This window comes from Argiope bruennichi, chromosome 4 (genome assembly GCF_947563725.1).
Source record: "Argiope bruennichi chromosome 4, qqArgBrue1.1, whole genome shotgun sequence".
NCBI lineage: Eukaryota > Metazoa > Arthropoda > Arachnida > Araneae > Araneidae > Argiope > Argiope bruennichi.
The window spans coordinates 80,915,720-81,492,435 of record NC_079154.1 but is presented as its reverse complement, the minus strand read 5'-3'; the positions used below and the strand labels follow the sequence as shown (position 1 = coordinate 81,492,435).

Sequence of the window (576,716 nt, the reverse complement as noted above, 5' to 3'; positions counted from 1 at the left end):
TAAAAAACCCCAACCAGGTTATATATATTTATCTTCACCCTGTTATCTCTTAACACTTATTTTCAATTGTTTTTGTTTTTTAATAAATTCGTTAAAGTGAGAAATGGAATTCTGTTTTTTTTTCTCCTACTTAAAATTTTTTTTAAAGAATACTATAAATAAAAATTTACATCAGTTTGAAAATTTCTATAAAATAAAAATAATACATCTATAGCATAAAACATTTTGAAACCTTAAAAGAATCGTGACTTTAAATCATATTATATTTCATTACTTTTCAGCAAAATTTGTACTTATAACAACTAAATCTATTAATATTGGTCAAAAAAGTCTCATCCGATGCTATCAATATTACAGCCATCTCGTATAAAATCAACTGTTGACAACCCAATGTAAATTGAGAGAAGGTAAAAATATATTGAATATTCGCAATAGATGGAAAAAGAGTAAGTAAATATGCAAAATTTTAATAGAGATATTTAATACTTTCATGCGAAAATACTTTTGTACATAAAATATTATAATATTCAAAAATTTTTATGTATAACGTTATTTTAATTAAGATGAGAACGCCAGTTTCATTAAAGTATCTTAATCTCATGATTTTTAGAAAAAGCTTAGAAAGTATCAAACGATTTCAAAAAAATCTGGAAGTTAATTTTTCATAGTTTATAATTAACCATTTTTAATAAATAATACAAAATTACAATAAATATTTCGAATGGCAACATGAAGCAAAGAAATGAAATAATTTAAAATGTCTATAGTATTTTCATTCAGTAAGAATGGTAACACTAAATATTACAATAATCTTCCGTGTATATTAACACACAATTATTAATTAATACAAACTTGAGAACTGAGTTTGTCACGAAATTTTTATTTAAACCATCTTTGTACTTCACTGTTTTTGAACAAATCTATGTAGAGAATAGTTTGCAAAACTCTACACGAAATTTGAAAAAAAAATCTAATCAATAATTTATATTTCTAATATAAAAACCAAAACACGAAAGAATTTACAATTTTAACTACCTAGATTAAATAATTGAAGTTCATATCGAAAAATGGACTGTCATCTTTTTTCTTTTTCAATTTTGCTGACATCTCATAAATGTATCGTGTGTTTGTTACCTTTGCTTTAAATGTATTTTTTGAAAAAAGAAAAGTTTTAATTTTCTGATAAAGGCTGAATCAATCTGATGCTTCATGGAATAACTACCAAAATGGACAGAGCGATATATGTCTAAAGAGTAGCTTAAATTTATTTGTAAGCAACAATTTTATTTTTTCTGCTCTGAATAAACAAACCAACATATGATATAGACTTGATTTTCATGAGTTCACCATGTAATCATTCTTTAAACGGACTGTTAGAAAACTCACAAAATGTGAGTTCTTGTGAAATTTATCGAACATAAATCTAAAATATCCTTTGGAGAAAGTATACAATTTATAAAATGTGAGATTTTGTGAAATTGACCGAACATAAACATAAAATATCCTTTCCACAAAACAAATAATCTTCCTTCTTGCAATGGCAGCAGCGATCACAAGAAACACGAGCACATGTTTAAGCTTACGCAGAACTACATTTGAAATATACTTTAATGCAAAAATCAAATCCAAATATATTGTGTTGGTCGTTGCTTTAAAACTGTTTTTTTAAATACTTTTTTTTTGGAAATTAAATATTGCCTTAGAGGAAAATTGACATTTTTTTTCTTCTTAAAAGTCAAACAGTATAGAACATTTCTAAATTCTCTTATATATATATATAAACTTTCCCTGCAATCACAAAGAAAGGTTTTCTTGTTTCATTTTTCAGATTTCTTATTTTTCTTTTCATTTTTCAATTCAGTTTGATTTTTTGGTTATATAGTTGAAAGATCACGTTTCAGCGTACTTCTGTTTTCCAATTTTCTAAATTCATCTGTTTTTTAATCTTATTTTCTCAGAAAAGTTCAAATCTTTTGGTCTGTACGAAAGAAAAGTTTTTTATATATATATATATATAAAATCAGATTGGTAAAATCTCATATATAATGCCACAACTTGACTCAAGAAAGATGCTGTAGGCTACCGGAAATGTATAAAATTCAGTTTTCTCTTCCTGCTAGAATAAAAGCATCTGTGTTCTATTGCGGCCGACACAGCTTTGTCCCTGTAGATTAGAATTATATAGTATTAGAATGTACAGAGCGTAAAATGTTTGAGTCACTTTTTGGAACTGTTTTTATGTTTCATTTTCTTTCCTTTGTTTTGTAAGCATTTGAAAAATTTCCACAATAAAATGCACGAAAGGTGAAATGAGTATAAGGCTGCTTTGTTTTATAAAATATAGAAGCAGTCTGATGCAAAATCGTAATTTGAAAAAAAAAAAAAAAAAAGATCTTTTCACAAAAAAATATTTGGTTAACATGAAACTTAATATATTTTAGATATCTTGATTGAGTGGTTGCTGAACAACTAATCAGTCAAAGGTCTTAAGTCAAATTTATGCATTCATTACAAAGTGAATTGCATTAAACTGGTTGCTTCAAATCTCTGCCAGTGGATTTCTAAGAAAAGAACTTTTTAATTGCTTTATTGCTTTATCAATATTTTTTTGAGAATTTTCAAATCTAATGACTAATTTTATTGAATTAGATGAGGTAAGCCCACAATTAAAGCCAATACATCATCGTAAAATTTCACTTCATGATGTAATCTGAGTTTCCTATACCGGGTGATTATAAAAAATGACTGTCCCGATATCTGAGACGGTAACTATCATAGTATTCACAAGAACGGAATAAAATTTTGGTTCAAAGCATTTTGAAGTATTCTCTCAAGAATCGTATGAAAAACAACAGTTAAACTCTAACAGTTACCCGTGAAAAAAATTTCAAAAGTTTTCAAATGGCACCAACTTTTTTATTGGAATATGTTCTCCATAGCAAAAAACAATAAATAGCGTTGGAACGGTACCTGTAGCAAGATTACCAGAGCTAGACAGACTAAGAAGAAAAGAGCAAACAACCAATAACAGCAGAGAAGCAATAGAAAGCAAACATTCTTATTGTATTTCACAAATTGTATACTTGATCTACATCAATCACGATGACACTTCGCATGCGTCAGATGGTGCCTAGAACCAATGGCCTGGTATTTCATGCCCAAAGGAATTTGTCGAGCTTCTCTTCTGTGGTAGGTACACCACAACTGTCTTCAATTTTCTTTTTAATCCGTCTAGCGCTGATGACTTTCGAGCTATAAGGTACCGTTCCAAAGCTATTTATTGCTTTTTTTGCTATGGAGAACACATTCCAATAAAAAAAATTGTCGCAATTTTTTTTTACAATTCATTTTTACAACACATTCCAATAAAATGGTGTTGCCATTTGAAAATTTTTGTAAATGCAAGAGTTTTTTTTCTTTCTTCAAACTTTTACTCCTCTCTTGTAAATACTATGATAGTTACGGTTTCATATATCGGGGTAGGTTTTTTTTATAATCATCCAGTATATTTGATGCACGAGAATCGCTTTTCTCAAGCTCCTATGAACCAAAAAAAATTGACAAGATTAAAGAACAAATGAATTTATAGCCAAAACTTATGCACAACCATAATTACTTTTTGAAGAAATCAACGTGAAGATTCTTCAGGAAGTGGACTAAGTTTCCAATTCCGTCTTTGATGAACATTGCCAGCAGTGATGCGAGATGGACTTCAAAGCTTTTTTGAAATTTCTCATTAGTTTGGAATTATTCTTTTGGCATTATTCTTAGAGCAGATTCGTTTCTGAGCCTCATGCTCCACGAAAGTGGATAAGAGTGCAAGATAGCTGAAATAGAAGATCTTATTCAATGGGTTGATCAAGTTGTTCGAAAGAAATCGAGGAGGCTGGAATCCCAGGCAACAAGTTGACCGATCAGCATGGCCAAATTGTGACTTTGGAGAGTGAACGTTTAGATATCACTGCACCATATTCTATCCTCAAAATAATAATGAGATGAAGAATAAAAATAGATATTAATGAGAATTTTCAAAAGGACATTAAAGATAATTTCACATCACTGGGGATGGCATTCTTCGAAAAAATGTTCAGCAACCTATTACAAAAGCCTGAATCTTCACAGCAATTATATCAAAAGTCATGTTAATGCGTAATTTTATTGATAAGTTTGTATTCTTCTGATTAACTCACTCTAATCATCAATATTTGTTTTGATATTCTAATTTAATATTAAGAAGTGCAATGATAAGGAATAGAATGTTTTCCAAACAAAATAAATGCAAGAGTTTTGAAAGGATAATTTCATGTACAGATTTATATAAAAATAATGGAAACGCCACAAAAGAGTGCCAGAATCTTTGTTAATAAGGCGTAAGGTCACCTTTAGCACGTAGTATAGCTTGGATTTACCCGGGAATTGAATCATACAAGTGCTGAATAGTATTTAGAGAAATATTGTACCATTCTTTATGGATATATTGTGAAAGTTCCGGGAGATCTGCAGGCGGAGGATATCCATTGGTCGTCAAAGTCGACTGGTTTTCTGCAAACTTATGCAGAATTGCGCTTCATTTATTTGCGACGTAAATATCAAATTTAAATATAGTGTTTTAGATGTTATTTTAAAATTCCATTATTATTTAAATGTCCAAGGTTTTAAACAGAAAACAGAAGATACTTCTGTATGCTTATGAAAAAAAATCTGAAAGTTTCAGTGCTTCCTTTTTTTTATTTCCATAAAACTATCTATTCAATCATAAAGCAGCGATTCCCTTTCTATGTCTATTCCATTCAACTCTTCCCTACACCATTTTCTGTTTTTCAAATCGATTTGATTTCTGGTTATATAACTAGAGGATCACGTTCCACGCATATTTTTTTAAAAACTTTGTAAACTCAGTTTTTTTTCTTAACCTTTTCTCTGTGGTTCCCCTATCATTTCAAGAAAAGTCAAATCCTTTGGAATGTGGGATGGAAAGGATTTTAATATAAAATCAAAACTGGCAATATCTCATATAAAATGCTTCAACTTGATCCAAGAAACCACATAGAGATACTGTAGACTGAAAATTCTGCTTTTTGCTTCTGATAAAATAAAAGCAGGTTGGAGTATCCGTGTTTCCTATCGGAACCGAAGTCTTGTCCCTGTAGATTAGATTGAATCTGTGGGCATGGCATCTGTTTCTGCCAGTTTTCGGAACGGTTTGTATATTTCTTTTTCCGTTATCGTGTTCTACAAACAGTTGAAAAATGCCATAATAAAATAAAAGAAAAGTCAAAAGAATGTAAAACCACTCTGTTTCATGAAATATGAATGATGAATTATTCAAAATTCCTTTTCAAATAAAACATATTTTCAAACAAAATTGGTAGACGCGTACTAAAAAAAATATTTCGAAAGATATTTAAAAGATATTTTAGATTTCGCGATCGGATCATTTCTGAAAGAATTCCCAGACAGATTTCTACACTATAAAACAATTTATAACTAAAGGTAGTGATATCCTTAAAAATTTCTCTCATTCACTCTAATAAACTTGGCATGCCAGAGAACGCCTTACATGGCAAGAGACTGCAATAGTTACTGAATATTAACTTTTGGCTTGAATTTAGTATTTTTACTGCATATATCGTGCCATCCTTGGCGAGGTATTTGGCGATTAACCCCTGGTATTTACAGTACCCAAAAATTGGATTTGTGTTTTATACACATTTTTCTCAACCGATTAAAACAAAAATTTAACACAAAACTGCACTTGTAGTCACAAAATCCCATGCCAAATTTGATATATTTAAGCCATTGCGGTTTTTAAATATCGCGTTTTAAATTTTTCTTAAAGAGGATACCGACAGACAGTGAACCCTTTGTTGTATTTGGCTCAAAATTTGTCAGGTACCTACATTATAGATGTTAACTCTGTGTACTGAATCGTATCTATCTAGCTCTCTTCGTTTTGTAATCATTGTGTTAACTTATATTCAAATAGCCGGACAGACGGTACTTCCTCAGAGCAGATTTTGTTCAAAATTTTATAGAAATCTGCTAATTTGGCGTCAAAACCGTATACCAAATTTCAACCTTTTAGCTCAAAAAGTTTTAAAGTTATATTTGTCGGAGACAGTAGATAGACGGACATTTTCCAAAAATGTGTTTTTCGAACTCAGAGAGGTTTAAAAAGTGGAGATTAATCAAAATCTCGAGTACAAATTTTTTGTCGATTACTATACTTTCTCTATACTACGCATACGAGAAAGTATACACAGAATTTGATTAATAATCAACGAATGTCCTATAATGAAGTGGAGAAATAACAGACAACATACGTTTCAGTAATGTAATGGGTTTTATGGAATCATTTTGAAAGAAAGCAGTGCATGGTTGCAGTTAAAGAATGAGCGTTTATATTTGGATATATTCAGATATAAACTATGTTTAGCTCTGCAGGGTTCTGGCAATAGGCACTGGATGTCCTTTAATTTTTAAATAAGTAAGATATGTCATTATATCCTCAAAAGGGACATTTGTTTGGCTACAAATTACTATAATTGTTTTAATAAAATATTTTAAAGATCGAATTGGATATCTTTTTGTTGTTGCTGTTTTTCAAAAAATTGTTTAAATTGTACCAGAAACAATTTTATCGAGTTTTGTTTTATAGACACACTGGACAGTTTAAATTAACTGGATTATTATTTTGAACTAGATGAGTGGCCCAGAAAACTGTTATAGTCGCTAGTAATCTTCATAAACTGGAAATGGAACAAGTCAAAGAAAAAAAAATAAAATGATGTTAAAGTATATATTACCTTTCACTGGCAATCAAAATTAAATTAATTCTATGCTGCTATTATTTATTTAAATTATTAATTAAAAGGTAACTCGAACAAATTATCTCCTTTTTTGAGATAATTATAGGTAAAACCATTTCATCAAATGGAATATCCTGAATTCATGAAAAATTATCGATATCGTCATTTGAAAATCTATTTATCAACTCCAAGTGATAAAATGTAATAAGTGTTCTGCAAAGATATCGCTTTCTATGATATAGAATTAAAAATATAATTATTTATATTAGAACGCGACGCATCTGTAAAAAAGTGGAGATACTGTTGGATGCTATAGCTCACACTTTGAGAATCACAGTTTTAGATCAATATACTCTGCCTGTAATTTTTTTTCTTTTCGCATTGTTTTTTAAAATATTCATTTAACGTGTCTGTGAAACGAAGTATGAGAAACTCGATTTCTTAACGGTTCAACGATGCCATTCAGCGCGTGCTAAGTTTTGACAGATGGCTGCTTTCATTAGATATGACGGCGGCGCCCGGCCTATCTGTGGGAAGAGATAACATTAGTAGCCGGAATTATTGAAAAATCGCCTTTTTATCTACAATTCAATTACTAGTAATGATGGATATTGGTTATGCAGGTTGCTATGGGAACACAATATTATTCGGCTCGAGTTTGTTTACGGATAGGAAAAGATTCAGGAGGGATTTTATTGTTCGTCTGCAAATCTCTGCGACTGGATGTCGCGAATTAGCAGACGAGAAAATTATATTAAATATTCGATGGTATATTTGAAAAGCAATTCATCTTTTATTTAGATTTTTCTGGAAATTTTTGGTGAGAAGTAAAGTTTTAAACGAATAGAGCTTCTTATATGATTTATTCAAGTATTTTTCTTTTGGTAAAGACATTTCAGAAATTCAAAGACTATTTTCTGATTATATAAAAATTTCAATACTTTGGAATGTTAATTTTTAAAGCCTTAAAATTAAATTTTGTCAATTCTTTGAGCTTGAACAGAGCTTAGATGTCAGAAAGGACAAATAATTTCACATGCATCATTCGATATGCGTTTTATATTTTTTTAATTCAAAATCATCAGTAAAGATTGTTATAGCTAGAACCGAATGTTTTTCAAAATATAAGATTATTCAAATGATAAGAATTGTTTTATAAAACTGAAATGGCATGGAAAATTGATCTAGAAAACTCATGGGAAAACTAGATTCTTACCAATAATTAAAATTTTTAAATTTTTAAATTGGCAATATAAAAAATGAAAAGAAATGACATTCATTACATTTTTTTTATAAAAAGAAATATTTGTAGAGCATGAATTATTAAAATATAGAAAAAGTTCCAACATAGATAAATGGGGGAAAAATAGCAAAAGAAGATTCGAATTATATCTGAAGCGTCATAACATGATAAAGTTCTATGCTTGATTCATCTATCTATATTTTATTTTTAAACTTTTTTTTTGCAATGATATTGATATTTAACAAAAAGATAATATTAATATCATCATAACGCATGCGAATATAAATCTAATAATTAGAGCAGTGAAAAATGTTGTTAAAAAGATACTTAAAAATATTTTGAATGATTTATTAAAATTAGAGAATAAATTGTAAGGAAATAAAATTGATATATTTAAAGGTGTTTTTTTTTAGTTTTAAAATTATACAAAACTGTTTTTATCTCAATAATGTATTCTTAAGTTAAGGAAAAATGCTGATATTTCATTTAATTCTTAATTGAAAATTTAATTAAAGTTTCGAAAAACAAATTTTTTAGCATCGACTTCTAAGAAATATAGTTTTGATAGCTGTCGGTACATTGGCTTGCTCTGTACGCTGCTATGAGCAATTTTTTTCATGTATTGCATGCCGCAGTTTATAGATAACATATAAATATTATCAGGATAAACGATAAAACATAAATTGGTATTATATAAGTGTACAGCAGAAACTTCATCTAAATGTTATCAACACTTTACTCCATATGCAAAACAAATTCCATTATTAATTCTATTTTTCTACAAGGATAATCTAAATGCTTGTATAGGAAATATATCTGTAATACTTATTCCCGAATCTCAAATAATGTTTTTCAGAGAAAAGAAGAAAGATTTATGGTTATTTTTTTTAAATAAATGCTGATTAAATGTAAGGGCAATGACCTTCAGTTTTGACCACAGAAAAGGTTGTTTCTAGAAAATAGAAGAATTATGGCGATATCTCTATTAAGAGCTGAATATCGGAGATCTTTTTAGACTTTTCGATCCCTGTCTATAGATTTTATACAATGCAAGGGTATTAAGTCAGATGAATTCTCTCTTAGAAATGTAAAAGCAGAGTGAACTCTCTAGCTAGAATCTGAATGTTATTGTGCTGTGTTGAAATTCAATAAGCCAGTTAGTGTTTAGTTGTATGCTGACGATTTCAGTACTGCCTTCTTGTAAGTGTTTTGGAAGCTGCTGCGTTTTGCTTCCTATCTTCACGTTTTCTTGTAATATAAAGCGTCACTATTTGCTTCTGGGACTTCACACGTACCCCCTGTTACTGTAACAATCTTTTTGCATTTCTCATCAAATATGACAGATATACTAATTAACCAGAAATCAGTTCAAAAACTGGAGCTTATCACCTTGAAACATCTTTTCTTCACAGAAAATTGGTTGATACAGAGACAGCAAAAAAAGCTCTTGCTATCTTTTACTGAGTGCATTTTGCTCTAACTATTCTTTTCCGATGTTGATATTCATGCAGTTCCTTTTGAATCGTATTATTTTGTTTTAATCTGAAGCTTGTGTAATGTTTCTACGTATTGCTTGAAAAAAAAAACTCGTTAAATTTAATCTTTCTTCCATTTTGGGGGAATCTCAGCATTTTTCTGCAGGAGAAAAATTCTCTTCGAACTTAAATTCAGTATATTTATAAAACATCCCAAAAAATACCAAAAGAAAGTGAATTAATAAATAAAAAAAAGGGCGAATGGAATTTCCATTACAACCGCATATGTTTTGTTGAGCACTTTTTATTCATTTTTTTAAAGATTGCTTCCCATTTTAAATGCATTTCCCCAGGTTTTCATTTCTTTATGGCCCCTCCTATTATATTTCTTTTTTTTTAACGTTTTGAAGAAAATCTGAGAATAATAAAAGTCCCAGTATTTCCTGTCCTTTGTTTGATGCCTGATTTTGAATAGATTATAATTGAAGTCGACGCCGTACAGAATTTTACACAAATTTGGGAGAATTTTAAATATGAGCTGGGAAAATGACTTCTTAAATGATTAAGTACGAGTTTTGTTTTAAATCTAAAGACATCCGCGAATATATGCTGAAATCAAACAAACGAAATGGATTGTTATTGCTATTATTTTATAAAATTAGGTTAGAAAGTCTTGATAACAAGAAGAATCAGTGCAAGCTGCAAAAGTGGTGTGAAAGTAATTTACGAGTTTCTGCATTCTGGGGAAAAGATGTGTGAATGCTCAGCATTTGAAATACCAGGGGTGTTCAAATGAAAAGGTACGAAACCACACTGTGGGTATAAATGAAGACTTTATTCAAAGTATACACCATAGGCCTGAGCTCAACGATCCTATTGATTAGCAAGCCAAAGGATTCCTTGTTCCCAGAATTCCTGAGGCCGTGACGATACTCAGTTCGCCATCCGAGTTGAAGGCTTCCCTTTCAGATGTATTTTCCAGGGGACCAAATACATGAACATCGTAGGGCGGATGGTCGAACTGTTCCCACTTGAACTTGACCAGTTCAAGTGGGAGCCCTGGAGACGTGTGGTCGCGCGTTATCATGGAGCAGAACCACACCCTCCATGAGTAGCCACGGTCTTTTTTTCTTGACGGATCTGCGTAGTCTTAGGAATGTCTCACAGTACATATCGGAATTAATGGTTCTTCCGTGCTAGAGAAATTCAACAAGTAGTGGACTTGGTTGGCGAACTCAAGGATTGGGTCTCGTCACGGCCACAGGAATTCTGGGAACAAGGAATCCTTCTGCTCGTTAATCAATATGGGATCGTTGTGCTCAGGCCTATGGTGTATACTTTGAATACAGTTTTCATTTATAACCACAGTATCGTTTCGTACCTTTTCATTTGAACACCCCTTGTATTTTGTTAACTGGAGTTTTTTGCAAAACGAATAAACGAAAAAATCAATCAATATTATATTTCCAAAAAGAATGTTTATTGCTTTAATTCATTTTCACAATTCATTTTCCATTAAAACTTGTTTGTTTTTAGATTTTTTTTACTCGGAATTATATTTCGTCGTCTATTGAAAGCTGAGGATTTCATCAACAGCCCAGTCTGCTCAACAAAACTCAAAAGGCATTCGTTTGGTATCGCTACTTCATCACAGGTCGCTTTGCCCGCTTGCCATATAATTTGCATTTCTGTTATTAATATAAAATTATAAATACGTTCATTACTAAAAGCAAATTTAAATTATTTCAAATTGTATGAAGCAATAACATTAATTTTTTATCAATCATTAAAAACTAAATCATCAGTTACTTAAATAAATCTTTTTGTTAACACACACACACACACACACACACACACACACACACACACACACACACACACACACACACAGATATTTTGTGTGTGTGTGTGTGTGTGTGTGTGTGTGTGTGTGAATAGGTTTTTGAAGATGGAAATGTATACCTTATAAGTGATCGCTTTTAATAATATCTCATGCATAATTTTTAATAAAAATTTTCATTGTTGTAATAAAACGAAGATCATTTTCATTATTTTATCAAATATTTAATTGCGTGACTTTTTTTGATCGATTAAAGCTAAGAAGTAAAGATTCTATTTATCTTTGTAAATTTGGTGGGCATCAAATTGAGTTTACAATACTATGAAAAACAATATGCAATTAGAAGACAGATTACTCAGATAATTACAGTTTTAATAACAGTACGAGGCAAATATTAGAATCGATTGAGAAAGTTCATATTCATATTATACACAACAAGTACAAGTTATTAAAATAACACTACTTTAATTATGAAGATTTTATTTATTTACTCCTCTTGATTTGTAAACTTAATGAAAAATCTGTATCTGCACATATCAAATAAAAATTTTCTCATGACATTTTAGATTTGATTAAAATGTATTGATTTATTTAAAATTGGAAATAATTGTATCAAACTATATATCGGAAAATGGCATTCGCAAAATATATTAAAGAAAAATTCTTGTGTTTAGTTTTGAAGAGATACCGCACTTTTATGGGAAATAGCATCTTGGAACTTTCTATCAATAGAACAGAGAAGCACCATCGAGCATTTCGCTGCCTCCTCATACAAAGTGATCGACAAAGTGTCCTTCGGACATAAAAATCGAAGGCATTGTTGTAAAAGTACAACGCAGCAGGTACTAATTAAATTGTATCGATCCTCCATCGCCTTGCAAACAAGTGGTACTGAAGAAAACAGAATATGAGTCGGTCACTCAGAAATTTAAAAAGTCAGAAAATTCTATATTCTGTTTACATTGATTCTACTCTGCAGGATCTTTCATTTTATTAATGGCAAATGTGTAAATCTGCAAGACTGTGAGTTACAAAGCAGAAAAAAAAAATATAAAATAAAGTTTCGAATTTAAACTATAAGTTAAAATAGTTGAAATACCCGCCGTTGCATGGAATGAAAACATATTCATGTTTAACATTTGTAATGTAAAAGCTATATTTGTATAGAATATTATAGCGCAAAATATTTTATCGTCTGAAACTTTTTTTAATTAAAAGGAGAACATGAATTGTACCAGATGATTTATAAATCCTGTCTGATCCCATAGCTAATTTTATCCATACGTTATTAATATTTGTTATAAAATTAATAAATGATATATAATTAATAAGCATTTTATTTCTATTCAAAATTTTATACTTTCATCAACTAAATTAGTGCTTATTTTTCTTAGAAAATGTAGAAAAAAAAAGACGTGATATAAATTTTTTAAGCTAATTAAGTAATCTTTAGAATTATTTTATAATTAATAAAATATACTGTCAAAAGCATTTTAAAAATACAGCGGAAATAATAAAAAAATAAAAACAGAATAGTTTAGTCTCGCCGTTGCCTAGCAACAGATTATCCATAAATTTCTTTATTTTAAATCGTCTGCTATCTTGAAAAAAATTGAATGAAAATGAAATGGACATCACTAAAAATATAAGATTTTGAAGTTTAAAAAAGTATAAAATTATTGCTGGAATAATTGAACCTGAAGTTACTACGGAAAAGCATCAAAATTTCTGTTATTTTCTAAACAACTGAATATTTAATTAACTTTTGTACTTAGAAAAATTGTTAGAATTTCCCCCCTTGTGTGCAAAAATTTGATTGAATTCAGTTCAGTTGTTTAGGAAAAGATGTAGAAAATAAAAATATATAAAAGACATATTACGATTATTGAATTAACTTTTAAAAGTACTTTTTAGTTTTTTTGTTTCTTGTAGTATTTTCTTGTATCTAAAAGTACTTTTTAGTGTAATAAAAAGGTATTCAGGATTGATTTAATAAATGATTGAAAATGATTTTATGGGGTTAAAACATTTTAGACATACAATTATGTTTTATGAAATTTATCAGGTATTAAAAAATGAATTACAATATTAAAATTCAGAAAATAGTTTTATCAACACAATTATTAATCTGTACCAAAAAAGAAATTGTCCATAGGTTGACCGAAAATCGATCTATCTATTTTTAAGAATATGAACTCGATTTTTAATAAATGCAACAAGCTAGAGGGATGGATTTTAGTATCTTGTCACTAAAATTGTAAATTTCTGTTCAGTTTTGAGCTTAATTTCTGAAATTGTTGTCAGTTCCAATGTCTACTGAAAAATACAAAAAGCTGGATAAATAAAATTTAATAAAAAGTTAAATTGTTATAAAAATTTAGATCAATATCAAATTTTGGATTTTTTTTCTGTAGAATAGAGATCTAAAATACTACTCGATTTTTATCGCCATATGACAAAGTTAAACAGACGTCAATCCATATTGTAAAAATATCCTAGAAAGCTGAGAAAAGGATATTCTCTCGAATTCATTTTCCCTTATTCTTTTGCTGTTGTTTTGAGTAAATACATATAAAACGTAAGTAATAAATAAAGAAAAATATTTTAAAAGTTGACTTCGAAGTCAAATTTTTAATTAAAATTAATTAAAATTTTCAATTGTATAATGAAAATTTCTTAAGTTTTTTTTCTTTTAAGACAATTAGTCGTAAGTTAGTTATTTAATAAATAATTATTAAGTATGTCAAAAAGGCAAAATCGTATGTGATGCAATTATGTGATACTGCGCGGTGTAAAAAACAATTTTTAAGAAATTTTTTAAAATTCAACTAAAATATTATAATAGCAGTTCTTTTGAGCTACAAATTTATTGTATATATTATTTTTAAATTAATTAGTGATGGAGTTTAATCTCTTTAATGGAATGAGTATTCAATCAAATTTATTTGCAAATTATTGACATGGGGTATGAAATTTTATATAGGTATAAATATGGCAGACATCGTCTTTAAAATAATCCTTTCAAAACAAACATAACATTCTGAAAAATTTAAAATTTTAAAGCAAGTAGGAAGTATTAATTAAGTGAACTTAAAGCAAATTTATTTTAAATATTTTAAGCATTTTGATTCTTTATTTTTCATTATTAATGTGTGCATATACATTTAAAATGAAACCGGATTTTATTTAATAATTTTATTTAGTAATTTATTTACAATTTTCTGATAATAATATTTTGTATATCTTCTCAATTTTTAGTAGAATTTTATTTTTTCTGAACTAAATTTCTTTTTCAGTCTTCTAAAAGAAAATCGTAAATCAAAATGCATATTAATGTATATTTTACTGGAATTCGTATTATGAATTTTAAATTATTTTCTTAAAAAGTAAGACTTATGGTGTATTTTAAATAAATTTAAATTTTCCGAAAAATTTTCTTTTTGAGAAAAAGTAACTCAAAATATGCTTAATCCTCTGAACTCATAACTATTCATCTTATTTAATAATATACGTTTTTATTTTATTTTTACTCACATTTAAACATACATTTTAGAGGAAAAGTTGTTAAAAAAGAAATTTAATGTTTTGGTAAATTTCTTTTTTCAAATTGCTAAGTCTATTCCGCCTTTAAATATCACTTTAAAAAAGGAAAAATTTTCTTCATATTTTGAAATTTTTATTCGTTTCGTTCCATAGGAATGAAATTTTTTTGAAAAAAAAAATAATCCTTTTCAAATAGGTGTTAGTAATAAATACCAAAAATTAGATTGATATCCGTATATAATACTTTATAGGGTGGCTGTTTGAATTTTAAAAGAATTCCTTGTTCAAAACTATTCAAAACTTCGAACTTTGAAATTTTATAGACTTAAAGATCAATAGTTCTACTTCTAACTCTCTCACTAAAGTCTTTGAAAAATCAAGGACTTCGCCTCAGGAAATTTTGTTTAGATCCAGATGGGTATAGAAAGGGCATAGATTTAATGTTTTTGTGAACTTGGAGATCGTATTTAACATTTACATAACGGAAGATATTCCTATCTCCGATTTTTATACTATGGATTCATTGCTTTTTGTTCCTTTTGTGTCCAGAAGTCTTCAGAACTATATCACATAAAACTCATTTTATTAATTTTTAGCACTTTATATGCAAGGTAATAATTTGTAGGATGCGATTAATACGCAAAGACAAGAGCATAAAATGTTCATTTCCGATGCTTTTTTCTTGGGCGATTGGAACTGACTTTGAAACAGAACTGAAACTGTAGTCCACAAAATTATATACAAAATTGCATGTATATTTATTGTATTTTCCAGTCATCGCGTTAGGGTTTTTCTATTAATTGGAATAAGAATATTAAATATTTTTAATAATATTCTAAAATTAATATTTTAAGAACTGTGCATGCAATCATTTCTAAGTTATGTAATAATTATCAAAAAATATATATAGTAACTGAGCGAGGCCCATATCCAGTTTTATGTAGTATATCATGAAATATTTGAAATTTTTTTTTGTAAAAATATATATTTAAGAATGTTTTAAAAATAAAAAAAGCACATATTTCTTTAAAATATTTTAGAAATATTTTGCAGTAAATCCAAAATTGTTTGTGGGTGGTAATTTTAAAATGTGAGTTTAAATGAAATGCAATTCTAATAACATTCTATAAATTAGAAACGAAATAATATATTTAGAGAATATACTATCGCCTTCAGTATTTAATTTTTTTAAAAAAATTTCATATATAATCGGATATACAAGATTAGCTAGGGCAGTTCCATATTTCTATAATTTGCAGCAGACAGGAAAGACATCCCAAGTTTATCTTGCATTCGTATTAAATATCTTACATTTTATTTGAAACTGAATAAGAACCAATAAAAATATTTTTTGAACTTAATTGAAGAAAGTTAGTTACAATATATAAGGCTGATTTATAATCAGCCTCTTGAAATTTAAATGTTAAGAAAGAGTTCTTAATTAGAAAAATAAAAATCTATTATTGTGGTAAAGCATCTGCGTAGGTTACAACCGTGGTGGACATCGACAACCAAACATATGTCGCCAACATTCGTTTTCACAAATTAACATAAGTTAAAAGGTTACAATTCTTTCATCGATACGCAAAGTGAACCTTACAAATAGATAATTTTATTTAAAAGTAGAATAAAAGTGGATTCTCCTTTCTCAACTTTGTTACGTATGTAGAGTGAACAGTCATTCTAAACTTTTCGAGCTGCGCACAATTTTCGCTTTTGCATTTACTAGAAAAATAGTCCTGCTCGAAACATTGTCACAATTGAAAGAAATATCTTCGATTGTCCTGTTTAATACTCATTAATAAACAATTACCTATAAAAAGGTTTATCAAATTTAAATTTAAAAAAAGACGAATTCAGAATAATTTTACTTTTTAATTTTTAGTGTATATAGTAGGGTCACCTTAATACAATCACAATAGATGAATCAATAATGAAGTCAAATAGTTAAAAGTAAGAACAAAATAATTTTTTTATGCTCCTTTAATTTTTTTTATTGTATTTCCTCTTTGAAAATTTTTATATTTAATATTTCTTAATTTTTTTAAAAAATACTTTTTGGTTTCGTAAATTTTTTAGCTCTGGGTAAGAGTTTTAGAAAAGGCAATCACTTTAATTTTCCTGTTTTATGCTTTTAATGTTTCCGGTTGATTTTGTTTTTACAAACTGATAAAATAGTCATTTTCATTAATTGATACTACTGACTACCTTTTTAATTACCAATCAAAATAAGTAAATATAAAAATGATCCTACATTTAAATACTAAATATAAACTTTGTACTAAAATAAAATTTTACATTAAAAAATTTTTCTTAACGCGATCGATTCTGCTTTATTTAAGAATGTTGGCTGAAAAGGGTTTTAATGAAAATTCGAAAAAGTCATTAGAGAAAAGTAATTAACTCGTAAGCGGTAATCTGAAGTACCTAAGAAGGCACGAGCAACTCCAATGTACAGCTGTAATAGCAGAAATTTAAACTCTAATTAACTTGAAAAGCATTTAAATTTTTATCCTCCTTCAGCAGATAGAATAGAAAAATGGGGAGACATAATTGGAACTTAAGATGGAGCTCAAAATAATAAGCTAACTAAAACTTTGAAAGCAGTTAATTAAAAAGTAAAAGACATCGTCATGCAGTATTTGAATTACCAATATAAATGATAAACAAATGAAGCGGAACAGTTTATATGTTCCATGTTCTGGAATAAACAACATTCACATGTAACATTTAAAGTACCTAATTGAATGATAGACAAGTTAAATAGATGAATTTTTCTATGTTACAATAAATCTCATGTACATAATATCCAATATTAAAGTTCTCTTATTCATATCTGTTTAGAGCAAGCTTACTAAAAGATTAGAAAAACATTCAACATTTAAAATAATTAATCCGAAAAATGGTCACCAGAAGGCATATTATAGGGCCAAGGTGGCCTGGTGTTAAGGTCTCGGATGTGGATCCGGGAAGCTCCATGTTCGAGATCCAATTCCACCGAAGAACCGTCGTGTAAAAGGGTCTGGTACGAGTTAAATCCATTGGGAAGAAATGCCCTTCCGTTGGTGTGATGTGAAAGTTTGGAGAGGGGATACCAAATCAAGTGTCGTTCTCTTCATCTGATCATGGTTCAAAATTACGAGTTCAGTATTAAAAGAGCCCCAGTATTGCTTTAGAAACGGGACGTTAATGTAATTAAACTAAACATATTGTAATATTGCTCACAATACTTTTCATTTTTGGATTCGGAAAACACCCTGTGCTTTTGCGCATGCTTCAGGAGGCGTCTATTTTGTCAAAAAAGAAGGGGTGGGGGGTCAGAGGAAAGAGAAAGGAGGAATTCAGATTACTCACAAAATTGGATGTCGTCATAGATCATCTTTTTATGTAACTTCCCTTAGCGAAGTACAATTGTCCAACCGTACTAGACTAGGGATTCTAAAATGATCAGTACATATGTAAATTTTTTCGCCGTTATGCTGAAATGGTTTTAGATACCTATAAATATCTGCAGAGAACTTGTTATTGACTCTGATGTTGGGCTGAAAGTTCAATACTCTGTACTTCTCTTTTGATTGATGTTCTTGGTTAATTACTATTACTGATAAAACGTTTTTTTTCCTCTTCCAGGATGGACAAACACAGATATTATTATTATAGCCTGAAATCTTCAAAAATTCGAAGTTTTCAATCAGTAAATAGTGTATTTATCAACGCTTTGGTAAGAAAAACTTTATAACAAAATCTCTGCTGTAAATTAAATGCCATTGTAAGTGATGAAAGTAAGTGTAAAAAATTTTCTCAAAGAATATTTATAGGTATGGGTTAAAAATAGCAAAATCATGGGATAAACTAAAAATAAAAAATAATGAAATGAAATTAGCAAATTAAATAGGATTTATTCAATAATTCGAGGTTTATTTTTGATTAGACCTCTAAAACTTGATAAGAAAAATGCTTTGAAGAACTCCTATATTAACCAAATCTTAACTACTCGTACTAGTTTTCCACCATATTACCACCACTATATCCACCATTCCATAAATAATTTCATTTGAAAATTTGTACATTGTGACTTCAGAAAACAGATGAAAAAATGTCAGACATTGCATTTGTGAATGTTTCCAGTCAAGGTTAATATGGATTTTTTTTCTGATTGAGTATATAATAAGTAATAAAAATTTCGGTATTTCTATTCCTTTTCTTAATACATGTAATAAAAAGAAAATACTACCCATAAATAAAGATATAGATGTCCCCAAAAAATGAGTATTTGGTCCCATATCAGTTTCCTCTGTGACATTCAAAATAACGAAAAGTTTATAATATTAGATTGCTAATGTTATAGATAGAAGTTTCCATATATCATTTTAAAGAATTAATGAAATTATTATCATTGGAAAATTACCATTAACAATTTTTTATTTACTTGATGGAAACAGAAAGCTTTTAATAGTTTTATTATCTACCAATAATATAAAATGTTATCTATGAAAAGGTTTTTCCTTTAATTATTTTTTATTTCACAAAGCCATTATTTGGATTGAAAACAAGTATCGAATGCCTGGATTGCTGTAGAATATCAGATTAATCATTTTTAGAGCCAGTAAAGAGAAATATATGAAGGATTACTTTCCAAACGGAAACAAAGCATTAGAAACTTTATATCGAAAGACACCATTAAAATTAAAATTTCTTCTGTTAGATTCGATGCCTTAATTGTTACAAGGTAGTACAGAAAATGGAGAAGCATTAACATTGCAAATTATTCATAATATTATCTTTTCAGCACTAGTATAAACTTGAAATCGAAACGTAAATATATTTGAAACCTTTATATGCACATATTAGAATGCTTCTATTTTGGAATTATTTTCTTGAAAATACTAATTATCGTCTGCAATTTAAAATTCAGATTCTCTGTTGTATTTACATTTTGTTTACCTGTTAACACATTATGTAAATGCGAAATAATATATCGTCTGCTCTTATACGAAAAATTATAATTGAATTTAAAAAATGGGCATGATTTAATTTATATTTAATGGATATTTAGTAAATAATAGATAACAGAAGAATTTTTATTTATTAAAGATTATATTAAATGCACTCTTTCTTGTAATTATGATTAATATATTGTAACATATTAAAAACCTGCAATTCCTGCTGAGTTAAAAATGCACATGAGGTATTGTGTATTTCTGATTAAGATATTTCATAAAAAGTAAATAATACCTGAAGCAAATAAGGCTTCACTTCTAAGGAGAGTTTCCAAAGAATGTGCATGAGAATTCGAATTAAATAATTAAATGTAATTTAAATATTCATTATTATTTGTTACATACATTTCCTTCAAAACAATAAGTAGAATGATGTCAAACAATCGATTTTTTATTATGATTTTCATGTTATATTAAATTGAATAAATTGTTTTACAAATAACCTTTTCGCATTTGAAATAAAAGAAAGCAGCTTTACGAGATTAGGTGGAAAATATAGATATTTGATATACAAAAATGGAACTACAATGAAAGAAATAGACATTCAAAGAATATAATTAAATAACAATTCATTGGTTCTCAGAGTGCAAAAAGAAATAGTTTGCTTTATATAGATAATCTTTAATACAGATCCAGCTTTATTCCATTATCTTTAAAATCGAATTCTGGAAAGAGTAATTTATTCTCATCGTTTATTTCATCTATTCAGACTTCAGTGGAGAGGTTTTCCTTGCTTCGCTTGCGTTTTCCACTTAACTCGCACGATTCCACAGGCAATTTCAAAATTGAAATTGAGTATTTTAAAGTCCCATTGATAGAAATGGATGTATCGAATTTCCAATATAAATAGAACTTTTCAAACCATTGTTGCCATGAATTTCAGCTATGCAATTGTTTGCTATAAATGCAATACAATGTCCATAAAAAAACTGCATAAATTTAATCAGGAAGTGAAACGTTCCGCTTATTGTGAATTTATCTATAAGGAAAATTCTCTATTTTTTTAAGCAGAATCTATATATATATATATATATATATATGTAATAATATAATATAATATAATATAATATAATATAATATAATATAATATAATATATGCTGATACTGAATTTTGAATGTAAGTATCAAATATTGAGATCTATCAAATTTTGAAAATAAAGACATGAACATGTGAAAAATTTTTGCGGATTTTATCTCACCATATTTACATTTTTTTAAAATTTATTTTTACTTTGAGATATGTCAAAGTAAAAATATAAGTCAAAGTAAAAAATATGAGATATGTATGTTTTTAATTGAAAAATAAATTCGCATTTCAGCTGGAAATTGTCTTCAATTGGCCCAGCTGAGTTTTTAAAGAATAAATTCGCAAACAATAGTTTTATTTTAAATATAAGAGCCTCAATTCATTCCCATATGAAAAATGTAAAATGGTGGCGATGTTTTAGAATTTCGAATTTACAGCGACTCATTCAAATTTTCTCTCACAAAGGCAATAAAAAATATTTCTTTAATAGAAATAATAATTTATTCTTGATTTATGTTCTCTTGGTAAATGAATTTTTTATTTGCATACAAAACTCTTTATTAACTCTTATAAATCGTCATTAGCTTTCAATATCTAATTTTTTAAATATGGTATTGTATTTATATTGTAGCCATTTATTTCGTTCCCGTCATTAGATTTAAAAAATTTAAATTAATGAAGGATTATTTGGATTAACAATAAGTTTGATTTGTTAAACTTAAATTTAAAAGGAAGATTTACATTTTTAAGAGTTTTATTGATTATGCATAATCTATTTTCCTAGTTAAGTATAAAAATAGTTAACCATCTGATGTAAATTTTAGAAACTCTGTTCAATTTTATAAAGATTTCAAATGACATTATTTTTCTTTCTTTTATTATTGCAGTAAATGCTTGAAAAGATTTTCAAGCATTTACTGCAATAAAATGCTTGAAAATCTCATTGAAAGATTTCATTTTTCTATAAAAAATTATCTAAAATGTTATAAAAAAGCATAAAATTCTTATGACAAATTTGTCAGTGTTAGATTATCTGGATGCATTTGCTAAAGGAACGTGCAACTCTGTTCGGCATTTGATCGTGACATTATCTGAGTTAATTGTGAACAACATTATGCTTGCCATCTTAGAAATTAGCTATGTTACAAAATATTAAAAAAAAAAGAATTTCATGTTTAAAAATGCTATTTTACCCATAGCTTTATTTTAGCTTAAATTTTTAAATTTCCAAATCAGATATGGAATTTATTGGTATCAAGCGTTCTATATCTAGCGTTCTACATTAAATATTTTTCAGAATTTTCTTGTTTTTTGATTTTTTTACAGGGAGATATCAATAATTTACCCGATAAGTAGTCTCTGTATCTTCTCAATAACTTAAACAGGGAAACAAGATAGTAAATTTTTTTTACATTACAGTCATATGACCAATCGTGCATAGAATAAATTTGTTGCGAAATTTGCGCTGTTATTAGATTTTCTTGCTTAAGAGACTTTCGAAAAATGCTTAAATCACGCACGAAGTGCTCTGTATTTTTTACATTACATTTTTCGCTCAATAAAAACTGAAAAATGCAGTTTTTTTTTAAAGAAATGCAGCATTTTTTATTTTTATACGTAACAATTAATAACAAACATTCCCTCTGTAAAACTTTTCATCTGAGTAACATTTTGGCAGATTAACTATGTTTGTTTTTCTGAAGAGTGACCCCTGTTATAAAAAGAAAACGAATATAAAATAAACAAATATGTTTCTATCGAGGCAACAAGAAGTGGAACCGAAATTCATAAACAGCCAATGAAAGAAAACAGAGGAAAAGAAATAAATAATAAAAAAAATCAAAATATCAAGAGAACGAAGTCAAATTTTGAATGGGAATAAAAAAAAAGCACCAGTTAATAGCGTTTCAAAACGGATATGTTGGAATTAGTTTTTAGTTCAGAAACCGATCAATTCACTGAGTGCGCAGTGGGCTTTCATGGAGTGCTGAGTGGCTATTTTCGACCTGCGTTCCTCTTGTTTTTTTGTTTATTTTTTGTTTTTGCATTAGGTTTTAATTATATTTTTACCATTTTTCATTTAACAGTAGACTTTGAGAGAAGAAAAGTTGGTAAATAAAATAAACTAAAATACAACTATCTAAAATTTTTTAAAGGTATGCTGCATTTTCTGAAATCTTAAGGGGCGATCCGCCACTAGAAGTAAAAATAGATGTAACTTAAACTGTGTGATAATAGGCTTTTGGGGACAGAAATTTATATACTTAAATCCCTTACACTCTTAACATTAGAACGACGGCTGTTATAGTCATGAAAGTTGTGTCTTGGTTTAGTAAAATGACTATGCGCTATGTGATGAGACCATGTGCAGCATCAATTGGTAGCAAATTCTGGAATTACCTTTTTTTTTCTTGAAACTGATACAAGATGCGTGAAAATATCAATAAAAATGTTATAGAAAGTTATCATTTTTGTTTAAAAATGCAACTTGGGCCCTTTAAGACTAAGAACAAAAAATTCAAAAATCTAATTTGTTACTTCGCCATTTTTGAAATTGTGATGTCACAAGTCGTATTAAAAAAATAAAAACAATTAGTCATCACAAAATACCTCTATTTTGTTGAAACCGCTTTCCACCGTGTACATTAACAATTGTGTTTTTTGTGCTAAATAGGTAAAACTATAAATTAAAAAAATGATATTTATCATCCTTATTTTGCACTGTTTTCAAGACAGGAATGTTAACTTCTGAGATTGTTATGTTAAATTTCTCATCTGGTAGTGCACAGCTGTACTACCATAACACACCACTTTCGTGACTATGCTGCTGTGCTTTTGAAGTTAAGGGGCTGAGGGTAAGAGATTGAAATGGGCATCCTGCATATCACTTATAAATGCTCACGCTTCTTCAGGAAGTCCGTTTTATTTTTTATTTATTTATTAAATTATTATCACACTTTTTATATAAATTTCAAGTAAGAGGGCATCTGATTCCATATAGACTTAGCAGATTGTTTTGTACTTTCGGTTGATTCTGAAATATTGTCTGCTTAGATTACTTTTAGGAGAAACTAGCCCATAATTCTGTTTCGCAAATCTCTATCAACCTGCTGGACTGCTTTTAATAATCTGTTGTTAAAGCGAATATTAGTTTAGCGTTTTTTGAATGTTGAAAGTAAAGAACATCACCAATGTAAAATCTATTAAATTTTTCCTCTGATTCATATCCCACAATGTCAAGTCACTTGTGAGCATGTTGCATTCTTTATAAAGCAATTTGGATAGATATTTATAAGAGGTGGCTTCAGAAATTTGTTGCAGTTAATAAAATTTACACTTTCTTCAACAAAAGTTTTTTAAAAGAAGTGACTTTTTATTAGTAGAGGGGAAAATATAAGAAATAAAGTGTTTCTTTAATTTAACGAATGCACAGTGGTTCTTAATACAAGACTGAAAAAAAAAGCCGGGATTGAAACAATGGCATTTCAATTTTTTTTTTCTTCATGAATATCCTTTACGAACTTAATATTACTGTTAAAAAAAAGAACAACAATAAAAATAAAATGAAGGGTGTTTTAAAAGCTAAACAGTGGGGGAGGAAAGAATTTTCATTACTGCATTTATCACCTGCTGAGATATTTTCGATTCGTTTGTTTAAAATTGCTTTTCCTTTTCTAAACGATTTTTTTTTATAACTCTGGAAGTCTTTGTTTTAGCATTCATCTGATTTGCTCGAAAAGAATTTCGGAATAATAAAAAAAAATATTTTTTCATTTTCTTTTTTTCCTACCTTCATAAGAAATCACAAGATTAGTAACCCTTGCAAGAAATTTTTTAGTCTCGTTAAACTCGATTTGTTTCTGAAGGAAGAGTTTGCTATCGATTTTTTTATTCAATTTTTGAGAAAGATGAGTTCTGTAATTTTATACATTTGTGTGATTCCTATGTCAGTACAGTAAATTAATATTTTTAGAATCTAGATATCAATAATGTGATCAAATTTAAATAAAATTTGGTTCCTCCTGTATGGCGCCATCTGGTGCTGAATATAAGAATGCTGATTTCTAAATCCTATAATATATAGACGTGAATTATGAAATATATTAAATATTTAAACAAAGAGAATAATAAAAATAAATGTGTTTTGTAAATAAACACTTACAGATGTATTAATAAGCAGAAAATTAATTTTAATAGAAAAATATGAGCGTCGTAAAAAATGTAAGACGGTTATAATGATATTATGCAGAAATTGAGTTGCCGAGCCTATCATATGAAAAATAACTAAATATTCATAAAAAATTAAAACTTTTATAATTCTAATTGAATTTGAACGTTTTTATAATTTTGTTACAATATTCATATGCTTAATAAAAATTATTCTATGCTTGTTAAAACACTAAAAAAGGTAGTTTCTTTTAAAAATTATTATTAGATAAAATTTTTTATAATATATACCTATGAAGGTTTCTAAACGTGGTATACATATTATCGTTAAAGTATGAATTTATTTCATAGAATATCACATTATTTCATGAGGACCAAGTTAATTGCAGAGAAAAATTCTCCATTATTCTCTATTTAACCCTTTAATAGGCCATTTTTTTTCTAATCATGTTATATTAAAATATTTTTAGGAGTGTGATATTATTGGATAAATGTGATTAGCTTATTAGATAAATTTTATTTATTAATTAATTTGGTTAATTAATAATTAAGTAAAAAATTAAGGTAAATCCTTTTGTTTAAGATAAGTAACTAAAACATCTGAATTTCTGTCTGACTGAAAAAATTTCTCGGAACTTATGCTAGTCTACATAACTTCACACAAAGATTGGTGAATTTAGTGGGAAGCATACTTTCCATGGCCTTACAAAGGGTTAACTAGTTATCTGAAGCCATCGGCGATTAGTTCTTCACCTAACAAAATTAATTTATTCGAGTCAGCCAACTTTGATAAGTTACATTTTGTCACTACAAAAGAAGGAACTACTTTAAATTATACTTGCGCAATAAGCATAAAGCTTTCGAATTGATTAGTTATATTTACAAAATGGCGAAATTAATCTAATTTTTGGAGATGGGGTTTTTGTTACAGTTATATTTTGCAATATCTCTCAAAATGTAGGGTAGTGACCATTTATAATGTATTTAGGGATAATGAACTTTCCTACAAAATAAAAATTTACAGATTGGTACAAAATGTAAATATTTTAGTTACGAATTGGCGGAATTTATCCAATTAATGAAGCTAAGTTTTTTTTTTATAGTTTTATTTTGCAATATCTCTTAAAAAGGAATGGTAGTAACTGTTGATAATGTATTTAGGGATAATGATCTTTTCTACAAAATAAAAATTGGAAAACTCGGTGGAGTGGCTATGCCAGGAGGCCTCTATGTAAGTTGTTTATTATAGAGAAATGGAAGAGAAGTAATGTTTTAAAGATTTTTTTTCACGATTTTATAGGGTAGAGTGGAGGACAGGCAATCTATGATAACATATCTAAACACTATGAATTTGCATAAGAAATTGAAATTGCTTGTAAGACAGATATATTGGATATGCCAATTATTTTAAAATGTTTCATAGAATAATGATTTGCATACCAACAAAGTTTAAAATTAAATGACAGGATTTCATCTCATTTGTTAGAATCAGCTGCTATAGCAGAATATTTACGATAAAATCGCCTTATTTTTAAAGAAAGTTGTAAAGACAAGGATTCAAAAGGTGCTATTTAAAAACGGCATTTCATCAAAAATTTGTTTCAGAAATAATGTTTCAATTCCAAGAATAAAAACTAATTTTACTAATAAAACCAAGAATAAAAACTAAAACTAATAAAAAAAAAGGAATTTTAGTATGCATTTACATGCTACAAATAAAAAAAATTATTTCATATAAACTATAAGGTTTAAGTAGAATTATAAAGTTAAAATGTTTGTCAACATGTCTATCGATGTTTTATTTGTAGAATGTTTTGTAATTTCCCTGGGTAATCGCGTAAAATGCGGAACTATTAATTTATTATCTGTTTTAACTAACTTCATCAATTATTTCATGGATAATTAGGTATTTTATGGAAATGGCTGAATTATATTCTTTAACGGTAGTATATACTTCTAATACTAATTTTATCTAGTTTGTATCTGTGCTATTTGGTGTTTTTTCCCTTTCATTTTAAGTGAAACATTTAATTAGAATCTACGTGGCCACGGTGGCCTGGTGGTAAGTTCTCGGCATGTGAGCCGTAAGGTTTCAGGTTCGAGACCCGATTCCACCGTCGTGTAAGGGGGTCTGTTGCAGGTTAAATCCGTCATGCCAAACGTCCTCCCGCTGGTGTGGTGTGGCATGGAGAGAAGGGTGCCAGATCAGGTGTCGTCCTCGTCATCTGACCGCGGTTCAAAATTACGAGGTCCGTCCCAAAATAGCCCTAGTGTTGCTTTACAACGGGACGTTAATATAACTAAACTAAACTAGAATCCACGCCCTGAAAACGTTTAGAATAATAATAGAATATTTTGTCATTAATTTATTTTTCTCTTCAATCTTGTACCGAAAGCACTAAACTTGAATAAAATTAAACTTTAAAGCCAGCGGGAGTGATCTTTGCATAATCCGTAATAAAAGTGTAATCCCCCCACAACATTTTGGACCTCAGGCAAAGTCATAAACGCCGCAAATACTCAAATTTTTATTTTCAGAGCCCTCCACACAAGCGTTCTGTGCTTCGTAGTATTATGAAGAAAAGAAGAATATGTATTTTAGAATTTCTTTTAGACTGAATGAAGCTAAAATTTAGCACACAATTGTAATTTTAGTACCCAAGTACACACCAAATTTTATTTATTTTAGTCATTGCATTTTTTATTTTCGTGCATAATAACGCAAAGGTTGACAATTGAGTAATCCTGCGACATATTTGGTGGCAATATAATAAAAATTTACTCATGAGATGCTAAAATTGTGAATTAAAATTCATCAATCCATGTCGTTAAGGTTTTGAATTATTGCGTTTAAATCTACCCGGGAGTGCACACTATTAGACGGTCAACCTTTGGTCAGATTTGGTTCAAAAATTGATAAGAATTTATAGTTTAGATTCTAAATTGTGCGCCAAATTTTATTTACCTTGCTCTTTGCCAGGTAAATAAGGTACAGTTATATAAAGTTATAACTATACATTATTATAGATATAATTACCGAAGTCCCTTATATTCGAACAGCCATCTAAACAGATCTATTCCAATGAATGGGTTTTAATCAAAATATAGTAAAAATCTATAATTTGATCGTATATCCATATACCAAATTTCGTCCTTCAAGCTGAAATGGTTTTTGTTTCGTCGTATTCATAGTCACTATTCTCAAAATACGTTTTTCGAAGAGAGATCCGAAAATTGAAGATTCGTTTAAAGGGCGAGTTAGGAATCTAGCGATTACAATACTTTTGTTTTGTATATTCCATATTCAAGGAAATAAAAACATTGGAAAAGCTAAAAAGAGCATTTATTAATGCCATTAAAAGTGGAAAAATATTCCTTTTCTTATCATAAATGACAAAAAAAAAAAAATCGTAAAATCGTGAGAGAAGATAGAAATATTCATACGAATTTGTAATTTTAATCATTTTTATAATGTGTTTAATTTTTAATTAATATTAAAAAATTCACTCGTGATATTCACTCCGGCTTACTTTCTTTGCAATATAATTTTTTATTAACTCATGTTTTTACGATTTTGCTTCGTTCTACAGATTTTGATTGAAATAGTTTCTACTTTTTGAAACATTAATGAAAATAAGATTTGAAAAAAGTTTTGTTCTTCATATTTTGTATTTTTTAGTGACTAATTAATTTTAGAAAGGATTATTAAATAATCCTGACACCTCAAATTCTTTAGCCGGCGATGCCATTCATATAATCTCAAAATGAATGGGTCGATCGATAGTTTTGGAAACATTAAATATTGTAATTTCATCTGAAATAAATTTTGACTTCCAGTCTAGAAAGTGGCGTGCCTCTTCATTTGTTATCCTCGTCATCTAACCGCGGTTTGAAATTAGAGTTAGGCTCCAAAATCCCAATCTATTCCTAGTATTGCTTCAAAACAACGAATTTTACAACAATTTAAATTTTAAGTTTCGTCTTGGTGACGTTAATATTCATATTTAGCAATAAGTTACGTATCGCCCTGTTATGCTCACAATTGCTCTAATTCTTCGATTAAAGAATAATAGAATTTAACGGAATGAAAGATAAATAATTAAAATATGAAAAATTGACTTTCTTTCTACTATTGACTTTTATTTTGATGACATCATTACCGAACAATAAGGACCCTAAAACTTAAGATCTGATGTATTTCGCATTCATTATATGGCATCGCAAATGGTATGCTTTTTCTAGAAATGACTTTTCTAGACTTTTTAAAATTTATCGACTGGACGGTGATACCGAACTTCTTATTACTGGACCAATTTAATCCCGCATTAGCATTTTAAGCACATTGTCCTTTATTGTATTTAAAATATTAGTTAAGATATTAATATTAATATTAGCCAAGAATATTTTTCTAAATATGGCTAATAAGACGGATAATTAAATAAAAATTTAGGTAACGTCACTTTTTTTCTGAATTTATTGCTTTAAACAACATAAAATATAATGCTGCATTTCAGTTTAAGAATATTTTCAATTGAACAGTTTTTTAAAGATTTGAAAATTGCAAGTGGTGTTCAAATGAAAAGGTACGAAACGTCCTAACAATGTAACCGTTAACATATTTGCCTATGTCGCTATGGGAGATCATAGCGAGACATCTAGGGATGCGATTGGAATTTCCGGTGCAGATCGAAGCATGCGTGGGCTCCGGCATGCGCAGGAGAGTGCAGAGGCTCTTATAAGGAGCTGCGTTCAATTCCCGTATCAGTGCATGTGAAGATAGCGCAGAAGAAACATTAACTCCGATGTGTACTGTGAGACACTCCGAAGACTACGCAGGTCCATCAAGAACAAAAGATCTTGGCTACTCACGAAGGGTGTGGTTTTGCTCCATGATAACGCCCGTCCACACGTCTCCAGGATCACAAACGCCGAACTGGCCACGTTCAAGTAGGAGCAGCTGAACCATACGCCCTACAGCCCGGACATGTCGCCCTGCGATTTTCATGCGTTTGGCCCTTGAAAAAACATCTGAAAGGGAAGCGCTTCATCTCGGACTTCGAACTCAAGGACGCTGTGAAGGACTGGGTGTCGCCACGGCCACAGGAATTCTGGGAACAAGGAATCCTTTGGAATCGTTGTGCTCAGGCCTATGGTGTATACTTTGAATAAAGTATTCATTTATACCCACAGTATCGTTTCGTACCTTTTCATTTGAAAACCCCTTATATTTATGTTAAGCAGCTAAATTTATTTAATTATAATCTGAAATCATGAATATATGAGATTAATTCGAATTTATTCTATTCCAAATATTTCGTATCTTTATATGGACATGAAAGCATTTTATTATTTCTAAGTTATACAGTTAAGTTCATTAAATTTATAAAAGGATTTTCCCCTCTCGAAAAGTGCGTTTAAACTGTTTTTAAATATAGTTTGAGATCTTTAAAAAAATAGATATCTTTTAGTACGATGCCATTTCGTGATTATTTGCAATTCCTTTGCCTGAAGCATCGAAAATATGCCATAGTTCAAGCGCAAAATTTTCAAAACGGAACTACTTTACTTCGATAAATAGGCTCAAAAGTATCGCAGGAATATATTTGATATTTATGAGCACATTTTTGACAGCTGACTAAAATACTTCGCTTTTATCCTTCAATTTTATACCTCGAAGGCATCAAACTGACATTTTTTTGTTGCCATACCTCGATGGTGAAAAATAATTTTTTTAATGCTTTAAAGCAGGGAAAGTAAAATAACCATTATTATAATACTAAAGACTCATTATTTGTGAAATGCATTGACATATTTCAACTATCCAATAATTTTTATCGCACAGTTTTTCATATCTGTAAAACATTGACGTTATGACACATCGAATTTTTATCATTAAAGAAGAAAGAAATTAATAGTAGCGTCTCTCTAATATTATGGAAAATGTAAAAATAAAATCGTTTGCTCTTTTGGTTAGTTTTCCTTATACGAGATATACAAAGTATTGTAACGATTAAAAATTCAAAATTAACGAGACGCCAAGTAGTAGACAGTTTTCGAGCCATAAAAAGCCATTAGGTATGTTTGTGAATACGATAATTCAAAAACGTATTGAGTTAAAAAAATAGCATTTAATATGTAGTCTGAACACTAAAATTCGGATGAAATGTGTAGCCAGGAAACTTGTCTATTCATTTACCAAAGAGTACGATAATTCAAAAATGCAAAGACCCATAAAGTGAAGTTTATTATACAAATTTATTATTAAAATTATAGATGCATGTTAAATTTTAAGTCAATTTTTTTAAGGAGTGACTATTTATTGATATGTATATTTGCATATATGTGAACACATTAAATGAAAAACGTAAAGAATTAGATAAATAAAATTTTGTATGTGATATTTTAGTCAAAACTGTCGATTTGTATCTAATTTTAGAGCTGATCAGTGCGCTAAAAAGCATTCAAAATGCATGTACTGTTTCTTACATTCTACACAGAACACAACACGCGGCATCGATATCAGTGAAAGTCAGGGAATTAAGCATTTATATTTGCCTATAAAAGTTTGCCATATTTTTCTTACACCTATTTACCATCTGATATAGTAGAACTTCAGTTATCTGAGCAGATTGGAATTGTGATCATCTCGGATAATTAACTAAAACAGATTCATTTTTAAATTATTTCTTTTTAATTGGCAATATTTTCCAAAATTCTTTATTTGTAATAATAAAAAAAGAAGTCTTGATGTAAAATCACGTATTAACATTTCAGTAAACTGTTTTTTATTAATAATTAGATTTCTTAAACCAAGATTTGCGAATGGTACGGATTTTTTCAACTTTCGGATGTTTCTTTAATGATTCGTCGTGTTTAAAGGAGATTATTTTCTTCTGCTCAAAGGCGCGAGTCTTTCGACTTATTTATTGTATAAAAGTACATGAACTTTGTTCAAATTTCTATTATCCTCTCTAAACAGCTTTTTGAATGATTCATGTTTAAAAAAACCTTTTACATTTAAAAAATTAGCTTTAATGTCAACTTTGACATTTTTTTTTGTAAACTTTGTTGACTTTATTTAAAAATGAAATTCACAGCCCAAATTTTTATTACCGTACCAAACAGCAGAGATTTTGATTGATAGAGGCGCTGATAAACAAGGTTCTACTCTACTGAAAAACAATGATTATATAAAAACAAGAGACAATGACATAAGATAATGACAAGAGACAATTATCATAAGAAGGATTATTTGATTATCAATGATAAGATGAAAATTTCTAAATATTCATTAAAAATTAAAACTATATTAAAATATATTTAAAATTCGAGATAATTAAAGTACTTCTTTCAGGGCTCCATTTTTTAACAATTTTCTTCCTTCATTTTCAGATTTTTAATTAAAATAATTTCTGTTTGTTAATACTTGAAAAAAATGAGTTAGAAAAACCTTTTTAAAATATACAAAAGTACTTGAAACTCTTTATTGCCAGAAAGCATGCATAAACATTGGATTTTTTAAATTCTAACTTAGGGCTTGTCGAATTAGTACAAGAGGCACAAAAATGAAAGTAGTCTGCAAATAGGAGTGACCCAGCAGGCATTAATGAAATTCTATTGAAAAGCAATTCATTTGCTATGCACTTCAAAAATAGAAAAGACTCATCTGTATCCTGGGGAGGAAGAAACTTTTTAAGGAAATTTCTTGCTACATCTTCAGAATAATTCTTCTGAAGATATAGATAACGATTCTTAGGAAAAAAAGAGCCAAGTATTGATAGCATCTAGTGACTCATTTCCGACTAGACACGTGTCTAGGGTCCCTGGGCTGAGGAGCGGGGGCAGGCAGGTCAATGAAAAGGACGTCCAACGAATAATAATCCAACGATGTATGATCAACTAAAAATAATTAAATAAAATAAGTATATAGAAATTTTTATGAATATTAGGATAATATTAGCAACGTCAAATATAAAGGGGCAGATTACAATTTCTAGGCTATCACTTTCTAGGCTTCACATCTCAAATAACATTTTAAGTAAATATGGTTGCTTCGCCATCATGAGTCACAATAAATAAACGAATAATAATTTCACGACTTTATTAAGATTAAAAAATTAATATAAAAGAAATCCTTACCATACTGAAAAGTTAAAAATATGGAATACAAAACAAAGTGGACCATTTCATTAAAAGAGGGGCCTCATCTTGTACACTACCTAAGGCCACAAAATGCCTAATTCTGTCACTGTTTGCACTTATATATATTACAAAATTTAGACATTTTGAGGTAATAGGCAGAGACTCCTCCTTTAATAAAATGGTCAATTCAATTTCACTTTTATAATTAATTTTTATCGTGTGAGAACATGATTTTGGTGAGAGGGTTTTGAAGCTCGAAATCGCTTAGGCAATGAATAAAACATAAATGGAAATTTCCAGCATCATCTTTTAATCGCATATATTTTTTTACCTGCTTTTACCAGTATTGCATTATTATTATGTATGCTTCTTTGACAGCAGATGCGTTTTTAAAAAGTTGACGTAGAACTGTGACATCGTATCTGTTATTTCATCTCAAAATCGGTCGAACACCAAAACTTTGTTTGCCAGCTAGAAAAATTGAAAATGAAAGTTAAAAAAAATTATTATATATATGTAATATAGGGCTAGAGACCGATAGAGAAGTGTCGTGATTTTTTCAAACCGATTTAAAGTGGTTAATGACTTAAATTAAATAAGACAAATAATGACTTAAAAATAATAATGTTCTCACATGATAATTTGGAATTTGTGATCGTCATTTTAATTTCTCTTTTATTTAAATTTTATTTAGTAATTTAAAACTTATTTCATTTCGTTTCAATTATTTTCTCATCCGGACTTATGAATATATTGGCTAAATGTTTGCATATAATATTACTTAAGGGAATATTTAGTTTTTATAAATAATATAATGAATAGGTGATAGTAATGAAACAAATAGCGACCTGATCATTTATATTTTATAATAAGTAAAAATTACCTCGAAATTTAATAATTAAGAATAAAAATTAAGAAATTTAAGAATTTTCATAGAATTTGTATTTTGCATAAATTTAAAATACTTGCTCTGGAAATCTCTAGTAAATACTTTCTCTGGACTTGCAGTTAGTTGGTCTTCTGAAATAAAACACAACCGAAGATGACGTTTTCCGTGAGAATTAGTCAGACTGAAAATTTTAAAACTGTGATTTGATTATCTACAGATTGTTACTGCTCAGTTTCCTTTCTTAAAAATTTAATGTAGATAGTATTACTTGACTTTTTTTGTGTGCATAGTATTTGTTTTCATACTCATAGTTAAAATTTGAGTATTTCACTTCTTTCATTTATTTCTATTAATGCTATATTTTTATATTAATGCATATTCAACAGTATTTATATTAAATAGTATATTATATGCATAACTTGCAAAATTGAAGTCATTATATTGAAATGCTGATTTTGTATGATTTTTTTTGTAAAATTAGGCTTAATTGCGAAAAATGTGTGAAAATGCTTCATTTCAAAATGCTTCATTTTGGAGCGTTTGCTTTTGAAACATCGCTTCGTTCTCCGCGGTCTGGTCTAGAAGGGGTTCAGAATGGACTTGCTAATAATACGTAATTCAGACGTCACATCCAAATGTTTCTGAGAACTAGGTTATACATGACATCTTTTTTTAGAATATTTAGAATAGAATACAAGAAACTTCAAAGAATATCGATTCATTTTTTTCTTTCACTGCATCGAATTTTAAAGAATATGAACTGTTACTGAAGCCAACACGGATAAAGTCAGAGTTCATAAGAAAAGGCAAACAGAAATTAAATATTTTTCTGTGGCGATTTCATTTAAATATAGGAAAAGTTATCTTTACTTAATTACATAAATTTTTCTTAAAACGTAAAGCAGAACATCATCAGTTGAAAAAAAGATATCTTTTTGATTAAACTTTTCATGGAAAAGTAAAGAAAAAATAAATTTCTATGTTCTATATTCTTAAAAGATAAAATAAACGGATTATTTGTGGAATCTTTTCAACAGTTGTCAAAAATTTGGAAATACAAAATTTTCTACGGTCTGATAAACTTTTCATTTCTTCTATAGAAAAATGATAAGCTTGATTTATTATTGAGAGTGAAATTCCATTGAAATATTGCTGATAATTTATCCTCGCATTGTGAGCTTGAAGTTGAAAGTTTTTCCACTCCATTGCATCGGCTTTGTTTTTTTCTGCCGTTCTGTAGATGACAGATGGATCGATACATTTTTTTCGGCAAAGATCGAAAGTCCTTCCATTTTGCTTACTTATGGGAGATAGTAATTGCATTCAAAGCAATTCTTTGCACAAATAAAAGAATCTTGAAACAGAAATAAATGAATTTAATAGTTTTCGAATCTCTTTTTGAAAATAATGTAGCATTATAATATGTTAGGTTTGATTTGTCTGTTTTCATACGGTTATTTTCAAAAACTTATCCTTAACTATAACGCAAACACAAAAATATACATATAATATCATTGTAGTGCATAGATACAATAACTAAAAGTTTGAAAAGCATTGCGGTAAAATTCATCTATTTTTATATAAATGCAAGCTTATACGTTGTTATAACATAATAAATATTAGCTGAACTCAGAACCAAAAAACTTAAAATAAAGGTAACAAAACCAAATAAAAAAAATATGTATGTTCTAGTGAAACCAAGAAAGAATCCGCCTGCATCCTTCATTGGATTCTTTGAAAAAATCTTATTTCATATGAAAGCCCAGAATTTCCAAAAGCGTCATTAGGATAGCTTGTTCCTCATTACTCACCATTTTCTAGAGAAATCAAAAAGGAAAAGGACCCCCCCTCCCCAATCTTCTCCACTTTGCATTTTCTAAATGAAGTAACATGGTCTGAGCTCCCAACAGCCATTATATCGATCAAGAAATTCATTGTTTCAAATGAATGCTTATGACCTCCAGATAGGTTGTTAATATTTTCTCACTTTTTCTCATGAGGGGTGTGAGTGATGTAAACTTTGGGTTACTTTGTACAGTTCTTTTGTTGTATCTAATTTTTTCAAATAACATATTAATGCATCCCGGTATTAAGTTCAATTTATGTGTTCAATTAAGTTAATCAAGTGCTTTCATTAAATTCATTTTTCTCAAATGCAAAGAGAGAATCATTGTTCCAGATTTTTTGCAAGTTCAAATGCGTATACAATTGAAACCTGCCAACAATTTCCAAATGGCGATTAACAGATTCAGTAAAAATTTGCGCCTACATAAATGTTTTTTACATAAAAACTCATGTTTTATAGTTTCTTAATTTGGGAACTTGTCGAGTCAATGAAAAAACAAAACTTCATCAGAGGAAAGTTTTTGTTCTTCATTAGTTAGAGCAGGCGGAAAAAGCTTTGAATTCCCCAGAAAAATAATTATTTAAAAACAAATGAAGCTAATTTGATATTTCTTTTTCTAATGGGTTGGTGCGTAATTATCAGGCGTTTTTAAATGATATTAACAAGCGTTCTTGAACACTATTTATTATGAAAAAGGAAATATAAAAATTGAACAGTAAAATTTTTAAATGATTAAACCGGAGCGTAGTCACCATATACTTCAATAACAGAACGATGGTTGAATGGTCCACATTGAAATTGTCGGCCAGCATCCGAGTTGCCAAACTTTCGTCTCTTTCAATGACTACCAAAAGGTCCTGGTCGTCGAAATCCGTTTTTCAACCTCTCCCTGTCTTATTCCAAGCTACTGCTGTCAAATTTGAAACGAGCAAACCATTCCCTGCATCGACTTTCGCTGATTGTTCCTTTACTGTTAGCTCGTTGAGATTGCGAAGTGACTGCGCTGTTTTCTATCCTTTCTGAAAGTGGTACAGCATAATATGTGTATGGTTATCGACACGCATTTTTATAAACTATAAGAATTTTTTCATTCATAAATTTATAAAATATTGTACATTTCTATTAAAACATAACACGTTAAAGCCCGACCAACCCAATAATTAGGGAGGAATGTTCAAATAATTATTTAATTCATTTGAAAAAGTTAATAGAAATAGAAATAGAATATCGCAAGCAGAAATTAAAGTTTCAATTTTTTTTAAATGTGACGGAAAAATGTATTAATTTTTAAAATTTCAGAAAATTTAGTACATTGTGTTGATGATTTAAAATAAATTTCTTGAAAATGACAATTTTTTGCTCTTTTTGTCAGTGTGAAATTTTGTTTTTTACGATCAGAAAAAGTCCTACTATACAGAAATACGGGTAAAAAATCATTCACAGGAACATAAAATATTAAATAAAAAATTTCTACATTAAATTTTGAAATTCTTGAATCTATGGAATATAGAGTCACCATTATGATTACCTGTACTGCATACTTCAAGGTTATAAGTACAATAAATTTGTGTGGTCACCGCAGATACTAGACAGACCGATAGACATTGAAACACTTATTTTTTTAAATATAGATGTACAATTTTATAAGTATGAATATACAAATAAAATGTATTTAAAATAAGTTTTACAAATTATTTACATTAAAGAAAAAAGTTGATCAGAAATAAAATTTACTAATAATAACCTAAAAGCAAATTGTTTAAATGGATGTGAAAACAAGTAATTTGAGCAATAAGAACAAAAATTTGCATTATGACATTGTAGTGTTAAATCTTCAATGTTAAAATTTGCACATATTTTAAAAAAAAATCTTATGGCGTAAAAATGGTTTTAAAATTTGCACATATTTTTAGTATATAAAGAGTACAATAATTTTGGATCTTTTGCATGCAAACGATTAGGCCTACCTCTTACGAAATTCGGATAGTTGAAAATAGTTTAGTTTGTTTTAGTTATGTAAAACAATGCTTATTTTGGAATGAATGTGATAGTTTTGAATCAAGTTCAGATGAAAGGGAAAACACTAGAGCCGATATCCTCCACTCTACCAGGAGTATGTTTGAGGTTGGATTTAATTTACTCTTGGTTCTCAGGCGTTTGAATAGTTGATGAACAAAGAACTCATTGGTCACAAAACCTAATCATAAGGCGACCACGAACTATATTAATAAACGATTAAAAAAATGAAAAACACTCAGAATACCTATGACAGTATGAGCGAAATCATGTAATTCGAAAATCCCAGCAAATGAGTTAGTACATTCATTTTTGCTGTGGCACGCCAGCATTGAATGAGGAAATTCGTAATTTAGCTGTTAAAAATTCACAATTAGGTTTTGGGACCAATGCCACCAGACTATTTTTCATCAGCGTTAATATAATTAAGTCTGTGTTATTTTCTTCTTTTATACGTTTTGCACCGCGTCTGTCATCTGCATTCTGCTCATGTGATAAGAGTTTTTGAAATAAATCTGGGATATTCTGCATGCTAGTTAGAGAGTGAGGAAATGGACAAAATTCGAAAAGAAAAAAAGAATTAAACACTAAGAATTTAAGAACTCGAAGTTAAATATTATTAATTAGAAGCAACAACTACAAGAAACCATGAAGTAAGACAAATGTTATGTAGTTTTTATGTATGTATGTTACGCATTCTTTACTACTTTTTCACCAGGAAGATTCATTACCTTGGATATAAAATATGGGAAGGGTAATTATATAAAAGCTAACTTTATTTTTCAAACTAAGCCTTGCTAACATTTTCTTTTAAAAGAGGTGCTGTATGCTAATAAGTAAAAAAGGAATATTTTAATTAATAATTCATAAACATTTTAGTAATTTCATTAAAAATGTTTATGAGACAAAGTCGTAAATCTAAACTATTCAAAATGTGCTGTCATATTAGTTGTGAAATTAAAATTAGGATGGTGAACATTATTTTAGTTTTATTCAAAATTAAATTTTTCATATAATTTTGAGAAAATTCGATATAGTTAAATCATTTCAATATCATCTAGTCACTTAGAAATAAAATTCGAAGCAATTCAAAATATTTAAATTTAATTCGAAACAAATCCTGACATTTTTCAATCCAAGGCAAAAAGGGAAAATTTATGACTATTTTTGTGGATCCGAGACATTTTGCCATTTTAGTATTATATATATATATATATATATATATATATATACTAGCCGCCTTTGGCGACCAGCCGGTTCGCCCATCTTAATGTTCGTTAAAAGTTTAATAATTAAATATTTTATGCAATTCCTACTTTAATAACTTCTTCATCAAAATATTTTAAAACTTCAAATTTTGATATATAATTCACTCATAATATTATAAACGCCTTCAGTCACAACGTAATATGTATCTCTCTAATTTTCTGTTAGTTCCCGTAGAATTTATACTATAAATTAAAGTGGAAAGGATTAATCTGTAATTAATGTAATAATATTTTTTACTGAAACAAAGTATTTTTTTGTAATATGATTACTGAAAAGAGTCACTGGGCGTTTAAACTTTATGGGCACTAAAGAATATCTTTCCTAATTTATGTAATATTTCAAGAATTTGTCAACAAAATATTCTCAGATTCATCATGACCAGAACGATTCATTAACAATGTTTAATTTTAAATGCATCAAACATTAAGAAAATAAAACGAATCGTTTAAAATAATCGGTTGAAAACAGGTTAAAAAAAACTACTTAAAAAATGATGTACTTAAAACTATAAGCGTATACAAAAAATATATAACTAACTTAAATACAATTTAATTACAAAAACATGCAACGAACCTAAAAATAATTTAAATCGAGTCCGCTTCCGTTGAAATGTAAACAATGATAATGCAATGCGCATGCGTGAATTTTCAACGCCAGTTACAGAACGCAAATGCGTGATTTTTTCTACGCCAGTTGGGGTAACGCTATGCAGATTAGAAATTTTTAATTTCCTTTATTCTGTTTTATTTTAATTCAAAAGTACTTCAGAATGAATCTGAAAGATCGATTCATTAACAATGTTTCATTTTAAATGCATCAAACATTAAGAAAATAAATAGAATCGTTTCAAATAATCAGCCGAAAAATCTTAAGCCTAGCCTCATGACTGTTGGGGAAAAAAATTAAAGTCGTACTCATTTGGCGATTTCAAGATTTTTTTGGCGGGAAAGTTAGTTTTTAATTAATAATTAAAATTCTAATTAAAAATTCAAAAAAGGGCTATCCTATCTTTTAAGTTAGATCAAACTGCACACGGTGTGCAAATTTGATTAAAATCGGTTAAGTAGTTTAGGAGTCCATCGCGGACAAACAACGTGACACGTTATATATATATATATATATATAAAAGAAACATATTTGTTAATATGAGAGCGGTATAAAATATAACAAAGAATTAAAATTTTATAATCGATATTTAACTGTAATTTATCTCATTATATTGGAAAAAGTCCTGAATATAAATTTTTCATGGAAGGTTGATATGTATCGGACTAAAATACAAACCTAATTCTCTCTATACTTTTTAAAGAAATCTGTGATTAGTATCACTTACGATAACAGAGCATTAATAATAGTTATATTATACAAAAATATTATTTTATTCTTAATATTAATGATATAAATAAGCAAAAATGTAAAAATATAATCATATTAAACATGTTTGAAATAATAGTAATTTGTTTTCGCAACATGGTGAAATACATGATAGAGCAGATTAACACGATATGTTTCAAACAATAACAAAATCTTTAATTTTGGTAAGATAAAAGTTAATTGACTAATAAATATTCTTGTAAATAACATTTTATGGTGATTATGAAAGAAAAAAATCATTTTTGTCCATTTTCAATTATGTATTGAAATTCCACAAAATAACTTCGAGTAGTACGGTGTAGGATTCATAACATCGAGGTAACTCTAATTCCTCCTACATTTCTGGAGTATGTTGTTTATTTGAGTTACATGATGATTATTTTTTTCGTTTATGAAACAGAGGTTCATAAATGAGAACTGTTGAAGATATAAACTGCCGGAGACTGAACTAGACGACGGAAAGAAGTTATTTCGGTATGTTTTAAATCTCTGATGAAACTCATGATAAAATGGAGTAGTCGATTCCTGTATTTCCATAAAGCGATCGCAAGTGGAAATACGGAATTCTAATCTTACAATTCCATATGCTGACTGAAATGTTAATTCTAATAGTAGTGGAGTAAAATGTCACTACTAAATGTTCATTTTTCCTTTTCTTCATAGCAAAGCAGGACTTGTTGTAAAACACCTAATATTTTCAATATTAAAATACAAAAACAAATAGTTCTTAAACTGTAGCAAATAGTTCAACTTAAAACAAATAGTTCTTAAGTAGCATTTATGAAAAGAATTCAATTTCTTTATATAAAACAATTCGGAAGCAATCGTCGGAACAGTTTTAGGCTAATTTACTTAATCACCAAATATTGCACAAACGGCCCTCGAATCTTCCACAAAGAAGCATCATTTAATAGTTGAAAACTATGGCTCTATCTAGAGAAATAACACGAGAATGGCACTCAGAACAAAGAATATGGCACTCGTTTAAAGCTTCTCGAAAATTGAGAATTCCGAGCCTATTTGAAGGCATGAGAAAGCACTGAATTATATATTACGTAGCTTCTACTTTTACAAAAATAGCCACGTATAAATAAAATTTGAAACTTGCTTCAAAAGTGCCAGAATTTTACCTCTGAGACTTCGAGGTTCCATTCGTAGGTGCTTTATGTTTCGTGTTTCAAAAATAGGCCAATAACAAAGATTTACTGTTACTTCGTGATGGCTGCTTTATATCCTCTAACTTCATTGAGGTAATAGTAGAACTTTTTGGACACAAGCCTTTCTCTTGAATTGCTCTTTTTAGCAGAAATGTGGCCATTAAAAGTGTGGTTTAAAAAGCACTGGATATGACAAATTTTAGCGAAAAATGTTTTTATCGTAAAATGTTTTTCGTGTGTAGGTCAAAAGGTTGAAAACAAGTATTCATAGTATAAATGCTACATGATAAATGTAATTACTAATTATTCAAGAAATTATTATGTGCACAGGATGTACTTAAGTCTATGAATCTCTGCTCATTTTTATCTTTGCTAATAATAAAGATGTTAAAATTTGTATTTATGTGTGTGTTGGCACTCGACAGATCAAGCCATCAAGTTTCACAAAATATTAGATTGGATTTTTTAGCATTTAATAATATCGACGAAATTAGTTGATCTCGAAATGCCGTTAGTAATAAATAAAAATGTGCGTGGGTTAGTGGCTTGTACAGGACAAACAATTTGACCGAGCGTCATCACATTTGACACATATATACTTTAGAGGATAAAAATATACATTTCGGAGCTTTTATTTTGATGAAGTACTTAAAATTCTAGTTATTTAATAATTTAGCAAGATTTTGCAGTTCCATCACCATAAGCCCCAAAAATAGTATTGCACAACAAATGATCTGGTCATTTTAAAATTTAAAGTATTACCCTTTTAACGATGTCAGTTTTATTTTCTTGTAGTTTTTGTCTTGAATTTTTACAAGTTTTTAACATTTTCCTTTCTCAAAATATTCGGCAAAACATTTTATTGTTGCCATGAAACTCAAATTGTTTTCATTGTTTTATTAAATATTTAATAATGCGACTTTTTTATTGTCATAATCACAATCAATTACTAAGTCTATATTTTTAAGCATTCTATCGGTCCTTATTTAATAAAACTTTCTTTACATATTAGCATTTTAAACATTACATAACATTCATGCATTACTTCAAAAAGTTTCTTTTCCTACGAAGATAAGTATATCGTTTACCTTGGTGTTTCCTTGAAGATTAAAACATCTGAAAGAAAAATTTCCTTATATTAGCACTTCCCAGCCGTTATAACCTACCATATCCACTGATCTTTTTACCTCCTCGTACATGTATTAGATAGAAAGTATTGTAATCGTCAAAAAATTCGAAATCCAGATTTTAATGAGTTTTCTCGTTTTAGACCTCAGCGAGTCCGAAAAACAAATTTTTCGAAAATGTCTGCCTGCCTGTCTGTGATAAAGATAACTCAAAAGTTCTTTAAACTAGACGGATAAAATTTGGTATATGATCTTTACACAAAATTTTCAGATTTCTGTCAAGTTTTGAGCAAAATCTAATCAGAGAAATCTGTCTGTATGGCTATTTGAATATACAGGTGGTTATCAAAATAATGGAAAAACCTGTGAATAAAAGTGACATTTTTGAATGCGTTCGTCAGCATAAAAATATAAAAATAGCCATCAGTTTTTTTACAAATATGAATGTATATATTCTAGTAGCTTTATTAAAGTTCTGTAATTCTTGGATATTTTTCAAAAGTTTAAAATGTCTGGCCTCTCAGATTTTCAAAAAGGCCAAATTGTCGGAACAAGTCTAGCTGGAGCAAGTGTGACCGAAATATCCCAACTTTTCGGAAGCGTTTCCCAACTAAGCGTTTCTAGAGGTACGGTGTCTAAAGTCATGACAGCATACACACAACGCGGCCAGCAAATACACAAGCTCGGCAAAGCAAAATAGTGGGCGGAAAAAGACAGAGGGATATTGAAGCGTTTTGTAATGTTTAAAAAGCGAACAACTGCAGCAAAAGTGACTGCAGAGCTCATTACCCATCTGGATTCTCCAGTGTCAGTAATTGCAGTTAGAAGGCACCTTCTTAAACAGAACATTTATTTTCAGAGCAGCAATTCCCAAGCCACTTCTCACAAATGTTAATGGTAAGCGTCGTCTACAGTGGTGTCACATTCACAAAAACTGGTCGATTGATTAGCGGAAGAAAGTGATAAAGTCTGACGAATTGTGTTTTCCACTTTTCCCTACAACAGGACGGGTGCGCGTTTGGAGGACACTTGCACAAGCGTATGATCGTGATTGTCTCCTTAAAACTGTCAAGCATGGATCTGTCATGATATGGGCAGCCATGTTGTGGTTTTCTGCTGGACCAATCGTAACTCTGAAAGGAATTATCTCTAGGGAGAATTATAGAGAAATTTTAGCTGATCAGGTCCATCCTATGATGCAAATTTTGTTTCCTGAAAGAGATGGCATTTTCCAGGATGATAATATGCACCATGCACCGAGACTTGTCCATTCATGGTTTGATGAACACGAGGATGAAGTTAAACATCTGCCTTGGCCCTCACAGTTACCCTATCTTAATATAATTGGACTACTATGGTCTATTTTAGAGAGTTCAATACGATATCGATATCCTCTATCGGCATCTTTCCCAGAACTTTCACAATATCCCCAAGAAGAATGGTACAATATTTCTCTAAACACTGTTCAAAACTTGTATGAATTGATTCCTTGGAAAATCCAAACTGTATTGCATACCAAAGGCGGTCCTTCACCATACTTATAAGGGATTCTTTGTAAATATAAGGTGTTTTCATTATTTTGATAACCACCTGTAACTTAACATTATTTTTGCAAAATGAAGAGAGCTGGATGTATAAAATTCGGTATACAGACTTAAAATCTATAATGTAGACCTCTATAAAAATTTGAGTCAAATCTAAAGAAGGTTGACCGTCTGTTGGGCTTTGCTTTCAGAAACATATAAACACGGTAAGTCAAAAACATAATAAGTTAGATATATTAAATTTTGTAAATGATTTTGTGACTATAAATGTAATTTTGTATCAATCTTTTGTTTAAATCAGTAGGGAAAAAAGAGTCTAAATCATAAATTCAATTTTCGGATCTAGTTAACAGCCCTGGCATTAATTGCTAAGAAAACCGCCAAGGATGGCCCGATAGATTCAGTAAAAGGGCTAAATTCATGCCAAAGTTTATCATTTTGCAACTATTGTGTATTGGAATCGGATACGATTCAATTCATCTACAATTTACTTTAATCTTTTATGTTTTGTTATTTTCTGTTATTTCAGTCAATACTTTAGCGCCCCCATACTAGTCATCGTATACCATGTCCAATGAAACTGTTTTCTAGAATGATAATAGATTCAACTATTGCGACCAAAATCGGATAAATTAGAGAAGAAATTTATATTGTGAGATTTCGAATGCCCGTTGCACACCAATCCTGTTGTGCTTAGTACCAATGGTTTCCAATCTTTATAAGACTGTGGACCTCTAAAATCTGAATCTTGTGCTGACCACTCACATTCCCAATATTGAGAGGCGAGTCTTTTGGGGTGTGGTATGGTATATCATCAAGTAAAGGGGTTCCGACATCTCACCCCCCAAAAATTATTTGAAAATTAGGATCGTATAGAGCCCTATGTCTTACTGATTGCTTATTGTTAGTGAAAATTCATTTGCCACGTTTAAACAAACGCAGGTTTCGAAAAATGTTAAATCATTTTCTAATAATAATTACTTTAAACTTTTAAGAAATAATAATTCAAGACCTGATAATCATCGGATATATCCGGCCCACTTCGTTCATTCAACATCTCTTTCCAAATTCTTACCTATTTTGCAACTATTCAATATGTACTGACAGGTCATTCCGAGATGTAATGATAAAAGAAATTGCATTAATTTTGCTGAAGAAACATAGTCTGCTATTTAATAAGTCTTAATGCAATCTTGACAGTGAAATGAACTTTACCTTTAATTTACTACCTGAAAATTAAGTTTTTGCTACTAAGGTAATTTAGTACACACAAGTAGTCAAAGGTAGTCGAGAGGATACATCAACAAAGTGCCTTTGTTTTAAAGCAGAAGTTAATAAAGTTCCCACTAAAACAGGTTTTTGAATTTCTCTTAAAAGCTCTCTATTTGTCGGTGAACACGTTTGCTTAATTTACGAATGATTCTAGGAAAAAAAACTTTGTAAAAAAAACCTGAAGAGTCATTAGAGAGAATCGCAATTATCTCAAAAGAGGTCGGTTAAAGATCTTAACAGAGACGCAAATTTCATGCAAATTTTTCGGAATAAGAATTTTGAGGTAATTAAGCTGAAAAGTGAGGGAAGTTTTCTACTTCAAAAGTTCGAATGGAAAAATGGTGGAGATAAGTCTTGAAAACTGGTCAGCGAACAATAAGAACTCAAAGTATTATTTGCATTTTTCCAGAGCAGTAATTAAGTTCCAAAATCGCATCTGCTTGTTTAATTTGCCGGTTCGAAAGCTTTGTTAGAAAACAGAATATTTAGATTTGTTGATTATAGTCGGATATTGTTACAAAATTTAACGTTGTTTTACTTGTATATTTTTTTATTGGATGTTCTTCCATTATTAACAGGAATAATAAATAAATTCTAAAATAAAATACGTCGTAATATGATCTCTAGTAAATAGAGTATATTTTAAAAATCTATTTTTGACATATGTTTTCCAACAGACTTGTTCGTCCAATTATTTTCCAAAAATATTGCTTGTTGTATTCAAATTTTAAGAAATAAGCAATTTATTCTTATCTTTTTAAAGTTTGAAAAGTAAATAAACGAATTTCCGAAATGTTTTCCATTTTTAAAAGTAATGTTATAAGCAATATTTGGGATAACAATGTATCTTATTAGATATTCTTAAAGAACTACTAAAGTTATCAATTTCGTATTCGATGCCAAAGTCTTAGTTACTTAAGTTGAATAGATATTTAAGGTGATTATATATTTGAATATCGAGTTCTTAAAATTTTTAACTTATTCTTGTTTCGACAATTACATCTCATTTGTCAAGTAAAAATCTACGTAATCATTTGCAAAATTGCAATAAAGTAATAACAATATTGTTACGAAATTTTTCTTCTACAAATACCGCTAATCAATCGCAACACATTTAATCGCTAGTTCAACAGCTTGCTTGCTTGCTGTCTAATCCTCTCCAGTTTCTCTACGTGTCGGCGACTCCCACTCCTCTCACACACGACTTCTGACGATACACACATCTTCTGACGATCCACACAACTTCCCTACAGCTTCAGAGTGCTCGTCTTTTATAGTTCCGGGAGGCGGGGCTAGAATCTTCAGTCCAATCAGGGTGTATCTCGGTTATTACTGGATGGATCGTGAAACTTCTCGAACTTTCTGGTATTATCCATTTAGTCACCAAAACTCGCCAAGTTCATCGCCAATCCGTCAAATTTGTCCCCAAGCTCCGAGGTTATTGACGCGGCACCCACTCAACATGCACAGGTCAGATCGTACAACGGTCTTTCTTACGGTGATACTATTCATGCCGGGCAGCAAAATTACAGATTTGTAACAATATATTTTTCTTTTTTAACAGAATGAAAAAAAGTCTGTGTCTCTTCGGATAAGATTATGGATTGTAGAATTTTTAAAGAAATTTTCAACTTTATAATTATAGAACTAGATTAATAATTTTGTTAATTTAATAAAGTAACAAAAATGAAGTTATTCTCTCTTTACGGACTATAATAGGATTATAACTACAATAACAATTTTGTGCAATAAAATTAATTAAAAACATTGCAATAATATTTATTAAAAATTAATAAAATTGTACAAATGGAATTTTTCGTACTCAATGTTATATATAAAATAATCAAAAACCTTAGAAATGCTTGGCCATCAAGGTTATTTTGAATATTCTGTAACTGTAAGTCTGCATGAACATGTGTAAAAAATTGTCTTTATAATGAAATGATTTAATGTTAACAAAATTGAAAGCAGTCTATAATAATGAACAATAGATACAATAAGACAAAACATAATAGAATATTTATTATGTACCAAATTAATTTTATAATGGGTATATCATTTTACTTGCTTTCACTTATGAGGAAAGTAGATGGTTGATGTGTGTAATATTCATTATTTCAAAGCTATTTCTGAAGCGTCATTCTAAGCGCCGCATGATAAATTCAATTCAAAAACAGATAAAAATGGTTTAGAATCATGCAAAGCGGAGAATTGTTAATTGCAATTGAGTAGCTCATGTTGAGCATAATGGGCACCAATGTTCATGAACCTTTCTATTTTCATTGAAGCGCATTGTATTTTCCTAGTAAATGTTTCTTGTACTCAAAGTTACCGAAGATTTTCTCAATAAATCATAAATAACTTTACCCTTCCAAGGCAACCGAATTTTGAACGAATCAATCACATCAATAATATGAGTATTGTGACCAGTTTCAAAAAGGCCATCACCCATCCCCGCACCACTCTCTTACGTAGAAAGTATGTCGAAAATGGGATTGAAACAAGAACACTACCTTTGTTGTATATAAAGTTGTGTATTTAGTATATATTGCTTATCAAGAGAGAATCTGCTTACTTATATGGTAACTTTTCACCTTGTGCTAATGAAGTATTAAGCTTGGGGGGGGGGTGACTTTTCAACAAAGCTGCGTTTTTTCGCACAAGAAGCTAGAGGTGCTCGCCTCGTGAACATGAAGACATACAAATTCGCTTCAATGTCATTACAGCGCTAAACCAATTGTGAATTAACAATTTTACGTAGGAGGAAAGGAAAACAATTTAGTACCTGTAGTTACTGTAGCCTCTTCTTAGTCAAGATGTTTTTTTATGCTATTAATTCTTAAATGCCATGTACGCGAAATGTAAGATTTATCTAAAAATATGAATCTGACGCTCATAGAGAAAGATTCATGCTTTTTTTGATTTTTAAATTTAAATTCGAGATTGAAATATGATCGATAAACAAAGAAGTTTAATCAGTTGATATCTATTATCTGTAATATCTGATAAGGAAAAAATTTATTCTTCTAATAATCTGGATATTAAAAAACTTGATAAAAGAAATTACGTGAACATAATATGAAATTTCATTTCAATATTTTTGGATTAGATTCTGAGGAAAAAAGAAAACAAAAAACTAATGTTGTACGATCACTTTTCTAGTTAGTTTAAATGTCAGCAATATTATAAAATAATCTATAAAAGTTCAAATTCTATGAATTTTTGGCAGGAGCTTAAAGGTCGTCTATATTCTAGCTGGAAATTCTTTTGATACAGAATTGCACAGGTTTATGGGGGGGGGAAACTTTATGAAAGCAAAACTGAGCTTGTATTATGCTTTTGTTTCTTTTATTTCTATTTATATATTTACATTTATTTTCTTTCTAATTATTTCACTTTAAAGATGGGAGAACCAACAAAGAAACAAAAGCAATTTATTCTTTATAAAATGAAATGAAAGATTATTCAATATTATTACAAGATCATGATCAAGACAAAAGAGAAGGAATGTCATAACTCAGCTTATAAAGATAATTTAAATTATGTTTACTTTATATTTTTCCAATATACATTTCTGTTAATTGGAACTGAGAGTAAAATAAAGGAGGGAATTAAAGTGGGACTCTAGAGGAAGATTTTCCGATCCAGCGAGACATGAATTAATTAAATATTAATTGCTGACAAATATTTATTTAATGAAGTCTCAAATTAATCAAGTGTGTTTAGAAAACTTAGGTTACGTAAGAACAACTTAGTGGAGACTTTTAAGTAAATGATGAATTTCTGTCCGAAAAGTACGATCATGAATTTTCAAAATTCTCAATCGATATTTCTGCCATGGAATGCTATTTTTATCGATACTTTCTTTCTCTCTTTCTGATAAGGTCTTTTAATGAGGCAAAATGAGTTGTCTGAAGTTGTTGTTTCTTGAAAACGATTTTTATGTATTGATTTATTTAAATTGTTTTTTATTTCATAGATTTAATTAATATGAGAGTATAACTCGTTTTCTAGCATTATTTTGTAATATTAATTATAGCAAACGATTGAGTCATATATGTGTGAATCATCGTAACTGCAAACAATTGCGAAAGAGCCTAATACCGCGTGATTTTTTTTTGGTGATTACTCACTAGAGTGCGGCTATTACACAAGCATCAGATCATCGAATATGTATTTTGGACTTCTTTTTCCTGGCCGATTAAACCTAAAATTTGACATAGAATTACAATTGTAGTCAAATAATTACATCTTAAATTTCATATACTTATGTCGTTGAGTTTTTGAGTGATTGCATTTACATGTTTGTTAAAGTACAAACCAACAGTCTGCCAACGCTTTGACAGATTTCGTCCAAAACTTAATAAGCATCTATATTAGATGTTAAATTTGTCAAATCTAACAAATTTCGGCTAGCTTTTTAAGCGTTTTTGAAGTATCGTATTCACAGACAGAAAGGCAGACATAATGCTAAAAATGGGTCTTTTGAACTTCAGTAGGTAGAGATTCGTTGAACTCTCGAATTCGAATTGTTTGACGATTGCAATACTTTTTCTATACCCCATGTACGAAGAATTAAAAAAAAAACACCTAGAAATTTGAAGCAGAGAATGGAAGAAATGACCTGACTTATTCCATACACCGTCTCTAAGAAATTGATTTGTATACTAGCTTCTCCACTGGAATACTTAATCAGAACATCGAAGCTGTGCCTTTTGACGATTAAAATTTCTGTTCTTTGTATACTTTTTATAGGAGAATATAGTCAAGCCATTTTGAAAATTAATTTTTCAAAACTGAATTTATTAAATCAAAAGAATTAGATTTATAAATGAGAGAAATATAATTTCTGTAATAAAAAAAAAGTCTTGATTATGCATCTCTTAAAATCTGGATATAGATACAGCAATTCTAAATATTAACTGTCCAATAGCTGTGTGAACTCATATACGGTAGAAACTTCCATTAGGGTATTTAAAGAAATATATATATCTTACTCAACATTAATGGAAAATAAAATCTGGATATATTAACAGCAACTCAAATTATTAACCATCCAATAGCTGGATGAATTCATATGCGCTAGAATTTTCCATTAAGATATTCAAACAAATATATACCATATTCAATATTAATGGGAAATATGCATTTCCTTATAAGGCAATGAATTTATCTGTTTTATGTAAAAACATGAACAGAAGATTAAACGCTGAACGAGGAGGTCAGTAACCTTTACACAAAAAACAATATCACCCTTACGAAATTCAATTCTTCCATATTGCAGATCCAGCATTTATTCCAATATTTAGTGACCGCGTCATATTCCATTCGATTTTTCCTACACCGAACGTCATATGGTTCATGCATCAAAAAACACAAAAGGACCGGCAATAAAGCGAGGGGTTTTAAATGATCCAAGACATGTTTTTATTTCCTTCTCCATGCTATTAAATGGGCCGTTTCGAGCACATTTCGTCTGTAGCGTTTCATTCTCACTTGCTCCCCGTCGCGGACATAAAGGGAGAGACAGAAAAAAACTGATGATCCACTCTTGAAGAATAAATACAAGTTTATGCAATGGGATGCAAAGCTGATCTCTGTCTGGATATTGTAAAACTGCCATTTTGATGGGCCATTAAGCCATTTAAATGCACGTTTGTGCTATAAATAAAATCCAGCAAGGCTAGAAAAGCAAGTGAAGAAATTTTGCTTCCATTGCAAATTTCCTTTTGGCTTGTATCCGTTTAAGTCAGTTCTTCCGAGTTCCATAATTTAGAATTTAACTCTCTTCAAAATTTATTACTATTTAGCTTGTACCTACGATATGGTTTGGAGTCATAATTTCCTCATAAACTCACCCATTTTTGCAAATCTTTTATTTATTTATTATTTTTTTTTTATTTTCTTTTCATTTATACAAAGCATACGAAGAGAAATTATTCCACTCTAAAAAAAATTCGAGCTCGAGATTTTGACGAATCTTCACATTTCTGAAATTATATCTGTCTCTAAAGACTAAAAAGGCCTTAAGCTAGAGCCATTAAACGGAATATACAGTTTTAACACAAAATTAATATATTTACAATTCAAATTCTCGAAGCAATTCTTTGAATGAAAGTTTTCTTGTCAGTAAATATGCATATGGATACAATAACTCAGTAAATAAAAAGCTATTTAAATGAAATTTGGTATGTAAATTTATCTTTAGAATTAAACATGTGCATTAAATTTTATATTACACCTTTTGGAAGGTGATATTATTTATTTGTCTGTATATCCTTTTGTTTGTAAACTCAATAACTTAAAATCACAATGGTTAAGTTAAAAAAAATGATATGAGATCTTGTGGCCAAAACTGTAAACCTTTAGTGGGTTTTGAAGGCAATCGATAAAAGAAAGACATCCAAAATACACACGGAATTTTCTTTGTCATATTACGAAATGCAAACCGCGTCATATAACTCATTATAGACGGAAGTCAGGATAAGGAATCACCTGACATGATTTGATAGAGTCTGTCACCTTCTTTCCTACATTACCACAAGTAATATGTTCAGGGAATGCAATATATATATATAATATAAAGGAAAACTGAATAGAGTTAGATTGTCGAAATAGACAAGAAAGTTGAAAGATGAACTGTTCCGTTGATATTTCAAAAAGCCTCAATTAATTTTATACATGGAAACAATGTCTCTTGAACTCTATTTTTGCTGAATTTGATCTTACAAGTTTTAGATTTAGACAAGATTAGATTACAAGATTTAGGTTTTCTCTTATATATATAGTGCAATTATGAAGCTAAATTTTAAAGATTTCTCAATGATACTGCTGAAATCGAAATATATTGTAAACTCTATCTGAATGTATTCACTATCAAGGAGCTGCATATTACAATTTTCATTATCTTAAGTCATATCGTATTAATTTTAATCAAAATAATTGACATATAGCAGCTTCTTTTCAAATTGTTTAAGAACTTTTAAGATCTATTGTAGAGCACCAGGATGATTTATAAACAATTAAGAAATTCTAGTATGGCCCTAAAACTGTATGAATTGGACCTTTGATATCAGTCTGAGATTTCCGAGTTAATTCGAAGAGCGAATTAAACATGAATTTGAAACATTATATTTCAAAACTTTCAGGAAAGTCTACGAATTTTCGAAATATAATAACATTTAAAAATGTTCTAAAATATTCTCACTACTGTTTCGTTAGGAATTAGATAACACCCACTATATATATTGGATCAGTTAAGATATAGTGACTATATCAAATGCAGTTGAAATTGGTTGTATAGTTAAGGAGGAAATATGGAATATATATATATATATAATATATATATATATATAATATATATATATATAATGGTAATATTTCTGTATTTAAAATAATTGGTAAAATTAAAGAATCCTTTAACCCCAATCACTGGTCCGATTTTGTCAATTTTTATTTCATGTGAAAGCTTATGACTCCCTTGATGTGCTATCAATGGTAACCTGTTAGAATTTTAGCCCTATTTACTCTTCAGTTTCGTGAGGAACCTGAAAACTGCCACTTTATTGCATATTCTGCATAGGGAAAAGCTATAACAGAATCAACAGGACCAATCATTAAGCCGTTTTTGCTATTTTCTGTTTCATATAAATGTATAAATATCAGTGATAGTCTCTTTCCTAAACTCCATTTAGAGAGAAATATCAAAAATTCTATTTCATCATACATTCTTTATAAAAACACACACACGCGCACGCACGCACACACACGCACGCACGCACGCACACACACACACACACACACACACACACACACACACACACACACACACACACACACACACACACACACACACACACACACACACACACACACACACACACACACACACACACACACACACACACACACACACACAGGAATTCCCCTGATACAAAATTTGGTCCCAATTTTCCAGTTTTCGTTTCACATGAAAATTCATGGCACCTCCAAAGACCATCAATGTTCATAGGTCACCCACCAAGTTTCATTTCCGAGTGATATCGCAAAATAAACCACAGACAGCCCCCAACCACAAAAAATTGGCCGATTTTGCCAGTTTATAAGCATATCTAACCAGTCAGATTGTTCTATGTTTATTGTGCTAGTATAACTCAAAATAACACTTTCATTTGGTGTGATAAGATTTAGTCATCAATGTGACATGACTAAATCAATGCTTTAATATGGTAGACGAATAGCTGGTCATCGAAGATAGATAGTTGACATGAAAATAAGCTTTGGTATTTTTGATTATGTATTAACTGTAAAGCTTATTAAAATGAGGATCGTTTGATCTATGAAATCGCTTATTTCCATTTATATCATTATAAAAATTTTGTAGAATAGATATGGATATATTAATTCATCCGCATAAATTGATTACAAAAACACTAGTGATAAATTAAATCCCATTAAAGCTCCAACCCAAATAATATGGAATGGAGAAAGGTTCATTAATTGCTGGCTAGATCTTCCGAACTATGGATGTTGAACAATTTTTTCTAAGAGATAGTACACATCAAAAACTCGTTTCCTTTAGTTATTTTCAAGCCATAAAACCTATTGAAATAGTCACGAAAGAATAGCGATCTATGAAAACGATTGGTTTCTGCTACAGATCTTATTATTTATTGTAGGATATGCACTTATACTTCATATTGTTCCTTTTCAGAATCAAAATATATCCAGTACAAATGATGATATAGTAAAAGTTTTTCAGTGGCTGAAAAATATACAAGATTAGTATTTTATCGGCATTTTGTTGTTATTGATGGGAATGAAAAAAAAATTGCTTAAGATTGTAATCAGGAAAATGTTGCTCAGGAACTGAGCGTGCCACTAACCTTTTCAGATTTTCTATTAAATCGAGGCTATCCACTGGAAATCACAGAACTAATGGTTTACGACGCCAAAGGTATCTAATGACTCAGATTTCTGAACGACTGACTGTGTCACTAACTTTTCAGATTTTCCATTCAAGCGATGCCATCCACTGGAAATCATATATCAAACGTCTACCATGCCAAATGGTGTCTAATGACTCTGATTGCTGAACGGCTGACCATAACTTTAACCTTTTCAGATTTTCTATTAAATCGAGGCTGTCCACTGGAAATCATAGAACAATAGTTTGCCGAACGATGCCGAAGGTATCTAATGTCTCAGATTTCCGAACGATTGACCGTGCCACTAACTTTTCAGATCTTCCATTCAAGCGAGGCCATTCGCTAGAAATCATAGAACAATAGTTTGTCATGCCTAAAGTGATTAATAACTCTGATGGTGGAAATTACAAAATATTGTATTACTAGAATTGCAATAGTCGAATGTCATTTTATTATTACCAGGGATGAAAGACAAAGGGAATAAATATGATATCTTTCTTGATTTGAATGAATCAAAATGAATTACAGATGGTATTTTAATAGGAAATTCAAGGGACCAAAGAAAAAACAAACACCCGAATTATTGTTGAATTTGAATTAAAAGCATTCAAATCAGCCAAGTTCTAGTGTAATATGATTAATAAGAGTTGTTAATCAAGAGTAGCACTACAATTATTATTCAAAACTGTTTAATAATTCAGGTTGAAAATTTCAAAAAAAAAAAAAAATCTTAAAATATGGTTATCAATTTGCACTAGCCGTCTTCGGCTACTAGTTATTCATCTACTTTATTTATAGCATTAATTTAGTAAATTCAACGATCTTTGATGTAAGATATATAATAAATTATCTTTACACATCAAATTTAGGAGACTTTAATTGGTTAGAATCTCCTGTGTTTGTTTTAAAGAAGTGGTTGTGTTGCCAAAACTGGATCAGTTGTTGAGGTTGGAAGCTGTGCAAAATTTTTATTTTACGACATCTCTCAAAAAAAAGGGAGGAAGGGGTAGTCGGAGACGGAAAACCATACATGATATAGTATTTAGGAATTGCGAGCTGTTATATATAATATAAACTGGTGAAATAGGACCAATGCTTGAGATTAGGAAATGGTTTCCTTAGTTTTGTTTGTGTTCTGTTTCCTAATTAAATTGATAAATAAATGAGAGCTATATCTTGGTTTCGGACGTTTACAAATTCAAGTACTTTCTTCACTTTCGTAAGAGCTCCATTCAGAGCTTGTTTAGCTTACTTCATTAATTTTAAATTATGACATAGTTTTGTTATTAATCATTCATCTATGGCTATTTTTAGAAATTCTTAAGCACATAATTTATTTTTTCCCCACAAAAATTGACACTGATGCACTCACCAGATTTTAAATGAATAGATGCAGCTAAATAGGGAGAACTCACTGGGAGAAAGAAATAATGATGCCCCCCCTTTTTTTTTCTCTGGAATTTTTTTCTTCTGGAATTATCTTAAAAAAGGTCATATCTTCATGACAGCATCTCCTAACCACCGAACAAAGGCCATCGATGTCAAGAGTACTTGTCTTTTCTATCAAGTTTCCAAATATTCCCGCAGAAAGTCCGTCTAAGTCACGCAGCAGCGTTGACAAATGGTGGAGTAAAAACTCCATTCTGTCTGTAAGCAGAGAACACTTTCGGTGATTTATATCGGACGAAATAACAGATCATTCTCCCTTTTTTTTATTTCTTTCGCTCCCTTCGTTCTAATCAATGAAGCAGCGAACCGGATATTCTCTGGAAGAAAGGTAATAGTTTTGAATTGGCAGAAACTTGGAGCGGGTTACAAGAAAATTGGATTCGCCCGGGACCATTCGCTTGGAAGTCTTTTTAAAGAACTCTAATGGCTGGAGGCGCGCATGTAATGAAGCAAGAATGAGGTCGAATGAGTAAAACGATTTTCAGCCACCGGCGAACATTTTTCAAGACCATTAGGTGACAAACTTTAATGTGCAACTACTTTTGTCCTCTTTATGGTGAATAATGAGCTGAACTTGTTCGACAGTCTGATTCTTTGTTCTTTCACTTTCTTTTAATAAGTATATTGTCCTGAATTTATGAACTTTGAAGTTTGCATGCTAAATGACTGAAGTTTATTGAATTTTGTATGTCAACTAACTAATTTAATGCAATTAGGTATTAAATAAGATTAAATATTTAGTATTAAAGACATTTTTTCTTATAGTTTAATATAACGATTCTATATGGTTTCACATTGAAACCTTTTGTCCGACAAACCTGTTCTTTTTCTGTCACACTCTTTTAGCACACGACAAGCCACGAATTTTTGAACTTCTAAATTTTCTTCTTAAATTATGCGTGTTAGCTAGCTAAGTTAAATACTGTTAAGAACCTGCGATGCTGCTTCCCAGCATAGTTAGTTCCATAGGAGGTCCCGGAGCTTGGCGACGAATTTGGCGACTTTGGCGCCAAAATAGATTATACCCGAAACATCGAGAATTTTCCCGATCCGTCCAGTAGGAACGGAGATATGCCTCGACCGTTCCTGATTGGTTGAGGGGCTTCGAGCCTCGCCTCCTGAGACCTATAAAAGGAGCAGCCTGTAGCTGCCGGGGGTGAGTCGAGTGGTGAACCGGCGGTGAATTGAGGAGAAGTCGGAAGCGACAGAGCAGAGCAGAGTAGAGTGAACCAGAGTCGTCGTGGTGAATTGAGTCCCGGACCAGTGGAGTCGAAGAGTAGTCGGAAGCGACGGTGAAGAACTCGTCTTCCAGGGACTAGCGGAGCAGCGACGGAGTAGAGCTGCTGTGTATACTGTTGTATGCTGCACTTCTCGGCTGAAGATAACCGCCACCTGTGCTGTATATAGTTGTCGTCTTTGTGCTGTCCTGTGTGTCTTCGTGTAAATAAACGTCGTTGTTTTATTTTCTACTGCCGCCTGCTGATTGTGCTTTCTTTACACCATACAACTCCCACTATCCAAACGAACCCCGGTAAAATTCGTAACAATACAATCAAATATTGAAAAAAATATTCATTGTTCTATAAATTTTGTAAGAAGGACAGTTTTATATAACATTCATATATGATTGCATATTGAAACCTCTTGTACAACAAACTAGTTCTTTATATCATAATCTTATAGTATTCAAGAAGCCACACATTTATGAGCTTCTAAATTTGTTTCCTAAATTGTTGAAATTTAATAAATTATGTGTTTTAGCTAGTTAAGCTCAATGCAATCAAATTTTGATTAAAACTAAATATTTGTTAGTAAATACATTTTGTTAGAAAGATTGTTTTATGTAACAATTTATATATGATTGCATATTGAAATCTCTCTCCGACAAACTAGCTCTTTTTGTATTATTCTCTTTTAGTGCACAAGAAGCCTCAAATTTACGAACTTTGAAATTTACTTTCTATATTATTGAAATTTATTGAATTATGTGTGTCAGCTAGCTAAGCGTAATACAATTAAATATTGAATTAAACTAAATATTCATTGTTCTACAGATTTTGTTGGAAAGACAGCTTTATATAAAGATTCATATATAGTTGCACATTGATACCTCTCGTCCGAAAAACCTGTTCTTTTTCTATTACACTGTATGAATTTATTCATCAAGTTATGAATTTATGAATTTCGAAATTTAATTCCTAAATCATTAAAATTTATCGAATGATATGTGCTAACTAGCTAAGCCAAATACTATCAAATATTGAATAAAACTAAATATTTATTAGTCGATATATTTTGTTAGAAAGGAAGTTTCATATAACGATTCATTTTTGGTAGCCAATTGAAACGATTTCTTCGATTTCATTAGTTATTTATTCTATCACACTGCTTTAGAACACGAGAAGCCACGAATTTAGAAGCTTCCAAATTTTTATTTTAAAATTAACGTTTGTTACATATTTGTTGAATTATATCCTAAATACTATTAAATCTCCATTAGTAAAAAGGATAATGTATGTTTGTGTTAATGTTCTATAAGGCAGATAATTGAATTTAGGCTTATCAAATTTGACAGTTATACTTTGGAGTATGAAAACATGATGTACAACCGACATAATGAATATCTGAATCTTCATGGTAAGTAATCTTTATAGTAAGAATATACATATCTTTTGGAAATAAATGCATTTTTTTCTGTACTCTAGTCTTTTTAATGATTCATCAGAACGTGATAACAATGACCCTAGCTTGTAGATATGTGTCCTTTTTGCTGCAGTCGTATTTTTTTAGACCAACTTCCTTAGTAAATCTCCTCTTTTTCTTTATAATCGAGAGAATCTCAATTCTGAACTCTCTTTGTAAATCAACATATGAATTCTCTTATTTCTGAGTATTAATTATGATCATCTACCTTTCCGGATACATGAGGGATTTATCTATGAAATAAACACCAGTCGTAGACTTAGCTCTAGGACAATTATCTGCTTGTCGGTCCTGAATACCTAACGAAACCCACATTTGAATCACTGAATCTATTACTACCTCTTCTTGGGTTTCCATTGCCAGCCACTTTAGTTATGTGGATGAGAAGTGGCTGAATAAGTAGAGTGTCCCTAAAAGGTAATCCTGGTCAAATTAATGATGCCTCTCATGGAGGGGTAATTGCTTGTGACTCTTGTTATGCGGGCTATTCGTTGTTATATTTCGGGCTGCACAGTTTGATAATAATATTCGTAGCGGCTGGATCATCCAATTTTATTGGACGCCATGTCAGAGATTTTTCTTTGTGTACCACTTTTCGGAAGGTAGTTAACTATTAAATTTACTTTCAGTTTTTCATAGCATTGCTTTATCATTTTAACACTTAAGTGATTGCATCCTATAATAACATCTAAACGCACATAGAACAGAAATGGCCGATTTAATTCCTGAAGCCACATAAAATCTAACACTTTTTTCCTTATCAAAGTTATCCTATTAAAAAGTAATGAATTTTTTGCAAACTTCTTGTGTTTTTGGATTAGTTATTCTATTCATTTGATTATTAAAAAAAGCTCTAATAGCAGATTCATGCTCTGTCACAAATTTTATCGTTAAAAATATTTTATATTAGCGCTTCTTTCTCTAATCCGGGAAATATTTTAACGTCAGCCTAAATGTTATGAGATAATTTTCTGAAAAAAAAAGAAATTAATTTTTGCTATATAGCAGTTGGCTAGAGAATGTTATGAGACTCAAGTCTTAACATATGATTTGCATTATATTAAAAAGAGGCTTTACAAGAAATTAATCAAACAAAATAAGATTTTTTTTTTTTACAGAAGTTAATCCTTTCTCGAAATTTACTCATAGTATTTAAATTGAATTAAGATAAAAGGAAAATGGAACATTCTGGAAGATAAATTCTTAATTGTAATGATACATTTCATTTCTGAAGCGCTCAGAAATCAGTTGCAGAAGATCGATTTTTGGATCAGTGAATGGGTGCCCATCTCTATTTCACCCTCCTCGCCGTTGACCACTTAAACTTTCCTCAGCCCCTCCCTCCCTTTTCACGTGACAATCCATCAGTCAAGTCATATAGGCTTACCAAAATGAGGACAGTTCCCTCAACGGTTTTTGGCACGCACTAACCTCTCGATTAACATTCACTTAAAAGACCTACATTCCTGGACATCTATTAGAGATTGGGAGGGAAATATTACTTGCCCCACCCCCACCTGAAATTTATTTTGGCTACGATTTTCTTTCCGTTTTTCATTCTATCAGGTAATACTATTATAATTTACTGAGGTTATCCAACTTTCAAAGATTAGGAGGAATACAATATTTAATACTTAGCAATCTGTGACACGAATATTTTTCTTGTGAAAATCGTTCAGTTTTTTTTCTCCAATCGGGCGATAAAGCGATTGTCTTGTTACGCTATATTTTGATATGTTTTAGCGATTAGATAATTTAGATTCTATTTAATTACAATAAAATCATTTCGATAAATTAATATATGAATCGATATTCATTAACATTAAAGATGTCATTCCTATTTAAAGGCACAATTAATTAGAAAATTATTTTGCATGAATGGCGGGGTCATAGTCAGAAGTTATATTCGCAAAATCGATTTTAAACCACACACACACACACACACACACACACACACACACACACACACACACACACACACACACACACACACACACACACACACACACACACACACACACACACACACGCACACGCACACGCACACGCACACGCACACACACACACACACACACACACACACACACTATTTTCTATTTCTCGATATCATCCCTTTCCTTTTTGTCACTTTCGTGTATATGTGATATACAAAGAAGGAAATAAAGTAATCGCTAAAAAATTGGAAATCGAGATTTTGACGATCCAGACGTTTCAGGCGTTCCTGAGTCCGCAAAGCCCATTTTTGGAATTTCGCCTTTCTATGAACACAATAACTCAAAAATACTTTGAAATAAAGAGTCGTTAATCCAAATATATAGATTTCCATCAAATTTTGCAGAAGGCTCAGAGCAAGTCCTCTTCCTCTGAGTGGATTGCGTCCTTTTATAGAGGATACAATCTACTCATAGAAGTCTATCTGTTCTACTGTCCCAATATAAGTTAACACGATAACTATAAAACAAAGAAGGCCAGGCAAGATAAAATTCCAAACGCATATTTAACATCTAAAATTCAGAAATGTTTAAAATTTGAAACTAAATCTGTAAATCAGTTGATCATTTGTCATTATATACTTTCACAAGCATGTAAACGAAATAATTTAAAAACGCAATGATTGAAGTAATTGAAATTTTGTATCTGATCTTCTGACTTAAATTAGAGTTCTGTATTAAAATTTGGATTGAATCAATCATAAAAAAAGCCTTCTTAAATCTGTACTTGATTCGTTTTTCTATATTAACCTCATCCGAGCTATTAATTGCCCCCTTCCCCCCACAAAAAACACTCTAAAGATCGTTCACTATTAGGTTTTTTCTTAACTATTCGCTAATGGTATGCAAACACTAGTATATTAGTATATTTTTTGCAAACACTAGTAACAAAACACTAGTATATTTTTAGAGAGTATCTGAGAAAGTTTCGGGATGACCCCCCCCCCTCCCGATTTACATAGGTTTTATACAAGTAATCCATCATGCATCTGAAATGGTCTGGGGGACGCTGACCACTTCACTTTTCAATATACATATACCATTCATTATTAAGCTATTTGCACCTCTAACGAATTTAAACTTCAATAGTTCTTAAGTGTACTCAGATACCAGGTATCGCTAAGGTAGGTGGTGAAAATTTATGAAAATTTTGGAAGTATTTGTGATGGAATTCAGAGGAGATTGACGTCATGGGTCTTATTTCTTTTCTATTATTTTTTTTTTATTTTCATTTTTTAACCTATCTTTTGATGTCAATTTTCTGCAGAGAATTCAGTTTAATAAAATTTTTATATTATTCTGCATAGGTCATTGATTCACTTATATGATTTTTTCTCGTCTGCTTCTTCTGCTGTGTTTGGAATCTTAAAGTATTGTCAAATTTTCTGTGCATCAGTCATTTGTATTCATTTTGACCTTGATTTTAAGTTCCTTTTCTTTATTTGGGTATTTGCGAAACTTTATCCCTTGAGTAGCGATGGTGGTATAATTTTGAAACTCATGGTGTCCCTTTCTGTTCAGTTTCCTTCTTTTCTTAAATTTAATTAATTGATTAATATTAAATACTAATCTTTTGGTGTTAGATGTTACTGTAGAGTCCACTATGTTTTAAGTTAAGCGATTTTATTCCTGTATTTATATGTGTTCTCTGTTTTTTTAAAATGTTAATTTATATTTCTTGACACCAGAATAGACATGTTCATTAACTAAGTTATTTAATTATTGTTATTAAATTATAATGTACATCATTAATTAGCGTCTATGTTCTGCCAATGATTGTAAGCTTTTCTTTAAATAAATAATGGTTCTTCCCATAATGATCTTCAAGGTCTCGCACCGTTCTAACATATCAGGCAACAAAAAAATTGACTAATTTCCAGTCCACAGAAATCGCGAATTAAGTACTTTTAGGGATAAAAGTAGTTATTTCGCGACTGGACAAATTTTTTAATTAACTGGACAAATCTAAATTTTTAATGGGACAAATTTACGGACTGGATTTTACTGACAGAAATTTAACATGTTTGATCGCAGAAAATCAGACGATATAATACAAAACGAAATCCAATAATCTATGTAGAAATATTTCAAAAATTAAAGCATATTTTGGCTATTAAGAATTAAAGATTAATACTGCCAACATTAATTATATTTTTCAGTAAAATCAGGGTTTTCGTTGTTAAAAAAATAAATGTTTGCAAAAAAGACTAAGGAAAAAAAAGAAAAAAAAAGTAATTACCACAGACCGGCTTCATAGAAAATGCTAATTTTAGAAAAATAATTACAGAATTCAGTCTTCCATGAAATACTGAAATAACGAAATTAGAGGTATTAAAGCATAATTCGGAATTTTTTAAAATTTATTTTAAACAATATTTACTTATGACGGTATCGACTTAATATTTAAATTTCACACATTGAAACTTATTTTATTCACATTAAAACTTATTTTGTAATTAAAAACGACAAGCTTATATCATAAAACGATATTTTTGATGTGATGTAAAATTTTAATAATTTGATGACTTTTTATTACTGAAACTAAATGGAAATATTTTATGTGTGTTTAAGAAGGTATGTATCATATTCAATAAGCAAAAAATAATTTTATAGTACAAATTTACAGCTTGTACTATAAAATTATTCGTTTTAAGTACAAGTCCATTTTCATCATGATTGCCCCACCAGAAGAAAGCTTACAGCTTGCATCTTGGTGGGTCACTCATGATGTTTTATCGAAACTTTTGTTACTCGACTTCCGTCGACATGCTCTTTTACTGCCTAAAAATCTTCCATTGATTTAAAATTTTGATTGGCTTTTCATATCTGACGTACATGACATAATCTTGTATTAATTCCACTTATGATTTTCTCAAGACCCTTGAAGAATAATAGAGATTCTTTAAAATGTTTCATTTGAAATATTTATCACTTCCAGTTATTTTAAATAATCCGTATATTTTTCAGCTTATTATGGCTATTGAAAATGTTTCAAAATATATCCTTTATGTGAAGCGTAAAGAAAGGAAAATAAAGTGCTTCCAAGTTTGATAAAACATTTGTTATTTCGCTTTCTAAAATCTCATTAGTCTGTACTTATCTTCTAGCTAAAACATTGTCATTGACTCCTGTGTAATTCTTCCTATTTTCTGAATTATTTAGAAATATGGAAAGCATTATTATGAGTTTTAAGAGGAAATGAAAATGGCCGAACAAAAGTTTATATTCGAGCATTATAAAAAGGTTCTTAAAACCGTCGAAATCCCAGAATTGAAAAGCACTATAGAAACTGGATTAAAATGAGAGCATGGAATTAAAAATAATAAAAATAATGATCTGATTCAATATTTATCGTTTGCGCTTAGATTTAATCTTCATTGTAGTGTCAGAGCTCACTGTTGTGATTAATGAGTATTCGAAATGGATTCTCAGAAGTTATTATAAAGTTTATCGATATCTGGCAACAAATCGTAATTCATTTTCCATTATCATTTGCAACTAAACATATTTTGATGAATATAGACTCTTTAATTAGGTGGATTCTCGAATAATGATTGCGGTCGAGTGTGTAATATGCTTTTAAATTCGATTGCAAAGCAAAATATTCGTTATAAATCATAAATATAAATGCTAAAAATATGTTCTATAAAATGTATGTTGCAAAAACTAAAGAACGGCAATTTAAAAGATAATATTTTTGTTTTAGATAAATAAGTTGTTTAAAATTTGTTGATTCGTGGATTTTAATAATTCAAGAACCATATGTAGTAATCATGTTGCATGAAAATAAAATGTTTTAAAGAAGCAGATAATGCGATTAAGATAAATCTCATTTTCTAATTAGTAAGGTGTTGTAAAGCGGAAATTATTAGAGCTAGTTAATCTGATGCCACAAACACTTGAGAAACAAAATTTATTCTGAGTAAATTCTTAATAGGAAGATTAATTATTGCAAATGATTTTTGAGAAAAGTTTTGGATACCTTCACTGATCATGTTCCCTAGAAACCAAAGCTACCTCGCATTCAAAAGTAAATATATACATTTAAAGATTTACCCATGTTATCTTGATACCACGATAAGTAGAATAATTTTGATTTAATTGAAAACTTCTTGGGATAATTTGTAAGAGAAGTAAAAATCTTGGATTGGTTAGTAAATGGGCTATATAGCTCCAGAAAAATAGAAATGGTGAGAAGTTGTGGTGAAATTTTTATTTTCCCATAATTTTTTTAAGCTTGAAGATAAAAAAAAAATCAAATTGGGCTAATTAGCATCTTATCAAGTCGAAAAAACTATATAGTAAAATATTTTCGATAGCTGAAATTGCTTACAAATCAAAGGTTGTAAAGTGATTTTCTATCCCTAACTTTTATAATTTATATTATTTGAGTTTAATTTCAATAAAAAATCTTGTATGCATAACTTGATGTTCCCTCAATAAAGTATTTGTAAGCATCAAGTTGTGATAGACAGCAATTAAAACAATTGTTAAAAGCAGTGTTATTTTATTAGTGTTGAATTTATTCTGTTTATTGTTAGTATGAAAACTGCTAATGCAGTTGATTGCCATGACATCATTGTCCTATTAAAAACTTAAATGTCTGGGTTAAAAAGACTGGCGAATAAATATTTGGTGAAATAATGGAAATTCTATGAATTTCATTCCAACAATGGAATCTGTTTTGAAAGTTCGAAAAGGAAATGCAAAATAAAATATAAATTAATTTTATTAAAGAAGACGATTTTTAAAAAAATTTAATGTGATGTAAAAAAATTATTTTAAACAATTATATTTTTGGGAATTATCCCGGGGAAAAGAAAAAATCTTGCTTGATTTTTAATTAATTAAGATTCAAAACAATTAAGATTCAATTGAAGGTTTTGAGATTTAATATGTAACGACTAACTGCTGGAAGGTTCGAATATATATTCTAGTAGTATTTTCATGATTTGATAAGAATAAGAATATAATATTGAAATATGGAAAGAATATATAACAATATATGAATAAATATGAAAAATAATATGACTGCAATGTATTGATATGTTAGCAATTATTGATTCATTTTGAATAATATGAGATTTTATGTAAAATATAATTAACTTTTCTATTGATTTAGTTGAATAGCTTGGTTTATTTTCAAATGTCGGGTTTTAATTTAATTTTTTTCCTGCTTTAATATGAAATTCTGTAATAAGTTTCTACACCCATTTTTTTATATGTTTATGTTACAGAATATCATCTAATAATATGTAATTAATTATTTTAATATTTTCGAAATATAATGAATTTTAACTTAATTCATTTCTGAGAGAAAAGTGTCTTCTACAAATGGAAGCGAGAAAAAGTGATTTTATTATTCCATAATAGATATAGTAATGGATTATGAGAAACTAAATTATAAGAATAAAAATTATTTTAAAAAGCTAACATTATTCAGAGTACAAAAATTGAAAAGATGTTACTTCATAAAAATGGACGCTCAAAGCAAAAATAACAAAAATTGGTGGCTCGGTGTAAACATTGCATCAAAAAAACTAAATTCCTTTGAATATATGAAAAAATTCTTATATGCATAATCATTCATTAAAATTTATAATACATTAGTAGACATACACGACTTTGCTAAGATTTATAATAGTTTTATGTTTTATATTTTCAGCAGAATGATTACTAATGTATAAAATATTATAGTTTAAAGAGTTCTTTTCTAAGACATTTGAATTGAATAAAACGGAAATTTAAAAAAAGTAATGGTACAGTAGTTTAAACTCTTAACATTGCTCAGCAAAGCAGTACCTCTAAATTTCCTTATTTCAAAGTCAACTGTGTTAAATTTTCAAAAGAATTAGTAATAATTGAAGAAAAATTTATAGAAAAATGAAATTGGCAGCATCAAAAAGGTTACATTTTTAGAATGGTATAAATTTTTTGGAGGATAATTCTTTTCGAAATTTCTGTGGAGAAAAACAAACTATTGGTTAATTAATAAATTTCGAAATTCTGTTTCATTTGCTTATAAGCCATTTGCTTTTCTTACCTTTGTTCGAACGATTTACTTATGACTTCTTTCTGTCATTGAGTTAAATCATTACTTTGAAGCAAATGAGAACCTGGTTAAAAGATATGTATCAAAATAAAATTGAAATTTAAAAAATAATGGTAGAGGGGTTCAAAGTAAACATTCATTTCAAAGCGTTTATAGTTTAAAAAAAATAACTACAATTGAAAGGAAACGATTGTCCTTGAAATGGTAAAATTGGGATTTTTAAGATGATTTAAAATGTATTTATGCTGGAAACATTTCTTCTGAACTTACTATTGGAAAAGGAATAATTTTGGAATTAATTCTAACTAATTGAATATTTAATTAATATCTGAATATGATGAAAATTTAATACTTATTCTTTCTTTAATCTTAAATAATAAGTGTGAAAAATTTAATAAATTCGACTCAATCGTTCAGGAGAATATGTGGAACATATATACATATACATATCTACAATGGTTTTTATTTATTTTAAAATTTTGAATAAGATTAAAATGCTATTAGAGTATTCATCTTAGTACCTCATGCTTTTACGGATTTTGCTTTGCCTTCTATATTATTTGTTTTCCTTTTTTCATTTTAAGACAGACAAACAAAAAAATGTGACTTTTTTATTTCTCTTGACCATTTCTGATAGAATTCTTTGATATTTTGTCAGAGAAACCGTATTCTATTTTGATAAATATTTCTGGATATGCGAAAATTAAAATCAAAATAATGTATCAAATGAAAAAAAAAAGATTCAAATATATTTTCACAATTTTCTTATTAAAATTACATAGAATGTTATGCATAAACTTAATCTCTGTGAATTATGAGGTAGGTAGTAGTAAGCTGTGGATTTTGAAACAGGTTACCAAAAGTTTGGATATTTATTTGAACAGAAATACCCTGAATATGTGGGTTTGGTGCACAGTGAATGTGACATTCTAAGCGAAACGTTCTCATTCCAACATGACGTTGAATAACGGAGAAATGATTGCCGAATCATTAGTAGTCTTGTCACCTGTCTGGACACATTTCAAAATTAGAGAGTCCACCACGAAATAGCCTTCGTATGATTTTAAGGGGGATCGTTATTGCTGTAGAAACGAAAAAGTAAAAATTCTGAAATATAGTATGCTGTGCGTTATGTTGTATCTGGTTGGATATGATAAAAAATCACGCATGCGTGAGAAGGATTTATATTTTCTCGAAAATTTCAGGAAATTTTTCGGAATGTGCTTTAGGAATATATGTATATATGTGGGTTTGAGTGTGATACTTAAAGCTTATTAAAAGCGAAAGATATAGATTTAATTAAAATGTAAATTATAAAATTGTATAAATAAAATGTCTTAAATTTTAATTATAAAAATAGTTTTAATTAAAAGTTAAAGAACGTGCACAACTTTTAGGACAAGAAATACCATTAAATAAATAGAAATGGAGTAAAGAAGGTTGTCTGCCTTTTCCAGAATTTTTTTAAAAAAGTACAGGCATCACATTGCCAACATCGAATGCCTTCGAATCTTGCTTTAAGTTGCCTATTGGACGAGAAGAGCCAAGACGTCACTCTGTGTGTTGCCATCATGTGGAACTTAAATCCTATCTCACGTACATACACAGGCATATATATGTAACATATTTTGGTTGAGTAGAAGGCAGGTTTGAAGACATAGACGAGATGTTGTATTTTTAATTTCGTTTTAATATCCATTCCGGGAAAGCATAATTATTTACAAGCAGAGACGCGGACAAGGCACGTCCGCCACAAAAGCAGAAGTAAGAAAGAAGAGAAAAGGGACGAAACAAATGATCACTAGTCTTATATAACATGTGATTTCCGGCCACGCGCCAATTCAATACACGTTTTGACCTTTGACACCTTGGTAAGAGCAACGAAGGGATCACTTTCATTTGATACGTAGATTGATTGCGCAGTAATTTTTACACAGCTTCATCCGTGGAATGAGATCAAGAAATAAGAATATTTTACTATGGGCTAAATTAAGATAAAGCTTTGGAAATTAATTAAATTGAAATTAGAGTTTAAAATATTATTACATATATATAGTATGTCGCTAAAACTGTTATCACTCTTTTGTCATTGGTGAAAAGTCGAATTTTGTTTTTGTAGCTGGAAACAGTTGGAACAGTTGGAAAACGACTATCGAATTCAGATTAAGCTTTTAAGAGAAAAATTGGAAAAACACTGAAAAATTAACAGAAGAATTGTTTTCTAATTGGAATGGTGAAAGAATTGCTCACAGATATAATTGGTAAATAAGATGTAAATATAAAACAAATGAGACTAGTATTCAGAAATTTCAGAGATAATATTCTGAAATATCAAGATCATTAAGTAACGAAGACTTGGAAGGACATTTACAACCAGAGAAATCACTTCGTTAGGCGGTTCATGAAATAAAAAATTCAAAGGATGGTATTCACTGTACTAAGTTGAAAAGGTATGCACTGTCATTAATAAATGCTCGTGATGAAGATGATTTTGACAGAAATGCTGAGTTTTGAGAGCGATTTATGGGAAATGTGAAGAAGTCTAGGAATTTCAAGTATGGGTAAATTAAGTACAATGAAGTTCACCTTACTAGATTTTTCTTGAAAGGTTTCTTAAGAATCTGGTTTATGGAATAAAATTCTGCAACAGTTGATGTATTGAAAGTTTTTTTTTCTAAAGAGAATATGCTGAAATGTTAAAAAATGAAAAAAAAAATTAAATGTGTAATATTTTTTATAAATCTATTAAGTCCTCGTTTTTATAGATTTGAATGGTTATCAGTTTGAAAATATGACTTAATTACAAAAGATATTGAATGTTTATTCATAATAAATATTGAAAGAAATTTGCTTGATATTTAACAAACGATTTATATGTAATCAAGGCACGTTGATATTTCTTGCGATACCCTAAAATGAATTAATTACGTCAATATAAACATTATACTGATAAATACTTCAGTATTAATATTTGATTAATTTCAATTAATTTTTGATATGCTATCATGAGTTGCCATGATTTATTACAAATTAAAATGAAATATTCTATTATAGAATTGTTTACGCAGTTGTTTTTCCAAGAATTATTCTTTTTTTTTTGCTTCCTTTAGTAATCGGCGCATGCTATAAATTAAAGAAAATAACAAAATATAATTGTTTTTTCCAGTTGCTGTTAAATAATAAAATAAAATTAATTTTAAAGAGAAATAAATATAACTTTAATTATAGTTTTTAGTGCAGATGATAATTTTTGATTCAGAATTATTTAATAACCAATAAAATTTTTTTTATAAATGAATATATATTATATGTTTTATTTTTTTGAGATATTTAATATGCTTTTTATAAATGTTAAAGGGATATGCTGATATTCTTTTACACGTGGAGCAATTATTCTCATATTAAAATATCTATTTGAAAGTTCATTTCTATATCTTTCAGCTTATGAAGATACTGGCAAAAAAAGTTGGGGGATGTCGTTACAAAGAGAGGTAATCTCTATTATTTAAAAATAATGAGGGAAAACTTTTAATTAAAATTAAGATATGATAGAAGTATTATGTTAAGCAAAAATAACACGCCACTCATATGAAACATCAAAATACATCAATAAAAAGTAAATGATGTTTTGATTATAACGTTTTCTGAAATTGAAATGAAAAAAATTTCCATTTAATATTTTAAAAAAATATTATCAAAATATTAGTTTGAAAAGCAGGAATTCAAAATATCAATCAAATAATATTACCTGGAAAGAATGCAATCTTCAACTAAACCCTCTAAAAATGTTACGAGTGAAATTGATATGGAAAATTATATTTTAATAGGCAAGAAGCGTTAGTTTCATATATGATAAAAATCCGAATTTCTTTCTCTGAATTTCCCTCTCTTATTATTATTACTAGCCGCCTTTGGCGACCAGCCGGTTCGCCAATCTTAATGTTCGTTAAAATTTTAATAATTAAATATTTTATGCAATTTCTACTTTAATAGCTTCTTCATCAAAATATTTTAAAACTTCAAATTTTGATTATCATATAATTCATTTATAATATTATAAAGGCCTTCAGTCATAACGTAATATGTATCTCTCTCATTTTCTGTTAGCACCCGTAGAATTTATGCTTTAAATTAAAGTGGAAAGAATTTATCTTCAATTAATATAATAATATTTTTTACTGAAACAAAGCATTTTTTTATAATCTGATTACTGAAAATAGAGTCACTCAGCGTTTAAACTTTATGGGCACTAAAGAATATCTTTTTAAATTTATGTAATATCTCAAGAGTTGGTCAACAAAATTTTCTTAGATTCATTATGGGCAGATCGATGAATTAACAATGTTTAAATTTAAATGCATCAAACACTAAGAAAATAAAACGGATCGTTTAAAATAAACGGTTGAAAACGGTAGAATTTATGCTTTAAATTAAAGTGGAAAGAATTTATCTTCAATTAATATATAATATTTTTTACTGAAACAAAGCATTTTTTTATAATCTGATTACTGAAAATAAAGTCACTCAGCGTTTAAACTTTATGGGCACTAAAGAATATCTTTTTTAATTTATGTAATATCTCAAGAGTTGGTCAAAAAATTTTCTTAGATTCATTATGAGCAGATCGATTCATTAACAATGTTTAAATTTAAATGCATCCAACACTAAGAAAATTAAACGAATCGTTTAAAACAAACGGTTGAAAACAGGTTTTAAAAAAACTGCTTAAAAAACGATGTACTTAAAACTATAAGCATATACAAAAAATATATAACTAACATAAATACAATTTATTTACAAAAGCATGCAACTAACCCAAAGATAATTTAAATCATCCATTGATAACGTTGTCATGGCAATAATCAGAACAGAATGCGCATGCGTGAATTTTCTTCGCCGGTTACGTAACGCAAATACGTGATTTTTTTCTACGCCAGTTGGGGTAACGCTATGCGGATTAGAAATTTTTAATTTCCTTTATTCTGTTTTATTTTAATTCAAAAGTACTTCAGAATGAATCTGAAAGATTGATTCATTAACAATGTTTAATTTTAAATGCATCAAACATTAAGAAAATAAACAGAACCGATTGAAATAATCCGCCGAAAAATTTTAACCCTAGCCTCATTACTGTTGGGAGAAAAAAAAAAAACTGAAGCCTTTCTCGTTTGGCGCTGGGGATAATGGAAGATTTTTTTGGCGGAAAAGTTAGTTTTTAATTAATAATTAAAATTCTAATTAAAAATTCGAAAAAAGAAACCCCAGGTGCACATTCCCAACCTCCAAGGTATATATGTACCAAATTTGGTAGCTGTATGTCAAACGGTCTGGCCTGTAGAGCGCCAACACACACACACACACACACACACACACACACACACACACACACACACACACACACACACACACACACACACACACACACACACACACACACACACACACACACACACACACACATTGAGCTTTATTATAAGTATAGATAAATATAAATTCTAAGTTTCTTTCATTGAATTACTCTTTATTATCATTATTAATAATTTATAATTCATAGTTCCTCTTTCTGAAAATTTAAAAGTTCCTGATTTTCTAAAGAATCCTCCTAAAAATTAATTATCGATTTATTTTAACCAAGGTCAGAATCCAAATGAAGTAAAAAACAATAGTTTATGAGAGGTTATAAATATGAGAAATTACCTGATCAAAAATTCAAAAGATGGTAATATTTTAGAATTTTAGATTAGGTAATTTCTCATATATCATATAGATTATAATCTCTGCAAAAATAAATTTTTAGAATCGATTTTTATTGTATTAATCAATTTTTTTATAGTTTAATATAAAATATTTTCACTTTTTAACTTTGTTCTGGTTTTTGCAAAAAAATGTATTTGACATATTAATCAGTTTTGATTGAAATGTTATCTCTTGTTCTTTCTCTCTATATATTGAAATAATAGCATTAAATAGAATGCAATAATTGTTGTAAAAAATCTAAAATTGTAAAGTTTCAAATCTAGATGAAGAACTGAAATATTGCATATAACACAAACTGAATGCTATCATTATTTTTTTAAATCATTCTAAGTTCTTTAAAACATCCTAATCGAATGAAAACTTCAATTAAAATGATAAAATGATGCAAATTAAGGTTCTAATCCTTATGTAATTTGGTAACTTATTCTTATTTTGAAGTGAATTAATTAATAAATAAATATTTGTAAAATGGAGAATACACAATTCTCTGGTTTTCATTGAAGGCTTTACATTTCGTGGGAAAAAAGTTCCAAATAGCTTGCGTTCGATTTGTTTTCCAAATCCAACTGATAGCGGAAACAAATATTAAAATGTAATAATGCGTTAGACGAAATAATTTGTAGCGATAAACATTTGTCGAAAGATAATTTTGTTGAAATAGTTCTCTTTCACTAAATGAAATATGACTAAAGGAGATTCATAAACGATTTCAGAAATTATAAATTAAATTTGGTATTACGCAAGAGTTACAATGTAATTGAATAATATTGGTTCGGTATTTTTACAGCCAGGTTCACGCTAAGAATAATTCATATGCTGTTATATCATTCTAGAAGAATCCATTTGAAATCTAATTTTCCTTAAGTAACTAAAATCATTAAATTATTTACTCCCTAGAATTCAATTATTAATTTTTGAGCAATTAAGAAAAATTACAGCTGCAATTTACTGCTTTGCTCGATGCATTATAAACAATTATTTCATTGAAATACGGTTGTGTAATATTTTTAAACTTTAAAAAAATCGTTTTGGAGTTATTTGAATTCAGAAGCGAAAATCGTTTGCCATTAAAATTCTCTGAAGCGAAAATTCCAAACTGCGTAACTGGATAAACAAATTAATTTCAAAAATCAATCCCTTAATGCTCTCTTAAATTGGAATGAATGAATAACTAAATGAATTAGTAAATTTAAAGTACGTTATCAAATGAAATTGCACGTTTTAAAATCTGAAAGCCAACTCGGCTCATTAAATTTCATTCTAAATCAAGTTAATGCATAATTATAATTCATGCATGGGCATTAACCGCGTTTAGGGTTATTCCTCTAGGAACATAGTTGGCAAAATAATCATTATGTACGAGTTATAACTCGCACTGGGATTTAATAAGGGTACGTGCCTTGCTCTGACCTCTTTCTGAGCAATTACAAATGTAATTATAGGGTGCATTTAGTTCTCTAACAGTGTCTTTAAGATTTAGAGCACGCATATGTAGTTATACCTCAGGACAATTAGGACACTGCATAAGTTGACCAGAGGACAGGGCATCTTGGATTCATCACGAAAAGGCGATTTTCTTCATTAGAAGAATTTCTGTGCATTGTTCCTGGTTCATCTTTCAAACTAACACGTCTCGCCGTATGACTTTAGTATGAAATATTTAATTTGAAAATGCAGCATCGGTGCTTAGATTACGAGTGTTATTAAGCTAAATAATATTAATTAAATATTTTATTAACGCACTCTATACTATGGAAAGTAATTTTAAAATAAAATCGGGTATGCCTAATGAAATTCATAAGAATTTCATAATCGGAATATTTTAAGCTAATTAAAATTTTATTCATATTCATGAAATTCATTAATTTTAATGATTTTAGAGATTTTTCATTATTGTTCAATGCCTGTTAACGGGCCGCGGTGGCCTGGTGGCAAGGTTTCGGCTTCAAAACTGAAGGGTTTTAAGCTCGAGATCCGATTCCACCGAAGAATCGTCGTGTAAGCGGGTTTGGTGCACCTTAAATCCGTCGGGGCTAAACGTGCTCCCGCTAGTGTGATGTGGAAGTTTGGAGAGAGGGTTGGCAGCTAAGGTGTCGTCCTCGTCATCTGACCGCGGTTCAAAATTACGAGGTACGCCCCAAAATAGTCCTAGTGTTGCTTTAAAAACAGGACGTTAATATAACTAAACTAAACAAAAAAAAAATCAACGTTGGCTTTACCTTTTGTTTTGATTCCCAAATTTTTCATAAAATTATTTTCTAACTTTTAGTACTCTAATGAAGGTGAAATTTTTTGGAATAATATATTTTTATTATTTTGCATCAATTAGTTTTAAATATATTTCATATTTCATAACAATTAACACCTTATTCGCCTGGAATATTGCCTCGTCTGATTGTTAATTTAGTAACATGGAATGCATTTATTTAAATTTTTATCTTATCATGAAAAATATTACTGGAAAATATGAATGTAATAAAATCATTTTACCATAAAGGCAAATTAAAAAGTGTATATATTACGTAATATAAGTTGAAGCGAAAGTCATATTTCTGAGTAAAAAAAAAAAAAAAAAAAACCTTATTTTTTAATATAGTGCAAAAAATATTTTTTGGTTTTTTTAAAGTAATATCTTCGGGTGATACAGATAAAAAATATTTTTTTAAAAATGCTATTTTTAAATTAATTTATAATTTAACCGACATCTAAATTTCGGAAAATTAACAATGATTTTCCAATTTTTTTGGAAAGACTTATTCCAAATTTCATCAAAATCGGCCCCAAACTGTAAATTTGTTTAAAATGTATTAATGAGAAATATATAAGCAACAAAGTAATTTTTCACCATACTGTTATGAAATGGAAGAAAAAGGACTTTATGCAATTATTACAATGCCAACTCAGCCGAAGAGTAACACGGAATATCTGAACCATGATGTTACAGGTAACGCGAGAGCACACAAAACTCGACAATTTAAAAATTAGGTGGAAAGTCGCATGTTTAGACAATTGTAGCTAGTGAAAGTAATATCAATAATTAAAAACAGATCCAAAAAATCCATCAAGATATCTTTACATGGTGTGAAATGATAGGAAAACTGGGAAAAAAGGCATAGTTTGGTAAGTGTTCCCGTTAAGTTTGGAATTGACAAAAATATTGTTTCAAGTGCTGGGGAAGTTCTTCAGAGTAAAGGTACATGTTGGTCTTAATGTCTTTCGGTCCTGCCGTAAGGTAGAAATAGAATTTAGAGTGCTTTTCGGTATCCTAGTATTTATTAAAAAAGTTCCTATGCTCGTCTTATAAGGAGAAGAAAAATTAGGATGAAAATTAGAAGAAGAAAAATTATTAAAGGGAATGATAGGTAAGAATGCTGTTGTCTTATGAATTCTGCTCACAATGAAGCATGGAGTTTCTGCACCTTGTTTTTTTAATGATGTTTCAATGATGCTATCGAAATGATGATTGTTAAGAATAAAGACATTGTTTGTTATCATCAAGTGTTTCATTATTTGAGCTGCTAACTCTACATATTTTGCACCTAGAAAAAAAATCAAGAATACAGGTGTAAAAAATGATTGATTGTGAACGTCCACATGAAACAACGGCAATAGGTGATCGATATATCGCCAGACAGTAAATGATATTACTGAGCATTTATGTTCAGTAAACAGACAGCAGATGTCTGCCTAAAAGTGACCCATTTGTCCGACGTCCGGAAGGCTATATTCTTTTGGTGGCACCGTTTACAATGGTGTAATGAACACAAAGACGGGGCATCTTTTCAATGGGGTCTTACTGTTTACCGTTAAGAGTTATTTTGATATCATAAACGATTTTCGACGCCAGTTGATGTAGAGAGAGATTGTACAAGTTTTTATTCCATTAGTATCAAGGAAGGAGACCGTTGTGTTGATGTTAATAGAAATTGTACGAGTTTTAATTTCATTAGTGTCAAGGAAGGAGACCGTTGTGTTGATTCTCATATGATTGTGTTGGGTAGCATAATGATGAATAGAAGAATGGAGCCACACAGTTTCAAGAAAGGTTCAATAATCAGAGATCGTTATTGTGATGAAGTTATCTTCCCTCATAAGCATCTATTTTGAGATACCAAATGTCCAGACGTTGTGTTTATGAGCAATAGCAAACGACTATACATGTAACTCATGTTCATAAACTTCTGAAAAATGAAGATACACGTCGAATGGATTAGCTAACGCTCTCTCCTGATTTAAACTCGATTGAGAGTATTTGAGATTCTTTGCGGAGATGTTTGTCGGCATGATATTATTCCTTGGAGATCAATTGATATAGATGCTCTTTGAGGAATGAGAACTTATGCCTCAAGAATTATTGGATTATATTGTTTTGGGTATGAACAGGTGGTGCCACCCAACCTGTTAGGGATTGTCATATCCCTTGTTAATTCTTTCTAGGGCCGTGGGAAGTATCCTTCCCACCAAATTTATCAATCTTTGTATGAAATTATGTAGGTTGGCATAAGTTCTAACATTTTTTTTTAGAAAGACAGAAACTTAGATGCTTCAGTTCTTTATCTCAGACAAAATGATGTGTCTTGATTTGTTACTTAATTATTAATTAGCCAAATTAATTAATTAATCACATTAAATTTATCTAATAAGCTAAATGAATCCCTTTTCTTATTCTAATTTCAAGCCTCAAGATATTTTAAGATAATATGACTAGAAAAAAATGGCCCTTTAAAGGGTTAAGGGATATTTATTTTTTGTTCTTTTTGTGGTCTAGACATTGTTTTGTACCACCGCCATTCTGTCAATAAATATTTTTACTGTTTCTTTTTGAATGTATGTGTTCTATTCGCTTTTTCCTTTTAAATATTTTTTGTTATTTAAGTACTATATTGTGCCTCTGACTCGAAATTCACTTTTTTGCAGAGTTACAGAAAAATTAGAAAAGTCGTTTAAGTCTTGCACATATATACATACAAATAGTCATTGTTACACATATACATATATAATTTTCTTACTTTCAAATGTCACATGAGTCTGAACCGAAAATTGTTTGGAATTCTTCATGGTCATTTTAATTAAAATTTAAACGAAAAAAAATTCTGAGAAAGAATGTAGATTGTTTCAATATTAAATTAATGATGTTTTTATAAAAAAAATGATTAAAAGAATACAGTGCAGAAAATTTTAAAAAAATCATTTCTGAAAAATGAAAAAAAAATTTTTAGAATCCGAAAAAAAATTCTTTCCGAATCGTTCAAGTTAGAATAGTAGAAATAAAGAACACAAGTTCTTTATTCGGAAATTTTATTTTAACGAAAAATAGCGTCTGTTAATTTATGTGTTTCTCTGTTTTCTAATTAAAGCAATCTTTAGTGCATACCTTCTTATGATTTTCCAAGTAGAAAAAAAATGTTAATTAATGCTATTTTTTTCAAAACCTTTTCATTTACATAATATATTTTTTTCGCAAGACAGGATTTTCTTTTTAAGTGAGAAGTATGTGTTTGTCATATTTTTCACGAAGCAATTTATTTAAATCTAAAGGGAAATGAAATGAAATACTCTTGCCAGATATTGTCTTAAATAAATGGTGTTTTATTTCTTGCGATTTTTTTATGCATAGTTTCAGCTTGTAAGATTTATTGTTCTGTTATTTTTAACTCAGTCCCAGCATTTTCTTTGCTTTATAGTGGAGGTTTACATTTTATTTATTTGTTATATTGTAAAACAAGAATAAATAAAAAACATGAGAAAGTAAGATGAATAAGACAATTTTTTAAAAAACGCCTTTTTTTAGAGTATTAAAAAGTAGAATTCTTATTTTTAGTTTATAATCTATAGTTTTAAACACATTAATGTAAATATCATGGAATAATTTAAGTATTAAAATCATAATAATAATCATAAATCATAAAAATAATATAAATATCTTGAAGTAAATGTTTCATGAACTTATCATCATATGGCGACATTGATGTGGAATAAAAATATAATAAAATAATTAGCAGATAATTAAATTTTGAAAATAATAAAATAATATTTTATCACAGAGAACGTATAAATAGTTAATATTTCAAAACTCTAGCATGAGTAAAAAAGTGTGTGAAAAAACTGGTCTTAAAATTCCATCTTTACAAACATGGAAAAGTTCGAGCTAAATATAAATTTATAAAAAATGAATATGAATTACGTATTTAAAATACAAATCTTCACTATCTCTTGTTTTCTAAAAAAAAATGGATTTAGAATGAAAATTTTACGAATTTTAATTTCCCACAAAAGGTGGGTTTCTCATTTAAATGGGAAAACCCAGATTTTCATGTGAAAACAAGTTTTATCTTTTGCTCTTTCAAGAAACAAAAAACGTAAATAAAAGTTATTTTGAAAAATTTTTAAAAATAAAAATCAACTATTTATTATTAGATATAAGTTTATTTTAGTAACTTTATAAAATGAAGATAAACGAGAGTTTAAAAAAGGGCCATATTTCAAGAAATCTATGAAATAAATTTCTGAAATGTAAAAAATATTGCCGCACAAAAATACGAACAATCGCCATAGCTCAGTTGGCAGAGCATTTCAGTTCTGGTGGTTCATTCAAATACCTTTAAATATCAACCTATATCGACCAATTTATTAAATAAAGAATCAGATAATGGGCATTGACTGGAACCGCCAAATGAATAAATTTGATACTATCTCTAGTTGAAGAAAATATCACGATGTGTTAAACTAAGATGTATAATTTTATATTATTATGTCATTTTCAACTACCTTTGTAATATCCTGCTAGATTGATCCACTATTTGCTTTCTAATTATTATTGAGGTACAAAAGAAACTCCAAGATCATTTATGAGTTGGTCATTTGTTTTATGAAGAGGCGATAGTATCTGGAATTGTAGGACTGACGTTTTCGAGGGTCAGCATTCGTAATGAGGTGAGTGATGACAGAGTTAATACATACTGCAGCAGCGATTAATAGCCATGTCAAACACACTGGCCTTCCAGCCAATCAATGATTCAGCTAATGGCACCCAGAGTTGCTTAGGGTGCAGAATCCGACTCTATCCATATCTTTTAAGTGATTAAGAGCAAAATGTTTTCAAGAATATCGTATCAAAGAGTTTTATTTTACTTTGTCGTTTACGAAGTCTACAAAGAAAAATTAATGAGATCATTAAGAAATAATAAGCTCAAGCTTTTCAGGAATCCTCAGTTTCTGATCTCCTTGAATTTTGGAATTATATGCGTCTGTGGTGATTTGTGAATTCGATGATTCGAAAATGGTTTGTATTAGATGCAATTTGAAATATATCATTACCCCAATTTTTGGATCTCCATAAAATTTCGAAAGAAATTATTTCAGAGACAGCTTGTTTGTTTATTCAATTTCAAGGGAATATAGTAACTACAAAATTTAAAAAGCCAAATTAATAAAATTTGGTTGTTCTTGTTTCTTATGGCACTGAGCTACGGACAAGCCCGCTGTTCGAAGACAGCTGATTTAAGTCTGAGGGGAGCGTCTCTTGTTTTTATAGTAGCGCCAACTAGGGCCAAGAGTACGACAGCTACTCACGCATAACTCATTCGCTTGCACAACCCCTTTTTACAGGAGGGCACATTCACACATCTCACGGGGAAGACGCGCTACCCCTATGACAGGACGACGGCATAAAATTTCATTCATATATTTAGTATATGAAATGTAAGTGGATATCAAGGTTTGAAGTAATTTCGTATAAGGTTTGTCTGCCTACCGGATTGCATTTTCGTATGAATGTAAAAGTGATAGCTCAATTGAATCCAAAATTTGTTATATATTTTTTGTATAAATATCAAATGTCATTTATTTTGCTTGTCGCGTTCTTTAGAGATCACGTTCGCATGTCCACGACTAAGCAGAGCAACGAATAGTTTTGCAAGTTTAATCCAAAATATGAGACATATCTAAAGTTCTAGCGATAAAATTCATCCATAACAATTTCATCCATCATTTTCAAAGCTGTGTGTCATTTTGAGTGAATGTGTTCACATGAACATGGACGAATGAAAGGATTCTTTTGTGAACAATGTACTCATTTTATTGACAATCTAGAATTATGATGCAAAGAAAATGAACCAAATTTCATCTTTCTAGCCTTTTGCCATTGATTGATTGATTTGGTATTTATTGTCATTAATTGAAATATATAAATACATATTTTACATTTTTCAGAGCTTCCAAATGTTAAATTCTCTCACAAGAATGAAAAAGTTAAATAGTCATTTAATTTCAAGTAAGTTTCAAATATTATAATATCTTCGTGATTCTGGTAGCCTGAATATGTCTGTTTATTACATTTACCTTATCTTTAATTTATTTTTATTAGATATATAAATTTTACTTTTTTGCTAATGAAAAAAAAAATCTAAAAGCATCAATTTCCGTTCTATTCTGGCACCCTCCTTCGACATCTAATCCCCCTTAGCCATTCACTTTCAACCCCCTTAGATCAGTTGTTCACCCCCCTTCGCGTTCGGAATCATTGTGGGGGGGGGAAGAAATTCATTTTCTTTGGATAACTGTCTGGGGGATATTGCAATACATAGCTAGTCCTTATTGTTTTATGAACGCAAAAGTAATTCTAACTAGAAGCAATGGTCTCCTCAAACTTTCTCGCATAATCTCTAATAAAGATGTTATCTCTCTTCCTGCAACACAAAATTGTGGAACTTGGGTATTGCCACGAATGCTTTGTATAGCATTATCGAATAATAGTATTGTAGCGAATTTTGATATATGTAACGAAATTTGACTAATGGTAGTAATAAAGAATATTGATATTTGAATAGAATTTTTACAAAATCTATCTTATGGTCTTTGGCGAATTTTTTTTGGCGATTAATCCCTGGCACGTGGCTAATACACAAGTACCTGAAAATTACGAAGATATAGTTCAGGGGTAGAGCATTCGACTGCTGTTAATATCTGAAAATTAAATTTGTAATTTGGGCGCCATTTTTTCCAACCAAAATTTGACAGAGATTATTACAGAACTTGACTTTATTACGGACAAGATCACATATGAAATTTCGTTTCTTTAATTCATGCACTTATATAGATGTAACATTATTTTGGTTGAAGCAGAGTGCAAGTTTGAAGACATAGGCGAGATGTTGTATTTTTTTAATTCTCTTTTCTATCCATCTCGGGAAAGCAATTTATTTACAAGCAGACTCAGTGCGGCACAAAAGAAGAAGTAAGAAAAAAGCGAAACAAAGGATCACTAGTCTTATATAACATAGGATTTCCGGAAACGCGCCAATGGAGTACATATGCTGACCTCTGTCAAGGGCAACTAAAGTATCACTTTCATTTGATACGTAATACTGATGACACATTAGTTTTACAAAGGGATGAATTAAATCGAAAGTGGAATTGGATCATGAAATAAGAGAGTATTTTAGAATGAAGTTACTATGGGCTAAATTAAGATAAAATCTTGGAAATTAATTAAATTGAAATTATAATTAAAATATCATTATATATATATATATATATATATATATATATATATATATATATATATATATATATATATATATATATATATATATATATATATATGCAAACTTACCAGTTTTTGATCTAAGCGATTTGAACAAAAATTTATGAAGAATCTGAATGTTAGATGCTAAACCTGTGTACCAAATTGTATTCATCTAGCTTTTTACGTTTTGTAGCCTTCGTATTCACTTGTACTCGTTCAGACTGACAAAATGTATTTCGTTCAAAATTTGCTAAAAATCAACAAATGTGGTGTAAAGTCTATGTGCCAGATTTCACCCCAATTATTCTAGCCATTTTTGAGTTATCATTTTCCCAGACCGATAGACATAATTCAAAAAATGTGTTTTTCAGTCTCAAGGAGGTCCGAAATGAGGAGATTCGTCAAAATCTAGAACTCAGATCAAAATCTCTCACCCTTTGAGCTCGGATGGTGACTTTCACTCACCATTCAAGACAATGCATCATGCAGACGTTATATTTATTTAATTAATTTTTAAAAATGCATGCAGAATTTTAAGAAGATGCAAATTATTAAACGGGAGAATTCAATTTAAAATAATCGTATATATTTATTTTTGGTGGCAATAAACAAATCTTTGTATTAGGTAAATAATTATGCATCGAATTACTTTTCCGAGAGCAAAGTGTTAAAATACTTTCTTCGCATTTTGTTATTAAATAGTTTTAAAGTTCTTCTTATTAAAGGTTTGAAAAACTATAATTTTTTTAGTGCTTCGAAATATAAAGTACTCATGCATTATGGATTGTAAGAGAGGAAAAAAGATGAATATATTTTCTATCTAAGTAAAATTTGAAATGTAAGCTATGCAAATGGCCATACTTTGTAGATGAGAGTACAGATAATTCTTAAAATGTGATTTACGAATTATTATTATTTTTTTTAGTTTTTATATTTGAATTCTTTGTATTTAAGATTTTAAAAGATAAAAAATCATCCTATATTAAGAATTATATTTACATCTTTTTAAATTACGATAATTAAATGTGTCTTTTTTATAATGAAAATAATTTTCAAATATTTCTTTTAAGCCTTAATGGGTCAGAAAAATGTTGGATGGACAAAAAATACGATTGTAGTACAAATAATTTTTTAAGCTTTTCTTTGCACAATAATTTGTAGATAATACCAGAAAGACAACTTTTAAAAGAAGTGAATTTACACGTTCCAAAAATTCTGGATAGCTTTAAAAGCTAAGTTGTTCCAATTGATCTCTTTAAAGAAAAAAAGAATTTTTTTTAAAAATAAAATATGACCAAAGAAAATTCTAATTAAGTTGGATGGATTTAATTAATTTGAATTGAATTTATCATTAAATTTATATGGTACCATGTATTTTTTTAATTTTTTAATACTTGGAATTAAGATTCAATTTTATTTCGTGTAAATGAATACTCTATAGCTTCCTCACATAAAAATTTTAAAATTTATTCTAAAAAATTCCTAAAATGTAATAGAAATTTTTTTAAATTTTTGAACAATTCGCAAAAATTTTAAAAATATTTTTGTCTTTTTACGAATTTTTCCATTACCTCATGATATATTGAATAAAAATGTATATAGATTTCTTTCTACTACAATTAATTTAAAATAGTTTTTAATTATTAATCGTACAAGTAATTCTTAAAAATTCCCGAATTTTGGCATTAAAACATTTTTTGAAAAGAATTTATTATACATAAGAAAATAAATTCCATACATGGTTTTACAAAATTTTTATTTGAGATTATCCATAAACATTTTACATCCTCATTTCAATTGTTAAAAATGCCTTAGGATTTTGAAAAACGGTACAAAAACAAAGATACAACATAGAGAAATTCCACAACATCTGTACCATTCTTTAATAGCACGAGATAAAAATCCACAGAATAATCTACCACTTTAAAAAATGTGAATAATTTCTTTTAACTGCTTGTCATAACAACTACAAGAATGTGGGGCTATAAAATAATATGCGCAATAAATGAAGGAAAAAATAAGCATGCGGCAGATTAACATTTCATAAATTGTTATTTTCATACTTATGCAAGAAGATAATTATGTACTTCAGAGCTGGTTATATAAATAGTTTTTCTTACATAAATTCACAATATCTGAAAAAATATTTATATGCTTATTACCATTATTTTAAAAATCTTAAATTATGTACGAGTAGAATGCAAAAAAATCCAAATTTAAAATTATTATTATTATGAGAACCTTTCATATATAAAGCATATCACAATTGAAGATATCAATAATATTTATTTTTTGAAATTCAGTATTTTTCATTCTCTTTTCTAACAAAATATCTGGAAAGATAGTTGTAACATTTTTTATGCTTCTCAATTGCACCAAAAATTATTAAATAAATTAATAATATAAAATATACAGATCGAGCTATAGAATTTTATAGATAAACTTACAATAACTCAAGTTTTGATATGATCCAGTAAAAAATATCTTAATTTTGATTATTTTTTTGGATACTATGACATTTTATTCGAATATCCTTAACGCTAAGTTACAAATGTCATCTAAAAGGATATGAATTAGAATTGGCAAACTTAATAAAAAATTTGAAATAAAACCTTTTTATATATTATTATATTAAATACTTCTCAGGAACAAGTCTTCTTAAAAAAAAATTCTGCTCTGTTCATAAAATATTTTTATTAAAATTATTGATGAAAATGATGGTAAATTTTATATACTTCTCAGGAACTAATTTTTTTTTTAATTCTCACCAGACATAAAATATTTTTATTAAAATTTATTCTGTTCTTATGATAAATATGTACGTATATCTTTTGAATATATTAATATCAGTTTCCGCTTTATAGAATCCTCTTATCCATGCTGCCTTATGTATATAAAATACATGGAAATTTAATTCAGTTCCCCATTTTGCTAACTTTTGTACGAATATTTTAGTAAAAGCAACTATATTATTAGTTACGCTTTTATTTCAACAGTAAAGTTATAGTTTCAATAGTTTATTCAGTTATATAATAAATTAACTAACTTTTTTTCAACAATAGTTCTTTTTTGAATACAATTTTTAACAGACATTCCATGGTTTGAAATTTATTGTCTTGGATATACACGTAGCAAAATATATCATTCAGCAGCTATAGTATTTCTCATTTTTATATTATTCATGATAAAAATTTATATTCAGAATTTAATACAATTTGCTCAAAATTTTCACATATATATATATATATATATATATATATATATATAATATTTGGATGCATCTTGTAAATTAAAATTCTCATAAAAAATTTGCAGTTTCTCAAAATAAATGAATACTATAAATAAAAGCATATAGACCTGAAGGAATAATATTAATTCTTTTAAATCGTCTGCATCCAAGAAATATGCATACTTAGAAACTTCTCGCGTGCAGACAATTCATTTATATTCTCGAATTTCTTCACGTACAAAATGTAATATGCAGAATAGTTATTTTCTATAAAAATACTTTATAAGACAACGAAACTGTTTCCGAATAAATACTATGTTACAAAAGTTTAAAAAATATAGGAGAAATAAATGCAACAATCATTTTTTCGAGACAAAACATTTATAAAAGTTTTAGTTTATTGATTCAATTGATAGTTTTCTTCATTTAGACATATCAATAACTAAAAACCGTTTTAAAAAACACACATTTATAAATGTGATAGTTAAAAACGGTAAAAAATAATTAAATAAATATTGATAGAAAATAATAAAATAATTTACTTTTTAGTGTAGTTTTAATTATTTTCTATCTTTTAGTCTCTCATTTATAATTTATCATTATATATGTTATCGAATATTGAAATTATTTTTTCTCAAATTCAAAATTTAATTAAATTTGATGGCTAATTAAAAATTATGCTATACAAGCATTAAAATGGTGTACTGTCGCCGACAGCAGCAAGTGTATAAAATTTCAAAACTCTAGTACATTATGAAGTCAGAGAAAATTCATTTATGAAATTCTGTCTTTGTTAACAGGAAGAAAATCAAGTTAAATAAAAGCGTAAAACTTGGCAGCCTTAATTAGTTTTAATCTTGATAAATTTATTTTGATTATTTCCTTTCCAATTAATTGTTCTATTTTTAAAAAATAAGCGAATAACATTTTTTAATTAATTTAATAAAGCTGAACAGCCTTTTTGAAATAACTTTGGCACTAAAACTACGTATTAAAATAATTAACTACATGAGAACCTAAATAAAAAGACTTAATAACAATAATAAGGCATCAGGGGATTCATGTCAACAAAAAGTTATGGTAACTTAGAGAAAAAAATACAAAATCTATAGCAAATCGCTGTGGCATAAAAAAAAGGATTATTTTAAAGAAATTTTTTATTTTATTTATGAAGATACTTGGTCCAGTCACATTAATGTGACCACCTCCTAAAATCCAGAATAACCACCTTTTGCAGAGCGTACAACTGCGAAACTTGCAAGAAGAGAGTCAATTTAATTCCTGAAGGTGTTCACTGTAATGTTGAGCAATGCCAACTGCAGTGCCTTGGCCAGCTGCGCTAGGTTACGCGGGTGAGGATCCAAGGTGCGAACAACCCGATCAAGATGGTCGCACATATTCTTGATTGGGTTCAAGTTCGGGGAATTTTCTGGCCAAGGGAGTACAACACTCATCCTGATGCCCTTCGAACTAAACACGTACACTGCGAACTTTATGACACGTCGCATTGTCCTGCTGGTAGATGTCATCATCTTGAGGAAAAACAATTCGCATGTAGGAGTGAAAATGGTTCGCGACGATAGATGCATACTTGTGTTGATACATTGTGCCTTCCACAATCATGAATTCACCCAGAGAATACCACAAAGCATTCCCTAGACCATAATGCTCCTTCCTCCAGCTTGGACCCTTCCGGTAATTATTTCAGGGTGTTTGCTTTCAGACGTTTCACGCCGTAACGCCAATTTCTATCTGTTCGATGGAGCATGAAACATGATTCATTGGAAAAAGCCACCTTTCTCCAGTTAGCGTACTGGCATGCAAATTCCAGCCTTCGTCGCAGATGAACAGCGGTCAGCATAGGTGCATCACTGAAATGTCTGATGCGGAGGCCCATATGCAGCAACGTTCGCTGAACCGTCTTTGTGGAGGCACTGTTGGTAGCCCCTTGGTTCATCTGGACGGTCAGTTGCCCAACGGTTGTACGTCTATCGCCAGAACGCATCTCCGCAGCAGTCGTTCACCTCTACCATCTGTGACCCGTGATGCACCACATTTGGCAAGTTGTTGATTTTGGATAGTGCCATTTTGCCATGCACGATATACTTTTACCACGACGGCCCGCAAACAGTTTACAAAATTAGTCGTTTCGGAAATTCTTCTATCCTTGGTCCGAAAGCTAATGATCAGGCCCTTTTGGACTTGAGATAAATCGCTCCGTCTCTGCATGACTGGAAGAATTGAAATGTTTTCTGAATGTCTACAAGACACTTTATATATCGACCAAATTTGGTTATAATACATGCCTTCTAAAGCAAGGACCACTGCGGAGAAGTATAGATAAATTTTAGCTGACCAGGTCCATCCTATGATGCAAACTTTGTTTCCTGCAAGAGATGGAATTTTCTAGGATGATAATGCCCCTATCCATGCAGCGATTCTTGTCCAATCATGGTTTGATGAACACGCGGATGAAGTTAAACATCTGCTTTGGCCCGCACAGTCACCCCATCTCAATATAATTGAACCTGTTATGGTCTATTTTAGAGCGTTCAATACGGAATCGATATCCTCCACCGGCATCTCACCCAGAACTTTCGCAATATCTCCAGGAAGAATAGTACAATATTCCTCTAAATACTATTCTACACTTGTATGAATTGATTTCTAGGCGAATCCAAGCTGCATTACATGAAAAAGGCGGTCCTACACCATACTAATAAAGGATTCTTTATAAATCTAAGGTGTTTCCATTATTTTGATAACCACCTGCATATGTATACATTTGCAAACTTTCGAACAAAGGATAATTTCTTTTTTTACAGATTAATTTGAGAATCGTGTGCAGCAATTTTTCCGAGATCTGTCATGAGAGTCATTACCATAGGGAATATTCCTTTGATGAATCTACTCTAGTAGATAAAACTCTACTCTAATAGTAAATAAGTAAAATTATCTTTGATAACTAATAATGACTTAATGATTTTTTATCCAAATTATTGAGAACTAACAAATATGAATTGCGATACAAGTTTTTTTCATAATGGCGCCTAATTAATTAAAATTTCCTTTGAATGGATTGTCTTACTACAAAAACATTCCCTCACATTCATTACTAAGAGCATTACTTATTTATCTTCCAGGGGAATACGTGAACTTTTCACCCATCTGTAAATAGCTACGTGACGACTGTAGGAAGCTCCTAACATAATGATGAATTGCATCCTTTCTGAAAATTCTTCCACCCCTCTTCTCTGCCGGAATGGGAGCTCTTTTCCTTGACAGGAAAATCCTGTTCCTCTGCAAAAACAAAGTGCTTTCTGTTTCTTCCCCATTTTTTGTGTGCCATATCAACTTGTTAGAGAACACTGCTATCATCTTTACTTCTTGTGATTTCCCAAGCACATGAAATTGGAAGGAACAGTATATGTATTTGCAGTCAACATATTTTTAGATTCTTCTTTGTTCCATGGTCTTTGTTTTGTTTCTTTTCCGCCAGACGTAAGCTGAAACCTAAGATCTAGAAACTTATTTGGTCTCCTAATTAGATGACACATCTTATTAGGGTCATTTATTGTTAATATCTGGAAGACTGAGATTGGCTCGGAAATTTTTCTTTTTATAAAATCGTGTTTTTTTAGGGGAACATATTTAGATAGGAATCACATACTGATTATATATGAATATTTTTCAATCTCATCTACATATGAACTGGTCATTTAAATAAAAATGAATGCACTTAGTTTAACATATTATTGGAAACAATCTGCTCTATTACAGTATTCATTTTACAGTTTATATATCATTACTTATATTTTTGTACTGACACTCATTTTTACCATGGAAAACTCGAGTCCGAGAGGGCGCTATATGCATTATTAGCATGATAACAGATGGAAAAAGACTCTAACAGTTAGTTATAAAAAAATGTTTTTGTGTGTATACATGTCTAAAATTTTATTTTTTCAGGAAATATACCTATATATAGAGATAAACTTAAAAAGCAAAAATATTAAATTAAAAAACATAAATATAAAGCAAAAGGCACGACTCTAACCCACAACGCAAGCGTCATTTATGTTGTTTTGACCGTTATACGGCACTGCTCACACTTCGAAACAGATGTCGAATATACTTATTCTAACAGTTAATTACAAAAACAATTTCGTTTTGTTCGTGTTTTGTTCGTATCGTGTTTTTTCAAGAAAGTCAACCATATAGATAAACTTAAAAAGCAAAACATTCTCTAAATATAAAACTTGATCCAAATCGTTAGAGCAGTTTCCGAGATACACGAAATTGCTCGTTCAAGAATTACTCAATAATAATAATAATATTGTATAATAATAATAATATAATAAGTAATAATAATAAGCCCCAAAAAAGAATTGCTCGTTTAAAGTATAATAACGCAAATACACATGATCATGCATATTTGTGATCAACTATTTCTTTTCTTTTTTGTCCTTTAAATCAGTTGCTGCTTTGATTTGACTTCAGAGCTAAGTTTCAAAAGTGTATAATTCGATGCACGAGACTGACGCATCATTGTATGTGAATAGGTTAAAAATTATTTCCATAGATTATATTCTTGGAGTTTCTTAATATTGTTACGAAATTTCCGGGGTTCGTTTGGATAGTGGGAGGTATATGGTGTGGAGAACACTCAATCAGCAGTAGAAAATGAAACAACGACGTTTATTTACACGAAGACACACAGAACAGCACAAAGATGACAACTATATACAGCACAGAAGATGATTACCTTCAGCCGAGACGTGCAGCATACTACAAGACTCTACTGCAGGCAGTAGCGCACAGCTTAGTTCGGCACTAACTTGACTCCGTCGCTGCTCCGCTTATCCCTGGAAGACTAGTTCTTCACCGTCGCTTCCGACTACTCTTCTCTATCGCTCCCGACGACTCTACCCTGGCAGCTGCGGCTGCTTCCTTTTATAGGTCTCAGGAGACGGGGCTAAAAGCCTCTCAACCAATCAGGAACGTTCGAGGCGTAACTCGGTTCCTACTGGATGGATCGGGAAAATTCTCCATGTTTCGGGTATAAACTATTTTGGCGCTAAAGTCGCCAAATTCGTCGCCAAGCTCTGGGACCTCCTATGGAACCAACTATGCTGGGAAGCCGCATCACAGATTCGTAACAATATTCTAGGAGGGGAAAAAATTGAAAATGACAAAAGTTTTATTCTTCCAAAGGATTAAAATCAAAATATTCTCATATATCTTATTTAACACTATATAATTAGTAATAAAGAAATATAGAAACAGTTCAATTCAGTCAGCTTAATTTAAGAATGAATGCATCGCTGTATGTGAATTGAATAAAAGTAACTTTCTTAGAATGTAGTCTTGGTGCTTCCTAATACTCGAGGAGGAAAAAAAAAAAAAAATTAAAACAACAGAAATTTTATTTTTCTAAAACATTAAAATCGAAAAATTCAGATATTTTCCATAACATTATAAATTGAGTAATAAAAAGATAAAGTAGCAATTCCATTCAGTCAGTTCAATTTTAGTATGAATAAGCTAACAAAAAGGCACCAAATTGTTCCTCAGAAGAAATAAAAAGATTACGATTAACTCTTACCAAAGAATTCCCTTGGACAAGAAGAAATAAAACTGTTAATGGAAAATGAACAGTGGCATTGACTAAGTATTCGCATAGAATTAGAATAATTATTCAGCCAAATATATTTGAGTTGAAATTCTTTGGGTACGGAATTAAAAAAAAATCCAGAATATATGCAAACTTCTTTAATATCATTACTTATCTTGCTTTATTGCCAAAGTTCTTTCTTTTCTTTCAGACGAATTCTTGTGAAAGAAAAAATAAAATCTGTTTGAATATTTTATTTTTGAATCTATAATTTATTCGATGACCTTGATTATAAAAATAGTCTTTTTTTTTATCTTTTTCAGACGATTTCTTGTGAAGGTAAAAATAAAGTCTGTTTGAATATTTCATTTATGAATCTATAACTTATTTAATAACTTTAATTATAAAAAAATTGGCACTTTTCTCTTTTTTAATTTGTGCTGAATGTGAAACATATCTCAATAGCTTAAAAATAAATAAAAACTGAAAATCTTGTTAATGTGTACAGTTTATATCTCAAATTATAATTTTAAGGATATAAACTAAAATTAAGCTTTTAATGCTAATTAAATTTTTAATGCCAGTTTAATAGGAATTACGTGGAATATACGACTGAACCTTTCATGCTGAATGTGATATTTAATTAGGCGATAGAGAAAAAAAAATATTTAAAAGATGAAATATAGAGCCTATATGGAGCACTTTCGAAAGTTTTGGATTAAAAAATACCGACGTTAATTATATGTGAAAAATGTTTCTGTTTACATTGAAAGAGTACATGCAATACATATGTAGAATTATCCTGAATTTTTTGAAGTATATATTTTAAAATCAAATATCATTTTTTTCAAAAAATATGCTCTTTTTCTAATTCATATCTTTTACAAAATAATTGTTCGCCCGAATGCTTTATTTGTATAAAAATTTTATTTTCTAAAATAATTCATTCATATAGTAACTACATACAATTTAAAAAATACTTTGGATTTTTTTTTGTTTTGTAAAATTTTCGAAATGTACTTTAGATACTTCAATCTAGATAATACACATATTTTATTATCCTTTTATTTCTTGTCTAGTTTTTAATTTTTACCAATAATAAAGTTGAAAATGTGTGTGTTTGTTGACCTCCACAGGCCAGACCGTTTGAGTTAGAGCTACCAAATTTGCCACATATATATCTTTGGAGAATGGGAATGTGCACCTTGGAGAGATTTTTTAAAAATTTTAATTAGAATCCAAATTAATTAAAAATTAAGCGAAATTTCGACGTTTTTTACAATTAATCCAAAAATATAATTGCACAAAAATTAATTTTGTATTAATTTAAAACGTAAAAAATTGTCTTTTTAATGATATTACTTTAAGAGTAGTGCGAATTTTCCTGACCTTTGACAATTTGCTAAAAATATTGCGTTTCTAATTTCAAACAATGGGTTACATTGTTTCCCCTGAAATCCAAATCATTTTCATTGCTTCATCAAATATTTGATCGCGTGATTTTCTGCCATTGTTGAAAGCTAAGGAAGAAAGATTCTGTTTAATATCTAATTCACAAGACAAATAAAAAAAAGTTACAATATCAGGGAATTAAGAATATAGATGAAACGAATATTTACATTTTTAGTAATACTATGATGTTTTTGGATTGTCTCCATTAGAAATGTTCATATACATATAAATAAAATTTTAGGAAAATCATTAAAATAACATATCAGACAATTTTTCGAAATCATGAGCGTGAAGTTATATCTAAACGATTCTTTTGAAATAAAATATAACCAATACTACCTTAAAGCAAGCTGGTTGCTTGAGGCGGCTAGTATAGAATAAGAGTTACTAATATTGTTCTTCTTTCTGAAGGACTTTCTATTTCAGTTACTCATTTATGCAGTGGAAAATATTCTATTAATAAGGGCTAGATTGTGATTAACATCAATTATCAGTTAGAAAAATCTAACAAAATGTCTATAAAATAATTTTTTCTCTGTTTATAAGTATATTCAGCTAAGAAAAAAAAAGAATGGGATGGAATCAAGTTATGTATGCGGAATATAAAGGCACGGGGAGATGAATTTTATAATAATAATAATAACAATAAAACCTCTGATGCAATTACCTGTTCCCGCTGCTGTAGTGAGGAAGTTTGGATATTGGAGTGCCAGTTCAGGTGTCGCCCTCGTCATCTGATTGTGGTTCAAAATTACGAGATCCGTTCCAAAATATTCATAGCGTTGCTTTAAAACAGGACAATAATATAATTGAACTGATGCAATTACCTTTAAAAGGGGGAAAAAGCACATTCTTAACGATGCAAGGCAATCCGAAGAACTTAATATTGAAAGATAAGATTGTATTCTGTGAATTTCATACTTTGAACTATTTTATTTTTTATTGGCATTTTTTATTCATATAATGTAAAAAGTTTCATAATCCATTTTTGTGTGTCCATTTTAATTCTTAATCTATTTTCGGTTCTGAAACACCAAAATTTTAAGCTATCAGCTACTTTTGTTACGCGACTTTTTTTTTTTTTTTTTTTACCAAATTTACTTGTGCCAACCACAAAGTTTTCATGGAATTTGGTTTCATTCTGTCCATTAGTGCTGTATGATGGGTACAACAAAGTAAAAACCTGTGAGTCTCCTCTCCCCTCGTTCCTGCAGAACTTCAAGGATCCCTTTGAGAAGATTTGTTGTACTCATCTGTTTGGATCTATGAAAAGATTCCTCGACAATTAAAATTTTGATACTGACGACGATCTCAAGTGAGCCGGTGGTGTTCTTTGAAATCGGATTTTCAAACTGATCCAAAGTTTGAACAAATAACGAATCATGATTGTCAGTTCTGTCAAAGAGTAATAAATTGATAATCTTTCATTTCCGTTTCGTATTGTTATTCATTTCATTTTTTATTGTTGTATATAAAATTATGGGTGTTTCTTATTGATGTCTCTTCGCAAACATAATTCGTAGTAAATATCTGAATATGGGCATTCTCATTGCTATATATGATTCATCGTGTAAAGTTTAATTGAAAATCTTATTTATATTCTATTTAACTTTTTTAGTATTATATCCTGGGAAATACCATCAGAAGGCAATTCAAACATGAAGACAAGAATCTTCCGATATAGTGGTTGGTTTTCGCACCCTGCTGATAAAAAAATGGTATGGAATCAACTAGCTCCTACCAATAACGTTTTGTACCGTAACCGGTAATGGCTCTTAGGACTCAGCCTTAGTTTTCTCTCCAATGCTGTAGTGGTGACCCTATCATTCAGTCCCCCCCCCCCCTTTTCACATTTGGTGGGTATAAAAATGGTGTAGAGTCAACTAGCTCCCACCAATGAGGGGTTGTACCGTGGCCGCTGATGATTCTTAGGGTTCAACATAGTTCCCTCCAATGCTGTAGTAGTGGTTCTTAGTTTCTTTTCCCACATTCACATTTGATAGTTACAAAAATTTTGTGTGGTCAATTAGCTACCACCAATGAAAGGTTTTACCATGACCGGCGATGGCTCTTAGGACTCAATCTTAGTTCCCTCCATTATCGTTGTGGGGGTTCTTAGTTTCTTTTCCCACATTCACATTTGATAGGTACAAAAATTTTGTGGGGTCAATTAGCTACCACCAATGAAAGGTTTTACCATGACCGGCGATGGCTCTTAGGACTCAATCTTAGTTCCCTCCATTATCGTTGTGGGGGTTCTTAGTTTCTTTTCCCACATTCACATTTGATAGTTACAAAAATTTTGTGTGGTCAATTAGCTACCACCAATGAAAGGTTTTACCATGACCGGCGATGGCTCTTAGGACTCAATCTTAGTTCCCTCCATTATCGTTGTGGGGGTTCTTAGTTTCTTTTCCCACATTCACATTTGATAGGTACAAAAATTTTGTGTGGTCAATTAGCTACCACCAATGAAAGGTTTTACCATGACCGGCGATGGCTCTTAGGACTCAATCTTAGTTCCCTCCATTATCGTTGTGGGGGTTCTTAGTTTCTTTTCCCACATTCACATTTGATAGGTACAAAAATTTTGTGTGGTCAATTAGCTACCACCAATGAAAGGTTTTACCATGACCGGCGATGGCTCTTAGGACTCAATCTTAGTTCCCTCCATTATCGTTGTGGGGGTTCTTAGTTTCTTTTCCCACATTCACATTTGATAGGTACAAAAATTTTGTGTGGTCAATTAGCTACCACCAATGAAAGGTTTTACCATGACCGGCGATGGCTCTTAGGACTCAATCTTAGTTCCCTCCATTATCGTTGTGGGGGTTCTTAGTTTCTTTTCCCACATTCACATTTGATAGGTACAAAAATTTTGTGTGGTCAATTAGCTACCACCAATGAAAGGTTTTACCATGACCGGCGATGGCTCTTAGGACTCAATCTTAGTTCCCTCCATTATCGTTGTGGGGGTTCTTAGTTTCTTTTCCCACATTCACATTTGATAGGTACAAAAATTTTGTGTGGTCAATTAGCTACCACCAATGAAAGGTTTTACCATGACCGGCGATGGCTCTTAGGACTCAATCTTAGTTCCCTCCATTATCGTTGTGGGGGTTCTTAGTTTCTTTTCCCACATTCACATTTGATAGGTACAAAAATTTTGTGTGGTCAATTAGCTACCACCAATGAAAGGTTTTACCATAACCGGCGATGGCTCTTAGGACTCAATCTTAGTTCCCTCCATTATCGTTGTGGGGGTTCTTAGTTTCTTTTCCCACATTCACATTTGATAGGTACAAAAATTTTGTGGGGTCAATTAGCTACCACCAATGAAAGGTTTTACCATGACCGGCGATGGCTCTTAGGACTCAATCTTAGTTCCCTCCATTATCGTTGTGGGGGTCAAGTCCATTTTTGGGTCAGTTATTTTTTCACCTTCGATAATATGATTTTCCACCTCAGTTCCCCCCCCCCCCAGTGCCTTCAAGGGGTGGAGGCGGAAGTTTATAGTTATATTTTTAGGAACCCTTAATACAAAATGGGAAAGGTCCCGATAGATTTAAATATTACTATAATATGTTTCAAAGCATGATCAGACTTCATAGGATCACATTCGTCTGCTATAAAGATGAGATAACTATTCTTGGCGCATAACTCTTAAAATGAGGACTTGAACCGTATTACTCAAAACAATTTCTTAACCCGAGGCTGAATTTCCTTAACTTCTCATTCTAGAAATGCTTTGAGGGAGAAAAATTACCAAATAGAAGCAAGCACGCAAGACAAACTGCAGACCGAATAAAACAAGTACATTCTTAATCGATTAGTCTGCTACCCATTATCTCTTCAACACTTTATTGATAAAATCGCTTTAAAAATGCATCTAAAAATAAAATGATGCGGAGGGAATTTAGAATTAAAAGAATTTCAGAAATAGCATGGGAAGACCTTAAACGAATTCCCAGTCTCGTAACTGAAGAAAACGGTTTTTTATTCATAGATAACAAATGCCTTCTTTTTCTTTTCTTTTCACAAGCTGCACCGTACTGGAATTTTACCGAGTTAATGTTACTTCGGAGTAAAATAAATAACAAATCGTTTCCTTATAGTATACAAGCATTAACTCGCTTCCTTTTATTTAAGAAAGAGGATACATGAAGCTTGAGAAAAAGGTTTTTGTTCGTGATGTTTTTGATAAGATTGTATTATATTCACGTTTCAGCGCTTCTTCATCATGGAAATGTTGCATTTTGCGTGATGTTTTCTTTTTTTATTTACCATTAAAATACTTTCAACATACTATACAAATCTATGAGGTACTGCTTCAGCTGTGACGATGAGAGCTTTTTTTATTTTCTGGAGCAACTTTTTTTATTAATGGAAATTCAGACGGGAGCCTTGTTTTGTATACAAAATCTTTAGCTCACCAAACCAGATTGGTAGAAGGGCAGATGTCTGCTGTTTGGTTCTCAATTCAGAAATAAATAAAAAGAATACTTTGCAGATGCAAACGATGTTTTTAAATTGATTCACTCTTTTTTTTAAGAAAGACTAAAGCATTCAGTTGCAGATGTTGAATTTTCTGCATATAAATTTTACCTAACGAATTTGTCTATTTAATCTGCTGCTTTCCCCTATTATATACATGTGATGGTGAAGAATGTATTCCAAAATATGTTTATTTTGTTTATTGAAAATCAATTATCTATATCTGAATAATTCATTTATAAAAACAAAAGAAGTTAAAAAAACTAAAATGTATTAAAGAGGAAGTTTTCTCTTTTATAGAATATTGAAAGAAGATTATTAAAAAAAGAGAAAGGAATGAAAAAAATTAAATAGTGGGGAAAACAGGGGGGAAACATTGGAAGAGTGTTGATTTCTGTTTTTTTCTATGATTAAAATATTTACTTCCCGAAAAAAACATAAAAATACTGATTTCATCTCTTCGTGCGTCATTTAGCCAAGCCTTCTAAGCGTTAAGCAGTCTTGCGCAGCGATTAACCCTTTTCTGAGCTGTAACGAGAAACAACTTCAAACATTCTTTCTATTTGAATTGAAATTTTGGGGAATGGCATCAAGGGTTGATATTCATATTGCGACTTAGTTCATAATTAAAGGTCGGTTCACACGAGGCAAATAGTTGCGCGCAATTCTTGTCTCTCAGCTGTTGTCCCTGTATTGTCCCCATGTGAACAGTTGAGTCAACGTCGATGGGACAATGGCCAATGTCCCGTTGCAGTCACGTGATTTTCTTGAAGTAGGTGTGACCTTCTATTGCACGCAATAGTTGACCTCGTGTGAACCCACCTTAAGGCAGAATTATTATCCTTCTTTGAATAAATTTGTCAAAATTTCATTTAGAAAATATAGGACAATTTTACGAAGAAGAAAAAAATTTATTTTTTCAAATGTGAACAGTGATTTTCCTTTAGATCTGTTTCTCTAAATGAGGATTTTTCATTGACAGACTTTATAAATTGATGGAAAACTATCAACTCTAAATAAAAATAATCCAATATGCCTTTTCAAGTTTACAGTCCTAAATAATTGATAAAAGGCAAATAAATAAATTAACATACAAATGTGGTCCGATCTGAAAACTTGCTTCAAAACTTTAGTAATTTGTCAGTTAAAAGAGGAAAAAATCTCGATTTTTTTCTTTCATTATTCTTGTAATTAATTCTTTATTAATTTTAGATTCTTTAAGAATTCTTTTAAACAAAAGATTTGGCAAATAAATCAAAATATTCGTAGTAGAGTAGTTTTGGATGTGATTTAACTAATGATAGAGTATGAGACATATGAATTTTATTTTGATATAATCGAAGTAATAATCAAGTCGATGCATCTACCGAAATCCTTTTCAATGCAATTGTGGCAAAAGACATTTTTAATATGATTGGATTTTATTCCCGTAAGTTTCCGTGTGAGAATAAAATACATAACATATTAATTTAAAGTGCCATTTAAGTGATGTTCATATTTGTTGTTAAATGATTTTTTTATTTTCAATATCAACTTGAAATTAATAATAAATAATAATAATTAATTAATAAATAATAAATAATAATAATTAATAAATAATTAATAAATAAATAATAAATAATAATAATTAATAAATAAATAATAAATAAATAATAAATAATAATAATTAATAAATAAATAATAAATAATAATAATAAATAAATAAATAATAAATAATAATATTTTCTTTACGAATTAATCAGGTGAAATGAAATTTTCCTACGAATAAAAAAAGATAAACATCCTATAGAAAAACTATATACAAAGAAGTGATATAATCATGGTTCAATAGCTAATTATTCAAGCTCTTGAGATATCATTTACTTTAATGATATAAATAGCAGAGAGAGCTTTTTTTATTGTTTGTATTAATTGATGAGACTGATAAAAATTAATGTTGTCTAAATTTTTATACGGTTCGCTAGTGCAATTTATTATATTGCCGCAAACGTGATAAACATTAAATAAACAACTCTCCAGTTGAAAAGAAAGGAATTAATTGGATGGCAGATGATCCTTCTGTCATCCTAGAATTCATTAGCGTTTTTAAATTAATTGGATAGATTATTCTTCAGAAGTCACATATTTCTACCGTAATTATACAGTTGATATATTTTTTTTTTAATTTTTTTTCCTTGTTCTTATATTACTGTCTTTAACTGAATTTTCTAAAATAAAAACTATTTATAAGCAACCCATTATCCTGGTTAATCCCACATGATAATATTATATATATAAAATAACTTTCACACTCCAATTGTTTTAATCAGAAATAATTACTAATTTCTGCAAATGAAACTGACCGAATTATGAAACTTTGAATGTCATTGTTTTAGACCATTTTATCTTGTTTCAATAGCCGCCTTGAAGAAGAATTGCGAATCAACACACAGTGTTTTTTCTTTGAGGCAGCCGATAATTATTCTAAAAGAATGAAATGCAAAGTTTTGCAAGTTAGTCCGCTTTAGTCGCAGAAACTTGAATTATCTTCGTTCAAAATTTTAGAGTATTCAAAATGTTTAGCTTAATATTCTAACAGAACAGGGAGACTATATAAATTCATAATGTTAACAGTATTATGTTATTGATTCAAATAACATCAAATTTAATACTTTCCATTTTTTCAAACATTTTTAAAATTGGATAAACTTTAATTTGTCAAAAATTAATTATTGCTCCTCAATGAAAATGTATATTATATATTTATTATTTTTATCCTGTGTATAACACATTTATATCATTTTATCGATGCTGAGTGCCCAGTAATGTAATTTTAAGAAAAAAGCGTGAGTGATTTATAGTTTTGATTATGGTTTTTGAAAAGATTTATTGAAAGTTATTCAGATTTAGAATATCCTCGATGCTGAATTATGACAGTTTTTCTTAATATTGAAAAATGTATGAATTCTTTTCATTTAAATATGTCAGCTTCTCATATTATAATTTCCCAACTTTTGATAAAACAAATTTATTTATTTTGCAGAGAGAGGATAAATGAAAAGATATAAAATTTAAATATCACATAATGATCAAATAAATGCTGATTAAAATTCTATGAACTGTTGATTAAATCTTATATACTAAATAGATTTAACGAGATATTGCTTAGTTGGCTAATTTTTTTACAAACATTCAATGAGAAGTTTTTCACATTTGTAATCGAACTGGTTATTTGCATAAACCTTGTGAGAATATTAACTATGTCTATATTATTTATTTTTCCGTCAGCACTTGTAAATAATAACTTTGTGATTTTGAACATTCTTTTTATATCTAAATGCATTTTGTTATCGAGCATGGGTATATGAAAACTCAGAGTAGGTAATTAATATTTTATTAGTAATAAGCATTGAATTTTTATGCCTATTTTTTATATACAGTCTGCATAATTTAATATTTGTCTGTTTTCTATATAATCTAATTTAAAGGTTTTCTATTCAACTTTTAATGGTTTTCTATATAATCACTCTCACTAACATCTTTCGAATATATGATCCACCTAAAGGTTTGATAGAGGACTAGAGATGTTTGTGGATTATATGTAATTGTTGCATGAGATTATGACGTTTTTGAGTGACTTAATTTTAGTTTAAAAATTTAAGAAGCGGTAATTAGATGTAAGTTTTAAGCGGTAACTCCTGAAAATAATTTGTTCTAAAAATAATTTTTGTTCATTTTTTAAATTAAATTTTTTTTTTAAATAATACCAATTGAATTATTACACAATTTGTTTCTGAATTTTGATAACGGGTTTTGTATTTATGACTAAGTATAAACCATTTTCATTGTTTCATCAAATATTTAATTAGGCGATTTTCTTCCTTGGTTCATTCTGCTACTTATTTATCTGGTTCACATGAGAAATGAAATTACGGCAAAAGACAATGTACTATTGGATATCAGCTTTAGAGTTCTTTATGGCGCTATGATATCATCTGACTCGACTTCTATAGAAAGGTTCATGCATACAATAAGCAGAATAAGTGTAAAGCTAAACGAACGCGGTTTTAATATTTGTCATCATTTCATGCTTCCGGCGTCCTTGCATAGGAGTAGCGCATCTTCCCCGTGATCTGGGTGTCCCGAGTTCGAATCCCGGTTTGGGTATGATTGTTCTTCATCTGTGTTCTATCTGTGAGGTGTGTGAATGTGCCCCCCACCCCCTGTAAAAAGGGGTTGTGCAAGTGAATGTGTGAGTTTCATCTTCATATGAGCTAGAAGTCAGACTTCTGCCCTCGGGTGCTCAGGGGTCTTTACCAGAAGCTACTGCACCCCCTTTCCGTGGTAACACGGACATGATATCATCATCACCATTTCATGCTTAAAAATAACTTTTTCAGGAGATCATGAGCATCAAATAATGTATAAGAGATGTAAATAAAATTAATCATAAATGATATAATATCTAATGAACCAAGATCATCTGCTTGTAGACAAAGCGATCATTTATATAATAAATTGACTTTTACCGTAGCAAAACATTTACTATTTGCATTTAGCTGAATGTTTTAATTAGTTAAATTATTTTAAAATCATTGCAGAAAACCCGAAACCCGAGCTTCCCTTCCTCCAGAGTGAAAGTTTGCTTAGAACAAACAGGAGTTATTCTCTTCGCAACTTTCTCGCATACACTCCAATAAAGGTCTTATTAGCTGTCCCCTGGTATAAAATCGTGGACTTTAGGAGAGACCACAAAGTTTCAGATAGCATTGGCGAACATTAATTTTGAAATATAGATCTTTGGCGTGAATCTAGCATTTTTGGCGTGAATTTTGGCGACTTTGGCGAGAATCTAGCATTATTGGCGACTTTGGCGAGAATCTAGCATCTATCAAGCGATTGTTATTTGAAACACTTTCTATCCGACCGATACCAACCAGAATTTGATTCGGAACTGAGCAGTAGTTACAAGATTGCATGTCGAATTTCATTTATTTAAGTCTTTGAGTTATTGCGTTGACATGTATGTGAAAATGCAAACAGAATGACGGGTGACTTTCTGACAGACATGGTTCAATATCTGACAGTGATTTATATTTTAGATGCAAAAGTTTGTGTACTAAATTCTATCTATCAAGTACTATATGTTTTGAAGTTATAGAATTCATTTTTATTCGAACAACCAGCTTGACGGACTTCTTCCGAATAGATTTGGCGCAAAATTTTATTAAAAAAATTCTTTAAAATTGGTCTTATGTCAAGATACCAAATTTCATCCATCTACTTAAAATTTTTTGAATTGTTAGACTCGCATATAAACACACATAACGACAAAAATGCATTTTTCGAAATCAGGGAGGTTTAAAACGTTGAGATTCGTCGAAATCTCGAGTGTCAAATTTTTGGCGATTGCAAAATTATTTCTATACTTCTTAAGTAGTAAAAATGACACTGATATCAAATAATGAGCTTTATTTGATACCAATCATACAAAAGTGAATTTATTTACGCATTTTATAATAACATATCTTTAGCAATATTATTTTATTAATTAATTTTTCAAATAGTGACAAAAACGAGATTATTTTAAGTTTAATTAGTTGCTTGAAAGCGAAAATTGTTTTAAACTGAAAAATATGCAAGTTTTTAAAACACTGTTTTCGAATTATCCTATTATTGTCTTTAATAAAAAGAATATGTACTTTATCTAGAAAATATTGGAGCACATGTGTTCAAACATATTTTAACCTTTTTAAAGGCCATTTTTTTCTAGTCATATTATGTTAAAATATTTTTAGGCTTGAAATTAGAATAAGAAAAGGGATTCATTTAGCTTATTAGATAAATTTAATTTGATTAATTAATTAATTTGGTTAATTAATAATTAAGTAACAAAGCAAGACACAGCATTTTGTCTGAGATAAAGAACTGATGCATCTAAGTTTCTGACTTACTAAAAAAATGTGTCAGAACTTATTTTAACCGACATAATTTCATACAAAGATTGATAAATTTGGTGGGAAGCATACTTCCTATGGCCCTAGAAAGGGTTAAGTATAGAAACGATTGTTTATATTAGAAATTTATGAGATACATGAAGGAAGTTTCTAATATTATTTTTCACAAGTTCTTCTAAATTTCGCAGTACTGTAACTTAACATTTTTTTTGTCTTCTAAACTACACAGAACAAAAAAATCATAAAAAAGACGCTTCACTTTCAACAAAAGGCGAAAACCAATGAAACTAAATATTTGAGGAATTTATTTAAAAGGTTTGAATTTCAGAACAATAGTGTAATCTATTTTGGAAATCAGGCAAAAAATATTAAAAGAAAAAAATACCGAAATTCTGAAACTTTTGCATGACTATTAAAGTCATGATTAAAAAGATAATTATTGAAATTTGGAAAACATTTAAAATTTATTTTTGTATGATACAATTTTCGAAACATATCGCGGAAAAACAGCAAAATTTGACAATTTTTAATTAAGATTCCCCCTTCCCCTTGTCAGAAAAAAATATCGGTTTGAGTTACATGTTCCCATCCTCCAAGACACACACACACACACACACACACACACACACACACACACACACACACACACACACACACACACACACACACACACACACACACACACACACACACACACACATTTTTTTATTAGTAGTTAAGTGTATCAATCCTAAGTTGTAGCGATTTGAACCGAAAATTAAGTGTCTGAATTACATACACTTTACTTATTTCAATCTAAGTATGCAGATTTTTTTCTTGAATCCATAATATGTCTATTCATTGTTTTATTTAATACTACTAAAGACATTATGTTGACTAAAAATTCAGAATGAACAATTTTTTTCCTGTTTGACTATATTTCGCATAATAAAGTTCTTTAATTAAATGAAATAAAGGCTTTTTTACTTCAAAAAATTCTGAAATTAAATTCAACTTTTAAAGAAATTAATGCTCAAAATGAATTTTTAAGAAAACAATGATTTAAAAATAACAGCAACACTAAAATATGATGCCCATAATTTCTGTGAATTATTTTTAAAATAATAAATATAGTATATCAATGCATTTTTAAAGCTAAGTTTAATCTTATCATATTAAATAAAATCAGTTTATTTTTAGAAAAACAGCGGCGCGCTAAGACCAAAAAGTTAAAATTGAAATTAAGTTCAATTATCTCGCATTTATATTCAAAATATGTATTCCAAAAGATGAATATTTGTTCGATTTGAGGTGCATATGGACACTACAAAGATGCATACACTTTCCTTGAAAAACTATTTAACTGAAAAAATTCTTCATAATAAAATCGCATTTATTTAGAAATTTTAAAAAAATTCTGTCTTTAGAACAGGCGTTTGTTTATGGAAAATTATTATTAATATTATTATTAAATTTTTATTATTATTTTAAGTTGAGGATGACATCTTTAGCAAACAAATATCTATAATAGAGCTATAGTTCGTATGTGACAGTAACAAACCTTTACTGTCTCTACTAGCTAATCTCTAAGACAATATTGAAAGATCTAATTCGAAAAATTTCATTCGGAATCGGAAGGATTCATAGAATCTGAAAATTAATTGTTAGTATAACACTCTTTAAAACAGACATTAACAACAAAAATCGTATTCTAGTCCCATCTTTCAAATCTTTCTTTTTAAAAAAATCCCTTTAATTCGATCTTGAATCTCTCTCCCGCTTCTTTTCCCCAATTTCATAATCCAAATTTCCACCCAGCTACGTTTAATAAAAGCGAAACATGACTGTAATGACACCTCTCGCCACCCCCTACCGATTAATGGACTTATCTCACGAGTTCCCCCTCACTTCTAGGCAAACTCGCGCATGCGCTCTGCTCTGTTTCTGTTCGAAACGGCTGCTAGACTTCGATGCCTGTCAGATTAACACCACACCACAGCGTGGAAGAACTGCAGGGAAGATCACATTACAGGCTCCGAGCATGACTCTCAACAGGCGCAAGGGTTTTGTTGTCTTAAGTTGGATGAAACTACGCCGCGGATCAGGTTAGTTCGAGATAAACTGGATTTAATCTGTCTTTGGATTTATTGCGATATTTATGGAACTGATGCAAGGGAAAGAAAATGGTATGAATAGTAGTATTTGTAAACCATGTGATCGGTTGGCCGACCTGAGTTTAAGGTCAATAAACTTTTGATTGTTTTACTATAAATGCCAGAAAAAGAATTTTTCGTTGGATTTTAAAATTGCTCGTGTTTCTATAAAAATTTGAGTTAATGCAGATTAAAATGCCTTCAAAGTCAATGCAGATTAAAAGAGCCAAAAGTTTGGAAAAATAACAGACTTTAGTGCGTGAATTTCAAATAAGGAAAGTTTCTTTTTATGTTTACTTTTTCTAAACTCTTTCGGTGAATTATTTTTATCAAGTTTCTGCTAAATATTATTTATTGACTAAATATATGAAGAATAAGACCTTAAATACTAAAAAAAATCTAGTTTTAATGGAAAATAATATCCACTTTAAACTTTATAGCTCATTTTGAAGCAGTCATTTGTATGAGACAGAAAAATATAAAATACTTCAACTACGACGCGTTTAGTGAAATAAACAAGTATTTTTATATACTTAAGATCGAAACTAGTCTTCTAATAGCATTTAACAAATAAATGATTAGAAGATATGTTGACAACTGTTTTTTAATAAATTCCTAACTAGTGATTGAAAACTATATTAACAAAACTATGGAGAAAGCATCTAAATAGAACTTCAAAAATATAATTTAAGAAAATGAATTTCAGCAAAGAATAGAAGAATAATCTTTTTCTCAGAAAAACAGAGGCAGCAAGTGGAATGCAGAGTGGAATGAGGAAGATATCAGCTTTCCGCGAAAATGCCAGAATAGTGAAATATTCGAAATGCTCCAAGGGGGCCCATGCGGATGATGACCTTGATGACGTCACTGTGATAAATAGTGCCGTCCCCGAAAATGTCAAGTACGGGACGGCAGGAAGTATGACGGCCAATGGACCACGGGTCGTGCCAGGTATTATAACCTCCAGTGGAGGCGAAATGAGTTGTATGGTTAGCAATGAGCGGCGTGGTGTGAACAATGCTTCAACGCCCCTATATGCTACTGGAGGACCCTCTACACCTTCGGGTCCGAGTGATAAGCAAGGGTCCGAATCTAGACAGTCACTGATAGATACAGTGACCAGGAGAGTCACTGCTCCTGAGCCTTATGCCTTTGTCAATAAGGCCCATATTGGGTCTGATTTAGAAATTCCCAGAAAGGCTAGAGAAATCAGAAGGCGGGAAATAAAAAAAGATCTTGAGAAATGGGAGACGAGCACTTCCAGCAGCGACAGATCGATGTGCAAGTGGACTTTTGTGTTCGATCCATCAGGTAGACTCTGCTATTACTGGTCTGTAGTGGTCAGCGTGGCCTTCCTTTATAACTTCTGGGTCATCATATACAGATTTGCCTTCCAAGAAATCAACGTTGAGACTCTCCATGCTTGGTTTACTTTAGACTACATGGCAGATTTCATTTACATTTTAGACATAGCGGTTCATTTTAGGACAGGTTATCTAGAAGAGGGTGTGTTGCAAACGGACTCGGTGAAATTGAGACAGTATTACGTCAATTCGACCATGTTTTACATTGATTGCATGTGTCTTTTGCCTTTGGATTGCCTTTACTTGTCCATAGGTTTCAATTCCATTCTTCGCAGCTTCAGGATTGTCAAAATTTACAGATTCTGGGCCTTCTTGGATCGAACTGAACGTCATACAAACTATCCAAATGTTTTCCGAGCATTATCCCTCACTCATTATGTCCTCGTGATATTCCATTGGAATGCTTGTTTATTTCACATCATTTCAAAGAACGGAGGTTTTGGATCTCAGGATTGGTTCCCGAAAGCGGAAGAGAGCAACGATGTGCTGATTGAGTATTTGCACGGATTCTATTGGAGTACTCTGACCTTAGCTCACATCGGAGGATTGCCTCATCCACGAACTCGAGGAGAATATTTTTTTCTACTGGGTCAACTTCTATGTGGATTGTTCCTCTTTGCCACGGTGTTGGGACACGTTGCAAATATAGTAACTAACATCAGCTTGCCGAGGAAAGAATTTCAAGGTAAGAATTTTCAAAGCAAAATTTCTTCTAAATAGCATTCTTATGTATGATGATTATTCAGAAAAAAAATTATAAATACAAGCACCAGTGGTTGTATATATTAAGATAAAATAATGCACTTTTATTTAGCGTAGCGCTATATTTTTTTCCCACTATAGTTATTGCTCTGTTAAATGAAAAAATAAATGCGTATGAATAACATAGTTGTACATTGTTAATTTAAATTTTTCTCCTTTTAATAAAAAAAAAGATTCATAATTAAGAATGTTTTATAAATATTTATCATTATCAATTGTTTGAAAATGAACTAGTATAGCATCTCCACGAAACACGAATTTTAACAATGTAACTCAACAGAGACATTGACGAATTGATAAAATGATTTTGCTGTTAATATTGTTATTCTATCAGTAGCACACATATCTTACGCAATATTGTATCATCAAAAAATTTTCCCAATTTTGTATAATATGGTTGAATATTCAATAGCATACAATATTGTAAATATTAAGCAACATTCTGCCCTACCTGGGGGCTTAATTATCCTCTAATGATTTTAGTGATATTCACAATTTTTTAAAATTTCTAGTCAACAGTTTTTGATATTATAATTCCCTGAAATGAATACAAAACGAATACTATATGCTTCTTTCAAAGTTATGATATCTTGTACAGTATTACTTTATAAATATATTTCTTCCTCTTTTGTATAAAATATTTGTTTGCGGTATATTGAGTACTAAATAAGTGCTTTTCTTTCCAATTTTCTGCCATATTCAAACAAAATGTTTACAAGTTTTTCAATAGATTTTGTTTCCCGCCAAATTTTAATCTGATTTTCATGAAAAAAAGTAGACTAAAACAGTTTGATATTTTCCAAAAGTTTTAAAGTATATTTTGTTATTTGTGATAATATATTTATATAAATGATACAGTATTTTAAAATGTATATATAATTACTTTAGACGTTTCAAAACTAAAAGGAATGTTTTGAGGTTTCTTTGCTTTACTTTTACTACTCGAGCTTTGAAGATTATATGAAATTCAATTGGTTTTTATTATTTCTGAAGCGTACGAACAAGAAACCATTATTATTTCGAGCGAATATCATCCAAATTCCTATTTTTAATTTCATTCTTTTGATTGTTAATATCAAAATTCTGAATAGTGTTTTATATTCAAAAATATAAAAATAATTTAAGATAAATGTATAAATCGGAATTTTAAAATTTGAATATCGATAAAACAAAACGATTAAATATCTGATGAACTTTGATATAAAAGTTTGGGCGATTGGATAGTTTTCTTTAAATTTTCACATTCGATTCATCAAATATTAAACCGTATTTCATTTAGAAACTCAACGGCAAAAACATTGCAATATGGAAATACGAAATAAAATAATGTTATTATGTTGAAATAATGTAATCTTTTTAACAGACGACTATCGAATTATCTACAAAATAACTTACTTCTCAAACTGTTTATACCAAACAATTTAGAAAATACGGGATTTTTTTGAAAAGAACGTATGAATTAACATGTTGCCTAAAGGCACTGCCAAACATCCCATGCTGGTTTAAAAAATATCAGTAAAGGAATGATGGTTATTTCTTCATTTTTGTGTCTTCTCGGGGACAAGATATTGTCATTTTTCTTGAAATGATCCTTTGTGCAATGAGATTACATAACCTTGTCACGCAGAATCCGTCTGGGTCAATAAGAGAGGCATTCTTGTGATCAAAAGAATATCTGAACTCTTATAGATAGCATAGAATATCTGATTTATAAGTATGTATATATATAGGAGTAAATTAAATAATTCTTTTTAAATGGCAGAAGGACATTTTTAAATCGGAAAAAAATCCTTTTCTATATTTTATAGTTGCTTATTATATGTCGTTTTATTTTATTCTGTTATTCACTTTTCCAGTGTTGGGAGATTTCTTACTTTATTTGCACAGAATTGATGGCTATTTGAATCGTTACTTATTCACAACGATTATAAAAAGTCCAAATACATTTGCAACGAAACTACTCTTCGTTTCCACAATAGCGTGACGAGCCGTAATTTATATGCAACTCTAGAAGGAGGGTTAAACAATGCATATAAATGATTCGTAATTTTGATCTAAATAAAGTCAACTGGAAAAACAAAAGTGAATGAATTCCTTTTTCAGTAATGCTATGTCAGGTTGAGAATGATTTAACAGTATAAACTGATATTTTCGCTATAGAATCATGAATAAAAATGAGGTAGAAATTGCTAGCTCATTCTAGAGATTAAAAAAAAAAAGAATATTTATATATATTTTAAATGGTTTATTATTTAATGGTTTATAATTAGGAAAATTTTTAATTTTTGAGTTAGCAGAAATGATCTGGATGTTTACTCCATTAAAATAAATGGAATTACTATTGTTCTGAGTGTCAGAAACTTTTTAAAGATTTTTTTTAATACCTTAGGCTGTTAGTTTGAGAAAAATTAAATATAAAACATTTTCTACTTTATTGGCGCTTGTTATTTGTTTCTTTTACTGAGGCGATTTTAAGCCAGTTTAAAATTGATCAGATAAAATATTTATTTATAAACAGTGATCAATGTTTCATTGTGTAATCTTTGTTTGAAAAATTTAATTGTATTAAAATTGTAAGATATTTGTATGAAAACAAATTCAAGCCATAGAACTATATTTATCAGATTGGAAAAGTCAAATAAATTAAAGCATATATTTTTCATTTCTAGTTACGCAAGAAATTAAATTTGTAATGTGTATAGATTTCTAAAATAAAGTCAAACGATTTTCTGATTTATAACAAACGCGTTTTTATTGCAGCTTTAACTACAGAAAAATTTTGCTAAAATTTAGAAGTTTTATTTGTGTATGCATCATGCGTACTAAATAGTTACGAAATATTGATTAACTTCAAAATGAGTCTCGTATCGTTAACTAGATGTTTTTAATAGCCAACTGGTTAACCAAGAATACAGGTTGTGATTAATTGCAATTAAAGTTCATATGCATATTTTGATAATCATGATTCAGCAAAGTATTTTAAATCATGAAATTGAGAAAAACATTAAAGCCATGTTATTTCAATATACTTATTTCTGATGGTTTCATGTCTCCTAACATCATAGTGATGTTCAAAACTTAAATTTGAGTAATATATTCCGTATTGCTCGTTATCTTTTGCGATAATATAACTTCACTTTCTGATTCCTTATATGCGAGTTTAGCAAATAATTAATATAATTTTTTTGATGGCTTTCGAGAATGGTGGAAAGTCATATGATAAAATATGATATAAACAATGAAAATGTTTTAATTTAATTACAATAAAGTATTCTAATAAATGTTATTTCAAGAATACATAAAAAAATATTAAAATTCGAGGGAAAAAAAAAGCACTATGAATTTAATTGCTATCACTGAGAAGATAATATTTTGAATTTTAAGTTGGTATAAAACTAATTTTTATACTTTAATATATTTATAATTTATTGTAGAAAAACGTCAAAATTCCTATTTTAAATTAATTAAAATTTTAAATATCACTTATTTGTACATTCTAACCCTCAAAAATATATCTGTATCATATTTGATAGCCCTTGATCGAACGATCCGTCTTGTAGCTGGCCAAATCATTCGCACAGTATCATTTATCATTAATAAAAGTAGCGAGGGATATTTTATGAAACCAAACTTAAATAAACATGCGAATCGAATCCAATTAAATCAAATCAAATCAAGGAACCGGAAATTTGTGCTTGTTCTTTTAATTCTAATTTCTTTTTAAAAAAAAGTGGAACTTTTCAAATCCTATAAATGCTCTGGGGTTGGTTGCTGTTTAATTCAAATGGAAATTGGAATTATCCCAGCCTATAGAAAAGTCGAATTTGGAATTACAATCTCCCCCATCTCGTTTGCGACGAAGAGCTGAAGAGCATCAGACTTCCTGAAGAATGGAATTCTTCGATGGCATTCAAGTCATGGATTCGCGGTTGGAGAATTAACGGCATTAAAGGCGCTGATTCCTTCTTAAAGAAAGAGGTTTACTGGAGGAGAAGATTCGTTGCTTATTCCAATTTTCTGAATTCTTTAATATAGAATATAAATGAATAAATCAACTTTTTTTTGTTTTGAAAACTTTCCACAGAAAATTCGTGTTAATTGACAAAGAGGAATAAATTAAAACATTTTATATTTATTTAGAGAAGTTTTAATATTTAAGAAATAATATCTTTGAATGTTTTTAACAAAATATAACGGTATGTTTTATCTAAATTATTTTTTTTTCCTGATTCACTTTGGAGCTTTATTAAACTAAATATATATAATAAGGTAATTTCTTAATTTTAATTATGTAATTTATATTGACGATATCAAATATCGAAAAAATATTAATTTATAATTTTTTTTTAAAAAAATGTGTGCATGATTTTTAAACCTTTTAATTAGGCACAACAATTGCATTTTCATATTAAACCTGGAAATATCTTAGATTACATAAATTTTTATCTTGAATTTCTTATTTTTTAAATTATCAAAAATTTAAAATATATTTATTACACATTATTTTAATTCCACAATGTTAAAAAAATTCCCTTCATATTTTTAAAAATCGGTCTCATGACAGAATTAACTTGTTTAAAAGTCATCGCAAAATTAGGGTAACATAAATCGAGCTATTTTAGACAAGCATTCACGATTTCTAAAAGAAATATTCTATTCCATTATCCATGCTATATTCAATAGTTAATATAGTATACAATTGAAACTAGGTAAATAAAAAAAATACGGAGAAAAAGTTAGACTTCAAAATGGCGATTGCAAAGATCAGAAATGTAGAAATCGAGTGTAGATAGGTGTTGAAATCTAAACGTCATTAATTCTCATCCTTCCCAGATCTAGAAAAAATCCGAAAGTTGGAAAGTCATTCCTAATTTATTTTAAGGAGAAATGCAAAATATTTTTGATATAGAGATTGCGTAATATGAACGAGATTTAAAAAATGTACGATTCTTTTATACAATAAAAAAATGCGAAAAATCATACATAAATTAAATGAAATAAACGAAATGAACCCTATCAACTAACAAATGTATATATCTTTAATTCCATTTATAACTTTTTTTTAATTTTCGTTATTGTTTCAGAAAAAATAAAGCATGACATTCTTTATGCATTTAAAAACATGTGTTTGGTGCAATATACTTTTTGTTAAAATAACTCCTTTTCCATGCTAAAAATATTTTATTTCATGAAAATACTGATAATATTTACTCTATATAGGTATTAATTAGTCAAGTAAAAAATTTAAAAGAAACTTTTATTAACCAATTCTATAAAAATTACATTTTTTAAAAAAATAAACATGGGTTCCTCGCATGCAAGCAAAGGAACCGCACACAAACTGAAGAAAAACTCCGGAAATACTGTTGTCAGAATGTTCGCTGACAACATTATTTCAACAACAAAAACTCCGCTGTCAGGGTTGCCAGAATGTTCGCTTAAGGCAGAGATCTGTCATCCCGACGCATTACTGTTCTGGTGCGCCATCTACAAATACGCAATAATAATATCTAACAAATATGCATACAACCTGTAATAACTGTAATAAATATAATTATTGTAATTACATTTATTAATGCATTCCAATCGGATTTTTTCTTACAAAATTCTTATACACATTCTCATTAGAACTAATTATTATAGGTAAATAAAAGCAATAAAAATGTCAGATCCTGATTTCTATACTATAGAATAAATTTTACACCTGCAAGATACTTCGCGACCATTTTAAAGCGGAATTAATTGCGATTAACAAAGGTCGAAAATGCAAATTAAGATTTTTATATTTAGAATTGTGTACATTTTAAACTTCAAGGGAAAAAATTTATGCAATATATGTGCGATTTACTGAATTCACTGATACATTATAAGGGGATTGTCTCATATGGTCTAATAAAAATCCTTCGAGAAAATCGATATTGTCATTATTTTTTCCAAATACTCTTATATGTCAGCAAGAATATGATTTATTCTCAGGATGTAAGCGTTGGTTGTCATAGCATATACATCTAGATACCTCTTCTTTATATTTCTTCTAATGGAGTAACCTATGAAAATGTTAAATCTTAGGGTAAACAAACTGACTTTTAAAAATGGATGCAGACAAACACAGACGAGTCTCCAAGACTTAGAATAAAAAGTTTGTTTCCATTTAAGGTAGAAGAAAGGGGAGAGATTAATAATGTTGTATTAGGCAGTGGTTTGACCTTTCCGTGTTTATAAATTTCTTATTTCTGTAACTTTAATTATGCAATGTTAAACTGCAATGTCACCAGAAAAACACGAGCCTATATGAATACTTGCTCAACTAGAGTCACAGACAGTTGTCTTTTAAACCATCATAAGCTCTGGATGCATTCTTTTACACTTTTCCCGTTTTAAGTTTTGTTTTGCTGAATGTGTCGCTTCCTGACCATAATTTAGAAAAGAATTTTTAGTAACAGCTAAAACTCGAAACATTCGATCAATCACAGAGCAAAATAAATAATTGATTTTCTAATTAACTTATCACCAAATTTCATTTATTTACCAGAAGTTCCATTATATCATGCATTTCTAAACAAATGTAATAAAATGTCACATTTTGTTAATACAAAAACTTTTTTAAAAAATTTCTGTAACCTACTGATAATCATTACTAAACCTTAATTGTAATACCTTCTTGTAATTAAGATGATTATCAAATGGCTTAAATTAATGTCCATTAACAATGCGGACGAGTCCAGTCTTAGACATCATTATAATCCTAAATATAAAAATATTAAACACAGACCCATTCAGCTTACAGATTTTGACCCCGTATTTAAGCGATTTCTTTTTCATTCCCAGTGGTCCAAACTCAATCTTTTTCTCTCTACACAAGATATTTTATGTTACAATGATTTATAGCAAACGAGAACTATTTTTTGGTTTATGTTCTACGAATTATATAATTTCATCATTGCCGTTTTTGTTCGTATATAAAGTTGTCGAGGCTCAAAATTTATATATAGAATATAGTAGAATGAATTGCAACAAAAGGAAGCAAGTGAGTGACCGGATTTTTGATACTCTTACTTTTATAGCAAATGATTTGAACAAATGTTAACATTCGCTTCTCGCCCGTAAAAAAAGAGTACGCCTTTAAAATAATATGTTAATTTAAAATAAAACACTGGAAATCATCGTATCGTGAATAATTTTAAAGTATCGAGTACCAATTAAACTGAATTATTAACCCTCTCATTCCTAAGATCATTCGAAATCGTGTACCTTAGAATACTGGAACGCTCAAGCTTCTCTTTCATAGCTAAGAAATTCTCCCCTCTCTCAATAACAGCAACTAAAGAGCCGCGGTGGCCTGGTGATAAGGTCTTGTCTTCAGAACCGGAAGGTTTCAAGTTCGAGAGCCGATTCCACCGAAGAAACGTCGTGTCAAACATCTCTGGCACTCCCTGTAATTTTGTTGAACAATCGCTTGGAGTTTTTCAGTATTGATAAAAATACGTCAAGAATCAAACGATAAAACGAACTTCTGTTTTTAATTATACCTAAATGTGTTATTTCTATACTAAATTGAATGAAATTTAGAATTTTGTGCATTTAACACCTGCAGATGTGTGGTTAAAAGTACGATCTGGTTTTTTTATTTAAATAATAATGGAGATATTAAATATATTTTTATTTTTCTCTGGTTCAAAATTAGAAGTTAGCATATAGAAAAATCAAGGAATGCATTATTCCGAAATTTATGGAAAGAGAAAATTAAAATCGTATTTACTAAAGATTGTTTACATATTAAGTGTTATAATTTAATATATTAGCAGCCAATTGTGATTTTGAATAGATGATAAAATCACAACTGGCTGCTAAAAGGATCGTCTTCTTTCGAAACTGCCATTTGTCAGATAACAAAACAGATTATAATTATATCTTTGTTATCATTTTTCTAATCTTTTTACATTTTTTATAAGTAAAAAGATTCAAATAAATGTCAGATTTTTTGAGAAACAAGAAGAAATCGAATTTGGCGAAATTATTTAACTTTTTCCATTGCAAAATATGGCTGCACATGCATATGTTAAACGATGCACGACAAACTGTCTAAATTAAATATTCATTATTTTATCCTTTTCTTAGTTGAGTTTAAAAAAAAAGACTAATAGGGCAGCTAAATTTGAATAGAAGTAGAGTTTGAATGTTCTGGTAATTTTTTTATCCCTTTAAAATTTAAATTAAACCATGATTTAAAAAAATTATGGCTATTTCTCGTATTTTCCGAATACTTTAAACACATAAAATGAAGCAAACGATAAATAACGAAATTTCCTATTCATATATAAATATATATTGATACTGAAAAAAAAGCAATAGAATAGAATCATTGCGTTTCAAAGTTAGATGGAAGTAGTATTTTTTTCATCAAATCAAAAAGGAAAAGTATTAAAAAGAAAGTAAGGGAATAAAAGTAATTTCTTACTTTTTTTTTCTTCTTATATTCGAGGACCATTGATTTTAGCTGTTGAATTGAAAACCTGTCAAACTTTCTCTGTAATTAGTTTATCGATTCCACCATGGGACAAAGTGGAGTTTTGTTGTTTGCTCTCTGCTGAAATGATGATAAAATGAATTCTCTTCTGGGAAGGTTAATGCAGCTTCTGCTTTATTTCGTTATGTTTTGAGTGGGTTTGGTGCTCCATCGGAGAAGTTTTCTCCCTTTTTTTCGAAAACTAAAACTGTAGAAATGAGATAAAGAGTTCTATTGGATCGAAACACAATTTGTAATATCGTATCATTTATAATTTTCTATATTTTGAAGCGAATTATTTCTTATTTTAGCTGTCAACAAGCGGATTACATTTTTTTCATTAGAAATCTGATTAGAAGTAGGAATCATTGTTTTGATATGGACATTAAAACAATAAGTTATTGATGCTTATTAAAAGTTTGATCAAAAATTACTTAGCTTCTCATTTAAGCTATAACTTTTAGTAATTAAATTGAAAATCGTTTGCATTTGACTTATTATTAAGTATTGGAATATTAATTAAAATTCAAATTTTGTGACTTTATACAAGAAGAATTCATTAATTTTCTAAGGATATTATTAAAATGATTTTTCGTTGCATTTGATAAAGAGCTTGTAAATGGAACTTTTACAAAACTGAATTATATTTAGAGGATTCTAATGCAATTTCTTATTTTTATAAAACTTAATTTATATAATTATGATTAATATTATAATGTCATCAATTTTTTTTATTCACTGAAATATACAAAAGAACAATTGAAAACCTACAAAATTCTGCTCACATATTTGATTACATTTTTTTATTTAACATTATCAATCTAAATAAACATTAACCGTTAAAATTGTTGAAAATTATTTGAAGCATAATTTACAGTATTTTTACCAATATACATACATAGAAAATTTTATATAAAGTCAAATTTATTAGTTTCAATTTCTTTTTTTTATTGCATTTTATCTGGCATTGGCATTTTCGATATCTAATTTTATCGTATATTTTATAACATGTCAGAGGAATATCTTTTACAGATACATGGAACCATTTATACATTTAAATTAGTGAATATTATACAGGGTATCGTTGACATAATTTACTTAAAACTGCGATATAATCAATTGTTAGAAGATGAGGTTTGGATTAAAGTTTTTATGATGCAACTTTTTTCCCAAATAAAAAAAAATGAAATACTTTCGAATTCTGCATATAGACGGAGCTATAAGTTAAAATAAAAGCTGAAGACAAGCGGTTGGAAAATTTGTTTCACAAAAAGTAGCTGATTATTTAGTTTATACAATCCACTGCATATTTCATTGTGTGATGCTTTTGTAGATTGAACATCTAAATTTTATTCTAATTCGATTTGCTTGTCCTCTGAGATTGTAGAGATACCGTATTACTGACTTTGACGTTTCGATCATTTGTTGATTAAACTGCGCCAAAGATAAGTTTTAGAAATATATATATATAAAATACAAGGTATTATATAATGTATGTACAAGCCTCGAAATTAAAATTTGAAAACCTTGGAAATTAAATATGTGATAAATATTGGGAACTATGAAGTTTTTGCTTTTAATGAAGTGTAGTTATTATCGTTATAGTTATTATTTTTATTTGTGGAGAGATTTTATAATCTGAGAATTATTTTAATGTTAACTATACTTTTATGCTAATTATATATTTTTTAAATATATATATATATTGTGTCAGGGACTTTTGATACACTTTGTATTTTACTTCAGACAAACTTAATTTATCCCCCCCCCGCATAATTGATATATAACTGCTCCTGAATTTTGTTTTCCTATAGTTTGAATTTAAAACATTGTCCTTAAGATCATAAAAAGAGATGCAGACAAGTTAAAAACTAAGTATCACACTTTTTCAGAGGAAAAAGTGCTAAAATTCTATTAATTATATTATTGGACAGAAAATTGTCATTCCTATGTTATAGGTTAACAGTTCTGTTTGTTTCGAAACAGTTCTAATGGGATAAAAATAACGGAGTCTTTTATATAGTTTGTCTGTTCATTTGAAGCATTAAAAGTTTCCTTGTCATAAAATTGAATCCGCATAGCGAGAATTGTTCTATCGGGATGAAGTTGTTATTGAACTAAATAAATTGACCAGATGTTCGCTTCGGAACATAAATATTTTAAAAGCAATTGAAAATATTTCAAAATTAAATTATGAATTTAATCTTTTAAGAAGAGAGTATACCATTCAAAGATACTCTAAAAATATTGAAACCTCATGTATTTCAAAGTGATATAGTTAGAACTGAAATTGTGAAATACTGTCCTGTTTCTTTAGAAATTACTGATCCCATAAAAAACAAATAATGGGTTCTACAGTTTCTCAGAATAAAATAGTGTACCATTCTGAAATTACGTAGGCATCTTTTCTTTTCATTTATAAAGACGAATTTTGCATCTGTAGATTTGACTGAAAAACATTGTTTGAATTGAATGTGTTTAAAAATTCATTCAATTTGTTAACCCTTTCTAGGGCCGTGGGAAGTATGCTTCCCACCAAATTTATCAATCTTTGTATGAAATTATGTAGGTTAGAATAAGTTCTGACAAATTTTCTTAGTAAGTCAGAAATTTAAATGCTTCAGTTCTTTATTTCAGAAAAAATGATGTGTCTTGATTTGTTACTTAATTATTAATTAACCAAATTAATTAATTAATGAAAATAAATTTATCTATTAAATTAAATGAATCCCTTTCCTTATTCTAATTTCAAGCCTAAAAATATTTTAACATAATATGACTAGAAAAAAATGGCCCTTTAAATGGTTAATATAATATTTTTTAAATCTACGAGCTATAATGCGAGTCTAATGTTCATCTACCCAAAATTACATAAAGGATTATTCAGATATTTTATATTAGAATCCATTAATATTTTTATTTTATATCAAATGGAGTCGATTTGGCCTCTTTCCTAAATGATTTAATTCTAATGGTAATTCTAAAATATACTTCCTTAATCGTCTTCATGTGCGGTATATTGGTGTCGGGTTATCGTTCTCTAAGTTATAAGCTGAAATCAAATCATTCGAGGATTCTGATGCGATTCAATACGACGTAGAAATTGCACTTAATCCCCAAACACTAAAATTTTTATGGATTCTGAATGAATTTGATGAAATAGTACATTCTCAGAATAGAAGCTGTCATCTAATTAGGTAATTAAAAAAGCAAAAGGATTAAAGGATTAAATCAAATAGAATGGCGAAAATCGTTTAATGAAACGGTCATTGAATAATAGGGTTGTTGGAGAATTTAAACCGCGAGAAATTTTCAATTAATCAGTTAACTGTTTTCGACGAGTATACTCGTCATGGCAAAAGTACAACTTTTAGCGTTATGACGAGTTCATTCGTCAGGATTAATAAGTAATAACAATTTGCAGTTTGAATTACAATTTTAATACAAACTCAAACATATTTGTAAAATTCAAGATGTTTGAAATATTTTGAAGCCAAGCCAAAAACAAAGGAACAAACAAAATATTATGCGTTGTACCATGCTTTGCTCAATACGCTCAATATTCTCTAACAGCAAATTAAAATAAATTAACATTTTATGCTTTTTTTTCGTTCATATGCAAAAAATGTGTGTTAGTTTAAGTAAATAAATAAATGTTATTTATTTACTTAATAGAAATAAAAAGAATAAAAGTCATTTCATTACAATATAATTTCATATTACACATACTGTATTTGACGAATATATTCGTTATCGCTAAATTTTTGCGACACAATTTAGATACGCATTTTACGAAGAAGTCGAAACAGTTAACTACTTGAGGTATGATACTTCTATTAACACAAGATTGCATATATAACCATGAAGGATTTTAAAGTTTGCGCTTGTAATGTACATATATGTTTTATAAGATAGTATTTTATAGTAATAATTAAATATTCGGTTGAATGAATGACATTTAGTAGTTTTCTTTAAGATATCTTGCTTGTTTAAATCATAACATATGCCAGAAATCTTCGTGCTCCTGCGCAGCTACATGCATCTGCAATCCGCTCCGGAAATTATATCAGCTAAATGCCAAGTATGCAGATTTACAATAGTGCATCTACTACCTGAAAGCAACTATTTTGCAGAAGTGTTGTATTAATAATCGACTTAATTTGGCATATACCAGCTTATCAGGGGTATATTGGAAATGAAAAAGCTGGCACAGTAGCCAAGGAAGCTTTAAACTTAAAAGCCCCAAAAATATCTTTCCAAGAGTCCAAAATCCAACTCAGAAATGATATTTAAAAACTAATAATTAAGGATTGGCAGGAGAGATGGAATAGAATCTAGGGGTGAACAACCTGTCAACATTTTAAAAACGTTTCGGTTAACCGGATTGAGGGTGATTTTTATCTTAACCAAGTATGTCCTGGCTATGGTGTATTTTCTGTACATCAAAGTCGTTTCTTTAACCACAGTTCAACTTGTCAGTGTGGTGTTATAAGCCAGATAACAGCTACGAGACGTGAGTATTACTTTTGTCTTGTGGTCTTGTTACTCGGCTGTGAACTACAAGGCTCCAAGTTCTATCCTCGCTCATACCAATCCGCCACATTGGTGATTTCGGACGATGAACCTTCAACCTTCGTACAGCTATTGTGGCGCCATCTACCCACAGCAACTCGAAGTCGCCAGACTCGCTTGACGCAGCAACACAAAGCCGCCCGGCACACTTGACGCAACAGCAACCACTCATCCACATACGCTCGCCGCTACTCAATTGGGTACAGACGCATTAGACTCAACAACTAATACATCACTACTCAACAGCCATATCGTTCGACTCACTGGAGGGAGAGTACTGTTATAAGCCAGAAAACAGCTACGAGACATGAGTATTACTTTTGTCTTGTGGTCTTGTTATTTAGCTGTGAACCACAAGGTTCCAGGTTCTATCATCGTTCATAACAATCCGCTACAGTGGAACTGAAGAAGGATCTATAAATCACGTGATCAAAGTCTATGCACTATGGCGAGAACAGACTCGGATGGCCAAGAAATTGGATGTCTCTTGAAATTGGAGAAAATTCCAGTCATTAAATCTTCTATTAGGGACATTTTGTCAAAGCTTTTGCATTTAGATATCTCCTAATGTAAAAAGTTAACGCTCATTTAACGTATTTTATGCATTTTTAATGTTTCACAACTTAATATGTAATATCAAATGTAATGTTTTTTTTTTTTTTTTTTTTGTACTCTTTCTGTACCAATATGCATTTTCTCTAGAGGGTTCTTTATTGTTGCAAGAGTTCAATGTTATCGAGTGTAGCTTGTTTCTTCATGCCAGGTGGGGAGGGGGTGGTGGCCTGGTGGTAAGGTCTCTGCTTCGGAACTGGAGGGTTTCAGGTTCGAGACCGGATTCCACCGAAGAACCGTCGTGTAAGGGGGTCTGTTGCATGTTAAATCCGTCCTGACCAAACGTCCTCCCGCTGGTGTGGTGTGGAGAGGGGGTACCAGCTCAGGTGTCGTCCTCGTCATCTGACCGCGGTTCAAAATTACGAGGTCCGTCCCAAAATAGCCCTAGTGTTGCTTCAAACGGGACGTTAATATAACTAAACTAAATCGTGACAGGTGGGCTTGCTCTTCGGTGGCCCCATCAAGTTTCCCGCATGACCTCTGGTTAGGTCGTGGTATCACATGGTATTATCACACCAGAAATAAACAGTTATTTTTTTGTTTTACATTTTGCTAATGCACAATAAAAAAAGAACTTATTACAGAAATAAATTTTCAGATGTATTGTTATTCTACAGCACGAGGTAATAGTATGTTACATACAAATTATTTAAAAGGAAATACGACTTTAATGGTTTATTTTTTATTAAAACCGTTAATAAAAACATTTATGGAATATAAAAAAATGTTTTGTTTATATTTATTAGTGTAGAAGCTATATGTTAACAGTAATAGACCGCACTAGAAAAGAAAAGATTTAGCTAAAATTGCGAAAGGAAATTATGAGCCTAAAACTATATTACATGGAAAATATTTTACTTGGCGAATCTAAAGAACTGTTCTTTTGAAAACGATTTGCATTATTGAACGCCAATTTTTAGAGTTGTAAAAACTTTTAATTCCCTTTTACAGTCGAAATAAAAATTCTATTTGTTTATCTTAAGTCAAAATAAACTGTTATTGTATTTAGAATAATGCACATAAAGGAATTCTGTAGAAAGAGCTGCCCTTGGAAATATTTGCATAAATTAATTATTCAAATAAAACAACTCGAGATTATTTTTAAATAACACAATTAGATGAAAACAAATTGATAACATCCAAACTTTCCCCACTTTAGTTTTAATTTTTTTATTTTTGCATGTAATGATTTGAAAATTCAATTTTTTTCTTGCAGAAATCCTTTGCAGAACTAAGATTAAGTTTTCAGTTCATTTCGAAAGTTGAGTTGTAACCGGTTTTAAAAAAATGCAAAATTGAAAAAAAAATATCTTCCGTAGGATTAAATTGTTTGACTCAATTAAACAATAACAATGTGTCATTTGTTCAATTTGGAAGATAAAGCCAAACATAAGTCTCTTAATTGGACAGTTTCATCGTTACTTCCATTTTTCATGAGTAGTTTAAAAAAAAAGAATTTGTTTGCTCTTAAAATATTATTTTTTTCTTTTGTTGAAACGAAGATGTAAAAACCCATGATCAAATTTCGATTTTAATGTATTCAGAATATTTAATTTTTACTTGTTAGTAATTATTCTCTGTTGGTACCAACTGGTGGTAGAATAAGTGCCATTTTTTATAGCGCCTGGTAGTTAATCCATGCACTCAACCTATCATTATCAACGGTATATATTATAGTAAAATTATTCCTTTTGAGTCTGTACATAACTACTGGATCATCAAAGCATCATTTCTGCTTATCTTTTCGTATATAACTTGTGTTTCTGTCCACCATTGTCTCATGAAAGGGAACAAGAGTATAAATGTTGTTGGTTTAGTCTGTTAGCTATGTATATTTATATTGTGTATATAAAGTATTACACAATAGTATATTTATATTGTGTACTATTGTGTATATTCTCATTAGTATATTTATATTGTGCCCCTTATAACCCATATTGTATGACGATATAGGGCTGCGGTGGCCTGATGGTAAGTTTCTGGCTTGTGAGTCGCAGAGTTTCAGGTTCGAGACCCGATTCCACTGAAGAACCGTCGTGTAAGGGGGTCTGTTGCACGTTAAATCCGTCATGCCAAAGGTCCTCCCGCTGGTGTGGTGTGGAGAGGGGGGTGTCAGCTCAGGTATCGTCCTCGTCACCTGACCGCGGTTCAAAATTACGAGGTCCGACTAAAAAAAATAGCCCTAGTGTTGCTTTACAACGGGACGTTAATATAACTAAATTAAACTAAACTAAACTATGACGATATCTACACTTCGTTGCTCACGATTTTGAATATGAAAAAGCATCGTGAAAATAATATTGTTATTGATTTTTTTTTTTAGTGTTAGAAAAGATTATTGAAACCAGTGGGACTGGTCTCCAGAACACTTTCTCGCATATTCTCTAATAAAGTGTTATTTCAGAGAACACCTTGCATGGCTTCGGCGTGCTGTAGTTAAGAAATATTAACCTTTTACTTGAATTTAGCATTTTTGATGAATCTACAGTATCAACCTTGGCGAGTGTTTTGGCGATTACTCCTTGGCTTATGCTTAATAGTATCCAAAAAGTGAATTTATGTTTTACAGGTTTTTATCAATCGATTGAAACAAAAATTTAATATAAAAATACAGTTGTAGATTCAAAATCACATACCGAATTTCATATATTTAAGTCATGGCGTCTTTGGGTAATGGCGTTTACATGTTTCTGGAAGTGATTGCCAACAGACGGTCAAGCCTTTTGTTGGACTTTAATAGCTAACTACACTATAGATGTTAAATCTGTGAGCCGAATTTTATTTATTTAGTTCTTTTCGTTCTGAAATTATCGTTTTAACTTCTATTCGAACAACCGAACAGAAGTCTTCCTTTGTACGGATTAAAAAGCAGAAAGTCTAATACTAGATGTTTTTTTTTATTTTGTAGTAATTTCCCAAAATTACTGAAGGAATATTCTATCGTTACAAAGTATCTTTGTAAATTAATTTACTATAATTCAAAATTCTCATTATAACGAACAAAATTGTGTCTATTTATTTGTGTTCTACGGAACATACCATTAGGTTTAAAGTTGCCAGATTCAGAAGAAACAAATATTGAGACTGACGGAGTGAATGTTCTATAATATTATTCAGAATTTTAATAAATTAAAAGTTATTTGAAAATTGGATTTTTCAACCATAATATCCTACATGGTTTCGCTTAGAAAATTAGTTTCGTTATGCCAAATTTCAGGAAACAACCTTATCTGATGATACTTGAAATAACTGTTCCGCAGTTTGATTCTCTAAGGACTTTAATAATATAAATTTGAAATACAATTTCGTATTATATATTTTGCGTAATGCATTTACAACTTGAAATTTTCATCAAAATTTTAATTTAATCTCATATAAATTGTATTTTTTACAAGATACAAAAATGTTCTTATATTAATCCAATTTTTAAGATTGATAGACATATTCAGTAATGTTTTTACTTTCTACTGTGCGTAGTACAAATAAAGTATAGTCATCGTCAAAAAATTCGAACTCGATTTTCACAAATCTCCACGTTTTAAAATCTCTGAGTTCAAAAAACACATTTTTAGAAAATTTTCATCTGTATGGGACAAAGATAACTCAAGTGCCTTGAGTTTTAAAAATGAAATTTGGTATACGGTCTTTATACCAAATTCGTAGCATTCTATCAAATCTTGAGTAAAATATGTTCAAAGGAAATCCGTCTGTCTAAAAATATGCTAAACGATAATTTCAAAACGAAGAGAGCTAGATAGATAACATTCGGTGCACAGATTTAACATCCATAATGTAGACAACAGTCAAATTTTGTGCCAAATCCAACTACGAGTTGACTGTCTGTCTGCCTGTGCTACGTGAAATATATAAACGGAATAATTCGAAAATGTAATGACTTAAATATATCAAATTTGGATGGAATTTTATGACTACAGGTGTAATGGTGTGTCAAATGTTTGTTTCAGTTGCGAAAAACGTTTCTAAAAAAAATCGAGTTTTGGATACTATTAACGAATGTCAGCGATTAATTGCCAAATAACTCGCCAAGGATGAAACGATAGATTCGATAGAAACGATAGAAATTCTGAATTCGCGCCAAAAAAATATTTCGTTACCACTGAACACCAGTGCTATGTAAAGCATTCTTTGGCATGGCAAATTTATTAAAGAGTATGCGAGTAAGTTTTGTGGTGAATACCCCCGCTGGTTTGTAACACTAACATTGGCAATAAAAAACTGATGTTCATTGTTTTAATAAAATATGAATTTTACTAAACCCTTTAGTGATTATTTGATCCGTTCGTGCAATTAGTTTTTGTTAAAGTGATATTTTATATTACGGCTGCGGATTCAGCCGTTTGATATTAAAGTACTGCAGTGGAAATGATGACAAATAAGAAGTTCCCAAAGATTGGGTTCGACAAAAGGAAAAGTTTAATTTAAACACAATTTATTAAGAGGAAATAAAATCAAACACATGATAATTATTTATAGATATGACGAAAAACTTATAAATACATAGACGGCCATTACAGGACCCGAGACCAGCACCGAAGCATCTTACAAACATAATGACATGTATTTATATCATGTCTTAATTCTTATATTTGCATATTAGCTACGGTTATTGGGTTAAATAAATATCAGATATGATACCGATTAAATAGTTATATGTTTAATGTCAAGTGAAGTGATTTACTCAAACTAAGGACGCACAATAGCAGGTTCAAAATGCATTGTATTATTTTAGAATAAAGTACGGGAGACAAAAGAATTTGGAATTTAGAACCTTAATGCCGAAATTTCCTAACAGTTTTGCTCTATTAAATATAAGGCAGAACAATATTAGAAAGAAAAACTTAGATGCTCTTAATTACTTCAAGTGTTGCTTATAATCTTATATGGATAGAAATAACATTAAATATTCTAAATAAATGTCACTTAAATAGAAAGGTTAAAGAATTCTCTGATCAAAGGGTCATTTAAGTAAAATATTAACTTCCATTTATACTGACAATTGGAATTAATATACAGTGAACTTAAATTATAACTGTCAAGCTGTTGTCTTTATATCTGTTCACTTTTTCTAACACATGGGAATTCGCGTTCATTTTCAATACAATGAAAAATTAATTGAATTACTCAGAAGGGATCTAAACTACTTATGTAAAGTTTCTTCAATTATCTCTCTAAATAACTTCCAAGTATCTCCATTAATCGCAGAAGAACCGAAGTATTTTCTCAAAAGATCCCATTAAACAGTTAAAGACGAAGCGAATTAAATTACTTGTCAAGAACAGGCGACCATGGCATTTAATCCTACTCAAGTCGGCATTAAATCCTTTAGTTTCGGTACACCCCCTACCATAACACTGTCGGGTTCGAATCGTTTCATGCAAAATAATTCAACTTATATCTGGGATTTGTCCCATTTTAAAATGAAAGGAATCAAGATTTGAGCTTTAGGGAATTCAGCAGCTGTTTGTTATTGATATGAATGGGGAAACTTAATGCCATTCATCAAGATGCGAAAGAGTTGTTTCATTGGAATTCCAATTCAGCAATTGTTATCTCCTTGCGCAAATATCATTAGACTGCCGATAAATTCTGAAGTTTAGAAAATTAGTAAGAATAAAGCGTGAAGGATAACGCCGTATGAATTGTTTTAATACGAATGATTCGGTTGTTTGCCTTTTAATTTGTGACGTTATCAAAGGCCTTATGACTTTAATGATTTCAGCACCAGATAGGAAATAATTCAATTTCTGATTGCTGATTTAATTTATTTATATTAAGGTTTTTATTTTTTTTCTTTATATCTATCTATTTATTTATATAAGGAATTCATTCATAAATACTGAAATCTTTCAAAAAAATATCTTCTTAAATTTTTGTATCTTTCATTTCAAAAGTTAAGACAATAGTTGAACCAGTGAACTGTTTCAACCTCTTCGGTAAATGCGTATCTAAATTGTCGCACGCACGCACGCACGCACGCACGCACGCACTCACTCACTCACTCACTCACGCACGCACGCACTCACTCACTCACGCACGCACGCACTCACTCACTCACTCACTCACTCACTCACTCACTCACTCACTCACTCACTCACTCACTCACACACACACACACTCTCACACACACACACACACACACACATAATTATTGTCATTGAATATACTCATTGTTTTTGTTGTTGTTGTTAGATTTATTATTTGGAGGACACATCCTATTTTGGCCTTTACTGTTATTTTGATTCTTATAATAACATTGGAATAAAATAAGTTCTCAAAAATTTCAGATATTAAAGCGGTTCTAAATTATTTTTGTATTATTAAATTATTAATTATGTGGCCTAATTACAAACTTAAAATTAAAAATTTAGTAATTCGATGAGCGAGTCAGACACGTCATTGTGTACGAAGGGGTTAATGGTCTATTTCTTTAGAATCTCCTATTTAAGTAGCAACTCTTATATAAGTTACATATTTTATCTCACAAAGCGACTGCATGACCGAGCGATGTTAAACTGGGAGACATGTGATTGAATAATCATCAAAACAGATGATTTAGTTAATTCTATCTGAAATGCTTAGATTTCTAATTTTGAAGTTTTAGGTAGATTCTTATAGGAAGAACTGCTTATTGCCCTATTGCAATGGTTCTCATGAAAAGACTTCCGGAAAATGTTTTCAGTTCTTCACCGATCATAGTCCTGGAACCCAAAACCACCCTTAGTTGAAAAGTTTATAACTAACTTAATAGTATATATAATTGATAACCTACTTTTGATAAACTTAGACAATACCAATATTGTTACTTGTATATTATCAACTTAAGGCTACCTTTCTGGATTTAAAAATCGAAATTGCTAATGATAAAACAATAGTTGGTATTTATGATAAGAGATGAATTCAACTTTAAAATAACAAAACTTTGTAATTATCATTCCAATCTAAACTCTAAAATTTTCAAAAATCTAATTTTCTCACAATTTAACAGGATCAAAAGGATTTGTAATAACAAAAATTCCTATATTGAAGCATCAAATAACCTCATTAAAAATTTAACTAATAATGAATTTCCCAGAAACTACTGCAATAGCAACTTTTTGATTAAACAAGGTATGATTTGGGATAAATCCTTCACCTAAAATAAAAATAGATCTTTCCTTGCATATTAGATAACTCAATAGATGGCGCTGAGACCCTTCAATTGTTTTTTACCTTGAATGCGTTAGCTTGGGGTTGTTAAGAGCGGGAAACACAACTGATAGCTTAAAATTTCTTTGCGTGCTGCTTGTATGTTTCTTCCTTTTTCTTTTCATTACTTGTTTGGGTGTTTATTATATGGTTGTTTCATGTTATTTTTGTTATTTTTTGCTTATTAGTGGATGTATTCTTCCAATTTATTGTTTTGTATTTCCCTTTCTGTTAAAAATGTTATATCTTGGACTTAATTTCAGGGGATTTTCTGGTCACGAGGAATCGTTATTAGACTGCTTAGTCTGCATTCCTTCACAGAAAAAAAAATCCCCTTTTTTTTGAGCCCCTGCCTGAGGTTGACCCTTGAAAAAGTCCTCAGGTCGGATTCTTTTTTTTATTTGGTTTAATTTTGATTTTTTTCTTATTAACTTGGTTTTTATCACTTTTGTTTATATAATATAATATGCGTTAAACGCTTTGCCCATGTTATCTTGTTAAACAGGATAACTGGAGTAATTTATTCCGATTTTAATTGGCTTGGAATATGGTGTCAGAAATATAAAAATCTCGGAAGAGTACGTAAATGGCCTATCTAGCTCAAAGGAAATGGTTAGGGATTTAAGTTTTCATTTCACTATAACCTTCTTAATATTGAAGATAGAAAAATAAATTCAATTAGACAAATTAGCACGTCATTAAGAAGAACAGCTTTTGTATTTAAAAGTTTTCAATCACTGCGATGTCTTGGAAGTTAGGAGCTGAAATGTGATTTCCAAGCCCTAATATTGACTGATTTCTAACTCCAACAATTTATATTGCCAGATGGTAACTTAGATGTAAAGAAATCTACTTTTGCCTTCCAGGATGCCGAGAGGAATTTCTTTCTACGATCTAGTTAAAAAATGATATACATCAAGATTTTAAATTATTTTTCACTACTTTTTAACATCCAGGATTTGTTTCTTACACACTACAGACTTAAAATACATTAATTTTATGAGCAATCAAAATAAAAACATTCTAAGGCAATAAATCATTAAATATCTAAGGTGACAAAACTGGTATTTGTCTTTCCGCGTTTAAAAATAACACGACACTTATATCAATCAATTCAAATTGAATTAAAACCTATACGTCTCTCCTTCGTTCGAAATTTTCACATCGTCTTATTTGTTAATTTATTTATTTTTGGAGAAAACTACTGAGCCTGGATATTTTCCGATGTCCCTTGCAGTTGCAAATTTAATTTTGCTTAGTTGTAAACGTGGTTCCTCTTCTTTAATAAGTCCCTGCGTCCAGCAGACTGCAAAGCAGCTCTGGGAACGCAAGGGGGCGACCTTTTCTAATTACTTAAAAGCTTTTCGACGGTAGGGGCTGCATTTTATTCCTGGACCTTCATCATCTTTATCTGCCTACCGCAGATAATTCCGGCGCTGATTAAAGGCGCGTGATCTGCCTGGATATGCATGCGATGATGAATGGATGTGGGCTGGAAAGAAAGCAAAGCGAATTAGTCAGGCTTAGTTTGCTCAGAGAAAAGTAAAGAGTAACGATGATGTTAGGGTAATATTAAGCAGCAGAGTAACTTTGGTAAAACTCTGAGATAGTTTCTATAAAAATAGCTCATTTTTATGTCACAGAATGTGCGAAGTTTTTATTCATGTGTAAAATAAAAGTGTGTTTCTTTATTTTTATAGCAAAAATATGCAACTCGATTTCTCTTAAGAATGTTTATTATTAAATGCCAATTATTGTATTGGTCTGAAGTCACAGTATTAACCCTATGCATGCGGATGGTGACTCCATTCAAGACGGTATATCATTATGACTTTTTATTTATTTAATTTTCAGTTAAAAGTACCTGCAGAGTAGTAAGAAAATACAAATTAATTAAATGGGAGAATTCAACTTCAATCAATTATATATTGTCACGTAGGTTCTTTAGTGTGGAACTCAATGACACACACAAGAAGTAGAGCTAAACCAATTTATTAACTCAACTCTGAACTGAGAACACAGTGACTGACAGATCTTCTGCTTTTATACTAGCAGGGAAAGTTCCGAAACACTTTTCTGGAGACAATAAGAAAAGTTCAGAACACTTGTCTGGTAAACTAAAGAAATGTCCAGAATCTACTGGAACATGAAATAAAGGAAAACATAAAATCAATTAATTAAATGTTTACACAAACTGTGAATCGCGGGATACGAACTCACTATCCTTTGATTATGAGATCAGTTCTATGACCATTCGGCCATGAAGAGTCGATTGATTCTTTTTCAATGCGGCAATATATTTATTTTTTGAAGTAATAAACAAGTCTTTGTATTAGGTGGCGAATTATGAATCGAATTACTTTTCGAGGGCAAAGGGTTAAAATTTAACTTTCATTTGGTAAGATAAATCATCACGGCATTTTTTTCTCCAATATTTCTGCTAGCGTGCTCTTTAACAACTTATTTATCAAATTTGTTTTACTAACTTTCAATTCCAAGGTTACACAAAGAGCTATGATATGAATCAGACATGACATTGCACCTTGACCATATAAGAAAAAAATTACAATTGATCCATCATTTGAATATCCAAGCATTTATGCTCCACTAAACTGAAGACATATGATAGTTTTGTTGGATGCTTAGTGGCATAATCCTAAATCAAAAATCGATTCTACTTAACATACAATATATTTGAGGAATTGTGGCAGCTTTATATTTTAAAGCATATATCACGTGAATGAAATATTTAAAAATATCAATTTCCAACATTTAATTCTAAAACGACTGATTCATTGATTCAATTGATAAACGTTTTCCCTTCAAAGTTAAACAAGAACTATGGATACAAACCATGCAATACTGTATCATAGACATATAGGAGAATTGATGTCAGAATTACCAATGCATGGTCATATAAAACATATTGTATTAATATTGAATTAATAACACGACCAAAACAAAAGGGCTGACATTGACAATATCCAACAAATAAGATGTACATTCTATCCAGTCATGTTTTTTATCTATTCAATGATCACTTCCAGTTGGCTCATGTGGACAGTTATTCTACTGAAGGAAAATAATCATTGAAATAAATATTTACATGACTGCCCATGATACATCAATTCTCCTATATGCCCATGATACAGTATTGCATGATTTGTATCCATAGTTCATAGTATCCAAATATGTTATATTTTTACATCCATGTTTGCTGTTTTTTTCATTGAATTTGATAAATATTTTCACTTATTAATTTTCGTATCATTTGAAATCTATAAAAATGCCTTATCTCAGATTTTCCACCGAATCAAACGCATGTAAAAAATATGAACGTACCAGTTATTGCCAAATGACAATTAACATAGTTGACCTGATGTTTCTTCCATATAAAAGGATTATATATACAAAGATCTTATATACAAAATGCACAAAAAATATAAGCATGAGAAATTAAACCAAATATATTAAATTAAAATAATTTTTTTGGAAATTTGTAATAAATAACATACAATAAAACTTTTGTATCAATGAAACAAGCAATTTGTGTCGGTGAAACAAGCAATTTGCATCGGTGAAACAAGCAGTTTGCATCGGTGAAACAAGCAGTTTGCATGCATCGGTGAAACAAGCAGTTTGCATGCATCGGTGAAACAAGCAGTTTGCATGCATCGGTGAAACAAGCAGTTTGCATGCATCGGTGAAACAAGCAGTTTGCATGCATCGGTGAAACAAGCAGTTTGCATGCATCGGTGAAACAAGCAGTTTGCATGCATCGGTGAAACAAGCAGTTTGCATGCCTCACTGAAACAAGCAGTTTGCATCAGTGAAGCCTTGGGCTTATCAAAATATAAAGAATATTTTAAAATAAAGTTAAATATTTAATTTATCAAAACTAGTGCACCATTTTTTTTGCTAAAAATAACTCTGCACTGAAAAAAAAAGTCAATGAAAACTATTACATTTCTACTTAATGCCATATTTTCTTATTCATTTTTATTGAAGTTGAATAATTTTCTAATTTCTTTGCAAATCCATATTTAGTTTTGCTTAGTTGTAAATGTTTCTACTCTTCTTTAATAATTTTCTTCGCCTAAAAGACTTCTAGACAGAGATGTGAATATGAGTGTGCAACTTTTACTAATTATTTAAAAGCTTTTCAAAAGTATGTCTCATTATTTTATTTTTAGAGCGTCACCACTTTCATCTGCTTACTGTAGATTATTCCGGTGATGATTAAAGACATGGGATGTGCCATGAATACGATGATAAATGGATGTTGGTTGAAATGAACTAGATGAACTAGTTATGTTAATTATTTAGAAGATAGTAAATAATTTCACTGCTGTACGGGGGGCAAATACATACTTCGTAGAAATAATACTTATTGAATACATAATGTTTAAAAAGCAATACTTCGTTAAAGTATCAGTTGATTTTCATGTAAATTGGAAAACACATAATTTAAAAACATTGTATATGAACTGATAAAGGATTTTGTTATATTATGTAATAAAACAATGTATTATCATAATTCAGTTAATAATGGCCGAAAAGAAGCACCACATTTTTAATATTATTTTTGAATTGTATTTTTTAGTTGATGAATTTGCATGCCACCAATGAAAAATCCTTTTTTTTAACCTCAAAATCTTATTAAAATACCCATAAATTTACAAAATTAAGTTCAAGTTTTTATTTAACTAAATAATGAGTTTCCAGTACGAAGGAATGTAACATGTCACCAAGAAGCGAGTAGTTTCATTATGATTCAAAGGCTTTGTTAAATCTATATATTACAAGTTTTTTAAAAACAAAAACAAAACCTAGTCCAATTTAATGGATTTTTAGATTCATTTCTCCTACTTATATTTTTTGTGTCTCTCGTATATAAGATCTATGTCTGTATAACCTCTCATGTGGACGTAACATCAAGCCAACTTTAACTGTCATTTGACAACAGATCGCGAGTTCACATTTTTTACATGCTAGCATTGGTGGAAAATCTGAGATTACATTATTTTTCGAATTTCAATGATACGAAAAATGTTTGAATTCAGAAGTTTCAATTATAAATCGAAATCGTCAAAAATGGGAGATTAGAACAAATGAAAGGATTTAAGAATCAATCATAAGAAGATCCTGTTGGAATCGACGAACTAGAATTGTGTACGTTTTTGAACCACATAAGTATGAATGTGGGATTAAGACAAGAATTAGTTCTCTTTTGCCTGTTACTTTTTTGGATAAAGAAGTAAATCGAAATAGAAAATAGATGAAGTGCTTGCACAATAATAATAATAAAATATTTTGGAAAAATCAATTGAATCATCGGAAAAATTGAACAAATTTCTGACCATCAATGGTGTAGAGAAATAATTCTCTTGGAAACTTAACATGTCTGTTGAGGAAGTATTAAGTGACTGATTTCAGATTAATATAAATAATTTTGATTTTTTTTCCAATTTTGAAATAATATTTTCGCTTTCTAGCATTTATAAAATTCGGGTATTTGTACTTGTAAACATGTCCAGATACTGAGTAATAAATAGAAAAATAATAGATCTCAATATAAAAAGTATAAAAAATTAAATTAAAAAATTACGCTGTTTATCAAATTAAAATTTTTTTTAATAAAATAGTAATTAACATATTTATTGAATTATTATTAACAATTATCTGGAGAAAAAAAAAACACTTTCTCGTTATTTACAAGATAGGAAAATTAAATTTGGCTTGCACTTTAATTATCAGATAAATAGACATTAGAAATATAAAACTACTGTTATTCGACTGTGAATCTGAATTTAAAAACTCTTTTCTATGGAAATTAATGAGAAAAATAAAACATTGTGATAAAAGGAAATAAAAAAAAGTTTCTTAAAAGAAGAAAAGATCATAGCAAATAAGTTTTTTCCCCGTATTTTTACTTTGAAAACTGTTTTGTCACTTGATAGAATAAAAATAATATTTTCAATTCTTTATCAGATAACTTATTTTTGTGTTCTTTTATTTTCCAGCTAATTCAATTTCTTCCGATATGTTTAAGTCATTATTTGAAGCAAATATAGTTTTTTTTCTAAATTGAACTGATAAATTTTTCATTTTAAATGTGAATTTAGATTATAATAATTTCTAGATAAATCATGTAGTTTATGTTTAATTGAAAAACTTTAAGAGAATAATTATTTAAGAACTTACCCTTTAAATAAAAAAATTAAGCGATTAAATTAATTTATCGTTAAAGAACGGAAATTCTCATTTAAAATGAAACAGTCGATACTGTCTGTTTAACTTTAAGAGATAAAATGAAATATCTTTAATTACAAACGAGTGTTGGCGCATTAATTGTATTATGTATAAATATAGGAAGTGTAATTTATTCTTGCAAGTAAAAAAAAAAGGGAATATTTTATGCTCGAGTTCAAAATAAATATTTGATAATTCATATTCCTCAATAATACATATTTGTAAGATGAATACATGTTGCAAAGGCTAAATAAATTATGACTTAGTCAAAATTACAGTATAAAAGAATATAAAGGAATTATTTTAAATTGTTTTCAAGCTTCCAGTCATTTAAATAAATGTCACATAATATAGAAATTTAATTCAGACTAATTCCTGAAAATAATTCAATAAAATGAATATTACGTTGCAGGAAAATGTTATTTTATAACAATTTGAAATATAATGATCATTTGTGTTCTGTTATTCCGTTATTAATTGCATGGGATATCTTATACATTACAAACGATATTTAGACAGGAATATAATAATCAAATTTATTTTTCAAACTGCACATTTAGCTTTGTATAATCCGATATAATCTGTTTCATTGGTGTGTTTTTAGATTGATTTAAATAAAATTCTCAAAATTGGAAAGCTATGAATTGTGACAAAACGAATGATTTATATATATAATCAATCATAGAAATGATTTGAAAGTGGATAGTATAAATTTAATGAAAATAATTGTTAAATGCATACGTTTTTATGCTAAAAAAGAAATGTTTATCTTAATTTTTATACCTTGTCGTATTTTGTTTGATTCAATTATTATAATTATTATGCAATTTAGATGTGAAAGTTCCGAAATTTTCACCAACAATCGGGCACTTATATAGAGTAAAAATTTAATTAAATCAATCACCTTTTAAGTTCTGAAAATATCCAAATATTTTGCGATTAGGTATATACAATTTTGTTAATTTAAAAAAAAGCCTATAGTAGATGAAATAAATGAGTGAAAAGTCCATTGTTGGATTCCATCTTTATAAATGTGAAAGAAATTAAATTAAAAACAGGAAAAATACAAGATTTTTAATTTACTGAATGTGTATAAAAATTAATAAATATACTACATAGCAGATTTTTGTAGGTATAAACTATTAAGAAAAAGCCTTTTTTGCAGTTTTTATAATAAAGTTGTAGACAATTGTGTGGTTGATAACCTGCTCCAAAATATACAAATATTTTCTCAACGCAGCAAAATTACAAAACCAGTTATTGCATCAAAAATAGGTATATATATCTAACTGAAGAATTTTTTTAACCTTTACACTATAAATTGCATGTTTTTTTGTACACTTTGCAATAGTTACTGTAAAACCCATATTAGGTAGTTTAATGCCCAAATTTTATGGTGCATAACAAAGCTTATAAAATATATGTATTTTAATTTTATAAGCTTAATTTTATGAGCTCAAGTTAAACACATAGCAAACAAGCAATACATGTTTTTCAATTGATTTGCACAAATATTTAAATGATATTTTAAAAATAAACACGACCCTTCGAATTTAATTTTATTCATGAATCTTGGATGATATTTTTAAAATACATAATAAATTTTTTAAAGAAAAAACTACACTAAATGAGTTTCATGAAAATAGCTGACAAAATTTTGTGACACATCATTTTAATGAAATTGCAGTTCATAAAGTATAACTGAGAAAAAACAATGCAATGATTTTTTTGTATGTTAATCTAGAAAATAGCTTTTATGAAAGAAATATTAGTTTCAATTTTTAAAATCGTTAACAGAATCTCTATACAATCATTTTTAAATTTTTGCGAAATAAAAAAAAGAAAAGCGGTTTTTCAACGGCAGCTGTTGTATTAGAAGTGGAGCAAATCGTTTGGCGGAATGAAGAAAAGAAAGTAATGCCAACCTTTCAAAGTGAAATTTAATTAAAGCTGTCTAAATATATTGGTTGTCTTGTACATGATTTATGAGCCTTATTGTTCGATTTTATTCCGTAAACCTAGTGATGTCCATTAATTATTCGAAATGAAAAACTAAGCAATAAACAAAGCCGATCATTTAATTTAGATTTTCGTGTTCACTAAAAAAGCCAAATAATGACAAAGCATGAAGATATTGAAGACAATATTTATGAATAAAATGTTAACATCATCTTAATAAATTCTATTTAAAGCTGAAAATTAATCAGATTCTTTCAATTTTTCATACAGTTTTTTTTTAGGTTTAATTTTGAGAAATTTTGCTTCAATTAATAAATATCAGCATAGAAAAATTAATTTCTTTATATTCTTAATAAATAAATATGTACCCAATTAATTTTCTGCTTTCAGTTTTTTTTTGCTTCTTTTATAGATTATAATTCCGTAACTTATCTAGCATTTTCAGGAAATGCATAGAATTTATTTAAAGAAATAAAAATCAATTTCTTATTTTATTGAAAATTAACGTTCTTGAATTGAAGCCAGAATCATGATTAAAGTCCTAAATTTATATTAAAAAAGTAGTAAGATAATCAACCTATTTTTATAGTTTGGAAGACAAAGAAATCGAAATTAAATTAATACAGTTAAGGAAATATGGGAGATTAATATATGCGCGTTAATTAGGAAATGAATTTCCGGTTAACATAGTATAATTAAACTTTCTAATCTTTCACAGAATTTTAAATACAACTAAGGGAAAGAATTAAAACGAATGATTAGAGATTAAATAATACTTTAGAGAAAAGATAGAAACTTACTTTAGTTGAAAGAAAAATCCTATAGAACTTGTTTGTAGTGTTTTTGAAAATATTCACAATGGAATATTTAAATTTATAAGATAAAGTATGTTCTAAAATGATATATTTAGCGTCATGTGGTAGTCATAGCTATCATTTCTGTATAAAAGCAATTAAAAATTCTTTTTTATATGTTTCACAGAATATAATATTACTTAAAATGTTTAGAATTAGTAATTTTTAGAACATTTTTTTTTAGCTGTGAAAGCTAACGGTAGCATCTAGGCTTCGAGATTATAATATTACAGATTTGAAACCCGATTTTCACAATGATCACTTTTAGTTTTACGGAGTTATTTTTAAAGTTATTTTAATTTAAAGTTATTTTTAAAAATAACTTTTTAAAATCCTTTTTATTAAATGTAACGAACAATAGAAATTGTTACATTATATTTATTTTCTACGTCTTAATCTTAAAATGAATTCTTTTCCTAACCCGCTACCAAGTACAATATTCTAATAATTTCTAATTAAGTTTTAAAAATATTAAAATAGTATATTGTTATTCAGAATAAGTATTTTTGTAAGATTTTAAAGTTTATCATGCCAAGAAGTGAATGAAAAATTGATTTCAAAAATCTAAATTTAAGCAAATTTAATAAAAGTGCTTAAAAGTGAATTCATTCATCAATTTTAGAAATTTTTCAAATCATTACGAAATACAAGACAGAATATATTATTTTAAATTGAAATATATATATTTAAATTTACAATGCTTTTTTTATAACCTTATTTAAACAAATTTTAGTTTGGGCACTTTCAGCTAGCTTACTGAAATTGAATTACACGGAATTGATTGATATTATAAAACATTTATACCTCAGTGATAAGTTTTCTACATGATTATTTAGAATAACTTTTCACTAATTTGTAAAGAAAATATACACAGATGGGGTATTTTGAAGGAAAGAAATGGTCACCAATGCGATGTACAGGATTTTGATTGACAGAAAAATAGACAATAATAAGACTCAAAGGGATAACTTATCAGATATTCTTGCAGTGGGTTTTCTCAGTATTTGCTCACAATGACAGTACAATACCAAAATGAATATGATGCAATATATTAATAGGACTATTTCTTTATGCTGAATGTCTGATACAACATAAATTTGGGCATTCCTTCTTAAGAATATTAAGGATGTGGATGATTAAGGTACACTCTTAGGGGTCGAAGGGTACTAGATTTGAAATCCGATTCTACAAATAATAAAAAGAGCTCTGTAAGTGACCTTATGTAAATTAAATCTGTCGGGATTATGCTGAGGTTGCTTGATATAAAACTCTGAAGATTGTATTGTAGTAATCTAAGTTGTCCTCGTCATCATATAACTACAGCTGAATAATTGCGAGTTGCGACTAAAATTGTTTTCGTGTTGTTTTAAAATGGAACTAAGTATCACAAAATTACATTTCATAAATATCTGGCTCTGTTTGTGATAATTATGCTGCAATGAAGACATCTCACCCAATCCTTAAAGCTACTCTTAATATCAAACCAACATTGATTTTGTGCATCATATTGCCTTGAAAAGGGTTCCAGATACCTACAAGTACAAGTTACTGGTGTTGACCTTAACATGTCTTGCAAACTAATCTCTTTCGATAATCAAATCCACAGCGGAAAATCAGATTGCGTAGTCTATTAATTTAATATTTTCTATTATTTCTTGCTCTGTATTTCTGATCTTCAGAAAATAACAGATCAGTTAATCAATTTGTATTGTTTCTAACCAGGAGTTGATCATTATATGTTGAACAGCGACATCATCTTGATACCTTTAAACACAAACATTATTTTAGCTGAATCCCTACAATCATAATAACGACTAATAAAATCCTGACAAGGTTGAAAATTAACGTCGTTGAAATCTGGGTAATTAAATGTACAAATTAAAACATTTGGTTGGGCTCAGTTAAATATCGTTTTTAATAAGATATTAATTACGTTTTACTAATCAGATGTATTTATTAATCGTTAAAATATTAAAATGAAAATATCTTTTGATGGAATATCTTCGCGGTATTGCATACAATATGCTACTTGAAATGCATTATTTAAATTCTTATTGACTGTCTTTTGTTTTATTTAATATTTCATGAGTTTCTTTTTAAAACTTGACTATTATAATAATTCACCAAAACTTACTTCAGTAATTATATAATTTTTATCACTCAATGATTTGAAATATTTTTTTCCATATAAAATAGATTTTAGCTAAATCGAAGTGAACTTAGCATTACAAAATTTTATTTGATATCATGGTTTTAGAAATGATAAATTTATGGAATTTTACTGATCGAAATATAAACTCAGACGTTGAAATTCACAATTCTTATATCATGGATGATTTAGATAATTAAAAAATACAGTGAAACGATAGGTAGTATGAAAGAATATCCAAAAGATTCAAAAACTATTAGTGATTGAAGAAAAAAATCATTTTGATACAATATATATATTCGTAAAAACATGAACTATTTCACAATTTTATTCAAGTTTTATTCCAAGTATTATTATTGGAATATTACTTTACATCCACGTTTATTTGACGATTTTAATTTCTTCAGAATTAATCAGAAAAATCGTACAAATCCATTTTTGTTTTAGAACCCCAAATTTGGGGGAAAATATCATTTCGAAACTACATAACTTTGTACAAAACACGGTACTAAATATTATTACGTTCTAAATACATACGTTAACTATTACGTTCAAAAGTTTCCGAAACTTAATAACTATGGAATAAATGCAACTGTAATTCGTTCTTTATTGTTTCTTCTTAGCTTTTCCATCTATGAACTTTAGCCACCATTCATATAAAATTGTGAATTAAGTTCCCAAGTTCCTTTTTACCATCTCCTGGAATATCTTCGTTGCGAAATTTTTTAGAACATGAGAATCTCTGCCAAACAAATTATTATATGGCAGAATATCATGAGGTAGATTTTGATTGTTGAAATACCCAAATGCGATGTTTAGAAGCAAAAATGTGACAGGGCACCCATGATTGTGTCTTTCTCTCTACAGTAAGTTTTGACTGCATGCTATTATAAATTACGGACAAATGCTCAGCGTGGTTGAAATGGATCAAAATTATTTTGACTAATCAATTACATGATATCCATTGGTTCCAAGAGAGAGTTTAACACATTCATATTGAAGAGAAAGCTTGAAAAGTTCTGAAACTTCCTGAATTTAGTAATAGTAACTATATCTTTATACGATTAAGACTAAATTATTATAGACAAGTCCTAGATCGAAGAGAAAGTATATAATCTTTTCTTTATTAGTCTAACTCCAAGCCATGCCTCATGATCTTTTGCGTTCAATTGTATAAAGATACTTCTTACTTGCAAATTGTATATAAATACTCCTTACCTGAAGATGGTCTATTTTTTCATTTAATATTCATCTAAGAGCCAAAAAGATAATAAAATATTATTTTAAAAAATTATCATTCATAAGGAGTTAAATTTAACAAAAATATTACAATATAAGTGTATTTAAAATTATTTTTATTCGTTAGAAAAAGGTTAGAAAATTCATTTACTGATTCTTTGATAAAAATTAACCCTAAAAAGGTATTTTGTATAAAATACATCGTGGAATCCACAACTTAAAATTTTATATGCATTCAGTAAAAGATACATTCTTTAAGAAACATAAATTGAATTTACACTAGTCTAGCTGGATGTGTGTTGTCTATAAAATACTATTCACACAATACAATACAAAAGAATTTTATCACTATTTTCGAGGTCAACTATAAAAGCTTTCTTAGTCGCCCGCAATTTGTAAAGAAAAAATATTACTCTGTCTACACTTCAGTAAAGTCTGTACTTTTCTTCCGACTAAGAATTGGTCGTAAGTACATAAAAAAAGAAAAGAGAGACCTAAATTCGGTATTTGGTAAAGATTTAAAAGAGAACACAATAAAGATGTGTTCTTGCCACTTTTATTGGGCTCCTGTGATTTAATTCCTTGTTTTATTTGTCTACTACGATTTTTATTTTTTTCTTGATGTTGAAAATCCATTCCTTCTGTTCTAAATGTTCTTCGATGTTTATTGCACTTATTTTAATTTCTCAAATGTTTAGACAGGGACGAAAATTTTAATGTCTATCAATAAATATAGCTTTGTCAGATGCATCTGCTGACATTGTCTTTCTTTTAAGTCAAAGGGGAAATTAATACGTATTTGCTGATTTAATTCTTAATTGTCAAAATTGATTTAAGATTCTTGTATTGGATATCCTTATTTAATACAAGAATCTTAAATCTAGACAGTTAAAGAAAATACCACCATATAAATAGATATTCATAATAAAAAGACAAACTATTTTTGCTATCTTGTATTTCAAATTTATCAAAACAATTTACATAGAAAAATGGAGCTAATATGTCATAAGATGGAAAACTATCTCAATTATTGGAGAATTCTGTAGGATTTCTCCAATCGGATTCTTATTATCTTTATTAAAAAGAGTTTGAATTTAATTTCAGAAATATTTTTATTTTAAATTTGATGAATGGGAGATAAATGGTTTATTGCAGGCTTTAGAAATTCCAACAGAAATATTTGAATTTATATTAATTATTATATACATTGTCAAACTGTTAATATGTAAGGCGAGATATTTATATAAGGTCCTGATTAATTATTATAAAAGAAAAGTGTACAGTGTTGAATGTAGAGATTTAAGATATCCATAACATCTACATTCTTGCGATGTTAATAGTAAATTTTACTTTCAAACTTGTTTTCTTTCTATAGCTTCCAAAGAATTTTATTCAGTCATACGGCAATAAGTGAAATGTTCTTATTTTATAAAGATAAATTTTTTTATATAATTTTTAATCAGTTTTATGAAATGCACTTATAAAAAGATACACAAGACATGATCACACAATTCTGATATAAACAGGAAATTGCGGCATTCGCTTGTGATCTCTAAATAAACGTTTTTTCCTCATTCATACTTTAATTATTTGATTTGTCCCCTTTTTATGCCTATAACCAGAAATACTATATAAAAAATTCCTATGTTCTACCCAATTGAAACATTTTATATATAATATACAACAATGCAGGCTTAGTCTTTGTACAAATATGCAATTTTTTATTCGATTATTGTGGAATTAGAACACGTGCCTCGAAACAAGGTAGTGTCAACTTTTGAAATTATGCGTGTTAATTCAGTTAATAAAAAAATTAGAAAACAATTAAATATTTTACATAATTTTAATTAAAATGAAAGAAATTTGTATAATTATTCAAATCTCTAAATCATGTATTTTATCCAGCTTATTTTCTGATGTATTATTGATTTCTTTGGGTGAAAAATCCATAGAAAAATTATAACATTTCGTTACCAGCTGATCAATTCAGAATTGCTTTTAATTGTTTCATTAATTATAGTATAAACTTCCTTAAAAATTTCTTATACTTTAATATTTGTGATCAAAATATGGAATACTTGAATCTATTCTTTTTTTTACAATGAATAAAACAAGCTTTATCACATGAATAGTTGACAGCTGCCTAATGAAGCTTTAAGGGCGAGAAAATGGATTTTCTTTAAATCTTAGTGTTGTCGATATTATAGTGCACGAGTAAACAAACGCTTTTTTGGAATATGCAATTTTTTTAAAGATAAAAATTCTTGTATCAAACATAATAAAGCATATTTTCAAAATCCTCTTATTATTTGCAACTTTATTTTGAATTAAAATGAAAAATGTCTGTTACATGAAATAATTTTAATATCTCGCATTTTCTGTAAGAATTACGACAAATATGATTTTAAGGACCTCAAAGATTTAAATTTTTTAATATAGTTATTATTAACATTTGGAGAAAGAAAACAAATTTAGATATACATTGTGAATGGCAACGTAGATATACGCTTACAAGTTCAAGAAAGATTTTTTAAGAAACAGATATATTAAAAATATTTTTCGAGTTAAAAAGATATTTTTTAAATTTAAGTGAGAAGATAAATCTTATGTAAAAGAATATCTCCCTTTCCTTTTTTAGTCTATTTTAAATTCAGGTTCTGTCAAATCTTCCAAAAAACCATTATTTTTTTTTTATTTGTGCAATGCTGAATAAACTTAATAAAATAATTTGTAATTAAAAAATTAACATTTAATTACTTAGAAAAGTTTATAAAACATTTTATGACCTCCCTTAATAACTGTCTTTATATTATTTATACATAAAATTTAAAGTGAATTTAAAATATAACACTCAGAATTCTATAAACCAAAAAAATCACTATTGAAATTTTATTTATAAATATTTACGCCATTTTTAATATATATAATATAAATATAATATACACGAAATAGATCATTTAAAAATTGAGTTTCTCTTATTTGTTTTAAATATCCTTTTATGAATTCAATTATATTTTCCGTTGCACAATATTGTGTTTTTTATATTGGATTTAAAGTTAATTTAGAAAGAGTAATTTATAACTCTAATAAAAAAAATTTTGGTCTCTTATTAATTCCACAGTATTTAAAATTTTATTTTTTCTCCTGTAATTATTCCTATCTAATTTTATGAAATAATTTTCATTCTTTTAATAGGTAATTAATCATTTATTTCTATAATTTTTAAAATTAAGCTAAAAAAAAAACACTACACTTATTTTCATCTATACACGGGAAACAATTTCGATCGAAACTTTGCATATTTTTAACTTTGAGGTAACTAGCGGCGCGTTTTAATTTTATAAGTAAAAAATGATAAAATAAATTGTTATAAAACTCATCATTTTAATCGTACTTTCAGACTGCAATTGATTGACTTTTATTTCATCTCGTTAATAAAACATTTCAGACGATTCTTTCACTTTGTTGTTTACAAATAGGATGAATAAAAATATGGCGTATATATTTATTTTATTTATCTTCCACGTTATTCTTGAGATACATTTCAAGAATAGAAGCGAGGTGGTTGTTACCAGTATCATTCTAAATGAATAATTTTTTTTTCATCCTTTCGCATCTGGAATCTAAAAAGTAGAAGGCCATAAAAGACTACCAATTTTTCTTCCTTAAGAGTTCTTTATATAGCCCGTCTAATAAAAATAAAAATTACATTTTGTCGAAATCCACCTTTGAAATACAACAAATGTTTTTGTATACTATGGAGAATTATGCCATTTATTTTTTTGGTTTAAAACCCGTCAAAGAAATTGTGCGATGATACCAGTGGATGGTAAAGGGAGTAATGGCAATATTTCACCGGAACTTAAAATGCAATTCTGTTTCTTCAGAGTTTTGAAACACTTGAAAAGTATACAGATCAAGCATGTTGGAAAATAGAAATCTAAAGTGGGCTAAAAAAAAAAGGTTATAGCCTGTTCAAAAATTAATAAAATTTTTCATTTTTTCTAGTAAACGCAAGTTTATTTCAAAAAAATACAGAAAAATTTACTGCATAAAAATATTTTTTCCTGATATTTGGCATGTTTTTCTAGAATTTGTTTCTATTTTGAAAACATTCTTGTTCGCAGTGTTTATTCGAAAAACTGATTTAATATAAACTCATTAATTTTTTTAAAAGATATAAACTTTTTGAATCGCTAAACATTTATAAAAAAAAATGTATTTTTATATGCGATTCCTAAAACGTTTTTGTATCTCAATGTATATATGTGAAAAAAAAATTATCAAAATGGAAGTTTGATTAGCGAGTTCGTTAATCATATTGGATTCTAATTTTATTATATTTGATTTAAAAAATCCATTTTATAAGAATTTTATTATTTCAGTGACTCGTTTTTAACCACAAACAGTAGCTTGAACGGATTGGTCTGAAGGAAATTAATTCACAATTAATTGGAGAATTTCAGAAAGTGTCATCACTTTTGGGTATTTCAACAATTATAATCTCTCTTGAACACTTATTTTATATGGTGTATCTGAACTTTCTGGTATGGATAAATAATATCATGCGTTCTTTCTTACTCTATGCTTATATGATATGGTGCGTCTTGAATTTCTTGTTTATTTGCATCATAAAATTTATTCGATATTAAATTTCCAAGTAAAAAAATTCGAATAAAAATTCAGAACACCTTTTCTTTGAATAATAGGAGCCAGCATATGATACAGAAACATAATTTTTTTTGCAAGATTGCATATAGATTTTCATTAATATAAATAATTACATTTTTGAGTTGCCTTTCACATTGACAACATACTGAGAAGCATCAATCAGCAAGTTGTACAATTCCACAATTCTGATGATAATAGAAATCAAAAGTTTCTTAAGAAAACATTTGTTAGTATATTAAAAAGAAAAAAAATATCTGAAATCTGGTGGAAGAAAGAAAAATAAAAAGCATAAATATATATTCTCAAAATGTTGTATCTGCAATCATATTTACAATGTTTAAATTTTATATAATAAATTTATAAAGAATAAAAAAAAATTATTGATATCCGTTCTGGTTTTATAACCTTCTATTATTATTTTCTTTTTCTCATGCTTTTATTATTTTTGGTTTGATTTTCAGATTTTGAAATTTCTTTTCAATAATTTTTTTAATAACCCGACCAAGGAGCACTTCAGACATAGGATGAGAAGTTTCCAATATGGTAGTTTGCACTCGCCGCTCTCGTGGGTACAAAATTGGTGTAGGTTCAATTACTCTCTATTGATGATGGTACGTGTGTCCTTCAGGAGGGGTTATACCATAGCCAGTTAGGGCCTTAAAAACTCAAATATAGCTCCATCTGTGTTGTCAGATTATTCAAACTTTTCATGAGCTTTGGATTAGGTCGGTGTAACTCTTGGTAAAATTGATTTCCTTTTCAATATGCAGGTAAAAATATTGAATTTTTTCTCAGTTTCGTATTTATTATGTTCTACTATTTCAGTCTTCAATTATATTAATTATTATATAATTACGAAAGTTGGCGCCGATTTCCCTTTTACAACTAACAGAAATAATTTTGGATCTTTTGCAAAGCATTTTATCTAAGAATCTAGCATGGAACATTTTATTTGCGAATTTAACATGGTAGTGTTACAATGTCGCAAACAAACTATCACATCTAATATCGATTTTTGATAAATAAAGCATTAATATTTCTTATTTTTTACTACTTAATAAAACAATGTTTAAACATTTTGATAATATTAAAATACTTTTCATCTTTAATATAATTCATAATTATAAATATAAATGTTTTTTTTAATTTTTAATATCTCAAATTGAATACCAAATGGTGGCCCCTGAAAAAAAAACACCCAAAATTTATTTAAATTATTATATTAATCAATAATTAATGATTCAAAGTTATTAAGTATTGTAGTGTCACCAGGTTTAATTGTGTAGAATTTCATAACTCTAATGCACCAATATTGATTGAAATATCAATAACAAAATCTCTTTTTTAAAAACACGAAGAAAGTTAAGCAAAAGCTTTGAAAAACGATTTGATTAGTTTAAAATGCAGATTTATCGAAATGATGGAAATTCTTGAAAATTGTAATACTTATTTTCTACTTCGAACACAACGTTTTTAAAATGTGCCAATCTTAGTGTATTTCTACTTCACAGAGTACAGTCTTATGATCTTTTCCCAAATGCTGCCATTAAAGTAAATATTACGTTCTGCTACTTTTTATTTCACTTTTTATCCGCCCTACATAATCCCAGGCTAAAAGATTTACTTTCCAATATTGCTCGTAAAACAAAATTAATAATTATTTTCCTCTGCATCCCATTAGCTCTTAGCTCGTAAAACAAATCCTGTCCGACGACAAGTGTTAGAATACAACCGTAAATCCACCATACTCGTTGCCACTAACTGACTCGTAAAGTTCAGATTTATTTTCACGCGATATTAGCTTTTAAGTCCGGCGGCTGCTGAAATACGGTTTCACACTGAAGGAAGGATTGTTTATGTTGTGTTTGGCGGGCGTAAAATTTTATTAAGGTGGCTTAGCAAATTAATAAGTTGTTACTAAACGATTCTAATAAGTCATAAAATAAGTTACTTTTTGGCCAATGAAATGGTTTAAATATGCATTTGTTAGTGAGTGGATAGACAGTCCTCAAAATAAATTTCATGGTATTTTTCTAGAAAAATGGCGATTTACTAGAAATTGAATGTTAATGATGGACTTCATCAACATTACATAAACATTCGCGAAATTGAAAACTGTTAAGTTATAAAATTCGAAATATTATTACTTTTGATATCATATCTATATTGCAATTAATTCAAGGATAAATTATGCACCATTGGATATAATTTCTTACTAGTTCCAAAGATAGGATACTAACTTTGCATTATCATAACGGACAAGGGAGTTACTGTGTACAGCTAATTCATTGAGAAACTTGAACCGTCCCATCAGTATTAGACGAATTTTAATACAGCTTTTAGTTAAAAATAGAGCAAGAAATTTAATTCATATTTCTCCAAGAAAATATTTCAAATATTTAGATGTTAAGAGAGTTGTTTGGTGGAAAGTTCTTTTGTCTTATAGTTACAACATCATATTCCATTGATATTTTTGTTTTTCTTGTTGCTTACTGTCAATCTCTTTGAAATATAATCTCAACAGTTTGTCAGTCTATTAAGAGAACACCCTGTGTATGTAAAGTGAAGAAAACGAATAACATCGGTGGGAGTTTCCTTTACTTAACATCTTGAAAGCTAATCTTCACATCAATGAGTTAAGTTGAGAACGCGAGTTTATAAATTCCATAATATTAAGACTGCGTGTGAAAGCTTTGACGATATTGTTACAGAACTTTCTCCACTAAGCTTATAAAGTCAAAGGATTCTCTGTAGAGGGTTTATGATGATGGTCAGTAAGCCTTAAGAGTAAATGATGACGTTTATTAACATGTAGACAGGAATACACAAACGAAAAAACACAGCAGAGATGTACATAAGCAATAAATAGCAACACTTTTAGCAAACAGCAGAACGCAAGCAGCACAACAATGATAAGCAGCTCGAAGCACTCAAGGAGAAAACTCGTTCAACTGTTAACTAGACCTGAACCCAAGACTGCCTCCACCTCGATCTCACGGCCTTTTATAGTTCCGGAGACACAGGAGAGAAGGTTCTGGAACAAGCAAGCATATCTAAGCTCCTATTGGTTCTATCGCCAAAATTCTTAAAAATTCCAGTATTATCAATTTTGTCGCCAAATGGTCGCCAAGTTTGTCTCTTAGCCAGAGGGGAGTGTGTGTCCCTGATCCGGCTTCTGATCAGCATCCAATAGAGCTGATTGCAAAAAGGTCTTCCCTACGAGCGAACCAACTGTGCTGGAAAGAACATTACAGATTCGAAAACAATATTATGCGGAACTCTAATTTCGAAAATCGGATTAAATTACACTGGCAGAAAGAATCAGCACACTGATTTATGATTGGCCAGTATTGCAGATTTTTCTGTTAAATGTACACTACTTATTTCGAGAAGGGAATCATTTCGTGCTGAGAGAAAGGAAAGGAAGATAAATGTATGTTCAGAACAAGATCGCAATTTTTATCATTAGAAGGTATTGATCTTGAGTCGACGTTTGTTAAATGGATTCAATTATGTTTTAGCAGTAGTTAAAACACCAACGACCGTTGAATTATAAGAAATTCGAAAAATATTATTACTTCAGCCTAAATGAGTTAAGAAATATACATAGGAAACACAAGGGCAAAATAAAACTGAGTAAATAAGTAAAATATGAAGAGTGCCAAATAGAAAGATAACCAAGTGAAGTTAATTAAGTAATGTAGTATAAATATTATGAATGTTTAATATGCAGCAGTTGTTCAAAAGACGAATTTTGAAATAAAATTCAATTCATATTAACGTGGGTGGCATAATTTGTACACGGTGACGAACATCGATGATAAAAAGAAGCGCCTGTTTATATCACGATACAAGAGCAAAGTGTGAGAAGATTTTTCCCTCTGTGATTTTATTAAGATATTCCAATAGGGATTTTTTTGACACGTGTAGACTTAGGAAAGGGTGTTTTTAAAGTGAATGCGTAGGCGTAAGGGATTTTTATCACATCGCTTTGAGCCAGAGGAATTGCAATAATCATTAATTTTCTAGAGCGCGTGTTAAAAATAATTAAATAAAAAAAGTGGAATTTGAGTCAGAAAACATGAAAATTTTAGAATGTATTAATATGGGTTGCTTAAGAAATTATTATGGGTTAGAATTAGGAAATTAAGATTTAAGGTAGATTAGGAAATACTGTTAAACATTATGCGTTCCTTTTTGTGAAATATTAATTCATATTTCATAGTCATATAACATATTCAAAGTGCATCAGGGATGAAATATCTTCTTTTTATCGATACAAGACGAGACAGAGATACTGTATATGGTTCAAGCAAATAATTTCAGCAACTTAAGAATTTTTTTTCATCCAAAGGATAGTGATGGCAGAAAGAGGGGAAAAAAGAACACAGGACAGGACTCCGATAAGAGCCATCAAAGAAACTCGCCGTATCAGATATAAGTAATTGGCCTGGAAGTTTCTGCAGCATGGGATAAGTAAGCCGCACGTCTCGCGTAACAGCGCAAGAAAAATAGCCAAATTCTTTGTCATCGTACCTTCGAAATGACGCATTACGGCGATTAGTGTCTATCTTCTGTGCAAAGAAAGCAGGAAGCGGTCGCCCAGGACAACGGCTTCCGCTTATGAAGGATCCCTGCGGAGAGAAGGACAAGGACAATGAGAAAAGTAATTGAGGAATCCTAGTCAATAAAGGGGGAATGAGTAAGGACAGCGGTGGAAATAAACACAGTACAGTAATATATTTATTTAAAGTGCTTCATAGATTCGTGCTGTATTACACGAATTTAAACATGAAAGAAAATCAATGTTGAACCATGTAATCAGTGAGAGTAAATAAGTCTACATTTGTTTCGTAAATTTTCACAAACAACCTTTTGACTTTATTTATAGACTATTTAATCCATACCAGCAGATATTGTTAATGTCAAACCATTAACGGTTTTTGAACGTTAACACATTTATTAATAAAGAAAATTGTATAAGTATGGCATAATGAAATTTTTATTTGCACTTACCAGAAAATAAGTAAAAGGAAATCTGAACATCATTCCTCTAAACTATTATAAAATGTGCTTTATTAAATTAATATATATTATGTATGTACTAGCTATGAACAACTATTTTATATATAAAAATCTCGATAATGCTTCATTATTATAATGCAGAACTGGATGAATTCACATTTATCTTATCATAGAACTTCGTTATGCATAAAATTTAAACATTCGTTGTTTTACAAAGCAGTTTTACTATTTTAGTTTTCATGAATGCTGTCGACCTATTTGCATAAGCGTGAAAATATTTTGGTCATTTTAATAATGGAACGCAGGTACATTTGCTAATTTTTTATTATAAGATGAAAAGACTGGCTAACACTTCATTTAAAATTGCAAAAAACAAACAAAAAAAATGTCGCCGATTTGAGATCGCCTTAGCAATATATATATATTTGTATAAAGTATTATTTATTTACTTCGAAAAAGTACCATTTAATATTATTCATTTTAACTGAATGGGGAACAATAGCCAGCTATGAAAGCATAAGAATATGGTATCTCAGAAGTGTTATTAATCCTAGATGAGAGTATGAAGCCTCTCTGATGAAATAAACTTATTTTTTGGATGAAAATAGATCTTAGTTTACGACAAATTCCTTCCAAATTTTTCAACTGTTAGAAACACAATTTCCCGATTGTTGGACGTCGCTTGAAAATCGATGGTCAGCTTCTTGAAGTAAGAATAAAGTACAGAAAATACAGTTTATTCCAGAAAAAAATGTATTTTAGTTGATTATTCGGTTTTATAACATAGGTGTTGAAGCTAGTCTAATGCATTTTTAGTATATATTTTATCATTCATGAAAATAGATATTAATAGAGGGTTTATGTAATTCTTTTAAACCTTAAAAAAATATTGTGTTCAAATTTTTGATATAGCCATTTTCAATTTTTATGTAAATATTATTCTAATAAAAATATTCCATGTTCCTTATTTCTGTATGTCTAATACAGAGTTACTAAATTTTTGAACATTGCTGCCCACTTTGTAGGAACAGAATCTATAGCTACATTCTTAGAACATGCAATTAGTTATTTCAGCGACAAACAACACAAGTTCGTTCTGAAAAGGTTTCATCAGCCAAAAAAGAACTTAAGTGAATAAAAAAACATATTTATTATTAAATATAATAAATGTCTTCATAAATGATAACGAATCGAATACGGAAATAACAAGCCGCTTCGAAATTAATGCGCACGAAAACTGAATTGAATTTTTATAGCGAAACTTAGTTGTTGATTTGGTGGGCGGGTCTGAGCTATTGCTGAAAAAGCTGCTATTGTTAAAGAAAAGGTTCTTTATAATGTATAATTGGTTCTTAATCGGTACATTGAATAGAAAAGCCATTTGTCTTGTTTATTCATTCCTTGTTATTCGACACGAGTCGCTTGTTTGCGTATTGCACTATTTTTTGTAGCGTTGCTATTATATAGATTAATGAAGATCAAATAAAAATCTCAGTTTTACAAATACAGATTATATATATAATATAAAGAATCTTATAGAAATCCACCAAAGATTGCTGGATGACCCACAATTTCTGAACCCCATTTATACAGAAGCCATATTCTATATAATATATAAATTTATAACATATTATTCCATAAAATAATAAGCTTAATTGAGGTAAATTTTAAACCTCAGAAAAGCGAATGTAATAATGTATGTGGATCTACAATTTTATGAATTCTAATATATATCAAAATCGCGTTCTATTTTATAAAATATTGCTTACTGTACTACAACACGATCAAGTAGAAAACTTTTCACCAATTTCCTTTCAGTAGAAACTTCCAATGCTCTACTTAATCGAATATCGTAACATGAATTTTAAATCTGTTAAAAATCAAAATAACGGAGCATTAGATCGGATTCAACGAAACTTGGGAAAAAGAAAGATCAGTTTCGCGACGAAAACTTGAAAGCTCTCCGCAATTACTACAATTAAAAAAACATCTCGATGGGATTTGCAACTCTTTAAAACGCTAAATGATCTCACCCTGCTAATGAATCAAATTTTAAAGTTTTTTTTTCAGTAATCGTTATAAATCCTGTTTCATGAAAACTTAAGTAAAAATGTTGCTGTAAACAAAGTGAGATTTCTCCAAATTTCAGATTGCTACGCACTTTTCTGGTGGGAAAACTGCTTCGTTAATTATATACGATAAAATGCTATTAAAGTAGACCCTTTTTTTGTGGATCCAGAGAAGCGGTGTTCTAGTTTGAGCTAATGAATTAAATTATTCAAGAGGTTATTTTTTTTTCAGGATTTTGAATCTTTCTTTTTATTTAAACGAGTGTAATTAAAATAATCGATTAAAATTGGCGCTTGTTAGTTAAATTGTTTAATCCGTTAATATTTTTCTTGGAAAAAGTATTGACTTATGCGAGACTAAAAAGTTGCTTTGATTTCCAATTAACAACTCAATTTGTTAGAAAGTGTTTGACATTTTTCTTTTGTTTAGAAAAAAAAATGTTGCATTATGAGTTAAGATTTAAAAATTTATTTTAAGGTGGAAAATGAAAGAAACAAAATTTGACTCGCTCATTAGGTATTGATTGCAATCATTGTATTGCGTTGATTGCAATCATTGTATTGTATTGCAATCATGTCACTTATATGGCGAGGAATTTGACGGTATCGTGTTTTGCATTTGTAATCTTTTATGAATCAATGGGAGTGGTCTTCTTAAAATGTTCTTGCATATTTTTTAACAAAGATCTTACCCCTCGCTCCCCCGCAAAATTCATTCTGCACTTTGGATAAGGTCCCGAATGTCTTACATGGCGTTGGCTAACAATAGTGACGGAATGTTGATTTTTGGCATGATTTTAGAATTTTTACTGATACTATTGTGTGATCCTTGGCGATATTTTGTCGATTCATCCTTGGTACTTAGTAAAACGTAAACGAAAATTGTTGTTTTAGACGCATTGTTTCCAAACAATTGATACGAAAATTTAACATAGAGCTACAACTATAGCTACCAAATTACATACCAAATTTTAATACATTTAAATAATCGCGTTTATGATTTATCGTGTTAACATGCTCATGAAAAACAGATTGACAGACAGTCCTCTTTTTGAAGGATTTGGCTCCAAATTTGGTATATATATATATATACATTTTAGATGTTAAATATGTGTACTAAATTTTACTTATCTATGCGTTTTGTAATTATCGTGTTCCTTTATACTAGGACAGCCAGATATACATACTTCCTCCAAGTGGATTTCATTCAAAATGTGATTGAAATTTGTAAATTTAAAGTAGAGGTCACATATCATCATCTATTTAACTCAATATTTCATCCATATTCATATTCCATCCATTTAACTCAAAGGGCTTTTGAGTAATCTTGTTCACGGTTATAATTCCCGAAATGTGTTGTGCGGACTCAAAAAGATTCGACACGTGCTCAGGGAGATGCTTCTAACTTTGATAGCTACATACAATTTAGATGTTCCAAATTTTATCTGCCTAGCTCTCTTCGTTTCTTAGTTGTGTGAATGTGTTTACTTGCATTCAGATAATCGGACTGACAGACTTCTTATGCTTGGATTTCGCTCAAGATTTGATAAAAATCAACAAATTTGGTAAAAGAATTCTGCAAAAATAAGACTATACCAAATTTCAACAGGGTAGCTCCATTTTTCCGAGTGCATTGTCACACCCACAGATAGACAGACAGACAAATATAATATTGAAAAATGCAGTTTTTGAACGCTAGGAAGTCTACGTGGAGATTCGTCAAAATCTTGAGTTTTTGACGATTACAGTACTTTGTTTATACTTCATATGCGAGAAAGTAATAAGTTACAAAACTGATTAAAATATTGAATGACGTAAAGACTATTTAAGGGTAAAATTATGCATACATTCATAGATACATAATATCATTTTTTTCTGATTAATTTGCCTTTGAATAGATCCGGTTTTCAATAATGATCATAAATATTTAATAGAAATTTATGCAGAAAGCATGAATAAAAATGTCTGCTCTCAACGTCTTAAGTGACAGGTAATGTTGTTTTGTATCTTTAGTTTCAGAATAAAGAAAAATGTTAATTTATGAGGAAGAAATTAATATGCTGAGGATAATTTTTGACATGGAAACTTTAAGGCAGATGTAAATGGTAATTACAGTGTCATGCTATAAATAATTAACAAAAGACCTTTAGTGAATTAAATACTTTATAACTAAGATGACATTTAATCACTCTTAGATTCAATTAGGTATTTTCAATTATTTGTATAAATAATTATAAATTATTTGAAATTGAAAAGCAGAATATGTAGGTATATATGCTGGTGTAATAGGTTTTTGCATGTTTTGTTGAAGTTGGCTTATTAAATATTTGTATTGATGATATTTTGTAATAGATTTATCATTTATTTCCGATGCTTTAAAAATTCGTTCAATTCAGTTGTGGATTCCATTGGTTATTATACGATTAATATTTTCAGATATCTGAATATTTATATGTTAATCAAATTATTATATTGGCTTTTCATTCTGTATCGTTTGGGTCATCTAATAATGGATTAAAAAAATACAATAATGAAATATTTTATTGATTTATAAAGAACAAGGGAAAGATAATAAAAAAAAATTAACACGATTTCATTAATGAGGCACTGTAAACAATAATGTAAAGAAGTTAAACAATAATAATTTTATAAAAAGAGACGATCAAACAATCATTCAACATTTAAATATTTATTACTAGAATTCTGTAATATTGCTTTCCTGCATAATGATTTTCCTAGTAAAAAAGTTTTAAAATATTTTAATGGCTGCTGTATGGCTGCCATAACAATGCTCCCTGACCATGGTGACGAATTTACTAATTTGGCAATTTTGATAACAAAAATGAAGAAAAACTTCTTGAAACTACTTGAACTTTCTAGATATTTTTATCAATTCGTAGTTTGTTCTAGAACATTCGATGTCTTGTTCTAGGAGCTGTAATAACACCTTAAAAAAAGTAAAACCAAGATGTGTACTGACGACAGTGAGGAGAGTGAACTTATTGAGTGAAGTCTTTCTGGAGGGCTAATCATACTTTGAGTGATTTGTGCTGTTTTGATTGTTTAATAGCAATTTGCTGCTTATGCTCTGTTATGAATTGCAACTGCTGTTTTTTGTGTACACTTCGGCTGAGTTTCGCAACTGTATTTTCTTGTTGAATATGGTGTTGTTATTTGACCTATTGAGTCTTGTTATTTGGTCCATTGAGTCTTCATTGGTCAGATTTTCCGTAATAATATTGTAAATGTAATTAAAATTCCATATTTTTATAAATTATTTCCATTATGAACCTCGCGGGGTTTTCACTTTCTTTTGATCTCCATATTTTCAAGAATTATTATTTTTTATTGCTTACTGTATTAATAAAATTGTGTTAGAACTAAAACTTTATTATTATTGATTTCTAAATACAATATTTTATTTAATCATAAACAGTAAACTACTGCATATAGTGTTATGTTAAATATAAAATCTCTATCCAATTTTTAGCTGACGATCAGAAATCAGCAGCATGGCATTCTATTAATCTACTTGTTTTCAATGAGAAAAAAAAAATGACTCAACTATACTTTTCGCTGAATAATTCATCTGAACCATGGCATAAAGAAGGTCGTACCTCAACACCCTAAACATTCTACAACATCTATGTCAACCAATAAAAGCATCTACTTCATCATCAGATGCTTGGGGCACGCTAGTAGCTCCCGCATAACAGAGGGTTCTTTTCGAGAGCTTTTAACTTGGGCTGATAACCCGAGCGTATAAAAATGTGACCTCTTCCATTCCCTTAAGTTCTTTCAGTTTTCAAACCTCCTCGATAAGGTTGCCATGACAACACCCATCGTTGCCTATTCATAAACTTGGGGAAGCTTTGTGGTGAAAAAAGATCCTGCTAGCCCAGTGTTCAACAGCAGCAGTCATTTGGGCGCTCTGTAGTCTGAAATCTGTAATATATGCGTGCGAATCCATTTGGAGACTTGATTCAAGAAGACAGAATGCACTAACAGTATCTTCATTTATGAAATATAGAGTAATTTATTGCCTTAGAAACTGATAGTTAATTAACTTAATTGGTGCTCAACATATGGAAATGGGGAATTGCAAAGAAAAAATACCGACATTAGGGGCTTTATGTGAAGATAACTTTTGAAAAATAGGTTTTTTGTGCTACAGCTCAAAAATTTTGTCCATAATTTATGAATTAGAGATAGTTTAATGGGGGGGGGGATATTTTCTCAATTCTTTCTATAGATTTCGGAGGAAACTATGATACTTTAAAAATAAATTTCAAAAATTTCAAGTTCATAGTAAATAATTTAATTTTCAACAGAATCTTAGTAATATACTTAATATGAATAATATTTTTTACCGAATAAGTTCATAGTTTAGGCGCAAATATTTTTTCATTCTACGTTAAAAGCTCCACCTTAACTTTTAAATAAATGAATAAAATTAAGTTATGTAAGTTATCTTGCATGAAGAATTTTAAATAACAGCTTTTTTTAAACCAGTGATTGTGTTATTGTATTTTATAATTTACTCAGTTTGGCGTATTTTAAGTCAAGCATAGGATGATCGTGCCTGCATTTGTACCTTTTTTTTCGTTGACCAATTGCGTCCAAAATTTCATACAAATGTAAAATATTGATGACAAGACCCTACACCAAGTTTCACATGCGTAATATAGTGCGTTTGCGAGTTTATCATGAAAATATATGTACCAGCAGACTGTCAAACCTTTGGCAGTGTTAGACTGAAATTTAATGCATACCAACAAGTCTGGTAATGAAATCATATTTATAATTTCAGTAGAATCAGTAACTTCAGATGATTTCCTTAACAAAATTCGTAATAATATATATTCAAATCTAAAGTGGAACATTCGTTATAGTACTGTTGTAGACAGTGCAATACCGTGGTTACCAATTGTAATAATTTCGATCACAGTAACTCAATCATTTCCTTTTATTAAACTAGACACATATCTTCTTCTAAATATGCCAACTTAATTATTTTGAAATTTTTATTGCCTTTTATTCCATTTTTGTATGATGTCCAATGTACTTGCGTAGTTTCAACATTTCCATAAAATGAATGTAGTTTGATACCAATTTCCATATCCATTTTCACTCTTTTTAAGACTAAATTACTAAATTACTCTTTTAATACTAAACTACTAAATAATACTCTTTTAAAAACTACTAAATAATACCATTTTAATGCTAAGCTACTAAATAATGCTCTTTGAATACTAAGTACTAAAAGATACTCTTTGAATACTAAGCACTAAAGGATACTCTTTGAATACTAAGCACTAAAGGATACTCTTTGAATACTAAGCACTAAAGGATACTCTTTGAATACTAAGCACTAAAGGATACTCTTTGAAAACTAAGCACTAAAGGATACTCTTTGAATACTAAGTACTACAGAATACTCTTTGAATACTAATACTCTTTTAATACTAAGTAATACTCTTTTAATACTAAGTATTTCTCTTTACTAAAAAAATTGTTGCCATAACATTCTCTGTCTATCTTTTATAGCACCCGCATAAGCAACAAAATGAAGCAGATTTTGAAGATAGAAAATATATAAAGAATTCTTTCGTTTTCCTATATTCTTTTGAATGTGAAAGTTTGGGACTATAAAATGTCTCTATGTACAAGATCTTCGAGGATCATTTGTAACTGATACTATTATTAGCCAACTGAATCCAAAGACCTCATTTCAATAAAATTTTATAATGCAGAACGTTTTAAAAATAACGAATGATACATTATAACGATGAAAAAATGCATGATTCCTTTTATCGTGTTAGAGATTAGTAGTTTTTTTATGTAAATGGTGCCATTTTTTTTTCAAAAAGTGCTATGTCTAGAGATTTGTTATGGAACGCAAGAGGAATTTTTGATAGTCTGAGACCATTGAAGAAAACCGCTTTTCTTCGAAGCGTACATAAAATGTCCAATTCACTGGCAGGAAGAAAGGGCCAGACTTCCATACCGATCTTGAAGGTTTCGTATTTCAAGTTAAATTTTTTTTTTTTTATAAAAAAAATTCGCAATTGGATGAGTAGGGATCAAATATTTATTCGCGAAGAACGAAACTTCGTTTTTTTTTTTCTTCCTTTCTATTATTTTTTCCCCGGTAGATCCTTTCATATCTTCTTCGAAAATCAATTTATTCCATCGTTTTGGTTTCCCGCGCTTTCTCTTTTTTCCCGTCTTTCTAACGTCCATCTATGTTTCTTTCGGTCCACTATTCAAAGTTTGAGTTGAAAAGTAGGCTTAAAGAAAGAATCCATAGGATTTATTTTGAGTTCTATCAAAAACATTCACACGCAAAAAGTTCGATTTCATAAATTTTTACTCATTGGGATAAGCCATTCTATATTATTTTTACGAATTCATAATATAGCTTTCTCGCGCTCTAAGTCTCCTGGTAAGGAAGACAGTCTTACCGATTTAGTAAAGCCTGCTGAATGGATCTCAGTTACATGGCAAATCCCTGTACTAGACATTTAAACTGACAGTTTTCATGAGGCAAAGCCGTTGTAAGTTGATATGACGTTCTTTTATACATTGTAGGAATCGCAATGAATACCATATTGATACGATGCTTTTGGTGGGTGTCATATGACCATAATGAGACATGATATTGATTGTAGTGAAATTATAAATAAGTTGTTAAAATAAATTATCTAAATCTTCTATGCCTTGATAGTTTACTACTCTTAGCCTTTGAGAACTATGTGACATTATTGATTTGCTTCATTACATTTATCAGTTATAAATTATTTTTAACTAATAGAATGTTACAAACAAACTGCCTTCGTTATGTCTTGCACGAGGACAGTTTTTTTCAAGCTCCGACGAACCACAAAATTGAGGTAAAATCAGAAAACAAAATGAATGACCAAAATTTTGTACTAGCATAGTTACTTCTCGATATAATAGCCGTTGAAAATTCAGTCATTGTTTTATCGGTGAATCAGATTTCTTATTATTTCTTCAAAAACACATAGCCATTATGGATGTAAGATGGCTTGGATGTTCATCTGGAAACTCCTGCTTAATCTGGGTTTATCATTTCGGTTCGTCAGGGAAGACATGGAAATCCGTCGGCTTTAAGCCGCTTTCTCTAAATGAAAGGAGATAAGGATGCAAGATTGTTGCTTCTAATCTTTTACAAAGAGTAAATCAAATATTCCTAAAGAAATGAAGGATGCTGGAAACATTAGCGATGAACAGGCTGTCCAGCTTAACTAAATTACGGTTTCGGAGTGTGATTGCGTAGCCATTCCTGTTCCATATTCTTTCCATAAATAAAAATTCAAAGAACTCCATCGAAACCTGATTCATTAACATGACAGATACCTAAAATTTCAGGGCGATTCTGTCAAAAAGTTATCATGAATTTTGGTAAATAAATTCATTTTATTCCCTGCTTTCGTCTTTTTGTTATGGTCACCGGAGTTTGGAAAAAAATCTCTCGGACCTCGTATATTGAAATTCTTTCCTATTCTATAAGTTAATCATCACCAATGACTGGACCGATTCAATAGTTTTGTTAACTAAAAGATTTTGGAATAGATAGTATATATCTTCCAGGCCTATATGCTTTGCACTAAAATCGGCATTTTTTTGCAGTTTCTTAACACTTCGCTGAATGCCATTCAAAAAAGTAGAAACTTAAATGTCTTAGAACTAGCTACTTAGAAAAAATAAATTCAAGCAAATAAACAAACAAACAAAACATAAAAAAGGGTCCAGAAATGTGCTTACTTTTCTGATTCTATAAATATTTCATGGCTATCTTTGCTTTTTGCTTTCTTTATTTTCAGTTTTATAGAAAGTAACATTAAACATATATATTTGGAATGCATTATGTTGTTACTGAACTTAAAGTGAAATTTTTTAGTTTAGCACTAGGATCAGAAATAGACACATAATAGAAAAAAATTGAAAAAATTTCTTTTATTCTTAACTGTATAATTTAAGACTATTACAAAAAGCAAGTAGAGCGAAAAGATTAAACTTTTTAAATAAGAGGAAAACAGAAAAAAAAAAAAAACGGTTGAAAAGATATTTAGATACGTCAGACGATAAATATTCATGAAATCGTTAATGGTAATAATTCTTAACAATAAAATTGCAATCACAAATATAGAAACGCTTTCTCCTAAGAAAAATGGAGTTGCCATTAGGAAAATAAAATATAATGACTCATATGAAAAATTTCATAAAGGTTTCTTGTAAATGGCTTCGTTGGGTAAATATATTTTACGAAAGCGAAAGAGCAATAAAATCAGCTTTATATCGGTTATGTATTATTTTATACAGTTTCACAGACATTAAGATATATTTTTATACTTCATATAAAAGATTTAGTGAATTTCAGTGTGTATTTCCTTTGAGCATTTTATTTGTAAGATCATAATAATTGGAAAAAACTGACTCTATTTAAAATAATTTGGGGAAAAATAATTTAGTTTAAGTAACTGAATAGCGGATATCTTTTATTCATTCTTTGCTATTCTTTCACAAATGGCAAAAATTGTTCTCTCTAGAGCATTTAATCAACATAGACTTTTAACAATTCATTTTAATTTCTTGTCATTAAGATTCAGGGATACAGTTTTTCCTATTTGCTGACCCATACATTAACAAAGCAGGTAGCCTAATAATTCTGAGTGCAAAACCAAGATAATAACAAATTTTATCTAATCTGAAATTTTAAATCATTTTCTAATAAACGTTTTATGAACTTCGAATGTGATATCTTTTTCACGTAGACATACGTAGTACAATTATGGTAAATATTTTTATATTCTTTCTACTTTTCTGGGGAAGTAAGCGCATATGAGGATTATTGAAATTGGAATATCAAACAAAATGCAACAAAATGATTAATTAATTTCGATAAATCTCGCATTCTAGCTAAAACTGAAGGCAATATATTCATATTAATGAAATTAAAGGTTAAATGATTAAAGTAAATAGACGATTACAATAAAAAAGAATATATTTTAGTTCTCTAATTAAAGTGTATGTTTCAAAGTTAATAATAATAAAAATTATTAATTTATTTTTTTAAATTGTAGGTAAGTGCAATTAAAAAAAACCCCAAAGGAACCGATGTTACGAAAGGTTCACTGTACTACTTTTACAAATTAAAAAAAATATCGTTAAACAAATAACTAAACCACGTTGCTTTGCATTTTCTTTCTGCTAAAATAAGTGGTCTTTGTTTTCCTCAGGTTCTTCCTTTCCATGTAGTCTTTATTTATTGATCAGTCCTTTCCTTAAACAAAACATAAAACCAATACATGTTATTCGGAGAAAACACGACAAAGGAAACGGTAAACAGATTATTTAATTTCAAAAAAAGGAAGATGTATCTAATTATACTCAATGTTCATTTTATTTGTAGTATGGCCAAAGAAGCAGAGCACAAAATCATTAGATAAATTATTATTTCTCTTCTTTCATTCACATATATTCACTTTTAGTTGTTGAATTTTTTTTTGTAGTAAGATTCACAGACTAATGAATTTTTGGAAAGGAACACATTGCACTGGTGCAAAAACCGAAGAAAGAGATTAAAATGACATTGGATACACTAATTTTTTTTTCTTAGAATAGAAAATTTCAATTTTCGTGCGAACGGTTGCAACTTTTTGTGTCACTATCATTATAGTAAAACCAAATTTGTCGCATATTTTTGGGATATATATTATAAAATGTTGTACAATATCATAAAAGTATTATACAATATCCAGCTTCTCTTGAGATAATTTAGATCATATTATTATAAAAAAGAAAATTCAGTTTATGAAATGTTTGATGGTGATTTTTGATAAAATCGAATTGAATATTTTGATATTATTGATATGCGAAATTTAGTATTATGTCTTACATCAAATTTATAGATATTCCACAAAATATATTAAAAATTCAAGTTTTGATATTTAGTATTATTATTTAAAGAGACTGATATAATCTTGGTCCAATATCTAATGTCAAAACCATATAACAGAGACATATATTTCCAAATAGTAAAAAATTCTAAATTTTGAAAGAATTATATATCGCTTTATTCAATAAATATAATGTTAAAAATTACAAAAACTAATTTTTTTACCTTCTTTTTGTCTTATTAATCATATTTAGTAAAACATTTTCGCACATTAATAACTTAAATAAAACTTTTCGTCCTATTCTGTGATTAAAATGAATCGCGCTAAGAAGTTTTGAATATCACTATTTTAAATAATTTAAAAGATTAAGCAGAATCTGCGAATGAATTCATCACATTACCCATAGGGGCCACTAATTGTCGTAAAACAATGATATTCGAAATTTCATAACTCGGTCAATTTTAGTCTTTAGTTATTTAAAAGTTTCTTTTATTTAACATGTTAGCATATAAAGAAAAGTTTAATAAATATGATTAGTAGGATCATATGAGTGCATAAATTTCATATTCGGAATTTTTTACTATAAATTTATGTATCGAAACAAACAACATGAAATATAATTATGTACGCTATTTTTGTATTTATCAAACTGAAACTATTTGTTTTTCTCTGATGGTTTAGAAATTATCTATTGTGTCAAGATTAAAGAGGTTCCTTACACATTTCTTAGTTTCTTATTTTTTACGATTCGTTTCTTCATCATTTTACTTCTATTTACTTTAATTTGACATTTAGTGATTTGGTAATTAAAGAAAATAAACTTTTAAGAACAAGAATCGTCATTTCTATCAGAATTTTTAAAAAATCGATGAAATAACGTTTGGAATCGTCGGATAGCTATATTTAATTTCATCACGAATAGCTAAATTGGAATTCCACAAAAGATAAATATTTTTTCAATAGATCAAATAAAATAAGTTGAAATAACTTAACTAATATGTCATTTTGGAACGTGATTGTTAATTTGTTTTGATAAAGGCAAAGACATTTTTTTCCAGATAAAGATAAAATGTATAAAAATTATATCGTTAAAAATTTTAGAAAGTCAAACTTCCAATTTGCAGTTTACCAGCTAATATAGATATTTTTCTATTTTTTTTTAATTAATAAAAAAATAGTCAAAATAAACAAAATTTGATAAAAAGAATAAAGGATGTTTCCTTAAAAATTTAAACGATGAAAATAGAAAAATGAATTTCCAAGTTGTAGTTATTGATATTGTCTTTTAACGCCGTTTAATGATTAAATTTTAAAATAATATGAAAGAAGATATCTAAATATTCATTAAAAATTAAAACTATTTTAAATATAAGATTAAAATTCCAATTTACACTTAATGCATCGCTTTGGACATTAAATCCTTACTATTTTGTAAAGGAAGTCTGATTTTTTTACAAGCTTTTTCTGCTTTCTGCTTTTTTTGTACATTAATAAAAGATTGTTTTTAAATAATTTTCTATTTTCCCCCTTTAACTTTTATCAGAATTCATGAATATAAAAATGATTTATTTGAATGTTTCATCGGGAGGATACTATAATATGGATAGGAAATTTCAATATAATTTATCGATAAACCGATATTTAAAATATGTAAATTATTACTTTGCTTTCGATAACACAGAGCTGTATATTGCTATCAATTTCAATTAGTGGGCGAAAAATTGATTATGAAAATTTATATTTATATTATGAAATTATAATCATTAAAAGAAATCAACTCAGATAGCAATCTGTTTTTCCTTGTAGTTTTCAATTTGGTACATTTTTATATTTCAACAAAAACCTAGTATCAAATACAGCTATCGTATTTCAAAATCATCTGTATAAAATTTTGGCAAGAGATACCCCCTATTCTGAGCTCAAAATTATATTCCGTTAAAAAAAAAAAATAGATAATATCCGGAAATAGGCAACACTGCACTGATGGAGGTACTACATCTGGCAATGAACGAAGGACAGGGATGCCAGAAAAAAAATCGAATTACAAGAAGATCCAAGATGTTCAGGCATATAACAACGATAAATTCGAATAGGTCATCATTAGCTTTGTAAGAAGACGGTGGATTGGAGATTTATGCTGCTGAAATGGCCCGTGAAGAAAATGCCTACTATTATCATTTATTAAAGAAAAACTTCGTTTTCGTCGTGTATGAAGATTAATAAATATTGTATTGGCTCTTTGCCTAACAGTAACTGGCAACTTTTGAGCAAGTTAACTTCAGTTTAATTTATAATATATGAATTTTGGAGTTTAGTCATCTCTTTTGAAAAATGGTGATTCAGAAAAAGTTTAATAACATAAATAATATGTAATAGATCATTCAAACATTTTTTTTTTCTTTTTGAAATACTTTTTCTATTAAATAACAAAAAATTACTAAAATTCTCTTTTAATAATCAAATTATTCTACTTTTTGATATTTTAGCAATCTTAACATAATAATTTTTTTTTTTATAGAAACAACAATCTGGTACCCGGCGCGTTGCTGCCGCAGAATAAATAAATTTGGAAATAACGTTTGAAATTTAAAATAGCTGTCTTGTTTAATAAGGAATGATAGAAAGAATGATATTTATTTTTTATTGACAATGAATACATTCATTGAAAGTGAATGATATATAAAGGAGAAGTACAAATAATATTTATTCTATTTTTTTAAACTTTATTATTGAAGTACACTTTAGGGTAGACAAATTTTTGTTTTTGTTTTTCCGTCTTCAGCAAAACAAATTTCTTGGTTGTGCGACTCGTTAGCATCCAGCATACAACTGGTTATGTAAAAAACATGGATTTTCTAGATTCATTTCGCAAGCTTGTTGAATTGCGCCTTGTTGATGGTCATCGAGAATGCAAGTTGAATGGGAAACGGCAGTCGTTTGAAATCGAAAGGCAAGTCGGTGGGAATAATAGGAATGCGGGGAATGAGCAAGTCTTCTCCAATCGACTTTCCGTTAAGAATAGTTGCTTCGCTTCTTGCCGCTATTGGTCTTTTGATTGGGGTGTGCATGATCAGGTAACATATACACTTATTTCTACATGCTACGCTGGTAGAGCTATTAAATGACGAACTTATGGGGACAAATTTTTTGTCAATCACCATAATATACGCCTGTATAATTGAATTATCGTTTGTCGATTCACCGAATAAATAGAAAAATTACTGTTTGCGCTGGAAAATTTCCATTATATATAACTTGATCGGCATCGATAATAATTCGATTTTGTATGTGTGAGATAAACTCTAAATAATATGTGAGCTTTGCGCTGATAAAATATTATGCAAGCTGAGCATTCTGTATAGATAATTATTCATTAATGAGAAAAAAAATGGAGCTTGGCCTAAATATTTTCGATTTCATTTTACTCACTTTGATTGGCATCAATCATAATAATTTTATTTTGTTTGATATATGTGCAATTAACTCCGAATGACATGTGTCGTTTACTGTTTGTCTTTGACACAACACGAAATGAGAAAAAGCTAATGAAAATTTTATTCCTGTGAATATATATTGCGAGATTTTAATAGAGATTTCTCTACACGCGTCGAATGCAAACTAAATCGTACTCAAATCCTTCTAGACGTGTGTAATTATGTAATGTTTAAATGGGCGAGCAATAAAGTATTAACCTTTTGCATTCAGAAATATAATTCGATGCATATTTATTCACTTAAGACAAGGACTAGTTAATGCTCTGAAATATATATTTATAATTGTTTTAATTTATATTTTCCCGAATTATTTTCCACATCTTCTTACCATTTTGTAGGTATTTTTAACAATCAAAATAAAAAAAAATAAAACGTCAAAATGATACCCCGTCTTGAATGATGAGTGAGAGCTACAATCAGAGTGCAAAGAATTAATATCTGGGTGACGGAGCGTTGCTACGCAGTTTTTTTGTAAAATCGCGTTTTTAAGGAAAATATTTAGATACAAATCATATGCTGATTACTTATGAATATTTTTCCATCTCACCTATATTTAATTTAAAAAATATGAATGTTCTTAATTTAACATGTTATTCGAAACCCGTATTCATTTTACAGTTGTGGTGGTATGTAGATTATTATGATCCATGCAGGAAGCAACAGGACGAATGTTTTTAGGAACATTTCTTTTAATAATCACATTCACACACTGAACAAACACAAACACAAGACATTCACGCGCGCGACTTCACAGTTCAGCGTCACATCTCATTCTAATTACAATCGCAATGCACTATGGGATGACATATGGGATGGCCTAATCAGGCATCGCCATCTAGTATCCAAAAGAGAAGATAAGAGTAATGCAACTGCTACACAGTGCATTTTACAGTTTACATTCGGTTTTACCATGATGAAATAGGGTTCGAGAGAGGGCATTGTAAGACATTGTCAGCATGAGAACAGATAGAAAAAGGTTCTATTAGATAGTTTTAAGAAATATTTTTGTGTAAAATCGCATTTTTTCAAGAAAGATGCCTATATAGATAACCTAAAAAAAAACAAAATTTAGCTATATATAAAATTTGATCCAAATCGTTAGGGACGTTTCCGAGATACATGATATATATATAATATTCAAAAATAGGTCATTTAAAGTTATATGATTAGAAATCATTACTCGGATTTTTAAAAGTCAGTTACTTAAGACACCGATTTCAAATCTATATCAAAAGTTTATGACCCATTAATTCAGAATTTTATTTCAGAATTTTCTATTATCTATTCAGATTCCATTATAAGTATCACAAGGGATGGAATAAGCACTTAAATAGAATAGAATCTAGTCATTTCCTTTTATAGAATATTCCCAAACTTAATACAACACGTTATTTTCGGTCCTTGCTTTTATTACTTGCGTCCTAACTCTTCCTTTATAGCAATATTTTTAGAAAATGTATTTAATGCTCAAAAATAATCCTATTAATAGAGTTATTTGGCTTAATACCAAGAAGTAACTTATTGATAGACTGTCATTTCCAGACTATTTATTCTGATCCTTTTTAAAATTTGACAAAACCTGATAATTCTGAAGAAAAAAATGGTACTAATAACATCCAACTATAACTGGATCAACACAGCAAGCAATCTATAATAGACATGAATTTTGCTGAAAATTACTTATTGTCAATCACTTTTTTTATGATTAACAACCCTAAATAATTATTTTTATTTCTTCACTTCAATTTATATACATACTGATAAATAATTTTGTTAGCTATCTTTGTCGTATCTTGATGAAATTTTGCACATGCTTATTTAAGATAGCCGACTACGTAATTTAAGTCCAAAAATTTATTAAAAATTAAGTAAATTTTTGAGTTTTTCAGCATTATTTCTTGAAAATATTTCATATATGACTAAGTATCTTATTCAAAAATATTACCTTTTAAATTATACTAATTTCACTTACTTACAAACTTTTATCTAATTTTAATAAATTAAAAAGTTAATTTGATACACTATCTGACACAATATTTTTATTGTTTTGCAGAAATTCATAGTAATTTCATTGTTTAATCTAACCATACAATAACATTATTTTATCAGTGTTAAATTTATGCTTTTTTGAAAAATGAATTTTTTTTCCCAAGTAGGGTTATTCATTTCCGTTTAGCATTTTACACTTCTAAGTTTGTACAATAATTTGTTGTAGAATGATTTTTTATTTATTCATATTTTTTAATTTACTTAAGAACAAAGTTAAATTTTAAATAAATGCATTCATTATTAAGAGCTTAACATGTAGGATATCCAATATTTTTGAAGAAACAAGCTGGTAGCCAAACGCGGCTAATTTAATTTAGTATGAAATGCATGAGTTATCACAGTTTTAAAGGCTTTTCATCCACCATTTTCGATATGCAAATTGTTGATTGAGTGCTTGAGAAATTAGAATTAAAAGGTTGGAAAAGTTATGGAACTCTTGAACAATTTATTAGTTGATTGATTCCAAATCAGCTATTTACATTTTCCCCTACATAGATGTAATTGGTATCGTCGAATTGCAAGCACAAAAGATTATAAATATTATAACAATTTATTTGAAAAAAAAAGCATAACTTGCAAATTTTTCTGTAATGAATGCAGTAAACAGTCAAGCTCCAAAATACCCACTTCAAAGTTTTACTTTATAACTGCATTAAACTATCGAGATAAAGTACTTCTGGACATAATATAACCTAAAAGGAATCATATTCCACTTTTATTTAAATTGAAATAGCATATCTTAGATCGAAAAAATATTTTTTCCTTTGCAGACGATTTTAAAAAGAAAAACACAGATGTTAATACAAATATTCAAATGAAACATTTATTTGATAGATAGTACCAAATTTATTTGATAGATATCATTTTAAGAAAAGAAAATATATGAATTTCCTTATTTCTGAAATGAACGCCGAAATCCTAATTCAAGAGATCTCAAACATTTCAACAATCTTTCTTCCAATATATCTCCCATTTTATTACTTAGTTCCAAGAAATTCTCAGATGAAATATATGAAGTGTCAATAAATAAAACCCAAAGTAAATATTTGTTGCATAAAATGTTCAGCAAATAAAAACTGATATCTTTTCGTATACAGCTGACAGTTTCGTATACAGCTGAGTTGAAACTGGACGCCAGCCACAAGAGCCTCAGAAGTACTATTCATCTAAACATCACAATTTTTTTTGTCGAATATGTAGTAGCTGCATATGTTTGCTAGTTCCAAACACTTGAGTTTTGTAACGATTCAATTTGCTTCCATTTTTTTATGATTTCTTGCTTAGCAAAAGTTTTTGTTTAAAGAGTAGGATATCATCATTTGTCAGATTTTTGATAGACGGACCATAATAGGATAAAAATAACATAAATGAGATGACCAAGATTTTGATGTAAATAATGGACACATTATATGCAATAGATTGTCATATCAATCATATGCTTTTAATAAATAATAATATTGCTTTTTAATAAAATGGCGGAAAAACAGGGTATGGATTTTGAAAGTCTTTGGAATCCTTGCACTTACTGGGTTCAAAATTTGATAAAAATCTACAATATTTTTGACAAGACCCCATACCAAATTTTCGTTTGTTCATTCGATATTGCGCTCCTATAATCTCCGATACCCAGATCGATAAACGATCAACACTTTGATTGATTAGTCCTAAAAACTCTATCAGATCTGCTATTTTAGTGATAAATGTACATCTCTAATTCCATATCCATACTTTAAGCTATTTTCTTTGTTTGAATTTTCATTTTCACATGGATATGATTGGACGAACAGAATTCTCTTGGCGGATTTTTTTTTCTTTTCAAAATTAATAGAAATTTGCAAATATTGTAGAAAGGCCCATAGACTGTAACTTCACGCCTGTTACTCGTTATGTCTATAAGTTACCATGTTCATAATACGACAAAACTCCAATCGCACATAATTGCAAACATGTGTTTTCGATATTTGAGTTGATCTGAAACGTGCAGATCTATCAAAATATTGAGGATTAAACTACTGCCGATTGCAATGTTTTTTTCTTAATATATCTCTTAAACGAAAAACAATAAATCAATGTTTTTTTCTTGCATCACTCTTTGATCTCAGTACACCATATTTGATAGATGATTTTGATATTCTTATGATTAGTTAGATACATGCCACCATTATGAAATGATAAAGAATTCTAATTCATATATTCAATAAAATTTCGAGTCAGGTACAAGTTTTTATGTCAAATGTACGAATGAAAAATTCAATTTTAATCTAACAGTATCCTTAAATTCAAAAGTATTGGTATACGACGTTCATATTTCATCAACTGTAAAACATTAAACATTGCTAAACATGTTATCAAACATCACTAAATGACTTTATATCGAATTTGTGTAGTTAAATTGAGAAGAAGTCTTCGGATTTAAAATACTCTCAAGTATGACTACCGTTATGATTCTGAAACGAGGAAGACCAAGTTTTAGAAGGTGGAAAGTCAAACTCATTTTTTAAAAATAATATATTGTCGATAATCATCAACGAATGTATGTCTCTCATTAAAATTACACGAAACGGAGTTATTTAGATGGTTAAATAAGGTTAAAAAAAGACGTTTGATTGATTCGACTCACTTAAAATTTCTTCAGAGAAAGTTTGTGAATATTTTAATCCTTCCTTTACTCTTGATTAGTGTATGTTCTTCAAAGGTTTTTCAATTGATCCAAAATTTCTTGTCAAATTTGAAATCGTCATTTATCGCTCTGGTGAAACTGGATTTGAGTTTTTGGTTTTTATAGTAACAGCTTGCTCATGCATATTTGAAAATTCATCGATTGCTAGTTCTTTATAATGCTGCCTTAATAGCTCTTTACCACATCATTATCTTGTGCGAAAATTAAATTGCCGAGATTGACAAATTATTTGATTATATGTGTGACATGTGAGTGTATGAAGGTTTGTTTTTATTTCTAAATTTTGCATTTACATTATATTTTAATATAGCAAATACTGGAAATGGAAGGGCTAGTTAAAAATATAACCATTTTAACTTCGGATGACAAAAAATCGGGACCTTTTTGTAATCTTATTTGCCTAGTAGCAGAAAGAATGGGGTTCGTTATTAAATTAATCGACGGAAAGGCTTCTAAAAATGAAATGAAATTATAGGAATTTACGATTAAGATTAGAAAATTTCATTCTAGTCAATTAATACTCAAGCGATACAAATAAATGAGTTTCGATTATTCTATTTTGAAATCATTTTCTTATTTTATGAAAGTAAAGCGAAAGACTAATTTCATTTTTCATTTGTTAAACATAATAAGTGAATCAACTCGATTAATTTTATTTATAATTTCGGAATCTGTCTTTGCCTATACTTGTAAACGAAAGTATATAAATAAAAGATAATGTATTTATTCGTTTAAATGACTTTTTTGTCCCTTTATGTGATATTTATAATTTTATCATTACTTTATTTACTTTGGCATCATCGTAAAGTTTTATCCAGTTTTAGGAATACAATGTTTAAAAATGCATTTTGACTTCCTTGCTTGATTATAATTAGACTTCCAAAGATGAAACAATTTTGAAATTAAGATTTAATTTTTTTAAGGATTTTTCACTACTATCACATGTTTTATTTCTAAAATGTATGGACTTACATGTGTATGCATTACTTTAATCAAGGAATTTGGTAAACATTTTAGCTGAATTACATACATCGAAAGGAAATTGGCATTTTTTCTATAATGAATTTTGATAATTTCAAATTTTTAACATTATTGCTTATTTTTTAAAACTTTTTTTTCAAAAAAAAAATTTCTCTAATTTGTAGCTATTGAAAAATATATTTGAATCAGAATTTATATTTCAAAGATCACATTTGTTGAAGTATTTATGCAATTTAAAAATTTATTAACTTTTTATTCGACAAAGAAAACAAAACAAAACAAAAATCATGTTATATTCCAAAATTTACAAAGCACATTAAACAAATTTCAACTTTTTTTCATTTACAGTCAATTACACTCGTATTTTGTAAATAATCTATCTCGGCATTTAGCTAAAAGACAGCTCAAGGCTAAACAATGTTGAAATAACATCGAAAACATTATCTTATAAATCCCTTCATAATTTTCCCAGCTAGATTTATTGTGGTTTTTCGGATTTCAAAGTTTGTAATTCTCTCTGTCTCGGTAATTCAAATAATAATTAGTCCCTATCTGCTAATAGCCTTCGGGCTTATTTGAAAGGATTTCCGCCAATATGATTTTTAATGCAATAAAAGGTAATCGGATCTCGAAAGTGAGTTCTAACTTAGTGGAAAAGATAAAATTACCACAGGGAACTCTGCGGTACGATAACAGCATTTCGATTAACGACACGCGATGCGTAAATCCCACAGCCATTTTGTATCAGTTCTGGACTAAGTTGTAATTTCAGACGACGTTTGTCATTTTAATTCATTCAGGAAATTTGTTTTCAGGGTAAAACTGACTTCATACGTATATGCAAAACAAAGAATTTAATTCTTTGCCCTTAGAATTTTATTTAAAAATTGCTCCTATTAGATAATCATTGTTTGATTAAAGGTTTCAATAGAAGATAGAATAATTTTTGTTGTTTAAACTAAAATCTTCTGTTTAAAAAAGTAAAAAAAAGTTAACTATTATCCCAACCTAATCTAAGCCATGCAATATTTAGGAACGAGTAGATTGCAGCCAAATCTAACATAAATAATTTTAAATTGTCAACTAAAAAAAACAGAATCCATCATCGCCTAATGCACCGGTTCTATATAAAGCAAGTATAATACTTCACCATGCTGACATTCGCTACCATTGTTCTAATGCTGAGTTGTTTCGTTTCTACCTTGAGGTTTGAGTTTTTTTCTGCTATAGACCAATCTCTCACCTAATCTCTCACCTATAAAATATAGTACAGAATTCAATTTGAATGCTGTGGTGAATCAGGAAACTGTTCTTTGTTTTAATCAGTTGAATGATCAATCCACCGATGTGCCTACGTGCTTTTGAGGTAATATTTCCATGTCAAAAGATTTTAATAGATTTAAAGGCATTATCATATTTGCCAATGTCAATCTCAATAGATGCATGTTATCGGCAGTTTAGAGTCACTGTCACCTTATCATTGAGATAGGACTTCTGTGCCCAACGACTATCATTGATTTAAAGGCGATAGTACAACGGATATTTCAACATCAACAGAAGCATGTTACTGACCGTTCGGAACTACTGTGACCGTGTTATTGAGTAAGGATCTCCTTGCACCACGACTATCATTGATTTAAAAGAAGCACTACAGCTGTTATTTTCAATATCAAGAAGCCTGTTACCCATCTTTCGAAAACACTGTGACCTTGTTATAGAGAAAGTATTTCCTTGCCTAACGACTATCCTTGGTTTAATGTCAGCATTACAGCTGCTTTTGTCAGTATCGACAACATATGCTTCTAAAGGTTGTGACGCTTTTATAAAGATAAGTGGCTGACGCCTTTCGGGGTCAGACTACTCTAGGTGTAATATAAATCTTTCATGTGTGGATCTTCTGCGCATTAAATCTGACGTCATAGATCAAACATTCTATCTCTGGTGAGGAAGAATGGAGAAAGGTGGCACAAGTTAGGATGTCATCTTTTTTATCTGTCCATGGTTCAAAATTATGAGATCCATCCCAAATAGTTAGAAGGATATTATAATTGAGCTTAACTAGGCAAGGATTGCAATTACAAACATGATATATACGTAAAAAGTGCATATTGAACATTTGAGACGCATGCATCCAAAACTTGAATATATTAGCTTGGAAAAATGTAATTTCTGAACAAAATAGCAACTACATGCTGTATAGTAAATATCTGAAATCAAAGTATTCACTTTAATTAACTCAGTATGTGCAATAAAAAATATATAGTTATGTTTTTCAATTGCAAATTTAATGCAAATAGAGAAAACTCTGAATTGATTATAATTTAAACTACAGTTTACAATTTTATTTTCAACTGAAGAGGTATAAATCTATATAAATGAAGTGAGCTATCACTCTGCAATTCGGCTTTTTACTAATTTTGCAATATTCTTTATTTAAGCAGAGAGATTATGGGAAGGTAGGAAATAATACGTCATCACGCGTCGATGTCACCGACTTGGGTGCAACGAAGAAGGAACAGATTGCTACTCAGATTTTATAACACATGATACATAATATATAATTTGTACATATTTTGCATACAGAAAGCATTTATATGCGAAATATACCTAGTATAAACTTTGCAATTAGAAAGCCTTTATAAATATGCTTGATTAATTCGTGCTTTCATTAATATGGCTGTCCGGCCTTATGTTGTCAAATTACTAAGGAGATACTGAATAGGATATGCAAGAAAAGTACATTTAACTCTTTAGATTTGAATACAACTCTTTTTTGTTAAAATTAATTAAAAGTTTTGCCAATTTAACACATCTTTACAAGACGTTTCTATCTTTCCGTACAAAAATGTAGCAAATAATTTTATTAATGTATAATTCAGTTAATTTAAAGTAACTTAATTATTAATAAATACTTATTCAATCATAATTCAATACTTATTGAATATTCTTTAAATACTTATTCAATCATAATTCAATACTTATTCAATCATAATTCAATACTTATTGAATATTCTTTAAATACTTATTCAATCATAATTCAATACTTATTCAATCATAATTCAATACTTATTCAATCATAATTCAATACTTATTCAATATTCTTTAAATACTTATTCAATCATAATTCAATCATAATATTCTTTAAATACTTATTCAATCATAATTCAATACTTATTCAATATTCTTTAAATACTTATTCAATCATAATCATGAACTGAATATTTGATTAATCAGAAAAAGGTAAACGATTCACAATCATCTAAATGTGAATCACAGTATTAATGCAAAACAATGCTGTAGTAAAAAGCAACATAGATAGCAATTTAACCCTTAACTGGGGAGGTGAAATTTTAGAACATAACTGGGGAGGTGCGGTCTACGAGACCGCATTTCATTTTCACTCAAATTAAATTTTCTAATAAATATATTAATATGAAAAACTGCCAATCTATTTTGCATACATTTTTCTTCATATGTTTTAGAATATATATCAGTGAAAAAAGTAAATGCGTTGGAATATACATTTTCTTCTCAAATTACATATTACAATAAATAACATTCATAAAAAACATATTACTTTTTACTTTTTAAATCATATTTATTTTTACAGTATATGAATGTATATAGAAGATAATATAATGTAAAAAAAAATGAAATAAAAAAAAATTGACAATGGGTAAAATTTGCCCTTTTTTTATTTTTTTTATCGGCTTGTGTGACTTTCATAGCACGGTTTTCCAGGGCATTTTAAACATACAGGTTAAGAACAAGGAGAAAAATCAACCTATAAATTCTGTATATATGTCTCTTGATATATTAATATATTTTACAATTTTTTAAAAATACATTATCACTAGAAAAATTAATTATGTTTGAACATACATATCAGAATCAATTGAATGCGAATTTTCATCGAAAAACTCTTCTGTAGAATTATCTTTATCTCTAAAATCACTTTTTGGAGTACGGCTTCATAATAGGATCAGTAAATTGGATGATATTTCAGGGCCCAAATTTTAGCGTTATCTGATAAGTCTTGTTTATCTCTGGGACACTAACAGTGAGATGCGGTCTTAGAGCCCGCGCTCAAAGAAATTACTGAATTATTTTAAAAAGCACCCTCTGAAATTGGTTGAAAAAATGCAAGTGTGTTGAAGGTCACAAAACAGGAAGTTACAGGGTCAATCCATTCAATTGAGCTAAAAATAGAATAGGGGTGTCCAAAAATCCATTGCTAGCTGTCTCATAGACCGCACGTCCCCAGTTAAGGGTTAATAAATTGATATGATGCTTGTGTTACAGAATGAATCTTTTTTTTTAATTCTTTTTTGATTGGCTTTTTACTCGTTTCTAAAATCCTATGATCAAAATGTGTTATTTTTATGACATTCCTGTACTTTCCTCTCAGCAAATAATTAAAATAATATAAAATGCATTGGAACATGCATTTGCTAAATAGAAAATAATATTTTTTCTTAAAGAATTAAATTTACAACTAAAATTGCAAAAGAACGCGACAATGAAAGGAATACTTTGAGAATACTGAACTATAATACTAGGATTGAGGATATTGAGGAATTGGGGATACTGAAGACATTTTAGAATCCAGAAAAAAATTTACTTCATTGAGAGAATTTCTTCAGACTCCATGCTTTTATATTTGATTCTGACTTCCAAATTTTTCATAAAATAATTATTCTATAGTTTACAGTATGCTAATAAAAATGCGTTAAATTTTTTAAAAAAATTTTTATGATTTTCTATATTTTAATTTTTAATGTGTTTCAGAATTCTCTGTAAATAAAAACTTATACATTATGAACTCCTTTTTCAAATTCGCAATTAAATGACATGGAAGTACAACCCTATAAAGTCAAAGTTTAGTTGAAATTTGGAAAACAATTCCTAAAAGTATTACAGATATTGAAGCTTTGAATTATAATCTGAAGCAAAATTTCAGAGCTTTAGTGCGTCAGAAAATGAGTGAAAAATCAATTTCAAATTCGTGAAACGAATGACAAAAAATAAAAATGTTAAAAATGGCTTATTTTTAATGTCCCTCAGATAAAGAAAACATAAGTAATAAAAGTCTGCAATATTTCTCCTAAGAGAGGGATAATTCTTCCCTTCGCCATTATAGTTGTGAAAGTGCCACTTCGAGCATAGAGGATAAAATATTTAAAAGACCATTATTTTTTGGATGTTAGAAAAAGAGATAAAACAACTTTAAATGATTGGATTGGGTTATCCACGACAGAAATAAGCGAAACTAAACTATGCTCTAAAACAAAATGAGTTGTATTATTTCAGTGACGGAATAATAATAAATTGAGCAATTGCACTGTCTTAAAAATATTTATTTTGATTTGTATTTAACCTTTTTTTAAAGGTTAGCATTATCAATGCATTAATAAATTTTCTTATTTCGTTTTCATTGATTAATCGTTTCGAAATCTTTGCATTTTTTTTAGCGTCTTCTTGTTAGCGTTTCGTTCTATGAAGCTTATTTTGTATCTTGACTTCGAAGGAATACTCCAGAATTTGAAATGGCATATAGAATAGGACGATACAATTTACGGATCCAAACCACAAGTGAAAATTTAAAAAAATCCTTTTGCTCAGAACGACACAAAGAAAGACCTAGATTTAAATGGAATATTCATATAACAATCATGACATGATAACTGAGTCAATGGAAATTTGGGAAAGATAACGCTGTGAAAAGGAAATATTCAAAGCTACTCAAAAAGCGTTTAAATTAACGTAAACTTGAACGAATAATTAGAGGTGCTCTGGCATATGGTATTTGCAACAATTTACAATGTATAAGCGCTGGTGAAAACTATTTATTCTTAATGAAATGTTTCATTTCATAAAGATTTAGTTTAAATGAAATATTGGAATACCAGTCATGATACAAGAAATGAGTCGATTGAATTCTGAAAAAGATAGCAGAGCTGATATGAAAACGCTAAATTCTCTAAAACCATTATCGGAAGCGTTATATAATATTTGCTGTTACAATTCAACTTTTTTCTATTTAAAATAAAGAAGCATAAAAAAGCCTGGAAGGTTATAAACATTTTGGCACTATACAGAGATTTAATAAGTATTTCACAGGTAAAAGTAAGTAACACATAGTATGGAGATAAATATTAAAAAAATCACAGAATGGAAGATTAAGTTATTGCTCTAAAGTTTTGAAAGTCAAAATACTGTGCTGAAAACTAAAATATTTCGTTTAGGAATGCCCATTAAGAATGATGGACAAAAGTTATTTTATATATAATATAATATATAATATGAAGATATCGTGTAATTGAAAAAAAAATCACTGTAATATACATATTTCTCTTAATTTCAAAAATAATGATTGTCGATCAATTGTTCATTTAAGATATTAGGAGCATTAATTTGATAATGGCAACCAAATTTAATGAATTATATCATCATTTCAAATGATGGAACTGTTTTAATGAAACTTGCAGAACAAACATAGAGCATTCTTATCAGTTATGCAAGCAAAAAGACGAAATTGGTTCAATTTTCGGGGTGAGGGGTAGTATCAAGTTTTATCTTGCAATATCTCTAATAATCAACTACTGGTTACATATTTAAAGGCCATGAGCTTTCAAATAAAATTGAATGAAAAAAAAAATTGGCAGAATCGGTACAGCAATTGGGAGAGAAATGATGTGCATTTATTTTCTCCATAGAGTGAAACAGATTTCGCTCTAAGAGTGGATTAGACTGTAGCAAGTGCCTATTAAAGACATATTTTAGTAAAAATTGGCGAAATCGGTATGATGATTTGGTCTGAAGGATTTGGGTAAGGTTATTATCATAAAGAAAGAATAATAAAGTAATGTTTTTTCAGATTTCCCCTGAAAATAGGAGTAATTGAGGAGGATAGCACCATTAATGACACATCCAAAGATCCAGAGCCTTCATATCGAGCAAAAATGGAAACGTTATATTTCAGATTTAGATTTTCCTCATTAACCCTTTCGCCGTCCTCTCCTGTCTGCGAAAATTTCTGTTTTCCGCCGCATTAGAACCAACAAAAATAAAAACTCAAACAAGTAAACGTTTACAAATAGTTTTAAACGTTTCAAAATGTAGAAGAAAGTTTGAAGGGCGTTACAGTTATAGTCATCTGCATTACGGTTACGTTAATGCAGAAGATTGCGCTAGATGCGATACGGACAAAGAAGAGGTTAAGTATATAAATAGTATATTCAGGATGTTTTTCAGACTCTAACTTTTCATATACGAAATATAGAAAAAGAAAATTTGTAATCGCCTATAAATTTGTATTCAAGATCCTGACAAATCTCCTCTTTTCACACCTGCTCGAGTCTAGAAAAGCACATTTTTCCCGAATTATGTTTATCAGCCTGTGAACACGATAACTTAAAATTACTTTATATAGCTGTTCAAACAACTATGCAGATAAAATTTGGTATGTGATCTTCACATAGTATCTGCAGATTTCTAACGAATTTTAAACGAAATCCATTCATTCCTCGGCTATCCGAATATTATCAAACACGATAGCTACAAACGATGAGAGCTGGATGAATAAAATTTGGTACACAAATTTAAGATCCAAAGAGGAGGTACTATTCAAATTTGAAACCAAATTCATTAAGAGGGTATTTGTCCTACTTTCCCAAGGTTCTAAACCTGTTAACCCAAATATGCAATGACTTAAATATATGTAATTTGGTATGTGGTTTTGTGATTAACATTGTTTTTCTTTTGGAATTTTGATTTCAATAGGGTGTAAAGACGCGTAACCCTTTAAAGGACCATTTTTTTCTAGTCATATTATGTTAAAATATTTTTAGGCTTGATATTAGAATAAGAAAAGGGATTCATTTAGCTTATTAGATAAATTTAATTTGATTAATTAATTAATTTGGTAAATTAATAATAAGTAACAAATCAAGACACATCATTTTGTCTGAGATAAAGAACTGATGCATCTAAGTTTCTGACTTACTCAAAGAATTTGTCAGAACTTATGCCAACCTACATAATTTCATGCAAAGATTGATAAATTTGGTGGGAAGCATACTTCTCACGACCCTAGAAAGGGTTAAAATACGCATTCCAGCGATTAATCGTCAAAGATTACACGCTAATAGCCTCTTTTGTAACTATTATTTGCTAATGGTATGCAATTAATAATATATTAAGTACATTTATTAGAAAGTGCATGAAAAAGTATCGGGGAGGGCATTGCAGTTTGTTTATATCAGTTCTTTGCTTCATACAGTTGGTATTTTTTGAGAAATTTAATAATCGTGGCCTATAAATATACATTCAATAAGAATTTCAGTCCCAGTCCTTTCTCAACCAATACAAACTACTCTCGGATTTCCATTGCAGAATCTCGTAAAAGTTGAAACGATGCCCATGGAACTAGTCGTATCCATAAAGTCTCGACGTTATGAATAATAATAATCCTACCCGGTTGAGTGGGACGCATCTTGATCTAGTGAGTGAATCATCGTCTGTCTTTCAGCCTGTTGCACTTAATAAAAAGCAAAGAACTTTATGAAATAAGCTCTATCAGTTTCATGTTTACTGAAGCGAAGGTCTGTTTGCCTTGGATCGATAGCAAGGAATTCATTTTGAAACATTTTCAGGTACTTACTCACGGAGGTGACTGAAATTTCCATTTTGGATGAACTTTCTCCAAAATCTGGACTCTTTCCAAAAGGTAGGGTGGCGAGACAGGCCTCGTCTCTATTGATCGAAGAGCTTCTTTTTAACTATTTTTTGGAACTTTCCCGTGTCGTTTCAAAGTGATTATTATTGTTTTTTTTTGTCTATGATTATGTATGATTAGAGGAAAAGTAGATTTTGGAGCGATGACGTCCGTACAAAAATTACCAAAGAGTTCTTCTGGTAATTGCTGCAATTTAGCAGTCACAAGATAATAATGAATATATGAGAAGTCTACAGTCATAGTTTGGAAATGTGTGCCTCGTTCGGATGACGTAAAATTATAAAAAAGAAATGTGAAAAATGATATATAGATTATCTCTAATACATATTTGCGATATTCTTTTTAAAATTTCAAATTAAATAGCTGTAGTTTTGTAACTACATATTGTAATCCTCGAGAATTGTATGGTTTTGACGTTTACTGTCTTATTTAGCTAGAAGAAGTTATAGAATATATAATATATAAAATATAGATTATATAAAAGCTATAGAAAGATTTTTGTGGCTGAATTTTGTGGGTCTCGGAAAGGTCTTTTCAGGTTTTCCTGATGTAAAAGTGATAGATGTTTGGTCTTAAATCTGTTTTTAATGTTTGAAACACATCCATTGTTAAGTAGTAAATCTATCAATTAAATAGTAGTATGGATATGTCATTATTTACGACTATATAGCATAACTTTTGCTCTGATACTAATAGATTCATTGTTTAAGGAAAAATCTATTGAGTTAAGATATTACTTGTTATTAATTCATTTTCCAATTCTTTGCTGTGTCTTTCTGTTTCTTTACAACACCCATAAGAGGGAGTTCGAAATGAGATATTATGGCATAGAATTTAATGTGTATTATTTAAAATAGAATAAAACTACACTACTTCAGTTCGACCCATAACATTCTATCAATAACACTTGAAAATCCAAGAAGGTTTTACATTCTTTATGAAAATATAAAACTTTCGGTCAGTATATTGCCGACGTTTCATTAAAAGTTGAACATCATTTAAATATCAAATATTTGTAATAATTTTTACAAACCCTTCTATAACTAATATTGGTGTGCAACCTTGTATATTTGTAAGTAAGTATTAGTGTGTAGTATTTGTCTAAGTTTGACAATCAAAATAATAAATACATTACATAAGACATTGACTTCTATTAACAAATTCTATTCCAAAGTATCAGTTATGACATTTCTTGTAAATAAAATTTGAAATTTAATTATGATATAATATATATGTGTTTTGTAGAGAAATATTTTTCAGTCATAAATTTTCTATGGAACCAATAATAAAATTTTCATGCACGAATAATCTGAAAATAAACGTTTCATAATTTTTCAACTTTTTAACATTTAATTCCATTTTGCAATAGTTTTCACACACTTTTAACTTACCGCTTTCACTTCTCAAAATTCAAATTATCTACATTTTTATATAAAGTAATCTGATGCTTTAATAATTCTTTGTTTAATTTTCCCGCTATGGAAAAAAAATTATTAAATAAAATTCTTTATATGTCCAACGTTTCTTTTCATAAGAGTTTCGTTATCTCTTTATCATAAATAAATTATACTCATTCTATTCAGCTTGAAAATGAAAGAATGGAAAGAAAATTGTTTCATTGCAATTAATGCAACCAATGATCTGGATCTTAACAAAGCTTCGTCTAACTGTGGTAGCTTTTACTTTCAGAAAGAAATTTAAAAAAAAAGTGAAAAGAATCTGAATTGAAAAAAAAAAAGAGAAATACAAACAAAACGAAACAAATGGAATCTGCATATGTTTCACATAGGAATTCCAAAGAACTAGAATTTCAATGCAATCAGTTGAATAATTATTTTTCTGTGGGAATATTTAGTTATTGTCACTTTTCCCGCGTTCTTCTCTGCTATTTTTATCCCTCGTTCATTCGAAACTCTTAGAAAAGTTAAGAATAGCCATTCTATCATTCTTTTTTTTTCATTGAGCATTGATTTTGTATCCTTTTGTCAGTTTGTTCATCCTAGAAGAAATGTTAAGCTTCTTTTTTTCGTCCTTAATTGCTCCATTTAAGGGGTTAAATACAGACTTCTCGAAACCATTTTTTCGCTTTGAAAAACTGAATTTTTATTTATTTCAATCCATTGAAGAAATTTACAGTCGCATTAAGTCTGTAAGTCTTCTCTGGTTGGTTCTTCTGTACTTACATGTATTTAAGACCATGAAGAAAAGAATTTTTTAAAGAAATAAAATGTCTCAGAAGGGTACATCTTCGAAAATGGTAATTTTACCCCATTAAAGAGAGTGTTGCCTTACCATGAAGGTTTAAAAGTCAGTTGAGGCTTTATCTGTAGACCTTTAAGTTAAGTGTCATTTTATACAGTGAAGGAAAGAGTATTTGATAGTAGATTTTTAAAAAAAATGAAATCTATATATCCATGTTCGTTAAAAGAAATTTGAAGGTATAAACAAATCTTCCAAGTTTTAACAACAGTTTTATTTGGCTTAATGCTTTTTTAAATTATTTCGAAATTCAAGTAATTCAAAATATCGTTTGCACATTCTTATTTTTTAACGAAAAATAAACAATGTCTAATTTTCTAAAGAAAGTTAAGTATTCATTAAAAATATCTCATTTAATTAAAAAAAATGTATTTCGGCTATAACAGAGTATAGATGCATCATATCTTAGAAATAATTTTTGTCATTGCAGTTAATTTTATGAAATCTATAAATGTAAAGTTCAATAGTAGGTGTTTACTTGACTGCGGTTTCAAATTCAGGATATGAGTGCCATTGCGTTCGATAAAATGCAGTAATAAATCAGATAGCATTTATTATTACAAGAAACTTCTTCGACAAAGTGCTATAATAGGCACCCTCCGATTTATTTGAAGATTCTTGGCTTTATCTAGGAAGGATGGGTTGATTCGTTATCTGATTTATCTGATGACGAACTCCAGTATAAATCCGAAATGTACCTTCATGTGCTCTTGAAATCTATAACCTCGAAACGTGTCATTTTAAATGGATGAATTTAAGTGCGCGTTCTGTACTATAAAAGCGTTGACGTTTATTTTATTTTGGATTAAAACAGTCAAGATTATAAGACTTCTTTAATTCAAAAGGCTACATATTTGTTTGTCTGTATATGTATAGGATTGATCAAAACCACAAATTTTTTAAATAATAATAGATATTATTATTTAAGAATTTAATAATGAGTAAATCTGATAAAATAGTACTCTTTTAGAATAAACTGTATATGAAAAAAGCGATACCAAATTTCATATTATGCAAAAAGTATAAGGATATTAACACACACACACACACACACACACACACACACACACACACACACACACACACACACACACACACACACACACACACACACACACACACACACACACACACACACACACACACACACACACACACCGGTGTTCATCATTTAGCCGAGGCCAGGTATAATTGCACAATCAGTGCTTTGTGCATCCTATTTGTACAGCTGATCTTCAAAGAGATTCAGTTACTTATACGATAATCGAAGCGAGAATTCTGTGTCATGATATGACTCACTCAAACACGAATCTGCTAAAGACGATTACTACTGTCAGCTTGCATTCATATATTATGCAGCTGAATTCTAACCAGTTTCATTTAATTTACTATTGAATCCTATATCTTGAATACATAATGCTTTTGGGATGACATACGTTCTATTAAATTGCGTGTTACAAAATTTGTACAAAGAGAATGCAACAAGATACTTTGCATGTTAAATAAAGTTCTTTATATGTGTAATAAGGTGTTCCATTGAACTTGAAGCCAATAAAATTGAAAAATACTTATTTTTATGGGCAATATTTGATAATTTATGCGCGAAATCAAAATAATGAAAATGTGTCCCGAATGATGATTAAAAATAGATAATTTTTGTGAACAAACTTCAAGCCACTTATTTTTAAATATGCGTTTATCCTTCGAATATTAATGAATTTTGTATTTTTTTGTATTTTTTTTTAATTTTTTGTTATAAATTGCTAAAATCTTTTCTACTGGTGACTTTTGCCTTTTGCTACTTTTTTATTGCTTCTTTTTTCTCCGATATTTTTCTGAATGGCCTCGAAGGCCTGCTTATGAATTGTTTTTGCTTCCATTCGTTAGTTTTTGCTAAAAAAAATCCTGAAACAGCTTTGGTTTCAAATACTAAGCTTGCCTATCCATTTTTTTATCTACATCCTTATGTTTTGTACTTATCGTGTACACTGCTACACGAAAGCCAGATTACTTTTGCATGGATTGCTTTCAAAATTTGATAAAAATTCACGAAGTTAGTGAAAAGTCCTTATATTAAAATTTATTTATCTAGCTCAAAGTAGTTTTAAGCTATCTGTTCACAGATCGAGAAACAAACAGACATTTTTCCAAATATGTGTCATTCGAATTCAAGGAAGATCTGGAGTGCAGAGTTTTGTCAAAATCTCAAATTCGGACTTTTTGATTATTACAATATTTTTTTCTTTAGATTCTAGTATTTCTTCGTAAACTAGATTGCAAAATTCATTATTTTTTGGTCATAAAAATTATTTTTTTCCTCTCATATACGTGATCTTCGTTCATCATATAAATAGTTTTAATAAAGAAGTAATTAAAAGAAATATTAATTACCACAGCTAATCTTATCGAAGAACATATTAGAAAATGTTAGTTAGTTTCGGAAAAAAACATGTTTCGTTTAATCATCTTTTATTAAAGATTCCTTTGTTTATTGGTTTGGCAATATCTGAGTAAATATCAAGAACGCTCGCATTAAAGATTAATGATAAATTTTTGAGACCGGTTAATTTTAAAGGTAAATTAAAAGAAAACAAGATGCCTCTTATTTTCTTTTAATTTACCTTCAAGACCTTAACTAATTTACCTTACTATGGTATTTTTGGGGAAATATCTGATGATAAAATTTCGTAATTTAATTTAACACTAAAGATTTCTACTTTCTTTTCGTGCAGCAAAATTATGTAATTTTCACTTTGCAATTATATTTATAATGACAAACAGTTTTATTTAATTATTTTCCTATACTTACAAATTAAAAAAATAGGGAACTTTATAAGTGCTTTCCATTTTACTTGACAAAGTGACTGTAGTATTAAAATTAACCAAAATCCAATTTTTAAAAAATGCAAAATTTATGCATTATTCTATGTTGTATGAAATTCCATTTTCAATCTTTAAAAAAAAGTCTAGTTTGAATCTAGTTCTAGTCTATAGTTGTGCCATGTTTTAGACGAACTAAAATTATAGGCATGCAACACAGTAATGATAAAATACAAAATAATATGAAAAAAATTTAAAATATTGAACATCCTGAAATATGTTTAAAGTAATTAAACTTATGGAAATAAATTGTGTTCAAACAATTAAAGATTTTTTTGGCATTTTTCTAACTTCATAACATTATTAGTTAGATGTATTGAACTAAAAAAACCCAACCATAATCTAAATACATACTTATTATGACCAATGTAATTAATTGATTATTACTAGAACTCTTGATAAATAACATTGATTATAACTTATCGACTAAAATTTAAAATGGCACTTAATTTGGCATCATTTCAGTCAGTTTCAGCTTCACATTTTGATAATATTGAACGATTGGTATACGGTTGGATGGTATATAGAAGATCGTAAGTGGGATAAATTCATTTTTATTCTTAAAAGCTATTAAAATTATACTTCATCAGTGAAAAATACCAGAGTTACGTTAATACTTAACAACTGAAAATAAAGATTTGCCTGAATCGATAAGAATATATATTTACGGATTGTTAAAATATTGAATAAAACAATATAACTTTTATCAAGAATTTCTTTTTATTTCTTATTATTTAAGATCTTAATTTCGAGTGTTTTGATCCAAACACTCATGGGAAAATTGAGCTTTACGATGCCTTAAAGTCTTCCGAGATATTTATTAAAATAGTCGGTAATAATTTATAAATATAGGTGTAAAGATGTTTAGATAATGCTCTAAATTAATTTGAAGAAAGAAACTATAAATTTAAGCTTTGAGGCAATATCGTCAAATCCAATTATCAATTTTAATGAGATGTAGCCTTTAACTTTGCCACCCTTTAATCCAGGAGCAATCGAGTTTCTGCTGAATTGGAGGATCGCCGTTGGATCTGTGTAACTAGTCATTTAAACTAACTTCTTTAGACGGTTTATATTCATTATATGTCTTAAATTTGCTTAAAGCATGATGCTGCAGTTGGAAAATAGTCATGCCGGGTCTTATATTTACCATTTTTTGTCAATGATTTACGTAAAACTTGGTATCATAGCAAAAATAACATAGAATATATTATGCTTGGGGATTTAAAACTTGAAATATTGCAAAAATATTGTCTTCAAGTTGATCTTTCCACTTTCTTACGCCTCTTGCAAAATTAGAAAATTTTCTTAGAGATCGAATACAGTTCCTCGTATTAAAAGGCAAAATCTCATCACCTTATTTCTTTAAATGAGTAGATGAAACTTTTACCATAATAGGTTCTGTGCTACAAGTTTCGAACTGAAGTATCAAGAAGAAAAGGAACTGGTTAATGTTATTTCAATCATAACTCATCATATCGTTATGAGGGAAAAAAGTTTCATAATAGAGCACATTTGTAGTAAGCATTATTTTGAAGGAAACGCAACTCACCTTATTAAACAAGACAACTCACGAAGGGTTGAACGTATAAATTGTAAAATTGTACCGATAATAGTTTTTGGAAGATATTTTACAGATAAATCAGCAAGTTTGAAAAATTAATTTCTATTTGCATAGAAAAATTACTTGTATTAAATCTAATATTAACTGAAAAATGTAATTGTATAATTTTAAGATTTAGAATTCTTTGCATTTGTGATGAAGATTTGGCTTATCAATCTTTTTAGACGATTAGCTATATTCTCCATCCCATGGGTTAAAAAACTGCAGCATAATCAAATCTTCAGCTCATCCTTATCTTGCAATTGTTCTATAATTTCTCAAGAGAGTTGCCCCATTAATTTTTATTCTGTCGAGATGCGTTTCCCGTAGAAAGTAGAAGTGACAAGAGGGAAAAGACAATTCCTTTGTCATTAAGAACGTCAGATGAATTAGAGAACTGAATAGAGCATACTAAAACAGTGCTAACATTTTCTTTCACAAGAAATTATGGGAAAAAAGAAAAAGAACATAAAAGAAAAGGGAGACATCTTAATGAAACAAACGAAGTTTGCATGTATTCTAGATAAAAGGAAAAACTTAACCAACGAGTTCCAGCTTAAATACAGCCGGTTGAATAATTATTCTAATTCTGTCCGAATACTTAGTATTTGCCACTCTGTTCGTTTTTTTCCCCATTAATGACTCTTTTTTTTTGTCCAGTGGATCTCCTTGGTAAGAGTTATTTTTTTATTCCTCCTGAGCAACGATTTTGTATCCCATTGTCAGTTTATTCATCTTTAGGAAGTGAAGTAATGGAACTTTTTCTATGTTCATCGATTGCTCAATTTAAGGAATTAAATTAGAACTCTTCGAAGATATTCGTTTTATTTGGATACTTGATGACTTTTCTTCAGTTCTTTGGAAGAATTCAATTTATAAGCGTTTTCTAATGCTTATAATTTTTTTAATATAAAGACCATATTTAAAATGTAATAAGACTATATTTATTATTTATATAAAGATTATAATAAGATTATATTAATTTTTAACTTAAGGATGCAACTATTGGTGATCGTTATTTATTTATTGAAAATATTTAATATATTAACCGTTATTTAAAAATTGCAAAATAATAGTATCGTGGGCATCTTGAAATCATAACTAGCTTTTATGGAAAAATTTAAGTTTAACTTGCTTTATAATCTTAAAAGCTTTGAAACGTTTCGGATAAAATTAATATTGGAACGGTACATCTCTCCATAAATGCTAACGCCTTTTTTTCAGTTGCTGAATTAGATTTTTAAATTTAATTTACTTGCAATTTAAATTATTTTTAACTTCTATAATTTAACATTTTTATGTAGTAAGTATTAAAATATTTTTGATTCGATTTTTTAAACATTCTTCTTGCACATTTTGAACAATTTTTATTCTTTATAATTTTCTGTCGAAATATTATGTGGGAAAATTAAATAGATGTAAATTGTATTAATGTAAATTAAAAATGGTTTTCAAACTAAATAATTGAAAACTCAAAGATAATATTTTAAATATTAGTTTCCAATCTCTCTACATTTATATTAGTTAATTTCTACATTTTAGGATGTCTATTAAAATATTAAATATCAGTTGACAATATCCCTCCATAGTACATCTTACTTCAAAGGACCCACAGCGGGCGTACATCAAGGGATGCTTTACCCCTCCTTTTGGAAAAAAGCAACACAATATGCTCAAAGCACTGAAGAAGTAGTGTAAAACGTCCACTAATAAATATATGCAATCACAGCCTGAAGTTTTCCTTCGCGGGAGTTGGAGGATATCTCTCAAGAGGGCCGTGTCGGTAGGTTTTAGAGATTAAGGTCCCGAAGAGGAGACTCAGTGGCATTCCAGTTGATTTAACCAGAATGCTCTTAAGAAATTGTTTATTTTTAAAGGAAAATGAAAATTTTCTTAGTTGATTTTAGTTATTTCAATTTTATTTTGTGGGTTTTTAAAAGTGATATTAGTCCAAAGTTAATATCTGCATCAACATGTGAGATTATTCATACAATTTCCATTGTTGGATATCCTATTAAAGTTAATCTTTAAAATTTTTAAGTTAAGCTTCTGTAGCAAATACAAAGTTCTTCTTTGAGTTAATATCGCTTACATAACTTTTATATGCAGTGTACCCATTTACGTTTCTTCTACGGAAGTGTACTTTTACAATTTCACAAATGTATTTTTTAGGGAGAATCATCTTCAAAATTTACATTCACATATCTTCTAAAGATACTTGCCATACATTACACTATATACATCGTTAAGAAATATCACTATATACATTTTCAGGTTCTTCTCCGCATATTGTGATAATGAGCAGAAAAACTTCGCTTTTTCCTTGGAGCTTACCCCCGATGGGGCACCTCGAAATGAAAATGAGATGCTTCCGATATGGTGGTTGTATTTCGCCACCCTAGAGGGTACACTAATAGGTGGGGGATCTGACTCCTCCCATCTATGACGGGACACACTTCCATCGGGAAGGGTTTTACCTTGGCCGGTGACGGCCCTTAGGACTCAACCGCAGTTCCCGCCAATGTTGCTGTTGCGGCGGTCCGGTCATTCAGTTTTTATGATTTAAATCCGTGTGCCTTCGTGGTGGGTCAGAGAGTTAGATGGCTGACTTATCCTTGGAACTTTTCCATATGTTCCCAGGAGGTTTTGAGCTATGTGGGGCTAATAAGCAATATTTTCAGTTCATCATTCTAAAATTCTATAAACAGGATTCCATAAACAGGATTTCAAGTGTAATCCTGTACTTGATTGTAGACGTTATATAACATAAATATCCTCTTTTAGAAACCAAGTCTTTAACCCTTTCAGAGGTGGTATTCGCAATAAAAGGACACCGATTTTAAAAATTTCTGTAAAAAAAACTATTGGTTTTAAAATTCAAAAAATTGTTTGAAAACTTTAATCGGTTTCTTTTCTAATGAATAGATGGCAATACAAACAATTTTATATTGTTTTTTTGGTGTTAATTTTATGTTAAAAATGACTGGTTTTTTTTTTCTTCTGAAATGTGGGAATTTTTTTGAGTTCTTCAGAACTGAAATTTTATCAAAATCAGTAACCCACTATCTTACAATATCCATGAAATTTTAAATCATCCTTCTTTTGAAGCTTCTAATTAATTTAAGAACGAACCAAAGTGGTTTATTTTTGGGTGGTCTCATTTGGGGACATCGCCCGTCTAGAACATCTGTTTCTTCGTTCGTTTATCTTCTGTTCTGCCACCTCTCGTATCAGTGGGAAAGCTTTAACTTGATATTTTTCAGAGAAGGATCCGAAGTAGATTTTGTATTACCCCGGGGGGGGGATATTGTCTTCGGAAAAAGACCATCCATATTTAAAACAAAGAAAACATTTCACATTTCATATTTGTCTTACGTTCCAGATGGTTTCCTATTTTTAACACGTATGCTCTGTTTAATTTTTGTGATTTTTCCTGTAAATTTTTACGTTTATATAGCCTTAATTTTTTTTTCTTTATTATTATTGTATTCTGAATTTGAAAATTGTGAAAAATAATGCTGAAAAGATACCGAAGATGTGCTTTGTGAAGCTACAAATAAATGTGCATAAAACACGAACAATGTGCAAAACATGTAATGTGTCATTGTGCGTCAGACAAAAAGACACTCCTACATGTTCCGAAAAGTTTCATGCCAAATAATAAGTTATTCTTAATTTTTTGCTTTCTGTTTGATAATTATAAATTTAAATTTAATTGTGAATATATATTTTTAGCATTTTAATTAGATGGTTCTTATTCTTAATTGATATTTTGCAATCAATTGCAATGGTTTCTTTTTTTATTATTTATATATGAAAGATATAATTTAGAAATTTCATAATAAATCTGTCATAAATTGTATTTTTAATATTTTAAATGTTTCAAATTACCTAAATCATAAATAAAAATGTTTATTAACCTAAAATATTCATAATTACTGCTCTTATCATAAGAAATTTGCGCAATAATTTCGAAGATTTTTTTACACATAAATTGCTTTAGATGGGCTCCTTGTGGAAGGAGATATATTAAATAAAATTTTGATTGCAAAATATATGTCTACAAAACCTATTAATCACATTGATTGGTTTTTTTTCATCATACTTCAAAAATTTTAGTGACCCGCCCATGAGAGGGTTAATAGAAATTATCAAATACAATTACAACTGATGAAGTAAATGAACTCAAATCGCATTATACCATAGTAACATGATTATGTACCTCGTGAAACATATTTTGCGCATGGTCCAATTAGCCTTGATTTTTCCACAACAGGAGAGATATAAAAGATGGTAGATTAGATGTTTACTTTTTCTCTATCCTACTGTTAATAAAGATGAGCTTGCATGTTCTTTTAAGAGTATGCACTGGCATTCTATAGAACGGACCATTAGATCAAGATCTTCCAATACGACAGATATATACATCAGAAGGTTAAAATGTGAAACTTTGAGCAAATTTTTAAAAATTGTATTAAAAAATTAAATGAAATCTTGAATTTGTCACAGAATTCCACAAATTCATAACATTTCTGCTATGGAGTGTACTATATTCAAATGTATACAATCTGCAAAATCCACTCAATCACAGTTTAATTGTTACAGATTGAACACTATGCTTTATATCGTTAAGCAATGTGGGCTCTTTAATAAAATGCGAAATGGGCTTAACAGCTGATCGTGAGTAATATGTCACTCATGCAACGTTATACGATCTTTCATGTTGCTGGAGTTGCAACATTCTCCCGATAAATGACGTTCTTAAATGTCTACATATAGAATAGACCGTTAAGAACTCTGTAAGGCTATTTTGGCGCCAAATTTGGCAACTTCACGAGAAAGTTGGCGGTTGGTTTCTTCGAGAAAATTCTGATATCTTCCGAAAGTACAAAAAAAATCAAGAGCCCTTATTTCCGTGAGTTATGCCATATCCTTACCATTTCTGAAGATTCAAAGTGAATTGTATCCAACAGAACAGTCTACTAGAGATTGGCATTGCTGCGTTTCTCTGTGTACACAGCACCATTTCGGTTCGGAATATTACTATGGTTTTGCTCTTATAGAGTAAAGTAATATTTTGCATATCATATTTAACCATGCCGAGAGCTGTTGACCAGAAAGTAAACCTTTCGCAGCATGACAGTTTACGTTTTTTCATGCTTCTGAGTTTCTCGAGGCTTACTTAAATTCGAATTGTCATTTGTTAATGAAAATTGAAATGATTCTACTTGTATTTACTGTAAATAATAACCGTGAATAGTTGTATGTAAATAATTTTTGTGATTTTTCTAATTATAATCCATTCATTCTACGAAATCGTCATCGGAATTCGTTACAATATATTAAGTTATTTATAACTATTGGTGCATATTTTTTAGTAATAAATCAAAAACGACTTTGTGAAATATTACGCGAGATATTTTCATATACATATGCAATATAGAAAGATTTATCTTTATTTTCGTAGTATTCCTTTAACAGTAATCCCTAACCAGGCATATAGCCATGCGATAATATGATCCATTCTTAGAAATAGAGATATTTCGACACAGAAAATACAAACTATACAAAATAACCCATTAAGAGACTCTTTACAAAAGTTTCGATCAGTTACCGCCAATGGACTTTGAAAGCGACATCCTCATTATTATAAAAACCGTAAAAGTGAGATGCAACTATCATAACTGAAGGTTCTCATTCCCATATCTAAGGTTCCATATAGAGTGTCCCCGAAAAAAAAATTAAATATTCATCTTAAATCTTGTTTCATTCTCCGTTAACCCTCCGGCAGCGTAATTCTTTAAATCACTTATTTAGATGTGATGTTTACAAATAAGTTCAAATATTTTTCAAACAAAGCGAACTGTGACAATATGTTATTCGATAATAACGCTCTAAACTGCGAAAAACGCGGAATGCAACAGAAAATGGACTGATTGCCAACTTGAGGAAATCGCGGGATACGCAGCTGGATGGTTAAGGTCTTATATATCAACCTTTTTGGTTTAAAGACCACAACCCGAATTTCATTATTCTGACTTGTTAGACCTGTGTTATTATCGAGTTACCTGTGTTATTACCTTGTTAACAGAGATTTACCTGTGCTAGAAGAAGCAGATCGAGAATCAGTCATTAAACACATTCTGTCCTAGTTTTAACAAATTTACAATCCATATGATCAAACTGTTTTCATCGTTTCATTCTACTAGAATGTTGAATTTTTGAAATATAGTGTTAATGGTTGATGGTTAGACACATTTGTTTCAGCGGAATTTGTACAAAGCGGGATATATACTTGCAATATTGGTGCACAAACCGCACGCCAAATTTCATTTCCTATTTATCATATTCGTAAACCTTCAAACAGACAAACATAATTCTTAAAAAATGATTTTACGGATAGGGGAGATAAATAATGTATACATTTATTAAAATCTCTTGGTAAAAACTTCAATCCAGCAATTCAAGCAATTTCAGTATTTTCTTTTTGCACACTTTTTATGAAAGAAAATAAATACTCATGAAAACGAAAGGGAAATAAACTAACTGTTTAGTAATAAATAGTTATATATTTATTCAAATATTTCTTAAACAATTCCGATGTTGTTTGTTTTGCATATAAATTACTTTTACTTCAGATCATATATCTGTTTCGTGATTTTGATTTTTTCCTATCTTATTACTTTTACGACACGGAAACATTTCTCTGATGTATCCATATATGTCGTGACACCATAAATTTCTCAATTAAAGTACCTTCAAGAAAACGGATTCGTGTATCATTCCGTGTATCGACAACTTATTCAAAAAGTTCAAAAGTCCAATCTCCAAATGTGTTTGGAGGAGCACTTGTCATTTCTAGACGACGCATATCGCATCATGCTTAGAATTATATTACATCATCTTTGTTATCGTGTATTATGAAAGATGTCTGTCTCAAGACAGCATTAGATGTCATAGTCGAGCAACTGCCGAAGATAAATTGCCTTCTAGCTGATGTTTACTGAATATTTATTGTTGACAATAGATGGTTATGTTAGAAAGAACCATTAGAGTATTACTAATATATATGGAACTTCTATAACATACCATAAAAGTGTCTTATAATTTTTTTTCATTTTTATTTTCAGCACATTGTATATTTTCAGAGCTTTCGTTAATTTATAGCATATTTATTTAAACGTTGCAATGTGTACTTCAGTTTATATTTCTAGCAAATCAACTTTTTATGAACAAGGTAGCGATTTCTATATATAATATATTAAGACTAATTGTTTTTATTTTCTGTTTAAAAATGCTCATTTCTTTCCTTGTGTATCTATCACACATATTACTCTGCTTTTCTGTTTCATAGACTATAGCAGGTCAAAATTATACATTATTGTATATTTATTCATGTAGGGTCAGTTAAAATAATTGAGAATTTTTTACAAACGTTGCCATTTTTTCAAATTAAAATAATAACAGATGATTGAGAAATTATTTGAATTTTTAAGAGGGCATAATTATGTACTAGAGGTTTCATTGAACAATGCATTGTTTTTAAGATACTTTATTAACTAGCCAAAGTTATTTTTTGAATTTTTAATAAATTCCGAGACTTACTAAATGGCAGCACATCTTTCAACAACGATAAGAATTTATTTAAAGAGAAAATGTATTAAAAAATACCTCTATAATATAATAAATTTTTCAAATACATAAGACATGCTTTAGATAAAATAAAAGCCATAGTCAGCTAACCCGAGATAAAAATTGGAAGGGGGAACCCTAACATCTTTCTCAGGAAAGAAATTCAAAAAGAGGAATTTATTTCTTCGTAATTACTGTATTTTACAAGTGCAAAAAAATAAACAATACAACAGTTTATTATGAATATAAACCGAAGTAAAGGACGAACATCGAATGCGGTTTAATTTTTTCTGAGCAAAGTTGCAACCAAAATAAAGAATCGTCGTCGTATATTTCTTAGAAAAAGTTTTTTGTAAAGTGAGTCAATCAAAGTAGAAGAAAGAGGGGTTAGCTTTAAAAATCTTAAGAAAAATATTTATATTTTTAAATGTATTCCCTATTTTATGATTACAACTTCTTTGTAGCCTAACTATACATTCATTATATGCACAAGAATAGTGGAAAAAGTTCACGATACACATACGGTGTTCTGGTGCTTGTGTACAAACCGCATTCCAGAGAAAAATTATCAAAATATCACAATCTAATTGCTTCTTTTGCAATTATTGTTCGTCATTGTTATGAGATTAATAATGAGTTTAATATTATTAATGAGGCATATTAGAAAATATACGAGAAAGATTCAGGAAAACCACTCTTTGGGGTTTATTTTTAAGCGAGTTAACCAAGTTTTTTCCTTCTTTGAACTGTTATAAATAATATTCACCTATAGAATAGATAGAACTCCATATTTTTTTACTTCAATTCGAACTGTTATTTGGAAGCACCTGATAACTTCGGAATTTTCCCCTCATTCTATCGCTTGTTCAAAGATTTTTCTGAAGCCTGCAAAGATAATTTTACTGAATATGATTAATAGGATCGAAGGGCTGTATAAAATTTCATAACTATTTCAAGCAATGTATTTATTTATTGATTGAGATAAAATATTATTTATCGCATTTAAATCTTTTTGAAGCTAAAACTGAATTTTCTTGAAGAAGCAGACAAACTTTTATTGAAGAATTCTTAATAATATTGCATAAAATATAAAAATAAATATTCTGTGGTTCACATAAGATTGCAATACTGAAAAATACGATTTTCTGTAGTTATAGTTTTAAAAAAAAAAATGTTTGATTTCAACAAAAAAAAAAATTTCATATTTATTAAAGTCTTTCATATCGAATTCAAATTTAATAAATTCAAATTTCAATTCCTATAGCAACTGGCAGTAAATTAGGGAGTTATGTAGTACAATGAACAAATTATCGTAATAATATGAGTTATGTGACAATTGAAACTTGTAGCTTAAAAATATTTTTCTGAAGAAGCTGCTAAAAAACTAAGACACATAAATATTTAATTAACAATTTTAGACAGCATTTTTCCTGTCAAACCAGCTGATAGACAGAGGCAGCTAGTTCACAGTAAATATAAAATATTTATAGCTATTAAAATAACACGACTTAAATATTTAGCGCAATTTCGTATTAAAAAATACTTTGTTAAAAGTGCATTAAGCACCAATCTATGCATAAAAATTTTACTTAAAATTAAATACAACCAATGTAAGAAGCGAAGTTCTGGTTGTCAAAGGCAATTCATATAAAAGTAAATAATAAAAGCCATTAGATTCTCATCTACGATAACAGAGTATCCACTTTTCTCAGCGTTTCTATTTAAAATTGTAATTGAATCAACTTTTTGTTTCCTAAAAATAAAAGAATTTATAGAATATGTTAATCCTATACTTTTAAACTTTAACGGTCTAAAATTCAAAATTATGATTTTTTTTTATTTCCATTTATCCATTTATTTAACTTGGAAATCTTTTTATTTCAAATATATGAATTAACCAGCTGGAGAGGTCTCCCCAAAACTTTCTCGCATCCTCTCAAATAAACTTGTAATGCTAAAGAACACCTTACATTGGCGTACAATAGTTACAAAATATTCATTTTTGGCGCAAATTTAGTTAATTTATTATCATTCTTGGCGATATTTTTGGCGATTAATTCACATAATGCGGTTAATAGCATCCGAAAATCGAATTCGTGCTTTAGACACTATTTCTTAATCGATTAAAATAAAGATTGGGCACAAAACTGTAATTGTACACACACACACACACACACACACACACACACACACACACACACACACACACACACACACACACACACACACACACACACACACACAAAATAAATACCATACCTAATTTGATATATTGAATTATCGCATTCCATGTTTATGAAAGTACAAGCCTCCAGACAGTCAGCCCATACTTGATTTTGGCTCAAACTTTGACAGGCGTACATTATAAATATTAAATATGTGTACTGAATCTTATCTATTTTCGTTTTGTAATCATCGCGGTGGCCTATATTTGAAATGAAGAACAGACGAACTTCTCTGAGCAAATTTTACACATTTGATAGAAATCTGCAAATTTAGTGTAAAGACCGAATACCAAATTTCAACCGCCTAGCTCAAAGTGTTTCTGATTTATTTTTGCCACAGAAGAATATTTTCCAAAAATATGTTTTTCGAATTCGGGGAATTCTAAAACGTGGATATTCATTAAAATCTGAATTTTTTGACGATTACTATATTTTCTCTATACTACGCACAGGAGAAAATAAAAAAAAATGTATGCTAAAATCCTTGCACATCCATTATGGATCAGAGTAAAAATTAGTCTCCTTGATCTGAAGACTAGAGGTCACCTACGTCAAAGTAGAAAGAAACGGGTAAAAATGACTGAAACTGACAGAAACTTAGATGGAATTTGATATTGTCTAACTTGCTGGATCAACAAATTTACGAAACAGGACTCGTGAGTTGTCAAATAAAATTGAAACAAAGACGAAATAGAGAAAATTAATATCGAATTGCGCTTTGTTTAAAGAAATAAACAGCTGTGCCTTAAAAAAAATTAGTTAAAAAATTCATAGATTCAGTGTTGAATTAGAATCATCTTCTTAAAAAAAATGAAAGTAATTAATGTTTAAATAAAATTTATTCAAAGAAGCTTATAATAACACATAGAAAATCCAAATTAAATTGCAGACGATTTGTTTCTTTTTATTCTCAACTTTATATCTTTTCAAATAACACAAAAAAAGACGTACTTTCTGCTTTAATCATTTCCTTGTGTGCAAACAAAACACATGTTTATTTTTCCCAAAAATCCTAAACGTGGAAAACTTGATGAGGAAAGTAAATGTTCTTTTCTCCAGTACTTGGAGGAGCAGATTTTTCCGTTCGAGTCCTCCGGGTGCCATTTACATTTCTTGCTCTTTATTTATGAATTTTTAAAACCATCCTTTCGCTCTAAGTACTTTTTGATGGATAAAAGGTTTCTGTTGTTCTTCTTTTTGGCATTTCTTCTTGCTTAATTGTTCTTAGAAATGTAGGCTCTTCAAAGATATTTGCTGTCGTTACGAGTAATTTGAGATACAGAATGTTTAAATTTTTTTCTTAGATATTTGATGTGCTATATGATCGTATTTGTGTTTTGTTCTCGGTTCTTTTTTTAGTTTTTTTAGTTTTTATTTCAGCCTCTTTTTATTTAAGAAATTTATACAAAGGTTATACATGCAGGATGAAGTCAATTCATGTAACATTTTTGAATTTTTGAGATAGTATTTATATTTGAGGGCATTTTTTGGGTTGTAATGTGTGCTATATATTTTTTAGTGTTATAATGCAAAAAGGATAATGGGTTTCATTTAAATATATTTATCACCTTTCCTTATTTTCCCCATTGTAAAAAGCAAGGAATGTACAACCATACAGGAAATATTTAGTATTTATTCAAACGCTATGGTGTGATGTCTGCTTTAAGATTTTTCCAGAACAATGGCATAGACATATATTAACAAATATATCTGTACTAATAATTAAGATGAATGTGTGGTTTGTGTGACGCTTTGCAAATTAGACCGTTTGACCTGTAACTATCAAATTTGTTATATAATATATAACTTAGTAGAAATGTGATATTTGGAGCAATTTTTCAGAAAATATGCTTTCAATTAATTAAAAATTAAGACGAATTTTTGCTGTTTTTCTACTGTAACTTCCGAAAATATCATTGCACTAAAGCGCATTTTATATCATTTCGAAATTTAAAAAAAAATTCTTTTTAAAATTATTAATTTAATAATTATAGATTTTTCTAAATTTTGACATTTTTTAAAATATTTTTTTTTATTAATTTTCAACAATAAAGAACATTGTTGCCCTGTAATTCAAATCGTTTTCAATATTTCATCAAATACTGAAGCACGTGATTTTTTTCCTCCATTGTTAAAAGCTAAGGAGGGAGGATTTTGTTTCATATGTGCAATTTACAAGACGAATCAAATACGTTACATTAGTGTGAAATTTGAAAACAGATGAACTTCACAATCGTATTTTAAACAGAGCTATGATATCACGGGACCTGTGTTCATTAGAAAGGTTTATGCACATAATGTAGCGAATACTTTAAAGATATTTAGCCCTTTGTACTGGGATCTCCCTCCCCATTCCAAGACGGTGCATCATTTTGACGTTTTATTCATTTATTTTTAATTTTAGTTGTTAAAAATACCTACAACATGGTAAGAAGATGTAGAAAATAATTCAGGAAATATAAATTAAAACAATTATATATATATTTTTCGGAAGACTGAACAACCCCTTGTCTTAACTGAATGAATATGCATCATATTACTTTTCCGATTGCAAATTGTTAAAATTTTAATGCCTGACAGCTTGGAATATCATGGACGGGAAAATATTTAGATAATAAAATAGAATATTCACATGATGTAACAAGTTGATTTTAAATCAGCTTGATGAAACATTTTGTTTATAATAAATCATTACTTTTGTAAAGGTTAAAAACATACTTATTTTGTTAATTCTAAAGAAGAAAATGTATTATTTTTAGATTCAGGAGTATCGATTCGTTCTGTTCTTCTAATAAATACTTAACTATTTTTAATTACCAATTAATTTCTTTTGAAAGGTTGACATTTTTACTAGACTAAGCCAGAAAAGTAATACTTATCAACTTAATCCACGCATCTGCATCTGTGATATTCTTACAAGGTTGAGCTGATATTATAAGCATTATTACAGCTATTTTCTTATTATCTAAATATTACAAATTCACATCCAGACAGAACAAACTATTAATGTTATACGAATAAATCTAAATCCTGGCAGATGCTTGCGCATTTCTGTTTGAGAATTTCAAAGCTCTATAAGAACAAGATAAAAGCCGAGTGAAAGCTTTGCAACCCTAATATAGACTAAAGATAGAGTTCGCATGCTGCAAGTAAGTAACTTAATTATTCGCTGCTGCTGTTGCGTTTCCTTAATTAGTTTCGGTAATCTTTGAGATGAAAGTCATTAACCAAAAAATTTATTTCATCAGGAATTCTATTACCAGAACTTTTTCCCCTTTTATATCTGATGTTTATAAATAATCGCATTTGTTATCTACATACTAACAGCTGATTATCTACATACATTTGTGTATGCAGTGTTTTTAACTTAAGAATATATATATAAGAAATGTTGTTTATTGTAATAAAAGAAGCAAAGAGTTATGAAAAGTTTGAAAAAATATCGAGAAAGTAAATTCAGGAAAACCCAATCAAGAAAGTAATGAAGATTTCGGAAAACTAAATTTATATTTCTATAATTTGATATATAATTTATTTAAATAAATATAAAATAATATATATTTATATAAATATACATTAGTATTAAATAGCGTCTTCGTAATTTTCAATCGCCTTTTGTTTTGGGTCCAGAATGGCATTCGCAACTCCCCCTGGCATTCCCCCAGGGGAAAAATCAACACCATTGCAATGATAATAAAAAAAGTTAAATAAACGCAAAGTAAATAGCATTTTTAACTTCAATACGGATGCGCGGTCCAAGATGCCGAATAAAGTTTGGCGGTGAAAAAACCCCTGCTATCCCCCCACCGCAACCCAAACACATAAAAAAAGGCCGCTGTGGCCTGGTGGTAAGATCCCCGCTTCGGGCTCGGAAATTTTCATGTTCGAGACCTGATTCCACCGAATAACCTTCGTGTAAGCGGGTCTGGTGCCCGTTAAATCCGTCGAAGTCGAACTTCCTTTCTCTGATGAGGAAGCTTGGAGAGGGGAAGGCAGCTCAGGTGTCGTTCTCGTCATCTGACCACGGTTCAAAATTAACCTAGTGTTTTCCAAATTAGTCCTAGAGTTGTAGCTCTAATAGCTAGTTCCAAAATAGCTCTAGTGTTGCTTTAAAATGGGGCGTTAATATAACTTAACTACCCCCCGCCTCCCAAAAAAAAGAGTATCAATAAACAAATCAAATAAATTAAAAATTAAAACTATGAAACATTAAACCATTTTTAAAACAGAATAGAAGAAACTAATATTAATCCACTGTCTGTCCCACCCATTAGAGTGATTCTATTCTGCCTATAGGAATTAACAGAAGAGAAAGAAATACCCGTGATATCTAAAGCTTAAAAATGAAATCTAAATTTTGATATGAAATAAATGTTGATAAGCAAAAATCACCGGGAATTTTAATATAAATTTGGAATTCTTTTTCAGTCTGGAATATTCAAATAATCAGGAAAATCTGGCTGTCTTTATGGGGAAAAAAAGTGAGAATTTAAAATTAATCTAGCTGTCACAATTTAGAAATTATAAACCCATTGACAATTTTTAGTGAAGTATGTACTTATACGGAAAATGTTGGGAACATAGAATGCAAATTCGAAGCATTTTTACAATTTGAAAAATATATTCAAAATTCGGAATTGTATTTTTCTTACTTATTTTCGTTTGCTAGAATTACGGAATGCGGTATACAATTACTTTAAATGTAGTGGAGGTTTATAAGAGGCTTTGCAGTAAGAAATATTACGAAAGACGTAAAACTGTTAAGTAATATAAATGTGCATCGAGAATTATTTAAATGTGTAATAATTCAAATTTTTATTACTTGTATAAGTTTACTGCATGAAAAGAGTTCAGAGAGAGGAAGTTTTTTTACATCTTTCTTTCGCTTCTTATTTTACATAACTATTGTTATTATTCATGTCATATATTGCATTTTGATAATATTAGAGCTTTTCATGTCGTAAGAATTTTTTGGAACAACGTGAAATTTATTTACCAAAAAAAGTTATGTTTCTTTAGTTTTCTGAATTTTTTTTCTTAAAAATTATTGCTCATGTTTTTTGGTAAAAATTGGATGAATATTCTTATTTTTCTACTTTTGAAAACAGGTTTTGAAGCCCTCTTCAACCTTTTGATTTATTGTTACTGTAAAAAAACAATGACGGAAATTTTCATTTCTGTTATTTCTAATTCTTTTCATATTTCATCATATGGAATAATTTCAGTTGATGAATCAATTATCCATACATTTTTATTTGATTTTTTTTCTAAGTCAAGTTTTAATTTAAAACGTATCCGATATCTACTTTCCTATATTACCACATTTTAATTGCTTATATTACTATTAATTGTTTGTAGTATTTTAGTTCTGGAAACTATACATTCCACAAAACTACATTTGATATTTATTCATTCTGAGACCTTATTCCACCGAAACTCCACAGTATAGATGAATCTGATGTAAATTTAACATGTGAGTTCAATGAAGTAAATATATGCCGTGTAGCTTTGAAAAGGGGGTATCGTATCGTCTATCTTCTTCATAATTTAGACTACATGGCGCTTTTCAAAGTTAGGAGATTCGTTCCAAAAACATTAATTGCGCCAAAGTGATCAATTAATTTCTTCTTTTTCTAGCCCTATGTTGCATTAACATTTAGTTACTGTAAAACTGTTGTTTCTTATGGCACTTGCCATGGACAAGCCCGCTGTTACGAAGACAGCGATTTTAAGCCGGTGGGAGAGCGTCTCTTGTTTTTATAGTAGCGTCAATTAGGGCCAAGAGTACGGCTTAGCTACTCACGCATCACTCCTTCGCTTGCACAACCCCTTTTTACAGGAGGGCACATTCACACATCTCACAGATAGAACAGAGGAAGAACAACCATGCCCAAATCGGGACTCTAATCCAGGACGTCCAGACACGAGGAAGACGCGCTACCCTATGTCAGGACGCCGGCACTGTAAAACTTGTTTTCTGAGCTTCTAATAAAGGTTTAAATCCATCTTGTAAAATTTTTGAATCTTAAACAAGATTCTAAGGTACGTGTGTTCAAATTTATATTTTCAGAGTTGCGCACATGAGCTCAACTCTGAAAGTTTGGGATCGTTTTGTGTTTCATTAATATAGGGAAGAAAAGTAAGTATGCAATTTGAATTCTATTTTTGGCGATCGATTGAAACATAAATTGGCACAGAACTACAATAGTTTAGCTAGAATTGTCAAAGTCATCACATTTTTATCGTGTTTAAATGTTTATGAATACAGGAAAATGCATACTTAAAGTATGCGGAAAAATCGGATTCAAAATTAACGTCAATTACAATTCTGACTCAAAATAAATTAAGAATAAATTTTATCTTTATGTTTTGTAATTACCGTATTCACTTGCACTCAACCAGACCAACAGACAAACAAAATTTCTTTGAATATATTTTATTGAAATTTGATAGAAATTTATAAATTCGGCCTAAATACCAAATACTAAATTCTTTCCGTTTGTCTCATAGTGGTTTTGAGTTATCGTATTCGGAAACAGAATTCCAAAAACTCGTTTCTCGGATTCACGGTGATCTAAAATGCGAAGTTTTGAATATAAATCTGGAATTTGAATTTTTTAATTCATTACAGTACTACTACTACTCTACTACTAATAATAATAATAAAAAAAAATTATATTCTGCTATTCTCATTTCCGCTTATTCGGTACACGTTTTTTACGTGAAGATGGATGAATAAAGTTCGGTACACCGAATTAACATCTATATTGCATGCTATCAAATTTTGAGCCAAATCCAACAAATTGTCGATTGTCTATCGGTTTGTACTTTCAGAAATATGTAAACGCTATGATTCAACAATGCAATGACTTAAATATATCAAATTTGGTATGGAATTTTGTAACTACAAGTGGAGTTTTGTGTCAGTTTTTTAGTTGTTTAAGAAAAAAAAGCGCTAAAATGTAATTTCGAGGTTTAGGATATTGTTAACGCTTCACGCCGATAGATGGCGCATCTCTCGAGTACAAAGTTTTTAATTCTTTTTTGTATCTGAACGTAGAGTATGTAAGAACGATTCTGTGACCTAGACGTGGCACCAATTGTGAGAGGTGTCCTAATCTGTAACAGTCTACCTGAAGAGGCACAAAAAATGCGTCCGAAAATAAAATGGTGTTCACCAGAAAGAAATGAGTTTTATTTGAAGAGAATTACTACAGATATTATTAAATGCCTGCCAGAGAGAAATTGCCAAATAACACTCCAAAAATAACTCGATATATTCATTAAAAATGCTAAATTTATGCCAAAGGTTAATATTTCGGTACTATTGTATGCCAATGCCATGCAAAAGCGTTCTCCGAGATAACTTTATTAGAAAATATGCAAAAAAGCTTTTGTAAGACAACTCCTGCTGTTTTTTTAACTAATATCCTCTTTGTCTATTAATTCAGTCAGCTCTCTACAGCTAATACAAAGCGCAACCATTCCACTAGACATAGCTGCCTCAAACCCATTTATTCAAATGGTGCTTGGAGTGAGAAATACTTACTACTTAATCGTGAATCAACTGAACTACCAGTCTCAGGAACTTGTGAATTGCTGCGAAATGAATGCCTCTCCCTCTCTGCGAACTTTGATTCGCATACACGTTCAGAAACTTTATAAATGCTCATTAGTTAACTGCACCGACTTCGTTGTTCCCTTACAGCAGTTAAGATCATTTCTGAAACGTCAAGTACAGTCTATCTAAAGATAGATAGCGCAATTAAATATTCAAACTCTATAACTGAAGACTCTTTAATGAGTCGCGAGTAAGCGTCTTTAAGTGAATTTTCGTCTTGGGATAGTTATTAATTTAAATAATTAAACTGATTAAACAGTTTTATGAATATTCATGTCTATGAATATAATGCAGGAAAGCCAGATTATTGATTCCACTAAAATGTAAAATGTGCGGAAATGACGAAAATCAGTCAAAAAATGAGTGGCATTGAATAATCAGTAATTGAAGATATGCATTTTCTTACAAGGTCAGTGACATAATCAAAATGACAAATTAACTGATGCGTTATATATTTTTTCAATCACATTTTCAGAGACGTGGAGTCAATGATTCCATAAATAGCAACAGAAACTTTGAAAAAGAATAACTTGGTTATATGCATGTGTTCAAACGGACTTCAGCCAACATATTGTTAAAAGTACTCTTAGAAGTTACTGAGGAGATTATTGCATTCAAGGACAAAATACCTCGTGATAATCAGAGCCAATGAAGAGTGATTTTGAATACACCTCTCCAGTTAGGGGTTAAGAAAATAAAACAGGATGTAAATTTTATTATAACTTTATTTGTATCGTAAAGTTCCATTCAAAATATATTTTCAATGTAATTACCTCGGTTATTTAAGCATTTGTCAAGAATTGGTTCAAGTGTTTCGATGACTTCTTGCAAAGACACCCTGTCCAGTGTCCCGATAATCATTCTTGGGTTGCAAATTTCACCTCGTCATCCGAGTGATATCGTCGCTTTGAAAGTTCTTTTTTCATGGGACCAAAAACATGGAAATCACAAGATGAAAGGTCTGGGCTATAAGGAGGGTGGTCTAACACTACTTAACAAAACGTTTACAGAAATCCACACGTTTGTTCTGTTGCATGCGGCCTTGCATTGGCATGCAGGAGTACGATGCCTTTCGACAGTTTACTTGGCCGTCAATTTTTAAGTGATTGTCGCAATCGATTTAGTGTTTCACAATAAGAAAATGCATTAATTGTGGCTTCCTTCAGCATGAATGTATGCGTCAAACCATCTCTGTCGTCATCATCCACTTTCCCACATATGGAACAGTTCGAACTATTTTCGAGTCGGGACAGTGGACTATTTTCATTCGAGAGAGTTGCATTTCGTTTTAAGTGAGAAGTGATGAATCCAAGTCTCATTTCCGGTCATAATTTTGTCCAAAAACTTATTTCCTTCCTATTGAAAACATTAAAGAAATTCAAACTCACTTCCAAAACACTTCCCTTTAGTTTCTTTATCAACAGACGAGGCACCCATCGAGTACAAACTTTATGAAATGTAAGCTCATAGGCAATTATCTTATGCACACTTCCATGTGAAGTATCCGATTCATTTCAGATCTCATTCATTGCTATGCTTCTGTTTGCAAGAATACATTCATTCACGCTGGCCGTTATCTGACCGCGGTTCAAAATTAAGAGATCCGTCCCAAAATAGCCTTTGTGTTGTTTTAAAGGGAACGTTAACGTAACTGAACTGAATTGATTGTACATAACATTTTGTGATAAATCCTTTTTGTTTTCTGCTATTTTATGGCTCATTAGAGATTGTAATTATACAGTAAAGGAGCAAAGATTCGAAAATTTGCTTCAGAAGAAAAATTTAGAAGAACAATAATAAAACTAAATAGCGGGTTTAGATTGTTACCAGTTTTGCAAATGACGAGGAATAAATATTACAAATAAAATATTATAAACTTAATTCCTCTCATTATCAAAAATGTTTCATTGCCACAATTTAAATGAAGAATTTGATATCTTTATCCTCATATCCACCAAGTTAGTAAAACAACACGTAAAATCAAGCAATCATACTTCTAAATTTAGAAATAAATTTATTAAAAATGAAATAAGAATGTGATATTAACGTTTATTAATACAAAATCACTACGCATGTAACATGGGCAGTTTTGAATTCTGTAATATTGAAAGAACAAAGTGCAATCGCAGATTTGGGAATATTATTATTGGGGGAGGGGGGATATGAAGAAAGTTGAAAAAAGGAGAAACAACTAAATATAATAATAATTGTTATTATGGGAATGAAAGCATGAAATGACAGTCAAGAACAAAAGTATTCATGCAGAAAACAGTTAAAATGTAAAAAATTATTTAATTAATTAAACTTAAAATTATTTAATTAAATTAAAGTTAAACATTATTAAAAACTTAATAAATATTAGGCTAACCGTCAAATAATATTGTATACCCTCTTTAAAATGGAAGCAAATTTTATCCAATTTTAACATATCAATCCATAATAAACACACTTGTACAATGTTAATTGATATTATGAAAGTTTTCCCTAAATTAAACTATAAACGGTTCTTATTTACTACAGCAACGATTTAGCATCAATGCTAGTGCTAGTAAAAGTTATTGTATTAGAAATAAAAGAAATTTGACGCCTTATCTGAAACATCAAAGCATGATAATATTTTAGTCTTCATTTGGTTGGTTTTCGCTAGCATATTAGCCTATCTTCTGTGCGTAACTATAATAAATATCATGTAATTTAAAAAGAGAGCGCTAACATAAAATCATTATCATTTGAAGACAAGTAAAAAGCAAATTTTTGCATTGGTAATTATGTCCAAAGATACTAAATTTTATAATCATAATTTCAACATCTTTAATAAAATCCTGAGTGGAATAGTAGATGAAACAATAAAACTAAGTTGGATATAGTTAAAGCAATGAAAACCTAATATAAATTGTAAATAATATTAATTTTGAAAAATTATTAAAATTGAAAAAACCTGAGAAATAAAAATTTATAAAAATTAAAAAATAAAATTGGTGTCAACGAAAATTTGATTTTATCAATTTTAGGATTGCATAAAAATATTTGTTAGATACGCAGTTATTCAGGAGAGTCCATATCAATTAATTTTTAATTATTTGAAAACAGTATTAAATTTTAAAAAACATCTTTCTTAATAAGCATTTACTGTTAATTTCATTAAAAGTCATATTTGGGAGCTCTAAGTCCTCGTATCTTTCCTGTAGAACGTCGCAATATGTATTTTCAATTCTTATATCAAGCAATTTAAAAATATTTTGCTGACTAAAAAATATTTTATATTGAAATCAAATAAAGAAATCATTAATTTTAAGTGTCAGTCCTACAAAAACAAATGTCATATTACACTTTTGAAGCGATAATAATGTAGTTATTTGCTTTGTTATATAATTTTTGATGTAATAATAAAAAGAAAGTCATGGAAACGTTTTCTAATGAAATCGATTCTGTTGTAATTTCTCTTTAACAATTACTTAATATCAGATTTCCAGCACCTTTGTGCCTTTTCTTGTTAATTATGGCTCTAAAATGGCAGGAATAACAAACTATGTACTTTCTATGATTTCTTATGTATTCTCACAACTGAGCTCGGCTATAAACCCTCAATATACGATCCGGAAGAAAAAAACAAAAACAAAGACAGAAGGCCTCTCCATTTTGAAATACGTCCGAACACTAGAATGTTTTCCTCTTTTTGCATCAGAGAATGCAAAGCGAGCTGGTTCCTGGAATTTATAGATTCCGGATTTGATATTCAGCCAGCGAAACGCAGATTTATTGTTTTCCGAGGTGAGGGCAGACTGGATAAATCTTTGTGCGTTCTGGAGAGGGATTTCCTGTCTGCAGAACAGGAAATTTGTGTCCCAAATATCTGTAATTGGAGGGACAAAGATGCGACATACGAAAAAATAATGACAAATAGATTGGATAATAATTCACTGCGGAATTGTTATAGATATAAAATAAAATATTATATTTAAATAGATAAAGAAAAATTCATAAAGGCATAAGATACTGAAAATAATACTATATTACATCGAATATGCATATTGCATATATATATTACTATAAATGATATAATGATATAAAAGGATTAAATGATGATCTATAGACATTACATATAGATCCTTCTGAAATTGAATAAAAATGGAAAAATATTATGAATGCTGTTAAAATATCTCAATTTAATTATTGCTTAGAACTTTTATATCTGTCATTTAAACTTTATATCTGTCATTTTTCTTTGATCATCAATTTTTTAAAAATTTATTTGTACATTTTATTATATCCATAATAGTGTGCCATTTCTTTCATGTTATTATTACTTTATTTGCTATTCATCAAAACTGGAAATTTGTCTATAAAATAACTTGCCATGCAAACTTTCCAACAACTCAAATATGCTTTGAAAGAGTCGAAAGTTCTATAAAAGACACGGATTGATAAACTCATTCTTTTGTGCCATAAATTCCAAAATGTCATGAAAATTTTCCAATACAGCTGCTCCATAAATCTAAAATTTATATAATACTTATAAATCTTATATTATACTTATAAATATTAGCAAAAGAATGCTGTTTCTATTTATAATTTAATGTAATCTGAAATACAGTTGAAATAATTTTTAAGTTCATGTATGTAAATGATGTAAAAAAAAATCAACAATCATTAAAATCAACGAAGAATTTTTTATTGTATTATTAATACATTGTTGCTCATTTGAAAAGCATAAGCAAGTAGTTTTATGCATCACAAAATCAGAAAAAGAAAATAAAACAGAAATATCATAACAATTACTGGACTATTTTTTAAGAAAAATTTATATAGAAAATAATCAATTAATCAAATCCATTAACCAAAATATATGAAAATGAAATTTTGACATTGGTTAAGTTATGGTAAGTTTAAAAAAAAAACATAAAAATAATAAAATATCTTTGAAAGCAAAAAAAAAAACCATTATTAAATATTTCTAGCTTAATCTGTGATTTTACAATGTGTCATCACATGTATATACCATGTTTTCATAGCTCTGTACAAGAAACAGAGTGATAAATTCATTCTTTTATTGTCAAAATATTACGAACTTTTCCAATCCAGCTGCACCGTATAACTAAAATTTATATAAGCAGCAAAGTCTATTTTAATCTATGATTTTATAAACAATTAGGGGGCTCCTTCCCCTGCTCGTTTATGCTCGCCAACCCCCAGGAACTGCTAATGCAGTTCCTCTCGGATATTTTCGTGATCCAAGCTCGTTTCGCTCGCTCGCCATCTACTAAACCATTTTAGTCTAGCAACAAATATATTCAGATTCAATGTATTCCAAAATATGATAAAACAATGAAATAAACAAAAAAATGTAAAGCAAAAAGTACACTCTCAAAAATCACCTGCATCAAAGTTCTTTGTAAACACAAATAACCTTTCCTTAAATAACTATATACATCCACTAAAGAAACAATTTTTAAAAAAAAGTTCTTTTCTCACAATTTTTCAAATTTGGAAACTATATCATAGAGACTGAATAAAAAAAAAATAATTACAAAAAAGAAAAAATCATGGCAACATTTCGTGTATTTGCTACTTGAATTTACTTCTTTTTTCCAGTAACTTATCTGGCAAAAAGAACAGAGTCCTGACATAGTCCCTCAACTATGCTCCTGTAGTTCTGAAACTTCGCTCCGAACACATAAAGGTTTTACCCTATGTCGTTCATTACGACTGGTTTTTCTTATGAACGATTTTTGAGCATTTTCATTCGACCGGTTTTCTCTTTTTCGTCGATTTCGTTTAAAAATCGATACGGCACGACTTAAACTCATCGTAAAAATTTGTGTTCGTTTTTTGACAGTTAAATTTTTGTTTAAAATTTTTTTTAACGGATGCAAGAATAGCGTTTGCTTGAAATCTTATCAAACCGCATATTAATATTCCCGGGAGATGTCGAAGTGTTGACAAACGGCGATTTCAAATTCAGCCTGATTTTGCGTCCACGTAAGCGTTTTATATATAGAGATGTGTCATCACATGTATATACCATGTTTGCATAACTTTATAAAAGAAACAGATTTATAAACAAGATCTTATAAAATTTTCCAATCCAGCTGGGCAGTAAATCTAAAATTTATATAAACAACAAAGGCATCACGATTTTCTATTCTGAAACTCTGCAAGGCCCCCAACTTTTTCATCTTGCACCAAAGGGCCGGTGGGCGAAACAATTCTTGAAATTTATGGATGCAAGATTTGATCCAAGGAGAAGGAAGCACTGATTCAGTGAGTTCCGAGGTGAGGGCTCAGTCAATCTTTGTGTGACCTGAAGGTGATTTCCGGCTCGCAGAACAGGAAATTTGTGTCTCAGATAGAGGTGCTTGAATGAAGGTGGCTTCGAGGAAAAGGGGTACAAATACATTTGATATAAGTATTCGGTAATTTGCTGTACAGTGATACTCTTTTTGACTCTTATAAATGCATGATTATTTGTTTTGAATTTTTTAAAAAACGTTTATTATAGGAAAATAGTCATAGGTTACGTAAAAAATAAATAAACAAAATCCAGGTAGTAGCTTGGTATATTTATTTTAAAAAATATTTTATGTAGATTATCGGCAACATACAGCATTTCTCAAAAATCTAGCTTGTATCTAATATAGTTTTCAAATACAACATCAAACATTGATAGCTTACTTGACAACAGATGAAAAGTAATTTTTTAACAATTAGATAAATAGCTCCTTTATAGGTAACTCAACAAAGAAAGAACAATAGATAGTGATGTCAACTTTGTTTTCCCTTTCACACATGAGTTATTGTTAATGGTTATCCTCAAGCGTTCGAAAATGAACACACTCAAGTTTTTAAATAAAATTAAGTGGTACTGGATAAAAACAATTGGCACAATATGTATTTACGGGTTAAGCTATTTTTTATAGATTGATTTTCTATAGATTAATTTTGATTTAAGAATGATTTTATTGATAGATTGATTTGGAAATATAACAAAACATGGAAAAAAATTATGTTTTTGACTTTTAAATCATTTTTAATCAAAAATGCACATTATAAATTTCTAAAAATGAAATATTTTGCCTTATAGTTGATTTATGAAATTTATTTTTGGTATTGAATATTTTTATTTATTGGAATACAAATAATAGTTTTGCTTTTTGATATTTTATTTTTCGATACAATTCAAGATAAAGTTCAATCATAAATTTTTTTAAAATAACGCATAAGTTAATGTCAGTTGCAAATACATATATAAAATTCTGATAATAACTTTTTGATATTTTTTATGAAAATGCAAAAATACTACAAGTTTGTCAATCTTACAGAGTAAAGCTTTTCAGAATTCCTTTCAAAAGTGTGATTTTTTCAACTACCAAATTTATAATCACCCATATATATGCTTCTATTTCTTAACATAATTTTAAAAAAATCCTCTTGGCAAGCTGGAAGGCAAAGGTAGATTCTTTTATATCTAAGTTATTATCTGGCAACATAAATCGTTGATGTTAAAAACAGTCAAAATTAGGGCTTGAAAAACCACTTTTCAGCCTCTAACTTCTAAGATATTGCAGTTACATGAAAGCTTAAAATACAAAAGTTGTTCGTCGTAATGAGGCGCTAATTTGGCTAATTGGATTTATTTTTCTATCTTCAATATTGAAAAAGTTATATCGAAATGAAAATTTCAACCTCCTCGCACTTTCCAGCCTCTTTAAACAAGATGGGCCATTCATGAATTCTTCCGAGATTTTACATTTCTAACAACATATTCCAAGCCAGTTAAAATCCAAACAAAATTACTCTAGTTATTCTACACACACGATAACATGGGTAAAACGCTATCTTTGGAACGAAGGTCGGTTTGGGGTTCTAGAAACCATTATCGGTAAAGAAAATTTCTTTAGTTATTTATCGATAAAATTTTTCCGAAATCTTGTCATCAGAATCATTGCAATAAGTAGTCTTCTTATAGAAATCCGCCTAATATGTACTGTTGATTCTTTTGAAGTTGTGTAATTTTGAATAGAATTTTATACAATCTATGACGATATTTTAGGAACCATATTTAATAAGTACGATCACTTGAGCCTTTCTGGTTAAACCATGCCGAAATTTTTTATATTATTTACTGAAATGTGTTCTGTAATGAATTGTGAAAAATATTTGCTATACGTGTTGATGGATATAAGTGATTTAAATATCTGTGAATACAAATAACTGATATTTATAGTAGCTGTCAAGAAGTAATAATCTTGGTGATTTATTCCACAAAACGACCTATAAAACCAAACTGCACCTCGCTTCTTGGAAAGTTACAAAATGCCGTAAAAAAGTAATATCATTTTTCCGAAAAAATGATATATTTTTTTTTTTAATTCCGTTTTACAACACCTATTCCGTAACAGCGTTTTCCTGCCTTTCCGATATGGAACCAAAGTGACAAAAAAAAAACTACATCTTTTTATGTTCTGAAAATATACGCTTCATAAATCTTGAATATACATACCGTGAGAACATATAGCAGACACATAGTAACTCTCCTATAATCCGTCCTTGAGTTTTCTATTAACCGCTGCATCTGCTGAGCGAAGCAATATTTTGAATTTATGGAACATGAATTATTTTTTATTCTATGAATAAAGCAATGATTTAGTGTAATTGAAAATGACGGCTTAGTCATTCTTTTTGATTTGAGCGATGGTTTTGAACTTCTTAAATAGAAAGATTTAGATTGAAGGACTATAGACAATAAAATGTTACAGGGATGTTAAAAAGAGGGACAACCTAACTGACGTTTATTATAACTATTTATTATTATTAATTTTCTTGTTATTTTCTTAGAATAATTGTTAAAATCGGTGTTATTTATCTACACAGAGTGACTCACAATTCATCTCGGACACTTCTAATGGATTTAATATAAACATAAAACTGGCCTGGTGATAAGGTCTCGGCTTCGGAACTGGAGGGTTTCAGGTTCGAGACCCGTTTCCATCTAAGCCCCGTCGTGTAAGCGGGTCTGGTTCTTGTTAAATCCAAACGTCCTCCCACTGGTGTAGTGTGGAAGTTTAGAGAAGATACCAGCTCAGGTGTCATCATCGTTATCTGCCCGTGGTTCAAAATTACGAGGTTCCTTCCAGAAATAGCCCTAGTGTTGCTTTAAAAAACGGGACGTTAATCTAACTAAACTAAACATCATAGAAAAGTATAACTTAACTCTTTCATTGCTAAACTGTCTGAGAATGTTCTGTACTCAAGAGTCTGTTGCTATTGACGATAGGCAAGGACCGAACTCGCAACGTTTGGGTTCCTAGCCGAGTAACATGACCACAAGACAAAAGTAATTACTCATGTCTCGTAGCTGTTATCTCGCTTATAAAGCGTCACCACAAGTCGGTTTGGGATAGACTTCTGTTTCATACGAGGGACGCAAAATACAAAGTAAGTTATTGCTGAGGTTCCCTTTAATTTACATCTTGAATTCCTTGTTTGGATAAGAAACCGATCCAAAAATGGCTCATTAGAATGCAACTTATTCGGCCGGATTGATCCGTGTTAGTAGTTAGAGAGTAGACATCTTTATGATTTTTAGGTACCCGAAAATGGAGAAATGAAAAACTAATAACTGTTAAAATCCTTTAATTGCGATATTTTATACTTATTTATGCGCATGCCCACAGTTTCATAACATTATTATTTTATAATTCTTATCATTCACAATTATTCTATCTTTAAGGTTGCAACGCGGGAATTCGCGGTTTTTTACAGAATGCCATGACAAATACATGCTGCTCAGAAGCCTTAAACTATTAAATGCCCTCCGTATGTAGTGGTAATTATAAATGACAAGATGGATTCCAGATATAGTGATGGCGAATAACTAATTCTAGCTTATTGGGTTGGCGCTTCCGGTTAAGTTTTCTTGTATCATTTTGATTTGTTTTTCGGTTTTATATGCCTGCTTGCAGTATGTATGTTGCTTTTAATTATGCACAGGGAAATATGCATAGTGGGTTTAAAAGTAAGTAACCGCCAGTTTGTTTGCCCAGTTGACTAAATTATAGGGTGGTTAAAGAATTAATATGGAATGCATTTTTTTCATGTGGAATTTCTGCATAGAATAAAAAATCATATCTGTCCTCCTTTATATTGTCATTAATATCTGCATTTTGATATTTAAAAGCAAAAATGTTGTACCATTCTTTTGTTAATAAATAGAAATTTGACACGCATAATTTTCAGGTGTAATCATATTATAGATATTTAATGGGGGAAATTATCTTTATTTTATCCATTTTAATAGTATAAAATTTAGGATGTTACTCTGGACTAATAGACAATTCTGATAAAAGACGACACATAAGTTCGTTTTATAATTTTAAGACAAAGTCAATCATATTGGAAAAAATCATTTCTGAATTAGAACTTGGAGTAGGTAGAGTCAGTTTTTTGTCAGTGAATGGAATACAAAAAGGATAGGGTTACAAATCAATAGTGTTACTTTTATGCGCAGTTAGTCTCATAGTAAGAAAGTTACATTTACATTTATTCTTCATGGATGCTGAATGTATGCCAGATTGATGATCTCCAGCCTTGGTGACAATCCTTGCAACCATTCGGCGACTTGGCGATGGAAATGAAGGCTGGGAATTCTTCTAGAAAATTCCAAATATCAAGGAATAATCATCATTGAAGTGTTGTTCGCAGATTTTGCTCTCCAATTTTACAATCAGCACCTTTATGCTGTGTTGCTATTAATTAACGATTTCCTGTCTCCTAGTGAGTTGCTGATTTCTGCAAATATTGTCTCTGTGAATATTTCGGCCTTGTTTTGCTATCTTGTATCAATGTTTTTTGTGGAATAACGCGTCTTTATTCATTAGCGATTCTGTTAAATTTTTGACGTCCTGCATACATAGGACGATTTCTTTAACAATTCGCCAACTACAGTGGCAAAAACCGATTAAATGAAATGTAAATTCGCACCATTGCAACAACATGGAACACAAATTCGTTACAACGATCAGAAAGCTACATTGTAGCAGGCTTAAGTATTTTGCTATGCTAGGCATTGCATATTATAATGCCTTTTTAAAAATATGATAACTGATCATCTAAGTTTGACATTTCAGTGCACTTTTAACTTAATCGGCACCTTAATAATTTCTTTTTTTCATTTTAATAATTTTATTATATATATAATGGAAGTGTAATTAATAAATTTCTTCAAATTTTCACTATATTTTTTAAATGATTTATTAATAAAGGCATTTAATTATTATGGATAATTAAAAATAAAAATGTTAAAGCAAATTTAACATTAAAAAATTATTATTTTACATGCCAAGTAAAATATAAAAAAATAATTCTAATTCCCTTATTAATAAGTAATTATATAATTTACAATAATTTTAACAATTAATAGTTAATACGCATTGTAGATCAAATATAATTCATTGCATTTATATTTTCAACATTTATCTATTTGCCAACTAGTCTAACAACATTTTTCAATCGACTTAATTTTGACTTCCTATAGCCCAGTGAACCTGGTCGAAAATTTACCAATGCAAAAATAGCGTGCACAACATGAGATGGAAATTTCTTTGAACATTAAGAAGTTCAGAAGATTTTACTGATACTGCGCCTTACTTACCATTGTTGAAAATGACATAAAACCTCCCCTCAAATAGAATATTGTTACAGATTTCCCTCTATCACTATCAATCCGTCGAGTTCATTTACTTGTGTGTATTTAATGGTTGTGTATGGTATGAAGATAACACAACACAATTATCAGTCCTTTCAGTAGACGAACACACAACACGTTTATTGACACTACGATACACATGACAGCACAAAGACGACAACTATATACAGCATAGAGAAGACAATTATCTTCAGCCGAGACGTGCACTCAGCAAGCAGCACACAACAAGACTCTACTGCAGACAGTAGCGCACAACTTAGTTCAGCACTAGGGGGACTCCACTAGGGGATTGCTGTTCTGCTAATCTCTGGAAGACCCATTGTTCACCTTCGATTACGACTACAACCCCAGCAGCTGCAGATTGCCTTCTTTTATAGGTCTCAGGAGGCGGGGCTAGAAGCCTCTCAACCAATCAGGAACTTTCGAGGCGTATCACGGTTCCTACTGGACGGATCGGGAAAATTCTAGATGTTTCGGGTATAATCTATTTTGGCGCCAAAGTCGCCAAATTCGTCGCCAAGTCGCCAAATGGTCGCCAAGCTCAGGAGCCTCCGACGTGACATCCAGACTCCGTCCAATACAGATGACTGTAAAACAGTCTTTCTGATGATGGAACCAACTATGCTGGGAAGCAACATCACAGATTCGTAACAATATGCTTGATTTTTTTTAATTTATCAGTGGATGGCGCAAGATTTTTAGCCAAATACAATTCTACTGACTGGCGTACATTTCTAGCTGAATTCGAAAATCATGTTTTGTATTATTCATCAGACTTTTCCCATTTTCATAGATACAAACAATAAATATTTTTTTAGAAAACTTCAAAAATAGGAAATCCTGCATTTTACTCGACTAAAATGACCCTATAAAATCAAGCAACTTCGCAAACATTTGGGAAGCTATAAAAAATGTCATAAAAGCAAACGACATTACCTACCCTGAAAAAAAGCAAATTCTTCAACAAACTCCATTTTGCAACAATTCTTCAATAACATCATTCCATCAAATTTATACACTAGATACTCTACGGCTTTGAAAGAGCCAGGTTAACAAACTCAACATTTTTACGTCTTGAACTTCGAAATATTATGTACTCTTACAACTCGACTCGGCTATAAACTCGGGATATACAGCCAGGGACAACAAACAGTAAAAACATAAGAATTCCCCATTCCCAGGAAGCGGCAAAGTCTTAAATCTTTTCTTTCGCTTTTCATCAATAATCGCCAAGGGTAGAAAATCTTGAAAGTTATGGATTGAGAATATAGTACATTCAGAGGATGAATTTTGATTTCCTGTATTTCAAATGTATGTATGTATATGGAATAAGGAATAAAGCCTTAAGGAATAATTACCTTAAAGAAACATTTTCCTTTGTATGTAATGATTTCAATTTACCCACTTTCAAAAATTATTATTATTTTTGTTTACCTTAACTGAGGTTTTACATTAACTTCTGTGTTGCTCGGACTCATATTTTCCTACTTTGATTTGATTTTGATGCATGTTACAAAGTATTCTATGTAAAATTCCAATCCTACTACTTAGTACTAATAACTTATTTTTTCTGATTTCTGCCTTCTATTCGGGCTACCTCTTGTGCTGTACATGCTTGGAATAGGAAACTTTCAATATTCTTTTTAAAATGGAGCTGTTCTTAAATGAATAAAAAATGTTATTTCAAGAATATCAATGAAACACATGTAAATCATAATATTGAGTACAAAATCGATAAAAGATACGGAAATAAAACATTACTGAACATTGCTAATCTGGAAAGAAAATGTTCCATTGATATTTAAAATGGGATTTTCTGCGTTTAGTTTAGTTATATTAAGTCCCGTTGCACTAGGGCCATTTTGGAACGGACCTCCTCATTTTGAACCGCGGTCAGATGATGAGAACGACACCTGAGCTGGCACTCCGCTCTCCATACAACACCACACCACACCACACCATACCAGCGGGAGGACGTTTGGCATGATGGATTTAACGTGCAATAGACCCCCTTACACGATGGTTCTTCGGTTGAGTCGGGTCTCGAACCTGAAACCGTACGGCTCACAAGCCGAGACCTTACCACCAGGCCACCGCGGCCTGGGGAGTTTTCTGTGTATTAAACAAAATATTTAAAAAGTAGTCCATTATCCCACCAAACAATACTATAATAAGCAAGATTAAAGTAAAATTTTATACGTATTTTCTTATGTATATAATACTTAATTCTTAATAAGAATAATAATCTTAATTAGAATAATAATTCTAATTAAGATAATTCTTTTGGAAACAAATTTATAACCATGGACGTATTCTCCTACTTGAATCAGAAGTTGCAAAGTGATATAGTTCTTTGAATTTATGGATAAAAGACTTGATGTTCAGGAAACGAAGACCCGATTCTCTGACTAAGACTTTTCCGAAGTGAGGGCTCAGTCAATCTTTGTGTGACCTTCAGGGTGATTGTCAGGATTGCGGGTGATTTTGGAATGGGTTGCTCAAAGGAAAGGCGAAATAAATACGAATAAATATTAATTCATTACTAAGTGACCATTTTTTTAGTTCATGAGTTGAGTTTCTTATCATCAATGGCAGGAGTAAGAATCAAGCAAAATGGGGAAAAAAATAGCTGTGCAATGTTTTATTTTGGCTTTCCATTTTTTTTCCAACAGAAGTAAATTTCACAGAAGTTGAAACGTAAATTTTATGAGCTCTAGAAAAGATCCATTTGACAAATAGTAGTATTTTAAGTATAAACCGCGTTTACCCTCAACATTATAAAATGAACTTTTTGTGTGGGTTTTACAAATTGCAGTAATAAATATTTTTTTATTCTCTGTAATTGAAAAAAAAATGTGCAGCAGATGAATTTTGAAGAGCAAATTCGTTATTTCTTTTAATTTTTCATTCATTCAAAGTACATGTATATTTTTATAGTATGTGTGTAGCACAGTATTTTATTGCATGCCATAACACAATATTTTATTGCATTCACATCACATTATTGTATGTGTTATGGTAAATTAAAATGTTAATATGTCTTTCAAGATTGAAGGTATTAATATAGTACAATGTATCGTTTAGAATTTTGTATCGCTTATTATTTATTATATTTGTTACATCTTAATAGATATTTTTTTATGATACTAGAGCTTTTTTTATGAATAAAAATTATAGGAGATCTAGAATATTGTGATAAAACAAGCGTGCAGAAAATTTTCTGTTGTTGTTGTTACTTATAACACTTTATAAGCCCGCTGACAGATCTGTCAAACATTTAAGCCGAGTGAGCGTCTCTTGTTTTTTCAGCAGCGCCAACTAGGGAGAAGAGTACGACTTAGCTACTTCGTGCGTCACATTCGCTTGCACAACCCATTTTGATAAGGGGGGGGGGGGCACATTCTCACATCTCACAGATAGAACACAAAAGAAGAAAAACCATGTCCGAACCGGGACTCCCAGATCACGGGTAAGACGCGGTACCCCTGTGCCAGGATGTCGGCCAAAAATTTTCTAAGCAAGTTAAGAAATGAAATTACTAAAAATGTTTAAAGGACTCAAGAAATAAATTCTCAAATTTCAGAATTTTTAAGAAAAAATGTTTATTAAGTAGATCTTTCATTGTTTGATTCATTCAATTTTGCATTGTACTTTTATATATTTAATGAAAACATGTATGAAATTTTCTTTGAGGTTTGTTATACTTATTTTCTGTTCAAGTTAATGGAAAATTGTATAATCGCACAATCTTTCAGAATTGCATTATTTTCCTTCCAAATTCAAAATATTGACACATATGTAATTAATTATGAAAAATTACATTCAATTACCAAACCCATGTGCTTGTCATGTTTTGTAACAACAAAAGTTTTTGAAAGTTTTTAAAAAATATTCTTTTTTGCCTAAAGGAGCTATTGTTTTTTTTCCCAAGCGCTTAACCAATTTTTTTTCACTCTTTGAAAATGAAATTTTTATTCGATTTTTGAGTTTTTCAAAGGAAATAAAATCCTGAGATATTTTATAATTGTATATTCTTAAAGATGTCAGATTTTTTAAGAAATATTCTCAGAAATGAAATACTATTCAATTGTGAGTTTTTTTTATTAAATTTCGATTAGATATGTGACATCTCTTTATAGTGTTAAATTTGAGCAAATATGAATTAGGGTTTATTTATTCTTATTGATAAAAAGAACTTTTATGTATAGTAATAAATAATAAACAACAAAATAAGAACAAAATAATTATATTTAAGTTTTAAATGTGTAGTTTTTATCATTTTCTCTAAATTGAAAGTTGGTTTCGAATTCTAATTTTTGGGATTCTAATTTTAAACTTAAAAGAATGAAGATAAGAATAACAATGTGGTAAAGGAATAAGGCTGCTATTAATTGCATAGGTTTAAAAATTCTTTAAAAATTCAACTTAAATATTAATTATGAAGGCGAGAAAACTATATTTATAAAAATATTTCAGACGAATTTCTGCTTTTACTTTTTTTTAACGCATGAAAATCCGTTTACTTGTAAAAACGCATTTTTCGGAATTTCTTATATTATTGCACTTAATATGTTTACATATGTTATTTATATGCTTATTTGTAATTAAAATATTTGCCAAATAAAATAATTCATAAGAACTTTAATTATTTAAAATTATTTTGTTTTATAATATATGATTTTTAAATCTTCATATGCAAATGTGGAAAAAAAATCCCAATGTTCCTACTCTTATTATATTTCAGAATTTCTTTTGAAATATTGTTCTCTCTCTTATAACTACAGATATCGACCGCATAAAATAAATGATAGGAAAGAAAATACAAAAGCGATGTGCATGCGTGCTATGTCACTGAGTTTTTCTGCTTTGTCGCAATTATTGATTTTCTATCAAAATCTCATTATGAACTGAACCCTGAAATAGTTGGATGAAAAAATCATTTTGATCAACAGGATTTTTTTAGAAAGGCATGACTAAATTTATACATTCATTATATTGAAAAATAAGCCTTATGTTCATGATGTTTGATATTATTCAGTAATGAAAAGGTGGGAAAAAACTGTTGAATGATTTTTAAGTAAATATATAAAGCTTTTTATATATTTTTTTTTGTTTTTGGATAAATGTGTTACTCTTGTTATATAGATAAATGTTCTTATTGGGGAAATAGTTATTTGAAATATTCGAAAGCACCTTTTCCAAATAATTTTAGTAATTTAATTAATACACAAATTAATTTAATTTAATTATTACAAAATTTAATTTAATTTACTTAATACACAAACTTTCTAGGAACGACAATAGATGATTAGAATCGTATTAATTTATTAAATAAGTAGCGGAAGCAGAAAAGATAAAAAAATGAAGATATAAAGATATATAAATACAGGGTATCTCAAAATGAACGCAAATTTGAATTTGTGCCACTATTCATGCAATAAAAGTGTCGATAACCCTTTTAAAAAATTTGACAGCTGTTAGTTTAGGGTTAGTAAAAATGGGGAGATACAGGATAAAACAACGTGTTAACGCTTGATTTGAAATAAATAAATGGAAAAAAAAGTTTTTTTTTCTTTAAATTGTTATAATTTTATTGAACCACAGAATACACAGAATAGGGTTATGTATGGAATAACACATAGGGCAAATGGCCTCCACGGCTTTGGTGGCACATACGCACTGTTTTGTCGAAAATTTTCATGGCCATTTAGTTTAAATGTGGCTGAATTTCGTGGATGAACGTTGATGATTTCGTTTGATGAACGTTTCGTTGATGATTTCGTTGAATTTCCTCCTTCAATGCAAGCGTGCTCTTGGGCTTGTTGGCATAAACTTTTGACTTCAAACAACTCCATAAAATGAAATCCAATTGTGTTAAATCACACGACCTGGGGGAGGGGCAATTCTCAAACTTTTGGCCTCAATTCTCAAACAGTGACCCCAGATATTCATTATTTTTTAAATATTTTTCAACCTTAAAAACACGTTGTTCTATTGTTTAACGCTTCATATTTACTTACCATAAACTATAAGCTGTCAAATGGTTTTTTTTAATAGGGTTGCTAACAATTTACTGCATGAATAGTGGCAGATTCTAATTTTGTGTTAATTTTGAGAAGTCCCTTTTTATAAATAATATACAAGAAAGTCAAAAAAGATTTCTCTAATTATAAAAATTTAATATAAAAGATACCCATTATAATCTTGTTTGATACTTGTTTCGATATATTGTAAAAATGCTTATAAAGGTTTTAATAAAAACACTTATGTCTATCCATTTCAATGTGAGTGTCGGCGGTTACTCGTGGTATATCAAGGCGGCATTCAGTTATTGCATTTTTGAGTTCTGTGAAATCTATTCTAAATTTTTCTATGAAAATTTTAATACTTTTTAAAATTCAATTTCAGTAAATATTTTTCATCTTTGGTTTTAAATTAATAAAGATTTTTCCAATAATTATTTATTCGAGAAAAAAATTCGTTAAATATTATTACATATAATATGGGATACTATTATTTAAAAACAAATTTATGAATAACTTAAATTGATAAACTATATCCCTTAGTAGTCTAATAAATTTAAATACGGATTTCACTTTAATACGTACTTTAAGTGATATGTTGTTTTTTTTAATCACATATGAAACTTATTTACCTAGTTTACTTGACGGCACGAAACGAATAAAACACTGTTTATTCTAATTCATTCGTATTCAACGAATTTAATTTTAAACTCAAGTTTTCATGAATTTTCTCTTAAGTCAGATTTTATTTCTAAAGAACGGAAATAAAATTTTCATTTAGGAATGTCTGTATTTATTTAGCTAAACAAAAAAGAAAAAAAAATATAGTTTGAAATCTTTTTGAGAATTTTTAAAAGACAAAAAAGTACCCGAGAAAATTTATTTTGATTAAAATGTCTGTAAATTATTTCAAGTCCATTTACATTTACCTATTTTTAATTTTATCTAAGGAAATTAAATATTGCTTGAATTAAAAATAAAAGGGAAAACAAATGAATGAAACATTATTTTATATTAAAAATAAGTGTGAATTAGACATTTAGTATTTTTCCAGCAGGTAAACGTTTGTAGAATTAATTTTCTAATGAATTTTCCTATCAATGTATTAAAGCTACCAAACAGATATTATGGAATTTTTTTGGCATTAAAAAATATTTTTAGAGCTTTATCGTCAGTTAATTAATTCAAATTATTAAGTTTTATTCTCAATGAGCTGTATCATCTGGTAGTGATCTTTTAAAAAAATGCTTTTAAGGTTACAATGGAATATATTGTTACGAAATTTTCGGGTTCGTTTGGATAGTGGGAGTTATATGGTGTGGAGAACGTTCAATCAGCAGGCGGCAGTAGGAAATAAAACAACGACGTTTATTTACAGGAAGACACACATGACAGCACTAAGACGACAACTATATACAGCACAAAAGACGATTCTCTTCAGCCGAGACGTGCAGTATACAACCAGACTCTACTGCAGACAGTAGCGCACAGCTTAGTTCAGCACTAGCTTCACTCCGTCGCTGCTCCGCTTCTCTCTGGAAGGCCAGTTCTTTATCGTCGATTCCGACTACTCTTCGACGACCTGGTTCACCACGACGACTACTCTTTCGATTCCGACAACTCTTCGACTCCACTGGTTCGCGACTGCCCAGCAGCTGCGGCTGCTTCCTTTTATAGGTCTCAGGAGGCGGGGCTAGAAGCCTCTCAACCAATCAGGAACGTTCGAGGCGTATCTCGGTTCCTACTGGACGGATAGGGACAATTCTCGATGCTTCGGGTATAATCTATTTTGGCGCCAAAGTCGCCAAGTCGTCGCCAAGTTTGTCGCCAAGCTCTGGGACCTCCTATGGAACCAATTATGCTGGGAAGCCGCATCACAGATTCGTAACAATATTTTCAAGAGCTTAAAATAAATATCTAATTTTAGAATTATTGAGAAATTATAGGGTGACAGACGAATCATCAACCATCCAATCGGTTTAAAAATATTAAAGAATTCTGGATTGACAGACGAATCGTCCGCCACCCAATCGGAGGCTTTCTTTTAAGTTGAAATTAGTTATTTTCAAATTTATTTCAAGATCGTGATAATATTGAAAAAAAATGAATAAAAAGTTTGCAAGGTACAGTTTTATTATTGATTTTAAAGCATCAAGTTTTATCCCAAATATATGGGTATGGAAATAAAGTCATAAAAATGTGAAGTGCTGAAAAAAAATTAAAAAAACAAACACCTCAATAAATATGAAAAGAAGTTTTTAAAACAATTATTATTGCAATTGATTAAAAAATGTCATTAAAATTCTAATTTGCTTTAAATACTTTTATCAGTGCTTTAAGTTTTTATGGGCTGTATAATGATCATGTTTTTAATTAAAGACTTTTTTAAACATATTGATGTACTTATAAAAGCGTGTTTCTAATTATTTATATTTTTTTATTTCAAAAATATGAAAGTTCTATTCAATAATAATTAGTAATGGGAAGATTAATTAGGTTTATATATAGTAGTTGATAAATAGTAATAGTATAAGAAGGATAATTTTATAAAAATCGTTTTGATATACACACTATTAGTAACCCTTAGTATATTAACAATGATTGATGATAGTGCCAATATAAAGTTAACTAAAAGGAATGCAAATTTAATGGTTATTTAATTATCTCAAGTTAATAATGCAAAGATTATTAAATTTGTCATAACTATGCTAATGCAAAACAGGCGTGTCTATTACTTCGTGTCAAATGGGAAAAGATTTTTTTTTTGTGTGTCAGTCCAATTTTTAATATCAATTATTAAAATGATCTTCGTAGATTTTTCTAAAGAAAACAGTCCATTATCTTAACTTTAAGGAGTTTCGAAGTATTAACTATTACAGATGCATCTAACGATTTTGTACAAGATTTCGGTAATTTCCCATTTTGAGTAGACAACACTGTTTCATTAGCAGAATATTATGAATCAGTTTCAAATATTTCATTTATAGGAGCAATAAAATGTCTACTAAATAGTGTGTATTTTATTACTAGACAAGATAATGCATCTTGCATGTTTATTAGCTGGAAAAACCCAACAAATACTTTACTTATTTTTTAAAAAAAATTTCATTGAAATGATTTATAAACTGCATGGAGTTGGCAGTGGAAACTATATTAATAATGACTATCACACATACCTTGTTAATTGTATTCCGAAATATTGAAAAAAAAAAAAAAAAGGTTTGGGAAAAAACTTGAATATATAGATGGGAAATTACAGTTTATGAAAGCAGGTTTTTGTTTCTCTGGAATAGCACAAGAATGGTGTAGGATCTAATTGCCTCCACTCCATAGACGGAATGTACTCTTAAGTGGAAGGGACTGATGGGCTATACCGTCATAAGGACCTTTTGAGTCTATATCAGTATTCATTAAATATCGCTGCGACTGATCAGTTAGCTCACCCCGGGCGCTTTGCCAAGGCGGACGTAGCTCACTTATGGCATGCCTTTAAGCTTTACAACAATCTCAACTGAACAGTTTTAGCAGTGCTTTGTTATCTATCTAAACTATAAAATTAATTTCTAACCCGAAATTTAGTTTTTAAAATTTTTCTTAATGCAATCAAATATTTAACTTCTAAAAGCAGTTTTCTTTCATCAGTAAAGTTGGCTCGGGTTAAAAGTCTTAAGAAGTTAATATATATAACCAAGTAAGTAAAAATACCGTCAATATTAGCGAAAAGAATAAATATAAAATCAAAAAGGAATAAATTAAGAATCCTGAAGACTTTCTCTGGGTTAACCTTCAGGTAGAAATTAAAGGAAGAGATTTTTTTTCTGCGAGGGGCCTGAATTTTCCCAACAATATTGACCCCTCATGACCCAAAAATCCCCTGTAATCGAGGCCTTAGAGATAAACAATATTTTACAGAAATAAAATAAATTACAATCTCCAATTTAAGCGAAAATTATAATAACATAATATAAACTATAAAAGAACACTCACAACCAATTATTGAAACAAAAAGGAAAGTCCATACCAGAAGCAGGTAAAATATCTACAAAAAAGGCTTTTATCACGTTTCCCGCGTCCTAACAGCATAAAAACGTCACGTCATTCAAAGCAATAAACAATTGGAGGGTCTCAGCGCCATCTATTGAGTTAATTGATATGTAACTGAAAGTCTATTTTTAGCCCTGCCAAAAGATTAGTATGAAGTCAATTTTTCTCTTATTAAAACTTTTATAATGCAATAGTCTCTGGGAAATTCATTAGTAGTTAAGGCTTTAATGAGATTATTTGTTGTTTCAATATAAGAAATTTTGTTATTACAAACTCTTTTAATTCTATTAAATTGTGAGAAAATTAAATTTTTGAATATTTTAGAGTTTAGATTAGAATGGTAATTACAAAGCTTAATTATTTTAGAGTTGAATTCAATCCTTTTATCGTAGATACCAACTAATGTTTTACCTTTAGAAATTTCGATTTTTAAATTCAAGTTGATTTTTGTTTGTTTCAATTAGCCCTAAATCTTTTGGATAACAATTAGTAACAATATTGTCTAAGTTCAACAAAAGCAAGTCATCAATATATATCCAACTGTTTATTAAATTGTGTTTAATTATTTTTTTGACATAGTAATGTAGGAAAATATTGGCTAATGCACTTGATAAAGCTGTTCCTACTGAATGCCCTTTACTTGTTTATAAAAATTACATTTCAATTTTCTATGAAAATGACCAATTTCCGTTTTGTTATATGATTATTACAATATACTTCATCATTCGAATATTTATTATTAGATTTTTGGTCGATTCAAATTATGTCAGCAGACGTAGAATATTCTAAAATTGTAAAAACACATGTTTTAGATTTTGGCTAAATTTTTCTTGCAATTATTTGAATAATTTTTTCGAATAATTTTTCTTTTCAACATAAATTTTAGAATTCTTTTTCTTTCTTTTGACAGATTTTAATTTTACGTTTCCAGAAAAAATTTGCTCTAAATTGTGATTGAAAAGATTTTTGCAATTTTTCGTAGAAATTTAGTTTTCTTATAGTTAATGTACTTAAATCCATAAAATTTATTCTTGTTTAGGTGTTAAATTTCCTTTTGCGACTAAATATTTTTATTTACTGGAAAATCGAACATAGGCTTCCTAATAATGCAAAAATGTTTTGTAGAATTATCCTTGCAAATATATCACATAGATTAATTCTTATTTAATGCATGCACAAGAACAATTAAATCGCTTTTGGTAAATATTATTTATTTAATCTGATAATTTTTGATTTGTAATTTGGATTTAAAATATAACAGTAGTAGCATATTTTCATTCCCCATTTTTTTTGTTTCTCAACTTTATATGATTTTCCATGCTTGATTTGTGACCTTAAATATTTAGCTTATTACTTCGTCAGCTGGCTTGTATATGCCAAGTACCATACGTAACAACAACAACATATTTAACTTCACGCAGATTTTAAAATTATCGTTTTAAAATCATAAACAGATAGAGTGATACATTTACAAAATTTTAAAAGCCTCTACTTATAGTATGTCCTCGAAATAGAAAAATATTCTTCATATTGTCATGGCCCAAACAAATTCGTGGATTAAGTGAACTTTAAGATGTCACAAACTGAAGTGCTAATTATAGTAATTATTTACATATAATTACAGTCAATAAAGCAAAAGAAATCTTTTACTCAGCAAATAACTGAAGATGATAACGATTCTTTACTAAGTTGAACTGTGTTATCATGGTCAGAAATACCGATGAATGCGTGCCTTTCTCACTCAATGAAAGTGCAGCCGTCGTTACTTTTTGGTCAGTTGCAGTGAGGCTTTTATATGGCTCTCGAATGACTACCTAATTTTCCAGAAAAGAGTAGAAATTTGGAGAAAGGCCAAGTCGCCAATATTTTGTCAAACATGTAGTCAAATCGCCAAAAAATCTCGCCAATTAGCCACATTCATTTACAGAATTCGGAACAATATGCATTTTGTTCCAAGTAACCGCTAAGAATATTTTTTAAGAATAAATGGTTTCCGGCTAGAATAAATGGCTGATAAGTACCTATAAATGCTTGAATTATTTCTATGTGATCTTAATTCGAAAGTGGGATTTACAAAATTGCCTGCTTTTTTTATTGCTTTTAAGGGTACTGGAGTTAAAGAAAGCTGGTAATGTGTAAATAAAGATTTAAATGGCAATAAAATGAATTCTGTGACGATTGATATGAAAAAAAAAAAATAGAAATGTGAACACATTTGGATGAAGGAGTGTACTTCATGACTGCTGTCTTCACTTCTAAATGTTGAGATTGGCCGAAACATTCCATCTGCAATAATTTCAATAACACGTGTTCTTTTTCTCTGTTACTAACGTATTAATATGTTTAAGTCTATTCTGAATGGGAGCATCTGACATTGGAGTAAAAGACTGTAGGTTAATATATAAAAATATTTTTTAGGCTGACATAGTATTTTTACACTACGTGATACAAAAATTAAACATGTAAAAATTCTTTGTACTCCGCGAATAGCTTCAAAGCATATTATTGCATAGAAATTGCTTTTAATATGTTCTCTGTTATGGTTTAAGCTTGTGATTCGGATATCAACCAAACTGCATGATCTCTTTTTCGCTCTTTTAGATTTAGCAGAGAAGTGATAATCTAATAAGATATCACTTCTTTAGATTAGATAATTAGTGTGAACAAATTAAAGAGGTGTAAACACAGGTGAATCATGAGGTAGCAATGAGTTAAACAACATTAAAATGCAAAATATATACTTTACAAAAAAAAATCACTATAAATGTTTCTTTTCACTTCAGTAATTTTTTTCAAAATTTTAAATAGTTTTGCAATTATAGCTTTTTTAAAAATGAAATATAAACTAAATTTATTGCTTCAACAAATCTTTCATTCACATATTTTTGTTACTGTTAAATTCATGATAAAATTTTTTGAACATATTTAATTTTGATGTAATTAAGTTTATAAAATTATGCAGTGTTGAAATTTTTTTATGAAACTTCATCCACTTTTAAATGGTGCTGTTATTTTTTATGATAAAGCTGAATGCATTCCTGGATTTTTTTTAAAATTGTGGGGTATAAAAAATCTTCAAGCATCGAATGCAACAATCGATGCAATCAGGTTTAAAACGTTATCGTGGTATGATATGTCGCATTGGAAGATCGGAATTCAATTAGAGGTTTGCCTAGGTATAATTGTGGGCATATTGGGATCAGCAAACATGTGAAATAATGTTATTTATTCTATACTAATATTTTACTTTATTTTAAATATTCACATAGTTGAAAGCAATTGATTATTGTTGAAACCATGTTCAAATAATAACTATGGCATCCTATATTGCGCTGTCATGAATACTACTCAAGTAAGCTTAATGCAATTCAAGAGTTTCCCTACATATGAAAGTATTATGTGGAAGATCTCTGGATTTCCCAAGCATCTCATATGCTTAGATATAGTAAACATCAGTCTTTTCGTAAAAGAGGGTAGTCCATAAAATTATTTTTGCATCTGCCCGTGCATATTCTTGAATAAAACATGTTTTTACGCTAAACTTCTGACCTGCGGTGATATTTTACTTTTTTTATGCATATTGGAAATATTTTAAATCATTATTTGTGCAATGTTTGTAAAAATGTCTCCATTATTTTGTAACTCTACAACCCTCATCAGCCAAACTGTGTGGAATAATTCAGACGCGACTTCTATGTGGACTTATGAAATTTAAACATCTGCATGATATATAAATTAAGTATAAGATTTACGTTCATTATTCGAATTATAGGCAAAATACGGAATGCAATAAAAGCGACTCATTTGAATATTTTTAGATAAAATTGTATTAAAATCTTGACTTGTATTTATTCTATGAAATGGCAAAAGTTCATAATACTCATTTGGAATTAAGTTTTAAATCTTAAAAGAGAAAGACTATTTGGTTATTTTGCATTAATTCTTTATTTTTCTTCCTGCGTTTGTACTGGCACCCCCTTGTTTCGATCAAAACAGCTGCCTTTCTGATATAACTGCTTGAGTGCTTCAAACAGACAGACAGTTTGAGAGGCTCATTAACTGCTTTGAAGAAGATTATAAAAATGAGTGTGAAGTCGCCTGTTTCACAGTTCAATCAATCATCTACCTTGATATATAGTGGTTTGGGATATCATCAGTTTCGTGCAGCACACCATAATAACGGTGATTCGAGAAATTGTGACCTACTTTAAGCAGATAAAAGTAATATATTTTTCATTTCTTTCGATCAATCTACGCTGTTGTTGAAGGATGGGGATTTCAGTTAGAGAAAGAAACTAGTTGATACGATTGTTTTCTTCAGAAACACTGTGTTTCATCTTATATCACAAATAATTTTCTTTAATCGGATAAAAGATGGCAACAACCATAGATATATTCTCGAGTATTAGGGATCTAGAGCATACTTTTAAATTAACTTTAATCTTCTATTCACCCTTGAATTCGGAATATTTTGCCATACCCTCCAACGTTGGGTACCCAATCATCAGTAGCCCCTTCTTATAGAGATATTTACCTATAACGTAATATTGTTACGAAATTTCCGGGGTTCGTTTGGATAGTGGGGGTTATATGGTGTGAAGAACGCTCAATCACCAGGCGGCAATAGAAAATAAAAACAACGACGTTTATTTCGTTTATTTACACGAAGACACACATGACAGCACTAAGACTACAACTATATACAGCACAGAAGACGATTATCTTCGGCCGAGACGTGCAGCATACAACAGACTCTACTGCAGACAGTAGCACACAGCTTAGTTCAGCACTAGCTTCCCTTCGTCGCTGCTCCGCTTTTATCTGGAAGGCCAGTTCTTTATCGTCGATTCCGACTACGACGACTCCACTGGTCCACGACTCAATTCAAAACCACTCTCTGGTTCACTGTCCCTCCCCAGCAGCTGCAGCTCCTTTTATAGGTCTTAGGAGGCGGGGCTAGAAACCTCTCAACCAATCAGGAACGTTCGAGGCTTATCTCCGTTCCTACTGGACGGGTCGGGAAAATTCTCGATGTTTCGGGTATAATCCATTTTGGTGCCAAAGTCGTCAAATTCGTCGTCAAGTCGCCAAATGGTCGCCAAACTCTGGGATCTCCTATGGAACCAACTATGCTGGGAAGCAGCATCACAGGTTCGTAACAATATCAACAATTGCTGAAGAATAGATATTTCCAAGGAATTTTTACTAATTAAACAAATATTTTTAAACATCATTCAAAATTATATACATGAAAATAGTTAAAAACAAACGTCTGGAAATTTGCCCATTGAATCTGTTTTATTTTTCATAAGAACGTACTCAGTAAAAAACTGCCTTTTTTAACATTTCAATACGCCACATGTGAATTTCACCGCTTATATTGAAATTTTATTGAACAACTTTTAAATTCAAAATGCTGCATATTGTTTATTGCAATTATTTACTTATTGAAATTGCTTTTAAATTATTAATTATTTGAAAACTAATTTTATCACAATTCATTAAATATAATCACTGCCAATTTATTATATATTATTTAATAAAATGGTAAGAAATCACAATACATATTTTTTTACTCCGAAAACATCGATTTCTGCTATTGCATCTATTTTTAAATCTGTTCTTTTTTCCTTTCTTTTCTTAACTCTAATTATTTCCATAATTCGAATTTCTAGATAAATCCATTTTTTATGACGGTTCTTAGTAGGTATGTTTCCGTATAGTAAAATAAATTCTAATGTAGTTTGAATTAAAGAAAAAGAAGGGAGGAAAAGAACATTTTCTTTTAAGAAGTGCAAGCAAAACGCTTCATTTCCTGTGAACAATTTTCATCTGAATTGCGCAATCACGAACACAAAGACAACCATTTTATCCTGGTGAAAGTTCTCCTGAATTTTATTTTATATATGTATTCCTCTGTGCGAAATAAAACCTTTTTTCCGATCCTACTTGAGAGGAGAGAAAGCGTGCTTTTGACATGTCGAGCCGAAACGAAATGCTAATATTGTATCGGGACACGTGTCATTCAACGTTCGCCCTGCCGTAACGCTGGGACAAAGAATTCAGCAACATCGAATCGATACCTTCTACTTTTGCATACCAAGAGCGCAAGCGCGCCACCAACCGTCGAGTCAAAACAAGTTACAACTGAGTGGCATCGGATTTGTTTACCCATACCAACCAACGAAATATTGAGTTTGGGACCTCTTGCAGACTTTGGAGCATAAGTAAAGACAGCTTGTCTATGCGTCACGCTAACGAAATCGACATTTGCGGTAAATAAATACTGAAAATGTTGCTTCAGTTGGCGTGGATAAATGGCTACAGAATATTTATTTTGATCTTTTTGTTGCGTGAAGAAGGTTAAATGGATTTGCTGCACGAAGGTTAGAAAGATTAAATGCCTTCTGAAAATTTCAAGGAAAAAAAGTAATTTGTTGGGAATGTTTTAGGTAATAAACACTGAAGTGATGATTGTCATTTCGATGAAACGATTTCTGTTAAGCTCCGTGAATGGAAATGTGACTTTGACTTCTCTACAGACATTTGATAAATTGAATTCCAGCTTTAGGATTTATCTATTTCATAAGTATGGACGTATTATAAAATATAGAAACTAAACAAGAATATTTTATATTTATTAAAAAAAAAGCTCTGTCAGTACGAAAAGGTCGTAAAAGTCCGCTCATTAAAGCTACGATCCTCTGCCAAGTCGCCAAGATATAATCAGTTCCTCTCTCTAAACGTAGATGATTAAATAACTGTGGACCATGGTTTGTTCGTTAGGGACTCTCATCCAGATGGATTTGGAGAACAGGGAGGCTTTCTAAGAACAGTTAAAAGATATCCGAGCATAACCGTATTATTTAATAGCTATCAGCTAAGCAGATACTCTTTTTTATAACAACTCTTTAACCAGATTGTCATTAAAATGTTTGAAGGGGGGATGAAGAAATTTTACTATCTTGCTCAAACATTCCAGTATTCTGAATTATTCGAATTAAAATATTAGTAATGGGAGTTTTAAGCATTCCAGTTTTGTTCTTTATTATTTTCATTGAAAATAAGCAAATGATTCTGTTGGTTTCTAAGCTCATCCTATGACTTATTTTGACTTATATTAGGAATAAATTTAATTCCTAATGCTTCATTAACTTACTACTGAAATGGAGAAAACAGACTCGAAGACTGGGTCCATTTCTATAGACAACATATTCGAAGTCAAACCTTTCTCCTTTCTTTGCTGAAGGAAATCCCATTTGAAGTTGATTGGGGGGGGGAGGGGAAATATAGTCTAAAGGTTGGCTTTTGGTGCTTGAGTATTCTAAGACAAAATTAAATTAATTTGATTATTTTTATTATAAATTGTACAGTATTTTAATTTTAGGGAAAAAAATCCATTACATTTTTCCTTTAAAATTTTATATTGATTAAAATTTTTTAAATAGTTCTTTACTTGTTTCTAAGAAATATTTTCAGTATTTTGCTCAAAAGGAAATAAAACTAAAAAAATGTTAGGTGTCAAAGAAAGTTGGAATTGTAAGCTATCAGTTCTGGGTTACAATATTTCCGGCATTACTTCTGGAAAACACAAAATTTCCCCTTAATTCTTTACACTTGAATGTCTACTATCAGTCACCATTCAAGACGGGGCATCATTTAGACATTTATTTATTTGTTAATAATACCTAGAGAATGCTAAAAAGACGTAGATACATTTTTTCATAGAAATCAACATAAAACAGTTGCATGTATTTATTTTTAGGTGTAATAAGCAGGTCTGTGTATTAAGTGAATAATTATGCATCGAATTACCTTTCCCAGTGCAAATGATTAATTTTCAATTTAACCCATTATTCAACGACCGCGCTAAAAAGTACCACTTAAATCGGGCATATTTCTTCGTAGAATGATTATTTTTTATAGTATTCAAAAGAACACTCAGAATTTAACCCAGATAGCAAGTAGTGAATATAAGTTAAAAGCAAAAATATTTAACTATTAATTAAATTAAGATATTTCGATTAATTAAAAAAAATCTTGGATTCCCTGGAATTATTCTGCAAGGAAACTTAGCTACTGGTGAAAAAATAAAGTTGAAAAGTTGATGGTAACATAATTCGGTAAATAAAAAGGTTATTAATTCTAAAATGTTTCAATTAATTAAGCTTGGTTTTTTGTTTAATTCTAAAATTACTGGGGGAAAAATAAAGTTGGAAAGTTGATGGTGACGTAATTCGGAAAATAAAAAGGTTATTAATTCTAAAATGTTTCAATTAATTACGCTTAGTTTTTTGTTTAATTCTAAAAATACTGGTGAAAAAAATAAAGGTGAAAAGTTGATGGTAGCATAATTCGGTAAATAAAAAGGTTATTAAATCTAAAATGTTTTAATTAATTACACTTAGTTTTTTTGTTTAATTCTAAAAATATTGCTGTGAAGTAAACACATTTTCTTTATACGTCAAAAAGGTTGCCCAACACACAGAGAGATAAAGGCTTTCTTCTTTATTATTAGGAGAGATAATTTTCACGTCAAACTTTCAATGCAAATCCTACAAAGAAAAAAATGAACTTTAGATTCTAAACAAGTACTACGAAATTTCACAAAAATCTCTTGCAAAAAAATTAGTATTGATTAGTATTGTTGATCAGAATGATCTCTGAAGAGGAATCGTTATAATTTCTTTCAAACATTTGTTTAGAATATTATTAATGATTTCCTACTGAAGCTTGATCATCAACCATATTAAAATGGCTGAATGATACTCGATATCTTCATCATTATTTAGATGTAAATCAGTAAATGAAATATACGTTTTTACTAAATATTGAAAATCATGTGATATATTTCAGTCAAGATACTTCCTTTTTCTAGAATCCAATATCATTTTTTAAAAACTATCTACGGACTTCTAAGTGCAGAAATAGTTTTCTTAAAATAAAATAATCACCGTTTCAAAATATCTACATATCTCTTGCTTCAGAAATGGTTTTCTTGAAATATTCATCATTTGCCATTTCTGTTTGATCGAAAGATCTTTCCTCAAAGACGCACGTATAAACTTATTAAGTAAAATTATTTTCGTCTTTTCTTATTGCTTTTAAATAGTTTATCAAATGGACTGCTCTATATGGAGGCCATCCTAAATTTTAACTCAAAGGAATGCCTTTAATTGGCTGATGGAGATGGGATTTACGTCCAAGATATAAATTCTGTCTCTATTCATTAAAAAATGTCAAAATTAAAGTAATAGGTATTTGGCAGCATAATTTACATTTGAAAGTTTATTCAGACCGGTCGCTTAATGAGAAGAGCAAATGAAATTGAAATCGACGTTCTTCTGTCTGCTGCGAGAATTTCTGTCTGGTAAAATATTCCATTAATGAATGTACAATTATGCATTAATTCTAAACTTCTCTTAATAATCTTAAGTTACATATAATGATGTTTCATTTAAATAACGTAGACGTGTTCTAGCTGTTTTGCACAGCGGCGAGTTTTCCTCAATTTTGTGCTGTAAAACCTGCTTTCATTATTCTTAAATTTCATATAAAAACAAAGAAAGATACTTTTGATTAGTCTTACAGGCATGCAGTGTTGTGTTGTGTAACTCCAAAATAATTGATATGCATAGTTGAAATCCTCGAAGACCCTTTTAAAATAGAGTTTTTAGCTTACATTTTCCCTTCTTTACAGATTCATGGGGTAAGGGACCTTTGGTTCTTTTTGGAAGCAGGCACTTGTTTATACTTATATGTCCTCATCTGTAGTACATCTTGTCGAAAGATATATGATAAAGTTTAGTTTAGTTTAGTTATATTAACGTCCCGTTGTAAAGCAACACTAGGGCTATTTTGGGATGGACCTCGTAATTTAGAACCTCGGTCAGATGACGAGGACGGCACCTGAGCTGGCACTCCCCTCTCCACGCCACACCAAACCAGCGGGAGGACGTTTGGCACGACGAATTTAACGTGCAACAGACCCCCTTACACGACTGTTCTTCGGTGGAATCGGGTCTCGAACCTGAAAACCTACGGTTCACAAGCCGAGACCTTACCACCAGACCACCGCGGCCTCAGGTATATGGTGATAAATAGAACATTATAACGCAAATTGATTAACATGTGATGGCCTTTAAAATGCGTAAAGGCAATTCACTTCTGAAGGATATGTTATGGTGATGGGTGTTAGTAGTGGTACAATCTAAACAAGTCCGTACGTTGAAGGAAAATTGCAACCAATGTATCATTTGTACAGCCAGTAAATAAGCTTCTAAAGCACTGTTTTTATCTAATAATTATAGATAACAGATTATTATTGGTAAAAGAAAAAACACCCATCAAAATGTATCATATATTGTTTTCAATTTCTTTTTAGTCCATCTATACTTATAATAAAACTCAATGTGTGTGTGTGTTGGCGCTCTACAGGCCAGGTCATTTGACATACAGCTATCAAATTTGGCACGTGTATACCTTAGAGGTCGGGAATGTGCACCTGGGGTCCCTTTTTTTGAAATTTTAATTAGAATTTTAATTATTAATTAAAAACTAACTTTCCCGCCAAAAAAATCTTCCATTTTCCCCACCGCCAAATGAATAAAGCTTTAGTTTTTTTTTTTCTCCCAACAGTAATGAGGCTAGGGTTAATATTTTTCGGCGGATTATTTCAAACGATTCTGTTTATTTTCTTAATGTTTTATGCATTTAAAATTAAACATTGTTAATGAATCCATGTTTCAGATTCATTCTGAAGTACTTTTGAATTAAAATAACACAGAATAAAGGAAATTAAAAATGTATAATCTGCATAGCGTTACCCCAACTGGCGTAGAAAAATTCACGAATTTGCGCTGCCGTAACTGGCGAAGAAAATTCACGCATGCGCATTATGTTCTGATTGTTGCCATGACAACCGTAATCAACGGATGATTTAAATTATTTTTACGTTAGTTGCAGGCTTTTGTAAGTAAATTGTATTTATTACAAAAGCAAGTTTTTTGTATATGCTTATAGTTTTAAGTACATCGTTTTTTAAGTAGTTTTTTTTAACCTGTTTTCAATAATTTAAATTATTTTTAGGTTAGTTGCATGCTTTTGTAATTAAATTGTATTTATGTTAGTTATATATTTTTTTGTATATGCTTATAGTTTTAAGTACATCGTTTTTTAAGTAGTTTTTTAAACCTGTTTTCGACCGATTATTTTAAACGATTCATTTTATTTTCTTAAAGTTTGATGCATTTAAAATTAAACATTGTTAATGAATCGATCTGTTCATGATGAATCTGAGAAAATTTTGTTGACAAATTCTTGAGATATTACATAACTTAAGAAAGATATTCTTTAGTGCCCATAAAGTTTAAACGCTCAGTGACTCTATTATCAGTAATCATATTATTAAAAAAAATGCTTTGTTTCAGTAAAAAATATTATTATATTAATTGCAGTTTAGTCATTTCCATTTTAATTTTAAGCATAAATTCTACGGGTGCTAACAGAAAATGAGAGAGATACATATTATGTTATGGCTGAAGGACTTTATATTATTATGAGTGAATTACATGACTATCAAAATTTGAAGCTTTAAAATATTTGATGAAGAAGCTATTAAAGTAGGAATTACATAAAATATTTAATTATTAAAATTTTAACGAGCATTAAGATTGGCGAACCGGCTGGTCGCCAAAGGCGGCTAGTACTTATAATAAAGATCTGTTTGGGTTGGCGCTTTACAGGCCAGAACTTTGTCATACAGCTACAAAATTTGACACATATACACCTCGGAGATCGAGAATATGCATTTCGGAGCATTTTAAAAAAACTTCAATTGGAGTCTTAGTTAATAATTAAGCGAAATTTCAGCATTTTCTCACGATAACTTCCGAAAATATTATTGCACATTTGCACATAAGATTTTCACATCAAGTTAAACTAAAAAATTATCTTTTCAATGATGCTAATGTTTTAATTTATAAATTAAATTTATATTTTTATCAATTTTTTAAAAATATATTAAATATATTTTTCAACAATTTATTTTGCACGAAATAAAAATAAAATTTAAGCTGCACGAGCACGTTTCGCGTACATGGGAAAAAATTAGTCAACGTGTTGCCATTGCACTGATATAAGCTCAAATAAAAAAAAATGAATATGCCATGGATGTTCATAAAATAATGAATTTTTGATTAACGAATTCGCAGTCGTTTAGAAAAGATCATTTGAGAATTTTGACTTGACGTGTTTGTAAGGAAAACCAGAAAAAATTGGGACGTATTAAAACCAAATGAGATGTACTTATAAATATAAAACTGTTAAAATTTAACACATCCCTATTTAAAAAGTGATAAGAAGTAGATTTATACGTCAATTTTCTGCATGATATTTTTATAGTTTTATTATATTCATTTCCACATCAACTCGGAGGAATTGAAAACTTCTGATGTATAATAAAAATGATATTAAAATTAAAAAAAAAAACTATAATTCCATATCGTCCCTGTTTGGTTCCTTTAATTTTCCAAATGATTATGAAATTTTACTGTTTATTACCAGTTTTAATCAGACTGTTGCCAGTGCATTATAACTTTTAAATCGCTGGTAATTAGAACTATAATTGTTACATTACTACAATTTAGAATAACGTGTACCATCTTTATAATTAAATTTCTATAATCGTGATGAAAGTAACATATTTTAAGAACAATACTATTAATTTTTCAATGTATATAATCTCTTAACAATCAAAACACGTAAAAATAATACATTTTAAAGAAATTGTAATGATAAACTTTTACGAAACTAAAAGAATCACTCTGGAAACTATAAAAAAATTAGCAAATTTAAGAACGAAATATTATATTTATATCTAAATGCATGTTTATAAATATTCATAAACTGGTCAATATATTATCGGTAATTGCTTAAGGAACTCTAATTAGATAACGCCATGACAATTCTGCTAGCAAATGACGTTCGAAAACTAAATATTGATTATTAGTAAACTGTCAGTTATAATTTATGCGCTTTGGAAATAAAATTAAATCTCTTTTGGGGATGTATAGTAAATAGTTCATGTCAGAAATTCTGACAAACGTTTCATGCAATGTCCATTTTCTGGAATTTATTTTGTGATAAATAAAATTTATTGCAACTTGGTATTTGATTATAAATTATACTATATTCTGAAAAATTTTGAATAATAAAATGTAATATCAGGAAATATACGTAAAATTCTAATTAGGAATATAGCATTTCATTTTATTTTTATAATAAAATCGGAAAATTTGAATTTTTATTTAATTTTTTTCAGAGAAACTAGTGAGTTTGTAATAGGTTGCGTTTAAAATGCTTTTAACAATTTGATACACTCTTGGAAAACAAAGTTTTGTGAAACATCTGCTATTTTTGATATGCCATATTAGGATTAAGGAAAAGTCATGGTGGCCTGGTGGTAAGGTGGTTTCAGGCTCGTGACCCGATTTCATTGAAGAACCGTTGTGTAAGCCGGTCTAGTGCACGTCAAATTGTCAAGGTCAACTTACTATTGATCTGGTTAGGAAGTTTGGAGAGGGGTTGCCAGCTCAAGTGTCATCCTTGTCGTCTGACTGCGGATCAAAATTACGAAGTCGGTCCTAAAATAACCCTAGTGTTGTCTTAAACGGGGCATTAATATAACTGAACTGAACTGGATCAAGATATATTTTCTAACATAGTTATATTTCGAACTACTTGCCTTTAGTAACCAGTTATTTCGTCAAAAATATTGTTTCAGTTTAATTTCAGTAAAACATCTTAGGAATATTTATGATTTCTAAATGAAGATTTTTAAGACTGGAATTGCAATTTAAGCTGTGTAGTATTATTTTTTAAATTTGACATGATCCATTTATTTTTTTTCGCATAAACCTTCTCGGTAATGAAAATTTCATTATTTGTCATCATAACTTAAATTTCTCGCCCATTTGTTATCGAATTTTACTTGTCTTTCTATATACCATTACCTCATTTTTTTATTTATGATGTAAACTGTAGACATAAATAAAAAACAAGTTTTAACAAATCTGCAATTTTATTTATACATCATTTATTGCATTTATTGAAATCTATTCATTTTGATTATGGCGTTTCAGAATTTTTCAACAAAAAAAAAAAATGTTGTGGTTTGGTTTAGTTATATTAACGTCACTTTGTAAAGAAACACTAAGGCTATTTGGGGACGGACCTCGTCATTTTGAACCGCAGTAAGATGATGAGGACACCTGAATTGGCACCCCCCTCTCCACATCACACCAGTGGAAGGACGTTTGGCCCTGGCTTATTTAACGTGCAACAGAGACCCCCTTACACGACAGTTCTTCAATGGAATCGGGTCCCGAACTTGAAACGCTAAGGTTCACAAGCCGAGTCCTTACCAGCAAGCCACCGTGGCCTCCTTTTGTTGTGGGGATTTAAAGAAGAATTATGTTTATTATTTATACAAGCACGCACTGCCGCATGTATATACAAAGTTTTATATAAGTAAAATAAAAATATAACAAGAATTAAAAAGTGTAATCCAAAAGTAAGGGAGAAACGACTATAACATATGAATAAATGGGAGAAAAGATAAACACTTGCGAAACGAATGCTCAAAAAACTACAATTCAAGAATAGTTGTGAAAATAAGGCATAAATCAATAGTACAAGTGAAAAAAAGTAAAAAAATAAATTTGTGATCGTAGATTCCAAGTTATCATACGAGAGCATTATTATTTTAAAATCATTGTTTGTCGTAATTAATTTAAGTCATTAATCAGTTTAAACCGGTTTGAAACAATCGGAGTCTTCTCTATCGATCTCTATCCCTCTCTCTGTATATAATAATTTTTTTTTAATTTTCATTTTCAATTTTTCTAGTTGGCAAACAAAGTTGTGGATATCGACCGATTTTGAGATGAAATAACAGATATGATGTCATAGTTCTACGTCAGCCTTTTAAAAACGTATCTGCTGTCAAAGAAGCATATGTAATAATAAAGCAATACTGATAAAAGCAGGTTAACCTTTTAAAATCGCATCGGTTTTCGAAGAAGCATACATAATAATATGCAATACTGATAAAAGCAGGTAAAAAAATATATGCGATTAAAAGATGATGATGAAAATTGGCCTTTAGGCTTTATTTATTGCTTATGCGATTTCGAGATTCAAAATCCCCTAACCAAAACAACATCATGTTCTCACATGATAATAAAATGTAAAGCCGAGTTAGAAAATATCTTTTTCACTTAATTGTTCAATATTCCTTGCAGAAAATGCTATATTTCTTTTTGCTGCTCATCTTAATTTCATCCCTAATGAGTGATTATTGCGTTGATCACCCTCTTGATCACATTTTATTTCAGTTCATATATGAACAGTTTGCATGGGAAACAAAAATTTATTTGTATCATATAAGTTAATGTAAGACAACGGGGGATTAAAAAAAGATTACCTACACAGTTATGATTTCAATCGTACATTCAGTTCCTGGAACTCGTTGCCACCAGGTAAGTTCGCGCACTCAGTAATAGAAATGTATAAGGTCATTAAAATAACAAGGCTCTATGTTTATCACAGTATGATGATTAGATATATTTCATTCACGGAAACATAAGAAAATGATGCATAAGAAATTTAATTGAAATGAATCATTATTAAGACCTAATGAAATGTTACCTGATCAACTAATCTCCAAAGGGAGCTAATAAAGTAACAAGTGAGTTTTCTGAAACACGTTTTCAGAAAGTTTTTTGTGTTCCACCAGAAAATGAAATTTGGAGTTTTATTTTTTCAAAAATGACTTATTTTCTCCATGTTAATCCTAGAGTTCAAAATGTTTTATATATACGAAAAGAAAGATTTTATATCCTAACTCTTTCAGCCATTTCGATTCCTCTACAAAAATTTATATACTTCTGAATTGCTAAAAATATGGGCTTCTCTAGCGCAACAAAAATGGATCTAGAGTATCGACTTGAAAATGCTGTTTCGGTTAAAATGGTTAAGTACATATTTTAAAATAATTTCTTTAACAAATGATAACTTTATTCGGATTCATTTTTAATTCTCGAATATTTGATGTTTCAACATTACCCACTATATTATTTGGCCGGCCGGCACACAATTTTTTTGGCTGAAACCAATTACTTTTATTTATTACAATTTTTCTTGTCGTGTAATTACTCTAAGTAAACCATTGCTTTATTGTTCATTGAGAGTTATATAATTTCAAATTTTTTCAACACTTGAATATTTTATAGTGTTTTAACACTACTTACTATAAAATTTGGGCAGCCGGCGCACATTTTTGCTGGAACAAATATCTTTTATTTGTTCTATTATAACTTTTCTTTTCATGTAATTACTTTAAATAATTGTTTTATTGTTTATTGAGAGTTGTATAATTTTAATTTTAATAATTGAATATTTTTTTATCCTACCCTAATATTTTTTTAATATTATATTTATATTTTTTTAGCTGGAACTAATTATTTGTTCTATTGCAATTTTTCTTGTTGTGTAATTACTCTAAATAAACCATTGTTTTATTGCTCTTTGAAAGTTGCAGTTGCATTATTTCTGACTTTTTTTAATACATGAATTTTCATAATATTAATTTAATAATAATTTTTTTAATACTTACAATATTATTTGGCCGTCCGGCGCACAATACTTTTTTTGTCCGGAACCAATTACTTTTATAAAAATACTCTAAATAAGCCATTGTTTCATTGCTGATTGAGAGTTTGTATCATTTTTTTTTTTTACCTTTTAACATTTAAGCGAAAATTTTCCTACGTCATACCATGTGACAAAGTAATTTCCAATTATACTTTCAAACACTAAATGCTTCAATTTGAATTGCAAACGACTAAGAGAGAAGATGTCTTTGTGGAAAAGGATTTTTAAAATTCAGAATAATACTATTTCAACAGAACTAACAAAAGAATTTCATTTCTTTTCAAATATTGGAAAAGAAATCGCCATTTTTATTTAATGTTTACGTTTTCTTCCGATCAGTTCTTTAAGGACCAAACCTTTTTGAAAACCAGTACTCTAAGAATAATACTCCTTAAAAAGACTTATTCAGAATTTGAAGGCCTAGGGGCTTTTTTTTCTAGAATGCTTTTCAACTTCCCCAGTCTTCTCAATGGGCGTCATATGTGTTTCCATAAAGCAGCTTTATTCGAATATTATTTTTTATCAGGATCTTTTACGTTTTAAAGTGTTCTTTCTTGTGTCTGTTACTTGCAGTCCCAGCTCTTGTTGACAATAAAAAGACTGATGATCTTTGAAATTTCTAGTAGTCTGCTGAGTCAATGTTTATTTTTTTCCTCGGAATTTATTATAGAATTGTTGGAAGAAACTCCAGGTTTCAATTTTGATGCTGCGATCAAATACATATTTAATTCCATGGTAGTCCTTTGATCAAGAATCTTCTTATCATGAAATTTACTATTTTACTTACATTTCTATCTAAAACTAGCCGCCTTCGGCAACCAGCTGTTTCATCGGAAATAAAAGTTTGATTTGATTCTAATTACTTCTCTAAATGACTTGATGATTATGATTGTCTTAATAATGCATTTTTCAAGACCACATAGTAATATATATTTAATACGAGTTATTTTAATAGCCTTCAATTTCTATATTTTAATTTCTCGTATACGAAATAAAGAGAAAATATTTTAATCGTCAAAAATTGTAAGAAATCTCCTCGTTTCAGACCCTTCTGAGCCATTTTTGGCATTTTAATTGTCTCTCTGTTTGTACGTAAAATCTTAGTCTGTGAACAAGAACATTAAAATCTGTTTTGAGCTAGATTGATATCGACTTGACATATAGACTTTAGACCATTTTATAGATGCTCTTTCAAATTTTAAGCAAAATCCATTCTCTTATCGCAAAGATTGTCTGTCTTGCTTTTTGAGTGTAGTAAAGTCAATAAATGTGAAACTTAAAAGGTAGCATAAATTAAATTTGGCACGCAAACTTAACATATATATATTTGTTACGAATCTGCGATGCGGCTTCCCAGCATAGTGGGTTCCATAGGAGGTTCCAGAGCTTGGTGACAAACTTGGCGACCATTTGGCGACTTGGAGACGAATTTGGCGACTTCGGCGCTAAAATGGATTATACCCGAAACGTCGAGAATTTTCCCGAGCCGTCCAGTAGGAACGGAGATACGCCTCGAACGTTCCTGATTGGTTGAGAGATTTCTAGCCCCTCCTCCTGAGACCTATAAAAGGAGCTGCAGCTGCCGGGGAGTGGTGGTGACCCAGTAGCGGTGAATTGAAAAGAAGTCGGAAGCGGCAGAGCAGAGTAGAGTGAACCATAGTCGTGACCCAGCGGTGGTGAACCAGTGTGAATTGAGTCGTGGACCAGTGGAGTCGAAGAGTAGTTGGAAGCGACGTTGAAGAACTCGTCTTCCAGGGACTAGCGGAGCAGCGACGAAGTAGAGCTGCTTGTATACTGTTGTATGCTGCTGTGTATACTGTTGTATGCTGCTGAGTATGCTGTTGTATGCTGCACGTCTCGGCTGAAGACAATCGTCTTCTGTGCTGTATATAGTTGTCGTCTTTGTGCTGTCCTGTGTGTCTTCGTGTAAATAAACGTCGTTGTTTTATTTTCTACTGCCACCTGGTGATTGAGCGTTCTTCACACCATATAACTCCCACTATCCAAACGAACCCCCGGAAATTTCGTAACAGTATATATATATATATTGTCATTTTAAACTAAATCTATGAAAAAATTGTCGTTTGCCATTTTATACTTTTGCATGCATATAAATGTAATAAATCATACACATAATGACTTGAATAAATGAAATTTGGGATGTAATCTTATGATTATGCTTCTAGTTCCGATTCAAATTTTGGTTTCTGTTCGTGGGAAAAAATGCCTTCAAAATACGTATTTGTACTATAAATACAATAACAATGCTCGATTCGCGCCAATGATTTATATTTGTTAATGCAATGCAAAATAATTACGATCTTATCCATGATCGCCAATTTTATGCGAGAAATAGACTTTTATTGGCGAATATGCAAGAAAGTTTCAAGGAGACGGTATACATGAATACTCTGAATGGGACTAAATACCATGGCATACAGAGATATTAAAGCCTAGCATTCCAGTTACTCTATCTTCTAACTACAAGGTGTGTGCTTTTTCGTGAAATTGTGCTATTTTTCTTTCGTAATTACTACAGAAAATTTAATTATTTTTCTTTCGTATCTCTCAATATTGGAAGAGATTGCTGGAATTAAATATTTAATTAAACAGCGCAAATCGTTTGGACTTCATTTCAGAAAGGAAAATCTGGCTTAATAGAGTCATACACAACTCCAATGCTTAATTTCCGCTAAAGATGTTGCGCATGAAATACTGCATGATAATTAATAAATCTTTCAATAAAAAACTCAACAATAATAAAAAGATTAGTTAAAAATGGGAAAGAGCACATGATTGTTCACACACAGAGAGATAACACTTTTTAATAGCAATTTTGAATCGTGATCACCGCATAGGTAAGTTGTATTCTAATTAAAAAAAAATTTAAAAAAAAACAAAACAGAAGCGAGTTTTATGTATACTGGAAATTGTGAAAAGTGTATAAACTTCATAAAAGCAGTGAGAATGAACTGGAGGAAACTGTAAGAAACTGAAATTGAAATGCGATGAAATCGGAAAAGCTTGTATTGTCAGATTATTAACGTCACTTCACATAACTTCCGGTTTCACGGTCGTCACAATACATAGTATTGAAAATTATATTCCTATATATTTGTAAAAATATTTCCAAATTCAGAAGAACATCTTAGACTAAAAGAAATCTTAGATCTCTATGATATTTGATTAATAACAAAAGAATATATTTTAAAAAAAAATATTAAAATTTTGTAGAAATTATTTTTGTGGAATTATAATTTCACAAATTAAAGAGACGAAAAAAATGAAAAATATCTTGCTGAATTTTTAATTAATGAAAATTCTAATTAAATTTAAGAAAAACACACGCTTCCATGCGTACATTTTTCATTCTTCAAAATTTATCAACATCAAATTTTGAAACTTTTGGTCAGACGGTCTGGTTTTGCAAAGCGTCGTCACACACTTGTATACGCGGGCGCAATGCACAAGCACATACATTCTCTTCTGTTATTAAAAATTATAAAAATTGTAGAAAACTCGCAAAAATAACTAAATTACAATCATTAAAAAACAATATTTTAAAGTGGGATGCAATTATATTTTCTTCCAGATTGTTTTCGACAGTTATAACAAAAAAAGAATATGCAATGTCTTTTTGTCTTTTAATTAAATTTCTAACTATAACTTGAAAACAGATCTCTCTGAGGGGCACATTCTCACCTTTTAAGGTATATTTGTGTCAGATTTTGAGCTCCAGTTCAGATGATCTTTCCTACTGCACAATAAAACATATATGCAGAAACAGGCACATTTTTTTATATTTAACATTGATGCTCTCTGTTTATTATTTAAAATTGTTTATTTCAGATTTATTAATTCTTGTTTCCTTTTCTTTTCAGGTAAGAATTGCATCGATGCTACAGTTGAAAATATTGTTATGAAAGGTATTTGTACTGGTTTTGGTATGATTATGTTCATCAATCATCTTTAAGGGATTTTAATTTGACATTCCCTTTCAAATTCGACATTAAAATGAACAAATGTTTGAATAATATTATCATCTAAGTATATAAATGTTTACTAACTTTCTTTCTTTCTGAAGAATAGACAAAAAATATATTTTTTTTAAAGAATTTCATCAGAATTTATTGGTAAATTCCAATTTCCTTAAACGAATTTAAAATTGATCATTCCGTGCAGTATTTACCTATTTAAGCGTTAATTTATAAATGTCTCATTAAGTGATCCATTCCATTTTCAAGTTCCTGGATTCCGCAAATCTAAAGTCATTTCAAGGTGAATTTAGCTATATAGCTTGATGGTGAATTCCAAATCTTCGGATACATCAATTCATTAAAAGAACTTAAGTCTTCACTCATTCGTCCTAAATTAAAGACTACGGTGAATCTTTGATTGCTATAATTTAAATGGAATTTTCAATACCACTATCTGATTGGAGAAACAGAATAAATGAAAAATAGCATATATAATTTAGAATTCCGGGCTCTAATTACATAGATATCATTATCACTTATACTACTAAGTCTGAAATACTTAAGAATGTGTTGTATTGTGAGAGAATAAACACAGATTGAATCTGTTTTTGGTCCCTATAAACACAATGTCCAATTTAGTTCCGATGAAAATTCTAATAACGTTATTGTCCAATATTGTTCCGATGAAAATTCCAGTAACGTTATTGTCCAATATTGTTCCGATGAAAATTCCAGTAACGTTATTGTCCAATATTATTCCGATGAGAATTTCAATATTGTTATTGTCCAGTATTTTTCCTATCAATATTCGAGTATTGTTATTGTCCAGTATTTTTCCGGTCAAAATTCCAATATTGTTACTGTCCAATATTGTTCTGATGAAAATTCCAATAATGATATTGTCCAGTATTGTTCCGATGAAAATTCCAATAATGTTACTGTCCAATATCGTTCCGATGAAAATTCCAATAATGTTACTGTACAATATTGTTCCGATGAAAATTCCATTAATGTTATTGCCCAATATTGTTCTGATGAAAATTCCAATAATGTTACTGTCCAATATCGTTGCGATGAAAATTCTAATATTGTTATTATCCAATATTGTCCGATGAAAATTCCATTAATGTTATTGTCCAATATTGTTCCGATGAAAATTCTAATAACGTTATTGTCCAATATTGTTCCGATGAAAATTCCAGTAACGTTATTGTCCAATATTATTCCGATGAGAATTTCAATATTGTTATTGTCCAGTATTTTTCCTATCAATATTCGAGTATTGTTATTGTCCAGTATTTTTCCGATCAAAATTCCAATATTGTTATTGTCCAATATTGTTCCGATGAAAATTACAATAATGATATTGTCCAATATTGTTCCGATGAAAATTCCATTAATGTTATTGTCCAATATTGTTATTGTCCAATATTGTTCCGATGAAAATTACAATAATATTGTCCAATATTGTTCCGATGAAAATTCCATTAATGTTATTGTCCAATATTGTTCTGATGAAAATTCCAATAATGTTACTGTCCAATATCGTTCCGATAAAAATTATAATAATGATATTGTCCAGTATTGTTCCGATGAAAATTCCAATAATGTTATTGTCCAATATTGTTCCGATGAAAATTCCAATAATGTTATTGTCCAATATTGTTCCGATGAAAATTCCAATAATGTTACTGTCCAGTATTGTATCGAAATCTTTACAATATTGGGCGTTATTCAGAATATCGAACAACATCGTGTAGATATATTACAATATCTTATGATAATTGGGAGGGCGCGAGGGTACTTCTATCGAAATAGCTAAGTGGGGCAAATATGTATTTCTCCCATCCTTTTTGTAAAAATCTAAATATGAATTAAAAACTTTCTTATCTAACTTCCTCGAGTGTTACTGCATTTCTTTTGAAATTCAGAATTGTTGCTTTTTTAAGGTCACCAAGAAAAATGTCACTTTGGGAGAAATCAGGGGACTAATCTGACTATAGAATGACCGGAATGGAACGTTATCATAATAATCTCATATCAGGAAAGTCTTGTGAACCGATGTCTTATTTTGCTAGAATACCCACGATTTGGCCTTCTACCACGAAAGTGAAATATAGAAAGCCTTTAATCACGAATTTATGTGTTTTTGCTGATGAAACCAATCCTGACTAATCAGTTACATGATATATTTCATTTCTCCTACGGAGCATAATGACATAATTCATTTACTGGAAATTTTTCAAAAGGTTTCAAAACTTTTTGAACATGATATAAATTTGATCATGTTAATTTTATGTAAATAATCAAATATTAAGTTAGTTGATTATATCCTGATGCCAAGAGAAGCTTTTTGGTTCGTAATCAGAATTTAACCAAGTAATAAAGTTAAATTAACATTTGGTTGCCCACTCATTTAAATATGTATTTCAAGGGGAAAATATATTTTAGATTGAACTAGCATTTGAATAATACTGCCACACTAATTCGAATTACATTGAAGAGATATATGTTCATATGTCAGACATAATACGTTAATCTTTAAGTATAGATTTATAATTGTGAAATATGGAAGTAATTATCTCGATATAACAACAAACTCGCATTCTAATGAAAATTTTTATTCTTATATGGATGCATTTTTATTTATAAGTAATATGAGCCTTATATGTGCATATAAAAGAAACTTTGAAGTTGACAAAAGCGAATGGGTATTAAGAAATTTTCATTTGTAATATTCATAGAGACAATATTGTTTAATAATGTTTGAATAATATTAATTTTTTTAATAATAAGAAATTAGAAAGCATTTTAACGTTTAGTGTGGATATTTTAAGTTATTGGAGCATTAAGCGAAAATAGGTACTGCATGTGTTGAACAATTATTTGTTATTTTTTGGTGGCCATGCATCATTCAATATTGTGAGATGTTAACTTGTTATATAAACTTCTCTCGCTATTGGATGAAATCGTTATTAATTTTTATATCTGCTTTTTGATGCATATATGAAACATGAGAGAAACAAAATGACTTCTGAAAGAGAAAGAACTATTTTCAGAAGAAAAAAAAATTATCGGACACAATAGGACATGGAGATCATCTGCTTAGAATTTTTGCTCATAATTTACACAGGTCTAAAGAGAAATAACCTTTGGTGCATTAAAAAATTTAGCTAATATTTCTGTATTTGTTTCAGTACCCATGAAAATAAATGTATATATATATATGTATCTAGAATACAACTATTCAATTAAAAGAAATTGAAAAGACAATGATTTTACACTTTGAAAACACTCATCTTTGCGTCCTTCTATACATGTAAAATAGTTTATGAAGGCAAACAGGATTTTTAAAATATAATTTTGAGAAGCGTTTAAACAACATAAATCCAATCTCATTCCATAAAAAAATATCGCTAAAGTTAATCTTATAGTCATTATATAGAATCAAATTGTATTATTAGCTATGAAGAGTCAAGGATTATGAATCGCAAATTAAATTGCACTGCGGGACAAAGTATATAGCTTTTATTTTCGTCGTTTGCATAAATATTAAATTGTTACGATTTAGAATAACATAACTCTGTTTGAATAGTATTTAGTTTCCTAACAGCGATTATTGGTATTGTGAATTATAAGAAGGAAGCCCAAATGCCACAATCATTTATAGAGTTGTACTTACAGATAATATGAGTTGCCTTTAACTACAGTCTTTAATTGGAATAGCAACATTGCTGCTATTTTGTTCAATCAGTTTTGTAAAAATGGAATGTACTCTTTTCCAAAGAATTATTCATAACGAAAAAGAATTACATGAAAATTTATTCTGCGCTAACGACTGAAAGATCAATTCTGACGATTTTCCATTTTGTTACATTTGAATAATATTTTAATATGAAACCTATACAAGGCATAATAATATATTCTAAGAATACGAACTTAATAACAATTATACTATGATTGAAGTTGAAATCTACCTCTAAAAGAAGCTTGAATTTCAACAATATGAATTTCTTTTATGCTATTTGTTCATTAAATTTGAGATTTTCCATTTCAAACATTATGAAATAAAGAAATCTATAAATTATAATATAAATTTTTTAAACTAATTTTTTTACTTGTATGGTAAAATATAGCAATATTTTATCAAATATTTTGAGGTTGAGGAAAAAAATACAATATATTGAGATAATGAATTGAATAAATAGGAACTAGAATCATAATCATATTATGATTAGTTTTTAGTAAATATCTAAGAAAACTGCTTTTATTAGATGAATTGTGGATTCCTCTCCTTATGCCATTGTTTTCATGTACCTGAAACTTTGACCTTGCTACCTGATACTCTGACCTTGAAATTTCTTATAAGCAATTAGTTTACGCATTTTGGTAGAAATATGAAAGCGTGAACTTTAAATCATTTTATTTTTAATCTTTTACTATTTAATTTACACGTTTCAGAATTTTTCGTCATAATTATTACATAATGTTATAATCAATTTTTCCCAAATTCATTACAAGATGGCGCCACACGAACTTTCAAAATTATCAATTAATTTCGAAACAACATAATTGATAAATCAGTTCTGGAAACATTAAAATATTATATTGACAGAGGGAACATACAAGAATACATAACTTACCCTCTGGAGCTTAACATGTGCATGATATAAACATGAAGCAAGTCAATTAAATTATTTAAGAAGCATTAACTTTTAATGAGAATTTGACAGAATATATTTATTTCTAAATAATTGTACATGTGGAAAATGCATGCTGGAAATTACTTAGTGTATATCAATCATGAAAATTACATACTAGATAACGTTTTCAAATGAAGTAATCATTCATAATCTTTCCGAAAACCTACTATTAAATTATTGTAACAATTTATCATGATTCACCAAAATTTATTAGTACATACAAAGAGGCAGGTGGGATATTTATACACTTGTATCACTAATATCCAAAGCGAAGTTATTGTTTGGCTATGTAAATTAATTTTAATATTTTGAGGAAGCTACATCAGCTTATGGCATCTCTTGCTTAACATAATTAAAAACATTATCTCAAATAACAGTCTATGGCTATATATACATATATAATATAATAAAAATGAAGATAGTTCAGCTTAAAACTTTGTCCTCCCATAATCTTCTGTGAATTTTACTGCGCTTCCATTAATTATGATTCTGGAATATTAAGTTTAAGGCAAGCAGATTCAAAGGAAATTTGTGACAGCTTAAAATAAAGTAGATATGCGAACACAGAACACGAATAGATTGTTCTTTTAATCCTGGTACACTAATTTTCAAAGACATACTTGAATGGCTCTCTAATGAATTGAAATATTAACTTTTAGTCCCCGTCCCTTGAGATAAAAGGGTTTCTAAAATATTCAAAGTAGTAATTTATGCTGTTATATAGTGTAAATTAAGAATGAGAAAAATAATATAATCAAGCAATTATTTTTCATGACGTTAATTGCTTGATCTTTTTATGTGTTTATTTAAAAATAAGAACGAGAGAAATAATATAATCAAGTAATTATTTTTCATGACGTTTATTGCTTGATCTTTTTATGTGTTTATTTAAAAATAAGAACGAGAGAAATAATATAATCAAGCAATTATTTTTCATGACGTTAATTGCTTGATCTTTTTATGTGTTTATTTAAAAATAAGAATGAGATAAATAATATAAGTAAGCAATTATTTTTCATGGCGTTTATTGCTTGATCTTTTTATGTGTTTATTTAAATATATATATATATATATATATATATATATATATATATATATATATATATATATATATATATATATATATATATTATCAGTGATTGAATAGATTTTTAATTTCATATGGAGATTATATATGTATTTTTGGAGCTTTAAAAGATGAAGAATTAAAATATAAAATTATTATGTCTGATATATTATGGAAAGCACATTTTAATTAGTTTCAATTAATTTATTTTGTTTTAGATTGTTTGTATTCATGTTTTGTACTTTTTAATTTATAGATAATTAATTAAAAGCAATTCGTCAAAGATAATAAATGAACTATCCGCAATATAAATTGATTATAATTTTATTGCTAAAAATTCCATTGTTTTAATCTTTCATTAAATTAACTTATTAATTTATATTTGGCCTTTTCATAAGCTTATATTTTTATTCCAAATTTTAATGTTGTCGTATGCATATTAAGTTACCTTAATTTAACTGTAAATTTTCTATTTTACTTTTCTGTAATTTTTAGAAAGACAAAATAAGACACTAAAGGAAAAGAAACGAACAAGCAGAATTTTTTTTCTTCAATTTATATAATTTCCTCTTAGAAAATTCATACAAAATTTTTTTTTCTAAATTGAAAAGTTTTCACGAAACAATAGTTTCTTCTTTCATTATGCTAATACATTTTATTCCATGGGAGAAAATTTTGAATTGGTGGAAAGAAAAATTTACAGATTTTCTTATTGGAAGCTAATTGAATACAAGGTCAATAGTCTAGCTTTTGGCGACCATTTGGCAAATATTTGGTGACAAAACTGAAAGTTATCGAAAGTACAAGAATTCTAATTTTATGTTTATTAGAAATCGAGATTTGGGTATTCTTTTGGAAAATAACAAGTGTCATATAAAAACTTATATAAAGGCAAAAATCCGATACCATTAAATCTATTATCTATTTATAATGTTGACCGTAGAATGAATTCTAGCTTCGCATTCTGATTGTTATTGTTAATTTCTAATTAATAACTTATCATTTGCTTGTGTTGTGACTTTGTACAAGTGCTTGTTTTTGTATACGCCTCAGCTATATGTTTTTTTTAAATTCAAAAGTTCTATATGCATATAAATATTTTTAAAATTGTTTGAAATAAAAAAATTACCAGGTCTTAATATTTATGCAATTACTCCGTCCCTTTTTTTAGTAGTTTAATTTAGTTTAGTTACATTAACGTCCCGTTGTAAAGCAATAGTAGGGCTATTTTGGGGCGGACCTCGTAATTTTGAACAATGGTCTGGTGACGAGGACGACACCTCAGCTGGCACTCCCCTCTCCACGCCAGCGGGAGGACGTTTGGCCCTGACGGATTTAACGTGCAATAGGCCCTCTTACAAGACGGTTCTTCGGTGGAATCAGATCTCGAACCTGAAACCTTACGGGTCACGAGCCGATACCTTACCACCAGGCCACCGCGAATCCTCCTCCCCCTTTTTGTAATAAATTATTGATTCTTTAACATTTTAAAAACATGCACACATCCTTAAGAATCCTCTCTTCTGAAACTAAAACTAACCAAGTTATATGAAGTTTTGAATATCGTTATTTCTGATGAATTATGACCCTTTCAATAGATTTCTGAAGATGCTCCAATTAATACTTTAAATAATCCGATGATACCATACATTAGCTTAAAATAATGAAATTTAAGGATTCATTCAGTTCTCATTTAGTTTTAATCGAAAAAAAAATGAAACTAATTTTTTTGTTCATTTTTCTCGTGTTAATATTTTACTATATGCATGATTAATTGGATAGTGTTGTATAAAAATGTAACACTTTATAAAAATTATCATCAGTACATTTACTGATTCAAACTATATATAGCAGGTTATTTTCTGATTTTGGACACTTTTCACAATTGTAAATATTTCCCTGCTTCCAACAATTTGAAAGTAGCTATTTAGTCATGCAATAGCCAAAATGCACACCTTATACAAAATAAAGTTAACACATCTGTAATTTGTTTTTAAAAAAAGGTGCAAGCTTTTAAGTATAATCGTAAGACAATTTTAGAAAAATTAGAATTTAAAAAGTTGCCATCGCTTCTTCAAAGATTCAAGGTTAAGTAAACAAAATCGAATAAATTTTTAAAAAAGAACAGACGTGCAAAAAATACCGCATTTACATCTTAAACTATAACAAAAAAAAGTCACATTTTAAAGCTTCTTTATATAATATTTGTGTAACACAATAAATATTCAAATTATTTTTTGTCTTTTCTTTAAAAAAAAAAGTCAAATATTTATTCCAGAGGGATTTAATTTTTAAACAGGTTATCATGATTTTTAAATAAGTGTTTTTATAATTTGAAAAATCTATTCACTTTTTTTTTTTTTTTTACTCACTCAAATCGAAATTCTTTTGGATGATTTCTTAGATGGCTTTTAAATAAAGCATGGAACTTATTACACTAAAAGGAATTTTAAAATGATCCTTTTTCATACCGTGTGATTTTACACCTTTTTTTTAATCGAAAATTAATTCTTACTTTTATCATGTTTTTATTTTGGACTATATATTTTTCTATCGAATGAATAGAATATTTATATTATGATTGTTCTAAAAAAACATCGAACCAAGATTTTTTTCCCAATCAGCTAAATTTTTACTCTACAAAAAATTGTTTCCGAAGTCGTTGTCAGAAAAATTAAATAAATGGAAGAAAAATTACAAAAATTCTAGTACGTCTTCTCGTTTATTTGGCATACCATACAATTATAGTTCAAATGAATAAATAATTTAGAAACAAAGGAAAGGCCATTATAGCTGGAGAAGTAATGAGGTTTTGTATAGCAAAAGAGAAATTTCAAAAGTTCCTTAACACTATCAACTTGTAGAAAATATAACTCTTTTAAATTTTAAAAGTATTCTTCTTGAACATTTTTTTTTTACAAATTTTATGTAATTTCACATATTTCATATACGTAAGGATGAAATTTCATAATAAAATTTTCTATACCTGATGTGTAAGAGTTTCAAATCGGATAATCTGTTCCCCATTACAAAACAGAATTTTAGATGTTTTCGAGCTTTTTATGATTTAATCGATTAATTTCAGACTTTCATTCCATACGAATAATTCCAACTTGGAATGAATTTGTGAAAATCTGATTTCATTATTTCATGATATAATGTTATGATGAAGACTAAAACGCAAAAAATAATTCTATTCTATAAAATTTCTATTTTTTATTACAGTAATAAAAGTTTGTTTAAAAAAATGTTTTTATTAAATTCATGTTTAATAATCCCATTGAAACATAAACGAAACCACTTATACAAATTTTGTTAAACCACTTTTAACTCTAATACTAATTCGATAGAAATTGTTGTTATTAAATATCCATCTGCCTTATTTCAGATTTATTTATAGCATATTTTGTTAGTCTCATGTGTATTGCGATTTCCACTCTAGAGTGTCAACAAAAAAATTTGAACTTCCTTTAAAATAAGAGATCATAAAATAATATTAAAAAATATGAATCTCTTATCAGAAAACATCATTGTAATTTTCTTTATACCTTTTGGAAAATTTTTCTTCCCAAAAAGTATAACGAAACCCTTTTGGATATTTTGGGAAATATTTTCGAAATAACATCATGATGGAAAATTCTTTTCATCAACTAGTCCAATTAGATATAACATTTATTTATTAGGATCATACAATCTTAAAACATTAATTTTAGAAATATGTTGATACAAAAAACACAGAAAGAAGAACTGTTCAGTAGAAGCTTATTCGTTTCCCCCTTGGCTTTCATTGAAGTTTTTCTTTTTAGTTCCAGAGTGAGTCTGCCTAGCACAGTCAATTGCTGCAGTCAGTTTAACTGCCTAGCACAGTCAATTGCTGCAGTCAGTTTAACTGTCTAGCACAGTCAATTGCAGTTAATATGATCCAAGCGCAGTACAATTCCCGTTTTTGACTTAATATGTTGCTTTTTTAAAATTCGAAATGGATTTATTTGTTGCAATTGTTGGCGTTTCAGTAGTATAAATAGATTTCTTACAGTTGTATTAGTTTCCAAGAAAAATTGCTAAAACTTATATATTACTATATGACTTTGTTTATAAAAGGTCTTTAAAAATAAAAAATCATTTAAAATAAATAACATAAAAATTCGTTATTTATGTGTCAAAGTCTAGAATTAAGATGAACTTGAGATTATATTTAAGCTTCAGTTCTTTCAGCAGTGTTATATCATTTAATAAAACAGATGAAAATGGAAACTCTACGAATTGAAATCTGAATCTTATAACAATTAATTTGATTTAAAGGGTCTAGACCTATGCATAAATATGACAAGATAGCATTACAATAAATTTGAGCCGTTTCAATGGTCTCTCTGGAAATTGCAATTATTTTCAAGATTAGCATTGGATATATCAATCAAAAGATTCACTCAGAATAATGCAAAATGACTTTTAATGACCTACCTGCCGGCAAAGCATCAATACTTAGGACTTTTAAAAATTCACTATAAGATGAATACGAGATATACCTAATTAGAAATTATTTCCTTCGAGATTTTGAATATATATATTGTATTACGGATGTGAAACATGAGAACTAAAGTTTCTGTGTATATCATTTTCATTTAATGATAAATAAGCCTCGAAGTCGTATTGTAATTAGAAATATATATGACTTTTCAAGGAAATCCAAAATTTATTCTGCTAAAGATCAAATTCTTAAGACTCCTGGTAATAAATCATGTATTCTACAGCTTCTAGGATATTATGTTTACTACAGAAACTGTTGTCACTGTATTTTGTTTAGATAATAAATTTAGATTCTAATTTATTAATCATATTAAAAATGTCCTTTAAATTGAAATTTTTTATTTTTCTTCATAGATGTAAGTAGAACTAAGTGAACATTTACTTCCGTATTGAGAATTTATATCCCGATATTCCTATGTATTTGGTTATAAAGATCGAAAGCTCAGAACTCCCAAAGGTTAATTTTTAGCTAGAATTAAACATAGACATGCATCAAAGAACTATTGCACTTCACTTTTGATTAAAATATCTAGAACTGATCTATAAATTATATTGAGTTTTTATTTATTTTCTTTAGAGACCAGCCGACGAAAGTGTTCGCAAATTATAACAAATAACGGAAGTTGTAGTGCTTGATATTTAACATATATATAAAGCAATATTACGAATCTGTAATATTGCTTTCCTTCATATTTAATCTCATTATAAGGAAGAGAAATTTACAGTTCTCAACGGATGCAAGGTCAATATTCTCATCTTCATTACCAAGTCGCCAAATGATAGCCAAGTTAGTCGCCTAATGTCGGAGTCATTGACTTGGTATTTAATCTTCCGATTTTGTAATATTACTTTCTCTGAGAAATTAATCCAATAGAGGAAAAATGACGTAGAGATATTTGTAAATTATACTGAATAGATGGCACGTCAATGGCGAATGATTCTGACAATTATTTGGCAACTTGATTAGCAGTTCATTCATTTTGCATCCATTTAGCACCGTATCTGAATAAAATTCAGAATGGGTACTTAATGTAATTCTGCAAATCTATCTTCCTTATTTTGGAACTAACTATGTAGAAACATCAATATTACAGATTCGTAAAATTACAACTTGGCAACTAGAAATCTTGTATTCAATCATTGAATTAGGAATACAGTCTTAGTCCACGCTTAGCATCAAAACGAGAATGGCTCATAAGGAGTGGCTTGTTTAACGTGCGTAACAAAATATTAGAAACAAATGTAAGACATATTTCACAGAATAAATGGCAAAAAGAAGCAATTTGATGTCATATGCTAATTGGTCTGTGTCTCAGATATCAGTTTGTGTTAAGCTCTTATTTGAAGAGAAACCTTATATGTGCATGAAAGAACCTTTCGCCGTATAAGGTTGCCGAGCGCGACTCTGAGCGATTTTAGCAAATGCTTGTGGAAACTTATCGACATGATTGTGTACTAGGCCAAGATTACGTTGCTCAGGTTGCTGAAGTCGATGAGCTGGTGGAAGAATGCAACTAGAATTACCGAAGAAGCTGCATTTTGCAAAACGTTGCGGAGAAGATTTGATTAGGAAAGGAAGAAATAGTAGACTTAACAGAGCAACAACTTTCCAGTAAAATAAGGTAGATGCTGAAAAAATAGAAAATTATTTCATCTTATATTTAAGGTGTACGTACACACTTGAAGATTTTTTTTTTTAAATTTTAACTTTAAAAATCCAGTTTTTTCACAGTAGGTTATTAATTTATGTTTAAACTCATTTCAGTGAGAAAAAACCATATTAAACTAATTATTAATTAATTAAATAATATTTAATGAGCTAATTAGCCTATTTTTTGAAACATCATATCTTAAATTCTAATTTGTACAGACACACAATTCTAGTTGGAAATTATGCCTAATATTAGTCTTCTTGTTGTCTGCCTCAAACAAGTTAAAAAATGTATAGTATTTTTTAAACAATTTTTTCATCAACAATGAATAGAAAAAGCGAGATTTTTTCTGTAATTTTAACTTTTGAACAGCTATTAAAAAATTATTTATATGCATATAACTTTGATTGAGGCACAAAACATCCTATATTTCATACAGATTATTTTGATATATAAATAACTGTATTTGGTTCATTTCTTGTTAAATTATGATTGTTTGAATGAAGCAACATAGTGGAAAAATATCATTCTTCATAAAATGAGTTTTAAAAACAACGTAACTAGAGTTTTTAATGAAAGCACCTCAAGAAAAATAATTATAATTCCAGAAATATTTTGAATATTGACAACATTTTGGTATCGTTTGAAAGTTAAAGGATCAGAGAACATTATTAAGCAATAAAAAAATATTCGATATTTTGAACGATTTTTGAAGTTTCAAGTGTGTACATACACCTTAAAAGCATTATCTAATAAGATAGTAATCATCTAATTGGCTATATATAATAGTGCCATGTCTCATTTCCGCCAAATTTTGAAACGTAGCCAAAGACATCTCTTTAGAGAATTTCCTTGTGAATAATAATTTGCCTTATTAAATAATAATTTGCCTTATTAAATAATAATTTGCCTTATTATTAATTTCTTTTTGAATATTTTTGTTGGAATAGGTCGCATTGTCCTATTTTACACTGATTCTTATGTAGAAAATTATGCCTTTATTATGTTTCGAGTGTTTGGTATTACGAATAAGATTTAAGAACGAACTATATCGTTCACTATAGTTTCTTAGTGTATGTTCTAGTGTCTAGGACCCAAATCAACCACTGTTTACACTAATGTTACAATTCCTATTTTCAAGTTTAGGAAATACTTTAAAGTGATTCTTTATTCAAATTGGCATGTGCATTAGAATGTGGAAACAAAAAGGAAATTGCACGTTATGAAATTTATTGTATGCTGTTATAGTGAACAAAGTGGTCAGTTCGATTTTAAGTCGTCTTCAATAAGAGATAAACAGCGGTCTGCCGTTTGAAGAACAAGCATCAACTTATTTATGCTGTAATAGTCTTATGTTAAATATATTTCTTTAAAAAATATCGATTCTTAGAAACCGGGAATTAATATTTTTCCCATTATATCCAATATGAATCAAAACTTCTCATTATTATCTTTTCAGATTTCTTGAAAAGACACTGAATTTCTTTTTTTTATATACAACATTTAATTTTACTTGATGCATATTTAAAACAGAGTAACTGCTCTTGCACTATAAATCTTTGAAAAAAAACTTTTATTAAAATCATACCGTTAGTCAATTTCAATTGTAGATGATTGTGAATTGTTTTTATCAAGAGTTGATTTGTTAATGTAGTGTAATATTTTACAGTCAGAAGTAGTATTTGACAGATACTGCTAAAATAGTGCATAATAAAAAAATTTATTATTTTTTCCCGAATGCGAATGCATAATTTTGATGTAGAAAGAATTTAAGGAAATATATCTAATATATAAAAATGAATTTTTATTTGTTGGTATTTTATGCATTGCCGTACCATTCATCTGATTGCGATAAAACTTTGCCAACTTATTACTTGCACTTGCACAAAGGTTATAGGCATAATGCAATTATTATATCTAATATATAAAAATGAATTTTTATTTGTTCGTATTTTATGCATTGCCGTACCATTCATCTGATTGCGATAAAACTTTGCCAACTTATTACTTGCACTTGCACAAAGGTTATAGGCATAGTTCAATTATTATATCTAATATATAAAAATGAATTTTTATTTGTTCGTATTTTATGCATTGCTGTACCATTCATCTGATTGCGATAAAACTTTGCCAACTTATTACTTGCACTTGCGCAAAGGTTATAGGCATAATGCAATTATTATATCTAATATATAAAAATGAATTTTTATTTGTTAGTAATTTATGCGCTGTCGTACTGTTCATCTGATTGCGATAAAACTTTGCCAACTTATTACTTGCACTTGCGCAAAGGTTATAGGCATTGTGCAATTATTATATCTAATATATAAAAATGAATTTTTATTTGTTCGTATTTTATGCATTGCCGTACCATTCATCCGATTGCGATAAAACTTTGCCAACTTATTACTTGCACTTGCACAAAGGTTATAGGTATAATGCAATTATTATATCTAATATATAAAAATGAATTTTTATTTGTTAGTAATTTATGCATTGCCGTACCATTCATCCGATTGCGATAAAACTTTGCCAACTTATTACTTGCACTTGCGCAAAGGTTATAGGTATAATGCAATTATTATATCTAATATATAAAAATGAATTTTTATTTGTTAGTAATTTATGCGCTGTCGTACTGTTCATCTGATTGCGATAAAATTTTGCTAACTTGTTGTTTTGAACCTAGAAAATCCCTGTTTTTCACATGGCGAGTTATATGTAGGATGCTCGCGAGTCGGACAGCCACGAAATTTGTTTGTTTTTGCTGAAGACGGAAAAAAATATTGGCTATCCTAAAATATATTTGAATAATAAAGTTAAAAAAAAATAAGATAAATATTGTTTACTTTTCTCCTTTATATATCATTCCATTTCAATGAATGTTTCCATTGTCTATAAGAAAATAAATATCACTCCTTCTATCATTCCTAATTAATTCCTAAGATAGTTATTTCAAATTTCAAAAGATATTTAAAAAATTATTTCTTTTGGGGCAGAAAAATGCCGGGGACCAGCTAGTATTTCAATATTTTTAGCAATTTCCTAACTGAATAAACGTCATATTACACTGTCACATTCAGTAAAAGTATGTATTAATTTTGCTGAATTAGTTAGACTTTTTTTATTTACAAATAAGACAAAACGATGTAAGATGTTTATCTTTGAAGACAAATGTTTGAGAGTAGTTTACTATCAAACATTGCATATCGTAAGCTGTTTTTAGCAAAAGCATACTTCCTTAAAATGACATTTAGCATTCAGAAGTAACATCTGACCGTATTCTGATTTGAAATATTTGCTTTATCAGAGATTTATATATCATTTTATCTTACAAATCAGTAAATTAATACATAAAGTTTCTCTGAAAGTGACATTACAACATCAGTTATCATTAGAAAATTCCTAAAAATATTAAAATATATTTTTACCTGGTTTTTTTTTTACTTCAAAATTATATTTTTCTATAATACGAATTCATCAATTTTTTAGTACCACATTAAACTTTCACTATCCCAAAATATTTGCAAGGGGAAACAAAAGACTGAAAATAAAATAAATTATTTCAGAAATGACTTTGCATTCATTAGTTCCAAAAATAATTATATTTCAGAACAGTTTTTCTAATCTTCGACTTTTTATTTTTCTTAAAACAATTTCCGCAGACTCGATAATCTTCTTTAAGATAATCCCTTAGACGCCGCAAAATAATTTCAGACTAAATCCGTGTTATAGAATTCACGCTTATTGCATCGCCCAACCAGCCTTTTATGTTAATAAAATAACTTAAGCCTCCATTCCGTTTTCTTTAACCTAGGAAAATTCAAAATGAAATTACTTCCCATTAAATTTTTAAGAGAGATTTTTTTTAAAAAAAAGAATATAACTTTCACCAAGTCTTTTTGAAAATATAAGTGCGTTTGCACAGTAATAACTGTTTTTCTTTAGATCCAAAGTTGAAAAAAGATTCATAATTTTACTGATTTCCATTTCCTTCACATTCCAAAAGACGAAATTTAATATATCCAAACCTTATTCTAAGAGAAAATGATATTCGTTTCGATTTATTCTTTCTATATTTTTTATTCTGAATGCTACTCATTTGTGTATTTATTGTAATGCAAGATGGTATCCCCCCCCCCAATTGTTTGGAAAGGCATAATTTTTTTTTGCAGGAAATTTGTCAAGAAAAAATTCTAATTTATTTCCATATTAAATGTTAATTGAATTGTTGCCGTAACCCATTGAATAACATGAATTTTAATTAGGACACTAAATTAATTGTTGCTAATTAGTTGTTTTCATGAAGATGCATTTAGGGAATTATGGTTATGTAATTGTCTTTCATATTTAATTATGAAATTCTGAAAGCAAATATTATGTTTCAATCAATCTGAAATACTAATGTTCTGATATATAACAGAAAAGCATTTGTTATCATCACTTTTAAGCAAATAATTTAAATAGAATTTAGGATTAAATAACTTAGTGACTTATGATGACGATCAAGGATAAGATTCATATTATATAGTACAAATGTTACTTTTAACAAACTTACAGAACAGAACGCCGTCTCATGCCCCCGTATCCGTGACCATTCTGGTCACTGAATGGTTTGGTGGGCATATTACGGGAATTTTATTTAATTAACAAAATATTTACAGTAGGAAAACGAAACAAAAATAACTATATACAGAATTTACAATTATATAAGAAATTATATCATGATGAGACCGTTTACATAATTTTTCAACTTAGAAATATAATTTGTAGTAATAAACTTAGAAATATAGTGCTGAGAGATAAAATGTGTAAAAATATACATATAATCTGTGTTCACTTATTTTTTATGATATAGTAGATCAGGATGCAGTTAAAAAAATCAGATGGAACATAATTTGAGAAATGGAAATGAAGACAATCTCTGATTGATTGAAATGTGTGACAGGAGACTGCAGTGCTTGTTTTTTCCCTTAGTCTTTTTTGGTATGAGACTTGATGTTGAGAGCTATGGAGGCAAGAATAGGGCTCTATTTGCACTTATAAATTTGATTATACTGTGGATTTTTTGTCTGGAAAGGAAGTTGTTGGCGACTCTTTTCAGCCATTCCTGTTCATGGCTTGGTGATGGTTTTTTCATATGCCAGGAGATTGTAAGGATGCATTCTGTAGCATAATGAAGTGCGGTGCCTAACCCACCACAACTGCACTGGTCACTCTCAGACAGGTTGAACCTTTTGAGGTAGGCAGGAAAAGGGCCGTGTTCTGAGAAGAAAATAATATCCTCTCTGATCCAGTTAGTGGGATTAAGGTTTTAATAAACATACAGGCTGGAAAGATACATTTTCTGTTAAATAGATCTAGGTGTTATTTGTTAATACGACACAATTTTTGCAAGAAACAAGCGGGAGTGGTCTTTCCCAAATTTCTCGCCTATTCTCTAATAAATTTGTCATACCACAGAACGCCTTACATCGCATTGGCGTACAATCATTACGAAATATTAATTTTTGGCGTGAATTTAGCATTTTTAATGAATCGTTCGAGTCATCCTTGGCAAGTTTTTTTGGTGTTTAATCCGTGGCATGCGTTAATAGTATCCAAACATAGAAATTGTGTCTTGGACACGTTTTTCCTCAATCGATTGAAACAAAAATTTGACACAAAATTTCATCTGTAGCAACACAATCCCATACCTTATTTGTATATAAAATTATAGATTGACAATCGGTCAACCCGCAGTTGGATTTAGCCCAGAATTCGACATGTATCTCCACTATAGATGTTATGCCTGTGTCCAAATTTTATCTACATAGCTCTATTCATTTAGTAGTTATCCCATTAATCCTTTCTAGGGCCGTGAGAAGTATGCTTCCCACCAAATTTATCAATCCTTGTATGAAATTTTGTAGGTTGGCATAAGTTCTGACACATTTTTTTAGAAAGACAGAAACTTAGAGGCTTCAGTTCTTTATCTTACACAAAATGATGTGTCGTGATTTGTTACTTAATTATTAATGAACCAAATTAATTAATGAATCAAATTGAATTTATCTAATAAGCTAACTGAATCCCTTTTCTTATTCTAATTTCAAGCCTAAAAATATTTTAACATAGTATGACTAGAGAAAAATGCCCCTTTAAAGGATTAACTTATATTCGACATTTTCCAAAAATGTTTTTCGAACTCAGAGAAGTCTAATGCGTAATGATTCGTCAAAAACTCGAGCTCGAATTTTTTGACGATTAGTATTCTTTCCTTATATTACATATACGAAAAATTAAAAAAGAAAAATTTAAGCACTTACGTTAATAATTATTATTTAAAAATTAGATTTTAAATTTAAAAGAGGCCTATTATAAGAAATCTATCCATTTAAAAAAAAATGATAGTACGTTTGAAACGTTTACTCCATCAAAAACGCTTGAAAATATTCAAAATCTCACCTTTGATTATTTATAAGATTTTGATATATATTTGATTATTTATGTTATCCTATTATAAGAAATCTATCCATTTAAAAAAAATGATAGTACGTTTGAAACGTTTACTCCATCAAAAACGTTTGAAAATATTCAAAATCTCACCTTTGATTATTTATGTTAATATGAATCTCTAGAGTATAATCTATTGTCGAAATATGCTAATAACTTTTTATATACAAAAAAAATTAATATTCATAATATTCTATGAAATAATAATTATTAATAATATATTAAAATGAATTTGTTAAATAACATTGAAATATTCCTTGAAAAAATTTATTATTCTTTACAAAAGCGATTAATCTGATGGAATTTTTTTGATTTATAATTACTTTTTTAATTAATGTGAATTATAATTCATTCAATTCTCAAGACAGGAATTAAATAAAAACGTCCGTGAATAATTAAAAATAATTTTTTTAAGAATAATGAATAAATAGTGTTTTTAATGGAATTTAATTCCTATTTGATTTAATTCATTGCATAAAGTAAAATATATTTTTTATATCAGGATTAATAAGTAACTTTATTAATAAGTAAAGTCATTACTTTGTTTCCGTTGCTATTTAATTTTATTCGAAGTGAATAATTATAGAGAAATGGCATCAAATTGAAATTTCGAACTTAATTGTAGAAAATGTAGATTCTCTGAAGAATGTGTGACTTTTAACATTAAAAATATTGAGAGTACGTTAAAATATTTTGTTATGATTAATTAAAATTTTATGAGAAATACAGGGTTTGATTCCAGATAATATGATGAATTTATATTTTTCAATAATTTTTTCATTCAGATAGTTGTAAAATGATATAATGCAGAATTACTGTGTGTGTTTCATATAAAGTTTTTGTTCAATTATGGTAAAAGGTTATAGTTTATACGTATCCTTTTCCAAAACTAGAAAGAGATAAATTACAGTCAACTTTTAAAAACCAGAAAATTAATTAAGATATCAGATAATTAACAATAATTTGTTGATTTTATTAAAATATTGGTTAACTTTTTTCTTTTTGTCTTTCTTCTATATTGTTAAAACTATTATCTCCAAAATGATTTTTACACACTCTTAAAGTTTCAAAAGTTAACTTTTAAATAATATAAATTTAACTCTCTTACAATTTTTTAAAAATTTTAATATCTTTTTGGAACATTACTTTTATGATTTATGCTAATACTTGTTATGAAATAATCATCAAACTAATGTCACGGTGCTACGAATTTGTAATATTGTTTTCTTGCATGGTAGTCTCCTCGTAAGTAAGATAGTTTTACATATATAGTAATGGATGCTGAATGGATATCGGGTCAATGACTCTCGCTCTTGGCGAACATTTGGCAATAAAAATAAAGAACCCAGAATATTCGAGAATTTTGACGATAGTCCATTAAACCTAGAGTACCGTCGTATGTCCTAGAATATTCAATGCTCTCTCATGGGGCTTATAAAAGGTGGAAGCGCACAGATGAGAGTCTGTAATCGAGTTGAGTTGAGCGAAGATTTCCTTTAGAATGTTGATCCCTTGCGATTTTTCTCTGAGGGATTTATGTTATTACCGTTGTTTATTGCATATTTGCTGCTTGAGTCCTGCAGATTTTTTTTTGCTTTTTTGAAAATGCTGTTTAATGTACACTCCATTTTTTTTTGTTATATGTATTGTATTTTCATATATAATAAGTAGTCTTTAGTCATTGTTGGCTTTTCACCTTAAAACTTATAGACGTATTTAGATATTTTTCGTAACGATAATTTTGTGATGAAGCATCTGTGAAATTTTATTCTCGAGATTATGTAAGTCGTGTCAGGCGAAGTTTTATTTTTCATATTAATTTCGCAATAAACTATATATCATGTTCTCGTATTTTAAATTAGGGTTTTTGCATTTCTTCTTCGTATTATTTATTTACTTATCTTTATTTATGGCATTTCATTTTACATATCTTCTTTATTTGTTCTGAAAATTAGAAAAAATAAAATAACAAAGTTTGCTTTCTTTAACAGAAAATTTCAAATACCTTCCTACATAATCATAGTATATTAACCAAAAGATGTACTCCGGGTATTTTATTGAATCTTTTCATGCTGTCAAAAAAGGGTGTTGCCATAGGACAATTCGAAGTTTGTACAGTTTTAAATACGTAGACGAAAGTATGAACTCTACGAAAGATCGCGACATAATCACTAATTCATTACAACCTTTTAGATGGTATGATCGATTGGAAAATAAATCTGGGTGGTTCCTTAATTTCCCCCACGATTCTACATCTTATTTATTTGATTTAAACGAGTAGTTGTAACGCAGAAACATTATCGATCCAACATATACAATTAATAAAGATGCTAGCCCCTTCTACCTTATTAAAAATGAACCTTGGACGAGACAGCGAACGCAACGAGTGCTCAGAATGTTATTTCAGAATATCGAATATTTGAGTTTTGTGCTTTGCAGTACAGGAAAGATACCAAATATGCGTTTTAGATTTTGTTTGCATTTACTAGATAAAAGAAAATTTGACAAAGAACTGCAGTTTTCGTAACAATATCATGTATTAAATTCAGTTATGTGTTGGGCAGACTCAACTCTTTGATGGATTTCAGTCAAGATATGAAAAGTCCCTGCACTTTAAAAGCATGTACCAAGTTTTATTTACCTAAATCACTGCGCTTTTGAATTATCGCTTTTATATGTGCTCAAAAATACTGATCAACAACCCTTTGATGGATTGGTTCAAAATTTCCTACGGAACTGCATTTTAAATACTAAATAAATGAACCAAATTTTATCCAACTTGTTATATGTGTGTTATAATTATTATGTTCACTTTTAAGCTGGCATCGTTCAAGATCTCGAATTCAAATTTTTTTTTTTATGGTTACAATAATTTTCTTTGTTTATTTCATATACGAGAAAATGATCGAAAATATAACTGTAAACAAAATAGCTGACTATCAAATGAAACTAGGTAAAAGGAAATAAATTCAGATATTTTCAGAATAATATGTCTAAACTCATCAATCCATGCCTAATAATCTAATAAATCTGTCCAAAACATCCAACTCTTGGAAAAATAAAAAAGAATTTCAAAATCTGGTCTAGTTAGCTGTTCTGTTACTCTTTTATAAACAACGTTCTACACTTCAGCGTAATTTAATAATAAGCTTTTCCCGCCAAAACCGCAAAACGGAACCGGAGGGTTTCAGGTTCGAGACCCGATTCCACCGAAGAACCGTCGTGTAAGGGGGTCTGTTGCACGTTAAATCCGTCCTGACCAAACGTCCTCCCGTTGGTGTGGTGTGGTGTGGAGAGGGGGGTGCCAGCTCAAGTGTCGTCCTCGTCATCTGACCGTGGTTCAAAATTACGAGGTCCGCCCCAAAATAGCTCAAGTGTTGCTTCAAACGGGACGTTAATATAACCAAACCAAAACCGCAAAAAGATTCCACAGCTAATTTTGTTAAGAAAAGAAGACATTCTCAGAGAAATACGTTCAAGTTCATCAGTCGATGCGTAATAATCTAATAAATCTGTCCAAAACATCTGACTCTTGGAAAATAAATAAGAATTTCGAAATATGTACTAGCCATATCTTCTATCACTCTTTTAAAAGCAGCATTGTACACTGCGACGTAATTTAAGAATAAGCTTTTCCCGCCAAAACCGGGAAACGATTCCACTGCTAATTGTTTTAAGAAAAGAAGCAGAAACTACTCTTGGTTTCACTAGAATCTTCATTTATACATTCATTCTCAGAGAAACATTCTAAGACATTCTCGGAGAAATATGTCCAAGCTCATCAATTGATGCCTAATAATCTAATAAATCTGTCCAAAACATCCGACTCTTGGTAAATTAATTAAGAATTTCAAAATCTGGATTTGCTAGCTCTTCTATTACTCTTTTAAAAGCAGCGTTCCACACTTCGACATAATTTAAGAATAAGCTTTTCCCGCCAAAATCGGGAAAGGATTCCACTGCTAATTGTGTTAAGAAAAGAAGCAGAAACTACTCTTGGAATCATTAGGAAGTCTTGTCTTAAATACTTTCACGCCGACAACAAGTAATTTTTCGGTGACAAATATTCTGTGGCTCCGAGTCATGCATTCATTAAGAGTCACGATCGCAGCGAAGAAAGTTTGAAATTTAGGAAAACAAATGATTCACGCCAACATGGTTCCAGCAGGTTTTTGAAAGTTATCTGACTTCCTTGGTAAAGTTAAATAGTACTTTTGTAATTAATATGCATCTCAGAGGCATAATTTTCGAAACGTTTTGAATCTTTCAACTCATTTATTATGAAGTTTCCACTTTTGAATAGAAAAGAATTAAGTGGTTAAAGTGGACTTGATGATAGATTTTATTTTCTAAAACACGGCATTTATAATTTATGTCTTCGATGTTCAGTCATGGATAAAGAATTAGTTAAAAAGAAATTTCGAATAAATTTTTGTGATGTGGCAGCATTTTATTTAAAGAATTATAAGGTTCTTTTAAACCATTTAAATTTATTTTTTCCTTAAAACGTAAACATAAACACACAAAGGCTAATTGTTTACTTTAGCATATGAGCAGATGTTGACTTCATGTTTCAGTTTCAATTCTGATTTTCTACAATTGATGACGTTTGCAACACGTGATGGCGATATTGTTTTAGCTCGCATCCGGATTAGATACGTGTATATCATATAAATCTGAATTTTCTTTTAAATAAATAATTTTGTTTATAAAGTATTTTTCGATAATGTTAAAGAAAACTCGAAGAAATTCTTAATTGATTACCAAATTAAAAACAACAACATTCGAATTAAGTTTAAGAATTATTTTTAAATAATCTGATAACAGCCGAAATTCTAAAATCCGATTAACTGCGGATAACATTTTTAATTTCTTAGTTCATAAATTGAAATAATGTTAACCAGTCTTTGTTTTTCTCTTTGTTATCCTGTACGTATATAAGTATACAAGACGTATATACGATTTAAATTATAATTATCTGATGAATGTTAATTAAAAAATTTTTTAAAACATATAGAATTATACAACCTTAAATTCTTTTTCTACTGTTAACAAAAATCGTTAATTAAAAATTTCGAACTCTAAAATTATCTGTCATTAAAGTTTTTGTCAAAGTAACAGTAACTTCTTTTAAAATTTTACATATTTGCATTTATTTAAATTAGACTATGAAATGCTTTTTGGTTTGTTGCAATTCACATACTTTTGTTAATTTTTAACATAGTGTATTACTTTTTATAAATTTATTTAAACTATGCTTTAAAAATTGGATTCTTTCCACGTTTCAATCCCCTCTGTACTAATAGCTTTTTCGTTTGTAGTACTTACAGAATTTGGACTCTTAAATTTTTATATTCAGAAATACATGCACATATATTTAGTTTTAAAAAAGACATACACATATATTTAGTCTTAGTATAAAAGTTTGTTCGTACCAAAATTAAACAGGCAACTTAAAAAATTCTTGTATCAAATATATTTAAAGTTGCACATTAGTGAAATAACCCATTTATTTTTCCTTCTAAAATTTATAGATATATTTTCTAATCATTTCAGCAAATTTCTTCAGAAAAAACATATTAATTATATTGAAGAAACGAATATTTTTTTGTCTAGACCCTAATTTTTTTAAATGTCTAGTATTCCCGTTTATATATATATATATATAATTCAAATTCTTTACGATGTATAATATAATTAAATGATTTATGACAATAATGAAGATTAGAGAATTTGCCCAGAAAATTTAATGCATTATAATTTCGCTATTAACAACTGAAAGAAAGAAAAATGAAAATGTATGAAGAAAAATATAGTAATAAAAGAAATTAGAATTTAGAAACTTGGACGTTTACTTTAGTAAAATGTTAATGTAATCTTTTAGTTATCGTTATTGAATTCTATATTTGGATCTCATAATCCTATTTCCATTTCTTTATGAAATACGGATTAATATAAAACCGAAATTTTTTCGCGAATTCCGATTTATAATTCCGTTTTCCGAAGTTTGTGGTGATAAAAGTTGTTTGTTTTCCTTTCCTTGCTCGAAGTAAACAAAACAAAAATCGCCCACGGGTGATTTGTTGTCATTTCGACCAACTAAAATGTTGCCAGGCGACATAGTCACGTGACTTGACTTCTTCATCGAGATCGCGGAGTCTAAGCTCACTTAAATTCCGGGTTTAGTCGTGAGGAGGCGGCATAATGCGTTTCCTGCCTTAAGAGGCTTTCTAGGGTGGAGTATTTTTAAAAAAATATTTTTATTTTGTTTTGCATTCTTTTCCTTGAATTTCTTGCTCTGTTTCTGTTTATCAACCTTTTACCTGGAACTCGTGCATTAAATACAGGAGAGAAAATAATGATAGACTTTTATTTTCATTTCCTGAAGTCATGCTATTTTTATTATATCCGCCTTTGGGGACCAGCTGATTTGTTTCGAATATTGGTTATATTTTATTTCGATTAAATATTTCAAGACTATTAAATATTTATGCTTGTAATTTGTTCAACAAACTATTGTCATAGAAATTAAAGCTTTGTGCATATAAGCTTCGTAAAATCATGAGATGTTATCATAGTGTTAATAAAAATGATTCATCTAAGTTTCGCGGAACTGAAATTTCACGTTTTGCTTCGTCATCTAAACTACACAGGTCGTGACATTTGCTAACAATACAGAAAAGCTTATTTAACGAGTTTATTCGTTAGCCACTTACTAAATTAGCTGAAATAAATGTCATGATTCGTTTATTTTTCGATTTTTGGAAGTAAATCCATTACTAAATATCCTTAGATACATTCAGAAAACACATAAAATATTAAAATATTTCAATTCCCAATGAAAGATTTTGTTTGTCAGAACGCATTATTCAATTATAATTTAATCAAAATTAAAGAATATTTGCCTTTCATTAAGACAAATAATGTGCAAAGAACAAATTCAAATTTTATATCTCTTTAAAGTCAATTTTATTTAAATTTCCATTTTTGAAAATAGTACAGAATTTTATATATTTGCAAATACGGTAAAGTCTTTATTATAATGATAATGCAAATAAAACGACGTTTTGATTTTGAATTTTATCTATTAATATTTCTGCATTAAAGTGAATTAAATTACCGCACAACTTTGGTCCAGCAAGTAAGATTAAAAGAGATTAATTAGGAAATAGAACAGAATTAACTAAAATGTCAAGAAGCTTACGTTCCTCTTGGCAAGAATTTATTATTCACATAGAAAGAGAAAGTAAACCATGCTACTTTTTGATTCTCTAACGCATATTTAATCATTTAATTCTCATAATTAAATATTTAGTTTGCTTGGGGAGCTTTAGAAGTCCAATTTAATTTTCTAGATGAATCTTTTTTTTAAAGTTTTATTTGACTTATGTAATTTGCATTTATTTATCATGTGCTGATATAAATTTTTTTTACTGGATTGTTTCATTCCTAAATAAATGGATACATCGCTTGGTTTTTTTCAGTTCTTTATCACTTAGTGTTTTAAATTCCTTTGAAAAAATCGATTTAGAACGATTAATTAATTTTTATAAAAAATATCGAAGCCAAATTTGTACATTCAATTTAAAAAGTCGGATTGATTTAGGCTTGTTTTATTTGCTTTTCTTTTATTTTTAAGATTTATTCTTAATAATATAATAATGATGACATATAAACAAAAAAATGTAAAAACAACATCGCATCACGTATCAGTATAAATTCTGTCATTGAAGCATTGATAAGTGTCATCACAATATATACTTAAAAAATATTTTTAATGTTGATAAAGCATTCGTTTTTTAAATAATATTAGTATCGCTGAAAATGTTATTTTGAAATTTTAAAGCAATGTAAAATTAATTCTTGAACAATAATATAATCTGAAATCACTGGAAAAAGTATTAGGATTTTAAGGAAATTTTAAATTACTTGTTGAGCCTTTATAACTCAAGAAGTAACTACATGCCAAATTTGGTAACTGTAGGAGCAACAATCTGCCCTGTTAAGTTTTTGAACGATTTTTTCGTCATATATTTAGTAGTTTAGCGAAAATATGACAACATAAAAATTGTCATGCTAAAAAAATTAATAATTTTCAAATACATACGAAATACCTACGAATCAAATATAAATGAGAATCATGTACAATACTATTTATTCTTAAGGTAGTCCGTATACACCTCTCGAATTCGGACCTCTTTATTTATTTTCCTTCTAGATTTCCTTGAAAGTGCATTTTAATATCTTATTTCATTAAACAAAGTAGCTTTATATTTGATTTTAATATCTTCTGTTTTATTTCGATATTTTTATGTATTTTAATATTATGATAGAATGCTTAGTATTAAAAATTTGAATCTCCTTTTTTTGTGAGATTTCTTTGAAAAATACATTTTTCTATATGGCAACTTTTATATTTCTTGGAACAAAATAATTTAATATTTTTTTCGAATATCTTCATTCAGTTTTGATGCTTTTAATGCATTTTGATATTTTTTGACCTCATGGTTTTTAGTAGAGTTTTGAATCTGCTTTAATTTTTTTTCTGCGAAATTTCTTTGAAAAATACATTTTTTTTTTACTGGGCATCTTTTATACTTTTTGAATAAAACCATTTCATACTTTTCCTCTTTTTTTTCCTTGCCTTTTTTTTCGATATTTTTCATGTACTTGCAGAAAATAACTACCGGAAGGGGACAATTTACTCCAAAATATGTCTTTCTTTCTACAAATCCTAATCTAAAAGGACAAAACTTTGGCAGCGATATAAAACGTTGATTCATTGAACCTGGTGTTTTATCTTATCAGATTAAAAAAAATCCTTTTAGTTCATGTGCTTGCCATGCACTTTTTTTAACCAAGTTACCGCATTCTATATGAGATATTGTCAGTCTGATTTTATATCAAGAGTTTTTGTATTCCATTTTCGAAAAGAATTTAGCCTTCTGGAAATGATATGAGGAACAGAGGAAAAATAGCAAACAAAAGATTTTTTTTAAAAAAAGACTGAATTCAGGAACTAAAAAAAAGAAAAAAAAAAATGTTGAAACGTGATCTTTCAGTTATATAACTAAAAATAAGCTTGAAAAGAAAAATGAAAGGAAGGAATAGAAAATAGAAGATACAAACTCGGAAAAAAATATTTTTTAACATTTTCTGGCTAAAAGGAAAGTTTCATATTAGAAACCAGTTTGAACGTTTTACTCTCAACATTTTTGTATGATTTTGCATTGCGATCGGTTATGTATTAATCTTTGCAGTGTTAAAAAAGCAGGAAAGCATTTTAGATCCCTATGACTAATAGGGTTCATATTTTAACAAAGAGTTCATAATAGAACCAAGCAATAAATGTCATTATTAAATCACGTTGAACTTTTAGAATAATCTCACACGAGCATTCAGCTTTCTAATTTGTTTAACTTTTGAGTTTTTGCAATCATACACTCACAAACACATCAATCAACTAGCATTCTATCAATTTTTAGATTTATAGTGCATACACATTGCAGAATATAGCACAAAGGAATGTAGAAAGTTCCGCGATCCTCGATTAACATTTTAGCACAAAAATATAACTGTGTAGCCGTGAGTATTTCGTGAGTATCGAACAAGAAAACTGTATCACTCACGGTAAAATCGTACTATGTGTAAATCCACCATGAATGGTTTTAACACTTTCAACTCTACCGACGAGATATCTCGTCTTTTAGATACTTCCAATTACAGGTTTTTGTGGGCTAACATTTGTCTCTTATGCCAGTTTAGATAGGTTGAACTTTCTAATACATATCTGAAGAATACCTTTAAGATCTTTACCTGGCATAAAAGACAAATTTTATCCCACAGAAACTTGTAATTGGAAGTATCTAAAAGACGAGATATCTCGTCGGTAGCGTTGAAAGAGTTAAATGAAACATATACACATTCGTAGTTTAGGGTAACAGTGAAATGGATATGAAATTTTAAAAAGACGAAAAAGATTTTTATTGCGAATGAGCTGTTAAAATGGAATTGGTCTTGCATCCTCTAACTTGTAATGTTCTTGAAGTATTGTATTAATATGCTTGCGTATAAATAAACAACAATACAGCCAAATAGTTCACGAATTTGATGATAAATTTCAGCACCAGAGTTTGTTCCATTATTAAACCCATGTTCTCTAATAAATAGTCTCATAGATAATCAAACAGTTAACGGATTTAGCCTTAAATCTCAATAAATTAGCTTGCTAAATGCTTCAGGCATCGCTTTCATATATTCGCGAATTAACAGACTAATAGGTAACCGAGTAGATCACTGAATTAGTCTCTAAATTTCTGTTCTATATTTGGTTATATTCTAGTTTATTCCATTTTTAAACGCATACTCACTAATAAACAGTCTTATAAATTATCAAACGCGGGAAAAAAAACATTGGTAGGGATATAAAAAATGGATTCTCTGACCTGATGTTGGTTTATTTTATTAGGATAAAAAAAATGTCAGTTCACATTCTCGATAAGAACTTTTTTTAACTAAGTTACCACATTTTATATGAGATATTGTCACGGATTTGGTCCTAAATCTCAACAAATTAGCTTGTTAAATGCTTCACCTGTCGCATTCACGTACTCAGGAATAAACAGACTAACAGGTAACCAAGTAGTTCACGGAATTGGTCTCTAAATTTCAATTCAGTATTTGGTTATATTCTTGAATAATCCTGATCTCATATTCGGGAATAAATAGACTAATAGGTAATCAAATAGTTAATGGATTTAGTTCTAAATTCAATATTTTAGTTTGTTAGATTCTTTAATTATCGAGTTAGCGTACTCATGAAAATAAAATGATAGACAATTGAACTATTCACGGAATTGGGTTGCAAATTTCTATTTTTTAGCTTGTTGAAATCTCGGGAACATCTAAAGACTAAACAGATCAAATAATCACTCCACCTCATCACAGAGTTGACCAAAATTTGATCCTGTTGAATACAAGGGATGTTCAAATGAAAAGGTACGGAACGTCGTAACAACGTAACCGTTAACATATTTACCTGTGCCGCTATGGGAGAACGTAGCGAGACATCTAGGGATGCGATTGGAGTCTCCGGCGAAGATCGGCTTATGCGCGGGGGAGAGACCACAAGCCCTTATAAAGAGCACCGTCCAATTGACGTGGCACAGAAGAACCATTAACTCTGATGTGAACTGTGAGACACTCCGAAGACTACAGATCCATCAAGAATAAAAGATAGGGGCTACTCAAGAAGGGTATGGCTCTGCTCCATGAAAACGAGCTTCCACATATCTCCAGGGTCACACACGTGGAAGTGCCCAAGTTCAAGTGGGAGTAGCTCGACCATCCGCCTTAAATACCGGGCATGCCACCCTGCGATTTTCATGTGTTTGGTCCACTGAAAAAATATATGAAAGGGAAGCGCTTCAACTCTGACGGCGAGCTCAAGGACGCTGTGAAGGAATGGTTTCATCACGGCCACAGGAATTCTGGGAACAAGGAATCTTTCTGCTCGTTAATCACTGGGATCGTTGCGTTCAGGCCTGTGGTGTATACTTTGAATACAGTCTTTATTTATACCCACAGTGTCGTTTCGTATCTTTTCATTTAAATACCTCTTGTAGATCTGAGCCTAAACTACAAAAAAAAATTACCATCTAGATGAAACTCTCACCAAAATGGAATAAATTTTCATGCAAAGATCAGATGTCATATTTCCTCCACGGCTTTTAAGTTATCGTATTTATAAACAGGAAGATATCGTTGTGTTTTTTGGAATCAAATCTATCGCAAGAATTTGGATACTGCTGTAAATTTTAATATCGATTTTAGATTATTCCTTTTACTTCCTTCATCCAGAAGGAAGTAAAAGGAATTAGAAACATTTGAATTGTCTATATAAAAAAGATATTTTGCATAATAATTGTATTTAAAAATAACATATTGAGATTTAACATTTCGTTGTAAGCAAATACTTCAAAAACACCATAGCAGAAGTTTAAAGTGAATTTTTATGTTTACTGCAGCCATTACGATTGAGTCGTAAATAAAATTAACCTTGGCTGAAAAATATTTTTCGGTTTATGTCCTTCTATAAATCTTTCCCAAATTCTGTTCCTTGTAAATCTTCGAGCTCTTTCACAATTTATTTAGAAAAAAGTAGATTGTTCGTCTTAGGTTAAAAAAAAAAAAAAAAAAAAAGCGTCACTAGTTTTTCGAATAATTCAGGATAAAAATTTCCTTGAAATCATAAATAAAATTATAATTTTAAGGAAAAGAGATGAAAATAGAAGTGTAATTTCTCAGCTTTTCAGCTGAAGATTCGCAAATTTGAAACCCAATCTCACCGAAGAATTGCTGTGTAAACAGGTCGGGTTCAGAATAAATTTGTCGTGGCTGGATGTTCCCCTGCTGGCATGGCTTGGAAGTTTGTTAGGGGCGATACTAGTTCAAGTATGATCCTTTTCCAAAGACCAAGGTTCAAAATTATGAAGTTCAATCAAAAATTGCTTCAAAATACAAAATTAATCTAACTAAATTAAGCTTGGAACTGATATGCACGCATTTCTAAAATTTGCCTTATTATGTGTTGTTCCTAATGATAATAGGGACGTGGTGGCTTGGTGTTAAGGTCCCGACTTCGAAACCGGAGGGCTTCAGGTTCGTATCAGTTCGTTCAACGCAGTTTCCAACTGCGTTGAGAGTTTCATCACAATCATAGCATATTTGGAAACGTTTATGTATGCTTTAGAATTTTATAATAAAAAATTCTTTTTCCTCAGTTTTTTTTAATCAATTTTTTTAAGCGTTTTATGATTTTTTAGCGCTCAAAATTTGGATAAAGAAGGATATAAAAACTGCATTTACTTTTTATTAAATTCTCAATTTCTCTTTTTAATATACTGTATAAATTTCCATTACTGTAAATTACTGTTAATACAGGGGAATTTTGTATTTAATTTTTCTGATATTGGTGATGAGAAAAATGGACCCATTATTATTACATTAAAAATTGATTATATTACTCTATTAATTCTTATTTAAGACCCGAAATTACTAAAATAAAGTCTTGCCATGGAAAAAAAAACATAATTGACAATAAATTTTTGTAAATCAGAAAATGAATTTAAAAAAATTCGATCCCGACATTAACATATATTACATAAATAAATTTCAAATGTAATAAAAGAGCTAAATTATCATATTATTTGTATTAAGCAATCAATAAGAATCCATCAAGAATAAATATTTTTTTTATAAAATAAAAAATCATTATAAATTATAATTGCATCTTTATTAATTATAAAGGGGAATACGTGTGATTGCTACCATTCTAAATTACAGACAATTTGACTTAAGAATTATGAAACTCGACATATATATTTTGGAGGTGGGATTGTCTACTTTTGATCGATTTTGTTTGAAATCTTTAGAATTATGATTAATTAAAATTTAACTATATTTTAGTAATTTTCTTCACAATATCTCCTGTAAATATCATTACATAAAAATAAATTTTACTCTGTTTTAAGTTTACAAAAACTCTTCTTGATCATATCAATTTTGTCTGAATTTTAATAATTTTTACCAGTATTTTTGTAAAATTTTCAACAATAGATTATATTGTTTCAATAAAATTTTAACTGTTTCTTATTATTTCATCATATATTTATACGCTTGATTCCCCCCCCCCCCTATTATTGGAAGCCAAAGAAGAAAGATTCTGTTTATTAACTGGTAAACCTATTTGAGAAATAAGAAAATGAAGTTATATTAATGGACAAGACAGCATGCAATTTAAAATAGATTAATCGGACTCATATTTTTTAATGATACTATGATGATAATAGATTCGATTTTATTAGCTAGGATCATGTGTCCAATAAATATAACAGGTGTAAGGCTATTAAAATAATACGGATTTAATATCCATTACAATATTTTGATGATTAAATCATAGTCATCAAGCTATGCATAAGAAATTGGATTTTATTTAAATTCTTTTCACTTCAATCAACAAAAACTATTTAACTGGTTTTCAAAGACGACTAAGAACTAATAGAGCAACTATACCAGTTTTTTCAATTATACTTGATCTATTATATCTAACAAATCCACGAATCAGAGACTCATGTTGAAACAAGGAAATGCAATATTTAATCCTGACAAAATAATATATGTTCATCTATGGCAAATGTTTGATTTGTCTCATATATCTGAGCATTTTTCATAAAACTTTAAAGAAACTGTGCTTTATCTGCGCATGATTTGACGATAACTAGAATTAATTACAGCTCTAAGCGTGACAGCAAACGCATTTCTCTCTTAAAGTGAACTCTGTTCTATAAGTTTTTAAATAATAGAACAGAGTCTATTAGGAAGCATAGGCAGAATATACAACCTAAAACATCACTTTGCTTTAACTTACGCACTAATGGGCATCTTTAAATCTCTTATTATTTCAAAACCAATTAAAGTCGGAAAAGAGATTACGTTTTTCAAATCGAAATTTTATGGTTTCTGGACATAGTCTTTTCAAAAGATGTTTGAAAACTAAATCCTTTATTCTTCTCAACGTCTTCATTCCACAACAAAATAAAAAAAGCGTCCTTAAAAATATCCCCTTTAGAAAATATTTTAATTACCTGAAAAAAAAATCATTTCTCATGCTAAGAAATTTCTTATTTTTTAAAAAAATTATTTTCCACACCACTCCACTCCAAAACAATAGAAACTAAACAAGAAATTATTTCCTCATTGCTATTCAAAAGAAGTCTAGGTTCATTGTTTGAAAAATGTCTAGACTATTCAGTCTAGACGATCCGTTCTCTATTCGATTTTCGTTAAGTCATGTCGAACATATTACTATTGATATCAAATCTTTGAATTAAATTTCAAGTACTTTGAATTAGAATTTAAAATTAGAACAAAGTATAAATTCATTTTAATAATGTCACTAAATATAGCAAAATGACCATCAATTTTTTAAATTTAATAAATGTATAAGTAATATTTATTTAAAAACATAAGAACCTAAGAATATTAACCAAAAATGAGAACAATAAATAAAGAGGAAAAGATATATATATTGTATTAATTAACGATTCATTTTGTTTTTATTGCTTGATATATTTATTTTCTTTTAATAATGACAGTTTGACCGCATTCCTAACACTATTTCAATCACCTGCTCGATTTAAGGCTTAAGACATTTCGACTTCTAATTCCGAGTGCTTTGCAATCCTAGCAGGATACAATAATGATAACTTTAATTATCTTAAATTGTTGTCCTGGCATTTTTTTTGGTTTCGGTTCCGGTGCCACTTCTGAGGTTGAATAAACTTAATTTCTTTGTTATTAAAAACTGTAAATGGCTTTTCCATCCTGTGTTTAATTCACACTCTTAGTGGCGTAACTGCACGGTACTTCTTTCCTATTGTCGTGGCTACACTTACTGAAAGAATATAGAAAACCTCTTTTGAATTTTTTCTTAATCAACGAAACTACCAATAATTGTATTTATAACTATTTTTGAATAAAAGGAAATTCTTTTAAAACACTACAGTTCAAAACCGTTTACCTAACGCTATATATATATATAATATAATATAAAATTATGGTCAATACGTTGAATCGATTGTTATTTATAATAAATGCTTACATAAAACTTTTAAATAATCTTACTTTTTTAAAAACTATGTTTAAGCTTTTAAGAATGAAATAAAACTGTTGAAATTTTATTGTACTTAAAGTTTAACTTAAGAGTCAAACACTGGGAAATAATTTAAAAAAAATATTATATTCCATTATCGATTGATTTCATTTCGAAGTTGGATCATTCTTTCATCTTTTGTGGTATCTAATGAGCTCTTTCCTTATTGTTATTAAGTAACACAGTCCTTTGTTGCTTGATATTCTTTTTTTTCCCTCAAAAAAATGGAATAAAGGATTTTGGGCTTTAAAAGCAGACGATTTTTATTTTCAAATTCCTGTTAGAAACTTTTTGTTCCACCTAACTAAATTGCCAAATTGATATTTTTTTCTGGAAATAATGCATTCTAATAGATAACAATGACCTTTCGAATTGCTTCATTTTATCAATGGAGATATTTCTAATAATCTTTTTTTATGACATCTATTATTGTTGCCTCTAAATCAAAAGAATTAAACACTCATTAGACGGTTTTAATTAAAGTCTGTTTCTAGGCAGTGGATGCAAAATTTCAGAGAAATAAAAATAAAATTATTTTTTAAAGTTTAATTTAAAGCAATTTTTATATATATTTTTTCTATTTATAGCAAAATATAAAATTAAAACAAAACCAAAAGTAAAAACAGTTTCAAAAGGTATAATTGTATTTGTGTTCTAAAAAATAGATTTTTTTTTGTTTTAATTACTTACTTCATTTTATTTTTAATTCCTAAATCCTTATTAAATAGTATGTAACCTTGAATTTATTTTTTCAAAATCGCCATCAGAGAGCATTTATTGTATGGAAAAAAATTAAACTGCGAAACTATTTGCAATACACAATTGTCATTGAAAATACACACATTTTCAAAATTCTAAATTATCAGAAAAGTCATTGAAAAAAGAATAAAAATCTCATAATTATAAATATGAGATACATCAGGTTAAAGCATTCGTAGATATCGATACAATAAAATTCATTGTCATTCTAATGCAAAAAAAAAACATGAATACAATAGATTCAAATTTTTGATTCAATTCATTGTGAAAATAAATTGCCTGTGCATTTTTCTGCACATAAAATTGCTTCGGTGAATATATCAAATAATAATGTATAAAAAAAAGAAAGGGAATCGGAAGGAAAGGCAATTTTTGTTTAAAAAAAGGTCTATTTTAGCACATAAGTAGTATAGGATTATTTATAATAGAAACGTATCATAATTAAATTCTTATTTTTAAATGACAAATAAATATCAATCCATTTATTGACATGAATTCAACAAAATTTTATATTCATAGAAAAAAAGAAGTCAAAATTGGTTTGAAATGTTGGATTCGAAACATTGGAATGTGTGGAACTTCAAATTTAGATTTTTTAAATAATAAACCTTACATTTTTTTTTAAATAATGAATATTTTGCTAGATTAAGTAGTATTTCTAAACCTTATTCAAAGGTTAAACGTATGTATTCTAGAAACTTTACTAAATTATTCAAATTTTTAATTTATAAATGTTTTGTATCTATGAATTCTTTATACAAGTCTCCTTCTTTACGTATTGTATGATATAGAAATTAAGAAAAAACGTAAAAGCATAATATTCTAAAAAACCTGAAAAATTTATCATTTTTATAATATATTTTAAATTTAAGACAACGTTCCGAGTTTCTATCGTTTATTTTCATTATATCTTAATCCCCTTATAAAATTGATTGAATTTCTATTAAAAAAATTGCTTCCAACTCTTTCCTGTGGGAATAAACACTTTATTAAAAATTTAATCTTTATTAGTTCCCTTTTTAAATATATCTGATAATTCATAATTATATATATGATTAAATACAAAAAACTAGAATATTTCTCAGCTTGAATTATAGATGATGCCATATTTGTGAAATCAGTTTTGAGTTAAATTAATACATTAAGTGTTAATTTACAATTCTAAATTGATAGTATTCTTTGCTAATAAAAATCCAATAACTTTTCAAAATTTCAAAATTAATGTGAAAGTGTATGAAAAATCAATTTAAAATTTGCAATCTTACAAATATGAAATATGCAAAGTTAAATAAAAGGTTTTAAAAAGGAATTTTCTAAATATTGAATTTATATCGAAATGTAATTAAAAATGTCGGCAAACAATGATTTTTAGTCATATTTCTGTAATAACTACAGAATTTTTACCTTAATTAAGCAAACGATAGCAGTTGACATTTTAATAAATTTCTTTTAATTTTATTATTTTTGATATTAACTTTTAATATTAATGACGATGCAACTAATTTAATACTAATTGGATTATTTTATAAAAATAAGAATTTAGTCTTAAATTTCAATTTTCGGCTGATTTCTGTGATAAAAACTAAAAGTTGCGATTTAGAGATTTTTCCACATTTTCTTGCATTTTAGTTAGAAAAAAAAAGAATTTTTAATAACATTTTGTAGCTAGAAACTGTAATTCTTATTTATACCCAAATAAATTGGATTTAAAAAGAAGCCAAAAATGTTCATATTTGAATTTCTGCAATATTTATAAATGCATTCAACGTACAGAGAAAAATCCTTCTTCTGAAATATATATTTAAGATTTATTTTTTCGAAATTAGAATGTGACTATCCGCTTTTCAGGAAAAAAAATCCAAATACAAAGACTTTTCATTCAGTTTATCAATGAGTTTAATTTCTAGTTTTTCCAAGCATAATACTTAAAAATAGTCCCTCTACCTGAAAATAAGAAATACTAATTTGCATATTAATAATGGCCTTTGACTCAATTTACTGTTCATTGTTAAGCTTTTTGCATAGTTTATTCGGCACAGTGAATTACTTCATTAATTTTTTTTCCCAAGCTTTACCATTGTGATAATGTAAAATATTATGAAATGACAATTCGGTTGAGTTGTTTTTAGATAATAATTTGAATTTGGAATCGCTCAAAGATGGCTGTTTGAGGGTTTAGAATTGGGATATATTGTAATAAATTTAGCTTCTTATTAAATAATAATTATTTTCAGAATGATGTTTTCCATTTCTGTTTTACATTGTTTTAGAAATTGTAAGGTTCGACTATAAATTTTTAATGTGATTATTTAGTAAATATTATCAGTTCAGCTACATTCGTTCTTTAATATCGCAGACATACAATAAGAACTTAAACACAGAGATGTTACTATACATTTTATACAGATTAAAAATAACACTTTGCATTTTATTTAAATAATTGTTTGTTTTTTTCAAAAAAAAACCTTATTAGATGTCATTTTTATGTTTTGAATAACATGAAATATTAGTTCCTGCAAAAATATCAGTTTATCATCTGTAACAATTTGCAATTCAAATGAAAAACAGTATGCATGCATGTATATATATTCATGAGAAAATAAATTTCTACTTCTGATAAAAGAAAATATACCTGTGTCTATGGTGTTTATGTTACTAATTTACAGGCCATACCGTTTGGCGTAAAATTATCAAATCCATCACATAAACACTTTAACGATAAGAAAGGTATATCTGAATAAATTTTTTAAAATTTTAATTTATTAAAAATTAAGGGAGGGTTGTTGTTGTTGTTTTTGGGGGGGGGGGTGGGCTCCACATTAATTTTTGGAAATACGTTTACTTAAAAATATGTTTCTTACATGATTACTTCTTTCAAAATATCTTTTGAATGATACTAATTTAAGTCCCAATTTCCTAAAATAAGATATTTTTAAAAATGTTTTTATTTGAATAAAATTCTAATTGTTTTCATTATTCCATAAATCGTATACGTTTTTTTTATTGTTAAAGCTAAGAAAGACATATAAAGAAAAGTCATGTTAAAAGCTGAGAAAAACATAAGCTTTTGATGGAATTATACTCTGAGGAAAATGTACTCCATGTGTGTGGATATTTGAAAATGTTGTGTAGAAATGCTCTGGCTGATAGAAGTATAAATATTTTCGGCAACAAATAAAAGGGATCATAAATGTATAAATGAATTCATTATTTTCTGTTTATACAAATACATAAATATTATTTCACGAAATTTTACTGTTTTCTAAGATGCTGACTTTTCAAACTTAATCAAAAGAAAGTTTTAAAAATTTTAAAACTTTGCATTTTTTTCCACTGAAGTTATTTGAAATTTCTTGACAGAAGAAAAGTAATTTCTAATGTTTCTTTTGTATTCAGGTGCTATTTAAATTTGTCATAATCAGAGCTTGTATGCAAATAATTATTTATTATTTCGTGGCAAATATTCTAGGATGAAAAGCACTATCCATTCTTATTTAACATCTTGGTTTCACTTCACATATACTATATTTAAATAAGATGACACTTTCATGCTACATAGTAAAATTGAACACAATGGTGAAATCAACAAATTGCGATAACGGTAGACTAACTATGTAAACATCCAATTTAGAAATCTGCTCTGATGTCCAAATACTGAAACATGCTAGAGCTTCAACCGAAACCATGAACCGAAACGGAAATTTTCCACCAGTTTGTTTGAATATTAATATCCGCTACTTTGCTGGTAAATTATAAGGTATTCGGCTATAAACTATTTCTCTATTTGCTGAGATTTGTGTTCCTCTTCTTCCAGACCTATTCACTTTCCAGCTTTCTGTTGGTTAAGAATGGGGGTTTAAAGGGTGCAAAAGTGGCAAACAATACACTTTAATCAAATACGAGGATTATAATTAAACTCGGGATCTCTGTTTCGCTTGAGAAAATACGGTGGATATAGAAACGAATTGTTTAGTTACAATAAATGCATGTGACATGTTTGGTAAAGAGAAAGTTAACAACATATGAGTTGCTGTTGATTGTAAAAGGTACATCAAATTACACAAATAGATTTATTAGTGCAGAAAAGTTATAAAAAGCCTTTTAACCGTTTTGTGATGTTAAATTTGGTTTATTATCAGTGTGAAATCCTGTGTCCCGTTCAACAATTCAATTTTGAATATTCTAATATATTCTTATGCCTTGTGATAAAGCATTTTTTTACTAAATTTTGCAGTTCTGTTAGTTTAATACTTTCAGATTAATCGGATATACTTTCAAATTAATAAAGACAAACCGGAAAAATGTTTTTACTGAATATATGCAGGTATAGCACAATATAGTTACAAATACTTCAATGCCACTACTAAGTCCGTAAAATCACCGGGTTCGCTTGTAGTGGGTGTATGGTGTGAAAACAAACAGCAGGCCTCAGTAGAAAACAACAACGACGTTTATTTAACACGAAGACACTAATATAAAAACGACAAATATGTACAGCCGAGGCGAGCACACTACAACAGACAGTAGTCTACAAGTATTAATTCGGTTGTAACAACGACCACAGCACACAAAGCGGCCAGACAGATTTCAGCAGAAGAGAGAATCTTCGGAGCTTCGCTCTACTGTCTCTCCAAATGGCTAACTTGATGCTGCCTCCACAATAGACAACAGGATTGGACACACAACTCAGTTCATCAATAGCTTAGGCTCCATACAACGCTGGCACTGCATCGTTGCTTGGCTATTCTCTCGAAGACTCGATACTTGACTACGACTCCAACTGCTATCTATTCCTTGCAACTTGAGATTTCCGGCTTTTTATAGTTTCCTAGAGGCGGGCCGAGACGGTTTGGGACCAGTCAGACGCATCTTGGTTCCTATTGGATGGATCGCTAAAATTCTCGAAGTTTCCAGTAATATCTATTTTCTCGCCAAATGTCGCCAAGCTCTGAGATCACTGACGCGGCACCCGATCAGCACTCACAGGGCTGATCGTAAAACGGTCTTTCCTGTGATTCAACTAATCGTGTTGGAAAACAACTTTACAGGCTTGTAATACTATAATAACAGTAACATCCTTATTATTTACAGCATTTTATGATAAAAACTTTTTATCAATGGTAGATTCATAATGTAAATAAAAATCGTTAACATTTCAGAAATTATATTAAAAAAATATCCGTCTTTATAGCATTCATTTCCATCTATTTATAAAATATTTCGGATCTCTTCGTTCATTTCAACAGAACTTAAATTTCAATTTGTAGTGAAACCTGAACAATGTTTCAAACCCAAAGAAATAAGGAAGCTCAAGTTCAGTTGTCCTAGAAAAAATAAAATTTCATTTACCTGAAAAAAATACATAATTTTTAAGGAATATACCTAAAAATTTATCTGTCTTCCCTAAATTTATCTACCTTTTTTCATTCGATCAGAATTCTTTGAAATTAACTATAACTCATCATTGGGATTGAACTCTGATAATAAGTCTGATGTGGGATATACTGAAGGCAAGGATTTTTTTTAATAAAGCTGATATTGTCAAAATTATCAAGTTGATTTCCTGAAACTAATATAGAACTGATGATGGACTCAAGCTTATCAAATGTTTTATACATCAATGTCTCAGTTTGAAAGCATTTTAGTATTCTTAAAAATATTTTCAAGTGTTCGAATAATCGTAATTTTGGAGGACAATTATGACATTTTTATAATCATCGGCTTCAAGTAAACTGCCTCCAAATTTCTGTGTTACATTACCGGAAGGTTTAACATTTACATTAGCGTTTAACTCGTTCTCTGTTGCGACTGACCTGTGAAATTTGGACCATCTATCTTTCTCTTCAGATCGCCTTTATCTCTTATCTATAATAAAAAAGGAGTGCAATTAGATAGTAAATAAGGACCAGGTGAATCACGAGATAGTGGGCGATTTGATCAAATGGATTTACCATCCACTTAGCACATGTGCGCAGCAGATCTTTGTCGCAATTGATATCGAATATGTTCTATTTTAATCTTGGACATGAAACACTTTCACAATTATAGCATATGAATGGCAATTGACTATATAAATAGAATGAATGAATGAATAATAATCAAATATATCATCGTGCCGTCAATAAGAAACATTACTAAACAATAGTTGACTTAACTAATACGAAGAGTTGCAAACTTGAAGTTTTAATAGAAAAGCTTATATTTGAAGCATATTGTTATGAATTTGTAATATTGCTTCTCAGTGCAGTTAATTCCAGATAAGGTAGAGAGTTTTATAGAATTCTAAATGATACTGAATGGATGCCGAGCCCTTAAGCTCCGATCCCAGTAACAAACTTGGCGACTTAGCGATGACTTGGTTGATTTTGGTGAAAAAAAATGGAAGATTCCAGAGACGGGAATCATGGCGAGAGTTGCATTAGGAAGCGAGTTGCAACAATTTGTTTTAGAAGCTTCTTTGTCCTGTCACGGAAACTATAAAAAGTCGGAAGGTAGAACTGAAGTCCGTTGATTATTCAATATTCAATGAGTTGATAGTAAAAGATGAGTCGAGAGACATGGGTAGCCGAGGGAAGGTTCATTTGCGAAGGTCTGTATTTTGCTGCTTATGAGCCGCTATTTATTGCAAGTGTTTTATGCATGCTTTGTCTGTATTTTGCTGCTGATAATTCGTGCTTTCTTGAAAAATAAAGTATTATTATTTGTTATTGAGCCTTTTCGTCTTACTATCTATGGATAGAATTCTGGATAGCTTTCCTTAACCATATGAGTTCGACAAAATGACAATTAAAACATTCTAATCAACGTCAAATTTCATAAATCAACTTTTTATAGCACTTATAAGTTTGCCTATTTAAATCGTTACAAAATAAATTGCCTACAAAATAAATTGTCTATTTAAATCGTTACAAATAAGATCAAAAATTAATAGCAAACTTTTTTCAGCGAACGCTGCTCTAGTCGGAAGGTAACCTTAAGGACAATTTTCTCAATTGTTACTTTTCACTATATAAAAAAAGAATACCAACCTATTAATCTGTAAAGAAAAAAAAAGGTATTCGTATTCTAAAGAAATGCGGTATAACAGAAGACATATGTTTAAGAAAAGAAAACGAACTGTACTCAGACCTACCAAATCCGTTTTCTTCACCTGTTCAACTAAAAGGATGCACTTGCCTGCAGATAAGCTGGGTTTTCATTCTCAGGTTTCTTGCGTTGGAATGTAAGGATTCGTGCTTAGACGAGGTAAGTCCCCTTTCATACTGGGGGAATTCGTATCTTACAGATGAGATCAAATAGAAAGATGCTGTATTTTTGGAAAAAGCAGCAAACCGAAGGGATTTATTGCATGGTGTTCAAGGATCTTAATATTTAATATTTCAATATCTTTTTTCATCACGCAAAACTAGTACTTTAGTATCATGCAAAGAGAAAAATATATTTTCTGAATCCAAACCATGAATTGAATAAAATATCTAAGAGGACACAGGATTCTCATTTCTTGAAGAATTTTTAAACATATCATCAAAAGCAAGACTGGAAGATTTTTCTCTTTGTTCTAGAAATAAAAGTCAAAAATCTAAATCGTGTATTTTTTTTTTTTTAACGTGAGAAAGGATATTCTTCTCTTTGAATTCTTGTTAAGTTGTCAGACGCCGAATTTCGAAAGAAATCTTATATATCCTCTTTCCTAATTAAATTCTTTGAAACATTTTTTTAGAGATTTATATTAGTGGTAATATTAGTAACAAAATTTTTCTAAAAACTTATTATTAAATTTATTATGATTTAATAAATTATTCATTTATTTTTAGATTCTTGTTATGATTACATCTTTTTTTCTTGAATAAATTGTATAGAGATGGAAAAAAAATGGGAATAAAGAATTGCATTTTTTTTGGATCCCATGGCATTGCTTTAAATCCTTTAATAATGTAAGATACATCAAAAGGAAGCTACATAAAATAACGGATAATTAAAAAGACTATATTCCAAAATTTATCAAACGGCCGTAGATATTACAAATGTTACGCCGTTAATAATAATCCATTTTAAGTAATAATTTCCATTTTAAAAATATAATATTACTCTTCCCATTGAAAATAACTAAATTTTGGAATTAAATTTTAAATTGATGGAAAACCAAACTTTTTTTTATATCTTGAGTACTAACTGTGTATTTCTAATTTTATACTTTTTAATTTCATGCAATCGTTTAATTAAAAAATATTTTACATCATCATCTGACATTTTGATTACTTGTAAATATTAAAAAAGCATTATAAATCGAATTAAATTCACTGAAATTAATTCACTAGTGTTTTGGCAAAGAAAATAACTCCAATTTCCAATGAAAATTTTTCCAATGAACTCTATGGCTTTTTAGAAGAAAGAGAAATAACTTCTACACATACATTGCAGGAAAGTAAGGAATGTCACGCCCTTTTTTTCTAAGGAAAGCTTTCGCTTCAACAGGAACAAAGAAATAAGGACTAAAACAGAAAACATGCGAAATTTAGAAAAAGTGAGTAATGGTAACTACAGCTCTGTGTCCCTTCTGTTGCATAAATCAAATTATTTACAGTTGCAGTAATTACGAATGAATGATTCTGGAATGAAATATATATATATATAAATTTAAATGGCGAATAGATGAGAAATGTATAAAACTTGTTTACTGTATTTAAATTTTATCAGGGAATTATATAGTATCATTGTACATAAACATACAAACTTAGCATTGATTCATCCCATTTTTTTATATTTTTACTTTCTCATATAGTGCATAGTATAGAGAAAGTATAATAATCGACAAAAAATGCGAACTCGAGATTTGGACGAATTTTCACGTTTTAGACATCTATGAGTACGAAAAACACGTTTTTGGAAATTGCTCATCTGTCTGTCTGTCTTTGACAAAGGGAATCAAAAATGCTTTGTGTGAGGCGTTCGAACTTAGACACATGATCTTTTCGCCAAAGTTTCAGATTTCTATCAAATGTTGAACGATATCCTTCAGAAGAAATCTGGCTGTTCGGCTATTCATATTCAGATGAATTCGATCATTGCAAAGCGTTAAGAATTAGGTAGATAAATTTGTTACACAGGTTTAGCATGTATAGTGTAGATACATATCAAACTTTGAGTCAAATGTAACGAATTGATAATATGTCGGTCTGTACTTTTAGAAACATATGAACGTCGTAACTCTAAAACGCAATGACTCAAATATATCAAGTTTAGTATGGGGTTTTGTGAGTATAAGTGTGTTCTGTTTCAAATTTTTGTTTTAGTCTGTTGAAAATAAAAACCAGTTTAAAACAAATTTCGATTTAGTATACTATTAACCGGAAGTCAGGACCAGTCAGTTAAACACCAAAAACCTCGCCAAGGAGGACACGACAGATTCAGTAAAAGTATTCAATTCAGGCCAAAGGTTAATATTTCCTAATTACTGTACGGCAATGTCATGGAAGGCTTTCTGCGGTATGACAAGCTAATTAGAGACTATGCGAGAAGGTTTTGAAGAGATCATTCCTGCTGGTTTTAATTTTAATACCTATCAATAGAAGGGTGCAATCGATTTTATTTTGATAACCTATTTTCCTTTTAGAAGACCAATTAAAGTTCTTAATTATTTGTAACACATTAAATTATCTACTTCTAGGCCCAATTCTGCAAAATAGATATGCTCACCTTTGAAAAAATACTGTCTCAATTGTAAAAGTACAACTATCCCATAACATCCAGTTATCACTCTTTGGGCTAAATCATTTTGAAATTCCTCTTTTGGATATGCTCTATGAAATTTAATTTTATTCAATTTTTAGACAGTTTATTATTTCACTGTAAAAATGTTATAAAATACTTGGCTTACTATCAATAAAACTTATGTAATTTTCCAACAGAATATGAACTATCTTAGGCATACAATTCTATGTCACACAATGAAAACACCATTTGTTTATATTTCATTTATTTGCAGCTATCCGTTTATAATTGGTCATAAAATGGTTCATAATATTTGTATTTTTTTGTTTATAATTGGTCACAAATGGTTCATAATATTTGTATCTTTTTGTTTATAACTGGTCACAGATGGTTCATAATATTTGCATATGTTCATTTATAAATTGTCACAGATGATTCATAATATTTGCATCTGTTTGTTTATAATAAGTGACAGACGGTTCAAAATATTTGTATCTGTTTGTTTATAATTGGTCACAGATGGTTCATAATATTTGCATCTGTTTATTTACAAATTGTCACAGATGATTCATAACATTTGCATCTGTTTGTTTATAAATGATCACAGATGGCTCATAATATTTGCATCTTTTCTTTTTATAATTGGTCACAGATGTTTCATAATGTTAAAGAAATATTTCCCCAAAAAACTTCGACCTAACATCAAATCGTTTTTATTTATTTATTTGTTCCTTGTCCCAGTTCCTATTGAATAACATTCAATTCTATTCTTCTCTGGGGCCAGATAAAAAAAATAAAACAAACCATGGATAGGAAAGTAAACAATCTTCTCATGCGGAAAAACCATCTGGAAAAAAGGAAGAGAGAATAGAAACGGATCATTTGAGTTAAACAGATCTGAAGTTCATATCCTATCCTGTAGAAACGGGCAACAAACACTATTTTCCATCAATGATATTCAGCAATGGGCACATGTTGCCATTCGCAAATTGAGAAACTTTTTATTTCTCGTTTCGAACGGAATTTGTATGGAAGTATTTTTGGAGATGAAAAATGGTGTCTCTTAGGTATGCATGGTATGGCAAATAGATTTCAAAACTTGGGAAAATAAATTTTTCTTATAAATGGAATTTGTCCCAACCGGAAAATGGCCCAAAATGCCTATTTAGGTCGGTCTCTGAATTTGTTAGTGTTCCAACAGCTTTCTTGGAAGTTTGTTTCCTAAAAAGACAAAAGATATTTTTGAGAATTGAAAGCCAGGAGGATTATGTGGAGTAAGTCATATCTGGTAAAACAGAAGCAAAAGACTTGAATAAAGTTTGAGAATTTTTAAAGGGAAATATGATTGAAATGGAAATGAAAAGCATATTTATTTTGGAATAACGCATGTGTTTATCATTCGTTGGACTACTCTTGTTTAATCTTGAAATTTGCTATTTTTAATAATCTTGTATGTAATAATTATAATTATTGAAGCTATACTGAAGAAGAGGTTTGATCTATGCACATTTAATGATATTAAGAAATCTATGAAGATTTAAATAAAAAAGCTGGGCTTAGTTTTATTTTGTTATTATAAAAGCAAAAACAACTCTTTGAACTCAATGTAATTAAAATAAATCAATAAAATTTGTTGCTTTTACCTTACAAAAGGGAATCGATCATAATTCAGGAAAGGATTTTAAAAGATACATAGTGGCTAGGGCAAATATGGAGTAAGAATTTTTTCTTCTATTCTTTCTTGAATGGAGAAAATGACATTATATATTGAGTGTTGGGAATTCTATCATATTCTTAGTTGCACAAATATATAACACAATATTTATAGGTTTGCATTACATCAATATATTTACACTATTCTGTAGCTTTAAGCTTTATATAAAAAAATCTATAATATTATTATATTGTGGAATCCCTAATTCTACTAGAGATTTTCAAGATAAATATAAAGTTTAACGATACAGATATTGTATTATAAAATTATTATAATGTTTTTTTTTGCTTCTCTAATATGGCATTACGTTATGAAATACATGGTATTTGCAAATGTTGGTTTACATTGAAACAGAAATAGCATTGGAGATTCCAAAACTGATGAAATAATGATATAATAAAAACATTATGATATTATACAATAAAAAATTCTCATATATCTTTATGAAATCGCATCATAAATATATCTTAACTTGCCGCCTTTTGTGACCAGTTTTTTCGTCCAGATTATTGACGTTTTAGGCTGTTAAATAATTAATATGGAATGTTTTTTTTAAATTCATCTTGTTATTTGATAGGAGTAAAAATAAGAATTTAATTGAACTATTTTTCTATAAAAAGCCTTCTAAGTAATTAATTATTGGTAATAACCTACTATTGAATATTTTGACGGATAAGTTTGAATTCCATTGTAATATCTAAAAACCTTGTTACATTTTCTGTATCAAAATGAACTAAAAATATTATCAAAGATGAAAAGAAATATTTTACGGAAATGAAATTGATACATGATTAAAGTAATTTTTTGTGTCTTAAAATAATAAAATAAAATATTTGTGTGGGATAATTATTTTGGAAGACATGAATGTCAATTTCGGTAGGCAAGCATAACGATTACCCAAATGGCGACGTCTATTTTTACACTCGCCTAAATTTTCTGTTTGAAGCCTACTTCTTGATTTCTTTTATATATTCTTTACTCTGACTGAAGAGACTTTTTTTTTGTCATACGGCGAACTCTCTTCTTAACATTTCTAATAATATTTTACAGCTCTATTGCAGACAGTGAATTCAATGCAGCTATAAATATATTCAATGAAATTCATTCGATGTTTTGTTTAACTTTGACTGTTGCATTCGATAATAAGAGCAAATTTTGTGCCACGTATGTTAGAATAATGTAGTTGTGTACGTAAGGCTCGGTAAATAATTTGAGTCGAAAAAGATAGATATCCCATAGCTCTAAAACCCTTTAGTAATGGTATCAATAAGTGATAACGATTATTAGGTGTCTATTTTGTATAACATATTACAAATAAGAGTTTATTCTGTCTCAATATTATGATTTTTACTAGAGATGGAAATATGTGTGATTGCCATTTAGCATAGTAAAAGAGCAGTCTACTATACCTAATTATCTAGTTAGAGACGTATATACTTTAAAGGACAGAAATATACATCTCAAAATATTTTTGTTATTAAATTTTAAATAAATAATTTTTAATAAATAAATAATTTATTTTAATAAATAAATTTTTAATAAATAATTTGTTTTTATATTCAGATAACACCTGGCTATATTATCATACAAAAATATTTCTTTGGAATCTTAAAATTAAAAATTAAAATCATTTTATAAATAGCAATTTAATCGTATACTATTTTTTATTTAATTTTGGCCATTTTGTGAAAGAAAAAAAAAGAATTTATATTTAATTTCTAATACATTTTATTGTTGGAAGAAAATTTAAATCGTTTTTATTTTCCAACGAATATTCAATTGCAATTTGTTGAAGGCTAAAAAATGGAAAATACGTTTATATTTTCGTATTTCGGGAAGAAAATTTGAAAACTTTTTATATATTTTTACTGATTGTTTTCCGAGGAATCTATTAGCAGTATCCTTTAACATAATAAGTAGAATATCTGAAATATTGTTTTACTTGCTATTCTCCAATTTTTTTATCACCAGCTTTCACTTTGGTAAGCATTCTTCTATATGTATTCATATTAAACAGCTCTTTATATTTATTTTATTCTTGGAACTAACATCACATTATAATGATAGAATAATAAGATGAATATTAAATGATATTCAGATGCCATACGGCAATACTTCATAAAGGATATTCATGTATAAATTAAATAGATCCCCTATATTTAAGTAATATAGCCTACAAATTTACCGTGGTATGACGTTTGAATATAATTTATTTCTGGAAGTGTGAATATCAAATTAAGTTTAAGAAATTTAATTTAAATATTTATTACATACATATTTATTACATATCAACATTTCCAGGGAACCAGTTGGTGAACAAAGGCTGTTATTATAGCAATATAATAATCTGCCTGTTTTCATAATATTATTAATGAAAAAAAAATGTGTCCGGTGGGAGAGCTATGAAGAAGACCAAGTGCAGAAAACACGAATACACAATACAGTGAAACCCTGCCAAATCCTACATAAAAATAGCACTTGCAGTGAATAGCAGTAAATAAACAGCGAATCGCTATTAAACAACAGCTATAGCTCAAACCTCTCTGAGAAAACTTTTTTGATATCAGCTTTCCTTTGCGAGATTTCACTCGATTACTGTTTCCTCTCTCCTACTCTCTTGCCTATACTCCTTCGCTTTTACAGACCTCGTGACATGACATTGAGTATTCTTGAATAAACCATGATAGTCGAGTCTCTATGGAGATATCACCAATATTCTGAAATATTAAGGATCCTTCATTTTATTTTTTGCCAAATTGTCGCCAAAGGCGGATTTTGCATCCATTTAGCATTAATTACAATAACTGTAAAATGCTCTTCCTTGCTAAGAAGGTAACCTTGCACAGAGAAGTAATAATATAGATTTCTACCACTATTATTATTGAATTTGCTTACTCTATATATTCAGATTTTCTTGTTATAATAGAAGTAAAGAAAGGAATTACTCTGAAATTCGAAGTATTTTTCCTTAATTAACCAGATATAAAATGATTCCAAATGACTTATACCTGGCTAGATGTGAGACCAATAAAACAGTAAAAAAATATATAATAAGTTATTTTGAGAAATTAGAAAATAGCTACCAGTTCTTAATGAGAAAGTGTTTAGTTTAATTTCTTTAACTGGGAAATGAATATTCATGGTCTCTTCTAATAATCATAAGTTTGCTAAGAGTTCTATCTTTGGGTTCGAAATATTGAGTAAGTTTTCTATAATTTTACTAAACAGATTGAAGTAATAATATTTTTAAACTAATTAAGTTTACATTTAATGTAATAAATATTCTCTTGCACATTGAAATTTATGCTATTTAGATACAAATATATGCAAAAAACTAAACTTAATATCCGACATGGCAAATATAACGTAAAGGTTTCTACTATCATTCATTAAAGCAGCTAAAATATTGTTACAGACGAAAATTAATTCTGCTAAAATCGACGACGGGTTCGCTTGTAGTGGTTGTATGGTGTAACACAGTCAACAACAGGCCTCAATAACAACGAAAACGTTTATTAACATGGAAGTACGAGTATACAGACGACAGAACACAGCTGAGACGTACATAAACAATACAGAGCAGCACACTTAGAACAACAACAGTCCACTACTAGTAATCGGTAGTAAGCCACCACAGCACACAAAGCATCTAGACAGAACTCAGCAGGAGATGGGAATCTACTTAGCTATTTACTAAGATGTCCTAATGCCAGCTATTCACCACTGTCTCCTAGCATTCGTTGTACCCAACTGCCAACCAACTCCCAACTGCCAACCGACTACTCCACACATGACTCGATGCTGCTTCAATACTTGGCTCCAAAACTCGGGGCATGATACCAATTTTTAATCCATTAATTGTTTCAGCTCCACTCAACGATTGTGCTTCGCTAGACTGGCTGATTCAACTATTTTGTCGTACGATTTTCTACACAACTGATTTCGGCTTAGATAGCCCGCCTTTTTTAGTTTATGTAGTAGGTCAGAGAAGGTTCTATAACAATCAAGCATAGCTTGACTTCCATTGGTCCAATCGCCAAAATTCCTGAATATTCTAGTATCGTTCATTTTGTATGCCAAACACACCAAGTTCGTCATCAAATCGTCAAATGGTCGCCAAGGTGGATATTGATCTGGCAGTCGATCAGTATACTATCTTTGTCACGATGGAACTAACTATGCTGGGAAGCAGCGTTTCAGTAATATACTGGCAAGCAATATTACAGATTCGTAAAGATATGATTGAGTTATAATCCAATTAAAATTCGGAACAAATGAAGCATTAGGCGTTCATTCCTGTGGAAAAACTGACATTGGAACTTTTTTAATAACAATTTGGTATCCTAAGTAATGAAAATATTTTTGCCATCATTAATATAAACAAAGAAATATTCCCTGAAAATTTCACTTTTTACTCTTTAAAATAACATGTATTCAATTCTCTGGTTTCTAGTATTTTTCATTTATTCATGTACTTTTTAGAATAAACATATGTAAAGCTTTTATAAAAATTTATTATCTATAACCCAGAAAGCCCATATGGCTGGCGCAGTATGATTAAAGATGACAAAACTCCAACTCAAAAACCCTAAACAGCCAAGTAGACAGAATACTGGATTGTGGATTTCTTTTGACAGAGTAATACTCTTAATATATTGCATTGCACGTGCAGAAATCAATAGTCTGGAGTTGATGTCTGCGAATTATCTTTAGAAGTTTTGTGTTTAGAAGATACAAAGTTTCTCTTTAAAGTAAATAATGTATAGCATTAATGCAGGAAGTGCATTCACTTTTTATCTTGTCAAACTTGGGAGCAGAGTAAATTTTACACTGAAATCTTTTGGCAGACAGGAAAGCAATGCTATATAAGATTGTGTTGAATTTAATGTTTCGTACCAGTCTTTCTGGTAATAAAATACATTGACTTAACTTTGAACGGAAGAATAGTGTAGATATTTTATAAGAATTTTACTATTTATTTTGAAAAATCTAATGTAAATAAAATAAAATAGTCGAAAAATATACTGATTTGGAAAGTATAGTGATTTTAAGAATATTTCGATACTTGAATGGATTCATATTATTGATGAGCAAAGTTTCTATTTCAGAAGTATTTTAAATCTCAAGATCTATGAATAATTTAATATTTTTTTCTTTTTAATATAAGATAAAACGATTTTTTCTTTTTAATATTATAAGATGAAACGATTTTTTTAATATTATAAGATGAAACGATTTTTTTAATATTATAAGATGAAACGATTTTTTTTAATATTATAAGATGAAACGATTTTTTTAATATTATAAGATGAAACGATTTTTTTAATATTATAAGATGAAACGATTTTTTTAATATTATAAGATGAAACGATTTTTTTAATATTATAAGATAAAACGATTTTTTTTCTTCTTTTTATTGGATAATTTTTATAAGGTATTTACTCATCAATTTAGTATAAAGAATGATTGGTTAAATGCATTACCGAAGCAAAAATTTGGATTTTTGTAAGGAAATCCGAATGTGTAATAAAGATGTTTGTTGTCATTATTAATTATAAAATAAGGAATAAGAGAAATTAATTTTAAATTCTAAAAAACATTCTAAAAGAATGAAAAATGTTTCTGTCTCATGGAAGAAAGATCCAGGGCAGTTGTGATTCAGTTATAAAAATTATAGTGTAGGTTATTGTATGATATTCATTGAGCTTACAAAATAATAATTATTATTGATAGCTGAGATGTAAAAAATATTGTCACTTTATTTTTTTTTAATAAAATGACAATTTATTTTTAAATTTATCGATGTTCGCTTTCCGTGTATAAATTAATAAATCACTCATTTAATTTTCAATCAGAATTTATTTTCCTCAAATTATTAAATTAAATATTTTTCAATTCAAACCAGGTTTACCTGGATTGTTCGCACGGGAACAGTAAGTTTTTGCACAATTTATCTGAAACTGTTAAGAATTTTTTAACCAAACATTCAAGACAAAAATTTTAATATTTCAAAAATTTAAGGTGGCATTTAGTTTAGAATAATCAAATGGATGCTCATTTGTCAACAATGGTTCAATTTTATTTCTTTGGAGGCTAGTTTGCTTGTAGGGATGAACGGTTGCTAAAAATTTCAAATAGATATTTATGTCTCTTAAATGGCTTTTTTCCCAAAATAATTTTAGACTTGAAATTTTGATACTTATATCATTCATACTATCATTGAAGCCTTGCACTTTTCTATTTCCATTCTTGTATATGCCTTTATACATCCAATTACATAGTCCAGTCACATTAATGTAACCATCTGTCAAAATCCAGAATAACCACCTTTCGCAGAGCGGACAGCTGCAGACGTGCAGGAAGACAGTCAGTTAGAAATAAGATATAAATTAGATGTCTGAAGATGTTCACTGGGATATTGAGCCATGCCAACTCCAGTGTCGTGGCCAGCTGCGCTAGGTTAAGCGTGTGAGGATCCATAGTGCGAACAACCCGATCGAGTTGGTCCCACAAATTCTCGATTGGGTTCAAGTCCGGAGAGTTTTTTGGCCAAGAGAGTACGATAAACTCATCCTGATGCTCTTCGAACCATGTAGGGACACAGCGAGCTTTATGACACGTTGCATTTTCTTGCTGGTAGTTGCCATCAGTCTGAGGAAAAGCAATTTGTATATAGGGATGAACAACATAAGTACAACAACATAAGAACAACATAAGATCCATCATACCTTCCACAATGATGAGTGCTCCCAGACCATAACACTTCCTCTTTCAGCTTGGACCCTTCTGAAAATTGTTGCAGGGTGCTTGCTTTCAGACGTTTCACGCCATATACACCAACGTCCATCTGTCCGAGGGAGCATAAAACATGATTCATCGGAAAAAGTCCCCTGTTTCCACTCAGTGGAAGTCCAGCTGGGGTACTGCCGTGAAAATTCCAGCCTTCGTCACAGATGAACAACAGTCAGCATAGGTGCATTAACCAAACGTCTGCTGCTGAGACTCATACACAGCAATGTTCGCTGAACCGTCGTTGTGGAGAACTGTTGGTAGCCCCTTGGTTCATCAGGGCGGTCAGTTGCTCAATGATTCCACGTCTATTCGCCTGAATAGATATCCGTGGTCATCGTTCACCTCTGCCAACTATGTCCCGTGGTGCACCATATTTGCCAAGTCGCTGAATTTCGATAGTTCCATTTTGCCATGCACGGTATACTTTTACCACGGCCGCCCAGAAACAGTTTAAAAAGTTAGCCGTTTCGGAAATGCTTCCATTCTTGGTCCGAAAGTCAATGATCATGCCCTTTTGGACGTGAGATAAATCGCTCCGTTTCTGCATGACTACAAGAACTGAAATGTTTTCCGGGTGCCTATTACACACTTTAAATATCCACCAAATTAGAAGATTACACGGGCCTTTTGCGATTGGTTATTTGACATTGACCTCAAAAGTAGGCGGTGGTCACACTGACTCTACTGTGTATATAAGAGAAAAGAGAAGCAGTGCATAAATCTAGGCGTACTTTAAATATTTTTCACGTTTCCTTACTACTAAAGGTAAAATCTTAATCTTAAATACAATAACATTTTTAAAGTTATGGTAAAAGCATACCTTATATAAAAACATTTATCATGGAAAAAATGAACCGAATCTTCGCATCTTGATTATGAACAATGGGAAGAAAATGTAAGTGAAATATTAGTAAAAACCATGAAAAATATTTGAGTTTACCTTCAAAAATAAAATATGTTATTCTAAAATATGCTTAGAATATTTTTGAAATATTAATAAAAGAAAGAAAACGATTGCTCTATATGTCAATTTTAAAATGATGTAAAAATTATTTTTGTGCTGTTTTGTTTTTAGAAAGCATCACAGGAAAATGTCAACATTTCGTGTAATTATTTGAGGATTCAAGTTTCAAAAATATTGTTCAAAAGTGCACATTTATAGTCTTCAAAGTATATATATTCTACCTTCATTATTGTAGGTCAAACGATTTGATCCGAAGAGTACAAGGATACACATTTATTCATTTTTATTTTAATATATTTGTATGTGTATTGCAAAATGTTTGGAAATGAAGAGAACAGAGATTGCATCTGAAATTTCGAAGAACTTAAATGGACAAATTGATTTCATGAAATCACTAATGCATTACTCTCCCTTCGATATCGACATCATTTTCTAGGGAACAGCATTTCATTCATTACTTATGATTGTGGAGCAATTACGCCCACTTATTCAAAGACAAAAAAAAAAAGCAAATGAACGTAATTCTAAAGCAAGAATATTGATCTATTGGAAATTGAAATCGAACTTCTAGTCCAAAATCTCATGGCTTGATTCGTCTATCTTATTACGTTTTAAACATTAAACTTTTAATCATATAGCAACAATAGCGTTTACGAAAAAAATGGAATGGAAAAAAATGGAAAAAAGGAATTCAGTATCCTTTCAGCATGTATGCATATATCTAGTAACTAAAGTAATAAAAAATATTATTGAAAAAATCCATTAAAAGTACAATATATTACTGTATATTGACTTTAATTTGATTCGGAGTTATTTAAAAAGTTTTAAATTTCATTAATTTTGATTACAAATCTGCTGGAAATTTTTAAAATTCTTTTTCTCATGCTTATCTACAATCTAAGAAGTAAATACTCAGCTTTACTTTAATTTTTAATTACTAAGCTACTAAAAATTTTGAAAATTGTTGATTCCTTGAGTATTTACAATCAAAGGAATAAATACTTGCTTTAACTTTAATTTTCAGTTACAAATCTACAAGAAATTTTAAAAATTCTTTTTTCCGTATCTATAATCTAAGAAGTAAATACTTACCAAATTCGGCTCAATGATCTGTTTTATATAGCGTGTTGAATGCTCTATAAAGCGTTTTCCGTTATTCATGTCACATCACACTTGCATTTTTACAGATAATATACCTTCCTAATTTTAACAAACGTTTTATATAGCGTGTTGAATGCTCTATAAAGCGTTTTCCATTATTCATGTCACATCACACTTGCATTTTTACAGATAATATAACTTCCTAATTTTAATAAACGTTTTATATAGCGTGTTGAATGCTCTATAAAGCGTTTTCCATTATTCAAGTCACATCACACTTGCATTTTTACAGATAATATACCTTTCTAATTTTAATAAACGTTTTACTAACAAGTCTATGCAAACATTTTGAGTTATTATCTTAAATATTTGTTTCATTTGTGTGTTTTATAGAGAGGGAAATCTATAATTAGGATATAAAATATATTCGAGAAATTCAAAGAGAGTTGCAAAACATTCTCAAATGAATTCTCTACGAAGCATCAACGAAAGTTGTCGTCTAAGGAATCATGTTGTTTTGATAAAGCAAATATGGACGAAAAACGAATTAAAGAGAGGCATCGTTAAAACATCCAGGATATGCTTCTCTATGTATACCAACGACAGCAAACGCCTCTGGGAAAATCAGATCATTTGGGATATAAGCTCGAATGTCTTACCTTAATGGAGATAGACCCTTGGGAAGGAGCCATCCAGAAATTACAGGAGGAAGCTAAGGAGCGAAAATGAAGAGACTCATTAACATGTTTGTCTTTTCACTATTTTGGGGAACACTTACAAGATGTGATTCTTGTCGCTTGGAATCTGAGTTTCTTGAAATTTAGACGAAGTGACATTTATTTTCAAGGGAATTTATAAAATTTTAAAGATTATTTGTTTGATCACACAAGATATTTTAAGCCGTGAAGAATTCATTGGTGTTTCGAGAACTGTGAAGAAAGGATGTTATTGCTGATAGTAAACTGAAATAATTCAAATTTATCTAAGTATTGTATTATAGAGTATGAAAAGCAATGATATTTGTGAAGTTAAATCTCTGAAGAACTGCGTTATTTTTTTCAAGAAATTAATAATATAAAAAAACATTTCAACATTTCAGAGAATTTAGGTTTATTCCTATATTGAAACATTAGACATTTTTGATCTACAGAAGCTGAAACAAGAGGCCCATGAAAATAGTTTGTTGTAAAATATATTAAAGTCAAAACATTTATATAAAACAGGCATACTTCCATATAAAATCGATATAAAACATAATCGATATAAACTGAATTTCTCAGTATATGGTTAAGGATGTTGAATTTTGCAGACATACAATTTTTTCTCTGTCAAAAGTTGCAGCTACTCTGTAGTTTTAACTCCATAACATATTAATGCTAAATATTTATTCTTCGTACATTTGCATATTTGATTCTAAAGAGCTATTTTGATATTTCTATTTCAATCGTTTTATGGAGAGGAAGTCTCACTTTAGTATGATATAAGTATTTAAACATGTAAAACAAAAGATAACATTTAAAACTTCGATTATATAATGGCTTTTCGCTGAAAACGCTTTTGAATTGCGAGAATTTGTCAATATTTGGCAACTCGGTTCCAATTTACGCATTCTATGTTTAACCGCTTAAGAATAAAATTATTTTTCATTGTCCTTTATAAATGTAAACATAATTTTAAAGATGTGCGGCCAAAAAGAAAAAGAAAAAAAAAACTTTTGAAATTTTAATTTTGATTTATTTTACCACGGGAGACATAATAGTAGCGAAGTGATGGCAAAATGACATTTTTTTAATGCGTTACAATATAAACTATCAAAACATTTTCCCTTCAGTGGTTTTACTATTAAATTCTGATAGGGATTATTTGACATCAGTCAGTTTAGGCAACGGGATCTTAGGTATCTTTTTAAAAAGATGTGCAGGTGTTAGGGACTTTTATCTCTTCATTCCTGGAGTGGGAAAGACGGAGTCATCAGTTTTGTTAAACACGTGTTAGAAAGAATTAAATAATCAGGAAATAAGAGAATATTTTAGAATGAAGTTAATATGCGCCGATTTAAAATAAAAGTTAGAAAATTAGGATTTAAATTAATTTTAAAAATATCGTTACATACAATGTAGAACAAACTAACTTGGGTCATTCCCTCAAGTGGTTAAAAAGTCGAAATCTTCATTCCACTATGAACACTATGCTTACATACATATATGAACACTATGCATATGCTGAACACTATGCTTACATATATATATGAACACTATGCTGACATATATATATGAACACTATGCATATGATGAACACTATGGTGATAATATTAGAAATTTTTTGTCATCACCCACTTTAGAAATCTGTCCTACCAAAGAAACATGTTGGATCGTGTGATTACCGAAACAGAAATCTTCTTCCAATTTATGTGAACATATAATTTTATCTATCACTGTTGATAACTATGGCGCATTCAGGAACAAATTATTTCTGTGACTGTTAGTCTGGTTGTCTTTCCATTTATTCTGAATAATTCATTTTTTAAAGTCATGTTAGTTCGGAGAAAATGATTAAAGGTTGTAAATATGGCAAACTATTAATTTCACATAAACACATTAATTTCCCACTCATTTAATTTAAATAAACAGTCAGAAAATGTATTAGTATTAATTTCAGAAACTAATTTTGAAAAATTGTGGAAGAATGGAAATAATGTCTTTTTTTGGATTTGAGGTCTTAGGTACAAATATAAAATAAATCAATAGCACAGAATAAGTATTTTTTTATTATTTAGCATTTAAGAGGAAAAGTCAGGATATAAGTATATGAAAAATACTTAATACTTAATAATGGAAATTCATTATACGAATAGGGCCGTGGTGGCCTGGTGGTAAGGTCTAGGCTCGTGAGCTGTAGAGTTTCAGGTACGAAACCCGATTCCACTAAAGAACCATCGTGTAAGGGGGTCTGTTGCACAATAAATCCGTCAGGGCCGAACACCCTCCCGCTGGTGTGGTGTGATGAGGGGTGTGCCAGCTCAGGTGTTGTCCTCGTCATCTGACCGTGGTTCAAAATGACGAGGTCCGTCCCAAAATACCTCTAGTAATGCTTTACACAGGGACGTTAATATAACTAAACTAAACTAACTATTATACGAATACCATAAGTACAAAAATTTTCAGAAGATAACTGATTGGGTTAAACGGTATTCAAAATCAGGATATTCCTAACAATTAAATATATAATACCTAATTTTCCATGCTGAAATCTGCTATAATAAATTAATATTAATTTTAAATACAAACGCCAGAAATTTATTAAGTTCCCTCCAATTTTTATGGCCTTGGGAACACAAAAAATAAATGTTGCTAAATTATATAATCACATATTAGTTACTGAAGTACGCCTAAAACTTAGTGAGAAAACCTACCAGTTATATGGTTTTTCGGATTTACAGCATACTGATGGACTTACAGACACTACTATAAAATGAATTTACTCTGTTCTACATACAGAAATAAAACGTTTTTCTGTTGGGATAATTGAACATAAAAGTTTTGATATTTTTAATAAATTCCTTTAACAAGTACCAAATAGTATATAATTATTTTGGTTTCACTAATATTTATATAAAATTAAATTCTTACGTCATTTTAGAAAGAATTTTATTAACTTTTAATTATATTTTTTTTATCTTTTTATTTATGTAAAATAATTGTGGGTATTTGCAATCCGAAATAGAGCAAGTAAAAATTATGTATATAATATAAACTATATAAATCAAAATCTATTCATTAATTTTTGCATAAAACGCTTTTAATAAATAATGTATAATGCATATAATAGTTGCGAATTATGAAGTGGACCATTAAATTATTGTTTGTTTAATTTCAAGTTAGCAATACTATTTCGGGGTTTAGTTCTTTTCATTTAATTCACTTCTATTTAGTCAAAAGAATCAAATAAATATTTTCAAGCTTTCTATTTATAAAATAATTTTACAAAATTTAAATATCCTCTCAATTTTGTCTATAAAGATAAAGTCTAAGAATATAGATATTATCCGTTTTAATGAATCACTTACATAAAAATCTTCAAAAATTTAAAATGCTCATTATTATTAAGGCAAATATTAAATATGAAAAAAATATATATATTCGGGTTTATTATAGCAAAAGAAATTCACATTTTTTGTAAAACCAAAGAAATATTGATGTAAATGTCAGATATTCATTGATATGAGTAAAAATGTTTGTGTAAAAAGAGGAAAAGTTTCACAAATTCACTGTAGTGATTAGATTTTGAAGCGTTAGGAAATAAACGTTCATAGATGGCGCTAGACAACTAGCGCGATTGTAATTAAAAGAGTGATGTCCTTGGAGTGTTGGCTCTTGGAGGAGAAGGAGTTACTGAGCAGAGTAACTCGAACGAATCTGAAATAAATCTGTTAAGTTTTCTATTTGCCTATTTATTGAAAGCACTCACGAACCAGCCACGACATTCACATTATCAATATTATAGATAATTTCGTTCTTATGGTAATTCTCTCAAATAAGTACCAATTGTAAATTAATTACTTATATTACTTTTATCTTATTAATACCAGACAAAAGTAGAGATTTAGTTCTATTCAATAATTTGTTTCTGTCACTGAATTTTATTTTTTCGGAATTCCGCTGTGTTTGTAATGTCTTCTTGAATTTCGAAAGCGACCTGTATTTCCACAAGATGCAGCGTCCGATAAACATTTCTGATGCAACGCAAAGTGCCACCACTTTTTTTTTTTTTGTTTATACTCAGAGTAGATTTGGGTTTTGGATCTTTTTCTTTCTCTCCTACAATTTATCTTGCCCACATAAGATTTTCTGAGAGCTTAGAATAGTACATCAAAAGTAAATCCAACTCGGAAAACATATGGTGATACTTAGAATAGTATATCAGATTCTTCGCAACTACAACCCATGGCTTTAAGAACGAACTTATCATTTTCTCAGAATGTTGAAATGTAAATGAGATCTACCACAACTATAAGACCTACCTTAGTAGTGGTAGATCTCATTTTACATCCGAAAACAAACACACAAAAGTTTTGAGCAGAATATTTCAGAAAAATGGGAAAAGAGACAGAATTTAGATATCAGAAGAAGGCCCTGATTTATGGTTCTCTTCTGAAGTGAGACACGTCTTTTGTAATGTGGTTAGAGTTACCTAAATTTAAATAAAATTTCTGCTGGAACATTTACGCGAACAAATCGCAGAATTAGTTTAGTTTTATTAACATCCCTTTTTAAAGCAACATTAGGGCTATTTTGGGATGGACCTCGTAATTTTGAACCTCGATCACATGACGAGGACGACACCTTACCTGAGCTGGCACCTCCTTTCCACACCACACCAGCGGAAGGACTTTTGATCTGGGCGGTTTAACGTGAATCAGACCCGCTTACACGACGGTTCTTCTGTAGAATCGGGCCTCGAACCTGAAAACACCGGTTCCGAACCACCGAGAGAGATCAAATGATAATCTTCAATTAGGTTGATTTTTTTCAACTATTTCTATAAGAGATACCTCTTCATAATACTTTGATTGACGAACATTTCCTAATATATCAAAAAAGACTCTTGCAATTTAATCGGGAATCATGAGAACCGGGGCATACAGATATCCATCCACGAGACATATGCATTCCTTCATGTAGTTTTGTAAAGTTCTATTAACGCCATAGATAGACAAATTTTTTGCTTGGCGCAGTATAGCCGAATATGGCTCTTGCATAAAAAAACAATTAACTAATCAACCCACAATCTCGTTGGAAAAGAATAATTTGAAATTATTCTTGTGATAATGAAAAAGTAACGTTTTTGGCTACTGTAAATTGATTAATCAATTTATGTATCCGAGATGGCACACCTTATCTATATCTTCTTCCTTAATTTTTGAAGTTTTAAATATGGATATATTTTTAAATACTTATCTTGTTCTTATAGAAACAAATTATGAATTTCTCATTTTTTGGGTAAGTGCTTTTGTAACTGCAGAATTTATCATTACAAAATATTTTTAAACTTTTAGTCAATAATATTCTTCCTCAAAAATTTTTAATATAAATAAAGTGAGCTTAAACAATATTCTAACAAAGGAAAACTGATTTACATTTTTATCACTGCAGAGAAAGAGTATTTTTTTAATGTTTGATGATAAAATGCATTAGCATTTTGGCTTCCATGTATACTTCATTTTTCTCACAACTTTCCCATTTACGCACACAGTAAAGGCCAATAATTTATTTTTTGAATTGAGTGTTGCTGAAATTCTTTTAGTGGGAAAAAAATTCAGCAACACTTATTTCCATCAAAATGTGAGTAAAACTGAACTGAAAAATGTAAAACAAAAACAAAAAATGAATGTAATTGCTCAAAGATTCATTTTCCACTAGCAAAAAGGAAAGTGTATATTGGAAACTGAAAATGCATTTTGAAGAAAAAATAGTTTGCTATAAATTTCATATATTTTGAAGAAACTGAGTCTGATGCTTGCTTCCAAATTTGTAGGAAATATTTCTTAATATCCATTTTGTGTGTTTTATTCATTTATTTTGTTTAACCGAAATGAAAAATAGAATATGTTTCAGAATGTATATCAAACAATGTGATAAAAACTCTAAAGTAAGATTCTATAAAGCGTTGTTTCTTTTGAAAATTATTTTTTAAAAATAATTTTTAAAGAAATGATTTTAGAAAACTATAGCGATTTGGTTTTCACTATTACGTTTTCTGACAAAGAGAGAGAAAATAATAATGATTTTTGGCCAAGAAAAGTTTATTTAATGCTTTAATTATAATTTTTAAAAAGCAGTTATACTTAAAATAAAATTTATTTCGAAACTCCTGTTTAATTATATATAAAAAGAATTAATATAATTATTTTATTGCAAAAAATAATATTTTCTTATCTTCATAAAAGGAAAAAGTGTGATGATGATGATACAAATGATATTTGATATTTATATACTATATATATATATATATATCGAGCACAATATCGATATATATGAATATATCAAATGCTACCCTATACGCAACAATGTTAATGTTATATTATATATTAACAATGTTATATATTGTTAATACATATAACATTATATATTAACAATGTTATATATTGTTAATATATATAACATTATATATTAACAATGTTAATGTTATAATCTCTCAACCGACGGGTGTAATTTCTTCGAAATTTTCTCCCAAATTCTCTAAAAAGGATATTATCCTTTCACGCCCAGTCCCTCCACCCTTTTACAAAATTGTGGGTCCTTACTAAGGCCGCTTATAATATGAGGTTCAGACCTTTATTTGCAGAGCCCCATGTGAGAGACCCGCATTCTTCATAACAAAGTAAAAGAAACTGCTATATTAACATCATGCCACTAATAAATAATCATTACGAAAAAAAGCCTATTAACTGGCTATCTATGAAGATTGACTGCTAGCATGAGTTACTAGAAAACCAAATATGTACTTTTGATGTCATTTTTATTTCAACTGACTGAAACCAACTTTTAATATAAAACTATAGTTTTTGTCACAAGATTACATACCAAATTGCATTTCTGTATTTACAATATGATAAACTACAAACAAACAGACAATCAAACACTTGATGGATTCGGTTTCAAATTTGATATGTTTTAAGTGTTAAGCCTGTATCTCAAATTTTATTTGTCAAACGTTTTATAGATATAACCTTCTCTCGTCCTCGGGCAATCGAATAGACAGACTTCCTCTTCATGGATTTTGTTCAAGAATTGCTAGACATCTGCAAATATAGTATCAAGATCATATATAAAATTTTATCCGTCTAACTCAAAGCATTTGTGAGTTATCATGTTCACAGACGCACAAGCATGTCGCCCTCGCCATCTGACCATGGTATAAAATTACGAGGTCCACCCCAAAATAGTCCTAGTGTTGCTTTAAAAACGTGACGTTAATATAACTAGAGTAAATGAAAATGAACTGAGGACTTCTGAAATTAATATATTCGCAATAACTCATGCAAAATAGAGTATCCCAATTTTAATTACAAATCTCATATATGAATAAAGGGCATTGTTTGCCACATTTGGAAACCTTTAACCCCCATTCCTGAATCAACAGAATGTCCTGAGTGAATCATTCCGGAAGAACAGGGACACAGATGTCCACAAACGGAGAAATTATTTGTTGCCGAATGCGCCACATTTACCAGCAAAGAGACAACGGAAATTAATATTCAAATAAACTGGCGGAAAATTTCCGTTTCTGTCCATGGCGCCAATTCAAGTTTCAACCTGCTTCAGTGTGTGAACATCGGAGCAGATTTCTAAATTGGGTGTTGATGTAGTTTTAGTCTACCGTAATCGCAATTTATGGATGCTGGTGCATCGGGCTTGTGCTGCGTGGGATGAAGGTTTTGAATTGTTTAAACATGGAATTAGCGATGTGAAACTTGGTTGGTGGTAGTTTCAAATTAAATGCATATTCAGAGAAATGACCGTATGTATTTTCTATTTTAGAAACAGTAAGGATATTTGATATTTCTGATATATAGTCTTAGATGATGATATATTGTCTGATAGTGTCCAAAAAACTGGTTGAAAAAAGTATATAATCAATATTAAAATAGTAAAAGACCAGTAACTCAAAAGCAGAATATAATCAGCCGTAAAAATACTAAACGGAAATTTAAAATTTGAATGCATTTAATCTAAAAAAAGTTAAGAAAAACACACTGAGAATTTGGAAATTCTAGACAGTTGATTTTGAAAATGCCAAACGACATATTTAAATTATGAAATTCTTCAAAAACTTTTGAACAGAATGTTCTCAAATATGTTATTGATTTAAAAGTTCTGCCTAATACAGAAAAACGAATAGATCTTAGTGTATTATTACCATCGATCATTTTGATCAGTATGAAAAAGTGAAAGGCAAGACAGATCATATCGGGATTTCATACGACGAATATCAAACACATTACAAAAATAAGCTGTAGATGCATCATGTGAATTAAGAAGATTACTTTTGGAACACAAATAGCACATACATTTTATTTTTATCAGCTCTAAAAATTCGACTTTATTTTTAAAGTAAGGATCACAAATGAGATTTCATTATTTTAGATTAAATCAGATAATACTGAAATAGAGAACCTTCAAAGCCAATTCATTAAGAAATTATTTAATTTTAAGTTAAAGGGATTCAAGTTTTTTTTAATGGTGCTTTGAATTTTTGCCATCAATAAATTTTGAAGAATCAATTTTATGACAAAAACAAGTCCAATGTGAGAAACTGATGAGGCCGCAATGCCTCTAATCATTCACTTTATCAGAGAATCCTGAGTTCAATTGTCCAATCTGTTCCATGAAACAGTTGCAATTTATATAAGTCGGACTACTCACCCTTTTAAATATTGAGAACAGATTATAGATTAGTAACCTATTGTAATTTACTAATATAGTAACCTAATATATAACAATGTTACTATATAATTTAGTACTAATATAGTAACCTTGTGTATTAGTTGCTAAATTTTAGATAAAGATATTTCTAGAAAAATCTTATATCGATTGCTTACTGTCTTATTTGGCACTTAAAGAAAAACAGTCTCAGGTTTAACAGAAATATTTATAAATCTAAACTTTCTTGAGGTTGAATTACTCTCTAATTCAAAGGTATTGTTAGCAAATTAGTGAGTTTTGTTAGTTTAAAGATTTGTTTATTTCGTAATTTGAACACTTTAATCGATCACTCAATTTTTCAGATATTAATATCTTCAAAATTCTTTTAATTTTTTATTTAAGAATTAGAATTGATACAGAATTAATAAGTTATTGAAAGGTTTCGAAAGAATTCTTATTATTACACAAATATAAACTATATTTTTAGAAACCCTTCCTAGAAACAAGGTACTAATCATAGTATTTCAACAAATTTACCCTTCAATAAACAGTGTAAGATATATAAAAGGACATTCCATGTAAATGGCCTGACACTAGAATAAAGACGAAAACAGACTAATAAATATCGTCATATATACTATTTATAGGAAATAAACATCAGTTTTTTCAGGTATACAATTCCGAAGTGTCTATCACCATTAAGAGAAAAATCGAGTTTCTATCCAAAATTATTTGATTTTTCAAAGGCTTTTGTTATACACAGTGAAAATTAGTCGTCTCTTCCGATTGCTTTGTATTTTATTCATTTGACGTAAAATTAACATGTTCTTATAAATCTTTATTTCGTTATGTTGCTTTTTTTGCAATATTTATTAGTGGTTTCTCAATTTGTTGTATTGAAGCAATTTTTTGAATACCAGGATTAAAGCTTTTAGTTGAAACTTTTATTATAGCTTTTATGTTTTTTTATAGTGATAGATATGGATTAAGCTTCCCTTTCAGTCCAAACAATGCAAGACGGTGCCCATAAATCAAATATCTGTCTATAAATTTTGGAACAATCGTACATTATTCATTTTGGCAGTTCAAAGTCTCAAAAAGTCCCACAAAGTTTCAAAATGTGTAAATAATATTGTAAACAACCATATTATAGCATTGGCCATCCCAAACAGACTTCTATGTTTTGTCTCGGAAATCGAACCGAATAACGGAAGCAAGCGACAGGAAAAGTTCAAACAATTTTCCGATATTAAATGCAAAGTTAGTATTAACCTAAATAGAAAATTAAAGTGAATTTATGTGGTATTAAAAAGAAATAGGGATAACTTTTTGAATGCCACGATAGTTTAAAGAAAGAGTAAATCATTCTATAAAAAAAGTTTGTTTTTGAAAAAGATCTAATTTTTTAAAGTAAAGCGAAATTGATTAATTTCCACTTAGTTACATGTTCTACATAAAGAAATACATTGAATATTTCAGATCGATGTCTGAATTAATTTTCGAAAAATTCAACTTTACAGAGGAAATAGGGTTGTCCGAAAGGACTAAAAATTCTTATCTGTCTGGCCGAATTAGTGAATCGATAAAAAAGCCCAGTTCTAAAATTATTGTTAAACGATTTCGGCTGGTATTACAAATGTTTTTATTCAGAAAGAAAAGGGATGAAAATTAAATTCTAGTGAACATTTGTGTCAATTAATATCGCAGAATACATTTTCCACTGGCCCCAAATCACGAACGTTAACCCTCAAATTCTATTTAATAATTTTAAGAATAGGTGTCACTTCTTTTTCTGACAGTTGAACAGTATAAGAATATTTTTAGAATTTTTTTCACAAACACATTTTTTAGACTTGAAATTATAGAAGAACACTTTTAGGATTTTAATTTTTTTCTGCCCACAGATTTGGGCTGATAGAAAAATATTTAGGAGCATTTTTCAACAATCTTGTTTTAAATACATAAAGTCGAATTTTTCAAAAAAATAAAGTAAGTTTAGATCTGAAAAATATTATTAAGTGTTCCCATCTTTAAAACACGTATTTTTTTTAAAAAAATCTAAGAATTGACCAATTAAAAAAAATGAAATATCTCCAGATTTATACCTTATTTTAATTTATTTCTGATCTAATGAATGTATCTTAACGGTGCTCAGCTCATTTTATTTTTCATTTTAATAACTACAGCTTTCAAATTTGCACTTTTTTTGATTATTAGCCTTTTATTTAAATACAGAAAACAAATGCTACAACGAATTTTCCCCGCCGATCATATCAAAATTGATTTCCGAGAGCAAAGGTAAAGACTTGTTATGAAAAGCTAACGCAATAATTAAAAAGGAATAAAAACGCTGGTAAGCGCTTTTTTTTCAAGGCTAAATTGCATTCGATTGAATTAGTATCTCTTAAGAAAGAGTTTGATATAATTAGAATAATTCATTCATGAATAATATGAAAGTCTTTCAATGTTATCTTACAGCTGAAACGAATTTGACTTGCTTATGATATGAATATTGATAAATTTTAAAGCAAACGATCTTACATTTTCAAGCTGTTTCTTCAAATAGTGTGACTTCATCTTGTGTATGCCTTGGTATTCTACAATATTTTATTACAAAAATTACTTTAGTAATTGTTTCTTTTATCTAAATAAGTCAGTTATTAAATACAGTAACAAAAATGCATTAAGGTACATAGAAATAGAGAAACTGCAATTCTTATACACTTTAAAAGATCTTAAAGTATATATAATATATAATTTAATTTAGATGCATGGAAATTTAATGTTTTTTTTTGTGGCAAACTTGTGTATAAAATTTAATGAACAATCAACGAATGACTTGTGTATAATTAGTTTATAATCAAATGTATAGTAAGAAACATGTTCCAAACACTTATTCTATGAGATTCATACTAATTTTTGGTGTTCATATTTATGAAAATTGGAAATATTTTTTTGAAATAATTTTAATGTTTCCACGTTTCAAATGCATCTTATGATGTATAGAATGTTATTGAAGCACTGTTAACAAATTTAGATTCAATGAGAAAAAATTAACTTCTGAATGAATGATTTTTTTCCATTTATTTCAACGGGGCAGCTTGCATATATAATGATGATTGATATTTATCTATACTAAGCCATTAATTTTCTATACATAATAAGTTTTTTTTCAGTGAATAATTAATTTTAATAAATCTTCAGATCAGTTTTTATACTATATGGAATACCGATAGTGAAAAATTTTAGGTTCTCCTCATCTAAGAGCATTGGGAACAAAATCTATGTATTTAAATTTATTGGCAAAAAATGTTCCTAGATGCAACCACCATACCGACTTCTCAGTTCAAAATTTCTTTTTCACGAGAAAATTCATAATCCGTAGTGATATACTATTATACTCCCAGAAGTTTCGAGAGGAATCTCAAAATCATCAAATACTACACTGTGCATATTCTAAGAAGATAAAGTTTGGCAGAGTTTCTCGGTATAAATTACTTATGAATGTGGAATGACATTACCACAACTAGAATAGTATCTATGAGCAAAGTTGTAATCATAATCGAAATATTATTAATTTCTAAATTTTCCAGATGTTTAAATTCTTAATAAATTTTAGTTCTTTTCGTTTATTACAACAGAAAAGAATATTCATTTAGGCCATTTACTCACAAACTTCAGGAGCACACAGGAAATCTTTTAATATATATATGTAATGATATTTTAATATCTAATTTAATCCAAATTAATATCCTAAATTTTTTGCCTAATTCGGCCCATGGCGGGGTCATTCTAAAGTGTTCTCTTGTTTCCTGATCCCATTCCACGTATGAAGCTGTGTAAAAATTACTGCGCAATCAGTTCTACGTATCAAGTGAGAATGATCCCTCCGTTGCCCTTGTCAAAAGTCAACACGTGTATTCAATTTCCACGTGGCCGAAAATCCCATGTTATATAAGACCAGTGATCATTTGTTTCGCGCTCTCTCCTCCTTACTTCTGCTTTTGTGCCGCAATTGTGGCGGACGTGCCTTGTCCGCGTGTCTGCTTGTAAATAATTACGCTTTCCAGGAATGGATATTAAAATTGATTTAAAAATGCAAAATGTCTCTTCAGTGTCTTTGAATCAGCATTTTGCTTAAATCAAAATAAGCTTACATATATACATTAAATTTTTCACAAATGGTATATGATTTAGCTTTAGTGATATTACATAGATGATTTCAGTAATAATAGCTTTCATGCAACAAAAATAATTAAAAAATGCCTTACAATAAACCCTTACTACTTTCATAAGAAAAAGTATACTCTTCAATTTCATATAGAAGCATTCTTTTTTCAAAACTCCTCAAAGATCTTTCATTTTTCATACTTTTGATTTTCTTGAAATGACTTACTGCATATAAATTTTCTGATTCTCAATTCTAAAAAAATGTATATCATCTGCCTTCATAGAAACAAACTTTCAAGAAAAACTGCTCAAGCACTAACAAATTCAGATACCGACTAGAATAAGCCTTTTGCGTCGTCTTCATACAGGGACAAATTCCATTTGAGAGAAATATTTCTTTTCAGGAGTTTTCACAATCTATTTGCCATACCATGCATAGCTAAGATGTAACATTTTTCATCTTCTAAAACACTTCCATACGCTTTCCATCCGGAACGAACAAAGTTCTCTCAATTTGCGTACGGCAGCATCTGCACACAGTTGAGTATTGTAGGAAGAAAATGGCATTTGTTACTTTCTCCGTTTGGAGGGGACACGAATTGCAAAGATCTGCTTAACTTAAATGATCTGTGTCTGTTCTCTCCCTTTTCTTTCAAATGCATTTTTCCAAGTGAAAAGATTGTTTTCTCTTTTGCCCATCTCTGCTTATTTTTCTCTCCCTTCCTCCCCTTCAGAGAGGAATTCAATTGAGCCTTATTCAACATTTCCCGGATGAAATGAAATAATGTTAGCAATCAAATTTATGTTGGTGGCGATGTTTTCGGAAAGATGTGATCTCTTTTATGAGTCACGAATGACTAGGTGTTAGGAAATATCAATTTTCTATTAAATGCTTCTATAAATATATTTTATGTATAATTTTTTATGCTATAATCAGAAACGAATTATAAAATTTTATAGAATGTCTTTTAAATGAATTATTGAAAATCAAGAATTATTGCAAAGAATGAATTATTGCATTTTCCCATCTTGAATTATAAAAACATAATTACAAAATCATTTATAATAAGTTTTAATTCACATGTATATATGTTTATACGCTTCTGAATTTTTAAAGAAATTTAAAATGGATTATTAATTAATTAGTTTGCTTAGTTAGCATATATGTTCAAAACCCAAATACTGGATTTTGGATATTTGATTACATTTTACGGAAAAAACTTTGATTTCAATATTCTTTCTGTATGAGTGTGGTATATGATTTAATGACATGTGAGAACGTAAAATTTGCCAAAAAAGTCAGAAATATATCTTCAATAAATAAATAAATAAACAAGGCCAAAAGTATTTAAAAATATACTTAGTTCAGTACATTCTCAATTTTCAAATTGCCTTTTACTCCATAAAATTTATTTACTTTTGGTTATTTAATATTCGTTATTATTGGAATTCATTTTAATATCAATTGCTATTGAAACATGTACGTGTATTATTATATCAAATGTTTAATCAGAGAACTATTAAATATTTTAGAATTCTTTAAATTGGCGTCTCTAATATTGCTAATCTCTTTAAAATGCCACTATGAACCTAGAAACTCATGTTTTCATGGCAAATTTTATGAGCCAAAAGAGAGGAAGAATAGAGGAAGAATTCAAACCCTTACTTATATATATATATATCATTGATCTCAAAAAGAAAACATAGAACAAGCAGCAGAGCCTCAGTGCCAGTTCGGATATTTCTATCATCCATCGAAATATTCTTTATTTGAATATTCTCACGTAGGTGGAACATACTTAATTCCCTGAAGCGATCTCCATTTCCCTAAAAGCTTATTGCGTCTGATAAACAACAATGACTCTTCTTCAAAGTATCTTAGAAACAGCTAACTCCACTCCCTTTTCTTCTTGTATGCAGAATAAATTCTCATTATTCTTTTTATAGTTTGCCATGTCTGAAATCATTATTTGATGCAAACGTTTTTGGTCGAGCTATATGATAGAATAGGATAGGGTATAGCCATAGGATATCTATCAAATCCGCAGCGGCGAAGCAAAGCTTTAAAAGTGCGCTGTTCATTTTTTCGCAGAAACTTCTAGTTTCCTTTCTCGTTGTAAATCCCGTTTTAGCACAGTAGGGGAGACGCTTTAAATTTTCTTGCGCGATATTGTGGAAAAGTGGATGGCAGCATGTGGGAATCGGAAAATGGGGTCTAAAATAAGCTTTTGATTCATAGTTGTAGTATGAAGAAACTAAGAGCTTTTGCGGTTTTGTGAGAAGTGTGTTGAAGAAACTTTTTGAGAATAAATCATAATCCATGATTTTCAGCTAGATTCATGATCGTATTGAATAGCTCTTAAAATTAGTTAAAAAAATTTGTGCCAAGTTTAACATAAAATTTGAAGAATAGCTTACTACTTAACAAAAGTTTGGAAGTAAACTGCAGATTTATTACTTAAAATACTTCATGTTCAAATATTTTATAAAAATATTTGACTAAATTCAATATATCTATTTTAGTTATTATTTCAAACACATTTTTATGAAACTGTGATATTTTAAAGTGCTTTTTGAGAAGTCCTATGCGTATACGGTTAATAATGTTAAATTAAACTAAAAATCCATTCTATCAGTCACAAATATTTTAGAAAAGATATTTTTCACTTTCTACAGATATAATTCTATATTTTTCATTTTAAATTTCTTAAATATTCAAATTTATCTTTCCAAGAAACTCTGACGAAACATCCCAAATTCTTATAATGTTAGAATTTAAAATAAAGTTCTTAAGAAATTACATAAAATGTTTAAATTGCAATTCTCTATCTTACATAGGAATTAAACTTCATGCCTCATTTAGATTAAAATAATATACATATTATATTAATTTCATATGTATTCGTTAATTTATAATATGTACTATCCGATCATACCCGATAACTGTTAGAGTTAGCATTTGTTTCCAATTAGAACAATGCCTTAAATGACTTAAAGAATTATAATTTGATATTGTTTGAATCAGTAATTGGAATACTGAAAAAAAAACCATATTCTAACTTTTTATACAGTTCTCTGTTCCTATTGGTCATATTCAGTACAATGTTCTTGAAGGCTAACATTTTATACAAAACATTTATATTTATCTACAAATAAAACTTGCTGAACTATAAAACTATGAATAACGCTATTTTAGATTCAGACGATTTCGGTTGTTTGAATGCCACCGGTATGAAGATTTGGTAATCAATGTGCAATTTTAGCTCTAGACATCTGTTAAGTAATGTCTTCAGTTAATAATGAAAAGTGTCTTGAAATAATGACAGAACAGAGGAACATTTTTGTCTTAAATTTTAGCATGCCATAAATGGGGAAAGATTTTAGTTTTACCAGATGACAACACATCAAGTGATAGTGTTATCAAAGTGTTAATTCATTTTCCTCAAATATTAGTAAATGGATAATTGGAAATGAGAGATGATGTTCATATGTTGATGGCAGCAATAGCTGATGATTTGAATCGTTAATTCCTCAACTTGTTTCATTACATTCTCTATAAATTAAAGTATTTAAAGCTATGCAATACAATAAAAACTGACAAAAGTATCAAAAAAATTATTTCAAGAGAAAATCTATTTCAGCATTCATTCGGAAACTTTCCTTTATTGTAATCAAAAAATATTTGTGTAATCTAAGGATAATAGAACGGGAAAAGTTATTATCACGCCCCTTTATTTATATGCTTCTAATGCACTTAAAAACAACTGATATATTTGAACTGAATGCAGAGTTTTAAACTACAAAATTTAATTGCCATTAATATATTTAAACAAAATGGAGTCATTTTTAGATGATCCAAACAGAAATTAGTTAACATTAGCTGATTTTTACAGAATTTAGCTGATATTATGTATGATAAAAGTGAGAAGGTTTAATTAATGAAGCTTTGTTTAAGATTCGTCGGAACGTTTTATGTATCATTTCTCGGTGATGCCATCCCTCGTAGTTTTATAGATATTGTCAGTTTGAGCTGATTATAATTGTCATCAACTCTAGGAATGATGCATTATTCTGTGTAGTACTTGCGCAAATCTTTCTTCGATGATATTTCTGTAAATAATCTATGCCCCGTATTCTTCTAATATCGTCTCTCGATGAGAAAAATGATTTTTCTTCTGTCAAAAAATATTTAATAGTACATTCTTCAATCAAGCAATAGTATAATATCAAGCAATACATACAAGAACTCATATAAAACTTAATAAATAATAAAACCTAACCAATAAGTAGATACTAATCTATAATTATTCTTTTCCCAAAATGATGCATCGAATATATAGACTAAAAATAATAAACTGTAATAGACTAATCGACTAATTGAAATTTTATAATGTTTGAGCAATAATATTCTAATTCAAATTTTAATATACTTAGAATTAAGGCTCAGTTTCAGAACTTTCTTTCGCCACTGAATATCCCCGAACTTGGAATCTCTAGGATTCCCTGTCGGTTGAAAGGATATACGTGGGAGTATTTATTAAGATAAAAGAAATACACATAAAAAGACAAAAAAATCAATATACACAAAAAAAGACATAAAATATCAATATACACATAAAAAGGCATAAAATATCATCAATACACATAAAAAGTAACTATATACAATATTATAATGATGAGGGAGGTGTTCGGTGGGGAGTATGAGTAGATGAAATCTATTGAAGGTAATATATTATGGAGAAGAGCTTGGTTGAGAAATGAAACGAAAATTTATACTGGGCTTGGGTCTGGAGAAATCTATTCCTCGTTCTCTTGTAGGAACCGCACAAGATTTCTAATTTTAACCTTGGACATCTTGTTTCTCATAACGTTGGTCCACCAGATATTTTCTAGGTCGTGGATGGGTTTTTTGAGATGAAAAGATGTGATGAGAGGGCAACTAGTGGCATAATGAAGGGGATCGCCTACTTCGCCGCAGCCACATTGATCAGATCCTTTAATATGGAATCTCTTGAAATATGAAGGGAAAGGGCCATGGCCAGTTGCAAAGATAATGTCAAGCCTATTCCAAGATGATGGGTTAAAGGACACTTTCGAGATGATTTGATGGATGTTTCTGCCAGTTGAGCCATTATCCCATTCTTCTTGCCATCGCTTGTAGGCTCAATTCATTTACAATACTTTTCAGATGGCTTCTAGAAATTTTTTTAACATGCTTCCATTTTTAAGAAGTGGCAATGTTTCTTTTCATATAATTAATAAAAAAATTTTAGACCAAAAATTAGGGAAAATCATAGCCTTCATCTCCATTATAAATTTCATATTCGTAATGAGGGGAGCATATGTTAGGCAATTATACTTTCTTTAATGTCTTTCCAATTTCACGGGATCATGGATATGGAATTATTATATCTAAACGATTTAGTTGAAATGAATGATAGCCAATATCCTCACAAAATTAAGTTGTTATAAAATGCAATTGGAATAATTAATTTAAAATAAACACTCACAAAGTGACCCATGAAGAAGAAAAATGATGCTTGCTGCAACATAAAGAAATACGACACCTCAGAATACCCAGCTGTTTAAGAGAAAGGAAATGAGGTGCACCCAATTCCATAAAATCCATTTTATTCCTTCAGTTGGATTGAAACGGTACAATTGCTTGCTGAAAAGCTGGATTTCCATTTCCCTACTTTCAGAGACTTTTCGTACTGCTGTATTAGGGATTCACTCTTAGAAGCGAAAATTCCTCTTTCTGACTGTGATAAGTTGTGTTTTGTCTGTTTGGCAGATTAGATTAAATGTGTCTGCAAAACTCTGCCATGTTCTTTGAATAAGATGTATGGCTAAATTCGTATATGGGTGATGTTCAGGGGGATAAAATTCCATTTTTCAAAACATTCCTATATGATTTACTTATTTTTGGAATTTTGCGTAGAAAAATATTATTTTAAGAAATGAAAATTCCATACTGATATAAAATACTTGTGAGAAACAGAATATTAAAAATGAAATGGATTATAACTCAACGAATAATTGTTAAATTTATTATTTAAATATGTATTTGTATGGATCTAAAATTTTTCCGAAAACGTGTATGCTTAAGTTTAAAATATAAACTGACATTAAAGCCGTATTATTTTAATGTTTTTCCATATGTTTTATTCATTGGGTCCATTAATTGATAATGGATAAAATTCCATAACATCATAGGACTATTAAAAACGTAAATATGCTGCTCATCTATCTCTTCTAAATTAGGCAATATCGTAGCTTCACTTTTTTGTCTTGTAAAATTTTACAAATGTTAAACAGAATCTGACTTCTTTAGCTTCATACAATAAAATAAAATCACCCGATTAAATATATGAAAAAACAAAGAAAGCGGTTTGAATTTCTGGACAACAATTTAATCTAATGTTGGACATCAGGCAAAAAAAAATATTTTTGTAAATTTCCTAAATTTAACACAAATTCGTACTGTTATTGAATTGGAATCATTCAAAAGACAAATTTTTTTAGAGTTTAAAATAGTGTAAAATTAATTTTTGCAATAATATTTCCAAAAATTATAGCGTAAAGCTACATAATCCAGCTTCTTTTTTAATTAATTAAATTTTTAAAAAATGTTTTGAGACGTCCAATCTTACCCTCCAAAATATATATGTGCAAATTTGGTAGTTGCAGGTCAAACGGCCTGTCTTATAAAACACCAACACATACACTCTTTAATATTTATTCTTAACACAGACAACTGAATTATTGGGAAATTTCCATTATCCATTGGGAAATTTCATGTATAGAGTGAATAGAACACGTGTAAGGCTATTAAAACATGATTTGGATGTCTGACAATTTGACGGAATCGTGGACATGAAGTTAGTTATGTCTTAGTGGTTTAATTAACTAATATTTAATGATATCTAAGCTATTAGGTAAAACCAATATTCCTGGCGAATAAGCTGGTCAGCACAGGTGGCTAGTATATAATAAAATAAAATTTTTATGCAAAACCTTCCAGTTGAGTTTTTACTCTCTTGGAAGACACTAAAGAAATTCTATTTTAGTGGCATTCTTCTGTGGATGTTTAAAACAAAACACAATGTACATTTTTATACAAGTTCATTTAAAAAAAACTCATTTTGGAAAATTTGCTTAACCCTTTCTAGGGCATGGCAAGTATGCTTTCCTCCAAATTCATCAAACTTTGTATGAAGTTACGAAGGTTTACATAAGCTTTGATAAATTTTTCAATAAGACAGAGACTTTGAATCTTTAATTTATTATCTCACACAAAAACTGTATGTCTTGATTTATTACTTAATTATTAATTAAGCAAATTAATTTATTAATCAAAATAAATTTACCTAATAAGCTAAATGAATCAATTTTCTGAAGCCAATCTCAATTCTGAAAATATTTTAATATAACATGACTATTACCGATAAAAAAAGGCCTTTTGAAGTATTAAACTAGCAGTACTATTGAGAAAAATTCAATTGGGTTTAGAATCCGAATTGTTTAGTTTGAAGTGCATCTTTTTCTTTACAACTTCTGTTATGTTTGTTTGCATCTTTGACTTGACTTGAAGTAAAAAGAACTGTTGTTTTTTTTTTAAAGTTGGATTAAACAGTAGATCTTCTAAGTTAAAGGAATATTGTGTTTATTTTATTTCAAAATATTTGACAAGCTTTTTTTTTCTGATGATTTTTTTTCCGGAATGCAATTTTTTTTCGGATCGTAATCGTGTTCTTTGCTAAGTAAAATGTATTTTCAGATCTTCGCTTTTCTCCCTTTTTTTCGCTTGCTTCGTTTATTCCTTGTTTATTCTTGCTCTTATTTTGATACAAGCAATACAGAAGTTTCTTTTACAGTGAAACTAGTTTGAAAAAAATCTGAATAAATAAGCTATCAAAATAAATTGCAGGCCCTCATCATCTGAGTAAATGGAAATGTTGTGAATACAACGAACTAGCACGAAAGTTGAATGCAAATTCTTTGCTTCATCAAGCATTTAAAAAGACTCGAACTTGGCAACGATTAAAATGTCACACGATTTTTTTATGGAAATTTTGTTGTATTGCTAATCTCTGTTTTTAATTTATTCGATTTTAAAATATCTGATATATTTTTTAGGAATATGGGATTAAGAAACAGAGAAATAGTAGAAAATATCTGGAAAATAAATAAATAAAATATAAGTAAAAAGAATAATTGGTATCTAATGCTTCCATAAAAGGGAAGAAATGTAAGAAAGCTTGTAAGCTAAAATGCAAATCACTATCATCTTGAAATTTAAATAAACGTTCTTTGATAGTAAAGATCAAAATGTAAAACTGTTTTTTTTTCATACATTCCTGTTTTATTTAAAAAGTATAATTTTTAACTTATTCAGATTCAAAATATTTGGATTATATCCTAAGAATTGCAGTTAATTTTTAATTTAAATATTCTAATCCCCAAGATCTCGACAGAAACAGCACTCTCTTTCCTATAGCTTATTTATAAACAAAAATAGTGGTTTAAAAATGATTAGGTAGCAAACAAAGTCTAACTAATTTGATTAACTTTTATATTCTCTATTACATAATAAAATACGCATAAAATTTCATAAAATTCCAATGATAATCTTGAGTATTTGTCCTTTTGGCTTTAAAGACATTGATTAAAAAACATACTAAATATCGAGGAAAAGTTTTACATTTTATTTGCATATATCAGTATTATTTTAATTAAAAATATTTTAGCATGGTAATTCTCATAAACTGGTAAACTTCCATAAACTGCGATACCAATAAATAATCTTCAGAAACATTCTACAGGACATATTTCTGGGTTAAGAACTACGGAATTTGGAATCAAAATTTTCCTCACCATATCTTTCGTTTTTACTAACATATCTATTTCGGTATATACTGTGCAATGGATATATTAGATTGGTGCAAGGACATTTCTTTATTTAGCCTAAAAATTAAAGTACTAATATTGAGAAAATGAATAAAATTTTAGTGTTGGTATGATTTTCATTTTGTTTGGTAATCATTGCGAGCAATATCTTACAAACATCGAACTTTGGCTTCCAAAAAAAAAAAAAAAAAAAACTGCAAAACCGATATCGTTTTATCATTATCCTTGTGATTTTTACTAATCAAAGATTTATTTAAATTATAAATAAGTTATACGATTTGTTGTCCTAAATCAAGGTATTCGGAATTAAATTTTAATATTTTTTTTACGAATCCGTCAATATGTTCTTAATCCTCTGTTACCATGGAGAAATTCAGAAGGCCTTGACGTAGGGCTCAAATCATATATTTTATTTATGATTATTGTTTATACAATCACATTATTATATAACATGATTCCTGGATTATTTTCGAAATCAGGATATTTTGTCTCAATCTTAGTTTTTATTTCCCTAATTTTTAATCCTTTAATTCCACCAACCAATACCTTTGTCATTCCACCAACTAGAAGCTTGATTTTCTATCAAAGAATTCCAGTTTTCTATTTGGTTTGCACTGGTCTCTCACAATCTTTCCAGGTCGTTCATATGGTGCAATAACAAAAAAAAAAAAAAATTGTTCATTGCCATTTTATTATTTGTTTTAAAATGGATAGTTTTCAATATTTCCCGGATGTAAGCGGCATAGGCATATTTAATACCATTTGATTTATGAGGAACTCAATATATATATACAGTGGCTCCCAAAATTAAGAATACACTATACTCTTTCTTCTTTAGTTTTATTCTTTCTGATCTTAACATTCCTATTTATGGCTAATATTTATAAGAACGACAAAATATACATTAACAAAAGTATTAGGCTAAAAAACAAAACGGAGGAATCAATAATATTTTTATTACAGTAATTTTTATGTAAAAGTTGCAAATTCCAAAGTCACAAAATTGAGTATACACCTTATAAAATATGCGACTTGACTACCATTATTTTTTTTTCAAATGAATAAGTAAAATAGTTTTGTTACTTTAATTGTCAGTCATTGATTTCCAAGCGAAAACAAACGTTTTGGTTATCATAATGAGCTCCATAAATGAAACAAATGTTGAAATTCGGAAACTTGTTATTCGATTTTCTGAAGATGGTAAATCTCTACGAGAAATTGCAAGGGAAATTCAACGCAGTCACGGATGCGTTCAAAAAACTATACAGAAGTATAAAATGTATGGGCAAATTGCTAATAAACTTGGAAGAGGAAGAAAAGAAATCCTCAGTGAAACGACCAAGAGAAGAGTTATTCGAGAGGTAACAAACAATCCTAAGGTGAGTGCTACAAAAATTGCTACATTTACTTCAAGAACAATTGGAAAGTGTGTTTCTGCAAAAACAATTCGAAGAGTAATCCGAAAAGCAAATTATAATGGTCGCGTAGCCAGAACAAAACCATTCATTTTCAAAGTAAATCGAGAGAAAAGAAATTTCATTTGCTAAAAGTCATATTTCAAAGCCCCCTGGCTTCTGGAATCAAGTAATATTCAGTGACGAAAGTAAGTTCAATGTTTTTGGTAGTGATGGTCGATGTTATGTTTGGAGAAAGCCCAATTCTGAACTTCTTCCTAAAAACACCAATCCTTCTGTCAAACATGGAGGTAGTTCACTTCCTGTATGGGACTGTATGCCTGCAAAAGGAGTGGGAAATTTAGTTTTTATCGATGGAATGATGGACAAAATTAAATATTTGGATATGTTGAAGAACAATTTAAAACAAAGTGCCCGGAATTTGGGTTTAGGGTCAAGTATCCTGTTTCAACAAAATAATGACCCAAAACATACAGCTAAAATAGTTATGTTTGTTGCATAATTGTAAAATGCAATTCACACCCCTCCTCAATCTCCAGATCTCAATGTGGTTGAAAATTTGTGGGCACAATTAGAAAATCAGTTCAAAAACACGATATTAGGGGCAGGTAACACTTAAAAAGTGCATTACAAGAAGAATGGTTGAAAATATCCGGCGAAACAACTCAAACTCTTGTCAACTCAATGTCACACCGTTTACAAGCTGTTCTAAATACAAATGGAAATATTGATTTATCTTTTTCTCTTTTTGTTGACAGATTTTGCTAGATGTATACTCAATTTTGTGACTTTGGAATTTGCAACTTTGACATAAAAATTACTGTAATAAAAATATTATTGATTCTTCCGTTTTGTTTTTAAGCCTAATACTTTTTTTAATGTATATTTTGTCGTTCTTATAAATATTAGCCATAAATAGGAATGTTAAGATCAGAAAGAATGAAATTAAAGAAGAAAGAGTATAGTGTATATTCAATTTTGGGAGCCACTGTATATTTTAATTCTCAGATTTTGCACCTACCTGTTGATGGCTGATAACGAAATTATCTTGTGAACAAGGTAAGCCTTTTATCTTGTGAACTTATCTTGTTAATAATAACTGCAGTAGTTTCGTTTGGATTTTAGCTGGCTTGGAATACTTTATTAGAAATGTAGAAACCTTGGGCGAGTTCGTAAAGGGGCCATCTAGCTCAAAACGGGGTAGAAATGGTGGAGGTTGGCATTTTCATATCACAATAACTTCTTTAATATTAAAAACAGAAACATAAAAAAATTGGCTAAATTAGAGTCTCATGAAGATGAACATTTTTTTGCATTTAAAATTTGTCGATAACTGCAAGATCTTAGAAGTTAGTTGCTAAAAAATGATTTTCAAGCTCCAATTTTGTCTGAATTATATCAATGAAATATTAGATGAAAAAAGACTTTTACCTTCCATCTTGCCGAGAGGAATTTTTTTCCCAAACTTCTGTTCCGAAATGTGACGATCCTAAATAGTAAACGCAATCATTAATTTAATCGATCGGTCGATCGAAACATCAGTAACCTTTTAATAAACCAAAGGCGAAAAGAAATTTGTATAATCATTTCTGATAAGTTAGTAATCAGCATCATTTGCTCCACGTAATCTTTATATTATGATACGTTTTTCTTTCTTTTGTGATCATAAAAACGAAAACAAGAAAAAAAAATCCTTTTTTGTTCTCTGTGTTAAGTTTAACGCCATAGAAATAGCTTTATACAAAATAAAAATTGCAACTTTATGAATGCGTAAGGTTGAAATATGAGATATTTCTCATATCTCGTAAAATTATTCAAAAAGATAGCTAAGAATTCTTCCCTTAAAAATCTCAATTATAATCCACCAACCTAATCTTGTGGACCAAATGTTTTTTGCTCGTATGTTGTTGAGAAATGTTGTATAATGTGAATTTAATTTTAAAAAGGTTTTATTTCGAAGCAATAAGAAGCCAATTTGTACCGGATCTCACAATTCTGGGTCATTCTCAGATGAAAAGGTCGACAGATGAGTGGGCAACCAAATCATACTTGCAGGAATAAGTTTGGTTATAATAGTGAGATTTAACATTTACACCTATCGAAGATGTTTTGGAGGACTTATCTTATACATTATATCTGGAACTCTCCGACCCTGAAGATGAGTTAGATTTAGTAGATGAAAATATTTAATCATGATGTTCGACCAAAATGAACCTCATGCAATTTTTTATACATTCGCTGTCCAGATTTATGCTTGCTATTTGTGCCATTTATCTAATTAGATGCTCCCTTTAGTTATTTCTTAACTATAGGAGAGAGGAGGTCATCTAATTAGATAAATGTTTCGGTTCAATTAGATAATAGTATAAACCACAAGCGGACACACAATAGTTGCTTATCTCACAAATTAAATAAACCAGTTTAATCTATTCTAAGATTGAAACATAAGAATTTTTTATGCAATAGAAACGCAAATTGCAATTAAATAAAAAAATAATTGGATAAGCTTAGTATTTTTGCTTTCATATCTAGACTAAAATAACAATGAATGCTCCGAATAAAATATATTATCCAATTAGAAGCTAAATATTATCTATATAAGGCATAAAATAATTTTTTACAAGTCGGCGACCAAAAAATGATGGATTTTATAATTTAGACCAAAAACGCAATAAAAGAATTTAATATAAAGATATATTTATAAACATGCATCGTTAGCCCACAGGAAAAATTCAAATTTATTCATTGTAATTATTAGAAGTAGTATTCTTATGAAAAAAATTCGTGACACTATTAACCCCTTCGCATGCTATGACGGGTCTAACTCGTAATTTATAATTATTATAAATATTATAAAATTATAATAAAAATGACTAAATTTTTGATTTTAAATCTGCAATTAAGAGAAAGTATTAAATAATTTAGAATGCAGAAATAACTTAAAAGTGCTTCGACATCTCAATTGCTCTTTTATTGTTACAGGAATTAATAACAAATGTCCCAAATATCATGAGTCATTTAATTAGAAAATTAAAGTTAAACACCAGTGGAAGTGTTTTTCCATTTCACTTTTTAGCATAACTAGGGTTTCCGAATTTTTTTGACATTTACGATACTTACACTATGTACATGAGAACTATATCTAAAAATGTATACTTTTATTAATATTTTTCTTCATTTGAAACTAGTTATCATTACTTCCTAAAAAAGACTGTTTTTTTTCTATCTTTCATTTTTTACTCCACGCCACTTAATGATGATATTACTTTTAAAATAAGAAATGCCATTAAGTACACGTCCACTATAATTTTGATATCACATTTTCAACGCACATCCTTTTTTTGGAAAGTCCAAGGACATTTAAAAATATCAAACACTTCCTTTTTCTCTCGCGGAGAAAAACACCATTTTAACATCTACTCGTTTAATATTGATTAGAATTCTCCTTTAAGTGGTAATCATAGTTATGAATAGGAGAATGATTAGCTGTGACAAAATACCCATGCGACCATTCAAGATATTTAAAGGAAAGCTTGCAGAAATTAAACGAGAAAAAATACATCATTTTTATTAAAGAACTCGCTTCATTTAATTATGGCCTTCTTTTCAGTCTTTTAGAAAAGGAGCAATTTTTCAAATGTCCAATCTTTCAATGGCGTAAGCTACAATCTACCATTTCTTTCCTCTTTTGGGAATTAAGAACCTTTTTTTCCCCAAGGTTTATTGCATCCTTTTACCGTTATCCTTTGTAATAAAAAGGGCAAAAAACTGGCGTTCCATAAAAAGTTTATTAACTAGATATTCATCAAACGTATTCAATTAATTATTCTTACAGACTGATAATTTCGAAATTGATTTTCGATCACTTGCGGTCTGAAAACTGCCATTTTTCATGTTTCCAGATCTTTTTTATCTCCTGACTTAGAAATGAATTAACAAAAGGTACTTCGTTTTTTAAGGTAATTTCGCTAATGCATAGAACGAAAACTGTCAAAAATATCATTAGTTGTGGAAGAAAGCAGAATTTTATTTTATATAAAATTTAAAAGAGTTCATTAACTTCGACAAAAGAATTCGTTTTTTGGATATGTAATGTTCGTTAGTTCATTTAAATAATGACTTGTATTTTATTAGTCATTTTCTTTTAGAATGTTTTCAATTCTTGAACCTCGAGCATTATTATAAAACCTGCTCTGTATAAAATGGATTGATAATTTTAATCTTTATGAAAAGGAATCGTTTACAAAGTCTCGTTACATCGTTACAAGTCCAAATGCTTCATGGTAAAAAAGTGAGCTGATATCATTGCATCGCTCTAATAGCATGTACCAAATCATATGGGATGTTTACAACGTGATTTGCATACTAGCCGAGATCAATACCGAAAAATAAAAGCATGATCGCGCATATTAAATAATAAAAAACAGATTTGGGTAAAAGTGTAGTTTAGTGTGCCCCTTGCTGCGCCACGGATGCCAAGTCGCCAATAAAGATGGCGGGCAAAATAAACAAACAGTTCTACACAACAGTTACGGTTACCATTTTCGGTTTTAAAATTACGATCTTGTTTAACTTTAAAAAAAACAATATTCTACGGCTTCGCAAGAAGCGGGATCCTAGTAGCTTCGCTAGCTCATTGAACATAAAGACTGGGTGGCTAACAGGAGCAGTGCATAATCAAAAGAACAGAAAGAAGCAATCATGCCATTCTCTATACTAAATTTCAAAAAAAGCATCCTTTTCCCAACTTCATCAACTCGTAAATATATATATATATATATCCACTCACCCTTCATCCATTCTGCAGGTTCAAAATATTTCCTGCCATCCCATTCACCACAATTCGTTCTTGAACAATTGGCGACATAACGAATTATCAAGAAAACCGTCAGATCAGAAAAAGAATTACGAAGAGTGCCAGGAATTCCATTGCAGACGATTTCTTAAATTAATAATTCAGACGATTTCTAAAACGCATACCGACAGTTAAGTATTGCAAAAGAATAAATATTTTCAGTTCGTATTCACATTAAAAATAACATTACAGTGTCTTATATAAGCAATAAAAAAACTTTTAATTATAATACAAAACTAAATTAAAATTTTTAATTGATATTTTTTATTATTTTTAATTTAACATTTTTCATAAAATAGTTGTAGTGCATGTACAACTTAACCACTGTAAAAAGTAATAAACAAAACAGTATTAGAGTTACTACAAAATCGTTTCGTGCGGTTACCATATTGGCGACAAACTCGCGGGCACACTAAACTACACTTCAACCATAGATTTGAATCGGTAAAAAAAACATCTCAATTCTTTTATGCAAATCCTGGACTTTTACATGGCAGCTACTCTAATAGGATGCAAGACTTCATATATAATTACGTTTTAGTATCTGAAAATTTTGATGTTAAGTGAAGTGAGTGGTTCAAATTTAGTGGCGCAGCATGAAGTGAATTTATTTGTTTACGTGTGAGAAAGAATGCTTCTTTGCTTATAACAAGTGTGACTTTGGAAATGAAAGTAAGTTATTTTATAATTTTTTTATAAACCACCTGATTTTTTAATATTATTGAATGACGCATCACTTTCTACTTTCACTTATGCCTAATCTAGAGAAAGTATAGCAATCGTCAAAAAATTCGAACTCCAGATTTAAACAAATCTTTACATTTCAGACCTTCCTAAGTTCGAAAAACACATTTTTGGGAAATGTTTTGTTTTATTTTTCTGTCTGTTTGCCTCTCTGTCTTTCACATAGATAACTCAAAAACGCTTTGAGTTAAACAGAAGGAATTTGGTATGCGGTCTTTACTCAAATTTTGGGCAAATTCAGTTCAGAACAAATCGGTCTTTCCACTGTTCGAATATAAATTAACATGAAAACTACAAAACGAAGATAGCTAAATAGATAAAATTCGGTAAGCCATATTTAACATCTATACTGTAAACAACTATCAATTTTCGAGCCAAATCTAATCGGGAGTTGACCATCTGTTGTCTTTACTTTCAAAAACATGTAAATGCGATAATAGTATATGCGATAATGTACCAAATTTTTCTTCCAATCGGTTGGAAAAACGCCTATAAATCACGAATTCGATTTTGGGATACTATTAACTGCATACCAGGGATTAATCGCTAGAAAAATGCTTAATTCAAGTGAAAAGTTAGTATTTCGTGATTATTGTATGCCAGTTCCATGTATGGCTTTCTCTGGAATAACTTTCTTCTTTATTAGTGTATGCGAGAAAATTTTGGGAAGACCGCACCCGCTGGTTTCACAATTTCTTTTTTGTTATACTCTGTATCTTAATTTATTATAACCAAATAAAAAAAAAGTTCTGCTATTCATCAATGCAAGTGATAATTAACATACGTAATAAAAAAAATGTGATTTTAGAGTATTTCATTTTATAGCTCCATGGCCCATGGAACACAATTATATTTTAATCCTCTTCTATATATACTTATATCCTGAAATCGTTGATGAATATATGCTGTAAGCCTAACAAAATGAAAACACATGCAGAATTTAATTTGAAAAACTTATCGCTAAGTCTACAAAATGGTCTGTGATGCCATCTTAAGTTATCTTCCAATAAAAAAGTATACAAAGGTAATTTTATCTTGAACTCTTTTCTGAGAAAAAAAATAATCAGAATAAAAATTTCTTGTCAAGTCGGTACCCTACAATCTCGTATAGTTGGCTCAGTGCCAAGGAACTATAACTATCTCCTTTGCGTTACTCAATCATTTTGGGTTCACGTCTATTTTTATATCAGAAAAAAGAAAACAATCGATTTGATTTTGTACCCCGTTATTTATATAACGAGTGTCACCGGGTTCCTGTTCCAGTTAAGGTTACTGATTTCGCCCGACTGCGCAGAAAAAAAGTAAAATTGGGGCATCATTTTGTTGGCTGTTTGTTGCTGAATCATGTACCTCGGAAAAAGTAAACTGTTATTTTTTAAACAGCGGTCCAATTAGGAACACACTGTAAGATTTTGAAGCATTGGTTCAGATTCGTCATTGTGTCCAATATTTAAAGATGTGATTTAAAGAAAATTAAGAAACGAACATAATAAGTTGCATTCTTATTTTAAATTCCATAAGAATTAAGAAAGTACATGTATATATATGTTCTAAAATCTAACAAAAATGTTTTATCAAACTTGTTGACCAGAATTGTTACCTAAGTCATTATTGCTGTTTATAACAGTTTGATTGATTTAAATACTTCAATCAGAAAATATTAAAACATGAGCTAATTCTTTTAAAATGATTCAATTTATATATGAACATACGGTATTTATGAACCAAAAACATCAGATGTTTAAAATGTTCAGCTTTTATATTGTCAATAAATATTCATGTATTATCAACATTTAATGTCTTTTTTTTAACTGTTACAATGTCGTACAATATCGTGTACTAATAATATACAAATTCAGCTATTTTGATTTTTTTCCTCACAACATTACTGACTGTTACTCCTTAGATTTGAAATGGTTTGACAACTTATAGATCGATAATTGATCAATAAATAAATTATTGATGTTAAAACCCAGTTAGTCATTTACGATTAGGATTAACCAATTTGTGCTACACGCAGCGGCACTTACAACTGGCATTTGAACTTTTTGAATTTCCTTTAACACGTTTTGTTTATAATCCATATTTGGTGTAAACTCGTCGGTTTCCTATGCAGGATAATAATTAATGGATAATATGCAGGATTCTAAATAAGGGTAGTTATAATTATATTGCCCTTATTTAGAATATCCTGCATAGGAAACCGACGAGTTTACACCAAATATGGATTATAAACAAAACGTGTTAAAGGAAATTCAAAAAGTTCAAATGCCAGTTGTAAGTGCCGCTGCGTGTAGCACAAATTGGTTAATCCTAATCGTAAATGACTAACTGGGTTTTAACATCAATAATTTATTTATTGATCAATTATCGATCTATAAGTTGTCAAACCATTTCAAATCTAAGGAGTAACAGTCAGTAATGTTGTGAGGAAAAAAATCAAAATAGCTGAATTTGTATATTATTAGTACGACATCCCTACGATATTGTTTGATACTCTAAATACCGGACAATATCACGTAGATATAACAATGTTGTGAGACAGAATTTTACGCTAATAGGGTCCAAATAGATAGGCGGTCAAGAAATGCAACATGAAAAGTAGTTGTAAATCGTATGAGAACAATCAAATGGAAATTACTCAGTGAGTCCACAGAGGTCATATTGAGAAATTTTCCTGTAAACCTTAATTGATGGACATTGAGTTCAACAGTGTAATTTTTTATGTTGTTGTTTCTCTGATGCAGCATAATGCGGTTTTCCAATTCGTTCTCTTCTGAGTTCCTACACAGATCAAATTCTTTAAGCGATAAGCACAACCAAAAACTAAGCATAACTATGAAGTCAAACCCACCGAATTAGGTAACCATAAAGATGAGACTAAAAAAACCCTTATCTATGACAAGTTGAATCGTAAAATTCTTTTTGTATGAGAAGAAACACCACCTTGCCTAAAAATGGTATGTTTGATGCTACCTTTGCTATGGTTGTCGTAAACAAGCATCTGCAACATATTGTAGTATTCTCATAGAACTTGTTGTACTTCAATTCTTAATAATTTTTTCAAAGAAAATTTATCTAAGAATGGAAAGATCACTCAATCTGACAATCACCTTTGGAGAATGTGTAACTTTACCTTTTTTCGGTGTTATTGATTCACCTATGCAATAATCAAAAACTAGTCATGCTATTTCAGAAAAAAAAAATCAAAATAAAATTAACGTGCACAAGTAAGTACATTAATGTACGAATATTATGAAAAAAAATAATCATCACAGGTGTCACCATCATGTTGATAAAAATTCAAATTAAGAGCCCTCACTATAAATATCTAATTCTCATTATTTGCGGATTTCCCTTCACCCAAATGCGACAATTCTCTGTGTTCATTGACCCTTTAAAATAGTTTCATCGAATTTATCGTAAAGGATATATTCCAATTCATATACTTTTCCCCGTGCTTGATAATGGAATTGTGAATCTCTGTCCTTGTGTTTTATATTGAGGTCTGCTTTATATCATGTTTCTGTTGTTTTTTTCTGCAAAAATTCCAAATTATTTTTTTATTTTGAAGTGATTAGTTCATATATTTCTTTCACGTGTTTCTTGTAACCATATTTCTTTTCTTTTTTTACCATGTTTTTTTATGTTTTGAAATAAAGGGCGACTATAATTAAATAGAAGCTGTTAGTCACAACCCTTGAATAATATTTATCAAATCATAATTTTCTGCGCCTACTCAACTTAGTGAATGTGACTTCGATTTTAGAAGGAGAAAAATATTGATGATGGACAAACAAATTGCTCATTTTAGTGAATTACCAGCAGCTACTTTATTTATATATATAAAAAAAATGTGAAGTTATTAAACTGCACGTGTACGGTTGTGAATATGTACCTAAGCTTAAGCAGTAACTATAGTCGGAATTTCATCACTTTCTGTATTCAGATTGTTTTACGGTCTTCATTTGATTCAGGTACCCAATTTCTTTAAAATGCGAAGGGATTCCCCGAAAGTTTGTAGCAGTAAGAGTGCTTCGAAGAAAAATTTTTACTTGTCTAAATGCATTGAACGCATAAGAAGTGTTATTTTTTCTGGTAAGAATTTGATAAGTAATGCTTAAAAATTTGCGCCCGTAATCGTGTTGTTGTTGTTGTTTCTTATGGAACTTGCCATGGACAAACCCGCTGTTACGAAGACAACAATTTAGACCGGTGGGGAAGCGTCTCTTGTTTTTTTATTAACGCCAACTAGGGCCAAGAGTACGACTTAGCTACTCACGCATCACTCATTCGCTTGCACAACCCCTTTTTACAGGAGGGCACATTCACAGATTGAACAACCGTGTCCAAACCGGGACTCGAACCCGGGACGCCCAGATCACGGGGAAGACGCGCTACCCCTATGCCAGGATGCCAGCGCCCGTAATCGTTAAAATCATAGTTAAAACCTTTTAAAAACTGCTTTATGCATTCGCTATATAGGCAGAAATATTTGTAATCTATTAGTTTCTTGTAAATTGTTATCATTACAATTCCATTTTATTTGTATTGGCCGAAATATGAACTATTTTTTCTTATGAAATTCGAACCGTATGTTTCTGGAAATATTATCGTGAATAAAGTTTAAGACACTGCTTTTTACAAAATATTTCATTTTAGTTTTAAAAAGTAAAAGAAAAGGAAAACATGGTGAAAGTATAATAATGGTAAAAAAAATTCGAATTCGAGATTTCGATGAGCCATCACATTTTAGATTTCCTGAATGCGAAAGAAAAAAAAATTTCGAAAATGTAAGTCTGTCTGTCTGAAAAATATAACTCAAAAAACGCTTTTAACTAGATGGATTAAATTTGGTATACGGTATTTGCACCAAATTTGCGATATATCAAATTTTGAGTAAAATCTGTTCAGAATAAGTCTGTCTGTCCAACTTTTCTAATATAAGTTGACGCAATAACTACAAAACGAATGGAATTAGATAAAATTCTATGCACGAATTTAAGATCTATAGAATAGACATCTGTCTAATTCTGAGCCAAACCTAACAAAGTGTTGGTTGTCTGTCTGTCTATACTTCCCGAAACATGTAAAAGCGATAATTCAAAAACGCAGTGATTCAAATATATCAAATTTTGCAAAGGATTTTGTGTCAAGAAGTTCAGTTTTGTGTTAAACCTTTGTTTGAATCAGTTGGAAAAAACGTGTCTAAAGTACAAATTTGTTTTTCGGATACTGCTAATGGCATGCCAGGGATTATCAAAAAATTCACCAAGGATGACTCGACAGATTCGGTAAAAACAGTAAATTCATGCCAAAAGTTAATATTTCATTATATTGTGTGTAAATGCTATTCAAGGCGTTTCCAGGCCTTCTGATTTTATTACAGAGTATACAAGAAAATTTTGGGGGAGTCACCTCTCTTGGGTTAAATCTCAGTCCACATGCGTTTAATTGTTTTTGAATGAATAATTTATATTATTTATTTCGCTGAAGTTTCATGATTTACTTTATTATTTTTCAATGTGGCAATACATATATAAAATTTGTTTGAGATACAGCATGTAGTTTTTGCATAGAAGGTGTAAAAATACTTTGTTTAACATGAGTCATGTTCAATGATATCAACCAGCTGTAACATTCTTTTTCATCACCTTTCTTTCCCCTTCCCCTTTATAGTACTATCTAACTTCTTCGTCTGCAATGTTATTTTTAATTTGTGCATTTTAATTTAAGAATTTCTGATATGACCTATAATTAGGTTAAATCAGTGATTAGTTTAAAAGATCAAATGCGGGATGCTTAAATATTACTTATTCTTTACCTTTTAATATAAACTGAAATAAAAACTTTCCAAATAAAATAAGCTAGGAACTTAAATAAATCCACATGTCAAGGTGTAAAGGACATTTTATTCTTGGCTACCCTCCACATCGCGAAATATAATGCATTTTAAAAGTAAATTTATACTGATTTTCCAAAACTTTTTACTAACTGCTGTCAAGATCAAATGACCTTAAATATTCTTCAATGTCCAAAAACAACAATCAAATCAAGTTAACTCTAGCAAGAGAAACAACAGCCAAAGCAAAGTTTAGCATCATTTATTCTAACAAATGCTTCCCAATCTTGAACCTTCGCCCTGGCTAACCCCTTTTGGCAGAATGTTGAAGACCTTTTCCTCCCGACAAGCAGACGTAATTGAGGAGTAATGAAGCTAGTGTCTGGTCTACGATCACCCCTGGCTTCGAACGGAAAGGGCAGTGATCGTTTGAGTTAAGTTTTGTTCCTCTCCTGGACTCACCGGTGCCACGTACGTTCGATTTTCTCGACTGTCCTGTGACTCTTTTCACCTTTGAATAACATCATTATTTAAGAACAGAATTTCTTTAACTTTTTCAACTCGCAAACTTATTTTATTTAAAAAATATTCCATGATTTCATTTGTGAATGAAATGTTTTTTTTTTATGAATCCGAAAGTATATTTGATATAAAAACCTTTTTAAAAAGTCATTTTAGTGTGGTGTCTTGAGCAGAATATTATCGAATCTTGGTTAAAAAAATACGAAAATTTATTTGCCTAAGCCATGTTATACGATGGTACGTATTTGTGTTTTAATAAATTTAATTCTTAAAACCCAAATCCGTACCATCGTATAACATGGCAAAGGCAAATAAATTTTCGTATTTTTAACCAAGATTTATTTTATACTGAATTATATTGATACGGTGAAAATTTTAATATTCTTAAAATTATAAATATTATGGTACCAAATTCAAAAATCATTATTTTATTAATTACATGTATGCAATTGCTTATTGTAAATTATGATGCTAATGAAATAAAACAAGGTCTGCATTTTATAGCGACAACCTATAGATTAATCATTAAAAATTGTCATTACTAAAAATAAAGACGAATGAATGTGTGAGAATATAATATAATATAATCTTTCTTTCTCTGTGTTTTGGCTCTTTACAGGCCAGACCGTGTGACCTAAAGCTATCAAACGTATATATATATATTTAGCAGGGTTGGAACATATATATCGAAACGAGGAGGAGATTTTTTTTATATTTTTAAGTTGGAAATTAAATTAAAAATTAAGATAAATTTTGACGATTTTCCAAATCGCTACCAAAAATATTACATCATAAAAGTAAAAATAAAAGTATATAACAAAAGTTAAAAGAACTTCATGAAACTAAATACCACTTAATTCAATTTTTTTAAAAAATTAATGAAATGAATTAATTTTTAAATATATTTATGCAATTTTAAAACAATATATTTCATTGTTGAAGTGCAATTCAAATAATTTTCATTGTTGCTAATAATAGTTCCTCACGGCTTTTTACCAATATTGATTATCAATATATGAAGAATAGGTTTATTTTTTCTTATTGAAGAGGTTTCAGTGTAAGGAATATTTTTAATAAAAGTTTTGATTTTACTTATACTTAAAGTTAATTTCAGAACCAATCAATAGTGAAAAATTTTACAAAGCGCACCGTTTTTTAAATACTGCTGCTGTTTCCTCTAACAAAAATGAGTGAGTGCATAACGATATTGATAAGAAAATGGATAGTACAATAAGCAGAATGATGCAGCTTCTAAAATAGTATGAGTTGTTATATATTTAAAACATTTGATATTAAATATATTTTGCTGAAGAAGTAATTAAAGCATAGATGCAAAAATATTTTAAATTTTTTAATCCCGGTACACCAATGGGGTGTCAAAAGCAGTTGCGGAAATAATAAATTAAATAAATGATTTATAATTAAATAATAACATGAGACTTAAATATAGAATATTGCCTTTAAGCAACACATTCAGCAACATTTTCAGCAGCCCATTCAGCAACATTTATTTTTTAAAATATTATGAGAATAACAATGAAGCTTTAATGTCTACTGTTGCCTCTAAGATGTATATTGTAAATAATATTTAACCAATTTACATCCTGTATATGATTTAAAACAAAAATAAATTTCAAAAATAATAATTGCAATAAAAAAAGTACTACTTCACTTATGACTGCAAGTCTTACCTTGTACATGTGAGATCATATTGTATAAATTTTTATGTGATGTTGATTTTATGTAAGTTGCTATCTGGAAAGTATGTATTTAATGTCCATAACGGTTTTTTATTTATTTATAACCCATGATTGCAGATAGGCTACAAGTAATTATTTATTCGTAAACAATACTAAACATCTTTGTGGCTCTCCTGTGCTTCACACCTATCTAATTATATGACGTTTTCTCTATTACATTTAAGAGGTAATAAAGAAGTCGTGTTATAAGATAGATAATCTGAATGACAGGCGTAAACTACAGCAGAATACGTACTAGAACGAAATATGATTTCTGAAACCACCTATGATTTGAAATAAAAGTAAAAATAATAAAAATTATAGTAAACTACTTTAAATCAATTTTTTTTAAAAATCAATCGTTTAATGACTGAGATAAAATATGATGGATAGTGTTGATTGGTAGTTCGGTTTATAATTGCTTTGCGTTTCGTTTTATTTTTTTAAAAAAAACTATGATTTCTTAACCCTTTAAAAGGCCATTTTTTTAAAGTATTTTTGGACTGAAATTGGCTTGAGAAAAGTGATTCATTTAACTTATAAGATAAATTTAATTTGATTAATTAATTAATTCGGTTAATTAAGTAACAAATCAAGACCACCATTTTGCGTGAGGAACAGAAGCATCTAAGCTTTTGTCTTTTTTGAAAAATTTGTCAAAACTTATGCCAACCTACCTAATTTCATACAAAGATTAATGATTTTGGTGGGAAGCATACTTCCCATGACCCTTGAAAGGGTTAAAGCGAAATAACCATAGGGATTTGCAAAATACAAGATATCTAGTAATTTTGAAGGAATATTTTGTAATTAAGAGCAGCGGTTGATTTGGTCATTTTGCGGTCCTAGAAAATGCACATTATGAGATTTCGCATTTCAAAACCTTTTTAACCTAATCAACGCATCGATTTATTTTAGTTATTTTTTTAATCTTAGTAATTCTTTGAAGCAATGTCTTTATTTATTTTAAAATTAGAAATTAGAAATAAAGTAATGCTTTTCTTGAAAAATGAACTATAATAAATAAATGGTTTGTTTTTTTACCTATTATTAATTCAGTTATTATGAGAAATTTTAAACAAAATATGTGTTTCAAACAAATTTAATATCAAAAATTATCATTTTAGAAGACTTTTTAATTGAAAAGTTTTGTAATCAAATGATGAATAACTAATATTCTTATATATTTTTAAAACTAATTAATATATTCAATTTTGATTGAAGTAATTTAATGTAAATACACATCCCAAAATTTTATAATTAAAATTATATTTTTTTTATAAATTTATTAATGTGATAATTAAACTAAGAACATTTTTTAAATGACAAGTCCCCCTCCAATGCAACGATCATAGGTGTCTTTTAAACCTTCTCTGATCAAAGGGCCAGCGCTTAATTTAACTTTCTTTCAAAATTATATTTAATGGAACTGAAATTTAAATGTCATCGATTGACCATGCAATCTCTCTTGAATTAAACTACGCATCTTTAAAAGAGAAAAAAAAATGTTCCGATAGAGAATTTTATAGTACAACTTAACCTTTCAAGATATTTCGCCTTAAAGTAGAAATAAAAACGCAAGCCTCTCTGCATCTATTTCACTAGGTCCAATAAAAATAGAAAATGTAGTGTTACTCATATCCATATTTTCACCACCATCATAATAAAAGTAATGGTCGAGCAATACACGCTCGTGAAAATGCAATTAAATACTTTTTGGGCGAATAAAAACAATTTTATTACGTTTGAGAGAAAGGAGTGGATTCTATCTGAATTCGAATTGCAGCGGAAACTTTCCCGTGGGGAAACAACTAAAGGCAATTTCATCACTTTCTGATGCATAAATTCTAAGCGGAAGTGTCAATTTCTGAAGTGCTTCGTGAAAGTTTTACTGCTTTTCCCTCTATTGAGTCGTAGGTCGTAATAAATAATATAAATATCGTTTGGTAGTTATTCTGTGGAAAAGAGTCATTAATGTTCAAAAAGTTTTATTTTTTTAGGTTAATTTTTGCTTTTGAAAAAAGTTTGGAAACATTTTTCAACTTTTGGTGAAATATTTTTTATTTATTTATATCTTTTTAATTTTAGTTTTTAAGCAAATTTCTGCCATTTAAGAATAAAGTTTTTTTTGTTGCTTTTAATTTTAAATTACATTTCTATTACTTTCTGAAGTGATTAATAAAAAATTATATTAAAATGCGTGAACTGTAGGAGAATACTACATTGTTTTTACGAGAAAACATTCGAATTCATTAAAATCGTTTAAAAATTCATCAATAGCTTCATTTAGTACAGATATTTCAGAATACATATTTTGACTTAATGCCATATCTGTAATTCTGTTATCTATAGAACTTGTAGTAAATTTGAATTTTTAATCTACTTTCGTTTTTAATAATGATTTAATAAATGTCGCGAAAGTATTTAGATATTTTAGGGAAATAAAATAAAAATCATAATTTATAAAATTTTCAATTTAAAATGTAAGCCTAGAAAGATACTAAATAAGTTTCATAGTTATTTTCGTATAATAGCTACATTTATATATAAATATATATTGATAACTTTGTTGTATTATATATAGCAGTTTTGTTTATATTGCATTTTTTTAAATTTAAAATATTGCCTTCTTTTAATAATAATTTGCAAAATTTCTTTTATGTTAAAAATATTTTTATCAATGATATCTGAAACGCATCCTAATAACCAAGTAAAAATTACAATTTGTCTTGTTTGACTTTCATTATGTTTGTTTTATAAGCATTTAGAGGAGTTATATTCATATTATTAATAATTCAATAATTTTAAATGCCAGATTAAAAACAGTAATCATTTCATTGGATCTGCACAAAAAGATTTTGCAGAAAATTATTTTTAGAAAAATGGTTATTTATTTAATAAGAATGAATCATTTGAAAGATGCGTTATTGTTAGACAGAAATAATTGAACATTTTTTTTTGATGATTCTATTTAATAAGGTAATGAGAAAACAAAACAAAATATTTAACTGAAAATTTATTAAGTTAAGGCAGAGTAGTATAATGTCATTAAAAATGGAATGGAAAGAAATGTCTAATGTTTAATCTTGCAGTTAATAGTATCAAACCCAATACCTATGTTCTTGCTTTTTTGCACTAATACTATTAATAATTTGTATATTTAAGAAATTATCTGTAAATCTGGTGTTAAACTTCTTTTGAAAATATTTTTCTTAAGTTCTTTCTGTATAATCTGAGCTCAAAGAATTCAATCTTACGAAATCAAACAAACAAATAAAAAATTAAATCTAGAGGGGAAAAAAACGATAAAGTGTAATAAATCCAACAAGAAAGAAAGTAAATACACCTCTTTTACAGTTTTTTATACAAGAATTGTTTTTATTTATATCTTGAAAATAATATAGCAGAAAATTTGTTTTTCAAAACTAAACTTTCGTTTCCTTCCGGCCAACAGTACTGCGTATTTTAATTAGTAAAGAACAAGAATTGCTTCAAGGCTAGTTTGCGTGAAATATATTTAGTTTTTTGTTTGTTTGTTTGTTTCTCTTCCTTTGTTTTTACATTACTTATGTACAAAAGGCTAAAGAATTAAGTGTTTTAATAAAAGTACTAATCCGTATTAAAATCTATTACCATACCAGATTTACTAACGATTTACATTTATGAAACGACTTTATAAAATGAGACCGAAGTTTTTAATTTTATTATTTAAAAAGAAATTTCATTTATTTTGCTGCTTATAAAATTAAATTTTATTGTTGAAAAGATTATTTTAATCTCATTGTATAGAATGAAGTAATTAAATAATGTGAATTAAGCTCTAATTTATGTAAATAAGTATAAATTACAAATTTTAACAATATTATTGTAAATAATGTATCATATTATTTACTTGCGTTTTCTTTTTCAGGTAAATATTTCGTCTTCCTAATAATCTTATAATGATAAAGAATATTTTATTGGAAACAAAAAAGGTATTTATCTTCTATTTTTAATTTTTTTTCCTTGCTAAAACGTTTTCAAGCTTAGGCATTATTCTGAATACCGTGAATGGACACTGAACGAAAATAATTTCTATAAATTCTTAAACCGACCATCAATTTATTATAGAATTTTTGTAGATGTTTAGTTATTTATCTTCGTCCATATAAAAATAAATATAAATTTTAAATTTTGTCTTTTTCTGTACGTAATTATAATAGCCAAAACAAGTTTATACAGCAGAAGGTTAATTCTAGAAACACTATTATATTTGAAATGTTTCTAATATTCCTTTACTGCAATCTATTAGCATCAATCTTTGAAAAACTCACTTCTATATTAATGAATATAATTGTACAAAAAAGAAACCATTATAAACAAAAAAAGAATATAAAGTATTTGCGTAACATACATTAATTACATGACATAAAATACAAATATTGTTATATGAAGCAATATTTCTTTTTAATAATCTATAAATTTCGCAAACAAGTAGAAAAATAAGCATAATTTTATGAAAGTCAAAGCAAAGTGATTGTTTATAAATGTGTTTTTGAAATATAATTGGAAAAATTGGCTTCATAAGGAAAAAATGGCAATCTCATTTTTTACCAATCATAGTGATGCAAAAATAAATTGTGATAGTTAAACTTTTAAATTTGTGTTACTTTTATTGAAATGACTTACTAAGCATGTATTTTGTCTTTTGATAATACTGGGACAACTAATTTTCTAACAATCTTTAGTTATGTATTTTTTAAAAATCCGGACTTGTATTTGGCTCTCATTAGAAAACAGTGAAAAGTAAGATTGAAACAGTGAAAAGATGAGACTTTTGTATAAGTTTTAAGAAGTCAATACAGTCTGATTTATTATAATCCTGTTATTCCATGAATTTGCTCTAAATATTGCATTTCTTCTTTCTCTGTCTAAAAAATCGATTGCAGAATAAAGTCAATCATCAACTAGCAAAAAATGGACAAATTGTCCTGCATTTATTTTATGCATTGTTTTAAATTCTCAGTTATAAAAGACTACAAATGATCATAAAGCTGGTACTAGATTTTGGAAGATTTAGAAACCGACTAAAACCAAAATTATTCCAAAGTTTATTTTCAAAGGAACTGATGCAATATTCTCACACTATTTGGGTGTATAAATCTGAAGAAAAGGGACGCTAGAATACCGTTTACGTTGTCTGACTGTAATTCAAAATTTGTATTTATGTCTCTAAAAAAGACAATTTTGTATTATTCTTATCTGCAAGGCGATATTATTTACTTAAACTGCACCAGAATCAAGAAAATAATTTTCATTGTTAAAAAAAGAGATAGATTTAGATACATAATCCAATATATTTAAATTCTTCATTTCAGGAATAATTGATGAGCTTTTAAAATTTGTTTAAATATTTTTATTTAAATTTCAGCAATTAATTAACATGGAATTTCATAACACGTTACTCGATGTTCTCCGAATTTAAATGGTCAGTACAAGATCGGTACTTCCGATTCCTGAAGGGTAGAAAACAATACTAACTCTTAAATATTACATCTTTACCATACACAAATCTTGGTGGTCTCAGCGATTGATTTAAACATAAATTTTTTTAAAAAAAATTAAAAAATCGAAATATACTATCTTGTAAAGCAAAATTTATTTTTCAAATAAAATGTGATTGCCTTTGAGTTTTATTCCTAAATGTATTTTTTAAATTTGAAAAAAAGAAAGAAAACCCAACACTTGAATTATTTCTTAACTAAAATACTCAAATTAATGGAATATTATACCTATTTTATTACTGTTCGTGTTTTACGGAATAAAAACTTCTAAAAAATAACACAAAAATAAAAATCAACATTAACTAAAAAATAACATTTTTAATGCAAACCAATTACAGATATAGTTTTGAGACATTTAAATTGTCCAACTCTTGTATTTCATTCATATGCTGCAAGTTTCTGAAAGTAAAATTCTATTTTAAAGAATTTCCATGGGTTGAAAATGATGACAAAAGAATCATCTAAACTGCTAAAGACATTAAGAAGAAAATATTTTTAAATATATGAGTAGGAGGAATTATAGTAGTATATTAATTAGGAAATGATGAATAAGAAATTGGACGATTTTGTTGTACCAATAGGAAGTGAAAATAGAGAAGAAAATAAATTGCAACAAACTGAATCTTATTGGAATTCTATAGTCTAAACATCGATATTATCACCTTATATTAATATGGAAGGAATATTATGAAATATCTTCATTTGCATATTTTGCACAATATGCTTCGTATGGAATATTTGCATATTAGATAAAGTAACATCTACATATCAGATAAAATAATAATTTTTTCTGATGAAATAAAAATAATAAAAACCTATTAAAAACAGATTCAAATTACATTTTTTTTTTACTTAGCTTTTCTGTCCAATTAAAAATATTTGAAATTAATACGAAGTATCGCATATAATGTTAGGTATCAAATAAGGTATTTTATATTTAAATACTTTACATAAAATTTGGGCATTGTATGTTAAGATAATGTTGATGATCTGTACACATCAATCAGCGGTTTTGCTTTGAAAATAAACTGTACTTTTATATTTATCAACGAAATATGATTTAAAAATAATATTAAAGTGTGTCTTCACCTTAGTGATTTCCTTATTCCTCAAATATTCCGATTGTGACTGCAATGGTCGTTTGTCGAATGTGTTAATCTACAAAAACAAGTGGAATGCTACTACTATGATTCGCAAATTTTGGGGAATTCGGGGATTAATGTCTGCAAAGTGTGTCCAGGTAACGATATCGTGATTTTGAAAAATCAGAAACATATGTTCATATATGTTGTCCAAAATAGATAAAGGCATATAAAAAGCACTTATACAAGGTTATAAAAGACATGGAGATAGCTTTTACCGCACAACCATGGACATATGGTATTAGATTCATTAATGAACATGTAGTATTTCTGTTGACAGGCATTCAATAGACGGTATGAAATATAGTGCATTTCTTCCGGTTCAAAATCCGCCACTCCCAATACCTGTTTCAGGTGAACAAATCATATTGGCTGTCATTCACAATAATATCTGTTCTATAAAATGGCTGTTGATCTATTATTGCCCAGAAATATTGAATTTTCAGACTTTTGAATTCATTTGATCTCCGAAATGGATGACATATTCTTTAGAAACATTTATTATAACTGCACAACATATATGAAAGCAAAGCAAGCTTGAGATTCTTAAGCAGATTCAAGTGATTTTCATCTTATAAATTAATAGCGCTTTTTAATTGACTGAATATTTAACCCTTTCACTACTGAACAAGCCCAACTGACCTTGCAAATTTTATTTTCACGGCTGGTCTCTGTTTCAAACTAGGGGTACATGATGTAAAACTAGTTATTAGCAAGGATGCATTTGCTTTATATCCTGCACCATTAGTTTGGAATAGAACCGATCCATCCGCCAAGGATTTCCGCTGACGGCTGGGACGGAAAAGTAGTGAGAGAGTTCAACAGAAATATCTTGGAAATTCCATGCATGTTACTAAATTAAGATTTAACTGATAATTTAGATTGGTATTCTCTTAGGAGAGGAGATATAATATCAAATTTCATGTAAAAAAAAACATCCCCCCCCAAAAAAATTGATAAAAATTATTCTACGCCGTTTCTGGATAGACGCATAATAATAAACTAAATAGTAGGTAAATATTTAATGGTCGCAGGGATCTTAATACATTTCCAGGCCACTTATGACGGTATTTAGGATGCTGGTGATTTCTACTAAAGTATTATACAACTACTTGAAATATGTTGGATATTTACTATATTGTTTTTCCGGCTGAAAAAACCTTGATATTTATTAATTATCGGCACACTGAAAAAAAATATTTCGATATTTTCTGTGTTTTTGGACTTTTAGATCTTTCATCTTGATTTAGAACTTGAAAAAATTTATTTACAGATACTATAATGATATTTTTTCTTCATTTTCTATGCTTAGTAATGGCAATTGAAAATTTTATATTCGCCTCATATTTTTCTTCTTTGATGGTAGTTTGCAAGACATAGATATGAATATGGGAATAATGAAATTACAATAATGTAATTAATTTAAAATTAGGATATACTGTATAGGTTTCCGATACAAAATAACATGCATCAATACACGCATAAGACATAGTACTCAAGATAACACGCATAAGGCAATGCCAGACGCATATATAATCTTCTAGTATTATCTTCGGATGAGTGTAATTCTTTAGAATAATATACTTGCATACAAAAATCGATTTTTCTACAATCTGCCGAATACAAAACTATCGACCTGGGGAGTGAACCATTAATTTTCATGGACATATTGTATCTCATTAGCTATTGATTCCTTTTGAATATTAATGAAATGGCGCTTCTTCATATCTTCAATATATTTTAAATTAATGGAAGAGAAATCCTTTGAAACAATGAACCGATCTGCTGCGAACAAACCCACACCCACTAGATTCTTTCACCTTTTGGGGATCACGATGACCTGGTAATAATGTTTCGGCTTTGGTAGAAATATTCTGGTGGAATCCAGGCCTAAAACCTAGTCCAGTCAAACATCCTGTGAATGTGTGACTAAAGAAAATTAAATTTGATGCGAGAGCAATTCTTTTCAAATTGGTATGATACGGATGACAGTGGTGGTGATGTGTAGGTTCAGTTTTTGTCCTCATTGTCCAACTGCAATTGGAAATTATAAGGTATTTATCAAAACTGTCTTAGTTTGGTTACAAAGCTAGACATTAACTTGACATAACATAATTAAACTAAAATTATAATCTGTGGATTTTAAAGATTATCTTCAATTTTGACCATCCTTACAAGGTGAGGACGCAAGTTGGAAATATGGCTTTGAAATGAGATTTAGTATAATTAATTGTAGTATACGTTTAAAATGTTCATTCATTGTAATATTAAAACGCAATAGCCAGCCAGTTCCGAGAAAATGATGACTAGGAAGCCATTGCCTTACTGACTGTTCTGAATGGATGGGTGGCGACGGTGACACGTTATTAGTATATACGCTACGTTGAAAGTTTGGGAGGCGTTTTTTCGAAATTGGTAGGCTATTGCGCTTTAGTATTTGATTGTTTAAGCATCTTAAAGGCATATTACCATTACGCTAAACCTTATTCCAATTCAATTTTGAATCCCATGCCTTCTCGTCAGATTTGCAAAATCCTCCTTGAACACAAGTCACTGCATTTGCACTCATAACGATTTTTTTTTAGCTGGTTGATGTTCAACTGCATGTTCTTTATCTATACTTTATGTTAAGTGGAACAATTAATTATTCTATCCATGATATGTTTAATTTTGGCGTCTTTTTTGGTGTATTTTTTATGCTTACTACATCTCTGCGAAGTATTGCTGTTTCTAGCTTCAGTTAGATTATTGTTTTTCACTAGATTATGCTAACTACGTATTCTATCCATGATATGTTTAATTTTGGCGTCTTTTTTGGTGTATTTTTTATGCTTACTACATCTCTGCGAAGTATTGCTGTTTCTAGCTTCAGTTAGATTATTGTTTTTCACTAGATTATGCTAACTACGTACAGTTTAGATTTTTTGACATATTCCACGTAACGCATCATAAAGTACTCCAATATCATTGCCCTACATTCTCTGGCGCTTTAAGGAATTAAATTGAATATTATACTACAAACTGAAATCAATTTCTGACTATTTTCAGCTACAAAATTATGGACTAGCAGGCATTTGCCATTATTTTTCAAAGTCAGACTGCAGTTCATTTCATATCGATTGCTTTTGAATAATCATTAAATATTACAAACACTATTCTCTGTAAAATTTGCATTATTCTCTGTAACTCAGTCAAAGTGTGTCCATTTTAATGGTGAGTTATAGAGCGTGAACTGTCATTCTGTTGCGCGTTTTTAGAAAAGAAGATTAGTCGACGTTACCAATAAAATTGTTTATTGCGAGCCATAAAATTAAGTAACGGCTCTAGAACTATTACGGTATATAGGATATTTTACGAATAAATTCTCAGTTTTATGATCATTGGTAACCATGCAACCTACGTTAGTTAATCGTAAGTGCTTTTACAACATTTGCTATCAGTATTTTAAAATTAAATTACTCTCAAAAACTTATTTCACTCCAAGGATAAAAAATAAAACTCAATCATTTAAAAATAAAGTATCCTTCTTAGTTGTGAAATGGTAACCATCTATTTGCTTAAAACATCTCAACCCGTTGTTATCAATTTAAAAACTGTATTTTAAATCAGAATTGATATAGGTTTTGAACTAAAAGCAAACAGATACGGTTTAATTGATTTCTGAAAATTAAAGTAAATGGTTAATAATATTTTAATGAAATTCGGTGTGTTGTTTTGTCCTATTTTTTTCGATTAAAACTGTATATTTTGTCATACAATTAATAATTTCGAAACGTCTTTTTCCGGATAAAAATATGTTAGCAAACATTATTCCATGATTATGTTATTTTATGAGGAAATTGTATGCTTTTTTTTATAATTTTCAAGCGAACGATTTTATTTCAGCAAATAATAATGATAAAACTCTATTTCAGTAAATGGTTTTCTTTGTATTTATTTATATATTTAGTATAATTTCGCTTCGAAATGTATATCCCATGTTCGAAAATATATTAGCATCGAATCATATAAAACAGAATTTTTAGTTTTTGAAGATTAATTCCTTTTTAAAAATCATTTTAATATTATCTTATTAACATTTTTATTTTATTTTCTACATTTCAATCAGCAAAATAATCTTTCCAATTATCTTTTACATTTGGCAAGCAGAGATTTATTATATTTAAACAACAAAAAAAATGAATTTTTGCTTGTTTTCAAAATAAAAACTTTTAAATGATTACGGCGTTTTAGGAAATAAAATTTTTAAATATATTTTTTTAATTATTAAGACTAGTCAGAACTTCATAATATTAAAGTTTCTTTTTTTATCTGTTTTCATTTAGCTGGGGTTTTCATATCATGGTGATTTTATTTAAAATTACATTTAACAACTTTACACGAAAATGATATAAATGTAATTAGTGCGTACATTTCTTTTATTCTACGTTCAAAATTATATATATTTATATATAGATATAATATGCGTTCAAAATACTATACTTCTACGTAAGAAAAATTTTAAATTTTGTGCATAAAATATACTTATATTGAAAAATATATGGACTTAAATTATAAATATTTGAATTGGATAACTTATTTATTATTATTAAAGAATAGATTTAAAAATATATAGAAAAGTTTATATATTTAATATTAACATTATATACACTGATGCTTTAAAATACGTGTTATTAGCATTTAATTTTATTTAAAAAAACTGATTTCAAATCTGTTATTTATAATGTCATCAATATATCCTAAATGTATCCACCATTTATACCTAGAAATAGTCTAAATTATAGAAAGTCTACGCAGCTGTAGACGTTATGCAATATTTGGAGTAGCGGGAATTTGGTACAGGCGACATAACTATCGTTGAATATATTTTATGTTTATCTCTAAGTAGTTATGGATTCTGTAGTTTTAGAAGCTTAAGATAAAGACAGATATTATGTATATGTTGACCTGAAATGAAATGTAGTGTGTAAAATTTTAAATGATGTTTATTTCATATTTGAACATAAATGATCAATTGATGACAATTAAAAATAGCAAATAAAAAAAAAATGAAAGCAAGAAATCTTACTAAAGAAAGAGAGGCAAACTATACAAAAATAAATAAGGGAAAATATTAACTTCAAAACAAATGAGAACTTTTTTCGTATCAATCGTACATGACGAATGATATGACAGATAAAATTATCTGACAAATCTCTTGACAAAATGTCATTCGAATCGTAAAATATTTTACTTTTTTCAAAGGGTATGAAATAGAGAACAAAAATTATTGGGACATTCTACAGATAAAATTGCAAACAACATTAAATTCGTCCACGTCTATATTTAACAATCGAATATAAAAGAAAAATTATAAGAACATTTATTTTTCCTTTTTTGAAAAAGTTTTTTGGGGGAATTTTCTTTCTTCTAGATTAAAATCTGCGAAATGAGAAAAAAAGTCTTTTGAGCTCGGAATTGGAATCTCATTTCCGGTATTAGACAATAAATAGCATTAACTGTCACATATTTTGATAGGTTTTAAGTTTTTCATAACTATTACAGCAATGGCAGATATATGAAATTGTACGAAAACTGTATAGAGAAATAAAATGAAACAAAACTTGAAGAAATCGTTTTATTTTTCAGGATTTAGAACGAATTCATATCACAAGAAGTTTCATTATTTAGAACGCGTTTATTGAAATGTATTTGAATCCGTTTAATTTTTTAAAAAAAGTTTAAAGCCTTCATTACTTTTTTTTTTAAACTTTCATACATTGAGATATAAAAAGTGTATATCAATTAACACAAAAGCCATTCAATTAATTAATACAAAACTGTTTTCATTGTTTTATTGAAATACTTAATCGCATGATTTTTTTCCATTGTTGAAAGTTAAAGATGTAGGATTCTGTTTAATATCTGTGCAATTTACAAGAGAAATTTTTAAAAAAGTGAAGCTACTATGTTGCGTAATTTAGAAGCTATATGAATCGGATATTTGTTTTTAGTATCGCTCTGATGTTATGGAACTGTCCTCATTATAAAGGTTCATGTACACGATAAGCTGAACTTTACTAAAACATATGAAAGAACACAGCTTTAATGTGATACAATTCGACGGAATCCTGAACATGGAGTTATAAAAAAAACCCGGTTTATCTGGAATCAAATATAATCCATATTTTCGTTGACCATTTGGTCGTTTGAGGCGACTAGCAATAGGAAATATTGTAGTTGCCAAAAATTCGACTTCGACATTTTGCCGTAATTCCACGTTTGAGGTCTAGGTCCAAAAAATGCCTTTTCTCAATGTCTGTATCATTCACAACCGCTTTGAGTTAGACAGATAAAATTTGTTCTCTGATCTTTATACCAAATTTGTGAATCACATTTGCAATAAAATCTATTAAAAAGTCCATGTGTTTAGATGCAAATGAACTCAATAACAGCAGAATGTTGAGGACTATGTGTATGAAATTTGATATACAATTTGAACATCTAGAGTGGTTGATTAATATAAAATTTTGAATCAAATTTTTTTGATATGTTGACTATATGTCCATCTGAACATTTACACATATAAATGGGCTAATTTAAAAACACGACGATATGGAAAAATGGATTATTGTATGATTTTTTTAAATTTTAAAATTTTGGTTCTGTATTAAATATTGATATCCATCGATGGATAATAATATATACTCAGTTTTTCTTATTTATACTACGAAGCACAAAACGCCCATGTATAGAAAAATTCATTAATATGATTACTTATATCGTTTATGGCCATGCTCAATGTGCATAATTTTAATACAAGACGAAGAAAGTTGGCAATTTTCTTAGAAATTATATGAGAAGTTTCGAGCAGACCATTCCACTAGATAACTTTTAAAACTTTAAAATGGATGAAATTGTACTCAGCATCATGAAAAGCATAATAAATATATCGAAAGAACTGTAATATATTAGAAGATGTTAAAATAAGTAAATTTATAATTGTTGAGTGAATCGGTATTTGAATCACAGTTAAGAAGTAATATTAATTAAATAAAAATAACACTTATAGAAAAATGTAGGGACTTAAAAGATATAAAGTTCACTCCTCATTAAATGTTCATTAAAGTTCCTAAAGTTAATATATTTTAAGTCCTTGCAAGCTTTCTATGAATGAAGAGCCAAACAGCTGAAGGAAGAATCTTGCACTTTAGATACGTTACCTCCAAGTTTGCAAATATTTCAACAAATTTAGAATTTGCGTAGCTAAAGTAAAGTTGTCTGCAAATCTCAGTTACTTTAGATTGAACTTAAAAGTAAATATAGTTAAGATCGAAGTACTTCGCAAACACTCGGTTTTGTAAGGAGCAAGTTCTATTAGATAATAGTGAATTTTTTAGTGAATTTCCAGACAACTTTGTAGATGAGAAGTTTAATAGAATTTAATGTAACGAGAACTTTGTAGAAGCAATTTACAATGCCTAAAAGGAAACTTACGAAATACAGGAAGGGAAAGTAATGAATTATAGTAGGGAAAAATTAAAAATCCAACAAAAAAGTGTTTGTTTAAAATCTTTTTGGCAAATTTTATAAAATTAAATGCGTGAGTCAGTGAACAAATTATTACTCCAAGTATAATCTATAATATTGTTACGCGACATTCAGTTAAAATTGGCAGAATCGCTACAGTGGGTGTATCGTGACACAATAAGCAGTCTCCAATATCAAACATCGACATTTATTAACACGAAGACACGGATCCACATACGACAAAACACAGCTGAGACGTACACACGGCATTTAGAACAAACAGCAGCCCACATCAGTAACTGGTAGTAAACAACCACCACAGCACACAAAGCGGTCGGACAGAACTCAGCAGAAAGGGAGAATCCATGTAGCTGCTATTCACTCAGTTCTCTCCAAACGCCAGTCATTCTGCAATGTCTCCTCGCTGTAGCTATACTCAACTGCCTATTCACTACTTACGACTAAATAATCCACGTAAGACACGATGATGCTTCAATACATGTCTCCAAGACTCGGCCCACGACTCAATATAGTAATTGCTTGCTCCATTCAACACTTGCGTTTCGCTGTATTGATTCAAATAATTCATCTCTGATTCACTTTTGACTATCTATGCGACTTACTATATGATTGACTCCGACTTAGTCTGCCGGCCTTTTATAGCTTCCGGCAGCTAGCGGTCTTTTTATAGCTTTTATAGCGAGTATTAACATAATTCTTCTCCTATTGATCCGATCTCTAAATTTCAAGAAGATTCTAGTATCATCTATTTTGTCACTAAACTACCCAAATTCGTCGCCACGTTGACAAATGGTCATCAAATTTGTCGCCAAGCCAGAGGTAGTCAATGATTTGTCATTTAATAAGCCTCCAATAGAACTGCTCGTAAAACTATCATTCCTACGTTGGAACTAACTATTCTGGGAAGCAATATTACAGATTCGTAACAATATAAATTTAAACCAATATAAATTAAATATGATTAAAAATCCAATTTTGAGCATTTTTATCAATACCTTGTTAATGTAGTTTGAGCTCCATGTTTTTCATCAAATAATTGCATTGAGACTTAAATTACTTTAAGAAGGAAGTAAAATAAATTGTCGATAAATGGCAGCTATTATTTTAAATGTGTTTTCCAAAAACACTTCAAGTTGAAGTAATAAAAATAAAATAAAAAAGATTCTTTTCACACATAACGAACGTTTTTTCCTTAAAAAAAAAAGGAATCCAAAAGTCTTTAATTTTTATTTTCTGATTTCTATTAATTTCCTTATTGCGTTTTTTGTGTACTGTAGCTCCCCCCCCCCATAAATAAAAATTCTTCTGAAGAATCATTGCATTTGGGGGGGGGGAGGATAAATTTATGGACATTCTATGGGTGCCGCTCTCCCATTTTCCACACAAATAAAAAATTTAGTGCATTTTAAAAATACAATAATTAATCTACTAAATTGCTTTTTTAAACAACGCATATTATAACTACTGAATATCTCATAATAAGTTTTTCTACTAGTAAACATAAATTTCGAAAACAAATTTGTACACAAACATATACATTAGCAAATATATATATTAATATTTCAGTGATGTAACAAGCCCCAACAGTTTTCTCACTAAATATTTGCTGTTAAATATTATAATAACTCATTTAACAGGGAAAACTTTTCTTCTGTTACATAAATGCGGTATCCATCATATATTTCATAGAAGAGACGCCTTTCTGGCGGTAGTAATGCAAGCTCTCAAAATAGGATTCAAATCGCTTCGAAAATGGATCCTTCATACAATTAAACGAGCCCTTTTCCCCGAAAGGATTACTTTCCCTAATGATTTGGGGCCCCTTGATAGATCGGCTTGCTTGTTGCACAATCAATGTCTTCCGTTTCGTAATTTAATTTCGAGAAGATTGCATTTGTGGCGGTGGCATTTCGGCTTTTTCACTTGCCGGTGGAAGTCATTTATTCCTCTAACGCTTGGGGATGGAACTGTAGTGAAAAAAAGTTGGAATCCGTTAACCAATCTTCTTTCGGTGTTAACCCGTAATGAACAAGTCAATCTGGGTGACTTGATTGTCTGCAAGGACTTTGAAGGTCAAAGTGATGAAGCTCTTATGTCTTCTGCTAGATAACTATATTTATGGGTCCCTGTAGGATAATATTCTGCAAGAGTGCATTGCCATTTTCTGATTGTTAATAAAATAAAATAATTTGCAGTATAGTTGAACAGGCAATACAGATTTCTTATGCTTTTGAAAATTTGGAATAGCCCATTCATTGAAAAACATCTTTTTTAATCACTGAAATTGTTAAACACATTTTTCTGAAAGCATGCAATATTAGTGTGCTAAAAAAGTATGAAATATTAATTTTGAAACATGAGACGCTGAATTAAAACAATCTAAACGAACTAAAAATTTTATTATTAGGTCACTTTTGTATTATTATTTCGAAATAGTGTATTAATATTTTCTGAATAAAATCATGCAATGTTAATGAAATAAAATAATTTGCAGTATAACTGAAAACAAAAATCGGATTTCTTATGCTTTTGAAAAATGAGAATAGCCCATTCATAAGCCCATGAAAAATAATTGTATTTATTATTTTGTATTGCTAAACACATTTTTCTGAAAGCGCATATCATTAATGTGCTAAAAGCAGCAAAATATTAGTTATAAAACAGAAAACGCTGATAAAAAAAATCGCAGCGAGCTGAAATTTTAATTTTTTTGTGTCATATTTAGAAATTTTACCCATCTTTTGCGCATTATTTTATTTGCATTTTATTTAAAGAAAATGTTATTAATGTGATTAAACCAGCGAACACACAAGAACCTTTATAATTTTCTTTCATTTATTTATCTTAATTATAGGGCAATTGTTTGTAAACAAGTTATTTTTGTAAATTAAAAATTCAGTTGACTGGATAAAACCTTGGCGTAGTGTTCTATGAAGGAATCATTTTGAATATTAAGGAATTGGTTAAATTTCTTGAATACAAGTCATAATTAAATGTAAGCAATTATCTTTATTTGTCAATAATACCTTTTATTTTATGTAAGGGATCTTTTTTTCTGTTATGCCTTAATATTTATTGCTTGCCAATGGATTCTATTGTCCTCCGCGCTTTTACGGAGGCGTTAGAATGGGTTTAATTCGGCGAAATAGGGATGAGAGGAAAGAGGAAAAGAGGAGATGTTTACATTTTTCATTAAGGTAAATTCTGGAAAGGGCACACATCCTTCCGCGTGCCACCCCTAAGTGATATGGTATTCAGATTTTCTTGTTAATATAATTTTTTCCTCCAGATTTTTGAAGGCTTGTACATTAGGGCTTAAGTGGTAGAACACTTTCTGAAATTTTTTTAAACCTTGTATTTGTGTAGTTATTTTATCTTAAAACATGTTTGGTAATTTGTCCTCATTAAGAATTCAATGAACAATAAAAATGAAATACATAAATAAATGGATATAAAAACAAAGATAGAAAGCATAAAATAAAGCAACAATTAATTAAAAGATACGCATATTGGACTTGCTCGGAAACCGGTCCGAGTTGACATAACATTTGCTCACAGAGCTATTAGCTACTCATAGCTGATGACAAGAACGAAAGACCCCTTCTGTTGAGTTTGGCTGGGGCTGGATTGTTCTGACTGCAAAACAAAAAAATCATGACAGCCAACAATGTGGTTCTTTTTCTTGTCCCCCCCCTTTCTATGGAAGCTTGTTTAAAAGTGATAAAAAGATAGGTCGCTAAATCTAAAATAGAAATGCTCCCTTGGTTTATTTTCTTTTAGCTTTCTGTTGGTTCTGATTTCGCCATCACGTTGGTTTTGAGACTGATACATGTGATATTATTTTGGTTAAAGCAGAATACAGGTTCGAAGACGTTGAAGAAACATATTATATTTTTAAAGTAATTTTAATATCCATTTCGTTAAAGCATAATTATTCGCAAGCAGAGGCGTGGACAAGGCACGTCCGCCACAAGCGCGGGACAAACGCAGAAGTAAGAAAAGGCAAGAGGGCGATACAAATGATCACTAGCAGATAGAATATAAAAGTTGAAATTTGATAAGGGCAACGGAAGTATCACTTTTTTTTTATACGTAATACTGATGGCGCATTAGTTTTACAGAGGAATTAATTAAACCGAAAGTGGAATTGGATCACGAAATAAGAGAATATTTTTAGAATGAAGTTACTATGGGCTAAATTAAGATAAAATCTTGGAAATTAATTAAAATGAAATTAGAATATCATTACATACATATATGTTTAAATATTTCCTATTTCTTTTAGTGGAATTTCCTCTACGAAAATAAGAATAATTAAAAACTTAAACTTAATTACTTAAAATATAATTAAAAAATTTATGCTCTTATAGGCATCACACTCATTATAGATATTTCCAAAAGAAAAATTCAATTTTACTTTCGTTCCTTTATAAAATATTTTCTCAACATGGACCACTGTGAAGATTTTTCTCCAAAAATTATCTTTTACTTATGACTTTAAACGAACAGTTCTTGAGTGTGTATATGTATGTATATAAATTTATTTATTTCGTGTATCTCGGAAAAAGCTCTAATGATATAGATCGAGTTTTATATTTAGATCAGGTTTTGTTTTTTTTAACTTATATATATATAGATGTCTTATCGGAAAAAACGCGATTTTACATACGCGCAAACACACACACACACAAACATTTTTATAACTAACTATTAGAGCCTTTTTTCTTTCTACTCTTATACTGAGTGTCATATAGCACAATCTCGTCATTTTTTTGTAGCACTTGCATTGTTGCCATAGGGTGACACCATACCTAAAAATTCATACCTAAAAATTTTATGAAATGGCATTGATGGATATGAGATGAGGTAAGTATACATATACAATCTTATATAAATATTTTCACAAAAACACACAATTTTACAAAAAAAAAAAAAAAAAAAGTGGTGAATAAAGCTTGGTCTCCAAATATTTGCAAATTAATAAGTCCATATTTTTTTCCAAAAAAAATTTTATTCGTCATAATTTTGAAATGGATTTTTTTTTCTGAATTCACTTACCGAACTTTACACAGTCATTATTTGTCGTTAAATAATATTTTAAAAATTCACTTACTAAACCCAGAAAGATGTTCTACTGTTACATAACGCTCTATCCATCATGCCTGACTCGGAACAGACGTCCTACAGGCGGCAGCAATGCAAGTACTCGAAATAGAATTCAAATTGCTTCGAAAATGGATCCTTTATACAATTAAACGAGTCCTTCCAAAAGGATTACTTACCCTACAGATTTGGGTCCCCATGATGTATCGGCTTGGTTGTAGTACAATCAATGTCTTGCGTTTCGTAATTTAATTTCGAGGAGATTGCATTTGTGGCGACGGCATTTGGGTTTTTTCAGATGCCAGTGGAAGTCATTTATTCCACTAACTCTTGGGGATGGGATTGGGAACAGGCTTCAGCGGAAAAAATTAAACAATCTGATTTCCAGTTTATCTGCACCCAATCTGATTTCGGTGTTAGCCGTAATTAACAAGTCAATCTAGGTGGCTTCATTTTGTGCCGGGACTTTAAAGGTCAGTAAGATAAAGATGTATCATTGATTAGATTTCAGCCTGATGTATGCTTGTTGTTGCTTTGATTTTTCGGTTTTTTTTTAGTGTTTCGTAATTTTTTTTAGTAAAACTCCCTAAATAAAACAAAAATCTATTTAAATAAATGTCATTTAAGGATGGGTATTTTAATCCTTCTAAAAATTGAAAAACATTTTTTCTTTGGAAAATAATTATTTTATGTTAAATAAAAATTCAAAATCAATATTTATAAAATAAAAGACCAATAATAATAAAGTGCGACTATTAAATTTAAATTATTTATGCGATTTCTCGACAACTTTGGAAATTCTGACAAATTTTATTGCAACCTTAAGGAGTTCTTATAACTATTCATTAAATATTGCAAATTCTTAGCGAATATTTAGATAATTGGTAGATAAGAGTACGTTTCACGAGAAACCGTATCCTGTTTCGAAGTATGACGAAATGATATAAGGTTTGCTTTTATTCATATACTGTAATATGGAGAATGATAGCGAAAAAAAAAAAAACATGGAAAGTTGTTAATACTCTGAGCTTGAAAATGAGTAACATTTATAATATAGTTTAATAATAATAATTATTCTGCGATGTATCAAATTACATTTTCTAGTGTCGAATTAAATACAAAAATGAAATGTTGGTACGTTTTGCATTAATGAATATGTTTAAAAAAAATCTTATATTTATATAGTATAGTTTAAATTCCTGATCAAATTGTTTTCAGTGAGTTTCATAATTTCTTCAAATTTAGCGTTTTTACTTACTAAAACTTTTATTACTTAAAAACATTCTCATTTAAATAATAAATAATTTGTACTTTTTTCCTCGATTTTCAAAATTCATTTTTATAACCATTCTATGAAATAATGCTTATTATTTTTTGTCAGATTCCTCATCACGTAGCACTCTAATTTAATCCAAAATTTTTAATAAAATGAATAGATCTATTGATAATGAAGATATGAGCTATGAATTTGCTATGATTTTAAAATAATGTATTGACTTCGGAATTGCTCTAATTAGAATACGAGCTTCTATTAAGATTATTCAGGGTGGAATTCGTTATATGGGATGGGATAAGAAAAGACTAGTAAATTAGAAAATAATTCAAAAATTGATTAGGATAGTCCTTTGTTACAAACACGAAGGTAATTTAATTAAATAAATGCTGAAACGATAAAAGAATTGATTAATCGTAAAACTTCAAATATAGCTACGTTTTTATTCCTTCTGGTGAAATCACGATTTCAAGAAAAATTGATTTCAAGGCACCATCATATCTAGAGTAATGAATTTTAAATTGAAGCCTAGAAAGAAAATAAAACAGAACACTTTTTAATTAACTAATAAAAGTGTATTGATAAAAACCATTTCATGAATCATATTTAATTTCAAAATTCTGACACATGTAAAAGCAAAAATACTTTCTATGGATGTTATTTACGCATGTAAAAAATTATATTCCTCAAAATATAAAACAGCTGTTTAATATTTAATTTCTTTCTATTCGAGGGGGAAAAGACTTTTTTTTTCCATTTCACTATACTCTTTTTCCTTGCTTTGGAGTATTTTTTTTTACAAATGAATGGTTTTTAGTTCAGTCTTAAGAGTTTTATTTTTTTTTAACTTTGGTGAACTTATCAGAAATACTATTAAGATTAAATAAATTGGAATAAACTATTATTGAAATCTGCAGTGAAAAATTTATACATTATAATTTTTCATGAATTGAAATATAGATTACACTAGTTTTCGGTTAATATAATTGCAATGCCTGTAGTTTCATTTGTTTCTTCAAAAAAAAAAAAAAAATTATAAATTCTTTGAAAAAATATTTAAAAAAAATTTTAAATATAATTCTAAATCCAATGTCTTAAAGAATCTGTTAATATTACTCTTTCAATATTTGTTTATTTTCTCAATTCTTATTTAAATGTCATTATAAATTAAACTCCTCACTTCTCTGTAATATGATGAATTAATTATACTGATCACTTGGAAAATCGATTAACTCACAAAACAGTACTAGGAAAAAAAAAATAAGATAATATACTTTGTTTATAAAAATTCCATTAAGATATGAATTCAAATAAACATTTTAAAATATATTATAGAAGATGCGGCTTTTATTAAACGGATTATAAAATTTATAAAAAAACACACTTTGTGGAATTATCGTTATTATTATAAATATTATTATTCACTATATTTATTACATTTATCGTTTTATTTATTATATTCTTTATATTTTTTATTTATTGTATTTTCTTTGCATTAATTTCTTATTTAATACAGTATTTTTTGCCCTTGACTAAGGAAATGAAGCGATTCGGCAAAAAAAAAAAAAAAACATCAAATTCAGTCTTCAAATGATTGAAAAGCTTCAACATAGTAAGAATATTTTTTTATGAAAGATGGTGATTAATTAAGTGATTAATTGATTAATTAAGTGAATTAAGTGATTCATTTTTATGTCTTCTGGTTATTTAGCAATATAATTGTTTTTTATCTACTGTAATTGAAGTCCTATCCTATCGATTTGATCTTAGGTTTTTATTATAACTATAAACTTTATTATAACTTTAAGTGAAGGAATATATTTCATTAAGTCCATCATACATTTCCTCTTTGCTTTTATCGTTCTAATTATAGGATGTGATTATGACTTTTTAAAAATATTTTTCAAACCTAATTGTCTACCTGCAATGGTTTTTTTTACTTATTAATAAATAAATATTTGTTAAATTCATGTTTTAATTGTATGATTTTTGAGTCTTGATCTTTTCTAATCCATTCTTCTCTCCGACCTTTTTTATCCAGTTTATTTTAAGCCAATTTACTTCTGCCTTAGGCTATAAGTGATAAATTTCTATCCCTTGCATATTGTAATAAGATAACATTAAAATTTTTACTTTACAAAGTATTTGTCAGCACACGTAAAGTAGCACTGATTGGAAAGTATATTGGAAAAATACTTGCTGTGATGTGAGTTGGTATAATATAAAGTAAATTGACTTCTGAAATAAATATTTTTTATTGTGAAGATAACGGAACAAAGTTGTTGAGCATTTTATGTTAAAAAGTGCTCTTATTTTCTGATGTTCTAGAAAATCCAAAATTTTGTACATTCATATTTTTCATGAGAATAAGGTATCGTAGAAGAAGAGAACTTTATTATGATTTAATAGATAATTACAATTAATTTTTACTTCCTTCCTTAAGGTTCCGTCAGGAAATGAATTTGAATAAAAAGAATAATTTCATGATTTTTCTAATATTTATAATAATGAATTATAGTTTAAATAATAAAATGTAGATAATCATAGGAATAAATAAATTCTATAGTTTAGTAAATTGCTAAAAAGAAATGTATAGCTTTTAAAAACTATTAAAATTATTAGAAATATGACTGTATATGCGTAAACACTATCACCATAAAACTATATTTATGCCGAAATCGTATCTTTGTGCTAATGTTAGAATACACTTATGGGCAAGTGGTACTCATTTAATGGACATTAGTAAATGTCCCATTTGCATGCTTAATACTGACGAGAAAAAATTTATTTTTATGCCATTAAAAGTTTTCAAATCATTCATTATCGCTTTATTGTCCGTGTAGACGCTTTCTTCCATTAGCTTTCTCATTAACGAAACTTTAATTACTCATAAATCATTTTATCTCTGATCAAATATTGACAGTTTTTTTGTGATAATTATCTCGATTCTAATAAATTTTCATTGTCCTTTGATTTACAGTTATATTTTAAAAATATTTTACCTTTTTATAAAAACAAAATTCTTATGGGTTATGTTTAAAAACTTGATCGTTGGCGAAAACCGTTTGTCATAGAAATATAAATAACTCGCATTATCTTCTTTGTTGAATGTTATGCTGGTTAATATTTTAACGCATGTTTGGCACAGTATAGCCAGTTATGACTACTGCGCCAGTAAACCTATACAAACAAATAATTAAATATCTTAGATCAATTTTAAATAAACTGATATAGGTATTAATAATAACCTTTCAATTTTAATAATAAGCTTTCTTATTTTTCTGAAATCTTCCTTTTTTTTATTTAAACTGTCTACAGTTTTTTTTTCCTTTTTCCATTTTACAGCACAAGCCAATATACATATGCATTTGAAAATGCCATATTTGTTATTCAAACTAAAAACAAAGCAGAATTGTCCTTTAGGTGCTTCAGGATACATTGTTCTAAAAGATAATCCTCTGACCATATGCAAATTGAAATTTTATTTCCAACAAAGCAAATATAGAAGCTACTTATCTATTGTTGCAATTTGCTATTTTGTAAATATTTGATATGCGTGTGTAAACCGGTAAAATAACAAATAGTGCCTAAAATACCTCTGGTTCTTTAGATAAAATTGTAATAGAATAAAATAACGATAAAATTATTTGATGTTTAGAACATTTTAATAATAGGGCTTCTGAGAAATTCCATATTCATTCCTTGAGGGAATGGAATTTTATGTTTTCAAAATCTATTCTTCATGATGTAGTTATGTTTATTATATTTGCAATTTTTGTATGAACTCTTATTATGTAAACTTCAAAGAAAAATGTTTTAGCTTTTTATCTCAATGTTTTTTTTGTAATGGGATTATACAAAATAATTTATATTTTAATTTAAATGATCAAATGTAATTCAGTTGTAATCAGTAAAAATGTCAGTTGTTACCCATCATGATTAAAAATAAAACAATGTCGCCATTCAGCATTTCAGTTATTTAGAAATGTAGTAAATATATGAAATTTAATCATGGGAAGTTTTTGAAAGGAAAAATATAGTGAAATAAAGATAGTTAATGCGCCTTGTTGTATATTTAATTTTAAGATTAATCATTTGTTCCTCTTATATTTAAATGCAAAGTAGTCATTATTTTAATTTCATACGGCACAGTAACATAACAAATATATACTGTATTATAAATGACAAATTAGAGATCCTTGTTAAACTTATTGTGTTACTAATCGCCTATAGCGATTAGCTAGTTTTCCAGACATATTAGTTGTATTTATTTTCATTTAAATCGATTAGATATGACTTCATGTCTGTCAAATACCAGACATTAAATTTGTGTTATTTTAATTGTATTACATATGTTCTGTTAATTATATACACAAATTCTTTTAATGGAGACTAGTCCCATGACATATCAAAAACGCATATTTCGGTTTTATTTACTTTTTAACTTTCACAAAATTGTGAATTTTATTACAGTATTTAACTTGTAAATTGCAGAGATATTAAACAGAATCCCTTTTTGTTTTCAACAATCCAAGGATATGAAGTAATTAAATATTTAATGAAACAATGGAAATAATAGGAATTCCAAGATATCAATATAATCTATTATTGAGAAGTAGGGAAAAACTTTATTTTAATTACCAAAATTCAGGAATTATTTGCACACTTTATAAGTTGGTATCATTAAAAAGACTATTTTAAATTCTGAAACAATGTAAATTCATCTTTGTGTATTTATAATTTTGAAAGTATTTGTTTTTATTTATCTTTTATTTTGTGTATTCATATTTTTATCGCGGAAAACCACCAAAATTCAGCTTATTTGTTAATTAATGTTCTAATTAAAATTGTTCTCTAAAATCCTTAATAATCCTTAATAAATTGTATGTTTACAATTTATGTTTGTTTGTATTTAAATCCTTAATAAATTGTATGTTTACATCCTCTAGGTTATATCTGTGCAAATTTTATATCTCTCATTAAAAGAGTCAACCTTGCAGCTCATTAAAAGAATCGCCAAACACACAAACATTTTTATTATTAATAGAGATTAAAAACATTTTTATCCAACATGTAAATATAAATAATACAATACTTCTAAAAAATTTCAACTAAATACAAACCTGTGTTGTTCAGTAATATATATCTCATATCAGACTAGTATTCTTTGTAATATTTTAAGAAATGTGAGTCCAGAGATATCCGTGAAAGAAAAAACAAGAGGACTCGTTCACAAATCGGAAAAATGCTCCGATGTCCTACAAATAGCACTCGACACAGAAAACCGTCTGTTTCTATTTCTCCAGCTCTTATAAATGTATTCCCCATTGATTGTTTCCGTTTGTTTCTTTTACCACCAATAAAACACGAGAAAGTCCTTCATTTGCGTGATTTCCGGAAAGAAATCCGGGAGGTATCTTTTACCATTTCTTTGGGAATTATTAGGGATTTCGTTTCTTTCGCTTTTTAAAAGATGGGTAATGTTTTTATGTATGCGATGCTTCTTTTAAATTAGCTTCATCCGCTGCTGAAATAGCGAAAAAGAATGTTTTGCCGAAATGGTAATTTGTCTTCGGTAATGGTTTTTTTCTGATTGTTTTCATGTTGCGAAATGCATTATTTATAGAAGTATGCTGAAATGCTATGTTTACGATCCAAGCGGGGGTATAGAGATAGTTTGTTAAATTCCATTTAGTTTCTATATCATAACTTAGACTCGGTAACAAGACTCGTTATTATCAATTTAGCTCAAGTGATACATATACGGAGCCAGGTTGAATCAAATTCTAATGTGATTGTCCTGTTCCAAGACGACAGCAATCTTGTTTCTTCAAATTTTCTTACAATTTTTTTTTACTACTTACTAGTTCTTTTGAAATGACTAGGCCTGCTAAAAGATTCCAATAAATGCAAAATTTATTAAGATCTATTTGTTTGAAATCAGCGCAATGTCCATTTGCAACTATTCTTTTTATTCGCTAGGTCTTTGTTTTTCTTTTATTACGTCTTTCATGAGGATTCATACTTTTCTGATAAACTGTAATAAAATTTCAAACCCACTTTTTTTTTTTGTATTTAACCATATTGTTCAACCAGGGTTGATTTGTATGGATAATAAGAAACGATTGATTCTCCATTTTGATTTGTATTCTTTAGCTATTTCAAGACCATTAATGACAGAATATCGAGCATTTTCTCTAGAAGTATGCTGTCAGAAATTTAGGTCAGGACTGATAACAATCGATCGGGGATTTACATACATGCATATATATATATATATATGTAGGACTCAGAAATCACTACTATTTTAGAACGCACATTTAATTACATTTAGGACGATTAGGACATTTAGGATATATATACATTAACATAAAAGAATTGAACATTCAGTAGATTTCGTCGAATACGTCGCGTCTAGTCTCGTCTTTACTTTCGTCCAGATCCGTCTGATCTGCCACACGTCTTTTCTCTCGTCCAGATCCGTCTGATCTGCCACGTCTTTTCTCTCGTCCAGATCCGTCTGATCTGCCACGTCTTTGCTCTCGTCCAGATCCGTCTGATCTGACACGTCTTCACTCTCGTCCAGATCCGTCTGATCTGCTCCCCGTCTAACCAGCGTCAACTCCGTCTAACAACCAGCAGATGGCGCTCGCCAACAAGCGCTCGTCACTACATTCGGCGATCCTGACGTCTCTTTCGTTTTCGAAAGTTAAAGTAGAAAAATAATTTCTTCAACGTCGATCCACACTGCGTCAGTCCACAAGGAGTTGGTATCCAAAAGGTTTATTGTAGCACGTCAAATTGCTCTACGTCAAATTTCACTCCTGTTTGGCTCTTCATTAATATCTCGGCCGAACCCCCATATTTGTAGGACTCAGAAATCACTACTATTTTAGAACGCACATTTAATTACATTTAGGACGATTAGGACATTTAGGATATATATACATTAACATAAAAGAATTGAACATTCAGTAGATTTCGTCGAATACGTCGCGTCTAGTCTCGTCTTTACTTTCGTCCAGATCCGTCTGATCTGCCACACGTCTTTTCTCTCGTCCAGATCCGTCTGATCTGCCACGTCTTTTCTCTCGTCCAGATCCGTCTGATCTGCCACGTCTTTGCTCTCGTCCAGATCCGTCTGATCTGACACGTCTTCACTCTCGTCCAGATCCGTCTGATCTGCTCCCCGTCTAACCAGCGTCAACTCCGTCTAACAACCAGCAGATGGCGCTCGCCAACAAGCGCTCGTCACTACATTCGGCGATCCTGACGTCTCTTTCGTCTTCGAAAGTTAAAGTAGAAAAATAATTTCTTCAACGTCGATCCACACTGCGTCAGTCCACAAGGAGTTGGTATCCAAAAGGTTTATTGTAGCACGTCAAATTGCTCTACGTCAAATTTCACTCCTGTTTGGCTCTTCATTAATATCTCGGCCGAACCCCCATATTTGTAGGACTCAGAAATCACTACTATTTTAGAACGCACATTTAATTACATTTAGGACGATTAGGACATTTAGGATATATATACATTAACATAAAAGAATTGAACATTCAGTAGATTTCGTCGAATACGTCGCGTCTAGTCTCGTCTTTACTTTCGTCCAGATCCGTCTGATCTGCCACACGTCTTTTCTCTCGTCCAGATCCGTCTGATCTGCCACGTCTTTGCTCTCGTCCAGATCCGTCTGATCTGACACGTCTTCACTCTCGTCCAGATCCGTCTGATCTGCTCCCCGTCTAACCAGCGTCAACTCCGTCTAACAACCAGCAGATGGCGCTCGCCAACAAGCGCTCGTCACTACATTATATATATATATATATAATATAGCACAGAAATCGCTCTTATCATATATAATCGAAAGGGAACAAATTACTATATGAATGTTTCAGACAGCTTCATTGAACGTTTTGAAAGGCGTACTTAATTAAATGTTTCTAATAAATAAAGCTGTGAAACAGTAGAAATGCTCTGAATAGGGGATCACAAAAACTATTCACTCAGAAGAACGGAGATGCAAAATAAATTGAAAAATAAGTGCCAAACATGGTTTAATCGAGTGAAAAAAATACTTTATTATTGCCAAATGGTTAATTGCTATGACTTACCTATGGAAATAATCATATCGTCAGAAAATATTATTTCAACTTAAAACTCATTCAATTATTTTTTAATGATATCACTTTCATATCTGTACATTGTTTTCGTTATTATTAATATTTAAAAAACAAAACAAAGATTTTTTAAATAATTTTTAATGTTTGAAACTTGAATTTAAACAGTGTGGGATATAGGGAGAAGCGCGTTTATCCCCAGTTCTTAATGTTATGATGAAATTAAAATTCAGCTATCAAAATATTCAATCGTGTGCTTTTATCGATGTTAAAATTAAGATTTTAAATGATGTTTTATTTAGACATTATTTCCGAAGTAGGATTTATTTCATAGTCTAAACACTTCTCAATTTGTTATAATTTATTTCGTGTAATAATCTATTTCGATTTATTCAGTTAAATTCATGTTTTTCGGTCTTTTTAAATATTTTTTTTAAAAAATGAAATATGCATTCAGAATTAATTTTGAACAGCCTAAAACGTCAATATTTTAAGCGAACCGAGTTGGTTGCCAAAGATGGCTAGTTGTCAAAATTTTTAGATAATCTATTTAGGCTTTTAGGAGTACACAGATTAAATTTCGTGAAGATTATACTAATCGTTTTCATTTTGGGGGTGTTCCATTAGCTGGAACAGTGCACCGCTAAAGCTCTGAAAAGTGTGACTACGCGAGCACTGTTGAAACGCGAAAATGAGTAAAATCTCTAGCATTTGAATAAAAAACACTATGTACACCTATGTAGCAGATTTAGCATGAGCCAAGGCGCACCACAATGAGACATGCTCAGATTCACTATTGGAGGGCAATGTTTGAAGGATTTTTGGTGTTTTGGAAAAAGTTAATCTTTCCTCGTCCTTTTCTCTATAATTAATTTACAATATTTTAAATAAAAAAAAATTGCAGTTACAGTTAAAATAAAAAATAACCTATAATCTATATATATATAATGCTAACGTACGTGGCACAAAAATCGCTCAAATTACTTTTTATGCAATGGCAATGGTAAAATGTAAACAACGATATACGAAAATTTCAGACTGCTTTTCTCGGCTTTTTTACAGCTATACTCACTTCACTTCATTCAACACTTAGCAAATTAAATAAAATTATTATATAAATGCTGTTTGCTGTGTCAAACACTTCATTCAATCAAAAGATGTAAAAGAAATCAAGAAATAGACTTTAAACAGAAAGTTTAATCGACAGCGAAAATAGGCTTGATCGTCGTTAGATGGTAATATCTTCCAAAGCTATTAATCTGACAAAAGAAGTTTTTGGATTACCTTAAAACTCAAAAAATTACCTCTTTAACGATATCGATTTTATTTCTGTACAGTTTATTTTTATCTTTTACTTTTAATAAATTCAAGTTTAATTTACAATGCTACGATACTTTTAAAATTTTGAAATTAAAATGCATCCATGAAAATACTCAGTTACTTGCTTTTGCCAATATTAACATTAAGATAAAAAAAAAATCTTTTTTGGACATAAATTCCGAAATAGGATTTTCACTTCCGTTTTTGTTTCGTAGGAGACTTTTAATTTGTGCTTATAATAGTTTATTGCTGATTCATTCAATTAAATTCACATTTTTAAGTCACATCAAATAAACAGAAATTTTAAAAAATGCATTTCATATTAATCATTTAATAGCCTAAAAAGTCAATAATTGGGCGAGCAAGACGATCGCCAAAGGAGGCTGGTATAAATATAATTCAAAAATATTTATTATACAAAACGAGCGTTAGCTTAACTCGAAATAGAGAGCAGGAAATTCCGAGCAGCTCTAAATAAAGATAAACTACAGATAAAAAAATATTAAAGCCACAAAAGCTCAGACCTCGAGTAAAAAGGTCAATCATTTTCAAAAATTCTGACCCCCCCCCCCCAAACAATATTCATAGAATTCAGATCATTTTCTACGAAAAAGAAAGACGAACCGGAAACGAAAACGCAGGTGTTTCCTTACCGGCAGAGCGACCCGCCGAGTAACATGATCGGAGTAGTGTTTCAGCTGATTGAACATCTAATTTTATCCAACAATTATATGCATGTTATCTCTAGTAAAATCTGAAAAAGTATATAAAATAAATAGTTTAATATATAGACAACAAAATAATACTGAAATTATTTTTCCAACAATAATTTTTATTAGAAAAAATTAACAAAATTCTATGGAAAAAAAATAAGCTTTTACATAGAGCACTATGGAAGGAGATTAGGGATGAGCTTGATTTAAATTGTTATCTATTACTAAAAAAGTAGGTTAAAAGTATATCTTAGACCTATTTTTTTTTCATTTACTGATGAATTTAATGATTTTAAAAGCGAGCGAAGTTAGGTGTCCCATATAGTGGAACACTGCGTTGCAAATAGTTAAGCAACAAAAGAATTAATTTAAAAAAAATTTTCGGTGGTGCTTTGAAGTGCATTAAGTTATTAATTTCAACTTTTGATGCATTGCTCTATATTATATATCATTCACTGTCTATCTATGAAAATAAAGCTCATGCATAAAGCTCTCCCTTATTGCCTTCGGCTTTCCAGAAAATGACCCAGTAAAGCTCTGACATTTATTTGTTACAAATCCCAGAAGACAGTATTCTTCCGTTTCATAAGCGACCATTTTTGATATTGTTACGAAATTTCCGGGGTTCGTTTGGATAGTGGGGGTTATATGGTGTGAAGAACTCTCAATCACCAGACGGCAGTAGAAAATAAAACAACGACGTTTATTGACACGAAGACACGCAGGACAGCACAAAGACGACAACTATATACAGCACAGAAGACGATTATCTTCAGCCGAGACGTGCAGCATACAACAGCAGCCTACAAAACTCTACTACAGACAGTAGCACACAGCTTAGTTCAGCACTAGCTTCACTCCGTCGCTGCACCGCTTACCTCTGGAAGGTCAGTTCTTTACCGTCGGTTCAGACTACTCTGTCCTAGCAGCTGCGGCCACTTCCTTTTATAGGTCTCAGGAGGCGGGGCTAGACGCCTCTCAACCAATCAGGAACGTTCGAGGCGTATCTCGGTACCTACTGGACGGTCTGGAAAATTTTCAATGTTTCGAGTATAATCTATTTTGGCGCCAAAATTGCCAAATTCGTAGCCAAGTCGCCAAATTCTCGCCAAGTTTGTCGCCAAGCTCTGGAACCTCCGACGCGACACCGGACTCCGTCCAGTACAGATGACTGTAAAAAATTCTTTCTGATGGTGGAACCAACTATGCTGGGAAGCAGCATTACAGATTCGTAACAATATAACACTAATATAACACTCTATGCAATGTCTCTTAATATAAACAATATAGATTGTTCTTTCTGTGCTAAGATGCGGCAGATCTCTTTTTATTCTTAAGCTCCATTGAAAGATAAAAAATCGTAAACTCTTTTTTTCCGCTTGGATTAGCGTAACTGAAGCATTGCAATCAAAATTTCATAGTTTTTCAAATAAATAAATAAAAATGCCAATGATGTAAATGTTTTGCTCTCTATACCATCTTGTTCCAGCTTTTTGACATATCTATGCACAAACTATGAGGGCAATAACCCATAAGCCTTTGTTATCAATGATTTTCATGACATCAATCATGGAAAATTTCTGAAACTTCTTCCATAGCTCCACTACATTTATTTTGTATTGCAGTTTTAGACGGATGTACTTCAGTTTACTATATTCATATTTTTGAACAGCGAAATCTGAAAGCATCGTTTGGGATATAGGGGGAAAAAATCTATATTTACCTAAAATTTTCATCGTGGATTTTTCTCTAGAACAATTTTCTTCTCGAACAAAAAGAAATCTACGCAGTTTATTAAAATATCTGTTTTAAAATTATGAGTATATTATTTTTTATATTTATTAAAAGCAAAGCAAATGTCTATTTTCTATAAAATTCTTTGAAAATAGTTCCTAAAATATAGTTGTAAAATTGCTCTTTATTTTACTTGGGGGAAAAAAGAATTATATTTTATACCTCTGTTTTTAGTAAAATTTTTAAACAATTTTTTTTTGCTGTTTTAAAGAAATAAGATTAATCTTTAAATACAGTAAGAAAAAATCGAAATGACACTTATAAAAATCGTGGTGGTAGAGAAACGGTGAAGAAAGGAAAAATATTTCCACATTGGCCTCGTGACGGTGTTTGTACATCGATAAATGGGTAATCGCGAATTCCACTTTCAATCCACCATGTTATTGAAATATGTGAAATCCTAGAGATGTCCAGTATTCTGCCGCCGGTGTGAAGTGAGAATATATAAAGAAAGGCTCTAGCTCAGATGCTGTCTTCGTCATCTTACCATCGTTCACTATCATAATGCTCGCCCCAAAATATCTTTCATATAATTTCAAAACTCGTTGATATAGTTAAATTAATCTAAAGGAGATGGAAAACTGAAAATAAAATTTCACTTTTTCATATAATTGGAAATTATGATCCATCACTTTTCTTAAACATCCAAAGACTCTTAATTTCAATCTTTTCTCATATAATCCTTCTCATATAGTCAATATAGGGATAGTAATCAATATCCCATAAACAAGGATTGAAGAGTAAGAGTAAAAATCTATATTGAATTAGTTAAATACGACAAAAATTAAGCTATTATTACAAGATGCCATGAAAACTTTCCAACTTTGGATCCAAAACGTTGCAACACTGTGAGGCAGGACTTCAGTTTACGAGCTTCCAATGTCAATAGTTGAACATACGCGTTAAATCATGCCCTTTTACTTCCAAATCAAAAGAAATCTCGAATATTCGTGACAAACTGTTTGAAAGGGCGTATGGACCCACGACACAAACAAGTTTGAAGTCGTTGATTGGATAAATAACAATGTTGTATCTCTCCCTCTTTTTAAAGAAACGCATCAAAATAATATTCAGTCAGTAATCGATGCAATTTTTTCCTTCATCCATTGGGCCATCACTCAACATAAAGATCCAAAAACAGTAATGAAAACTTACAACGATGCTCTTTTACAGTGCTGGTCCATCGGCTGGAAAATCAAAATCAATTTAAATAAATGTGCGTGTCTCCTTTTCACTAGAGAAATGAAAATGTCCGAACTCAGCTCTACTCAATCAAAATATTCGACCAGCCCGTCTCCGGGGTAAATGAATACAAACCCCTAGGGTTAGTTATAGACCTCAAAATTATCCTTTAATAGTCATATTAAAACGGACCTGACCAAAGCTACAACTCAGCAGTTTAATTGCTCCATGGAGTAAGCTATCAATAAGATACAAACTTCTGCTCTACAAAGAAATTATAAGATCAGAATTGATGTATTGTTCTGGGGAGCCATTTCTGCCCACAACATTAAGAAGTTCCAAGTTTTCCAAAATAAACATCTGATGAAGATTGTTGATGTCCCCTGGCACATTAGAATAAAGCTGCTTCATAATGGCCATGGCGATTTCCAAATTGAACATGTTTCGGAACTTATCAAAAGAACGTTAATTAAGTTTTTTGAAAAAATAGCAGAGATTCGCAACGAGTTGCTTCAACGACCAGCTTACCATTCCAATTCTAGGAAAAGATCTAGGTTGCAAATGATAATCTTTATTTTATCCCCAAATTGAACTTGTTTCGGAACTTATCAAAAGAACGTTAATTAAGTTCTTGGAAAAAATACCAGAGATTCGCAACGGGTTGCTTCAACGACCAGCTTACGATTCCAATTCCAGGAAAAGATCTAGGTTTCAAATGATAATCTTTATTTTAATTTTCCGTCTGTAGAAAGACCGAGAATCAGTCGCACTGTCGCCAATCTGGAGCATTAATTTATTCAAAATGAATCCTGATTCTGCCCTAGATAGCTACAATAAGCTATACGTGCTACATTTTTCAGGATTTTTTTTATAAATAAATAAGCAAATAATAAAAATAAAATCTTCAATAAGAAGGCACAAGCGACGTAAATCCATTCAAGTTTTCCATCCCCCATAAATAATTAAAACATTATTGATTTAATAATAACTTGATCATATTAAATAAATAAAAAATAATACCAAATTTCATGACGTTAGAGCTTTATCAGCTCGTCTAAACTATTTCAATTAATTTTAATCTTTTCTTTAAACTTACAAATTCTAATAGTTATTCTAAATTATGGTGTACAGTGCCCGTGACCGCGTTGTCACACCGTGGAACTTCGAAAAACATCACGATGTTGCTGTTACCATTGACTCATTTAAATCGCCAAACGTTGGGTAAATCTTTCTTTGCAAAGTATAGCAAATATATTTTTCTTCAACTGACGAATCAATTAACTCAAATGTTGAATTAAACATTCAAGTCAAGGCACGACGCCTCGTGTAACGCTGGCTTAAAGATCAATGTGGAGATTAAAATTCCAATTCTAGTGCAACAATTTCATCAGAATATTTATTTTTTCAACCCCAATGTTTTTACTTAATCGGATACATAGCATGGATAAAGGATTAGCATAGACTTGAGATTTTGGCGAATTTCCACGTTTTAAACTTCTCTGAGTTCTAAAAAAACATATTTGGAAAATATCCGTCTGTCAGTCTGTGGTAACTAATAAACGCCTTGATCTAGAGGAATGAAATTTGTTATAGGTATTTATATCAAAATGAGATTTCTAAATTATTAAATTTTTATCAAAATCCGGTTAGAGAAAATCTGCCTGTCTGAATATAATTTAAGACGATAACTACAAAACGAAGAGAGCTAGAAAAATAAAACTCGGTACACAAAATTAATATCTATATTCTAGATTAAATACCTTTCAAATTCTGAGCCAAACCCAACAAGGGATTGACCGACTGTTGGTCTGCAATTTTAGAAACATTTAAATGCAATAAATTGAAGACGCAGTGTCTTAAATACATCAAATCTGGTGATATTTTGAATGGGAATATAATTTTTTTCCATCCGTTGGGAAAAACGCATCTAAAACACAAATTCGAGTTTCGAATCCTATTAATCTCATACCAGGAATGAATCGCCAAATAACTCGCCAAGGATGACACGATAGGTTCAGTAAAAAAATGCTCTTTTCAAGCAGAAAGTTAATATTTCGTAAATATCTAAGTCAATACTATACAAGACGTTATCTGGGATAATATCTTTATTAGAGAATATGCGAGTAAGTTTTCGGGAGACCACTGCCAGTGATTTAATTTTAAATCTTACGGTATAGTATTTATATGATCTTCATTTCTAAGATTCCCTTTAAAGTGTTAAATAATCATTCATAAGATCTTTATAAATTCCACTTTATTTAAGATATTTTTAAATAAAAAGCAAATTAAACTTTTCTGATGAGAAAAATCATTTATTTTTGTATTTCTATATACATATAGAAATATATAATAACCACGTCACAAGGATTTTATTTTTTCTAGAAACAATTCTTTTATAATCTGTTTTGAATTTTGGAGAGATTTCAGCTTCCTTCATATTTTTGATGCCATTGTTTCAAACTGCGTACGCACACACGCACGCACACACACAAATAAAAATAAAATTTAAAAAAGAAGTCGGCTGTCTGGTACCTTCAGAAAAATTCCGATACTTTTTTATTTTGACACCTTTACCCTTGTGAATATTTTCTTCCCCCTGAATTTCAAGAACACTTCATCGACCAGCAAATTTTATTTTCCATAAAGAAAGAAAAATTGTTCGTCACTTCATATGGCAGTCAGTTTTTTGTAGAGAGTGATCGATTCTATCGTCTCGAATTTTCAGCACACGTGCTATTGCAGCTGACCATTATGTTTTCTTCTTTACATCTTTTAAAGATGAGATCAATGGGACGTACTTGAATTCGTTTATGTATTCAACAAAAAGATTATCTTCTTTGGGACTTAAGAGCGCCATCGCGCCATTGCTTTATAATTAAAGCTATTTTTAAACGCATCAATCTTTCTGCTTCAGATTTCGTTGACTTTAAGCACACTTAGAATTTTTTAAAAATTATGGATCGATACGATCGTGTATTGATTGAAGGGCAGAAGATGTTATAGAAAAAGTTTAGATAAAAATTGACATATTTTTTCATCGGTTTTTTTTTAAATATTTAAAAAGAAATTAAAATAATCTAATTTTGGCATAAGACTAAAATAATAAAAGTTCCTGTAAAGATTATGTACACGCAAACAAAACAAAAACACGCAATTATGAATTAAAATGGACATAATGTAGCCATTGTGGTCGAAGAAGTTAAATATTAGGTGTTGCATGTATTTTAATCAGCGACATCTATTAGTAAATATGTAAAGTATCTATATAAATGACAATAGCTTTGGGTTTCACCAATTTATTACTACTTTATTGTTATCATTTTGAAAGTTTTCCATTTAGTATTATTGAGTATAAAGATCCCAATCATGAGACGCTCCAAGCTGCATTTTCGACATTCATTGGTTTTTTGTTTGTTTGATTTGAAGAAATCTGCTGCCGAAGCCCATCAGACAATTTTAGAAACTTATGGTGATGCTGCTCCGTCATTTCCTAATTATCGGTTTTGGTTTCAGTGATTGAAGAGAGGTAATTTCGATGTCAATGACAAAGAACGGACTAGAGGATCAAAAGATTTCGAAGACAATCATTTGCAAGACTTATTGGACGAAAATGGGAAAACGTTGTAGAAAATGGTGAAAAATATTTTAATTTATACACTGGTGGTAAAAAAAAATCCCAACGCCAAGAAGAATTTATGGTAGATAAACAAAATTTGGTAGGTATGCTTATACATCTGAAAGATGACATCGATTCAAATTTCGCGCTTTCCCTATAAGTGTGGCGCTAGTAACGCCACTCAGAATTTACATATCAGGTTTGCTTTAAATGTGTGCTGTAAACTTCGCGAGCGTTATACATCTTTGAAATCTGACGTATTGAGTTGAAGTTAACCAAGAATGCCTTTAAGAAGACGAGGAAGTCATTATCAACAGCTCTCCGAGTTGGAACGAGGTCGTGTAATAGGGCTACGAGAAGGGGGATTTTCTTCCCGCGATATTGCAGAAAGACTTGGCTGGAATGTATCCATTGTGAATGATTGTTGGGAGCAGTGGTCAAGGGATGGTACTACCTCAAGAAAACCGGGTTCTGGGCTGCCAAGTGGCATTACTGAGTGGGAAGACAGCTATATTCAGCTGTGGTGCATCGTAATGCGTCTGCGGCAGAAGTTCGAGCTGCAGTTAGTACCATAGTGACACAACGAACTGTTAGAAATCGGTTACTTCAAGAACAGCTCCAAACCAGGCGCCCTGTAGCGTGCATTCCACTCACTCCAAGCCATTGCCGTTTGCGACGCGCCAGTGGTTTCAAGCCAGAGCTCACTGAAGGACGGAGTGGGTATCTGTTGTGTTTTCTGATGAAAGCATGTTCTGCCTTGGCGTCAGTGATGGTCGTGTGTTGGCCAGGAGGAGGCCTGGGGAACACTGCAGTCAAACTGTCTACAATCTAGACACACTGAACCTACACCTGGACTCATGGTACAAGGAGCAATTTCCTATGACAGCAGGAGAACTGCAAATTTGTACGCCAGTATAGTAATTCAATCTATTGAGCTGCCATTCATGAATATCATTCAAGTAGGAGTTTTCCAACAGGATAGCGCTTACCCTCATAATGCTGTTGTAATGCAACATGCTGTACAGTATGTCTACATGTTACCCTGGACTACAACATCACCAGGTCTTTCTCCAATTGAGCACGTATGGGATATCATTGGACGACAACTCCATCATCAACCACAGCCAGCACTGACCGCCCCAGTGTTGACAGAACAAGTACAACAAGCATAGAATCCCATACCACAAAATGACATTCGATACCTGTATGACACAATACATGAACATTTGCAGGCTTGCATTCAAAATTCTGGAGGATACACCGGTTACTAATATAACAACATTTCACATTTGAAATGCATTTTCTTGAGCTTAAATTAAACTGTGATCTTGAAAATTTAATCCATTAAACATGTTAACTAGACAAATACATTGTTCAAATTTCATTACTCTACAATAATTTTTTTCTTGGTGTTGGTATTTCTTTTTCCGTCAATGTATGTATTGTATCAGTTTTTCTCATTCAATGCCTTTTTAAAGTGAAAAAAAAATGACCAAAATACGTGCAAACACCTAATAGTACTAAAAAAGGCAGAGGTTGGAGTAAGGTGATAAAAAATGTTATATGTGATTCGTATGTATAAAGCGATCCATGTTAAACAGAAGGTGATTTTAGGCCTACTATGCAAAAACTACATGTTGTATCTCAAACAAAGTTGGTACATGTATTGCCACATTGAAAAAAAAAACCTGAACTCAATAATGGAACTTCAATGAAATAAATATAAATTATTTATTCAAAAATGATTAAACGCAGGTGGCCTAAGATTTAATGACTGCAGGCTAACCAGCAGTAACGGTCTCCCCAAAATTTTCTCACATTTTTATTTAAGATGTTATCCCAAAGAACACTTTGCAAGACAATGGCGTACAATAGTTACGAAATATTAATCTTTAGCGTGAATTTAGCATTTTTACTGAATCTATAGTGTCATCTTTGGCGAGTTTTTTGGCGATTAATTCTTGATATACTACCAATAGTTCCGAAAATCGATTTTGCGTTTTAGACGCAGTTTTCTCAACCAGTTGAAACAAAAATTTGATACAAAATTGCACTTGTAGTCACAAAATCCCATACAATGTCTTTATTGCGATTTTGAGTTATCGAATTTACATGTTTCTATAAATACAAACCGACAGTCAGTCAACCCGAAGTTGGATTAGCCTAAAAATTTACTAAATCTACACTATAGATGTCAAAGCTATGTACCGAATCTTATATATCTAGCTCTCTTCGTTTCGTAGTTATTCGGTTAACTTTTATTCGAGAAGCCAAACAGATCAAGTCCTTCCGAACAGACTTTACCCAATTTTTTATAGAAATCTGACAAATTGGTGTTAGGACTATGTATCAAATTTCAGCCATTTAGCGTAAAGCGTTTTTTAGCTATCTTTGTCACAGATAGACGAGGGACATTTCCCAAAATTGTGTTTTACTGAATCAGTTGGATATAGAATGTGGAGATTTGTCAAAATCTTGAGTTCGAATTTTTTGCCCATTACTATACTTTCTCTTTACTACCTATACGATAACCCCCGGGGGGATGAGGATGAGATGCTTCCGGCATGGTGGTTGGATCTCGCCACCCTGGAGCGTACACAAATAGGTGGGGGATCTGACTCCTCCCATCGATGATGGGACGTACTTACTTCGGGTAGAGTTGTACCGTGGCCGGTGACGGCCCTTAGGACTCAACCACAGTTCCCGCCAGTTTTGCTGTTGCAGCGGTCCGGTCATTCAGTTTTATGGTTTAAATCCGTGTGCCTTAGTGGCGGGTAGGAGAGTCAGATGGCTGACTTACTACCTGTACGAGAAAGTAAAAACAGTTTTTGATATGATTTTTTTACTATAATGTTCTCATTAATGGAGAACAACTGTAATCTTATTAATTGCGATTTTTATTAATATAATTCATTTGTGGATTGTAATAAGACTACAGTTTACTTGAAGTATTAGTGATGCTATAGAGAAGAAATAGTCAATAACAGAAAATACTACAGGAAGACTATCTAAGTAACAAGTTTTCATTAGAAAAATTGTCTGGGCAAACTTGCGATAGTGTGACATATACAATAAAAAAATGGTGAGGGTAACACAATTTAACTGCAATTTCCGCTATAGATAAAATAGGAATACATGAAATTTGTCTAGCAAAACACTTTTATAACAAATGATAATAATTTTTTTTCCGTAAAAATTACTTTTTATATAATATTTAAAAATTATTGTAACTACTCCTTTTTTTTGAAAACCAAAAATTTCTTATTTTATTCCGCGTTTTTAGTATATATAGAAGAAAATTCAATGGTCCTAACGGCACTCAAGCGCTTAATGATAACATTAAGACCTTTTCCGCTAAATTTCGTATTCTATTTATAAAAAGATTATTAAGTTAATTAGAATCGGATGCTTCTTGTTGCAGTTGATATTCTCTAAAATAATCAGTTTTCGTCGGATATTAGAGGTAACAGTGTACACAGTCTGGAAAGGAAAAGTTACCAGTAAAGATCTTCTTGAAATGAAGCTCAATCAGCTATTGATAGGATTTGCTTTCGCGTACTACAGTTTCCCTGAAATAGAGTTTCTAAAAGTATGGCGCTGAGTGATGTAAAAGGACGAATGACGGCTGATATAAGAATACCGTGGGACGAAAATATTGCTCTATAATAAGTTTTTTTGAGATTATTCTATAAAAGGAATGAGTTAGGTTGTATTCCTCCGGGTATTAATATAGAAAATTTAATAGATAATTGAAAGTTCTAAAATAAATTCAAAATGAATTGGTCATATTTAGGGATTGCAATACCGGTATACCGGGATACCGAATACCGGTATTTTGAGCCATTTTACAATTTCGTAATACCGGTATTCACAAGTTTAAATACAGGTTTTTCGGTATTTACTAGAAATATTTTAAATTGTCTCCACAGGGATCGCCAACATAGCAAAATAGTATACGTTCTTGTTTTTATGTCTCCCCAACTAGTGAAATTAATTAGCTAATTAATGGCTTAATTAATTGCTTAAATCTAAATTAGCAAAACATGGATTATCCCTGAAAGAAGATATTGTATCTATAACGACTCATGGAGCAACAGTTATGAAAAAATTTGGAAAGTTGATTGGTGCAAATCAGCAATTGTGCTTTGCTCATGGATTTCAATTAGGAGTAAATACCAAATACCAAATATACCAAAAAAATAAAGAATAGAAGAATCCAAATATTGTGGATATAGAAACTTCGGATTCCGACATTGAAGAGAGTAAGAGTGAGAGTGATATTGACAATGAAGATAATGACAATGTAATTGTGGAAGAAGATATTGCTAATGAGGATGAAATATTAACCCATCAAGAATTGCTTCCTATAATTTATAAAGTTCGAAAAATTGTTAAAATATTTAAACTTTCCCCTACAAAAAAATTCATATTAAAAATATATATACTAACTGAAAATAAAACAGAATATATGTCAATAATATATTCTAAGACACGTTGGAACAGTTTACTCCTAATGATGGAACGGTTTTTGAAATTTAGAAATCCAATCCAAAAAGCAATAATCAACTTAAACCTGCAAATTAATTTTTTCAGACAGTGAATTCGTCTTAATATCCAGAACTATACCAGTTCTACTTCCAATAAAACTGAATATAGAGGCATTATGTCAGAGAGATTTTAATTTATTAACAGCTAATGCAACAATAAATTTCATGTTGCAATCATGAAAGAACAGCACAAATCACTATCTGAAGAACGTAGACGTAGATGCCGAAAGAGCGTTTACGACAGCTGGTAATTTTTACACAAAATTACTTTTCAGCTTTAATGACAATACAACTGATGCATTACGTTTTTTAAGATCATATTTCAAAAATTTGTATCAGTACCACAGACTGAATAGTGATATTTACAATTTTTTTTTTGTGATTTAAATAAATAAGTTGTTTCTTTACTTTTTTGTGATTCTTTATATACTGTTATAATTTATAAGTTCCATATTATTTTTTGTGATATTACACTCTTTTATAAAACTGGCAAATAAAACAAAGAAACACCTTGTTTTCTTTCTTTTTCTAAAATTTCTAATACCGGTATTAAAACCGGTATCCCGGTATTAAGATCTATAAAATACCGAATACCGGTATTGAAATTTTGGTCCGGTATTGCAATCCCTAGTCATATTACACTGTTGATATTATTGTAGCATTGCAATATGAGTCTAGAATTAGTGTATCTTTATATATATATATAATATAATGTATGTATGTAATTATATTTTAAACTTTAATTTCAATTTAATTAATTTACAAGTTTTTATCTTAATTTAGCCCATAGTAACTTAATTCTAAAATATTCTCTTATTTTCTGATCTAATTCTACTTTCGGTCTAATTAATTTCTTTGTAAAAATAATGCGCCATCAGTACTACGTATCAAGTGAAAGTGATACTTCCGTTGCCCTTCTCAAAGGTCAATACGCGTAATGAATTGGCGCGTGGCCGGAAATCCGATGTTATATAAGACTAGTAATCATTTGTTTCGTTCTCTTTTTTTACTTCTGCTTTTGTGCAGCGCTGTGGCGGACGTGCCTTGTCCGTGTCTCTGCTTCCACCAAAATAACCTTACATATATATGTAAACATGTTTTAGCAGTTGCGTGGCCGAATAGAAGAAAGGTTTGAAATTTTAACTTTGATTTATTTCACTATGCCAGGCATATTATGTTCAAGGAGGAATCAATGAGATACACCAGTCTACATCGCAATGCAAGAGCAGAAGAGAGCAAAATTTTTCCCCTCAGTGGTTTTACTATGAGATTTTGATAGGGTTTTTTTTTTGACACTTGTAATTTTAGGATAAGAAAATTTAGGTATCTTTAAAAGAATGTTACACGCATTAAGGATTTGTATCCCTTCTCTCAGAGCTAGAGAACTTGCTGAATTCATCAGTTTTCTAGAGCGAGCGTTAAAAGTCATTACATAAAAAGTGGGAATTGGATCAGTTAATAAGAGACCATTTTAGAATCAAGTTATTAGAGCTAAAATAAGATAAACAAAAATTAGGAAATTAATCAGGATTTAAATTAGATTGAGATATCATTGCATATATACATATAATAAAATTAAATTTTTGTTTATTTGTTTGAACTTGAAACAATTCCGTAAAACTTATTAGATTAAAAATAAATTTGGAGCATATATTTCTTATTATCTGCAAGGATTAACCACTTATTATTAACCATTATCAAGGATTAACCATTATCCCAGAAGTAAAAATAGTGTTCTCGATTCGACGACTTGTCTGTCACTACACAATTTATAGGAGCGCATTCCTTGCTTGAAAATAAATTTATTAAGACCATTTCAGTCTTTTTCGATTACTACAAGATATCGGATACTTTCTGTGACCTCGCTACGATTTAGTTTTAGTACGCGCACCGGTGAATTTTTTGTCACTGTAAGTGGTTAATTTTGGAATTTAAAAGTTACTATCCCCGATAAAAGGAATTGATAAAACTTTTTTTATTCTTTTCCGTTTTAACTGATGAACAAGATGAAATAAATATTTTATGCCATCTTAAAATTAAAACAAAACAGTTTTTAATAATACAGTTTTATTTCCACAGACTTATTTCACTAATTTATCAAAATAGTTTATAGCAATTCGGCCTTTTAGGATGATACGCTAAACTTATTATGCTTCTTAATCACACCCATTAGTACTCACGTGTTTTGTACTAGTGCTAAGTAGTTTTCTTTGGAAATTCGTATCATAGGCACTTTCTAATAAAATGATCGTAGTAACTTATCTCTAAGCATTGACTTTTCAGATTGTTATAATTTCTTTTAATTTACTTTTATGTTATATATTCACTATTTCAAAATTTCGAAACTCTTACTTGGCATTTCATATATTTTTTTTAATGATTACTTTTTTAACTGCGGTAAAAATTGCTTCACTTGTTAAGATTGTCAGTTATTAACGAATTATTATATATTTAGTTTTTTAAACTTCTTAGTGTTTATTTTTAGGTGTAGACTTCTTATGTTTTTATTTTGTAATCTTCTTAGGATTTCAAAAAAGTATTTTTTAAAAAAATTAAGAATCGGTTTTAGGTTACAAATGAATTACAATCTGAATTAATAATAATATTTAAGTTCTAGAATCTCGTAAGGGATAAGTATAAGAATTCAGAAACTTTCCAACATAAAACTATAAATAATTTGTTTTTTATTGTATTCATATAGAATAAACAAAAGTTAACGGAATTGTGGATACAGCATAGTATATGAATTCAAAAAAAATTGCAGACTCATTGTTTCCCTTATGAAATTATATATATAAAATATAATCCCAATATGTCTCATATCTTTAATATGCATATAAAAATTGTTGGATTTTTATGATGCTTATGATAATAATAATTAAAAATAGCTGGATTATATATTTTTCGAATGTTACTGAAGTTTTCTTAAAAATGAACAATATTTTAAGCTTTAAATATTTGTAATCGTTTCTTTATCCAGCAATTTACATTCATGCAGCAGACATAGGCCTAATAACAAAAATGTAATTGTAAGATGTAATATATTAACAAAACACACTGATACCAGAAAACATAAGTAAAACTGATGTGGGAATAAATTCTCAAATTCTTCTAGCCACATAGATAAAAAGCAAAATCCAGACCTGAATCATTTATTATTATGTTGCTTCAATATAATAAATCTCTTATGCTTCATCTTCATCTTATTACATAGCTATCGGCATCAATAAATCAATATTTCCTTTGGAAGCCTATCTACTAGATGATGTACAATCTTATTTATTTTATATATGAACTGGCACTATATAAAGTAATAAATAATGTAATAATGTGTAATGTTATACTCTATAATGTTATCTATAATAATGTTCTCTACGCAGCTAGTCTTAGAATAAGGAAAAGATATTTTCATACATTTTTAATGGGTGCTTTAATTATACTAAGCCAATGATCCCAATTTTGGCGACTATTTGAAGACTTGGCAATAAATTAGATGGCTTTGGAGGTAAAATCGCTACTTAATATACAAGAATTATGGTTATATTTTTTTAGGAAATTAGAGCCAGAGATTCTTCTTGAAAATTCCATGCACTGCCAGAATGCCTACATAAACGTGAAAACATTTGAAGAGAAAGAATAAATGAATTTTCCCCTGGAGCAGATCACGAAGTGATCTCTCTATTTGTGCCCTCTAAGTACCATTTCTGTTTTGAAATAAACGATTTTCTATCTGTCTTTCTTGTGAATTTCTGCAATTGCTATCCTTTGTCTACACTACGCCTTTGTTACAGACAAAGAACAGCACTTTAATAAGCCTATTTAAACGTGAGGGGCTTGTTCTCTTCCAGTGCTTCCTTTTTATCAGAATATATCCCATCTTCAATTATCTAACACGCTGGATTATTTTTATCATACAATCGTATATTGGACAATTTTTTTAAATGATTCATTTTCCAGTATTCATTCTCCAGTGCTTTTTTTTTTCATCATACAATCGTACATTGGACAATTTTTTTAAATGATTCTTTTTCCAGTATTCATTCTCCAGTGCTTTTTTTTTCATCATACAATCGTACATTGGACAATTTTTTTAAATGATTCATTTTCCAGTATTCATTTTCCAGTGCTTTTTTTTTCATCATACAATCGTACATTGGACAATTTTTTTAAATGATTCTTTTTCCAGTATTCATTCTCCAGTGCCTTTTTTTTCATCATACAATCGTACATTGGACAATTTTTTTAAATGATTCTTTTTCCAGTATTCATTCTCCAGTGCTTTTTTTTCATCATACAATCGTACATTGGACAATTTTTTTAAATGATTCTTTTTCCAGTATTCATTCTCCAGTGCTTTTTTTTTCATCATACAATCGTACATTGGACAATTTTTTTAAATGATTCATTTTCCAGTATTCATTTTCCAGTGCTTTTTTTTCATCATACAATCGTACATTGGACAATTTTTTTAAATGATTCTTTTTCCAGTATTCATTCTCCAGTGCTTTTTTTTTCATCATACAATCGTACATTGGACAATTTTTTTAGATGATTCATTTTCCAGTATTCATTTTCCAGTGCTTTTTTTTCATCATACAATCGTACATTGGACAATTTTTTTAAATGATTCATTTTCCAGTATTCATTCTCCAGTGCTTTTTTTTCATCATACAATCGTACATTGGACAATTTTTTTAAATGATTCTTTTTCCAGTATTCATTTTCCAGTGCTTTTTTTTTCATCATACAATCGTACATTGGACAATTTTTTTAAATGATTCTTTTTCCAGTATTCATTCTCCAGTGCTTTTTTTTCATCATACAATCGTACATTGGACAATTTTTTTAAATGATTCATTTTCCAGTATTCATTTTCCAGTGCTTTTTTTTTCATCATACAATCGTACATTGGAGAATTTTTTTAAATGATTCTTTTTCCAGTATTCATTCTCCAGTGCTTTTTTTTTCATCATACAATCGTACATTGGACAATTTTTTTAAATGATTCTTTTTCCAGTATTCATTCTCCAGTGCTTTTTTTTTCATCATACAATCGTACATTGGACAATTTTTTTAAATGATTCTTTTTCCAGTATTCATTCTCCAGTGCTTTTTTTTTCATCATACAATCGTACATTGGACAATTTTTTTAAATGATTCTTTTTCCAGTATTCATTTTCCAGTGCTTTTTTATATCTCTATTCATTTGACTACCTAAATTTTTCATTGGTCTCTTTCATTTCTTTATTATAGATAGAATTATCCTTCGATAGGTTGGAAATGTGGGAAGTCTCTCTAACAAGGGTTAGAATGTAAAAAGTTTCTCTAAAATCAATTGAAACTTAGAATATTTGTTATAAACATCTACTTTTAAATTTTAGCAACGACTTATTTTGTAGTTTCTACAATATAGTTAAAAATTCTTGAAAAAAGTTTCAAAAATAATCATGCACTTGGATTTCGTCTTATAATATTATCATATAAAATACATTTTAAACTTCCATAACAACCACATAATTAGTATTTCATTTGCGGCCACCTGTTATAAGATTTCTAGTATCGACATCAGATAATGAAACATTACAACCCAATTTCGACGTGAATATACATCTGGTAGATGTTAAGCTTTTGCTTACTGTCCAAAGAATTTTTTCTGTTTGTGCAGAGTAGATGATTGAAATGAATGTTCCAACTCTGATACTGTCTTCAACTTTCGATTATTTCTCAAAACTAGAATATAAACCCAATAACACGTCTCATTCTTTTGGTATGGAAAAACAACTCGACTTGATTTTCCAATCCACTTATAATAAATAAATCTTTGTCATTTTGAAAAGGCATTTGAAATTGCTACCACATTGATTTTTTTAAATAAATTAATGGATCTGCAAGAGAAAATAGTACTGCATGTATTAAAAGTAAACATTGTTCAGTGAATACCAAAATGAACAGTCATTTGAGATATTACAGTGGATTCTCTTATAGGAAGTTGTTCTATTACGTTCATTCAAATAACGCGTAAAATAATGACTAGTTTCTCCTAGCACAGTAAGCAGTATCGTTTTATGCGTAAGATAAACTTGACATTTTTATAGTTTTTGATATTTTAGTTTTTAATATATGAAAATATACTACTGTGATAAAAAAAATACCAGAAATACTAAATTTGAAATATATCTATAAGAAATAACATCTATAAACTTTTATCAAACAATTTTACGACTTCTGTAAACATCTAGCGACAGTTGGGAATCTATTTGATTTTACCGTCTGAAAATATATTTCTTTTAATCAGATAAAAATATATCATTTTTTCAAAATGGTGAATATAATTAAATAAAAAAAAAATATATACATTAAAATTTGTTTGCATAAAGAAATTTTTGCGACAAAAATATTTGAAATATTGACAATAAAAAAACCCTTTAAAGGCAACTGCTTATTAGAAACAAGAATATTTAAGTGGAGTAAGACATGTACATAAAGATGATTATTTGCTAAAGATGAATAAATTTTTGAAAGACCATTCATTTTGAATAATCATCAACATATGAATCAGATCACAGCATTTATGCTCAGTGATTATCAATTAATAATTAGAGGTTGTATTTAAATAAGTCTCTGTAGAGAAATCGTCGGAAACAATAAAAATTGTGGAGGAATACCTAATAGTCAATGTACACGATAATGCGTTTTCTCACAAATTTCAAAGCATTCGATGATTTTTACAAAAAACATCAAATACGGCTTCGAAAGTCCTGTATTCGTCTAATATGACATAGGATGACTTTTCTTGTTTCCGTCCCTGAATCTGCCATTTTTCAGACTCATTAATTTGATGAAAATCAATTCGCTACGGATTCTGAAAAAGTTTCGCGAAAATGACTTAGAGGCACATTTTGATTATTGGTAAAACGTTGGCAGACATGCACTGTAGTTGGAGGAAATTACTTTGAAGGAGATGCAATATATTTTGACACGTTTTGTTTTATGTCTCTATTCCGGGTTCTTATTGATGAAAGTAATAAAAGAAGGAAATCAAATAATTTGTCGCCAATATTAATCAGCCAAAAATTGAGATTTCAATGAAGCTTTGCATTTCATACCACCTTGAATCTGAAAAATGCCTTTGTATTAATTATGTATATGCTTCTGTAAATGCGAAAACGTAAAAAAAAAAAAAAAAAAAAAAATCTGCCAAATCGATGAAATTTGCTATGTTGTCTTAATATCTAATTTATAGATTTTTATTCAAATTTTGAATGAAATCTTTTCGGAAATATGCCTGTAAGAGCACAAATGAACGAAACCTAAAGAGTTGGATAGATAATAATCGATGAAAAGATTTAAAATCTAAAGTGCAGTCTTTAACAAATTTTGGAGTAAATTTTTTTAAAAAAATCGACCGTCTATCAGTTTTCACTTTCGTAACATGTAAACATGATGATTCAGAAAAGCAATGACCTAGATAAATGAAATTCGGTATGTGATATTTTTATTGAAATTGTAATTATGTACCAAATTTTCAATTAATGCGGTGCGACAAAATGCGTCTAAAATACATATTCGATTTTTTGACTTACTATATTGTGTTATTATATATTTATATATCAATTAATATTTTTTGCTACTTTTTAAAAATTTTATTTACTATTTATTGAAGAGCAACTAGCTCCCATGTGAATTATATAAATCTGCAATGTACTCGATTTAGTCTAAATTTCGCAATTTAGGTCGGTGGGGGGGGCGTATAACATCTTTATTGGATAAAATGCTATAAAATTTCGGGATACCATTCTCACTTGTTTGGTTTCAAAAGAAATTGTATGAATATAAAGGCTGTTTATATACAAACTGTAGAAATTGCAATACCTCAGATGTAAAATGCGCAACTACAAATTAGATAGATGTTTGGAATTTTATAGATTTGTCAGATACGTTTGCCCTCTTTAACATGATATTTTTATTCCATGAAATGTATAAACCCGTGTTGTTCGATTGTTCACAATACTATAAAATTGCTGTTCGGAAAGAAAAAAAAAACAGATTCACTAACATTTCTTTTTAACCAAGAGCATCCCATAATCCTAGACTAAAACTCAAATAAATCCCGAATTTTCCCTTTCTTTGCTTTAAATATTCAAGGACAGAAACTTTAAGAAACACAAACTAATAAAACATTTAGAAACTTTTTGCTCAGGAATAGAGTGATTTTGACTTAAAGGCAACATTTCGAATTTCAATAAAGAGATTTTTTAGCTACTTTTACACAATGACTCTGGTAATAAATTTAGCTTCCAGTCACATTTTATTTACTTTATGGTATAGGTATTAGAAACAAGATACTTTTTTTGCGACATATTCCTTTTTTTCCGTTCCAGATTAGGATATTAATCTTCACGTTGTCTCAAGGGTAAACAAATCTTTTATATCGCCTCGAGCGCTTCGTTATACATCGTTTCACGAAATAAAGCCGCCTTATCTATATTTTAAGAAGAAAATGCTTTGTTTCAAAAACCACATAATAAAGCACTAAAAATAGAATTCTTTCCACTTTTTCTTAAATTTTACATCTGAGTTTTCAAAATCAATTATTCCGTATGTATGTTAAAGGTAAATAAAGGCATATTTTGTTTTTGGTATGAAATACTATAAGAAGTAATGGGAGTAGTTATCAGTTTTCTACAACAATAAGTCCTGTGTAAGAAATATTTTCTCATTAAAATCTTTTTTAAATAATGTTTTCTCTAATTATCTAGTTTTTTGAATTAATAAAATTTGTGATAAGAAAATTCAAAAGGTAACCTAACCTTTGATGTATCTTCTCACTTTTGATTCCAACAATAATGTATTTTCGACTAAGTAAACTGTCAGAGGCCACAGGCAAATAAATTAAAAACATGTTATTAATCTATGTATCAAAGAAATAAAAAAAAATGAATATAAGGAATTTTTAAAACATTAGAACATTAACATTACATAAAGTCACTGAAATATCACAGGTCATAAGATATCAATATGCAAGTATACAAAAAGCTGTAATATCTCGTAAACAAAGGTATAAATGTTCAGCCAATCGGCAAGGCTTTTATTTGTATTCAGGTGATTCATGTGAAAAGGTTTCTGACGGGATTGTGGTCGCATGACGGGAATTAAAAGACTTTAAAAGCGGAATGGAAGTTCGATATAGAAGTATGGGACATTCCATTTCGGAAATCGTTAGAAAATTCAACATTCTGAGATCCTCAGTGTCAAGAGTGCGCCAAGAATACCTCATTTCAGGCTTAACCTCCCACCGTGGACTATGTTGCCCACTTAATCATCGAGACCAGCACGACCGCTTGCACTTAATGATCAAGACCAGGGATGTGTGCGTAGAAATTTTAGTGTTAACAGACAAGCAATAATGCGTCAAATAACCGGAGAAACCAATATGGGACGTACGAGGGATGTGTCTGTTCGGAGAAACGCGACGAAGTGTGGCTTTAATGGGCTATGGCAGTAGAATATTGGCTCGAGTGTCTTTACTAATTTCATGAAATCGCCTCTCCTGGTTTTTGTGACCATATAGGTATTAAGACGGCCGAGCAGACAGACCTCCTGTTTGGTCGTTATTCAAAAATGAAGAGAATTGTACACATTTAGTATTATGTTCATATACCAAATTTCATCCACTCAGCTCTAAACAATTTTAATTTATCATTCTCAGGGAGAGGCATAAATAATGCCAATAATTTGTTTTACGAACTCGAGAGGTCTGGAACGTGGAAATTCCTTGTTTTTGATGTTTAAAATATTTTGCCTTTTTATACACAAGAAAGTAAAATAGCAACAAGTTATTGGATGAACTTCAGTTTGTGATCCTAAATTTGACAAAATAATGAAAATAAAATCCAAAATGCATACATCATTTTGCTCTTATATAACGATACTATGTACAGAGCAGTATTGTATATTTTTTAAGGGCAAAGCACATGTGGAATACATATTCTTTAGGATGTTAGTAATTGATAAAAATATCTTTAAGCTAGGAACTTTTGCTCTTTTTCAAGTTCATATATGAAAATTAAAGAAACTAATCTATTGAGAATATTAATAACGCGAGAAGAAGATCCAGATTAATAAGAATATCCACTGAAATCCTCCTACCATAAACTAACGCGACAAGTATTACCACAGACATGGTGTCTATGTATGGTAAAGTGACTATGTTCTACACAATGAAATCGATAATAGTGCCACTCGTGGGGAAAGGTCTTGGTTCACGTATAAGGAACCACCGTGGTGGTAAGGTATCGGCTGTTGAACCGGAGGGCTTCAGGTTCGAGACCCGATCCACCGAAAAACCGTTGTAAAAGCGGGTCTGGTGCACGTTAAATATTTCGGAGCCAAACATCCTCCCGCTGGTGAGATGTGGAAGTTTAGAGAGGGAGTGACAGATCAGGGGTCAGCTTCGTCATCTGACCATGGTTCAAAATTACGAGGTCCGTACCAAAATAGACTTTGTGTTGCTTTAAAACGGGATGTTAATATAACTAAATTGAACGCCTTCGATTTAGTATTAAAAACTCCTTGAGGATAATAATGCTTCTAAAAACAAAATAATAATAAATCATTCAAAACTCGCCTTTGTTTGATGTTGTTTTCTAATATTTTTTGTAAAAAAGAGTTAGAAATAAATCAGAGAAATTAGTTATCAGCACATATAGTTATTTTCAGTATTCGAAATGCTCTAAGCCACCGTTTTCTTCCGTTGCCATAATTTGCTACGTTATAGTTTTCGAAATCTGCGTCCAAAGAAATGCGCGTTTTGAACGATTTCTTTTTAACGTTATTCGGTTCAAGGTATCTTTTTGTATTAAAACGAAGACGCTCAATAATTTTGCAGCTGATTTTTTTCCAAATATATTGTACAGTTTTCCTGATAGAAATGCTGTCTTCACTATTTGCTGCCAGGTGGCGCTGCTACCGATTTCACCGTGTAGTGCATGGTCATTCTCCTAAACGTAGACATAATTCTTGTGACAATAATTATCGCCATTTTCATGTTAATATGGGGAGGAAAATTTTTAAGGTCACCTTTTATATTCATTATTATGTACTTGCATAATGTAAAGAAACTTGTTCTAACTTGGCGCGGGCTGAATGACTCAGTGGTAGAATGCTATGAATTGAAAGCGACAGTTCGCAAGTTCATATCTGACTGCAGGCAATTTGCCTAAAAATTGTTTTGTTATTGATTTACTTTCTGTGATTTCTCGTTTGTTCTAGAATGTTCTTATAATTTCTGTATCTTTCTAAATCTGTAAGATTCGGGTCATTTCGTCTTGTGGATAAAAGCAGATGTAAGGTTCAGTTCCTTGAATAAAGTCTTGAGTTGAGATTAAACTGCGTTATCTTTGACTTTAATTAACACACAGTTTATCTACGCTAACTTCATCTACACGATAATATCAATGAGGTTCACAAAATAATTAGGCAAAAATAATTTCAAATATTTTTCTTTTAATGGCTTGATGGAATGCCTAAAATGCGGCACTGGTAACTTTCATCTCTGACTGACTTTCTGTGGCATAACATCTATACTTTCATAATATTTACTAATTAAAAATGTTCATAGATATAGAAAAAACGAAATAAATTTATTTCTCGATTTCCATAAAAGCTGCTTTCACTAATTGTACTGCTTATTGATTTAACCATTCATTTAATTACATAAAATTAAGATTAGAAGCAATAATCTGCAATATTTTGCTTTTTTTCTCCATAAATAAAATAATATTTCTTTTTATTTTATCACAGAATAGCATTTAAATCTGACTTTTTACTTTACCGCATACAAAGTATTACATTCTCGTATCAAAAATTTCGAAATCGAGATTTTGTCGAATCTGATTTCGACCCTGACTACGAAAAACAAAATTTAAGAATTACGTCTGTTCTTTCAATGAACACGATAACTCAGAAACGCTTTGAGCTAGACGGATGAAATTTGGTATATGGTCGTAGATTTTTAATGAACTTTGAGCAAAATGCATTTAGAGGAAGTTTGTCTGTCCGCTTATCTGAATCTAAGGTAGCATTATAGCTACACAAGGAAGGAACGGATAAAATTTGGTACTCCGATTTCAATTTAAGCCATAGTTATGTATCAAATTTAAAACAAAAACCGTCAAAGGGTTGTGTGTACTTGTATAACTATATCAATGAGATAATTCAAATATGTTAAAATTTGATTTGCCATTTTTGGAACTCTATTTGCAGTTTCGTCACAAATTTCGGTGCCAAAATACATATTCAATTTCCTATTAATTGTATATTAACAGTATTTCAACGATTAATTGCTAAAAAGTTCGCCAAAGATGGCACGCTAAGAGGCTTTTTTCTAACTATAGTTCCTCAATGGTACGCAGGACATAAGTATAATAGTACTTAAAATATTTATTAGAGGGGTATTTAAAAGTAGAGACTGCACTTTTCTAGTACAGTCTCTGCTTTTTTCTAGCATAGTTTTTACTTTTCTTACATAGTTTTGGGGTGACGCACTTCCACTGGTTTAGTAACTGGAAAGAACGTCATTTGAAATTTTAAAAATGGGATACATTTATAATACAGTAAAAGTAATATATATTGATCCAGAGATTTTAGTCGACAACACAACATAAAAAAAAATCATTGTTTCTAGGAATAACTATTTTTCCAGAATAAATAAATTGTACTGTCTTTTGCGAGTATAGATCAAAATAATACTTTACAATGCTTGCATCATATTTTTAAACTGTAATTACCATAGCATAACAAAATTTCACGTATGCGCCAAAAGTTTAACTCTGAGTAATAATAATAATTGAGTTTGCGGAAACCTTGAAGTGTAATCCTTCTCGTGACGTGCAACACCACCAGATCATTAATTCACTTCGTATGTTTAGGGTGTGGCCGTTCCTCTTCGAGTTAATGACGCCGGCGGCGACAATGGACTGATGATGTCAATTAAATCCGCAGGAAAAGGATAGGCTTAGCGAATTCATTAAAAGATGACATTTTCGAGTCACTTATTGTTTTGGATGTTATCAGAGAAATTAGGTCACTTTAGAGGTTGAACTTTAGGATGAATTTTAATGTCTTTAGGGGCAGAATGAATGCGGTGTAGCCTTTTTTTAATTGACAACCTATCTTTTGATCATTAGGATAAACAAATAATCATTGACTCATAGTTTACAGATTATTTAAAATGGAGTTACTAAATTATACCAAACTATTGATGGAAAAGAGTAGGAAATCTTTGAACTTTAGAATGTTTTTAATATCTTTATAGGAAGAATTAATACTGTATTTTTTTAGTTTATTGACTTAATTTTCGTGCATTAGAATAAATAATATTCATATCTTTAGAGGAAGAATTAATGTTGTGTAGTTTTTTTAATTTAACAAACTTCTTTCGTGTATTAGGATAAATAAATAATCATTGCCTCATAGTTTACAGTTTATTTAAAATGGAATTATTAAATTATATCATGCTGTTGAAGGAAAAGATTAGAAAAATTTCTAATTGTTGCATAATTTTAAATTATGATTTTTTAAAATTTGTCAAAGAAAACTTTTAGTTATTCCATGCAATTGATAGATACTTTAAATGATTAGTAGCAGTAATGATGCATAATGTATCTGCTTAAATGGAAAATTAATTGCAAACCTACGCCCCTAAACTTCTCAGACATCTCTACACTAATAGAGAAGAATATATTAATCATAGAAAACTCAATCAAATCAAAATGAATGAAAAAAGAAAATCAATATCATTTTTAGAAAAGTGATGTATATTTTTTTTAATAAAAGTAGTCCTCTGGATGGCTGGAGAGAAAAGTTCAAGGATCTATGTAACGGATACAAATGCCTTATTACACGAAAAACACATATAAGCAGCAAAAACACTAATGAAATCCGAAAAAGTACTCAAAATAACATTAACAGAAACCAATAATATGTTATCGAACATAACAGCGCTCAGTGTGCAGCTACAGAGCTCGCTCGGCGATCATTATTACATGTATAAGTAAGTAAAATAGCCGAAATTGTGTATATTTCCTTGGAGATGAATAAGTGTAACACATAAATAAGAACCATAAATAAAAAATTTCATATGACATTTTGAAATTTCAAAAAACATCTATTTATTGACAGCGCGCATTGATTAGCATGTCATAATTTCGCCCTGTTTTACATATAAAAGAAAAATAATTTCTGGTTATTGGAATAAAAAAATATCATAAATACAATTTAATCTTGGCATTGCTGATATCTGTAAATGAAATAACTGAAGTTATATATTTTCCTAGGCGATGAATAACAATAACTCATAAATAAGAACAATAAATAAAAACTTTTCATATTTTCAATCTCAAATAGCAAGGAACATTAAAAAAAATTATTAAAACCCCATAAAATTGAACGTTAGCACGCAATTATAGAAAGCCACAGTGACATTATTTCAAATATTTACTGTGGACGCAAGGAAGTCTTAAATGTGTAATTAATCTTTGTCAAATAGCAGATCGCAACCAATAACTTATTTACTACCACACACTTAAAATCCACAAATTGTCTTTAAGCAATGCGACATTCCAATTTAAAGCGCTAACCTTGCAGCTGTAAAAGACATTAGATTTCTGCATTTATAAACTGATAAAGAATTGGGAAGAGACGAGACACTACCAGTATTAACGGCTGTTCCTTTCGACTGAGCGGAATTCTGACCAGCCAGTTTGATTGGCTCATTAAATCGAAACTCCCGATCTCTTTCCATTTAATGCTTTTAATTAAAGGGGAATTAAAGGGAGATGGATTTCGAGCAGTTTAAAACTCTTCAGACCCACTGTTTATCTGATCACAGTTCCGAACTCCGTGCTCCGTTTATTGGATGACAATTTATTGAGGGAGATTTGTTATTTGCAGCGCTCTTGGTGAAACAATAGGTTTGCAATTGATCTTACAGTAAGAGAGTTGTTGTTACAATTCACAATTCCATCTATTATGGGGGGAGGGTAATTTAAAATATTAGGAAGAGATTATTTAATAGTGACATATTATTTATCAATAGCAATACAAATATATTGCAAATAATTTTATTTCTCGTATAAAGTATATAAAGAGTAAGTATTGTGAAAGTGAATAAATTCCAGCTCAAATGTTAGGTGAATCTCCTTGTTTCAGATTTCCTTGAGTCCCTAAAACATGTTTTTTGGAACTATGCCTGTCTGAGAACAGGATAGCTTGAAGAGGATTTAAGCTAGACAGATGAAATGCGGCATATGGTCAGTTTTAAAGATTTCTGTATAATTTTGCATGGAATCTATTGATAGGAAGCCTTTCTGGTCGTTTGCTTATCTGAGTAGAAATGATCAAGTTAATTACAAAACGCAAATAGCAAGATTGATGAAATTTAGTACCCATATTTACCACCTAATGTATACTGGGTGATTCTAAATACATGATACAAACTTCGAGGTAGAGAACAAAGATTTATAATCTAGGTCGCGATCCATTTCTTTAGTCATAAATACGGGGTGTTTCAATTCATATGAAACAAGGAATTTAGTTTCTAACTTCTACTCTAACGAAAATATTTTAATGAAATTTTCAACAGTGGTACATTTCTTTTCAACAGTTATCTATTACGTAGGAATATATGCGGGCAAGCGACGCTAATAAGAGATGAAAGACAAAGTGTTTAGTGACGGCGTCATTGGCAAGTGCAATGTTTACAACAACTGTTCAAAATTGCGTCCACCAGCAGCGATACATGTTTGACAACGTCAGTGAAATGATTGGCGTACAATGCCAAATATGCCAGGTATTTCGTTCACGCGTGAAGCAACTATTAATATTCGAGCAATAAGGTTTGATGGTATCTCATATATAATTAGCTGATTGAATGGTATCTCATAAACAAAAATCTTCAAATGTCCTCAGAAAAGATAAACGATGCTCAATAAATTGATATGCATTCCTATTGTAATAAACGATTATTTTAAATAAATATACCACTGTTGGGAATTTCATTAAAATATTGATATTAATGTAAAAGTTAAAATAATTTCACTAATGTAAAATATTTTTACTCATGGAGATCTGATTTCAGTTGAATTAAGACGAATTCTTCCATTTATGGACCGCGGTGGCCTGGTATTACGGTCTCGGCTTCGGAACCGGACGGGTTTAAGTTTGTGACCCGATTCCACCGAAGAACCGTCGTGTAAGCGGGTTAGGTGCATGTTAAGGTGTGCGTAAACACTAGAAGGTTTTTTTTTTAAATCCAGTTTTTTCACAGTAGGTCATTAATATATGTTTAAACTCATTTCAGTGAGAAAAAACTATATTACGCTAATTATTAATTAATTAAGGTTGCTGTTAAGGTATATGCACACACTAGAAGATTTTTTTTTTAACTTTAAAAATCCAGCTTTTTCACAATAGGTCATTAATATTATTTAATGGGCTAACAAGCCTATTTTTTGAAACATGATATCTTAAATTCTAATTTGTACAGACACACAATTCTAGTTGAAAATTATGCCTAATATTAGTCTTCATGTTGTCTGCCTCAATCAAGTTATAAAAATATATAGTTTTTTTTAAACAATTTTTTCATCAACGATGAATAGAAAAAGCGAGATTTTTTCTTTAATTTTACTTTTAAATAGATATTAAAAATTTATTTCGATAAATATAACTTTGATTGAAGCAAAAAACATCCGGTATTTCATACAGATTATTTTGATATATAAATAACTGTATTTGGTTAATTTCTTGTTGAGTTATGATTGTTTGAATAAAGCAACATAGTGGAAAAATATTATTCTTCATAAAATAAGTTTTTAAAAACACCGTAACTAGAGTTTTTAATGAAAGCACCTCAAGAAAAATAATTATAACTCGAGAAATATTTCGAATATTGACAACATCTTGGTATCGTTTGAAAGCTAAAGGATCAGAGATTATTAAGTAATAAAAAAATATTCGATATTGTGAACGATTTTTCGAAGTTTTAAGTGTGTACATACACGTTAAATCCGTCCGGGCCAAATGTCCTCCCGTTGGTGTGGTGTGGTATTGAGAGATGGCTGCCAGCTCAGGTGTCATCCTTGTCACCTGACCGCGGTTCAAAATTAGGAAGTCCGTCCCAAAATAGCCCTAGTCCTTTAAAGCGTGACGTTAATATAACTAAACTAATCTTCTATGTATGACTAAATAATGAATTGATTTCCTACATAATAGTTTCTTGTATTTATGATAGCGAAATATGTTTCCTATATAAAAATAATTTTTACCTTTGTTCTCCACCTTACCTTTAGGCTTATACCAGGAATTTGGAATCACTCTGTATATCCAAATCAAATGTTAATCCATCAAAGCTTGACCGTTTCATAAGCATGCAAATGCGGTAACTCAGAAACGCACTGAATGGGATAAATGGAATTTGAACATGGCTTTAGCATCTAAATTGCATATTTTATCCAATTTTCAATTTAATTGTTCAAAGGTTTAATTGCCTGTAAGTCTGATTTCCGCTTCCGTATAAACTCTATAACCGAAAAACGCAACTAAATACAATTTATGTGATATTGTTACTAAAATTGTAGTCATGCGTCAAATTTAGGTTTCAATCGAACAACTAAAGAGGGAGGAGGGGGACGACGATATTATTCTTGGTATAAAATTTGAAAACTAGAGATTCTGAAATTATTGAGCGATGTGTCGAATTTTATGTGCATTAAATCTCCATGCACAACCGTTCAATGAGTGATTACGGTTTTTAACAACGCTAAGAATTTTTTTCCGTTGCAAAATATCGATCATGTTCAATCATGGTAGCAGATAAAGCAATTTTGGTAATGAATTGTAGAATCATGTGGTATTTTAAATTATTTTTAAAAAATATATATTAGTTTTACTAAATATTATGTGCTATTTTATTATATTTACATTTATTCTTGACAATTAGGATTTTTCCATTTCTGAATTATTAAGTTTCATAATTTTTCCTGACTTTTGGATCTCCCTGAATATTATAGGTTATGAAAATTTATATAATCAATATCTGCTAAAAATTGAATTTTAAATTCAATAAAAATGTTGTAAAAATAAATAATAGAAACATTCTTTTATTAGTTTGATTGTTAAATATGTGCTTGTGATATTTGTTTCAAAATCGAATAAAACTGAATATGTTTTCTTGGGATTATTGCTATCGCTTGCATTTATATAATACTTGTCATTCATATTCAAGCCAATCCCACTGGGGGGGGGACCTCAAAAATGAGGATGAGAAGCTTCCGGTATGGTGGTTGGTCCTCGCTACCCTGATGAGTACAGTTGGCTACTCCCCATCGATGACGGGTCGTAATTCCGGAGAGAAGGGTTGTACTGTAACCGGTGATTGCCCTTAGGAATCAACCACAGTTCCACCAGGGTTGTTGTCGCGGTGATATGGTCATTTAGCTTTATCCGTGTGCTTATAGGCGGATCGGACAAGTCAGTTTGTGATATTCAGGACACAAAAGCATAAGGTTGCCGTTAAAATAGGCGTCAAATAATTTAACCCTTTCCAGGGCAGTGGGAAGTATGCTTCCCACCAAATTTATCAATCTTTGCATGAAATTGTGTAGGTTGGCATAAGTTCTGACAATTTTTTTTAGAAAAACAGAAACTTAGATACTTCAGTTCTTTATCTAACACAAAATGATGTGTCTTGATTCGTTACTTAATTATTAATTAATCAAATTAAATTTATTTAATAAACTAAATGAATCTCTTTTCTTATTTCTAATTTCAAGCCTAAAAATATTTTAACATAATATGACTAGAAAAAAATGGCCCTTTAAAGGGTTAAACATGGATTCATTCATTCAGTAAATGAAATCCATAATTCTTGGAATATGAGCTATAATTCAGTTTTAAGCAATATATTCTTTCTATAACTACATTATAACAGTTTAATCTTAGAAATAGTATAATGAATGCTTCCTGGAAATTAAAATACCAAAATGATTTAATTATTTAATTTCACCAAAAAAAAACAACAACTTGAATAGATGCTTTCGTGCCAAGTTTATGATTTATCACAGATACTTTAAGAAAATCATAACAATTATCCTATAAAAGTACTCTACTTCCTAAATAGGTTTTTTTGCCAATTTCCAGAAAATTTAAGCATCATTGAAAATTTTAACTCGTATCCTTGGAGAAGTTTTCTTTTTATTTTCTCGTAAGGTAACTTTCAGTATTCTGCGTGGCACGATCATTATAAAGTTTGTTATTGTTCCCTGGTATCCTTGCCAATTTAACCTGCCTTCTAGCTAGTTTTTTCCGCTTTTAAGTGTAACTGGAAATGTGCCAATTTTCAGAAGGTAAAGATAGTTTTATCTTTCTTTCTGAATATTGTACACAGAGTGTCCACCATTATTCAAGAACTAATTTCTAAATTTTTTAGACATAGATATAGTTCAAAATGAAAGAAGAATCTAAATGACGTAAGGGATTACTTTTTATTTTGTCAATAAAATATTGCTGAATTAACGATTTTGAATCGGTTTATTGGAGTTTATAATTCAGTCAAATTGTATAAAAAATAGATAACAGCTTTCTTTTTGGCTTAAGTTGTTGAATTGGCTAACCAAAACAGTTCTTTAAGTCTACACCGGAGAAGTTACAAATAAAGGGAGTGAGTGGGCAAAAATAAGAGTGGAAAACGTATATTTTTCAAATGCTAATGGGTGAAAAACATTTTTCTAATTATAGCTAACACGATCAGAGAACTATATAAACATCTAGAATATGTAATTATTTTAGTAATGGTGGATCTATTTTATAAATGAAGTACACTTCCAAGTTTAATGGCCTAATGTGGACAAAGGGTTGGCCAGAGAAGTAACAGATAAAGGGAGTGAGTGGGCGAGAAAAACAGTTATTTCAGTCTGCACTTTAGAAGTTACAGATAAAGGGAGTGAGTGGGCGAGAAAAACAGTTCTTTCAGTCTGCACTTTAGAAGTTACAGATAAAGGGAATGAGTGGGCGAAAGTAAGAGTGGAACACGTATATTTTTCAAATCCTAATGGGTTAAGTACATTTTTCTAATTATAGCTAACACAATCAGAGAACTATATAAACATCTAGACTATGTAATTATTTTAGTAATGGTGGATCTATTTTATAAATGAAGTACACTTCCAAGTTTAATGGCCTAATGTGGACAAAGGGTTGGCCAGAGAAGTAACAGATAAAGGGAGTGAGTGGGCGAGAAAAACAGTTCTTTCAGTCTGCACCGGAGAAGTTACAGATAAAGGGAATGAGTGGGCGAAAGTAAGAGTGGAACACGTATATTTTTCAAATCCTAATGGGTGAAAAACATTTTTCTAATTATAGCTAACACGATCAGAGAACTATATAAACATCTAGAATATGCAATTATTTTAGTAATGGTGGATCTATTTTATAAATGAAGTACACTTCCAAGTGTAATGGCCTAATGTGGACAAAGGGCTGGCCAGAGAGGTAACAGATAAAGGGAGTGAGTGGGCGAGAAAAACAGTTCTTTCAGTCTGCACCGGAGAAGTTACAGATAAAGGGAATGAGTGGGCGAAAGTAAGAGTGGAACACGTATATTTTTCAAATCCTAATGGGTTAAGTACATTTTTCTAATTATAGCTAACACGATCAGAGAACTATATAAACATCTAGACTATGTAATTATTTTAATAGTGGTGGATCTATTTTATAAATGCAGTACACTTCCAAGTTTAATGGCCTAATGTGGACAAAGGATTGTCCAGAGAAGTAACAGATAAAGGGAGTGAGTGGGCGAGAAAAACAGTTCTTTCAGTCTGCACCGGAGAAGTTACAGATAAAGGGAATGAGTGGGCGAAAGTAAGAGTGGAACACGTATATTTTTCAAATGCTAATGGGTGAAGAACATTTTTCTAATTATAGCTAACACGATCAGAGAACTATATGAACATCTAGACTATGTAATTATTTTAATAGTGGTGGATCTTTTTATAAATACAGTACTCTCCCCAGTTTCCGGCCTAATGTGGACAAAGGGTTGGCCGGATAATAAAGTTTTATGAAATCATTTGTTTGCCCACCAATACCAGAAAAAAACATTATTATTTATTATTATTATTTTTACTTTTAGTCCACTTTTACAAGTTTATTCAAAACACACATTTTCAATTTCGACTCGACTTTTTTCTCAGTCCTTCTCTATACTTTTCCCAACTCCTAACTCCTAAGCTATATTTTTCTGCTGTTACACTAGAATCTAATCGCTGTGTAGCGCAATATCTTCGCCATTGTTACTAACACTTTTTTTCGTTCATCACACATTTCGAACTCTTCACTGTGGTACACTTAAAAAAAAAACATTAAGTATATCCCAAAAACAATGAACGAATACTGTAAGTACTGCGCAGTTATAACAGGAATAGGTGCAACATTTCAGATCTGTTACATACTGACGAAATAATACGCAGTACACTGTTCTTTTCCTGCTACAACTTGTATTTTGCACACATCACATAGAATGATCTTAGCAAATGCCCGCTTCCAATGTCCTGGAAATGTTGCCTTTGCAATGGCTTGGCTTCCCCATTTAATTACAATAAAAGGAAACTAGGCTGGATAATCGCGAACTGGATACCCGGGAATGTACTGTATAACTCTTTGTGTCAAGTTCCTTTTCCCGTAGGAAGCATATTCCAAATATTTATGTCTATAAATTAATTATTCTTTCTTAAGAATCCTGAAAAATCAAAGATTTTTTTTATAATTTTTGCTTTCCTCGGAGCAAACATAAATATAAAAAAGTTGCTTATATAGGTAATTTCATTATTTATTATATAAAATAGCTTACAGAATAAAATTATTATTTATCTGAATCTAAAATGTAATATGTGCATTTATATGTGTTATTAATAATAAGTGGTAAAATATTATAAAGTTTTGTATTAATATAAGCTAAACTTTATAAAAATATTTTAATAATTAACTGCTTATGCTTTAACACGGAATTAAATATTGACATTAACATTTTTTAAGACGTGATACCATGTCATAGATTTCGTTTAGAAGAAAATTTAAATTCTACTTCGCACTATATAGTACGGCTTATTAAATAATTCCCATCCTTTACATGCAAGACACTTTTCAAATTTTTTAAAAATATATTTTATAAATCAAGATCAATTTAGACTGCGTAAATGTTATTAGTAAATAATGAATGCAACATTTTAGTGTCTTCAAGAAATCTTTTATGATTTTACACAATATTCTATAAAAACAGTGATTTTTTTTTATCGACGAATGAAAGCGGTAACATAATAAAAAAAAGCGGTATCTCTCAAAGAAAAGACGTCATACGATGTAAATCTATGCTATTAACCTTTGTCATTTTATTTAATCTTAATAATAGAGTGGAAGATTGACTAATGTTAATCTTAATAATAGAGTGGAAGATTGACTAATAATCTTAATAATAGAGTGGAAGATTGACTAATGTTAATCTTAATAATAGAGTGGAAGATTGACTAATAATCTTAATAATAGAGTGGAAGATTGACTAATGTTAATCTTAATAATAGAGTGGAAGATTGACTAATAATCTTAATAATAGAGTGGAAGATTGACTAATGTTAATCTTAATAATAGAGTGGGAAGAATAAATAATAAAAAAAATTAAAATTCTATTTTTAATTAATTAATTAAAATTAATAATTATTTTTAATTAATAATTATTAATTAAAACACGTTTCTGAATTTAAAGATTTTTAGTAATTACTATTGCATTCAAAGTTAATTAAAATCCTTTATCTCCTTGCATTTTTTCCAGAGTTACATGAAATGCATGCCTTATGTAAAGCCTTAACTTTTTTTACATGTAGTGTGCATGTGTGTGTGTGCATGCGTGCATGTTTGTGTGTTGGTGCTGCATGGAGTAAATCATTTGAACTAGAACTAGAGTTACTAAATTTACGACTTTATAATTTCAGACATTGTAGCAATCTTTGCTAATAATAAAAAAAGTTTGCGTATGCGTTGCCGCTAAACAGGGCAAACCGTTGTTTGATCTCGAGATATTAAATTTGAACCAGTGGATTTTGATATTTACAAAACGAAGATACATTTGGTATTCGATTTAGTATCTAAAATGAATGTTTATATATAATTTGAAACCAATTAGTTTCAATATTCGTCTAGTGAGTGATCATTCACCGGTTTATGCTTTCATAAGCAAGTAAATGTATAACTCAAAAATGCAGTAGCTTAAATACATGAAATTTAGTATGTGATTTTGTGACAATAATTGTAGTTCTTTGTCAAATTTTTGATTTCATTACCGGTTGAAGCCAAAATATGCATTTAAAAATAGTCCAAAATATACATCGACGTTCTAATGTTCCTGCGATTAATCACTAGAGATAGCAAATAGGTAATAGAGTTCTTTCGTAGTTATTGTTCATCATGCTGTTAATAATAACCAATTACGTTTATTTAAAAATATACGTAAAAGATTTTGAGATACTACTTTAGCTAATTAAAAATTATATAGTAATTATAATTTACAGAAATATGATAATGCAAACTCGTATGGTCCGTTTTTATTTACATTTCACAAAAAACACACATTATTATCAATAAAACTTCAACCATCAATAAATATCAGAAACAAAATCAAAATTATTATTCGAAAACAAATGTTTAATCAATATGAAGAACCCTTTTTGATCATATTTCTAGGAATCACCACTAGTCGAAAGGCTGAGGCTATATACCTTTCCTTTTCTAATTTCATTTATTATCTGAGGGTTACATGGTATCGCGTAGGACAAAGCTTTTCCTAGCAAAGAAATTTATTATGTCGGCTAAGAAAGTGAATCGGAGCATTTCGTCTGTCTTTGGCCATCTTATGGAAGAACAAAAATAAGATATCCAGCTTCGAATAGAGTATTCACGAAAAGACACGGATTTCTTTCGTAAGAGCTTCAGTTGATTGATTGGGTGTCGAATGTTATGTAATTTATTAGGCAAACTTTAATGCTAGAATAGTTAGGCTTGGCGGTGAAATTTATTCTTTTGTTTTGATTAAATATTTCTTGGACATGCCCTGGTTGTCAACGCACTTTCATTTTTGGGATCAAGACTTTGTGCTGTGATTAATTGTCTGGATTATTGCTAAAAATATTTATCTAATCGTTTGTCAAAGATTTATACAATATTTGAAAGAAATATAATTATTTTGAGGCATAGGAACGTTGATATTGTTTTCGAGAAAAAATGAAAACAGATTTTTATGTTCTCGTATGTAGAGGAATTTGCAAAGAGTAATTATTGGAATCGACAAAAACTTTGGAATCAAGATTTTGAGAATCTCCATGCTTCAAACTTCTCTGAAGTTCATAAAACCATTACGTCCGTCTGTGACATCTCAAATCGTTTGGCCCCAGACGAAAACAATTTGGCACAGATTTTTACATCAAACTAGAATTCTATCACATTTAGAACGAAATTCATTTAGAGACCATCTGGCTGATCAAATGTAAGATAATAGGATAATTATAAAATGAAGAGAGCTAAACAGATAAAATTTGGCACCCAGTTTAACCCTTTAAAGGGCCATTTTTTTCTAGTCATATTATGTTAAAATATTTTTAGGCTTGAAATTAGAATAAGGAAAGGGATTCATTTAACTTATAGATAAATTTAATTTGATTAATTAATTAATTTGGTTAATTAATAATTAAGTAACAAATCAAGACACATCATTTTGTGTAAGATAAAGAACTGAAGCATCTAAGTTTCTGTTTTTCTAAAAAAAATTGTTAGAACTTATGCCAACCTACATAAATTCATACAAAGATTGATAAATTTGGTGGGAAGCATACTTCCCACGACCCTAGAAAGGGTTAACATCTAAAGTGTAAATTATATAAACGCGGTTACTCGAAATTGAAAGGATTAAATATATGAAATGATTTTATACATAATTGTGTGACTACTATGGTAGTTCTAGTCAAATTTCTGTATGTCCATTGGAAAAAAGGCGTCCAAAATGCACATTCAGTTTTCTTTTGCCTGTGTGCGAATTATTAAACGCCAATAATCACATGGTAATAATCTCATTCGTAACTATTGTTCAGCAGAGGCATGCAACATATTATATACAAGTACATTCGATATAATATACAACTGCATATGAGAAAGACGCGGGGTAGAGGAACCACTCCTACTGGCTTAAAAAAATTAGTAGTAGAACTTTATGACGTTACCCAGGACAGGATGAATGTCAGCGAAAAAAAATCCAATACAAAATGATCTTCACTGGTTCGCTGATATTTTATCTTCAAGGTGATTTGGACCAGTCAACTAAGGACGATGAAAATCAAAACAATTAACTAAGAATGAAAACTGCTATAGAAAAACAAAATTTGAAATTAGAAAATGTGCTGCAAATGATGCTGTTATAATGTAAGTTATTTAAAAATAATTTCCATGACTCTCGATAAAAAATTAAATCAATTTTAACACACACAAACTTAAAGATCAATGAGATAAGATATTTCGATAATATTTGTTTTAAATTAGAGGGAAATGTCCGAATAATGACCCTAAAATATTCAAAAAAAAAGAATCAAAATAGAATATTAGATGTAGGAGTTTTAGTTTTAATTCTTAATATTTATCAGAAATACTGACTATTTTCTAAATTAAATTTTTAAATTCAGAGAGTTAAGTTTTAAATACAATACAAGTTCCTTTAAAATGACTTTGATGGTACATTGAATTTTTATAATCATCAAAAGTGATACTGGTAAATAAGTGCAAGAAATAACCCACTACCATGCAAAATATTATATAAAAATGCTTATAATAATATTCGCGCTTCGAAATGCGTTTATTCACTAAAGTATCTATTTGTGTAAAATTCTATATAGCTATAAGTGCGATAAATTTGTTTGTGCATCGCAAACATACACACAGTTACACATAAATATTTCCTTTTCATAAATATAGACTCTATTCAAGCTGAATTTTATAGGATTTTTTATTTCCTCGTGCAGGATTGCTATAGTTTCCAAACTGTCCGTCTTATCAGCCCGAAAACATTCGACATCATAACTAGGCAGTCGCGACACATTGAATGATGTTCACAATTTTATTCACATTATTTAAATTCAATTTTCTACATCGTAGCATCAAAATCAGTTGGTATAATTATTCAGGATATGAATAGTTTACACTCTCTCCTGTAGACTTTTCTATTCCATGCAAATATGCAAATAGAAATGGCTACTTGTGATAACGGTATGCTATTCAAACAGGACTTGTTCAGAATCCGAGTTAGTGATATTTCCATTCATTATGAAATCTATCCTTAAGTCACATTTGATAACTAATTTCTTTAGATGATTAAAAATTTATTTGCAGTTTAAAGTACTTTTTGTAAAACTATCAATAAAAATTGTTGTTTTTCAAAAAGTACTTTTTGGAATTTATTAAGGTCTAAAGAAAGGAAAATGCATGGGAGTCATTGTGCTAATATTTCATTTTTAAATTAGTCATCCGTTGGTTCAGCGGTATAAATAGATATTAAAATTTTGAGTTAAATATTTTTTTTTGTAATTATGTGTTTATGCGTACAGTCTTCGCATTCTTGATAAACATATAATTCATATTACTTTGGAAGATTTACAAAATTCTGTTCATTTATGCAAGGTATTTATTTAGGTATATTTTCTGAAAATATGGATATATTTTATAATATATTTCTGCATATAACTTTACATATCCAACTATATCGAAGAAAAAGCTGTATTTTTTTAAAAAATAGGTCCATTTAAAAAATTTTCTCACCATTTCTTGATTTTGAAGATAATTTTTAATTGTAAATACAGCATTTTTTAATTATTGAAAGCTTTTATATTGAAAAAGAAAATTAAGCCGAATCATCATGCCATGATCATCAACAATGGAAGAAAAAGTCAAAATGAATTATTTATAGTAAAAACGAAATGGTTTGAGTTTCAATTCAACGGTGAAATTAATATTTGAAACATATTTTACAACAATATTTTAAAAATTGATCAGAAAGAAAACATGTACGACGGAAAAACTGAAAGCATTGAAAATGTAATTTTTTTTTTTTAATTTAAATTTTTTTTTCTTTATATCTACCAAAAAAATTCTCACAAAAACTATTTTTGTTCCTTATTAAAATTTTTAAAAGTGAGCTATTCAGTTATATGAAATTTATTTCTGTACAATTTGTCACTCACACTTTAATAAATTCTTCAAAACTGATTGTAATATATAGAAATAATAATTTTTATATTATTAAAGAACAAGGATAATTAAAAAGAAGTGTTGCCAGAGCAAATTAGTAGAATTCTGAAAGACCATTTTCTAAAAAAAAAAAAAAATTAAGAGCAGATGATTAAGAAATAATTGGAATAGTTAGTTATTGATTCGATTCATGATATTCTCAATCGTTTTGAATGAATGAAGAATTATGAGATTGTGAATGATGTAAAATTAACTAAATTAATTATTTTAAAACTTTCATTAAAATCTTCCTTATATTTCAGCATTTTAGAAAGAGAATTTGAAATCTAACATTAAATAATTTGAAATCTAACATTAAATAATTCAAATAAAAAAGTTGGCGAATAGCCGGTTTCTTTTAATCTTTTAGTTCATATTTTTCATTTCATTTAAGATCATTCAAGCGATGAAAAGTTCTATATTATTTTTTATACGAAATTAGTTTTTACATTAAAAATATCACATATGTAGTTTAATTTTTTTTTCTGATAAACGGTTTCGTCTTGAAAACTGGTGACTTATACATCAATATACAGATGGATTATAAAAAAAAAACATTGTTTATATAAGTATCCCTGGATATTATACCTTTTTTTTGAAAAAAAAAAGAGAGACAGAAATATAGATAAAAATATTTTCAAGTATATGCTCTGAAATAATATGAAAAAAGCAGTTTGGCCTTCACATTTACCGTTACAACAGAAAATGTCTTGTAGATAACATCTTTTGTTCCCAGGGAAACAAAAACAAAAAGAATTAAGTTAAAATGTTATCTAGAAGATGAAAAATGCTAATACTAAAGCCAAGCAATAAGGACAAACAATCTATAGAAAAACAAAACATTTCCATATTTTTTACAAATTTTCCATATGAATAGTAAGTGCATTTTATCTGAAGGTGGGAATTTCTGTTTTGTTTTACTGTTGTTTCTCTGTCCTTATTGACCATTTTTATTCTTATTTCTTTATTTTTTTACTCTCCCTCTAGTGTCGGTGTTTTCCGTAGTGCAAACACCATTTACATATATTTTTTACTCTGAAGATTGCATTTTGCTAAAATAAAAATAAAGTTGAAGTCTGTAATTTTTGGAATTTCGTCTCTGTAGCCTTATTTCTTATTCTTTTTATTTACTTTTATATCATATATTTTCTAAATTTTTCTTATAGAACCGGAGGACTATAAAAAAATTTATATTAATTTTTTTAGCAATATATTATCGATTTAAATATCATAAATAACAATTCTTAGATTTTTAAAAATTATTTTTCCAACTGTAAACATACGCTTATCTCTAATGATTGAACATGATTAGAAGACCTTCTGTATATAATGATTTATTTACTTGCCAAGTGAAAGTAAAGTGAAGTTCTAAAGTAAGTTCTTTAAGTGAAACTACTATAAAAGGTTACGCCTTGGAATTAAAGATAACTTTCGTAATAACAGATCGAAATCACAGACTTATGGTTCCGAAGTAATATTTCTGTTTCATATTAGTTACCATATATACACAGGGCAATCGGTAAAATCCTTTAAGGCCCTGTTAATTCGAAACGGCTTCTCGTATAGCCAAGAAAATAATATGTACCTATAAGAGTAAAGTGACTATGCTTATTTTATTGAAACAGGTTATAATTTACCGAAACTTCCTTAATTCGACTTTAGAGAGGTGTAATCGGTCTCAGTAAATACACCATAGACACTATGCCATAGGTACACGGTACTCGCCTGGTAATATGAGACCATTTTGAATTTAAAAAGGTTTAAAAGGACTTTACCGGTTACCCTATATATATTAAAACTGTTCATCCATATCATTTTAATATCATATTTATTCCACTAGTGAACCAATATCGATTTTATAATAAATAAAGTTGATTTCTCAATTTGATGTTGCATGAAAATCATTTTTTAAAACTTATTATAGATATTATTTCATCTACGGATTCCACATTCTGCATATTCTCCTTATGATTAGGAAGTCAACCATCTGACTCTCCGACCCGCCACGAAGGCACACGGATTTAAACCATAAAACTGAATGACCGGACCGCCGCAACAGCAACATTGGCGGGAACTGTGGTTGAGTCCTAATGGCCGTCACCGGCCACGGTACAACCCTCCCCGAAGGAAGTACGTCCCGTCATCGATGGGAGGAGTCAGATCCCCCACCTATTAGTGTACCCTCTAGGGTGGCGAGATCCAACCACCATGCCGGAAGCATCTCATCCTCATTTCGAGGTGCTCCCCCGGGGGTCATATGATTTGGGAATAATATATTTCCCAAAGTACAACTGACAAGTTGTAACATTATTTTTCAAGCGAAAATTAAATTGAATGTAAATATCGCTGTTCAGTACTTCTCAATAATATTCTTATGAATTTGTAATATCTCTTCCATTTTCCAGTAGGGGAATTATAGAGTTTTACAGATAGCTCTAATAGAAATTGATGGGATGCCGGGTCAGTGATCCCGGTTTTGATGGCAAACTCTGAGCTTTGGAGGAATAACTAAATCATCTGGAATATACGAGAAATTGGGAATAGCTTCATTAAGATCCGAGTTCCATCGCTTGTTCCATAACTTTCTATTCTCTAGACACGGGAGCTATAAAAAGCGAAGTCGAATTAGTAGTTGTAGATGCTGAGTTGAGAGGAGTAAATGAACGAAGTCTCTTTATGGAATGTTAATAGCCAGCAATTTCTTGCAGAGTGTTTTGTGCCCCTGCGTTTCTTTAATAAAGATTTGCTGTACATGTTTTGTTGCTATCGGAAAGTACTGTTCTGTATACGCACGTTAAAGCCTGTTATACCTTACTGAGACTTTTGGGCTTTTCATCGTACTTTTTTTATCCACTCGTACACCTGCCCAGGCGGATTTTCCCATGATAATATGCTTGTATTATAGTAAATTTAGAATATCAAATGTAATTGCATATCAAATACTAATTTCAAAGGAAAGTAAGTAGCTCTTATATAATTTGTCTAGGAGTTCTTATATTCTAGGAGGAATATATCCTGCCTCTACAGTTTTTCACGGTGTTTTTATTTATTTAACTTGGTTATTTTCAAAGTTTAATATGGGAGTTGGCAATCTATTCTTCTCAAACATTCCATTAAACGAAAGTTTTGATATGTATATATTTGGACATTAAAATATTACAAAATGAAAAATATAATTTTTTTTATATTTTCAGAGTTTTTTCATATTTTAATAAATTAATTTAATTGAATCTTTATTCACTGCAAAAGAGTATTAGTAAAATGATATATTAATTTAAAAAGTATAAAACATATATAACATAAATGATTTTAAAGACACGCATAAAAGGTTGTTTATAGAAATATTTAAATTATTATAATGCATTAGTTTCTTCACAGGAACGGAGACGTAATACTCGATTTCACAGGAATCTAATCAATTTCGAATATACACAAATTACAAGAGTTTTCCTAACTTTATAACCGGAAACGAATATTTAGATTTTGAAAAAAATTGAACTTCTGGCTGCCAAGTGCCAATCTGAACATTCAGGGTTATACATTTAGTTTAAAAAATTAATTGCCATATTGTGCTTACCCTTCAAGTGAGTTAAAAAATGTAATATAATTGGAAGCTTTTGATCGAATGACGACTGATTTCTCTAAAGAATTGAATAACGGCGAAACTCCCCTTCGGAAGTTTACTATCTTTTAGTGAATGCGAGCGACCCAATCTTGAAGTTCCCAGGGGGTCTGAACTTGCTTTTAGTATATTCTCCCCTACGTCTTTTGCTCTCTGTTGTTGTCGTCGAGGGACGGAAGCATACAGTGTTTTTTTTTTTTAATTCTTTTATGCACAGTAATTTTGGTAGCTTATTTCCTGAATCACTTATATAAAGTATATAATGCATAATATTTCTCTGTATAAATCACTTAATGAAGAGAATATACTTTTCAAGTTTAAAAATATTTCGATTTCCTCACACTATTGGGATTTTGGTCATATAAAACAAGGCTTATTTTTCTCATTTAAAACGCTTATTGAGGTTTCAAAAATCTGTATTTATATTTTTGTTCGCATCTATTTCAATCTTTAAAATATTTCATGATTAATTGTTATAATTAAAATGGAGGAGTGACATAAAATTTTTCATGTCAGATGACGCCTCTTGTTTTTAATATAACCTAAAAAAACCTTAATTGATTTAAAAATTCTGAAAATTTAAAAATATTCTGTTGTAATTAGGAAACTCTCAGCTGTAGAAATTTCCATAACTCTTGAACAATAGGAAGATAAGTTTAAAAAAGCTTCACAAAATTTCATATTTATATTCATGAAACAAATCAAGTTATGTAAAGGTGTGTAAAATATTAAGCATAAAAATAGCATGCCTAATTCATTTTTATGCCTTAATTATTTATAGTTATGTTCATCATATTTATTGATGTTCAGTTAGAAAATAATACTTAATGGTATTGTTTTTATAAAGTGTTAACAAATTTATTTACGAATGAATTATAGTTCAAAATTTTTATGAAGTAGTATCATTTCTTTAAAATCGGAATGTGGAAATTTAATGGAATTATTTTTTATTCTATCCCACAAAAAAAATATGTATTTTGTTAAACAATAGCTGGCATCAACTTTTTTTTAGTGAATATATTTTTTTCCCGTTAAAACTTTCCAAACTAAAAGCAAGTGTTGAAGTAATTGTAGGAATTCCGACTCAACAATTATTACAAGATATTTAAATAATCAAAATCTTATCATGATAAATCGAATTTAACAGTACTTCAATTCGCTAAAGTTTATGTAGCACATGGTTCTTCGATCAATAATTTATGAGAAAACCACCATTCCGAAACATTCGCATTTTGTTTAATTTGAGACATATATGTACAGAAAATGAAAAGCTGAACGAACGAATTAAGAAGAACAAGAAAATTTAATTAAAAAGGCCCGAATTCGATTTCAGAGAGTAAACATCAGGAATAACGTAAAGCTGAAAATCATTTATTTTGTTAAGAGTTATGAAATTATTCATTTGTATTCGTTTTCACTTGAAACAACTTATTTTCGCTTTCATTTGATTAAAGTCTTAAAATATTGAGGGACGAAGTAAAGTTTGTTTTCCTCTTTCGAATTTAAACTTAATAATATTCAAATTAGAGTCAAGCAATCAATTTAAAATGATTGGAAGGAACATAAATAAGAATTCAAATTAGAATTCGAGACGCCGCAAAAGTACTTTAGGAAAATTGTAAAGAATTTCATTTAGGGATTATAAACAAGGAATTTCCATTTTAGAAGCGAATGCATTTAGAAATTTAAGATGATGTTTTATTTTAGGAGAAAATTATAAATACGAAATTCTTGTATGGCTTTGAAAAGATTTATATGTTGAAAATAGCTATTTTCAGTAATATTTTTTATTAGTTATTTTTAATTTTTCTTTTTATTGGTCGAATGTTTTTTCGGAGACCGAATTAATTTTAAACATTTCGACAAAATAAATATTTGGAAAGAATTGTATAGTATAAAAGAGTCAATATTTTTTAATAACTGAATATTTCTAAAAATATTTTTAGATGTGAACAAAAAAACAAAAGAACACATCCGACATTGCTAATGAATTTATATAAATATTTTAATGAAATTATAATATATTTTAAACTATTATAATTTTTTATTTAGAATGTGAAGTATTATATTGCGCTTTCTAATTTAGGTTGCTAATTTTAGAATGAAATTAGTAGACTTTTTTTTTTATTTGAGTAAGATAGAACAAGATGTATCGTGAAAAGAACTATATAAAAATGTTTCTTTTTTTTCTGAATAGAATCTGTTAAACATTTAAAAAATTATTTTGTGCAGTCCCAGGTTATTTAAGGCAATATAAATTTTATAGTTTTATAAATTTTAAATGAGTAAAAATGTCATTTCAGAAGGTTAATTGACAATTATAGTTTCTTGATAATTATAGTTTTTATATGAACTTAACTATAGTAATTATATGTTAATAAGCTAAAATCAAATTATACGTATATGTTATAATTTGATACGAAAATTGTCCGGGATTTTTAAGACTCAAATATTCTATATTTTTAATGAATAGAAATTCATGAAAACACATAGAGTAATCTAATAAAATAACTGAGAAAACAAAATAATACTTATTAGTGCAAGTACCTTGCTTACAAAAAAACTCAAATTAAATATATTGCCAGAAGGTTTACAAAACTCACTCATAATGATTTGCTTATAAACGAAGTGAAACTGAAATAATCATATAGAATGATTCACAGTAAAATGAGGTAGAGATTTGGATACAGGAATTTTGAAATTTTGTATAATTACTTTTTGATTAAAATTTTATAACTAAACCTCTATTAAAAACTAATTTGTTTTAAATTAGAGCTCGGGATGTGAACTTTTAAAGCTTAACAAAAGAATAAAAATGGAGGAAGATGGTAATAATAAACCTGTTCTATTTTTAATCCAAAAACAGGTACGTAAAATTGCTCAAATTTTAAATATATTGTAAAATTAAGTGTGTCGCTCTAATATTACTATTAAAATTGTTCATCTTATATTAATATCCCTTAACTATGCCTTACTTTCGAATTCAAATAATTACAGATTCACGATACCTTCACATAATATATATTGCATATGAAAGGTATGTTTATTACGTAAAGAACTTGATAAAATTCAAAATACATCTAAATGATCAATATATATATATATATATGTAAAATTATATTTTTAACTTCAGGTATTGTAAAAAGGCTAGGTTAAAATTTATCTCGGCATTGAAAAACTTTACTGCCTATAGAAACAGAGGAGTTTTTTCGAAATTACATTACAGATAAGGGTAGAATAAAAAATAAGTTCAGGTTTTTCTCTTGACAATTGTTAATCTTTTTTCTGTTACCTTTAGTTAAGTTTTCTCTTACTTCGAAAAATGTCTGGTCAACAATGTTTACTTTCAAAAATGATACCAGGCGAATGTCAGTAATTCTGTATTTGTCAAGGGATTTATTTCCTTTCAAAAATGTGAAAATTTTTTAACACTAGTAATTCTTTCTCAAAATCGAATTAATTTCATATACCAAGTTGCATGACTACCAGTTCTATGTTCTTTATTTGAATACTTTTTTTAAAAAAATCAGCGAAATTTTTATTAAAAAATTTGTATATAAGATTTTTGCTGCACCATAAAGATATTTGTTGAGATATTGATTTTCTGGAGTTGATAGTTAAATCATTCCAACTAAGATTTTATAAGAAAAAATTTATATATAATGTTTTGTTTGCAGTGCCATAAAGACACTTTTTGAGAGACGAGAGTTTTATTTTCTTGAGTTGACGATTAAATCATTCCAATTAAAATTTTATGCGAAAGATTTTAGATGTAATGTTTTGTTTGCTGCGCCATAAAGATAATATTTGAGAAATGAGAGTTTTATTTTCTTGAGTTGATGATTAAATCACTCCAAATGGACAGTAAAAATGTAAACCTTGTGATTTAAATTACACCCATGATGATTAACTTCACAATCAAATAATAACACCACAAGAACTTATCGAAATAAAATCATGGTGAGAGTTATTTACAATAACTCAAAAATATTATGCAGTAAGATGTTCAAATAAAATTTTATGCGAAAGCCGACATTTCAAAACATTTATAATTCTGCTCCCAATACGAGTTACCTGCACAGACAGGAAATGGAAAGCTTAATGTACGAATTTAAGTGGTCAAAGAAAAATCGTAGCTGCAATTATTTAAAGTAATTCAAGATAACTGTGCAATAGGCTTTTCAGTATTTAAAAAAAAATGCTTCTGAAGTTTAGAAATAATATCATATGCCATATAATTAACCATTCCATATAATTAGGATTTGAGTTTTTTTGAAATAGTTTTAATTAGAAATATTAAAAAAAGTTTTAAAAATAAGTCTGTTATTTAATTAGCATGCTGAGCCTTAGTCTTAAATTGAACTTATAAATGTTTTTATATGAAATGAACTAAAGAATTTTAATCTAAAAACACAAGGTTGGATAATAATTGAGATTTGTTGACTGTTTTCTTCTGAATGCCATCTTACTTGAAGTGGTTTAATAGATCTTGAATTTGGTTTCCTTTTTTTGAGTTAATTGGTAATTCACTCCAAGTGCACAGTAAAAATGTAAACCTTGTGATTTAAATTACATTCATGATAATTAACTTTACAATCAAATAATAATGCCACAATAACTTACAGAAGTAAGATCATGGCAACAGTATTTACAGTAAAATATGCGGCAAGCAGTTAAACTAAAATTTTATGCGAAAGTCGTCATTCGAAAACACTTGTAATTCCGCTCCCATTTCGAATTACACGCACAGACAGGAAATGAAAAGCTTAACGAACGAATTTACATGGTTAAGAAGCAAACTTAATTAAACGCATCCGAATTCAATTCCGGGGAATCAACACAGGCCATCGCGAAGCCGAAATCTGTTTATTTTGTTGGACGTCGTAAAGTTATTTATCTGTGTTCACTTTCACTTAACTGCGACTTACTTTTCGCACGCACTTGATTAAAGACCCACAATATCGCCGCAATATTGAAGGGCAAAGTTAAGTTCGCCCTCTTCTGTAGAATTTAAATTTAATAATATTCAAATTAGTCCCGGGCAATCAATTTTAAAGGATGAAAATAAGAAAGAGTAAGAATTCAATTTAGAATCCAGATGCCATAAAAGTGCTGGACGGAAATATTGGAGAATTTCATTTTCGAATTATGAATGGAGCTTTTCAATTTTTGGAGTGAATGCATTTTAAAAGCTTTTCCAGCAGCGTGAGAGAAGTGGAGGGACCTCGAGGGAAAGTGTGTGTGGGGGGGGGGTGACTCATTGTTCGGTTCACCCCTTTTAGACATCAAAATTTAGCCGATATAAATAATATTTTGGATAGAGTTTTGGTTTCTAAATGAATTTAGATAGTAACCATTTTGACGGGGAAAAGCAATAGAATTTTATGAATCTAATATAGGAATTTCATGGCAGAAAAAAAATCAATTATAGATTTAATAATATCAAACACAATTTTGAGTTCATGGAAAAAATGCATTTTCTAATATATTAGCTTAAAGATTTTGTAAAAATCTTAAAGGATTTTTATTTTTATTCTTTCTTCTTCGTTTTTTTTTTTGTCTTAATTTATTAATCAATGAATTTTTTAAAAAGTATATTTAGTCATTCAAGTTAAATTCTTATTTGATTTTCTTATTAAAAAGTAAATGTTTTAAGTTACTGATTTTTTAAAAAGTTTAGTGTGTTTTTATGTGTTAAACAAAAATTGACAGCGATAAAATAATCGTCATCAGATGAATAATTACTTTGATTTAACTATTCCATATTAATCGTTAAAAAGTCAGTAATTTGGGCGAAAAAATTTGTCACCAAAGGTGGTTGATATGCATATATAATGCAAGGTTTTTATTTTAACTTTCAAAGTTTTTTTTCTCTAGGAAATAAGGACGTTATTATTTAAATTTGCAAATAAAATATCTAGATTTCACTTTTATTTTGCATTTTCTCATTCTGTTTTTAATCAAAACGATTTGTGTACAGCCATATGGGCAAAATTTATCAATCATTATATTATATAAACTAATAACATTTTATTTAATTTCTTCCTATTTTTACTTGCTTATTTTTTTGCAGATAAGGGCTTCAAACATTTTAAAAAATAAAGATACCATTTTTGATTGAGTTTTTGTCATTAAAAAATTATTAATAATATAACTTTGTGCGCCAGATTTTATATTTTGCATTGCTTTCTTCCTTTCTGTATATTTATTGCTTTTCATAAACTCAATATATGAAAGAAGGCTCTCGTTTACAAGCGCAAAGAAATAATAAAATTTCCGCAACCAATATAATATTAATTGAATAATATATTCTCAAATATTCGTGAAATGCGCTATAAAATTATTTTTGACATCAATGTTTAAATTTTCCAGTGTGATGAGGCATTGGCTTTTCTCACAGTCGGAATTATTGGTTATATTGACACAGATATACCGGGTGGAAAAAAATTCCGTAAAAACTGTAAAAATTCATAAAACCTTTAAAAGTAAGTAAAATAAAAATAAAACGGTTTGCAGATTTAGCATCGATCAGTCACGGGATTTTTTTTAGGTCAGAAAAAAATTAATTAAGTGGTGTTTCGTACGTAAGTGAAAGAATAGACACGAAAATAACAAAAATAATGTTATCAAATAATTTATTATTGCAGTATGTGTTCAACATGCCCACCACCACAAGTGATTACCCAATGCAGGCATGTCACAAATCCAGCGACGGCAGAGTGCTGCATGTCCGGCTGTAAACATGACAGCTCTCAGCGTATTGAATCTTTCGATTCCGACAGATTGGATGAACGGGATCGATACACCCGGAATTTTAAATTTCCCCATAGCCAAAAGTCTGCTGGTGTCATATCTGGTGACCGAGAAGGCCATGGAGGCTTGCAACTTCTACAAATGATTCTCTCTTCACCGAATGTCTGTATCAGGAATTCTTTAACTGGAATAGCAGTGTGACTTGTTGCTCCATCTTGCATAAACGTAACAGCAGAAACCGCATCTTTTTCACGCTAAAATCGAACAACCTTTTCACGCAGAAGCATTAAATAATGCCGAACATTTACTGTCACCGTTTTCCACCCATTTACCGGACATTGTGTTTCAAAGAAGAAGGGTCCTATGATGAAGGAACCTGTGAACCCACGCCACACTGTGACTTTGGGGTAATGCAGTGGCTTCTCAGCGTACACTCGTGGAGTTGTCGTCGCCCAGATGCGACAATTATGTGTTCTAACTTACAGATTAACTGTAACTAATGAAAAATGAGTTTCATCTGTCCACAAGATGTTAAAGACCCAGGAGGGATCTTGTTCAATTTTGTAGAGCGCCCACTTAGCAAATACTTCTCTCCCTACAGTATCCGATGCTAAAAGTTCATGGCAAGATGTAATTTGTATGGATACTAATTAAGAACTCCACAAAGAATATTGAGAATCGAGGATGGCAGTAATCCCAAGCGTCTGCCAGCTTCTCATGCACTGTTAGTTCCTGCCACGGTTTCGGAAGCTAATGTTTCCATTTTGGCTGCAACGCCCTCCGAACGTGTTTGCATTAGACTTGATCGTCCGGACCTTACACCCAGCTATCCAGTTTCTTCTAATCGCTGAACAAGCTTTATGGGGCCTGCCACTGTTAAAGATCCTACCCCATTCTTTACATTTTTCTAAAGTCGGAATTTACGCAATGCAACAGTCTCTAATTCCTGGTTTAGGTAAAACAGCTTCACCAACAAAGCTTTATCCTTTCCACATAGCATCCTTGTTTACTTACATGGCATCAACGGAGAACTGATTCTGGATCAAGAGCGTAAGTATTTAAAATCGCCTTTCTCATTTGCATATTTCCAACTAAGTCGTTCATACCAGCGCCACCTATCGACTGTTTCTCAAATTAAATATTTTTTTTTCCTACCTAAAACAAATCCAGTGACTTATCGATGCTAAATCTGCAAACCATTTTTTATTTTGCTTAATTTTAGGGGTTTTTATAAATTTTTAAAGTTTTTACGAACTTTTTGCCCATCCGGTATGATTTAATGTACGAACATAACTATGCCGGAGTTTCATCGTCCTGTATAATTACCCAGGGTAATCCGAATGACCGTTGTAGTGACAGCGTTGGAGGTTGGAACTTATATAGATTCTTTATCAATGACTATGGTAAAATATTTGTCATAGGAAGTATGTTCCATCATTGGAATGCACACTCTCTTGATGAAAGTCCCCTCGAAGCGGGAAACAACCTCCGTATTTAATTTTCTCATCACATTATTTATGGTTCCTTTTGGCAGGAGTATAAATATAAGATTATTTCCGATTAATTGCCAGTAATTGAATAAGCGACATGTTTGTCATGATGTGTAATTTTAACTGAATAATGGACAAATTTTCTTCTCAAAATTCAAAAGATTTGGAAGAGAAATTTATAAATATTTTTATTAAGAATTCTAAATAAGATCGCTCTTTTTTTTCTTTCTCTCTCTTTCTTTTGTCAAATTTATCAGTTAATCTAATCAAAATTCACAATATTTGGAAGAGAAATTTTTATATATTTTTATTAACAATTCTAAATAGGGTCGCTGTTTTATTCTCCATCTCTTTTGTAAAATTTATCAGTTAATATACCCAAAATTCAAAATATTTGGAAGAGAAAGTTTTATATATTTTCATTAACAATTCTAAATAAGACCGCAGTTTTATTCTCTCTCTTTTTTCAAATTTATCAGTTAATCTACTCAAAATTCAAAAGATTTGGAAGAGAAATTTTATATATTTTTATTAACAATTCTAAATAAGACCGCTGTTTTATTCTCTCTCTTTTTTCAAATGTATCAGTTAATCTATTCAAAATTCAAAAGATTTGGAAGATAAATTTATGTGTATGTTTTACTAACAATTCTGAATCAGACAACTCTTTTTCTTTCTCTCTTTTGTCAAATATCGATATTTTGTATGAAAGTAAATATTTAATTGAAAGAAGGATTATAAAAATTTGGGACACGATATTTTTTTATGTAATATGTATAATAATTTAAGTTGTTTTGATATAAACTTCGATTTACAGGGCAAATATGTTGTGTACAAAAAATTATTACAGTAAAGGATTTTTTTTTTAAATTTTTTAAATACATTTTCCAAGCAAATGTTAGCATAAGTGGCAATACAACGACTCTATACAAATGTTTAATAAACTATCATATAAGTAGCATATGATGCATAAAAATAGAATCCTAATATTAATTTTTATTTAATTTAAGTCATTCAACCACTTTCACGGTGTCCTGTTCTTAAAGAAGATTCTGTATTTTGGAAGCCATAAATTTCATTAAATTTTTTATGTCTTTTTAAAATATTGCTCTAAATCATTAGCATGAAAATTTTTACGTAAAAATACAGTACTATGGCTTAGTTTTTATATTTGATATGCAATTTCATCTTAGGATAATTATGTCACAATATTTTTTATCAAGTGTTTAAAAAATCTTCCATTTGTTCATGCATTATTTGATAATAATTGCATGTGCTTTTCTACAGATTTCTAATTGTCATTTTTTTAATCTTTCCAGGTAAGACAAATGCAGTTTTTTTGCAGCAAAAGTGTAAAAGAAATACAAGGTAATTTCATAAATAATTTTTTACAGTACTTCCTTTTTGCCGAAGGAACAGCATTTTTTTAAAAAAATTGAGTTGTATTCATTTTAGTTATTTGTGTTCATTAAGATTTCAGGTTATGAGTACTTTAAATGATAGATAGCCCTTCTTGAAGAAACAGAGCGATATTTTACTGTTAGATAAAATATTTACTTCTTGAAATGAAAATAATAATTATTTATTAAAACTATTTGTAAATCGGTGAGTTTATAAATAACTTTATAATTAATATAATGTCTTCCATTATAAGTTTAAAAATTGTTTGAATTGTAATTGGCGTTTCATTAAAGCTTTATATATTTACATAGGCCAATACAATACATGGCCTTTGTATTTACTTATTCGAGAATTTTTAATTTTACTACATATGGCACCAATGAAAATAAAACTTTCAGTTTATTTTATGCGAAAAAATATATTCGCTATCAGACGGTATTTTTTATTTGAATCTTGAGAAATTATCATTCGTTGTAACTTTTGCTTCTAAAAGGGATTTTTAATTTTTAAACTTCTAGGACTGTATAATCTTTTGACTATTTAATTTATAACAATTTAAAATTTTTATGAGAAATTTATATGAAACGCTATATCAATTGCAATGATCCTTTCGTATATAAGTTTAAAATCACACTTAAATACAATGTCGGCACCAAATAGAATGCCATTTTGGGATTTTCCATGTTTTCATAAAACATTCAACCTTTTCATTAATTTATGAAATAAAAAAAAAGATTAATAAGTAGACAGGGCAACTACTTATTTGGAAAACCATGGCCAAATTTAGGAAAAAAAGTTTTACGATTATTTTCATTCATAAAATTTGCGAAAAGTACAATTCGGCACTTTATCACTTTGTCCCAAACTGTCTATACTAGTAACCATGGAAACCACAATTCATATAAATTATTACTAAAATTTACCCACAAAGTGTTTAAAGAATGCTAATTTATTTTATCCTGTCAATATACTTATAACTTTTAGGATATTCATTCAATTCATTTCTTGAAATAGTCATAATTAATTTCATCATTATAGGAGTTGTTAATTAATTTAATCATAGTGGGAGTTAATTCCGTGGTAGAGATATATTCTGCGGCAACATTTAGTTCCCCATAGCCATAAACTAAAGCACCTGCTTTAAAGGACATTGATAATTGTTCCTGTCAATAATGATGTTTAAATATCCTCTTCTGAATTTTCATTAAGGGAAAGTTCGTAATTGGTCGAGAATAGAAATGAAAGCCGGGCAGCATGTTTTAAATTGTTGTTTACTAGGTAGGCACGTTTCCTTCTTTATAATGAAGGAGTTACGTTAAAAAGTTACAGAATCATTTTTTTTTATTTACATAATTAAGTTTCGGAAAATGTAGGTTAAATTGACTTTATAAATTAATTTTAATTTGCTGCTATGGAAGATCGGATTGTTTTTAGGCAAAAGAAAATATTTATTATGTAATCGAATGTATATTATGCACATTTCAGAAAAGAATTATGTTGGAATATGGAAGTTAATAGCTTCTAACTAATTTTTAAAAAAATCCTAGATATGATTTTAATAAATTTATTTATAGAACTGGAGTATTTATTTACATTTTCTTTAAATTTTAAACTATTTCAATGGTGGAGCGAGCAAAACGCTCTTTCAAGCAGTGTACTTTCATTGCGTTATTGACTTAATATATGATTCGCGTATTGTTCTTTAACCCTTCTTTGCATTATTTTTCTTTTTTTGTGAAATAAATCAGGGTGATATTATTCATGCTCTAGATTAAAGAAAAAATGTTTAAAAGAATCCTAGTATAAATATGTAATATAAAATAATTAAAAAACAGTATGGTGGAAATATCCATCATCATGCAAATTTACATGTTAAGCTCAGTACAAAATCTTCAATGACCTTCTCTTCTAAATTTCTGCGCTCATTATTGCTTTTATAAGCAAAAAAAAAAAAAAAAAAAAAAAAAACAGATTAGTTACAAAAAATATTCAAGAAATCGGACTTTTCTTCCAACGACAGCCAACAGCCGAATGACAAGTTCAAATCCGCTATAATGATTGTGACATTTGATTTTTTTTTCTTTGGAGACTACGTTCCTTATTACGCAATAGTCGTGAAAAAAGTTGCCAGCAACAGCCAATTTACAGTACACCTCTTCTGAATACAATTTTTTGTTCTCTAAATTGTATGATGGAAATTCTCATCATGCAAAGAAGGGTTAATGGCTAATCCGTCTTTTCCTTTATACAAATTACCCTGATAGTCTATAGTGGCTGTGAGTAGGCGTAATTTATGGCGAAGGAATAGGCATTTTAGTGGAGACTGGGTTCTGATGTCAAATACAGATAATGAGACATACAAATTTCTACAAATCATATTCCAAAAAGAGTCTTCTTTTGCATTATAATTTTTTACAAATACGAATTGTCAGTGTAGCTTTTTAAAAGGATACAGAATTTTTAGCATTTTAATGGCAATTACCGATTTCATTGCATGATCCGAAATGTTCTAAATATCGCTATTTACTTCATTAAACACAGATATTCTAATGGCTTGGAACTTTGCTTTAGTAGGTTATTATCTTCTTTACTATACTAAATAAGAATATTTGAATTATATTGCATCGATAAATGAGAAAAAAAGCTATATTAAAAAGAGTGTAAATACGAACGCCTGTTGTGATTGCAATATGTCTGTGTAAGAATGTATATCTTTATCTTAATACCGTTACTGTTGCTTCAAATTATAGAAACAAGCACAAATGAGTGAATCAGATACAAGAAATTTATTTTTAACCCTTTGTATGCCCATTTATTTAAAACGACTTATGTATTTGAAGCGCATTTAATTTTTTGAACATGTGGAGGCTAGCTTTTATGTAAGAATTCATTTATTTCTTATTACTCAAAATATATACTGCTAAATAATATTGAAATGACTTAAGCTAATTAGAATTACAAAAAAAAAAGGAAATTTGGTACATGGTGAACATTTACGTCAAGTTCTGACATTTTTTGGCGATAATTCGCCAAATGTGACAGCCTTTTTTTTTTATAATTTTGTAATAATCCTTAAAGCGAAAAATGGATGCCTCAAAAGCGATAAATCGCCAATTTTCTGCCCATGCATTTGTGTCTTCAAAACCCTCAAACCAAAATAACATCACGTTCTCACATAGCAAAAACCTTTGATATTATACATCTGTTATTTTATAAATTTAAAATTGCTTACAATTATTTTCGTCAGAAATTTAGTTAAAATTGACAAAAATGACGACTCATCTTTGAAACATTTTTACAAATTATATTTTCATGTTTAGATACGTATAAAATTTAAATAAACCGTTTAAATAAAATATCAACTTTTATCGAAACTTTCTAGCAATGTTAATCACCGTTTATCTAATACACCACCAAAATTTCCCCATGAAAATTGTTGTATAAGGAGTTAATATGCCTCACCATCAATACCCTTAAAACTTTCAGGAAGTTCATTCAATTAATTTCGTGGAATGGTCGAAATTTAATCCATCGCGGTGCAAGGTATTTCCGTGGCAGATATATCCCACGGCGAAACTGCGTTTCCCCAATAGTCAGAAACCAAGTCATCACTTGGTCAAATAAAGTCCTGCTTTGAAGGACACTGATTATTATTCATGTCACCTAATGGCATTTGAATGCAGGACTCTATATTTTCATTAAAGTCAGACTGTGTTGGGTCGAGGGCAGGAAATGAACTCTCCTTTTGGCATTGTTGAATTAATCATTATCTCTTGGGTAGTCATATTTCATTCGAAATATCAATAGATGATGCCAGGAAGTTAGTTAAGGATTTTGATTAATATAACCTTTTAAATGAATTTTTCGATATCTTGTTATTGGTTCTCAGACTTTGTTTTAGATTAGGTATATGAGAACATATTTTAATGCTTGTCATTATAGAAATAAATATAGAAAAACGAACTTACTGTGATCTAGAAATATTTTGGTCTGTTAAATGATCGGCTGAAATGTCGTTCATATCAAATGTCCATGAATTAAAACCTACGTAGATTCAAAATCCGATTTCAAATGCACCGCTAAAACATGGGATTACAGTAGAACAGATGGGTAATTTTCTTTGCCTTGAAGCTATTGGATGTTATAATCTGTCAACTTTTGAACCAAAATGTCAAGCTCTTTCTTGTATTGATTCCTGCACATAGGGGTTTTGAAACACTGAAAACATATTTTCATGTGTGTTAAATTTTTCATATCTAAACGTTAAAAACGATCGAGTTAAAACATTAAGTGATTAAGAAGTTACGACTAAGCTTTAGACATTTTACGATGAAATTATTTTAAATTCAATCTTAATTTTTATTTAAAAAAATACATGGGAGTGAAGATTTACAGTTTTTACATTTAACATTTTTTCTTGAAAACTAAAGCAATGATCTTGTCTTTGTTCACTATAAATGTGATGAACCTTTTACAAAATGTAGACTTTTGCATTTAGAAGTGTTTAAGATAACTAATAAGTTATTAAAACATTTTGAAAATTAAAAGAAGTCTCAATTTGTTGGCAAAAAACACAGCCAAAAGTTATTTAGGATTCCGAACTTCTTACTTTCATAACAGCACAATATTCGAGTATAACATGTATGCAAAATTGTTCAATATTCGACGTACAATTCTGTAACATTATAAATATATAGTCAGATTAATGCAGAGAATCAAATTGATTGGTTAAAAAATACAATTGCGTGGTTCTTGTTCGTATTTCACTTGAATTTATGACCACAGATAAATTATTCAATAATAATTAATAAAGCAGACGATAAACTTTTTTTAAAGATAAAACGGAAAAAAATTTATAACAATCCAACGAAAGAGGAAACATTTTTCGTAAGAAATTCACTAAGTAATTTCAAATGAAATAAAAAAAATAACTTTCTATTCAAATAAAAAAATCATAATAATTTTAGAAAATTGGAAAAAAATATATATAATGATTATTATTTTTAAAACTAATACTTATTTTTCCTAACAAGAACTGGAATTAAAAAAATTATACTCATATTCTATACATTTAATATATTTTATTTGAATATTCCACATTAATTTAAAAATAATTTATTGAAATTACGCTTTGACAAAGTTTTTTGTTCAATTAATGAAGACATTTGATTATTTACTTATAGATTTAATTTTAAGAGAATGTCGCTTTTAATATCGTTTGGCACATCATATTTTCCACCTAATCAATAAAAATCTGCTTTTTGCTACATATTAATTTTATTTGCTTCTATTTTAAATATTTTGCATCTATTTAAATATTTATCTTAATATTAACACCCAGAAAACAGAGATTATACAAGCATTTCAATACATTCCATCAACAGAAATTCCTCGCAGTTCCTATTAATCGATAAGTGAATATAATAGGTGCCATTTAAACAAACACTTTTCGCCGTGAAGAACACGAAGCAACCATTCTTATTCTAGTAAATACAAAAATAAACAATACGAAATGAAGCATAGCTGTTAGTTCTGTTGAATTTCTAATTAGTTATAATTAATAACCTAAAATTCTCAAATTTAACTGCGTATAGGTAAAGATCTAAACTTGTTTCCCAAAATTAATACTTCTCGTGCAATAAAATTACCCAAATGTCATGCAATGTTATTTCTTTTAAAACAATCTCTCGTAATGGAATGAAGTTATTTTCATAATGGTTCGAATTCATTTTGTCGTTTCAAAGACATTCAATTCGTACTATTTATTCCAGCACCTGCATTTAATTATTATTACTACTCAGCGAATTTGAAAGGAGAGTATTTGAGCTGTGTTCATTAGCGTTAATTGCAAATACTCTTACTTCAATAGAAAAGAATTCATTAAGAGAAATTTGCGATATGCCTTTGATTTCGTAAAATGATTAATGAGAGTTATTTCAGAATCTTCTGTATAAATCGTTTGCAGCAATCTTAATAATAAACATCACATTTGATATTTTACAAGTCAAGTGTTTTTGACACAGCTTGCAGTAGCGGTTTTAATATTTGAAAGAATTTCTGCGAATGCATTTCTCATTAATATGCATTTTGTACATTTTACTGATTGTCATATCGTTACTTCTGAGAATATTATTTTAATGTTGAAATTCAAACCTTGCGATTAAAAGCATTAGCTATTCTGTCATCTGAAGTGTAAAATGAGGTTGGAAATTTCCTTCTTGGTAAGAATATTTAATTTCATCAAGTGCATTATGTGAAAATTCTCATACCATATCATTTGAATAAGATCAAATAATACAATTTCCTGTATTAGTGAATTTGATTCAATAATTGATGATTTTATTTCTCATTTTCCAGAAATGTAACTAGCAAGATTTATTTTATTAATATTTAATTACTTTAAACAAATCGTGACTTTTATTATTCCAGATTCGTAGTTTGATGATAATTATTGTAATGAAATTATTTTCTAACTTGGAATAATTCTCCGATTATTTTTTGTTTTTTTTATAGTTAAAATCCACTTTTAAGAATTTCATATAACGTATGATTGTAAATTTTGCACTTAAATAGCAGTTCACTTCGTAGCAAAAGTAATTGAAATGGGTAGAAATTCATGAATATACGTAGTTTATTTTATATCCCTTTCCTTTAATTTTTTTTTACTTTTTACTTACTCCCATTTTGATTAATTAATGCGCATCCGCAATTTTTACTAGGAAAGTTTTTCTTGCGCTTTCAAATGGGTAAATTATTATGATTAATTATACATACTATAAAATGCAATAAGAAGAATTCTATTACGATGTTAAAAAATAGTTGTTCCCAGATTCTTTTTAAGTACTACAAATTTTAGAGAATTTTTTTTTTTTTGGCAGAATTTTTTCGATTTTATAGAAAGTTTGTATTTTTCAAATTTAGATGGCAGCGCAATAATACTGTGAAACTTAAGTTGTCATTAATTTAACTTTCATTAATTACATTGCTATAGAAAGAATGTGATAAAATGGTAGATATATCTAGTCTAACTATTATTTGTGCTTTAGAAAATCTGAAGTCTGCTAAAAGCAAAGATACAATAAATCAAAGAACTACAAATATATTTTAATAATTAGTTTAATAATTGCATTAAGTCAGAAGCCATAAGTTCTAAGATATAGCTTATATATTTACTAGAAAGCTTCTAAGTCCTTTGTCTACCAGAATTAAATCAACCCATTATTAATAATGTATTTTTTCAACTGGCATAAAAATTTTCGAGAAAAAAATTCTACGTATATCGCCGCAAACAAATTAATTTTGAATCATAGCATTCTTTAATTTTTTTAAAACTTTAGTGCCTTTGTAGCGCATAGAAGGAAATATGTTGTTTTTACTGTTATCTCACTAAAAACACAGATAATTAGCAACAAAAATATTGTCTGCACTCTCTTGAGGAAACTTATCTATCTGATCATCAATCACCATGCAGACAATTTTATTCCCCATCCTGCTATATCTTCTAAATGTCGTGGGAAGCTGCTAAGAGAGAGAGGAAAAGAATAAGCAGCATCATAGGACTATGAAAGCAACTGCAAATCAAATAGTGAATTAAGAATGGATAAAATTTTCTTTTTACCAAATTTTTATTTTTATTTTGAAATTGCTTCTAGTCGCAAACAGAGTTTTAAATCAAAAATTGGCTTAAGCAAAGACCAGTTATGAAAAGTAAAGATGTAATATTTAACAAAAACTTTGTAGATACTACATAGATCAAAGGAATGCAAGTTATAGTAAATGAAAATTGCTTCATAAATTAATTTAAATACCTAATTACTCGCTCGAGACTGCATATTTGTTATCGGAACATATTGTTCATTTCAAAAATTCATATTTCCCGCTTTCGATCGATTTGATATCACAGAGGGATCATAAACAACGAGTAATAAGCGGAGTACTTTGTTAGACACGTTTTCCTATTGGCTATGCTTTCCCATGATTCAAAACTCTTTTTTAATTGTAATAATATATTTTAATTCGATACTTTTGTAATGTATCAATATATTGATAAGAGAGAAACAACGCTCTTCTATCATCCATGTGTCCGCTACTTTGGTGAAATCAAAATCGGCAGGTGTATGCACAAAATTGAGCAGCTTTTCTATATCTGGAATCAGCTAGTAACTGTTGTTTGGGAATAATGCGGAATATGAATTTTATTTCAATAATTTAATTAAAAAGAATTATCGTTTTTGTAAGATTTTTTTCATGAAAATCCTATTCTCTTTGGCGTTAAAAATGTAGTACATAAAAAAAAATATATATATTTCTATTCATAAATTGATAAAAAGCTAAATAAGAAATGCGGAAAGATTGTTGATACAAATAGATGAGAAAATGTTACCGATTCGAAAACATTATTAATTCTGCCTCGTTGCATACGAAAAGAACCAAAAAAATTTTATTCTTCCAAAAAAATTTTAATTTCGTTTTATTCTCTCTTGGGAGACAGGCATGATTTATTTACAAGAAGGCGCAGCGCGGCACAAAAGCAAAAGTAAGAAAGAAGGGACAAAACATATGATCACTAGTCTTATTTAACATGGGATTTCCGCCACGCGCCAATTGAATACACGTGTTGACCTTGAGAAGGGCAACGGAAGTATCACTTTCATTCGATACGTAGAACTGATTGCGCAGTAATTTTTACACAGCTTCAGTTGAATTAAAAGTGGAATGAGATCAAGAAATAAGAGAATATTTTAGAATGACTTTTACATGGGTTGAATTAAGATAAAGCTTTGGAAATTAATTTGGATTAAATTAAGAGTTTAAAATATCATTACATTATATATATATATATCATACCGAAAAGTAAAACATTTGAAATACAAAAATGATTAATATGAATTTATTGAAAAATTTTGTTATTTTTTTCTCATCAGATTACTCTCGAGATGACGTTTCTTGACAGAAAATATTTCAAATTCACAATTTATCATGAATAATAATTTTATTACATATTAAAATGTTTTGCATCATTTTATACTCTAAGAAAATTGTCTTCAAATATGATAACCATGAAACCCTTAACACAAAGTTTTTATTTGTTAACAAAAGTTGAATGCTTTGTTCAAAATATTTTCCTTTTTAAGATTATTATATGCAAATTTTAATACTTTAAACTTGCATCAGTACTGAATCAAAATACAATCGAGGAATTTCTCTAGTCGTTATAACATTTTAAGTTATGTGAACTGCTTTTAATAAATTCAGCACTGGATTCAAAAGATTAAACAGTTTTTAAATATCGTCCCAGCATTTAAAGAGAAGTTTATCCATAAAATATCAAAGCATCAACTAAAAATTAATAATGCTTGGTGTGTTTTACTTTGCATTTACTATTTTGTTTATTAGTAATTCCTAACAAGATTTTATTCGGGCTTTTTTACGTCAAAATTCTTAATGTGTAAAATTAAACTGAATAAACATAAAATGAATACGTGAACAAAACGCTGTATGCTTTCATATTCTTGCATTGGATAGTCGAGAAATGGTGTTTTAATAATTTCATCCATTTGACGGAAAATACTACAACAGAGTTGAATATAAATTATATTTTACTTCACAGGAAAAAAATTGTTGTATTTCCAAGCTATGCATATATGTAGTGATAAAAAAATAATTCAAGATTTGGAGTAATAAAATTGTTTGGGATTAAAATGCTGATTTATTCATTATTTTAATATACTCAGCAAATTAACGGACTACTTTATTTTTTATTATTCTTCGAATGAGTTGTAATTCCCAGACGGCTCATAACTTAAAGAAAATATCGTTTGATAGAAGTATTAAAAATTAATATACATTTATTTTATTTTACACTGAGTACATGAAAAGTTATTTTAATTTTTTTATGAATTATCCGCATTAAACATTATTACGATTATAAGTTTATTAAAATCTTGGCATAAAAATATCCAATTTTTCTATATTAAAAAAATAGATAAAAATATTTTTTTTAAAGCATTTACTCAAATAATATTCATATACAAATTTTAATTAAATGAAAAAAATAATATAGAGGAAACTGAATCTGATCATCATTTCCTTCATTCGAATATTTAACTTTGCAAGTGCTTATCATGTCCTTTTTTGCGGCTACCTTACACCATAGAAATATATACTATTATAGTGTAGCATTTAAATACCAGTTCTCTCTGTTAAAAAAATGTTTGAATTTGTTTGCAAAAGTTGTATCGAAATACCGATTTTAAGAAATCAGCATCTAAAGGGTCCATCAAACTGCAATTTGGGAGGGAGAAATTGAGGGGGGGGTAGTAGTTGTAAAGAAGCGGAGTTTGGTTTCTGGACTAATGTTCCGAGGATTTGATATTTGATTTTACAGAAAATACCGTTCGAATGTGTCCTTACACACACAACCTCTCGCTGAAGTGTGTGTGTATTCCGGAAGGTTCTCTGTCTCTTATGTTGTCATCATCAATATGTGAATATGGTTAAAATTTATGAGGGTCCAAAAATGCTGAAATAAACATGATATAACACTTAACTATTGAACTTCCAATTTTTTTATGTAATTGAGAATTAAGATTTATTTGAATGTTTATGAATTATGTCTCCTTGTAATCGTTTAATTTCTAGAATCAAAGACTTCTATTTTCTATTAATTGCCAATAATGTATTTATTCGCAATAGCAAATAATGTAAGCATCTGTGAAATCCATAGTAAAAAAACATTTGACATAAAAATGTTTTTTTTTCTATTTAAAAATATCTCCAAGAATACACTACATTATTAAAGATAACGATATTACAAAAAAGCAAACAACAATGTAAGAAAATAACTCAATTTTTCTCCTTTATTTATCAGGTCTTGTCTTTAATTTGACTAATTTCCTGTTCATGCCTAACGGAATTTCAAAACTGTTTTTCGCTCCCGTCCTAATGCTCTAGAGATCTAGAATTTCGCCCAATACTGTGTTTCCTATGACGATATAGTATTTAATGTATTAAAAAATGACTCATAAATTAATCGCTTGCTTTTATTTGGTATTCTATTAATAAAAGGCGGCATTCTGCCGTAAATCAAAATACATCTTTATTTTTGTTTAAATAAAATTCAGTGAAAATTGCATAACAGATCGCTCCGAGATGTATATCCCCATCCTCAAAGTATTATGTACTACTTTTTTTTTCTATGAAAACAGTGTGTGCAGTAGAACATTAATATACACACAAATGGACTCATTCACATTTGCCTTTTATACTCTGAAATACCACTGAATTACGGACAATAATAAGTTAGGCTTACCTTGGCGTTGATAACGGCTGCTACACGTTGAGATATAGATTCAAAAAAATTGCGGAAGTTTTCCACGGAAATGACTTGCTAAACGTCAGTGAAAGCTGTCCAAAATTCATTAAGAGTCACTTGTGTTGTGTGATACGCTTTCACGTCTATATCCAAAACATCCCAAAGATGTTCACAAGGATTTAAGTCTAGGCTCCTAGGAGGCCACTGTATGGCAGAGAAGTCAGAGCAATATTCCATTTCTGTGTGAATGACAGTACATCATACGTGGATGCAGATAATCGCCTAGCAGCCTTACTTACCAACTGCATTAAGGTAAGTGTGTACAACTAATAAAGATCCCAAACATGTGAAAGAGAAAATACCCTTGACGATGATTCAGCCACAATGGCGTTGTACAGTTCTAAATTGGATACATGGTTTCATGAGCCTCTTTCCACATTCCTGACCTTCTTTCGGCGTTAAGTAATTGAAATCAAGACTCAACATTCAATGATTCTCATTACCAGTATAGAATCCATTATACGCATTTTCTTGTTTAGACAAGGCGCACAGTCATATTCTGTTCACTAAGTAATTGTACTCTCACAGGTCTACGGCTCCCGAAACCCATACGGTGAAGAGAGCGTTGAATAGTCAATTTTCTGACTGTACTACTGTAGTCACGATTCAGCTACCGGCGTCCTGGCATAGGGGTAGCACGTCTTCCCCGTGATCTGGGCGTCCTGGGTTCGAGTCCCGGTTTGGGCATGGTTGTTCTTCCGTTGTTCTATCTGTGAGATGTGTGAATGTGTCCTCCTGTAAAAAGGGCTTCTGTAAGCGAATGAGCGATGGTTGAGTAGTTAAGTCGTACTCTTGGCTCTAGTTGGCGCTACTTAAAAAACAAGAGACGCTCCGGCTTAAAATTGCTGTCTTCGTAACAGCGGGCTTGTCCATGGCAAGTGCCATAAGAAACAACAACACGATTCAGCTGGGTGGTAATTTGAGCTAATATTTGGCTTCTCTGGCTACATATAATACAGTTGACAACATGCTCGTTCAAGGCTAATTGTTCCTTGAAGTTTGCCCAGTCATTATATTTTCCACCATTCGTGTATTTTCAGTATACTCTTGATATTATCGAACCTGAAAATTATATTGTCTAACGATTTCGAAAATTGAATGAACCATGCATCGAATGCTTAATATTTATTCCACGTCCGAAAGCTTCTAAATTAGAAGTTTTACTCATGATGGTGGTAACCACATCACTAGCTGCATATATAGCACCCAGACTCGCACAAAAATGAAGGGTACACAATTTACATAGAAATATCTGTCCATAATTTACTGCTCTTCAGCGCATTTGTAGAAATTATAATGTATTAAAAGATGCATGTTTTTATAAAAATGTTTTTTGAAGGTTACACTATAAGTATTATAAACAAATACGACTATAAAATATTTCCTTTCGCTGTTATTTAACTTGGAAAAAATACAAACCAAGATAATTTCTTGTTCTTCCTTATTAAGGCTTTAATAAAATAAATTAAAATGTGAATTATATTTACCTTTTTAATTTAATTTGATACTTTTTACTATGTGATAAGAAATGTGAAGAAGTGAAAGAGATACGAGTTTTAAATGTTACTCGTGAATTCTGAGTATGTCGTAAAAATTGTATAAAAAAGTTAATGAATGTAACTTAATGCTTTTAAATTGATTAAACAGTAAAAGTGTACTAAGATTACAAAAAATATTTTAAGTGGTGGGGTTTTAAATTTTGTCTTATTTTTTGATGTACTTATGTTAAACACGTAGGAAAAAAAATTCGCCAGAAAACTCTAAGCGATTAATTTTCCACGAAGTAAAAAATCAAGCTACCATAAACACACATTTAAAAATATTCAAGAAAAGGTGTTTTAAGAAGCAAGCAGACAGTTTTATGATTAAAGCTAATTTGCTCACGAGGAAAATTTAATTATAACACACATTATTAGGATTCAGGATTAGGAAATTTCCAAACTCGTGTTTGTTTTTGTGTAGTAAAAACAAAGATTTATGATTTGCTTAATAGAGTAGTAGAACAAGAAATTCTAATTACACAAAATTTAAAATAAATTAAATTTTCAATCATGCCTAAACATAGTGTTTAAATCTTAAATTTCATGAAAGATGTTTAAATTGATTGATCTCAAAATAATATTGTGTAATTTTAATATTAGGAGATTTTGTCAACCAGAGGTTCTCCAACAATATTAATAATATTAATATAGTTACGTCAACTAACGTTAATGAACTAAATATTTTCACAATAAATGAAAGTATTGTTTTAAATTATATTTGCATAATAAACATGGATCATTTGGATTGGTTAACTTTGCTTCAAAGTGGCGAAATCGCTCTAATTGTTAGAGGGGGGGGGGCTTTACAATGTTTAGAGGCCTCTCGAAAATGAAAATTAGTGTGTGGATAAGGAGCAGCTGACCATTGATGAGTAATCTAGTGACCCTGAACTTTCTTATGAAATAAGAATTTGGGAAATCGGACCAGTGGTTTGTGCTGGACCATGAGTTCATCGGTTTTGAGAATTGTTTCAAATGTATACATGTTTGTAGATTTATAGTTAGTATTATAGTACTGTTATTTTTACATAAAATAACACTACTCTTGTGGAGGATTTCCACAGAGGAAGAAAAATCATATTTCCTAAGAGTGTTACCTCATTTTCCAATTACTTTAGATATCCGACTAGGTTTGGATACGAATTTAACCCTTTAAAGAGCCATTTTTTTCTAGTCATATTATATTAAAATATTTTTAGGCTTGAAATGAGAATAAGAAAAGGGATTCATTTAGCTTATTAGATAAATTTAATTTGATTAATTAATTAATTTGGTTCATTAATAATTAAGCAAAAATCAAGACACATTATTTTGTGTGAGAAAAAGAACTGCAGTATCTTAGTTTCTGTTTTACTAAAAAAATTTGTTAGAACTGATGCCAAACTACATAATTTCATACAAAGATTGATAAATTTGGTGGGAAGCATACTTCCCATGGCCCTAGAAAGGGTTAAACCAGCGGGATTTTGTTGGTCTGCCTAAAACTTTCTTGCATACCCTCTTATAAAAGTGTTATTCCATAGAACGCCTCGCATGGCATTGTCGTATAAAAGTTACGAAATGTTAAATTTGTCGTGGATTTAGCATTTTTATTGAACCTATCATATAATCCTTCGCGAATTATTTGGCGATGAATCCCTGGCTGCGGTGAATAGCATCTGAATGTCTAATTTTTGTTTTAGGTGTGTTTTTTCAAACCGTTTGAAACAAAGATTTGACACCAAACTATACTTGTAATCACAAAATCACATACCAAATATGACATATTTAAGTCGTTGCGCCTTTCAATTATTGCGTTTACATGTTCCTAAAAGTATAGACCAACATATGATCGATACATTGTAGGATTTGGTATAAAATTTGATAGGTCTATAGACTACAGATGTTAATTCGATGTATCGAATTTCATTCATCTAGCTCTCTTCATTTGATGGATATCGCGTTAAATTATATTCGAACAGCTGGGCAGACAGACTTCCTCTGAATGAAGTTCCCTCAAAATGTGATAAAAATCTACACATTTGGTATAATATACCAAATTTCATCCATTTAGATTAAAGCGTTTTGGAGTTATTTTTGTTAGACAGACAGACATTTTCCAAAAATGTGTTTTTCGAATTCAGGGAGGTCTAAAACGTAGAGATTCGTCAAAATCACGAATTCGAATTATTTGACGATGCTTTCCGTATAGAACGTATACGAGAAATTAAAAAAAAATGATGTATAAAAACTTTTTATAATAATAAATAATTGAAAAAGCCTTAAAAAGTAACAATATATATATATATATATATATATATATATATATATATATATATATATATATATATATATATATATATATATATATATATAATATTGTTAATAGTTAATAAAACTTTTCATGTTTAAATAATCTTTCATGTTATAACAAAATCTTCAATGTTAAGCAAAAAAGCAAAACAGCATAGGTAAAATAATAATAGTAATAATAATGAGAATATTTAATTTTTATTTGACAATATGCTTCTCAAACTATCTAGAATGCAACAGATGACAAGATAAAAATTATTTTAATAAATAAATATTTTATGAATATTTGAAGTAGTTATTAATGATTTTTTGTCAATATTTCCCTATGTTCTGAACTGGAAGTATCTATAAAATATAACAAAATGAAGCTATCTGAAAATATGAGGCCTCTTACACTCACAAAGATATTTAACGTATGCATACAAAATTTCATAAAAATTATTCATATAATTTTGAAGTTAATATATTTTTTCTTAAACGAAACTGAAGGAAATATTCCTCAGAAAATAAATTTTAAATTGGTACTTACACATTTCATCTAAATACAGAATAGAACGTCGTCTCATACTCCCGCATCCTTGACCATTGTGGTCACTGAATGGTTTGGTGGGCATGTTACGGGAATTTTATTTAAATACCAAAATATTTACTGTAGGAAAAAACAAAAATAACTATGTACAGAATGTGCACGCCTATAAGAAATTATATTGAAATGAAATCATTTACAAAGATTTTCAACTTTGAAAAATTATTTGAAATAATAATAAGCAGAAAGATAAAGTGTGTGAAAATATCCATGCATTCTGTTTTCACTTATTATCATGACATAATAGATAAGGATGAAGTTATAAAATGAAATGGAAAATAATTTTGTTAATGGAAACGGAGAAAACCGTTTGATATTTATGAATGCAAACGTATGATTGTTGTGCTCCCCCCCCCTAATCATTGTGAGAAAGACACTTGATGTTGAGAGCTAAGGAGGCAAGAATATATCTCTATTTTCACTGATAAATTTAATTATCCTACGGATTTTTTTGTCTGGAGAGGAAGTTGCTGGCGACACTTTTCATCCATTCTTGTTCATGGCCTGGTAATGTTTTCTTGTATATGCCAAGAGATTGTAAGGATGCATTCCGTTGCATAATGAAGTGCCGTGCCAATCCCACCACAGCTGCACTGATCTCTCTCCAACAGATTGAACATTTTGAGATAGGCCGGAAAAGGGCCATGTTCTGAAAAGAAAACAATATCTTCTCCTATCCAACTAGTGAGATGAAGATTAACTGAAGGAAGGAAATTAAAATATTTTCTGCCTCTATCACCATTGCTCCAATATCTTTGCCATTCCTCTAACATGCTTTTTCCGCAGGAGAACTTTCATATGTGATTTAGGAAGATTTGATTGCATATAAAATTACCCATTTCGCGTGACGTTCTTCGCCTACTGGTTTGCTTTTTCATTGCCTATATTGCCTGCATACGTTTTTACCCATTAGGCTTTTATTATTGGATTTGAAAGCAGGACGCTAAAAATTTATCTTGTTTGGATTAGAGGATGCCATGATACTTGCTCTATTGTCGACTTGTATTTTAAAACTGCTGATGTTTAGATATCGAGATCCATATTTAACTGCTCCATGAAGTGCAGTGAGTTCAGTTTGAAAAACAGTATTGTTATCACTCAATTTGGCAGACCAGTGATAGGACCAGGTATCATTGATCAGGACACAAAACGCAGCTCCAACTCCATGTACTGTTTTTGAGCCGTCTGTGAAGATACTGATTCATATAAATACAAAATAAATAATTGCCGTTTTCACATTTTTTTAATGGATTTACCTAAATAAGCAAATTGCGTACTGGTATGTAAAGAATTAATATGAACATTTCGAATGTTATTTTTGGAAAATGTTATATATATATTGCTTCTTTATAGTGCTAGATTATTTAAAAATAATTAGTTCAAAAAAATTTCAGATTTTTTATGGAATTTTTAAAAAAATTTCATGAATAAATGTTCCGTAAGAAACATGTTTATATATTTTATAAGAACATGTCTTTACAGTCATCTGCATAGAATTTTAGCTTTTTTCATAGAATGGAATTTGTTTTTTTTTATTATTATGAGTTATTTTTTAAAAACTATGTAATATTTAAAAATGTAACTCGCTTTTGCATATTACCACTTCCAAAAATTACACTAGAGATTTTTTTTGTCTCATAAAGGGTAAAAAGACAAGAAAATTCTAAGATTGCACGAAAATATAACCACTGTTGTATCAATTAAATTAGAGAAACGAAAACTTCCAAAGAAATATATGTCATGAATAAAACATAATAAATTTTATTGATTTATTCGAGATTCAAAAAATGTTTGCGTAGCCATCGTCATTTGTTCAAAGGAAACACCATTTATATTTTCATCTAAAAGGAACCTGTAGCTGCATTATTTTATTATTCTTTCAGAATGCATTTCACATTTATTACAAAGGAAACTCATTTAAAATATAGTTAAATTCCTTTCTTATATTAAAAGTGGTTAAAATTCCATTGATAAAATATTAAATAAAAAGAAATATACAGAGAATTTCGTTCCATAAAAAATTCCAATTTCGGTATAAACTTTTCTAAGATTTTTTGATGTAATAATAAAAAGGAATCTATCTTTTGCGGCTGTAAAAGTTGAGCCATTTGTTTTAGAAATAGTAAATTGTACACAAATATAATTTGAAGGATAGAAATGCACCATCGAGAGATTTTTTTTAATTTTAATTTTTTTTCAAATCAAACAAAATTTTCACATATTTTTTTGTCTATAATTTCCAAAATTTATTTTTCTCCAAATTAATTATTCCTTTAAATTTTACCAAATTTTGATTTTTTTATGATATAAATTTAATTTATATGCAATTTTTCCTTGATTTTTAACAATTTTGTAAGTATAAATTTCGCCTAATTTTCAACAATACTTTTCATTGTTGCAATGAAATTCAAACTGTTTTCATCGTTTCATCAAGTATTTCATAATGTCATTTTCTCTCTTTATATCTTTCTATCTCCACGTGGAACAAGAGAAATAAGAAAAATGAAGTATTCAGAAGGGTACAATAATGTACAATATCATCATTAAAAAATATTGTCCTTTGAAAGGATAGGCTCCATATTTTCCTCTCATTACATAAAATATTTATAGTTGATTTTTAAAAGTTTATGTTAATCTAATTTATTAATTACTTTTTAAATCAGTAAGGGGACAGTGGGCTTTGAAATAAACAAAAACGGACGGAAGCAAGTACTTTAATTTTTATCATTTCATCATCAAAATTTACTTTTCTATTCAGCTAAAAAGTTGTCATAAAATGTACAGTTCAGTAAAATGAACAGTTTAAAGGTCTAGAGAACAAAAGCACATTTAATTACTTTTCTCAAAATGATATTATAATTAGATTTAAATATCTTTGAAATGTTCCAGGCGTCTTAATTTTTGAGGAAATTAAATAAAATTGATAATAAAGAATTCGCTTAAACATCAAGATAAAAATAAAGCATACATTTTATATTCTGTGGTTTTTTAGGTAATTAAAAATCAATTGTAATTCAGAAAAATATAAAATTCTGATGAAAATTTCGTATGTGTGCATAAAAATATTTCTAAAAAATTAATATTTAACTGGAATTACAAAATCATACACAGTTTTGTTCCAAATAAGTTTATGTTGGATATTAAGGAAAGAATAATAGAAACAAAATTAAAAAGTCATTTTGGACTATTTAAAATTTTAAATACATGCATATATCATTTAATTTTTTTTAAATAATATATTTCGTTTTAAAAAGGTTTTTGGTATTTTTAAAAATCTGACATATTTATATTTTAATTCATATGATTAATAAATTTCATAACAGTAATTGAATAATAATGCACAAAAGTGCCTAATAGACCCCTTAGAATCGTATTTAAAACAACTTAACTAGGCATAATGATACATTTTGTTTTTCCTTCAACTCTTGCAATAGGTTTTGTTAGATCAGCTTGTTTAAGCAAAGAATATTTTTCCACATTTTTTATAGTCAAAATTATATTTTGAAAAATTAAAATAGCCTTTTAGCTGTTATATGCGCGATATCTTTGCAAAACTTATTTCTTGACTCATGGTTTAAATTTTCTTCAAACATCTAGACTAGAAAATGACATTTATGATTCTACATGCAAGAAGATCTTTGAAATATGAGATGTTTTGTAGAAAAATAAAGCAAGTTTTATAGTTTCGCTGAAAAATTTCTGCAGATTTTGCAAAATTTATGCGTCCTATGGTGAAACATATTTTTCGCCCTTCATACTCCTGCACAGGACGATAAGAACTTTTTTCTGGAGTTTGTTTCCCAACTTCTTCTCGTGTATTGCTTTTTTGGAAATTCGAGAAACTTTGATTATGATATTCTCTTTTATGTGTTTTTCGTTTGGAAGATAAAATATTTTTATATAACAGAATTTATTCAAACTGTATGAATTGCAGAGGAAAACAAATTATTGGTCAGCTTGAAAATACACTTTATGATTATTTCAATTGCACAATAGAGTAAAAATGTAAAAACCTTTTTTTTGTGATAACTAATATTCAGTATGTTTGAATAGTTATCTTTGTATGAGGTAGGAGCATGCTATTCTGTTTAACAATATAACTGCAAATATTACACTAATTTATTAATTTTAATTCATATCAAATTCAATATAAGGTGTGATGAAAAAGTGTTAAAACCATAATTCATCATCTCAAATATCATATTCCAAAAAGCTTTTTTCAGCAGCTAATGAAATGGATAGCTGATCAATTTGTTTTATAAACAAGGAAGACTTTTTGGATGAACTTGGCAGATATGTTTCCTATTTAAGTCTTCTGTCCAAATGAACTAAACTTCTGCCCAAATGAAAGCCACAATTAATATTATACTCTTCCAATAACGCATGAACAAGGATACCATGCTCTTTTATACAATTCTGCATAGTTTTTATACCATTAATGCATATATTGGGCATTTACAGTATCATTTTTCAATGCCATGACTTTCGGCACTTTCGTGGCTGTATTAGAAACATTTGAACAATATTTATATCATTATGCAACTTATATACTATGTTCCATAAAGTTCTTCAACTTTGCATAAGCTTCATTACAGTCATGGCCAACTTTTGGTAAATTTTGATGAAAATTGTTTTCTCAATTTTAACTTGCAATAAGAAAAATTCGATGTTCTTACAATTTTCAAATTTTTATTCTGTAGAGAAATTATGGCACATCTTTGGAAATTTAAGGCAAGATGTTCAAGGCTAATATCTGCCACATATCTTCAATTTGAGTGTCTTAGCCTTGAAAGAAAGCCGCTAGTCAAGACATTTATAGATCAGTCTTCATATATATATATATATATATATATATATATAATATAATATAATATGTATATATACTAATGAAATATGTTTCATACTTCGATACTGTAAATAAATCATATTTAATAGAAATAAATGACCATTCTTTGTAAAATCAATAATATAATGCAGAAATTGAAAATCTTTATATAATATAAACTCTTAAGAATAATGAATACTGTTCCGGAACTCATTTGCATTCAAGTCATTTGGTTTTATAGTTAGTAAATGCTTCTAAGAATACTTTATAAAGTAATGGACAAATTCATGACAAATTTTCATATAAAAGTCATTATCTAATAACATAGCCATGAAAATATTTGTCTTTTTTTTCTCATCGTCAGAGAAATTCATTAAAAAAAATTAAATTCATAAAAGAAACGATAAGATTCCTAAAAAAAAGAAGAAAGACTTATTTATCTCAAAAGTATTTTCTTCCGAATTTCCTTTAGAATATAAATTTTATCTCTAGATGATTCAGGTAACCGTCTCGTAATATATGTGATATTTTACGAAGTATGTATCTCGATACTTATTTTAAATTGCTTTACAACAAATCATTGAAAATAATATTCACGCATTTCATAATTACGAAACAATTTAAAAAGCAACATGAATTCAATAAAAATAATATAAACAACCTCCAGATTACTGGAAAGAATTTCAGAAATTTAGAATATTCTGTAACAAAACATGCCCCAAAGGCAAATACATAGAGAGATAAGAATATTTTTCATAGAGATTATTTTTCAATTTTTGCGGAGGAGGTTTCTTTTCAAAAACACAGAAAATGCTTGAATAAGAAATTATGTTTTTACTATCTTCTTATTCAACAAAAAATAACTTTCATAAGCAATTCTGCTTGTTTATTTTCATATAATTCAAGCTTTACAAAAAGAGAAGATATCTAGAACGCTTTAATATACCCTCCAGTGTTTTACATTGATACAAGAATCATCAGGAGAAAAATGAAAAAATAAAAATAAAAAGGAATTTTTGTCATGAAAAACTCTAGTTTCTTTCTACTTACCTAATATAGAATATTTTTCTTTTGTGTGATGGAATGGTATTTTTGCTATTTTTTCGCAAAAAATAAAAGAAAATTCCATTTTCTGCATTCTATTATAGTCTTGGAATTTATACAAATGCATTTAAAAAATACAATTGAAAGTATTGGAAATAGTTTAAGATGTTCATGCGCTTTAATAGTTATACAAATATTCTTAGTTTGTAATATTTTAATAAAAAGTTGTAAAATAAAAACTTAAATTTTACTAAAAATTAAAAATTATATAAAAAAAAACGAGTGGAATATTTATTTTAAATGATATTCTTTTTTTCCCATAGACTTAAAATTATAATATTTCATTATGTAAAAGTATATAATCCTTTATATTATTATATAAATACATTGCACATTTAGAAGACAAGAAACAAATAAAAACAGTATTACAGTAAATATTCTTTGCTTTTATTGTATATATTTTTATTAATATTTTCATTCATAAATTATTAAAATTGACATTATTATCGAATATCACAATCGAATATAAAGCAGGTAATAAAAAGCTCTCGAAAAATGTTTCTATCATGGAACATTTAAATAGTTTTTGATATTTGTGGACAAATAGCAAACGATTTGTAACCTTCATTCAAATGAGTAAAAAATAATTCTATAACATCTATTATTTTAGTTAAAATATAACACTTTAGAGAGTTTTTTTTTTAAATTAAAAAAAAATTAAGTTCTTTTCAAAAATTTTGCCACACACTTTATTAGATAAATTAATATAATAAATAAAGCTTTAATTTAATATATTTGCAATCTTAAAGAGTATTTTATTAGGAAAAAGAATTTGATTTCTTCCAATAATTTCACTTTATATTCTAACGATAAATAAATAAATTTAATATTTGAGGAATACAAGTAGCTTAAAATAATTATTTCCAGTTCTTTTTTCCTTGATAAAAACGCCATTATTCATCATTTGCTCTCGATGTATAAAGATAGAGGAAAATCTTAGTAATCTGCATTATATGATGAAAATTTTCTAAATGGTTTTGATTTGATTCAAAAAAACATTGTGCAATATCTTTTTAAAATTCTTTTTCGCAATAGCATAACTAAATTTAATTTTATTTAATGGCATGACTAAATGATTTTTTAAAATTTTTTTAATAACTTTTTGTAAATGCTCAATGTTATATTTGAATGAAATTTTGTATCAATGCGATTTGAGAAATGTCTTACCATTACGATTGTAATGTAATTTTATTCCTAAAATTATGATTTTTTTCTTGTTTTTCAATGTTTCCTAATTCTGGTTTTATCAATTTTACTTTGCTTACAAAAGTAAGAAATAGTTGTGACATAGTGACATAAATGTTTTACCAACTTAAATGGAAAATATTGAATTAAAAAAGTATTTTACTATAGCGATTAGTAAATATCTAGTTATCTATTTCAAGCTTTAGTTTCTATGTACTTTACATATTGATAATAAAAGTTATTCTAACTTTATCATAGTAGTTTTTTTATAAAATTGTATGAAACTTGAATTATTTTATGTTTGTAACGCAAAAAGTTCACAATTGATATTTTTCACATTACAATATATTATTTTAATATTTCAGAATTTAATGATAAATTATTCGATTAATTGAATTATAAGTTTTAATATCAATGATACCTCTAAGCAATGAATTTGGGGGGAAAATGCAATATTGTTTAATATTCATAACATCAAATTATAAGTTATAATATCACAAATAAAAACAATTATAATAAATATTTTACTTTTAATTACACAAATAAAATTGTATTTATATAAAATGATTTCTTCAATCAATGGATAAGATTCAGTGACAAAATATAACTCATTATTTCTGAAAGAAAAGTACCATCAAATGTAATGGTTCCAATTCTATATTCTAATCATTTCGGTTCATTCCACCAACCTTCTGAAATCTTTTCCCGGAATTTCTTGGAAAATTTATAGATAGAAATCACTTTCTAAATCATTCCGTAACGACTTCATTAGCCAATTATTTGAAGAGGCTTTTGCTGTAATTACCGGACTCACTATGATGCAACACATGGCCGTCAGTCCGTCCATCCGTTTGTTGCCCTCACTCTCATTTATTTCGCAACGTCCTCTTCTCATTTCGCATGGGCTCAATCAATCTTAATGAAGTTTCGTTTGAGAAGAATGGCAACGCCAAAATCACTCGGACTCAGTGGCTGAGGAAAGGAAATAATTTTCTGGTTTCCACGGCAACTGCCTCTGACGTCACCAGCTCTAAAAGCTAAGAGAGGGGGGTTGGGACGGGCAGACCCCGTCGCTCATCTGGGGCCAATCTCGCCTCTGCCAGACTTCAGGGGAAGAGAAAACCTAAGTTTTATCACGTTACGTGTGATCTGTGCTGATTCAATATTAACTATGCAGCGAAATGTTGATAGAGTGGTTAGATGCGAGAAAAGAATATTAAAGTTCTTTTTTTTATTGGTAGAAATAGTCCATTGAAACTTTCTGTAAGTGGAAGATTGCATTATAAAATTGAAATAGAAAGAAATTATTCTTTGATTTATTTCAATATCTGGATGTAACTTTGAATTAAAAACTTTTGAATTGAAATATAACAATGAAAGAACCTTTGAACTTTTGAATTCATATATATATAACAATGAAAATAGTGCCTAATAGTAACAGAATTTATTTCTCTTTATTTTGAATAATGCTAATTTCGTATTTTTACTGAATATCTAACCAAAGAGCTCTTTTTTTGTTTACTATTTATCAAACAAGTTTTAGAGAGAGATCGCCAAGTAATGTTGCCAAGTAATCGCCAAGTTATTTCGTCATAGTATTGATGATTGGTAATGCGCGTAACTTTCATAGCGATAAGTTAACATCAGAGTGGAAAGATGTCAACATTTCAACTTGATGTTTACGGTACCTTTAAACGGTAAATAAAGATTGCAATATCCATTTCGTCTTCGTAATCTCTAATTATTATAAGAAAGAAATTATGAAAAAAAATTTAGTTGATCATGAGATATATTTGCAAAACAAAAAAAGTTTTTGTGCGAACAAAGTAGTAATAATTCACTATGCTTTTAGTTCTAGGCTTAGCTACATTTATATCAGGAATGATTTCTTTTCGTTGAAATATTCCATATGTTGTCTTTTATATTCTTCCGCTTTTTAATTTAGTTAGATGATATTAAGAGCGTGTTTTGAAATTACTAGAAAACTCGTTTGAAATGAATATTGCAGTAATTTTGAATCGTTATCAAATGAAGAGGACATTTATTGAATTGTCATTATTTTTCACTAGATATATAAAATAGGATTTCAAACATTTCACGTTTACGTGCTTCGGAGAATATTCTTTAGAATTTAACCTCAAATTTGTAGCCCTCTAGGTTCAAAATAAAAATTTCAGGAACTGCAAATCCATTAAATCGATAACATCTCGAGTATAATTTTAAATATTAAGTAAAAAAATAAAGCTACTATTTCATTTTTTCAATTCATTTATACTCTCTAAAATTTAGAGCTGGTATTGATGTATACTTGCAAAGCTAATGTTTCGTATGAATTAGGCAGTTGAGTTCCAATTCAAAATTCCGCTCATCTGCTTATTTAACGAAAATAATTGCAGATTGAATGTCTTTCTTTTTCTGAAGAAAAAAATATTTGCATTTTTTGAAAAAAAAATGTATTATCTTTCTTTTATACATGTCTGAAAAAAATACATATCTCCCATTTTGCATTTTTTGAAAAAAATTTATTATCTTTTTTTTTATACACGTCTGAAAAAAATACATATCTCTCATTTTGCATTTTTTGAAAAAAATTTATTATTATCTTTTTTTTATACACGTCTGAAAAAAATACATATCTCCCATTTTGCATTTTTTGAAAAAAATTTATTATTATCTTTTTTTTTATACACGTCTGAAAAAAAAACACTTTTTATTCTATTCAATCTCTGGATATTCAGTCCAATGCCACGTTTTTGTCAGTTTGTACAGTGCTTAGGTTTTCAGCTAATCTGTTATAAAGCAGATAAATTTTCTGAATAAAGCAGGCGTTAAAGGGTTTTTCAGGCAAATGCCGCTCATTGATTGGCAGCTCTTTCTTGCGACAATCATTGAATGTTCCAAATCATTTCATAATTTAATCATTTTTTTATCACAAAATAACTGTTTTTTTTAATGCTGATGTCTCGGAAATTTTTTACTAATAGAAACTAAGGAATGTATAAAAAATTAAAATCCTTAATTTTTTGGCAGTATGGTTACTGATTCAAACTACAAAATATAACATTCTTTATGTCTATAGAAACATATTTATTTCAATGACAAAAGCCTTTTTATAATGGTTGACCGCTTATTTATAACGGTTTAGAAATTAGCCGTTTGACCAAGGTTACAGCGAAAACCCTGTATATACGAGGGTCTGTTTTCTTTTCAAATCCGATGGATCATAAAAAAAACCCTCCAATATAGAGAACAAAATGAATGTATTACCAAAGTTATGGAAACGCATGGTTACTTTTCGATGCAACTATGGAAATTCAGGTATTTGTTCGTGAACCAGGTTTCCGATTATTTCTTCACAAAACGTGGCTGCCAGTATTGGGAGATAGATCTTAGCATTCATTTGAAGATCCTCATTAAACTTAAGCCTAACAGCTTTAATCTCCTAGGCAGATCTTCAGTTCAGAAAAGGCGATGAAAGTTACTCGGCTCTATGTCGAGTTCTCAATGAAGATAAACAAGAACTGAAGAATGCCGAAACAGAAGATTTTGTTCTGCAAGTTGATCACATGGTTCGAAAGAAAAGATGGATGTGGGGAACTTAGGTAAAGATCTGACTGACCAGCTTGCCAAAGTTGCAATTTTACGGGGTCATTGTTTATATGTTCCCTACTGCTTATCTTTTCCTTAAAAGAAAAGCAAAGAACCAGAATAATGAATAGCATAAAAAGGGTAGAGTTAAGGTTCATATAATATCACTATCGCCAACGCATTTTAAAAAGGAGATAGATATTTATGATCCATTCAAATGACATATTCGTTAATCTTCTTGATAATTACGTCGAAAAGTAATCATGATGATAAATCATGATCAAAGTATAAAATTTGTAATAATAAATTCATTTTTCTAGTCTTTTCTTTTGCTTATGATCCATTGAATCTTGGGAAATCTTGACTCTTGTATATTCGATAAAGAATTCTAAAAACTTTTAAGCATATTTTTTTCTTACATATCTTAAGGTTTGACATTTATTTCTGAAAAATATATATAATTTAATTTACGAGTGTGTCGTAAATATAAATTTTATTCTTTATTTTCCTCTATCGGGTGTTCAATGCAAAACATGCTCTTTACCAAATTCAATTATGTATCATTTGTAGGAAAAGTAATTTAATGAAACAAACATTTTAAAACGAACGGATTCTTCCTTTAATTTATAAATTAAGCTAAACAAATCCATTAGTAATAGTTTACGAGCTAACTAATTGAATAACATAACCTACCTTACGTGCACACTTCTGACGTAAATATAAATAACTTAAAGAGACAAAATACGACGGTTGTCTGCTACTTACTAAGTTAACAAAAACAGTACAAGACACTGAGCGTTACCCCCTCTTTATCCCTTTAATGGTTAGACAAAACAGCTTCAATATGCTCTTAAAAAGATTCAGGTATATTTAACAAGAAAACGATGTTTTTAAATAATATTTTATATAGTACATTTAACAGGAAAACATATGAAATATAGTATTTTTTTAATAAATGCATGAAATAATATTTTCCAGATGTTACGGATGTAGTTTTAGATGATGCTAAACATCGTTCTTATGTTTTTAAACGAAAATAAAGAAAGAGCAGAAACCATTTGACGTCAAGATTATAATTAAATTCTACTAAATTTTTACAGGTGAATATTGATAAAAGTTTCTGTTATTCAACTTAAAAATCTTCACAGCAGAATTTTTAATTTTTACTTTTACTCAAAAATTCTGCTGTACTGTTATTCCACTTTAAATGTTACTATTTTTGTAAGTACAATTTTTAAATAATGAGTTTATTTTCAAAGTTAATTTATTTAATAAGCACCCTTCTTAATAATTATTTGGATGTATAATATTTATATGTCTTTCTAAAAAGGTTTTCTTATTCTTAAATGATTCGATTTGTTTTATTATATTACTTGACATTTAAATGGGTTTGAATAGGGCTTATTTGATCCTATTGCATAAGAGGGAAAATGAATTTTTGAAAAGATGAAAAGGTTCTGTTAGGTGTTCCCCTATGCTTCTATACAAGGATATTACTATGAAATGCTATCATTTTATCTTTATATTTTGATACAGTTGGAAAATTCCTGTTTCTTACTCGGGGAAAAGAACTGGAAGTGGGTATGAAGAAAGAAAAATATTGAACATTTCACATACAAGAAAATAATAAATTTAATAAAAATAACTTTTAAAATTGTATTTGTATAAGTGAACTGAAAGGCCACTATTTTTATTTTTTCTACTTGTCTCTAATTTATAACTAATTTTTATACATGCGGATTGCTGAAATAATAATTTTTCTCAAATTCACTTCAAGGTAGTAGAATCGAAAGAAATCAAAATTTAGATGAATTTATGAAATAACGATAATTTATCTCTGAAAAATATTATTATAGTATATTTTTACTTGGTGAACGAAATTTCAAAATTCTAGAATATTAGGAAATAAGTAATAAATTGATCATAAAAATACATCTCTACAAATTCAAGAAACGAATGAAAAATAAAAGAATGTAAAATATTAACTAGTGTAAGATCATCATAACATTCATGGCAAGCTTGTGTCTAGGACAAGAGAGATCTGATGCCACAGTAAAAGGTATTTGATTAAAGTGCACTCTCAAAGGATCGTTTCACGCATGAAAAGAGATTGGAATTTCCTGAAATGAGACCTATTTTACTAAAGCAACACAAAGTCTTCTTAATTACAACTGGCGAATTGAAAACAAAGAACTGCGATAAATTTAGGAATATGACATTATTCGACAGTTTAAATATATTTTAAATAATTTTTAAATAAAAAATATTATTTTTAATTACTACTCGTATCCCATTAAAATATTATGATTTATTTCAATCCGTCTTAACTTAACAAAAAAAGACGTCAGAAAGAAAATACAAACAGAATCGGTCTGTTTTCAGCACATACAGTCAGTTTCGATCTCAGGCAGTCTTGTTAAAATTTAAATAATTTCTTGTAAACAAATAAAATGAATTTATTGTCCCTAAAGCAAAAATTATTTTTAATAAAATATCTAAAATATTAAAACCAAAATCATAAAAGAACATAATGCTGATAAACACTCTAATTATTTTACTGACAAAATATTCAAAATATTTCAGTCACATGTATGTTTTAATTTTTAATGAATGTATAGGAATTTGCGCACTTATTTTTTTTTTTTTTTTTTTTTTTTGCGGCTTGATTTTCTTATTGTACCTACTGCTTTCAGTATCTCCGGTTTCTATTATTTTCTTTATTTACTTTTTATAATATTTATTGTGTTTTCTTCTTTTAATATTCTAAGACACACACATGTTTTAATTTTTATTAATATGATTGTAGATATTTTATCAACATTTTCACTCAAACTTATGTTGAATTTCAACCCAGTTGCTGGCCCTGCGACTCCGCTGGCGTTTATCTGTTCTAACATGTAAGTAAGTAAAAGAAAATGCACATATTTTTACGTCCTTTTTACGTTCTCCTATACATAGTATAAATAGTACTAGAATCACCAAAAAATTTGAAATTGAGGTTTTGACTAATCTCCACGTTTTACACCTTGAGTTAGAAAAACACATTTTTGGAAAATGTATCTATCCATCGAATAGTCTTTCCATCTATTTGTCTGTGATAAATTCATACTTCTGACTCTCCGACCCGCCCGAAGGCACACGGATAAAAATACTGAATGACCGAACTGTCACAATATCAACATTGGCGGGAACTGTGGTTGATTCCTAAGGGCCATCACCGGCTACGGTATAACCCTTCCCGAAGGAAGTATGCCCCGTCATAGATGGGAGGAGCCAGATCCCCTCCCAACCCTTTTTGTGTACCCTACAGGGTGGCGAGATCCAACTACCATACCGGAAGCATCATCCTCATTTCAAGGTGCCCCCGGGGATAATTGTTTGTGATAAAGATAACTCAAAAATACTTTGAGTTATACTGATGAAATTTGATATGCGGTCTTTTTATAAAATTTGTAGATTCATATCAAATTTTGTGCAAAATCCGTTCAGAGGAAGTCTGTCTGTCCTTCTGTCCGAATAAAAGTGAACATGCTAACTTCAAAATGAAGATATTTAGACAGATAAAATTTGGTTCATCGATTCGATATTTATAGGGCAAACTTCCATCAAAATTTGAGCTAAATCCAACAAGGGGTTGACTATGTCTTAGTCTGTACCTTTAGAAATATATAAACGCGATAGCTTAAAAACACAATGGCTTAAATATATCAAATTTGGTACGGGATTTTGTGACTATAAGTGTAGATTTGTGTTTTCGGTTCGGTTTGAAAAAAACGTATCTAAAACAGAAATTCTAGTTTCAGATACTTTTAAATGCATTCCAGATAATAATTGCTAAAAAAAATCACGAAATATGACAAGAATGTGTAATTAATAAGTAATTTAGAACAAGCATCTAAGAAATTTATTTCGGTATAAAGAATTACTGAATATTTAATTTGTACTATTTACTATCATATTTCAATGCATCCTTATTTTTTGTAGCGTTAACTATATAGAAACGATTTCCAAAATGAATCCACATGTTCACAATCAGCGATTGTATAATAAATTGGATTAAGCGCGTTATTCGTATTTAATCTGAAAATCTTGAACACTTGACTAAGCAAAATATATAAGCAATAAACATCATAATGGTTGTTTCATGTTTTTTTTTTTTTTAGATACAGTGCCATCTATGGACAAAATCAACAATCAAGTTGATTTATTAATGAAAAAAATCAACAGCATGAAGAAAAATAATAGTTGAATAATACTATCTAATAACTAGTATGTAGACTACGCAGCTGCTTAGGATCACTAAGGTGAAAAGGCCGCGATTAGAAACAATTTCCTAGTTCTGAACAAACAAGTTCGTAAAAAAATACAATCTTTATGAATGATAAAATATTAAGAAAATAATTTTACTTTATCAAGTATAATTATGCAAGTACTAATATGTTTCATTACATTCATTTTATGATTAGAATATTTATGAAACCTAACGTCTGCTACGAAAAGATTATAAAAAAATTGTGCAAGCCGGATATTTTACAGTCATAACACACACACACACACACACACACACACACACACACACACACACACACACACACACACACACACACACACACACACACACACACACACACACACACACACACACACACACACACACACACACACACACACACACACACACACACACACACACACACACACACACACACACACACACACACACACACACACACACACACACACACACACACACACACACACACACACACACACACACACACACACACACACACACACACACACACATATATATATATAACATTATTTTGGTTGAAGCAGAATGCAGGTTCGAAGAGGCCGAAGATGCATGTTATATTTTTAATTTCTTTTTATTCTCTCTTTAATATCCATCTCGGGAAATCAATTTATTTACAAGCAGACGCAGCGCGGCACAAAAGCATAAGTAAGAAAGAAGGGGCCGAACAAATGATCACTAGTCTTAAATAACTTAAATTCCAGCCATGCGCCAATTCAGTACACGTGGTGACCTTTGACACCTTTTCAAGGATACAGAAGGTATCACTTTCTCTTGATGCGTAGATTGTTCGGACAATATTTTTACAAAGGGATTAATTAAACTGAAAGTGGAATTGGGTCACGAAATAAGAGAATATTTTTAAAATGAAATTACTATGGGCTAAATTAAGATAAAATCTTGGAAATTAATTAAACTGAAATTATAATTAAAATATCATTACATATATACTTAAAATGTTAGCTTAAAATAAAGCAATAAAATGATAAAAATGTACGTAAATGTGAAACAAAATTGATAATCTTATAATGGGGACAGTGGACTTTGAAATAAACAAAAATGGGGGGAAACATGAAATACTATTGTTATCGTTTCATCACAAAAATATATGTTTATATTCTTCTAAAACAGTATTATAAAATGTTTTGCTCAATAAAATGAATATTTAAAGGGCCTACAGAAAAAAGAACATTTTTAATGACTTCTCAAAACGATATTTTAATTAAATTTAAATATATTTGAAATGCTTTTCAATTTGTGAAGAAATTAAATAGAATTCATAATGAAAATTTCGGTTAAAAGTTGAAAGAAAATAGGGTATGCATTTTATATTTCGAGGTTTTTTAGATAGTCAATTTTATTAAAAAAAACATAAAATTCTTATGAAAATTTAATGAGTATGTATAAAAATATTTCTAAAAAGTTAGCGTTTAATTGGAAGTATAAAATCATACAAAATTTTGTTTGAAATAAGTTTATATAGTGTAATAAGGAAAAAATAATAGAAAAAAAATTAAAAGTTAAATCTCCTGGAATATTAAAAAAGTTTTTAATTATGTATACTTTAATTTTTTTAAAAATAACATATTGTTTTAGGAAATTTGAGATTTGTTTTGAAAAAAGTCAACGTCTTTATATTTTAATGCATATGCATAGAAAGTTTCATAACCCTAAGAGAATAATTCACACAAGTGCCTAATAGATGTCCCGTCTCCTTAGAAAAATGCTTATTCTTAATACATATGCATAAAAAAATTTCATAACCCTAAGCGAATAATTCTCAAAAGTGCCTAATAGATGTCCCGTCTCCTTAGAAAAATGCTTATTCTTAATACATATGCATAAAAAAATTTCATAACCCTAAGCGAATAATTCTCAAAAGTGTATAATAGATGTCCCGTCTCCTTAGAAAAATGCTTATTCTTAATACATATGCATAAAAAAATTTCATAACCCTAAGCGAATAATTCTCAAAAGTGCCTAATAGATGTCCCGTCTCCTTAGAAAAATGCTTATTCTTAATACATATGCATAAAAAAATTTCATAACCCTAAGCGAATAATTCTCAAAAGTGCCTAATAGATGTCCCGTCTCCTTAGAAAAATGCTTATTCTTAATACATATGCATAAAAAAATTTCATAACCCTAAGCGAATAATTCTCAAAAGTGCCTAATAGATGTCCCGTCTCCTTAGAAAAATGCTTATTCTTAATACATATGCATAAAAAAATTTCATAACCCTAAGCGAATAATTCACACAAGTGCCTAATAGATGTCCCGTCTCCTTAGAAAAATGCTTATTCTTAATACATATGCATAAAAAAATTTCATAACCCTAAGCGAATAATTCTCAAAAGTGTATAATAGATGTCCCGTCTCCTTAGAAAAATGCTTATTCTTAATACATATGCATAAAAAAATTTCATAACCCTAAGCGAATAATTCTCAAAAGTGCCTAATAGATGTCCCGTCTCCTTAGAAAAATGCTTATTCTTAATACATATGCATAAAAAAATTTCATAACCCTAAGCGAATAATTCTCAAAAGTGCCTAATAGATGTCCCGTCTCCTTAGAAAAATGCTTATTCTTAATACATATGCATAAAAAAATTTCATAACCCTAAGCGAATAATTCACACAAGTGCCTAATAGATGTCCCGTCTCCTTTGAAAAATGCTTATTCTTAATACATATGCATAAAAAAATTTCATAACCCTAAGCGAATAATTCTCAAAAGTGCCTAATAGATCCAGCATCCCCTTAAAAGAATTCTTTATAATATTCACTGCCTATTGTCAAAAAATATCTAAATCTGTCATTGTTGAATTTATATTTAATTTTAAATGATCAAATCATGGTCAACGTAGTCTCTGTGTATAAGTAACCACAATCACTTCTCACTAAGTTCTCTATCTAGTGATTCTAGCAAACGATATTTTTACTCTGCGAGGAAAAAGAATCTTCTCCCAAACCAAACATTTTTCCAAACACGAGGCCTAATCTAATCAATGAAAGTATGTTATCTCAATTTATGGAGCAGACTTAAGACAACCCACTGATAGTTACTGTTTGCAACTGATCCACAAATTTAGTCTGGAATATGATGGATCTGTGTACACCGAGCTCTTATATTAAGTCTCAGTTCTTTCACCAGCTCACTTGTTTCCCTTGTCATTCTTCCACTTGATTAAGGCTCAAAGTTACTCGAAGTTGTTTATTTTAAAGTATGAAATCTTTGCTGAATTTGAAAAGACTTGCGATCAAGATTATTTTTTAAATTCGAAAGTGATACTGGAATTGTTTAGAATATTAAAAGTTGTTGAGTATTATTTAGATTAGGTTTGTTATTTTTTTCCCTTTAGAATCATATACTCGTAGATTATTTCTGTATTTGTACAGAATTGTACAGTTTTGTATTTGATCAATTCTACTAAGAAAAAGGAAACATTAATCTATTCTCTGATTCGTCCGTACGAGTTGAGTATTATTTAGATAAGGCTTATTGTTTTTTTTTCTGCAGGATAATATAGATTTAGATTAGTAGATTGTTTTTGTGTAGGAATAGGACATAAATGACATAATATGGGGAATAAAGGACAATATTTAAGATATTAAGACTCCAAGCAGAATTAATTTGTCTATTCTCTAATTAGTCAGTACAAGTTACTCCTTTTCATATTGTGTCATTTCACTTTGATGACTAAATTTATTATTAATGTTAAAAATATCAAAAATAGTTTTATATTTGGATAAATTGTGGTAATATAAATCTTAACATCACATGAATATGAAACTATGGTAATTTCTCAGTTTCAGTCAAAGCTCCTGATTTCAAAATATAATTTGAGATTTAATATAAATTGCTCAACATTTTAAAGCGTTTTTAACTTTAACAAAATTAACTGTTTTTCTTTTAAATATTTGACTAAAAGATTTTAAAAAGTCAAAAAACTCGTTTATTCAATTAAAAATTGCTCAGAGAATTTAATGTCATTCTCCAATCTATAAATTAATTACAAACACTAAGTTATTTAATTTTGCGTTTCTAAGGTACATTTTATTTGAATTTCATAAGATAAAATTGTCGTCATAATTAATATTAGTAACTAGGATATTATAATTAAATAAAAATAAAACTCTAAAAGAAAAAATTATTTTAAGAAAAATACAAACTACGAGAGAAAAAACCTCCAAATACAGTATCGACATAAAATGAGCATCAAACAACCGAAAAAGAGTAGAATTCGAAAATTGAATCTTAAAATATTGAGTGATGCAATAAAGAAACTCGTAAAGATTAGAATTTACACAAAAACTGTCTTTTTGAAAAACCGGTTTTCGAATTCAATATTTCCAAAAAAAAACAAGTTTTAGCCGGTTTTCGAATTTTTGTCAAAAAAATAGTATAGGGTAAAATATTTTATTTAATTTATATAAAATAACAAAAAAACGAAATCTTTATCAAAGTTAAAGTCAAAATATAAAAGAAAATTAAGAATTCATATAAATATTACTTACACAAAATAATGAAAACTCAAACAAAAATTTCAAATGATATTTATATTATTTTCAATAATTTTAATTTCTCCTAAGAAAATAGGATTTTAAAAAACATAAAATATCCACTGAACGGTGGATAAGTCTTGTTCTTATTTCGGACACAATGTGGCCTCAAATTGAAAATACTCTTTCAACTAGCTACTGTGTTTGATTTTATAGTTTTCATGGCATCAAATAATAAAAATGTTTTTTGTTCTTTTATTCGTTGCCCAAATAATGAAAATTCAGCTTTTAGTGTCTTTGGATTTGTAAGTTTTCCTTCAGGGTCTTGAAGGAACATATGAATTGATTTTTCCATAAAGGAGCATTACTCTGATGAGTAGTTTCTTCGATTTGTTCTTCATCAAAATCGGTTTCCACTTAAAAATTCGGAAATATTCTAGACAATATCTTTCCAGATAACTTGAAAATTTAAGTTTTTGAAGCTAAAGAAAGTACACTAGATTTCTTCGCTGAACTAGAAATGTTTTGTGAATTTCGCAAATACAGCAAAAGAGTTGCTAATTCTACTTGTCTTCTTTCTTGAATTCATTATTCTAAAGCATGTAATAATTTCAAACTTATTTCAGTGTTTAAATTTCTTAGTTCATTTAACAGAATTTCAAATATACCTTCACTTGTTAATAAATTGGCATCTCGTCGCCCTAAGCCTTCAGCTGCTAGACGAATTGGTCCCAAACGATAAAATTCAAAATATTTGTTTGCTCTTATTGAAGAAGAGGAATATCCAGACGTTCCGGAAAACTGGTTTTCAAACGTGACAAATTTACTTTAAAAAACCGGGTTTGAAAAACTGTCAAACCCTAATAAAGATTTTGAAAAATTTATATAACAAGAAATTATCTATTTCATTAAATTTGAAAATCACAATCTCAAAAAGCGGTTGTTTTTTCTAAAAGTAAATCTTGGACAGGAAAAATGAATATGGCTTATTAAATATACATGATTAAAAATATTAACATTGTATGGAAAAAAAGACAAGAAAATCTATGTTCTGTTCTCTCTCTCTCTCTCTCTCTGAAGTTCATATTAGAAGTGACATATACAGGAGGGGGAAGATAAATGATAAATAATTATTCATACATTAAGATAAAATGTCAAATTTAAATGTGAATTATGTTTCTATTAATTTATATACATATAAAAAAGACAAAAAATTTTTTATACATTTTGAAAGGTGATACAGTTAAGAAAAAAAATTCCACATTTCATCACATGCTTTATTGTATAATATTCACTTCATTTCAATTTTTAATTTATTTTCAAATCATATTATTTGATAAAGTAACTATTTTAATTTGACGTTTTTCGATTCATTTTTGCATGAATAAAACAAAAAATCCTTTATTTTTAAATATGAAATTTCGAACGCCCTTCAGACCTTAAGAATGTAATATACGTAAATATTTTTCTCGGAAGTACCTTGATATACTGCAACACTCCCGTTAAATAAAACATCCTGTCATAAAAATTTACTTACGTTTTTATGCTCCTTTTAAATTGCCTTTTTATTTCCTTTTATTATTACAATTAAATAATAATAATGGAAGTAATATTCTTTAATATCAATTATACCGGGTGGGCAAAAAGTCCATACATTTTAAAAATTATAAAACCCGTAAAATTAAGCAAAATAAAAAACGGTTTGCAGATTTAGAATCGATAAGTCCCAGCATTTATTTTAGATAAGGAAAGAAAGTAATTCAAAAAACAGCCGATAGGTAGTGCTAGTATGAACGACTTAGTTGGAAATATGCAAATGTGACAGGCGATTATAAATACTTCCTCTCTTGAACAAGGATGCTATGTGGAAAAGATAAAGTTTTGTTGGTGAAGCTGTTTTATTTGAACCAGGAATTAGAACTGCGTAAATCCGACTTCAGAAAAATGTGAAGAATGGGAAAGGCGATATAACAGTGGCATGCCTAATAAAGCTTGTTTATCGACTTCAAGAAACTGGATTGCTGGAAAATTGTGTAAGGTCCGGACGACCTAGTCTAATACCGATACGTTCGGAGCACGTTGCAGCCGAAATGGAAACAGATTCCGAAACCGCGGCAGGGACTAGCAGTGCATGAGAAGCTAGCAGACGCTTGGGCTTACAACCATCTTCTACACATAACATTCTTCATGGAATTCTTAATCGGTATCCATACAAATTACAGTCTCGTTATGAACTTTTAGCATAGGATACTGTGGAAAGAGAAGCATTTGCGAGGTGGGCTCTCTCCAAAATTGAACAAGATCCCTTCTGGATCGTAAACATATTGTGGACAGATGAAGCTCATTTTTCGCTCCATGGCGACGTCAGTACACATTACTGTCGCATCTGGGTGACGTCAAATCCACGAGTGTATGCTGAGAAATCACTGCATTCCCCCAAAGTCACAATGTGGCCTGGGTTCACAGGTTCCTTCATAATATGACCCTTCTTCTTTGAAACACAATGGATGGAAAACGGTGACAGTAAATGCTCAGCGTTATTTAATGCTTCTGCACGAAAAGGTTGTTCCATGTTTGCTTAAAAAAGATGCGCTTTCTGCTGTTACGTTTATGCAAGATAGGGCAAGAAGTCACACTGCTATTCCTGTCAAAGAATTCCTGATACAGGCGTTGGGGAAGAGAGAGTCATTAGCAAACGTTGCAAGTTTCCATGACCTTCTTGGTCACAAGATATGACACCAGCAGACTTTTGGCTATGGGGAAATTTAAAATCCCAGGTGTATCAATCTCGTCCATCCAATCTGTCGGAATTGAAAGATTCAATCCGTCGAAAGATGCCATGTATACAGCCGGGCATGCTGCACTCTGCTGTTGCTGGATTTGTGACACGCCTGCAGTGGGCAATCTCTTGTGGTGGTCGACATATTGAACACATATTGCAATAATAAATGATTTGATAAAAGTTTTTTTGTTATTTGTGTATCTATTCTTTCATTTTTGTGCGAAACGTCACCTATCGGCTGCCTTTGTTTCTAAAAAAATCCCGTGACTTATTGATGCTAAATCTGCAAACTTTTATATATATATATATATATATATATATATATATATAGTGCTTAATTTTACGGGTTTTATAAATTTTTAAAGAGTTTACGGTCTTTTTGCCAACCCTGTTTTGCCATAAATTGTATTTAAGATGTTGAAAAATCTAACCGAAATGCAAAGTATGCTTTTAAAAATCCCTAAATATTAAAGAAAAACAGAGAAAGCTTATTTAAATATAACGTATCTAGTAATACAAGTAAATAACTTAGCAAATGATTTGTTTTCACCTTTAATTCCAACATGAAAACAATTACTTCTACCGTATGAAGCTTGCTTCATAACATTGCTCTTTTAAAATTCAGGGCCCCCAATATTCGAATTTAGTAGCTCTTTGATTAATTACCTACTGATTTTTTTCTCGCAAACATGTTTTTAAATTTCCGGGACCAAAAGGTAATTTATCATTTCTGGGAACAAAAATTCGGACAGGTAAAAACAAAAACTGGTTTTTGTTACCTCTCACCTAAACCTTTTTATGAAGCTTCATTAAAAACAAAAACAAATGTGATCGTTCTTGGAAGCTCGACTGAAATTTTCGATGATAAAAAAAACAAAATCATCGTTTTTCCGAAAAAGCCGATAATCCTAGTTATTTGTTTTTCCAGAAAATTTTTTTGATAGACGCTCATCTAATTTCATCAGTCAATCAATGTTACAAAATAATTTTGTAAACGTTTATTAAATATAATTTGGTTTTTGATTTTTTTTCTTTTATTAAGAATTATTTTTTGAATTATTTCATAAACATTTTAAATATGAGCTTTCCAATTGGATGAAAGTTTTTATTTAAATGCAGCATTGACAAATTGAGAAATTCCATGACCAAACATCTCACAATTTTAAAATTTCTCACCTTATTTATAAAATCAGAATATACAATTTTTTAATGTAAACAAATTCTTTGATATAAAATATTATAATATGCAAAATATTTTTATCGTTTGCATATTATAATTATCGTTTTATTATAGTAAAAGTGAGAAAATTCTGTTGTACAAAAGTTCATAGTTTCCCAAAACACCAGATTATTCCAAACAATTTTAAAAAACAGCAAAAAGCTCATTTTCTCTATAAATTATAAATAATTTCTAAAAATAAAATCAACATTTAGTTAAATATTATGAATTCCAACTATAACATATATTTACCTCTTTAAGTATCAAAGCAACCATTTTCAATCTCCATCAATCGTAAAATTCAATTACTGAAATTTAAAATCAATTTGTAGGAAACAATTTCTTCAACAATTTTTCAAATAAAAGGAGTATATTTGTAAAAGCAATAATATATATATATATATATATATATATATATATATATATATATTTACGATTTTGGCTATTTTAAATTCAGTTAAGAAGAAATCTTGGATGCTGCTATGCTATTTCTTTGCAGAATGCTGCTCGTGGAGTGGAACTTTTATATGGAATACATAATACGTTTTGCATAGATTCAAATAAGTTAATTATTCACTAATTTATTTCTAATAATATTTTATAATTAATATCAATAAGAGATTAATTATTTAATCATCATTATCAAAAAAACCTTCATTACATTTTTCTGTGTATTTCAGAATACTTGAGAACAAAATTTATATATAAAGTATTAAATAGTTTGGATTTCTAAAACGCTTCCGGAATTATTTATATAGATTTTATGGAATAATGTCTCCTATATCGTATTATTTCATTTAAAATACCATGAAATTTACTTTACCACGAGACCTCTTTTAGAAAACATAGAAATATTTAACTGAATATTGTTCCAATACATGAAGGCATTTATTGCATGGAAAACAAAATGTATTCTTATCTATTCCATTTACTTTTCAATTGGATATTCATGTAAAAATATATCAGTCACATAGATACTAAATACAAGATAGATTTGTAAAGCAATGAAATGCAAATTTAAATTCGGAAACAACTTCTAAGAATATTTGACAATAATTTTCGAAACAATTGGACAATCAATTGAATCAATATCATAAGAAAAAGAAACGCTTAATTTCATTAAAGTAAATCAAACAACGTACAAAGGATTTTTTGTTTATATATAGTAAAATAAGCTAATGACAGTTCTCTATTTAAATAATGGAGAGAGAGTGTGTTGGCGCTTTACAGGCCAGACCGTTTCATTCACAGCTATCAAATTAGAGATAAAGATAGAAATCTGCACCTTGGAGAATTTTTTTAAATTTCTATTTTAAAGTTAAATAAATTAATAACTTAAGCACAATTTTGAACACTTTTTACCATAACTTCCGATAATAATATTGTACAAAAATTTAAAAAAATATCTTTATCAATTTGAAAAATTTCAATATTTGTATTTCGGCAATGTTTTTAAAAAATATTTTTTTCATTCATTTCCAAAAAAGACCTGAAATTTAAATATTTTAATTGTTTTATTTATTGTTTAATATCAGAATTTTCTGTCATTGTTGTATAATTCAAAAACAATAATGCAAAAAATTCGCTTATAGGAAGAAATTTGATTTTATAGTATTGGTGTTGAAAAGGTTTTTGCTAAACCAAATTAGTTAAACTTAATTCTTAATTTAGAAAATTGTCCTATTCTTATCATACATATATTTCTACTTTCATATAGTTCCATATAATAATTTCAAAATATTATTTTTTAAATTTATCCCTTTATTAATTTATATTTTTTAAAACATGTTTTAACGTTTTTAATTTCATAACTATTTGACTTTAAACACGATATTAGCTAAACATGAGCTGAAATATAATTTTTAAGGTATTTATATTCATGTCAGACAGACAGAGACTCTTATAAGAGATAATTAAAATGAAAAGCTAAATAATTGAATAATATTGAGAAATAAATATGAAAAAAAAAAAATAACTGGCAGATTAAAAAATATATTGCCTAAATACAATCTGTTATTTTTAATATTATTCCAACTGTTATTTAATGTTATTAATATTTAATTCTAATTTCAGAAAATAACAAGAAATCTCAGCGCAAAAAAGTAGTGAAATAAATCCCATTCTTAAAACATTATGAAAATTTTGTAAACAAAAAGCCTGTATTTATCAAATATATAGTAATATTTCATGCAAGATTGAATCTGTTTTTTTAATATAAAAACAATAATAAATTAATAATAAAAAAATCGAATGTTTCCAAACTAAAGTGAACTAACACTCGTATCAAAGACCTCCGAAGAAAAATAAATATTTCAAATTTAAAAGGTTACTCAGCTTTTGTCGAAACCCAGACAGGTCATTAACAATAAATAAAGGAAACAATCCCTAAAAGAGCGGTTTAATAAGGAATATTTCAGATTAAAACGTAAAGTTTTTAAATAACATGAGGTATATTGGAAACGTGATTGATAATCAATTACATAAAAAAAAGAATACAACGCCAAGTAAAGACAGTTTCAATTATCATGTTGGCACGCGGATAACTTTATAATTTCTTTGGTTAATTTATATTAAAACATTTATCATTATTTTTCTTGTTTCAGTCCTTTATTAAAATGTAATTAATTGTTTTAAACATAATATTTCCATTGCATATTCTTAAACCGTCATATATGAGATAAATATGTCACTGTATTAAAATATAAATATTTATATATTTTTATTTTTCATGAGGAATCGATTAGAAGATAGGATAACTCCATGCGTCCCTTATTATATTGATAAAGATATTCTGATTGCTGTTTTAGGCAATTCTGCTGTACAGAGTTTGAATCTGACATTGTTTTTCCCAGACTATTTCTAGTTTTCAAAGTAAATTAGTAAGTAAAATCTCAATAGATCCAGATAATTAACTCTCAAATCGTATTCATGCTCTCTGAATTATTAATTGATAATCAAACCTACAGGAGTGGTACCTCAAAAACTTTCTGATCTCTAATAAAGTTGTAACCCCCATCCCCCCATCGCATGTAAAATTGTGTACTTAAGGTAAATTCTCAAATGCCTTGCATGGTATTAGTGAATAGTAGTTACGAAATATAGTTCTTCTGCATTTGTTTTGGTAGTTAATCCTGGCATGCGGTTAATGCACAAGTACTCGAAAATCGAATACACTTTTGGACACTTATTTTCAGATAGAATGAAATCAAAATTTGTTATAGAATTATACTATAGTCACAAAATTACAAAGCAAGTTTTATTTATTTAATGTCATCGCGTTTATGTGCATGCGAAAATACAGAACAACACATGATCAACCTCATCGAGGGGTTGGACTAAAAATGTGGGACACACCTACTTTTTAAATGATAAATATATGCATCCGATTTATTTTTATCTCACTCTTGCAGTTAAAGTGTTCACTTATACTCAGACAGCCGGATAGACAGACTTCCTCTGATTGAATTCGTACAAAATTTGACAGAAATCTACGAGTTTTGTGTTAAATCCTTATACAAAATTTCACCGATCTTTCTCAAAGCGGTTTTCAAATTATTTTGTCCGCAGACAGTCATAATTCCATAATGTATATTTTTGACTTGAAGAAATCTGAAATGTGGAGTTCAGGCTCGAGTTTGAGTTTTTGACGATTACCATAATTATGAGAAAATAAAAATGAATGCAATAAATTTACTATTATTCTAAAATGTAATCTTTATACAGGTATTATAGAATAATCAATATAGTCGAAAGAAAAATCTATACAGAAATCACGTCAGCTGTATCAAATGTAAACTAGAGGGTAAAATTTATAAAAAATTTAAATTTCAACAAATCTGAATAGATTATTTGTAAATTAATCATCGTAATCTAAATAATTGGTGCATTAAATTAAGAATGGTATTCTAATATTACGTAATAAGACTGCTTTAAATACAATAAAACTAAAGCTTAAATGTTAATGTAACAGTAACTGTTTTCCTTGGTCCTCTAGCGGCCGCTACAATGAACAGGAGTCCAAGTCTTGTAAGCAAGCGTAAAACATGATGTTGCCCCCGAGTATCATTTTAATTCATATATGTTAAATGTTATTGTTCCAAATAGTTTTGTCCCCTTGTAAATCATAACCTTTCATGTCATTAAATGTATTTTAACTTAATTGGCATGATTTATTGATTTTAATCGTCTCCCCTGACAGAATTTAAATTTTGGAACCCTTACGGTCAGATTAATTCATTAAATTCATGAAAGGAAATTTTATGTGTTGATACTTCTATGTGTATTGGATGTTTTATGTTGAAGAACTTAATAATAATTTTCCATCATATTAATGCTCCAGCACTTTGATATTTTTCATTTAAGCATAATTCTTCTAATTTTAAAGCATAATTCTTCATAAATCTATGCTTCATGGTTCTTAGTTAAGAAAGATAAAAAATGACGAAACAGGAAACTAATCATCAGTCATAAATCTTGAAAATTTGGATCTTTTACGAATTTTTAGAACCAAATGAAATAAATTCCATCTTTGTTTCTTTTCTTTGTTCAATCCAACCTTTTTATTACTTTCTCGTACATGAAGTATAGAAAAAGCATTTTAACTGTGAAAAATTTGAACTCGAGATATTGACGACTCCCCAGGTTTCAAACCTCTCTGAGTTCGAAAAAAGCAAACTTGTCTATGAAAACGATAACTCAAAAACGTTTCGATCTGTACGGATGAAATTTACTATTTGGACTTACAATCAAATTTGTAGATTTTTATTAAATTTTGAACGAAATCCATAAACAAGAAATTTGTCTGGCCGTACGATTAAAAATAAACTCCATAAGTCCAAAACGCGAAATGCTATGCAGATCAAATTTTGTACACATATGTAGAGTCTATACAGATTCTTATCAAGTTCTATACCAAATTTGTCAAAGAGTTGACCAACTGCCGATCTATATTTTCGCATGCATGTAAACAGAAATGAAATGAATTAAATCATTGAAATTTGATTTGTTATCTTGGGATTATTACTGTTGTTCCTTGCCAAATTTTGGTTTCATTTGGCCAAAAAAAAAGGCGTCCAATATACATATTCGCATGGAAGTTCTCACGAAAGTGATCCGAGGTATTTGCAGCCTTATTCAGGTCTATAATTTTATCCAAGAAAAGGGGGATGAAACTTAATTGGAGACTATGAGATAAAGTTTCAGGAGACCTATTCCGCTGATATTTATATTGATGCAATTGCCATATTTATTAAATGGAGTAACGGATTATTTCCTTAGACATAATTTTATAAAAATTGACTGGGGTATTTCCTGGTATTTATCATCACATCGCTCCTTGGGCATTTTTACTATATTTACAGTCAGAAAAGTTTTCCAAAAACTTAACATTTTATTAAAATTTCTTTTTTCAATCATTTCTACCCCGAAGCAACTGAAACAGGACATAACTGAGATATTATCCCATTAGGAAACTAGCAATTTTAAGGTCAACATAAATAATTGAATGACATTTGTAGTTGTGGAGAAACATTGTGGGAATTTTAAAGTTTGTTTAAAATCAAAAATGAGTTTCTTGGTCTTTTATAGCATAAAAATGCCACCCTAAAATGTTTGTATAGATATTAAAGTATTTATAAATTAAAATTTTACAAAGGTGAACTAGAGCAAATTTTTGTATGTTCTACATAAATATACAAATACGGTACAAGATTTGTACATGCAAGGTTTAGGTGAATTCTTAAGCCCTAATTCAGGAAATGCCTAAAAATAAGAATGATGAAATTTATAAAGATAATATTGAAGCCGCACAAAAAATATTGAATATATTAGAAATAAATCTGAAAAATATTGCAAAATATTAAATCAAAGCATGTTACTTACATTAAAGTAGGCGGATATATTTTCCCCATTCTATTATTAAAATTAATGTAATTTTATGACACATAATTAAAAAAAACGGTTTCAAAATATAAGACAAATATTATCTTCCCATTTTTGTACAAGCCAGTTTCAAAAATATGTGCTGTTAATATAAATCATTTAATTTAAACAATCTAAGGAGAAACTTAAAACGAAGAAGCACATTATCAATGAAATTGTAGTGAAAGCTTATAAGCCAGTTAACAGCTGCGCTACCGGAGCAATTGCTTTTGTATCGTGGTTATGTTACTGGGCTACGAACCACAAGGTCCCATGTTCTATCCTGGCTCAACCCAATTCTCCACAATATCATTTAACAAACAACAAACAAAATTTTTCGTATTAAAATTCGATATTATAAGACTGAGTAATTTTAAAATGAAAGTAAAGCTTTATATGTTGATAATGCTTTTTAAATGATATTTCATGAATAACGAGAATGATATTAAGGCACTAAGAATACTTTTAAAAAGCGAATTTAGTGAAAAAGAACTAATTCTTTGTAATTCACTATTCTTTATTTCTGAAAGCTTTTTAAAATTCTTTTTCTATAGTTACTCTTTGACAAAATGGATTGATATTTTTATATTTCATAATATGGTTATAATGCTCTTTTACAGCTTTAAATACTGTTTTCTAAAATTAAATTTATAGAAAAATATTTCCGAAAACATTTTGTATCTTCAACTATATGTTTTTGTTTCATAAAAGGTTAGTCAATATGTTTATGCAAAAACTGAAAACTATAAGATCTTATAATATTTTTCTAAAAAGTACACCCCCTACTGTATTCACATATCTTAACCCTTAAATAAATATTGTTACCAATTTTCTACAACCAGTTCCACTTAATTTTATTCAAACCCCTGAGTGTGTCCGTTCACGAACGCACGTTCATAACCATAAACAATAACTCATGTGTGAATAAAAAAAATGACATTACTTTTGGAGTAAGTTGTATCGTTTTTTTACATTTGAATATGGTGGGTGATGAAATTCAGTGTGTTACCTGAAGAGGTATTTTCTATTGTCGAGTTCCCTATAAAGGAGTGATTTATCTACTTGTTAAAAAATTATTTCTCATCTGTTGTCAAGTAAGCTATCAATGTTTGAGGTTTTATTTGAAAATTAAATTAGATACAAGCTAGATTTTTGGGAAATATTGTATGTTGCAAAAAGTCTTCCTATAACCTTTTTTCAAAATAAATATATCATGTTGTTACCTGGATATTTTAATTTATTTTTTATGTAACCTATGACTATTTTGCTATAGAAAACATTTTTTTAAAATTCAAAACGAATAATCATGCATTGAAGGGTTGAATCATGCTTTAAATTCAAATAAAATATTTGCATTTTACTTGCATTCATTAGTCGTTCAGTTTCATGTAAACTTATAAAATTATTTGAATAAGCAGTTTCTTTACAAGATAAATTTTAGAAGTTGAATTTAGTAAAAAATATATCTCGTATTAATAAATTAATAGTATCTCATGAAAACGAATGCACGAAATACTTTTTCTATGCAATATAATAATAGTTTTGTATACTATAAGAATCGAAGGAGTTGTCAATAGGCACGCACCTATGATAGGAAATGCCCAACAGACTGTCTCTAATGCTTGTTACCCTAACAGGATTTCTTCGAATTTCGACCCAAAAACGAAACCAATATTTTCTCTTTTATCGGGTAGACATGATAAAATGTGAAATGCTGATAAAAAAAAGATACTTCTAACTTAGCGGCACGTTGTTGGAGAAGCGTGTATGTTTCAAAAATTGAAAAGGCGGGGTGTGTGAAACGGTTGAATTCGGCTGGAAAGGAACTTTTTAACTCTTGTATTTTTTGCACATCACATGAACGGAATGACAATTTTTCCAGCTCTTTTTACTGGATGTTTGTGATAGAGCTGCGAATTGGTTCTGAAATTCTATTTGACGCTGGTGAGTTTCCTTGTACTTCTGAGATAGGGACCTGGATCTAGAATTTTCGGTTTTTGAGTTTGTATTATCTATTATGTATAGCTTCATTAGATAAGGCTGGCATGTACTTTTTTTTATTTTTCAAAGAAAAATGGAAGCTTTGATATATGTTTCTACTATGGAAGTTTTTAAAGTATGTAATTACTTAAAATACTTGAAGATGTACCTATCTAGATGGTCTGTTATCTGTACAAAATATCTTAGATATGATTGTTACAAATTAACTAATAGAATTTGTAATATAAACTCTCACGAACAATGTCAAAATGCTTAAAAATAATAAATATTATTTATTATACATTTTAGATGTAAATGTATAGCAACATTTCGTGTTTTGTTTCCTCTATCCATAATTTTCTCGAATACTCGAACTAAAACTAATCATTAAAATCAGATAAAAACAAATAGTGATTCAGAAATAATAATAAAAAAAATCACTAAAGAAAAACTTTACCATCAAATACAAAACAGCAATAATGCTGAAGGAGAATATTAGCAAAATATTCCCTTAAATCAGCATAAAAATAAAATAATAATAATTTCAGATCTCAGCTTATTGATTTTTGATATATTCCAGCATAAAAAAATGTAAATAAAATGAGAAGTTAAAATCCAATAAGAAGTAAATAAAAAAAGTTTAAAATTAATTTTTATTCATACTTAAGTTTATTTACATATTAATAAATTATTCGATTTAACTTTAAACTAAACCTATCTGAATTGTTTGAATCTAAAACAGAAATTGAAATATGATATTCCGTTAATGATCTGGCGTATAGTATTTTTAACTGTATCCAAGGTTATAGATTTCGTTGTCCTTTTTCCGTTATAGATTTTAAGATTCTTTTACCAGATTCATCATAAGATAAATAAACATAATTTAAAGAGTAATTAATATTTAGATATTGATAAAAAAAGGTTAATTTACAAGTTACATTACTTAAATAGTATGTACTGATGTTTCAAAACTTTCTTCGTACCAATAAAAATTGAATCATAGAATTGAAATAGTAATTTATAGAAAAAAATGAGTTATGAAAAATAAAATTCAATGCACGATCATTTTCAAATATTATAGCTACAATCGTCTGCTTCCTTCTAATAATAGTTTTATATATTTGTCTTTTTTTTACTTATCAGAAGTCTTTTTTGATGATTTTTAAAACACTTTCCATATTGCAGTTTTCTTGCATATGCAACTGAGAAAACTTTTTAAAACATAAGGTATATTAAATATTTTTTTTATTCTACAAAATATTCTGTTTAAATAAATTTTACTTTACCGTCATTAAGAAAAGAGCCAGGCAATTACCTTAATTGATTTCAAAAAATATGCAGTTCTACCAAACACAAATTTGGATTTTAAGTAGAGTAAAAAGGGAGGAGTAAATTCTATGACCATTATTGCATTTGCTCAAGAATACTAATTTCTGAGCATGGTGAAGAAAAATAATTTTTCACAATTCCTGTTTCTGTTTTGCAAATAATTCAACTGCGCATACACGCAATGGCTTTTTACCAAAAATTCTTTTTTTTATAGCTTTGGCAAATAATTAATGATTTATTGACTAAAACTGTTTTTCTCTTTCGTTATGCAGTTTTTATACAATAAAAGTTTCCGTCAATTATATTTTTGTCCATTTATAATTTTCAGTTTTAACTTTGGAGTGAAAATGTTGTTGTAACTATAAGAAAACTTAATGCCAATATAAAAACATGGAATCCGTGGGACTTCTGCTAAAATATTTACCCATTTTCAAAATATTATCTCATTTAATAAATAGTCAGTCTTCAGTGGAATATTTTTTTAAAATTTATTTGAATACAAATATTTATTGCATCAATTATATTTTAGCATAACAGTTTTATATTCGAACAGTCATTTTGCAATATTAGATGCTGTCACTGACAAGATTTAGCAGTGTTGGCTGCCATTTGCCATAAATGAACATTGCAATAATAGACGAACAGTTATGAACCATTTGTCAAACATAACTTGTTGACTTTTCTGTTAAAATATTCTTTGGAAATACAAAGATAGTACTTTTCCTATACCAAGATAAGATGTACATAAATACTTGGGGTATGTACCTGAACCTTCATAACGTGTATATCGTTATCTGCCTTACTTTGACACTCTCATCATGTTCCTGTTTCTCATTCTTATATTTTCACCGCACTATTGATCATCAAATTAATCTGCCTCCCCTCCACACTGACTTTCTCTTCTGCATTCTGCTGCTTTGAACATAGTTACACACAGAATAAAATATCCCCATTAGTGTGTCTGTGTGCCGACGTCCTGGCCTAGGGGTAGCGCGTCTTCCCCGTGATCTAGGCGTTCCGGGTTCGAGTCCTGGTTCGGGCATGGTTGTTCTCTTCCTTGTGTTCTCTCTGTGAGGTGCGTGAATGACCCCCCCCCTGTAAAATGGGGTTGTGCAAGCGAGTGTGAGTGTGCTATCTTTATCTGAGCTAGAAGTCAGACTTCTGTCCTTGGGTGATCAGGGGTCTTTACCCTCAGAAGCTACTGCGCAAAATTTGCTTAAAATAGTCACACGACAAAAAAAAAAGTTTGTGTGTGTGATGATATTTTAAAATCTAATTTAATTAATTTCCACATTTTTACCTTAATTTAGTCCTTATTAATTTCATTCTAAGATATTCTCTTATTTTCTGATCCAATTCTAACCTTTTTTCATTTAATTAATTCTATACGCGCTCTATAACTGTTAGTATTTTCTCATGCTCCTAATGAAGGGATAAAAATCTCTACTGTTGACAACATTCTTCTAAAGATACCTAAGATTCCCTTTCTTCAGCTAACACATAGCAAAAAATCCCTATAAAAATCTCATATTAAAATCTCTGAAGGGAAAAATTTCTGAATCTTTTACTTTTGTGTAGCGATGCAGATTGACGCATGATCATTTTTTTTTCTCGTACACATTATGCCTTCCTAGATGAAATAGATCGAAGTTAAAACTCGAAAGTCTTTTCTTCTCGGCCAAGCATTTGCTAAAATCTGTTTACTTATATATAATATGCAATATAATAAATATAGTTCATAGTCAGAAAAGGATGTAAAAATAAATTTAAATTCTTTATAAAAACATTGTATAAAATCATCTATAAAAATAATGATTCTTTCAATAATTTCAATAATAATTTATATAACTGGCTTGATTTTCCTTAATGAATCTCTCCAAACTGACTGATAAATGTTCACTTTGTTGCAGATATTCAAGTGTAAAATATATTCAGTTGAAAACTAACACATTCATACAACCTTAAAACAGGGAACTGTAATTATCTCACATGTTTTGTTTTCTTAAATTCAATCCAATTTTTTCGAAGTTATATATTGTTTGTAATTACTCTATTTTAATATATACTTAAATTATTTTCAATGTGGCCTGTACATATTCCGAGGGATCCAGGTTGCAATTAAACTATGCGCACGCAAACATTCTAGTAAAAATTTCACATGGGATTTTTATCTCTGTAAATTACATAGTAGATCTTACTTCAGTCCCAAGTACCACTCTGCAATTGTCATGACAAACAGTACCAAACACCCCAACCTGTCCACTTCCACACAGCGCCATCAAAAATGTTCTTTCCTTAATGAACAGATCGAAGAGTTGTTGAGTACATTTTCTTCGAAATAAAATGCCCCTGCGAAAAAAAAAAAGTTTAAAAAAATTGAGAATATATGTATGCCCCCTCCTTTTTTTTTTTTTATCTCCTTCGGGAACCAATAAGGGAGGGGGGGATACCTTTTATCGGTCCGTCATGACACTTTTGTGCCGTGGCGTCCAAATTAATGGATCGCCGTCGACATTAAGGGGCCGAGTTTGCCCAGTAATAAATGGGGTTGCTATAGAATGGGTGAACGAGGAATCCGGAGATTCTGGATGGACAGGAAATGAGGGAGGAGGAGATTTCATAATGGCCCCACTGAAAAGACATTTGCGTCGAGAGTTTCAGGACAAATACAGACACAGTGGTATAGGCAAAGTAATTAATTTTTAAGTGCGAAGACAAAAAAGTGTTTTTGGCATACAGTTATATTTATTTAAAGCAACTGTACTCTTATTGTAAGTACTTAACGAGTAATTCGTATGCGAATTTCGAGATCAAATTGAGGAGATATTTTTTTAAATTGTGTATATGGCTCTTGGAACTGGTTTTTATAATTGATATTTTATCAGTTTATTCGAAAGATAATATAGCATATTAAAATTTGAGAGCTCCAGATATAAAAATTATAATGTATAATAGATAAATACAAAACGATGTGTTTTTATTTATTGTATAATTATATGAAATAATCTTCAATTATTTTCCTAATTTGGCAAATAATTATTCATTTTTGAAGAGTTTGCATACATTTTTTTAGTCATCATAAATAATCTATAACTTGTATCATCGAGGATTTTTCCTATAAAAATTTTCGTCAACTTATTCCAATAAATTCGGATATTAAGAGGAAATCCCAAAACGAACATATTCGAAATTTTGATAATTAATATTTGGAAAAACTAATTCGGAATAATCCTAGGCCAAATGGTATTGCACTTTAGCATAACAACTGAATATTTATTACAAATTGTCATTTTCTTCTTTTAGTTTTGAGATTAGAAAAGCATTTGTGTTGTACCAAACATGAATATTTTTAACACAAAACAGAAGAAACAGATTTAGGAACTATTCTTTAACACACTGCGTGTCGTGGGAAAGTGGATAACATTTATCTGGAAGCCTCGTTAATATAATAATGAGTTAAATACGTTATGTGATGTATGATTTATTTAAATAGCTTTAGTTCCATCTGTTTTCAGCTCGTGTCCTTAGTTTCATGCCATTCACGTATTCTATTATGTTGATGATGATGTCGTGTCCGCGTTACCACGGAAAGGGGGTGCAGTACCTTCTGAGGGTAAAGACCCATGAGCACCCTAGAGCAGAAGTCTGACTTCTAGCTCATATGAAGATGAAACACACACACATTTGCTTCCACAACCCCTTTTTACAGGGGAGCATATTCACACACCTCACAGATAGAACACAGATTAAGAACACCGATGCCCGAACCGGGACTCGAACCTAGGACGCCCAGGTCACGAGGAAGACGCGCTACCCCTATGCCAGGACGCCGGCATTCTATTATGTTACAATTGAAATTACAATTCCTAATTAGTTGCAAAACTCATATTTCAAAAGTGTTTCCTAACAGGTCACAATATCAGAGACTAATCTAAAAAAAATATTATAGCGTCTTTCATTACAAAGCGATGTGGCTATGAAGATAAAAATTCAAGTCCCACAAACGCGTATGACGGTGTAGCGCGCCACATTGTGTACAGGTGCGTCATGTAGTTCGCGTTGTGTTAAAGTAGATTAATTTATAATTGAATTACAAACCAAAATATACCTCCTAATTTTTGAGTTACACCTTTTTCGCAATGGATTCATTTACACAGATCGGACATAAAACATTGATTATTAATTTTAATTAATTAATTAACGTCACATTAATTTTTATTAACTAATTTTCTTTTTCTTTTGGAGAGGTATTAGATACCCTCAAAGTTTTTCTTTGCAATGCTAGTTAATGAAAATGTGAAAAATTATAAATCAATTCATAATTTTTCTAAACATGCATTCCCTTTCAGAAAAATTAAGTGAAATGGATTTCAAAAACTCCTACTGTCTGAAAATCATAATCACATTATTTATCATCTTTATGATTTTTAACTGGTGATTTAACTGATTTTCCATCAAAAAAAATTCTAAATAATTCCGAGCATAATAATCTGCAGGGAAACTAATATCTCAGCCATAAATTACTAAAAATTACTTCCGATAATATAATCAGTGCAATTTATTTAGGGGGGGACATTGTTCCATTTACCAATCTTAAGCACTCATCTAATATACATTGGAGGGGGAAACATTTTGTTCCAAGATATGATTACAATAAACCATCTTTTAGTCATAGTGAGATTAACTCTTCTGAGTCATAGAATATCTACTTCCTTATATCTACTTCTATACTACTACTACTTTATCTACTACCACTTCTACTTTATTGGAACGTAATTCCAATATTTGGGGTTGTAAAAGAATGCTAAAATAGATCACTGCAAGATAAAATATCTTGATGCATAGAGATGAATGTTTGTATGTTTTTAATATAAATTTACAATGTTTGTTTCATCTTGTTGAAGTTTTGACAGACGCATTATTCAAGACTTGAGAAAAATTCATGTTTTCTAAGTTCAAAAGTTAATAATTATAAAAAAGTTAATAATATTAATTAATAATTATAAAAGTTTAATTGTTTTTCGGTTCCACTTTGGAAAATTATCTTACAAAAATTATTTTTACATTGTCATAAAAAAAATACCTCTTGAATAATACCAATTCATCTCCATTCAATTTTTTTCTAAAATTTTCATTAATTTTTAATTTTATATTCAATCAATTACACTGTTTTCCTAAAATTCAACCAATTTCATTTTTCCTAGTAAAATTATTCAAGTGCTTTCTTTTCCATTTTTCATTTTTTACACTTAAAAGAAAAACTATATAAGTGCTTTCTTATGCCAATGTGAAGATTAATAATTTTTTGGGGTATAAGTCTCGAAGTACAATTTCTATCTCCATTTTTATTTTGTAGCATATATATTTTTAAATTTATGCAGTAGTAAAAAAAAGTTATGCAGTAGTAATTTTTAAGTAAATGAATGCAGTTTTTCTACCAGACAGATTACAATTAAAATCATATTTTTCATTTTATCAAATAAAGTTCCATATTAATTAGCTATTAATATGGAATTAATACTAATAGCATATTACAAGCAGTGTTCAAATGAAAAGGTACGAAAATACTGTAAGTAAGTATAAATGAAGACTTTATTCAAAGTATAAACCATAGACATGAGCACCATTTTCCCCTTGATTAACGAGCCGAAGGATTCCTTGTTCCCAGAATTCCTGTAGCCATGACGAGACCCATACCTTCATGCGTCCTTGAGTTCGTCGTCCGAGTTGAAGCGCTTCCCTTTCAGATGTTTCTTCAGAGGACCAAACACATGAAATTCGCAGGGTGACATGTCCGGGCTTTAGGGCGGATGGTGGAGCTTCTCCCATTTGAACTTGGCCAGTCCCACGCATGTGACCCTGGAGACGTGTGGACGCGCGTTATCATGGAGCAGAGGCACACCCTCCGTGAGTAGCCCCGGTCTTTTGTTTTTGATGGATCTGCGAAGTCTTCGGAGTGTCTCACATTACACATCAGAGTTAATGGTTATTCTGTGCTCGAGGAATTCAACATTATTAGTCAATTGGGCGGAGCTCTTTATAAGAGTCTCTGTTTTCCCCTGTGCATGCGGGCGTCCACGCATGTTCTGATCTACGCCGGAGACTCCAATCGCATCCCTAAATGTCTCGCTACGTTCTCCCATAGCGGCATAGACAAATATGTTACCGGTTACGTTGTTACGACGTTTCGTATCTTTTCATTTGAACACCCCTTGTATTATTCTTTCCACTTCAAATTATTATTTATTAGCAAAAAATATAAGCAACTTATAAATACTTTAATTTTAAATGTATTCATTTATTTCAGAATAATTATTTAAATGCATATAGATTAATTAATGTTATCACCAACTTCCTCTTATATCTGGACAACGTTGTTGTCCTAGATCCCATATTGAAACTTTTTAAGTATAGATTAAAGTATAGATGAATATAAAAGAAACTTATACTGCCGATATAAAACAAAATTACAAACCCTTAAAGAGATGAATAAAAGCAAAATTTCTTAGTTTAAAATACAACAAAACGACATTTGATTATAATAAATTTCTATTACGAAAGTGAAAATTTAATAAATTTTGTTTGGCTCTATTTTTGCAATTGGACAACTGACAACCGATTTTAACACACGATTCTGTATCACAATTCCAACTGAGCACGCCATCTACTGTTAAAAAAATAAACCATCTCGAAAATAAAAATTACATACAACGTTATGGAAATAATGTATAGTTACCAAATTTTCAAAAATATTAATTTTTTTTATTTATTAAGAAATTGAAGAATCATTATTAATAAAATATGAATTATTTATATAGTCCACTAGTCATTATAAATGATCAACTTCTTACCCAGTAAATTGGTCCTCCTCTCTGCTAATTATGAACATGGACGGCATTTATTTATAATTCTACCTTGTCATTTGATAAAACTAAAATTATTTTTCTATAAATTAAAGCGGATGAAAGTTAAAATTATGTGTGTAAGCGTGACATGAATTTAAGTAAATTATTATAAAATATATAAGCTTTTTTAATTTTTGCATAAAATTTATTGGAAAAAAAATATCAATTAAAGTCAAAAAGTATTTTGAAAATTAAAAGAATTTGAATCACTAAAAGGAGGTATAAAGCAACCATTGATGGCATGTCTGATGAATATGGAATTTCAAATGAACATAACGGGATGGGTCTTTCCTAAACTTTCTTGAATATTCTCCAATAAAGGCTCTCCTTCCACATTAAAATTCCTTTTATTTTTGGGTTTGGTAATTGTTACAATGATATTTTATAAAACGGCTGGGAATTCAGCCGTTTGATATTAGAGTATTGCAGCGGAAATGATGACAAATAAAAAGTCTCCAAAGATTGGGTCCGACAAAAGGAAAGGTTTAATTTAAATACAATTTATTACGAGGAAATAGAATTGAACACATGATGAACTATTTACAGATATGACGAGGAAAACTTATAAATACATAAACGGTCATTGCAGGACCTGAGACCAATACCGAACCAAAACATCTTACAAACATAACGACACGTATTTATCTCATGTCTTAATTCTAAAATTTTTATATTAGCTACAGTTGCTAGGTTACGTAAATGTCAGATGCGATACCGATTAAATATTTAAATGTTTAATGTCACGTGAAGTGATTTATTCATACCAATGATGCACAAAAGCAGGTTCAAAATGCATTGCATCATTTTTTTTTTTCAATAAAGTACGGGAGACAAAATAATTTGGAATTTATAACCTTAATGCCGAAATTTCTTAACAGTAATTATTTCAAATATATAGATAATCCAGTTACTTAAAAACTAAAAATTAATTTTTAGAATATTTGTTATTGGCGATGGATTTATTACATTCTACTTAATTTTTCATTCATAAGTTTGGTCATTTCTTAAGAAAAAAAAATAATGTTAAGATTTGAAAAGTAAAATAATGATATTTTTATGTGCCCCAAACGTGCAAAGATTTTTGTAATTCGAAAAAAAAAATCATATGCATTTGCATCAGGTGACCATGAAAAGAATTTCCATCCATTTGAACAGAATCTACTTACATACCAAGTTCTGTTTAATATGAAAGCACAAAATGCGTTTGGAATTTATGAACGAAAACGCAAATCTAGTCTCACAAAATATGCATTTAGCTTTCACTTACAGGAAAATGAAATTCTTTGGGCGCCTTTTATTCTTAAATACATTATTTATTATTTACATAATTGAATAGGAGTCTAGTTCTTGATAAGCATAACATAAAAACGAGAAAAATGTGAATGAACCGAAATTCCATCATCTGAATAAAGCATTTTAGCGTTCTGATTTTTTTAACATACGCTGTCTTATTTCAGTGGATAAAGGCTGAGATTTGTAAGAAATGGAATCTCGGATTTCAATTCTGTGACAGAGGATAACAAACCTCATGCATATAAATTCGTTGAGAGATTGAATGGAGCGGAGATTTTACAGCAAAATCTCTTACATTAATAAAAATTGAGGTCTTCCGAATAAGATTATAAGACGTATTCAAAAAAGAATAAATAAATTAGTATTATGTTCTTGTATTTTTATAAAAATTATAATAACATTACTTCGATAGACAGTAAATAAATCTATTATTATCTAAGTTTTATAGAGGCTTTCAGATATGGAAGATACAACGAAATGAAGGATTTTTCAATTTTACTCTTTTGTTACCTAATAAAACGATGCAGATTTCGAAGAATTTCAACTCGTGATATTATAGACTGCTTTTTGAGTATCAGTTTTACCATTTCAGTAGACCTTATCTCAAGAGCTTTAGAACATAATTGTATCGAATATAGAATAAACTGAATTTCAGTTTTGCAGACATTTTTTTGAGTTGGATTTTTTATATGTCATTCAAAATATATTCTATTCAGTTTATAGACAGGGATACTATTTGTAAAATTGACTTGCAAATACATGGTGGAAAAAAATCGTCGATAAATTCCAGATTTATTAGAGCATGCAGTTATGATAATTACTTCTGAAATAGTAGGCGCCGGCAGAGTAAGAAATTTTCAATTTTTTTTAGATTTGAATCAAAGTTGAGTTATTTAAAAAATTTTCGCTGCACAAAAATCTTTTTTACATCGGTGTAAAATCTAGAAAGTATATCGGGTAACAACCAGTTTTTTTGTATATATTTTTTCTTTTCCCATTTGTTATACATTTTTTTAATTTATTTTAAATGTAGTTTTCAACGGTGCTTTTCATCATCTTAGTTGGTGAGTTTATACTCGTGTGCTTAGCGACGATATTAAATTATTTTTTTGTCTGCACTTTATTGCAATAATGTGCAGACAAAAAATAAAATTGTAAAATTTAAAAAAGGATATTGATGAATCAAATCTAAATTATTATCAGGTTAATGATGCTTTGGACTAAAAACTTGAATTATATTTTTTAATCCGGTCATTATTAAAATCGTTCGATTTCAGGAACCTCAGAAGATTCCAAAGATTAAAAAAAATCCTAATCACTCCTTTGAAAATTCGCAATGGCAGCCTTTGTTTTTAAGGGGTTGATATACAAAACAGGAATTCTCTTAGCTGATGATTGCCAATTTATATTCGGACATATTTTTAGAGTTCTAAGAAAGTCCCCCTCTTGCACTTGAAATTCATCTAAGCATGCATATCAAATGAATAAAGCACGCACCTAAGGTATTCAATCAATCACAGAGGAAGATGGATTAATTTTGCAGCAGTGTCCAGCAACTAAGGATGTTCAAAGTTATTTCGTTAAATGGACGTTTGGGGCTTTTCAGTGTTGTTGAAGTTAATATTGTTATTCCTCCAAACCAGTGTAATCGCTTTCTCCTTGACCTTCTAATATACAACTTAAGTTAAAATGAATGCCGGGGTTCCAGAGCTTTACTATGCTAAGAGAAATTAATATATTTATACTTAAAATACACGTAATCAAATTTTGAATGTAGTCCACAATATGTGCTGCATTTATTATAAGATATGCATAAATTCTGTAATGCATTTTCAAATCTTGTGTAACACATCTGTATCGACAACGGTTGTGATATGGGTTTTAGTTAAGTCAGATCATTGGACTTGGAAGCACATACACACGAATTTTTACGCACCTTTCCAAAAGAACCGCACTGGGTAAGATCTTGGTGGCCATAGCAGTGCTTTGTGTACGACAAGTATGCAACCTACACATTGTTGCGCTAACGTGTTAGTGAGATGGCATGACATTTCAGTCAGGAAATATAGTGATGCACCATCCTGTTGCAGAATAAAGCAATGCACACTTAAGTTTACTGCACCATCTATTGGCAAAATATAAAATTAGAAGTTGCTAATCGTAACTTGTTGTTAGTTACTTTTTATGTTACATACACAAATTGTAATTAAAGCATTTATTAATTATATCTTGCAAATTCAAATTTTAAAATCCCAACATTCGTTTTATTTTTCCTTGTATTTCACAATATGAAGACATTATATTCAAAATTGCAGTTTTTATTCGATTGTATACAAATCGAGTACAAATTCCATTATCAGTTTTTAAATTTTAGAAATGTTGTTCACCTAAACATGAACAAAAAAGCCAAACTTTGACGGATTTAGAGTAATCTTAAATTTTTATTTAAAGGCTATTCAGTAACATTCATAATTCTAGCTTAATTTCTTTTTAAAGATTCGAGTTCATAATCGTAAAAATAAAAAACTCGGAAGATAATTTTCACAGATTATCACGAAAAATTGATGTATGCAATTTGGATATTAAATTATATTCCAAATTTCATTTGCTTAGCTCGCTTCTTTTTTTTAATTATACTATTCGAGATTATCAGGTTGATTGATCGAAATAATTCCAAAAATATTTGTCAGGAAACGATCGAAAAAAGAAGAAAAAAAATTAAATCCCTCTACTCAAATTCTTTGACGTTTATAATTCTGTATATGTTTTGTTTAAAAAAGAAAAAATTTTTTTATTTCAGTAATTGCATTTAAACTTACAAAATCATGAAAAATTACTAATCCTAAATATTTGCACTAATATAATATGCAATTTGAAAAAACACACATCCAAACTAGAGTTTTTGTTGATACATATACATGATAATACTGGATAATGACGCCTATTTAAAGATGGAACGAGGAAACTATCATCAATACATAGCTTTTCAATAATATTTAGTACATTTTAATTGAAAAAAATTCACAACACAAGAAAATTTTCAATAGTGAAAATATAATGAAATGGCGCACGAATTTTTATGAAAGCATTTTCAAATCTGAAAATGACATTATGCATATTCAAAAAAATAATTAATACAATCACAGAACAATTTTGAAACTGGTTTTGAAACTCATTTAAGAATTCCTAAAACGATTTGGAATTCAAAGCTTTTTCCTGCAAAAGTACCTCATAATAATTAAATTATAAATAGTTCTTAATTGTGTGTTTCAGAAATATTTCATGACGATTTATAAAAATATATGTATTTATGTAAAGTTATTCTGCTTAATCCATTTTATTAAACATAGAAAAACTAATTATTCATTATAAGTATGATATCCATTCAATTTGAAATTAAATAAAGAAAGAAATAGTTTTTAATTACATACAGAAACTGAATTAATGACAACTTAATGCCGTGGAAAATTTAATTAACCTAATAATAATAAATATTTTTTTCAAATATCAAAACAGCCTCCATTTGATTCTAATTATAATAAATAAAATACATAAAAAATTGTTTTACAATGCTCAATATTTTTTCTTCTTTCACTGAATGTAAACATTTTTTTTACCGTTACAAAAAATAACAATAGGATAAATAGTCCTTTTATCGTTTGTGGTTTTAACAAATTAACTGTTTATTAGATTGCTTATGCTTAAAGTTATGTTTTTTTTAACTTAGAATAAAACAAGAATTTATTTTCTAAGGAAGGAATTAGAACATTTAGATATCTTAAAGAAGAAATAAGATAAAAATTATAGAAACGGATTTAGAAAGAAAAAAAAAAAGAGCAATTTTCTATCGTGGGAACTTCAATATTGAATTCATTATAATATTATTTTGACTGCACATTCTCATGCAATTCCAAAGTTCTTGAAGTAATAAATTATAATTTTACTATGTCATACAATTTATTTCACTGAATTTATTTGTTTTCTTTTTAAAAGCTTAATAGAAATTACATAAAATGAAATAATACGATAAAAGGTTCCAAAGGTATAAAATTCAGTAACTCAAGCATAAGAAAATGAATTAAATATTTTTATTCATTATTTAATTTTTTATTGAATGAATTAGAGAATCTCATAATTAAAAAAAAAGTAAAGAATCCATTGCTTTCTGACATATGACGCCAAATGCCAATTATTGCCATTAACTGCATTTAATTAAAATCCTTGTATAAACAAATAATTATGACAAACATTAAATCTTTAAAAATTCATATTATCGAAGCCTGTTAATGATATGAACCATTATTTCCAACATCTTTAATCTCGATATATTTCTCAATTAAAAAAAATATTTGTAACCTTTTAACAGTTTCAAATATAATTAATGCCTTATTTTATCTTGAAAATGCCATTTTAGCAAAAAAAAAATTCCTATTTTTAAAAATTGAAATCAAGCTATTTATTAATGATGATAATAACTAAGATTTTTGCCTGAAGATCAGAATAAAGTTTTAAGGATTAAATAAGTAAAAAAAAAAAAATCAATTTTTCCTTTGGGCAAATTTGAAAGGTTCATTGGTTTAATGATCCACATTTATTAAATTTTTTTTCCAACTCATTGTCTCTAAAGATAACTTTTTATTGCTACGCCCTTTCTAGGTAAATCCCTGGCAAAAGATTTAAATTCTTCTTTGCTAGAAAAATGATATTTTAATAAATTTGTATTATTTTTATCTTTATTCCCTTGGTATGTATTTTATTTCATAAGTGTAAGAAAAAATACGTAATAATTAGTCAACGTAATTGCAAATTTGTTTTGGGGCCATGTTTCATTCAGTTACATTAATTATCTAGGATTTGACATACAAATACTTTTTTTAAAAGAATTTTGATTTCGAAACTCTCCAAAGTAAATTAAAAATAAATAAATAAACGAAGATTTTCACGTTCAATTATATCACGTAAGAGATATTTTTTTAGACCTTCAGGGTTTTACTGCTGTAATAATCAATTAAACATTATACTGCAGAATGACTCAGTTGTTTAGCACCTTAAGTAATTATCTGTTATAAATCATTGAATGAATTCAAGCTCAGATTACTAAATTAATACCTGTTTGATACTTATCAAGCAAGGCGTATATATTTTAGTTTAAAAAACATTTGCTCGTTTTTCAAGAATAAGGGAAATATGTCCTGTTTTGCATTAAATCACGCAGAGTGAAATGTATTAACCAGTCACGCTTTTCACATTATTGTGACTTCATGTATAAATCTCAGCTTTTTTTTTGTTTGTTATGTGATGGATCCTCATTTTACAATATAATCAATCAAGTTCAATCTATCCCTTTTGAAAAGAAAAACTCATTTTTCCCCTTCGTATAGCCGTCCTACAGGGATTTGCTATATAATAAGGAAAAGTATTGATACTTATAATTTTCCCCCAAAACTTCAGAGTTGCTTCCTTTGGTAGATATGCTTTAATAATCTCCATATTTTTTGAAATTGCGACTATAGATTTTATGCGTATATAAACTGAGTGGCCAAATTATTATGACCAACCCTTCAATATAATGTTGAACCACCTTTAGCCCGTCATAGAGCTCGCATTCTTCTTGGCATAAATTCTGTGAGATGTTGGTAGGTGGTAAGAGGGATTTGACCCCATATCCGATGAACTGCATTTTCCAGTTCCTTCAGATTGGATGGCACTGGAGCTGTCTGATGCCCCGTTCGATCTCATCTCACAAATTCTCAATTAGATTGCAATCTGGTGATTGTGCGGGCAAACGAAGGCAGGTAAAGTCAACGTCATATTCTTCGAACCATCTGACGACAATACCAGCTGTATGACAAGGAGCATTGTCTTGCAAAAAGTATATTTCTCCGGCAGGGTACATCATTAACATAACAGAATGTATTTGATCTGCGTGAATACTTAAATACCCTTGGTCATTCATCTGTCCCATAGTAATCTAAGGACCCATGCAATGCCAAAAAAAAAAAAAAAACATCCCCCAAACCATAATATTGCCTCCACCAGCTTGAAGTGTTTTGGCAATGCAGTTGGGATCCATGCTTTCGTGCTGTTTTCGCCATATCCGAACCCTCCATCTGCATAGTGTTATTGAAAATGCGATTCATCAGACCACATGACCCTTTTCCAGTCATCTACTGCCCAATCATTATGCGCCTTTGCAAACTGGAGACATCTGCTCTTGTTCAAGGCAGACGTCTCCAGCAGAGGCTTTCGAACAGGTCGTCGGCTCCCATAGCCTATACTGTATAATGTGCGCCTCACAGTTCGTTCAAAGGTGTTCACAGTTGCTCCGTCATTAAGATCAACCGCTATTTGACGTACTATTGCTCTTCTGTTGGAGTGGACAAATCTGGCAAGTCTCCTTTCAGCTCGAGCATTCAGTAGCCTATGATGACCGCAAGCCTGACGTTGAGACCCGGTTTCTGCTTACTAATCCCCTCTCTGTACACATTAATAACTGCTGCTGCCAAAAACTTCATAAGAGCAGCCGTTTTGCTGATACTGGTTCCTACGCTTCGAGCGCCTACATTCATCCCGCGTTCAAACTCATTTAAGTCACGTTTTTTGCCCATATCTCCGAGCGTAACACAGTGCAATTGATGGTTCACTTGCTTTGCATTCCCGTTTTTTAGCTATATGGCCTCCTAACGCCAATACTGTAACGCAATAGCTGATTTTGCATAAAACTGTCAGGTAGTTATAATAATTTGGCCACTCAGTGTATATATTTTTTTAATTCAACAAAAAAAGGAGTAAGTTGTTTCAAATAAAAAGTAGAACTTTATCAAACTAAAAACACATCTGGATTTAACAAAGAATAAATAACATAAAAAATTTTTGGTGTAAAAGAAATAAAATATTTTACAGAAGTTATTTAAATTTTCAATGGCTGCACAGTAATGAAAATAGTTAACGATTAGTAACTGATAATTTTAAGTACTAATTTCTATATTTTTGGACTAGTAAAATTTGTAGATTTGGAAGATTATGAAATTATACCATACTTTTGCCTTATTATACATTACAACTTAAAATTATCAGTAACTGATAATTTTAAGTACTAATTTCTATATTTTTGGACTAGTAAAATTTGTAGATTTGGAAGATTATGAAATTATACCATACTTTTGCCTTATTATACATTACATTATTTAACATATTTCTGACATTAAAGATTAATTTGGAATGATGAAATTTAATTTTTAAAAATTATGGGTTTTTTTATTCCTTGTATATTAATTTTGTTAGAATATTTTTAACCCTTATCGTGGCAAGATTGCTTTTTTAAAGAAAAGCAAAAAAAAAAAATGTATATAGGTAGCTTCTTTACGCTATAAAAAACATCAAAAAAATAAATAAAAAAATCGTGTAATCAAAATCGTTTAATAAAACTAAGTTAAAATTATTTTATAGTGGTAGTATATTTTTATAAAGTTATATGTATGGTATAATATACAAAATGAACATAAGGGTTAATATACTCTAAGGGTTAACATAAGGGTTTTAAAAAAATGGTCAAGTATTCTTTCATAAGCTGAAAGCTAAACATTTCATGTTTATATTCAATCTAAAATTATCCTAGAAATCATATAACTAATTTACTCCTCATTCAAAATTGTATACATCATTACCAAGCGGTTTAAAGAATCGTATTTAAAATTTTGCAGCCAGGTTTTGTTTGCCAATTTTCAAAAGATGAGTTCAACAAGAGTTTTAAACTGCAACTTCTCTTACCTTTCACTGAACACAGATAATCTACAAATGGCTGTAGATTTGCTTATAATTGCTGTAAGAATATATTTCTGTCAATTTTCACTTTGGTAGTGAAACATTTCATCTGGAGATGGGTGTTTTGATATATATATATATATATATATATATATATATATATATATATAAATTAAAATAGCATTTATGTTTTGCCTTCTCTCCCATAAAAAAAAAGAAAATTAGTAGCTTAAAAGACATTTTTCCAATTAAAAAAAAAGAAAACAACAACAAGAAAAATGTTCTGGGCAGGCGTTTATTCAAACTGCAGCAACTACTTCCATCTTGCGTATATAAATAGGAGGAAAATGTGCATGCCAGAAATATATCTCGATTAAAAGAGCCATTATTTAAACAAAAAATAATGTTTAGTATCATATTATGCACTCATGCGTATTACTCAAGCAGAGGGATCCTAAAAATATTTTGAATGAACCCTTTAATTAAAAAAATAGCATAATGCATCGAAAAAAGCAGCACATTCCATCAACTCCATTAAAGAGTGCATTTTGATTCGTTGCGTCTGACGCAGGCATTAAAAAGAAAGCAAGCAAGGGGCAAATGAATAAAATTAAAGTATTTATATCACGTTGTGAAGTAGTTGGAATTAGAAAGGAATACTAAAATATGTCACGTATTCTTTTGGATTTACGCCAAATAGTTGATAAAGTTTAGTTTTTATATATACCAAAAGAAACAAATAACAAGGTAAAGGTAAAATGCAGACGACTTTTTTTACGTTTGTTTTTATTCGAAAAAACAAAATAAAAGGAATAATATGTCTTTATAAAATTTATAAATATTTGTTGTTTCCCAGGTTTTTATTTCATCTGCAATATTCACCATGAATATTGTTAAAATTTAGACACTAATTTGATATTCATTTTCTTAAAAAAAAAATTTTTTTTTAAGTAAAATATTGGCAAGTTAAATCTTTAATCAGTTTCACAAGAAATTTTTCATTTTGTTTCAAAAGTGACCAAAATTAGGTCATACTTAACAATTTTATGTATTCATTTCAAAAAGAATTTATCTAGAGGGAATAAAAGTAAAACAGGAGATTATAATTAGAATATACTTTTGTCAAATCATTTTTCTTTCATTTATTATTTTAATAATGTCAAAATAAATCGTCTTATTATTATTAATATAATATCTATTTATATTACCATCTCTCTGATTTTTCAGCCACGGATATTTAAGTTATAGTAAAATATACAAAATACTTGTTCACCAATTGCGATTATTATTGATTAAATAAAAGTTTATTTTACAATGAAAATCTCTAAATTAAAGTTTTTATTTCTCAATAAAAAATACTTCCGTATTATTTTTCTAAATTATATATTCAATCATTGAAAATTACATTTAAGATATCTATGCTGCTATACAACTTTACGTACTATTCTGTTTAAGTGAATACTGTAAATTTAGTAATAAGATTTCTCATTTAAGATATTTTTGTTAATCAAATAAAAACTAGAAAAGTGTTCTTCTAGCTGAGGTATTATCTTGATCTCACATATGATTGTAACAGTTGAACTAATGAAATTTTTAGTAGATTATGTAATGCTTAGATACAAAAAAATTATCAATTGTAGTACACTTTTTTTTATTGAAGTGGGATTTTCTCTATTATATTCTCACTAGCCATTAAAATCGTTTTGAAACAAACAGCGATCTACTAATAAAAGCAAAATCTGCCAAATAAAAAAAACCGGCCCGTGAAGTGAGAATACAGTGAATTGCGACATGGAATTGCAGTCTAATAACTTTATTACCGATTGGAAATTTCTGCATCTATGTTTTATCAAACAATTTACTGTACATAATAAAACTGTTTTTTGCTCTAATAGCATTGCTGTTGCTTGCCTATTTCTCAAGGTTATTTATATTACTATTCATAAACATTTCCGGGTTCTGTTAAGGATTGACAGTTACAGACGCTTCGTCATAACGCCTAAGACCTTAGCTCATTGATATCTGCTGCAATCCAGAATACAAAAGATAAATAAAATATGAAGTTTGCGATCTTATTACTAATCATTATTCATATTTAATTTCATTCGCACGATAAAAAGAAACAATCTTGTCTGAGCAGATAGACGCTTCACCAGCGTTACAGGTCCCATTAGACAATTCTTATTAACTGATTAATAAAACCAGATTCATATTAATTAATTGTTTGATGTTAATTAACGATTAATTGTTAATGATTAATTGTTTGTTCTTGTTTGATGCGCAAAATGAAATCTGAATGAAAAGGTATTCCTAAAACAATTATCATAACTTTCAAAATGTTTGGAACTCAAAATTATAATTCATTAAATATACTATCATAAGCCTTAAAACAATTTTCAATAGTATCAGATTTTTTTTTTTTTTTTCAAAATGAGATTTAAAAATTTATACGAACTAAGAAAAAAACTTAATTCTTTATTTAATTTTTTTTATTTATTAATTAAAAACTTAATTCTTTATTTATTTCATGTTTCATTTTCAGACAATATATAACGATAAATGAACGACTTTTATTTGACGGTGAGTACTTGAAAAACAGTTGGTTATTGTGCTTACATCTCTTAAACTATGTTAGAAGAACGATAAACTTGATATACTAAATAAACGGTTTTAATGAGATATTTAAAAAAAATGTAGTAACTGCTATAGCAACGTTTTTTTAAGACACCAGAAAAAATGAATAAAATTAAGGTTATTGATATGAATAAAATTATATTTATTTAGATTTAATTCAAGAATTTATTGAGGCTAAAGATTAAAATTTTATCATTTTTACTGAAGAAAATCCGCATTGGCAATCATTATTTAATTTCTATGATTTTCATGGCAATGAGGAATATTTACAAAATTTTGGGGACACTTCGTTGAAATTGAATTCATTGCTTAAAAAAAATGTATTTATGAAAATTATATTTGATTAGAAAAATTGCTGAAAATTGTAGAGATAAATGTTAAACTAAACCATATGCAGTGATTTCAAGAAAAGTATACTCGAGATTTCAAACAATAAGAAAAATATGCTATAGAAATATTTAGTAGCAACAACTGAGATTTCTTAACCTCTAAACTCAAATAAGCAGCTCAAAGCTAATAGTAATTCTTACTGATATCTTATTAATCCTATTAATAAACTTTCAATTTATAATTAGAAACCAATATATACACTAAGACAAAATATAATCAATTGTCGAAATATATTCGTTGTTTATAGCTGTCAAAGTTTCGAACCTTTAAATTTAAATTCTTATGAGAATTATCAGACATTATTTAATTCATTTAATAATAAAAATCATATGTTGGTTTTCCTTTTCTTCGTTCCAAGAAACAAGTATTTTCTGAATGTGGATAATTATTGTCGAGGGAATAAAGTTAAATCCATTATCGAAACGAGCCATACAGAATAATTTAAATACAAGACTAACAGAAAACTTACATTAGCAAGTGCATTTTATTAAACAAAATACAATGCAGAGAATAAATTATATATTACATTTTGGATTCTTAAAGCTCGATATGATTCATTTCGGTCTACAGCGTTCTCAAGCGGGAAAACATCTGGCCATGAAGAAAAATCGTGTAATATAAAATTAATTCTGTTTCGACGGACATTTTTCTTAATCCTTGCATTCCGATATTTATACCAACACATCCAATTAGTATCCAAGAGGAAAAGATTGTTATACGATCGATAAATTAAATTGAAGTGAAATGAACTAGAATACAACTCGAATTCCTTCATCGCATCGGTTTTCCAAACAATCAACTCTAACTTAATACTAAAAATCGATTTGTCATGTCCAAAAGTAGCGTTATGTGCCGGAGCAAGCATTTTGTTGAGATAAAGGTTAGATCTTTAATGCAATCGCTGATGGGGGAAAGAGCTAGAGTTGATTTGCTACCCTTTTGGAAAGTGCCTGTAGGCCTCTTCGCGATTTCACAGCATTTTGTTGACCAAAACGCGCCTATTTTTATCATCGTTGGAATTAATTTCACAACACATTAGATTCTGAATTTATATTACGGATAAATAAACATTTTAGTCAAGAAATTCTGATTTGGAGATTCAAGATTCAGGCAAATTGATGATCAAGCTGTATGCGTATGTGTAAAATAACAACGATTGAAAACTCTCTTAAAATTCATTGTCATAACTTTGGTGATTTATAATAAAATTTCTGTAAAGTATTTATTTAAAAAGTGAAATAAAATTACTATTTACAAAAATCAAGAACAAAAACTAAATAGATTCTCCAAATTTATAATGTGCAAACAGGTCCAAAATTGTAAAACATGGGCACAATTATCTAAGAAATAACTTAAATCAACATAAATTGTCATTGAGAGTTAATTTAGTTAGGTAATATTTCAATTTGAATTTGCATCAAGCTATTTTAGAACAAATAGTTGGTGGTCTGACAGTAGGGAAACTGGCAGATCAAATTAGGAAATCGAAAGTAAAATGAAACTACAATGGCTGACAGAATATATATACACAGTACAGTATTTGCTGAGGTCAAAAACACAATAACCGACTTAGTAACACACCATAGAAACTGAAGATTCTTATTGTTCGGAATCAGTATACCAAACAGATAATTTTTAACTAATTATCTTCATCGTTCTATCGTGTTTAGACAGATTTTATGATATAGAATTGTCTAGAACAATCTCTGTACATCTAATATTAATAGAACTATCACCACAATTTCTCGTAATTTTGAAAGACTTCTTTCTAGTCATCAAAGATGCCAAGTCATAAACGGACGCCAAGTCTGAGGGTTGTTGACATAACATCTATTCATTATCCATTATGAATATCTGTAAATAGTTCTTCCTTATTATGAGACTAACCGTGCAAAGATAGTATAGATTTGTAATAATATATAGATCCGTGCAATCGCCAAAGCTGCGATTTTGTGACAAAATATCACTGATTCTCCCTACTATTCCGGGTTTTTATATCTAATCAGGATTTGACTTCTCATTACTAAACACGCAGAATATTCCGAAATAAAATTCTACAGTCTACCCATTTTATTAACAAAAAAAAAAAGACCAAAAATAGTTTATAAAATTTTGTATTCTATCTCAAAGTAAATTTTAGAAATGCTTACGAATTTGGGTGTTTGCCTATTCAAGGATTCTTATTAAGAAAATGCATCCTTTTCTTTTGCCCCACATATTCATTTAAATTTTAAATTAAAGTCTCTTTGTTTAATGCATTATATCACAGTATCACATACAGATGAATTTTAGAAAGTCTGCATTTAATATTTATATTAATATTATAATCTTGATCCAATCACAGATGAAATTTCGTTAATATTATTACAGAAATCCTCCTGTGATTATAAAGTGGGATCCCCGAAGCAAAATAACAGGTAACGACGCGTCATTTCGCACCAAAAAATACAAAACACAGTTTAAGCGTACACCAAGACAGCACAAAAAAATCAAAAACACATACAGTCATCAAATTGTTATTAAACAGCACAACTAAACAGCTCGCACCGAGATCAACATTCCAAAGAGGAAACTAGGATGACTTGCTTTAACGCTATCTCATGTTTATATAGATTTCCATAGCAGGATATAGAATTTTCTAAAAGAATCATCAGATCACGGGTCGTAATCATTAAAATTATTGTACTTTTAAAATTTTCATTTTTGTGGTCATTGACTCCTAATGGACGCCAAGTCCAGGGATTATTGGTCTGGTATTTATTAAGCACTTATTAAAATATCTGTAAAACTCTTTTCTTTACTATGATTCTAACTGAGCATAGAAGTAACATTGGATATTTATAATAACGTAATTGTCTTTCTTCGAATTTAATTCATTTAACTTAGCTATATTACATTTGTAATAATTTCTTCATCAGAAAAGTAATAAATTAATAGAAAGAGCGTTCTCACCAGGAGCATCTTTGATATAGGAACGAGAAACTTCTGGTTTAGTGGTTAGTTCTGTAGTGGGAAATAGTACTATAGAAATAGTACGGGATCGAAACCTGATTGCAAGATGTGCCTGCTAAAAGAGTGGTTTAATGGCTTTGATCCGGTCTACTTTGATCCCGCTGTATTCTGTATTCCTTCTTGCCTGAGTAGCCATTTTTGGTTAGTAACAAAAAGAATAGTATGATCAAAATTACGCCAAAAATAATGAAAAAAAGTATCGTGAAATATTCGAAAGGCAATTTGATTTTCGATATTTCTTTATAACGACTGGCATTTCGCAGAATCAAAGATGTAACTTTAAAATAAAATCCTTTAAATATTTGTAATAGTCCGATTAATAATTAAAAATAAATTAACAAAAATATTAATAAGCAAAATCTCAAAATTTGAGGAATTTAGAAACAACGAACTAAAGTAAAAAACCTGATATCATAACATTTCAAACGTGTTATTATTTATCAAGATTTATTTTATTCTGCAGCTTTTAATTATAAAAGCCGAGAAAATTTTCTAACACCATATTGCTGCTTTGTAAATATATATCTTTTAAAAATACCAGGCTACACAACTGAAAGACCATCTTCATTTTTATTATTAAAATTAAATAAATGACTAATGAGATACATATTTTACAAAACAATAAAAATTTTAAATACCATCATTATGACACAGGCTATTATTAAAACTGGATTTAAAAATAATTTTGAAAATTGATCCACTAAGAATTAGATAACATAAGTAACTTTTTATTTTCATTTATCCTAATTAAAAGACGTCGACTTTTAGTCAGTAGTTATTAAAACTTTGCATCCTTTAATTATCTGCTAGTCCATTTTTAGATTTATAATAATTACAAAAATATATTCTTCTTCATGCATTTCCGTTTTTCCGGTAATTTCCAAAGAGTATATGTTACAATGAATTTCGGAAGTAATTATTTGGCTTAAGAGGTCCATATACATTCATTTCCTTTAATTATCGAAAGAACGTTATTTTGTGCCCATCCTATTCAGAAATTCATTAAAATTATTTTTATTTAATCCATGAGTGAATAGAATGTATAAAATAGTTTTTGAAATACTTAAATTAATATTTTTGCTTTCATATAATAATAAATATTGTATGCGATGGGTGTGTATTATAAAATTATTTGTTCCGTTTAGTTATATTAACACACCGTTTTAAAGAAAAACTAGGGCTATTTTAGGACGGGCCTCCTAATTTTGAGTCGTGGTCAGACAACGAGAAGGTCACCTGAATTGGCAACTCATCTCCAAACTTCCACACCACACCAGCGGGGGACGTTTGGCCCCGACAGATTTAACGTGCACCAGACCAGCTTACACTACGGTTCTTCGGAGGATTTGGGTCTCGAACCTGAAAACTTTCCGCTTCCAAAGCCGAGGCCTAACTCCCAGGCCACCGAGGCCCTTAAAAATTATTTGAATGATAATAATAAAATATATTTATCGGTATTATTACATTTTAAATATCAATGTGAAAGTAGTAAATTTAACTAATTTTCTTTAAAATCTAGTTCTCTTCTTTGTCTTCAAAATAATTTACAGCTATGAAAATTATCAGGTTTTATCGAACTGAAACATTTTGAAATATTATATTGTAAATATTGTTTTATAATATTTTTATATGCATTCAATCTTATTTTTCACTTTTTTTTATCCATTCATTATAATAAGGAACATTTTTACTTTTTTGCATATGAAGGGTACAATGCAGGAAGTATTGAAATAGTCAACAAAAATAAATAAATAAAATTATATATATATATATATATATATATATATATATATATATACATTGACGAATTTCCATATTTTAGTTATTTTTTAGTCCAGTAAATATTTTTAGATTCATGTCTGTCCACCAGTGAACACGATCATTCAAAACTACTTTAAGTTAAACAGATGTTAAGTTAAAAGAAATTTGATAGGTGGTATTTTTAACAATTATGTAGATTTCTATGAAGTTTGAACGAAATTCCATATACCGATATTTTTTCTGTTCAATCTATCTAAGTGCATATATGTTCATGGTAACTACGAAAGAAATAGATCGATATAATTTAGATCAAAGGTTTAATATCTGAAAAGTAAATCTATATTAAATTTAGAGTCGAATTGACATTATATTAACCGTTTGTACTTTCACATGTATAAAAACGTGACAACTCAAACACCATTGACTAAAACAAATAAACTTTGATATGTAATCTTGTGAATACAAATCCGAAAATTTTGATTTATATATTAGATTTTCTTTGCTATACCATACAGTTTGGAACTCTGAAATTGAAAATCTGAACTCTCACTTCCTTGTTTAAGGTCCACAGTTTTATGCGTTGAGAGCGCCTTTATTAAATAAGTGTTGTGTAAAATAGTTCGGATTTGAGTACACAAAAACACTTCGAGAAGATCACTCCTGTTGGTCTTAAAGATAATAAACGGTATGAAATAATCTTTAAATATTATTAAATTTCTTTGATAGGCATTCTAAAAATGAATATTTTTTTATATTTTTATAAATATAGAAACTTATATTCTATATTTATAAAAAAAATGTAAAGGTAAATGTCATCAATCAAATTATTTTTAAAAAAATCACAAATATTTTTTATCAGATAAAATAAATATAGATAAATATAGCTTATTAAAATCACTACTTTTAAAAAAATCGAAAAAGTAACGAAAACGTTTAGTGAAATATCCCCATAATAAATTTTATGATTTAAAATTTTGGTCTTTAAGCTATTTATTAAAGTTCTTTAGAACTTGATCTCTTAAAGTTTCAAGATTATAGTTACATGCGTATAAAATCTTATTAAATATCTTTTTTCAAATAAAAAACGAGCAGAATTTGCAAGTAATAGTTTGTTTGTTTTTTTCCGATGATAATTGAAATTTTAAGGGTCTTGAAAAATTAAACATTTTGAAAAAGTCTTTATAATAAGATTTTGCCAATTTAAATTTTTTTCCAGTTTTGTTTTGTTGCTTTTGAATTCACAGCTATTTGATGACGATTTTTCTTCTGAAACATATTAAATATGACCATGAAAGCTATTTCATGGTTGATTAAAAATAATTTTAGTAGAAGAATATCAGACTCCATATATCACGAGAGAAAGCCACTGAAAGTTTTGACGGTCTTTTTAAAAGTAATAGAACACATCATTGAATTTCTTCACAATTTGCGCCGGATGATGAGGAGAGGATTTAGGATTCTCGTAAAATTTGCCGAGTTCATTCATTCAATAAAGATAAGCTGAGAAGGGTTCGCATTTCAGAGTTTTTACGACAATGGTAAAGTTATTGGGCTATAATTTAAAATAAATCGATTGGTTGTCAGATAAAATAGAAATGTAGCGAGTTGGTAAATTTGAATTTTTCCATACACAAAGTTTTAAGATCATTATATTTTAAAATATGCGACTATGTTGAAAAGTCATTTTTTTTTTACTAAATTATGTTTCTTTTTAAATTCAAGATTCTTAATGCTTGAATAAGTTTCTTTATAAAAAGATAGACTTAAAAATAAAATTCGAATGGTGTTAGTTAGAATTTTATTTCTAAGTTTATTTTGGGGGAAGTTACACTGAATTTTATATTTGTATTTACATTCGTTTTTATGTTATTTCACATCTTCAGATGCTATTTTCTCAAATATAAAATAGGATAGAATTGTCTTCATAAATTAAAATCTAATGGTATATTATATATGTAATGATATTTAAAACTTTAATTTCAATTTAATTAATTTCCAAGGTTTTATATTAATTTAGACCATAGTAACTTCATTCTAAAATATTCTCTTATTTCGTGATACAATTCCACTTTGTCTACTTAATTAAATTAATTTAGCTTTGCAAAATTGCTGAATCGGCTAAAAGAATCACTTTCCCACACTCCGAGTGAAGGGACAAAATACCGCTGACGGGACAAATTCTTTTTTAAAAGATCCCTACGTTTCCCTTACCTTTTCGGAGCGTATAGCGAAAATCCCTATCAAAATCTCATTGTATATAAGCACTATGGAGAAATATTTTCCCTATCAATATCTCAGATTATATAAGACCAGGGATAAAATGTTCAAGAGCTTTTCCCTCATTTCTTTCTGTTCTGTGTTGTGTGTGTGCTCGTCGCTTGTACATAATGCCTGCGTCTCCAAGACGAAATAGAAATCGAGAGTCTCTTCCCTGTTTTCGAAACTGCATTATGTTTCACATAATATAATACTTACATATATATATTTGGTATAATAATTTCTCAGTACGTTCTGCAGTTCCTGAAATAGTGAATAAGTAATCTAGAAATAATTTATAGTTGCTTTAGTGTTTCATAATGTGGAAAAAATTAATTTTCGTGTAATTTATTAGTTGAAAGCCAATATTTAAAGAAAGGATAGAAATACAGTTTATTTTTTTAGCTCAGGAACTAGATAATATATTCCTTAAGCTATCTGCAAAAATTTTAAGCAAATCACTTGTTAAACCTCTAAACTAGAAGATTTTTGCTTTATAATTCTTTTTAGCGAAAAAAACCTTTGGCTCTTAACTGATATATATTGGTTTCATACATGAGTTTTCTATCTTTCATTATGTAAATATTCAAAAATATAACAATTTTTGAATGTCTTTTTTAAATTTATCCCTAACATAGTCACATACCATAAGATTCCCGTAAGTTTGGATTTGTTTTTTGCTTTAAAAATAATGGCGTGAAGTTAATAAATAAATTCAACTTATTTAAAATTTTAACAAGGAGTATTCGAATTTTTTTTTTTTTTTATAATATCGTAGCCTTTTTTGCAGTTTATATTCTTGAAAAGATATTTGATTATTTTCTTTTTGTTTTTATGAAAAATATATAGTTAAAGATAAACTATTTTTCTGAATCGTATTATATTATAGAATATATATTATTATTTAAATAATGCCGTATTTATATTTGTGGGATCAGTAATTATTTGATTTTTTTCTATTTATGTTACAAAATTTATCTGAAAACTCCATTTCATATTTCAAGTCGAAGAGAAATCATTAATTGTAAATGAAAATTAATTAGAATTGCCATTTAATTATTTAAATTGCTCTTTTAATTTTTTTATAAAATGAATAGTTATTTTAATATGCTTAAGGTGGATTTACACTCGGCCAGTAAGACAACACATGCGCAGAAAGGGACTGATTTACGTTTGCCACAATTTCATAAGATAGATTAAGTCATTCCATGCTTGGCTATAAATTGCCATTTTGGCGCTCAAAAATTTTCTTTTTCACTGCTTATCGTATTCAATAATCAGTTCAGTTATCACCCGTCTCTCTTTTGAGATAGTCGTAGCGTTTTGATTCCTTTTGATTTAATATTATTATTTTTTTTATCATGGCACCTCCAATTATTCGCAGATCCTTAACCTTTTGAACATATGAAAATACCATGATAAGTGAGCAATTTTTTCACGCCATAAAACGCCAAATTCTACAAACACTCTCCATGTAAGAAAAAAATAACTATACAGCCGCATGTTGTTGCGCCGTCGGAGCAAGTACTTGCCATGGACCGAAAAACATTTTTTAGCCTTTCAACTCATGCGCTGCCTACTGGCTGTCATATAACTGACCGAATGTAAACTCACCTTTATTTTCATTCAATTATTTCGAATTTATAAGGAATTACATATTTAGTAGTCATTTAATACGCCATTAATAATAATAATAATATTTCAATTAAATTTCATTCTCTCATTTAATATGTATTATCAATGTAAATTTATTTTTCGGTAAGGAAAATTGAATTTTGGCGAAGAAATTTTGAGGAAATATTGTATTAAATGAAGCCATGTAAAATATTTGAGGATCAATCCTGTTAATGTTTCAGGCACAAGTTTAAATATTTAATGAACAAAAAGGCTATATTACTGTAGTGACGAGCGCCTGTTGGCGAGCGCCATCTGCTGGTTGTTAGACGGAGATGACGCTGGTTAGACGGAGAGCAGATCAGACGGATCTGGACGAAAGTAAAGACGTGTCAGATCAGACGGATCTGGACGAAAGTAAAGACGAGACGAGACGCGACGTATTCGACGAAATCTACTGAATGTTCAATTCTTTTATGTTAATGTATATATATCCTAAATGTAATTAAATGTGCGTTCTAAAATAGTAGTGATTTCTGAGTCCTACATTACTATAAAAAGGAGCTAAATTTATGTTACAGCAATATACGGGATTGGAGTTGTTTCATAGCCTTTCCAGTGGAAGAAAAAATTTACATTTGCTTGCGATTAACGTTTTCGTGTAATTATGGATCTAAAGAAATATATTGCATGGTTGAATTTCAAAAAAATTTAAATACTTTATAGTATTATGTGATGTTTTCTATTCTTTTTTTTTCAAAACGTTATTGGTTCGGACGGAAATTACAAGTTTTACGAATCTTATTGTAGAGAATATGACCATTAAGACGATAATATATAAATGATATTTTTTTTAAAAAACCGTCAACAGTTTTTTTTTTTTCAATTTTTCTGCTGGCTGTCCTTATTTTTCTTTACCCTCTGATTGCATGTTAGAGAAAGGAAAGCAAAGAGAAAGGCACTGTAGTCAAGAAAATTTTCTCTTGGATTTTATTAAGAGTTAGAGAGTACAATCTTAATCATTTTGCAACAAACTAGAAATGTGATATTTTAAAGAAATGGTACCATACCTTATTTGACAGAAAATAAAACTTTCACATCAAAATTAGGTAGGAAATTTGTCTTGGTCACATAGATATCCTCTGACATCAACCATTATCAAAATAAGAGTTTCATAATATTTCTATTATAAAAAGTAAAACCGTCCTCAAATGGAACTGTCTTTGCCGTCTGGAGGTTGAAAAGACTCGTAATTCGATCGTCCTAAAGTGATTTACAGGAATTGTCAAGAGAGGAATTTCTGGTGAGAGATAAAACTAAATAATTTTATAAAATTGAGAAAAATCTTTTACAAAATGCCTTGCTGTTGCTTTGTATAGAGCATTTTTTTTTTTTTTTTTTTTTGCTTAATTGATGTAAAACTTAATCAAAATCGATTTACTGAAGAAAGTAAGAAAGTTATAGACTTTTATTCTCTGGTTAAATTACCTGCAAAATCAGTTGTGCGAAATTTTATAATTGATAGTGAGACCTGAAATTGAAAGTAAAATTTCCTTAAAGAAGATGATAGGTGACACTAATAGCCAAGCATTTTTTCAACTTGAATGCAATTATCGCAATTACTTTCAAAAATCAGTGATCGTATTACTTTCAGACACCATAATCAAAATTCAAAATCGGACATTTCATGAAAGAAATTTTTATTAGTTCTTGTGTGCAGTTCTAATCTTTATTTGATATAGAAAGAATTTCTGATTTTCTGTTTTAAAATAGCATGCTTTATGATATATTTGAATACAAATTAAGCAATATGGGGGCATAAATATAAGAACCATAATTTATTTTAAATCTCTTATTTATTTAGACACTTGTGAAATTTCTTTATGAATTGTTCTAAATCAGTTATTATTTGAATAAATTCCAATTTCTTTTTATTTTCCAAATTTTCTCAGTAAAGATTATAAAACAATTGAGTTCCTCCTGAAAAACTCTTAAAAATAATTAAATTCTTTAAGTTCATGTGGGTAATTGTATATATTACTTTACATACATAACGTATGCATTAAACTCCATTAGATTTAAAATACAAATCCAAACTTAGAATTTCATTCTCACTCTTTCTTATGAATTTCGCACCCTGCCTATTCATCAGAAAACTTTTTTTATAAAAAAAATTACTTATAATAAATTATAAAAATAGTACATGCGCATTAATTAATGAATGCGCATAATTAATTGCCTTATTAATGGAATTTAATACGCGTTTGCTTCATTTTTATTTATGTTGTAATCTTTCTTAACTTCACCTAATACGTTTTTCGTATAAAAATAAACTCAAAAGATGGTCAGCAGTTTAAATACGGAATAGTTAACTAATCTTACAACTTTCTTTTATTGTACAGACACTATAAAATATAGAAATGAGCTAATATCCTAAATGGTGTATTTCACCTTATGAATGTCGAGTAAATTGGTCCAATTCAGCATTTTTAATAACACTTTCAGAACAATATATGGCATCAATATTGTTCATTCATTTATACAATAACTTAAATTTGTGAAGGAAGATTCAAATCATGTAAAATTTAAAATCATTAGTCATGCTTCTCGTTCCGTACACTCATACTAGCAGTTTTTTTACATCAATTATTAGAATGAAATTAGTTTATTGTCTCGTGATATATGCCAAATACATGGCGTCAGATTAATTTTGAAAATAATTGTGAACTATACAGAGTGCCATACAGTTAAGATCATTTTGATTTCGAAATTCATGGATTGAGCATAATATGGATTTAGCAAAATAACTAACAAATATTACGAAATAGTACATCACGCTATGGAGATTGAGGGAATTGTATTTTGGAAACTCATAATCGTTTACCAATTTGTTGTTCTTTGATCATTTTGACACTTAAAATCATGATTTTATTTGCATTTCTCATAACAAATATTATCATAGCTATTTTATCGAAAATATGCATTCTAAATATGTTAATTTGCTTATATTTTATAATTTTGTATCTCATTGTCCTTATAATAAGACAAAAAATTCTTTGTTTTACAGCTAAGCTGGACTCTGTGAAAACTTACATGCGAATGAGAAAAGTTCCTGGCCAACTTTTCAACAAGGTCATCAAGTGGTTCGACTACCTGTGGATGACGCAGAAGTCCTCTGACGAAGAACGGTCAGTCGGTTGCCTCCCTGACAAACTTAAGGCAGAGATTGCCATTCATGTGCACCTGGACACGTTGAAGAGGGTGGAGATTTTCCAGAACACAGAACAAGGCTTCCTTAGAGAGCTAGTACTGAGGTTGAGGCCTGTGCTTTTCAGTCCCGGTGACTTCATTTGCAGAAAAGGTAAGGAAATAGGTTATTTTTTTACACAACAATATAGGAATGTTTAGACGAAGGTTTTAAAAAATACAAGAATTTCGGCGTTATCTTCATTAGAATTTATGATGCGATGATAAGCGTGCAACTATACATAAATTCTGGAATAATATTAAATTGATTGTGAAAACATGAATCTTGTATTTAAGTGATCAGTAACCTCAATCAACCTAAGTAACCTCAATCAGATTTTTTTTCAAAATATTTTTTTTTTAATTAAAAATTAAGCAAGATTTTGGAATTTTGCTGTTGTAACTTCTGAAAATACTATTACAAAACAGATTTTTTACACTATTTTAAAAATTTAAAAATTGTCTGTTGAATAGTATCAATTTAGTTGCCCTGAAAATGTTTTCTAAATTTCGGCAATTTTTAAGATAGTTTTTAACAACAGATTTCAGAATGACTTTCACACCATTTATATTGTTTCATTGAACTTTAAATCGTTTAAATTTCTCCCAATGTTTCAAACTAAGAAAGAAGTTTCGATTTACCATCCGCACATCTTACATGAGGAATCAGAAAACGAAATTATATAAAGAGCAGTCCGAAAACATATTACCCAGATCTATAGGTTTTTAATGTCCTTATGACGTCATGGAACTTGATTTCATTTAGAATATATGAAGAAAAGATACATAATTATGCATAAAAATTTTAATTGAAATTAAACATAATTAATATATTCGGCCTAGTAGCTGATCGCCAAATCTAGCTAATTCCAGCATAAATTCGAGAAGAACATAAATCTCTCATTACAAAAAAGTTATTAAGAACTTTTCTCATGTATTTAATTTAATAAAAAAATTCATGTTGAATGGAAACTTTAAGTTGCCATTCGAAATTGGTATTGAATTACTCTTTTTTTTATTATAATATGATTGAATAAATATTAAAATTATTCTTCAGGAAGAGTTTGTGTTCTGAACAACATATGTATTCAGCAATCATTCTTTTTGTAACACGAATTCGAATATGGGATATGTCAATTTCAGTCCGTAATGTAACATATACTAACTATTCCGTTATCCGGTTATGTCAAGAGAAGTAGATTTAATTGTTTTCCATTCATTTTTTATGCTTTCTTTTAGTTATTTAACAAGAGTTCATATTTTTTAAAATTGAATTAAATGTTAAACATTGGGGTCATTAAGGGATACAGTGAATTAAGCGATATTAGCGAATATAAACTACCTTTAGATGCCCCTTTAGTTACATCTAACAGGCGCCATGACCGAATAAACTAGATTTACGTATATTTTACCTAAACTTTATTTAGAATATCAATTTTTCTGTGCTCTTCAAAAAAAAAAGTTCCATTTACATCTGATATTTTAAGCGCCATATTAGTTAACTGTGACTAACACTGAACTTTCCTTTCGTATCTCCTTTATAACTTGGTCTGACTTTATACTTTTCAGTCAAGCTATATTAAGCACTGTTGATTGAGAGTATACATTTAAAAAATTAAATTTTTTTAAAATTTTTATTCCAGGGGAATCACAAAATAATGTACCTAAATGTATACAATCTTATTGCAACAATAAATAAATCTATGATTGGTAGCATATGGAAGAAATTGGATATTGCGGGTTAGAAGGAAAAGATGCGAAAATGAGTTTGGCACTTAATTTGTTAAATATATAAATCTTGTAGTGGAACTGAATCATTTTAATAAATATGCTATGAAATTCAATCCCAAGGTTTACCGAAACATGATAGTCTTAAACATCAGGATTTGTATTGGATAATAATTGATGATCGTTCCCTAATGTAGATCTCCTAGCACATTTAAGATCGTTTCATAGTATCACAATTGCAAATTGTTTTGGAGAATTTTTTTTCTCAAGTGAAGGGGATAAAAAAATGAATCTAGAACAATAATGACTAATGTTAATTTATGTTTCCAGAAAATGATAAATTACGCAGTTAATCATTGTATGGGTCTATCAACAACTTTGCCCTTGCAAAGACAAGGAAGAAAATAATTTAATATAAGTCTTAAAACATAGGGTGTATATTAAAGAGAGAAAACCAAGAGATGAAATTATAAGTCTTTACAAATTGTGCCTTTTAAAATAATTTTTTTACCAGAATTTGTATTATTAAGTTTAATAGGAATAGAAATGAATTAAAGACTCACTATAAAAATACTTAAATGTATTTCAATTTAACCATCTAGATATTTGAAAATAATATTTGTTAGTGTCATAGAACAGCTGACATTTTATTCTCCTGTCTCCAATAGCTTACGGTTTCTTCAAATCTAGTTCTAATGAACGACGAGACTATGAAGCTTTTCATTGTCTCGTCGAATTCCGCATATTTACGCATGCGGCAGTCGGATTTGATTTCATCAAAAAAAAGAAAAAAAATATTGAGATGAATATATGAATTTCTTATTTTTATATAGAAACATGCATACATTTGGAATTAAACTATATGATTCAGAAAGAAAGTGAATAAAAGAAGTGGAAAAAAAATAGTTACGAAATTCGATATACTCCGGTAGCGATTTTCTTAATTCCGTGCTTATCATCTTTCTCTGTGAAGTAAAGTAAAAGTACCCATGGTAATAGGCACAGGTTTCAAGAACGAACAGTGAAATTACTTTTTTAAGTATGGTTTCAATAATAGTTTAGTTACTATTTAATCAATAAGCAACATCTTAGAAAATATATAACAATTCCAAGTATACACCCTTTACAATACGTTTTTCCATAAGAGCATTGGAATTATATAAAGCATAAATACATTTTACAGAATATAAAAGAAAAATGCTTGTTAAAATCATTACAACGGAAGAATAATCACGTTTGCGAGATAATATTAACAACAACTGTTTATAAGCTTTATAAATGTGAATGCTTCAATTTGAAAAAGAAAACATCACTGTTCATAAAAAGGGCGAATTTTTGCGATAGTTTAACAAATTTTAGCAATAATTCCCTCTAGCTTGTCATTTTAACAAAACTAATATTATGATTACAAATAACTGCTGTCTTACTAATGCAACAGCACCATTAAAAATACGAAACTCAAACATATATGGTTGAAATGAAAAATAAATAACCATCGGTAAGTAAGAAAAGCAAGCATCAAAAGTCAAAGTACTTTATCAATGTACGTTCCATTATTTTTACTACTAAGAAATACTAAAAATGACATGAACACTCAAAGACATAAATTATGCAATTCAATTCAAATTTCAACTCAGAAAAAAATTATTTAAAAAGTGTTCGAGTATATTCGCCTTAATGATTTTGAAACTGATACTTCAAACTTCAACTTTAACTCATTTAATTTCCTCTTAGGATCAAGACTAAATCATTAATATAAAAAAAGTAAATTGTTTTTTTTTCTCTTAAACGACGTCCATTTAATTCAAAGGAAAATTATTTGATCGCTTATTTAATGAATCTTTGTAGGTTGATTAGGAGAAAATAGGATTTATTGCAGCTTCGATTAGATAAGAATATTATCTCTCTCTCTAAACTATTTATTTGAATATTAAATATTATCTATTTCTCTGATTACATAAACTAGTTATTAACGAAATGTAGACACAAAAATGATTACATAATTTTAATTAAATATCGATCTAGATGTAAGGAAAAGTTAGATCACTAATTGAAATTATCTTTAAAATGATTGTAATTTTTGGCTGATTACCTTTTATTATTGAAACTGTTTTTTTAACGATCAAACTGGTTTGAAAAACAGTTTTGCAAAATTTATAAGAATTAAGTAAAAAGATATCTTATATTAAATGCAGTGTTGTAGATATTAAGGACCTATTCCTGATCTTGAATTCATGCATGATTCCATATCCAGCCTACACGTTTCTAACAATAGTGAGACGCCTTGTTAATTTATAAATTTATTTCATGCTCTATTTTCTAATTTTTTAACGCTAATTAAATATTTAATTCTAATAGAATAATATTTGTCATAATGATAGATAATTTGCAGTTAATTATATATTTTTACATATAAAGTTTTATAGCATTATTATTATTTCAAAATTTCTTTGAATATTAAAGACTATTAAATTTACAAATATATACATTGAAGCTTAAAGCTGCAATAAAGGATAGAAATATTAAACAGTAATGAATGAATGGGATGATTAAATAGAAAATATAAGGAGATTTTATATACTCTGCCTGAAGACAAACATAATAAAGGCGAGAAAATTTTTTTAAAAAAAATTGGGCCTTTTTACCAAACTATTATAGCATTAAAATGATTTAACAGTCTTATATTACTTTTAAAGATTTAATACTATTTGTAACAATGATAACAAACATACAAAAATTGCATTTAATATTAATGCAAAAATATCAAGGAAAAATTGTACATCAAATTATGGATATTTTGAAATTAATATTTAATTATAATTATATATAAATTTATAATTATATATATATATATATATATATATATATATATATATATATATAATTTAATTATACATGAAGTAATATTTTTATTAATATTTTGAAAAAGTAAGTTTCGGTACAAACAAGCTGGCCTTTAAAGGCAGATATTTAGTTAAAATCTTAAAGTATTTCCCCCAAAAATATTTTAAAAAGGAATATTAAATTAAGAGCTTAAAAATGAATATTCAATTAAGAGTTTAAAAATCAATATAAAATCTTAAAATATTTTTCTGATTCAAATATGAATTTCGAAAATTGAAGGATAAATATTTTTCAAAGTTTTAATGTAAGCATATAGATATACATCATTTATTCTAAGAATTAATAATTCATCTGAAGAAAAATACTCGAAACAATCACCGTGGTTGGTAAATATTATTTAAAAATATCACGTAACAGCTTATTTCAATTATTTCTCTGAAAAACGTATGACAAAAATCTTTAAAATTGGATTAAAAAAATAAATAAATGCCTGAGCGTTCTTGTCAACAACTGACGAAGTATAAAAACAAACATTTCTTTAAAATGCCACTCAAAAAACACGGTCTGCTTCATTTTGATATCATCTGCTCGCTTCTCATCAGACTGTTATGCTTGATTACCAATTTTCCGGAATTCAACGATAAGTCTAGTTATTTTAGACGTGCGTTATGATAGTCCGTTATGCTCTTGTTGTCATAACAGAAAATTTTGTTTTATTTATTTCATGCATGGTTTCTAAAAAAATTGGATGGGAATATGGGAGTAAAAATATTGGAATAAATTGTTTCGATATTTTTTAATATTTGAATTATATTTAAAAGGAATAAAAAAGATTTGTCTTTTGCAATGATTGGAATAAATAATAGTCCATAAAATTCTCCATGTTCCCAATTTTTTTTTTATGTTTTTGAAAATAAAATTAGCTTGAAATATATTTTTCCTGTCGTGGAATTTAGAGAGCATTCTATTACCACGAAAACGCTCGCTCGAAGTTTTCTCTCTCACACACAACATAATGCCGGGTTTACACTCGGCCAGTTAGAAGACGGCCATTAGGCAGCGCATGAGCAGAAAGGCTGAAAAATGATGTTCGGTCGATGGTAAGTATTTGTCCCGACGGAGCAACAACATGCCACTGTATTGTATTTTTCTCTCATTGCGCATGCATTTTAAAATTTGGCTGGTTTTTTGGCGTGAAAAAATTGATTACTTATCGTACATTAATTCAGACATTTTTTGCTCTTTGTTCTTAATGATGTGAGGTTGAGGTTTTCATTTTATTTGACATTACTTTTCTACAGTTTTCCAAATTTAGATATGTTGACTTTTTTCCTTTATTTTAACCATATTTCTTTATGTAAATATCCATCATTTTCATATGTTGCAAAGTGAAAAAGAAAAATTCAAAGACACCAAAATGACAATTTATAGGTAAGCATGGAATGCCTGAATCTATCTTATGAAATTGTGGCAAACATAAATCGTCCGTCTTATAACTTGCCGAATCTAAACCCGGCATTAGTCCCATACAAGCTACAAATTCTCTTTCTTGTTTATTTCGATTTTAATTTCACCTGGCTTTAAGTTTATATGTCTGACATAAAATGAAAAATATACTAATCTTTTCTTATATATCAAAATAATACATATTTAACTTCTAAATATTTGTATTCCATGATATGCATTAGTTGATGAATTATTGTAAACTTATTTGAAAGAGATATTTAAAAGTATCTTTATAAAAGTAGAACTTCTGATAAAAATTATGCATTTGTTGATGAATTATTGTAAACTTATTTGAAAGAGATATTTAAAAGTGTCTTTATAAAAGTAGAACTTCTGATAAAAATTAAATTTAAGCTTTAGAATTGATTAAATATATTTTGTAAATTAAAAAAAATGCTGTAACAAACTGACCAGTACATTATTAATTACTAAAGAATAAACATGTTAATTACTAGTTAGTTAACAAATCATTGCGCTATTAATCAGACAAAGAATCAAAGCGCAGTGTTCGAAAATCGCGGACAATTTTATTATTGAATCCTATGCTTACGAACTAAATTTTCAAAATGTTATTCAGTAGTTTGGGTGAAACAGATGCAATAAAATGAGAATAATATCAGTAAACAGTGCATTTTTTTATTATTTTGCCCTTTATTACTGCATAGTGAGTGGCCCGATCGGGAGGCGAAAAAATATGTATTTTTTTAAATATTGTCCAATAAAATAACGGCATAATTTGGGCCATAATGCTCTAGTAGCAGAGTTTTTAACAAATGAAGACAGATTGGTCATTCATTTCTTCTAAAGCTGTTATATATAAGAGTTGCATATTTTAAATCATTCTTTCAATTGATTGGTGGAATTTTATTGAAACGTGAACAGGTTCAGTCAATGCTGTCATCAAATTGGAAAGGTTTAAAATAACATGATTTGTTTGCGGTTTTACCAGCTTCGTAATAAGATGCCATATCAATTATACATTTTATTCTGAAATTTCAACACATGAGTTAATCGATAATCTAGTCGAAAATTAACTCAAATTAATTTGCTTTTACCATGTACCGGCACTGTATTTTTACGCAAAATAAGTTGAATACAAAAATCCGAAGCCTAGATCGCTGTCATTATACTGTTCTCAAAATGAACGAAAATTAATCTAATCAAATAAGGAATTAAGAAATCATAAAAGACATTTCATTATATTGCATAGGTCTCTCCCGTTTCTTCGGTTTAAAATGGTCTGATTAAATAGCTTTTGGACAGTTGGCGCAAATTAATTAGTTTGTAATTAATTTCGGATTATAATTTGTTTGCGCTCCGACGTCCTGGCCTAGGGGTAGCTCGTTTTCCTCGTGATCTAGGCGTCCCGGGTTCGAGAATGGTTGTTCTCTTCCTTGTGTTCTTTCTGTGAGGTGCGTGAATGAGCTCCCTTGTAAAAAGGGGTTGTGCAAGCGCGCGCTCGTGTGTGTGTGTTTGCTATCTTTATTTAAGCTAGAAGTCAAACTTCTGCCCTCGGGTATCTTTACCCTCAGAAGCTACTGCGCAATATTTGGCTTAAATAGTCACACGACAAAAAAAAAATTGTTTGAGCTAAATCCCAGAGATAGAGTTCCGATTAATTTTTGATATTTATTCATACTCAAAAGGAACTTTAAAAAATCAATATCCATTTTAATATTGCAAAGAGCCTCATAAAAGGAAGGAAGACTCAGTTCTTGCAATTAAGATCAGGAAAAAACGCCTAGAGAAAACACTCCAGGAAATAGTATAGACCCACTCTTTCTAAGCCAGATATGATAGTCTACTAACTTCTATTATCTTTGTTAATTCATTTCCTCATTATCTAATGTTTTACCCGCAATATTAGCTTATTCTGGGATGAGACATGTTCATTTAGTGCTTTTACCATTTAATATATTTATGCCAATTTGTAAAAAAAAGGTCATTAATATTTAAAGAAATAATCATACTAAAGTATTACTGATTGTTTTCTTCTATAGTACATTTTGAGAATTAGTGAATATATTGTCCTTAAATATTTAGCCTCACATTTTTGGTGAAGTTCTAAATCAAATCAATAAACTTTTCAAATAAATAAACACAGCCTCTTGATGCACTTTTTAAAAAAACTTTCGTCTATTTAGCATAAAGAAAGTATAATAATCTTCAAAAAATTTAAACTCGAGATTTTGATAAATTTCCACGTTTTAGACCTTCCTGAGTTCGAAAAACATATCTTTGGAAAATGACCTATCTGTCTGTCTGTCTATCTATCTATCTATCTGCGAAATCAACTCAAAAACGCTCTAGCCTAGATGGCTGACATTTGATACATAATCTTTACACTAAATTTGCAGATTTCTATCAAATTTTGAGTAAAAATTGATCAGAGGAAGTAGGTCTGTCGAGCTATTCGAATGTAACACGATATTTACCAAACGAAGAGATCTAGATCGATAAAATTCGATGATGATGATGTCTTGTCCGCGTTACCACGGAAAGGGGGTGCAGTAGCTTCTGAGGGTAAAGACCTTGAGCAACCGATGGCAAAAGTCTGACTTCTAGCTCATATGAAGATGAAACGCACACATTCGCTTGCACCACCCCCTTTTTACAGGGGTGCACATTCACACACCTGACAGATAGAACACAGATGAAGAACAACCATGTCCAAAGCAGGATTCGAACCCGGGACGCCCCGATTACGTGGAAGATGCGCTACCCCTAAGCAAGGACGCCGGCGATAAAATTAGATAAAACAGATTTTAACATCTATAGTGTAGACACCTAACAAGTTTTGAGCCAAATCCAACAAGGAATTTGTCATCTGTCAGGTCTGTACCCTCAAAAACATGTAAACAAAATAACTCAAAAACGCAATGGCTTAAATATATCAACTTTAGTGAGGGATTTTGTGACTGCAAATGCAGTTTTGTGTCACTTAATCTATTGAGAAAAACTTGTCTAAAATACACATTCGGTTTTTGGATACTATTAACTTGGGGATGCCTGGGATTGATCGCCAAAACCTGCCAAGGATGATACGTAAGATTCATACAAAATGCTAAATTGCAACCAAAAGTTAATATTCAGTAACCATTGTACACCAATACCATGTAAACTTTATGAGAGAGCATGCGAAAAACGTTTTGAAAAGACCACTTCTGCTGGTTTAATAATATTATTGCGAAATTTCCGGGGTTCGTTTGGATAGTGGAAATTATATGGTGTGAAGAACGCACAATCACCAGGTGGCAGTAGAAAATAAAACAACGACGTACGAAATATTTACACGAAGACACACAGGACAGCACAAAGACAACAACTATATACAGCACAGAAGACGATTATTTTCAGCCGAGACGTGCAGCATATAACAAGACTCTACTGCAGACAGTAGCGCACAGCTTAGTTCAGCACTAGCTTCACTCCGTCGCTGCTCCGCTTTTCTCTGGAAGGCCAGTTCTTTATCGTCGATTCCGACTACTCTCCCCGATCTGGTTCACGACCACTATTCTCTGTCGCTTTCGACTACTCAATTCACCACGACGCCCCGGCAGCTGCAGCTCCTTTTATAGGTCTTAGGAGGCGGGGCTAGAAGCCTCTCAACCAATCAGGAACGTTCGAGGCGTATCTCCGTTTCTACTGGACGGATCGGGAAAATTATCGATGTTTCAGGTATAATCTATTTTGGCGCCAAATTCGTCGCCAAATGGTTGCCAAGTTTGTCGCCAAGCTCTGGGGCCTCCTATGGAACCAAGTATGCTGGGAAGCCTCACCACAGATTCGTAACAATATATTCTTAAGCGTATCCTTTAGAATGTTAAACCAATTTGGGTATTAGTTAATACGTTTTTAAAAAGTAAGATACTAAAGTTAAGATATTTACGTTGTTATCTAATCAAGATCAAAAATAAGATCAATTAACAATCATCATACAACTTGAATAAAGTTGTAACTTAACAAAAAAAATTAAGACAATTTTAATATTGAATTATTTAAATCATAGATATTTTAGCACTTATGAAATTATCACAACTTAATGCATTAGAGAAAAATCCTATTTATCCATTAAATATCGTTAGTTAGTTATTCTTACGCAAAAAAATAATCGGAAAGGTCGAATCCAGAGTCGTAGAAACAAACTGAAAGGAAACATTTTCCCAAACCAGCAGACTCAAATGGATTCCTGCAGCTGAGGCCCATGCAAAATTCCAATGAGGCACGAAGTAATCACATGGGTTCGGTTTCCTGCATATCCCTAAACCCAAAACTAATTACTGGTGTTCTTTTGTGGTTGATCCTCTTCCCTTCATTTTTCGAATGAGCAGACGTGTTTACTATGGTCATCATCTTACCCGTGAATGGGACATGCTACCCCCCCCCCCGTTTCGTGTCTTTAGCCGTTGATAATCGATTTTCCGTCAGAGCGGATCACACGCGCTTTTATCTATTATTTCAAGATGGGAAATTGTGGTCGGACAAAGGCGGGGGTGGCATTCCTTGTACTTCGGGGTAGGGGGGAGAGTAAGTTAAAGGGAATGGGGATGGATGGAGAATGTTTGGTGGCAGGCATCGAATGAAGCATTTGCTTCTCGCAAACTGTGGCATAGGCTTTTAAAGAACGATTGATCATTCCCTCATGAAAAGATGGAAAAAAGCGAAACTTGTTGATCGAATCCCATATTAATAGATACGGCTGTTGACACACGAAGAAAGTGTCGCAAAATTAAATGTCAGTTTCGCTAGCTTAGATTTTTGTAAATCGGCCATATTCATAAATTTATAAAGGGACTTTTATTAATAAAAACGGGAAGTAGTTTGTAGAGCTATTACTAACATCCAGCCAATGACCGTAGAGAGAGAGAGAGGATAAAGGCAAGACAATTTTGCGAGACTTTGTCCGCATTTTAAACTATATTGGAGTCTTGGTTTTATATTTTGATCCCACTCTAACTGCAAATATATATATAACTTTATTACAGATTTGACAATTATTGTAATTCAACTTTAATCAAATATGCAGCTAACTCAATGACTGCCTTAGTTTTTATAGAAATTCAATTTAGTATCCGTTTTATATATCAATTATAATTCAACTTTTTATTGAATTTTCTATCATTTTCTTTCTCATAGTTGTAAACATTTATCAAGGATAGCTATTTATGTAAATTGTGCCAAACCTTGCTGAATTATGCATTTTGTATTTCTTTTCAAACATCTCACCTCTAGACGGACATTGCGATAACTTGTTAGTTTTAATTTGAAAGTTTAAATACATTCGTTTCTGTTTCAGCGTAGATGCAGGCTCAAATGAAAATCAAACGAAATTATAGTGTCTAACGTTATAGAAGTGCTAACAACGTAGTAAAAAAATGAATTTAAAAAATATCGGCTGCTCTTTAAAATACTGTTATCAGTTATTTTCATAAATTTTCTATTGATGTTATGGAACCATATTATTTGAATTTTTGAGTTGATATTACTTTACTCGAATTATTGGGATGCAGTAGTTTTGGACTATTCTAAGTGAAACATAAATGTTGACATGATCATAGAACCTAACATAAATTGAATTAGTCTGTAAATCTGACTTTCAATGGTCTCACTTTGATTTTTTTTTTCAAACTTCAAATCCTAATTCAATAGTTTTCTTTACTATTGATTCTTTTTTTATTTTAAATAGGGAGAAAAAACACCTATTCTTTCTTTTAAAAATAAAGCGAAAGAAAAATCCAAGAAACCCCTGGCATTGATCATTCTCTTTCAAAAAAGTAGAATCGATTGATATTTCTATTGTAACGACAAGTTGAAGTGCAGAATAATAACATGAAATGATCAATCATTCCGGTAAAAAAAAAACCAAGGCATCGGTGAAAGTGTAACAATAAAAAAGAAAGCCAACCATTTTTTAAAAAGTTAAAAATAAAGCCCGTTTTTGATAAAGACTAATGTCCTTCAAAAAATCGAAATATTATTCACAAATAACGAATAATTAGCATTTAAATAAATGATTCGAAGCAGAAAAGTTGAAGAAATTTGTAAATTGTAAACGAAAATTTATTCCATGAGAAGAATTCACATTTAAGATTATTGACTGAAATAAAGTTAGAGAAGAGTAGGACTTTTATTTTGTAAAACTCATACATTTGTGCATACTAAACAAACAAAATGCCTCGATATTATTTGGTTCTGAATTCGGTAAAAATCTATTAGCTAAAAATTCGGTTGTGTGTCACTTGAGCTCAGTCGCATTTGCGTCAACTCATTAAAAAGCGTCATTTGTGCTCACGCTTTAAAAAGGCTACCACATTATAACTTTTATCTTTGCATGTAAGATTTGGCGATTTTACAATGTCCGCCATATAGTAATCAATCACTGTCAGAGTAAGAATGATACACCATGTCTCTGATAATGAAACGAAATGCTGAGAAAAATGCTGATGACTCTTACCGTGTTTCAGATGAGTGTTGAAAACAATAAATAAAATGAGAGAAATTTGCTTTAAAAGTTATTAGAAAGGAACACGTTTATAATTTTCTCACATAGAAGACATTTATAAAAATTATAATTTTGATGTGCATAATACAAATTTTATCTAAAGTGGAGTATAATTTTTAGTTTTATGAGGATTTAATCCTTATATCTTTTACGCTTTAACTTTATTAAACAAAATGAAAAAAATATACACAGCAAGTGCTTTAAATTCAAAATTAAATGGATATCAATAATATTAGTTCTTTCAATATGTATTGTTACAAACCTGTAATTTTGCTTCCCAGTACGTCTAGTGTCATCGTAAGAAAGACAGGATCTACGATCTGTCCTGTGCGTGCTAAGCGTCAATGAACTCAGAGCTTGGCGACTAACTTGGCGACCATTTGGCGAATTGGAGATGAATTTGGCGACTTTGGCGACAAAATGGATCATACTGGAGAGTTCGAGAAGTTTCACGATCCATCCAATAGGAACCGAGATACATCCAGAAACGTCCTGATTGGTCTGAAGATTTTAGACCCGCCTCCCGGAACTATAAAAGACGGGCACTCTGAAGCTGCGAGGAAGAAGTCTTCAAGAGACTAATGAACCAAATTAATAAGGAAATTGAAAAACTTAACAATAAAATCCAAAACAATGAATTTAGAAACAATGAAACACAAATTAATTAGTGTTAACACAGAAGACGGATCAATCTGGAAACTTGTTAAAACTTTTAAAAGTAAAAAACAAAAAATTCCGGCCCTTAAAGGCCTTGCTGGTATTGCAATAACTGATAAAGAAAAAGCAAACTGCCTGGCGGCTAGCCTTGAGAAACAATTTCTACTTAATGAATTGAGCAATTTCACCACAGAACATAATGTAAATAATACAGTCAAAAGCTTTCTCGACTCATTGCCACAAAAATTTATTGATATTCCCCCTCCCTCAACTGATGAATTAAAGGATCATATTAAAAAACTTAATATCAAAAAAGCCCCTGGCCTTGACAGTATTAACAACAAAATGTTAACAACACTTCCGGACAATTACCTAAAATTTTTAATTAATATAATTCATAGCATTCTCAAATTAGGATATTTTCCCATGTCATGGAAAACAGCTGCAGTTATCCCCATATTAAAACCAGGAAAAGACCCAACTGATCCCTGCAGTTATAGACCCATATCCCTACTCTCCTCTGTCAGCAAAATTGCTGAACAGATAATTCTCAATAGATTAAATAATTACCTAGAAGAACAAAATATACTAACACCTGAATAATTTGGATTTCGCCGTAACCTATCTACAACCCACCAATTAATTAGAGCAGTAGAATTCATTGAGGAAGATTTTGAAAATAAACAAAAAACTGCAGCGGTTTTCCTTGACATTCAGAAAGCTTTTGACAGAGTTTGGCAAGATGGTCTTATATACAAGCTAATTAATTACAACATACCCCCACACCTTATCAAAATTATAATTTCTTACCTCAGTTACAGATCCTTTAAAATCAAGATAAACAATGAATTTTCTGGAGTAAAACCTATTCTTGCAGGTGTACCTCAAGGATCTAAACTAGGGCCAATTTTATTTTCCTTGTTTATTAATGATATCCCCAAGCAATTTAACACTATGTTGTGCATGTACGCTGATGACACTGCAATACTAGCTAGAAACAAAAATCACAATTTCATTACCACAGCTTTAAACCGACATATTAAATCTCTTGAGGACTGGTTCGTCGAGTGGAAAATTGAAATAAATGCTAGTAAAACTGAAGCTATAGTTTTTAATAAAAATAACTGTAAAAAGAATTTTTCCCCAGTTAAAATTAAAAATCAAACTGTTCCGTGGTCTAAGGAATGCAAATATTTAGGCGTTATTCTAGATAGTAAATTAACTTGGAAACCCCACTTTATTTACACAGCTAAAAAGTTTCGAGACCTAACTCATAAATTTTATCCCTTAAATTCTCGAAACTCCAAAATGAGTAGACAAAATAAAATGCTTATTTACTCTGCCTACTTGCGTCCAGTATTAACTTATGCCTGCCCTGCGTGGGGATATGCTGCCAAGACTAATCTTAGATTTATCGAACGCCAGCAAAATAAATTAGAAATTTCTGCAATATGAAATACTACATGCCCAATACAAATATGTACTAATGCCTAGACTATCCCCCTCTTAAAAAATTCATTAAAAATCTAGCCACTAACTTCTTTAAAAACATGGATAAGAATGAAAATGAAGCAATAGCTAAAATCCCTAAATATAAACCATCTACAAACTCTAGAAGACCCCGTAATATACTACTTTAATTTATCTCAGCCCTTTGTTTTCCTTTCTAACTTTTATTTTTTCAAACTCAAATTAAACAGTATCTCAATAGCCAGTTCTAGCTCACAAGCAGTAAAAACTTACTAAGCCCAACGGCAGCGTACCCCCCCCCCCCTCACCCTAATATCAGACAATCACAATGAGTCCTGACACTCGTCATCTCCAAATTTCGTCGAAGACGGCCACGGCAAAGTATAGACAGCAAAGCACTGTGAAGTCTCTCCTTACCGGGGATAAGCCCCTGCCGGGGCTAGGCGCCCCGTCAACCCAACCATCAAGCTGCGAGGAAGAAGTTGTGGTGTAAGTGAAGTCGTGTGAGAAGTAGCGAGTCGGCGGCTAAAGAAAGAAGTTCAGCCGTTGGAGAGACGGTAGAGCGAAGTTCCCAGGAACCCCTCTCCTGCTGGATTCTGTCTATCCGCTTCGTGTGCTGCTGTCTACTGAAGTGTGCTACTGTCGTCTACTGTGTTCGTCTCTGCTGTACATAATTGTCGTCTTTGTGCTGTCCTGTCTTCCTGTAAATAAACGTCGTTGTTTTTTTTCTACTGCCACCTGCTGATTGAGCGTTCTCCACACCATATCACTTCCACTATCCAAACGAACCCGGAAATTTCGTAACAGCATGTTCTACATTAATTACTATGTAAAAAAAAATTACTTGCTAATATAAGACATATTATTTAATTTTGGGAAATAAAAATGTAAAAGCCTAATGAAAATTAGATGAAAAGATGTTTTGAAATTGCTAGTAAAGCCAGTTTTTATTTAAAGGGTATGAAAGTCTAACATAAAACTAGCACCAAAAAAAACCTATTTTCTCAATTATAGAATAAATTTCATATTTTTTGTAAAAAAAAAAATACCCCACAAATACGAAAGCGAAACGCTTCACACTTAAAAATATGAATACATTAGAATAAAACTCTTAAGCTGATGGAAAATGATTCTTATCGTCGAAAACCTCAAGGCAGAGCGTCGACAGGCTTATTACCTCCCACAGCTTGGAAGAGTCCATGTCTTCCAGAGACACGCTGAGAAAGTCTGGATGTTAAAGGGAGTGCTGCTTGAAAAGTGCTTGGATGCTTAAGAGTTAAATCCCAGTAAATCTACAATGTAAGCGCATATGGCACCTTTTAATGAATGAGCACACATGCGACTGAGTGCAAGTTCCCCAATCCCAAAATTCAATGATAAAAGGAAGATAATTTTAGGATCGAAGAAACGTTTATATTCCTTTTTAACCACCGCGTACTTGTTCTTATATAAGACTGGCTGGGAGAAAGTTGTAGTAATCATATATGGCGTCAATCATCGTCCAGTTAAAGCGAAAGTGTTTCACTATTAACCAAAGTTCTGTCTTAAACTAGCTTCTTGTCTAGATAATGTCATATTCACATGGCAAGCGTCAACTGTGTATGCATTCCGACATATCCTTACTATTGCATAACTTTTCTAACGTTAAAATGCATAATGCTTTCCGATGCAGATATAGAATACATTAAGTGAGTATGATTTAACAGCAAATTTAATATTTAAGTATGAATAACGATCAAATGTTGCAAAGATAAATGAAGGTACGGTTATTGGTTAACAATTACTGCAATGATGCGATATTCACTTATCCCTATTTTGATGATCGAACGTAACTTGTCCTGAGGGTGGGTACTGAATTAAATTGACATTTCAATCATGGCCAATAGATTTTCATTCTCAGTGTCCCTTTATGTTGACGACATGAAGTCATTCAGATAACTTTGGATGCCAATTTAGAGTAAGAATAACTCAGTAGCTTGTTATATTTTATTCGGAACACAAAAAAAAAGCCCTTAGTCAGTTTTCATTCTTTATCCATGTCCAATATATCATGATGCGGAAAGAAGTACAGTTATCGTTTTAAATATTTGTTTGATATGCTCTCTAAAATTTTTTACAATCATTAAAGCAAACTTCAAATAAAATAATTTTTGGAATGTTTACGTCGAATATCTGATAAATTTTTTATAACAAATAGATACAAATTATATTTTCAATTCAATATTCATATATTTATATACGAAAATAATACGTGAGAATATATCACAAGTGCTAGATGATATTTTTTCTGAAAGATAATACATATTTTAATATCATTTTCTGAGTCTGTTTATCAAATTTTTTCTGTTTCATTTTATATTAAAAGATTAATTCATAATGCTATAATTATTATTTTAACCTCATAAGTAAAAATGCACTTTTACATCTTACTAAGATCTAAAGCAAAAGAAATCTCAGAGCTAGTGGGAGATTCTTAAAGTGATATCTAATTTGTCTAATGAAGAAATTCTCACTGAAAAACAATATTTTATCAAAGAGCTCTTAGATATCCAAAATAAAGTAGTAAAAAACCTTAAATCAAGTCGGTTTTAACTTATATATTGAATTTTAGGTATGAATAAAATATTTTATTGGCAATATCAATAGAAATGAAGATTTTGTACAAGATGAATGTTTCATTATCCCTTTCTTGTTACGCTTAAATGACTTAAGCTATTCCTATAACAATATTCGTACCAAAATTATAAAAAAAATAATTAATTCTTTTGTTCAAAACAAATCTATCAGTTTATAAATTCTTCCCTAGAGAGTAATTTCTCTAACAAAATACATCAATAATGCGCAAAAGTCTAAGTTCAGATAATGAATAACGTCAAAATAATCTCGAAATTCATTTAATTACTTCTCCTAACATGCCTTCGTATAATAATGTGTTATATCTACAATATCATAAAATAAATGTTGACTTGAACATATTATAAATATTAAGAAATGAAAAGCATAATTAACATTGTATTAAAAGTTCAACTTAAAACCAAATGAAAATAAACATGATTTGTAAACCTAATTGCGCATTTATACTTGTTCATAAATATGAGTTTACATTGAAGAAACGAATTCTTGCATGGCTTAGTGTATAATTTCGTGCAAACTTCCTCAATAGATCTCTTATTTGCTTATGATTATTACCTACATTTACTGCAAACTTTGCAACGCATGATGTCCTAAAGATCCTTTCTTTTAAGTTGAGATTTCGCTTATATTATTGGCCAATCGAGAATTTTAATATTCAGAGAATTACGTCAAACTTTAGTGTTGCTTGTAATGTTAATCGAGGTATTGTCTTACTGAAATTCCCAATGATGGTCTCTTAGAAGCGCAAAAAATGGCATCAGGTTATATTCCAGTTTCTTAATATAATATTGTGATGGTTGGCTACCATTGGTATATTGCCGAGATACTTGTCCAGTGTAGGTGCCATTTTTGTATATCAAGAGGAAATTGATGTCAGTGTAAATCCATTGTGGAAACTCAACAGCTTCTCTATAAGATGGAAGCAACTTCCTATAAATGGATGACTCGTCAGGTTAATACATTCATCCAGACGTAGCAGCCACTTTTGCAATCGCATACTACTATCTAGTCATTTACAAGTTTCCCATTTCGTCAGTTCCATGGGGTCAAAAGTGTCTGTCTCAGTGGTCCACAGGGAAAAGGAACCATATCAGCAAAGTTATAGTCTAGATCCATTAGACACTTGCATTGGACTTTCATAATTTGCCATGCATAATTGAATCTACGTAATAAAGATTTCTCTATCGTGCTCAAACTTTCTTGGTTCGTCTGCTTGAAAAATATACATTTTCTCTAAGTTTCCTATGATGCCTGATATAAATTATATCTTAAAATGTAAACTATATATTTCTTACTATGTAATTATCTTTTTGCGTAAGAAATGGAATTTAAACCAAAGCAAATGATTTAAATGAAGTAAATTTATTGGCTCCCTTACAGAGTGCTAAGAATCTGTCCCAATAACTCGATTTAACTTCTTCAATAACTAATTTCTATTTTTACAAAAGTTTCGAATTCATTATTTTAATCTTCTTTCAATTGAAGAGGCGAATGCCAAAAGCAAATTAATGGTCCTTTCTATAAAAAAAGGAAAATTAGTAATTATCGATTTGGTAGCTTTTCCTTACTCAATCCATTATCTTTACTTTCACTTTCCTTTTATGTATTTAAAGTAACAGTACATTTATAAGTCAGCCAATGCTAATGCAAATTTCTTACAGGGAAATGGCTGCATCTCATTTGTCGTTAACTTTTATTTAGCTCGTAAAATTAATTTTATTGACAATTTTAACTCTTTGTACTCGAATGGTGCTCTCACTTATCATTTAAGACGGTGAATCATTTTGATGTTTTATTTATTTTTCAATTTTGATTGTTAAAAATACGTACAGAATGGTGAAAAGACGTAGATAAATTTTTCGAAAAAATTCAACTTTAAATGATTATATATATTGGAGCAATAAACAAACCCTTGTATTAAGTGAATAATTATGCATTGAATTACTTTCCTGAGTACGAGATTTTGAAATGGATTGTTAAAAATAATTATAAAAACACTTGAGTCTGAATAATATTTAAACCGAACTATTGGAGTAAATAACAATCATAAACCATAAACGTTGCTTTTAAATGTGAAATGTGCATAATGTAAACTATCGTACTATAACTAAGTTTTCAGATTCAATGCAGTCGTGTATTTGTGACATAAACGGATAAATATTTGCTTTAAATAGGCCTTTTAATCTAAATATCAATTTTTTCAAATTAATTCAGTTAAATTATAAGATTGTAAATTCTTGAGGAAATAAATATTTCTTATCAGTGGCATTAGATTTATTAATAAAGCAACTGGGCTTTGTGCAATGTTCTTTGAGACCAAAACTTTTAATTAGTGTTTATTTTATTAGGGGTAATTTCTTTTAGCCAAAATAGTTGATGATTTTGATTTAAAAAAACATTTTCTCCAAAACAAATATGACAATTTGATGTTATGCATCCGTGTATATATATTAATCACATTTCTAAGCAACCATTTCTAAGTTTATGCAAGTTGAAATTAAAATAGTCCTTTCTTCAATAACTCCACAAATTTAGAATCGCCTAACATTTCTTTGGAAATCAACAGTGATAAAAAAATACGGTAATTCATGTTAATAGAGAATTTTGAGAAGGATAGTAAACTCGGTTTCTGAATTGAAGATGATTTCAGGTCCTATATATTGCCGCATTGAAGAAAGACAGTCGAATCTCCATGGCCGAATGGTCATGGCACTGGTCTCATGATCAAGAGACCTGCTAGAGACCTTCGAATCCCGCTAGAGACAATGCAATTAATAGTACATGTAAATACTTAATTCCTTGATTTTATGTTTTCTTTTATTTCATGTTCCAGAAGATACTGGACATTTCTTTAGTTTACCAGACAAGTGTTCTGGACTTTTCTTACTGTCTCCAGAAGAGTATTTTGGAACTTTCTCTGCTTGTATAAAAGCAGAAGATTTGTCAGTTACTGTATTCTCAGTTCAGAGTTCAGTTAATAAATTGGTTTAGCTCTACCTCTTGTGTGTGACATTGAGTTCTATACTATAGTTCTACGTGACAATATAATACGCAGTTCATGACTGTACAATATATGCTGTATATCCTATGTATGTTAAAAAGATCGGAATCAAACATCTTTTTTATCTTTTGTAGTTTTGTGAGTAAGCTGACTGTCGAAGTGCCATCCCTCATTGCAATTTCAAAATTAATAGACTGATCTTAAATATTATTACAAATATGTCTTATTACTTCCGCGCAAATCTATAGCATACTATAGTTAATATTATAGCAAGGAAGATATTTTTGCATAGGTATAATGGATGCCAGTTCAACGTGAGGATAAAATAGTTATAAAAAAACTAGAAATTTTTGTAATATCTGCTTTAGGAGCTAAGATATGAGATTTCTCTAGAAGTTTCTATATATTGTCATCAAACACATATAAGTGAAAGTGCACATACGAGTGAGTCGAGAAGTTCTCTCGTTGGAGAGTTTATCGGGAAGCAAGTTCTCCAACTGTTTTACGTTGAGCACTTTGTGATTTGCTGTTATTTAATAAGCGATTTATTGTTGGCCTTTATGTTGTGGTTTCTGAAAGTGCTGTAGTGCTTACGCTTCGGCTATATTTTACTACCAATTTTTCATACTTTCATGAGGAATAAAGTATCTTCATCTCTTATCGAGCTTCTTAGAATTCTAACTGTATTTTCAGAGGAAGGTCTTTTGATTGCTATATTTTATTCTAACTTCAAAATGGAACATCAATCCGACAAGCAGCTCGTTTTATCCTTTTTGATAAACAATAAACCGTATAAATCAATATAATTGTAAAATACAATGATTTATTAGTCTTTTATATTAATATTTTCGCAAAATAAAAATAGTAATTTTTGTGGGGGAAACGATTAGAGACTCAATTATTTTAAACTATATAACTAATTTTTCGACGATTTTGATATGAATAATCGAATGTGTCTAAGGATTAACGGAACAATCAGTTAATTATGGTGCCGTCCATCTGACATCTAAGTAGATGAAATTCAGTATTCCAATAAAATGATGGATTGCTATCTGGATCCATCGATCAGAATAGTTCAATCTTCTCTCGCAGAGGGGATATTATTGTCTTCCCACATAACTGGAAAGGATATAGAGCGCAATTTTCATTAGGGATTGCTTTTGCTCTGTTGATTCCAAATTTCATACTAATTTTGGGTAGATAAATACGACATAAAACCCAAAAATAGGAGATTTGGACATTTAGTTTAGTTATAAAAACACGGTTAGCTGCCACTTGACTCACATGCGATTAAAGTTACTACCACATTAGCCCATACCTGTTATCCAATTAGATAAATCTTTGTCTTCTACAGTTAAGAGATAGCAAAGAAGGTGCGATCCAATTAAACACATCATCTGAATCACAAGAGTAATCATGCCAGTGAAAAAGTTAGTTTCCAGTATAGAGGACTTGCTTTTTGTTATGAAAAAAATATTTATTATAGTTTTAAGTTGAATTTTACGAAAAAATTAATCGACATCTTCTTACAATATTTTAGGTATTTTTTAAAAATCACAAAATAAATAAATAAAACGTCAAAATGATACACCGTCTTCAATAGTGAGTGAGAGTCATCATCCGAGTGCAAATGGTGCCATGCATCTTTTTTGGGAAATGTAATTTTTTGAACACAACTTACAACGGAAGATTTCATTTTTTTCACATTACAATTCAAACCAATTTCATTCCTTCAGCAAATATTTTTGCATGGTTATCTCCATTTCTTAAAAACTAAGCAAGTTAGATTCTATTAGAAATATTAGAAGTAGGAAAATGAAGTTACAGTACACTGAAAGGCAGCATGAAATTAAAGTTGGGCTTTTTCATTTTTAATGGCAATGCAATGCGAATTGATTTCGTCAGTAAGGTTAATTATATAATAAACAGAAACTTTTAAATTATTAAAATAAACACAGCTCTAATGTCTATACCAATTTAAATCTTAAAATTACTTTGTTACAATATGGGATATTTAATTGAAATCAAGCGAAGCCAATATTGTTGGAATACCAGCTGGTTGTTAAAAGTCCTTAGCTAGTAACAAACAACTAAAGAAAACGCTGCCATCAAATTTTATCGTGCTATATTATTCTCTGAAAACTATTTGAAACTTTTGCATTGAATCAAGAAAAATTTATCGAAAAAGTTGCACAACTCAACATTTCCTACCAACCAACTATCACCACACTTTTTTCCAATATTCCTTAAATCTTTCGTTGTACAACAACCCAACATTTCAGCAAAGGTTACAAGATCTTTAATCCAGAGTTTCCGTATTTAATGTCAGTGAAAAGGATTTTTTCCCCCTTCTTTCGCAAGGGATTTCACATTTCTTCGCTCGATCAACAATGCGCAAGTTGCTTAAAAGAGAAACTTTTCTCCATAGAACACTTCTTTTGAAATCGTTTGGAGCTTTCACCATATCTTCTTCGTCCACATAAAGAAACCAGTGTTTCTTCCGTTCAAAGGAAGAAGTAAAATTTTTCCCTAAGGCTTTTTTTTCTTATTTCCCCCGAGGTAAAATTTCAACGCCTTCAGTATTTTTCGTCAGCTTAAATTGTCCTTTTAATCGATGGAAATATAATACTACTAACCTGACCTTTAATAAGTTTTTCCAAATATAAGGCTGATTTATAATTAGCCTCTTGAAATTTAAATGTTAAGAAAGAGTTCTTAATTAGAAAAATAAAAATCTATTATTGTGGTAAAGCTTTTGAGTAGGTTACAACCATGGCGAACATCGACAACCAAACATCTGTTGTCAACATTCGTTTTCACAAGTTAAAATAAGCTAAACGATTACAATTCTTTCATCGATACACAAAGTGAACCTTACACAAAGGATTGCGACATTGTCTAAATTAAAAAAATGAGCAAGATAAATTGGAAAATATTTATAGCTGAAAATGTAACTTTCAATTCGAATTTTTTTTACTAAGGAAATTGCACTAATATCCATATAGGATGTAAAATGAAAAAAAATTTAAAAAAAAAAATTATCACTTTTTTACCAATTGATAAATTACGTGATTTTATTTGATAAATTAGAGGTTGAGGATCAAGTATTGCTTATTAAAGTTTCTTTCTGATTGAGTGTGACATCTGATGATTTTTAATGATTCTTCGAAACTTCCATCTTCAGTAGTTGTAAAAACTAACTGCTATTTTTTTTCTTTGAAAATTTTTGCTGATTCTCGTGGACTGTAGTGATAAAAAAAGCTGAAATGAAAATGTCATTGCTTAACGTTGTAATAGTTATTGTAATAGATTACAACGTGGTGAAACTTGTTTCTTTATTTACGATTCGATTCCAAAGTTCAAAGCCACAATGTCTAAGAAAAAAATTGCTTCGAATAGCATTTAGTTGAATGCTTACATTATTGTCCTAGACAATATTACGAATACTTTTTAATTACTATCATTGAGACATCAACATCTCGAATCTTAGCATAAGAATTAACTGAATTTCCCAGTAAAAGATTGAAGAAACAATTCATCGATGAATTTTCTCTTAGAAGTACAGGGTGTCCATAAATTAATTACCTTTACAGATTTAGAATTTACTAATTTTAAAAGTATATTATAAACTGTTTTTAACATAAGACAGGATAGCTCATAAAGGTTTTTTTTTCATATACCACAGATTTAAGGAAAAAACGTGGACGATATAGGAAAAATCTCAGCATTTAGATTGGTTCATAAAGACAATATCTGAAATCGAATGCAATGAAAATTTCGGAAGAGGACCACTATCTCAACCAATTAAATTTTCAGGTTCAGCGTACGAAACAGAAGTTACAGATGTACAGAGTTTAAAGAACGCATCTTCATTGTGTATGAACGTGTCACCGTAAAGTTACTGGAATGTACATGAAAAGAAATTGATTACCGACCAGATATTGCCACTAGAAACATCGCATGCTAGCAATTAATCACCAAAAAACTGGAAATGATTGAACGTTATATTCAGTAAAAATGCGAAATACAAGTCAAAGATTAAGATTTCGTAAATAATATTCGCCAATGTCATTGGACACAAGTACATGTTTTCTTTCATACACATAAAACGCACAATTTTCATGTAAGGAACTCTGAAGTAAAAATCCTAGCATTAACAGTCTGCAGTATTATAAAGGGGAGAGGGGCTAATAATTTTATTAGAGACTATGCGAGAAATTTTGGAGGAGACCATTCCATCTGGATTGTAATTCATTTAATACCATATTCTGTTTACATTAAGATAAAAAAGTTTGTTAGTTTTAATAATATAAGTTCAAGTTAAATTGCTTTAGTGATTTTTTCATTTATAATATTTTTAGAATAATTTTTATTTAAATTAATTTTTTTTAAAAGTTAGTAAACAGATACTATTTAGTATATAGGAAACACTTTTAAAACACTGCAGATATTATATTAACAGAAAAACTTGACTTAGTACTTATTATTCATGCTTTATAAAAGGAATTTCTGCTTCATTATGGAGGCAGGCCTTTACTATTTCATTAACAGAAAAAACTAAATGATTTTCTTGCTCAAAATCTTTCTAACAATTATTAGTAATTAGAGGAAATAGCGTGAGAAGCTCTGTAATATGTACATTTGCATTGTGACATGCAAGGAAACTTTTAATTTCATGCTTAGATCACTTTGGGTAATAAATTTTGTAATTTGATTATTTCATAACCTGAATTGATTCCAATTTTAAAATTTATTTTCAAATAAGAAATTTAATCAATTGAAATTTTATCAAATTTTTATAATCTTATATTCATTAAATTTTCTCATTAACTTCTAACACGAAATTATTAAAATCATGTCTCAGGTTACCTGAAATTTAAACATTTTTTATGCGTTTTAAATATTTGCTAGTAAAATACTATCTTATTATTATATTTTATTATTTACAGACTTGTCTTCGGGATGAACATTACATTGGAAGTTATTATTATTTAGGAATACTAAAAAATTTCAAGTGATCATCTATCTTTAAACTTTAAATTTCTAAATTAAAACGTAATGAAATCTGAATTTCTGTAAGCCTTATTCCATGACTAGATATTCATCATGTGGAAATTATCACAGAGTAAAATTTTCTGTTATTTTTTTTTTTTTTGAAAAATATGTAAGAGTATATGCAATACATGCAAGGAATAAAATGTGCAATTGCCATCATCTTCAATTATTATCTGTAAAGATCCATAAAAAACGTACCCTTATATTTTTAGAATGTTTTTAAAAATCTTTTAACTGCCGAAATTTTAAAATATTTTATTGTATCTATAGAAATACCTTTTCATAAAACCAACATAGGTAAAATAATTAGTCAGTACCGCATTTTCCATGAATGTGAAGTATACAAAGTCATTCACATAGAAAAAAAATTACAAATATCCATAAAATGAATAATGTTCCAGTTTTTTTCTTCTCTTTATTAAATACTTTTCCTAGTTTTTTACTAACAAAAGATAACTTGAAATTTTTAAATATAACCTCTTATTTTCTAAAAATAACAAAAATAATGATTTATTTAAATTATCGTTTGGCTTTATATTTAATAATTAAAATCTAAACTATTTAGAACCAAACGAATGATATATTTAACAAAATATATGATAATGAGTTAAAAATCCATTCTCGGAAAAAAAACGAAAAAATTAAATAACTTTCTACATTTAACTTGAAAACAAGTTTAAAAAAAAAAAGCAGTTGCAAGAAAAATTTATTAAACTGAAAGAAACAAAGATTTGACCGTTATATAAATTTAATTCAAAATTTTCTTTTGAAAAAGTTTTAAAAATTAATCAAACGTGTATGTTTATATAATTTCAGATAAGAATAATTAATATTGTCAAATCTTATTTCAACTAAAATAAGTTTTACTAATGACCATTAGGTTAAAATCGTGATGAAAGTTGAATTACTTTCCATAATATCATTAAGGAAATGAAACCGTATGTAACTTTCAATTCATAATTAAATTTACTTCAAAATATTGCATGGTTAAAATTACTTACATGTACCATCTTTTTTTCTTATCATGCATTTTTACTTATAAGTAAAATAAATAGTATAGAAATAGAGAGACCACAATATCACAAACAACAGTAATTGATTGAATTAATATATACTCTGGGTTTTTTTTTATGTACTTGTGAAAGTGATAGGTTAAAGTTTAAAAGAATGTTTTGCATAATTGAAAAGGAGGATTTATGCAATTAATATTTTGTATATAACATTTTTTATCGCATATGTATTATATTCAACTTCAAAATAGCAGAAATTTATTAAATAATTTAAGTAAATTACTTGATATATTTTCAGTTAAAACTAAATTTCTGTCAGTAAAGCGCGAAAGGCGGATGTTGATTCTTTTAGTGTGAAGATATAAAGGAAAGAAAATTTCCCCCATAACCCAAATATCATTAGAGATACGAGGATGACAGAAGTGGGAATAAAAGAAATGCAACGAATGAGAAATTTCGAACAAACTGCCAAATGCATTTTCTAAAGAGCGGTCGAACAAAGAGGATGAAAAATCACTTCCTATCCGATAATTTCTAGGGGATTGATTATCAGCATCTTGAATCTTTTAGAAGAATAGTTTTTCATGATGATGAGGTAATAATTTATCTAATTTGAATTGTTTTTCTATAATTAATCAAAAGGGAGTTATTGGGGATTAAAAATGTTCTCAATATTCTCAATCTCTTAGCTGAGCTACCTATGTATCAACGGGGCTTATATTTTCACTTTCTCTACAATATCTTTACCTTCTCTACAATGGATGTATCATTTAGTTATCCAAGTTATCGAATGCAACACGGATAAATATTTGAAGAAACATGTACATTATGTAATTATTAAATGAAAGATGTTTTATGGTTATAAGGACCATGAAGTAGAGCCATAATGTCCACTGCAGTGGGTTGTATTTCTATAAAGAATCTATCTTTAAATTTCTCACTATTTAGGTTAGATTTTAACTATTTTGAGATAGCATGAATGATATTTATCATTTTAAAGTAAGATTTTCAATGAGGTAGATACAATTTAAAGTCTAGGATTAATATTCAATTTATGAATTAAATCATGAAAGAAAACAAACTACCAACCAAAAAATAAAGCAATTTTTATGAAGCTAACTTAAAAGTAAATATTCCCTGAGTCGAAACTATTAAAATAAACATGCATTGTATTTAGAGCCCGCCAATACTGCTACATCTAAGACACATATGAGCTTATCCAAATTAGAAATAAATAAAGATTAAGTGTTTAAAAGTAAAAATGAATTAAATGGAATAAAAAGGAAGGGAAAATGAATCCGGCCAGAAGACTTTTTCCAAGGGTCAACCCTGAAGCAGGGATTCAAACGAGGAATTTTTTCTGTGGGAGAGGGTCCGATTTTCGTCCAAATATTGACCCCTCGTGATCCGAAAATCCCAAGAAATTGAGGTTTTTTTAAGGCTGTTGTAAATGAATTGGATTTTCGGTCACGAGGGGTCAATACCTGAACGAAAGTTGGGCCCGTCCCCCACCCAGAAAAATCCTGGCTTGAATCTCTGTCTGTGGGTGACCTTGAAAAAGTCTTCAGACCGGATTCATTTTTCCTTCCTTTATATTTCACTTAATTCATTTTTGTTTTTAAACTTAATATTTATTTATTTCTAATTTGGATCATGAAAAAAAACAACCTTACTCTAAATTTGAATTGTTACTAGTTACTTAATGTTTGTCACGTGAACATGATTTCATTCTATACTTACTTGATTGCTTTCTGAGGTAAAATATTAATGTTAAAATAATCAAAAGACCGAATAATAACTAAACATCATACTAACATTTCATCATTGCACCATTAGGTATCCTATAGAGAATCGATAAACAGAATGCCGTGAACAGTAACCCTTATTCCCATTTAATTACCAATACTCCCATCATGCACTCCGACAGACACTCCGTGTATATTGATACGCCCTCTGAAACATATGCTCTCAACTACGGAAGACTAAACAAGGCAGTAATGGTTAGTAATCATATTTGTCAAAGCACTTCCACCCATTTCGTGAAATACGATTGCCCGGAATTCTATGGATAATTTATCTGCTTCATTTCAAATGGACAGACTTTGTAGAAATGGATTAGGGAACCACGTTCAAGTGTTGAACTCTCAGTTCTAGTGTGAAAGATATTTTGTCCGTCTTCTGGAATAACAAATAATGCTAAATTGTTAGAAAGGATTCTTCGAATTTATTTTTGATAAATCTTTCAGAAATTGTTATAGAGTAAAGCGACTGGAAAATAAAAACTTCATCAAATCAAAAGTTGTTACTTAGACCTGCTTACATCAATACAAGAATTAAAATAAGTGTTGTCTTCGATTCTGTTTTGCAGATGTTATCCATGTTGTTATTATTTATTGTTGTTATTTATTATCTGTTTCTTCAATTCAATTTTATTTATTATTAATAGTTTTAATTATTATATTTAATAATAATTTCTGCCTACATTATACGTTTGGCAAAGCTGGGTAAAGCCGGGTTGATACATTATGAAGTTGCAATAAGAATAGAATTTTACGGCTCAATGCATTTCATGTTATTTTGGGAATGTTACTTGCGGCTCAGTATATTTCACTTGGGGAATGTTACTTACAGCTCAATAGATTTCATGTTACTTAGGGAAAGTTATTAACGACTCAATAGATTTCATGTTACTTAGGGAAAGTTATTAACGACTCAATAGATTTCATGTTACTTAGGGAATGTTATTAACGACTCAATAGATTTCATGTTACTTAGGGAATGTTATTAACGACTCAATAGATTTCATGTTACTTAGGGAATGTTATTAACGACTCAATAGATTTCATGTTACTTAGGGAATGTTATTAACGACTCAATAGATTTCATGTTACTTAGGGAATGTTATTAACGACTCAATAGATTCCATGTTATTTAGGGAATGTTATTAACGACACAATACATTTCATGTTATTTAAAGCTCAATATTTATTCCCATTTCGTGGTCATAGACAGACAGAATTTCAAAAAAATCGTTTTCATCGAATTTGCATATGCCATTATTTTGTTAAATATTTGAATAATTGTAATGCGTTAATTTCATATATGGGAAAAGTAAACATGTCTGTTTTTTGAAGAAACCAAAATTTGAATCCATTTTTTTTTATCAATTTTATCAATCACGAGCTTGAAAAATTTCTTGGTTTCTATTCTTAATCGGTTTCAAAAATTTTTATTTCGATTTTCCACCGATAAATTTTCTTCAGCCAATTCAAATATCATGAGATGTACCGAAACAATAAATCTCTAGACTAAAATGTTGACGATTTCCAAGTTCTTTCACGTGAGGGGAAAATATTTACATCGGGACTTCAGTCAATAGAGCCAGCGATATTGACAGATAGGGCAACGAATCCAATAAGAGCAGCTTACCGAAATACGATATTTTATTTTCATCCGTTTAAATTGCTTTCCTAGGTCTGGATATCAAAAAATGTCTTAGTAGCAATCATAGATTTATTCCAGATATAAATGCAAGTGCATTTGTAAGAGTACGCTGAGGTTAAGTACTTTAATGTATTGATAAGCCATAGATAATTATTTGAATAAATGTAGAATTTTTGATAGAATTAAGTAAATTAAAATTTAAAAAATCTGGATGATTGTGAGGTTAAACTATTGTAAAATCCCTGACAACTCATTCACGTAATTATTAATATTTTTAAGTAATTTCTTTCGCATAATTTGATCTAAACTATTATAAATAAATTAAACTATTAGATGAAGTGAAATTTTTTATACAATTAAATAAAGAGAACGTAAAAAATTGTTTCCTATATTGTTTTCTTTTCGATTTTAAAACCTTAAATTTTTTGGAAACAAATCTTTATTAATATTAAATTTAAAAAAATATAAGGACATCGTTTTTGTAAAAGAGAATTTCTTTCATAATATAATATAGGCTAGATTATGAAAGTATTCAACGTAATTTAACTTACTGATTGAAATAACACTTGGGTGCTCATTCCATCTGTCAAATCACAACTATTTTTTATGTATTGTTTCTCTATCTCGTTACTATAAAAATATCAATCATTTGATTAGTTTCTTCAAAGCCATATTATTAAATAAGCCAGTAAACCTGAAACATTGACTTAAAGAGTAAAAGGCACGTGGAATCTTTTCTCTATAATTGAATTTTCAAAAATTATTTATTCTTGCGATTTTACTGAAAATTCTTTAAATCATTCAGAGCTTTATTCACTAATTAAATATTTTTTTAAAAATATATAAATATGTTTTCTAGTATTTTTATTAGAGCGTTAGGCTTTTAACGTAACGGTCCAGGGCTCAAGTCCCTGTTCAGACGTTAATATTTTATGCTCTGGTTAATGTGGTGTGAACAGGGGAATGCCAGCTCAGGTGTCGTCCTCGTCATCTGACCGCGGTTCAAAATTACGAGGTCCGTCTCAAAATAGTCCTAGTGTTCCTTTACAACGGGACGTTAATATAACTAAACTAAACCAATATTTTTATGCCTTTTATAAGAAAGAAATACACTGTAAAATATGATAATTAAATTCTCGATACTCTACCCTGGTTGACATATTTAGATATTAAAAATTTGTGTCTGGTTCTCAATTTAAGAAAACATATTGATGTTAATTCGGTTAATATGTCAGAAGCATAATTAAATAAGGTGGCCCAAATTCTAATTTTTAAATTGTCGGAGACATAAAAATAGTTCGAATAGGAAAAAGATTTTAAATAGTGGGAATAATTAAATTTTATGCTGTTTTAGTCAATAAATAGATTTTGTAACTTTTAGAGAATATATAACTTTTTATGCAGTTCCACGTCCCTATCAGTCATATTTGGTAAAATATTTTTGATACTATAATATTGCAAACGAAAAACAAACCAAGTTGCTGCGATTAAAATGGATCGATTTATAAAATGTTGAAAATCACTATTTTAGACAAATTTTAAGAATAAATTCGATGTCTCAAAGATTTTAAAAGATTCTCTTCAAATTTAAAATTACACCTTTTTATATTACTTTTTCAAATTGTGCGTTAAAATAAATTTACATGCAGCCACTATTAAATTAAGTAGATTAATTCAATCAATTTTAGTCAGGGAAAGATTTTTTGTATCGAATGTCTTAGAGTATCAACAGCTTTTTTTTAATTAAATATAAGACCGAGAGTTCTTATGCAAAGTAAGAATCGTACCTTTTCCAGAAATACATTAATTGACTCAAGTAGTATAAAATATAATTCTGATCATTTAAAGCCTTTTTCTAATTAGATCTATATGTTTACCTGTAAGTACTATTCAGAAATATTAGTCTGTTGGTTGATAAGAGTCTATTGGTTCGAGATGTTTATCTGATTATTTATAAATCACAAGAGAGTTTCTTCACTTTAATTCTAATCACAAATTATTTTGAGGACATTATTTTCAAATTACAGCAACATCTATAAGAAATAAGAATAAATTGATTACTTCTCTTAAGCATTAGTTCTTTAAAAGTTCTGCTACTTTTCTTTACATGGAAATTTCAAAACAAAACTTTTTTTAAAAAATTCTTATTCATTTTATGCGCAAAAAACTTCTTTCTCTCCAAAAAATAAATAAATAAATAAAGCCATTTCGAAGATTTGCATTGCTATTCATGAAATAAAGTTAATTGAAATAATTCTAGTTAATTCTGTACCACACTTTTTTTCAAAATTCTGCTTTATTTTACACCAGGCCGAAAATGGAATCTCTAGGGGGTGAGATTTACATAATTGAAAAATAGTGCTTTTCTTAATTTCTGGTAAAATCTACTTAATTTATTTTTCGAAGTCATAATTATATTCCAACGATGGCTTTTTTTTTATTTCTGAAAACTAGAATAGACAACATATCTTCGTTTCATCATTGACATACTTTGAGTAACTGAATTTTCAAATTAAAATTAAGAAATGAAAAGTAAATATCAATTAATTACAAATATTAGCTTAAATATTTGTATGATATTTGCCTGTATAATGATGAAACTGAAGTAAAATTTGGAGCCCTCTATAGCGAAAATAAACAATTTGTTTAGCTCCTTAGTTGACTTTTTTTTCTAGTGGTGAATTATTAATAAGTGTTTGGAGTTAGAATCGATTGAAGTCTAATGCTGAGAGGCACCAAACGCTCGGTCAACAAAACTACGGCGAGCGCCCAAGACGCTTGATTATCTCTACGAAATGTTCTCCCTTTTTCGTACGTATAAGTGACTCAATAACGGCGATGCTCAATAACTGTTCGTTAAAGCAGTTCGCCCAAAAGGATTTGAGGAACAGACAGAAGAGAACTCTCAAAGGATTTCTGAACATATATCTGGTTAATAATATCCATCAGCTATGAAGGTCACTTTTTGTATATAAACCCCTTAAAAAGGCAGGCTGTCGTTACTATTTTTGAGTTGGAGGGATTTTTGAAGTTTTTTATATACATATATCTGGTTAATAATATCCATCAGCTATGCAAGGTCGCTTTTTGTATATAAACCCCTTAAAAAGGCAGGCTGTCGTTACTATTTTTGAGTTGGGGGGATTTTTGAAGTTTTTTAAAAATCTTTTTAAAGTAAAAACTTGGTTATTCTAGTATTTTGAGATATCTGAAATTGAATAATCTTAGGAATGGAATGGTTAATAAAACAAATTTAGGTAAGTTAGTAATACAAACCAAATTTGATTTACATTACAGTTTTCATGTCTAGACATAGTGTTGAAAATGAAAAATTTTTACAATGATTATTCAAAAATTGATTATAAATTGTTGATTTTATTTTATTCCTCCTGAACTGTCCCAGCAATATTTATGTATGACATTCGAAATGAAATTCTGAACACCAGTATCTTGAAACTGTATAAAATCACTAGATCAGATTTGTAGAAATTTATATCAGTTCCTCAGAGCCTGATGCAAACAAGATTTCCCCGACATCCATCGAGATCGCTCTCAATCCTGCCAGATTGTATGTTTTTTTTTTTTTTTTTTTTGAGATTCCAATTAATTTCATTACTTAGCATAATAAATACCTTACTTTATGCCTTCTCGTATTCGAAATATTCAAAACGAAAGAATGAAACAGTCAGAAGATTCAGCTTCGCGCTTTTGTTGAAAATTCGCGATTTAGATCTTTCGAAATTCGAAATAAATTATTTCAAAATGCAAGAATACGAAAGCTCAAAATAAAACAAAATGATTGAATCAAATTATTTGAAAAAGTAATTTCAGAAAGGGAACATCTCAGTAAATTTGAATTTTCATAAGGAGGAGTCATTAAAACAATTTCATTTCAAGTGTCATAAAATCAATTTATAAGAATTTCTAATGAAACAAAATTTATTTTAAATGTTTCTAAAAATTGCTAGGTCATTTTTAATAGGCTTCAAACGAATATTTGATTAAAATATTTACCAACCTTCATTTAAAAATTGCTTCTATGGAAATTTTCTCCTTTTGCTGTAAATATAGGTAAGTGTGATAATAATTTAAAAGTAAAATTATATTTTGGAGTGTATACATTGTAAAAATGTAGTAAGGAAGTTTTACAAATATTAAAATAAGTAAAATTATTTAGGTAATATTGCTTCAAATTTGTCTAGGATATTAGTAAAAACTTTATTAAAGATATTCATTTTCAAGGAATTTATGAACATTTTCAACTTATATGCTTTTGTTGTAAATATATCATGAATAAAATTAAAATTCGAATTTAATTTTTTTTTCAGCGTTATACATTTTTATAGCTTTTTTGACCCAAATTTATTAACTAAAAAGTAAAGATTTAAAATAAAAATCGCTCACTTTTGAAAATTTTATACTCTACAGAGTGATTTTCATAATTTGTGTAATATCTTTGAAAATTATTTTGAAAACATTTTTCTGAATGTCTAAACAAAATCAGTGTACTACAATATTAAAGAAATTTTAAGAGAAATTTTTGAATTTCTCCAAATATGTGAAGTCGAGAATTTGAAATTCCAGACATTCCTCAGTCCTATGAATATATATATCTTTGAATTATTTCTGTCTAAAAAACATGAAAACTCAAAAATCCTTTGAGCTAGGCGGATAAAATTTGATGTATGTTTTTTTTTTATCGAATTGTTAGATTTATATAAAATTTTGAATGAAATCAAGACAAAGTAGGTTTGTCTTGATATTCGTGTACAGGTAAAGATACAAAACTAGAAAAGCTCTAGATAGATAAAATGTAGTGCACAGATTTAACTTCTAAAGTTCGTATATCCGTATCGGATTTAGCACCAAATCTCAAGCTGTATTTTCGCAATATCTCTAAGAAGAATTTTACAATATTCCTCTAAACACTATACAGCACTTGAATGATTCGAATCTCGGGAGAATCCGAGTCGTATTATATTCCAAAGGTGACCCTACACTGTATTACTGAAGATTATTATATTCGTTTGGGTCATTTCCTTGATTTTAATAACTACCTGTACATGAACAATGAAAACGGTTTCCCTTTCAACAATGAAATACATTGTTGAATAAATATTATTAGAAATAATTTTAAAAATTGACCAAAATTACAAGGGGTTTTCAAATGAAAAGATACGAAACGTCGTAACAACGTAACCGTTAACATATTTGCCTGTGCCGCTATGGGAGAACGTAGCGAGACATCTAGGGATGCGATTGGAGTCTCCGGCATAGATCGGAGCATGCGCAGGAAAGAGCAAAGGCTCTTACATAGAGTGCCGTCCAATTGACATTGCAGTGCATACGAAGACAGGATTCCTCGAGCACAGAACCATTCACTCCGATGTGTATTATGAGACACAGCGAAGATTACGCAGGTCCATCAAGCACAAAAGACCGGGGCTACTCATGGAGGATGTGGTTTTGCTACATGATAATGCGCGTCCACTCGTCTCCAGGATCCCACACACGGAACTGTCCAAGTGGGAATAGCTTGACCATCAGCCCTTCAGAACGGAAATGTCTCCCTGCGACTTTCATGTGTATGGTCCCCTAAAAAAACGTCTGAAAGGGTAGCGCTTCAAGTTGAATGGCGATCTCAAGGACACTGAAGGACTGGGTCTCGTTAAGGCCACAGGAATTCTGGGAACAAGGAATCCTTCGGCTCGTTAATCAACGGTATCGTTGTGCTCAGGCCTATGGTGGATACTTTGAATAAAATCTTCATTTATATCCACAGTGTCGTTTCATACCTTTTCATTTGAACACCCCCTGTAGAAAAAAATATGTATGTCAGCTAGACAATTCTTGAAGTTTTAAAATGATGTAAAAATAATTTTCGTGTTATATTTCTTTTGAAAGGGAATGGCGAAAAACTTCAAAAATTTACTTACAAGTGGTCGAGAGTAGTCGGTTAGTTGACACTGCGTGAGACAAAATGTTCATATGGGTCTCATGTTCCTTCACAACCTTTCCATTCGCAAAACAATTATTCCACAGAGGAGCGTAATAAATCTTTTTCCTTGATTCCATGAATATGCTGAACAATGCTGTCTGTCAGATCCAACAATATTACAAGTTTTTCTCGGTAAACATGATTCTTTATTGAATCCCCATGACCAGAAATCCCAATGGGCGACTTCAGACAAGAGGCGTGGTCATAATGTGGAAAAACCACGACTGATCACCTGTTCTTTTATGAAAGTGTGGTTTAATATCTGTTGAACGCTACGATGGATATGCGAACACCGTCCTGCATTAAAAAGGGCATTTTGAAGGAGATTCCGCTGCCGCAATTCTGGAAATACAAACCTTTTCAGTATATTTTTCCATAACCTGCTGACGGAGTCACTTGTTTAAAAAGATAAGAGTCAATAACGGACGTTGCAGTGAATTTTCGCCATACTTTAGCCTTTGCAATGTAAAGACACTAGACGGATTGCGTGTGGGTTTCCAATTCTTCAAATGAAACTTTTGTGTGCATTAAACTAAACTCTAGAAAAAAGGCAAAACAAAAGAGTGCCTCAAGTGCTTTGTCTGATACTTCTATGTGGCAAAAGTATGTATATGCTTCCCAATTGCGACAAATGTTTGTAACTGTTCTGCTAATTTCGCTGAATTTCTTGAATCAGCTGTGATTTTGCAGCTAATGCCTTATACAAATCGAATGTGTGCACCAAGTGATAAAGTCAATTATACGTCTGTCATTTGGAATTTATAAGATATTATTAAATTATTATTAAACTCCACCACATTTTTGCTTATTGAAATACTAGAGAATTATTTAAATTTGTATTTTGTATTTGCCCGTAAGCAATTGAATATATTAGTAGATAGCAACCCAAAATGCACAAGCAGATTAAGCATCAATTGTTGCTTACTGTTCACATGTCCACGAAAATTTTCTAAATATCGTTCATCTTCTTAATATACCAGAAGATTCTTATCTTATATTCCTACATCTTCTAATCTCCCTATAGCAGGGGTGGTGATGTTACTTTTAACAGAATGCATGCTGAATTGGAGTCATCTGCCAAACGGTTTCTAAGCGAGTCTGTAATGTTATTCATCTCTGAAAATAAAGATTCGTAGGCATAGGTAGATGAAAAAATAGTTAAAGTAGCATGAACCAGCTTTTTCAAATAGTCAAAAGTGTCTGGAATCGAATTCCATGTTTCCAAAATTTCGTTACTGATATTTTTACTTATATTGCTTATTAATCTTTCTGTTTCAACTTTTTTCTTGTTTCAATAAATTTTTGAATTCATATTGAATAAACTGGAAATCAATAAGTTACATTTTAAATTCTTCAATTTCCAGTCGAATTGGGATAAATTCAATTTATCAAATGAAGTTACATCAGGATACTTAATAAACTTGAACGTTTCCGATCATTACTTTAACTGAAAAAATCTAGCTGAAAATTCCTTGATTGAAGAATTAATTACGGAAATAAATTCTTCATATATTTTTTCTTCGTCTGGTTTCTCGTATATTTCTAAATCTTTGATATATTTTTTTTTTCAAGTTTGGGAAGTACTTGTAGTTTTTTGTAATAATATCGTTTCTGAAAACATGCGGTTCAGCGTCAAAAGCGCGAATGAGATCCATCATGATGATAATTTTTTTATACGTGCCTTTACGATTTATGTTCAATTCATTGAAATGTTGGCATATGTTCGCATATGTAAAAAACGTCCGCTTTGAAAGCCACATAACATCCAACAATCGTCGGTATTTGCCCGTCTCTTTTCTGAAACAGTCCGATTTCTTCTAAGCAGTCAACAAATCTTTGAAATACGTCCCCGCGGCTCAATCAATGAATAAATATTATTATACCATTAAACCATATACACTGAATTGACTTTTTGGTGCGTGGCTTAACACGCATTGCCAAATTTACTTTAAATTAAAGTATTAATACATTTCTAATTAATGAAAACTACCAGCCATGTAGATAAAAAAATAAATTTTAATTACAAATTAAATTAACAAATGTAGATCATGATACATTGGCCGTAATTTCATCGACCAGCACGAGGCAGAAGTTCGGAGCAAGCCGGCGAAGGCAGGAAGTGAGTCACTCGTATTCGTTGGAGAGCAAAGTTCATCTCCATAGGTATGATTGATTCTTATCGCCAGCTGGCGAAACAAACAGTCATTTATCGCCTGTTTGGCCGCTGCAACTTCATTCAACAAAGCATCAAAATGTACACTATTACATTATCAAGATATGTTGAACCATTCTTAGCCACAATGTTAGGGTATGGGAATATGTGAACCGCGACCGATCATTCGTATTTGTTCGTAAGATTTAATAGTAAACTTTGTTATTTTGAACTAAAATGCAAATCGTTTTGATCGGAGTCGTGCCTAAAATATTGTGTCGCGTGCCATCAGCCACTTGTTCGCCATCCCTGCAATATAGTTTCAACACCACCTTTGGCGCAAATAATTTATTCTGCCAATTTAAATCGTGTTGCGAACCGATTGCGCCAGATTGCTAGGTGCTTGATATTTCAATCATATATTTGAATACCGGATGTGTACACGATCCATGACTTGATTTATACGCCGACAGTCGGAAATTGCATGGATAAACATTTCAATCGCCATCCGTAATAGATGTTGATGAAGTTACTACTGAATGCCAACTCCTTTGATAGCTAAATATGGAAATCACCTGGTTCACAGGATTCGGTGTATATTATGTTGAAACAGCATGAGAATTGAAAATATATATATGGCGATGATAATGTAAACGGTTTTGAAATGTGATCGCACTGAAATGTAGATATGACAAAAGGTATTACGTTCGGGAGGGACAATTTATAATCTTCTCCATATATTAAACGAGTTTCGCAGTAGGTTTCAACACTTACGAAATTGTCAACTTATGTGACACTTTAGTGCCTAAAATGTGGCTAGTCAAATTCATCTTTCTGTGATACGAGTTTAAACATATAGGTTTAAATTACTTAAGAATATAGTTTTTAGACATATTTTAATTAATAGGTAAAATTATTATATCATCTTTTTTATTCTGTGAAATAATTATTTCTCATGTCTTAATTTATTTTCGGTTTAGTTAGCTAAAATCCTACTTTGATTCCAAGTCAAAGCTATTTTAGAATGGATCTCGTAATTTTATATTGAAGTATAAAGATAAAATATATTTTCTGAGTTTAGTATTTGCATATCAAATCCAGAATATGACAGTTAATTTTATGCATAATATTTTAGCCATGTATATAAATTGGGGGTGAATATTAATGGTACAATAAAATATAACTAAACAATAAAAAGCAAAAAATTAGATCTGGGGTAAGAGATGCGAATTTTAATCTTATTCTATTGCAGAAACGTGTTCATTTGCGAAACAATGTGTTGCTTTCCTGTCATCCTACTTGAAAAATGAAAGGGTGAATCTTGGTTGAATGGTGTATATAAGCTATTGTTTGAGATTACAATGTTCGACAGTTTATTTATTTAATGCCACAAAATCTTGAATATATTTCTTTTTTGGGGGGAGAGAGCAATTCTTGGCACACGGTTTTAGCAGTGGATAAACGGGCGTAAGGCTGGACAGATACGATTTTATTTGTTGTAACCTACGATTGTTGATGGGGAATCTCAGACGATTTTTTTAGTTCTCTTGGGGACGTATGAAAGCAAAAGTATAAGACCCCGCTTTTTGTCTGGTGCCTCTGGTAATTTTACTTGGAAGTCAAAGATATGGCAGGTATCCCTTTGCAGTCCCAATACCAACTGCATTTAGCATGTAGAACTACATTTTCAAAATTTCACACAACTTCAGTATCATTGTGATTTCTGCTGACATTAATCTCATGATTTTAATGTCTTGTTACATTTAGATGCTCCTACATTATGTTTGTGTTCTCCTTTTTCTTCTTTGCCCTGCTTGTAAAGAAAAGATTTCTTACCCCAAAGTGCAATTTGTAAGAACTTGAATCCTCTTTGTGCCCCTCATTTCTTTCATACATTTGTCGTATTATAACTGAATCAACTTGCATATACATCATAAAAAGAATAACGCTTCAATATTTGAAGATTAGGTTTTTCCAAACTCGCTACTTTTTTGGTTTCTCATTTCAGACCATACATTGTCCCCGTTATAAAAGTTTGTTTTAATGCGTACTATCATTATTTTAAATTTAAGAAATTATTGCAAATAAGTGCAAATTTTAAGTGCAATTTTTAAGTTACGCATTAAAAATAAGCTATTATAATGGGGAAAATGCATAGTTTGAAATGAGAAACCAAGAAAGTAGCGAATTTGGAAAAATAAAATCTTTATCACTTTTATTTTTTAATTTCTCTCTTATAATATAGAAGAATAAGATATATTTCATAAATACTGTTTCTAAAAGCATAAAAACTGATTAACAATACCATAAAAACTGATTCGTAAGTTCCAATTAAGAAATATTACATGCTGACTCAGTCAATGCATAAATCGCTCGAACAACAAAAGAGTTCCCTGCCTGTAATGCAATAAGATAATTCTTAGACATCCATGACTCAACAGTTTCCATAAATCTTCGGACAATAATTCTCAACGTTAATTTCCGAGGATTAACTGTTATTGGAGATAACTCTGCTTATCCTACAGTGGGGACGATCTAACTTGGGGAAGATCTAATCTCTTAGCCATGATATCTAGGTGATGTTTGATTAAAACAACATTATCGTTTTCTATGAGAAGATGAACTTTGAGAGAAGGGATAATGCAAAGTCTGTATTAAGGAAGAATTTAACGCACGGATGCTTCTGTTAATCATTTTTTTTTCCTTGAGCTGTTATATGACATTTTTACTTAATGATTGAACAGAGATCTATTTAATTGATACTAAACTATTAATATCTATTTAATTGTATTCGACTAGATAGAGAAACTAGCCATTATTTCATGTTGGAATAAAGAGAATTTTTACAAAAAATTTATGTATAATCGGAAAAGAAACTTAAACGATGGAAGAAATGGAAAAAACTATCTGTGGCAAGCATTTAAAGCACGAATGTCTCTGTTAATCCCCTTTTTCTACAACTGTTGTATGATATTTCTTTGATTTAAGGACTATATGTAGATATTCATTTAATTGAAACTAATCTGAATTTGATTGGATGAAGGAGTTTATCATTAATTTCATTTTACGATGGAATAAAGAGGATTTTCCGCAATTTTGTAATCGGAGAAAATGTTTTTTAATAAATGCAGAATATGAGTGAAAAATAACTAAATTGCCGCAACATAAACCAAATAGCATTTTAATTCAGATGAGTTTAAAGTATGAGATAAAAACCCTTTCAGGAGAAACATTTTTACTAAAATGCACAATTTCAATATTACAAAAACAGTTGTTTCATTTGAAATTGCCTTATTTATACTATTTGCTTTTTATTAAAATATCTACCCACCTTTGGTAATTCGCTATTCCGTCTGAAAGAATGATTATTTTTAATTTCAATTAAATTTCTTATGTCTAACTTGATTTTCCTAATTCAAAGTGTTTTTAAGAAGCAATGAATTTTAAAAGACAATGAAGACTTATTTTAGCTTTACACCTTTTTTTAAAATTTATATTTAAAAACATATTTTAGCAGTTTCGTAACCAAATAGAAGAAAACTTTGAAATTTTAAAATTTCGATTTATTTCATCGCAAGAGGCATATTATATACAAAGAAGCGATAAGAGATGCGTCAATCTACATCGTGACACAAGAGGAAAAGAAAATGGTTTTAATATGATGTTTATATAAAGATTTCTTTGATACGTGTAGTCTTAGGAAAGGGGAATTTAGGCATATTTAAAAGAATGTGGTAAACATCAAGAATTTTTATCCCTTTACTCGGAGCGTGAGAATCTGCTGAAGTGAGCAATTTCAGAGAGCACGTGCAAAATTAATTCAATAATAAGTAGAAATGGATCAGGAAATAAGGGAACAATTTAAAATTAAGTTAATATGGGCTAAATTAAGATAAAAATTGGAAAAATTAATTAGAATTTAAATTACACTTCAAAATAACATATTATATATATTATGTAACATATCTATTTTATGTAATCTATTTTAAGTTTCGTGTTGCTTTTCGATGTAATGTGATTTTTCTTATTTCTCGTATAAATTGTACAAATAATTAGAGTATTTCTTCTTTACCTTTCAACAACGAAAGAAAGTATTGCTATCAAATATTTGATGAAGCAAAGCAAACTGTTTGAATTTTGTGCTAACAATTAAATCTATTGTCGAGAATTAAATTTAAAAAAAATATTTTCAAAATTTAAAATTTCCGATGGAAATCGCATGAGAATTAAACCAATATGATTACAAAGAATTTTATTTAATTTGAAAATGATACAAAAATGAATTTCATGCAATAATATGTTCGGAAATTTTAACAGACATCTGAAATTTTTATTAATTTTCAAATGATTTTAATTTTTCACGTCTACTTCATTCATCTACTTTTTCAAAATATATTACAAAAATAATAATAATAATAATAATATCCAATCTCAATCAGGACAGTGTTTCATTAATTAAGTCTCCAATTAATTACATCATATTTAAAGTATAGAGAACCATCAAAATGCTCTATCATTATTATACTATTCTAATTTAAAATAACACTTTGTTAACACTTAAAATAACACGTTTAAAATAACACACTAAAGTAACACTTAAAATAACAATTTGATAAAATGAATTTTATTGAAATTGACTGGCTTGACTATATCAGTCTCATTTATATGGTTGCCGATTATTAATAGTTAAAAAATTGAGTCATGTCATATATAATTACTATATATAATATATAGTTGTATTATATATTAACACAATTATATAACATATATTAATACAAAAAGAGCATAAATTAATATAGATAAAAGTTTTAAAAAATGTATTATATTAAATTACTTGCACAATAATGATAGAGTATTTTGACTGTTTAGCAGCTATTCAAGGTGGCGAAATTGTCAAAATAATGATGAAAATTAGTGAAATCTGTCCAGATGTTGACGTCGAGAGATCATGAGCATTTATATAAAATTAAAATTTTCAAAATCTGTGCAGTGGTTAGTGTTTGCGAACTCTGTCATGGGGATTACTCATAAATAACGTACGGTGAAACTTTAACTACGGTTTTTTTTTTTCAATTTTGCTCAAAATTGGAGGGTGGTGGATGGTGTCTTAACCTTAAAAGCTACCCCCGACCTGCCCAGAAGGCACACAGATAAATCTGAATGGCCGGACCGACACGACAGAAACACTGATTGGAACTGTGGTTGAATCCTAAAGCAGCGTTCCAACGTCCCGTCCGCGTCTTAAGACTGGCACATTTGGGCCTTCTTTTCTCTCTTTTGTGATTTATCGTTCTTTGATGTCTTTTCATTTTACTGACAATTTGAGGGAAGCTCCCGACCGACGTCCACATGCCGGGGTGATCATACAATGGATCAGTTGGCAGATGTACGACCATATCTGTAAAGGAAACAGGTCATTGAAACGGGGCTTAAGGGCTAGTACGACCACGGTACAACCCTTCCCGTGGGTTGTACAGTGGGTGTACGGGCGGAGGAGGGTAGATGACCATTGATTATATATTTAAAAAGCATGAGGCTTCAAATGAAAAAAAAAGGGGAGGGAAGGAGAATCAACTTAGTGGCTGGGCTGGGCTTGGTAACTTGTTGATTAGTTTTTCCAAAAGTTTTTTTTTTCAAATATATAGACGATAGAAAGGATAATTTACATCAACATGATTCCAATATTTTTTGTTTATTTATATTGTTTATATCTTGCAGGTGAAGTCGGCAAGGAAATGTACATCGTCAACCGCGGCAGATTGCAAGTTGTTACGGACAACGGGAAGACGGTTTTGGCCACTCTGAGAGCTGGCAGCTACTTTGGGGAGATCAGCGTCCTTAACATGGGAACAGCAGGAAACAGAAGAACGGCGTCCGTCCGGTCTGTCGGATACTCCGACCTCTTCTGTCTCTACAAGCAGGACATGTGGGATGTTTTGAAAGACTACCCGGCGGCAAGAGTCCGGCTTGAGGCGATCGCGGTCAAACGGCTTGAGAAATACAAGAAAGAAGAGGATGGGAAGAAAAGTAAGTCATGCCTGAGGAGGTCTGATGGAAATTGTTTGCTTAAATATCAAATATGAAATATAATTTTTTATATTTTCAATATCATCCTGTACATGAATAGAACACATTTCATTTACATTTTTTAAAAATTAATATGATTTTAGTGAAATCGTTTGAATTTACGTTATATAAATTATTTGTTCAATGAAATGTCACTTACTGAATAATTTAACTTAAATGTACATAAATGTGTGGTATCAAAAAAATGTTGCTACTAAATTTCGCTGAAGAAGAGCTTTTTCAACTTCAGTAGCAACTTCCATGTAAATAGCTTTTGGGATTCTGCTCTAGTATCTGCCAATTTTTAAGCTTCTAAATAAATTTTATAGCACATAATTTTCATTGATCCTATAGAAGACATTCTACAAGAAAAAATTGTACCAGCATACAACTATAAAATGCATTTAGCCACAATTAAAACATTATTGTGTAAGGGATATTTTCATTAACCATTTAATTTAATATAAAATGCTTTGAAAGAAATTTTTAAGAAACTTATTTACTGATCTATAGATTTTCAATAATCTTCAATTTTACTTTAAACCCTATAATGCATGTCTTTTTAATTTCTTTTAGAAAAAAAGTGTTTTCAACAAATTCATATAATTTAGGATTTTTTTTTTAAAAAAATTAAAGTATTTTTTCGCAATTTTTTTTAAATTTCGTGAAATTAAAAAACAACAACTAAAATCTTCCAAATGGTTACACTGCGAATGAGACAATAGTCCAGTGACACAAATCCCATTATAATAATTCTGCAATAAAAATAAAAGTCCCTTTTTACCAATATATATTTTTTACAAAGCAAAAAAAAAAAAATTATAATATTTTTGATGGTAGAACTATTCATACAATAGCTCTCTAGGTCTGTTTGAAACTTCTAGCTTAAATCTAGTTCTATTACTTCTACTATCGTCTATTGGGCTTTTCTACAAATTTTTTTATCAAAAAACATTTGTAAATACTTTTTTAAGCACTCATTGTTACCTTATGTAACAATCATGTGAAGCTAATAAATGGAAATTAAAACGTATAGCCAAATGGCTATACGATGCACTGAAGGGTTAAGCGTTCTTATATTTTATGGCAATTTTATTATACTTCAAATTTTTACTTTGCGCATGGCTTATACCAAACTAGCATAAGCACTGCAATTGCTAATTTATAGTAAAAATTTCAATGCTCTTTAATCTCCCTATATTACTTTCCATCACATTACTCTTAGTGTGCACTTAGTTCTCACCTATTCCTTCTAGTGACGTCATGCATCACTGTTCCTCCTGCAGTGTCCATGGGCCGCAGTCGCAGCACCCCCGGACTCGTAGAATCCCGTGGGAAAGTGCCTCTGGAAGAGATGCCCATTCCGGAAGATGATATACAAGTGACCAGTCACTCGAGTGGCGACCCGGATAGCTCTGCCAGCAGAGGAACTGCTCGTTGCCATTTTCAGCCCACCAACTTCCTTTCACCAACTGTAACCTACACCCTACCGGGGGCATCCAGTATTCAATCCGGTACTTCAGATTCCACCAACGTTGAACCTCACATGCCCTACACTCGATCGAATGTGTTGTCCATCATACCGTCCTCACCCTATCGGACTCGGTCACCTGTGCCAGCCTACTCAGCGAATCTTGATCAGCAAGGATGGTATGTGCATCCACAACCTTTGCCTTATGTAGCAGCTACAGCCGTACCAGTCCATCCTGAGAGGGAGGCACTGATGTCCGAGGTCAAGAGGCTGAGAGAGAAACTGGTCAATTTGGAAGCTGACAATACGAACATGAGGATCCAACTGAGCCAGCAACAGTGGGATTTCGAGAACCGGTTGACTGGCCTCGAGCTGCAGCTTTGCACTACTTCTGGGGCGACCACATCTCCAAGCATACCAAGTCCTGATGAAAATAATCAGGAATCCATAATATGAATATTTCTTGAAGAAAGGAAATTTTCTGTAAGAATTGTATCGTTTATGCTCCGGTTTCACGAAGCGTATTGTATAGTAGCTTCCACCAGTTTTAGATTAAAGTAAGTTTCGTATGATGGATGAATAGCATAAACTGTTTAAAACATTTTGCTCAACAATGGTTATTTCCCAAATATAGATCGATCAATTTTCCCACTCAAACAACTAATGTCAACTTTTTTTTGTTAATTTATATAGGATTCTTTAATTTCATAATTTATTAGCTCTTAATTTGAGGATAAATAAAAATTAACAAACAGTACTAAAAGCATTTATATTTTAAGTTTTTTATTTCTGGCAACCAATTTTTTAACTTGAAACACATAAAATCTATAAAAAAAATGAAGCCATCTATCATAGTTCATTCAAAATGATTTCCTTTTGCAACTCTTTAAATTGAAATATATGTCACCTGAGTAAAATAAAGAAACTTTGTTTGATCTTATCGGCATTATCTTATCTTAAGAACCATTACTGTTAAATACAATTTTAGCTGAAAGTACACAAAAGTTAACAATGACCACATCTCCGATGAATGTTATATGTTTTAGCGTCTCATAGCTGCAGGAATAGTTCCACGAATTTAATCCATTTTTATTTAAAATTTAATCATATCTCAGAGTATTTATTACCGGTGTAGGATAATAAAATTTCTTTAAATAAATTTTTAAATTTGAAACTTAAGTTCTATCATGAAATGAGAGGGAAAAATCGGTTACGGAATATTATCTTTACAAAAATGATACAATTTAAATAAAAGTATTTGAAAATAGAACTAAAAGAATATCAAGCAAGAAATTATTATTAGAATATTACTATTTAGAATGCTACCATAGTAGAAAGAAAATAACATAAATCATGGAAAATGCATACATCTGCATTTAATCCCCTTGTTTTCTAATAACATTTTTCTTCTGGAAACTACACAATTCTTTTCAAATAATCATCATCTTAACATTGACTAAACAGTACATAGACCTTTGATTCATTTAAAAAACTAAAAAAAACGTTTCTTTTCTGTTGAATTTTTGTGAATTTTGGAATAACATCTTAATATTAATGTTTTTGAGCCATATTTATATAGGATTTATAAGAAATTTACAAAATTTTGTTGATAATTCTCTTTTAAATGATAATATTTCCTATCGCCTACATAAAAGAACTCAAATATATCGTAAAATAAAATATCTAATGAGACATTCATTCAAAGGAGCAAACTGTTTTAATTAGGAATATCAAGAATTGCCTAAAAAAGATAAGAAAATTTACAAAAGGGGTAATTATCATAGAAAATGGGTTTACTACATATTTTCTGAAACATTAAAATTAAAAAGTATATTTATCTTGTAAACATATTTAACAAAACACCTTTTATGCAATATAGTAATATCGTTTGGATAAATTCCTAGAATAATTTAAGCTATAATTGCAAATATAATTACCTAGAAATAAAGGAAAAACAAATTTATAGGCGATAATGCTTTTAATTTCAAAAATGTATCAAAATAAAAATTAAATAATTCAAATAAAAGTTAATTTTTTTACAATATTTGCATTTAATTTTCATACACTTTATCCAATGTGTAGGTAAAACCAGAGATATTTTTTTTTAATTATTTGAGAACTGAATGAGAACGAGATGTTATTTAAAGAAGTTTGGTGAAATTTTTCTCATGCTATTCACTTAGAATAACAAATAGAAAGTTAATATGTGTAGGAATATTATGACATTCATCGGTGAAATGGTCTTCATATGATTTTATGTACCAATTTGCTCTAAATTTGTCTATATTATATATATAATTTACTATTTAAACTATAAACACTGATTAACTCTTTTAAATGATCATGAAAATGATGAGATTTTACGTAACTATCATTAGAGGGTAATGATTGTAAGAATGGATGCATATTTATTATACAAAACATAATAATACTTACTTTTTACTATTCTGTTTTACTATTATTTCTTCCAATGTTTGTTGATCTTTTTTAAACTTAATTTTGTAGTTTTAAATCGATTGATGAGTGATAAAATATTCATTTAATATAATCATGTTGAACACATACTTTAAGAATTTTTATATTTTAGCTACTTTGCTCTTTATATATATAACTGTGTTTTGTTGTTATCAAATGTGCAAAACTTTATGTGAAAATTAGAAATTGGATTTGTTGAATTTGGAAACTAACAGAAAATGTAGTTATTATATTTTTAAAAAAAACTAAATTTCATTTAAATTATAAAATGATATTATTATAATTTAAAATAGACGACAGCATACGATCGATGTAGACAAGAAATAATCTATTTCTTTGCTTGTTACTTAAACTTGATGAACTTCATTTGACATGCATTATGGTTTATACTTTACCGAGCAGGACGCCCTCAAGCAATATCCAGACATTTAACCTGTAGCATCAAATACAGCTTAAGGGGAACAGAATTGCTGTACAAAGCATCGTTGAATTTTTTATAGAGACGGAAATGTTTTATGATCCATCAAAATACGACTGCTAAATAAAGCTGAGTGAAAAGGCTCGGGCGATTGATTACCTTTGTGAGAATGAAATCTATGAAAATATAGCGACCATTTCACCAATTGTACTTCTTTTAAAAGTGTAATTATCAATTAAATGCAATTGGGAAGGGTTCTTTTTAAAAAATATATGATAATAAGCAGAAGTAAGATAGTATGGTTAAGAAACAACATTCTTAATTTACTATCTTAATTATATGCAATAAAGAAAATTTAGCTTTTGCATTTGGAATATAAACACATACAATTTATTGAAGTAATTACATTTAAAAAATTAATTTAGTATCCTTAAATGTTAATAATTTGTTTTTGTTTTTAAATCTTCTAGGAATAAATATTATGAAGGCCCGCTATTTATAAATAACGGTTAGAAATGTCGCTAAGATCTATTTGAATACTAAAATTCTGAATATCACCAAGAAAATTAGAATGAATACAGATTAAAAAAGAAAAATAAAATCATTTATTTTGCTATAATTATTTGCTGAACTGCAAAAGTTTTGGACGCAACAAAAATATACTTTTATATACTATGCTCAGAATTTAATAATTTGGGATAATCTCTACGTTATTAATTCAACATTTTACAAAAAAATTCAGCATGATTAGTTTAAGAAATCAAAATTTTATTATTTTATAACATGCTTGCTTATAACAATGTTTATAGCGATTAAGGTTATTTTTATAGTTATAATAATCGATTTAACAATAAGGGCATGATACTTCTTATTTAGAGAGCGTTAAAATATTCGCTTACAAAAAATTTCTATTGCTTTATAAGCTAAGCAAAGATTTAGGATTCAAAAATACTTGTTATAAATTACAATATTTTGGATTACTTTTTTCACTATACTGCAGCAAATAGAAACGTGGTCTGTTTACCAAGCCTTTGCATTTTTTACAAAATTCTTTGGAATTTAAAAATTGGTAAATTTGGTTTGAACTATACATAATGTTATTCACACGAATCGGATTTATTTGCAATATAAAATGTGCATGTCACTAAAGACTTAAGTTGCATACACAAATTAACTTTTCAAAAAATTTAAGCAAGTAAGATTTGTCTTAATAAAGAATTTCGTAATTTGTTTTATAATCGTGATAAAATTTGGGCGATTTTTTCCAACTTTATCAAATACATAAACTTACATGAAAAATAAAATTATCGATAATTGAAAAAATTAATTTACTAATTTAGTTAACTTAAAGGAAAATAATTATGTAAATAGCCTTGTTAATCATCTCTTAATTTCGCTGAACGTCCTAATAAAAGCAAACGATTTCAAAATAAATACGATTTTGAACATTTTGTGTAAACTGTTTAATGGTAAAATCCCCAGTAGAAGAGTTCTTAATATAGATCTTACACCCTACCAAACTATAAATACTAAACAAGACTTTTCTTTTACCAAATACAATACGAAGTAATGATATTTCAAGAAGATAAATATCGTTTATTCATGCCCTGAGTAGTATCGGAAAGAATAAAAATAACATTCAATAGCGCACATTCCAAAGAGCTTGCTAGCATGAACGGAGAAGACCATGCATTCAAATTCTTAAAACCTTATAAGTTTCGAAACTTTTATCGTTGGAAAATCATGAAATACAACAACATTTCTTCCATTTATCTACGCATGCTTATAAAATCTCATAACAATTCTAGCAAAGAAAAAAAAATCATTGTCGAAAAACCAGTTCTTTAGATATCATATTTCTTTAGATATCATAATAGAAATAAGCAACAAGAACTAAGGGAAACAAATCATTTCCCCTACTAGCATACAAATACTGTAAAATATTGTATGACATTGATCAGTATTCGCAATATCGTATAATATTGTGGAATATTGATAAATATCATATGATATCGCACGATATTGTGCACCAGGCTGAGCTATCTGGGTTATTAGCTGTACTCTTTAGCCCCATGTACTGTACATATTCATTTTAAGTATTTAAAACCGAATATTGCAGATGTAGTTAGTATGTACCCCATAAACATGTTTCTATTTAACATTTACATGCTGTCTTTATGGAGATGCTGACAAACCTTTCGTAATGATTGTAAACTTGTTATATGAAACTAATGAAGTCAAGTGCTATGTGTGAAAGTTAAATATTTTTAAACCAAAGAGGAACATATTGTACAGTTTCATTAACTATTTGATCTACTTAAATTAGTTAGCAAATTAATAGCATAATATTTTGAATTCATTGGTGCTTAGATACTTGTACCTTACTGTGTCTTTACAGTCTTACAGGGTAAGAGAACTGATATTCTAAGCGGCTATAACCATAAGTGCTATCATGGCGTCCGTCGTTTTATTGACACTTTATAGGAACTAACGGCATGATGCTGCACAGTTTTGATTTTCATCGTGTTACGTTGCCACCAGTTATTTTAAATTACCAGCGACGGAGCCGAAACAGTAGAGTTTCGAAAAATATGCACTATTATTTGATTTTTCTTCTTGTGAGGAATGAAAAGGCAATAGTATAACCACATATCTCAATAAAAAAAAGATTATAATCGCATGTATTTTAAATAATTTCAATTTGTTTTGTTGTCAAATGGGTTTAACAATAATATATTTGGTTTTATATCGTTTCATGCCATGTTAAGATATTAGATGCTTGCATGTATTTTGACAATTTTTCACTTTTAAAAGGCATTTATTGAGAAAAATCTTTACAGTATAAATCAATTAATATATTTTCCATCATTTTCTACAACGTTTTCCCGTTTTCATCCAGCAAGTCTTGCACCTGATTGTCTTCGAATTTTTTTGGTCCTCCAGGCCGTTCATTCTCATGGACATCGAAATCGGACTCTTACATCGTTGAAATCAAAACTGGTAATAAGGGTACGCTGGAGCAGCATCATAAGATTCTAAAAGTATCTGGTGGGCTTCGGCAGCCGATTTCTTCTAATCAAACAATAAAGAAAGTAATGAATGTCGAAAATGCAATTTGGAGCATTCCCTGATTCGAATCTTTATACACTGAATGATTCAATAATGCTTAAAATGGAAAAGTTTCAAGGTGATAACAATAAAGTAATAGTAAAGTGGTAAAACCCAAATCCATTGGCGTTTACATAGATACTTCGCATATTTACCAACAGATGTCGCTGATAAAAATACATACAAGCACCTAATAAATCCAAGTCCCGTTACAGCTGTGTGAAAAAATGCAAACGTACTTAATAATACTGACGCTCAACACAGAATTCCATGAACTTCATATTTGTTCACATCTTATCCATTCAACATTTATCATAAGATAAAATAATTCTTTCAATATAATGAACACAAATTGGATTTTATCTTAGTCCATTAGCTGCCACGATCCTCTTTTGGGAATTTTGCAGTTTTATAAACACCACTCGGCACCAAAAATATATTTGTTATACGCCTTACAGTTTAGTTTCATTTTATATAAATATCAGTCGATAGTGTGTATTGTAGAAAGTGTATTCTGTGCTTCAATTCTTTACAACAAGCGAACAAATTTGAAGTTCGTCTGTAAGTTGAAAGCAACGGGATTATCATATTTGAAGCATTATATTTTTGGGAGTGTTTTTTATTGAAATGAAATTACCGTATATAATTTAGAGCTTATTTAAAAGATCGGCTGCTTACTTTGTCTTGTTTTTTATTGAAATGTCTTTATTGATCAGTTTATAACGAAGCTCTTTTTTAAAAATATCAATTTCAAAACAAAACATAATTTTAATTTAATTATGCTACGAGACAACTTTTTGGATATATAATTTATATGGCTAAACTTGTAAAAAAATTGGCGGTTAATGGGTTAAAAAGTCAAGTTAGCATTATTAAATGCAACTTTGCTTTTCTGTATTGAAATCAACTAATAAGTCTAGATTAATTCGCAGTATTAAAGTGAGCATAAGAGCATTTATCATTTATTGAGATAGACTGATATAGGTATTAATGTTAAAAAAATTTTTAAACTCATTTCTTTGAACTACTGCATGCTGAGATCCAAAACAAACATTACATCGACAGTTGATTAATTAACAGTAAATATTTTTTTAAAAATCGATATTGCTTTTGCTTTTGATTGCGATAACAAATTTATTATTTACTCAAAAGTATCAATTTTCTTTTTCTTGAAATATATTTAAGAGTGTATTAAATTAGAATGACGCAATGGAACGAAAAACTTTTTAATTCATTTAACTACAAACAAAATTTTGAGGACTCATGTATTCTATAAAAAAAGTCTATGAGGAAATATCGCTTTCAGAAAGTTCTGTGAATAGTAAAATATAAATTACTGTGATAATAAATTCTCTCTTCCACTAAAATTTATCAGCATTACAAACAGAAAATTATCGGCAGGAAATCTTCAAACCCCAAAAACAGAAGGAAAAAATATAACGATGAAGCCTGGCATCGACGATTTCTATTTTTTTTTCTTTCGTTTTGGTTTAAATACAATGATATTATTCTAATTCTTTGATTTACTAACGTCTAACACTCCAATTATATTACAAACTTAATAAACAGCAATTGTAATTTCTTTGCAATTGTAATTTGTTTGTAATTTCTTAGCAAGCTTGGCCAATACTTCTCCATTATTCGTTGTGACAATGTTTGCTGAAATTTAAATAGCTTTAAAATAACTCAACAATGATAAAAGTATTAATTATGGTCTGTCGTGTAGAGTGAGTCGTAAAACGTTTGAAATGATTATTGTATTACGCATGATGCAATTTACGTTATACATTCAGCTTATGAGCAATATTTTGTTGAAAAAAATAGAAATTGTTTCCACGAAATCATCATGAAGAGAACGTATAATTAATTCTAAATGTTAATTACTGCAATTCTAAATTTTAATTTTTATTTAAATCGCTTTATGACAAATTTGCTATTATATCATTCATAATTTTTAGTAATATTTCAAAAACTTTTCTTCGACGTTTAAATACATTTCTGCGCCATTGGCAGCATTAAAACAGTACTTAATGCAAGTAATATTCAAGCTGAATTGGTAAATAATCGTTTGCACATTTGTAAATAGAAACAATAAACATCGCCGATTTTCAAATGTTGTAATTTTAAATCTGGAAGTAAAATGTACGATAGTTTGTCGCATATCATAATTCCTATTAAACGAAATTTGCCCAGTAATTTAGCAAAACCTTGTTGTGCAATTATTTTTAAATGGATTTGTTTCGTAAGGTCAAATATCTTTCCAATAGATTGAATCTTTCAATGATTTGATTGAATACATGAAAAATAAACTGAAAGTAATAAACTATCCTAAATGATTTCTTTTATTTATGTATAATTATCTTGTGACAAATAATAACAATTATTACTATCACCATACAAATTTTAAAAAAATGTTTACAGACATTGATTTTCGTAGAATATTTCATTGAACAAGATGTGGTTGCTATTGGGGTTTCATTCCTCGTATTTAGAATAATTAAATTCTCACCATCTGCTGTTAAGATTTGGATAGATGACTTTATAAACTGCACTGATTTCTCGATATTACTGCATTCATTAGAATTATTTTGAATCAAAGCTGGATACATATTACAGCAGGACCAGACAGTACTGTATTGTGAAACTTCAAAGAAGCTGACGTGAAGAGAAATCTTATTATCTTCATAGTTGACTATAATGTAAGCTGAGATAATAAACTGTATTTTCACTTGCATTTCTTCTCTCATTTCACATTTCCAACCACATTTCATTTTACACTGAATTTCTTTTTTTGTCATAACCCAGAAGATAATAATTAAGGCATCGTTAGTGTATACAGTTGATTACAAATCATCATGTAAAGAGTGTTCAAAAATTAAAGCAAGATTTGGATTTGCCACATTTCGTGCAGTAAAGTATTGGTTAACCTGTTTAAAAACCATTTAACAGCTGATAGTTTAGGGCTAGAAAAATGGAGTGTTATAAGATAGAACGTATTTTACAAGATTTCAAAAATAATGAAAGTCTAGCTGCCACAGTTCCAAAATTTGAGAGCTGCCCAGCTAGATCGTGTGATTTAACACCACTGGATTTCTTTTTATGAAGGCATTTGAAGTCAAAGATCTGTGCCAACAAGTATGTGTGCATGAAAGGGGGAAATTCAACTAGCATCATCAAAATTCAGCCACATTTATACAAAATGGTCATGGAAATGTCTACAAAAGAGGGCGTATGTGCCAGAAAAATCATTAAGGCAATTTACCCTATGTGTTATTCCACGGGTAAATTGCCCTATCCTGTTACTTTACGATTCAATAAAAATATAACAATTTACAGAAGAAAAAAAACTATGTATTTTTTATTACTATTTAATTCAGATCTTGCGTTAACACGTTCTATGGTGTAACGTTCCATTTTTACTAACCCTAAACTACCAGTTCTCAAATGGTTTTTTTCAGTAGGTTTGCCAACACTTTACTGCACGAATAAAGGAAAATTTAAATCTTGCATTCATTTTGGGACACCCTTTATAAGATAAGAAATTTGATGTTATCAAAGAATGCAAACAAATCGTTTGCATTCCTTGCAGATCATATGTAGAAGAGAGTTATAGAATGTCTTGAATTATCTAATAGTTGAACTTAAGCTTGAATAGTAGTATATAAATAATTCAAAAATAAAAATCCTTAATTTATTTCCAGAATTGAAAGAAAAATATTTTGTTCAGCAGATGATGTCACATCCGATTCAACAATAAATTAAATATAATTTAACTTAGAAGCTGCAAAAATAATTAAATAAATTATAATTTAAATGTCAGGTTGAATAGTGCTATTCTGGACAAGGCGAAATTTTATTCTTTTAACTTGCCAACTCATACAAGTCATCATTTTACTAGCAAAGTTATACGTAGTTTGTCCTTACATCTAAGAGAATTTTTATTTAAGCTACACGGCATCGATGAACTTTTCAAGAATGGATAACTTTACTATTTTAATTTTTTAAGAATTTCACACGACATCAAAGATCTTTATAGATATATTATCTATGTAAAATTACATAAAATTAATAGGAGACCAGAAAACTAAAACAAATTCATTATAAACTATAAAATATCAAATATCTCAATCGAAATATTAAAATAAAATACCGAAATCACAAAGTATAATTAAAATTCATATTCCCAAGTACAAAAGCAACTTTTAACATAAAAAGATTTCAAACTTCCTAGTACGAATACTGAGTTTCACTGGATATGGATTTATTCTTTATCCATAGATTCATAAATAAAATCTCAAATCTCTCCATCGAAATACTGAAATGAAATACCGAAATTACAAGGTAAAATTTAAATTCATATAACTCAAATACAAAAGAAACTTGAAACATAAAAGGATTTCAAAAATCCTAGTACAAATACTGGATTTTACACTTAAACATATTTTTTTTATCCATAAATGAAGTATTTGTAAATCAGTTTCCAGTTCACTACTCTAGTAATAAATGTCACTAAGGCAAGACAACAGAATTTTTTTCTTGCTAGATATTCTCTTAAAATACAGTAAAAAAAAAACATAATATTATTGAAATAGAAATAATTCATCATCCAAGACTCAAACTAAAAATTTTTGAAAGCAATTTATTTTTTTATGCCCTTTTATATATCTCATAATGGAAGTAAGATATAAAAGATACGTATTTCAATCTTCATAACCAAAATGGAATTTACGAATAACCAATAATTTAAAGTCGTTATTTTATTACTCCCGCGCAGTGAGTTTGGCAAGAAATAGAGAGTCATAAAATGTCTCATTGCAATAAAGATTCAGACTTATCTTCATATTTATTACTTCTCCTTACTCACTGGAACAGCAATTACCAGTCCCTTTCTCAAGGCACAACAATAAATTGCTCGTACAAAAGCAGATATTTCCCATTACAATCTTTAATTTCCGATCGAAATTCGATAGTCAAAGTAGGTTCATAATGGCTGCAGATTACTCTTCAAAAGCACTTGAAATGGTAATTTAGGAGTATTTTTTGTTGTTGTTGGCTCTCTCATTTGAGAAAAGAATGGAAGAAAAGGTCATTCCTCAGAACAAAGAAGATCCAATTTTTTTTCCTCAGACAATTTGTTCTGGATTTGTCTCGGAAAAAAATGAACACTTTCTCAATAGCACTGTTGAGGGCTTGTGTAGTACCATTTCTGTTGTATAAAAGGGCTTACTAAATATGTTTTTAATGTCATAAAAATTCTCATTTAAACTGATATAAAATACTAACGAATGTTATTATTTTACTTTATATGTCAATAAGTTCGACATTTTATGTTTTCGAAATCACACTTAAAAAATAATCTAAAAAGAAATATACATGAACTGTCAGATATGAAAACATTAACTCCCTCTTTGTGGCGTATATTGCAATTCAACTGTCGAACAAGAAGGATAGATCTTCCATGTTTGGTGCGCATTTGGATTTGTGTAATGGCAATTGACTATATATAATTGAATATCTTTTCCATCAAGATAAAATTAGGCACTCATAGGCTAGGAGTTTCTGCAGTTTTCAATCAAGAAGGAGATAGTCCCCTCATGAGGACAGATGCTCCATTAATAGCATAAATATTAAAATATATGGCCTATTCTTGTTTTTCTGCTGTTGGTGTTTATGTAATATGACATAACATGAAAACAGAAATTCTTAAATCTTGATGATGATAATCTATCCCTTTCATAGAAATATGCTACAATTCGGAAAAACGTAACATGAGAGGAATGAAAAAACTTGTAAAATTTGTAAAAACTTTGAAAAATAACCGAAAAATCAAATACATAGAAAAATTATTTTACAATTAAATAGAGCAGAGTTAGCTAAATCATTAAAAATATAAAAAAATACTGTAAAAATTAAATAATGTTGCTAAGAATATGCATTTCTTACATCATGCAAATAATCTAATTAATACGAGTCTCCATTACATAATAATAATACCATTGGTGTAAACTTCAACAACTTAATTCGGTTGTTGAAGACAGATAAAAAGAGTTCCGACACTCTTTAACTGCTGAAGTTATATAATTTCAGATTATATTTTCAAAGTAATACTATACAAAATTTGAGATCATTGATTAGATTTTGATTCAGAATCTTGCAGCAAAACTCCATTGAACAAACTCCTTCTAGAATACAGGACAATGTATTCTAGAAGGATATCGTGTCTTTACTCCTAATTGATAACTCTCCAAAATTACAATCGTTCTGTGAAATTTTGTTTTTTGTCGCAAAGTTGCTAAATGATGGCTAAGTTTGTTGCCAAAGCCAAGGGATCATTAACCTGGCAGCCATTCTGTAGGTATTAAAACGTCCCCAAAATTTTCTTTCTTACACTGTAACTCACTGCTCAGATAATTAATATTACAGATTTTAACAATATTAATTTGCGCATTATAGAATATTATTCTAGCACATTTCAAATAGAATATGTGTCTTAAATATTCTATTTAAAATTGTCTTTCATTCATATTTGTCTTGAATTAACTACTACTCCTGTGTCAGGAAACTCTTCATTACCAAAATAGATTTTTTTTTAAACATCTGCCTAGAAGCATTAAATAGAAACATCTGCCTTGAATATTAGTCAAAGAAAAATTACTTTAACCCTATTAAATTAATTAACCCTTATTCGAGTTACCAACACGAAATCATTCTTTCAAGTATTAATTATAACAAATGATATATTAAATTCAATATTGACAGATTTGTCTTAAATTAACTGCTACTCCTGTATCAGGAAACTTTTCATTACCCAAATAGATATTATTTGAAGAAAGAAGAAAATACAATCGAAAATAGTATAAATTACTTCTTTATAAATACTTTACATAATAAAAAAGGATTGAATTTAAGTTGTAAATTTTATTTATATATAATAAATTTAAGGTCACTGGTAAAAATCACATCAAATTCTTACTTTCTTCTATTCCAGTATATTGCTGGGTTTACACTCGACCAGTTAAAAGACGGCCAGTAGGCAGCGCATGCGTAGAAAGGCCGAAAAATGCTGTTTGGTCGATGGCAAATAATTGCCCCGACGGGACAACAGCAAGCCGCTGTATTGTATTTTATTCTTACTGCGCATGCGTTTGTATAATTTGGTTATTTCTTCGGAAAAAAATTGATCCCATATAGATTAATTCCGTCATTTTTTTCTCTTTATTCTTTTTGATGCGAGATTGTATTTTTTTTTTCCATTTGCCATTTCTTTTCTATAGTTTTCTAAATTTAGGTTTTATTTTACCATGTTTCTTTGTGTAAATATCCATCATTTTAATACGATATGTAGTGAACAATTCAGGGACGCCGAAGAAGCAATTTATAATTAAATATGGAATGCCTGATTCTATCTTATGAAATCGTGGCAAGTATAAATCAGCCCCTTTCTGTGCATGCTCTGCCTAGTGGCTGTCTTATAACTGGCCGAGTGCAAACCCAGCATATATCTAAGTTATACCAGCGAAACGTTATTATGATTTCTAATATCTGGAACTTGTCTGGCAACATCTTTCATTTAAAACTTCGTGTCTTTCATATTTCATTTCAGTCTCTGTTTGATTAATTATCAACTGAATCTTTTTTTAATCACCGGAACATATTTTCTTTTAAAATTTCATGACTGAAAGTTAATTTTTCATTTCTGGGAACTCAAGAACAGACAGGTAAAAAAACTTTTTTTTTTCTCTCAATTTGTATCTTTTCTCTTGAATCTTTTCATGAAATATTCCATTAAAAAGGAAAGGGCTTTTTATCATTTCCAAAATGCCAAGAGAATTTTTTTTGAGGATATATACACAAGAACATCGCTATTCCGAAACTCGATCAACCTTTTTTTTTGTTATTAATTTAAGCAATTCTTTTTTAATCTAGAAAATGGCAGTCTGTTTTTAATCATGATATGAAACGATTTGTAGATGTGAGTTGATATTTTTTCATTAAGTAGAGAACTTTCTATTAAGTACAATTACACTGAACTTAAAAAGAACTTTTGGAAGTCATCAAGTTAGTCGAAAATATTAATTTCAATTAAATGTCATATACATAACTCGATATCCGAATTCGTTTAACAAAAAAATTTAAGTATATTTCAAACGGTAGCAGACGATAAATCATTGCGATTTTAACATCCTAAAACTTGTTTTTATTGTGTGCATGAACCTTTCTAATGAAATCGAGTCACCTGACATGACAGAACCATTGGGAACTTCTGGCCTAGTTGATATCGTATTACACGTTACTTTTTGCGATAATGTAATTCCACTTTACAATTCATATTGTAAAATTGTGCATATAATCGCATTCTTCCAGAACTTTCAAAAATGAACGAAACTCCCACTTCCAAATATTTGATGAAACAGTAAAAATGGTTTTCAATGCAACAGTAAAATCTATCAAAAACAAGCAAAAAATATAAATTTTAAAAACAGCTGTATGACAATTAAATTAGCATTCTTAAAAAAACATACGCATTATTAAAAAAACATTTTTTTTATGGTTTTAAAATAGAATAAGAATAATTTTTTAATGATCTCTCCATAAATTCTCTGAATATTTGCCAAAATTTCATTTAATTTCTAATTAAAATTTCAAAATAGTTCGCCAATGTCATTCTTCAAAGTACATATTTGTGGAATTTCGTAGCTCTAGATCTACAGTTAAAAATATTTGAGCACCAACACATATACACTCTATTATTACTAGAAAAGTTTTTTTTTAACAGTGAAACAATGCGAAAACCACAGCCATAACCAATATTTTATAAACCAGAGTAATTATGTCTCATTTTTTCCCAGTCCATTTTCCAAAAAGGGAAGAGAAGCAGAAATGATCGAACAGATCAAATCTTCATTTTGAAACTCGTTCAGATCTCTTTTTATGTAACGGAAACATCATTAACAGTAATTGAAGTGCTGAACCTGTAAGATAACAGCTTAAGAAAAAAAAATTCGAATTAAAGCGATGTCGCATTATTCAAATAAAACGAATTATTTGAGAAGCATGATTTACTGTCAATTATGAGTTGAAATGGAACGAATCAATTATATGGTATGGGATTCCGATTATTTGGTGTAGACATTTAATGTAAATGTTCTAAGAGATATAGCTAATCTATTAAGTTTATAGTCATTGATAGTATTAGAATTTCATTTAATAGAAATAACATTGTTTTGAAACATATTATAATAAAATTTACTTAACCGTCATTTTTTTTGTCGTGATTTTTGTTTCGCTAGTCAATACTTTAATGCAATTCAATATAATTTGATAAAAATAGTCCCAATGTGTAAATGTCATTCTAAACTCTATTTTCACAGGATATTGTACAATATATGAACTATGCTGTTCGCTATACTCTGAATGCAGTACAAAATCATGGCAATATTGTTGAGAATTTCATGCCGTTATGAAATGAAACAAAAATGGTTTTTCGTGCATATATTTCAATTACACAATTCGTAATAATTCATTTTATATTTTAAATAGGGTAAATTGTAGCAAACTTAAATAGTTTTGATTGGAATATTCCCTGGTTCGACGGCAATAACTTAAAAGCGTTTCAAAGCTTGCGTCTCACATCGGATAAAATCAATTCCTAATACTTTTTAGAAACTATACCGTTATATTTTGGAAAAATTATTGATTCTTCATCTAATCTGATTAATCTTTTAAAGTGGAAAAGGATTTTAATTTTTGTATGAAAACGAAACAATTCGGATTTTTTTAAAAAAATGACGATAATTGCTCCAGCTGAAGTGCAAAGGGAAGCTTGAAGTATTTGTAATCATAAGAGACGTTTTCATTTGCATTTACATATTTTTCGTATTTTAGGATTTTTCAGAAAGGAAAAAAAAAACTTTGCCTTTCAACATCTGCTAATATACAGGGTGCGTCAATATACAGGGTGTTTATAAAGTCCCGGACCCATTTTGATGTTTAATAACTCATAAAATAATAAAGATAGATTAAAATTAATAACATAAATTGTTAAATAGACTCAAAAAGTTTCATGACCCTTGTCAATGAACTTCCACGTGTGCCCCCTTCGTCGCAAGGAGAATATCAAGTCGATAGTCAATTTCACGCCAGGTAGCGACAAGCATGTCGGCAGCCACAGAGCCATTTGCGCACATTATGGCGATTAACAATGCCAGAAACATGAAAGGATGCTTCATCGGAGAACATTATGCTCTTCAGAAAATTAGCAGCATCTTCTATCCTCCTTAGCATATCTGTTGCAAAGGCCATCCTCCTAGGCCTATCGTTCGGTTCCAAAACTTGAACAATTTGAACTTTGTATGCATGGAGTCTTAATTTTTTCTTAATAACCTTGTACACCGTCGAAATTGGCATATCCAATTCTGTTGCCGCTGATCTCACAGATATTCTAGGATTGTGTAAAAATGTCTCTCTGACACGCTCAACATCAAAATCACTTGTGCAAGGACGTCTGGAACGTTTCTTATCTTCGATACTTCCAATTTCTAGAAAATTCTTTTTCCACCGCAAGATGCTGTTTTTGGATGGAGGATCTTTTTGGTAAATTCTTCTGAAATTTCTCTGTGCTTGCACTATAGACTTCATTTCTATGAACCACCATAAAATCTGTGCTTTCTCTTGTGGTGTATGCATTCTCCTTAATATCCGCTCGAATAAAACATCACATACAAAAGTACTACATAGAACAAACACAGCAAAAGTAAACATAACATTGCAATAGTTGACAAAAACAAAAGAGAGAAAAATGCAATTAATAAGCAGACAATATTTAGAAAAGTACAGATATTTAGACTGGAAAATGAAATTATCTGAAATTAACCACACGCGCAGACGATATTTACAAAAGTAAAAATATTCAAACCTGAAAAGGAAAATATATGAGTTATTCCATCAATAAATGTCATAAGTGTGTTTATATCTTTATTATTTTATGAGTTATTAAACATCAAAATGGGTCCGGGACTTTATAAACACCCTGTATATGTATACACACACACTTTGAGCTGTCATAGAAAATTTATGTTCCGTTCTACAAGGTTCAATTGCTGAAAGTGGAAATCGTAACGTCCAATTTGAAGCATGAATGCACTTTCTGAAGCAAATGTGATTACTGCTCGAAATGGCGGCCTTCAGCATTGACACATTGCTGAGTATGAGTCACCAATGATTCCGTCCATTGTACCAACGTGTCCAATGGGATTTCTGCGCACACCGCTTGAATCTCATTTCAAAGTGTGTCTAGGTTACGTGGTTTACGTTTGTACACCTCATCTTTTACTGTGCCCCGTAAGAAGAAATTCAGGGGCATCAGTAAAGTGACGACGATCCAGATCGAAGGTTAGAATTTTGCGAATGGGTTCAAGAGATGGTGAGACATGAATCAGTATTTATGGGTAGCAGAATTTGGTGGGATTAAGCCCAATTCAAACTGAATGGAACTGTCAATAGGCACAATTGTGTGTACTGGGCTAAAAAGAATCCTCACATTACTGCTGAACTTGTGTAATTGTGCGGTGTTTGTCTGCAAGAGGACTTCCGCTTTGAAGGCGAAAAGTACCTAACAATGTTTCAGCGGTGTGCGCAGAAATCCCATTGCACACGTTGGTAGAATGGTACGGAATCAGTGTTGACTAGTACTCAGCAATGTATTGATGCTGAAAACCGCCATTTCGAACAAAAATCACATTTGCATCAGAGAGTGCATTTATGTTTCAAATTGGACTTTAAGCTTTCCACTTCCAGCAATTGAACCTTGTAGAACGGAACATAAATTTTCTATGACGGTTGAAAGTGTGCATACATTTTTTAACTCACCCTGCACTCATATCTGACGAGAGCACAACCAGTAGTTTTGCTGTTCAACACAATACAGAATTCTGAAAATCGGATCATTAATGTCCGAAAATCTATTGTTATTTAAAAGCCAAAATATATAGTCCATGTATTTTGGATAAATAATAATAAATCGCATAAGTCGTATTAGTAAAAATCCGTATAAGTAATTTATACAGAGTCTGGGGGAGGGGGGGGGAAACAATAATCGCGGAGAGGGATTATATTTAATTTTTCGTCAAAAATCATGTTTTTATCATGATTTAGTGATTTTTTTATGAATTTCATATTAATTTTTAGTGATGGAATACAGTGTTATATAGCAAAAAGCTATTAGTAAAGCAAATGTCAAATTTAATAAAAACTGTTTGTTTTTTGCAAGATTTATCTTGCCTGTAACAATTTTTTTAGTTTCAATGACGCTCTTATTCCTTAACTTTATAGCATTCGTTGTACGTGCATTGAATCATCGCAAATCAAATTTATAGGTTGAAATTAAATCATTTAAATGCTCTAGATTTTGATGCAAATATTATGCATATTCCTCAATCACCTCAAATATTCTATGAATTCCTATTTAAATCAGTGGATGGGAGGTATTATTATACGAGACAATAGTTCATCATTGGAATTACCATCATTTTATTAGATAATGGATATCATTATTCCTAAATCGAAAAGTATCATTTTATTCGATAATGGAGAAAACAAAACAGTCAAGGGATTAAATTCGGTTATTATATCTTTCCATTTATTTCTATTAAATTAAACAATGTTTGCATTTTTACAAAAAAAAATGATTTGAATATAAAATATTTAGTAAATATTTGAAGATTTTATTTAAAATGAGAAAAATACTTATTAGCTTTTCATTTCCCCACTTGATTCCATGAGGCCACTGACTGTTCTGCCTATTACTGAACTGTTCTTCTAAAATGATCTCTACTAAGGTTAAGAAATATTAGAAAAAGGATCATTTCATTAGGTAGAGGCGAAACAAGCGTGAATTTTATGATTGGCAACGTGTTAAGGGAATTAGAACGGTTTTTTTCTTTCAAAAAACCAGAATTTAATTCTTGTAAAATAAACATTTCATTGATTACGAAAAATAATAAATATATGTGCGAAAAATTGAAGGCATTTAACTACATATATTTAATAATAATTATTAAAAACGCAGGTAAGAAGGTCTCTCAAAATATAAAGTGTTTTCTTTGCCTTTTTTTCAAATTTTGCTAAGAAAATATAAAATTATTTTTTATTGCAATCATAAAAGAATTTCTGCATTTGATAGTAACATTCATCTTTTAAAGTTATTTGCATTCATCTCTGATGAATAATACATTTTTAAGGTACTATTTATATTGAAAAATATCATTCATATTTTACAGTGTCAAATAACAACCAATTTTTTAAAGAAATATTTTTTTAAGCATATTAAAATGAAAATATTAACTTAATTATGGAATTTATACTCGGATACAGGGCAAATTTTTGTGTGATTTTATTTATAATTTTTTTCTGAACATACTATTTGTAGTTACGGACTTGAAGATTATTACAGTACATTTTTTATTTTTCAATAAAGAAACAAATATTTAAGAAAGTATGCTCTTCTATAATGAAAGAATCTGATTCTTTTAATGAATACTAAATTTTCTGAACTATATTGAATAGTAAAAATCAGATATAAAATATATTTGCAAGAAATTCTGCTTTATTCACAAGTCGAATTTCGATTATTTCCATTACTGAGAGCGTCACTAATATTAAAATATACGTATAAAGCATTTTTACTTATTTGAATCAATAAATAATTTTTTTAAATAATATGAAAACAGATTTTTAGAAATAATTCCTTAAGGATGAATTGGAGAAAATATATATTTCTCTTAATAAATCCTTGCTCGCATATTGAGAAAACTATAACTCCCCATAAGGACACTTTACAAAAAATATGTTGAAAAAATATAATGCAAAACATTTATTGCACATATGTTAATGATAAAAGGTAGACTTATTTTTCCAAACCATTTCTTAAAAAAAAATCATTCTCCAACAGGTATAAAATTCCACCTTTTTGAAAATCCATAGAAATATTGACTATCAATTTGAGTACACGAGAGACATTCGAGAATTTGCCTTTACGGGCTGTTTACTTAATATGAAACCAGCTCACATAAATACTCATAGGTAAAGAATTGTATTATCATCGTACGAAACATATTCCTCTTAGGAAAAAAAGAATGCTAAAGAGATTAAAAAAACTTCAAAATATTGTGATTTTTGTAACCTTGAATAAAGGATGATAAATAATTCAACAAAGTTTGAAATAAATTAACTTTTTACACTGCTTACTAGTAAATTTCTGAAATTTACTTAGATGATTTTAAGACAAATGAATGCTATAAATAAATAAAGATTACAGCTTTTTTTAAGAAAAAGCTAGTAAAAAATAGTTCAGCATTTTTTTTTAATTTTTGAAAGAGTGACAATTTTGAATTCGTTATAATTCATATTATAAAAGTAAAATAATTTACATTATTTTAATAAATAAAAATTTAAAAATAATTAAAATTTACGGTTATTTATATAGGAAAACACAAACTTTATTGATATTCGTCAAGAATTTTCTCTATAAAATTTACTGGCTATTTCCTTATTTACATTACTAATAGACAGAAGTTTGTAATGACACGCATATTACTATAAACCAATTTCATATAGGAAATAAAGACGAATATCATATTTACGTATAATGGAGTCATTTTCAGACCTTAACGGGCAACTTAACGGCCAACACGATACACCCTTTTTGCCCACAAAAAGTCGAATAATTATATTATAATTGTATAGAAAGCAGATAAGTTCATTTTGTTAAATAGATATACGGACATCATGAAATTTTTATCTAAAAAATGTAAATGTTTTTAAATAAAATTATATAAAAACCAATTCTATAGATACCAATCCATTTCCCTCTTTTAAATACTCTATCATTTAGAACGATATACTTGCATATTTCTGCTTTCCGACTTTAACAAAATTTTCTTAAAAATAAATGTTTTTTAAGAAACGTGCATTAAAAAAAAGATATCTGTCAAGTGAATGAATAATTTGGAAACAAGGGAGCACACAACTGATGTATACACATGAGTTCCAGGGTTGTCTTGATTTTGCGTCTATGTTACAAGCTTCATAGGCCTTCCAAAACTATTTGCCTTAGTTGAAAACAATTGTTTTTTTATGGTGTTATCTCAATAAAGACTTTCCAATAATTCATATATTTCATGATCTTGATCTTTTAACGTTATTAAACAATGAGAATGTGCGATTTTTCCCACAGTTTTATTAAAATTGAAACAGAATTCAAAAGAAATTATCCAACTTTTAGCTGTACTCATGCAGCAACTATTTGATGGTTACTGATGCTCCAGCAGATCTCAGCTTACAGGACATGAAAAAATATATCAAGGTTATCCTAGGAGGTTTTAGCGCATATTAAAAGGGCAAAGTATGTATATTATATTATTGAATAATTACTGGAAATGTAAATTATTGTTAAATTTAAAATTTTGTTAAAGTTTTCTAAATAAATTCTTTCTGATCACTTTTTTACACCTTTAAACCGAAAACTGAATGAAACTGTTATATTTACAATGAGATAAAGTGAAGAATTTTCGTTAACATTATAGAGGCATAGATTCTGTTTTATAAATCATATTTGCAACAGTGAAGAATTTTCGTTAACATTATAGAGGCATAGATTCTGTTTTATAAATCATATTTGCAACAGTTAATTTTTTTTCTAATTGATATGTTTCTTTGTAAAATGGATTTGTTTCGGCTACTCATACTTTTATCGAAATTTACTAGATCAATTTAATACGCCTATGTATATTTTCTTCCTACGAAAATTATGTATATCAATTTTATATTTTTTCCCATAAAATATTAAGCTTCAAAAATTTTTGAAAGATATGCAAACTGTTAGTTGAACGAAAAAGATCGAAAGAAAAATAATAATAAGAGAAAGAAAGAAAATATAACTTGTGAGAATAAGTACTTAATGAAAATTTTGCAAATTTCTTTCTATTGCTTAATTTTGTAAAATATTAATTTTGTATATAATATACTTATGAAGAAATAATTTTTAATTACAAGGAATTTCAAATTTTTTGTATTTTATTTCAATGATCTGTTCCTTGTTCTTCTTACTTTTGAATTTCTATTTAAAAGTACTTGTGAAGCATTTTGAGCTGAATTAAGAAAGTATTAGCAAATTTATTTTCTATGAAATTTCCTTTATTACTATCAGCTCAAAGACATGAACAAGCGAAATTCACAGGGAGTCACAGACAAAGTTCAATGCAAACCTCGAGAAGGGGTGAACATGAGAAACTAATTTTCTGTATTTTTATGTTCAAAGCCATTTTTGCAATAAAAATATATACCTTTTCTTTATAATGAAATTTTGATAAAATTATTATAATTTCTTTTTTTATTCAATATGTGCAATTATTTAGATTTCAAGTAGTTGCTAAAGTGACCATATAAAAAAGAAACAAAATGGATGATCTTTAAATAAATACTTTAAAACTAACCTTTTTTTTCTTGTCTCATCAGAATCATCTTATCAAAAACTCCATGCTGGATCAGAATGCCCAAATGCTTCAAATGACAAACATTCTTTTTCTATGAAACCAAAATATGCTAGTTAAGTGACAAATTGTAATTAAAAAAATAAAAGAGGTATAAAGTAAAACTCCTCTAGTTTAGAGGTTTTTCAAATGATTTGTTTTAAATGTTGCAGGTAGCTTGAGAAATGTTATTTAGTTCTTGAACTACAAAATAAGTCGTATTTATATTGTCACGTAGAACTATAGTATAGAACTCAATGACACACACAAGAGATAGAGCTAAACCAATTTATTAACTGAACTCAGAACTGAGAATACAGTAACTGAGAAATCTTCTGCTTTTATACAAGCAGAGAAAGTTCCAGAATACTCTTCTGGAGAGAATAAGGAAAGTCCAGAACACTTGTCTGGTAAATTAAAGAAATGTCCAGTATCTTCTGGAACATGAAATAAAGGAAAACATAAAATCGAAGAATTAAGTATTTGCATATATTATTAATCGCATTGTCTCTAGCGAGATTCGAACCCAGGTCTCTTGATCATGAAACCAGTCGAAATTGGAAAGTCGAGCTGCGTGGATAGTCGAATATCCATTCGGCCATGGATATTCGAATGTCTTTCTTCAATGTGACAATATCTATTCTTTAAAAACTGTGGTTCTACAGATAAATAGCACGAAATTTTCAATTTTTTCATTTTGTGAAGCACTAGAACAACTATAAAATATCAAAATAAATAGATTACTTATTCTTTAGTTCAGGAACTTTAGAACATATTGAAAGAATATTATACCAAATTTGAACATAAAATATGCATTAGAATTTAATTTATGAGGTTTTTCGTTAGAAAATTCTATCAAAGATTAGAATCTGAGGAAAGATCATGTAAGGATGCAAAATAGCACTTAAACTTACGTAAATACAATTATAAAAATCAGTATAACGTTCCAAAAAAAATAGAATTAGAGACAAAATTGCAACAGTTTTATCAAGAAAGTTGTTTAAACATTAAAAATATCGAATAAAATATTCCATAATTTCGCAAAAATCGACTTTTTAGCGTAATCATCTATCTGAAATCACAATTTGGCTAGACTAGGAAAACAATTTTATTTTCCCTAGCATTACCTTTTTTTGAAAATTGCCATTCTTCCAGGTACACAACACATTTCTAAATAACAACACTAGAGTTTGTTAATAAACTTTTTAACGCAGTTTTGTACAAAATAAAGAACCGAGTAACTGACTGAAGACGTGCTTAAATGGTGGAAGATTTCCAGTTGACTAGATGCAATTCTAGTTCTGGATCCCTTACAGAATTTCTTCGGATACAAATAAAAAAAAATGAAGCCATATTTTCACTTTTATCGCCTAAGTCAGACAAAAAAAAATTGCTTTTTCACCTGGAAAAGCGGTGGCACGTTTTAGGAAAGTAAGTATGCTTCAAAAATTGGAAAGTCGAGCTGCGTGAAACAGGCAGAATACGACTGGGAAGAAACTTTTTCGAAGTTACATTTTTTGCACAGCACGTGAACGAAATGCCAATTTTTCACGCTGTTTTTATTTGATGCTTGAGATATAGAGTCGCCAATTGGTTCTGCAAATCTATTTGTTGCTAGAAGGTTTTGGAGTACTATAGGGATAGAGAATCAGAGTTGATGTTTTGGTTCTTGGCAACAGTGTTTCCCATAATCTGTTACATATAGCATGAAGTGTTAGATCAGTACATTTGTTTGAATTTCTTTCAATAAGCAATTATTTTTAAAGTTTCGATAAATATTTTTATCAAAACATTAAATAAAATTTCAGGTGCTTTTGAGGCAGATGAAAAATTAAATAAACAAGGGTTATAAAAATACTTGAAAAGTGTGGCATTATTCGTCATAAGATTATAAAGAATAAAATTAAAATGTAAAAATGTTAAAGTTTACATACAATAATGAAAGATTCAATTTACTTGTTGAAATTATCAATACTAATATTTGTAGTACTAATATATTAAATCTATCTTTTATGATTTGCTTTTTATAGGTAAATGTCAGTATTTTGTCGCAAATATTTTTTTTCTTCTCTTAAACAATTATTTTCCTGAGAAATTAATTTTACCCAGAGGGAATGGTCTCCGCAAAAAATTATCGCATAATCTTTAATAAAAGGTGTTATACCAGAAAACACCTTGCATAGCGTTCGCGTGCAATAGTTACGAAATACCAATCTTTGACGTCATTTAGCAGGTTTACTGAGTATATCATGTCATCTTTGCGAGTTATTTAGCGATTAGCCCTTTGCATTTGGTTAATAATATCCAAAAATCGAATTTGTGATTTAGATGCTTTTTTCCAACTGATAGAAATAAAACATAACATAAAACTACATTCGTAGTCATAAAATGAAATACCAAATTTGATATATTTAAGCCATTGAGAGTTTGAGTTATAGCCTTTACATGCTTCTAAAATTAAAGACCAACAGATGGTCAATCCCTTGTTAGGTTTGGCTCAAAATTGAATAGGCGCCTAAAACAGATTTTAAACCTGTGCATCGAATTTTATCTAGCTTTCTTCAAATATGATGATATAAAAGAGAAGGATCATCAGAGTGATTTATCTCTCATTAGCAACACAAATATCAGAAATATAATATAAAAGATAAGGATCCTTAGAGTTGTTTATTAATATCTCATTAGCAGTACATGCAAATATCACAAATATGATGATGTAAAAGATAAGGATATTCAAAGTTATTAATCTCCCATTAGCAATACATGAAAAATATCAAAAATATGATGGTTTAAAATAGGAGGATCATCAGAGTGATTTCTCTTTCATTAGCAATACAAATATCAGAAATATAGTATGAAAGATAAGGATCCTTAGAGTTATTTATTAATCTCTCATTAGAAGTACATGCAAATATCACAAATATGATGATGTAAAAGATAAGGATATTCAAAGTTATTAATCTCCCATTAGCAATACATGAAAAATATCAAAAATATGATGGTTTAAAATAGGAGGATCATCAGAGTGATTTCTCTTTCATTAGCAATACAAATATCAGAAATATAGTATGAAAGATAAGGATCCTTAGAGTTATTTATTAATCTCTCATTAGCAGTGCATGCAAATATCACAAATATCATGATGTAAAAGAAGGATATTCAGAGTTATTAATCTCTCATTTTAACAGTGCATCCAAATATCACAAATAGGATTTAAAAGAAAAGGACCCTAGAGTGATTAGTCTCCAATTAGCAATACATCCAAATATCAGAAATATGTTATTTAAGAGAAGGGCCTTCCTCAGAGTTCCCTCCTCCGAGTCCCACATTAATAATACATCCAGAGTTAATCCCTCATTAATAATACATCCAGATATCACAAATATGATCATATAAAAGAGATGGATTCTAATAACGATTAACTTCGTGAGAAGGAACGATGTAAATATTTCTTACCAAGACATAACCTATCTATTCTCACATTAAACTGTGTTCTTTTCTTAATGAACATATTTAATATTTGTCCAAAACAATTCCACCGAAATGAAAGTTTTCAATAAAAAACAGAGCGTAAAAGTATAAATATATGAACACCACCCTTTCTCCTATCTAATCTCGGGTCATGGTGAAAGAAGAAATCTTTTATTGAGTCACCTTAATGCATTTGTACCCTTTTAATAAACGGTGGTTGAAACATAAATAGGAAAAAGAATTCTGTATGAACAAAACATTAAGAAATATATGCAAAAATTCCCGACCGAAAAAAACATTTGAGTCCAGGATTTGTCATAAATACTGATATATTATAATATTTATATCCAGATTTAATTATGAAATAGATCTTCCATTATTCTCAAATGCCATTTCATATTTACTTATGAATAATGGCTCCTAAGATCACCATCAGCCCATTCCCGCAAAAAGGTGTCGAAAGTGGTCTTTACCTTACGAATCGATAGAAGAATTGTTGAGCATATTTTCTTCGAAAAGAAATTTTAAGTAAAAATAAAAATAAAAATTGAATATATTTATGTATCACCTACTACCTACCTCGCATTCTGGCAAGGAAGAGGGTTCTATCGGATCGTCATGGCACTTTTGAGCCGAGAACCCAAATTAATGGGCCGCCGCCGACATTAGGGACCGAACTTACCCTTTAATAAATGGCTATAGCTAGAGAAAGGGTGAAGGAATTCTAGATGGACGGAAAATAAGAGAAGAAGAAATTCCATAATGGCCCGACTGAAAAGAAAATGAAAGGACATTTGATTCAACATCTTCAGGACAATTACGGACACGCTGGTATAGGAAAAGTGATTAATATTTTGAAAAGAAAAACTGAAGAGTGCATTTGTATGTGACTATCTACTCAAAGTAACTGGATTCTTTCCTCGACGGTGCTCAACGAGTGATTTTTGCAAGAACTGTCAGATGATATTAAAGAGATCTTTTTAATGATGAAAAGACGTTCTTATTCTTGGAGATGGTTGCTTTTCATTACAAAAATTTACGTATTTATCTGAAAAATGGTATGTGTGAGAAGACTTATTGTTGCGTTGATAAAAAATATGAACACAGAAAAAATGGCAATAAAATTATGTAATGCGACGAGGGTTTATTTTGTTTGTGTTTTAATATTTCATATAAAAGAAATTTTAACCTTAAAAATAATATACATTAAAGTATTTTAACCTTTTACACTGAGAAAAGTAATCCGATGTATAATTATTCACCTAATACACGGGCTTGCTTATTGTTCCAAAAAATAAATATAATTGTTTTAAGTTGAATTTCTTTGAAAATTTAATCTACATCTTTTTACCATTCTGTAGGTGGTTTTAACAATCAAAATTGAAAAATAAATAAAACGTCAAAATGATGTGTGTAAACGTCTTGAATGATGTGTGAGAGGCAGTATCGTTGTGCAAAGGGTTCATCCCTAGCAAAGAAGGGTATATAATTAGTATAAATTTTTTCAATAATCATCCATTTTGTCACAACATTTCAAGCATCTAAAAGTATAATTAAATCCTTGATGTACTGTTTTGTATATAATCTTCACTTTTTCAGTTAGAAATTTCAAATTCCGGAAACACAAGAATCGGAAAAAGAATGCATGTTTAGCAAAAAGCAACAAAGATTATTTCTGAGCACATATAAATAGTGGAAACAATACCCTCTTTAATTATTTCACCTAAAGAATATATACCGATATATTTTCTTAAGGAATATATATTGAGAGGTGAAAGTGCTTTATTACAGTCTATGACAAACAATGTAACCATTATTAGCCATACTAAAATGACCCCTTCAAAGCCCCAGACTGTCTATTTTCTTATTGAAGTCTGGCTTTATTGAAACATTATTCCAAAAATTGAGGTTCCATAAGAATGGTGAGAAGCTTTCTATATGACGAGATAATCTGTTTATATGAGAAACATATCCAATTTGTACTTGGGTAAGATCTAGATTTTATCTTGGTGTTATTTTTTTTTCTCATTTTATTGCCTACTGGGATGGATCATTGCTTTACCAGAATAATCCAAGATAAAATATTTCGCTATCAGGAATATGATAAAGTAATTTTAAAAAAATTATAATAATATTAAATTTCACAATGTGTTACGAAACTGAAAGCTAATTTCTAATATATTTTTTTTTGTTTTAATTTTGAGAAATTTCTTCAGATTAAATACTGAAAGTGATCATATGAAAACTTATAATCTCTATTAAAAGTGTTATTTCTCTTTCCGCTTCCTGAAATCGAAGGGTAGGCAAAGTCGTAAACACCAAGAATGTACTGATTTTACAATTTTAGTAACAAGATCACATACAAATTTCATTTTTCAAGTGATGACCTTTTTGAATGATCACGTTTATAAAATGGATAAGAAAGTATCGGTAAACAGAAAGTACTGACTGATTACAAATCGATAGAAATGATAACTTCGCATCGGATTTGGTTCAAAATTTAATATATATCCATTTTTTGTATCTTTATCCCGAGACTGCCACTTTCCGACAATTCTAACATGCTAATGGATGAGTTTAATTATATTAACGTCCCGTTTAAAGCAACACTTGGGTTATTTTGGGACGGACCTCGTAATTTTGAGCCGCGGTCAGATAAGGAGGACAACACCTGAGCAGGCACCCCTCTCTCTACACCACACCACACCACACCACACCACAACAGAGGGAGGACGTTTGGCCATGACGAATTTAACATGCAAGAGACCCCCTTACTCAACGGTTCTTCGGTGGAATCGGGACACGAACCTGAAACCCTCTGATTTCCGGCAGGCCACCATGGCCCGCTAAGGGATGAGACTCGAAAGAACTGAGAATATTTTCGAAATATTCTCAGAATATTCAGATTTCCGTCTCATTAGATACTTTTTAGTTCAGTATCTTTTTTAACGTGTATGTTAATGGCGTGTCGTTTCCGACCGTACTATTTTGTTTTAATTCAAAAGTACGCATTGATTACTCATATGACTAGTTCAAATTACAAAATAACTTTCAGGAGCCGCACGGAAAAGATTTTATATAAAATTATTAAATGTACCGGAGAACTTTGATAATCTGAAAACGTTATCAAAAAATTCAATCCTAAATAAAAAAAGATCTTAATAAACAAAAAAAAATTGTCAAAGAATGAATTATCAAATTTTAAGAATAGAAACTGGCTATTTATTCACCATAATTAAATGTTTAGGCTTTTTACAGTAAGCAAAAAATTGTTCTCGAGTATTTTATTGTGAATTATTAACATTTTCCGACTATATCACGCCTCCTCATATAATCAGAGTTCACCTTATTTCCAAATGTAATTATCTCTTTTCACCTTTCTTCTCACGCCTATTTTGACTAAATAGAGGCATTTTGACGCATGCGCAAAAGTGCGGAAGGTTTTCGAATCCAAGAAGGTGCAGATTAACGTTTAAGATTTTGAATTATTGTGTTAACAAGTTCTCAGACAGCCATATTTACTAAAATAGGTTTTCTTTGAAAATTTAATACACATTTTAATTATTTGTGTTAAGAACACATGCAAAGTTTCAATCGTATTTTTCTTTCTATTATAGGGTTATTAAGTTCACAGGTA

At 29.4% G+C, this 576,716-nt stretch overlaps 1 protein-coding gene across 1 annotated transcript; it reads left to right on the top strand.

Annotated features, from left to right (window-relative positions):
- Positions 1–105,668: 105,668 nt before the first annotated feature.
- Positions 105,669–547,724, top strand: LOC129966083 (cyclic nucleotide-gated cation channel alpha-3-like). Its single transcript, XM_056080457.1, has 4 exons — positions 105,669–107,051; positions 501,365–501,658; positions 545,263–545,571; positions 546,867–547,724. Exons 1-4 carry the CDS (start codon positions 105,761–105,763, stop codon positions 547,535–547,537), a joined length of 2,565 nt encoding a protein of 854 aa, XP_055936432.1. The 5' UTR covers positions 105,669–105,760; the 3' UTR covers positions 547,538–547,724.
- The last annotated feature ends 28,992 nt before the right edge of the window (positions 547,725–576,716 follow it).

Bases quoted from the DNA above. Each gene is read 5' to 3' on its own strand.
- LOC129966083 (XM_056080457.1), top strand. From the start codon at position 105,761: ATGCAGAGTGGAATGAGGAAGATATCAGCTTTCCGCGAAAATGCCAGA. The intron at 501,659-545,262 runs GTAAGGAAATAG...TATATCTTGCAG, and splicing joins TGACTTCATTTGCAGAAAAG to GTGAAGTCGGCAAGGAAATG. The intron at 545,572-546,866 runs GTAAGTCATGCC...TATTCCTTCTAG, and splicing joins AGAAGAGGATGGGAAGAAAA to TGACGTCATGCATCACTGTT.